This window comes from Trachinotus anak, unplaced genomic scaffold, assembly GCF_046630095.1.
Source record: "Trachinotus anak isolate AG129_WGS33_773 ecotype Australia unplaced genomic scaffold, CSIRO_AGI_Tana_v1 ptg000033l, whole genome shotgun sequence".
Classification (NCBI taxonomy): domain Eukaryota; kingdom Metazoa; phylum Chordata; class Actinopteri; order Carangiformes; family Carangidae; genus Trachinotus; species Trachinotus anak.
In genome coordinates, this window is record NW_027273884.1 from 2,339,639 (window position 1) to 2,912,853 (window position 573,215).

Below are 573,215 nucleotides of genomic sequence, written 5' to 3' on the forward strand. Positions count from 1 at the left end.
ACCCACCCCTCCCTCCTCCTCTGCAACATGTCTTTGATGAAAAAGGACTATGACTGCTTTATGTTCTTAAAGGTTCTGTAGACAAGATTTTAAACAATAATGTAGCAGCAAACAACTATTTTCTATGTAAAGATACAGTGTAGTAATAGCGTCCTGAGCAGAGAAGTCACCGCCTCTGTATGGGTTGCCGTCTGGCATGTGTGCGTATTAGTGCACGTGAGTCCTCCTCCTCTCTAGACCTAAAAAGGCCTGCAACAAAGAAAGAGATAAGACCAGACCACAGGTCTAGCCACGGGGACCACTGGGTCAAATCCTGGTCAGCCTGTGGACTATCAAAAGATCCATAAAGTTTTTAAACTGTTTACCATCTTCATTACCGGCCCACTCTGTGTGTGCTTGTTATTCCTGCAGTCTGACCATGGACCAGAGCCAATACTGGTCTAGCTTTTTCAGGATGGAGAACCCTACGAGCTGCCAGACTTGGCTCAGAACTGGCTTTTCTTCTTCTCTAACATAGTGTGTTTAGTGGTTACTTCCACTGGGCTTACTAACACCTTGCTGAAAACATGAAGGGAGGCAGGAGCTGTGGCCAAAGTTAGATGTGGGGCCAATGAAGCATTTGTTTTGGTCTGAGGTGCTGGTTGTCTAGTGTGACATTTAGAGGCAGTGACAATCATTTACAGAACCTTTAACCTTAAAGGACCTGTACACCCATGGTAAATCCACACAGGTGACTAAAGGTGATCTGTCCTCTTCCAAGTCGTGGTCACATCAACTCATCCCATTCATTAACGTAAGGATGTGTAAGATGTATTCAGCTCCTGTCACTAATTGACCCAGCCATCTTTGCTTTGTGCAGACCTCAGTGGAACTGGAGTAAACTGGGTGTGGGTTAGGGTTTATATCTGTGCTTGGTTGAATTATCCTGACTCTCCTGTTGCCTTTGTTGCATCATCTAAGAGTTGAATTACACCTCTATCATCTTTATTAGTGCATGAAGTCCAATGATTTCACATAATTCCTGAAGTGTAATCTCTATATTTTGTTTGTATAAATACTAAAACAATAAAAATAAACACAGGGAGATACAGCTAGCAAAAATACACCTACCAGCACATCTAAATCACTAAGTACCATGTTGTGTTTCCTTTTCATTGATCTCTACACAAGCGGAAAAGTGAAAACAAACCGTTGTCATACAGCGAGTAACCTGCTGCAGCTGCAGCAACTTCCCGGAAGTTTGTCATCAAGCAACTAGAGGAGACTCTGTTGTATTCCAGGTTGATTCTTAATTATTAAACAAATAAAACATGTTAATTAGTGATTAGTGAGCTTTAGTGGTGCAGGTAGGCAGAGAATTAAGCTCTGGAAACAGCTAGCTGCTGCCCCTGCTTCCACTTTTTATGCTAAGCTAATCATCTTAGCTTAGCCGATATGAGGATTAAATCAATCGTCTCCTCTAACTCTCAGCAAGAAAAACATTCAACCAAAAACTAGCCAAAAAATTCTGTTAAGTTATAAGTGATTTATATATTTTAAAGAAGCACTCACAAGAGAAATGGATGATACAGCAAAAATGTTGGAAAGTGGAAACAAATGTAACTCTGATGTAGACAAATAACAGAATAAACTCAAAATGTCAAGATATTTCTTTAAGGGAGAGTTATTTTCCGATCATTTGTGCGCCTCATTAATTATACAGCATGTGGTTTTCATCATTTTCAGTGAGGAAAGCAAATCTCCAGAGCCAATAATTAAAAACTTCTTTTGTCCCCATGCAATGTGACAAATGCCCGGTGAAGAAATCTGGCAGAGTGAAATGCAAAATGTCAATTGTCCCTCTCAGGAAAAAGCTGCTCTGAACTCGCTTGATGAACCTCTGACTCACTGCATTCTGTGGAGGTGTACAGTCCCTTGTACATCCTTTTTGGCATTTGCAGTCAAACTGACATTTTGAATTTTAGTTTTTAAAAAAGTCTCTGCAGGTATGTGATGCTTCCTGTGCTGAATTTCTTTGAGGTTAACTTCAGCACTTTGAAAATCACTTAATCTCAGACTTCTGCTGTTGCCCTGTGTTATACTGAAATACCTCAACAATAAATACAAGAAGTTAAGGATCAAGGCGACATTAGAAGTCTATACATGTATTACACATGCAAGCAAAAATAAAATGAGGAGAGATGAGTCTTGATAAGCTGGGTTCATCAAAGGGGCTATTTATAAGTCTTCTCTGTCACCGAACGTGGTTTCTTGCCGGGAGCAGGTGGTGGTGGTGGTTGTCACTTGACAAGAGCTTCAGCCACAGTTGGGTTTACAGGACAAATGTCTATAATGCGCCCTCTGAACAGCGCTACGCCCTCATGGCAGATTGGAGGATACTGTGAGCCACATTCAGAAAGTGACGATGGGCCACGGCTGGCTGGTTAGGTAAACAGCTGCTAATGCTAACGCTAATAGACCAGAGATCACGATGCACACAACCTAAGTACTGAGCTATTCCTGGAAGGAGCTGCACTACTTGTGTAACAACATTCTGTCTCAAACAATATCAGAGATGATCCTAGAACGACTGGTGTCCTCTCCACTTCAATCTCCAGCCCTCATCCATGGGACACAGTCACGCCTATGAAAAGGACAGAAACGAAAGGTAGAACGGGTAGAAGGCAAGCTCGCTTTCAGAGACAATACCCTACTGCCACCACAAGAGGGAAGTAAACTACATGATGAATGCAAACAGCGGGGTCCCCATCAAAAAGGGGAATAATTGCAGTTCAGTGCTGAGCAGGTAGTGTCCTGTAGGTTTTAAAAAACAATCTGCTGCTGCAGCCAAAAACAATGCACAGCAGTGAGGGTGAAGCAACATAGTGAAGTTGCAGGCCAGACAGCTGCAGATTCAGGTGATAGCTCTCTGTAGGATGTCAAGTGACTGTTTCCATACACCTGTGTTTATGGACATTTTTAATTTGTACATAAAAAGCCTATATCACAAAAATAGTATGAAAAATTTGTCAATCAATAAAAACAAAATGGAGACAGACTTAGTGATGAAGTGTGTGGCTTAATGGTCCACTGCAGAGTCTACTCCACTAAAGAGATAACTCACAGCTGCAGATGTGAACTTTTTAAATTTGCAATTATATCTGCTTTTAAGAAGAACTACACCCAGGCATTTGCTTTCACTGCCACCTAATGGATACCAAATGCTTTTTCCCCTGCACATTGTTGCACGGTGCTGTATCACAGGAGGATGTGGCCACAAGTACAACAGACTTTGTCGTGTCATTTCTTCTCTCCCTCCTGCCTTCCATCACCTGCCACCACTGAAAGTCAAGTGCCGGCCTCCTGTTTGTCCCGAAATAATCCTGCTTTGTGCTGTAAAGCATCCAAACAGATATCCCACCATTAGCATCTGTGAAAAACATATTACACCAAAGGTCCTTAATTCTGATGTAAAAGTACATGCTGAGCCTTTGAGTTGCCCAAAGTTGCTGCAGCTGAAACCACATCGCCTCTGATCCATAGATCATAGCAAGCGAGTGTGAATAATCCTTTACACCAAGGACTGCTGGGCCCCGCAGTATGCTTTCCCATCACATCAGAGATCTGTGAATGCTCAGATGGCATCAAACTGACAAGTGTTACTGGGGCGTTTGACATTTGACTCAACGTTTCATGTCAGATTTGAGACAGCGGTTCAAAGGTGCTGCGTCAAAATGCAGTAGTCACCTCAGGTGGGAAACCTTTCACCATTTACAGTGTCCGTAAATATCAGTGAAATGCCACCAAACACAGGATGTTAAACGTGTGTATTTGTGCGTGTGTGTGTGTGTGTGTGTGTGTGTGTGTGTGTGTAGTGAATGCTTACAGGCTTATATTGCATTTGTGGTTTGTCTGGTGCTAATCTCTGTGGTGATTTGTGTCTCGACTGATCCATCGATAAAGTCTCACTGATTGCAATGCTAATTCACGCCTTACACACACACACACACACACACACACACACACACACACACAGATTCCTCTCTAGATTGATCGTGCTGATAAAATGCAGCTCAAACACTTGATTAAACTCTTACCACACAATCGTCTGCGTCACGGTAACACACAGAGACAATAGGTGTCTCCTGGTTACTATGGCAACAGGCAGGCAATTATTCATATATGAAGGTTATCATCTTTCCTCTGTCCTTCTTCTCATTAATTTTTATTCCCTTTCATCTCACTCTTATCTTCTTTCATCTCCATGTTCCTCCTCTCCCTTTCTTTTTATCATCTAATTTCTTCTTCTGGTCATCTCTTCTTTCCTTCACCTTCTATTTATCGCCTTTCCTCTTTCTCCTTTTCTCCTTCCTCCCCTGCCACACAATTTCTCTTTTGTTGCCATCATTTTCTTTTCTTCAACTCCCTTTTCCCTCCTTTGTGTTATTTCTTTCACTACTCTCCTCTTTACCTTTTCATCCTTTTCATTCTGTCGTTTTAACCCCTTACCCGTGGCATTTTCCCAGTTCCTCGCCTCCATCCCTGCTTCCTTATTCTTTCTTTTCTTTCTTTATTCTTCCATCTTACTGTCTTATCCTCTACTCCCCTTTTATCCTCTTTTGCCCTTCTGTCCGCTTATTTATCTCCCTCCTTCTTTCTCCGCCAGTCCTTTCGTTTCTCCTCTTTTTCTAACTGCTTTCCATCCTCCTCCTGTTTTCTCTCCTCCTTCTTCCCTCCTATGATTATCATCTTTCCATCCTCGTTCCTTCTCCTATTATTTCTCCCCTCTTCTCCTCCTTTCAGGATATCAGCGATAACCCGGTTTAGTTGTGTTTTCCCATTCCAAACACTGTCACCTTGCATTACGTCACAGTTTCTATTGGGCATCCCTGTGGGTTATTTATGTGCATTCGCCTCTATATGTGTGTGTGCTCTTTCCTCCTTCCTCCTTGCTCAAATAGCAGCGAATGGCTCAGGCATTCATATTCAGGCCCTCCAGCATTTGGTGCTCAAGATATTTGGTAGTATATTGTTTTTTAAATTTATTTTCTATCTGTTTATTTATTCTTAAGGTGACGGGATTGAACAGAAATTCATTCAGCGGTAATATTTATGCCCCGAGGTGTTTTTAAGAGTTGTTTTCAGATATTGGTTGAATATTGTGGTCTTTTTTCTTTGTTGGGGACAGTGCTCATCTGGCATCCTACCATCTGGTCCCTGTAATCAAATTACAGCTGCTATGGTAAATATAGCCTGTCTTGTAGGCAGTTGCCGCTGCTTCACATCCAAATAGCTTTTTAGGAGTTTATGTCAAGTTTATATTATACTCAGAGGGTGTTTGTATTGTGGTTTATTTCACTGGTGTTGTCATGCAGTTTCGTGAGGTCCTGTAGTGTTAGAGAGATACACAGGCACACACAGTGTTGATCATCCTTCATCCCTATGAAAAAGCTTTCCAATGAATATATAATGAATAATATATCAGACGTGTGAGAATACACATGAGGTGGTGTGGAGTAGGAGGACGTCCAGGAAACTTACCATGAAAGCTTACTCAGGCTGTCGTCACACAGGATGTGTTTTTAGCGACACAACCTTTTCTAATTATTTTCACTGAGTTTGAAACGTTTCATGTGCTACGTCGATCCTCCAGGTGCCGTATGCCTATGCTTATGTATCTGGTGCCTCACTTCAGTCGTCTCATCACAGTTTCAGAGGCACAAATGTTTATGTAACCAGATCCTCTGTGCAGTAACCTGTGGTTAATATGGCCTAAAAAAAAAAAAAAGTCAAAATATAGTTGCCTAGGAAGGCTCCCAAACTTACATTACATTTACATTTACACATTTGGAAGATGCTTTTATCCAAAGGAAATTACAAGTGAGGGACAACACTAGAGCTTCAGTGACCTAGAGCATGCAGTTTTAATTTCATGGAGGCTCTGCTTTATTATTTGTCCCTGTCGGGAAAGTTTTGCTCTACATGAGTTTATAATCTGTGCCAGTGATGTTGTTTCATATACACAAAGGTTGTGTATTGGTTTCTGGTACAGTTTGTTTTTGTGGAATAAGAGTTTTCTCCTGTGGGAGCGTTGGGTGTCATTTTTAAAAAATAATTTATCATCGTAATCCCTCCTGATGTTTCTCATATGGATTTAAGCATAATGGCGCTTGCAAGGACCCACTTGTAACTTAAAGTTATGGGATATGGGAAACTAATCTAACACTTCTATTTATTTCACCTGTGAAAGAACCAGAACATGCAGTTTTATTTATGTGAAGGTTCTGCTTAATTATTTAACTCTGTCACATATGTGTTGTTGTATAAGCCTGTGAGGTTTAGTCTGAGTCAAATATTATCTCATGGGACCATTGTGTTGTGTTATAATCATCTATCCTTCAGTGGTGTTTTCTCCACAATAAGTAAAACAGCGTCCCTCGAAATGTTATGTGAATAACAGTGGCTGCGAGCTATATACACCTTCTGCGGAGTAATGCCATATCCACGAGGAGGCCAGGTCAAAGTTGATATCCCTTGATGACAAAAAAAACACACACAAAAAAAAACCGTAACCAATCGGATGAAGTGACCGCCATGCCACTGCCAAACTGTGATTAGTCAGCACTATGCCAATGGAAGCCAGCTGCCCTTTTGGCCTCACACCCACCAAATCACAGCATGTTATTAACATCATTTATATGAAATTACGGGAGATTACCACTAATCCAAGAACAGTGGCAACAAGTGCAGTTATGGAGGTTGCAGATTTGGAGTTTTTAGTTGAAAACTATTTTACCAAACTACCACTACAGCAACAACTTAAAATTAAATCAGACAACAGTCCAACACCAAGACTAAACCTGCTTGTGTTTCTTGTGCTGTGAATTTGAAGCTTTTCGGATGTGTCGAGATTGACGAGACTCTGGAGAAAGACCAGGATTCTCTTGATGAGACTCACTGTTGCAGCTTTGTAAGCTTCCTTTGAGCAGTAAGACCAAGTATTCGGGGGCAGCTCAAATGGGGGAAATTTTGTGAAGCTGGTACATGCATTTGCAGAGTTTGCCTTATGACAGAGCAATCTGCATGAATGAGTGGGCAGCAAGGTGGAGTGCAGGCTTTAGTGAAATCCCACTGCCCCAATACACTATTAATCCACTGTTATGCTCCTAAATTGAAATTTGGTTTTGGAACCACTCTTTCAAGTTCCTTAAAGTAAGATGGAGTACAGAGCGTGGTGAAGGGAGCGCCCAGGGTTTGGATGATCTGATTGTGTGTGGCCAACAAAAAAATCTCTGCGTAAATTGAATGTGTTGGTGCCCAGACAGACAATATATTAAAACACGCACATTAAAAAAAACATGTAATGGGTCACTGTGTGTAAAGAGGAATTGTGAGACCCTTTGCAGGTGCATACATTACTTATTATTATTCATTCATGAATACAAGTCACACTATGTTTGTCATATATGCAAATATGAAACCGTGGATGCATTTAAACACCCAACCTTAGAAAAAATTTAAATCAAGGATTGGTGCATGGGGGCAGTATGGGTGTTACATTCCTGTGTTGAGAGGATCACAGTTCACTGGAACTGGCTTCACTACAACCACACTGTGGTCCCTCTATGTGTCTGTGTTTATGATCATGCTGCTGTATTGTTAGCACTACATACCTCACCTTTGAGCCACTGGTGAGGTTTAAGTGATCAGAGCTCACTGTGGTGGATAACAAAGTTGTTCCCATTGATTTGAGAGGGGATCACAGAAACAACCACATTTGTTCCCTCTTGCAGTGAGCTGAGGGTCAACAAAAACAATTCATTATTTATAGGGTTAGATAAATAAAGAGTGCTTGGCAGAAGGTGAATTCAATATGGACTACTGCATTTTACAGTTTCTGTTATTGTTTTTCAATCCATCCATCTATTCATTACCTTTAGCCTACCACTCATCCTTTGGCGGTGTACTCTAGACAGGGTAATTTGGACTGTGGGTAACCATTGCAGGCACAAGGAGATACAAACTCAGTCATGCAAACTCCCCACAGAAGAGCCCCCGCCTGCCAGTAGTTCAAGCCTTGAACTTCTTTGCTTGATCTTCTTATAAATAGAGTTTTTGTAATTCCAAACATCATCATGAGTTGTTTTCCATCATTTATTTGCTACTATTATCCTACTACTGCTACTACTCCTACTGTTTCTACTACTCCATATGAACCAAAACCAGAAAAGAAAACTGTGTTGGGACGATGTCTTCAGGTTATTTCTTTGATAAATTTGGGGGTGGCATTTCCTTTCTTTTCTGTTAAAACAGAAAAACATTTTCAAATATACAGTTTCAAAACAGCATAACTGCAAAACTAACAGCTACAATTTATAATACATATTGTCTCAGACAGTAACATCTGCAACACCCGTGGTACCGGTACAGGAGACTGGCCCCCATCTCCCAGGTGGATGAAACGCCTTTTTGGGGGCCTAAAACCAAGACCACCGGACAAAGACTCCATGGCCAAGTCTCAAGGAGAGACTGTTCAAATCGTCACCATTGACAATTTGACACCAAAGCAGGTCCAAGAGAACCAGGAGAGACTGAACCTGCAAGACCTCAAGGCCTCAGAGAAGGGTAGAAAGGATCAGCAGCATCTGCAGATGGAGGTCATGCAGATCAATGCTGAGACAAAGCAGAGGAGAGAAGATACAAAACCGGAGCAGCAGGAAGAGGAGGTGACAGACCTCACGACAGAGCAGGATGAGCTCCGTGCTTGGAGGATCCAAGACTTTATAAACAGAGAACAGAGGAGAAAACAGGAAGATCTGGCTGTAAAGAAAGCACAAGAGGAAGCTGCGCTGAGGTTAACAGTCAGAAAGAAGGAGGAGGACAAGCTACGTCAGAAAGTTCTGCATAAGACCGTCCAAAATCAGATGAGGGAGTGTGAGTTTTCAGATACGTCCAACCGCAGCAAGAGCTTCAAGGACGTCAATCAGCTGGCTCAAGAAGACCTTCTAAGACATATGCGCCTCTATCAGATAAAAGAGGAGATGCTGATGGAGCTCAGGGCCATGGGAATCCCTGAAAAATACTGGAAAATGACAGATTTTCCAAGGACCTCCACACAGAATCTGCACTGTCAGGAATGGCTGAACCTGCCAATCAGGTATAAACAGACCAGAGAGTCTGACCTGAGGTCAACCTGCCTGCCACCCATCGTCAAACCACAGAAACCCACTATCTGCAAGCTCCAGAGCACCTCTACGTTGTCATCATACACCTGCCTCCCACCAATCCGAAATACACAGAGGTCCAGAAACTACTGATCTGGAGCGGTCTGATCCCCTCCCCCCCGCGGTAGGGTTCGGACATTGTGGTCCTTTTCTTTCCCTGTTCTCAGCTGTTTCCCCTCCCTCATGTGTTTCTTTGTCCCCACTTCATTATCTGTGTGTGTGTGTGTGTGTGTGTGTGTGTGTGTGTGTGTGTGCACAGCTGGGCGTGGCTTCCTGGTTCCTGCTCCATCAGTCTCCATACTCACCTGCACCACATCATGTAATCAACTCCACAACCAGCTGTAGTATTTAAGGACCAGTTCTACTCACCATTCGTCTGCATAGTTGCGTCATGTCTTGTGGTTTAGGCTCCTTTTTTTCCCTTTGGCTGCCACGTTCAGCTCGGTCCTGTTGATTCCCCAGCTCACCTTGCCAGTCACAGTGAAATCCTGTCCACTGCTCAGTTCCTGCTCAGTCCTGTCCTGCTCCTTGTTTCTCGCTGCACACAGTCAGCTACCTGCTCGGTCCTCTTCGATTCCTGTCAACCTCCACTCAGCCATCCCCAGACAGCCAGTGAGCCACCCTCCCCAGTCCAGAACCTCTAAACCCAACAATAACCAGCTTTTAGTGAATTTAGTGTTTGTTTGTTTTTTTCATCTTACATTGCGTTCCGCTTTGTGGGTCCAGATTAAGAAAGAAACCTTACAGGAGCAGAGCATCATGCATCCTTTGTCTGCTATCAGCACAAAGTCATTGACGCTCGTCAGTCGCCTTCTCTGACAGCTAACTCTTTAGGTCCGACTGACTCTCCTCCATTACTCCCTGGGTCCTGTTGTCCTGAGTAAAGTTCTGAAAATGTAAAGCACATGCACACATATTGACATTTAAAGACAAATTTCTCCTTCAAAATACATAGTTTTAAAAGAAAAGGATTGCATCTCTGTTATGCAAGATTTTACCTGTTCCTTTGACTTCGTTGTGGAGCTTCCTGCGATGCTGGTATGCTGGGGTTTTCTCATGACATCCTAGATCTCCTGAAGACCATTACAACATTGTGACATTAGGACACAGATTGAATATGTGTCCCCGACACTTATAAATCCTACTTAGCATCATTCCTGACCACATGTGGCATGTGGGAGGAAGTTTCTGACCAAACTGGATATGAGTGCTGGTGCATAATATTTGCCTGACCATGAATATCAAGTGGTTCACTGTTGATTGTTGCATGGAAATGCCAAGCAGTGGATTTCTCATACTGAAAAGCAAAATTCACCATTTTAAGCACTTAAACTTTTAATGTTTCAATACTAGCATTACATTAAGTGTTAATGGGTTTTGATTGGTATTACATGAGCAGTTCATGTCCCACAAAGTGGTACTGGACTTTCTTCTACCACTTAATGGATATCGCTGTAGTCAATGCTTACATCCGGCATCAGCAGTGCAAGACGGGTCCAGCTATGACGCAGAAGGAGTTCCAGCAGGCACTAGTTGAGGAGCTGAAGTAAAGAGTGATACTGGCTCTGCAAGGAGAACGTGTGTGCTCTGCCATAGGAAGACACCAGTTGGCTGAAAGAGCTGTGATGTGACTGCTTCAAACACACTCTCCCGCTCCATTTTTCTGTTGATGTTTAAACCAGAGTACCAAATGCAATCATTTTTCTAGACTCTACCTGTCCAGACTCTAGACCAGGTGTGGGCTATTTATACTCATTAACATATTAACATATTCATTTTAGAGCAGAGAGAAAGTGGAGTCTAGTGCTCCTACATGTGCGACCAATGTCAATAGGGACGTACAAAGAGGATGTGCACGCAGTTTCATACATCTGAATTTCTTTGTGCCTACGCAGTTTCCAGCTTTGTACGTACATCACATTTCCGTATGAATTCTACGCAAGGTTTTGTGCGTGAGGCCCCTGGTCTCCATAAAACATGAGATTGCACTCACAATATACTCACTGGTTCTTCCCAAGTGCCTCCAGTGCATCACACTTGTTAGCCAGGTAGTTGACATTCCCCTTGAGGATCGATGGTACAGAAGGCTTGTATCTCCATATCCTAGCCTTTAGCTCAGCCACAGCTCTGCATCCTCAGTAACACAACTTCAGCTCAGCTAGTACGGGATGTTTAACACTGTGATGTGAGCTCATCAAGGAACATTTTCCATCAAAAAGAAAATTAGAACTCTGAAACTGATACTTTTTGTGAGTTAAATTAAATATTTAAAAAAAAAAATAATAATAATTAGTCTTATTGGATGTGTTTTATTCCACAGTACTGCACAATTTAAATGTCCACAAATGTAGCTGTCACAGAACCCAGGTATTTTTATGAAATACATTGTCCCAGATATTTAATTTGAAAAAGAAATAAATTGCAAGGATTTTTTAAATTTTTTTTAATAAGGTTTAATTTAAGTGATAATGAATGCCATTGAACATTACACATTTATCAAAAAGTTTTAATGTTTTCCAAGAGGGTGAGAAACCTGGATAACTCTGATGATAGTCTCTATTGTGGGTAAATCATATTTATTTAAGTTATCAATTCTTTTTATTTTTTCAATTTTTATTATTGACATTTTTAACAAACAAAAAACAAGAAAACACCAGATTTATTACAAGTTTAAATCACTAGAAATCATTTCATTTAGATAAAAACAGGTTTAAAATGTATACAGTACTATCTTATTGTTACTATTTAAAACAAGAAAATAAAGATTAAAAAGGATTAAAATCATCATATTGAAATACAAATTGCTGTCAAAATAAACACATAGCATTCAATTTCCAAATATACAATGTTATTTACACAGTTTAGCTCACTAATTAAAAAAACAACAAATTAATTAAAATGAGTTATCTCTGTTACAATAACAACAACAGGAGCACACAGCTTCACAACAAATGTCTCCGCTCAAACTAATAAGAGTGTCATTCCCCTGAAGTTCCCTCTGCGGAGCTGGATCGTATCCAACGTCTCAGCGCCAGATCTCTGTTCTGTGGCCCCTGTAAGTGAGACTAATTGGTTCAGGTGCGACAGCCTTCACCATGGTGTGTTGATCAGACACAGAGGAGGCAGAACTTCCTTTACCAGTTTATTGGCAGGGTAAGGAGTGGGTGGGTTTGTGTGGTCTACAGGAAACAAACCTGCAAGATCCACAGAACAATCAGGCTACACATTCTATCAAAGTAACACTGACCAATAAAGCAAATTAAAGGTAGGTAATACGTTTTATATAGTTAAAGCAAGGTCCAATATAAGAAATATAATTAAACAATGAAGAAGCTACCCGTAAACATTCACTGCTGTAATTTTCTTCATTGAAATGTAATGCTTATTTCACTATGAAAGAGGTGCCTTTACATTTCATGGCTATTGTAGCTCACTCTAATAACCCCAGGTATCACCATATGGAAGCATGAAATGTCATCCAAATAACAATACACAACATGCATCCGTTACCTTCGCTCCAGAGATAGTCTGTTTGGTTCCATTCATAATGTTCTAGCAACACTTTTGGCTAATTTAAGCAGTAATTTAGCTTACAGAGAACTACAGTAAGTCTCAATAACAGAACAGAACTCAACCGGTATGCTTTCACGTAAACAAAGCATTCAAACATAACATCAGGCAGGTAAAATATGAACTTTCTTAGTAACGCACATATGTAATCCACTTAACTGCTTATTAAACTGCTAATTCAGCTAACTACAACTCTCCCTTTTCTTCACCTTCTGTTTTTTTCTTTTTTCAACCTATTAGTTTCCCGCAGAATTGATCAGGTGGTGTACATCTCGTGATCACACAAGTCCACCCTGTCCTCGAGAGACAGCCCCGGAGCTGGATCTGACGCTCTCCTCTGGAGGCTGCGGGGCCCGCTCAGCGTCCAGCATGTTTTCCTCCTCCAGAGGGAGGTAGGAGTTCTTCTGAGATGTTAAAATATTCTGGTATTTTGGTATATTTTGGTATTTCAGCCTCACAATCATGATTAGGATTTAGTTTCTGAGGGGTGTTCAGAGGTGATTAATTTCTACAGAAGAAACTAAACTAACTTTGGCTGAAGATAATCACAGTATGTCATTAAATCTCAATGTCTTTTTTTTTGTTGTTGTTATATGAATAACAGTAAGTGGAGATTCTTTTTCCATGGCAATTTCATTTAGTACTACTTTTTTATATATATATATATTTATATATATATATATATATATATATATACAGATCAAGCTCTGAGATAGCAAATGAAAATTGATTAGTTGAAAAGCTTAAAAATCAAAATATTAATGGCACACTGAGAATTGTGAGACGCTCCATACACACATAACTCCACACAGGTCTTGACTGTACCCAAAAATATAAAGTCTAACATTATGGGGTGACACAAGTCCAGATAGACGGAGGTCCACAAGGAAACTACACTGGAGCAAAGCTGGAGCAAAAAAAAAAAAAAAAATAGAAAATCCAAAAACACTGGGGACACGACAACAGGAAACTATTGGACTGCAAATTAAAGCAAAACAGAGAAACTGACAAAGACAAAGGGGAAGACAGAGACTTAAATACACAAGGGAGGTAAGGGTAATTGAATTGAACAGAGATTACACATTAGGGCAGGGCAGGGAATCACAGAGTAAACACAAGATAAAGAAAGGAAGTAAAAACACAGTGGATACACACGGAACTCTACTATAAAATAAAACAGGAAATCAGCCAAAAGTCCAAACAAATTTGAAAAGTCTAAACATATAGGGTCCAGCAGCGTTAACAGACAGTAGTAGGTTGCACCTCCTCAGGCCACTGTCGTCAACCCAGTGGAGGTTGGCGTCAAGGCCAAAGTCAGAGTTGTAATTTTAGACAATACGCGATAACAATGGCACCACTGCCCTCTGAAACCCTTTACGTTATGGCTTGCACTGCTCCACAACGGTTTGTAGCTGTGCTGAGCGAAACATAGCGCAGCGCACAGTTCGGTGAGCTTGCACGCGGCTAATAGAAACGAGGCGTCCAGCCAGGTACAGAAAGTAAGCAGAAGGTAGACCTGAAACCGGCTGGTGTGGAAACAGAGGTCCTTAACAAACCGAAATTCCACAAGCTGCTCTCTGTACCTGAGGGCACACACAGCCTCTTGCTCCTTCTTCTAACTGTTAGCGGGGCTAGTGCTAACGCTTGTTTCTTAGTACTGGAAAGATACATCTCCGTTGTTGGTAACAACTATGAACACAGTGGGACCATCCGGCTCCATAGTGACGTGTCCTGCTAGAAGTTTTGAAAACTCTGCCTATGTCTGCAACGTCCCCAAACAGTGCGTTGAGCCGAGCGGGGAGCGCAGCGCAAATCGCGCTCTGCCTGAAAGCCCCGTCACCGAGCACCGGAGATACAGCATGAGTGCGCGTACACAGGAGTGATGTCATCCAGAGAAAAAGTAATTTTCTGGGCATGGAAAACTTTTACAAATATTAAAACCCCATTAATTGAAAAAACACAATAGACAGATTAATAATTGACTGCGTTTACCGCTGGAGATCTCATGTCAACAGTTTTACACGCTTTTACAATTTACAATTGTGGTCTATGGGAAAAATGCTTTTTGGGCTGCAAGGCATTTTTTTGTGCTAACACTACGAGTGGCCCCTACAAAAAATGTAAACACAACCATGTTTTTTGTAAACATTTGATCTCCTTCTGACTGCAGATTTTCTTGTTTTCTTAGGCTTACTGGCTAAAAACCGGAGGTCTCTATTCGAAGCCATTCAGATTTAACTCCACAGTGCCTGGGTGAAGACAGCGAGTGCACCTCAGCAAAAAATCCTATGACATGATTCTTACAGGCTGTTTCCAAAATCACTCACTACTCCCTATATAGTCCACTATATAGTGAGTTCACCATTATGTAGTGCTGTCCAAATGTATAGTGAAAATTATTATGTCCTATATAGTGGATTTATAGTATCCCACAATGCATCATGAAAAGTCGTGTACAACCGATGGTCACTAACCAAGCAATATATACTGTCATGCATACAAAGACTGAAAAACAGTGCAGAGGAAATTACCCAATTAGTGTCCAAACGTGAGTAGGGAGGAGTGACTCAATCCTATCTTGAAGACAGGCATCTGCCCTGTCCAATGACATACTAATTGGCTGAGAGGGTGATGGAAGAAATGTCCGAAAAAAACACTTCTTTGAATGATGAAAAAATGCTTCAGTAGGTTTTCCACTGTTTCAGATTTAAAAGTTAAAGCACAGTTTTTCACAGTTTTCCTTTTAGCATCCACCTTTTAGAGAAGTACAAAAACAAAAAAGTGTTTTGACTTTTTTCATATAAATTAAATGTTGGGGTGTTAAAAAAAAAACACATTACAAAGATTGTTTGTTTTTACAATCATTGCTCTGTAGTGCACAACAGGACTTCATTGATCTTGAGCGTGAAACAAAATTTAAAAACTGATTATGAAAATGGAAAGCTCCACTGAAATCTTTGTGAGCAGGATATCAACACAATGAACACAACTGCATAAAAACATCACAGAAAAGTAGATTGTGGGTCAACTTAAAACTCATTCACGTTTCACTGGCCATAGGCCAGTAGGCCTAGGCTAAGGATGAACTGAATACGTTGGGTTTGCCAATTCACAAATACCGATTCACTTATGATACCTGAGGAAGCACTGTGACCTTTTGGAGACACAGAGGAACATTTCACACGTCACACATCTCACATATATTTTACTGTTGCACCCAGGAATTCTGCATCTGGAGGGACTTGGACTGTTGACCATTTCAGGCAAGTGGATCGCACCATATTTTCTTATTCTCTCATCTGGGTGCTGCTTCCTTTTCTTGATTGTCAGAGAGAATTCTTCATCACTTGAGTCACTCTGGTTATCAGTTCCTCAGCCAAGAGGAGTTTGAATTCCAGGTACTGGGAGGTGTCCTTTGCAGGTCTTTGCAAGGCCTGGCTGTCTTGTCGGTACTGAAGCCATGATTTAGTAATGGCCAAATCAGTGAAGTGAAGCATGGTGCGAACAGTCCACTTCTTGGTTCGGCTGGACATTCTGTAGACACTGAGCATCCGATCGCACATGTCAACCCCTCCAGGTCAACCACTGCAGGTCTTGGGACTTCGACTTGCCTCTTTTGTTTCTTTGACCATCTGGTGCAGGTATCCTGGGGCTCAATCCCATGGGCGGTTGATGCCATAACAACAGGCTTGTTGTCCATCCACTTGGTGACTGCAATTTCATCAGGTCTCCGTATGATCATTTCTGATGACCCTCTTGGTTTTGTGCTCAGGATCTTGTCAGAAGTGAAGTGGCACTCTTTTGGGATTCTATTCTTTTGAATTGTTCCTGTAGCAGGCAGGCCCCTTTCCTGAAGAGCGTCCAGGAGACTGATGGTGGTAAAATACCGGTCAAAGTAGACCAGTGTTCCTCTGGGAACTGTCTCAGTCAAATGCAGGACTGCATTTCCACCCATCCCCATCTGTTGGACTTGAGTGAAGGTGTTCTTTCCCATGTAGGTTTCAAAGTCCAGCACTAAGCCACCTGGATTTGCAAGAACAAGCACCTTTAATCCTGTTGGATTTGGCTTCCCAGGCACAAACTGACGAACTGGACACCGGCCGGTGAATGGAACAATCTTTTCATCAATACAGACCTTTGCTGGCCTTGGTAGGTTGAGGCAACCTTGGAGGACTCTCTTCAGAACCGGTCTGACTTTCCAAAGGGGATCCTTTTTCTTTTCCTCTTCTGGCACTTCCAGATCATTGACCACTTTCAGCAAAGATCTGATTTTGTAGAAACCATCACGTCTCATGAAGTCTATAAGTGGAACTCTTGTTTTGGCAGCCCAATACATCTTGATTCTCGGATATCCAAAGCATGCCATGTACACTGAGATTCCTAAAAAGGTCTTCATTTCTTCTGGTGTTGTGTTTAAGTTAAAGCCTGAATCCTGTACTATACGTTGGTTGGTGAAGAAGGAGAGACCCTGAATTAGTTCCTCGTCAATGTACTGCTGAAAATACTGCTGTGGGCACCAGTTACTATGGGTCATAGGGGTACCATCATCTGTAATTCTGTGTTCTTCCAACACAGGCATTAACCTAAGAGAAAGAAAAGGCACAATTTAGCAGAATTATCATGTACATTTTTAAAAGGATGGTTCACTTACAATGCATTTACACAATAGCAATAAGTCTGTACATGTAGCAAATCAATTTACTGGAACACATCTTTGGATGTAATCTTTATCTATCTATTTATCTGAAAACCCTAAATCCCTACAGGTTGGTTTTGAGGACAAGAGCACACTTGGCCTGGGTCTTGGTCATCTTGGTCACCCTCTCCTGTCTTGCTCAGTGGACTCTCATCTTCTGATAAACCTATGTCTGAATCTCCCTCAATGATTCTGAAAAGAATGATAATATAACATTCAAAAACATGTAAAATAAAAATGTTATGCTTACCTTTCTTTCTTCCATAAAATGTACCTGTGCTGATGCCAGCCATGGAAAGTTGGAAAGGCCACACCCCCACACATGGGACATCATTTTAAAGCTACAGTTGTCCTCTCCAAGAAACATCAGGACTTAGTAAAGTGACATATGGTATGAGAGTTATGTGCAAAACTTGAATGTGCACTACAGTGCACAAAAATGAATTGCTGGGTCTCAGGAGGCTATAGAAGAAATGAAAATGATAACTGGGATTCATAAAAGTTTACACAAGATAGTTTTACTTTTTATTTTTGTTATTTATTGGGCATTATTATTATTGGGCAACTTTTATTAGATAGGATCATGTAGAGTGACAGGAAATGAGGAGAGAGAGAAGGGAATGACATGCAGCAGTTTCTAATAAAACCTGAAAATGTACTACTTATTAGTTTAATCAATATTTACTTCTTTCAATATCCAATTATCAAACCTTTTGGCTGTCTTTGTGTGTGTGTGTGTGTGTGTGTGTGTGTGTGTGTGTGTGTGTGTGTGTGTGTGTGTGTGTGTGTGTGTGTGAAAAAAAGTCGTTGATCAGCAGGACAGGAAAGAAGAGAGCCAGAGAAGAAAAGCAAGATGAATATCAGCATACCACATACTGCACAACACTAATATAATCACTATGTGGCATCCATGCATGAATGTGTGTGTGTGTGTGTGTGTGTGTGTGTGTGTGTGGTCATCTTATCACTCCTCTAAATGAAGGTGTTTTGCAGATGGGCTTTGGTATCTATGAAGCTTTATTGAATACTGGGCTTTGTGATTTTGCTCAGTGCAGAAATTATATTTCAGAAATGATAAGAGTCATTGAACACTTCTCATTTTGTATGTTTTTTTTTTCTTTAATGAGGAAATTATGACATTTCAGAGCCAGGTTCCTTCAGTGTCTAAAATGTTGTTCCTGTCACTCTTTGGATAAGAATGGTGGATAAGGAAGTACTGCCTGTACTATGTTTCACCAACAAAGTGTAATATAGAATAACTGATCCATCCAAGTTTTCCCTTTTCAACAAATTATCAAAAATCAAAATAAATAATTTACTGCCGTCTCTCCATTGCACAACAGAGAGCAGCCCGATTCCCACTCTGGATTATTCATCTGCCTGAGGACGTCAACTTGGGGGGAGCCCATGATTGCCTCTCCAGTACTTAGCTCTCAGTCACAATCTCCCAGTTGTGGATGTGGCCCAGATGTTATCTCAGAAGCTGCTGAGAAAAGTCACTGAGGACAAACCCGACATTAAACTTTGAGAAGAGGAGAGAAAATACCTCAACAGTGATTCAATTTAATGTTCTGTTCAGTTTCTCCCCGAGTCATATTTCAGTTAAATCATTCTGTAATAATGTGACACACACACACACACACACACACACACAGAGAGAGCCTAATTCATTGATTATATCATGTCTCCTGCAGTCATGTTTTAGTCAAATGTTCGCTCTGTGATAATGTAGCTGGCCTACTTATGGCCTGATTGAAACCTAATGAAATCTTTTAATGAGTAGTTTTCTGTGTGACAGCCTCTGGAGGCCGAGGCTGAACTCACACACCACTGTGTGTGCGTGCGTCTGTGTGTAACTGTCAGTGTGCTTGTTTGGGCATGCTGCAAGAGCTCAAGTTATTTGTGCAGCTGAGAGCATGTTGCGTGGATGTGAGCACCATGTGTGCATATATGTTGCCTCTGAGTGTGTGTCTGATTGTATGTGTCTGGTTATATCAGCATCCACTTTCCTTAAAAAGCCTTTTTCTTTCTGTCACCAAAGCCTGGAAGGGATTCTGGGCAGTGCCAGGAGAATACAACACACCCAAGACAGGATTAGCTAAACTTGAAGTGAGCAACCTCAGAATAATTTTTATATGCATATATATATATATATATATATATATATATAATCTTATTTTAATCTGCTTCTCTCTATCAGCCCTCTTCCAACTCCTCTGCTTTGCATGCAACTCTTGTCTAAAGTGTTCTCGCTCTCCCTCCTCTCTCCTCCCCCTCCCCTCCTCTGTCCTGCTTCCCTGTATGTAATTTTAGTTTTTTAAAATGTTTTCTCTGTCTCCTCTTCCCCATGGAGAGCGAGAGCACATAAGTAAGGAAGCTCTTATCCTCCCGTCGACGAGTAGATAAGAATAGGAATTACAGAGGCATTCACTGGAGAGGGGAGATGGAGGGGGGAGTTGAAAGAGGGATTGAGTGATCCAGACAAAGAGGAGAAGGGAGGCTGAGGGAAGGTGAGATAGAAAAGGGAGGAGAGGACGGGGGAGAAGGAAGAGTGACAGAGGAGAAACAGAGCTACACACAAAGAAAGGGACATGCAAGCTGTGCTATGCCGCTTTGGGCTTACTTGTGAATGTACTGAATTTCTAGGGTTGTCTTTTTTTTTTTTTGTTTGGTTTGTTTTTTTTTCTCGCAGCTAGAAGTTTACAGAAGCGTGACTGATAACAGAGAACTTCTTAAACGGTTCAGCCGAGGACAGGGGCCAATCCTTTCTTTCTCAGGGCCCATGTAAGCAAAGCATATAGAGGATCTGTTCCCCTGTGCATAACAAGAAAGTGTCATAGACAGAAATAAAAATAAGGTCAATCATCTGCGAGGTCCCTGGAGCCTCTAGATATATAACAGGGTAATATAATAACTTCAACATCATAAAATGCTGCTGTAAATGGGTTGAAAATGTAAATTAACTCATTTCACTTCAGTTCAATACATTCGTCTGCAAAGGGAATTTTGCTTTTGGCTGAGAAGTAGTGATTCAGTTGCGCTTGAGATTGCACATCTGATGGCAGCTCTTACATGAGCCCCCACCCCACCCCCCTTCTGCAACATGTGATACTGTCAGTAAGCATTAATGCAAAGGGAGGCATTCTGACTGCATGGGGAGGGGGGATCTGTTGGGATTTAAACAGGCTATTTGTAAGTTTTCTCTGCCCCGGAACGTAGTTTCTTGCCAGAGGCAGGTTGTGGTGATTGCCGCTTGACCAGAGATTCAGCCATCATTGTCTCTACAATACAAGAGGCTATGATACATCCTCTGAGCAGTGCTGAGTACAGTGATTCTCTATCGGAAAGTGACGAGACGGGCCAGGGCTAGCGGGTAAGCATGCTAACTTAAGTGGAGGAAAAGAGTTAACAGTAGCTTTGTTTTCCACCACTGGAGACAGCTCTTGGTGAGTAAAGGGATGAACTTTGCTGTTGAACTCACGTTTCTTCTAGACTGGTAAGTAAACAGCTGCTAATGCTAACGCTGGCTATGTAGCAATAGCAAAACTTACAATTAGCTCATTTAATCTACTGTAACAGAGTTGCATCAGTATGTGATTCCACTTGCCACAAACCCAAATGCTGCAGGTAGCTGAGACACTTTGTCAGTTCATTAGCGAAATGACCCAAGGTAGGTTGTTATGCAGCTTCACGCCTCCACCACAACGCCACCGGTGTCAAGGCCTCGTCTATGGCTCCCCATAGAGACACTTGGCAAGTAAAGGGATGAAGTTTGATGCTGAACCTACAATGTTTCTTCTAAACTGGAAAGTAAACATTTGTTAATGCCAACGGTGGCTATGTACCAATAGTAAAACTTAAGCCCCCTCTCCCTGATTAAACCATCTCTTTCTCATTGTGTTCATCAAATTAAAGGCAAAATGCCCAAAAGATTTTTCTTAAAAAAAACTTATGGAAAGTACCAGTTAAATTGAATATCCAATTCATGTCACTAATGGTGTGTTTCCACCAAGCAGTACCACTCAGTTCGGTACAGTACGCAATTATTTGTGAATGCTACCAAAACAACTGACCCATCCCATACCATTTTTGGCACCCTTCCGTTGGGGTACCAAGCATAACAGTACAGTACCTAAAGGGTGGAGCTAGACCAGGCTAGACCCAGACAGAGAATCGTCACTTCCATGCAACAACAAGCCATTTTTAAATACTGCAGTCTTTTCTCAAGCAAAGCTTGATGCCTTGTTGATATGAACAGCCACATGGAGAGCAGGGAAAAAAAACCGAGCTGTTGGATGGCCTCCATTGTTGTTTGTTGTGTTGCGTTCGTTGTCGTCGCACCTTTATGATGTCCTGCTACTCGTCTCGCCGATTCGCCAACCGGAATACACCGCACCTACCAAGTAGAGGTACTGTTCACAGTTGGAACACAAGCCAGTTCAGAGCAAACTGTACTGTACTGAACCAGTACACTCGGTGGAAACATGCCATAAGTAATATACCAGGAAGTATTCAGTTGCCCAACACATTGATGTAAGGTGTAATGGTTACCTGTTTAGCCTATTGAAATGAGTTGGGGGGGGGGGATACATTTTTTCACAGCACTAATAGACCCATGAAGTTATTTTAATGAACCAACCACAAACCTTGTGATATTCATTGTTGGTATTTCGTCATTTCCTCCCTTCAGATGTTCTCATGTACAAATTGAAAAGATACATGAAGTTGGTTGTTGGTGTAGAATAAAGTAAATAGAATCTGTTAAGAGTGTGTTGAATGTGCTGCGCTGTATGTGTGACTGCAGTGAGGATAAAAAACCACAAACCCTGATATTAATAACTCCGTGCTCTGCACCCTTTATCTCTGGGCACCAGGGAAGCCAGATAACACACACAGGTGAATCTATGTTGCTCTTGGGTTCAGTATGCCAGCAGATGTGTAGATTGGACCCATCTCACAATTCTATGCACCTCAGTGGCTCTGAGATCCTGCATAGATTACTGGCAGTGTAATTCCTGAGGCTTTCAGAGCCAATCTGCTGTTTCACCGCTGGTTAAGACAATCCCAGGTCACAGACATCGGACAGCCGTGGTAACTGATGTGGTGCTCAACAGATTAAATCTATCATGACCCCGGGCAGCCAGCATGCAAGATAAGGCCGTATGTCACTGTCTGTGGATAACGATGATGTGAACACAAGCTGGTCCAGGAGGAGAGGCTCTTATAGGTGTGATGGACAAACGGAGACACAGAGGGACACAGGAGACAAAGGAAATGGATGTTAGCGCCTTCTGACATCATCGAAACACATATAGCTTGGTGTTTCTCACATATTAAAGAGCTGTGCGCCCAGTCTTCACAACTCTGGTGGGGAACGTTGAGCATGCGTGTGTGCGGCTACGACTTGTGCTGGCTTTGGTGTGATTCTCCCCAGCAATAAAAGTAGAGTCGTGTTCTTTGCCAAGTGGCTCAATATTGTATCAGGTATATTATCATCTCTCTCCATTTCTCTGTTCATCTCTCCACTGTCCCACTGCTGATATTGATGCTGCTGATGCTGAGGACAATTTTAGAGGCAATATCAACACTTCTCTAAAGAAGACAAATCTCTAAGCATCCCTGACAACAACTGCACTATGAAATAGATTGTGCGCATAAAAAAATGTGTCCTCCCCATATGTTGTGTTCATAAAGCACATCTGGTAGTTGTATTGTGCCTGTCAAGAGACCACACTAAATCAGTTAAGTGTCCTACCCACCATCCCACATTGTAAAACTTAATGTTTATATGCTGTGTGTTGTAGTTTATGCCATTTAGTGTATTCTTTCAGCGCTAACAGCTCCATGCACTAGGAATCAAACCTCGGATCAATCAATGTCATGTTGTACCCACTGATGTTCAGAGTTGTGCGTGTAAGTGGGTGTGTATTCAGGCAGCTCTTATGGTTTCGTGTGTATATTAATGGATAAAATACACACATTCTCTCATTTTCTATAATGTAGGTTCATTGTGTTCACTGCCCTCCAGGTTCCTGTTTTGGAATAAATTAAATGGCCATAATAAAGTGATTTGCTATCCCAAGGATTATAGACGTACTACACACACACACACACACATCCACATACAACCATGTATGTACCTGCGTATACGCACATTAAACCCTAATTATGTTTGCATGTCTGCATGACAAATTACTGTGCTGCATATAGAAAGGGCTGCTTTCAGCTTTCCATAATTACAATTTCACACATACAGTACACAGTGCAACATAAATCAAAGGACTCATCATGGTAAATACTGTTGGCAATAACATTCTTTTCCATCTTGATGCTAGGATTAGGACTGGGCCTAAGAATAGGGTTCAGTACTCTTATTGAATCCAAATCCTTTTGAGCCCCTTAACGAATCTTCTTGAGAAGTCCTTTGTCTTTCTTTAACCCTGTCCTCGCTTATTTTTTTCCTTTGGTTTGGAGGAAACCGTGCTCCTCACATAGGGGCCTGTGCGACACCTGCAGAAGCTCTACAATAAAAAAAATAAAATACAGTGGAAAACCATATGAATTCTATTATGTCATTCAGCTCAAGTGAGTGGCAGATTTCCCTGCACGCTTGATGCTCTTAACATTACCTGAGGATGGTGCAGGTCACAGTGTGTGGTGTAACACCAGCAGTGAGCTGAGGCAGAGCGATTTTTGCTTCTCAAGTGACAAGTTCTTCACCTACTTTAACATGATGGACTTTGTCATAATATTGCACCTGGCAGTTGTTTCATTGACTATAGTGAAGTCTGTCCACACTTTGGAACATTTAGCGTGGTCGGCCATGTTCAGTTCGTCAGTGTTGTTGACAACTGTGTGACAGAGTTAAGACATGTTTGAATGCCTCACCCTGTTTTTGTCTGTGTAGATGTCTGTTATGTCAGAAAGAGACAAAAAGAGACTGCTGACGAGAGAGAGACAAATCTGGGTATTTTGGTACTGGATCCCATCCTCGGCTACGCTACAACCTTCATATTTTTCCTGGTGTGGGTTCATTCACCTATTTGATTGGCCAGTGAGCTGTATTGCCTGCATTTTTTTGTTCAGTGCTCTCTACAGTGGTAATTTTTAATCAAATGAGAAGCCTGCATTTTTTGGGTACAATGCTGGTTTTGGTCTGAATGTTGCATGAACGGGCTTGAAACTTATTTTTTCAATCAGCTTCTTGCTATAAATAATGGGGTCCCAAAAACACACCAAGCTAGAGCAGAAGGTTATTTATTTGTTTTGTTTGTTTGGTTTTTGCTGGTTTATCACAGTTGAATACGATGAAACCAGACCCACACAGTTCAGATGACTTGATTATTAAATTTCAAATTAATAATACCGTTTTTTTATTTTTTATTTTTTTTACCTTGACTCATAGATATTAAACGTTCTAATGAAATACAGTACTCAAGATTTGGAGACGTGTCCAGGGACTTGAATGAAAAATTCCTACTGTTCACACAGTTTGTATTTTTGTTATCATGATTAATATCATAGTGTCATGATAAACAATGTCATCATAGTGTAATGATGCAAAAGCTGAGAGAGACACGTGTTTACACAGCAGCTGTCAGTGGACACTCATGGGTAACTCAGGTAACTCTCTAATGATGGCTGACCCTCATCACCATCTCCCTCCACCACACATGAAGATGTTTGTTTTCTGAGTCCAAATTAATTGAAGAATGATCTTGCACTGTCATTTTCACTGCTGCCATCATGCAACACTGCATACCGTATCTATGTCTTTTCTATGCAAAACATATTATGCTGCTTCTAATGGTTACATTAATATGTGTTGTGTGGTGAGATGACTTAGTTGTGCCCTCCAGTGTTATCAGTGTTACAGCAAGTCATTACTGAGGCTCAAATAATCACAATCCAAGTGTTAAATCAGTGAAGCCAACAGAAGTAGAAGGTTATACATTTGCACACAGTGAGAGAAGAGATGTGATCAGATTTGTTGTCTGATGACATTGCATGCTGGGTGATATTTTATTTCAGTTCACACATGTGCCTATGCTTATGCTCAAAGACCTTCTGTTGTGTTGAACTGCATGTGAGTGAGGCTCTTGGTGTGTGAGAATCTATATAAACCTGCTGCTGGAGATTTGAATTATTTAAACTAAATTTATTAAACTGAAAACACTAAAAGCAGCCCCTGAAGAGTTCAAACTCAGCAGAGAGAAAATTTGGGAATTTTACAAGGTGCACTCCAGACAAGAAAAAAGGAAAACAAAAATATTTTTACATATAAATCAGTCATGTTAAAGGATTAGAAAATGTATTTAACAATTTGTGAGTCTTTTTTGAGACAAAAAGATTTGTTTTTGTCTATTTGTATTTTATTTCATTTAATTTTTAATTTAGTCATGTTCTTCCCCATCATATTCTAATGCATTCCTCTACAGCACTTAAGATGCCTCTGAAGATGCACAACAAATAAACTTGTCTCACCTAGACTTGATGTTGTCATTGTAATGGGAAATAAAAATTATTCTGAGTTTATGAAATTCATTTTTGCAGATGAGTTGGGCTTTGGCCCTGTCACCTGACAAACTGTATTTGCACCAATGAAATTTGTCACCATTTTGGTACAATCAATAAGCTATTCTTGGTCAGTGTTTTTGAAGCTGTCACTTCAGCTGAAGAACCAGCAGTGTAGGGGGAAGTGGAAGAGACACACAGATTGCAGAGAAGCCTCAGGCAAGGTTTGAGTTTATGTCTCTCAAGTCTGGTTCCTGTCTCCCTGCTGTCCACTTCCTGTCTGTCCATCACGCTGGAGCTGGGATTGGACACATGGCCTCCATGAAGACACCCAGGGTCACGTTTATTGATACTTTTGCAGATACTTTTTTTTTCAGATACCTTCTGCACCTGTAGGCATACATGTTATTTATCAAACAGGCGGCCCGGCCTGGAACAGCACTTTGCTTGTCATCCCTGTGTGCCTTGTGTACTATGAGTGAATGCGCCTTCATTTTTTATTTTTTATTTTTTCAATTAAAGAGTGAAAAGGACAATTGCATCAATAATGGGCAATAATTCTGTAGGTGTGGTTCACTATGTAGAATGTATAATTTATCTGCCTCTAACGGTGCAGATGCAGTAGAGACTTAATGTGACCTTTAATGATGAAAGCTGTAATAATTCTGAGAACTTAAACACCGACTCTCATTACAGAGGAGGTTCAGTGAACTACAAATGGAGTGTGCTGTTTGCAGCCTTTTTAATTGAGAACTAATTCTAACCAGTTTTAGGCTACAACAACACCCAATTACCACAAGATACCAGGGAAACATCTGGATCAGCTGTATCAGACCAGCCTCCACCCTTCACCTCCTTTGGCACGAGCATCTGCTTGACCAGCTGCTCCTCCTGCTGCTGCTTTGAGGGTCCTCCATCAATTGTGGTGACTTGGGTTGATTCATTTCCTCAGAAATTGGTTAACGACTCCTACTGCATTCATTTTAGGAGAAATAAGTGCCCAAAAAGTTGTTCACATCTGGAGCTTTCCACTGTATCAGACGGGCTTCTTCAGCAGACAAAGTTTGGAGATGGCATTCTCATCCTTCAAAAGTGAGGTTGACTGTTAATTCTTGATCTTGAATGAAGATAATATATTTTTCTGTAGGATTTAATCAGTTGTAGTCATTCATCCCATTGTGGATTTAAAGGAACAGTCTCACATTTGGGGAAATGCGCTGCCAGCAGCGACTCCAGGCCAAGAGACAGTCCAGACAAGATGGACTGGTTGATTAAGTAGAAGAAAAGATGAGATAGAGACTAGAGTTAACACTGGCATTGCTTTCCACCTCTGGAGACAGCTCTCACTGAGTAAAGGAACAAAGTTTGATGCTGAACTTAAAGCATTTCTTCTAGACTGGTAAGTAAACAGCTGTTAATGCTAATGGTAGCTATTTAGCAATAGCAAGACAAATATGTCCTTTAATCAAATATCATTAATAGTTTACTTATTGGACACATCCCTAAGCTCCAGACTTGAGTAACAGAGAATGAATGAATGTTTTTGTTGTGTTCCTCTCTGATATCTGTCTTTAACTTGACCACACCTCTAGAACACCAAACAGCCACGCAAGGACAAATCATCATCTCGAGCAGTTGTTTTATTATTAAAAGAAAGGGACTGCTATTTCAGAGCCGGTGCTCAGAAGCACAGAAGCAGTGGACTGTAATTTACTTGGACTACAGAGCTAAAGTGCTTTGACTAAGTGCTCCATCTGTCTCACTGTATCTAACACAGGTATAACAGACTTTCCCAAAATAGACCAATAGAACAAACTGACGTTGGCAAAAGCTTAGAAACCCTCATCTTTCCCTCCATATACAGGAACTTCTGCACCTACTAATGAAGACAGCTATTGCAAATGTGCTCTAACTGCAGATCAATCTACTTAGAGTACACAGAAATATTCATCCACTCAGAAATATTGGTGGATTATTATAGAGAGGAATACTGACAAGTGCTGTTTCGAGGCATAATTCAGCCTGGTGGTTTGATATATTGCTGAAAGGAGAGAGGAAATGCACTGCCTTCAAAATGCTTATTTAAAACTACATTTGAAGGGAAAATGGGTAGGAAAATATTAATTTGATATTCAGCTTGTCAGCCTTTAACGGTGCTCTTGTGAGCTCTCAAGTCTCAAGTTTTCACATTCGAAAATATTGAGTCTAAGCAACAAACGCTGGCAGTATCAGTTTCAATCAAAAAATGTCAGCATTAGACTTGAATAAAAATGATTCTCCTCACCCAGAAAGAAAGAACAAATACGAGGAAAACTACCATTAAAACTACTACTACTACATTGTATATGATATTCTGGGGAAATCTTGTGAGGCTGTATTTTTCAATCACACTTTCCAGCTCTACTCACTAACATCTTTTCTACAAGTGGTTCAGATGGTGTGAGGATTTTTTTAGTTTTTGACCACGTAGGCTCATTCCACAAAAAGTCATGTGTAAATTGTTGCTGCCAGTAGGTCACAGCTTGCTACATTTTTCCATGTCACCACCAAAATGGACATTTGTGTTGGTTCCTCTAGAAGGAATATTCATCCTGAGGTGAACCTCTAAGACAACCTTCTTCTCAGGCTGTGTGCAATTCCCAAATAATTAATTGATGACTGTATTTGATTTAGATGAGGCATTTCCAGGGTCCTGGTGCTGTGCATGTTCGCTCACTGACCTGGCTTACTGGGACTTTAAATGGAACTTCAAAAATCATTGTAAGCCCCCTGTGTGACTCTGTTTGTGTTGGAGAGTTCTTCCTGTTTAAATGCAGTTTTTCCTCTTCACTGTCACCAAGTGTTTGCTCATGGTGGGAACTATGGGATTTCTCTGTGTAATATTGTGAGGTCTCAACCTTACCCTGTAAAGTGCCTTGAGATAATGTGTCTTATGATTTGGTGCTATACAAATGAAATTGAATTGAATTATATATTAGTTCCACTTGCGCTTTTCCTGCTGTAACAAGTCAAAATGTCTCCTGAAAAAAACACTGTAACTGTAACTGTAACTGTAATTAAATCTAAAGAAGAGCAGCCTGTGAGTCTGTGAGTGAGTCTGCAGCAGGTTGGCCTCTCCTGGCTTTGGACAACCTGCTGCAGACTCACTTCCTGCAAATATGTGAGTCGGAGCTGTTCTTCTCCAGACAAGGAAACACAACTCACGCAAAAAACAACAACATGATCACATCACAACTGCAATGTGCAGGGCCAAATTCTCAGGTCAGGGCACACTGGGCAGAAAAGTGCACACATTAGATCGAAAAAGTTCATAGGCAGCAATGCTCACCCTGGAAAGAAGCACCGCTGAGAGATCTGGTTCAGGAAACAGAAAAAGCCCCCAATCAACATCTTCCCTTTAAAATGAGGTAAAGCTAACTCCCTCCTCTGTGACTCATCAGGTAAAAACCTGACACGCTCATATAGGGAGCTTTTTTTTTGTTGTTGTTATACATCTAAACTAAATGTTGCTGCATAAACTCACACATGTGTCAGGACATGATCACAGAACCAACAGAGGATGATAAGTGAGAGACCGTGTGCTACTGTGCAATTTGTAAATGCTGATGTTGAGAAAGGGTGAGAACTCTCTCCTATCTCTTTCTCTACGCACCAGACAGTGTTATCAACACACTGGTTCAAAGACGCTACTGGCGTTGAAGGCATTTGAGTGTGTGAATGTGGAGGAGAATGAGAGATACATTGTGTCTGTGTGTGTGTGTGTATGTGTGTGTGTGTGTGTGTATGCATGAGAGAAAGGAAAAAAGAGGTGAGAGTGTGTTTTTGTGTGTGAAGGGAGAGCGAGGAAGGGAGAGAGTGTGAAATCATTCATTCCTGGCACTGAGGATGGGAGGCTCAGCCAGGGTGAGGAGAACAGGCGCCAATGGTTTTGTGTAGATCAACAGTGCCCTCTGTATCCAAAATGTGGAACTGTATCCTCAGTGTCAAACCCTACTCCTGCTGTACCTTTATATGACTATATACCCTATATATCAAGTTCCTCTGTGGTTGATATCCCGTCTGCCTGCTAATGAAGCTGTCATAGTCTGTCTTTTGGGGCTGCCGCGTGCTATTAAAACAGTGAAGAGAGAGAATATTGAGAGACAAGTTTCATCACCAAACTGATGAAGACATCAGCCGGTCCTCTGAGGGGACTTTGATATTGCATTTGAACCCCAACAGCAGCTGCCAAGAGACAGTCAAAGCTGAGGGGAATACACAGACTATGAGGGGAACAGGGAGTGGGTTTCACTAGGTTTACACTGTTAAAATGCTGCATACAGCATCTTTACACTGATAAATCATAACCACGCTCATCTAATTGACTTAAACTGGTGTTAAACATGTTGAACATGAAGAGTGGGAGGAGTTTTACACTGAGTACCATCAGACAGTTGTTGTGGGAAATTGCTCTGTACCAATCTTTTCAATCTGGCTCTTTGAGACTGTCCTCCTGGGGGGGTCAACAAAACATAGGCCTACGACAGAGGAAAGCGATGTTTGAGTCTGATGTGAAAGTAGCAATTTATGTTGTTTCTATTATCTATGACTGTTGAACAAAGTTAACCTAATTGTTATTATTGTAACCATGACAACAAAGATCGTCTAATGTTGAGGAAGTACTTATTTTTAACCCAAATCTTTTCCTAAACCTAACCAAGTAGTTTTAGTGCCTAAAACTAACCAAGCCATGACCATTATTATGGTAACCATGGTGACGAAATAGAAAAGGACATTCATGAAATGAATTTATTTGTGTAATTTAATTGTGCTGAGTCCACTCATCACAGACAAATTGGTGCAGTGATGTTGTTTGCTGTAGTTTAATGGATTATCTTTTCATATCACCCTCACCTGAATTGTAATAATAGTTGTATGTGTTGTATGTGTTACTTTGTTCAACTGTTGCAGTGCTGTGAGTCAAAGCCATACGCCTTTCAAACCGGACTGAATGGAAGCTCACAACAGATGATTGGAGCTGGGACGGTTCTGTTCTTGTTTGTCTGCATCTCCATGATGGTTATTTTCTGTTATGATGAGGGTTTTCTTTTTTTAGCACACTTGTGTTTACGTCCAATCAGAGACATCTACATCAAGGAGATGACTGTTTACAGGGAATGGATACCAACAAGATTGGACAGGAAAGAAAATAAATTCTGTTGCAGTACCTCACACTAGTCAACAGTGGCAAAAACTTCTGACATAAGGAGGAGGGAGGTGGCCAGCTGCTATGTACACCTGCATAAGTATGGCAGGCTGTTGTTAGTCAGCTGGTGTGGTCAATGAGCATGAGTGATTGTGAAGTAGGACTTAAGTGTGAAGTGGCTGAAATCACACCTGGACTGACTCAAGACGTGGGCGTAGGTTTGCATATGATTGGTAGAGACATAGAGACATGTCCCTACCAATATTTCCTCCCATAAAAAACGAGCCCACAGGTGGTTTGTGCAGCAGATTATTATGACCCATAGTTATGTTTTGTTGTTAGGTGACATGTAGCAGCTGTAATAATTATGACAGGAGCAAAGGTAAAAGTGCGTTGACGTAGTTTAACAACAAAACACAGGAATATGACACAGTAGAGCAGTGTTTGATTCCCATGTGAAAGTAGTAGTTTATGTTTTTTCTAGTATGTATGACTGCTCGCAAAGTCAGCCATGTTGTTATTATTGCAACCGTGACAACAAAGATCATCTAATGTTGAGGAAGTACTTTACCTAAACCTAAACCTAACCAAGTAGTTTTAGTGCCTAAACCTAACAACAAGCCATCACTGTTATTACAGTAACCATGGAGATGGAGGTAGGTACACCGCTCTCGGTCTAGTCTGCATGCTTATTATTGAAACCATGACAACCAAGATCCGGTACACCTGCCATTTCATGGGACACTCCTATGGGTGATGTCAGAAGGTTGAAAAAAACAGACCTATATGGTTGTTCAGGTGGGAGGACTGGTTGGAGTAATGTTCATCCAGAGTAATGTTACAGCTTTTACTTCAGTTTTAACTTCTTATCACTGAATTTTATCACTTTTATCACTTGTGTTTATTTAATTTTTCCTGTTGACATTTATTACTGACTTTTATTCATCATTTTACTATTTGTACTTATTGTAGCACATTTTTAATGTGCGCATTTCTTTGTCTGTGTCCAAAAGATTTCTACAAACCAAGTTTCTCTCAAGCCTCTTCCTGGGTCCTTACTGCATTATACCAAATGGTCGTTCCATTACATGATGGGTTTTCAAACTACACTTCACTTGACCCTTTGACTGACACCCCCACTCCCCCCACAATGAGGTGGTAACTCTGAAGCAGAATGCCTCCTGGATGTCTCCCTGTAGAGTTAGTCTGCACACATCCAGCTGGGATGGCAATAACTTTTAATGTCACTAGAACTACTGCTGCAGAGAATCATTTATCATTTTGTGTGGCCCGGTGTCTGACAAGTGATGTTTAATAATACACCAATATCCACACCATCTTCTATGACAACTCAGATGTGACATTTCAAACCAGGAAAACTACAGCACTGGACTTTTGTTCAAACATTTAAAGCAATCTGTGCTTTCTTTACAAATCAACTCTTGCAAATGCGCAAATGGGTTTGGGTTAAAATTGTTACTTTAGATTTCCTGTCATGTCCAAGGTGTACCCCGCCCTCGCCCAATGGGAGCTGAGATTGACTCCAGCCCCCCGCAACCCTGCACAGATGACCAGTATAGTTAATGGATGGTTGGATGACCATGAAATGTTTAGTTGTACTTAAATTGCTATAAGCTGATATTGAATTGTAGGAGCAGATGCTGTATGCAGTCTGTATGAGTGACTCAGAGGCTCTGTCTTTCACAGAAATGGCACCATTAAATATTCACATGATTGGCCTCACTTCTCTTATGAATTTAAATTTAATAACACATTGACCTCTTTGCGCGTGTGAGCTTGAGTCTACGTGTGTGTCAGACACTAAAGTGAACTCAGCTCATTTGGCAGCTCCACAACTCATACTGTAAATCTTCATTCTGTGCAACTTCTCACTCTCTCTCACACACACACACACACACACACAAACACACTGTATTCACGGTTGTCTTGTATTTGGACTTAATTAATAACCAAAGCCCTAATCCCAGCCTCACTCCATGTTTTAAATTTGTCCAAATCCCCAAACCTATGGCTTTGTTCAGTGCAAAGTTAAGTCTACAGTGGGTAAGCTTATAATGGCTCCATTTGTATGGTTAAGTGCCTCTGAGTCACTCTTCACTCAGTGCGTTCAGTGTGTGTGTGTGTGTGTGTGTGTGTGTGTGTGTGTGTGGGACTCTCACAAACAGACCCAGTGATTTCTTAATGAGGCTGTTGAGCGGAGGCAGAAGCTGTTATGACCTTTACAAGTAAGAAAGTTGCAGATGAAGGAGAGACCAATTAATGCAAGTTTTCATGAAGTGAAATAAAGCCTGCGGGATTACGGTGCAGGAAACCAGACTCTGTGGCTTGAAAGAAGTTTTAGAAATTCTGACCCATTCTGACATATCTTTACGTTCTTGGCCAATAAAATCTAAACATGCACTGTTGGGATTTAGCCAAAGACAGATACATCATCTTGATATAAACAGATACAACTCTCCATTAAGCGTAATGACTAATGCTGTCTGTCATTAAGAAAAGAAAAGAAAAGAATGTGTAATTGAATTATGCTGTGTTGATTTATCACAGACAATTGGCTACAGTGATGTTGTTTACCGTAGTTTAGTGGATTATCTTTTCATGTCACCTTCACCTGAATTGTAATAATAGTTGTATGTGTTACTTTGTTTGTGCTGTGAGGAGTCAATGCCATACAACTTTATAACTGGACTAAATGGAAGCTCACAACAGATGATTGGAGCTGGAGCAGGTCTGTTTTTGCTTGTGTGCATCTCAATGTTTGTTATTTTTTGTTATCAAATGTGTGTGTTTTCATGAGATTTTTTTCCTTTAGCATACTTTAATGCTTATTTTTATTTTATTCAAAGAGACCTTTAAGGAAATGACATATGCAAATATAATGTATGTACATATATTGAATTTCCATGTATATATAAAATAAAAATGTATGTGTAAAAATGACATAGAAAACCTATTGGAACAATTGCATATATTAACATATATGTCTAGCCCATACAAATCTGTATGTTTATGTATATATGCGTATATTGTAGATATGTATGATATAAATATATATCCATCCCAAACATTGTCAATATATGTTGACATTAAATACAGTTATTTCTAAAAGTCTGACACCACTTTCCCAGAATGGGAAGATTGAAATTAGAAAACAATTAATAAGAAAAACATAACAAATTTTTTGATGAATGTTGATTTAATTAACTTACATATATAAATTAAATGTAGCCTATATCGTCAGCATGAATGGTCACAATATGTTATACCATATAAACAAAATATAGATATTTTTAATGTGCTGTAATTTTAATGTGATGTAAATATACACATTTTACCATGGTATTTCATTTATATTATAAAGTAACATCTTCGTGTATGTGTATTTATGTATATATGTGATAATAATATATCCCCTTATAGGTGACATATATGGCAACATCACTGTTGATACTGGGACAAATGTGTCATATATTACATTTCTGTTTGGGGACAGTGAATGGATATCAACAAGATTGGACATTAAAGAAAATAAATTCTGTTTTCGTACCTCACACTAGACACATACATAAAACTATCTAAAGTCAACATTAGTCAGATGAGGAGGAGACTGGGATGGTGTTATAGGAAATACTGTATAGCCATTGTATACACCTGCAAAAATATGGTAGGCTGTTATTAGTCAGCTGGTGTGGACGATGAGCCAGTGACTGCAAAGCTGGAATGAAGCAGCTCATGTCAATCAGAAAAATGCAGGTGCATTTTTCATCTTTACGCCTGGACTGACTCAAGGCGTCATGGTATTTCTGCACAGTGACCTGCAGTCTGTAATGAAAAGCAACAGTCAGCATTACACTCATTTCTTACCACTTTCTGCTACAATTTAAGGTTTTATGCATTTAAATGTGTTATAATGAGTAATTTCTTAAGCTCCTGCTCAATATAATAAAGTGCACTTTGCAGCGTACAAGTTTAGTAATTTCTGCTCTATTACAGTATATAAATGTCATTGTCACTGATGTCACAGACTAGTTAATTTAGTGATGTATATTTCCTGGGCTGCAGGAGATTAACGGATTTCCAGGGACCTGTTCGTCATCCTGTTTGTTGAACAAACCACAAGTTACACCTTTAATGACGTATCTCACATTAAAGTACCTTTGATCACACATTAACAACAAAATCACTGGGTTGATGAAGTGGCAAAGAGCCACTTAAGGCAAAATGTGCACCTTCTAATAGATTTTGTAAATGATTTTTTTTTTAATGAAAATGTTCAATTACTTCAACACAAGTGGTGAAAAATGATTAAATGCTTAGTTGGAACAAATCAATAAGGCGCATAAAGAGCTATTACAGAGTGTGACACAGTGATAGACGTTCATGCTAATACAGGATAATTAACACATTTCAAGGATTTCCTCAGGCAGCATCATAAGCTTAAAATGGGTTTGCTTTCTTGCATGTTGTACATAAGTGTACTGCTGTGTTCCATTTATATGCACTATATTGATTTTCACCAACCAAGGAATTAATCAGTTTTCACCCCTTGCACTGAAGTGGCCTCCAACCTTTCATTTGATTTTTTACACACTGTTCTCAGGTCAATAATTTATTACCTAACAATAACATGTTCACGCCATTTCTTTGCCTCTGAATATCACAACACAGTAAAGTAAAGGAAGCATGTCGGGTTCTCTGATGGGCTTTGATATTTTGTGCATGTAAATGCCAACATACTATGGAAAATGGATCCTAATAGCTTAAGCTTTACAATTACACTAAGTTTCAGTCAATAAGCATTAAGCACTGTTATATAGTACACCATCAGAAATATGTAAAGACAAGACCTAAGAGTCTATTATTACAATATCTATCTAAAGTAGTATCTAAAGTAAACATGTATGTTTTGTACCAAAAAGGTCTACCAGAGGAAAAGTCAACATTTGTTGAGATATTTTGCTGGGCTAGGGCCGCCCTAGGCCCTCCCTTCAGCCAGTCAAAGTGCAAGGGACAGACTCTGAGGTGGTGCACACTTATAAATACCTAGGTGTGCACCTGGACAGTAAACTGGAAGCTCAGGTCCTTTGCCGTCTGCAGTGAAATGCTGCATGTTTATCAGTCAGTGGTGGAGAGTGTCCTCTTCTATGTGGCAGCAGCATGTCAGATAAGAACACAAGGAGACTGGACAAGCCAGTTAAAAAGGCTGGGTCTGCACTTGGTAGTCTGGACTCACTGAGGACTGTTGTGGAGAGACACATGCGCTGTAAGATGCAGGCCATCCTGGACAATATCAACCATCCTCTCCATGTCATCCTTACAGGCCAGAGAAGCAGCGACAGCAGCAGCCAACATCTCATCTCGCTGTGCTGCAGGACTGAGTGGTCTATATATCTGTCTATCTATCTATCTCTCTATCCTGGAGCAAAGTGGTGGACCAGCTGACCAAACAACGTCAGGTGGATGAAAATTTAAAAGGTGATAAATTTAGTCAACATATTGTGTATACAATTTATCATCCTTTAGAATCATTTTTCTTAGATTTTTCTTCAGCTAACTTTTAGAAGTCATTGTCAACAGTTACTGGGGTGTGTCTCGAGGATACATTTGTAAAAAAGCAGCGTGAAAATGAAATTGATGAAATTTGCATGAATCAGAGCAGCCATCCTCCTTGGCTGGTTACTGTGGCTTTCAGTTGTGAAGGACACTTCCGGTCCAACATCAAAGCATTTTAACTTTGTCTCCAGGAATTTATTTGAGTTAAATTTATTCAGTTGACCATGAATTTCAAATTCACCTCAGATTGCCCCAATAAGTCCTGCTCCCCACTACATTAGTGGCATTTTGCTATAATAAAACAACACAATATTTGACAGTACTGTTCCCTGAGTTCACTCAAGGACAAGTGATTTTATTTTCCCAGCTTGCAGAGAGAAGGAACGCAGATTAAATTTGTATGAAACACAAACAAAGCACTGTTCTGTCGGTTTTGTTTCAAAGAACTTTAACCAAGCAGAGAAAATAATCACATCAAATAACTCTGTTTCTTCTGTCTCATTTCCCAGGATAGAATATAAATTTAAAGTGTTCCATGCCCATGTGCTGTTAAGTTTTCTACTAGAAGCTATTATTTTTAGCAGTAATGCAGTAACAGCTGTAAAGAAAACTCAGAAACACTCAATTATGTATGAATCACACCGACTTTAATTGTTTTAAACCTCAACATTTATTTGTCTGGACAGTTGTATTGATCTAGTCTCTGAGACTGGAGGCAAGTTAGTGATTTAACTTTAACTGAGACTCACAGTGTCACTGCAGGAGGCACTTAACTGAGTCAATAGTGACAAGTTTTCAGTCCAGGTCTCTGTAGCTGCATATTGCTACCAGCAGCTACGTACAGATTCTTACAGACGCCCTCTGATGAAAATCCAGTTTTTAACCTTGTTAACATGTCCATATATGTATTTAAGACATATCAGGAGTGAAATAAGCAGTCAGCGCTGTGGCTGAGTATTTCCACCTTGGAACTGCAGTGAACCAGTGACAGTCTCATAAAAACAGATTCATACAGCCAGAGATAACATAACTAAGGAACCAATTCTGTCAACTTTTGGGGACGAGGGGAGGGCAAAATAAACCTGAAACCTTATCAGTACACCTTTGACAATGGTGATCAATATTCATCATCTACAAGGTCGAGATTCTGAATCTACTGTTGTTTATTAAACAGCGATGATGTGATGATGACGAAGAAAACTCTGCTGAAAACTCCGCTGACACCGTCTTGCTTGTATATAAAAAGGTTTATTACAAAGAAGTCCAGCATCAAATCAAGCACCATGGATTGCCTGCGAGAGGAGTCAAAGCCAATATGATTCTCCTCTGAATAACTGCTCTAACTCCCCGTCTATATGGGTTGGTTGTCTTCATGAACCTAAGACAATGTATATGATCCATACCATAAAAGGCCTCATTCAGAGAGACAGTCATCTCCCAAAACCTCTAGACCTAAGACCAAAAAAGGCCACATTTTCCTAAACAGAGAAGCACCCATCTCCCAGTGCATCCTCTGACCTGGAGCTCCTATCTAAACATACCAAACCCATAAAGTTACATATCCTGTAGAACTTCAGATACTACACTACTCTGGAATATAAATCCTGTCTCACAACAATGACTTTCTCTCTCTTCTTCTTCTTGGTGTCCCACAAGGCTCACTACTTGGGCCACTCGTGTTTAATTTTTATTAAAAAAAAACCTTTGTGAACACTTATCAACATCTGCTTTACCAAAGAAGTGATGAAAGGCATTTTGTCCACCTTCCTCCAGCTGAGAAATATCACAAGAATCAAATGCTGATCTTTAGAGACTGATTTATTGCCACATATCACTTTACCACTTAAAAACCTGAAAAGCTAGACATAGTATCCAGTATTCTTTCAAGGAGAGAAGTGCGTAGTCATTATTGTGTGTGTGTGTGCGTGCGTGTGTGTGTGTGCGTGTGTGTGTGTGTGTGTGTGTGTGTGTTCCTATGGGAACAGGGGGAGCAGAGGGCAGTTGCAGCTGTTTCTAATAGGTTTCTACGGTTTGTCTCTGGAGAACAGGAACACACACACACACAGTCATTATTGCTCTCCTACCATTCTCCAGGTATTTTGCAACCTTTGCTCCACCTTGACCCTCGCACAGCAAAGAAAATGGAAGAACAAAAAGACAGAAGAAAGAAAGAGAGAGAGAGAGAGAGAGAGAGAGAGAGAGAGAAGGACAGGGAGGGAGGGAAGACGAGAGAAAAGACAAAAACAGGTCTCTAGAGGAGGAGGCCTGACTCTGTGAGCTGAAACACTCCGCTGGGGGTCGGCGGTTGCTGGGGAAGCCAGTTTTACAATTTTCAGTGAAATATTTGTGATGGACAGATGGATAGGGTGATGCAAGGACAAGAGTGGTAGATTCAACTGACTACAGTGGCCCCTAAGGACAAAGCATACAAGAGCTAAATGACAAAACTGAGGAGAATGTCCCCCGAACCCAAAAATGCAGCAAAAAATAAAAAATAAAAAATATGGAGAACACATGCCACAAGAAGAAGTGCTCTGTTTTAGATTCGTGAGGACCCACCAGCTGGTGAGACTAGCGATCATGTCCAGCTCCCAAGAAGACCAGCCAGTGTGTGCCGACATCCTGTGGAGACCAGTCCTATCTCAGCAAGCCCTTTGACAATTTACTGCTGGTTCAGTTGTCTGTCTGTGAAATGTAATTCCTTTGGAAGATGAAATTTGGTCTCAGAGTTGAAATATAATATTTATTGGTGCCAGTTTGTCTGAAGGTGAAGCTGAATACATAATAAATACATGTTTTATTGGGCAGTCGAACTACAGCATCACCTCTGTCGACTTTGGGTTCTAATATATAGCCTGCAGATATACCACCACATTCTCTACCACTCAGTCTCCCATTCTACCACATCCCAGACGTGTTCGATTGGATCCAGATCTGGTTAGTCAGGAGGCCACTGAAGTACAAGTGGTGATCTAAGTCACTCTAGCCCTTCTGTCAGCTCAGCTTCCAGTCCGGCCATTCTCCTCTTACCTCTGTCATCAACAAGGTGTTTCTGTTCGCAGAACTGCTGCTCACTGGATGTTTTGGTTGTTGCTCAGTGAGTGTGTATGAACACAAATGAACTGAGGCAGTACAGTCTAATTCGTTTTATCTTTAATATGTATAACCGATTATAATAACAGACAGAAGTAACAGATGTGCTTTACTATAATAACTGTCAATTTGAAAAAGTCAAATTAGAAATACAGCAGGGTCGAAAAGTCTGACACCACTTCTGGACCCCATTGTAGGTTGCTGTTTGTCCAAATCAAAATCTTGGAGCACTTTAGGTGTAGCAGATTTTGTTGTGCATGTTTCCCCCATTTGCAAGTGTTTTCATGTTTGAGCTGTCTCTCCTGTATGTGCTTTGTCTTTAAGGTCACTGTATGTGACAGACCAGATTGGTAACTTAAACATACTTGCACACAAAAAACAGTAGCATGAAAAAATATATAGAAAAGTGTACCATAAATGAAAATCCTTCTGTTTGCGTGCTGCACAAGGGTGAAGAAGCCACTTTGTTCTGGATGTAACATTAGGATGTATGTATGAACCTAAAAGTAGGCCTATATACAGTACTGGACACTAGTTATATGTCAGATGTCTTATAGTAGTGAAAAAACCTGGCCGTGTATAGAGACAACCCTGTTGATTATCTAGTTAATTTATTAAACACATGGAAAATTAGGTCATTAGAAAATAAACACAAATTAATCAGGTTGGTGTTTTTCTTCTGGAGCCTGCCAAGTCAATTTCCTGGTTCACTGCTATGTGCTTAGGGGAAATAACACTGATCCAGTTCAGTTATAGTGAATTAAAGACATTCGCTGAATCTAAGGAATGTCAGAATTTGTTCATTTGCCATCAAATCAGTGTGGAGTGATGTGATTTTGTTCTCTGTTCAGTTTTAGTTGTTTTTATTTGTTGTTGTTTTTTTTGTCACCTGCTACAGTAAGAAATGTGTTTTATATTACTTTTATTATGTCAGTTTACTTTTGACTAAGAAATGGCTACTCTACTCTACTATATTCTTTCCTGGAATGACTTGACACCTTTCAACCTTTCAAAAAAGGTTATGTCATTCAATTATTAACTTTTTCAGTCATGTAAACAGTATCTATCATTTTATGTTGTTTTCTCATATTCTCTTAAAAATAGAGAAAAAAACAACAGTCACACAGAAAAAAAATGTTTTTTTATTTCCCATTTTCACTTGCTCTGTAGCCTGATGGGGTTTTTGCCTCAGCTGGATTAGAAACCTCCAGCTGTGAAAATTAATATGAAACTGAAAATTCAGGTTTTTACTTCCAACTATGAACAAGAGAAATTAAACATAGTTGATGGGGTACTATCAGCTTATAAACACATTTTTGAAAAACCGAGGATGGCAGCGACTGGCAATCAACGCACCGGCTGCATAACTGGTTTTCATACAAGAACGGGACAACAAAAACCCCTGCTGTGCCAAATCTCCTTACTGAGCTCTTATCCAGAGTTTACATTGACAGCAACTGCAAAATATTGACTTTTACACAGAAGAGTATCCCAGTGCTCAGAGAGTTAATAGCAGTGGATTGCAAAGACTTGCATGGTGACCAGTTCGCCTACTTCCCTGCATGTCCCAGGTCCCAATAGGAAAAGTGCAGGAGACACACCACAACTTTCTCCTGTCTTGTAGTCTAGCATGTTACATGCTACAGATTTGTTGCAGTAGTTGTCAAAGTACAGCTGACAAGCTTCAAAAATCCTCCCCTGCTCTGTTTGTTCATTTAGATGCAAAAAGGCAAAGGGGGGAATTCAGAAGACCTCCTACCTGAGCAACAGCTATTTATAACCAATCAATGGAAAAATGGATCCAACAGAGTCACATTTACGAAGCAGTTTGCGGACACATTCTCATCCTGGTGTTTGAGGCCACTTTCAGCTGGTGTCTGTCTCCTCTTGATGTACGGTATGACTGTTGTGCAGCAATGCAAATCCTGCACAACCTTATGTTTACACTGATGTTTTTCTTACTGCTGCAGAACTGTGTCATAGCTGTACTAAAAAAAACAAGCCAGCTACATTTCTACATCCATACACCAAGTGGATGAAAAAACTGTGGAGAAAGGAAAGGTAGTTTGTTGAGAGAGAGCGGCACAACTCCTGAAATTATTTGAATATCACAGACCGGTGAGATCAGAGTACAGATCTTTTCAATCCCCTTTGACTTCCTGTTCTTAGAAGCAGGTTGAGATATTTTGTCAGGATACACGTCAAACTTAAATAAACTTGAAAGCTGACACTAAAGCTTTATTGATTTGTGTCAGAGTGATACCTCTGAGGAAAAAGTATCTCCTGGCACTGAGGCTTCGTGCTGCGCTGCAGATACAGTTCAAACATGTGAGAGGCATTTTGTAGTTTGACGTCATTCTCTCGTCCTTCTCCCCTTGATTCTGTACCAATCACCTGCATTTTTCTCTTTTCTCCTCAATGTCTGGATCTCTTCTTTGTCGTTTTTATATTTTAATCCTCTCATCATCTCCCCCAACACACACTATCTTTCTGTCTTAAAGATTCAAGTTTCATTTCACCTGTCTGGTCCAGCCTCATGACTACACACACACGCACAAACTGTACAGTGACCTCAGGACCGCACACACTACATCTGTCTCACAGGCAGTCACAAAGCCAGCCAAACAAGACTGTTAAGCCATTTGACAGTGATTTGTGTGTGAGTGGCAAACTTTATACTGCTGGATGACACCAGCAAAGCTCACTGTATTGGTTGTTCTCTCTCCAATATAGAGCCGAAAGAGCAAGTTTCTCTGCACTCCTCTGATTCAAATGCTCTTGTCAGTTTTCAGAGAGGCTTATTAAAAACTGCAGTGGGCCCTCAGCCTCTGTATAATAGGTAGTTTCATTTGCTTTTGCTCCCTGACAAATAGATTAGTTTGTCAAACTGAAAGACTTCGGAGTAGTTCACCTATATTACAACTAGAGAAAAACTTTTAACCATGAATAGCAGGAGATTAAATGAAACTCTAATGAGCTTCTCAGTAAAAAAAAATGAAATTAAGTTAAATTGACTTTGATCTCCTCCAAGATTGTTGAGGAGGAAGCTCTCACTTTTAATTTAATTCAAACCTGACAGAATAATGAGCCTGTGTTTGACCATTCAGACCACTGCTTTTTCACACAAGTTATCAGCTGTACTTGAAGATGTGAATAGAGCTGCATGCATAAATCTAATACTATAAATGCATGTGAATATAAGAAACATAAAAGACTTTGAATAATTATCTGTGCTAAGAAATTATTAGATGTCAGTTCAGCAACATGCAAGTATGATTATATTTTGATCCAAGAATGTTGTGGATCAGCTACAACAAAATGTTATGAGTCATTTTCCAATAGTGTCTCACTGTAGCCTCCAATCTGCCCTGAAGACGTAGCACTGCTCAGATGGTGTCATGTTTGGTAAACTGGACCCAAATGCAGACCACCACTGCAGAGTTTGTGCAGTAATCAAGATTTATAAAATAATGTCAACAAAAAGTCTCACTGAATGTGGAAAAATAAAAATCCAAACGGGGAAGGAAAGCCAGACAAAGTCCATGAATAAAAGTCTAACACAGGAACGTCCAGGAGGGAAGTACAAGGAGTACCTGAAACAAAACAAAAGCACTCTGGAGGACTGGAGAAACCAAACTGTCTGGCAAAGAAAAAGGCAAAGCTGAACCAAACTACGTGAGAAAAAACAGACGGACAGACCAAACAAGAGTCTAAACTAATATAAAAAGTCCAAACATAACTTGTCCTCTGGGGCTGACCATGACAGAGGGTGTATTAAAACCTCCTGTCTTGTAAACGCAGCGATGGCTGAACTCTTGTGAAGCAACAATCACCACCACCCGCTCCCGGCAAGAAACCACATTCAGAAGCAGAGAAAACTTTAATTTAACTTTAAAGTTTGAAAAAATAACGGATTGTTACAGAATGATCGATTGTTATGTATTGTTTCCAAGATTAATAATTTTTAGTCTCAACTTTGAAACAAACAGAAAACTGAAAATGTCACCAAGCTCCAGCACAGTGACTAAATGGACCTCGTGAGATTGTCTTATGAACTACTACAAAATCAAGACCGAGCTTTAACTCTATGTAGTTACAGTATATATGTCACGGCTCTGGGCTATGAATTAGATTTTTTCCTTTTTCCCTGTGTTCTCTTTGGGTTCTTCTTGGGTTCCCCTGTGTGTCTCTGCCTCCCTGGTCTGTCTGTAGCTGTGTCCCAATTCAGGGGCCACATCCTTCAGAAGACGTGGTCCATGAAGGTGTGTCCCTTTGTTGCTGTCATAGACCATGAAGGATGGTCAAAGTAACAAACTTTTATTCACAAAAACTTGAGGTTTTAAGGCCCTTGGATTTAAAAGTTATACTGGTAGCTGCTGAACTGAGCTGAAATCCAATACTTAAAATTGCAATCTTCGTGCTCACTGTCTGTGTTGTCTGCTTTCATTACCAGCACACAATAAATCTTGGGATAGGATGAGCCATGAAGGTTCCACCCATCGGATCCTCTGTTGCCTAGGAAAAGAAGGATGTGTTTGTCAGCTGCATTTTAAGGAGTTGTTGAAATGGGACAGCCTGGTCAAAGCCCTCGGTCTTCAAATGCAGCCTCCGAAAGGATGAAGCCCCTGGATTTCCTTGTGTGCCTCGTTAACATTACTTCTCCTGTGCCTCAGGACTCCAGTGTCAGACCTAACATCCCTTTCCCTCAAGCTGCTGCCTGCCTGATTCCTCCACTGCTCCAGCCTGCTGTCCCCTGCCTAAGCCCAATCCTCTCCTTTCCCTCCATCTCCCCTCAACCTTTTCCTCATTAAAACCCCTTCCAAATGAATTCTGAGTATGTGTGTCTGCTTCTGGGTCCTGATAGTAAATACAACTGTTACAATACGACTGTACAAAACATTTGGAGAATGTGCATGGTGCATGCTCAGGCCGATGATGCCACACTTTGTGAGACAGCTTGCCACATTGGGTCATTAAACTTTGTTTGCAAACCTGGAAATGTTCTGATCCCCTTTTAAAATCATCAGACACTGTCTCTCTGATCAAAAGGAACAGTCACTTCTCAGAGTGCCTGTGCACAAAATGAGGTTTTGGGCTGTAAATGCTTGTCAGGGTGAGATCACTGGAGCATACCAAGGCCACAGTTTTATAATTAAAAATCCTCATTAATCAGGGGCGCTGCTTCTCATTTCTTGAGAAGAACCTTGATAAGTGAATTTATTTAATATTCAGTTTAGTATCAGAAGCCGTGACTTCTCAGCTCAATAGATCTCCAGTCTCTACTTCAAAGGAATACAACAGCACGACTGAGGATTAACTATTGTACAAACTACAGGGCAAATACAACAATCAGTCGATAATCAGCAAGATGAAAAGCAGAGCAGAACAGGTTTAACCAACAGCTAATAAAATGAACTGTGTAATGGATTGGCAGTGGTGGGAGTGAATATGTTGTAGCTATTTACAATATGGCTCCAGGCCTACTACTAAATGATAGGCTCCTACTAATGATACTATCTATGAATGAGATATGATGAGGAAATATTACTATATTTCAACATCAACCCAGTACCCCTGTAGCTGGAGACCCTTGGCTGGAACCCAAAGCAGGCGGTCAGTAATCTTCAACAGGGGGCACTCTTGATTTCTTTGAGGCTTCTCTGCAGGCGGTCGGGGGCAGATCGTGCTGTCTGCCTGCATCTCTTGATGTGAAATAAAACTCTTATTTACTTAACTTTGACTATATAACTGTTGAAGAGACTGACGTTGGACAGACGACTCCAATGCTGTCAAAACTCTTCAAAAAAGAAATTGTGAAAATAATTAAAAAGTTACAAAAATATTCTGAGGCACATCTGCTGCTTGATTCAGTTGGTTTTGACTCACTGAGCATGTGGCACAGGAGAGAACAAAGAACACATGGACAAATACAATTAAGGGGGAATTTAGTGCAAAACGGCAGACTGTCACGTAGCCAAAAAGCGATGTGTGAAATGACCTCAACAGTTTTATTCCCTGGGGGCTAGTGCACGTTTCAGGGGAGTTCACCATCTTCTTCATTTGTTTCTAGAGGGGCAAGTAATTTTCTATAGAACTTTTGAGTTGTTACAAAAATCGCCACCATGACCATAACACATTAAGTGACACACATTTGAACCTAATGGCACTAATAATGACTGAAAGGAACAATACAAACATGTCTTATTACATCCTTCAAAACCTTAAAGTAATCATAATGCAAGTGGTTAACTGATCAAATATAATAAATGTTTCCTAAGAGTCCTAAGGATGCTGACATCATGATTACATGAAAGATATTGTCTTGAAACCTCTATGTTACATTTCAGCCATTCTACATGATGAAGATCTGGGCTTGACTCACTACATAAAAACATCACCTAAGCTACAGACTAGGTGGAGAGTTCATTTTATATTTTTCCTCAGATCTGTGTCTGTAAAGCGTAAACAGAGGAAGCACAGGAAACCCTAGTTTGTGTGTGTGTGTGTAGACATGAATGAGATCCACATCTTAGAGCTAATCTCAGTCCTTTTGGTCTTACTTTTAACATCAAACGCAAATACAGAGTCTTATTGTTACAAAATTTGATAGTTTGATTGTAAAAAGAGAAGGAGGGGTGTCACTCTTGGGTCTTTGCATATGAACTTCTTTAATGGAGACTAATGACAGATCAGGTATATCTATCATCATGCAGTGCTGATGACATTGTTGCGGTGCAAGCAGGTGGGGGAACATGTCGATCACAATTGGTGTTTTTTTGTTAGATGAGAATACTCCAAATGCTGCATACTAGCATATCAGCATTTGCAACTATCTTAGTATTACTATTCAAAATACACTGTATTGATGGCAACTTGATTCACTGAACACAAGCACTTGTGACAGAGCAGATGAGTTACCTACTCAGCGCGACCGAGCAGCTGTTCTACCTGAGGGACTGTTCCTCACTTTTTGTTGAGCTGATTCCTTCCCCTGAGCCTGACTCTGATATCCACCCATGACCATTTTGGAACCAAGGAGGAAGTCGAGGTCTAAGCTGGACGCTCTCTGCCAACACTCTGCGCCTTAGGGTGCAAAATCAATCCTGTCTCTGTTATCATCCGTCCACAAGAACATCTTAGACGGGGGCTTCTGCTGACGCTCACTCAGCCTGCTCAAAATCATCACAAATCTCATATCTGAGGCAGAGAGAAACTTTTCAGTCTTACAGGAGAGAAGAACTTGCAGTAGAAACAGCCTGTCCAAATGAACTGGACCTGCTCTCTGCTGAAAGCCAGCTGATTCAGCAGGACTCCCAGCAGTGAAGATGCTGGTTTGCCCGGAGGAATAACCGCTGCACCTCTTTTCATGTGAGCTTCAGCATTGCTGGGGGGAGATATCGTTTTATCACACTGCCTTGTTAAATGCATTTTCTCTGATGTATTATCTTTCTTCTCTGAACTGATGAGTCTTTGTGATCCTGTCTTTTGTGTTTGTATGAGGAACAAATGTTTTGTCTCTCTGTAACCTTGCTGGAGCATTTGTTGTGTGTCTTGCTTTAATCCACCTTCCTATTTCTATGTGAGATGCAGGCTGTTATCTTACTATGTATATAATATGTACATATTAATAACATATCATTGATGATGTGGTGGAGGCCCGTTTCCTGTATACTAGAGAAAACAACACTAACATCCAGTGAGATTAAAAGTCTATGATTCATTGTGTCAGTTTCTTTTATACATGCACTGTGTTTGTGTTTGTGCGTTCTCTGCCAACACGCTGATATTTACAGCATCATTACACAGCATTTGGATTTCCCTGTAGTCGCATATAATATCACAAGTACAGCATGTTTACACAATCAGTGGAGTGAGGATCACAAGCAATAAGATAATTATCCACACCACATGTCCACAAATTATAAGAGATGTTATGCATCTTAAACACACACTTACATCACCTACAGACACACACAGTGTCAGGGCCATGTAGTTGGATCTAGTTGAAATACACATTATCAACATGTATGTCAACAAGTCTCCAAACTAAACAACAAAATAAGCACTGCTGTAGTTAATATCTGAGTTGGTTAAAAATCACAGTCAGGGTCAAATGAAAATAAACCATAATAAACCAAGTGTTGGCAGGAGGTTACACAGCCATCCACCCCAACCTTCTGCAGATGAGTGTGACTGGCTCTTTGCTCCTGACAGACCAGAGTCCATGTCTTCAAGTCTGTATGGGCATTTGAACAAACTACTGTTTGCTGTCGTTTCTTTTTTGAGAGGAAAGTTCCCACTGTACTTCTGTTTGCTCTGCAAGGAGCATTTACATTGTGACATGAGCAACACACTGTTTCAGAGGGTGTTATTTGAAATTTCTGCCCATTGGATTAGACAAACTGAAGCAAAGATTACACGCAAGAAGAGTCTTAGGCTGGATGTTATAAGGCTCATGTCAAAACCCACTAGTTCCCCAGGACTTTGTAAACAGACAGTTACGCAAACCTCACCTACAGGTTGGTTTTTAGGGTAAAAACATGGTAGCCTCATGTTTTGGTTGACATGAAGAAGATCTGATGTTACAATGTTTGGGCATTTATACAGCAGATGACTGCAGGTTAATTACATCTACTAACACATTATGGGTCTTGTTCATGGCTTACATTATACAAGGGCAGTATTGTGGTTGTCTGATTTTGGTAAACCCACAGCTTCCTTCTACTAAAAATCAGGGAGCTGTTCAAGACCTGATCTGATAATTAGACAGAGACAGATTTCTCTCTTTTTTATAAGAATAATAAACTTTTTTTATATGAACAAAGTTACAAAGTGTTTATCAGAAAGAAAAGGGGGAATAAAAAAAAAAGCTATTAAAAACAAAAGAAAAACAAACACATCAAAAAACAGAGGCGTGTTACTTGAAAACATAAATTGTCTGGGAAATTGAAAAATAAAACTCAACAACATATCAAACATATCAAACATTCATCAAAGCTCTCTGATAAAAGAAAGATGCTGCCTGTCTGATCTCAACAAACTGTTCCACAGGCTTTAACAGAAAAGGCCTGGTCACCTTCAGTCACAAGCTGAGACCCAGGAATAACCAGCAGAGCTCCATCCACCAACCTAAGTGAAGATCAAGGCCATTTAATGCTTTGAAGGTAAAATTGTATTTTATGGTAGAATTTTATGGTACGGATCATTTCATGGCAAGAGAATATGCCACATTAGAAAGAAGACGTATGTTGCAGTGTGTCCAGGGGAGACGCTCCTTTATTCACATGTACGAAGACAGCGACATCAGATTATCTGACCCTCTCATGACTCATGGACTGCATGGCCAGAGGGGGAACACTTATCCAACAGCACCACTAATTCGTTTATCTAAATGTTAGTGTCAGTGAGCTTTATTGAAAGACACCCCTCGAGTGCACACCTTTTTTCTTCATCAAGTGAAAACATCTGTTCTTTTAGTACCAATTTTGCCCCCCTGCCAATTCTCATACAGATTGATTTTATTATGCAGTAAATTTTACTGCAGCCTGTATAACGCTCAGGAGAGCTGTTTAATAAAACACCTTGTGGCAAACACAGTCAAAAGGCTTTTACAAAACAAACAAAGCTTACTTCTGTTGTGTGTTTGATTTTGGTATATGTTGTTTAGTTCAGAGTTTAGCTGTGATGAGTAACACAATGATCACAAATCTAACTCACCCTAATGAGGACAGCCAGCACACAGGTATCATTAGTGTAATGCTACATAACTGCTCCTAGAGTTGCCAAGGGAGCCACAGGCTCCTGATTATCTCTGTGTACCTCTGAATGTTTGTTAGTGAAGAAGCTGTCAACAGGAAAACAACCCTCTTGGGACACGAGTACAAACACCATAAAGCTACAACAAAAATAATCAAGAAGGGGAGGAATTAATAGCAAGCTATAAGTGGGTGGTAATGATTTTCCATAATTAGATCCAGTCTTCGCTGACACAAGTGTGAACATAAATTATTACACCTCCTTTAATTAATTTTTTTTTTAACCAAACCTCAGTTTACAGTGCACAAGAGAAAACGAGTGCGGCCTGTGTGAAAGCAGGTGATAAAGGAATAATTCAGTGAGTTAGATGAGGAGATAAACACCACTGTCACGTCCGTACACTAAATACAAATCTGGAGGGAGCAAGCCATTAGCTTAGCTTAGCCTAAAGACCCGAAAACCGAGGAGACGGCTATTTGCAGTATATTATATATACGTATGTAACGCCTCGTGAAAAAGACATTTGTATTTACATTTCTATTTATATACAGATGATAAATGTCATGTTAATTAGTGAGCTTCAGAGGTGCTTGTGGTCTGGCTACAGGGGAACAAATGATGAATCCTGTTTAAAATTGTTCATTCAAGTGTCAGCACTTTTTAAAATGTCAGACATGTTCTTTAATTGTCTCTGAGTCACAATTCATGCAGAACGGAGTAATAAACCAAAAACAATAAACCAGAGGTTGTATGTAAGAGCAAGTAAAGTCAACAACAAAGGAGCATTGTCTTACAAAAAGTGCTTTTGTCTGCTGGAGCTACATGTCTTAAATCTCTGATGTGCTTGACAAAAGGTTCTTCAGCTTTGTACCCATTTCTCTTTCTTTTTTTTCTTTCAAAGTGTCTGTTATTGTTAAATTGAATTCAGCTACTTGAACAAGGTATTCCAGTTTCCTTTGGAGAGACCTGTACAGACTGTCAGTTACTGACATACGTTTGGCATGTAGTCGCACTGACTGATGCTGGAAAGGCGCTGAGGCACAACTGGGGACTGTCCAACATGGCACTCACAGCTGACATGACCAGTGAGTCTTTGACAGCTGTACAGGTTCACAGGGCTGTTCTCAGATCTGCACAGAACTCACTGCAATCTCAGATACTACTTAAATGGTCCAACAGCTGAATGACAGATGTCAACAGCTGGCTGATATTACCAGCAAACTTACTACAGTATTGCAGTAAGTATTAAGAGCCCAAAAATGCATTAAATGATCAATTCACTGGGCTACAATAAGCACTAATGCAACATGTTCCACTGTTTAATGTGGAAGGCTAATACCTTCCCTCTAGCAGCATGGCCAGAAATCATAGTGTGGGTAAACTCTGAGAAAGCCAAGTGGCAACCCACTGTGACGTCACCCATTGATTTGTGAAGGCTTGAGTTTGTAATTTGGCCATCGCCATCTTGGTTTGTTGAAACCAGAAGAAACCATATTTGGACGAGAAGGTGGAGCTGAGTAGGCGTGAGGGGTGGATCTGACCTGCTCTGGCCTCCATCCTGCTTGTCAGGCAGGTCGCCATGTGTGGTACAGTCTGTCAGTCAAATGGTGTCCACACCCTAATTCATAACTTGCTTTATCATGTATTTTCCTCGAAATGGGACCATAATTAAAAAAATGAACATCATGTTATACTGAAGAGGACTTTAAACTAGAGATTGAGACAATAAACTCATGAAGAATACGTTTACTGAGGTAATAAATAAAGTGAGAGTTAGGGTCATTTTCCCATAGACTTCAATACAATCTGACTTCTTTTTGCAACCAGTGGAGTCGCCCCCTGATGGTCATTAGATAGAATGCAGCTTTAAGGCATTTCAGCTTTGACTTCACTTTTCAGACCCGGAGTCTACGACCATTTTTATGTCTATGGTTCTAACTCATCTTCAGGTTCTGAAAAACTGCTTTAGCTTAAATTAGCCAACTGCTACATAAGTTCCAAGAGTTTAACCTACTGATATTACAGCAGTGGCATGCCATCAGGACAAGCGGGGCATGCATCTGAAGCTAAAAATCAATTAGAACAATATTGAAGTGGAGGTGATATCTCTCCTTACATCTCAGAACACCATTTTGTCCCATAAAGAACCTGATGCCGGTTTGCATCCATCATGTAATTCATGGTCCTCTTGTAGCAGTAGCAGGCTATTGTCTCTGGAATTGTTTCTGTCATTTTCATGGGCGTGACTGTGTCCCATTGACAAAGGCTGATGTTTGTCCAGCAGAAAGGGGAACAGCATTTTTTGAACGTTTGAAGATTCATTCACTTTAGTTTTTGGAGTTCGGTCCATATGTCACCACTGGTCCTCTGATGCCATTTTTATACTCTTACTGACAGTTGAAATTGAAAAAATTGATATATTGATATTGATACAGTTTGTTATGTGGGTTGACAAGGGTCTGTAGGACATGATTAATCATGGGAAATATGTCACATGGGTCCAGTGCTTGAGCCAGTGATGAAAAGTCTGTCCCCTGTGTACTGCCAATTAAATGACTGTACAAACATTATATGCACTGCATCACCCCTCACAGCCAGAGAGAACTGAGTGCTGTAATCAAACACAATACCCCTGCCCTAGGTACTTATGTGCTTCCCTCTGCCACCAGGTCAGATTTGTGGGTAATGCTGCCTGGATTTAGAGCACAGAGAATTATTGCTTTATGGCTCTAAACAGTAAAAGCCAATTATTACAGCTGAAACCAAGCAAGAGATGTGAGGGATGGGAGTTGTCTCCCCTATGGACTTGTGTGTTTACAATAATCACTCCAAGATAACTTGACAATACTGATGCTTAACAGTGGGTTGCAGTATATCATTTTTAAAATGGAGATTTGTTTTCCTCAGTATTATTGTGGCATGTTTATTTCATCTTTTCCAGAGCTAATTGTTTGGGTTTTTTTTTAATCCCCATATCCCTCCTTCTCCTTTCTTTATTTCAGATTATTATTGTCTGAATGAATGGATTTAGTCTACTTGCACATACATACTGTAGTTGGGACAAGATTATTGGCATGATGAATGGATGAGATCCAGGATGCCTACACACTCCTGAGTGTGCTTGATCTTTGAACAGTGACAAAGAGAGACAAATTCCTGGAAGTGTGAACACTCAACACACTAGTTTTTGGAAAAAAAACGAGGAGGTATGCTTTTCTTTAACAAGTTAGCACAACACACACACACACTCACACACACACACACAGACAAACACAAACACTCACAGTTTGTAAGCTAGAGTACGACAGATCCAGCTTCATACCAATGAATGAGCCATAGGTAAGCATGAGAGGATTTTGTAGAAGTGATTTTTTTAAACAAACACTGTACTTAGAAAACAGTGGAAGTAAAGTATAGAGGACACAACAGACTTTGAATGTGCTGCTGTACAGTATCTGAGGTTGTTTGAGGACATTTTTATGCTGTTGAAAACATGTCTCAGTTTAACTTCAATGCAACTACCAGAAAATACCACTTTTGAAAGATCTGTTTATGAAGGATGTGAGCAGAGTCATTTTTACCCATACTGGCAGAATGGCTGTAGAAATGGCAATGTTAGTTGGTCCAGACGCCAATATCCCAACAACCACTGGATGGATTGCTATGGACATATAGCAACACCAATATTAATTCTTGTCTGTATCACGTATTTTCTTTCCACTGAAGTTAGAATGCTAACCAACTAGCTGCTAGCTAACTAATTTTCCAATAGCAACTTACTGTAGCCTCTAATGTGCCCTAATGACATAGAGCTGCTAAGAGTGTATAGTATGTATATGGATGGTTGTTGTTTTTGTTTTTTTTTTACTTTTATGGATATTCATGATATCATATATGAATATGATATGAATACTCGTACTGAATAGAGGTTGAGATTGCTAAAACATGCACATTTTAATGGCTAACTGTTTTTGGATTCTAAGCATCATGAATGTGTGATTGAAGAGTTAAGGCATTATGGTGCTCTCATCACACAGTCCTGCCAATAACAGCAAATTTACAGCTAATCCTCCCTGATGAGATGCTGAAATCAATCCTGGTACGTCTACATGAAATATGAATCCCCCAGCCCGCTGACAGACATACACACACACAGCCTCTCTCTCTCTCTCTCTCTCTCTCTCCTGTTTATTGATCCAGGAAATATACACCCCCTATAGCCCCTCTATAAGCCCCCCTCTATAAAAGGTCGATATCATATTTGATAATGAGAGGCTATTGAGCATGTATGTCACATAAATGTGTGTTTTATACATGAGCTTCTGAATATATTAGATTCTACCTTTCACATTTTATACCCTTTGACAGTCTTGAAATTTGCTGCTCCTTTGGTAATATTTCATCTCTTTCTCACTTTCTCCCGCTCGCTCTGTCAAATAGATTACTTATCCACCACAGTCAGATATGCTGATATTACTTTACATTTCTCATAAATAATCACTTTCAATGTTCCCATCACTCTGTCTTCTTCTCTGTTTCAAATGTAGTTTAAATACTTATTAAAGGGCTTCATCTGTGTGATGGCCCCACCTGCAGCCACACAGCTACTATAAAAGTTGGTAACCCCCATGTACCGACACACTTTAGTTTTAGCTTTTTTTTACACTTTTACACCCATATTACACATGCTGTACACACCAACACATTAATGATGATACAAAATTCTTCATTTCATACAACATGGAAGCAGTATCTCTCCTTATATCTGATCAGAACAGCGTATCCTATAAAGGATAGCTTAACTGCCAGCCATTGTTTATATCATTTCTGTCATTTTTGACTGCGTCCTATTGACAAAGGCTGGAGCTTGTCAAGTCGAGAGTGGAGCAGCATTTTTGGATGTTTCTGCATTGAGGATAATCCTGGGATCTTTGACAGCTAGTCTGTGACTAGCTAACTTGTACATACTGTAGCTGCTCATCAAGCTTCCACCGTGCCGAGGTCTGCTTGCCTATCTGTAGAAGCCATGTGTTCTATTTGTAACACATACATTTAATTAACTTTTGTATATTCATCATTATCTAAAGATAAAGGACATAATTCTCATTTCTGTTTTACCAGTGCTGGGCGGGTTTCCTTGCATCTGGCCAGGATTTGGCAAAGAGGGAGGGCCCCAAGAAGCAGGGGTCCGAACTACAGGCTGTACCAAGTGCAAGTTATTTAGTTTTAATATTTTGTGTGTTTCATTGGACTTAAGTTTGGTATTAGCATCATTTTTTTTAGATTAATAGGATGTTTATTTGTTTCTTTTGTTGTTAGTTAATATGTTAGTGTTTTATGTTATCCCCTTTTGTGCACAACTGGTCTGATCAACCACTATATACATCCCCTTTTGTTCTGTGTTTATCAGGTCAGTTGAGTTTTGTTAGTTCACTTGGTTTGTTACATTTCTTTATTTATTTTTTATAAACTTGTGTTTCTCATTTTTGGTTAAATAAAACCAATATTTTGAAAAACTTCTCTCATGCCTTCCGGCTTGGTCCACCAGCCTGCCAGAGATCACTGAAGCATGAGTGAGGCTCAACACTGTGGCTTTAAAAAACAAAGTTCCCCTGAGCTCAGAGGTTTGGCAAGTGGAGAACTGAGAAATGTAGATGTAGTGATGTAGCTAGAGTAAACTGAGGCACTTTAATCTGGAAGAAGTAACATGCCATTCTTCCAGTTAGCTGATAACCACAGGAGGCTGCCATGTTTCTTCTATAGAGGGCTCCTGTCCTGACTTATCTGAGGAGAAGTGAGAGAAAGTTGTATTCCACCTGAAGAGCTGTTGCCGTCTTTACCTGCATTTTCTTGCCACCTTACTCCCCCCTTTTTAATATTTCTCCTCCACTTGCAACATGTTTTTATATACAGCGTAACAAAAGCAGCACACACATACTGTTTTTTCAAGATCCCATTACATTAAAAAAAAAACAACTAGAATTACCACCTTGCAGTTGTACGCCTCCATCACTCAGACTAGTTTCAGATCACATCCCTGTTTATCCAAAGTCATATAAAATACTAACCATTTGTGTGAAATTATGTCATAATTACTGTTTGAAGTCTTCAGTAATGGCTAAAAAGTGTCACCTTGACCTTGACTTTTGACCTTTGACCACCAAACTCTAATCAGTACGTCCAAGTGAACAATTATGACAAATTTGAAGACATTCCCTCAAGGCATTACAGAGATATTGTGTTCACAAAGCCAAAATCACATTATGTGAGGTAAGCTGTCTTTTCAGCCATTGTCGGTTTGTCGACAGTGAGCAAGGAAGCTGTATGTTCTCATGAAATAAATTACTTGGAGATTTTACATCCAATTTTGCTTTGTTGTGTAGTAGCACAAATATTTTTGACACATCTGTCCTTCTACCCATACAAAGCCCTAGCTACTGCCTCAGTGCACACAAAACAGGGCTTATAGTCACAAAGCTAGGCTGAAGTTAGGCCAAGCGTGGTTGTTTCCCTTCAGATTCATTGATGATGTCTGGTTTCTGTTTTGGTTTCATAAGGCTGATGCCAATGAACAGAGTAAAGAGTCCACACATCTAATTCTGGCTTAACCTTCTTCTGCACATTAATTGTAGTAGTAATACAGCAGAATTAATAATACATAAGTGTATTGGCTCGCTACAGTGAGTCTTTAGTCACACGCACTGACTAAGGACATCTTCCATTTAGGTGCCAGATGATTTTGATATAAACTTCAAATACAACAGAGGAACAGTAACAGGTTTTTGTTACTGTGTCTTAATGTGACTGTTCTGTCATCAGACTGGGGTAACTTGCTTCTAGACATTAACACTAATACAGAACAAAGTCTTCACATTATAAACAGCCATAATTCAATACACAACATAACCAGACCATAAATGTCATAAAAGGGAATTAACACATTTCACAGAACATGAAACTCTCACCTTTCTAATTACTTACAGTAATCAGTGCGTCAGTGCCAGTATAATATATCCATATGACATATTTCATGGTCAACCATATAATTTTAACTTTGTGTCATTACAAGTAAACATCACACTTGACAAGCATGTGTTCACCCAGAAAAAGTAGCTTGGAAGCTGGCTTTAGTTAGCTGAAGCTAAAACATAAATAATGCTGTACATGGTACCACACATGAATAGAAGCTTGAATACAGACTCAACTTAAATATATATATAACGCTTGTGTACTTTTCTGAACATAGAGCAACAGTCTCAGAAATAATATGAACTTTGTAGTCCTCAGCAGGTGAGTTTCTCACTGTCGAAAAAGTGACCCAAACCATTTTAAATGATGATAATTGAAAAATAATGATGGAGGGAGAAACAGATGCCCAGGGTGCCACACTAACATTTTAGAAAGTTATTACTTTGCTCTTGTTTTGTTGTTTTGTTTTGTTTTTCTCTGTTAGTGTTATATGTTAAGATGGCCCTTTATTTCCCAAAACGCCCAGAAAATGAAAGATAAAGCGATTACCAAAGTTATTACTATTCATCCTAAGGGCCTTGGATATCTTTAGCATATTTAATTGCAATCCATCCAAGAATTGTTAAAACAGTTCACAAAAAGCCAGAAAATGTCAACCTCGTGGTGGCATTAGAGGTGAGGGATCACCACTGAGTCAGTGATAGATTCATCCTTATCATGAATGTCTGTACAACATTTCATGGCAATCCATCCAGTAGCTGCTGAGTTACAGTGCGTACCTGTGGTCCGTATTTCAGCAGCATGAATAGGAACTCGTGGATCTATCATGAAAACCCTCCATTCTGCTCTTACGCTGTTCTAATAAAATGCCATTGGCAACAGTGAAGCAGCATGAAAACATTTCATTATGCTTTCCTCTCATTTAATAACATTTTGAAACTTTGGTTTTACAGCTAATTAAAAAAATGTGAAAGTCTGACAACAGACTGTTGTAATTTCCACTAACAAGCAACTACAGCTCTGTTCGAGTGGGGTAGCTCTTCAGACAATTTCACAGATAAACAAGGTGTTCTGCTTTTGTTAAGAATACTTTTGCTGACGGATAACATTTCTTCCTGCAGAGTATACTTTATTCAGACAGACCTCATCTTAACCACAGCGGCTCAGTCACAACATCTTATGCCACCCACACACGCACACCCATTTAACACATTACTCGGTTGCTTGGAAATAAATCCCCACAAGTATAGCAAATCATATCACTATGGCAATGCTATGCCACTGTGAGTGGTTGCAGCAATTTTGTAAAGTACTCCTCATGGGTAATATGCATTGTTAGACTCCATTTGCACTCACTATGTTTATCACTAAAGTCCTAGTTTAAAGGGTACTATATTTTGAAGCCGTAGTCTTATTTTAAAGCCAGTTCTCCACTTGAAGAAAATGAAAGCTCCAGATGTCTTGTAGTTGCAAGGAAATTTGTGACATACGTATGTGTATGATGTGTATGATGAATTTTCCTCCAGAGAGAACTAAAGGTAATTTAACTGATTCCCTGTGTAGCCACCAAGTGGGAAATTCCAGGGCTGAAAAATGAAGCCAATTTCAAAACCTGCAGTTCCTCGAATAACCAGCTTTACAGCAGAAATAAACATGTTTACAACCTGGTACAGGATGAATCTTTGTAAAAAGTTAAGCATCATTGAGGGTGTGCAGCTTTGAGTAACAGGTGAGTGAGTATATGCTTGCCACAAAGTCTCGGCGCCACACACGTCCCACCACTCTGCCCATTTTCGGATTAGCCGGGAGTTAAGCAGAGTCAGGCACTGCCAAGATGGCAACAGTGGAGCAGCCCACTCTTAGCTTCATGATGTCACGGAGGCTACGTCCCTCTTTATATACAGTCTGTAGCCATATATGACTCAGACATAATAATAAGCTCAAAAACTTTTGTAGAGCTTATTCTGTTCAATGCTACCAGACTTGAACTTTTTGAATTGTCACAATGGGTAAACTGAATCTATACAGTATAGAGAGAGATAGATTTACAAGATTTTATGAAGACTGGTGGCCTTGCTGAGGTTTTTCTTTCTCTTCATCCATCCCCTCTGTGACTCTGCAGATGGAATGATCCCATTGACAGGTTACTATTTTATCCATTTTTGTCCATAAAATCAGTAAACCAGACTTGATGCATTGGTTAATTTGTTGTTATACTCTGCAGCCAGGTCATGGCATCTATTTTTGAGTGCAATAGGAAGGATCAGACAGTGTCACAATATACAGAATAAAATGACTAACGCTTATTTTTGTTGCTGACGCTCCACATCTGCTAGGCCAGACCATTATGGGGCTGTTATGTGTGAGTCAGAAAAGGACGTGAAAACAGTGACACATTATGTAACTGGCCTGGGAAAATGTTAAACTATTTAAACAACCAGCAGAGTCAAATTGAATTCAGCTAAAATGAATTCAATGACCTATTAGCTGTGTTTAAAGCCATCAATCTCCCTGATCTTTCTTTCCACCATATCTGTTTTTTATGTTTTGTCTGACACTTGCTTCACACTGAGATTTGATTGCTTCACCAGCCTACACATCATCATTCCAGGCCTGTTTCACAGTCTGTTCAGATGCAGGTCGCAAATTGTTTTCCTGCAGGGCACCCTCATGATGCAGTGATCACACGTATGGCATTTTGATTAGTCAAACATACCAAACTAATGGGAGAGTAAATTATCTCATGTTGCAAATGTAGAGAAAAGCAACAGAGAGCTAAATCGTAAACCTATATCATAATATTAGTGGCCTCGCTGAACCAACAGATGCCAACAGATGATCGATAAACAAGCAATGATCCGAACTAGAAACCCAGGTGAGATGGCAGATTGTGGCAGTGAGTGAATTCAAATACAGCAGACAGACAACATAATCGTGTGCTCAGAATTATTTCACCATAAGATTTTATGGGATGCTACATGAAGATGCTACTCCCACCAATATGCAATTTTATCTCCAAACAAGCCAGATGAGGTGTATGAGGTCATTTCTATACACACCTCATATGGCTTCATATGTCAGGAATATCCTCATGTATTTCTCTTGGCATTAATTCCTGAAACATTTCTCATCTTTTGCACAAATCCTGTGTATTGATGCTGTTTTTTTTTTTCAGCTCTATATGTTATTGACTCAAGTAACAGTTCAGTGTTTCCCAGGAAAGATGCCTTGCAGAGGATCAGTTAGCTGCGTACTATACATGGATACAGCTTCAATATCACAGCAGCTCAGTAAGCTGAACTCATTTATTCCAGTCTGTTTCCTTGCCCTACTTGTCTTAAAAAACAGATATGGCTATACTGTCCAAATAAGACTCATAAATTATGTCTGGGGCGTGGGGGGTATACTTATACCAGTCTAGTCACTAGCACTGTATTTTGGATGGTTATCCTCACTCGGCCAGCTGCCTGTCAAGTCGCTCCACCTCATCCTCCATCCTTCTCTACTTCAGTAAGGCATCCCCATGAAGGAGCTGCCAATGAACCAGTCTCTTGTTGAGAATGAGTGTCTTCCTCTTTACAGTCCTCACAGCCTCTTTGAGGCACTCCCTGGTGTCTTTCAGGCTCTTCTCTTCGTCTCCCAACTCCCTCTAACCACTCCTCCTTTTTCCTCCTGACCTTCCTGAGCCCCTCAGCTCCTCACTCAGTGTCAGTCATGTGCATCCACCCCAGCCTCACTGACTTACACATTTGCAGTTTAGATTTTCAATCACTTTTGACTGCTGTACAACTCCCCAGTCTGGTATGACCAATAGTTTTGAAGTGGCTAATGCTAGCCAATGTTAGCAAACTTTGCTGTGTAACTGACATTGCTGGGGCAGTTGGCTGAATTTACAAATCTTCTCCTCCTGTGTTATGCTATGTTTAAGCATTTACCATTACCTTGTAAGTGTCATTTGTGGCCACTGCCACCACTGTTAAACCAAAAGTTAATAGTCTTACTTTAATATAAGTCTGAAATCTTAGCCTACTGAAATCTGTACAGCTACAGCAAGATATAAGATATAGGCTACTTCTCTTTGACAACTGGACAATCAACTTTTGATATTATTTTTCCCCTGTCTCTAAAATTGAACACATATTGACAGAGCTTGCCGTAACTAGCTGGCAGTATATATTTCGTGGTTGGGAAACATTGATTTAAGAATGACTGGCTCCACTACGTTTCTCTTATCTTGTCTATAATTAGGATTAACTGTTAATATGCATTCTGTAGCAGGCTGTTCAAGTGCAATACATTATACTGACAATTTAGTCCACCCCATTTATACCAGGGAAATAATTGAAACACTTCTCAGTATTATGCTACACAGTTCAATGGCACCACAAACTGCAGCCTCCAAAATGATCTCTGGCCTCTTTAAAACCGTTTCAGCACAGTGTTCATTATAACTTTCATGAAGGAGGATTTATGACAGGACTGCTTTTTCAGGACAGCTAGTTTTATTTTGGTTTTAACCAGGTGCATTTGTTTAAGATAGGTGTACCTACTTTTAAAAAAAAGGATTACTATAACTTTCATGATGGAGGATTTATGACAGGACTAGTTTTAGTTAGGTGTACCTAGCTAGTCACAGTGTTAGTTTTACTTTTAGCTGTGTAGGTGTACCTCATAAACTGCTAACTGAGTGTACAGCCATGCATTTTGACATACCTGTAGCCGAAATGCCTGCGACATTATTTAGAATTAGAGTATGGTCCCAATTCTTAGGGGTACTTTGGTTTTTAGTTCAGACCTAATTTGTTTATGTTTTAATTATTTGGTTTTGTTATGTGTTTTTACTATTTCTATTCTATCAGTATATCTTTATGTCTCCTCATCTGTATTTTATCCTCTCACTGTGGCAGCTGTCTCAGTGAGTCAGCAGCAGTCAGCCATGGAGCTTTACCACCACCTAGTGCTTTGTAGTGGGCCTTTCTGTTTGTAACTTGTGAGCATGAAAATAAGCCCCACATCCACATAGGAATCAAATTGTTTTTATGTAAAAGTCAGCATACAAAATCTGAATGCTCTTGTTTCTTACTCATTTCATTGTCTTTTGTATTGTCAGGGTTTTGGTTTGGTGGCAAATAAAAAATAAAAAATAGTGCAGCGCAGGCGAATACAGATAGACAGATATCTGTGTGGTGAGAAGCTAATGAGTATTCAGAGGAAGATACCAACATGTCTGCAAGTAATCAGAGCACAGAGATAGAGTTTGTGAGGATGTCATTGATAAGCAGGCTGCAACAAAGGAGGCAGACTGGTAAAGGCCCTCGTTAATGGAAATCACAACTGAACTGCCTGCGCTGGCAAACATAATAAATGGTTTTCTTTGTGCTGTTGTCTCTGCAGTCGCTCAATTTCCACCACTTTCACTTTCACTACTATCAACATTTCTTTGTTCTTGTTTTTATGGACACAAATTCATCATCGGGGGAAGCACTTATCTTTACCACAGAGTACTGTGTGAAGCATCATTAAGGTATCAACATGAGAGCCGTAGCAGCTGCCATCAGACTCTGCAGGTGGAAACAGATTATCTCACAATTGGGTAGTGGAGATTAACAGTTCTGGCATGTCCCTCCTGCACTTTGGTATTCAACAACATTAGAATTTATTATTTGCTATGTACTTTTGTAATATCTGAAGTGGGAAAGTGTATTTTGCCTTCTGGTTATGGTGCAGGATCAGCCAGCAAGTGGGAGTAAGTATGTTGCTCAAGGACACTTCAGAAAGCTAAATGATGATCTCACCAACCACTAGCAACCTTTGCATCCTGACTTGGCTAAAACACTTAAAACAGTGACTCTTTGATATTGAGTAAAAATCCAAGCTCACACTCTCATCCAGCTAGTTAATTGGTCGGGTAGGGAGCCTGAACAATCCTGTTAAACCAAATAAATTGTTGCTCCAGCTAACAGTTGATAACTGGTTAATTGGTCACAAAATAAAAGGTGCTAATGTGATAAATGTGATTTTTAGATGCTGCTATTTTGTTAAATTATATATTTTTATGCAATTTATGATTCATTTGTAACATCTCATTTATTTATTATTGAACATTTAAGTATATTAAATCTATATGATCATAAATTAATATCAAATAATTCATTATCTCGACATACCACACCCCCACACCCACACCACACACACACACACACACACACACACACACACACACATATACACACCAAATTCAAGGACTGTTGTCATGAAGCCCCTTAAGGAGGACCTGCAACTCAGTAGGATCCAAGACTCCAAGGTCAAAGTCTTATAGCACATGACAAATTCACTTAAGGCTCCCTCACTTTTACTCTACAACTTCTAAAAACAAGTGTTATATAATTATCCATAAAATACGTTCATAGATCATACATTTCTTATCTCTCAGCCTTTTTTATCTCCCTGAGGTGAAAAATTACTTCTTATCTCTTCTTATACAGTAGGGCAGAGAAAACATAAATAAGCACCTGAAATGTTTGGGTGTAAAGACAGTTATGTCTCGGTAATTCACCTGGATTTTCACTCTAAAAACTGTGGAACTATATGTTTTAAATTAAGTGCTTGACTAATAATAAATGGTACTCTTTACTGGTAAATCTTTTTGAAAGTAATAATGTATTTAGTCGCCTTTTTCCTGCTTGTTTTTCATCTTTCAGGTAACCATAGAGCCCCGTTACTTCCCTCAGCCCTTTTTTTTGTCAAAGTTAGATTTATGAAGGAGTGGAGCGTTATAATCTGGTGTTATTTTGTCTACGTAAGTATTGTTTTTGTGCTGACTCATCTGTGTATTTATCTTGTATGTGACCTTGTTACTGTATGCTTGGTTTTCCTGTTGTAATTTTCCTTGTTTGCAGTCTAATTCTACTAATGTCGGTCTTGAATATGCGTTAACATGCCTATAATTTGTATTTAATCTATCTTTATTTGTATATCTTGAATAGTAGTAATGGTAATCTTATGTAATTTTATTAATTGCTGAATTGCTAATATAAAATTCACATAATGTTATCCATGTAGTCTCATGCACAAGATTTGTGTCTTCTACTGTATATAGTATCATACCTGTGGTTTGCTGTCTTCACGAAACACATTATTTTCTCCTCTTTCATTTTCATTTTTTTAAGTGGGCCTAGACCTAAACTTTGATGTGGAGTGAGAATCAATCTGATGTGACAGAAATTAACCAGCTTTAACTTTAACAAATCCATCAAAAATAAAAAGGTCCTAGCTCTGACATTGTCACAGAGGATAGACTTCCACATTAGATAAATTGGTACATTTGTTATGAAATTACTGCAGTCAATTACTTGAGCTGAAATTCGATTTCATTTATTTCTTTAATTTATTCTCTTTTACCATAATATACTTTAAGTGGTTACTTAGACTTTAATGGAGATTGGTCTTCTCTTTTCCTCTTCATGCCCCATCTCCTCCAAGTAATTCTCTGTCAGAAAGTCTGATTGTGACAGAAGAAGAGCGGACAAGACAAAGGCACAGTAGTGATAAAAAGTTTTAAGGTGGATTTACTTGTGGTCTGGTGCTGAGTCATTATACTGCTATCTTGTGGTGATATGTGGGATTAAATGACTATCCTGACCCCACAGTCATTGCCACCACATCTCAAATTCAAAAGTCTAAAGATCACAAATTGTGGAGACAGAGAGGTGACCTGCATGGCTAGAGAGACTGAAGAAGGACTTGATGGACACTTCAAAGCTCCACTGGAGCAGCTGACAGCTCAGTGTGTTGTTTAAATGCTCCAGATGTGCCCCTTGTCTATATTTCTGATTTTACAGAGTCTAAATTTTGACCTGTCAATCATAAAGTTCGAGTTTTAAACAGCCACTGCCTTGTCATTCATTTGGATCAGTCACACTGTGCACAAATCGTAATGAAGCCATGTTTGGAATTAATATGAGCCTAAAGCATCCGTGTCAGCAGCAACGTCAGTGCAGTAGGCCTATATTGAGGCTCATTAGTTTGATTTATGAACAATTATTATATTTTCCCCGAATTAAATATGGTACTCAGCAGTACACTTTGCATTAATATTTTAGTCATATTGTATTTAGGCCTATTCATAATTTGAAAATGAAACTGATTCAAGAGGGCTGCTATTGAAAAATGTATCCAATAAATGGTATCATAAAAACTCGATCAATTGGAATCATCACTGGTGACATCTGGGTATAAAAAAAGAGTTTCAAAAATGAGAGAAGTAGGTCCAGTTTTTGGTTACTTGGACTCAATGTCAAAACATTGATCAAATAATAATATTTTGCCCATTTAAAATTATTGTTGTGAGTTAAATGGTTGGCTGCAGCACTGAGGGGTGATGGTTTTGTTGACTGTCTTTTTTTTTTTTTTTCCTTTTTATACAGAAATGAAAGGTTAAAAAAGTAGATATAATTTCATGGTATCACAGAGTTAGTGAGATAGACATAATAACACCAGTGTTTGACAATGCATGCATGTGCACCAGCCATGCAATAAATACTACTGCTATTGTTAGGCATATCGTTTTTGTTAAGAGCTAAACTTTATGTCGTGGTTTGGTTTTGCTCATCCGCTGTAACCTCTCTTTGCAGCGGGTATTAACAGGAGGGGGTGTGTCTGGGTGGGAACCATCTCCAAAATACAAATCACGTGTTGGCTCCAGTTCTTAGGTGTCGAGAAACACCGCCCTCCCGCGGAGCAGGGCAGTATGGCAAAAATAACAGCACCTCAGGACTGAACCATTCACTTGTCAATGCAGAGATGCAATCCTAGATTATCAAAAAAATCTGGCGAAAATATCTCTAAAGCCGAAATATGTTTTAATAAATAAAACCGCAGTTTTTACCAAACACAAATACTGGCACGTCTCCTGTGTCAGACATTTTTCTAACACGTATGAGGGTTGTTTTGCTCCCCGTCCACTGAAAGCGAGTGGTGCGGTCCAATAGTATTGAAGGCAAAGCTGAAAAACGGTTTGTTTTCACCGAGGGGAACAAGCGTTGCTGTGAATAGCCGCCGCTGCACCGATTTAAAAAACGGTTGTAACATTTCTTATAAACCTGGTTGGTTTTCAGACAGCACATTTCTTAGCTCGCCATGGCTCTGTGCGGGGGTGTCGGAGCCATGGCTTTGCCCAGCGAGCTTATCGTCCATATATTCTCCTTTCTATCCGACCGAGACAAGCTCCGGGCCTCGGCGGTGTGTTCGCGATGGAGGGAGTGTCTCTTCTACCCCGCGCTGTGGACCGAGCTCAAACTGCGGATAGGCGGTGGGTGTAGCGGCGGCGGCTCCAGCTCCGAGGAGACCCCAAGGCTGGAGTTCCTCATGCGGAAGTTCGGTTCTTTCGTGCGAGAGCTGCAGCTGGAGCTCGCACCGGTAGAAGGCTACCTTAGCCCTCTGAACAACGAACCGCCGTCCGCCAGGATGGACCAGCCCCCTGGTCCCGATGGCGACCCGCAGCTCTCCGAGCGATGGAGAGACGCCATGGCCACCTACTTGGACCAGGTGTTGTGTGTGTTCACCAGCATCCGCAACAACAGGTAACGTTACCCCCACACCGAGACGTCTTTCTGAGCGTCTGTTTTTATTCAGTTCAGGAAGTCGCACATCATAATCTAATTTTGTATACATTTTATAGTATTTGTTGCGTCGCAGTAAGCTAGCTAGCTCAGTTAGCTATAAACAAACCCTGACATTAGGAGTTACGTAATCAGGACATGTCTTTTGCGGTGGAGCTAGCATCCAATGTTGTCTATATGTGTCTGACGACATTGGTGAAATAACAGTATTCATCTGCCTAGTTTTACATTCACAGTCGTCAAACAATAATGTGGCCTATGTATGATGAATGCGTCGATGTCAATTCCAAGTCAAATGCTCGTCTGCGTTTCTTTTGTTGCCACTTCCATTTTCCATGTTACATTGGTCTCCATACAAATACAATGCAGAACTGGTGGAGGCTAGAGAAGGCTTTGTTGGCTGTGACTTGCTGATATCAGCACTGACACACACATATACAGTGTATATGTGTATGTATTTAGCTCTGGTATGTCATAGCATATTGTATGATGTAATCACAAACGAGCTCCATATATAAAATCTGGTCATTTGGATCATTTCTGCTGTGAAAAAAACTTTTCCTCTGACTGTCAAGATTCCCGATTTCAACGCAGAACCTCTATGATACCTTCTCACACGTTCTCTATTATTCTCTACCCTGCTTTGTAGTTTTTAAATAGCAGCCATCCAAAGCTGTTCAGTTCATGTCTTAGTTCTGCTGAGGGGGCTGAAACATTTTCTGTTGTCTGAATCCTTCTTACTGAGCAGTTTCCATTCAAAAAAAGCTTAACCTGTGTCCCTATTCGGCTGTGCACACTATTTCTAACATGGTTTTGAAGTGTGACTAAATTGGGTACATGCGGTCGCATGTATACATACATGTTAGTTAGTTTTTGGATGTGGTGTACATGGATGAGAAATGAAATATTATGTCAGAAAAGTTTTTATTTCTCTTTTGGAGGCTACCACCAACTCATAATCTGGAAAACTAACAAGGTTTCGGTTGGTGCATGACTTGTGTCATTTCCTGTCAATACAACACAAGTAGTTTTAGAAATATGTCATATAAAATATGTCTTAGTGAACTAAATATGTTATTTGGTATTTAATTGTTTTCATAGACGGTAACAATTCAAGCCAGTTGATCACTGATCCAGAAACATCACTTGACAGCTGCCATATCTAACTTCAGCTAATGTCCTGAAGTAGTCTGTGATTCTGTCAACAAATACATCAGTCCAACTCCACTGGTACTGGTGCATGTTCGAAATAATGAGAACAGGTAACTCACTGTTCCTTGATTAGCAGTTTCACACTCTACAAGTCTGCTGCTGGTTTCGCTGCAGAGACATTTTGTGAAGTTTAGCTCTCAGCTGGTTTACAGGAAGTGGGCTGCCTAACATTATATTCACAGTACACAGTCATGTGTGGCTGCATGGTGCACCTGTGGTTGATAGTCCTTTCCTTCAACTTTTATTGGTGATCTTCAAAACACAATTGTCAAATCAGATGTAGATTGCCTCCTCAGAAGAAGGTAATTGAGTGCATTTTGAGCTCTATGCTTACCTTGACTGCTTTTCCAACTCTGACTTTTGGCATATAGACTGCTGCTTGATTGCTGCCAATCTATTCTGGGTATGGGGATATAAAGGGCTCTAGAAAGCAGTGCAGCAAAGTGCAGGGCGGCCATAATTCTGTGCAGACAACCCAGCAACATACAGAACCAGGGCTAGATTCGATTGAGCAAAATGGCTGCGGTTTGCCTCGTGAAATTGTTTGGTAAATGTTACACACAACCCCTTGTCTAGCTGTTGTTGCTTCTGTTGATAATTACCACGCACCCCTCATGTGCAGCTTCTGATAAAACCAGATACGCAGCTTGTACCTGTAATGACTTAAACAAACATTGACAGAACAGAGAGATGATAATGAAAAGTGTCTTCAGATAATTGACATGTTGTAGAGGATGTTATGTGTTTCTCTGCAAAGTCAGTCAGTTTAAGGTCCAGACAAAAATATAATGGGCTTGTAGTGTTATTAGGCTACCACACTGTTTTTTTTTTAACTTGCTCTCGTTGAAAATTGGGCCACCACTTTCTATTGAAGGAAATTATATATAACCCAAATTAATTATAGGTAGTATTCAGAAAAAAGATAGGAGTCCTCACTACAGGCCGTTATTGGTTTTTGTTAATGATTGAGATGTTTGATAAATGACTCACACTGATGTTTTTCTAACAAGTGTCTTGTTATTATAGATCAATCTAGCATTGGATGCTTCATCTTTCTAACTTTGCCTCTCTCATTTTCTAGAAACCTGCAGAAGCTGAGTCTGTATGGAGACACCTGTATTCTCCAGCAGGAAGGACTATTAGACAGCTCGAATCTGCACCAAATACACCAGGGGGACAAAAAGATCAATGAGTAAGCACACTCAACAGAAAAGCCATTTTTGTAGTAAGTCAGTAATGGTTAGATACTGTAGCTGCTTCTATCCATATAGTGGTCATTGCATTGAATAGAAAAAGACTGAAATATGCTATAATTTTGGTAGTCGATTGGTTGCAGAGCATTATTCAACAAAATACTGGTTATTGTCTTTAGCCGTTGCTATGCAGTGCTGTTTATGTGGGAGTATTACTTACAAAATGGCACTGTTGAAACCCTTATTGGATTGGAAGCAGGGTGTTGTTTGGTTTTTTTTTTTTTTGGTTTTTCGGAACAGTAATTAATTTACAAAATGGGTCTATGTTTATAAGACAGTTTGACGTCATCTAGTTAAAGGGTGCAGAGCAACTCCAGCATCAGCACAGCACACGGTGTGTCCACATCAAACACTCTCACGGTGTGTGACTAGCTGTCTGTCAGCAAGCTGCAGGTGTAATGTAGCCTAGACTGTTAAGGTGCATGCTCTGTGGATCACAGCCTCGAAAGAGGGAGGGATTGTTTAGAGACAGAGCAGCAGATGATGATGTCATGTTTTTAAAAATAATCCAGTTTCAGCCATGATCAGCTAACACACTAATTAGCAGACACTGGCCTTGGTAGAACAGTTTTGAGAATCTGTGGTCATATCTTGAGTTATGTTAATGCTTCGCTCCAAGTCTGCACAAATAACCCTGTTGGTGCCATCAGAGTTACCTCAGCATGGACTTGAGATGTTAGGCTTTGTTTCATGTAGTGTTACATCCATGTTGCTCTATATAAATGAACGTGTGTTAGGAAACACTGATTCATGAGACTTTCCAAGACACACAGATTGTTAGGTGTCCACAGATGATTGCCACTTTCTTTGGCCCTTTCCTTGCCATGTCACAGTACTTCTCATTCATAGCAGCCAGTGTGGGTTTGTTTTGCATCTCAGTGGTAGTGAGGTGGGTGGCATCACATGAAAATGCAATGTCAGTGCATACCTTCTGTGTTGTGCTCTGTAGGATAGGTCTGAAGGATTTGGAGCTGTCTGAATCTGTGCTAAAATATAATTGGCACACATATCAGACCAAGGCCACGATGTTCAGTTTCATTCCATGGGTCTTATATTTGCTTATAAAAGCAAAAATAAAAATATTAGTATTAGTATATTATCAGTCCTGTTTTCTTCTTCTCCTTTCTTCACCCCCAGGTTTTATTTTCAGGATGAACAGGTTTTCTGGGTGTGTTCAATGAACCTTATAGGAAGCTGTAGTCATGCTGGAAAAGTAAATTTAAGCTAATTTCCCCCCCGCCTCTGTTCATTAACCCTTCCCCTCTGCTCTCTGCAGAATCCAGCAGTTGTTCATGGAGTTGCTGTCTAACAGCAGGCAGCTGAGGTGGCTGTCCTGTAGCTTCATGCTGGGTCTGGTGACTCCCTGCTCCCTAGCCTGCCTGTCGAACCCTTCAGCTGAGACCCTGCAGCACCTCAGCTTACTGGACCACCAGCTAGGTGTGTATTTGTCTGGTATATCACAAGCATGGTACATACTACGTGATTGAACAGTCCCTTCAAAGTTCAAAAATTGTACAAAGAGTAGCACTACACAGTATTTTTATCTAACATGTCACCTCTCTTGAACTGTCCACAGGCCCCCTCATCTCACCATCAGAGTTAGATCGACTCTCTAATCTCACTTCTCTGGCTCTGGATTTCTCTGACTTGACATCTGAGCTTTGTGGTCTGCTGGCATCTCCACGTCGAACCCCACTGCACCGCCTCTCCCTGCTGCTCAATGGCGCTGCCCTGGAGTTCAAACCGTTAGAAGGGACCGCTACAGAGGACGATTGGAAGGCACTGGTAATGCATCAGCTGTCTGTGATTCTCTGTTTTGCAGGGGCTCTATTTGATGACAAGATGTGAATGTTTGTTGAAATGTACAAATAAACCTTGAACACATCTGTAAAGTTTACCTGATCCTCCTCAGGTTCGTGTGAGTGCCAACCTGCGAGTGTACATTATGGCCCTGGAGGTCGACAGCTCAGAGCTCCTCAGGGTCCTAAAACCTAGCCTTCCTCTGGAGCGCCTCCACCTCGACAGTTACAGCACGCTGGTGACTGATGCCACATTGGAGCTTATCTCTCAGCAGTACAACAAAACGCTGACTCACTTCCTGCTCTTGAGGGATGACCCCGACTTCCCTGACCTCAGCATCAATCGCAACGAAGACCCGCTGGTCCTCTTAGCATGGAGGTGTACTCAGCTGGCTGTACTGGTGATACATGGTGAGTCCAGTTTGTTGTTTTGGGGATTTATACAGTCATGGTCAAAATTGCTGACACCCCTGAATTTTAAGTACAGAATTTAGATTATCTTCAGAACTAAATGCAAATGAACCAATGTTGTATAATCAGAATATTTAATAAAATGTCGAAAGTTAACAATAACTAATAATAACTCATGTTTTCCATATAGTGAAATAAAAAATACAGACATAAAATGTTCTGTAAGCGGTCCACAATTATTGGCATCCCCATGATGAATTTAAATTTGTTCCGCAAACAAGTAAGAATCACCTGTGGCTATTTTCAGTTCTCACATGACCGGAATTAACTAATGAATGATGAATGAACAATTCCAAAGGCTGCAAGGCAGTCGTCAAAGATCCTGAAATCCCCGTTTCAACAGTTCATAATGTTTTCAAGGTCGCTGTCATAAAACTGTTCAGACGCTTGCAGAACGTGGCACTAAGAGGAAACTCAATGAGAGAAGTCTGTGAAGGTGCAGATTGTGGAACAAACACAACACAAGACATTTAAAGGGCGTCAGGCCAGCTGGAGTAATCTGGAGTGGTGGTTTCAGCCTCTACCAAAAACTCCACCCTAAACCAAGTAGAGCTGCATGGGCAAAGGCTAAGGAGGACACCACTATTGACAGAAAGGCACAAAAAGGCAAAACTTCTGTTTGTGAAAACTCTCATAGATTAGCCACAGTGTTTCTGGGATAGTGTTCTGAAACCAAAGTAGAGCTCTTTGGGAATGCAGTGCATCGGTTTATTTATAGGCAACAAAATGAACCTACAGTAAAACATACTGGAGGTTCTGTCATGCTGTGGAGATGCTTTGCTGCATGTGGCACTGGAGGCACTGGAGCCACTGAATGTGTCAAAGGAATGATGAATCCCGAAGGTTACCACGGCATTTTAGAGCCAAATGTGTTACCCAGTGAGGTGAAGGTCTTGGGTCTTTTCAGCAGGACAATGAACCACAGTTCACATCCAGCAGCATGAATTGATTGACCCATGTTAAATATCAAGACTATTTAAGTGTGAGTGCCGGCATCATCTCTACCTTGTTAACTCATCTATGACTGTGCACCCGATACGGTTGTGCGTCCTGCCAATGACTCCTGACCTAAATCCCATTGAAAATTCTGCCGTTGCAAAGAAGACTCCTGTAAACTTAAAAGAGCTTGAATGCATTAGCAGCGGAGGAGTGGCAAAAACTACCTGCAGACAGGTGCAAGAAACTTCTAGATGGCCACAAGGAACATGGCCAGAGGTTCCGCAACCAAATATTGGAGAAGGGTGTCAGCAATTGTGTCCAGGGTACTTCTGTGTTTTGTATCATTTCACTATTATGCAGTTTTTTTCCCTGTGGCAACATTTATTGTTTGTATGGTAACTCGAGGTAATGAGGCCTACTGTAGTTCCAAAACCAAATACAACCTTAAACTGAAGTATTGGGTTTTTGCTACTAGACAGCAGTGCAAAAAGCTGGAAACACGACACTCAAATATCACTACATTATGAGGTTGTTATGTCTTGCAAACGTTTTTACACAACAAGTTCCCTACATGTCTGAAACTCTTCACCGACATTGGCACATATCCATCTGAAAGGTCATGCACATGTATCTGTATTTGTAGAACAGCCAATAGGAACACTGTCTCTTTCCCTAAAAAGATCTGTGATTGGCCAGAGTCTCCTGTCATGAGCTAGATTTTCTGAAGCCTGAAAATGGAGCCAAGAGAAGGTGGAGAGGTCTACTTTGCTCTCAGATCACTTTAATTATCATATGCTGAAAAGTGATGATGGAATTTTTGTCCATTGATTCCAAAAAATTACTGTGTACTCCAACTTTAAAGCTTGTTTAGTGTCTGTGCAGTTTCCTATGTGGGAAACAAAAGCTTAAAGATAAAGACATTTGCCTAGTTACAATAGCCTGCTTTGAAATTCTGCACTCCACTTGGTTCAGACTTTGTTATAGTTTCCGTTTTGTCAGTGTTTGCCTGCAGCAACTGCCACTTGATCCTACAGGCATTGTTTGTCTGGAATTAGGTCAAAGTTCATCTGGCTGATGCATAAGTAAAAGGAAGTAATAAATAAAAAGATGAATGCCAAGTTCAAATTAAAGTGAATTCACAAGCTAATACGATGTAATATTATCATGATGTATTAAGTCATTGTTTGTAGCCAGTGGTATGTCCAGTGTAAAGTTGTATGTTGTAGTTGTATAGGTAAGATAAGTCCACCCTCCGTCACCCCATCTTTCTCTGTAGGTTACACCGTGTGGTCCCACAACCTGGTGGCGATCTCACGGCTGCGAGGCTCCAGTCTTCGCGTCCTGACAGTCTCTGAGGAGAGCATCGACTTCGACCCGGACCAGTCAGTGTGCATGGAAGGCGACCCAGTCCATAACCTGGTCAAGGAGGTGTCGCTGGGCCTTGGTCGTGTCTGGCACCCTTGCCTGGATTCCAGTCTGGTTTTGTCCGAACCCACCCAGCACTTCCACCGCGAGCTGCACACCTTCAGCATGGGCATGTAGGCAAGGATGGCAAACCCAACACATCACAGCCTAAACTGTGTCAAGGCCAGACCAGACCCACCAGGTCCAGGTCAGAAATCTAAACTGGATCTTAAAGCAGTCTAAAGTAAACTCATGTGAACTAATGTGAGCTGATTGTTTTTATTTTATTTTAGTTTCACAGGGGTTTTAGCACACAATCAATTCTTAGCATTTTCCAACACATTCCCCGTTTTCTATCTTTGCCTCTTGATTATCTGGTCAGCCACTGACTTAGAAAACAGAGGCAGTCTTTGATTTTTAAAAAAATAGATTATCCAATTATGAATATCCAATTAAAACTGGTAATTATAAGTACAATTTGATATTCATTCAGTTTAAAGGAATACCAGTCTGTGATCTCTGACTACTGATAAGACAGTTTTTAATTTGTCTGAAATGGGTCATCCTGCCCCCTTCAAATGCCCTCTGGCCCAGTCTGGTCTGGTCTTGCTCACAACAAGTATTCAGAGCTTGATGTCTCTCCTTCACCTTAATAACCTCCAGAGCCTCTGTATGATGTAACTTTGATTTGTTTTTGTTTTTTGGGTTTTTTTTCCTTTTTTTTTTATTTAACTGTTTTCCATCTCTCCCTGCTCTGTGTATAATCTTGTTTTCCTGTGTGGTGGTTCCCTTGCCTCTATAGGCTTTGTATGTATTTAAATACAGATATATTATTATCCTGCTCACAGCTAGAACAGAACAGAACAGAACAGGCAGGCGGGTTGAGTGATGGATTGGTGGGATTTTGGGGGAATGTGTATTCGGACACAAGCTACTAGCTTTAGTTGTGAAACTATTTTGCTTTTCTTTTTTAAAAAAAACCCTTTGCTCTGTCGGTCTGTCTGTCTTCTCCGCTCCAGCAAACGCTGGAGTTTGTAAACAAACTGATCAATCACTTCCTGGGTAACACAACCTTCGCTGCTTCTTCTGTTGCTCTGAAAGAACACCTTGTGCACTTGTCCACTAGTTTGAGAGCCTTGCCAGCAGGGTGGGAATCTCCACTGTAAAACGGCCGACTGTGGCTGGTGCTAATCGATTTTAATGCAGTTCTCAGCAACAGCCATGTCAGTGCCATGACTCAGATCATCCTTATGTGAGTGGCATTTCAAAGCCAAATGGTTTTATTAAGGGTTTTCAGCTCCTTACCGATGGTGTTATGGAGAATAGTTACATGCTTACAGCCAGCACGCTTCCCACCCTGCTCACCCCGTCGACAATTTGGGGAAACCTCACCAGTCGACCGAATAGGGAGCCTCGTCTTCCGACTGACTATGAAACTTCAGCCCGTCACGATACAGCACACCCCTACTGTGTTCTGTTTTGATCTGTAATGAGCTGGTCCTAAATAATTTTCAGCATCCTTTTCTGTGTATTCAGGACAAATATAGCTGCCTTTGCTCCGCTCTAGAGGTCAAAACTTTCCAACTAGCATCACTGGTTTCAGAGCCCCTTTATATTAAAATGTCAAGTCATCAAGTCAAAGAAAAGACCAGGAGTGTGCACCATAATATGAAGGGCTCTGGGATTACATATGTACATCTGTATTATTCTAAACAGGAAATAGGTTTTCACTCCATATTGCCATACATATATATATATATATATATATATATATATATATATATATATATATATATATATATATATATATATATATATATATATATATATATATCTGTATCTGTGTTTTGAGATATCTCTGTGACTACTTCCAAAGGCCATGCTAAAACAGCACCAGTGTTCTGTAGGCACAGCTTCCTAAGGTGACAAATACCAAACCCAGGTTTCTGCAGTCATGCCAGCAGCACTGTAGGTAGGAACCAGTTTTTCTCAGTGGGGGTGGTGGTGTTCTTGTTTTGGGGTAAAACATTTCATGAGTAAGACCAGGGAAAAGAGGATGCACTGAATTTAACTCAACTCAGTCAGTCAGTTTTACTGGGTAGTTTGCCGCAGAAATTTGGCAGACGCGTATCTTGCCAACAGTCGGGATTGCTGAATAAATGGAGTTTGGAGGTTCCAACAGATAAGACAGCTCTTTTTTTTTTTTTTTTTTTTTTTTTCAAGAAATGGCACCTACAGCACAACGTAGTTTTGGGTTGTGTGTGGCGAAAAGTTTTCTCTGTCAGTCTCAGGTAGGCTTTTAACATCACTACGACCACAATTGTGATGGTTTCGTGTCGGGTGTGTGAAACAATCAGTTAATGTGAGAATTTTTTTTTTTTTCCTCTTGAGTCACAGTTGCCTTTGAAACAGTCCCTTATTTTCTGGATACAGTTGTCGTTGTTATTATTGATGATGTTGTTTATCTTGCCATCTGATGAACCCTCACTCCACCTTGGTTGGAGGGTCAGCAAACCTAATCATACATTTGTTTTCAAAGATTAAGGTTGATAAAGACTAAAGAATGGCAAAAGCAATCTGCTCATTGCACGTTTTATCTCCACTAGATGTTGTGTGGGACAGAGAGTGGCTGTAGGAAATCCATCCTGTCAATAGACAACCTGCTGGGCCCAATTAATGTCTGAACTGAATGTAGTTAGTCTTCCTGGGTGAAATGATGTCTGTCTGGCACAGTGGATCTTGTCTGACTGTGCAACTGGCTTGTTCTTTAGGGATTCATTAACAAGGGTGAAAGCATGACTTTGACTGAATTATAGTCTTTTATTGTCCAGTTCTATTTTTTTAAATCACTGAGTGTATGCCTTTGCTCTAATAAATAAATAAATGTTATTGAAGCTCTGTCAGAGTACTAGCATGCCATGTTCATGGCTGACAAAATGTCTTGTGCTACAGATGTAATTTTGAATATGACCAGTAGATAACTGGGCCCAGTATGGCTCCATCTGATGCTCCAGTGTTGTGACTGCTGAGTGGTTCTGACAGCTGTGGCACGCTGGTGTCTTATGAAGGCATGTCCTGAGCTGAGCAGGAAAATCAGTTAGGGTGGGCTACAGGGCACCTACCTGCCTTTCATGGGTAAACGCTGTCAGCCAGCCCTCGTCAGGAAAGTTGCCCTCCCAAACGGCTACAGCTCAGGTCAGTCTGAGGTCGGGGCAATGGCACTGCAGACTGTGAAGGTCTATATCAAGGTCTATAGTTTACAAGGTTGTCTTGCAGTTTATTTTCCATGGACTGATATGGAACCAGAGTCAGACAGCGTGCCAGCACTTTGCTTTGTTCAGAATGAATTGATCCCAGTGATGGGTCCTGTGGTTACCACACGTTTGCTTGTCTTTTAAGGGACCTTGATAGTTTAGCCATGATAATCTCTCTAGTCCTTGGTCCATATCTCAGGATGAATGCACTTTGGTACCAAGAGTTTCTTTTAAAGGCTGCCTGTGGCTGTGTATATAGAGCTGTACACTCATACTCGGAGGGGATAGCAATACCAACATCACACATTCAGACCAAAATATGTTGGTTTTTATCTTATCTTCCTCTTCCCCTTCTCTAACTCTCTCATTCCTCATTTTAGAGCTTGTGTTTGTTCCTGTGTAGATTTGTGTTGTGTGTAGTCATCAGCTGATAAGGAGGGAAATCACAGCAATTTTGTAGTAGAATGTAAAATCAAACTAGATTGACTTTTACAAACAAGCTGATTTTACAGACTCCATCCCCAGCCACAGTGTGTGTTTCATCCTTTGTTTCCTGTCTCCTCAAGCCTCCACACTAGAAGTCAGATTTCAGTCCAGTTGAACCCTTACAGCGGCTTTTCTGCCCACAACAAAAGGAGGGGCTGTGATCAGCTAGAGTTTCATTTTACTATGACATTTTCAAATGGGAATATATATTTAAAAAATGACCCTTCTCTCCCAAATCATCCTCCTATATGGAGGCTCTAGGACAAATTCTTAATCAAAAGTTTCTGGTTTTGCTATTTCCTTCCATGCATCCATTACCTATACTGCTCATCCTTAGAGGTTCACGCAGCAGCTAGGGCCAATCCCAGCTGACACTGGACGAGAGGTGCCGTATGCCCAGGACAGGTCACCAGTCTACCAGAGGGCTGGTTTGACTGTTAGTGATATAGAAACATTTTAGAAAACTTTAGGCCACAAAAGTGCAGCGTTAGTTTTTGTGTTTTCCACCAAATGTTAGTGAAGATGGCGTGGGAAGAACTCTGTGTTGTCTTTGCAAAGAGAGGTGAGACAAAGTTTTGCCACTAAGGCAAATAACTGCACACTCAGATAGGGTTTGACACATTAGGAAACAGACATGGTCACAGTAAAGCATAGCATTTTCAAAAACACCCTCAGTGAAAAAAATGACCTGTCCCTGGTCCCTGTGTGTCAACAGCTAAATACTGAGCCATCTTGTGCCTGAAAGCCTCTAGAGTCTCACTGCTTTTCAAACCTTTTACTCCCCAAGTCATTAGCTTTGTGATGTATGTTAGTTGTTGCTGTGATTGTTAGTTCACTCTCTAGGGAAGCAGCGCTATGAGTTACAGTAGCTAGGAGTCTCAGCACGTGTTTTAATATTTCTTAGAGCGTGCCTGTATTTTCTGCACAAGTCTTCATGTAAAACTTTCATGTGTATCCAGTAGAAAAGTGTGAAATAAGATGGTGTGTGTGTGTGTGTGTGTGTGTGTGTGTGTGTGTGTGTGTGTGTGTGTGTGTGTGTGTGTGTGTGTGTGTGTGTGTGTGCGTGCGTGCGTGCGTGCGTGCGTGCGTAGGTTATCAGCAGTGCAGCCATCATATGTTTTCTGTGTGTGTGTGTGTATTTAAGGTGGGGGCTTGCTCATGTTCAGCAGTGTAGTCTTATCACTTCTACTGCAGCAGGAAACAGGAACAGAAATCGTTCGTTCTCAGGGTACAATCGGTTTTCAGAAAGAGGAGGAGGACGGAGAGTAACAGTAGCTCAGGCCTCTAGCTCACTCACATGGACATTAGGAGTCACTGGATCTGTTCTCCTCCCTTGATGTGTTTTAAGCTGCCAAAGACCACAGTGGAACAAACTTAAACCCAGACACACGTCTATCTGAAGTGCCCGCGTACACACACACTGGCAGGAGGCCGGTCCAGTATTCTTCTCTACTCTACACCTCCTTCTAGTACCGTCACTTCTCTTATTCCTTTCTTTTCCCGCACTCCACTATTCATTTCTTCCACTGACAACCACAGCTCTGTTTTTGTGTGTCCAAGCTCTGGCCTTGTTATACTGTGGACCAAACTGTGCTGAACTAGATGGAAAGTCAACAGTCTGGTTCTGTAGTTTGAATCAATACAGACCAAAGCAGACCTGTATGTGGTTTGGCTAATGCTGTGTTAGTGGCTGCACCCTGTGTTCACAAATTCAGGATTCGACACTAGCTGTGTAGAATGTGTGTTGGGGAGGCCACATTTATGTCCATGGTTAATGAGGGTTAGCAGCATTGTTGCATGTACAGTGCTTGTTGCTGCAGCCTCATGAAGCCAAGTGAGGCCTGCCTTGTCCAGAACAGTGCCACAGTATGACAGAGGCTTAAGCAGAGCAGTACGGAGTTGGACCATGTCAACAACATTTGCTCACCACCATATTTCCTGCCTCCTTCTCTTTTCCATCACCTGTTTCACTGTGAGGAGTGAGTGAATGTAAAAACTAAAGGCGAGGAGGACGAGGAGTTTGGTTTAATCTCGGAACGTGTCAGGGACTAAACACTTCCTCAGATGCTTCCAGAAGCTACTTGCTGACAGGTCGTAGCTTCCCAACTAGGACAAAGGCCACTGTGCCTGATATGTGTTAAATGTTGTGTGACCTGCAAGTCTGTGGCCAAGTTCAGATTTGACAGGAAGTGTTTAGTCCTGGGCTTTTGGAGCTGTGAAGATTTGCTGCTAGAGATCTGCTAGGAACAGGACATTCCACAAAGGGGGGGTCGCTCAGGCCATCTGACTAGCAAACAGTTTACTACATGGCCAGTGTCTGCATGAAAATTAAACTCTCTCTTATTTTTATTTTTTTTTTTTAACTTTTGAATGGTCTGATTTTGAAGGGATCGGGGATGCAGCTAACACTGACAGTCACACCAGATTTCCAGCTGGTCTGATCAGAGTGGAGGTGTGAAGCCATTTAGAAGAGGTTGTTTAAAAGTGTGTCACATTTTTTCAAAGGTCAACTGTGTTTCTAATGTGTGTTTCTGCAATGCCAAGCTTTGCTTTCACTTGGATGCTTTTGCATCCTGAGGCCATTTAAGGGCCTTTTGTGTCGGGTACACAAAAGGTCACGAGTGAAAGCGCTCCACACTGACTGTGCTAGATATAAGGACTAGCTACTCGCTCCATGAAATCAGGTGGTTTCACTCATTGAATCAATCTTCTAGCTAAACAACATCACAACGCTGTGAGAGGAGCTCAGTCTGCATATTTAGCACACGCACATAAATACACACAGAAGTCACAGTTCACCTTCACTATGGACACAAAGGGGCACCTGGAGTCTGGGCTGGACTTGTTTATACACCATATGCAGACAGAGGATTGTGTATAACTATACTATACTGTGTAAACGTAGAAAGGCTGATTGACACACAGCTAGCAGAGCCTTATTCTTAATGCAGCCTGCCATCAAAGTGACAGGGTAGGAGGCTCTAGAGAGGAGATGGAGATGTGTCAGATATTCAGGAGATCATTACCAGCAGTTACTGTACATTCTTGTGGTTGCAGCCAGCTCGATCTGCCCTTTTGATTGTTTATGTTTATGTTTTTTTTGTTTGTTTCTGTGCTCTTTATATGCATTCATAGAGAAATCCTGGAAGATAGCAGGGCCCCTGTAACCTCATGGGTAATTGAATCCACAGAGCTGGCCTCTAATGCAGTCCATCTGAGACAGTTGGCCTCGACAGCTTAGTAAAAGTGTGTTGCAGTCACAGAGCTGAAGATATACAGGGATCTGGGGTATGTCTGACCTACCAGGCCCATGCACAAAGAGTTGGGTTTGACACTTCTTTGCTAATATTTAATAGCCAATGTTAATCCTATTGACATCACCAGAAGTGTGTGTGTGTTATTTCTGTACCAAAGCAACAGACTGTGTCAGATCTGCATCAGTCTAGACAGACTCAGAGCCACAGACAGACACACATCAGACATAACCTGTTATATTTCTCTTGAATCGTTGCTCAGACTCGATGCCAACCTGAGAGTTTGTGATCTTGACTCTCAGGATGTTTGTGTGCAATGTTTTGGGAAGTGAACTTAAAATAGCTGTAGAAAAGAGGTAGTAAAATGGTTCTGGGCCTAAAACCTCCCCTCAAAGAGATTCAGGGGAGGATGAGATGTTTCTGAAAGGATTACCATTAAGAGACAGGGTTTCCTCGTCACAATGTGAGATTTCAGACTCTTCCTGTCTGTTTTATTTTTTTATCTAAATGCTAAGACCATAGACTACTACCAGTACATGCAGGACTTTGAATGAGCTCACACAGGGCTGGACTCAGGCAGGAGCGTGAAGAACCTGATCAACATCCTGATGTATGTTTCTGTTACTTGGAGAAAAACACTGGATGTGCATTGCACTGGTATCAAATCAGTCCTGTGTAACAGATAGAGGTAGATGTGTATGAGGCTAGTTCTAATCTCAGTGAAAGGGAGGTTCACACAGAGCAAAGCCATCAGCAGCTGACCACACTGAGGACTGTAGAGGAAGTTTGGTTTCTCCAGATTTCTTTTTTTTTCAGTTTTAGCCATAGCTGACACTAAAACAGTTTCTCCAGCCAGTTTATGATGATGATCCCAGCACCACTGGAACATTAAGGGTATCATCATTTACCTGTTGCTCTATAGAAGAAACAACAAAATGGCTTTGATAGCATAACCTGGCCAAACTCTGTCAGTAGCTCTGACTATCACAAGGAACTGCTAGACATTCATGCTTGTGTCAGCCAGCTATCTTCATTTAGATCTCAGCTACTGTGGCTCTGATGTTTCTGGCCACTAAACAAAGTCTTTCTTGTCAACTCTGGAGAGCCAAACCTCCTAATTAGCCAGGCAGGCAGGCAGGCCTGCTTCCCAGTCCAGCCTCACAACTATGCAAGAGGAATGCATATAATCCACCCTTTTTTTCTGTTTTTATATTGAGTTTTTCTTTTTCTCACTGTTACACAGTAGAAATGAAGACGTAAACTAATAAGAACTTGCAATGACAATACTTGGCCTTATGATGATTTATGAAATCTTATCATTTAGTTTTAAGATCTTTTGATTCTGGTCAGCCAGCCCAGCGACAGCAGCGGTGACGGCGGGCTCACTCTTGGTCTCTGTGAGACTGGCTAGACGGCCCCAGTTTTATCGTGGTACGAATGTTGTGCATTTGTTTAAAATCAGGACAGTTTGCAATAACAGCAGTCTTACTAGTGGCCACAAAGGGGCACAAGCAGTGCTGACAGCGCCCGGCTGCGTCTTTAGAAAACCGTAGAGGAAGAAATATAAACTATATAGATAGATATATAAACTCACATAGTGCATATTTGTATAGGTCTCAACAATGCATTACCGTGGTATACACTTATGCAACACATGTCCGGGTTCAATTTATGAACATGAAGTATATTATGAAATCACACAGACTTTGTAAATCGGAAGCTACGTTTGTTGTGTGTTTTTTGCAAAAATGGTTTTACCATCCTTAATGTTGAATATTCTGAGCGTTTTGTTCCTGTGTGATTGTGTTTGTTAAAGTGAGCATATAGCAGTGGGTTTTACCTTCTTTCTGTAAGCAGGGAACCAGACGTAAACCAAAACACAGCTGGAGCAGATTTCATGCACCATGGAGCATATTTCAAACGCATTTTAATTATCTTTCTAAAACTCACAAATCTGATCTGTGCTCAGCTTTTAAAATAGCAGAGTCTAGTTGCTGACTCACCTCTGCACGTTTCAAGCAGAACTATGTGTGCGGCTCCAGATGATTGGTTACTCAACAGCATGGATTATGACTAGTTACGGCCAAGCAAAGAGGAGGCCCACTGGTGTCCATGTAGCATTTTAGTTGTGAACCTGGCTAAACTTTGGCGAATTTAAAGCTGAAATCATATAAAACTATTGATCAGAAATCATGCCAGCTGTTTATTGGGTTAGTCTGCAGGGAAAGAGTCCTCTCCAGCTAAGAGGGCAGATTTTATCAATGAGAACAGTGTTGATCCATGGTTCTGTTGTGGAGAAAAGGGAGGACATATAACAAACCTCCATGTAAAACCTCTTAACTGACAGGTGGTGCACACTTGAGGGGTCAACCTGCCGAACGTTGATTTGAATCAATGTTGAATGAATGCTTCTCTTCTTTTAGTCAGTGAATAAAAGCATTAAAAAGTCATTTGTCTTCATTGTCTTATTTTCTGCTGTTTTCAGCATCAGCAATTTATGGTTACACACCAACGCTTCCCAGACCTCCTGGGGTTTAAAGGTTATTTAGAACTGACTACATGACACTTGTTATTGGAGTTATTTATATTTTTACAGCTTTTTTACTGTTTGACTTGGATGGTCAGTGGATAACTGATGTCCAGCTCCAGCAGCTGAACTTCTTCTAATGAGATGTTTAACCACAATGAAACACAAGTCATCTGGGACTAGATCACCTTTCCAGACAGTACTGCTGATTGCCTCAGTAAACTGATACTAATAAACTATTGGCATTGCTGATTTCAATAAGAATATCTATAAATTGACCAACAAGGGTTTTAAAGATGAGATGTAAAAACAAGGTCACTAATGGGGGTGAAGTGAAACAGGGTGTACTTACCTCAGTGATTCACCACAGGCTACTAACCCAGGGATACATAGAAAGATTTTGGAGGAACTCGGCTAAATTGGAAAGACAAATGATAAAATTGAAACATTCCATTCCAGAGAAAGTGCCTCCCAACATCTGTAACACCATGTTGCCATGTTGGGTGTAAGAACTCAAAATAGCTAAAAGAGGCTTAAATATCAATAATTCCAGGATAACGGTGCCTTATATAAAGATATTACAAAACTCTGATTTATATAATTAATGGTGTTACATAACATCCAGTTTAAATCAGTTGCAATGACACAATTTGAACATGACAGGTGTTGATGAAGGGGTGCTCGAGCTTGTGTGTGGGTGTGGGTGTGGGTGGGTGGGTGGGGGGGGGTGTCGGTGTCGGTCGGTAGTCAGACTGCAGCTGACAAAAGGAGCTGTTAGGAGTCGAGGAGTCCACTGTTTTCCTCTGACAGTAATTAATGAAACAGTTGCACTTATTTTGTCATGCAACACTGTGCGTCAGGGTTGTGCGTTGTTTGACAAACATACATTGCATATACTTTATGTGTTGTCAGGTTACGCAAGCAGACTCTGGCACTGGGAGGAGGGAACACAAATGTGAGCTCTTCTCAATCCCTTGAGTGAGGAGGCAACATGAAAACACCCATGCAAATGAGACTAAACCACTGTCATCATGACAACACAACAGAGGGAAATATAGGGAAAATTGTTGGTTGGTGATTAGCAGAGGGAGAGGAGGAGGATGGAAGAGAAAAGATACTGACAGACTGAGCTAAAGGAGGCAGACGGCAACAAATAAAGGGCGATGGCTCATTGTTTTCCCTCTGCACACTCGTTATTAAATACTTTCTTTTTAATACAATACAAATATGAGATGTGTAATAGATAGTGTAGAGACAAAACAGAAACCAACACCATCCCATTGTGAGTTACCATCCCATCCAGCCCCACGTGTGTGTATGAGACACAATAAGTCTTTTCAAACAGAGGATTCATGGTTGAGCAGCAGTCAGGCTCTCCTGGCATTATGATCACATCTTTTATGCTCATAAAACAAGTTTTAAAAAAAACACACATGGAGGCCATAGATAAGAATATGGGTGATGCAGACAGTGGGCACACCCTATTTTCCTATAACTCTTTTACAACCTGTCAATGGCTGCACCATCGTTGCAACATTCCTGGCATCAAGTTCAAATTGAGAATATATTTTTCATCAAACAATAAAATTTCAGCAATTCAACATTTGATATGTTGCCTTTGTTCTAATTCCAATTAAATATGGGTTTACATGATTTTCATATCATCGTATTCTGTTTTTATTTACATTTTACACAGTGTCCCAGCTTTTATGGAGACAGGGTTGTAATAAGATGAGTCAAAAGATGCTAAGAAAGACTTGTCTGTTTGCAGTGAGGCTTGTTGGCGCTGAGACATAAACATGTTACTAACTGAATAGCTATTACTCTGTCAGCTGCGGGTATATCTGTGTTCAGACAGTGATTCTGAGGAGAGACACAGATGGATGTTTGACGTTTACTCACCTGCAGACACGCTGACGACAACAGAAAATCTCTGCGGCTACGTTTGTTTTGTTCTAACAACACAAAGCCTGTTCACGTCTGGATAATGAGACTATGAGATTATCATGTTGGTGTTACACAATTAAGCTGAAACAATAACAGATTTGTGTGGCTCCCACAGTTACCATGGCGGTGACGAACAGCAAACAGGGCGAGACTGAACCATTTCAGGTATTCATCTTTCATCCCCGACTGAAGGAGACAATGAGATGAATGGGATTTTTGAAGTAGGCCTTCTGTTATGTAATAGTGCACGATCGCTTAATGTATTTGCAGATGTTAATCATCCTGGTTAACAACACTAAAGAGTTATACAACTTCACAGAGGTGGGTCAGACACTTGAGTGGGAGAAAAACAAATTACGGTGATGTCGTTGCAACTCCTACCAGTTTTACAGCCTCTACAGTTGATCACTTAAAGACACTGGATGTCTTTTTGAGAGCAACACGCTTTAAGTTGATGTATTTCCTCCTCTAAAAGAGGAGCAGGCCTGGTCTTCATGTTTCTGCTGATATTGGTTGCATTTTTTTTCCTGGAAAATAAAATATGTAAAGAAAGGACTTAAAATTAAAAGACAATTTATTCATCATGTCTCTAATCTCTAATCAAGGGCACATACCCCAGACTTTAGGATGAAGCAAAAACATCTGACAAGGGTTTTGAGGCTGTGAGTCTGCAGGTGTTTATCAGATATATAGAGAAAAATAAATGTTGCAAAACTAACTTGTGTAAATTGTGGTTTAGGGTGGACTTCCTTTTAATGCTGGCTCAATAATGTGATAAACAGCACTGACTGATTACACTGAACACGTCGCCATGCACTTAAATGCATACAATTCATTTATACAAACAGTACAGCAATTTAACAAGCACATCCTCTGCCACGATGCATGTAGTACACACAAGAAACCCTTTATGGTTGTGATGCAGCAGATAATGTAGCAGATAGAAGCTGACAAATCATCAGTGAAACAGCAGAAATCCAGCACTGAATGAACCAGGAAATCAGCTGTGGTTTTGATGGTTGGTTGCCACTTTGATATGCAAGAGCTGCAAGAGCACAAAGAGGTTTTACTTTCACCGTAGGACACCCAATTCAAAGCTATATCCAGTGGTTTACAGTTCAAAAGACACAGACAGGCACAAACAACCTGGCTGTCAAGGCAAAAAAAAGATTGCGTATATACTGACACAGAGGAAATGAAACAAATGAACACATCACTTTCTTCTCTCCTGTTCTAAATACAATCTCAAGAAATACATTTTTTTAAATGACTGAAAACATGGATACTTTTCTTGATATAAGCGCTAATAAAGACATTTACTATTCAGACGTTCCTTATGTGAAGGGTGTAAATGTTGTTGTTTAATATAGTTTAAATGTTTGTCTAAAGGTAACACCAGCTACTGCTACAGTACAAGTTATGGCACTGCAATTCCTGGAGAAGAGCTACATGTATCACTATTATGCATCAATTAATTTTTAGTTCTTTAATGACATCAAATGTTTCCCTTGAGTTATTTATAAGAGGAAATTATGTAAAATCTCCTGTTTTATGTGGGTGTGGTGATAAATGCATGTAGCATAATGTTGGTACGGTACTTACTTTCAGTACCTACGGTCTTGTTCACTCGACAGAGAGAACCTGCACAGACGTAAACAGGAAGAGCAGCAGGTGGCGGTAATAGACCGCAACGTCGCATGGCAGCTGCAGTGAAAACGGAAGAAGAAGAAGAAGAAGAAGAAGAAGTCAGCGACCGTAGAAGAAGAAGGAATACGTGATTCGCGCTAACTGGAAGAAAGATGGCGGTGGTGGTGCGGAGCTTGCAAGACCAGCTCGAAAAAGCCAAGGAAAGCCTAAAACATGTGGACGATAATATTCGTAAATTAACAGGACGGGACCCTAATGAATCAAGGTAAAAGGCCTGAGTGGTTGTTTAGCTTTTACTATATTTCTAGTGATAAGCTAACAACCTGCTAGCGACCAAACGACTAGGCTAGCATGAGTCGGCTAGCTAGCTAGCAAACATCACCACCTCCTTAAATGGTTTTGTCCCAGCTGACCTTACACCTATAACAAAACTGATGAATTGGGCGCACGGGGGTAATAAATAAACCTGGGATGAATAATTACTCTTAATCTTGAAGTGAAATATCACAATCAGTTGGTCAACTATTGCTAGGCCTAGTAGTAGGCGTCGCCTGAGAGGCATCGCAGAGACTATATGGTTGTACAAAATCACTCCGCCTCTGACAAAGAAACGATGTCATTGCATAAAACAGTAACACTTACTTTACTTTCTGGTGTGAGTTAGTATGTCGACGGGGTTTGATTTTGCGTTGACAGTGGTTCTTGTGTTTACAGGCCGGGCCAGGTCCGCCGGCCCGGCGGCCCCATGGCAGGCGTCGGAGGAGGTAGAGGCAGAGGAATCAACTTGCTCAGGTAAAGCTGTGCTCTACATGGCTGCATGCAAGGACTGTAATGTTCCTTCACATATCGACAGACGTAGTGGGTGACCTTAAAGGGCCTGGAATCCCTGCAAGATGCTCTGAGAAAACAGGCTGGTCACTTTCAACCAGTCACAACAGTATTGCATATCATAAAAATAGTTTGAAAACATGTGTTGTGTGATGGACTTCTGCAATTTCACCACAAACCACCTCCAAAAAGACCATGGAGTTGAATCATTAACTCTGCAACCATTTAACTCAAAATGGAACATCGTAACCTTCATACCTAATAAACTGTCAACTTTAATATGTATTCTCAGGTATTTAGATAGTGACACAGTGTCTGGACCCACTGAATTTGAAATTAAATATCTAGCATCATTTGCGAACATGTTCTGTAAAGTTTGACTTTAAAATGTGTGTGTGTCCCCGTTCCCAGGCGCAGTCTCTCAGACATGGGAAGCGGCGGCCCCCCTGCCAAGCAGAGGGACATTGATGGAGCACTGCTGAGGTGAGATCATGATTTTTATTTTCTATTTATTTTTTGATATACACCCATCATAGTTTCAGTCTAAATGTATGGATGTTTTGTTTTAAGAATAAGAGATTGGATTTAGAAAAACAAATAACACGTCCAATTGACTTGTATACTTCTTCAGAGTAAAAAGCAGTGAAAAAATAAAATGACACTTGTGTTCTTTGATTTGTGTCATGCTGCTGCCACGTGGTTATTTTTGTACTTTTTCTTGCATGTGGGTCACACCTCTGGCTATAATTGGCTTTCTGATAGATGTGAGGACAGCAGTTGCTATGTTTGCATTGATTGTGAGGTATCTGTCTCTAATGGGTGTCTTATCTTTTCATGTGTGTCTGCAGGCTGGCGGGGGACCAGAGGGCCAGGAGAGATGCGCGTCACGACAGCGACGCCGAGGATGATGACGATGTCAAAAAGGTATGAAGAAAGAGTTTCTCTCTTCAGAGAAATGTTTGTAGCACTGTTGATATGTGCAGCCTGTGGGAGAGGGGGAGTGGTATTTGAGCAGATAATTTTATTATGACATTTTTGGATTGGCTCAAACATTAACTGGTCATGAAAAATACTGTAGAGTCAGACGTCTGGACTTGTAACAATGTCCATTAATTTGTTATACACTACTGTCATATTTTGCAAGTATTTTGTCCCCATTGTTGATCGTCTTAGTTGTGTGTATTTTAGATTTAGTCTTTCGGTGAAGGACAGTTGACCTTAAACTGGTTTGTTCTGTCTTCCCCTTCCCTCAGCCGGCGTTGCAGTCGTCTGTAGTAGCTACCTCCAAGGAGCGAACACGCCGAGACCTCATTCAAGATCAGACCATGGACGAGAAGGGCAAACAGAGGTGAGCCAACACGAGCCTGAACAGATGTATATTTAAACTTGATGAATAATTGTGAAGATTAATGGGATAACATGATTTAAATTGATCACATCTCAGTTGACCACAAATAGCGGTCATTATTTTATAGTCTATAATTGTGAATGCGTGTGTGTGATGGTGGGTTTGTGTTTTCTTGGTCAGGAATCGGCGTATGTTCGGCCTGCTGATGGGGACCCTGCAGAAATTCAAACAGGAGTCCAACGTCTCTACAGAGAAGGTGCTGAGATGTGTTCAGATTATTATTTATTATTATGAACAGAGGTGTATTTTTTCACTTGGTTACAGCCTTACATGATGGTTTGTAGCTAAACCACCAGTCACTGAAACCAGACTGATACACTGATATTATTGGGGCTTAATGTGTGTGCATTTTAGAAATGAAAACTAATGGGTGTAAGCAGGGCCATAGTGAGAATCCCTGTGGTACAAATATGCTTTTTGTTTTTATAGTCTTTGTATTTTGTACTTTTTAAATTTATTTCCATTAAGTTTCACAACACAATCAAGAGAAATATGTAAACATTTGTAGAGTAAGTTGCGTAGGGATTCAATCATTGTGTGCAACAGCTGTATTTACCTACCATAACCCCATCTCTTCCTTAATCCTGTCCATCTTCTGCTTTTGCCCCCACAGCTAAAGCGACGTTCAGAGATTGAGCAGAAGCTCGAGGTTCAGGCTGAGGCAGAGAGAAAGAAGGTGGAGAATGAAAAGAGGGAGCTGTTTGAAGAGAGGAGAGCCAAACAGACTGAGCTGAGACTACTGGAGCAGAAAGTCGAACTTGCTCAGCTGGTAAGAAAGTACTGTTATCACCATCAGTAGAAGGTAGAAACAAGAGCCCAAAGAAAACAGAAATAAGAGGGTGACTGGAGTTCAGTTTCTTTCTGAGTGTATCCAGGATGGTGGAAAACCTGTTCTTGTGATTATATCTGTATTTTTTTCACAGTTGTCAGCTTTGTGTCTGCATTATAGTTTTCTATCATTTCAGTCCAGGTAGTATCTAAAAATGATTCTAGTATAAGAAAAGATTTGAGAAAGAGGGATGAGAAAAGATGTAGGCAGTGAAATGGATGCAAAAGCCACCAGTGAAAAAGAAAATGGGATTTGACAAACATTTAACTGTCTCAGTAACGTCAGGTATAAAACCGATGAGTCAAAGAAAGTTTATACTACCTGTATTTTATGTAACTTTCTCTTTCATCCATCTACAGCAAGAGGAGTGGACCAGCCACAATAATCGTCTGGTCAAATACATCCGCACTAAGACAAAGCCTCACATCTTCTATTTGCCTGGGAAAATGTGCTCTGCAACACAGAAACTCCTCGATGACTCCACCAAGAAACTAAATGGTCAGTGGGGCTCTTGTTGTGGTCACATCTCACCCATGTTTTGTTTGTGCAGATGTTGTTTGTACTTTGGAGTGATGCACTCTGGTAGATGTTATCCAGTCACGTATGTACATGTATGTTAATCACCATGTAACCTGTGAATCTTTGTCTCTGCACAGCTGTGTTTGATGAGAGGCGTGAGGCTTTTGCCGAACACCTCAGCAAGATGGAGTCCCGCCCCCGGCGACAGCCAAACCGCGACCAGGACGGCAACACAGCGGCAACGGACCACCGAGCGGAGGGTAAGCCAGCAGGTCAGGTAGTCAAGGTGACGGGTAACAAGGGGGATGCAGAGATGGAGGAAGAGGAGGAAGAAGATGAGGAGGAGGAGAGGGAGAAGGAGGGGGACAGAAAGGTGACAGAGACGGAGGAGGGGGAGGAGAGGGAGGAGGGGGAGGAAGAGGAGACAGGGTTGAAGAAGGCAGATGAAGAGGAGGAGAGGATGGAGTTAAGTGAGGAGGGCAGTGAGAAGAAGGAGGGAGAGGGGGGGGTTAAGGGCAGAGAGGATCAGAGGGAAAAAGGAGACAAGGAGGCAAGTCCAGGGTCAGAAGAGATGGAGGTTGAGGGGGAGCGGGAGGACAGGAGAAAGGAAGAGGTGGGAGAAACAGAGAGTAGACAGGAGCCCACAGACCTCCAAAATGAAAAGACCCAAGAAACCCAGTCCACTGAACCAACCACAACCAGCCAAGAAGCACCAGACACCAGTCAGCAGCCCCAGCCCAGTCCCGCTGCAGGGGAACCAGCAGTGCAGTCCTCTGAGACCCAGGGGCCTTCTCCTGTCCCAGAACCCAAAGCAGCCTCCGCTGTGCCTGGGCAGGATTTCACCATCCCCGGCCTTGAGGTCCCGGACTCAGCAGTTGAGAACCAGCCGATAGAAAGGAAATCGGGGGACGAAGCCCCGCAAAAACTGTCCGAGTCCCAGGAGGCCCCCAGCACTACCCCTGCCCTCGCCAAGGAGGTACAGGACAGCAGGAAAGGGAGGAAGAAGGAAAAGGAGCCAAGGAAGGGCCGCAGTCATAGTAACAGCTCCTCCTCTTCCTCCTCCGGCTCATCATCCAGCGGAAGCTCCTCCTCTTCCTCTGGATCCAGCCGCTCCTCTTCATCATCCTCGTCCTCTTCATCCTCGTCCTCCAACAGCAGCAGCCGAAGCCGCAGCCGAGACAGCGGTAAGCGCAAGAGGAGGCCATCGGATAGAGGCAGAGACAGGAAGAAAGGAGAAGACAGAAGTCATCGTAAGAGAGGAGGGAGTAGCGGAGGAGGAAGGGACTCGAAGGGATCGAAAGAGAGGAGGAAGAGGAGGAGCGAGGAAGGAAGGGGCAGGTCGTCTCGGAGCGATAGGGAGCATAAAGATAGAGACAGGAAAGACAAGAGGCGCTAATCTGGTCCTCATTCAGCCTCTATGATAATTTGGTAAAATAAACCACCAACTCTTTAATTAATGACACGAGATGACAAAAGTTTTAAACTGGTATTAAAATGACAGTTTTATCATAAGAGGATTTGGTATTTGAAGGCTGGACTAAATTGAGACCCTGGATGACTGGTTATTATTTTCCTCCATCTTTTTCCCTTGGCAAAAGAAATGTAAACGACTTTTTAGTCACAGTGGTGCATCTGGCAGGGCTGTTCCTTAGGCCATCTCTAATTGGGCTCCTTACTAAACAGACGTGAGGCAGGAGAGACATAATTTTAGTCCTGTGATTTTAAATCCAGATGAATTATCCTGACATTTAGGTTTTACAAAACTCTTTGTGACGCTACAATTAAAAGATTGTGTTGAATGTTTCTGTTTTTCATCCCAATCATAATGCCACAGGCTGGGATATCAGTGGTTATGGTAGCAGTGACCATTAACATACAGTAGTTGTGTTTTCAATTTTATGTGACAACACTGTTAATCCCCATTTATCTTTACTATTTGAGCAATGTCAAGGCCCCTTTATCGTCATCACATGGGTGTATGTGTGTCTGTGCAAAGATTTTGGAACTGTTTCCGTTTTGTTTTTTTGTACTGAATGATAATCTGCTTCAAAATAAAGGTGAGGTCTTAGTGGAAATATGTGTGGCATGGTCATTTTTGGAGTTAGGGCTCCAACTGACAATTGGTTTATAAATATTCAGAGATTAACCTTTTATTTATTTATTTATATTTATATTTTTATATATATATATATATATATATATATATATATATATAGCTAAAAGCTAGAATTAGAGAATGCCTTAAGAAAGTAACTATCAACACAGCTGGCAGTTTTGTCAGTCGATTAATTGTTTCAGCTGTATATGCTGCATCATTTAAAGTCTGAAATTCAAGACCCAACACAGCCAAATTTGTCAATTAGTGTCTCATTCTGGAATTCAGACATTTACATTTACTCATTTAGTAGATGCTTTTGTCCAAAGCGGTTTACAACTGAGGAACAATAATACAACTTAAGTGCAGTAGGAGACCTTGGTCTAAGTGCTAAGTACCACATCAATTAGTGTGAGGAGACCAGGTAGGTTACACCAAAAGTCCATACATACTGTCAGACAGGTTAGGAGAAGAGGTGCTCTCAGAAGAGATGAGTCCTCAAGAGATTCTTGAAGGTAGAGATGGACACCACTGCTCTGATGACATATGATAGCTTTTTCCAACATCGGGAACCACAAAAAAAGAGATTGCCTTGTGAACAGGGATAGCAATGCAAGACAACATAACTTGGAGAAGCGCAGTGGCCAAATCGAGGTTAAGTACATGGGTGCAGACACAGAGGTTACTCTGAAGCCAAACTATAGTGATTTGAATTTGATTCAGGCAGCAATTTGTGACCTGTGGAGGTCAATGAGAAGCAGAGAGATGTACCCTTTTTCAGGTGATCAAAGACCAAGTATGGCACTGCATTCTGAACCTTCTCTAAGGGTCTCACTGGGTGTGAAGACAGGCCCACCAGAAGAATACTTGAGTAGTCAAGACAATTTTTGTCAAGACAGATGAGACATGGTCAGAGAATGATAGCCCATCATCAAAGATAACACCCAGGTTTCTCTTGACACTGGTTGGGCTATGAGATGAGGCAATTTTGATATGGTGATGACTAAGAGTTCAGTCTAAGAGAGGTTGAAGTGAAGGTGGCGTTCATTGATCCATTCAGATATGTAAGAAAGACAAGCTGAGATCTGTGCAGAGACTGGGGTGTCATCTGGCAAGAACAGGTGTAGATGGGTGTCACCAGCATGGCAATGATGTTAGAAGCTATGCAAACAGATAATTGGACCCAAGGAGGTGGTGTATATTGCAAAGAAAAGGGTTCCCAGTGCCGGTCCTCAGGACACCTCTGTGGGGAGGGGCCATTTGTCCTTAACCATCACACACTGAAGGAGCGCCCAGTGAGGATTAAAACCAAGGAAGCTGGAGAGCAGAGAGCAGGATGAAGTGGTCCATAACAGAGGCTGCTGATAGATCCAGCAAGGTAAGACCCAAGGACTGAGAAGCAGCTCTAGCCGTCTATAGAGCTTCTGTCATAGACAGAGTAGTTTCAGATATCCTGGGTATGTTGAGCTTGCTTCATAGTACAGACCTTTCTCAGTTGATCATTAATGTCTTAATTAAATTCCATGTTTTCCTCTGTGCAGCCCCTGTGTGTGTGCAGATATTTCACTCTGGACTCTGTGTTGAACATGGAGCCATGTCATTTGCACAGATAAACAAACCACAGAGTTAATATTTGCAACTATATTTGTCGCGGCTTGAAACACTTGATGACCAACAACAATGTCCACACAAGTAGTTTGTGTACAAATCACAGTTTAATAGACAAATCTTACATTTCCTTCAGTTGGATCAGCAGAGGTCTGTTTAAATAACCAAAGTCACTACAAATAATACAAGTTGTGTCCTTTGATGACCCTTTGGTTTCATTATAACGCTTTCATCCCAACCTGTGCAGAGCCACCACAACTCGTGTGGATGTGTGCACTATGTATTTCCTGCTGCCTGAATGTTGCTTCAGTAACAGATTCTCCCTCAATGTCTCCTTGATATCGGTCACCAACAGTTCAACCATGTGTTTGCTCCGGCTGATCTGCCAGGTCATTCTGTTCAAAGTATCTGCAGGTTTTAAAAAAAGGAAATGAGTTTAATTGCATAATACAATGTTGAGCACAAAAGTTAAATCTAATGTGTTATATATCCTCAGCTGTATGTATGTTTGGGCACCTCTGGGAAAAATCTATATTTCACTGAGTTTAACTGAAAAGTAAATACAACCCCTGCAGTAAAAAGACATTTAAAAATGAAACTGTCTTCAAATGTTAATCCCCTGTTAAGGCCTAACGGTGCCCAAACTTCAGCTCATGCCACAATTATTGTTTAATCTTTTTTCTATTTTTTAAGTTCATAATTTAAAGAGTAACCATGCATTAACATTTAAATAAAAGCTTTGAATGTCTGATGCAGAGTTTGTATTCACTTCTTTACACTTCAACTACCAAAGTAACTGTAAAATGCTGGTATATTTACTCTAAACAAATTAGATATTGGCAGTTGGGACCACAACCTTTTCAAAGTGTGTACAGTCTTTGTGTTGAATTTAATATTACCAATTATGCAACCAGCCAACTTAAACTATTTAGTAGATACCTGGCTACAAGACAGATGAGCAGGTTGAGGGCAGGCAGTCTCTCATCCTCCTGACTCTCCTGTGGAAGCATGAAAGCAGGACAGATAGTCAGGTCTAATGTATCACATCAAGAGTCACAGTCGGACAGGCCTTGGTGTGAATAGTTATTTCAAATACAGAACCTAATACAGAAATACTGCAGTAATCCTGAGTAATCATGTTATCACTTCAGCAGTCAGGGTTTTGCACCAAAGACAGACAAAAAGCATCACAGTGTACAACAAATACACACTGGTAGTGCCCCACAGAGGGTGGCAAGGGTAGAGCAACACAGGTTAGAGGACAGCAGTACAGAGTCCTACCAGCGTGCTGCGGAGCTGGGCACATCTCCTGGCCAGCTGTCTGATGCAGGAGTGGGCTTCAGGCAGTAGAGGCTTCTCCAGGCAGGCCAATAAAGCATACAACCAGCGACCCTAGAACAAAAAAAAAATCTGTCATCATGCTCTGTGTGCAAGCTCCTGTGAAATCACTGTGGAATTTCCAATATTTTCATTTACAGTCTTTCTTCCATTGAAAACAACAAGAATAGTTTTTCACCTACAACATAACACAATGCGATTGTAGTATTGGACTTATAAGGAAGCAGAAACCTATTGAAGAAATGTGGAGTGACTTAATCAACCAAACTCACCAACTGTGGAACAAAAGCTCGCTCCTCAAACCAACTGATAAGAATTTCCAACACCATCAACACTGTGGACTGTTAACACAGAGGTTAGGAAGAAAACATACGAGTCAAACTGTTAAACTGGTGAAGAGTGTGAGATCAATTTCTAAATGGGGATAAAATTTACCTGGTTGAGTCTGCTAACAATGCTTAGGAAGGGGGGGAAGCCCACCTGAACAGAAACATTGTTTTATCAATACATCAGTCATGTTTAGGGCTCCATGGTGTGAAGCATTCACATTTTTCACTTCAAGCTTTATTTTGACTAACTCTTAAATACTATGACATATTCACGACTGTAGCAACAACTATTCAGTCAGTTGAGATTTAACACAGTTGTGCAACAGAATACGGTCTGGTGTTTTCCTGTAAAGTGAAAGTTGAAAAGTTGCTATTTGAGAAACATTTTAAAAAAATCTTGTTCATCAAGAACATCTCTTTCTTCAAACGAACACATTCATACAACCTTGCTATAGTCCAGTGCTGGCTCTGATTCAGCATCTGTGCCACAGGATGATGTTCCCAGATAGACCTTCTCCCCTAAACAAAACCTCTTCCAGCCCTCCTCATCTGTTAGCTTTGGCTGTGAAACACACACATAAACACAATTCATAACAAATGCAAAACCTCTTTTTCTTGTCTTATGTGTATACCCATATCAACAGATGCCCTTGAGGTGAAACATCCAATGTGATGCTAATAAATTTACGGTTTTAGCGACTACGCCATCTCCTCACCATCAGTACGTTGTCATCCAGAGTCTGTCTGCTCCAGTGTTGTCTGTTCTTTGTGATGCTCTGAAAGCACAATCCAGAACAGAGGAGTGTATTAACTGTGAAAACAGATTATGAGTTTGACTGCCCTCACACAGTGCACCTCTGTCTTTTTCATTGCCACCAAAGACATTGCAACATGTTTCAAAACAAACACTGAGCCATGTATCATTTCTTTTATTATCCTGTGTCATGGATTACACTTTTCCAGGGTTCATTTTCAAACACAAATGTACCGTTTTGCTACAACTGATCAGACTGTTCTAGAATTGATTCTTTTCTTTGTTTCATATTCTAAATTGAATAATTTCAGGCTTTTGACAGCTGAGCAAGTGATTTTAATTCTCTAAGATTTTATGGATTTGAGGTTGTTTTTGTGTTTCCTTTTACCTGTCTGACATCTGAGAATTTACTGACTTGCTGCTGCTGCCAACTGAGACTGGGGCAGAAACCAGTGGGAGCAGCTTGGCAACCTGCCACCTGAAACACAGTGGAAACAATTCATAGACACTAAAGGACTAGACTGAATTTTCATCTCAGCTTATCTCATACATGCAAACATTATCCACGTGTCCCTGGTGCTCATTTAATACTTTAAGCAGACAGACTAACAAAATAATGATTGGATTTGATTTATACATTTACAAAACAAAATACTTCAGCAGATGTTTGGTCCAATTTGTACCTATACACACTCATCCCATCACCCTCATATATTTAACCCTCATATATTTATTTTTAACATGAATATTTTATCTCAACACAGTAGCATAACATAACATTTATAGCATTTGCAATGTCCATCTTGAGATGGGCTTTACAATATTACATATTTCCATTGCAAGAACAGACCCCAATGTGTGCATTTACTCACAGATACATTAACTGTTTGTTTCTTCTTCAGTTTCTTGGGGTCAATCTGAGCAACCACCACCTCTGGACATAATGACGCCTCCAACCTGGTGAGAAGGAAACTAATTATTCCAGCTCATAACTGGCTCAATTCTCAGCTTAGCTCCTTCTGCTAAAGGAAGATACAAATGATAAGTATAGATTTGGCCAAAAGTGTTGATACAATTACACAAAGAAAAAACACAGTTTTCTCTAAAATAAGTTCAAACTGACAAAAGTTATGAGCATTGGGACTAGTATATTTTGTAGCAAACCCATTTGAGGAAATCGCTGCAGTCAGGTCTGATGGCTACTGTCCCCCAACTAAAAGTTTCAGTTCTTTCTGTAGATGTTCAGTTGGATTAAGATCAGGACTCACAGCACTTATGAACAGGTTTCTTTTAGATGTATGGTTTGGGTCATTCTGCTGTTGGAGGAGACAGGACCTGCAACTGAGACAACTGTTTCCCTCCCAGAAAGCCTTCTAGCTTCCTTGTGGCCTGCACAGATTTAAGGCACCCTGCAGCAGACACAGCAGAGCAATCCCCTAACGTAAGTGAGCCTCCTCTGTGTTTCAAAGTGGGGATGGTGTTCTCTTCCTTGATAGCTTCAACTTACTTACCACACTCACCAAAAAGCTCACATTTAGTTTCATCTGTCCACTGGACATTCTCCCAGATGCATTGTGGCTAGTCAACGGTGATGTCAGCAAAATCAAGGTTTTAATGTTTCTCTTTCAGAAGTGGGGTCTTCCAGGGTCTACTTCCACTGAGCCCATTTTCATTCATAAAGCTATGTATGGTGGAACTAGATACTGTAGTTACCTTAATCTTGGAGGTCAGCTTGTATCTATTTTAAGGTTTTCCATGGTTCCTTTTCCATCCGTGGAACTGTCCCTGTGTTTAATCTGGGGTTGAGATTCCCTCTTGTGGCTACATCCATGGAGACTGGCTATGGTCCCATGGACTGAAAGCTTCATATTAATATTAACATATCTGCAGTCAGGAGAACATCACAATGCTTGGAGATGATCTTGCAGCCTTTACGTTGACCATTCCTAGCAATTATTTTCTTCCTTATCTCAGACTACTCTTCCTTTCTCCTATCCATGTTCTATGTGGTGCACACAATGATACCAATCAGCACAACAACGGCTTTTCTCCATTTTAATAGGTTGAATGACTAATTTTAAGATTGCAGACACCTGTGATACTAATTGAATACAGTCGCCTAATTGATGTATCACTACAGTCCACTTGTTTATCATAATTTATAAGGGGTACCAATAATGTTGTCCAGCCCATTGTAGAAGAAAACAAGCAAGAGTTCAGCTCTTTTCGGACACCAGCTCTTTTAGCCTCGTCTCTGTATCTTTTTGAGAGTGGAGCATGGTAGAAGGAGCAGAAGTATAAACACAAAATAATGTTTACAATAGCATGGGCACGGTTTCTAACGTCGCAGTAAAATACCTCTTGTATTTGTTACATACCTTGATAAAAACTCCTCCACAGTCACTAACCACGATGTTTACAATATTTCCGGTGTCATCAGTGTAGTGCACGGCGGACTCCAATAGAGTTACACTAATCTTCCACTGTCGGGACAGAAACAGGGGAGCATCTGCGGTGAACTTACTGCACTTGTCGGAGGTATTCCTGGGGGTTTCTCGGCGGTCCATTCAGGTCCAGGTTTTCTGCACTAGCTTCAAACTCAATGGGCAGCAGCCTCGGCATTAACTCCTCCACGTCCGACTTCATTTTGTCTCAAATATAAGCTAAATGTCTATCAAGCCGTCTAAGGTAAAAGGTTGGCAGGTACAACCGAGCCGTCAAATTACAGAACAAAACCTCCTCTGACGAGCAAAACAATTACTTTTCCACAGAAGCTAAAACTATTCGCAAACTACGCCGCCATCTTGCTTGTAAACGCGGAGTGACGTGTGACGTTATCTCTGTGCGCGGCGCTGGTTGCCATGGCGATGAACGCCACACGTGTTGTCAGCTTCTCAGGTAAAAGTGCGAAGTCCACAGATCGTCACCGTTTTGAGCTCGCCAAAGCCTTTATCAGCCGCCGCGTTTGTTTATTCTTTTCGCAGTGAAATGTAAATTGCAGAATTTCTCCTCCGATATTAAACAGTGACATAAAAGCAAAACTGTTGACCAGTGATAAGATCATGTTTTGTACTGCAAGCAGCTCTTGGATGTTAATGATTATCCTCATGCTAGCCTTATATCTTATCTCAGCTCTCTCATTCACTACTGAGACTTCACGACAGCAACAGTTTAGAGGCAACGTCCACTTGCCAGCACAGCTGACCGGAGTCATTTCACCCCAATGTGGACTTTTTCTCCTGACACACTCCTGTTTAAACACCAACAATGGCTGTTTCACAGGGCTACAGATTCCTGCAGATTACAGGCATTGTGTTTGTGATTTTTCCTCACATAAATCTGGGATTGTTGTCTGACTACAAGATCTGTGGAGACTCAGAGTGTGAAAGTAAGTCCTAAAGCTACTAATAGACTTCTAGTTCATACTATACTATCATATATTTCGGCCTTTTCAGATTTCTAAGCTTTCTTAATAATGTGGGGTTTTTTTTCATTTAATCCACCAATCCATTTTTTTAAATTTCAATCACCTCTTTGTGTATGTGTCTCTGTGTGTTTGTGTGTATGTGCACACCTGTTTGTGTTGGTATGAAGGCCTGATGAGCAGGGTGCAGGCCGTCAGGGACCACCATGGCAAGGACTGCCGTTTCCTGAGCTTCAGACGAGGAGACACCATCTTTGTTTACCACAAACTGACTGGAAAGAGGGAAGACCTCTGGGCAGGCACAGTATGTCTGCTCTCTCCATCTGTTTGTCAGTCTGTCTCCCTCTATATAAAGAACAACCCTCTCAATTCAAGCAGTCCCCCATTCCAGGTTCTTCTTCTTGATTATAATACAGACAGTTCAGATAAGCACTGGTTGCCTGAGTCATGTTGATACTATAGCTTGTAACATTGTGCCTGATAAACACAAATACCTGTTAGAGGACTCCACTTCATTAATGACATAATAATCTACTATAAGAGACAGAATGAGTGAATAATTATAAACAGACCCAACATCACCACTACTGGTGCCTTTTATTTTAGCTTCACTTATGAACTATACTGCTTCTCAAAGACTTATTTAATTATTGATTAAGATAAAACAGGGACCCGCACAACACTGTTCCTCGAAGTTATTTCTGAACCTTGTTGATTTAACTAATGCACTGAAATCACCTAATACTGAGAGGTTTTTAGCCAAAGACTTATTGAGTGTGTATATACTGTATCTCCTGTAAGGTGGGAGCATTTACTGTGGACTGTGTTAACCACACATACATGTTAAATACACTTTAATTTGTATGGAATGAGTTTGATATACCATAAATAGACTTGTTGAAGACATGGAATTATCAGCAATTATCAATAATGTGGAAATATGGAACATCTTAGCACATTTCATCTTGTGTATTGACAATTGATAACTGCTGAGGAAATACAATAAGATTTTGAAATAACACAAATTAAAGTAAACGTCATTGAGTTCCAGTACAAACTCACCTTGTTTGTGGAAGATGACATATTTTGTGCATGAGTGGATTAAATGCAGTTATTTAATCCTAAGGTACAAACAGTAATAACCATCTTGTGTTGCATTGCGAGAGATCATTTCTGTTTATAATCTTATGCTGCATCACTCAGATATAAACTGAACTAAAAAACAGTGAATTTTTGTCTGTCTCTCATTTCCATTCTCCTTTCCATTCCTCCTGCTGTGGTCCCTCTATTGGCTTCAGTTGTGATCCTGTGCTGTTTTATCTCCTTTTGATTTCAGATTGACAAACAGTTTGGCTATTTCCCAAAGGATGCAGTAGAAGAGGAGCAGGTTTATGCGACTGTGGAGAAAGTAGTGGAAACACAGGTAAATGGGCTCTGATTTCACTCACAGCCTGTCAACAAAACATACTTTCTCATAATACATAATACATAATACCTAGGTGATAGTGAGTAAGTAGAAAGTAACATTAACATTTATTCTCACCGTCTCTGTCCCTTGCTGTCTTACAACTCATCAAAAAACTGCTGTACTACAATACAATAACAGTTACTAGTTGATTTTATGTTATATAAATGCCTCATTATTTAAGAGCCCATTTTCTCTCTCTATTCAGAAATCTGATTTCTTCTGTATGGATGAGTTTGGCTATCCTACTGACTCCAGTGATCTGGACAGTGACGATGAAAATGATAATCAGAAAATCCAAATCCAGGAGTCAGAATCCACCCAAACCATCCCTCATGTTGATGACACGAAAGCTGAAACGTCTGCAGATCCCTCTGCAGAATTTCCACTTTCAGCTCAGCAATCTGACGGCACAACAACAGGAGGAGATGAAAACAGAAACGCCGGTGATGCCTCTGCCGGGACACATGAAGAAGCACCAGAGAATCCTGCAGCTCCGAACAAACAAGGTGGGTCTCCCTCCTCTTCCTGGCTTGGTTCTTCAGTGACAGGATGGTTACATCTGGGAAAAGAGGATGAGTCTGGCAATTTGGCTGAAGAAGAGAAAGAAAAAGAGAGGGAAGAAACACAAGCCAAACCTTCTTTGACTTCATCTGTGACAGGATGGTTACATCTGGGAAAAGAGGAAGAGTCCAGCAATTCGGCTGAAGAGGAGAAAGAAGATGAGAGAAAGGAAACACAAGCCAAATCTTCCTTAACTTCATCTGTGACAGGATGGCTGGGGTTTGGAGGAGAAGGACAACCCGATGGTGCTGTGAAGAATGAGGACAATAAAGACATTAAAGAAACTCCTGATTCTTTCACTTCAACCATGACTGGATGGCTTGGCTTTGGAGGAGAGATGAAAACAGATTCTGGAAAAAACGAGCAAGAAATGGGGGAAGAAATTGAGCCACAAGTAAAATTCAGGAGCAGAAGGATGTCTCTGGACCTGGAGGGCAGCCAATTACATGAAGAAGAGAAGGAAGAGATGGGGACGTTGGAGTGGCTCGGAAGCGTACTGTCAGATAATGTCTTACCTGCTGATGCTGCATCTACAGCTGATGAAAAAGAAGCTTCTCCTCAGACCAAGTTAGAGGAAAAGTCTCTGGCTGTAGATGGAGTAATAGACGAGGGAAGATCTGCAGAAATGGAGGGTGAAGAACATCAGATGGCCAAATCAAGAGGAAATGAAGGTGAGGATAGTAACACAGAGCCAGGAGAGCAGGAAATTAAAACTGCAAGTGATAATGATCTGGAGTTTTCAACACAATCTGACATCAGTCGAGCGCCTGAGATCGGTTCTGTCGATTTAAATTCAGACTCGACTGGACAATCTGTAGGAAAGGCTGGAGATCAGCTGCAAAGCACCACAGGAAGTGGGGATAAGGAAGGAGCTGAAACTGCGTCCGATAAAACTGGGGCTAGTGGTGATGATCACCAAGGTGAGGGGGGCGATGAAGGCGCAGGTGTTCTTCACAGAGAAATTTCCACGACTCAGACTGATGAATCAGCAGAACAACGTCAAGGCAGTGGCGACGCAGATGAGGGCAGTGGAAAGAGCTTCTTATCACCAGGCACAGCTGAGGAGAGAAGTGAACCAGTCCACGCTCAGGATGAAAGTTTAACTGCTCACAGTGTAAAAACCAACGCTGACAATTCACATACGCTTGGTATGACTGATAATAACATAGAAACAGAGACACGTCATGGTGAGTTAAAGGAAGAAGAGAAAAGAGAGGAGGTGGAGGAGGTAAAAGAGGAGAAGAAGCAGGAGGTAGAGGAGTCAAAGGAAGAAGAGAAAAGAGAGGAGGTGGAGGAGGTAAAAGAGGAGAAGAAGCAGGAGGTAGAGGAGTCAAAGGAAGAAGAGAAAAGAGAGGAGGTGGAGGAGGTAAAAGAGGAGAAGAAGCAGGAGGTGGAGGAGTCAAAGGAAGAAGAGAAAAGAGAGGAGGTGGAGGAGGTAAAAGAGGAGAAGAAGCAGGAGGTAGAGGAGTCAAAGGAAGAAGAGAAAAGAGATACACTTGCTATGACTGGTAATGACATAGAAACAGGTCAGAAACATCATGGTGAGTTAGGAGGGGAGGGAGACGTTCAACCTGTTGAAGGCAGCTCTCAAGACACTGGACTGTTGCAGACGAGTAAAACAAGCACCGAAGGTTCAGAAGAGGACAGAGAAACACTTTCCTCCAGTGAGAGCACAAAACAGATGGGAAACAATGGAGATCAGGGGTCAGAGCCTCCACAGAGAGTCACAGAAGGTGGAGGTGATGCAGAAAAGAGAAACACAGAAAACAACCTCCAACAAGCTCAAAGTGAAAGAGAGGTTGTGACTGAAAGTGGCCTGAAGGCAGCAGCTGAGTCTGAGAGAGAAACTGGAGAGGATGAGGAGTCAAAGGATGAGGAGAAGCAGGAGAAGACAGAGGTGGAGCAAAATGAAAAACAAGGGGGATTCAAGGTGGAGGAAGAGATACAGCAAGAGGAGAAAAAACAGGAAATGCAGGAGGAAACACAGGGTGAGGCAGAGGTGTTACAGGAGAAGCAGCAAGGAGAGAGGGAGATACAAGAAGAGGGGAAGCAGGAAGAGGTGGAGGAGTTAAAGGAAGAAAAGAAAAAGGAGGAAGTAAAAGAAGAGATGAAGCATGAGGAGTTGGAGGGTTTAAAGGATGAAAAGAAAAAGGAGGCAGTGGAGGAGGTAAAAGAAGATAAACAGGAGGAGGCTGAGGAATTTAAGGAGGAAAAAAAGGAGAAGGTGGAGGAATTAAAAGTTGAGAAGAAGCAGGAGGAGGTGGAGATGTTAAAGCAAGAAGAGAAAAGAGGGGAGGTGGAGGAGGTCAAAGAGGAGGAGAAGCAGGAGGTGGAGGAGTCAAAGGAAGAAGAGAAAAGAGATACGCTTCCTATGACAGATAATGACGTAGAAACAGAGCCACATCATGGTGAGTTAGGAGGGGAGGGAGACGTTCAACCTGTTGAAGGCAGCTCTCAAGACACTGGACTGTTGCAGACGAGTAAAACAAGCACCGAGAGTCTGGATGAAAAAGGTTCAGAGGAGGACAGAGAAACACTTTCCTCCAGTGAGAGCACAAAACAGATGGGAAACAATGGAGATCAGGGGTCAGAGCCTCCACAGAGAGTCACAGAAGGTGGAGGTGATGCAGAAAAGAGAAACACAGAAAACAACCTCCAACAAGCTCAAAGTGAAAGAGAGGTTGTGACTGAAAGTGGCCTGAAGGCAGCAGCTGAGTCTGAGAGAGAAACTGGAGAGGATGAGGAGTCAAAAGAGGAGGAGAAGCAGGAGAAGACAGAGGTGGAGCAAAATGAAAAACAGGAGGGATTCAAGGTGGAGGAAGAGATACAGGAAGAGGAGAAAAAACAGGAAATGCAGGAGGAAACACAGGGTGAGGCAGAGGTGTTACAGGAGAAGCTGCAAGGAGAGAGGGAGATACAAGAAGAGGGGAAGCAGGAAGAGGTGGAGGAGGTAAAGGAAGAGAAGAGACAGGAGGAGTTAAAGGAGGTGGAGGAAATAAAGGAAGAGGAAAAGCAGGGGGAAACGGAGGAGATAAAAGAAAATGATAAATGGGAGGAGTTGGAGGGTTTAAAGGAAGAAAATAAAAAGGAGGAGTTGGAAAAGGTAAAAGAAGATAAGAAACAGGAGGAGGTTGCAGAGCTAAAGGAAGAAAAGAAACAGGAGGAGGTGGAGGAGTTAAAGGTTGAGAAGAAGCAGGAGGAGGTGGGGGGTTTGAAGGAAGAAGAGAAAAGAGGAAATGTGGAGGAGGTAAAAGAAGAGAAGAAACAGGAGGTGGAGGAGGCAAAAGAAGAGAAGAAGCAGGAGGGGGTGGAGGGGTTGAAGGAAGAAAAGGAGCAGAAGGAGGTGGGAGAGTTTAAGGAGGAAGGAAAGCAGGAGAAACAGGAGGAGTTAACAGAAGCAAAGGAAAAAGGTGAAGAAAAACAGGTGCAGTTGTCTCGTTTGGAGGAGCAGAACAATGTGAATGACATCAACAGGCCAGAGTCAGAGAGCAGTGAGAGAGAGACTGAAAAGACGCAGACAGAGGAAGAGGAGAGGGAGAAGAAAAAGCAGGAGACGGCAATAGAGGGCGAGGAAGAGAAGAATCAGGTTGAGGAAATGCAGCAGGTGAACGATGATGAGGATGACAGGAGGGACAAGGAGGAAGAGGAAAGCCTTAAATGTTTAAATGAGCTTTGTCTTCAAGCCACTGACAATGGGTCTGTGAGAGTCAGGGATGAAAATACCTTAGTGGAGGCAGGAGGTGGAGGGACGATCCAAACAGGAAATCAAAATGATCAAATATTACCTGAGGGAGCTGAGCTAGACGGAAAACAACCGGAGGAGGAAGGTTTTAAAGCTGACCACACAGGAGACGTCGATCTGCCACATGCAGGTGATGATGGGAAACATGGTCCAACTAATGAAATCTTCCTGGGTCAGACAGCTGAGAACAGAGAAGATGGTCAAGCGTATCCAGGTGAAACACAAAACGCTGACCTCTCTGATGACAAAGTGCTCCATCAGGGGAATAACACAAAGCCTGAAGACACTGAAACTAGCAGCACTGGGATTCCCACTGAGAAGAAACCAGAGCAAATACACTCTAATCATAAGACAGGCACTGAAGAGGACATTCATGTAACAAGGAATGATTCACAGATTAAGAATAATGATGATAATACAAGTGGTAATGAATCCAGGAGAGAGGGAGGATGGGAGCTCTCAGCTACTCCTGATGAGTCTGTTGACAGCCAGGCTGTGACATCTGAACAAACTGTGCCACATCCTACGGGGTCCTCTGACGGTCACAATGAAAGAACAGCTGGAGACGGAGGAGCTTTTGGTCTTTTCAAAAACGCCTTTAGCTTTTTCAGCCAAACACCTGTCTCAGAAGCAAAGGACTCCACTGATTCTGCCCTAAATTTGGACACTAAAACAGGTGAGACATCTCAGCCACTGGCTTCTCTGAGCCCTGAACAAGACCTGGACTCCACCACTGATCCAAGTCAGATTCATAAGCCAGATTTGCACACAGACCCTCCTGTCACGATGCCCACAGAGCAGCCACAACAATCTCCTTCCTCTGCCAAAATCCAGCCATCACCTCCATCCCATTTTCATCCCCAAACACTGTCTCCAAACACAGAAGCCCCCCTCCAAACAAAAACCGCCTCCAAGTACTACAAAAACCTGCCCTCCTATTTGAGTGTGGATGAGACGAACGTTTTGATAGAGCTCTTTGGGCGACACAAGCTGCAGTTTTTGGATTTCATGTTGGAAACCTCAGAAGCTGTGACCGAAGATCCGGATAATGATGAATCTATACTGTCAGATATAGAAAGACTTCTGCATCATCACAGGGAGACGCTGGAACCTTCCGGCAAGAAGCTCGCAGATGCACCACAGGAGGACAAGGAAAAGGCTAGAACGCTCATTGCTCTTCAGAAACTAGAGATGCTGATTACAAGAGTGAGGGAGACACTCAACACAGGAAAACCAGACACTAGTACTGAAAACCATCAAGGTATTTTGTCTGCGTTGCCTCAATGTTCATGGCCGATTATTAGTGATATTTAAAGTTAATTAATCTTTTAATTTTAGTGCGTTTGACTTGCATTTGTCTCAATCAAAATGCATGTGTTCCCTAATACAGCTGAGGCCCGCTGTGTCGGTGCATCCTGCTCAACTTCAATGAACACTGAGGAAGTGTCAAGTAAGATGGAGGATCCTTCTGTAGCCCAGGACAGCAACATCCAGACAGACAGACGGACAGACGTGAAGAACGATGGACAAAAGCGTGAGCACAGAGAAGTGAAGGATGAAAGAAGTGAAGAACAGAGTGTGCCCCCTGCATCCCATCCTCACAGTCCGCCAGGCTCACCACTGACACCAGAAGGTAGGCATGACTCAAGTATCCCTTAATCAAGATGGATTAAAAGTTGATTAAAAGATCTTAAGCAAGTACATACAAGAAGGAGTGCTACTTGACCTGCTGCATCCTCATCCCCCAACACAAAACCTGGAACCTTGTGGCATGGCTGGAATATCTATTTACAATAGTTCACACTATATCATATAATAAACATATATAATCACTGGGTTGACTTACAATAACGTTATATCACTAATATCATTTTGGCAAAGGGGGAAAGCTTAAATTCTGAACTTTGTTCTATCTATATCACTCTCATTCCAGGGGTAATGAAGCACATTCTGGACATTGTTCATCAAATCGCTGAAGAATCAACAGCTCATGTCACTGCAGTGAGGGAGTTCATATGGATTACTGTCCAGGTAGGAGTTATCAGCACTCATGGAAGCCAAACGTGAATTAAATCATCACTAAATCTAAGACATGCATATAACTTGTTTATCATAAAGCAATGATGGCAAATTATGAAATACTGTATTAGTGACAAAGGCTCCTTCAGTGAAATATTGGAATAGCAGAGCAGACATACACTATACATGTCCTGTATTTCCTTAATGTTTGCTGTCCACCAGTGTTACACACAGTGCACAGAGATATTCACTGTGTATTCCAGGGGGATGTTTAGATAGATAGATAGATAGATAGATAGATAGATAGATAGATAGATATGCAGCCTAAATCATCATTGCAACAAAGGATTTTGTGTCTTAAATCCCAATAAAGCTACTCATTTTGAATTTCCTCAAGGGGTTAATAAAGCATTTTATCTATCTATCAATGCAAATCATCTCGGTTTCTCTCCCCAAAAGTTTAATGAACACTAGAGCCTTCAGAGATCCTTCAGTATTCAGTCAAAAGGATCTATCAGGTCCTACTGCACAGGTCCCATCGAATCTTCACTGTACAAAGGAACATCTGTTCTTCAAGTGTGTACAAACAGTGAGGTCCTGGTTCTTTAAGACACTGCACTTGTGACATGATCTGACTCTCCCTCTGGCATTCAGCTTTGCCTGCGTCTCAGCTGTCAGGCTGGCTTGACTCCGTCAACATCACTCACATTCCTTAGTGCTGGTCGGTCTATTACACACGTTGAGCCAAGTTTGAATCATCAAGGCGAATTGTTTCAAATATTTCATAGGGTTACTAAATATCTAGTATCAGATGGACGAGAATGAAGCCAGTTCGGTGAGTACAGCCTTTAGGAGTACTGGGTGAATACCATGGGTCAGACCGAGTCAAGTCCTCACCTGTGTCATACTTGTGATTAGCTTGTGGTTGTAACTCAAAGCAGGTGACACATGAGCATACGCTTTTCGAGAGAGAAGAGTTTTGTGTAAAGACATTATGTGTTCAGTTTAAGATGATTATACAAGTTACGAAGAAGTCATTAAAAACAATATAGAGAATACAATAGTTATCTATTTAACACCTGTTTCTAGTGGTGTCACTTCGAAAGCGCTCCGACGTGCCAGTGTGGCATTTTACAATTGGTGACGTTGCGAATGTACCATTTGCACCAACGGGGTATAATATCATATACATGAACTTATACGAGCACATAATGGTGTTCATGTGTCGTGCTATTCTCTCTATATATTATAGTCCTCGTATTTTACTTTTATAGAACAATTATATTCTGTTAGAGTTGTTACAAGGTATTTTCAGAGAAATTTCATTTTCTATCCCCCCTACGACGTACCACACGACGTGGTCTACTCTTGAGCGTCAGTTGTTGTGAATAGGATGTGAAATCGCCGCTAGCCCGGTTGACGGCACTGGTGATTGTCCCTAATGTCGGTAAAAAATAAAATTATAACTAAACTATCAGCCAAATGAAATAATTCGGACATGGCGGCACATCCGGCAAGTGACCAGTTGGCCAGCAAAGCGGTCGACTTCCAGGCGACGGCGGAGGCTTACTACAGTATCGCCGTGGAGAAAGTGAAGGATGTACGTTATGTGGCAGGTTTCGTTAGCATTTCCCAACTAGCATTCACAGCTGAAACAACGTAACGGGCTGTCATGCAGTCGCTACGTCTTGTAATTTTGTACGCCTCGTTTTTCACTACATGTGTGTCCTACCAATGCTGCCAACCACCTGTCAAGACTATTTCGATATTTTATATTGTTTTTCCAAATGTATTTGTAATTGTTCACAGATAGCTAGTCTGAAGTTAACTAGCTAATGATAGTAACATTAGTTCCTCTTATAAAGTGTTATGCTGCTTTTCTGCTGTTTCTCAATCTTTTAGCTAAAATATGGCAAGTGTTTATTAATTTCCCCTGTAGCAAATAAATACGCTACTGGAATTTCTCTTCTACAAACTCGTTCTTATAACAGCTCGGTAGTAAACTGTCAAGGCGGAAAATGCTTGGTATATTAACAGACATTGTTTATCTCACAACTACTGGAAGGTGAACTGAGAAAGTTGTTTTGGCCCGCATAAAATTTAAGAAGCATAATCCTACCTTAATGGAGAAAGTTGTTTCAGATGTTTAATGGCAAAACTTATCCTCTCTGACTGACAAGTGAAAATAAGTGGCATGAATCCAACTCTGATGTTTAAAGTATTCTCTGAAAAAGGGATTTAAACCTTAATTGGAATAGTGCAATTTAAGATGTACTGAGTAGAAATGGTTTGCAGGGCAGTCATGCAACAGTAAAATGCTGATCCTAATGTCCACAATGAGTATACCACTGTACACAGTCTACTGAGATGAAAAGGAGTCACCTTGTGTTCCTATATTAAAGAGAATCAAACATCATCTCAATTCAAAGATGTCCATCAAAACCAGCTCCTATAATAAACCACTTTCTACTCTTCGTTCAGGTCGTATCGTCGCTGCCTGATGACATCAGACCTGGGCCAGACCTGTACGGGGTGCCATGGGAACCAGTCATCATTACCAGTCTGGTGGGGTTGGTGACAATGCTGTTGTTCACCTGTAGATGTTATAGCTCTGTGAGTACATTTCTATTTATTATTTAACACATCAACGTCACAAAGATTTCAAATGTGCACAGTTAAGTTGTAGTGATACTGTCGTTTCAAACACAAAAGGCCACACCTGTTCAGCCCATATAACAACCCATCAGTCCCCTTACTGACATCCTGTTCGTTATCATTTCCTTCTTTTTTTTAACAGGTCAAAAGCAGAATGTATCGAAGTAAGTTCTCTGTTATGACTCAACAGAAGTAAAACTAATACATCACTTATCAATGCTGATTTAATCTTTCTCTGATCTCCATATATTAACTCGTGAATCAGTTATAATGTAGAAACAATAATATCAATAAAATAATTTGAATTTGTTTTGCATTCCCTGTTTGTCAGGTAAAGAGCGGTGGATGGCTGAACAGGTTGCACAGTTGCTGGATGAGAAGTGTAAAGTCCTTGAGACTCTCAGTAAATGTCAACAAGAGGTAGGTACTGGTGTCAATGCTTACTGACTGCTGCCTAAAGACAGGACCTGTTTCACATACAGCAGAGGCCAGATAGCTATGTTTTCATTTCTTTGGCTTAAAAAATAACAGCTCTCTTAGTATAAATTAATAGGACTTGTTCATGTACATTATTTGAAATCCTGAAGAAAAATTTTTGTTGTGGTGATCATGAGTCTTGCCAACATTTAATCTGATATATTTCTCAATTATGTCATATTTGTAGTATGATGACTTGGAGAACTCACTGAGGGACAGTGGTGTCTTGGCCCAAACTCAGAAGACGGAACAATTGGAGGTAAGGCAGAGAGAAATAAGAATTACAGGGAGATAAAGAAATGTGGAACATGTAAATATCATGTAACAGTGGGAAATGTATTTATTTTTAATCTTTTTAAACAAAACTTAAGGAGCAAGCACTGGGATCTGTGCACAATGTAAACAGAGCCCAGTTAAGTTTAACTTCAGTTCATTTTTTACATTACAGGGCCGACACACCAATTCATCTGACATGTCTAATAAACGTAACACACATAATCATCCTTTTTGTTATTGTGTACCAATACACACCTGACAAGCAATGCTGTAAACAACCATGATCAGGATGATACAAACAGTTAAGTTGTAGTTTGTTTTAGAAGTTTGTTTAACTGCAGTCTAAATGTTGTTCATAAAATGTGACTTAATTCAGTCATTTTTGTAATCCTTGGAATATTTTAAACATGCCTCCCGGCACAACTACAAACTGTATTATAATCAATATTATCGTGTCTGTATTTTTGCTGATAGTGCCATCGTGAAGCCACATGTAGACAAAAGGTCAATTTCAAAACTTGAGCTGCTTTGGCACTGGTCTGAAGTGTCTTCAGACCAGTGACTCCTGTTCTCCTTTGAAGGTGTTTCTTGAGCACATTTAGTTTTCTTGCTCTTCCAGGTCAAAGCCAGACAGTTGGAACATGCTAAAAATGGGCTTGACAGGGATCTTGAACAACTGAAGGATCAGTTGGACCAGCAGAAAGAACACAGGATAGAGCAAGAAAGGAGGGTAGGAGCACACACTCCACTGTCAACAATACCAAACTGTGAAAGTCTATGAACTGTGTTAACTGAAAATCTGGGGCATAGTGTGATCAAGCGGATTATTTGTCTATCCCTCCAGATAACAGAGCTTGAAGAGAGCATGAAAACATTTGAAGAAGAAACCAAAGACCTCCAGTCACAGGAAGAGCAGGTGCAGTCACCATCACTCTCCTGCTTTCTGTCCTTACCTGTCCTCTCTGTCCTTCCCCATCACCTGCTTCTTCAGTTCCTCTTTTTACCTCTCTAACAGCTGTATGCTTGTCTGTCTTTAGGCACAAACCACTCTTAAAGTGTACAGTATGAACAGTGACAGGCTACAGAGGAACCTGGAAACAGCTGGAGAGGAGAATACACTGCTACAGGAGAGCAACGCTCAGGTAGGATTTTGTACACACACACACACACATACACACACACAACTGTGTATGATATACGGTGGGGTTTTGCATGTGCATGACTGAAATGAAAGATTTAATCATGCTAGATTTAAATGTGCTAGATTCATGGATTTCTATGTGAAATCTGAAATGTTGGAATAATATTTATTCTTGACATATTTTTCTTTGTCCGTCCCCTTTCTGTTTGTGTTCCACCTTGTTCCTTGCACCATCTTTTCATCTCTCTGCCTGTCTCCTCTCTACAGTTGAGGCAGCAGGTGGAGGGATGGGCAGAAAGAGTGAGTGAGTTGGAGGCGGAGATGCGGAGGTGTGAGGTTGCCCACAGTGGGATGCAGCAGGACGTGGCCAATAAGGATGAGCGTATAATGGTATGGTTGGCTCTAGAATTAATTATAGTATAAAGTAGTTAGTTACTGCATATTGTCTTGGGTTTCTAATTAAAACTGTGTTTCAAATAGGCCTGGGCAATAAAATGATAGTGATGTGTGCACTTCATCAATAGCAATATAAAATTGTTTGATAGAAAGTCCAAAAGATTCACGGTTACATGAACAAGCCCAAAGCATGCTCTCTGCTCAGCTCATAAACAGCCTATCATAGGTCCTCATAATGGAGCGAGTGACAAACAGCCAATCATTTAGCAGATGTGTTGTAAAGAAAAAGAAAGTGAGTGTAGCTGGTGACAGTGGTGAGGAAATTGTTAACTAAAAGGACAGGTCAGCTCGCCAGTGTGGCAGTTTTTTTGCATTCTTTATATCTGACCATTATCAGGACACTGGTGTGCGTAAATTGTAGTAAAACTGTCCCGACCAAGAGTGGAAACACAACAAACTTATTTTATCACCGTAGCTGCTTCCATGCTTTTGATTACACAAACTGTCGTCTGTCACGCCCTCATCTGCTATTCTCAAGGAACAACCTACAGACAGTCCATGATAGAGAAGTCCTCCACAGCAAAACCTCAAAATGTTACAAGGACATAACTCATGCAGTAGTCTACTACTTTTTCTCCTGGTCTTTAAAAACAAGTTATTAATCATTATTTCAGATATCATGTGATATGAAAACATTTTTGTCCATATTGCCCAGCCCTAGTTTCAAATCATGGGCTTATCTTGGGAACTACTACAGAAGAAGAAGATAGTATCTGTGGTTAAAGGACTTGGGTGTATTACTTGTTATGATTTTTTTTTTTTATGAGAAAGATGGGTGACACCAAATACTTATGTGCCTGCAGGCCTTGACGGACCGCCTGCTGAGGATGAAAGGTTGGGACTCGGATCTGGAGAACGAGGAAGGTGAGGAAGGAGCAGAGAAGGAAACGTCCAATGGGGCACCAGGAAAAGAAGAGGAGAATGGAGGAGGGGATGTAACAGACACACAAGGCCATCTCCAGAAAGTCCAGAAACTCATTTATGCTGCTAAGGTATGTGATGACAATGGATAAAGACATACTGCATTTGATATAGGGCTGGTTGATAAGAATGCTTCATATGGGACAATATTTTAAAAGGTGTTTGGAAGCTTTCCAGTGAACTCCAAGCTGGACAGACTCAGCTTAAACATTTATATACAATATACTGTGCACCTGCTAATTTTCTGTCTTTGTGTGTAGCTGAATGCAGACCTCAAATCAGTAGATGAAGACAAGGACAGAGTATTTGCCAAACTCAATAATGAAGTCAAGGCAAAAGAGGACCTGCGAGGTGAGTCAACATAACACTGATGTCTGTCTTACTAAGGTTCTCATTAAGTTGTCTGAGAGAGAACAAGTCAAACAAAGTGGGGTGATAATTTACATGGGCCACAATAATATGAGTAATTTGTCATGTATGAACATATGTTTCTTAGAGGTACAAAAAATGTTTGTTACATCTGTGTGCCGGTGTGCATGTGTTTGTTTTTCCCTTAAGTGAGCATTAAGGAGCTGGAGAATGAGAAGTTATCCCTGCAGTCCGATGCTGAGCACTATGGTGATCAGGTAGTGGACCTCAACTGTTCATTAGTGTGATTTTGTATCATAATGTCATACTATATTAATTTGCACTTGAACTAAAAGTTTGTATTGTGCTCACATGTGCTCAGGTCCAACGGTTACAACAGAAGCTCCAGATCATGACAGAAATGTACCAGGAAAATGAACTCAAGCTGCACAGGTATAGACACACGGGAAAAGACCCATGTATGGATAGGTTTTAGTCCCGTCGTAGAAGTTAAATCATTTAGAAAATCTAATGAGGATGCTGATGAACGTGTGTTTGCAGACTGCTGACAGTGGAGGAGAAGGAGCGCCTGCAGAAAGAAGAGAAGTTAAATAAAGCAGACAAAAACATTGCATTGGCCATGGAAGAGCTCAACAACTACAGGTAGTTGCTTCTGCCAACTCTTACCAAACATATTAACAGTATGTAATGTCATCAAGTCCTCCACACATACAGCCTCACATTTATATCATTGTGTTTCTTCAGGCAACGAGCTGAAGAGATGGAGGAGGAGCTGGAGAAAACCACTCAGTCTTACCAGACCCAAATATCAGCGCATGAGAAGAAGGCTCACAATAACTGGGTTAGTACAACTCCACCTTAAACCACATGCTGAGATCACATCATCAGATTAGTCATGTTAATCAACATTGGTATCAAACGTATGTTTCCACATTTCCTGTCTGTCACTGCAGCACACACAGACACACTGTGGTGGTGTATCTGTGACTTTCTCTTAAGCTATAATGTAATGAATGCTGTATTAAAACTACTTTAATGGTGTATTTAAGCAGACTGATCCTCACTGTATCTGTATCTGTGTATGAATGTTTAGCCACGTTACTGATCTTGGCCTAATTCTTTAGCTTGCAGCCCGAGCAGCAGACAGAGAACTAACAGACATCAGGAGAGAGAACGCCCTCCTAAGACAGAAGTAAGCAGAACATATATCCTCTTTTTGTTTGTTGCTCAATTCCAATAAAATGCTATATTCTGAGATCTTTTCATCTCTCTTCTAAAATGACCTTCATGTTTTCATATATTTTATGCGATACAGAACATAGACAGGTCCCAAAAGTGTTTTGTTATATGCTGACTTTAGGTGTGTTTGTTTACAGGCTGACAGACACACAGTTTAAACTAGACGCCCTTGACAAAGATCCCTACGCCTTGGACAGTCTGGCTAGACCGTTGCCTTTCAGAGGTGAGCACAGACACACACATGCACGCATGCACACATTTACATTCACACAACAAGCGTCATGCATTACCTTGACTTTGCACTCAAACTCTCCTGTACCTCCAGCTGAGAGGTCACCGTATGGCCCGTCTCCTCTGGGTCGACCAGCATCTGAGACCAGAGCTTTTCTGTCTCCTCCTACATTAATGGATGGACCACCTGCTAGATTATCTCCTCGAGGTACACACACACACAAACAGGCACACAAAACAATACACATTAATATACAATCACCTACATCTATACACAAAACCAAAAAAGACAGTGATATTGATCCATATAAACAACCACTGTAGGCTTTTCTGATAAAAAAAAAAAAAATTAGATAGACACATGCAGCATGTCATAGATAACCAGCTGGCTGCAGCATGATAAAATGTACATGCTGAAGCATCTGTAGAAGCATGGTCTGTATGGTGGCATGCTGTTGGCACTTTGCAGAGTCCATGGGGAAAAGTTCATTGAGTATATGACAGTGGTTTGTGGTTTGTCTTTAATCTTCTCAGTTCATTCTGACATGATGCTCTTATTTTTTCCCTTTTTCTCTCTTGCACTCACACTCATTCTGGCCTAATTGTCTTCACTATCTGATATTTTGTGATTGGGCTCTTGGTTCTACTTGTTCCCTTCCCTCTTTGTTTCCTTCTGTCCCTCTCCGTCTGTCTCTCTCTCTCTCTCTCTCTCATGCTCATCAACATCTTCAATCGTCTCTGCTCTCCTCCCTCTTTCCCCTGTACTGTCTCTTTCCCCTGGTCCTGTCATCAACAGTGGGTCGTGGCCCCATGGAGCCCCCAGGTGGCCAAGGGGAGATGGAGCGGAGTGGAGGTCCTCATTCAGACAGTGGTTCAATCTCTCCTACATGGGAGAGAGATCGCAGGGGACCCCTGCCAGGGCCTCCTGGGCCCCTAGGACCTCCAGGTGTGTGTATATGTAAGAAAAAAAATCTGAATTTGTAGTTGATGCCCACAGAGCTGGACCAATCCTGACCTGCCTTATGTGGGTGATGATTTAGATCTTATTTAACAAACAGAAATGAGTGTATTTCCTCAGCTTGATGCAAAACTAAGCAGGTAAGTGATCAAGAGCATTTTACAAGCAGTTTTTCTTAAATTTCTAAATAACTCTAAAGTCTCTACCTCTAAAGACCTGTTACTTTGTTTATGGTATTTTTAGTGCTTTATTTCTTTGTTTTATCGTGGTTCTGTGTTTTGGGAAAATGTAGTTCTTTGAAGGTGACCTAAATAAAAAATGCACTGTGCTGACAACACTGGCTCTATTCTGCTGAGAATCAGCCCTCAACAAGGATCCTTTATTTATTTAAGGCTTCACTTTCAGGGTTAGGAACTGGAAGAGATATGTGGATGTGGCACCGCTAGATTTCTGTTGTGTCATAAATTGTTCATTGATTAATTGATACATTACTTATACGTGTTTAAAAATGCACAATTTGCATCTTGATTTTATTGCTGCCTAATATGACATATGGTCTGAAGTGTCTGGACACGGTTTTGAGAACCTTGAAGGTCTTTTTTACAGAACAGATTTTGACTTGCTGCAGTCAATGCACAGGTGTAGCTAGTAACATTAATTGTGGCTCTGTTGCTATGACAGCGAGCCAACATGCACAGCACCAGGTCCTGGACCTAGAGGAGCTGAAATGGAATGCAGCCATCATTAAGGTTATTAGTTGCACCTGCATTCGGCTAGCTGACAGTCAAGGTCATATAATGTGCATGTGAATGCTAGATGCATGTTGACAGTGCATGTGAATCGTGTTTAAAGCATTTTGAGTTTTGACATTGGAAACTACAGATGTCTGTGAAGCTCTGTGATAAAGATGTTTCATATCATGTGTCACATGATCCTGACATAGAAGGTAACACCTGAAAACACAGTTTATTAACACAACTTCAGAGACTCACACTTTACACCCAGTGTCCACAATGTCCCTCTTTAGTTATTCATAACTTGTGAAACCCCCCAAAATATCAATGTGACATTTGTTTGACTTATTGACAGCTTTTTGCTGAGCTGTTTATATAATATTAATAAATCCTCACATATCTTGGTGGTTTCTTTCTCTCTCACTTTCTGTCACTCTCTTAGGCTATATGTTTCCAGAACCAGGAGGTCCAATGTACAGGAGACCTGCACCTCCTCCAGGAGCTCTGGGTCTTTTGCCTCCTCCTGGCTCCCTCCCACCTGGTCCTCCTCTTCCCCATCCTCGGGTTTTCCCACCTGCTGGCCCACCAGGACCTCCCCACCCTGCAGACATGACAGGTGAGTCACTGGAAACTGTGCAACAGCTTGTTATTGCTTCATTATGTTTCCATCAGTAACTTTTGGATGGTTGTCTTCCTAAATCTATTTATTTGCTCTTTGACACACAAAATATAAAAACTGAATAGAAGCGTGCGACTACACCTTCACATGAACTAGATCAGAGTCAAAACTGCCACTAAATGTGTTTGTCAATGCAGATGGTGCATACAGAGAAAACAGCCTCGGATCTGGTGAACAGGAACACAGAGAGGTAAGACAATATTACAAACCATAATGTAGACAGTAATCAAACAAGTAATAAGTAGTACATACTGCTGAGAAGCTAAGTGAACAATAATAATGATTGAAAAAAACTGCTACATTCACAGTTGTGTCTTTCTATGAGGGAATCACATCTTCCAAGCAGCTACCTTTAATCTACTGAGCATAAACCCATAGCATGTCTTGCATTAATATTTAATATTCTAAATCTGGAGATTCATGTTATGAGTCATTTGGCTAGTTTGTAAAATTATGAAGATTCCTGCAACAATTCCAGATAATGCATAATACAGTTGTCTCCATAGGACATAAATACACCATCTTTTTACAGAGCGCTAGTATCATGTATGCTGTTACAATGCCACTGGTTCCAATATATAGGCTATATAGCACTGACAGCAGACGTCAATAATGAAGTGCATCTCTGTACACACTTTGATAATGTAACATTTGGTGGATTTTGATCCATCTCTCCCTGGAATGAATAAGAATAGTGTTTGTTGCGATACCTGAGCACTGGAGCCTGTGTAACATTTACCTGTATCACCAGTCTGGACCGGGTGATCGAAGGACTCCCCCTGAGGCAGATCCAAGGATGGGGGGCCCACCCCCTCCTGGACCCCCCATGGGCCCCATGGATGGTCCCTTTCCTCGTAGAGCTCCCTATGGACCCCCACCTCCTGATTTCTACCCTCCCAGGGGACCGGGGGGCCCTCCCATGATGCCTAGTAAGCAGTCGCAGCCATCTTCACAGGATGTAACATCTTATCTCCAGATTTCAGTCACGCAAACTTAACTCTGTGTTTCCTGCTTTGCCTCCAGTGTGGGCCCCTCCACCACCAGGAATGATGTTCCCTCCTCGTTTCCCTCCCGGTGGACCTCCTCTTCCTCCAGCTCCTCATCCTCACTATGCTCCCACCATGCGGCCTCTTCCACCCGACAGCCACCCACCTCCCTCCATGGGTCCTCCTCCTCCTCAGCAGTCCCTGCCCTCCCCACCACAAAGTCAGTCACCAGAGGAGCGCAGACCCTCACCCGAAGACGCCATTTGATCCTGACCAAGTTTCTACTTGAGCTGTGAGACGATGCATTTCTGGTTCAAATTTAACTCAGTGGGAGATGGATGGAGGGCAGGTTGCTTCTGTCCTCTAATTTCTGTAACATCTATTTATTAACCAGGACATATTTAATGAATACTGTTAGCAGACAGGAAACATCAGGCTTTCTTAGCCTGTTTTGTTGCTGTCTGTCTTTCTCCTCCTGTCACGCCCTTGTTTCTCTTTTTCCTCTCTTTGCTATTCCCACTCTCTGCTCCATCATCATCCAGCTACTGTCAGGTAGTTCCTGCTGTTGTGGAGTCATGGTAACAGCAGGCAGCGTAATCTGTACCTGTGTGTGGGGATGTTGCCACGTGAACCAGAAACTTGCTTGTGAGCTTGATAATGCAGGAAAGGTTTTTAATGCGGCTTAGGTTGAAATGTGTGCATGTAGAAATTCTGTATGTGGTGGAGAATGGAGTATTTACATATGAAATCATTTCATCCCAATGACACAGACAGAGAAATCTAAATAATCATGAGCTATCAAGGAGAAAACGCATCTTCAATTATTTTGTTATACCAACACTCCTGCCATCATAAATTAAAAAAAATAGCCACTTAGCATCTGCGTCATTGTTGACCTAGATTCAGCTGCACTTAAATCAGATCACAGCCGGATTTGGTTTTAGTGTAGTTGTTTTCTCTCTGGCTGAACTGAGTAAATCTTAAGGTCTTCTGCATATTCCCCTGAGGTTAAATGAGACAGTTTTATTAGTATATAATTAAAAAGCATATTGTAATTTCCCTGCAGGATGTGGAGGACTCAGAGCAGCAGGTAAACAGTGCTTTCGATCTTGTTACGACGACTTACATATGACCCATGCTTGAAAAGACTGGCTTATAGAAGAAACTTGATGAACTTTTGTTTAAGTTGTGACTCATCCTGACAGTCACAGATTTCTGAATAAAATGGACTGAGTGGAAGAGAGGCTGCCTTCAGAGCCAGAAAGATAACACCTATGTGAATTTTGTAAAAAGTGATTATTAATAGATGAATAAAGACTGTCAAATTGTCAATGTCTCCATATTTCACTAATGTCTTGTATTAATGTTCAGTGCCATGACAAAGAAAACATTGGAATGTAATTAGAAAATTGATCAGTGTTTTGTATAATACTCTGCATAGACATGCAGTGGACATACTCAAATTATGTTAAATCAGTAACCTTTCAGTATTCAATATGCGTTTTAGACATTTACAACATGTTTCTTTGAAAGTAAACAGAAAAATCAAGAAGTAAATGCAAGAGCGAAGTTTAAATTACAAGACTAACCTTTTTCATTTCACATGTTACTTCAGGTAAACAGTAATATATCAAAACGTGTGGATGAGGGTGAATTCATTCAGATGTTATTCAAGAATGGTGTGGACCTCTACTAGTTTCTAATGCCGCAGAAGAAAAATAAGACATTGCTTAACTTTTTTTTTTTTTCACTCCAGTTTCCAAATAGCACTGAAGACTGCACATTTTATCTTCATCACATCTCTGGTAAAGAAATGCTAGAATTTACCATGATATACTGCATGACAACAGGAAGACTTGTTTACCTGTGAAATCAGAAAAAGCATATGTGTTATTAATAATATTAATTATGGCTGTGTTAAAGTTAAGTGGGCCAGGGTCCACAGAACTGTACATTGTGGCTCACTGGGAGTCTTGAATAGAGCAGGGCCATTGTTAATGTGACTGCACTTGTGTTTTTTCTACTGTAAAAAGTCAAAACGTCTGCTTCCCCAGGTGTTTTCATTGTGTTCCTGTTTTCCTGTGTGACCTCTTTGTATTTGCAGGAGCTGAGCTTGTAGACAAAGTTCCTATTAAGATGAGGAGTCACACTGGGGCTTAGTTTTTCCTCACATATAGTGTATAGACTAATAACTCTCTCTCAGAAACATGACTCACATGTCGTCGTACAATTTTCTGATGTGGGCTTGAAGTCTCCAAATTATTCCTCAGAAGTCAAATAAGGCCGTTAGTCAAAGTGATTATTGTAGTTTTCACTGCTTAGTGAATCATAACAGAGCTTCATCTGTTTTCCAGTGAACTTTACAGGATTTTACCTTCATCATCAAAGCTGCTTTTTTAAAACGAGCAAAAAGCAAACGGTGCTTTTGGTCTTGTTACAATGACTTCAAAAAAGTAGTTAATAATAGCTTATTTTTGTGTTTTGTCTCTAGAGGAGTTGATAGTGAAATGAGACACACCTGTCCTCATGTTCAGTATATTTAATGTCACCATATGTGAAGGGGCCACTGTGACTCTCCCATGTTGGACAAGGACAAGCTGTTGCACAAACTGACTCTGAGAAATCATTTAGAAATAAATTCAGCAGAAGGTTTTACAGATTTTAATTAACTGAGTACAGTTTTCCTAATACAACTTCTTAAATACTTTTACAGATCAGCATCTGTTGAGGTCAGGATGGTTTTGACCAGGCTGATAAATCTGTCTTAAAACTGTCTTACATGCGTGATTGAGGGATTTACCCCAGACTAAACTCAATTAACTCAATTTTTCAGTTACATTAAGAAGTGTGTGCAAAGATGAAGTGATTAGAAATCTTTGCCAACTGCAGCGTTTTTACCTGTCACCTCTTACAGCAAGTATTTGTTCGTTTTAGTAGGAGGGTGGAAAAGGCAGTGCCTGCTGTAGCCGCGAGTGCACTATTGGGATGAAAAGTGATGTGTCATTGTATCATTTATCACTAGCAGGTAATCTTATACACTCTTCATGCAGCTTGTATTCACTGTTGTGTTAGAGAGAGACGTAGATGATGTAATTTATGTTCTTCTACAGGAGGAAATGCCCTGAAGTGAGATCAATAATAATTTTATTAAGTGGATATAAACTCTGGTGTCATGTCCTCTCGGATAGAGGAGGGTTTGGCCTCTCAGATCCTGCCTGAGCCATTTCTTCCCTTTTATATTTTATCTTTAGACCCTGTGAAGCAAACTGCAATATCTTAATATGGAAAGATGTTTAATATTTAATTCTTATTATTGATGTAGTAATCACTTGCAAAGAGCCAGGGCTGAAACTAATGGAGGCCCCTCTTGGTCTGGCAGTGCATTTACTATACAGATACACAGATCAGTATGCTTCCTGCTGTCAGTGTGTTGACTGATACAAATATTATAAACAAGGACACCACAAAGTAATTATAAAACGTTTTAATTGTAAAACCCGTCCACATTATTAACAAAAGAGACAAATGTACCCGACACATTATTTAACATAAACTGTTGAAAAATATCAATCTTAATATTTCACATCCCCACCACCTTAGTCTTCAAAAACCTGTTTATAAAAATCTGTACTATTAAATGGCAGTTTGTTCATCGACCTGTATAGACAGCGGGTTCTATCTGTGAAAGCATATGATTGGAAGAACATGGTTTCGTTCCTTCTCCATCTATACAAACAGCCATCGTCACTGCAGGTTTTGAAAAAACATCCTGACCTGCATGAATCACAGCCATGTAATCCACTAATACACTGAAATAAAAAAGTAATTCCTGTCAGGATGGTGGCAAAGACGGAGGCATTTAACTGTTCATGGGTATTTTTCCACAAGTGCACGACAGAGAGACAGAAAGAGAGAAGAGGTAGATACAGTAAGCCGAAGATGTAACAATGACACCTGGGGAAAACAGCTTTGAGGAGATACCTTGGTATTAGACCTTACCCCTTGTGTCCATTCAAATCATTTTGTTAACGTCATCACCATGTCTTTGCATTATTGACACATGCAAATATTGATGTAGTGGTTCATTAAAAAAGAGGAGAAACTTGGTGATCAGCATGAAAATAACCTGCTATAATAAACAAATATATAGTATTTTTTATTATGAAAGGGTTCAGTCTGGGCAAAAAAAAAAGATATTAAAAATATTAGGTAACCATTAACACTGTACATTGTCTTGCTCCAGTACTTATTATATCACCAACAGAGACGCTGGTGCACAAATGGAGGGAGAGTTAAAGGCTAAAATGTAAGTATCCACTAGAAATCTAACATCTTCATGAATGTGGGCTTTAGACAGGACAATCTTAAACATTATTCCTTTCTGAATGTGTTGACTTTACTCTGACTCGATCTTCCATGCACACACAATCTTGAAGTATTTATTTCCTTATCTTGCATTTTAATTACTGCTAACAATGTGGAGTTTTAAATTATCGCTGAGTTTGCCACAGTAACCAAACTGTAACCCCCGCAAATGCAGGATGCACCGATACAACAAAAGAGCTGAGCTTCACTCTGTGTGTAGGCACTGTTGACTGCTGGCTGCTCTCTGAACAACACAAAACTGTACAAACTGTTATATGATCACCTAACTATTCAAAACATCATAACAAAGCATAATTATTAGTCTCATACAAGTATCATTTTAACTGATCCACATAAAAAAAAAGTACAAAAGTTCAAATGACTTCATGGCACAATGGAAAAGATTCATATATAATCCAGGATGTCACCACATGTCACTGGAGGCTCCGTCAATGAACATCTCAATGCTTACGATGACACACTGGTTTGAATACTCCCTAAAGGAAAATCTTCTGAATGCTCCTCTACTCTCGAATAGAACTCACATAAATTGTTTGCAAAGGCTTATGAACTAGTGACTGCGGTGTTCAGACGACTGCGAAAATGATCCATGTGACTCAAGGTGTGTCTGATGTACAGCATCCAGGTCAGGTGACCGAACTTTAAAAAAAAACAACAACAAACAAACAAAAAAAAAACACAAGGTGTTAACTAGGTTGTACAAAAACGTGTCTTTATGCCTTTATGTCAATGTGTAAAGACATTAGCAGCCTCACCAAATACTAGGTCATAAAACTTTCCTGTAAGTTGACCCCAGTGGATGGATCTGTTCAATGTGTAAACAGCGACTAAAAAACCATTTGCCACCGATCATTTCAAAGATTTAAATCCAAAACGTGACACCTACTCTATGAGGTCAGACTTAGAAGAAGTCTGTCTGAAATAACGTAGTAGAAATGTAACATGTAAACATGATTTAAAGCCTACTAAAATCATGTTTGCATTTCATACCAGGCACCATTTTGTGTGCCACTGGGAGTATTCAGAGGTTTCAGGGCACTGGTCAATAGAACCCTGATTCTGTTATTTTAGTGTCCAGTGATAGTTAAATGTTGCATCAGTGGTTCTTACAATCTGAAAACACAAATCCTTTAAAAAAAAAAAAAAACTAAAAAGATTGAACACTGGGTATCACATTTTTCCTTAATTGTTTATATTGTACATCATTTTGAAATGAAAACCCTAATTTACTTATAACCTGAGGGAAGTGAGGGAACAGAAACTGGTACCAAAAAAACAAAAAACTAAACGATATCCCAACGCTGAATGGAAGTACTGGACAAAAACGCTTCTATTCCTGTTTGTCCTTAAAGGGGATTCAATCCCATGAGTCCTTGTTGTGTGTGCCTGTTGTCACGAGAGGAAGCTTACCGACTGGTGTCACTGTTAGCTGAGCAGTGTAGTGCACTGTGGAAAGATTCAGACAAATGCTCCACTGTATGCATTTTCATATGTTTGAGTGTGTTTCCTAATGTGTGACTCTGTGTGTGTGTGTGTGTGTGTGTGTGTGTGTGTGTGTGTGTGTGTGTGTGTGTGTGTGTGTGTGTGCTTCAGCAGTTTAGTATGGGTCTGTTTCGGTCTGGTCTGAATGGGAACACAGAGCCGTCAGAGTCGGCCTTCCCTCTGTGGGGACCCAGTGTGGCCACGGCCTGGAAAACAGCACACACGTACACGGTTGTTAAAAGATGCCAGCACACACACAAATGTGCACCTTAACACAAAGACACAACTCTGCATATGAATACACACTCACCTTTCTGATGGCTGTCCAGTCCTCCAGTATGTCCAAGTCAGGCAGCATATAGACAATATATGGGCGTGGTTAGAGTTAGGGACAGTAACACAGGGAGCAGTTAAAGCATTAAAACAAATACTTAGTAGCAGCATCAGTGTGAGCAGTAATATTAGCAGTAGAAGGATATCAGACACCACTGAAGGTCTCCTCCTCTTCTTGTCTGGACTTAAAGCATCTCTCCTCTTCTTCCTCCCTGACAGCTCGTCATTCCACAGCTCTGAGAGAAAGAGACGCAGACACAGACAAAAAGATTCATATACTGTCCTGGATGAGTGTAGTATCTTCTTATTACTGTAATCAAAATGTGCACATGCATGACCTCACACAGTGTAATAACTGTGCTCTGCGGGCATTACCTGATGTAATGTCTATGCTGTGTCTGTCCTCCTCCAGTCGTCTAATTTTCTCCTCCAGTTCATTCTGTACTGTGTCAAACAGCAGCAGCTTCTCACTCTGCACACACACAAAACCACAACATCAAGTAAAACATACAGCTCAAACATAAACGTGCATCCAAATGCATATGTACACCACTGGGTATTACATACATCAAATAAGACTCAAGTAAATTAAAATTAAATTTAAAGATTTCAATGACTCCTTAAGCCCAGGACTTACGAGGAATCGGATTGGCTTAGTAATACTTTTTTCTAAGACAGGAGGTAATTAAAAGGGTGTGTTTGTGTGTCTGTGTGCATGTGTCCAACCTCCCAGTGCTGGCATGCTGCCTGGATCTCACACTGATACTTGTTCTTCACAGACTCCAGACACAGCTCTCTGTAGATTCCTGACAAAGACACAGAGAGAGAGAGACACACAAAGTGGGACTTGATAACAAGGACACGCAAGTGTGAATGACTTCATAAGTGTGTGTGTGTATGTGTGTGTTAAAGTTACCTGCCACTTTGGTGCGGACCTGCATGTTCTCCAGCAGCACTGCCAGGGGCTCCAGATATTCTGCTGCCCGGCCAGCCTCCACCTCTGCCAGCTTGCTGTTCACTTGACTGAGACGCTCGCGATACAACCTGCACACAAGCACAGACAGAACATTTTTAATAAAATAATAATAAAATGAAATAAAATACAATTCAAATTTTAGACAAACTGCATAAAAATCTATGTGAATCTTACTGGTCTTTTAGATCAGTGAACTGTTTCTCCAGGTTGGACATTTCATCCAGACACTCCATCCTCCTCCGCTCACAGTCCTCTTCATCCATTTCTGGAACAGCATCAAGTGTCCAACACACACACACACACACACACACACACACACACACACACACACACACACACACACACACACACACACACACACACACACACACACACACACACACACACACCTCTGGGTTAGGTATTATGAAACTGAGTTGTGATGGAAGAAGCTCAGGAGCTGATATGGAAGCGAAACTTGGCTGGCACATACAAATACAGTTGATCCACGCATCATACACATCACATCAGTTCACTCTTTTCCCTTTTTAAACATCCACAGGCCTGAAGATGCAAAACATCTGCTGGCTTGACCTTAGGAAATACAAAGCTAACTCCAACCTGCCCAAAGTCCAACAATTCAATTGCAGCTGATGAAATCCAAAGAGCAGTCCTCTACATTATGCTTTATAGCTTAAAGTGAATAGGACTGTTCTGCTCATTTTCAACAGTTTCACAGTTTCTCACCTGAGCTGTCTCCATCCTCAGAGACGGAGGAGGTGTCTGAATCCTCCTCCTCTGAGCTGGACGCCTCCTGCTCCTGCTCTTCCACTTCCATCTCCTCTGCTGTACTCTCTTTCTTCTCCCGGTCACGGTGCACCGGCATGGCAGCAAATCAGCTTCAGACTGGTTGTGTTAGATTGAAAGAAAATGTCAAACTCTTTTGTCTTTTAACTACAAGAGATACACCATTACACTTGACACTTTGAGATCTTTAGTTTAGATTTACTTCTACATACAATAAAGAGCTAAAAGACTTCAAAGGGTGCGCAAACTGAGGTTCTGCTTGTAGATCAGAGGGGCTTGTCAGAGTGCATAACGCATCAGCTTCTTTCGACTGATGTTTCCCCATCTGCATGATGCCTGATTATAACTGCATGAGTGTGTAATATTCATTTTACACTTGGACGGAGAGACACAATTACATGTTTCAACATGAAAGGCAAAATAACTGTTGTTCCACTGCTGCCTTCTTGTCATATGGGCATGAACAGATTGCTTTTGTGTCTGTCACCTGATGTGATCGTGTCATTTCTGAAAGATAATCTTAGCGTAGTGGTAGGTCAACCATAACAACAAACAATCAGAAAAAAACATTCTTCGAGTATCAGTTCATCGCTTATATTATTACTGTTTTTTATTGATTTCACTGTGTAATATACCCGTTGATGTTTACCAAATGCAGGTAGTGGAGTGGGGTATCCACCCAAATTCTAGTCCTAGTGATGTTTTATGCATATTTTCTCCTCATGTAGTTATATTATTACGGTGGTTCTATTTGGAAAATTCTTCTGAAATGTTGTGGGAATACTGTTAAGTCAGAGGCATCCCTGAAAACAATGGGTCCCTATAAGTAAAAAGGTTTATAGTCATGCTTAAGATTAGTTCTATTATTCGAAGTTACTCATGAAAGGTATTTTGAACTGACTATGGAATCTAGCTTTTTGTCTTTTTAATCGTCTAACTACAGAAAATAAATAAACACTAACAAATGAAAACACATCAAGTTAGCATTGCATTAGCATGTTAGCAACTCAGAATAGTTAGGCAGCAAGCAAGATGGGCACAATTTGTTATATTGAAAAAAAAACAAAAACAAGGAAGCTTAAATCATAACTCACATGATCCGGGGGTGCTGGGAGTTTTCTACAATACCTGGATAAACCAATCTCTGAAAAAGTCAGCTTAAACGTATTTTCCCTCGTTTCCAGTTTCACTCGTGCCCCAGCTAAGCTAAAAACAAATCTCAGTTGGGGCGTTCTTCGTTGTGTAGGGAACTGTAGTTTTCTGTATCGCTAATATTCACATCATTAAATGGCTAACAAACAGCCAGAAACTACGTTACCCAGGATTCACCACTTCGGCTTGTGGCGGAGAGTTCGATCAAAATTGTCGAAATGCGTTTAAAACGTTAACACCGGTAAATCTGGAAACGCAGTTTGAATCAGACGTGTACTGCAGTTTTATACGATAGGTTTATGATATAGTTCAAACTTGATAACCAAAGTTTGAATATTGTTGAGCTACACTGGCGTTGAATTTCTCTGGTATCCATTATTTTGTTTTTCCTCCTCCGCCATGATGTTTTCTTACTGAACGGGGGAGCTAGCTCTCCAGTCAGTTTAGCCTTCAGGCTGTTGTGGAAGGGAGGTGCAATGGATGGATGCTTTGCTCCGCTACGTTTCACATTTTTGCCTTAGTTTAAGCAGAATGCGGCCTCTCCGACAAAAATTACCTCTTGATAGACTCCGCGCTATAGCGGAGGATTGCTAAATCTCAGCGCTGCGTTGATAAATGCCCCGGGAGTGTCGGCGTTTCGTTATAGTTTGAAGATTAACGCTAGCTGGGGCTGTGAAGTGGCTACACAGTTAGCTCCTCCTTGCTGTCTACCATCGCATTCTTGTGTCTCCTGCCTCAGGAATGTTCTCCAAAAAGCCTCATGGAGACGTTAAAAAATCAACACAGAAAGTGTTGGACCCAAAGAAGGACGTGTTGACAAGGCTGAAACATCTTAGAATTGTCATAGGTGAGTTAAAAATCCTTATTAAGCAGCTAACAGGTTAGCCCCGACGTGCCAGTGCATACAGGGAATGCCACACCAAACTCACCTCGAAAATCACGAAATTCAAAGTTGTTTTCCATGTGGACAGGGACGCAAGCTTTTAAACAAACATTAAGACTATTTGAGATTTTTTTCAGTATGCACTCATCAGTTTGGCATCTCACATGTAGTTAATTGAAACGCATTTTACCACTTGTAATGCTCAACATTTGTTCATCTTTAAAGGCATTGCCTTTTCCCTCAGGATGACTGTGATGTGCAGTAACGATCATTGTATACTCAGGCTCAAAGGGAAAGCTGTTCGAGTGGGCAGAGTTTAAAGGGGGTGCTCTGTGTTGTGTATAAGTGACAGATTGTCAGAATTTGAATGGAGTTTGCATAGTTAAGGTCTCTGCATAGAGGCGAATCGGGTGTTAAGTTGTTATTACCGTGGGAGAGCATGTGTATGTCGCTGACAGTGTGAAATTCAGGCCCAGTGATGCTGCACAGTCGGGCTGTTGTGATTTCTCCGGGAGTGTGTCCGGACAAAGACTGGGTGTGTGAGAAATGCTGAGTGTTTCTTTAAGTTGTGTTACAACCCAACACAAAATGTAGTGTTTTTAACGTGTGGGAAGTATAGAGAAGATGAGCACCAACAAATGTGTGAATGCCCGCCCGTGTGCATGTATCTGTCACTGACGCACACTTGCTCTTACACATGTACACACCCACAAATACACGCACACACACACACACACACACACACACACACACACTGACCTGAGAGGGAAACAGCCTCTATTATTTCCTCTTCGTGTCCAGTACAGTAGCCCCACTTCCTGTTTCTATTGTATGAGCTACTGGGCTCTGTGTTTGTGTGTGTGTGAGAGAAAAGGGGTGTGCCCCCTCTCTGTGCTCTATGGGGAACAAGACCTTGATAACAAACACAGACATGCACACCCAAACACACTTGCAGTGACATTGTTTCAGAGAGCTGAACAATAGAGAACCACATAGTTTAATGATCACGGTGCCAGACCACCACTTGAAGAAAATACATATGGGCACTGTTAGTTGTGGCACTAATACAAATTGATAACTGGAGCACTGCCACCATAGAGAGCAAGCAGACTAACACCCCTCAGTTAGAATTACTTCTCCATGTTGTTGGTATCGTCTATGTAGCATCATTGCTATAAATACAGTTTTCTTTACCCTTAAACACGACGCTCCACTGCAAAATGTTTACCTTTGTAGGAAAGAGAGAGTGATCACTAAGAGTTTCTGTAAAGTTTTGTAACAGAATAGTTCATACCTGATCTGAAAGAATGATTCAACAAGAAAATATTTCACAGCTTTGTAATCCCTTTGATGCAATCAGGTTATTAAGTAACTGATCCCAAGCCCTGTTTCGCTCTGTTGTTGATACAAGAGAAGAACATGTTTTTACTTAACAGTGTGTGCAATGCTGTTTTAATGGCATTTTGGATGAAGTCTGGGTGAAAACAGAAACCAGACCATCATTGAAACCTCAGAGTAAAGCAGGTCATTTTATAGATCAGTGGTTCACACTTGTTAACTGTGATATAGAACGGCAGATACATGTACAGTGCTGTCCAAAAGTTGCTTTCACAAACAATGCAATGAGTAGTTTTTGTTTATCATTTAAAATCCTGCAAAGTACAGTAAATGAAATAATGTCAATCAAATCAATGAAACCAAACAGCACCAGTTCTTCTCGGTACACTAGCACAGTTTTTCCAGGTGCTTGTCAGGTAGGTTGTTCCAAGCATCCTGGAGAACTTGGCACGGTTCCCCTGTGGATTTAGGCTGTGATAATTGCATTTGTCTCTACATGTAATCCCACACCAGGAATCAAAACATCCAAAGTGCCTAAACCTATTGCACAGTATTGTATCTTTACTCACCATGGACCCAAACATATAAGGTCTACACTCTGGTAACTTTTAGCACTATAACCCAACATTGCATTGTCCATGCATGTGAAGAGGGGCTAAAGAGTTTGTTATGGGTTTTGCAGAAAAGTAACTTCTGTACAAGAGAAGGCAGCAAGGTCAGTCCCCAGAGGAAAGATAGAAACCACTCAGCTAGACCACTGACACCTTACAAGGGCAACCACTATGGCACAGAACACAGACGGCCGCTGTGTGTGTGTGTGTGTGTGTGTGTGTGTGTGTGTGTGTGTGTGTGTGTGTGTGTGTGTGTGTGTGTGTGTAGCAGAGTTCAGCTTTCGGATTTCATATAAACAAAACCAGAGGCTATCACCAGAGGCTCTTGGGAGTGTGTGTGTGTGTGTGTGTGTGTGTGTGTGTGTGTGTGTGTGTGTGTGTGTACCTGTGCATATGCCTGTGTGCGTCAGCATGTAGCCTAATGTTCTACCTGCTTGTGGGTTGTTTTTCAGTTTTGACCCTGAACTGTTGTGGTGGTTGTATTCTTAGTGTGAGCATGAGTTTTATCTCAGTGTCTGAGTCAGTGTGTCTCCCTCCTAATGACAGCCAGTGGTGTCGAGGCAGAGGTTCAGTCCAGAGCACATGAAGGTAAACTTCCGACCCTTCAGAAGTGTCTATCTTAAACTGCAACTGGGACTCAGATTGGACTGTGGGTCTCTTCTACCGTGGCATGACACAAGTGTATTTAGAGGACCTAAATGCTGCGGTTAGGTTACATTACTGAAATGTACTTCCTGTTGTGAAAAGGCAAAAACATGCGGTCTTCACAACAGAGCTTTTTCTCTTCATTGTAGATGTGTTTAGTCTAAAAACTCGAAAACCTTTAGTCTAAAAATGCAAAACAATAAGAGTCTTTGATATGTTTATTTGTCAATTTCAGAATCATATTCCTGAGGTGTTCATTGTTAAGTTTTCTGCCTTTTCTGTCTGTCTCAGTCTGCAAAAAGCTTTGTGAGTTGGGGAAAGATACATGTGGGTGTCAAGCTGAGAAGCATGTTTGATGTTTTGTATATATAGCGGTGGAGCTGGTAAGGGAGATGTCCAAGTTTTATAAACATATGAGGTGAAGGATGAAAATGGGGACAGACTTGGAATCAGATTAACTTTTGAGCACTTTTCAACACTGGAAAATTTCTGGAGGAATCAAGGACAAGTTTGTGACTAAATTTGCTCTTGTTCTTCTCCTGAGTGTTTGTCTGTTAGTTAATTCTTTATTTCTCCTCTTGTTTTCCAGAAAACGCAGAGCCTGCAGAGCTGAAACAGTTCTTCGACCTGCACTACTCCCATATCTACTATGTCTTCTTTGAAAACTTTGTCACCATCGAAGTCAGCCTCAAGCAAAAAGGTAGGTTTCACTGAACGTCAAGAACAAAGCTTTAACAGGGCAGGCCAGGTACACATAAAGCAATAAATCACTGCTTTTAAAGCTTTATTATTATGCTTTCTTCAAGCCAGTCTCTGTGTTTCAGGTCACAAGTCTCAGAGGGAGGAGCTGGACTCAATCCTCTTCATCTTTGAGGTAATGAAATATTGCACATTTCTACCCAGAATGGAAGTCTAGAGAACACTGTGGGTAATGAGTAAAATTGTGGCGCTAATGCGTCCATCAACAATATATACAATGAACAATAACTGTGTATTATCAGTATGTGCAGTGATATGAGATTGGATATGTGTGGTGTTTGGTGCACATCACTCCTGAAAACTAGTCACTAACTGTGACATCAGGTTATTTCTTCTAAGGCTTTAGTTAAGTTTGATCGTACATGACAAAATTCTACAAAAAATGTTATGATAATTTTTTTTCACAACTTTCAGTCTAACAAAGTTAAGAACTCTAGACAAATCTAGAGCACTGAGGACTTCAGATGAGTTTATCTGGATTTGCTAGTGGGGATGGAAGTTTTATTTATGCTGTTTGGACCCTCTAACTGAATGCTGGATTCGGTGTGGCTCCAGAATAGAGCTCTGACATTAAACTAAATGACTGACGTGTTTGTGATTCATGACCTCTAACTTTCTGTAGGTGGTCTTGGTCAGTATCACAACACCAGCTGACACTGACCTCAGCCTAAGACCACTGGCATTTTGCAACACTCAGAACTGAGGTGGTGGTGCTCCGAGTAGCCAGGATAAGATAGCAGAGTGTGTATGTGTGTGTTGCTGACCTCCATTTGCCCCTCCACACCCGCCAAACACTCGACTTTAAGTTCAGAGGAGGCTTGGTCAAGGCGCAGGACTAAGGAGTAGTTAAAAAGAATGTGCTTCATCTGCGTTTTCCCTGAGAGGTGTGAGTCAAAGTTAGGGCTGGACAGTAAACAGAGTTTTGGAATTACAGATTAACTTACATTGCCATACTGACTCTACAGTGTATTATTTTTTTCTTAATCATTAATTGTGATCAAGACAAATGGGACAGTTTACTTTGATACACATTTGATGTCCTCGGTTCCTATCTGATCTTACACCCAGTGCAAAGTGTAATGCATGTGTCTCTGCTGTGTTCACTGCACACGCACACACACACACACACACAAGCACGCACGCAGTCCGACTGCACTGCTGTGTGTGGCTGCCCCACTGGAACAGAAACAGATAGGTGCATATCATACTCAGACAGAATAGGTGGGTTTCTTCGTCTGCTTGCTTTTCATGGTCATAAATAAAACTTTCAGCCCTAATTCCATTTTCCCAGGGAATGGGGGAAATGGGTGGGGGCAATCAATGTTTGTATCAGAGAGAGATACACAGAGAGAGAGAGAGGACTGCAAGCCATGAGCAGCCAACAGAGATTCCTGATTACTTCACTGCACATTATGTTCAAAACACACCCACAATTTTTTTGGGAATGATTTTGTCTTTACTGGGATGGACACAGTGAGAGAGAGACAGGAAAGTCCGCAAAGGGCTGCTGTGGTTAGGACTTAGCCTTAATGGTACATGCTCTACCAGGTGAGCCACTGGGCTGCCCAACCCATGATTAATTAAGAGAATAAGTACAAGCCTTTTGAGGCATGCACCTGGGGCTGTGGTCAGTTTTTCTGCAGTTAAATTTGTAAAAGCAGATTTGGACGCGCCCTAAATGGACTTGCTTCATGTGCTTTAGACCATGTACTTAGATTGTTGAAACACAGCCCACAGTCTGACAAGTCCCACAGCAAAAATGTTCTAACTAATAATAATTATTTTCTTATTATTATGTTTTTTTTTTACCAGAAAATCCTCCAGCTCCTGCCAGAAAGAATCCAGAGCCGATGGCAGTTCCACAGCATTGGTAACTCACACGCACCCCCTCTCTCCAGACATGTTCCAGTTTATCTTCCATGTGTGCAGCAGATTAGATCATCCCAGAAAACTATGTGTCGTTGAATCAGGTTTAACCAGTCTTGAACAGTGTGGCCACTCACATGACAGATGATGATTTCATGTAATGTAAAGAGACCAATTAGCACCAGAATATAGCAAAGTGAAACATGCATGGCTTGATGTTGCTGTGCAGTTATGATTGAATTTCTTCAGTGCATTTCCATTTTCCTTCAGACTTCTTCATCACAGTTTGACAGCTTCTTATTTTCCCATATACAGACAAACCTAAACAAAGTTATTAATGTATTCTGATGTATTTAGTCACTGCACCAAAGTCTTAAATGACCAGGTTGATATGTCTTTCTCTATCACAGGGCTGATTCTCAAGAAGCTGTTACACACCGGGAACTCTTTAAAGGTACTGCTGTGTTTTGTTATCTCTGTGTTACCTGTCAATAATAGCACCTTCATCCTAATTCCTCTTGATTTTTTTCTTAAAGTCATAACTTTAGAAAGAAAACTAAATGCTGCAAGTAACACGTACAAGTCTGGTTTCTCTTCATCTGTCTTCTCTCTTCTTTGACTCTCATCTACATTGTAGATCCGTCGTGAAGGTGTGCGCCTGTTCCTGCTGTGGATGCAGGCGTTACAGTGTAATGCAGAACGTGAGCAGCTCTGCATGTTCGCCTGTTTGATTCCTGGTTTCCCTGCTCCCCTCTGCCACGGGACCCCACGCACCCTGGACACTCTGATCAACCCTCCACTGATTTTGACAGAGAGTTAGTACAATAAACACACACACACACACAAACACACAAACTAATAAGTGGGCTCAGCATTTAAGTCTTATCAAAAAATTAATGAATCTGTCACTATTAAACTTTTGCCATAATTTGGAACCCCATTCACGATAAGACACGTGACAACATCACAGCGACATTGCACTGTTCATTGTAGTGTTAACATAGTGTTAACAATAAGTCTTCCTGCCCTCCCCCCCCTTGCAGCTCAGGTGACCCCAGAAGAGATCACTCCACTGGTTCCTCCCCAGTCAGGTGACAAGAACCAGGAAGACCTGACTGCCTATTTCCTGGAAGCACTACTGAAATACATGGTAAACCAGGTATTATCATTGTTTCTTACTAACACAGCTAACACAACATGATTACACTGTTGAAAATGTTCTGATGCCTTACTAATGCTACTAATACTTAACACATGGGAGGTAACCAATCACTGACATTCTCTCATACAAACATTGTAGGAGATAAAATATTCATCTAATCCCTCACTGGTACCACCAACCCCCCCTCTGATACAAGTTTCATCCCTTACTGACACAAACTGACTTTGTGCTGCTGATTCCTCCTCTTGGTATCACATACATCACTCACACACTGATAACATTCTCCCTGAAAACAATGGTGCTCTTCCCCACTTGACCCTATTTTGTGTGTGTAATGCTCTCTTTAAACACAAATGTGTTTGTCTGTGTGTTTGTCTGTGTGTTTGTGTGTGTGCGTCCACCAGGCCAAGTCTCTAGAGTGGCGTTGTAAGGAGAACCATGAACGTGGCTTTAGCTTCCTCTTTGGTCACTTCAGAAAGTTTTACCTTCCTCACATCTTTCCTAACTTCGCCATGGAAACCAGCCTCTACAACCCCATACTGGGTCAGTACAATGAAGTCACTAAGAGCTGGAACACACTGACTGAACAGTAATGTTATAGTATTATAATCCAACACCACATAAATAAGGATTTTCCTCTTTCCCTGCAGACGTGCCTCCGATGCGTCCTAAGCCCTACTACAGTGTGGTTCGCAGGGAGCAGGACGCTGGCGAACCACTGTACTGCACCAAGGAGAGCTTCCTCCAGGCCCGAGTCATCTTCATACGCTGGCTGGTTTCCTTCTGGCTGGAGCCACGACCCAACACACACACACACATCCCAGGAACAGAGGGAGAGAACGTCCCCAAGAACATACAGGTAACACACACACTGTGGCTGGTGTTTTGTTACTCTGTGATTTGCTAAATGAGCTACACTGCTCATGCTAACTCCCCAGATATTCTTCTATTAATTTCAGACACTAGAAATGTACAAGACATTACTTCTTGATGCTCAGAGGGTTTTTTTTCTGACAAAGACATCACTTAGAAGAGATATAAGTAGTATAAAATGTAAACAGCTGTCCTTTGTTTATCCAGTTTCTCTTTATTTTCTTACCTCACTGTATAACCTGTGTTACTCTTGACCTCCAGCGAGCAGCAGCCGGCCTTGCAGCTCGCTCTGCAGGCAGCTCCGATGACAGCGGCTGTGGTGGCATCCGGTCTGACAGCCACCTGGAAAGTAGCGGGGGTTCATCTGGGCCAGGAGGAGGCAGCCTGGGGCTATCTGGGGGTCCGGGGCTTGGCGGTGAGCCTGAGCAGAGCCACTCCAACACTTCTACGCTGACTGAGAGGGAACCCAGCTCCTCCTCACTCTGCTCCATGGATGAAGAGCAGCTGACGGACATGGAGGTGGTGAGGAGAGTGCTGACCAGCTCCAGAACCAACGTCAACTTCATAACAGAGATCTTCAGACAGGTGAAGGAGAAATGACAATGACATCATGTAGACTTTGACTGGCATTGTCATTAACTATTATTAACTATTTGTCATTAAAAGATACTTCATAATCAAATCAATCACCATGTATGTTGTGAAATATTTGCTAATATTTAATTGACTGTCTTTGCCAATACAGGCGTTTCTTCTTCCCATGTGCGAGGCAGCAGCAATGCGCAAAGTGGTCCGTGTTTACCAGGAGTGGATCTCCATGGAGGATAAGCCAGTATTTATGAAAGAGCCAGAGGAGGGTCCTTATCCCATCGCCACAGGCGGCAGTTTGGATTCAGGCTCTCAGCTCGGAGATAAAGAGGACGAGGTGAGGAATTACCTGAAACGAGAAATGGAAACTGCTTCAATATTCAAATAAATTATGGGCTATATGAACATATCTGTATGTACACATACATGTACTTCCTAAATGCTACTTCTTCTTTCTTGCCTTTTTCTTTGTTCCTTCTATCTTTTTTTTTTTGCAACCCATAATTTCTGTTATCAGTTTCAGTTCTCATGCCCGACCCAAGACAACCCTGATGATATAGTTTTTAATTTTGGAAAGCTCGTCCTCCCTACATCAGAAGACATTACACTGTTTTCATACGCTGTCTGTATTTTCTTTCCTTTTCAGGGAATGAACAAAGTGATTGACAGTGAATTGCTGGAGTACAGTGTTCATGCTGGAGTTCAGACCACACTACAGGTATGATTCTCACACTGACTTAAAAGTGTCTGTCTTCTTGTCTCACTCGTACACACAAAAGTCACATTGTTGCCCTTTTGGGTACTGTATCCACTCGACTCTACTCACCTTTTTTGGTTTTCCACCGAGAAAAAGTTGCACATGGTAAGTAGTATCTGCTACTTTTTTATGTATCACCTCTGCCGAGTTCCCAGGTGAGCTGAGGCGACACCAAAAGGTGACATGAAAACACTGCAGACTACTGACAGGTCAGAGAGAATCGTCACTACTGCGTCATTGTTGAGCGAGATGAGATGTTCTGAACAAACTCACCGTTTTTAAACAGCCAAGCAATTGTACACCGTTCACTGTAGCCTGTTACATTTCTGTTATTGTACTATACTTTTAGTATGGTGACCCACAAAACCACACTGCTGAGTTTAGGAGGTGTAAGTAGCTGTTTGGTATCCCTTCAATATCCTGCACTGTTCCTGTTTGTCCCATTGAGGATGATGTAAAGATAGCTTTACATGTTGCCATAGTAATGACGCCCCATTAACAGGACACTTTGTGCACTGGAAAGAAGTATCTGGTATTAAAAGCAAGAAGAGTCGAGTGGAGTCGCTGCTATGCAGTGGAAAAAACACTAAAAGTCGTCTCACACCCAAACTACTTATCCGCTTGTCTGCAGGTATTTATCACCCACTCCTCCAACGTTTTCCTATTGGAGCCAGCCAATGACATCAAGATCCTTTTAGAGGAGCATGTCGACATGTGCAAGCGAGTCCTGAACATCTACCGCAGCCTTGTCATGCACGAGACCATGGACCAGAAAACATGGTAAAAAGAAGCTGCACAAACAACAGCAAAACCACAATAAATCAGACTTGTCACTGCTGTGTCCAGGAGACACCGTGAAATGCCATCTAAATGCATTTTAGTAGTGTCTTGCCATTATTTAACCAAAACTCTAACTTGCGTGCTTGTATGTATTTTTAGGGAGCAGATCTTACTGGTTCTGCTGAGGGTGACGGAGTCTGTGATGAAGAGACCTCCATCCATCATGCCTCAGGGCAAGAAGAACAACACGTTGTCAGGTCGACTGGCTGGACCTATCTTTCAGGTACATCACACACTGTATGAAACGGGCTAAATCATTTTTCTTGAGTATCAAACATGGTAAGAGGAAACAGGAGTTTTCTCTGCAGAACATAAAAGAAATGAATGAATAGGAAACCGTTGCAGTCATGATAAAATTGCTGTTGCTTACAGTAACACAACCTCTGGAAGTTTCTTTGCTTGTACTGTTATAAATTCTTATTATATAGTTGGCTATAAAAGTAGTATAACAGAGAATATTATTATCTGTGTAGGTTGTGTGAAAGTACATGATGCACTCATGGCTCATGTAATCCTCATCTCTTTTATTCATAATACAGAAATCTTGTTCTGTTCACACAAATATGGGACCAAATATGGTCCAACTGACCAGTATTTGGTCTTGATGTGTAGAGAGATGGATTAGAGCCTTTTCTAATATGACAGTCTGTCACGTCTCCCTCACATATTTCTGCACAGACGCTGATAGTAGCCTGGATTAAGGGGAATTTAAACGTCTACATCAGCAGAGAACTGTGGGACGATCTCCTCTCCGTCCTCTCCTCTCTGACCTGCTGGGAGGAACTGGTCACAGAGTGGTCTCTCACCATGGAAACCCTCACCAAGGTACAGAAAGCTCCCTCCAAACATTATATCAAGCCTTTTAAAGACAGGATTCATTAGCAGAACAATTTATGACTGCCTTGGCTTGGAAATAAAATAAATTGTTTTATTGATGATTAATTAAACAGCACTTCCATTCCTGTCTTTATGCAAATTCATTTTGCCTTTGTCATCTCTCATTGTGTCTCACATGCTCTGCTGTTAGTGTGTTGAAAGTGTTGAAGCAGTGTTTATGTCTTTGTGTCTTAGGTGTTGGCCAGGAACCTGTACAGTGTTGATCTCAACGAGCTGCCTCTGGACAAACTCAGCGAGCAAAAACAGAAGAAACATAAAGGAAAAGGTTGGTCAGTCACCAGAGACCCTCACAGACTCTGTAAAGACAGACAACTTCCTAACAGCTGGTCTGAAACACAGCCAGCTGTTTCTGTCATCACGTCAACCACAGCCAACTGCAACTCTCTGTAATCTGACAAGACAACTGTCCCTTTCAAATTCTCTCCCTTCATACACAAGGTATTGGCTCAGAGGGCCAGCGGCAGATTGTGGACCGTTCCTTCTCGAAAGGCTGGAGCAGAGATCAGCCAGGCCAGGCAGCAGCGATGAGACAGCGAAGTGCCACCACCGCTGGCTCACCAGGCATCGAAAAGGCCAGGAGTATTGTCCGCCAGAAGACTGTAGGTCAGTATTTCCCTGCTTTGACGTCCATCCTCCTAATGTGTGTGAGGAAAGGCCTTATTTTTATTTGGCCATGAAAACTTAGCTATTAGCCCAAAGCACAGATTTCCAGACATTGTTCTGTGTATCCTGGTAGATCGGCTTGGTTCAAGGGAAGCTCATCAGGGAAAACTAGTACCATCTCTTTCCTCAGTGCTCTGTGTATCCTGCCTCCTCTTTCTTCTCATGTCAGTTTTATTTGACTTGACGTACCTCCTCTGCTTTTCTCCTGCCGCCTGTCTGTCTGACAGGAAGTTGAGGTGTATGCTTTCTGTCATTCCCTCTTCTGAGTATAATCTTGTTTATGTGAAGCCTTCAACAGTGTGAGAGAAACGGTCACAACACCAGTGTACCAAAATAGTAGTTCTAGCTCGGAGCGAGATGATGACGACTTATGATGAAAACAAATCAGAGAATAAAGTTGGATATTCTGGAAAGGTGGAAGACTAAAAACTTTGACTGTAATGTAGAATTTGAAATAGTTATTACTCAGAAGTTATATTGGTAAAGCAGTATTTATTTATTTATTTATTTATTTATTGAGCACTTCATAAAACATACACATTTTTTTTCTTGGAATACTGAAAGGTTCTGTAAACAGTCATCAGCCACTAGATGTCACACTACACCACCAGCACCTCAGACCAAAACAAACACTCCATCGGTCACATCTCTGGCCTCCTTTTGGTCACCACCTCCTGACACCACCCTTCCCTTCACGTTCTCAGCAAGGTGATACGAAGCCCAGTGAAAGCAGATGCTAAACACAGAATAAGAAGCACAATTGAATATCCAGCCACAACCATTAGCTCCATGGCTATGCTGACAGCTGATAGACAGCTAGCAATAGCAACATTAGCCGAACACATTCATAATATTGGTAACAGTAAGTCAGCTAACATTATCATGCTACTGAAGTGGTCACTAATCATAACAGACAAGTAACATTATGTAGCATTAAGTTACTCACACATGGAGGAGAAGAAAAGTGAGTTCTGAGTCAAGCTGGAGCTCTGGAGCAGCTCGTATGGTTCTCCATCTTGGTACAACCAGACCAGTACTGGCTCCAGTGTCAGACTGGGAAAGAAATTCAGCCTTGAACTTAACTGCTAGGACTGCAATCACACAAATGGCTTTGATGGAGCCGGTGAAAACTTTCTGAATGCTTTAATGGGCCACCAGCCAACTAGGATTTGGTTGGTCGCCCTGTGCTCTGGTCTTATCTCTTTCTTTTTAGATAAAATACGTGGTTTCTTCAGTGGAGGAAATCCTGGAAGGATGCACTGCACTGTGTCATCTCATATGTTGGCGGGGCCTTTGTGTTTATAAATGTGGGGTGGACCAACAGTTTATCACATTCACTAACATGCGCACACAGCCAGACCGCCTACCAAAACAAAGAACAGAGAAACTCAGATTACAACACACACAGAATGTGACTTGGTTCTCTGCTCAGGACGCCATTACTCCACTTTATCTTTACCTAGAAAACAGTTGTTTGCTGCTCTATTAATGTTTAAAATCTCATTTACAGAGCATTTAAAAAAAACTTGAATATGGCAAACCCACAGCCCATGAAATATATTGTATTCAGATTTCTCTGGCCACTTGATGTTTGCCTGTTGATTAATTAAGTTATTGGTTCAACTTCAGTTCTCAGTGATGGTACCTGGGTAATTGTAAATGTAAAATGATGTGGATACTGAGGTTGATACTGTCAGCAGGGTGTCTGTAGGCCCTAAAAAGTCTGACAGTGTCAAGATGATATATTTACTAACCCTTAATAAAACTGGACCATACCTGTACACTACATCTGGTGCGTTCAGCACCACTCGTACCAGTTCTATGTGTGAATTTACCATGAGAAATGAGCCCACTCATGCCATGTTTTGTGAGTCGATATTCGATATTCATCGGTGAATATTTTTAAAAGTCAGTAGTGCTCCTGTGTGTCGCGGTCATAACAGGGGATTGGAGCTGTACAGAGAGCCAAGCTGCCAGCGGCCTCTCACTGTCTCACTGTCTTTCTTCCAGAGTTAACCCTGTCGCACTCCTCCTTCACCTTCGTTGTCTCTTTCCTTCTACATCCGCTCCTGAACTTTCCTCTTTTCTACGCTGTCCTGTCGCCTGCCTTTCTTTTCACAAACTTCCCTTCTTTCTCCCCAAACTATTGTCTCTACCACATAAATAATATTTTCTATTTATTTTCACCTATTTCTGTCTCTCACTGTTTTTCTCAAAACGTACTTTTCACCATCTTTGCTCCATTTTTTGCTTTTTTTCCCTTGCTCTATTTACTATCTTTATCTTTTAAAATTTATTTATTTTTGACGTCCTTTTTTTTCATTCCCTTCATTTTTACATCCTCTTCCATCTACCCACATTTCTTTTTAACTTCACCTCACTTCAACCCTTCCTCTTTCCCTCTGATCCTCCTTCCTGATTTTCTTCTGTCTCACACCGCTCCCTTTTCTTCTCTTTCTCTTTTATCTGTTCTTCCACTTCCTCAGCCCTGCGTAGCTGTTCTACGGGGGACTCTCTGCTGTCCTCAGCCTTTATCCGCAGTGCTAAGAGTGCTCCTGCTCTGGCTCCGCCTCTTCCTGTCCTCCTCCACCACCACCACCACCCTTTACTACCCCCCCTTGCCGACCAGCTGGCAGGTACACACTCTTTGCACTACCTGTCTGCCTGGAAACTGTAGTCGTCTACACGTCTGTCAGAAAGTCAACTTTTATACCCGTCATCTTGTCTCTGTCTGTTCATTCTTCTGGTTATTTAATTATTAATATTGAAGCAACTGTTTGCATGTGGTCCATCAGGAATCATGCAGTTCTTCCCTTTTTGCCCTGTACTGGGATGATCAGTGTGATTTTGAGAAATGCTTGAACATCAACCGTGCATCACTGTCCTGAAGCTGTGCAACAATCTCATCAGGTTTGCTTGACAATGTTGCATGTGACAAATGGATGATTATGGCACATTGTAGATCTTTTTTTCATTTTGAAAATAGAGAAAAAATAGTGACAAGTTCAGTTATTTGTTCTCTCAGCACACCATCAGACTTAAGGTGTGAAAGGAGGGATACCAAGGTTGCTCTGTGCCGTGTGAATAAAACTGAAGAAAATCTTGCTTTAAGCTCAAACAAGAATATTCTGTTTGTAGAGAAGGTTTAATTAAGACTTCATAAGTGATGGACTGGTACATGCAAAACAAAGCATGCCCAATCTTCCTGTCTCATTCAGCTGACAGATGTTTTTCTCTGTTTGTCCCAATCAATGTTTTTATATCGAGAATTATACACTGTGTCTAATGTTTGGTTGAGGAGTAACAAATAATCACATTGGTTTACTATGAGTTGCCTAAAGTGGTGCCCTCTTATTCCACAACTGTTGAAAGTGTATATAAGTGAGTCAAAATGTGACATTTACCATGTCCTCTGTATAAGTTGGTTAGTGATGTGGTTTTAACATTAGCTGGTGTATTTGGATTTTACCTGGTAAGAGTATGAAATGTTGCCAAGCTGCTACCAAAGAATGACATCTATCATTTCAATAACTAATGTTTAATTTTATCAGATGGATGGAGGCAGGTCATGTGTCCCTGTTTCTGCTGTTTACATGTCTGCATGAAACTTGGCCTACCTGTCTTTGTATTCCTGTCTGCTCGCTTGTTTCCATGCCTGTTGCCCTGCATCCTTTACTGAGCTGCCTGCATGCACACATGCATGTCCCTGTGTCATGTCCACATGCATGCACTCTTCTCTGCTTTATACTAACATTTATCTCCCCTGTGTTTCTATTCTCTCCTCGTTGTTCTCCCTCCCACTGATGTCCTGTGTGATACTTAATTTGATGCCATTTATTCTTCAGTCTTTAAATCCACCTGGTGATGATTTTACTTTATTATACTGTGGCAAGAAAAAGTGTGTGAACCCTGTGGAGTTACCTGGTTTTCAGCAGTGATTGGTCATAAGATGTGATCTGATCTTCATCTAAATCACAAGCGTAGACAAACACTGTGTCTCCAGGATAATATCACATAAACAACTGTAATCTTTTGTGTCTTTATTGAACATTATTGATGCCTATGTCTAAGGAGAGTAGCCACAGAACTAAATAATCTCCACTTTTCCACATTTGTCAGATGAACATCTAAACTCTTTGAAATCACTTTGTAACTCTTTCAGCTTAATGCTAATCAACATCTCTGGATCATAAGACTCTTAGAGGAAAGGTTTGCTTTTGAACTGCAAAGGCAAAATGTTTGTTTTTTGTTTTTGTTTTTTTGTTTTCTTGTAGGTCAAAGTAGCTCTAACCCACACCTCCAATCATGTTTCATTAATTCTCCAGCTTCAATAAATCCTAACTCCAGTTAGCTTTTGTTAATGTCATTAGGATAAGGGTACACAGACTTAGACTGTGAATGTTAAAATGATGTTTTCATTATAGACAAGAAAAATACAATGACTTATGTGCTATTAGTGAAAATGGATTATGTTTGTTCATTATTGTAACTTAGATGAAGATCTGACCATATTTGAAGACAAATGTATATGTAAATAGAGGTCACTTCAAAGGGTTCATTTATTATTTTCTGCCAGCGTGATTTTACTTAACTATTATATTTGCTGCTACTTTTTATGGAAATCTCTTAAAGCTATGTGAAGTCTTTTTTCTGCTTAATGGCCATGGCAAACATGAATGTCACTAAAGAAGAAGTTTAAAGGTAGTTTTTATTTTTGTGTAGGTCATGAATGTGTCTTCTGTCCAGTAGACAGTGTTAGCTGGTTGAATGCTGGTCGGACAAGTTAGCTGTGTTTGTAAAGTGGCATCAACACAGACACATACTGATTTTGAAACTAATACACTGAAAAACAAAGTGCTCTAAATGAAAAGTCTCAAAAGTTGTTCTATACAAAGGTTATTTCTGATCCACATCCCAGATTGATGTAGAATCTTGAGATGTCTGATATGAATACAGTTCACACTTTATCTCAGTCATGACTCAGATTTGATGAATGACAGAGATTAAACAGCTTTGGCAGCCACAGTACTTTAAGTATTGATATAAATAAAAGAAAACAAATTTCTGTGCACCATCTTGTGATCTTGTCTGACCACTTCAGACACAGGTTGCCATGTTCACAGTCATCACAGTAGAGTAATGACCACATTTGAGAATACTTAGTTTTTGTCTTTGTGTCTCCAGGTTCTTATTCAGGTTTCTGTTTGAGACTTTGTCCATTTAGTGTGTCTGTATTTGTTCATTCCTATTTTCCCTCCACTAACCTCACTCCCCCTCCTTCGTCTTCCCCCATTAACAGACCTCGAGGACCCGCCCATCACCCTGACATCCCGCACCTCTCGGATGCGTCACTCCTCCCAGAGCGACGAGGCCCCTCCTACCTCCTGTTCCGAGGTGTTCCAGGGTGGGACATGTGACCTGGATACCCCGGCCCCTTCCTCCCTCGCAAGGAGCAGCAGTGCCTCTGACATCATGGAGCCTTTCATCGCCGAGCGGGTCAAAGGTGAAGACCCTCAGAGGGATCCCACTTCAATCCCAAATCCCCCCCACCACCACCACCACTCTACAACAACTTCTTTACTCGCAGCCAACAGCCACGCAGCTCAGCCACTTCCACACCCTTTCACCTCCCCCTCCCCCACCCCTTTTACCTTGTCCAATGGTGTTGTTTCCTCGACCTCAGAGGGACAAGAGGATGGTAGTGTTTATGACCAGTTCTGGCAGCAGATTGGCTCTCGAAGCCGAGGTTCTAGCTCTGATTGGGTAAGCGACTGGGATACTGCCTTCACCTTTTCATCTGAAAAGGAAATTGATGCAGAAGAGGGTGAAGTAGGAGGTGGGGCAGAGGGGGATGATTTATTCTCCTCTATCAGGGACTACCTCACTCAGAAGGGAGGTGAGAGGAAGGAGGAGGCTGGAGAGAGAGATAGTCCTGGTCATACGTTAGAGAACAGTGTTACTTTACCTGCACCGGTGCAAACGGGGGTAGCTAGAACACAAATAGAATCGATAGGACAGGTAGGAGAGGCGAGACAGGTGGTAAGAGGGGAAAGACAGACTTCTGCAGAGGACAGACAGGTAAGTAAATCAGTGAGACACAGGAGCGTGGATTCAACAGAAGAGAATGAGGCAGAGCAGCGGAGCATCTACGAGTGCCTGGAGCTGCAGTGTCAGTGGCCATCACCCAATGCTAAGGGAAGTGCTAGCTTAGAAAGAAACACTGGGGAGAAAAAGGGAGGAGGAAACACAGGGAGGGCAGCAGCATGGGAAGGGAAAAGTGACATGTGGAGGGAAATAGGAGACAAGAAGCAGGATGATAAAGAAGCATCAGGAAATCAGAGATCCAGTTTAATTAGACAAGACACTAACATAGGAGAATCTATACTTGAATCAAGTCAAAGTGCCCAGACTCCAGATCCAGCTAAAGTCAAGGTGCCCCGCAGCACCAAGAGGCCCCACTCTGGGGGTGTTCACGTCAGCTTCCGACCCTCAACTGAGTCCGTCCAGTTCCACAACCCCCTTGAGAGTAAAGAGGCTCACTGGAAAGCCAGGCTGCGCCGCCTCAGTCACTTTCACACACACAGCCACTCAGCTGGGGAGAGGCCAGGGGCTGGAGTTGGGGCGGGTTCAGGGGGCAAGCTGGGAGCAGGGGTTGCAGGTAAGTTTGGCTCTGTGGCTGGGATCAGCCATAGGGCAGGGGCACATGAGAAATTAGCCTCTGGGACTGTTGTGGATAACAGCGGGGCAGGGGGCACAGTGGGCGCTGGAGGGCTGGAAAACAGGGCTGGGAGTGATGGGGACAAGGACAAACAACTTCCTGGAACCAGTGTAGGATCCAGTCTGGGCTCTGAGGCTCAGGTTCACTCAGAGGTATTATCAAGCAGTTCAGGTTCCTCAAGCGTGTCCTCAGGGGTGCGTGGACGCTTGGGACGTTCAGCTTTGCGATCTCGAGCCTCCCGTTCACGCTCCCAGGAACCAGGCAGCACTGCCTCTCGTCACCACCAGGGGGCCCTGCTTGGTGGCGTCTATAAGACTGTGGTTCACGCTCTGTCCTCCAAGCCCCGGCCCCGAGGTCAGGGGTCATCGCAAGGCTCGTCGCCACAGCGGCAGGGCCGGGCTGCCATGGGTGACGCATCGCTAAGAGACCTCTACTCCCACGTCCTGGGCTACTTTGGACGAAAGACAACCACGCCAGGTGAGGATTGCAACGAACGAAGGGCTCATAAAGGACACAGCAGATAAAACAACAACTGTGGAGAGACAGATACTCACAAAACACAAACATCAACAACTCTCTTTTCCTTTTTGGCTGTTTTTAACTGGTTTGTTATGATGGAATGATTTTTTTTTTTTGGCTGACACTCATCATCTTGCTGCTGGACTGAAATTCAACTCCCTGTTGATGTGTTTCCTCTTGACCGTAGCCCCTCCTCCAGCCTGCCTCCTGTCAAGGACCTCCCTCCTCCCATACCTTCCCACTTGTTCCTCTACCTGAGAAGCCCCTCCCTCCTCTTCCTCCTCCCCCTCCTCCTGTCTTCTTTCTTCTCAGGGTTTTGGGATTTTAACCTCTTCTCCCTCTTTCCCCCTTCTCCTCCCCCTCCCTCTCCTCAATGTTGCATGCGGCCTCGTCGTGCCTCGTCCTTCGCCTCCTCCCCGGACTCTGGCTCCTCGTCAGCTGCACAGAAGGAAACAACAATCCACAGAAAAAGTAGAAAAGATAAAAGCACCAATAAAAAATAGACACAATACCCCACAGGAAGTTTATGTTTAAAAGCATTTTCCATCTTCAGAGCCATTTAGAGTCACATGTGTAGACATGAAGGAACTTCAGGGATGTGCAAACAGACTCATTTATATATAGTGTGAATATGCTGCTGTAGTTCACCCTCAGACCAGTAGAATGCAGCATAAGACCTTATGTAAAAATCTTTATGATTGTGATCTACACATAGAATTTGAATGGATAAGAAAAGGTGCACATATTCAAATTAATAATCTGGAATGGTTATTTGCCTTGTACACTGCCAATGATTGATCGATGATTGGTAAACTGCACATTTGAATCAGCAGTTCAAATACCATTTTTCTATTCATTCTAATTCTTTGGGTGGAAAACTGCAGACCTGGGGTGAAATCATTTATGTGTTGAGGATCAGATGCTTGATGTGAGCACAGTGATTCATCACTTGAATCCGTCTTGATGTGGAGTTACTGTGGCGCAGCCACTTTTTTTTTTCTTTTCTGGATGTGTTGCTTGCCAACTCGTGTCACATCGTACCAACTGATCGTTTTGCATATTTGTTTGGTTTGTCTACTGTTGTGCCAGATGTCTGGTGAACTGTGCCCTGCTGTATTCACATCCTCATAATAGCTGCCTTTTCTGCTGAACTACAATCAGAAGTGTGAGGGCCTCCACCCTAAACTGGCCTGTAGTTACTGACTGGCTGCAAAAAGTGCCAGTTCACAAGATGTCAGCTTTCTGTAGTTCTGTAGCTGCTCAGTGACGCAAGGGTCGCCTGTCGGTTCACTAATCTGCTCTGCTGCACAGTGCAGTCAGAGCTGGAGCTGTAGCGTGTTTCTGCTCCTGTGTTTGGCCGTCAGTCTGACTGAATGGCAGTGACTTGTTCCTCAGCAGCTTGTTCATTGTCAGGAAAGCTTACAGTATTGCACTGGAGACTTGTGGGGGATCATCCTCAAACACAGAAGCATGACTAACACTAAAATATCCTGTCCCGATGGGCTGAGCAAATACAGTACAGGCAAGTTTTTTAGTGCACAGATCTGTAAAGAAAAGTTGCCTCTAAAGCTGTTTCAGAGGGCAAGTGCTATTTATTATTTAAACCAGAGCATTAATCCTTTATTAGGCCTTTATTAATACAATGATGTAATTGAGCCAATTAGGATCTGATTTTTTTTAGGCCAACATATTATGATTGCTGTTGCTGTTGGTGATGGCATGGCAAATAACCATTACAGAAAAATAGACCACCATTAGACAAAGGTGGCGTTTAACATCTGGACTAGAAGAGGTATCTGAATAACATACTAATTGTGCGTGTGAACATGCAGAAATATTACAAGTTAATGCTTGAGAAGATTCAGCTAAATTAACCTGAATCAAATTAAGTTTGGGCTGTGTTAAATTGTTAACTTTCTGTGCTCCTAACTTCAGCTTTCTCCTGTCCTGTGATCACAGCAGCGAGATGCTGATCTTTCTAATAAACAGCTTCAGCTTTAATGAGAGAAAGCCGACGTTGCACTGACCTTACCTTTGTGGGCTGAAAGTTTCAACTTTGTTGCACATCTAATTGCAACCAGGAGAGACAAAGTGATGTATCATTGCACCTGCAGGGCAGTGCAGTCTACACACAGCCTGTGTTGTTCTGTGGTAAGTGGCCGTGGTGTGAGTGGAGGTTTGCAGTCTTAAATCTTGAAGGAAAAAAAAATGTGCAGCAAGGTGAAATTTTCATCGGGGGGGGGGGGGATAAGGATTTCCAGTTCAGTCATCGAGCTGTGGAAACAACCGGCCTCTGTCAGCTCTGTCATCCACAGGCTGAGGAATTAAAGATTAGTTAGGTAATAGTGCGAGCAGCAGATTTACACTTATCTAGCTTGGGGTTGATGGATGCTTTGTGCTATCAGAGTTTTCCCACACTGACCGCTATCATCGCCTCCAAGCTAACAGCAACATAACTCATAGTAACATACCTGCTAACAAGGTGATATTTTCTCTCGCTCTATATGCATGGTGTGAATTAATGCCCGCATTGCTTTTCTGGTGGGGTTTGATGTGCCTGCTGTATTGTGGCTTTTTTTTTTCTTTTTTTTTTTTCCCTCAACATTAGTCTTTTGATTACCGCCAGGCCTACAGTGCATACACATCAGGACTGCTCTTACAATCCCGATAAATTAAATCAACTAAATTACTTTAATTTTGTTGTGTGGACATTGTGATATTTTAATATAACATCTGATCAAGCATCAGCAGCGGTAATTTAAAAAATCTAAGCCTGCTAATGATGCTACAGGGATGGTGTTGGGGATAACAGTATGAGTTTCTGATCAAAAACAAACTGTCACAATTTATCCTTAATTTAGACCAGTACAAACAAATGTAAATTACAAATTCCTTATTACTTATTATTATTGTTAGTTTTCTGTCTTTTGAGCTGAGTGGATATGAACCTGTTCTTGTCTCCATCATTGTGTCTTATCACATTTCTTTCCCCATGAATTCGTCCATATCTCAACTTGTCTGCGTCTTATTATTTGTCCGTCATTCCTGTGAATGTGTGTGTGTGTACGAGTGCGCGCCTGACCTTGACTGTTAAAATCTGTCTGCCTGTATATCTTATTGTGTGTTTGTGTGTGTGTGTGTGTGTGTGTTTAGCCAACAAAGAGGAGGTGGTCCAGAAAGCCCGCCCAGTCTCCAGTGACGTAGGAAGCAGCAACCCAAACTTCTCCGACCTCATGGATGAATTCATCCAGGAGAGACTGAGGGCCAAAGGAACAGTCGTCAGTGCAGCACACATACACACACACACACACACACACATAAAGATTAAAGGTTTATTGTCACAAAACAGAGAGGCTACAACCCCTTTTTTTCTCCTTGACACACAGGGCCGTCGCGGCAGCAGCCCAGGGAGTCTGGAGGTTCCCAGGGACCTGCCCGAACTCCTGGAGGCAGGTCAGAGTCCTGGATCACGACCCTCAGATGACCTTCGACCTATTGATGATCCAGGGGTTCCCTCTGAGTGGACGTCACCTGCAAGTGCCAGCGGTTCTGATGTCATCAGCTCCGACAGCCAATCAGACTCCTTCAATGCCTTTCAGTACTCAACTTGCAAGTTTGATAGTAAGAAACGAAGAAAAGATTGTTGATACTTTTTTAGATACATGTTAGGATTACCACGATGTTGATCATTTATTTGTCAGAGGAAAGCAGACAAACCGTCTTCAGTGGGAATAAATAAAAATAATAACTAATAAAATTTAAGTTAGTTAGTTAAATAGCATAAAAATTACAGGATTAAGACCTGTCCTTTCATTGGTTTAAAAGCCTCAATCATGTGCCTGCTCTTTTGTCATGCTGTTTTTGGCATATTGCAGTATTTTTAAAAGTAAGCCTTTCAAATGTGTAAACCCTCAACAATCAATCATTTCTCTCATTTCATTGCTCACTGCCTATGCGGCAGTACGCTGGCTTAGTGGTTGGAGAGGCTGCTGGGTAACTTTATCTCACCTACCTCCCTCTCTGTGTTTTTCCTGTAGATTTTACTTTCAGCTCAGAAGCTTGTGGAAGAGGAGTTGGATCTGGAGGAGATGGTCGAGGCAGCTCACTGGACCAGGACAGCCTGGGTGGGGGCGCGGCCTGTGAAGAACACGAAGTGGCCAGTTTGACAACACTTCACATTGACTCAGAGACCAGCAGCCTCAGCCATACTGTCACTGTTACTGGTCGGTACCACCTGTAACATGAAGATTTCTCCGACTATATTATTGTTGATCTGTTATATTTACACAGATCAACACATTCAGTATTTCTTATTATATCATGTAGGAAGAATGATTGTGTATCGCTTATTTTGCATATAGAATATAATTGTGATAATAAGTGTATTTGTAAATAATAATTCACAACACTAATGTGCACATGCACTGTAAATACATTTCTCTGTAAACACTGTATATAAGCTCTCTCTTTTCATTTGAAATCAAACCTACAGGGCCGAAGCCTTGTTTACTTTTCTTTTCCTCCTCCGCCTGTATATCTCTAAGGCTTTCCAAGAGAAATCGGATTTCGAGTCTCCACCTGAGATGCAACAACAAAATTACACAGATCTGCACTAAAAGTTAATTATGGAAAGCAGATGTACAATTTTGCTGACAACACCTGAATCACAAGTAGTAGAAACAAACAAGAGACATCTGGTTCCTCAGCTTCATAATCAGGAGTTATTCATGCTTTCTGTCTTGTTTCCTGGTCACGACTGTGCCGTCTCATCCAGGTTCTGAGAGCGCTTCTCCAATGCATTCTCTCGGAGGCTCCCGCTCCCAGACGCCCTCCCCTGCGACGCTGACAGCGGAGCACACAGATCACACACACTCCCACTCTCACACACATCTGCAGCTGGACCAGAAGCTCCACAACTCTGTCCTACAGACGCCTGATGACCTGGGTAATACTCACGCACACACTCAAACACAGGTTACAGCTGTGAACGAGGGGAGGGAGTCACTCACTGATTCATTGTTTGAATTTAGAAACCAGTGAGTTCCCCAGCGAGGACTGCAGTGTGATGGCGGGTGGTTCTCTAACTGGTTGGCACGCAGACGTGGCCACAGTAATGTGGCGGAGGATGCTGGGTATCCTGGGGGATGTCAATAGTATCAAAGACCCAGAGATCCATGCTCAGGTCTTCGATTACCTTTGTGAACTGTGGCAAAACTTGGCCAAGGTAAGTACTGACACAAACAGTTAAAACACAACTACAGCTGAACGCTCACTGTAAAGATTGTGTTGGTAAAAATGGACATTTCTCTTTTCAGATTAGAGATAATTTAGGCATTTCTCTGGACAACCAGTCATCTCCACCTCCCCCTGGTCTGATCCCTCCCCTGAGGATTCTCACCCCCTGGCTCTTTAAGGTAAGTGTGACTGAATCATCACTATAGGACCATACCATTCAGTGACCCCTCATACCCTGTGGATGGGGGCATTGTCATCCTGTTTTACCACTCGTTTTCCAGGTTTGCCCTTTAATTTGTCACCTGTCTTGTATTAACCTCACTAAATAAATATTTTTTTTCTTCTTAAGGCCACCATGCTGACAGAGCGTTACAAGCAGGGGAAACTTCATGCCTACAAGCTGATCTGCAGGATCATGAAGAGACGACAGGATGTTTCCCCAAACACAGACTTTCTTACTCACTTCTACAACATCATGCACCAAGGGCTGCTGCACCAAGACCAGGTAGAGTCTATTCATATTAACCTGAGTCTGGTTTCACATTTACATTTTAAGACAATACAACATATTATATTGGTAGATGTCACATTAATTTTAACCAGATTTTTAAGTTATTTAAATACAGTCGTGGCCAAAAGAGAATGACACAAATATTAATTTTCACAAAGTCTGCTGCTTCAGTTTTTATAATGGCAATTTGCATATACTCCAGAATGTTATGAGGAGTGATCAGCTCAACTGCAATTAATTGCAAAGTCCCTCTTTGCCTTGAAAATGAACTTTATCCCCAAAAAAACATTTCCACTGCATTTCAGCCCTGCCACAAAAGGACCAGGTAACATCATTTCAATGATTCCTCCGTTAACACAGGTGTGGGTGTTGATGAGGACAAGGCTGGAGATCAATCTGCCATGATTGAGTTAGAATAACAGACTGGACACTTTAAAAGGAGGATGGTGCTTGACATCATTGTTCCTCTTCTGTTACCATGGTTACCTGCAAGGAAACGCGTGCAGTCATCATTGCATTGCACAAAAAGGGCCTAACAGGGAGGTTTATAGCAGCTAGTAAGATTGCACCTCAGTCAACCATCTTTCGGATTATCAAGAACTTCAAGGAGAGAGGTTCAATTGTTGCCAAACAGGCTCCAGGGCACCCAAGAAAGTCCAGCAAGCGCCAGGACCGTCTCCTAAAGTTGTTTCAGCTGCAGGATCGGGCCACCACCAGTGCAGAGATTGCTCAGGAATGGCAGCAGGCAGGTGTGAGTGCATCTGCACGCACAGTGAGGTGAAGACTTTTGGAGGAAGGCCTGGTGTCAAGAAGGGCTGCAAAGAAGCCACTTCTCTCCAGAAAAAACATCAGTGACAGACTGATATTCTCACAATCTTGCCTAAAAACACAGCCATGAATAAAGAATGGTACCAGAACGTCCTCTGAGAGCAACTTCTCCCAACCATCCAAGAGCAGTTTGGTGATGAACAATGCCTTTTCCAGCATGATGGAGCACCTTGCCATAAAGCAAAAGTAATAACTAAATGGCTCGGGGAACAAAACATAAAGATTTTGGGTCCATGGCCAGGAAACTCCCCAGATCTTAATCCCATTGAGAACTTGTGGTCAATCCTCAAGAGGCAGGTGGACAAACTAAAACCCACAAATTCTGACAAACTCCAAGCATTGATTATGCAAGAATGGACTGCCATCAGTCAGGATTTGGTCCAGAAGTTGATTGACAGCATGCCAGGGAGAATTGCAGAGGTCTTGAAAAAGAAGGGTCAACACTGCAAATATTGACTTGTTGCATGAACTCAGTTTAATTGTCAATAAAAGCTTTTGATACTTATGAAATGCTTGCAATTATATTTCAGTATACCATAGAAACATCTGACACAAACACCTAAAAACCCTGAAGCAGACCCTGTGAAAATGTAATATTTGTGTCATTCTCAAAACTTTTGGCCATGACTGTACTGTTGCTGGTTCAACTCCCAACTGGCCCGACTCTTTGTTGCATGTCATTCCCATTCTCTCTGGCTCTTTCCTGTCAGTCTCCACTGCCCTGTCAAATAAAGGCACAAAAGCCCAAAAAATATCACCACTGATTTTACGCATCAAAGTCTGCATATGCAAAAGAAAGTTGTATAAAGCCTTATATGTCTCTGACTGGTTTTATGGAGTGTGATAACTTTGCCTCAAGTGATGTCACTTGAGTCACTTGGAAATGAAAAACACCAGGGGGTGTAGAGTTGAGCTCAGCTGACCTCTGTAACCTGCTCCTCATCTCTGTTTGAGACTCTATGCTACATTAGCTGCTACCAGCATAACACACCTGAATCTCCAACTGAACTGTTGATTTGCATTGTGGGTAATGTAGTCGCCAGGTTTTGATAAGGAAGAAGAATGCATGGAATACAAAAGAAAATAACATTTAAAAACTCAGTCTTAACATTGTAGCAACATTATATGAGAGACAGTATTTCAGTGGAGCCTTTTAATAAACCAGATACCGTGTGTGCTGCTTCTTGGTTAAAGTTACACTGCTTCAGACAAAAGGATGGAACATGAGCAGTGACTGTAAATGTGCTTTAGCTGTGACATCTATACTGTAGGAGTGTTAATTTATTTTTTTTCAACAGGATATTGTGAACACCATTATAAAGCACTGCAGTCCCAGGTTCTTCAGTATCGGTCTGCCTGGAGCCACCATGCTGATCCTGGACTTCATCATTGCAGCTTCAAGGGTCACCGCCTGCTCATCACTCAATGTAAGAAACACACTTGTTTCACTTCATTTTATTTAATTGAGGCCAAACAAAGTGTCGCACACCTGTACAGTACAAGGTGACACACAGATGTTTCTTTTTCTTTTCTTTTTTCATTTGATTTGCCTTTAATTTTTGTCTTCATCCTTCCCACCTCTTCCTTTCAGGCTCCAAGAGTTGAGGCTCAGATCCTCCTTGGATCTCTGGTGTGTTTTCCCAACTTGTATGGGGAGCTTCCAGCCCTTCATCCCACCACAGCCGACGTGGTGCTTACCAAGTTCCCTGACGTCAAGGTTGGTGGAAGTTATGGTGGTTTGAGTTTGACGAGTAGTTAGAAAGTTTTAAACAAGACCTCAGTCTTCAAAAGGCTAGTTAGTTTGATCTGCGGCAGGTTATCCTGCTTCTGTACTTGGGCAATAACATTATCCTTTGTCACAGTCTGATCATAAATCACAGTGAAATAAGTAAAACAGAAAAATTACTTTTTCTAAGAAGCCACTACCTAGTTTATACAGCTGATTTCATCCTTTCTCAGAACACGCGCTGTCCGACTTAAATGTCCAAATTAGTGTTGAGAAGAGTTTGATTGTACCATTAAATCAAAATGGGTCAGTTTACTGCCAAAGCAGAGGGTCAACCCACTTTGTGTACAATCCAGGTCAGTCCAAACCTTTAGCACGTCTGCCGTCCACAGGGGGTCTCAAAGGCAAACTGATAGGTTAATGCCTCATCAGCCATTCTTGTAACAGTCCAGAGCTATGGGAGTAATGTTGTTATTGTTGTTGTTGCTGCGTAAACAGTTAATGCCATGCATGGCAGCACCTTGGGCCCGCTCACTGGTTTCTTACAAGGCAGACACTTGTGTTGAATCACTAAGCGGTCATTACCACTGACTGGAGGGACGGGACCAGTGAGTGTGTGAATGTGTCTCAGGGTGTGTGTAGGTTTGTCTGTACTGTGACTTTGTGTCCTTATTTTGTGGAGCCTGTGTGTATAATATATTAACACCTGATATTGTTATTCCAGGAATCACTTTTCTTATTATGTAAAAACTATCAGAGTGTTTAATCACCAGTTTCTTCATTACACCTGGAAGAAAGGTTAACTCTGTGTTAGGGGCCTGAACAAGATACACACACCAGTGGTTTGATTTGTGTGAGGCAAATTAACAAATTAGGTTTGTGTGTGTTATTTGTTTTGCAGGAGCACATCATCAAAACCATTCTAACCTCTGCCAGAGACGAACCTTCAGCTCCTGCAAGGTAAAGTGTGTGTGTGAATCCCTGTATGATGTAATGCACTGACCACTCTCATTTACAATAATCAGTGTGTTATAAATAAATTATAATGTTTAAAAATTATACAGTCCATTTAATTGCAGTTATAAATTTTAACAAGTGCATTTTACCTCAAGTCTATTTTTTAATTGACATATGTCCTGTTTAAGAAATTAACTGATTACCTGTTAATAATAAAGAGCATTATACAAACAGCACAACATCTGTTTTTACCTATGTTCACGCTAATAGTTTTCTGCTTGTTGGTGCCTTTATACATACATGTCTCCTAGCTCAACACATGTAGAGTGTGTGTATAATATGTTCATGGTGTCCAAACGTACAGAATCTGTGAGGATTTTTGCATGAGTGTAGCAGCAGTACAAATCCACTGTTTGCTCATAGTGTATTTGTTTTGTTTTGTCAGGTGTGTGGCTTTGTGTAGTCTGGGTATCTGGCTGTGTGAAGAGCTGGCTCACGGGACTCAACACCCACAGATTAAAGATGCTCTCAACGTCATCTGTGTTACTCTGAAGGTCGGTCACCGCTCCGTACTACTTCAAAATCACTGGTTATTTTACACCCACGCTCTAAACATTCAACTCCCTGAGCTTCAAACACAAACTAAAAGTTGGTCATTGAAATTGAAATCAATATGGGTGACCTGTCAACCCAGTTTAATAAGATCATCTCATGCAACTTTTGCCTGTTCTCTGACCATGGTACTCTGTCTGTGACTGTGATCCAGTGAAATAAGACCAGAGCAAAGACTCTGACTCAGACGGGCTGTTTTTACACTGATCTGCACCACACAGTAGTTTCTAAACATCTGTTCTTCCTCTGTCTTCATGTGTAATTTGACTCTTTGAAGTTTAAAAACATAATGTGGCATTTCATGATTTACTACAATATTATATCAATTTTAATATGGTTAACATGAATATATTATTTTATTATACTATTTAATATTTCAGCATGTACAATAATATATCCAAATTAAATATTTAAATGTTTGTTCAAATCATTAAATCCTATTTAATACTGTATGTCCCCTGGAAGTGATTCGCTAAAACCAGATCTCCACGGTTCATCAAATAAACTGATGTTTTTGCAGCATCTTAAATCGGAGACGAGGATTAAAACAGTTGAAATAAGTGGGGACACAACTGGTTAAAATCTAAATGATGGTTAATTTAAGCATGCCAAAATACTGACTGAATACTGGACGGTTAGGTTGTGGATGTGTTGAACATGGTGGGTCGCAAGCAGCCAAAGTATGATGGAAAGCATTGTTGGAGATGATTGTTAGTGTTGGTGACATTGCCTCAGTTGGTATTGTCTGTTTCAGGCCACCAGGCTGGGAGGCCTGTGGATCAGAATAATACTGTCCAATATTTATTGTCTCATCTATAGCCAAGTGCCTCTAAATGGACACACACACACACACACACACACACACACCTCGTCCACCTTGGAATCCCTAGCTTGTGTATCGGCAGCCAATGGCCTGCTAAGACACTACAGTAACACACACACTTGAATTCACTTACTCCTGGGAGCAAACCCTGGACTGTCAATATGTTTGGTCCTCCTTCAGATAGGAGACTAATCCAGGGGGAATGCTGCAAGCTGTCTCTCTCTCTCTCACACACACACACACACAAACTCTATCACATATATACACAGGTCTTGTCCACTTTTCAGTCTCTTGCCTTCATACCAGCAGCCAGTAGCTGCAGTCATGGGCTGTGCGACATGCACACAATTACACACACACACAAAGCTTGAGGGATTATCATATTTCCATGCAGAGCCACTTCTGTCTGTTGTCCTCCTCATCCTTCTTCCTTTTCATCTGGAAACATTCTTTGTTTTGTAGGAGCTGATCCTCATTAAACTAATATGCACATTTTCTCTCCTGTTACTGACAAACCGGTATTTTATTGTTTCCTAAACATCATAAGAACAACAATTACAAGAAAAGAAAATTCTGTAAAATTTCAATTAATAGCAATTTAGCTGACTTATACCTACATGGGACAGGCCATATAAAATATGGGAAATACTATGAAACTGATTATTTAAACCAGTATGAATATTACTCCTATAAAAATTACCAGGCTATCGAATAACATATTAGGAATTATTAATTTAATGTAGCAGAGAGAGAGAGAGAGAGAGAGAGAGAGAGAGAGAGAGAGAGAGAGAGAGAGAGAGAGAGAGAGAGAGAGAGAGAGAGAGAGAGAGAGAGAGAGAGAGAGAGAGAGAGAGAGAGAGAGAGAGAGAGAGAGAGAGAGAGAGAGAGAGAGAGAGAGAGAGAGAGAGAGAGAGAGAGAGAGAGAGAGAGAGAGAGAGAGAGAGAGAGAGAGAGAGAGAGAGAGAGAGAGAGAGAGGTCAAATGCCAGAAGCCTACCTTAGAAAAAAATGAAAGTCAAAGGTTACCTTAGTTATTTTATTTTATTATTAGAATATTGGGAATACTGTAGAAGAAGATTGAGTTTCATTTCTTCGTTTTACAGTAACAAGATATGTTGATCCTTCAAACCCTAAGCAGCCTGCTTATTAATGTATAGTGGCTGAATTTACATGAATGATGTGTGTCATCTCCCAGTACCCCAATAAGAGTGTAGCACTGGTGGCGTCAGACATACTTCACCTCCTGATCAGTCAGGTGGATCATCTGCAGAAATTCCCTCCTGACACTCCAAAGAAGATCGTAGAGGTGAGACATATGTAACTCTGCACTGAACAAATTTATGAAATATTTCTAAGCACTGGTCTAATTTATTGTTTATTAGCTTGTCCACATATCCTGATGGATAAAATCATATTAAAGTAAAGCTTTTAGCAGTAGTAACAGTTTTAACATAGAAAACAATTGACGTTATTGTTCTCAGATTTTGATCGCCACCATCACGTTCTTGCTGCCTACCACTGAGTCTTCTCCGCATGAGCTTGATAAGAGGGTAAAACTCACACAAACACTCTTTCACATTTTCTTAGCATATCACTCACTTTAGAAAACAACCTTGTGTCTCATCACAATGCCCGTTGTGTTGCAGCTGGTTGTTTCCCTGCTGCTGTGTCTGTTGGACTGGGTGATGGCTCTGCCTCCAAAGACTCTGCTTCAGCCTGTTCAGACTCGAAGCCCTCCAGAGAGGGACCAGCCCACCAAGACTCTGCTCAGCTGCATTTATAAGGTAGGTGTGTTTGTGTGACCGTGACGTGGCCCTTAACACACACACAGTCACTTCTTGTTAATCTCATGTTAACATCTTGTTCTATGGCCTGTAGTTCACAAAAACAAGACACATATGAAGTGTTTTTATTACAGTGACACACAAGCATCATTGCAGTCAAACTGAAGATGATCCCTGGATGAGGTCTAAAACAGCATGCAGTGACCGGTGTCCCTTTTCTTTTAAACTCTGTGTAGGTGCTGCACGGTTGTGTGTATGGAGCGCAGTCCTTCAGCAGTCCCAAGTATTATCCGCTGCAGCTCTCAGACCTGTTGAGTCCAGACTACGACCCGTTCCTGCCGTTAGAGAGCCTCAGAGAACCAGAGCCACTGCACAGCCCAGACTCCGAACGCTCCAGCAAATTACAGCCTGTCGCTGAAGGTAATTTATCAGGTGCTACACATAGAATCCGTAAGATGTGGATATACACAACAAAGTAAAGGAAGAAACCTGTAAAATCTTGAGGTAGTGGAAAGTGATAGTGTGATTGATCAATAAAAACCTGGTCTTAAATCAGTGGCGCAGTATTTCACTATTATTTTAATGGTGCATTATCCAGAGAGTAATATGTACCTACATATATGGGAACACAGCCTGTTACACACAAGCAGTCAGTGCCTCAGAAGGTCGGAGGATTGTTTGTGACATACTGTGTGTTGCACAACGTTGCCATGCGTCTTGTCTATGACACATGAAGCTCACACAGAAGTGTTCTTTCTTACTACCTGATAAATCTGCCAAATGTTTCCTATCCATCACCTAAATTTGTCCACAGTTTCTTAACGAACCGAAGATTTTTTCACACTTCTGTGAAAAAAATCATAATCCACATTCGCGCAAGTGTGTCTGGCTTTTATAGGGAATGGGAGATGGCACTCTGATTGGTTTATTGCATGCTGCGCTGAAAACACTCTCTTGAATAATTAAGAGACTTAGTACAACCCTTTTGAACCATGCACCTGGTGCAGCGACAATTTTTTCCACCATGAAAATAGCAAAAGTAACACGGACACGCTGTAAATGCATTTGCGCCACAAGCTCTAGACGGCGAGCTTTGGACCGTCAAAACAGAGTCTCTATGCAATCAAAGTGCTGCACTGACTCACACACACAAACACACACACACTTCTTTCATCTGGGCAAAATGACCCAGAGTCGTCCACCAAACCACTGCCAATCACTGAAAATAGAAGTGTGTGTGTGTGTGTGTGTGTGTGTGTGTGTGTGTGAGCGCACGCATGTGTGCGTACGTGTGTGCAGGAGCACACTTGTCTGCATCCGTGTGAGAGTGTTTATTGTCCCCTGCTGTGGTCCACCAGGACACAGTGACTAGTCTAATGACTGGAGCACCTTGATAGAGCATGCTCCTCTCTTCTCTTCTCTTCTCCTTTCTCCTCCCTTCTTCTCTTCTTCTCTTCTTCTCTTCTCTTCTCTTCTCCATTCTCCTCCCCTCTCCTCTCTCTCCTCTCTTCTCTCCATCTTCTCTTCTCTCTCTCTTCTCTTTTCTCCATCTTCTCTTCTCTTCTTCTCTTCATTGCTATTCTCTCAATATTTTTTTCTGCTAATATTCAGTTCACTTCTGTTTTTTTTGTCACTGGTCCTTTAAGTTCATTTATCTTTCCTCTTTTCTTTTTCTTCTCCTCCTGAGCTCTCCTGTTGTTAAGGGGGTTGTTGAAAATGTCTGGTCAATGCATATCTGTACTCTACACACAGTCCTGTCGATAAGGAGCTGTGTGTGTAATGATTTTGATTAGCCAGGATCTGTTGGCAGCACAGCGTGTGATGGCATTGGCTTCCTCTCAGCATGAGTCAAACTATGTACAAGCTCAGTGTGTGTTTGTTCCTCTTCCCAGTGTTTTATAGTAATTCCTGAAGTTTTGTTGTAACTTGGAGCCAGACTATCAAGTCATAGTAACAGTTGCACCTTTTAGCCTACCAAATAAAAAAGTGCAGAAACATAGAAACAGAACGTAAAAATTTAAATATTTGGAAAAGCATTTTTCTTAACTGCACCTTGTGGTGCTAAATGTCCTCTGTCTGTGATTTCCCTGTTCTCTCTGCAGTTCGTAGCCGTATCCAGCAGGGCCTGGTTTCCATCGCAGCCAGAACAGTTATCACCCACCTGGTCAACCACCTTGGACATTATCCCATGTCTGGGGGGCCGGCTACTCTGTCCAGTCAGGTAGGGGTGTGATGTACTGTTTATGGTGATGATTACTTACTTCCTACAATACTTTTGTTTAGATCCTGGCATTTTGCTTGAGCACCACTATGGCCTATGTTTTCTAGGTGTGTGAAAACCAAGACAATCCTTTCTGTGAGAGCGCTGATCTTGGACCAGAACTTTTCCATTCACCAAACCTGCAGTTTCTGGTTCTGAACGGCTCCACGCTGCTCTCAGTGCTCCAGGTAAACTCCACCGAAAGAAAGTTGCCCTGACCAGCATGACTGACACTGACTAAGCTCAAACCTAAAAAGCACTGGTTCATAGTTAAGACTCCTGCTTTATTTAGTTTTAGCCAATCTGGGGATGTAAATGTCAACCCCATGGCTCCATGGCTAACATTTCTCCTCACTTTAATTCATTATTTCATTATTATTTATTGCCTCAGTGATTCCTCATCCACTCCTGGTTGAGAGTGTACAATTGTACAGTCTTTTATTCTGTCTGTAACTTTTAAAGTCCTCTGTGGTCTGGTTCCTCTGTATATTTCTGATCTTTTGACTTTTTAGTCTGCACCGAACCAACTAATTTCTGGCAACCAAATGTTTGACAGTCCAAGCTTTAGACAAAGGGGGGGTCGTTCTTTTGCTGTTTTATCTCCAACAAATTCCCCCACAGCATCAGATCAGCTAAACCTTAAAAACCCACCTGTGTAGCCCTGCATTGTATAACTTAAAAAAATACATTTTAAATATGTATTTGTTAATTTATCTGATTATTTCCCCAATTTCCTCTGTTTATTTTTTTTTTATTTTGAATAAAAGACAGCCTTTTTCCATTTTTTTTATTTGTTATTTATATTTTTTAAGATATATATGCACATGCCCCAAGAGAGGCATATGACACCTGCTCATATTTGGGTTATCGATTTAATACAGTTATTCCACAACTGTTTTTTTTTGACTTGCTGTCAAAGGGCCTGCAGCATTTTTATGTCCTTCCTGTGCTCAAAAAACAAGACAAGTTATTTGAGTCCTGTGCTTATTGTTCTGTGAATCCCTTTCCAATATAAACCCAAAATATATGGAAATGAGCCACATTGTCTCCAACATGCCAAACTTCTGTTCTTATATTTTTCCTGGTATGGAGTCTTAAAATATCTTACAACATTTTTCTAGCAGTGTTTTCTCCGATGAAGAGATTTAGTTGAGGACAATTGAAAGCTGCAAATTTTCCTCAGAAAGAACCATTCCTGCTTCTGTCTCCCCAAAACAAAGGTGTTTTTATTTTTAGCATAAAAGAGAGCACAGAACAATTTAAAAAAAAAAAAAAAAAAAGATTTGCAACTCTGAATAAAATAATATCATGCTTAAAAGTATCTAAAAAAGTAATTGTGCTCTATGTCATGTTTGTCCCACAGACACTGAAATGTCACATCATCTGGACAGTTTTAACATGGTATAGATTCCACATTAATTAACAACCTTCTGCTGTATTTCTAATGTGAGATTTGTCCAGGAGTTGGGATAAATGGGATAAATTCTTGTTGTATTTCATGGTCACATTCTGTTTTATGTACACCTGTGACACAGTTTGTAACTCAGATTTTAAAGGTGCTGTAGATGCTGTCACTCAGTATCAGGATGATTTTTCAAGTAGAGAATTTAAACCACAGTCCCCTTCTTCCTCTATTTCCCAGATCCGGTCAGAGTCTGGTGTACCAGGGGGTGGAATGACAGCTGGTTTGTCCTCCGCTCCTGCTTGTGTCCGTGTTATCATCCGAGATGTAGCTGGAAAACACTCCTGGGACTCTGCCGTCCTCTACGGGCCTCCGCCATGTTCCCCAACCAGCCCGGCACACACCCTTCTGTCACACACACAATCACCTCACAGTGCGAGTCTCCATTTACGCACCTCACCAGGAGGTCCACCGAAAAAGATGGGAGTGAGGAGAGAGGACAGCGAAGAGGAGGGGCAAGAGGAGCGGGAAGCAGAGGAGGGAGGACGGGGGATGGAGGGCGAGAGGCAAGAGTGTCAGGAAGAGGGGGAGGAGGAAGGAGAGGAGAGGAAAGTGAGTGAGGAGGAGAAGGGAGATCGAAGAGGAGGTGGAGATGGAGTAGATGTGGAGGATGAAGAGCAGGAGGAAGAGGAGAAGGAGCATAGGGTGGGTGAGGAAGGAGATCGGGGGGAGTCTGGCTTGGAACAGATTCTAGCTCCACCACTGGCTAAGCGTGTGTGTCGGGAGGCGGTGCCAGCGTGGGATTCACTGAGGGAAGGAGATGATGCGCTGGATGAAATGCTACAGTATCTGGGATACTCGAGTCCCGAGTGTCTACAGAGAGCAGGTACAAACACAAACACACACACACACATACACAGAGCACCTGAAGTATTTTCTAATGTGAATTGTCCCTCAATCTCTTTATTAACGCCCCATTTGTGTGGAATAACTTACATAACAGACTGAAAATCGACACACTGATAGCAATAACCAAAAATTTGGTTAGAAGTCTGACTCTGGGTGTAATTGTTTTACTTCATCTCTTTTCTAACTTGCACTAAGCATTAAAGCTGTCATCTTATTGTCTACGTGGTTGTATATCTTAATGCATATTTAAAAGCATTTAAATGTACACTCTGATCGCTCTTTATATGTCCACTTGTTTGTATGAATACATATCTGAATTTATATTTAAATTGCTGGAAATTTGTATTTCTGCTATTAATATTTTTTGTGTTATTTATTTGATTTTTCTGTACTCAGCTCTCATTTTCAAATGATGACTTCCTGATTAAATAAAGTATATATATATAACAACTGCAAAATATCAGGACCAACATAACACAACAGTCCAACTCTTCTTATATTGAAGCCCTAAAGAGAGCAAAACACCATAACCCGGAAGTTTCTGTGAATAATTCAGATACTTTAAAGCTTTTGTCTCCTGATTGGTCTCCACAGGAATGCCACTCAACATCCCAGCCCCTCCTCCAGCTTGTGTTTCAGAGAAGCAGGAGAACGATGTGATCAATGCCATCCTCAAGCAGAGCGCTGCGGAGAGAGAGTTCGTCCTTCATGTGTGTAGTGTTCATTTTCATTTGAGTAGAATGAATGAAACCATTTGAATTTTTTTTATTCTTAGTTCCTACAGTGCCCTGATGAAGTGGATGCTCAACTCTTGGTGCCTCACAAGTGCAGCACTAGCAAGCGTATTGTTGGGTTAATACAACTTAGTTTCAGGAAGTTAAAAAAAATCACCAAATTTTGAGCAAACTTTTTTATTGTTGCAACATTAATAGTGAAGATTTGTTGATGTTTTTCACAGAAGATGTTTTAATATGTAGGAAAAACAGAGGTGTAAATAAAGTAAAATAATAAAATCCAGGATGAATTCCATTTAGCTGCCTGGGCCCTGGTTCACTGCTACACTCTGGTTTCTCACTGAGACACTAGAATAGAGCAAACTTCTTTTATTATGATTATTAACACCTGTGCTTCTCCTACAATGACAAGCTTCTCTAATCAAATCAGGACTTGATCTGATGTGTTGATATTTTAGAATATGCTAAGATTTTTAATGTGGAAGAATCATGCAGGGCATTTTCTCTCAGCCAAGGCTCTTCTTCTTGACGCTTTCTATTAAACGTGACATTATATTGTTTGTTCAATTTCCATGTTTTTTAAGTGCAGTTTTTTTGCATTAATGTGAAATGCTGAATGTTTCAGAGAGGTGAGGAGTTGAACATGAGGGCAGTGCAGCAGACTGAACCAGAGACCCAGACACCACAGTCTGCCTTCTACTACTGCAGACTCCTCATCAACATCCTGGGACTCAACTCCTGGGAGAAGAGGTAAGACCAGACGAGACCAGACTTTTTGTTTTAGGGAAAAAAAGATGATATGATTGATATGCATCACAAAGAGTCAATTTGTTTGTTTGTCGTGTTTGCATATTACTGTTTACTTTTCTTGCATTCATGCGTCCTTTATAAATATCACTTGTGCAGTATTCACCACACAACAAAGGTTAATATGAGAATGTGAGTCTGACCAAGTTCGGATACTAGTTCTTCATCTTCTTGTGAAAAATGTTATATGAGGATTTTTTATTCTTCATCTTACTTTTACCTTTTTAAAGGAGCTATTTTTAAGTTTTGCTATTGCCGCATATCCAAAGTTATCTTAGCATTAACAGCTGTTTATACTCTTGAGGAAACGGTGTGAGTTCAGCATCAAACTTCATTCCTTGACTCACCAACAGTTGTCTCCTGTGAAAGAAATGTTAACTCTTGTCTTTATCACGTCTTTTCTTCTACTGAAGTTTGCACGCTAACCAGCTAGACCCAACCCGTCTCATCAATTTCCAACATCGACTCACTGCAGCCTCCAATCTGCTCTGAAAATGTAGTGTTGCTCAGAGGGTGTATTATAGCCTTTTGTCTCAGTGGCCAAAGCGACGATCACCACCACCAACTCTCGGCAAGAAACCATGTTCAGCAGCAGAGAAAACGTAGAAATAGCCCCTTTAATGCACATATAAAAATACAGATAAGAATACGTTAAAAAATGCCTGAGGAAGAATGAATATGGAATTTTCTACAGAGAGGCTGTTTTTCAGGTGTTTGGGAGGTCTTCTGTTAATTTCTGTCTCTCATGGAACAAACCAAATGTTGAATGCAAGTGAGACATAAATTTCAAACTGAACAAAGTATTTTTAGCTAATTAGACTCCACGATTTTCCATTCACATGGCACAGCATTTCATCTTCTCAATGACTCTGGGTTAAAATACACAATGTCAAGGTGTCACTAATGGACACTCATCGCTCTTTATACTTTGTCCAGGGAATCACACCGTCTGCATTCAGCCTGCACAATAGACTTCTTAACACGCTCTCTGTGTGTGTGTGTGTGTGTGTGAGTGTGTGTGTGTGTGTGTGTGTGTAAGAGAGAGAGAGAGAGAGATAATCAGTATAGTACTCTATTGATCAAACTGAACCCATTTGGAGTTAGAATAAAAGGCAGTAGTTGAAGAAGAGAATGATGGAGGGAGATGTGGCAAATCAGAGAGCAGGATGAGTAAGGCACATGTAGATGTAAAAAGTAAATATAAAAAGCAATAAAAAAAAGAGCTAAAATAGATGAGTGAATCTGGAGAAAAATGAAAAGGTGAGAAGGATAAAGAAACAGAAAAAACAAGATGGAAGGATGAGAAAGAAAGATAAGAAGAGGTTGTCTAATCATCTGTTATTGTCCCCTCATGTCTCCAGGTATTCATGTGGGACATCACAGACACTAAGATACTGACCCATCACCCATGCGTGTGAATGTGTGCGTGCGTCTCCTTTTATGCTTTTCCCTATAATCCAGGATGTAAATGGAGTCTTTGAGAGCAGAGAATGAGGCCATTACCAAGTATCAGTTTAATAAAGAGCAAATTGCTGTCTCTCTCTCTGCCTCTTTATCTCCCGCTCCTTTCTCTTTTTTCCCTCCCTGTAAGAGTGAAAAGAATGATGTGTCATTATCAGTCCACTCCAAGCTTCGCTGCTCGAGCCCTGATTTTATATCAGTTGTGCCAAGGTTGGTGGCTGGTCCTTGGGACATTTTGAACAGACAGTCCCTGGACTAGTTGATCTGTATGAAAAGCTCTTGTTTTCATGATCTTTTAGCATTTCTTCCTATTTGGACCCTGAATGCTGTGGACGACAGGAGATGATGTTGCATTTGCTCATTTATAGTACAGTAATAATAATGTGCAGCACTCAATGTTTGTAAGGCACAGTTTAGGCGCCAGTATAGAAACAGAAATGAGTGTTGAGTTGCCAAAAAGTATTTCAGACCCTTTCCCCCTCTTCACCTTTCCAATGTCAGAATTGTGAATTTCCAAAACCAACCATCCAACATTCACACCTACAGAGCATTTAGAAGGTATTCAGACCCTTTTAATTTTTTCACATTTTGTTATGTTACTGCCTCATGCTAAAATAAAAAAAACGTCCCCTCATCCATCTACACTCAGTATCCCATACTGACAGTGAAAACAGCATTTTAGGAAAACTGAAATATCACATTTCAGTTTTCAGACCCTTTGCTATGACACTTGAAATTTAGTTTGGGTGCCTCAAATGTGTCTACACCTTGATTGGAGTGCACCTGTGGTAGAGTCACCTGATGTCACACACACCTGTCTATATAAGGTCTCATAACTGACAGATCAGAGCAAACAGGGGAGCCATGAGGAGGAAGGAACTGCCTGCAGAGCTCAGAGACAGGACTGTGTCAAGGCACAGATCTGGGGAAGACTACAGAAACATTTCTGCTGCTTTGAAGCTTCCCGAGAGAACAGTGGCCTCCATATTTCTAGGAAGAAGTTTGGAACAACCAGGACTCTTCTTCGAGCTGGTTGTCCGGCCAAACTGAGCAATTGGGGAAGAATGTTCTTGGCAAGAGAGGTGACCAAGAACCTGATGGTCACTCTGGCTGAGCTCCAGAGATCCTGTGTGGAGATGGGAGAAACCTCCAGAAGGACAACCATCACTGCAGCACTCCAGTGATTTGGGCTTAATGTCAGTGGCCAGACAGAACCTCTCCTCAGTGAAAGACACATGGAGTTTGCAAAAAAGCACCCAAAGGACGCTCATAGTGTGAGAAACAAGATTATCTGGTCTGACGAAACCAAGATTGAACTCTGTGGCCTTTTCTAAGGAAACCAGGCACCGCTCATCACCTGCCCACTATCATCCCAACAGTGAAGCAGACGTTTCTGCTTGTTTGTGAATCATTCTTATGCTGCTGTTCTCCAATCTATGTGACTATGGGCAATCTTCTGCATTAGACCACTTCTCAGGGTCTTGGCATCTGACACAAGACAACAGTTTTGTTAATATAAATACATCCAAACTGGAATTTATGTTCGGACAGTTTATATTTATTCTTCCTCCGAGCCGGCAACAGCCAAAACTGGAGGCATATTGTTTTCCGGTTGTCTGTCCGTCTGTCTGTACGTCCGTCTGTCCCACGATATCTCAGTAAGACCTTGACAGAACTTCTTCAAATTTGGTACAAACATTCACTAGGATGTGATACAAAGATGAACTGAAAAGATTTTGGAGGTCAAAGGTCGAAGGTCAAGGTCACACTGACCTCACAAAACACAGTTTTGGCCTTGTGAACGTGATATCTCTGTAACCTGATCGAACTTCTTCAAATTTGATACAAACTTTCACCTGGACTTAAGGACGAACTGATTTAGATTTTGACGCCTAAAGGTGAAAGTTCAAGGTCACAGTGACCTCACAAAACACAGTTTTGGCCTTATCACAATCACAATATCTCAAGAACGCTTTAAAGGAAGCCTTTCACATTTGGCACAAATGTCCACTGGGACTCAAGGATGAAGTCATTAGATTTTGGTGGTCAAAGGTCAAAAGTCAAGGTCAGTGTGACCTACAAGACACTTTTTAGCCATAACTCAAGACTTCACAGAGCAATTGACAAAATTTCACACAGATGGTTAATATTTTATGACTCTAGATAAACAGGGATGTAATCTGAAACGAGTCAGAGTGGTGGAGGCGTACAACCGGGCAGCAGGAAATGGCAACAAAAGTAGGCAACCAATCAATTAAGACAGAAGAGTGCAGTACCCAGTAATGGTGGAGAAACAGGTTTAACCATAACTTTGGATAATTTTTGTTTTTGGATTCCTAACCTGTGCATGTATCTGTGTCTTGCAGGAGCAACTTTCATTTGTTGAGGAAGAATGAGAAGTTACTGAGAGAGCTGAAGAACCTGGACTCAAGGCAATGGTGAGAAAATATAAAGTCAAATACCTCTTGCCTTAACTGCATTCCTCCCTCCATCTCCTCATTTTAATATTTCCTCTCAGGTTTTTGTCAGTTCATAGTTTGAATCCTTCTTTTTCACCCCTGTTGATTCCCACCCTCACAGACAGGTTTCTCTCATGGTTTCTAATCTGTTAATCTGTTTAGTGGCATCCTGAAGTTATTATATCACTACCCCTTGTAGCTTCATTTGAGGGCAGCTCTAAAACAAACAGAAGAGTTAAGGGTGAAGTGCTTGGATGAAAACTTAACCACCACCATATCACTGTATTTTTCACTAGCTGCCATGTTGGTCACAGTTGTTTTCCCCTCCCTTCATTCTCCTCTAGCCGTGAGACCCATAAAATAGCCGTGTTTTACGTGGCTGAAGGCCAAGAAGACAAACACTCTATCCTCACCAACACAAAGGGCAGCCAGGCTTATGAGGACTTTGTCTCTGGACTGGGCTGGGAGGTAAGAACATGTTTATTCAAATTATTTTCACTGTGCTGACTTTATTTGTCTTCTTCATACATTCAAGTTATGCATTTATCTTAAATCCTTCTAAATAATATGTATGACTACATCTAATTATCTGCAACTAATATTTGAATCATCATTAGATTGTAGCAATTAAAAAACAACATTGTTGGTCAAGTGGTTAAAATAAACTCGCATGTCCTGATGTTGAAGAAACACTGATTTACAGAACTGTTTTGAAATACAGTGTGTGTAGATTAGTTTTGCGTGTGTTGACGTGAAGAGCTTTGTGCAAAAAAAAGAAAAAAATCTTAAGGACTGAGAATGTGTCTAAACAAACTTACTGCTATTAGTTAGCTATTAATGTTTCTCTAAGAAGTTTGAACAGACTAGTGAAACCACATTTTCTTTCTTTTTAATGTCAACATTTTAGGCTGTTTAAGCTGAAGAAAGTCAGATTTGATTATATTTTTCAAGGCGGTAAAAGAATAGGAAGGGAGTTATGATTTTTAATGTATCCTCCATGGTGGGTGTGTGGGTGTGTGTCTGTGTGTGTGTCTGTGTGTGTCTCTGTGTGTCTGTGTCTGTGTCTGTGTCTGTGTCACCTAGGTGGACCTCACCACTCACTGTGGATTCATGGGAGGTCTCCAGAGGAATCGCAGCACAGGCCAGACCACGCCTTACTACGCCACTTCTACCACAGAGGTTATCTACCATGTCTCCACCCGCATGCCCCACGACCAGGACCACAACCTCACCAAGAAGGTAACACTCACCTGTTGGACTGGTGCTTTGTCACCTAGAGGTGTTAATGGAAGTATAGAAGCTCCCAGTGTTCACTCTCGCCTGCTACTGGACGTGCCTGTGTGTTACAGGATGATTTTGAACAACACACAGACACGGACCTTTCACAATATTCACATTTGAATGACAGTTAAATGGAAACTTACCTACCTTATGTCAAACTGTTAATCTGCTATCTTTCACTTTGTCACAGACTGTAGTAATATGTGTGTCTGTGTGGTGTGGGTCCCTTTTTCTTACTCTTATATCACTACTTTTATTTAAAGAAGGCAAATAAGAAATATGTGCAATCAGAGGAGTTGAGGGAGAAAAGGCCTCTCCACTCCTCTTCTCAGTCTAAAACAACAATCCTGCAATAAATGTATCAATAAACTCCACAGTGGCTGCAGCAGACAAACACAGACAAAATGCTACGCTGCTAGGCAACACAGTAGTTGTTGAGGTGTGATTTACAACAGTCAGTCATTTATTGCACACCCCTGTCTGAACATCACTCTTGAGACTTGTGCACTGAGAAGTTCTCCACAATCTGCTCTACATCCAGCTTCTCTGCTCGTTCACTCTCTGTGTAAAATATAAGCAGTCTGCTCAGCCGCTGTGTGTCACTGTGAGGTCACAGCTGATAGATCCCTTGTCACTATTTTAGCATTTAGCTGGACCGAGTATGCACCTGTAGGTCAGGCAACATGACAGGTTTGTTTGATTTTGGACACTTACCTTGGTTGCTAGGCGGTGCATTAAATTAGCAGCTTCTTCTCTGCTGCAGCAAATGATTTGGCTCTTTTCATTTGTTGTTCTGACACGGTTAATCATTTCTGTTTTCACTCTGTAAAAATTTAAATTTAAATTTAAATGTAGCGAAGTAAAATACTGCAGAGTGAAATTATTGATTTAAAAAAATACAAAGAAATGACTTTGTTACAGTAACAAGACTAAATGTAATTCAATCTCAGACACAATTAACTGTTGTTGTCAGTGTTTCCACAGCAGACCAGTGTTTCCAATAATTCTTAGTAGCAATCAGGTCTGTGCTTGTGCCTGGTGTGGGCTTGTTTCAGTGTCAAGGCAGGGAGGTTTAGTGTGTGTGTGTGTGTGTGTGTGTGTGTGTGTGTGCGTGCGTGCGTGCGTGCGTGCGTACTGAGTATCTAGCCCTGCCTCGGGCAGAGGACAGAGAAGCAATGCAACCGTAAATGATAAAATAGAAAATCAATATGTGACGGTCAATGTTGATATTGTGCCTGATAATAAATAAATCAATTTATGGGAAACGATGCGTCAATTTAAAATATTGATGTCAAAGCATTTTCAGCATGATGTCATCGATTATAGCAACTTATACCTGGTTGTCAGACGCTTATAATAACAGTGTGAGTCTGTCGGTGGCTGTAACCAGCACTTTCAGTGAACGTACTTTGACGAGTGCAGTCGCAGGATGAACACACAGACATACATACACACACATGCTTGTATGTTAGGAGTCAAACGTGCACACACACATGCATCTGCATGGCTGAGTTGTAGTAATCACACACAGACACATATACATAGTGTACACACATGTGGATTTTTTAGTGAATGATCACACAAGCATATGTACGTGCATCTCGCCCTCCGTGTCCCTTTTCACCCTCCACTGTGTGTGTGTGTGTGTGTGTGTGTGTGTGTGTGTGTGTGTGTGTGTGTGTGTGTGTGTGTGTGTGTGTGTGTGTGTGTGTGTGTGTGTGTGTGTGTGTGTGTGTGTGTGCGTGCGCGCGCATGTGGGTGCGCGTGTGTGCTTGTGTGTGCACACCTGTCAACCCCCAGGCACTGGGCGCTCTGCACATGGCCATAATGTCCCTTTAATCAGATCATACTTCCTGCTTCTCGGCCTATCACGTCGCTGCAGGCTCCTGATTGGATTATCAGCGCCTGGTCCGACACCATCCATCTCCCTGATCAGCTGATGGCTGCATCAAACACCCATACTCACATTCACACACACAAACACACACACACACGCGCGCGCATGCACACACATGCACACACTATAAACCTGTTTAACTTGACACAAACACACATTCACTGAGGGCTTCGTTCACATCAGTCTGCACAAATAACCACACGACAACAAATGTTTGTGTCTGTTGGACACAGCAACACACACGCATGTCAGTTAGCACACACCAGCTTACAAACACACACACTAACAGTTTGTCCACAAAGAGGTTAAACTGACAGACATACACATGTCCATACTGGCAGGCATTTATCATCCATGCTGCTGCCACACACATGCACACACGCAACAATACACACTGCAGTGTGAATGTAGACCATTGCAGGGCATTTGTCCAGTTCTCGCTCTTTGCAGTGTGTTCTGGTCCCTGTCAGACAAAAACAATTTAAAGGATTAAAACTACATTTAAAAAATAGTGATACGGCGCAAAGAAGCACATCAGACACTAAGACTCCACTTTGCCTTATTACACTGTGTCATCTAATTGTTCTGACACCCAAAAATACTGCTTAAAGCCCATAATTCTCACTCTCCAAATGCGATAATGGCAGAGCCTTTCAGTTCTCAGTATCATTGTGAGTTGTGTGTCTTGCTGACACTTTGAATTGCAAGCACCGTCAGAGGAAAGTGCCTCTAAAAGATTTATTTTCAGTAGAACTTGATAAATACATCTCTATTACTCATATCTTTTCTAAACTCTGCTATATATATCAAAGTTAATTGGGCCTATGACTCAGTGCGGTCAGGTAAATTCATGTAGTGTCATAACGGCAAGTGGGTGAAGTACGTTCCAAACAATAAGGTAACAAGTTCTCCAGGCCTCTGTGTTAATTAATTCACCCTCAGGTTAATATGAGAGATGAGTGAGCTGTGTGTTTAGAAATAAAATGACATTTTATCAAACTGCGCGTCCTGATACACAATGTGGGACCTCACATCATGCAGACAAATCGTACATCTTTAAAAACCTTGACAGAGGACAAGAGACACAACTGATCCCATTTAAAGACACATTTAAAAGGAAATGTCTTGTGTTTGTCTCAGGGCCGAGGCCAAAGACTGGCAGCCGTCTGAAGTTGTGTGTGACACACCAGACAAGCAGAGAGACGTCTGTGTGGGGAGGTGGTGTGTGTGTATTTTGGCAGACATCAAGGTTATAGACAGAGCTGTCACCAGCCCTGACTGTAGCCCACTGAGTGAATGTGAAACCATTACACACACACACCATCACACAGCATCAGACTTGGTCCCATCTGTCTTCCCGCCCATACTCCATCTTTCTGGAGCTTCACTCTGTCTTCGTGTCCACTCTCCATCTTCGCACACTCACTCCATCACTCCAGGGCCACATTTACCAATTACACACACACAATCAGAAGCCTTGGGTTTATGATGGATTCAGCCTATCTAGTTCATTGTACAAGATCCTCTGTGTGTGTGTGTGTGTGGTTGGCATTGACTTAGTTTGTGGTGTTTATGCTTTACAAAGAAAAATGTGAGACATTTATATTGTTTTGATTTTTGTATTAATATTTCTTGCATCCACCTCCAGCTGAGACACCTGGGTAATGACGAGGTCCACATTGTCTGGTCGGAGCATTCCAGAGACTACCGTCGAGGAATCATCCCCACTGAGTTCGGAGACGTACTAATCGTCATCTACCCCATGAAGAACCACATGTACTCCATCCATATTCTCAAAAAACCAGAGGTAAAAAGAGCGTTCAACATTTTGATACCAGACTCAAACTTCTAGTTGTCAATATTTTGTGCAATTACTCAGCGTCAACATTTCAGTGTTTCCCCAGAATCCTTATTATTGGGTGAAAATGCTTCTGAAACAGCAAGACATTTAGACTCATCATTAAAACCCAGGATGATAATTCAGTCCCCCTCTGGAATAATCAGTAATAACTATACATATAACCTGTTGAGGAAATGTAATTGTGGTGTCAATCAATGGCCAATCAGTGTAATATTTAGCCATGCGAGCAGCACAGCTGTATGGATGCTGGTCAGTCCACTTATGTCAACTATTCTTGTATATCTCCACGACTATTCAATGAAAATACAAGCATTCAGTCATGATCCCCTGACCTCCAGAGAAGCCCTGAGGTGGTTTTCAATCTCTCCCTTTTGGATGAATTGTAATCAGTGTTGGTCCCTTAACTTTTAATTTTAGCACCATCATCAGGTCAGAATTTCAATTTTGATTTATCACCATTTTCATTTTTCACTCTTAGCTATATTTAGTATTTAGTGCTAATTAGCAAATGATAGCATGCCGACATACATGACAAACATTATACTTGGTAAACGTCAACATGTTAGCTATTGTTACATTTAGCATGTTAGCATGCTGGTGCTCAAAGCTGTGCCTCAGTGCAGCCTCACAGAGCCGCTAACTTTGCTGTAGACTTCTAGTCATATGTAAATGCTGGAATCCATGAATGGGACACATTATTCCTCTGAATCTGTACAGAAGCTACTTATCAGAGTCACTATGTGTAATGTACAGAAGAAGAAATGGACAGAGACCAATGAGTTCTCAAAATTAAACAGTGAACAGTCACATAGCATCTTGTCACACCTTTACACTTTATTAATTATTACCGTGAGATTTGATTGAAAGCTCCAGTAAAAGCTTTTAAGAAGATAAGTGGACCTAAAGTTAATATTTTTGTCATACTGCTGTTTCCAGGCCAACCAAACTCTCAGATACTTCATTTAAAGTCTAAAACAGAAATGCAGGAAATCCCCACATTGGAAAAGTTGGGATCACAGAGCGGGAGGAGATTGTGACTGCTAAATGACTTAATCAGTTATTAAAATTGTTGCCAATTAATTTAAATGAATTGGCCAAATGATCAACTGATTTTTGCAGCTCTAGATATTATAAGGATTATATGATATGAATGATGGAGGCTTTATATTTGTATGTATTTTGAGAGTCTATGAGCTGAGTAAGGAATAAATCTGGGAACATGGACAGTGTTTTGGTCAATAATTTTTTGTTTCCTACCAGACTACACAGATATGCATCCAGATTGACTAACAATCCTAGAGAGAGTCTTGCCCCGAGTCTTGCCCCGAGTCTTGCTGCTCTGGTTAATGTATCAGTCTAAAACACACAGACATTAATACCACAGCACTGATAGCATAACTCTATTTCAAACAAGACGTAACGCAATAAAATGCAGTTTTTTTCTGTATGACATAGATACCACAGCACTAATAACATAACCTTATTCCGTTTCATTCATTCTACAAGCCAAAATATTGAATTATCATGAATCCTAAAACAAGTTAGATAAGATATTCTCTGTGTTGTCGTCCTGAAAGCACTGTATTCAGTCACAGAGTGCATGGCTCGGAGACCTGGTCCACAAATAAATTCAATAAAAAGTCTGACATTATTCTCTTTGGTGGATTCCACAAGCAAAGTATTGAATTAAATCAGAAAAACCATAGCCTGAATCAAATAGTGTATCATTGAAAATAAAAACTGTCACATCAGTCATTACTTGTCAGATCAGACAGAGATCGTCCTGTTTCATAAAACATCGAGAATTTTCTGTCTTTGAGAGGCTTCCTTAAGCAGTAGGTTTATCATTAACTATGAATCAGACATCCATAATATTGATTCTCTTCAAACTTGCATATTCTGTTTGACTCCAGCGTTGGTCTTAAATACAATAAAAGTTATTTTATAAAATTATATTTATTCTAACTTATTTTATGCCCTGTTGGATAATGTCTGTTGCCAGTGTATGAATGATTGGTGTTTGCAAGGTGTCCTTGAGTGCCTTAAAAGCATTATTATTATTATTATTGTTATCATTATATATAAAAAATTGTGTGATACATGTTTCACTGTAGGTGCCATTTTTTGGTCCGCTGTTTGACGGTGCCATAGTAGACATGAAGATTCTGCCCACCATGGTCAGAGCCACAGCTATCAACGCCAGTCGAGCTCTCAAATCTCTCATTCCTCTGTACCAGAACTTGTATCCTTTGAAAACCCAACTCAGAGTATTCAGAACCGAACGCCAAAGGTACGTCACAGAAGCCTTCAATCATTATTTCCATGCTAACGCCTCCTGCTCAGCTCTTGGAAAATTTCTCATTTCTAGGCTTTAAGTTGTTAGGATAGATCTGTGCTGTTGCGCCAGCTGTTGAAATCCTGGCTCATGTATGTGTGAGCGAGTATGTTGGTTATCGCTCAGCTCAAGTGTTAAGAATAGCAAATCAATGTCCAGTCATGTTTGGCTTTCAGAATATAAGTGCTTGTGTGATAGAGCTGTATTTAGTTGGCTCTGAAGTGCTATATATCAAGAGTGTGTGTGTTGGTGTGCTGTGCACAGCCAGGCGCATAAAGTTTGGATGGACTATTTGTGTGTGTGTGTGTGTGTGCGTGCGCGCGTGCGTGCGTGCGTGCGCGCGCGCGTGCGTGCGTGCGTGCGTGTGTGTGTGTGTGTGCACGCGCGCACAGGAGAGACAGAAGCAGACAGACGGGTGTGTATACAGTCTGTCTGCTTGATCCGTTTCGATAGTAGTTTGGTTGGAACAAGCTCAGTGGTCAATACTTATCGATGATTCTCCTTTCTAATGCTGTTTCTGAATGAGGGTTTTGCTCTCTGGTCTCACACACAGACACGAACACTCATGTACACACACATACACACACCCTTCTTGCACAGTCCTCACTCTAACAAACACAGATGGATGACTACGCTCACACAAACACCTCAACAATGCATGTGCATCCACATACAGACATGCAGATTCATGCAGTGTTGTTAAAGAAGCGTATGTGCAGACACACACAACTGCACATGTAATTGTGAGGTGACAGTTTCCCCCGTTGAGGCGAGCTGAGCCACTGGCTGATCATTGGAATTTCTTCTAAGCAGCACTTAGAGTAATTTGATTCCCTTAATGATACTGTCATCTTGTCTGTCTGCCTGTCTGTCTGTTCTTTTCTTCCTGCACTTCCTCCCATATCCAGATAAGGTAAAGTTTAACTTATCTTATTGACCTGCGATAAAATAAGGTTTATGATTGTTGATTCTGGGTGACAGTCAGAAGCAATGCTTCAGCATACAATACAGTAAGATCACCTCAATCATTTCACCTGCAACCTGGGCTGACGGCAGCAAACGGCAGAAACATTCAGGACCATTTCAGTTTGAAAGCAGCTTTGCTGTTGGGCTAGCCTCTAGCCCTTGGGCTTGAAAAAAACAGACAGTTAGTGCAGCAGCTTCAGCCAAAGGTCTCGTTGTAGTTCAGCTACCTCATATCCCATATGACAGGTGCTTATAAAGACTGACAGCTGCCAATACAATGCAAGTACTACTAACAGTCTGAGGAACATCTTTTGTGCATTGTACCAGCAAGGGAGGGACCTTCTCAAAAAAGGTTAGGCCTCTTCAATAAAGGATGAGATGGCGGCAGCAACATGTGTCCACCTAACGACAACTAAAATAGATGAGACTAACTCTAGGAGGCACATACAGGTAAAAACTTGCTAGCCTCTAATCTATAATGCAACCCATAATAAACCCACAATAACACTGTCCTAAAGTAAAAATCCTAGTCAACAAAAAGGTAATCACTTTGTTCAAAGAGAGAATCTGCTGACACAAAGCTGTAATGTCTGGTCCACTAATTTATTTCAAGCCATACTTTTTCAAATTGAACAATACTAGAATAATTTAGTATTTTTTGTTTTTCTTACCCAAATGTCTTGTCTTGTACCCCCGACTCCCTGTTTTTCTGTCATTATTTAATCTAAATTCTCCCCTTGGTGTCCATCCCTCTTCCTCTGCCCTCTTTGGCCTTCTTCACCTGGTTCCTCGTCCCTATCTGACATCTCACCTTCACCACGATCTATCTGTTTTTTTTTCTCTCAGCTTTTATCTTGCTCCTTATTCTTTCTCCTCCCTTTCCCTCTTTCCTCCTTTCAGAGAGACAATACGATTGTTGGAGGTGATGCTAGCCAACAAGGTGGAAGAAGTGGGGGAGAAGGGGGAGGTTGGAGAAGCCATTTTGCTCTGCCACGTCCACCCAGCGTGGCGGAGGGATTGTTAGGCTCAGTGTGGGGCTCGAATCTAAAACCCCCCCGGCCCCATTGTGTTTGTGCGTGCATGTGCACTTTTTTTACACATATTCATATCTCACCTTGTGTGTGCATTTTGTGCAGCTCCAGCAATCTTGAGTGAGTGTGCAGACATGAAGACATCTCTGCAGATGTGTTTGTACGCTTTGCTGCATCTTTTTTTCTGTGTGGCTGTGTATATGTACCTACTGTGTGTGTGTGTGTGTCCATGTACACGAGCCCGATGGCACACGTGTCGCACATGCTCCTCTGGAGGTGTTTGTGTGTGTCTGTAAGTGTCCTGGTGTGTATTGATTGGTGGTAGCAGCAGTTCGATGTCTCTGACAGGCTGAATTACAGTAATCAGTCATTATTGACTCCCCATCTCTCTGCTACACACACCTCTCTCCTCTCCTCTTCTGTCTTCCCACCTCTCCCTCCCTACTCTGCCCTCCACTTCTTTTCTCTTTCCTTTTCTCCCTCTGTCTCTCGCCATAGCATCCCTCTATGTCTCATTGTGCTCTCATTTTCCTGCTCCTGTCTTGTGTCACTCTGTGCCCCTCATCATCATCATCATCATCATCAGAGAGAACTCTGATTCTGTCCCTGTATTTGCTCTTCTGTCTCTCTAACTCCCTTATCTCAGAGCATCTCTGTTTCTCCCTCTATCTCTGTCACATTGTCTGTTTTTCCTCTACTGCAGATTTCTTTACTTTTCTTACTCCCTTATCTTCTTTTCTGCTCATCATCATCCTGAACCGAGAGAAACTCTGACATCATGATGCAATAATAATCCTTAACAATAGTTTCAACTTACAAAAGTTTGTGAATGTTTAGGGCAACACAAGTTAAGATAATACAATATAAAGCAATACAAATAAAGTAAAATGTGAAAAATACAACCCTATATTTACTCTGTTTTGCCCTCAGAGTGATTTAGGGACCTTAGACTTAAAAACTTACACAGAAAAAACCCACAAATTTAAACTTGAGCACAGGAAAGCCAAACGATTGGATACACATTTAGAGTAAATTTAACTTAAATTAAATCTAATTTGTGATGGTCACTTTATAAACTGTTTCACACCTGAAACTGGCCTTCTTAAATTGGTAAGCTGATGTCCAAACAACGGGATTTCTCAGGCCGTAAAGCAACATGGGTGTGAAGCACAGGAGCAGCAACAGAGATGGAGCCGAAACATTAGAACCACTCAGAGATGAGACGAATAACATTGATTATCTCATAACAATGACACATGTCAGTGTCTGTGATATATATTAGGTGGTAAGCCAGTAGTCGGCATGTTGAATGTGGGATAAATGAACAGGTGTAAATACCTGAGTGCCTGGAAGAAGTCACAACTCACAGGATTTTAAGCAGAGGTCGGCACGTTTAGCCACGGGCCAATTTTTTTTCTAATCCATTAGATGATGGGCCAGAACATAATCAATAGCTAATTTAAGAAAGTGATGCAACTGGAATTTACTTTGTTACTGGTCACATGTGTAGCGCTGTGGCCCACAGTCACTTATAGTGGTGGGCAATCTGGAAAAAAGATCATGACTCTTTTTGGGTAGAATCGAAATCCGGAACCTGCATTCTGTTTCTGCTATGATTTTATTGTGAAAGTGCTGTATTGTGTGTGTATTATTCTTTCCTCCACTTTGATGAATGTTGTCTGCTCGCTGCTACTCTTCACCATATACTGTATATAAAAATGGACGAAGACTCCAGGTCTGAAAAGTGAAGGCAATGGTGAAGTGCCTTAAACCTGCATTCTATCTATCTGAGATCTGGGATCTGAATGATTCCTCTAAAAGGTAGATCATCCATCCAGAGTTACATAGTATACATTTAAATAATTTACTGAACTGGTGTTAATTTTTGTATCACACATCCTATGTCAGTTATTTTAGAGGTTTGTCAAGCAAGCAACAAAACCATTGAAACTTCCTGTCAGAACTCTTTAAAATAAAAGCTCACAATAACTTGAAATTAAGTATTGCTGCAAAAAAGAACATTCTCACGTTTTTATTTTGTAGGCAAAATCGCTCAGAGCTGTTTTGGTGCCACATGAGGGGCCATATTAGGCAGGGGGGGTCATAATGTTTTGGTTCATCAGTATAATATCCATCACTTCTTCCATTTTGTTGTAAAATAAGACTGAGCATTCCTAGAGATAAGAGCACATACAGCACATGAGGGTTAGATGTCCTTGTGTGTGAGGCCCCTCATCAGGCTGTGTGACACTGTCTGTGTTTCTGAGTGCTGCATTTTAACATCAAGTGTCCTCACTGAGGGGCTGACACAGAAGCACATAGGGGAAGAGAGAGATGGAAGGAAGGTTGGCAGGGCTAAGTGTGTCAGTGTTTAACTGGCATTTTTCTCCTCTGTCTCTCTCTCTCTGTCTGTCTCCTTTCCTCCTGCTCTCTCTCTCTCTCTCTGTCTCCTGGCCCTCAGGGTGGTCCATCTGCCTTCTTTCTCTTTCTGATCTTTCATTCACCATGACTAGAGCCATCCAAGAGTACACACACACACACATATACACGCACACACATAGAGTGCCAGACTTCTGGGGCAGCTGTGTGTAAGCACAACTCTATCTCACATATCAGCTCATTACAGCAAGAAAAGCAATCCAAGTCTCCCCAGCATACGTGCGCACACACACACACACACACACACACACACACACACACACACACACACACACACACACACACAAACATACACACACACACAAACATACACACACACACAAACATACACAAACATACAACCACTGCACTGTACTCACAAAAGTCACAGTGAAGTGCAGTACAGGCTGGGTGCTTTTCTACCCTGTGATGACTCGTACATGGTCAATGAAGAGTGAGATTGATTTCTTCCTGCAGCCGCCACAGTGGAACTCATAGATTAGAAAGTGAGGAACAAACTGCTGAGTGATATATTGGTGTCACCGTGTGAACTGTAGGCAGCAGAGCTCCTGGACCTGATGCTGCCTACAGGTCACACGAGGGGAACAGGTCCACTCAACCTCAGGCTCCTGGAGGGGATTCTTCCAGAGAGACGAGGAAACCTAATGTGAGCTCAACATGGGAACATAATTTCAGCTGCAAGAGCCTGAATCTAACACAGCGCTTTCAGTAAATACTGAGACTAGTGATATTCCTTAATTTATCACAGTTAAGAAATGTTTTTTTTATCTGCTTTATTTGATAGAACAGTAGAGAGAGACAGGAAAGTTAGGTGAGAGAGAGATGACATGTAACCTGAGCTGCTCGACCAGGTGAGCATCCCTCAGAAAGGCTCATTTTTAATGTGTGTTTGCTGCAGTGGTTGTGTTTACATAGTGTGTGAATTGCTCAAAGAAAACAGCTGTAGATGGAAACTGATGATCAGTGCTACACTGATTTGGTTTTCTTTCTCTGGGGAGATCCTGGTCGATCCCTTTGGTCTAGGTTCACTTAGCCAGATCTGCTACCACCACTTCACCATCTGATGACAAATCTCAAGTTCGACCTTTCTCAGTAAACATGTACATATTTACTAAATGTTATGTTTCGGTAGTTGTTCATAAGTGGTTCTTCTGGTGCTTCACAGTGTGTAAATGAGATATCTGACTCTGGCTATCTCACTGCAAATCTAGAGATGGTATCTACACATTGAAGAAAAAGACTCTGCCCACTGATCTGAGCTTTGTGTGTTTGTGTTTGTTGAAGAGATATTATCTGTGTCTATGAGATGTGAAGCCATGGAAGTGGACTGAACAGTGTGTGGGTTCTCTTTTTTCCAGTCTGGCCCTGCTAACCCCAGCTAGCAGCTGTCTGCAGATGTCAGGCTGATGTGCTGTCAACACAAACAGTGCAGATTCATTAGTGAGCAGACTTTCAGTTTCTGCCCTGTCTGTGCTCGAACTCACCATTATTACGGATGTCTGTACTTTTAACCATCTGGCACTGTGTGGGACACCTTTTACTTTTTAGAATACGTATAACGATGACACCTTTGTGAGCGGTACAGATTTTTTTTATTATTCTTACTCAACTGTTTTGCACATGCTGGGCATAAATAATATGGATGTGTTATGTTTTATGTTATGTTTGTTTGCCAGGAATATAACCAGACCAGTGTTTACAAATTAGCCTGTAATGTAGGGCTGCAGCTATTGATAATTTTAGTAACCAAGAATTCTACCGATTATTCCATCGAGTAATTCGATTTTTTTTCTTATAAAAGAATAAGATGTAAGAAAATAATAGAATGTATAAAAAATATATAGAATATAAAGAATTATATTAAAATGAACAACAAGAAAAACTACATTTTTATTGCTTAAATTGCACTGTCTTCCTCCATGTTTTGACACAAAACTAACCCACGTTGTTTGTCACGCATGCGTCTGGGAGACTGTTGCTGCTTGATGCCATTCAGAACATGAGTTAACTTAGCCCCAGTAATTAAATTAAAATTTAAACAGTAATATTAACCATCAGGCATCTTAACTGTGATTTAGCATCTAACACTGAATACTGAGCCTCATGAATTAAACAGTTCCAGTTCCTCAAGGAATCGTTGCAGTCCTACTGCACTGTGCACGTCACACAATTTTATATTCAGGGAAACAACAGTGTTGCTCACTTGTTGAATGTAAGTCTCCTGGTTAAACTCAGAGAAGCACGCCATCGTAATCGAATCACTGAGAATCCAACTGAACCGATTCTGGACTACGTGAATCGAATTGGGAGATCGGTGCCGACATACAGTCCTGTTTGTGTGTGATAGGTGTCGGTGTGTGTGAGAGCGTGCGTGTCAGTTGGTGTTTAGTGTATGAGTGTGTGAAAGACCGAGCTGTGGCCGTCTTCCATCTGCTCCTGGGTGATTGTGGTTCTGGGGAACAATGTTGGAGAGATACTAAGCTGCTACACACACACACACACACACACACACACACATAAACGATGGCTCTAATCCTGAAAGTGAAATGTATACAAATATACACATGAAACATAAACACCATGAAATGCACAAATGTAAATGGATAGATGATATACATTTGAGAATTCATCCACCCACAAACACCTGCTGGCAGAGTGTGTGTGTGTGTGTGTGTGTGTGTGTGTGTGTGTGTGTGTGTGTGTGTGTGTGTGTGTGTGTGGGACATCCCCTCTAGTAGTTGATTGGCAGAGATAGCTGTACTGAGGCTGGGGTCAGCATATGGCTCAGTGTGATAGCGATGCTGTGTTTGTGTGTGTGTTTTCTTTGCATGTGTGTGTCATTGCCTTCCCCTCTCTGTCACACACTGTTCCCAGTGAAATGATGGCAGCTCTGGGCATGTAGAGCTATTATCCCCCATATCCACACACACACACACACACACACACACACACACACACACACACACACACACTCTCTCACCAAGAGCAGCCAAACGCCTAGCGGCCTGCCTGGCTTCTTTCTGCCAACTCCCACAATAGAGCCTATTGTCCCAGTAAGGCTACAATCTGCTGTGTGTGACAAGGAGTGTATGTTCCCCACCATGGTAGAAAGGTGAGGGCAGAACCTTACAAATTGAAGACATTTTGTTATTGCTGATGCTGAAATGGGGTCATGTTATCCTTTACCTCCCCAGAGCACCGCTGCTTCCATCAGACATGGAGGGAGCACCTCGTCTGATGGAAGAGAAACGCTGCACTGCTGCGTTTGATGGAGTTATGTAAATTTAAAAGAAATCAGTGAGACTGTTTTATTCTTTCACAAATTAGAATAATGAAGAAATGTAAAATAACATAAGACCATGACAGAGGAAATTAACAACCCATTGTAACATTTTAAAGTGGTCAAATATAAATGTAAGTAAATATGTTTTACTGGTCTGTCCCTCATTTGAAACACAGCGCTCTGTGAGCAGCTACACTGGCAAACTGACAGCGAGTCAGAACCACACGTTGACTCGTATTCGATGCTTAAATATTAATAAGGATTAAGGTTAAGGGTCTGTATTTGAGTGGGGGTTAACGGTAAAGAAATGAATGTGAGTCTGTGTGTGAATGCATGCAGAGGGCGAGGTGATTGTGGTTAATTGTTTCCCGTTGGGTACGTAGAGGAAATGAAAAGAAAGGGGTGAGGAGGAGGGGTCACAGCTAATCTCCTCCACTGCTCCTTGGGGAAAAGAGTGTGTGTGTGTGTGTGTGTGTGTGTGTGTGTGTGTGTGTGTGTGAGAGAGAGAGAGAGAGAGGGAGAGAAGGTGTCAGGATGTAAGTCTGTTTGACAAGCACATACAAAATTAGCACTATGCTCACTGACACTCTGGTGCATAATGAAAGTATAATAGATGTTACAGTTACAGTGTACAGTCATTTCTGTATTTGAATTACAGATCAGTTATCAGCTGTTTTGTAAAAAATCATGGGAAATTTTTAATTGTCCTGCATGAATTCTGCTCAGCTTTCACACTCTCAGTGGGTATTTCCACAGATTTCCCAAATCGATTCAGTTCCAGTTCACCAGGTCCCAGTTAGCTTTTGTCCAGCTCCTCACTGTCTCTGTAGTTTCTAAACCCAAAGCAACCGTACGTCTGCCTTCAGTGGAGCTGTGTCTGCTATGTTTTTGTCGCTCACATGACCAGATCTCACTGCGCCATGAGGCTGGGTCACATGAGACTAACAAGGTTACAGCCTCTCACTTCCACAGGAGACCGTAAAAAGACAGATATTAAAAGATCAGTCTCTGGATTTTATGAATCAATATTAGATTATTCATTATTATTATTATTATTATTATTATTATTATTAATGAAGATTAGGGCTGCACAGTTAATTTAAGTATAATAGAAATCACAATATGGATGAGTGCAATATCAAAATCTGCAATTTTTTTGATAAAGGTAAAATGTGTCACAACATTGTTGTGCATTGTTAACACCATAAGTGTTGTGGTGCTGCGGAGACTTTTTTGCATATCGTGCAGCCCTAATGAAGATCAATTTGAAGACACTGCCACACACACACACACACACACACACACACACATACTGGTTAGTGAGGTGTATCACTTTAGATATCACCCATGTTCTATCATGTTTTTTTTTAGCTCTAATTTGTGATTCATGTAACAAGTGCGTGCGTGCGTGCGTGCGTGCGTGCGTGCGTGCGTGCGTGTGTGTCTCACAGAGAGCTGTGCAGACACATGAGTTGTAGCCATCAGTGGCTTGATCACACCTTGTTGGAGCAGACCTCCCTCGGACTGGTAAACAAGCTAATCTGCTGTGTGTGTGTCTGTGTGCACGAGTGTGTGAATTCACTTTGTGCCAGGGTGTGTAAGTATTGTTATGTGACAAGGTGTTTAAGATTCAGGCCGAGATGTCACAGATGACCAAGACGACGATGACGAGGTGCAGCACAGAAAACTGTGTGTCATGAGCTCTGAAAGAACAGTTCACGTAAACCTGGAGTCGCCATGTAAATGAATAATTCATTCATCTAAGGAAAAGCATATTAACCACCAGCTAATTAGCACTAAGTCAGACAGCATTTGTGCAGCACAATGTGTCACAATGTGTCTGAAAGTGTGACCAAAACAAGGTCATCAAACCTTTTATTCACATTATTTATTTACATTAGTATTTTGATATACAGAATATTAGGGCTGCAACTAATGATTATTTTCAGCCAATTAATCATCAATTAATCTGATGATTATTTACACACATAACACAACAATTCAAAAAGTATTCAGTTTACTGTAATTCAACACAAGGAAAAGCAGCAAATGAATTGTTTGGCATTTGTGCTGGAAAAATAACTTACTGGTTCTTAAAATAGTTTACAGCTGTCTTTCTGTTGATTAATCAATCAGTTAAATGGTTGTGTTACATTACAGCTCCTCACTTTTGGTATAAAACTAATCTTTTTTTTTTTATTATTAAGACATACTGTGAACTGTGCTACAAGTGGAAAAATGAAGGTGTTAAATGTAAACTTAACTCTGAATTTAATATCTGGACAAAACAACTGGGTTGTCAGGAACGACCTTCTTTGTGTCACCTCTTCGATCCATATTACGAGGATTCGTTTTTGTGTATATGGATGCATGTGCGTGTGGCGAATACTGTGTAACTGTTGTTAGAGCCTCAAGATAAGAACAGGATCCATCTCCCTAATCAGAGAATTATTATTATGGCCTCGGTGACAATCACCGACACCCATGCCATGTGTGTGTGCATGTGTGCCTTTGTGCATTTTGCTGTGTGTGTCCGTTAAATAAAGCTTGTAATTGCGCTGGCAGCTTTAGGGCTCCCCAGTGGTGACAGGGAGGAGAGTGAGGGTCTATGTGTGTGTGTGTGTGTGCGTGTGTACACACACTCACACACACACACACACATGTCAAAGGGTGAAATAGTGGGGTGACAAGGGGCCAATTAATGTATCACGTCTGTTTTTCTCCTCCGTCTGTGTTTTTGCATTGAGTTAAAGAGCAGATGAATAGGGGTAAATACGATTGTGGAAGTGTGTGTGTGTTTGTGCGTGGTGTTGTGCACATCAGGCCCTAACAATAAGTAGTGCATTAGACTGACCTATCTCTGTCCTCATCTTTGGCGTACGTGGACACACACACACTCGTAATGAAATCACAAAGCCTCCATATCATTGCTATCACAGAAAGATATAAACCCATTAGCTTGTTCCTTTGGGCATGGACACACACACACACTCACGCACAGGTTTATCATTACACGCTGTAAAGCTTTTCCAATTGTATTATCCCTCTGATGTCCTACTCTATGTTGTCTGTTCCAATGCCTAGGGTGGAGAGGACAGATAGGGTGTGTGTGTGTGTGTGTGTGTATATGCGTGTGTGTTTCTGAGAGGAGTATCTTGCAGACAAGCCTTAGAAAATGGGCAGAAATGGTGTTGCTGCAGTTTCAATGTATTTTTTCACCTTTTTTAAAGCATGTTTGCCATAAAATATTTTTACCTAATATTTTTCCTTTGTTCCCACTGAAAAGAAGGGAAGCCTGTGCTACTTCACAGTAACAGAGACGTTAGTGATTCACCCAATTTAATGATGATGTGATTTGTTCACTTCTCTGACCAAATGATTCATAAAAAACTTCAAGGGGGGAATCTGAACAGCAATGAGTAAACACTGTCCAGAGAGAGCTGGAGCCAGCAGTGTTGGCTCCTCTAAATCTCTTATCGCTTTGGTATTTTTCAATTTTAAATCATCACAGACCAGCCAGGCTTGTAAAACTGACAGTACTGTCTAAATTTAACTAATATTATTTTCACTGTATCTCCAGATAAAACAAGACATTTTCAGATGAGATTTAGAGAAACGTGGAGCATTTCCATGTGAATAGGGATTGGCACAATGGGAAATAACTCTTTATTATGACATGTAATTTTAAATAATGATATTGATATACAGTATATGATGACGTTAGGGCTGGGTGATATATTAAAATCAATGATAATTAATTTGAATGTGTGTTTTTGCAAGGTTTGTGAAATGTCTACATTGTGCGCAAAAGGTTTATTTTCAGTGTATGACAGTCATGACAGTCCTGTAAACTGTGACGTGATCAGCTACACTATATTCACACCTGCTGTGGTTTATGGGTCTGTTGTGACTCCAGGTGTCCTCCATCTCCAGGTGGCTAGCTACCCCTGGTTATCTCAGAGAATTTAATGCACTGAAAAACAGTCATTTTGTTGGTGTTTGTTGATGAGGCACTATCTCTACTTACTAGAGGTGAAGCCACAGGAGTCGTTGAACAGTGTGTGTCTTCCACCGTGTTCAGTTTGTCCCTCCGTGCTGTGTAGCTAATGCTAGCTGGCCAGCTAATAATGTTGTTGTCTGTTATCTACTTAGATGAAGCCTCTGGTTCTGAAAATCTACAGATGAGAGGGATAACCTGTGTTTTGAAAATGCATTTCATGCAGTTTTATACAGTTTTGCAGAGAATTCAGATTTTTGCTATTAATGCTTAGCTATCATATGATCGCTATCATGCGTTTTACAATATTATAATATTACAATGTCACAACGATACAGTCACTGCCCTCAGCTATGCCCCTAGAACAACCCACTTTGACCCACCATCCAACGTTGCAGGATTTGGCTGCTTGTCTTCTGCTGATCACTGGATTACTTTTCATGTTCTTTTGTGAGTTATACTGAAAACCAGCAACTACTATGGCTGCGTGTGTGGACTGTCAGATGAACCAATGGTTTGCACCAGAACCAGGCCTAAGGCTCTGTTGTATAACTCCACATAAAATCCATCCGGAGCATTTTAGTCCAAATTTGACCATCTGTTCGGCTCACTTCAGGAGTGACTGACCATCAGCATTGCGGGTGAGTTTAACAGGCTACAATCCATTACCTGTGGTTGGCCTGGCAATGTGCTAATCAGAAAACCTGTTGTTCCTAGAGCTCCAGAGAGAAGCCTGAGAGAGGAGATGTAATGGTTTTTAAATATATATTTTATGATGGCTATCAAAATTTTAAAGCTTTTTTTCCTTCACCTTCAGGAGTTATGGGTATATTGATACAGTGGGCTTTTTTCCACTGCAACGCCAAGAGGCTTCAGCTTGGATTTTGTTCTATTGGCTGTTCAGTTTCTGTTGGTGTCTTTCTTACGTCTCATCTGTAGCCATGGTGGCTATTGCTACTGATTCTCTCTAGCTCTACTTTTGCTCCAAAGTTGCAACTGTTCCTGCTTTTTGCACCAAGCAGCTGCACTTTAACAGTAGAGAGCACTTTCAATCGAAGGCTATTGATCTGCTCTCTCACTATCACTGTAGTTGCTGTCAATGAAGTCAGTTCATTTTTATTTCCACGGTTTTGGCACAGCTTACCTCACCACAGTGGCCACTGGTCTGCGCTCAACCAGTTGAGCTACCAGGGTGCCCAATGAAGCCATTACATGTCCATACATGTCAGTGACAATGACTTTTATATGTGCCTGTATGTTCATTATTGGGGTTCCACTGCTCTATATTTACATTCAGAGATCTTGTTGTTTGCAAATTTTGAGATATGTAATCCAGACAGAGAGTCAGGATCTTTCATGAAAAAGTGGGCATTAAAATACTATCAGGTATTTTCCAAAAGGAAGATACAAGAATATACTGCAACTGATTTGAATTATTTCCTACATTAATTGCATTAGATTGCGATTTTCCTGTTTTCTCCACTTCTTCACAGTAGGTTTTATAATTTAATAATGAAATCAAAAGAGCAAAGTTATGTTTGATACCAAAACAATTGAAGGGACTGAACTCTTGTCTGTTCTCAGCAGCTGATTATTAATGTACATTTTTATGACATCCTGTGCCTTAGAGGACATCCTGTTTCTTATAGCCGATTCAGATCAACACACTGACTCAGTTTTAACGCACACTAACATTCGATCTGAATGGTTAAACGCATGTCATCCAGCCCAGTGAACAAGAGTATTTATTGTTGTGAATTTAATATTATTTAATCTATTGATTTAAGCCAGCTTCTTAAAAAGAGCAAAGAAAAGCAAGAAAAAGGCAACGCAGAGAGAGAATGGGTCAAAAGCTTATTGAACATGTTCAGTAGATATGCTTTATGTACTTACCTTTTGTATGAACTGGGTAATTTTGTAATAGCGTAAGTTTGTAAAATGAGGCATGAAAATGGGTTGTAACAGAAAGCAGAGAATGGATTTTTTGCTTTTAATATAGAGAATCCACGCACCTACTCTTTGAAATTACATTTGAAAAATATGTCCAAAGTACTTTTATTGTAGTTTGACCAGATTACCATTTGTACAGACAGCCAGATTTTTTTTTTTTTGTTACCTAATGGTGGAGCTAAGTGTGCCACACAGCAGATGTCATTTACACTGGGGATGTTGTGATGTCCCCACCACTTTTTGAAATGGCTGATTTTGGCCACCATCAGTCACTTTCCTCTGACTGAAGCTTTTGGCCGGTAGAAGATGTTGTCAGGTGGCATCGAACTTTCCTCAGATGTTTTGACCCTGGACCACAAGGTCCTTCAGGGTGGTGATGGCCAGTCACTGCACATCTTCTCCTGGCTCCCAGCTCATTTCACCCCTCGTGCTCCAGAGCCAATTTCCACTTTCTTCCACCCAGAGTGCAGTGGGAAACTCCTGCCTCAGCTGGAGATAGCCAGGCCTGCCACCCTTTGACCCTGCATTGTTGGACCAGGTCCTGGTGGCCTTCATCTCTGAGGTGTCTTCTTATCTGTCTTTGCACGGGACTGTCAGTTCAATCAGGATGATATTCTTCGCCTCCTCGGACAATATAACTACGTCAGGACCTTGTCGTGATGCCTGCATCTCCCCCTGGCTAAAAACGGTCTGGCACTCCTCCAGTATGTAGACCAACATGCCTTTCTCTCTGTTTTTTCATCTGAGTCCTTATGACCCCACCACTTCTCAACATAAAGTGACGCCCCCTACCCCTTTCCTTCCTTTCCCCCAGATGATTCAGTTACTGTCATGGCCTGGACATTTATTGAGATGTTTCTTATACAATCATATCCAATCAGTTAATTTAAATACTGTACAGTGCATACATACAGACTCCAACTGAGCTGTAGACACATGTTGTGGCAGTTGTAAAGAAGGTCTGATGTTCCTTAAGTTGAGACTGACACAGGAAAAAATCGGTATCATGGAAATTAATAAAACAAGTTAAGTAATTAATAAGTGTATTTAATGTAAATTAAAACCATACACATTTATCCTCCGAATCATTATGCAAATAGCTATGAGAAAAAAAATACGAAATTACCCCACTTCTATCACGAGGTTGAACGGTTCTATACTTTCACATATACATATATACCCCCCCCCCCCCCCACACACACACACACACACACACACACACACACATCTCAGCAGAGGGCCCGGCTCCTAATGCGCTAACAAGCTCCCTTTCTCCTCCTCTCACCTCCTCTTTCCCGGCCTCCCTCAGTCTCAAGTGATCGCAGTAGTCGAACACCGCCACAATGAACTGCACTGCGGGAGAGAGAGGGAGAGTAAAGGGCTGAAATGGAGAGAGAGAGAGAGAGAGATGGAGAAAGCACAAACACTTCACTCTCTCCTCTCTTTTCAGCCACGCAAAAGAAAATGAGTTTCTGACTCGACACAAAAGAGCCTTTTTATCCACCCCCTCTATCTTTCTCCTGTGTGCCTTTCTTTTTTGCTCCGCTTTCTCCTTTTTCTCCCTCACCAGCCCTTTTCCCTCTTTCTCCCCTTATAATTTTCCCTCTTTCTTTCCCTTTCTCTCTGAAAGAGAGATATTTTGCTGCTAATGACTTAATAAGAGGAGCTATCTGAAATTCAATTACAGTAGATTTTATAGTGACGACCGCCATTAGGATGGAGGCAGAGATGTGTGAACGTCTATTTTCTTTGACCTCTCACTAGTTTCAACTTTTTTTTAATACAAATAATCATAACTTTATTTGTATAGCATGTTTCATGCAGAGATACCACACAAAATGCTTCACAAAGGATTAAAATTGGGAAACAACGTCAAACAGACGACAGGAATGCAGATAAATGGTAACAATAATGAAAATGCGACACGATTGAAATCTCTAGAACAGCCACTGAATGTCAGCTCATGTTTCCAAGGTCAAACTATAAATTTTCATTCTGAATAAAATGTATGGTAACCATAAAACAGTAAAACTAAACAGAACAGAATAAAATTGTAAAAGATGTGGACGAGAAAGACAGCTCTTTAATTTCTTTTTTTAGGGATGAGAATCGAGAACCAAATCCAGATGAGAACCGGTTCATCTGCCACCGAGCTCATCAGTTCCTTTTATCGATGCCTGTATGTTTTCCTATATGTTTAATATGCAAATTGCAAAGAGCTCCTCAAATTACACAAAGACCCCGCCTCCCCCTTGTGTCAAAGTGGGTGTCAGTGTTTACAAGTTTGATGAGAGGATGAAGAGGAGCTGTCCTGGTGACGAAAAGAGAAAAAAACACCATGAGTGTGAATTCCAGTCAGGTGAAGTCGTTCCCTCCAACTTTGATATCAGCAAACAACAGTAGGCTAACGTCACGTGCTTCCCTCTCTAGTCTGTCTCTGTAACCGAGCTGGGCAGTGCGTCTCTTGCTCGGTCTGTGTCTTGCTTACCAGACACGTCCCAGGCTGTACTGTGACTTTGTGCCTGACAAAAGTGAGACTGAAACACAACTTTTTAATTGTGTTTGATGAGTGCCAACGGGCAATGGTGTTTATAGACTGCAGCAGGACAACCGCATCATGTGCGAACATGCATCCATATGCTGATTGAAAATGCCAAATGAGCTAGCCAGTGTTATGCTGTAAAAATACCCTCATGCAAAATAAATAGTTGTAGATCTTCGTCAGCAGCCACAGCAGAGTAAAGCGAGCCCACAGTTTAACATGTGCTGGGACATAAAATGCAAAAAAAAAAAGGTAATGGCAGTGGCCGGTGTAGCATGAAGACAAAAACACACAGATATGAAGAGGAGGTGTGTTAATCAGTACAGTGGAAACAGACCAAATCCTAAGTTTTACATTAGAGTCCGTCCGTCTCTCTGCTGATGTTGCCTGTTGTCAGTGGGGAGCTGGTGATTGTGACACAGTGACATGAGGCCGCAGGCAGACGCCCACGCTGAGAGGAAGAAAGAGGGAGAGAGATAAAGGCAGCGGACAGAGAAAGAGTGGAGAACAGTAAAGTGATGCTCCTGTCACTTATCTCAGCAGTGGTGCCATGTCTGTATTTATTTCTGCTCATTTTCTCTCTCTTTCAGTTTCACCGTCTTTGTAGACTTCCTTCTTTCCTGCAGGTGTCCTCTAAACCTTTTCACCTTCTGACAAAACACTGGCCTGTTATGTGCCTGTGCATCTTTTTTTTTTTCTTTTTTTTTTTTTCTTTCTAGCTGCTGCTTCATACAGCCACACATTATTAAAAGATGATATAAAGATAAGCATGTGTTGTTTGGAGGAATATGCAGTGCTTCTTGCTCCTAATTGCATGATCTCCACACATCTCTTCCCTTTGCTCTCCAAAGGGGGAAGTGCGATGCAGGGGAGCGGGAAGCAGGAAAAAGACAAACGGCGAGATCACGTAGAGACTCAGTGTGAGAGACACTGACTTTGACACTCTGTGTGTGTCTGCTGCTCTTCTCTCAGCTCTCACCGGGAGAAAGACACTCAAACTCCTCCTCCCCGTCTCACCCGCTGTCCTCCCCTCTCACCTCCCCTGTGACTCACCCTTCCTCCTCTTCACCCCCGTCTTTTTACAAGTTCTCTTCCTCCCTAAGCATCTTGCTTTCTTTGCACCTCTAGCCTCCACTCCTGCCTCTCTCTCACCTCCGTTCCCTCTCTGACTAACTCCCCCTCATTTCCTTGCATCAGTGTGATTTAATCATGGGCTTGAAAAGTATTTTTGAAACAATAGCTGCTTTTTTTTTGTTTGTTTTTAGACTTGAAATCAAGTTTGTGTAATTTCAATAAAATGTTAGACCAACTGCATCATCTGTCCTAAGTTTATTAAAGTTTTTTCTCTCTGCTTTGCAAGCTCCCCTCATCTCCACCCTCCTTTCTCTTTTCTGCCTGTTCAGTCTGTCCCTCCACTTTAAAGGAGCCATATTGTTATTATTATCATTGTCTCTAACTGGATCAGTTACCATTAGACCTGAATCTTTCTCCTTCTGAGGCCCATAGACCAGCTCTCTAACCCAATAGAAAACCCATGGGCACTATTACAGATGGCTGATCCATTCACAACGCGCACACACACACACACACACACACACACACACACACAGGGACAAACACACAGATTTCATTCTGAAGATTCATTGGCCTAATCCCATCGCACACTCAAACAGAGACACGTGCACTTACATACACACATTGTGCCTGTTCATAACCAACCTTATCAAATATAGACACACACACATAAACACTCATTGAAAACCCTCTGTTATTGGTGCTCACTGGACAAATGGTAATACTATTGGGAGTTGATGGGCCTGTGTGTGTGTGTGTGTGTCAGGAGACAGTAACAGCTGCATATGGCTGTCATTATGGTTGGATGTATGAGTAGGACTAAGGAAGAGAGGGTAAATGTCATTCCATCAATGAGGTTATCTCTAATAGATGGACAGTCCTGAAGTCCTGGTTTCCATTTACTCTGCTCTCGGCTGAATCCCTGTACCTCCCTTTGAATTCGTCGCTAAAGGCTGTAATAACAAGTGATAAAAGGGGCTTTGTTTGCCTAAGAATAACACAGTGAATTCACATGGAAAACTATGTATAGGGAGTTAACTGACCTGTGTCACTAACAGTTTTATTATCTGAAAAATCCTGTTTATTCAACAACTACATTATGTTTAGTTTTATGAGAAATTATCCTATTACTGTCTTTTCTTTTGTTCTATCATCTCTTGTCCTCATAATTTTACTGTGTCCAGTTCAGTTTTGTCATTGTTGTTTTTATTTTCTATTCTGTTTAGTGTCAAACTCTAAAAATAATATTTAAAGACGTTTCATTTTCAAACTTCCATTGTCATTAGTACTTAATTTATTTTTAAAAATCCTGAAACATTAGTTCTTAAATAAATTATGAAATATGCAAAAAAAAAAAAGCAGTTGAGTAAAATTGAAATGAATGAAAGATGCATTAAACCAGAGAAACTTCAGGTCTGTGTAGTAGTAGAGTCCTTTGTTTGGTACATGCAAAAATTAAAACAATACAAAATGCTGAAGATACTTAATTTTACTTAAAGGTCCACGTCAGTGATTTAGTCTTCATAAAGTTGGGATTTGTGAGATACAAATTTTTTTTAAATGGTCGAAATGTTTGCAGCAGAGGTGAAGATATCCTGAGCCTCATTCAAGCTCCGAAACCCTTGATCCTACATTTCCCATAATGCAGCTGGACAGTCTTTCATGAGACCACCCTGACTGGTAAACAACTACCTCTGTCTCTACTCCACACTGCCAGTTTTTAACACAGACTTAACACAGACACAGACGGACCAATAACCTAACCTTTCTCCTTTTAAACTTCAGAATAAAACAACAACAAACAAGATATCAGTAAATAAAATTGTTGTGTTTTGGTTGTAGTGCAGCTACAGTGGAAGTTAATTGGAGAGAACCATATTTTTCAGGCGATTTTATTGAGATTTCCTGAACTGATGTTTAATACTTTCTATGGGCAGGATTTTAATCACCATCTTGAACCCATTTCTATCTTAATCTTTTTCCTTTTTATATTCTATTGGTATTTGTGTCTCTGTTTCCATTCAACCTTAACCTTTGACCTCAGCTATGAGGAGCGAGCTCGATACCTAGAAACAATTGTCCAGCACCACCAGGACCCGACCACGTTTGAGGACTACGCAGCTCGAGTTTACAGTCCTGCTCCCTGCACTCACCTGCCATCTGACACAGGTAAGACCTGACCTTTCACTCTGTGATTTCTACTACACCTCCTGATACACCTGATGGTCAAAACCTCGACAGCAGGCTTTCAGAGCCCAGGTGACTAAGGCTATGTCCACAGTAATACGTTTTATGTTTAAAAGGCATCACTTATGCTATGTTTACACCTGACGTTCACACTACTACATAGTTTTCAAGCCCCTAAAACTGAGACTTCTGGAAACGCTGCTGACCCGATTGTAGTTTGAAAACTCTGGGGTTGTGTTTTAGTCAGAAATGGAAACCTTTTGAAACGAATACACAACCACAACCATGCTCTGATTGGGTCTTTTGGTCATGACTACCAGTGGTAAATGCAACATGGATAACAAGTTAGAAGCGTTGCTGACCTTGTTGTCTTTGCTAGCAGCTAAATTCAACATCTGCCTTTTGCTGTTACTCATTTGAATTATTTTCTGCAACTAACCACTAACCAAATTCAGTCGACAATCTTCTTCCTGTTTACACTGGCACGCGCATGTCCAGTGTACGTGAATGGTCATGTGATATGCATTCTCAGGTGTGTTAGCACGACAGAAATTGTGCCAATACGGAGCTAAAGCACTTGTTTTAAAATGAAAATGTATCAGTGTGGACGTAGCCTAATGCAACTTTGTGAAACTGCTTATTGGCCAGCAGGAGGATTTGTTTACATGCACAGATTAATCCTTTAATTAAATTTAAAGAACAAAGGTGAGTTAAGTGACAGTTAAATTTGCAGATTTTCCCTCTCTTTAAGCACATAAGGAGGAACTTGCCTTCTAGAGTTTAAACGTCCGACCCTCCAGCACCATTTTAACCACAGAGACCACACACACAAACACTGGCAGCTCACGGTCTGATGCAGAGCCTTGTGTCTGAAGAGCTCTGTTTTCTATCCAAAGCTGTGCTCAGCCTTCTTCTGCCTCCAGAGCATCTCTGAGGAATTAGCTGACATCTGATCAGCCGTAGAGATGCCAGGCGTGCACATGGGAGTTATATTCTAATGTGTGACTCTCATATGTATCCTGTCAAGTTTATTAGACGGATATTGATCATTTTTGTCCGTAATGTGTCCGGTTAAGTCTGATTTAAAACTGTCCTTGGACTCACTTCTCATCCAATTAATTAACATGGCAGTTTTTTTTTACAGTAATTTAATTCCACAACTAAGCCACACATTTCCTTCATAAAGAAGTTACACATATACAACACAGAGTGATAGAGCTGTGTGACGTCGGCCTGTGTTAGTCACATATCAGTGTTTTAATGGAGCAGTTCATATAAGATGCCATGTGTGTTTGTCTATATGTATAATAGATCACTGTTTTTCTTTGCCAGCTGCTCCTCATCTCACCAGTTATTGTGTTCAGAATAATCGACCTGCTTTGAGGCTGAATGACACCCAGTACAACCTGATGCAACCCGATTGTATGCCACTTAAATCCCCCGTCATCTGTAGGGGGTTGGTGGTGTGTTGTTCAGTCCCAAAGGCCATTTCAGAACACAGGATCACAAAGTTAGTCATATAATAATAAGATAATAAGGCTTCTCATAGCCAAAGATTACAGTACATTACAGTGCATTTCTATTTCTATTAGTCCTGATATGTATAATATGATCAGAATTCAGTGTTTTAATAATAATCCTGTGCTCTGAAATAAACCCTGCTGAAATTACTGCACCCCCTTCTATCTATCTATCTATAACTCTATCCATCTCTATCTCTATCTATCTCTACCCCCCCCCCCCCTTAATTAGGTTCCCCTCCCTTAACAGCACAATGATCAAACATTCTTCTCTCTTTCTGTTTTTATTTTATTTCATTTATTTTATTCATTTATTTGTTTTGTTTTGTTTTGTTTTGTTTGGTTTTTTTTCAATTTATTTTTCTGATTTACTTTTGATTCATTTGTTTCCCATTTTTATTTTTGTTTTGGTTCCATTTCTTTTTATTTCCTTTTTCTTTTTATCTTCTTTTGTTCCCCCCTCCTTTAGATCGTAATGTCTCACTTGCCTATAGTTAAAAGGTAAGCCTTGTCATTGACATGCCCTGTTTTGATTGGCTCCTTCTACTGATGTTTCAGCCTAACCTGTGCTCTCCTCCAACTCCTCCACTGTTTTCTGTTTATTTGTCTGTGTCTCTTCCTCTGTGTCCTCTACAGTTGAAGCAGGTCTGCATGTTACAACTGAAAAGGAAGTGTCATTTTCATCTCACCTGTGAGAGTAGTTTGGTGTGACTCCATATGTTTGTAACAGGGCATAAAATCAGGAGACATTTTTTTATTTCAAGCTCAGAAAGGACCTGGTTCATTCATCTTTAGGACCAAGAAACAGAGTGTAGCTTCCTCCCACTTGGCTCATCAGGTTTATGTCTCAGCTCTTGTTCTTGGTTGAGATAACTGGCCCACAAAGGAATCAACAACAAAAAACAAAGAATATTGACAAAAGATCTGTTGAACGGATCTAAAGCTGCTTCTGTGCCATTGCTGTGATTGTTTTAAACCTTCTCTAGCTAATTTTTTGGCCACTTGGGGGCAGTAGAAAAGCCGTAAACAAAACACTGACTGATTATGACCTTGTACGGTTGTTATGACAAACATGTTAGCAAACCGTTTTAATTATCTAGTCAATATTCACTGTTCTTTTAGCTCTGTTTTTGGTCTCTACCAGCTCCTGAGGTAAATATCTGACTCTTTGGCTGTGAAATGCTCCACTATGTTCACCAGGTAGTTGCTGACTTTGTCTGCTTTCTGGTGACAGATGGGTAATACAAAACCTGCTGCAGCCAAAAAAAAGACCCTAACGAGAGCCGTGAGCCAGAATCACAACAGTAGAGTTTCTGCCTGTAAAACCAAAACAGTGAGCTGAAAGACAGTAAAACACTCCATGGAGCTGAGGGGAACTGTAGAATCTGATCATTCATTTTGGGCTCGTCACGATGAGGCAAAATGTAATAAAAATGTATGTTATATTATAATTTAAAAAAAAATTGAGCTTGAAGCTCATTGGCCACAACCAGCCACGTAATTGTTAACCGCTAAAGGCCAAAAATATACTAACATAAAAAACATATTCAGGCAAACCTGAGGAACTAAGGCACGATGATGAATTACTTTTCCCATTTTTTCAGAATGAAACAGCACATCACAGCTTTAATAGGTAAAAGACTGCCTGAATCAGACATTTAAAAATATGTTTTTTGTAAATTCTTGCTCAAGCTTCTCTGAGATTTTTCCTCATGCACATCGTCCCATGTTGACAGGCTTCAGTGTTTTTGCTTGTCTGGCTGACGTAAACACCAAATCTCATACCAAACTGCACTCTGTGGCATGATGAAAGTGAGAAATCCTTTTTATAACAACGTGAAGATTTCCTCTCTTTTGTCTGTTTCACTCACAATAATTTTCCTATTTGTTCTGTTAACCTGCAACGTCACACTGATCTGGTGAAGCTTTACCTCGAACCTTCTGTATGCTCCTGTCTTCCTGGTTTTGATGATGTAGCACTATAGCACCTGCTCTCACACACACACACACACACACACACACATTCAAAATGGGTTAGAAATATAAGTCTTCATAGTCACATACTGTCTGGATGTGTAACTTTAAACTAACCTGAAAGTTGTGGTGGATGTTTGTGTTGCTACATTTGACATATATAAGTGTTGAGAATAACAAAATTAAGCATAAAAATAATGTAGTTGAAATATTTCCTGTTTCATCATATACATGTACATGTACACTGTGTGTGTTGTCGCTCTGCGTGTCTTTAATGTCTTTTCATTCTGTTCAGTGTTTTGAGCTTTACTGTTTTTCTCTTTACTTTTGTGGCAACTTATTCTTTGTTTTTATTCATTTTTTCTGTTCTTTCTTTTCTCTGACCATCCCTCCTTCACTCTCCTGAACTGCTCCTTTGTCCTGTCCTCCTTTTTATACCTTCTCCTGTCTCCTATATCTCTCGCTTTCCTCCCTTTCCCTAATTTTTATTTCTCTTCCTTTCTGGTGTTTCATTCTTTCCTGTATCCTCCTTGATTCCTTCTTCTCACCTGTTTTTGTTCCTGGCCCTCCTCTCCTCTCTTCTCCTCTCCTCTCCTCTCCTCTACTCTCCTCCTCCTCCTCCTCCTCCTCCTCCTCCTCCTCCTCCAGAGGAGCACAGTGTAATGTATATGATGGTCCCTAAACCACTAGACAGCTTTAACCTGCTCAGGGTGAAGGGGAAAGGCCTCAAGCAGAAGGTCCTTCATGCTAGCTGTGAATGGTATGCTTCATAGATAGAAAATCATGTGACCACATTTCTCTCCTTTTCTCTCTAGTCTAGTTTTGTGGTCTAGTTTCTAGTTATGTGATGTAGGATAAGTGTGTGACTGTAGCCTATAAATCATTTAACCAGATTGTGTAACACTGTTATATCAACAGTGTGTGTGTTTGACTCTGGTCGAGTAGAGTTAGTGTTTACGTCTTATTGACAAACCTGTACAGTGACCATGGTGGTCAGTTAGACCTGAGCTTCAGGGGAAATGTTAATGCAACACTGTTTTTGTTTTTGTTTTTTTAAATAAAAGATCTAAATTGGGTTTTTTTTACACACACACACACACACACACACAGTATATTTTTCTTAACTTTTGATCACAAATGTGTTTAAATCTATATAAGTGGGCACTTCTCCTCTGCCAAGATAATCCATCCACCTGACAGATGTGGCATATCCAGATGCTGATTACACACCATTGATTATTGCAAAGGTGTGCTTTGGGCTGGTCACGATACTTAATAATTTTATTCATTTATTGTGATAATGGGTTTCACATGAGGTGGGCTTCAGATGAAATGACAGGGGCTGGTTGGATGCACTGCTACACTCTCAGAAACGACCTTGGAGACGACTTCTGGCGGAGGTGGACATTCAGCACGCCAAACTCATGCTACCTCAAAACATTGTGTTGTGTGATAAAACTGCACATTTGACAGTGGCCTTATATTGTGACCAGCCAAAAGCACTGCTGTGCAATAACCATGCTGTGTAATCAGCATCTGGATATGTCACATCTGTCAGGTGGGGGGATGAACTTGACAAAGGAGAAGTGCTCACTCGCACGGATTTAAATCCATTTAAATGAAGAGAAATACTCATGTGTCACTGTGTTTAAAAAAATCTTAGATCTTTTATTTCAACTCATGAAGAATAGGAGTAAAATTAAAAGTCTTGACTTTAAGTTTTTCTTCAGTACAGATACCAGGCAGTTTGTGTAGCAGCAACACTTTCATTTTGTTTTTTCACTAAATCCTAATATATGTGAAGCATGTGTTGCTTCCACTGCAGATATATTTAGCTAAAGGCTGGCGTCAAACATTTGATGTCAAGTTTATTTATGTAGTTTTTAATTGAACCTACAGCATCAGGGGAAAAATCTTTTCACAAGCTTTTTCACTGTACTTCGTTGCTTTTTATTTCTCTAGTGTTTGAAGTTGTCATTCGTCAACTAAGCAAAGTTTTCATGGTAACGATGGTGTTTTAGGACATAAACTTGTCTCGTGGTTTTTAAGGAACTTGAAAGAAGCAAATACAAAAACAAGTTAATAGAGCTTATATGTTGCCTGTCTCTCTAGCTGTCCGTCTGTCTGTCTATCCACCTGTCTGTCCTCTGTCTGTCCTCTGTCTGTCCTCTGTCTGTCCTCTGTCTGTCCTCTGTCTGTCCTCTGTCTGTCTGTCCGTCCGTCCTCTCTGTGCCTGTGTGTGTTGTTCTGTGTTTGTCACTGTAGGAGTCTTTGCAGTCTGGCTCAGTAGAGCATCATGGGTCGTGATGTAATTTTCTTTTTGTCCCCTCATCCTTTTCTCCTGTTATTTACCTCCTCCCTCCTCTCCTTTATCCCTCCATCCCCCATTAATCCTTCCTCCTCCCTTGCCCCCTCACCTCCCCTCGTCCCCTCCTCCTCCTCCTCCTCAGGCTCCTGCCTAGAGATTCTTCGGGGAGAAAGTCCAGCTCTTGGGGAGGCCGGGAGCGACTCGGCGTCCCCCATGTCTCCTCGGACTAGCAAGAGCCGCATGTCCATGAAGCTGCGACGCTCCTCTGGATCGGCCAATAAGACTTGATCTTTCAGGTTGCTTGGCTCAGTCGGGACTGACACTTCATATCATGATGGCGAACAAACACTGGTTTTTTTCTCAATTCAACCTATGAGACTTACTTCTTAAAAGGCTTTATTCCAGAGGACATTTAGTCTGTAACTGCACTTAAAGTACAAGAAATTAAGAATGACGCAACTTAAAATGAACCGCTCCGGGGAAATTCACATAGATATTATATTCAGCAGGAGAAATGACGCTCAGTGTTCTGGCAGAAGACTGTGACTCATGTTGCCTCCAGCATGTTGCCGTTCTGATCGGACACTGGTCTTTCATGTACAAAACGCTTTGTTGCACACTTGTACTCTCAAAAGCACATGTGATAGTATTTCGTGGACTATACTATACTGTAACTTTATTTTGAAATTGCTCACAGCTGCTGTATTTATCCTCAGCTTTGCTCACAAGAAAAAAAAACAACAACACAGGAACCAGTAAACCCAGTGCTGCAGCATGCTGATCTTTGCCATAGTGGGGAAAAGCTGAATAAGTGCTGCCTATACAGAGCAGTATTAGTTCCTAATCTGTGCCATGTTCAAAACTCCAGTGTTAACTCGGGACTGCAAAAAGCTGAAGTGTGCCACATTACACACTGCTCTGTAAACATTCAATGACGAACAAAGAGCAGAGTCTCTTCAGTGTGTGTGTGTGTGTGTGTTGTGTCATTGAAAGAGGGGAAACTTGTATATTTGTACTATAGTCAGGCTGCGTGTGTACAGACAGAACCATGAGTTTTGATATAAAAAGAAACAAGAGTGATGGCTGTAAAGTGTTGCATGGAGAAAGCGAGATAAAAGTCTATTTTTGTTCTCAGTGCAGAGTTAAGCCTCTAAAGATAAAGAGCAGGGGTCAGTTTCTATTCAGTCCTCCAAATGTAAATAGAATCTCATTCATTTGCAAACAATAAAAAAAAAAACATCTTATGGATGCGGCAGCGATCTCAAGCCAAAAATCTGTGTTTGAATTCAGAAGAAGTAGCTTAGGGGACTGAAAGTGGCCTGACCTGCTCTATGAGTGCAGCGACCTTAAGAACAATGTTACTGTATGTGCAGTGATGATGGCAGGATTATTTGTCTAGAAAATTCACAAGGCAAGCTGATCAAAGAACAAGCAGCTGTTACTGTCGTTTTTGCTCATGCTGTAAAATGTGGACAAGCACTGATGTTCATTGCATCTAATTTTCTTTTTTTTTTATTTGTAAGTTTTGATCCAAACAAGAATGTTGCTGTATTTTTAGTCACTCTTGTTTATTGTTTTCTGATGCAATGGAACCACAACTTTTCTTTCCTTGATCATCTGAGTATGACATATATATATATATGTCATACTCAGATATATATATATATATATATATATATATATATATTCAAAAACATAGTACATATATGAATATCTATGAGAATGTGTACAGTGTGAGGAGGCTTGTTGTGTATATACTGTTCTATGAGAATTAGCTGCCAAAACCAAACTGGTTTAACCTCAGACCACATATCTGCTAAAAGTGGGTTGACACTACAACATTTTATGCTTCAGTTTTTCTCCTTTATAACCAATTTGCACTCGCACATGCTTTAGGAATTTAAAAGTAATCTCATTTTAGCTCAAATAGTCGACTTTACGTTACAGTTGACATGTCCAACCTTGATACCACAGCTAGACTGGGGAAATCTGAAGTAAAAGTACCATCAACTGTTGTTTAAGGTAACTTTGTTTATCTCTAAAATGAATAATTTAACATCACTATAAGGACAATGTTGTATTTATCAGAATATACTGTGTACTGGGGGATTTACGGCCATATCACTCCTGATAAACCAGAAAGAGAAGTTTTTGTCTCATTAATATCTATGTTTCTCTGTTTCTCGTCTCATTTACTGCAGCCCACTGTTTTCTGTTAGAGGCATTTTTAGAGATGGAAGAGGAGGAAAATCACAGTATTCAGAACAGATACTGTAGATTCAAGGCCAAAGAGGAGAAGGAGAGAGAGAGAGAGATTTCAACCTATTCTCACTTAGATGTGAATGTTTTCTTTTTTTTTTCCAGATTAAATCTGCTCTTATATTTAGACTCATCCTCAATTCCACTTCTGGATGGAGGGGATCAGCATGTAATCACAATCCAGAAAATGGAACTTTAACACTACCATAGATGATTTTCATGGATTTAACGTCCTCATTTCAGCTCAACTTAAAGAAACTGACACAGTTAAAATTTTGCATTACTGGGTGAAGTACTTGAGGTTTCCCTTTATAAATGTCACAGTTGTGGCTTTACAGGGTTTACCAGGATTTAATGTTCTTCCATTAATTTAACATGATGGCTTGTTTGTCGATTGTTCGTTTTTTTTCATAGCCTGATCTCTGGTAGAGCAAACGTGTATATGAAAGATCTGTATTTGAAAATACAGGTCTAAGTTAAAGGTTTTGCATTACGCTTCACTGCTTGAAGTAACTGTATTCACAGCTGTGTTCTCTGTTGCTGTTTATTTTTTATTTCAGCCATAGTGTCTCTGTAGAGAGGAAAGGGATTGTAAAAACTTTTTTTTGACTCCTCCAAGGGGTTGAAATTGTCAGAATTTGTCTATGTAAATTTAGGTCAAATTCGTGTGTTACTTTGTGTGTGAATATTTGAGGTCAGCTGAGATCAAAGTTGTCCCTTATAAATTATTGCTGTTGCAGTTCTTCTTGCTGAGGTTGAAGCATCATTTATTGGTTGAGACAAGTGATGTAGTGCGGTGGTAGAGGCCTGGGACTGATCTGTACCCTCGGCTCACCCGCCAGTAACCAACCGTGTCCCAGTTTGCTTTGTTACATCCTGAGCCTGTTCACATGACCAGATCCCAGAACCACACAGGAACACCCTGTTTATTTACACTCCTTTATGCTAAACCTCTCCTCCTTCCAATTAAAATACCTGCACCTCCACATGACGACTTGAGTCCTGATGCTGCTTTAATGTCCCATGAGAAAGTTGGGAACTTTCAGATTCGTTTCACAGATTGTAAATAATCCTGAGGACCCATGTTTGGCATGAATTAAAAAAAAAAAAAAAAAATCTGCTTATTCAGCTTTACTGAACTCACATGAATGAATGCATGTTCATTTAGTTTAGAAATAAAAAGCCTGATTAGCAGCAACCAAAATGTATAGAAAACCTGAGTTACCCAAAGCCTTTCAGCATTATCAAGAGCTGACACAGCGACCCTGAGGCACCGTCCTCCCAGAGGAATTTGACTCGGGATTTTTTGGTAGAAATATTTTTCAGCTTTTTTGGCCCAAATCCTCATTGTCTAAAGAAGAGGGGGGAATGTCGTATTCCCCTTCCTCCTCCCTGTTTGCGCAGATTTCCCTTCAGAAGTAACAGTTTGGATCATCTGTGCCTGACGTAGACTGAACACGAGGGCTGCCATGGATACGGGTTCAGCTGTCCTCCAGATGTTAGTTTGGGACGACGCTGAAGTGTGTAACTACTGACTACACATACTGCATGACGCCAGTTCAGTACTAACTGCCTGTGTTGACCCAGTTAACAGCTGTGCCACAGCACACACATGCACGCTTGCACATACACACTCCTCACACTATGTTACTGTCAAAGCTGTATGATGTAAATGTGTAACATCTGTTTCAGACACACAGTGTGGACGTGCAATGATGGAATTTAACAATAAATGATTCATACCACTCACTGTTAGACTGACTCGTGTTGTGTGTGTGTGTGTGTGTGCAGCAAATGTATAAACAGCAGTAATAAACAGACTGAGAACAGCTCATTGATCATACTGTATTCCCATTTATTGACAATGATTTAGAATAAATTCCACATTCAACATATCAAAATAGTAACAGGCTTCTTAGAACCACAATTACATTTTAGCATCATGAAGGCATTTAGCACATATTTGAACAGTAATTTATAATCATTAAACACAAAAGACATTTTCTTAACTAGCAGTACTAACATGAAATGTTCCATTTCTGTATGAAAATATTTTATAGCAGATAAGTTAACCGGCACATTCACTATAAAAGGCATATTCTGTCTGATGATCTCATCGTTTTCTCTTTTTGTGTATTTGTTTTTTATTGTTCACTGTACAGGAAATAGAGTTAGGACATTGATTCCGTCTCCAGTTTTCAGGTTATGGAAGGTCACTTTCTAAAATGAGATCACGGGTCATTGATTATGGTCTGGCTCTGCTTCACACAATCTAACCCACTTCTTCTGCTTCTTAGCATCGGTGTGATCTGATTACTTTGCCACAGAAGTATGTTGAACATGGTCTCAAATGTCAGCCGCGTGCAGAGAGCGCGTTCATCGTGGCCTCGGTGTGGGTCCGGAACGCTGCTCCTTCCTCCTCCAGCCCGCCCCACCCACTCCCACGCAGCAGTCGCGTTAATGTGGGATCGTTTGCAGAGAGATGGCCGCTCTCTGCCAGTTCTGTGATTGACGAACCCTGGCAACGACAAACTGAACATTGAGATCACGTTTTTTTCTCAAAGGTTTTCAACAGAAGAAACTGTCTTTATGAATCAAGGACACTGTGATTTCATTTCATTTTACTTTAAAATGTCTGTCAGAGTCCGGCCTTTAGTTCATTTAATGAAGGAACATGTTCGATCTGTCAACTGTCCAGTGAATGAAAAGCCAGACAGTTCTAGTTTGACTCGTGTGTGCAGACGCGGTTTCAGGACCGTGGGCTGAGGGGTTTCCGCAGCGCAGCGGACAGTTCAGCTTCTCCTGCTGTGTCGGGTTAAAGTTCAGGGGTCAGTCTGTCGAACTGAGCTCGGCTGACACCAACAGGCTTCCGTCCCACTTTACAACCCGTCGATGACGTAAATGTTTCCGTGAGTGTGAATCGTTTCCTCGTGACTCTGACCGAAGACTTTTTTCTTTTTTTTTTTAATAAATAATCTGCTTCAGTGTCCATGTCTCGCGCGCGTCTCACGGCCGCACGGTCATCTGCACGAGCACCAGCTGCCGGTTTTCCACGGGGTGAGACTTGTTGATGTGTCTCGTGAGCCCCGGGGAGCTGAAGAATGTTGACGGACAGTGCTTACACGTGAACATCTGCTGCTGCTCGCGCTCCCCGGGGCCGCTCTCCTCCCTGTGCGCGTGGAAAACATCTGGCCCGAGTCCTCGTGCCCCCGCCAGCAGCTCGTCCCTCATCGCGTGCCACAGACGGTGTTTGTCCCGGATTTCCACCGACGGGAAGCGCGCGCCGCACAGGTGACACAGGAACACCTGTCCGCCGCCGCTGTCGCGCGCCTGGCTGTAAGGGGGCGGGGCCGCCGTCGCCGCGGTCATCTCGTGCGCGGCCAGGTGTTTCTTCAGGTACGCGTGACGGCGGAACTTCTTCCCACAGTACCGACACTCGTGCGCCTCCTCCTCCTCCTCCGGCACCGACCGGATGAACGGGATCGGAGGCTGCGGCAGGTCCGCGCGCTCCTCCGGGTTGCCGTTCAGCAGCAGGAGGCTGCACGTGGGGCTGTCCGCGGGGTCCCGGTAATGAGGTGAAGAGTCGTAGTGAGGAGGCGCGAGGCCGTCGCTGTCGGGGCTGTCGCGAGACCGAGCGTGGAGCAGGAGCAGCGGCGGCTCGCGCCTGCCGCGGGAGCTGTCCGGGGCCTCGTGGTGCTGATTAGAGTTCACGCGCAGCAGCTCGTTCTCTTTGCCCTCGTTCTCCACCGGCTGCCGCTCGTGCTGGACCAGCCCTCGCGCCTCCTTTAGCGGCTGGCTCGTGCTGCTGGAGGTCTCCGCTCCCCGGTTGCTCGCGGGTCGGGGCTTGTGCCAGCGGCGGTGCGAGGCCAGGTTCGCGGGGCAGCTGAAAACTTTGTCGCACTCGGGACACCGGTACTCCACGCGCACTATGCGGGAGCACTTGTGCTGCGCCAGGGAGAAGGGGTCGGGGTACTCCTCGCGACACAGCTGGCAGATGAACTCCCCGAGCGGCTGGCTCCCCGCGCGCCTCCTCAGCTCCGGGCTCTCCTTCTTGATCCGGAGCCCGAGCACCGGGGAGGTCGTGACCTCGTCCTCGAAGCTGAGCTTCCGGTTCACCTTCAGCTTCTTTCCCGCCGACTGTTTGAGGTGTTTGCTGCTGGAGCGCTGGTCCGGGTCGTGGAGCGCGTGTTTCCTCCCCGCGTGGGCTTGGTCCTGGTTCATCAGGGTCAGCGGCGGGAACAGGCGCACGTGGGTCATGTTCGGGTCCCCGTGGCAGTAGGACGGCGCGTGGTGGCTGCTGCTGCCCGCGAGGAGCCTCTCGATAGAAGCGGACACTGAAGTGGGCGTGGGCGTGGAGCTCACGAGGAACGGCAGCTCCGACACCGGGGACGATGTCGCGCGCCTGCATGTAAACAACAGCTGCTTCTCTCCCTCGCGCTGCTCCAGCAGCCGGGTGCCGGCCGGTTTAACGGGGCCGCGAGACTCCGCTAAAGTCACGTCGCGTGGAGGTGGAGGAGGCGGGAAGAAGCAGGAGAACTCGCCACGAGGAGTCAGATCGTCCGCCTCGCTCACTTGCTCCTCGGTGTCCGGTAACTGCGCGCGCCGGTCAGCCTCAGCCTCCAGCGCGGACTCCACGTGCGGGCTCCACGCCTCGCGGGACACCGGGACCGGGAACGCGCTCAACACGTCGCTGTCCCGCGGCGGCGGAGCTGCAGAGTGTCCCCCGCCGCTCCCGTCAGGTGGCACCGCTCTGCTGCTGCCGCTGGTTCTCAGCCGGTGAGACGCGGAGCAGCGCCGGGTCCTCTTCACCAGGAATCCCCGAGGCATGGCGGCGGCACCGGGAGGAGAGAACAGCTACTGTGGTCTGGAAGAGCCCACCGTGAAGAAGAGCTTTGAAGTGAGGAGGGAGAGATGGAGAGATGGAGAAGGAGAGGGGGGGGGGGGGGGGGGGGGGGGGGGGGGGGATGGAGAGGGAGAGAGAGAGAGATGGAGAGGGAGGGGGGGGGGATGGAGAGGGAGAGAGAGGGGAGGGGGGGTGGAGAGAGAGGGGGGGTGGAGATGGAGAGAGAGAGAGATGGAGAGGGAGAGAGGGGAGGGGGGGTGGAGAGGGAGAGGGGCACGAAGGTGTGATGAGAGCAAGAGAGCTAGACAGTGTCAGTGATGCGCGTTTGTTTCTGTCTCTCTCTCACACACACAAACACACACACTCACTCACTCTCACTCACTCACACACACACAAACACACACACTCACTCACTCTCACACACTCACTCACACACACACTCACACTCTCACACACACACACACACACAAACACACACACTCACACACACACACACTCACACACACACACACTCACACACACACACTCACACACACTCCCACACTCACACACACACTCACACACACACACACTCACACACACACACACACTCACACACACACTCACTCACACACTCACACACACACACACACACACACACAGACGCAAGAGGGGAAGCTATGCCCGAGGTATTCCCACCACCAACAACACTGATAATCAGACGCTACAGCAGGACAGAGACGGTCATTAGTGGTCTTTAAAAGATGATCTGTATCTGGGGCCTAACGACCCCCCAACACACGGAGGCCACAAGTTACTTCACACCCCAGCAGGTCAAATCATACACCTTCTTAACTGCTCTACCAAAATACCTCATTTTACTGGGGACCAAAAAAACAAAAAACAAATAAAAAGATATTATGAATATCCCACCAAAATATGAAATAATAAGAATGATAATAATAGAGCCTAATGATAGTAATAATAATGTTTTCATGCAATACAAAGGTTTGTCCTTCATTTCCTTTTTAGCTTTTGAGAGTAAAAAACTGCAGTTCAATAAAAACCTGCTCCGAGCAGCTGAGCCCATCCTGACAGAGGAAGACTCACAGACTGACTAATGACCAAGGTCGCATCCAAGTATAACATACACAGTGTTTACATGTTTGGAGCTCATATGTTTTCTACTGCTAAACACTTGATAGGTCCTTTTACTTTAGGCTCATTTCGGGAGTGAAACTGGACGAAATCTTCATCAGTCACTAAATAACGTTTTCAGTCATGAGTCGCTTTTCTGCTCTGTCCCCAAAATGTTTTTACTGGGACCTGATTTCAGAAGTGAACAGACCGTCCAGTGTGTGTGTGTGTGTGTGTGTGTGTGTGTGTGTGAGTGTGAGTGTGAGTGTGTGTGTAGTCTACGTTATCTCTCCAGCAGAACGGAGAGACAGCGCAGTGAAAGAGTGAACGAGATGGTAATCTTGTGTGTGTGTGTGTGTGTGTGTGTGTGTGTGTGGGGGGGGGGGGTCTATTCACGCCCGTCCTCCCCCACTAGAAGCTGCTCTGGCTGATAAGAGATCGGAGAGAGATTCGTCCATCTATCCATCCTCTCCCCCCGGGCCCGGCCGGCCCCTCAGCGCAGGCCAGGCGCTCTATAGCTCGGCCAGTGGGCTCAGGCCAGCCGGCGTCGCTCCCTGGAAATCAATCAAGGCGGATGAGCGTGAGAACGAGCTTGAGGGTCGGGCTGCTGGCTTGACAAGAGCCGCCTGGGGAATAGACATGAGAATAGAAATGAGATGGGTGCTGGAGAGTCCAACACTAAAAACTAATGAAGCACCAAGCCTCCTGGATCTTTAGTTTGGTTGTTTCTCACTGTAATTGTCTCCCGTTGAGGGGAAACCTGGGTCAGCCTTCAGTGACCCTGTTGACTGAAACAGTAGACGTGTGAGTGACTGGGGCCATTTTCTTCATTTCATCCAGAACAACAAATAAAGATGAAATTTCATGAATAACTAAAATAAATGTGATAAGCAATAAGCAATAAACAAATTCAAAACGACGACTTTTTTATCTCATCATTTTTAGGTGATTAAATCTAGACTTATTTTCTAATTATGACTTCATTTCTCATCAATCTTAAATTACCTATTAGTATTTTTTTATTCATTTTTTTCTTTATTGTTATCAAGGTTTCATCCATTTTTTTTCTTTACTTAAGCGATATGGGCTTCTGTAATTCTATATTGTTATCATGTTCAGTTGTGACAACCTAGCTATACAATTTTCTATTCGCTCCAATAAATTACCTTCTCCTCTGCTCATTAGTGGTGAAAATTTAGCTCTTGTCCCAGACAATTAGTGATTACTGAGATGTTTCCAAATGCAGTATATAAAGTGAATTTCCATTATAAATGGCAATTGAGCTGTAATAAAGTTAGAAGTTATACTACAATATTTCTAAGGTACCCTCTTTTTATTTTGCCACTTCACTGCAGATTTACTTCTCAATAAACTGTTGACACATAATTTTTGCGGTGCAGTGCAACATAAATCCAGTTTAAACCCTGAGATTATTTGTTTGCATCCAGCAGCAACAGGCAATACAGAGTCTTGCTGTTACGGTGATGTTGCTGTTGTTATTTACAAAATGAGGAATTTTTCATTTACATCATATGGTAATCTTCAGAGGAAAAAAGTGATTGTAATTTTGCATCATATGAAGAAAGAGTCAGGCTCGGGCACAGCTCTCTGCCTTGAGGTTAAAAGAAGGAAACTAGTCTAATGTAAGGATGGACAGAGCAGAGCAGGCAGTCGCTTAAAAAACAGAGTAAATGTTCTAAATATGGATCCACTGACAGTCTGGAGAGGCTGCCAGCTGAAGTGTCTGTTTGTTTGTGAGTGTGTGTGTGTCTGTGTGCGTGTGTGTGTATGTATCTTTAGTTTGCATCACATCAGTGGGCAGTGAGGTGGATAATCCTCCAGACTGCTGAAAATGACTCTATTGATCTGTGCTTCTCAGTCACAAGCCTCTGAGTACCGCAGCATTATACAGCTGAGCCGCTGCGCTGTCCGTCTTTGTTTACATGGGGTTTACATCTTAACTAGGACTGATGGGAATTTTGCTTGTGCATGATTATCTCATTGTGTGTTGAACCAAATGTATGATATTAAAAATCGATCAGATTTAACACATTTCACTTGTTAATTAAGGATCCTTGACATTCAGCTCTAGGACTTGGAGTTCTGGTTGAATGTAACAGTAAGAACAGGTTTAATTAAGGGTTAGCCAAGGGAAGGTCTTCATAAGTGTAGTAATACATTATTTGACTGTCTCCCCTTGAGAGGGTTTTAGTTATAGGCTTCATGAGTCTCATAAGTAGAACAAGTTCCTGTCAGAGTTTCTGTTGTTGCTGAGACTGTTACAAGAGAGAGAGTAATATATAATATCTCTTTGATGAACTTCAAGTATTCACATTAATAATTACATTCACAGTAATTATTTCTGTAGCTTTCCTGTTCTCTGCACTGCCACTTTGCTGCTATAACACAGTTAATTTCCCCACTGTGGGACTAATAAAGGCAATCTTATCTTATCTTATCTTGTCTTATCTTATCTTATCTTGTCTTGTCTTGTCTTGTCTTGTCTTGTCTTGTCTTGTCTTGTCTTGTCTTATTCAGTCATAAAATTCATTTATAAGAGAAGTTGACATTCAATAAATTAAGATCATATTCTAACAGAGGACACAGACACAGACATAATCCATCTGACAGAAACTGTCAGATCAGAATTGTCCATCAGTTTACAGGTTTATAAAAAAGCTCATGTGTAGCACCCAGAGATGGTTCTTCATGTCGCTGACAGTTTTGTGCCTTACAAAACATATTTAGAGCGCTTCTCTCTGTCAACACACATGCTTCTACATATAAATGTTGTCACACCATAACGAAGTGTAACAATGCATGGAAACTTAATAATGGATGGGAATCTCCAAAACAACCACAGCGAGATAAAACAGGAAGTTTCATTCATCACTTGTTGCTCAAACCAGCTGTTAAATGAGGAGATAAAAGCAACAGATGCATCCATGAATCCCTGTCAGTGCACCGGCCCTGTGCCCCGTGCTCATACTTGAGTATTATACTGGGCTTTGATAGGCGCCATGCTCACCCTGTGTTCACCCTGCTGTGTGTCTGTCACTGTCTCTAAACTGGTCCTCTGTCACCATCTAGTGGTGGAGACTCAGGACCCAGTATGATCGTCTGGAGCTGCTTTGTTGGCTTGTCAGACCAACCATGGTGTACATGATGATTCTCCAAGAAAAGGTTGTAAGTGGGCTTTGAGTTGAGATTATTCCATTAAACTGCATGACTCATTTGACAAAACAGTCTCACCTCAGTTCATGTTGTAACTTTTCTGGCACTTTCAAGCATGTCACATGATCTTCATCAGCAGATGGTGTTTGCTTGGTTGTCACAGAATTGTAGGTGTGCTCAAATTTACTTTTTTTTTTTTTTTTTTTTTTTGCACTTTAAGGAGTTTTTGTCCACTTTGGTGTAAAAGGTTCAGGTTTAAAGTTCATTCCTGATCACAGGATGATCCAGGTATGGATTTCAATGTGAGCCACCCCCCACCATGGTGAAATAACAGTTAATCCTTTTAGTTACTGGGCTGCTACCCTGTAGCTGACACTGACCTCTGACCTCTCTGAGGAGAGGAAAGTCCAGAAGATTATTATTATCAGTATTAAAGTCTTGCTGCTGTTTTCACTGGCTGATCTATCAAAGGCAGCCCTCTTACTCCCCCTGCTGGCAGAAAACAGTTGCCCTCCCCACTGATTGATTCTTCCTGGTGATACACCTTGGCTCCTGGCATTAGTTCATTCTCCCTGACAGTGAAGCCTGAATGTAGGTGGGCTGCCTGTGTGCCTGTGCACCCAGTGACCAGCTCAGAGTTCATCAGCTCAGAGGAGGTCAGCTTTTCCCTGGTGGCACATTGAGGTCAATGTTTAGATTTGACCTCCAGGAAAGAAACATTTGACTCAGGTTGTCATTTGCCCACTCGCACTAAATGACAGGAAACTGGAGCTGTGAATCTCTGCGGGATCACCATCGTTTGCTGAGTCTGTTTAGTAACTTTTTCAACAACGTGCATAGAGATAAAAGGAATGAAAAACAATCAGCTTTAATAAAGGGAAGTCTGCACTGCTGACTACACTAAACTCCACAGCTCAATAATGTAGACTCAGCAAAATGCAGGAACATCAACAAATGAGTTAACAACACCACTGCAGAGTAATGAGAACTGAGCCCAGCTGTATCTTCAAAGTTTGCTCTGTGTATTCCCTGTAGGAAGTTGACACAAAGGTTGATCGCACTGTTTGCCAACACGAAGCCACAGCTGTTGGGACAGTCAGCCTCCAGTGTTGCTTCACCAAGGGTTTTTTTAGTACATCTTTTTATGTATTAAATAAAATATTAGAATGAATAGTTGATCAATTTAATGCAGATTAAATGTAACTCTTTTATGTTTTCAAATGTATTTTTCTTTTTTTAAATGCATGAACCTATACTCCTCAGTATCTTCATCTTTTCTGAATGTTGTAATGTGGAAAACAAACACTGTATAAAATGTTAAAATGTAGTCTCACTGTAAGTATGGCAGATTAGAAACAACCGGGGAAGGAATATTAAGACCTTTTACAAAACCATTTACCACAAAATAAAACACTCTTTTCAAAGCAAAAACCCAGCATTTAAAATCTAAAAAATAACAAAAAGTACAGTAAACAAAAGTAAAAGTACTCAGCTGCAAATAGGCCTTTTTCATTGCAAACATGTTGATGACAATTCTTATATTATTACACATTATAATGTCTTATTATTACTGATCAGTCACTGTTTGAACAGACTATTTATGTTGTAGCTGGTATAGGGGAAGCTTATATTAACTGTTTTATATGATGTTAAGTTGTTCAATCTGTAATAATACAGCATATTTTATAAATTGATCACGTTTTGAATGTAAAACCTGAATCTATTAACTAACTAGAACTGTCACTGTCCAATAAATGTAGTGCAGTAAAAAGTACAATATTTCCATCTGAAATATTTTGTCCTTGGAAAAGCCTCTCTGAGTAAAATACATTTCAAACTCCACTCTAAATACAGCTATGAATCACAGTTCAATTTATTTGTAGCTCAGATAGATTTGAATCCACTCTGACAAAGAAATGTACTGACAGCTGACTAATTTTTTTTTTTTTTTTTTTTTCAGTTGACTAATTAAAGGAAAACCCAACAAGTGTCTTAGTAAGGTGTTGGGTCCCCATGTGCTACCAGAACAGCTTCAATGCTGCTCGGCACTGATTCTCGATCTGGAGACTGTGAAGGCTGTAGCATAGCATTTTCAGTTTCATCAAACCATTCAGTGACCCCTCGTGCCCTGTGGATGGGGGCACTGTCATCCCGAAGGAGACCACTCCCATCAGGATAGAACTGTTTCACCACAGGGTGGAGGTGATCACTGATACAAAGGTGAACGACTTTGTATTGATTTGCATAACAGAGCTACTGGATCCCCTCGCTGTAGGGGCGAAACATTCAGGTCCGTCCTGTTCTCTTGGCGCACGCCCCACGTGCACTCACCCACTTGTCAAGAATATGGTGAAGGATGACTCATCTAACCATATCACGTTTTTCCATATCTCTGTAGACCGGTGCCTCTGATTTTTGCACCACTGAACTCTCACTGTGCATTCATCTCTGTAATGAGTGGTTTATACACTGCAGCCCGACTACAATATCCCTCTCTGTGTAACTGTTGATGGACTGTTGTTGCTGACAGTCTGATCACATCCTGCATTGACATTCTCCATCACCTGGAGAAGAGCTGCTCTTCTGTTGTAGCTTTCATATCACACTGATGCACGAACATCTTGGTCATCTCATATGATTGTCAACCACAATTTCCGACACTATTTACTAACGTCTCTCCCATAGATCTAAATGCAGATGTCACTTTCGACTCTATTCCAATTGAAACATCAGTCAGTTGAGCATCTTTGTGCCTTAACAACAAACCCTCTTCCAAAGTCACTCAGATCTTTTTCTCTTGCCATCTGATACAAAATCAGAATCAACTGTGTCTTCTCAGCAGTTTAATACATGCCACAGAGCATGATGGGATGTTAATTTCTTCATTCTACCATGCAGGGCACACGTGCATTTGTTGCTCACTCATGCAGGTTCTTCCTTTGTTTTGTGACCCGTCTGTGTATTGGAGGAGTGAAGTGAAACAACACCGTGTGACTGTAAAGTCCTCCAGCAAATACAATGGGAAGTCTGCCAGACTGTGTAGTCCTGAACAGGAAGCAGGAAACAAAAAAAAAGAAGAAGCAGGTAGAGACACAGGTGAGCATATTGAAACCTCAGCTCATTAGGGGGTTTTATGTATCACAGTCACAAGTTACGAATGTGATTTAATGAGTCATCGTTTACTTTGACCCCTTACCTTAATGTAGTTAACTGTGTGTGTGAGGCTGTTTGCGTGATTCATTATGAGTCACTCAGTGTTGTACATGTCAGCTCGTGTTCTGAAAGCCCAGGGATTCCCATGGACACACTCAAGTGTGCACAGAAACTGTACGCTCAGGTGTGCTCGCATTCACACAGCGATGAAACATCATGTAACAATGACTAGTATTCTAGAGGATACTAATAGAAATAGCTGACATAGCTTTACACACCTTCAGAGTCAGTTGCGAATTCATCAAAAATTCAGTGGTTGCTTTATTTAAAGGAATTAAAGTAGTTGGTAACTTTCTGTTTCGTTGGCTGCTGTGTACCAAGCCAACTAAATAACAGAACCTGGCAGTGTTAGCTCATTAACCCAACGTTATTTCATTATTTACACTGACTTTTCATGTTTTCTCTTGTGTGATCAATGAGTTTTCATTATCTTTACTGTAATTGAGAGAAAGACTAAGGTGAGAGATTAGGCTGCCAAGGAAAATATCTGACATTCATTCAACTCAGCATTCTTCTTCTTATATGAGCTTTATTCAAGTCAAAGCTAAAATAAATAAATTCAAAATCAAATATTTAAAAGCATTAAAAATGGTCATCTTATAGTACATAAGGACAAATCAGATCACATCCAGTAAAATCTGAATAATCTACTCACAAATGTACAAATAAACTGTGTTTTACAGCCAGTTAAATGTCTGCCTTGACTTTTTCTTGTGGGCACAGCTGCTGAAATACTGCTGTAAAATGAACTGCAGTGAGTTAAACGGTGGTGATGTGTTAAAGTAAATCCCTCATGTTCAAAACCACCATGACATAAACACAGCTCATCAGAGACTTTATAACTCTGTCTCTGCCTCCATTCCCCTGGTTTTCCAGCTGAAGCACACTCCAACCATGAATAGGTAATCTGGGCAAGTGCTGATGAGTCAAAATTACATTTAGAAAAGCCCACAAAAAACACTAAAAGTACTGATTGCACACAAAAATCCAGGAACATTTACTACTTTTGCAATTGCATTTACTTCCCCCCATGTCTGACACTGATGCTAAAATGTTAAAACAGTTTTCAGCATGTTGGGATTTTGTTTCTGTTCTGTTTTAAGCATCAGTTGTTTCAGAATTTCGTGTCAGATAAGGTTGTGATGCCCCTGACTTCCAGTCAGTTGAGCTGTGCTGGTTTCGTCTGACTGGTTTCCAGTCAAAATGAATCTGATCCACCGAGTCCAATCATATCTGCATCAATTGAAAGTGGCCAAGTGCTTCATGTCAGGGTCTAATACTGTTAACGCACTCGGATGTTATAGATGGATTGGGTTGATTCCTCCATAAGATGTTTATCAAATGCCATTTGTCTGTGTTGTGCACCGCCCAAAAAAATAGAGATAACATAAAAAGCAACTGTAAAATGTTTGAGAATTCAGAATAGAGTGGTTGATTATAACTATTAATTCACAAATGTAAAGTTGAATGAGGTATGCTGGATGTAGACATTTGCCAAACGTTTCTAATATACTTGTAATGTTGAATTTCCTCTGTGTAAATACATAAAACTTTGTGCAAATGTGTGTAACTACTTTGTTTTCCCTTTGTCTCTCGGTCTTCCTGCTCTGTGCATTCCTTTCCTCCATTTATCTGGATTCTTCTGCATCAAACAGATCTTGTTTGACTGTGCCCTCAAAGCTGATTGTGATCAGCACTCTAGATACATAATATGCATTTGCAGTGACCTATGGGCGGAAATGTGGGGTATATGGTTTGCTGTCCTCTATATGATCTTTCCAGTCTCTCTTCAGATTCTGATATACAGGAGCAGGTTAAACACCGGCACACAGCAAATTACACTTAACACTGTGTAACACAGTACATTCCTAAATCTAGTTAATGAGACACAATATTCTGCACAGAAACTTTACTGGTTGCAACTTGTGCATTTGCATATGTGTATGCATTTTCCTGCACGAACTCCTAACATGTTGCTCAACAGCTGCTAACATGACAGTAAAAATGTGCTGAGAGCGAAGCCTGAGCTTCCCAGTCCAACTGGTCACACGGACTGAACAATGGGAGGTAAAACAAGCCTGGAGTTTCCCTCAGGCCTCTAGAACATCACGTTCGAATTGATGTTTGTTTTTAAAGGGATAGGTCACAGCCTCGTGAAGTCTCACAGCCTTATAGAGAACTCGGAGTCCTTCCATTTTATCTACAAAGGCCCTGAATGAGTGATTTGATACTGGGTTATTAGAGGCACTATGAGAGAATCAGTGGGAGTTTAATGCACTTGTCAGTAAAAAATCTGCATTTGCGTCATTTAGTGTTTGGAAAGAACTGGCAGGATGTTAAGAACATTTAGTAGATGCATGCAGCCTCTGACATTAGTGCTTGCAAGACAGTGATATAGTTTTTAGACAAGATCAATTAGCCTGTGCATGCACCAGAATTATGATTTCTCAAAACAGACACAGACACAAGTCACTTATTATTTATTCCAGAGATATTTTTCGGCATTTCTCTGAGATAAAGAATAAAACTTATCAGCATTATGCCAAAGTAAAATATATTTGTAAGATCAAATACATGAACTAAACCTTGTGGTCCAGACCTGTGGGTCTTGGGGAAACTCCACGGAGGGCCTGCTGGTTTGGTCTTGTGTTCTGCATACTATTTTCACAGCATGATAAACAAACTGAAATCGCATCGCAATCACACAAGTTTTGGAGGAAACTCCTGTGCATGCAGCCCCCCACCTCCCACCCCCTCGCAGGTCTGCCCACCCACTCCAACACTGAGGGGCTGCAGAGCAACATTTCCTTTTGCAAAAGTGATTCAGCGGACAAATGCTGACAAAAGTGCAGTTTTAAGACTTTCCATGCAAAAGCTCATTAATGGAACAGTAATACACCAACACACATGTGACCAGTTTTTACTGAGGAGGAAATAAAAAAATATGTAAGCTTCAAGTTATTCTGACTTCCTGGACTATGGTGCTTCCCCTTCTTGAAGAATTAATGTGTTTGATATACTTGACGACTTTTAAGACTATGATTGCTTACTCTTGCTGTTGACCATTTTGACTTGTAAAGTGTGAAATTCTGCAAAAATACTTACTACTGCTAACACTAAAAAGTTTCTAGTTCACTGATTCTAAGCTTAATATACATATAGAAACTGCATTTGTATCTGTGGCAGTGTGGCATTTTTCTAAGCCGAAATACTAATGTTAAAGCTGAAATAGTTTAGATAATGTGTATTTTAAGTGCAGCAGATGTAGCCTGCAAAATTACTTTGCTCTAGTGTATTTATATGTGTCTCAATAGAAATCCCCTCTTGGAGCCAGCAATCTGTATGCCGTGTTATTCTAAGTGACAGTTTTGTGGAAATCCCCCACCTAGTTGTTAGCTCCGCCCGCCGCAGCCACACAGAGGGCATTTACAGACTGTTGCGCAGCGGCGTCGGGATACAACCAAACGCACCTCGTCCCGAGCAGCACACCACCATGGACCTCCACCGGACCAGTATATTGAACCAAATGGATTACAGTCGGGAATCTAAAGAAGGGAAACCGGCCCAGTCGACAGAGGAGCGGTTCGACAGCGGCCTGGACTCGCTGAAAGAGGAGGAGTACCAGGCTGTGGCGGCCGAGATCAGTCGGCTCCAGGTGAACCGCGAACCGTCGCCGCACAAACAACAAACCCCTGAAACCGAGGAGCTGGAGGAGTGGAAAACACAGGTCACAGAGGACGGAGACACGTAAGTTTGACCAGGAGTCACCTATGGGGATATTTGTGAGTTCTCCGAGGTACAGCCGGGCTTGCAGTATCGCCTGAGAAGGCCTAGCTCGGGTCTTGGAGGTAATTTGATCCCTTTCCTGTGGGGAATGTGCTCCTCTAGCTTGTCATTACAATGCACAGGCCCGGGCCTGGCTCAGCCCGGGTCTGTGCTCAACTTTTATGCAGCACGGCTTAGAAAAGTACGCTGCTACAGTGCTGACAATGCGCGGATCCGGTGTCCGGCCTGTGAGTCGGTCCAGCCGCGGTCAGACACGGCGGTGCTGGACGTAAACAAAGGGCTATTATCAGCAGGGAAGCTACTATGGCCGCGGGTCAGGCTGGGAAAGTCCCGGGCGCGCCGCCAAGGAATCCGACCGACGCGCGCCTGTGAAGCGAGGAGGAAAAAAACGAGAAAAAAGTACCTTAAATTACAGCAGCGTAAGTCAGCGGGGACTGGGGGCGAAACACTACCCCGAAGTAGACGCCTGCGAGTTAATGCTGCAGTTAAAGCGAGGGGATTAACATTAAAATAGTCCCCAGATGTTATTTTTTGATGTAACATAATTCCTCCGCGGCGAAATATAGTTCGAACTCAGCACAGTATCTTGGCTGTTGTCAAAGCTCTTGCATTAATTATGTTTGATCGGGTCGAAGCTGAACAACGTGACTTCAGTAATGAGGACTGGGGACTGCATCAGTCTCATACAGAGCGATGAAGCATGAAACCATGTTACACTGATTTGACCAAATGACACGTTTAAATGTCATTTACTGTAATGGTATTCTAAGGAAATTGTGCTCATGTGTTACACTTATACCATGATTGATTTGAGTGTACATAAAAAAAACAAATAAACTGCATCATGAATCTTTTGAAAGTTTGGGGCTGGGGAACTTGGGGACTTGCTGTATTACAGAGTCCAGAGATGTACTTCTGATTTATGATAGGAATACTATTTGTTTTTTTTGTGCTGTCTCATTAAGAGGACAGCAGTGCAAGTCAGCATTTTCACAGTTTATTTCTTTATTCTCTGCAATAATCTAGGGGAAAGTTTTTGTAACCTGTACATGATATAGCAGGAAGTATATGCATATTCTAAACCTTAGGTTGGGCATAGGACCTCCAGGTATTAAATAAGGAACATATTCCTTTTTGCCTTTCACATTTGTGTATGCATATTTTAACAGGTTTTCTTCCTTCTCTTTTTGTCTTTATAGGCTGCTCCATCTGGCCATCATCCATGAAGCCAGAGACTACATTAAAACAATGATTGATGTGTCCAAGAACACAGACTTCCTCAACACACAAAACGACCTGAGACAGGTACGTGAGGGACGCCTTTAAAGAGGACTTAAAAGAGAAAATATTGATCTCTGCCCAGTCTTATCTTTATCATCTTTCCCTCTCCAATACCTGTTTACCTCCACTTATTTCTGTTTACTTACTCAAACTTCCTCCTGTTCCACCGGGCTGTATTGTAGCAGTAATAAAAATGAATGCTCTATGACTACCATCAATAAAGAATAATGAAAATACCGGCTGACTCAACAACTCACCTGCCTTGTCGTGATTTTTTTCCCCTCTCCAGACTCCTCTCCATTTAGCAGTAATAACAAACCAGGCCGACGTGTGTCAGCATCTCCTGGCATCCGGCTGTGACCCCACACTGGTGGATAACAGAGGGGACACTCCTCTTCACATTGCCTGTCGCCATGGTAACCTGATGTGCTTCAGCGTCATCACGCAGTACTGTCAGAAAGAGCATCTACACACAATGATGGCTGCCTGCAACTACAATGGTAAGCTTCAGTTGCCAATATTAAAACTGTATTTGTTTGGATATTAGGCAACACAAACGTTTGAATTTAGCAGTAGTTGGCTAAATTACACCGTTTCAACAGTATTAGAAAACTGTATTTTGTGGTGATGGTAATTTCCATTCTGTGGTGGCCCACCCAAGCTGCATGGAAACCAGTCTGCTGCTGGTCTTAACTACTATTTAAAAGGAGGAATGGTGGGCACAAAGAGTCATTTCTGCTGCCCATTATCCCTGAACACTATGGTTAGGAGGAAGGAAACATTTGAGCAAGCAAGGGGAATACCATAGCCTTTCATAGCATCACATCCTGACTGTAACCCATGTATTACATGGCACATACTGTTAGATGCTAAGGCTCCAAATAGAAAGGTGGGAGTTTCCACTTTTAGATTTGTACACAGACATTTTTAAGGCATTGGTGGTTTTGTTACAAATTCTTTTGGGGAATAAAAATTTCAAAATAAAACACAATAAAACAAACAAACTATTATTAGAAAACAATTACTTTATGTGAAAGCCTGTTTTCCTGTTATAATTTGCATTAACATGGCAGGTTGCATATATAACCTAATGATTTGTCCAGCCAATTTGAAATAACTTGCCACCTATCTTTGGCTGCTGGTGTGTCCCACATGTACTGGTCTGGTGTCAGCTGTTAACCTGTTCCTCTGATGTTTTGTGCAGGTCAGAACTGCCTCCACCTCGCCTCAGTTCATGGCTTCCTCTCACTGGTGGAGAACATGGTAGAACTAGGAGCTGACATTAATGCAAAGGTAAACAACACACAAACACACACACACACACACACATATCTGTGAAAATACACACTTGATATATTTTACTAACAGTATGTGGACCCACACTGTATATTTCAAAATTGAGTCATTGTAAGACATTTTGAGAACCAGCCAACACACAGGCCTCTCGCAGTCTTTACTTTGCCCCTCTCCCTGTGCTAATAAAAATCTGATGTCCCGCAGGAGCAGCATAACGGTCGCAGTGCACTGCATTTGGCCGTGGACCAGCAGAATCTTGCCCTGGTCAAACTGCTGCTGAAAAAAGGAGCAGACCCCAACCTCCTGACCTCTGGAGGTCACACCCCCTACCACCTCACCTACGGTTATGGCAGTTTCGACATCAGGGAAGAACTGTACTCGCTGACCGATCCCGAGCTGAGGGAGCTGCCTGATAGTGAATCAGATGACAGTGAGGAAGAAGAGGAGGAGCAGTCTGATGAGGAGGTGCGTGTTGAAAACACAGAATTTCCACTGTACAGCCACTCTGGCGTTAATGAAACATGAACATTTCCTGCTCTAGTGTGTAACTCTGTTTTTTTCTGTCCTCTGCCTGTCTGCAGGTGGGTTATGACGACATTCACTGGAATGGACATTAGCAGGAAAAGAGACAGAGAGAGGAAGTTACAGAGGCAGGAGGCTGTGATGATGACGGTAAAGGACAGGAGAAACGGCTCGGCTCATCTACTACTTCCTGGAATCGCGTCACAGGAGCCCAACAGTGCGGGTGACATGGTGCGAGCGTGACCGCTGACAAAACGGATGGGCAGGCAGCTGCAAGGGCAAATGAAACAGAGACTGATGGCCGAATAAACCAGTGAGACTGCTCCGGGCTGCAGGATAGCAAACACACAATGAGATGTGAATATGTGACACATTATGATGGGATGGCATTGCTGTATGATAAGAGGATCGCTTGTATTCTGTGGACACTTCATCATTATCACAAAAAAAAAAACATCCATCCGTACAGATGTACCTGCAACAGCTCTGTTGTATGATATTGTAAATGCTGTGTATACTAAGATGTATTTTTTATGGAAGCTGTGAATGTGTACAGTTGAGTAGGTTGTATATGTCAGACAGCAAACAGTCCAGCACACTCCAGTTAAATTAAAAGACTTGTATTTAACAGTTCAGACCTCCTGTGTGGATATATCTGTGAAAGTGGGTGACGTGGTGGGGGGGTCCTGTACATCAGAAGTCATAGTCTTTATAATATTACAAAATGAAGATGATACAGAACCCTGCATATAATTGACAGCGCCTGATGATATTACAAGGCAGCAATTATACGGGAAATTACTCTAACCATGTGCCTCTCTGCTGCCGTCAGCGTGTCTGATTGTATAAATGGCTCCATCAAAGCATGACAGCTGAGTTTCAGTTCTGACCTGCCGCTCTTTATTTTCATATAATGCATGTCACGCAGTAAAGGTCTGATAACTTTACCACTCAACTCTACTGAATGAGGAACCAACGGCAAACTGAGCCTGTGACACAGTTCTTCTTGCTGGGTGTGTGTGTGTGTGTGTACAAAGAGATAAGAGGCTTTGGGAAATTTTGTGTGTGTGGAATGAGGCTGATTGCTCAGTCATCTAAATCAGGAAGTTTTTTGGGAGGGTGGGGGTAAAAAGGACGGGACAGGAAATTCCCAGGAGCAGAGCGCTCAGCTGTTAGTGATGTTCCTGCTTCTCTTCCTCCAAAGAAGGGAATCTCCCTGCAGAACAACAGGATGTTTCAGTTCAGCACAGGGAGGAAGGGAGTTGCAGTTTTACTCAACTTCCAGTAAATTAAATATTATTAAAACACTTAAGCAACTCTATGATGGCTGTATGAATCTGGAGTAGTTTTTTTATACCAGGAAACAGATTGTACAACAACAAAATACTGTAACATACATTTCAGTTTTTTTGCACACACACCAAAGAAAGAAAAAAGTCACACAAGGTAAAATTTTGTCTATTTAGAGTAAAAGCGGATGAAAATATCTGCTGCAGACCTGTTAGTGTGGGGGTTGAAGAATCACAGTTGCACATTTAAAATCGATCATAAATCCCAGTATGATGCCAGCAGTCTAACTGAAGAGGTATTTCACCATTTGATTGATACTCCAGCACTGGTGTCATCAGTTTTCAGAATAACCAGCTCGTCCTACATGTTGTAAACAAAGTAGAATAATTATGACTTTCTGGAGATCCACTTCCCTGGCAGGGCTGAAAGTAAAAACAATGTTCACACCACAGGAACCATTAACATGACAGATATACAGTCACTTAATAAGGTAAACCCGCGCAGTCTAAGACAAATGTCCTGCTGTGAAGTTTCATGCTGCTTAGTATGTTCAAGTTTTGAACATTCATAACATGTTTTAGTATTGAGATCATAGTTAGTGGTAGCGCTGTACTGGACGGCATCATATATAGATGGGTTTCTAACACTCTGCCCCCCTCATGGATGTAAATGGGGAGGACAAACCCTCAGAAAAACTTACCAATATAATGTTGTCCAGTACAAGATCATCTCTGACTGTGGCCTCAGTAATAAATATTTTATTGAATTTTCAGATTCCCCTCAATGTCAACAAAACCAGAACATTATAAACTTTGTAAAGGTAGATGATATATTGGATTGCAATAGATTGTTGAAGCATACCTAATGAAATGTGTTGATGTCATGTCTGAATAACGCCTGAGTCACAGCAGCAGTTCTACAAGTCTGGACTGAATGCCGTCAGATGAATGTGATGATACAACAGCACAACGTTAAATATGCAAAAAGGAAACGGCCAAACTCCAGTGTTCAATAAAAACATTGTGTTTAATAGAAGTGCGGTATTGTACAGCAATGGCAGCAGAGGGGAGGGGGATGAAGTCACAAGGGAGAGAGACATACTTCGCGAATTCCCACTGACATTGACCTGAGTAGACCTAAACAGGGCCGTGACTGATGAAGACTGTCACGATGGGATAATGTTCCCTGGGTTATCACAAAGTACATCAGAGCATTAACATCGTCCCGGAGCTAGAGACAGGTAGAGAGGAGAGACTGTGACGCAGATGAATAAAATGAGACAGATTCAAAAAGTCCAAGTTGTGGCAGCCCTGAGTAAAGATGGAGGAAGCACTGTTTTAAATACAGTGACTCAAGATGCTACTGGACCACTGAGTTCATACTTAAAAGAGGTATTGTGCCGTTGCTGTAGTGTTACCACACCTCCGTCTTCCAATCTGCCCCATCACACCCGACAACCGAAGACATTTGAGCTGAGCTGCATTCAGAGAGGGCGCTGTGGTTAACGACTGTCAGTGAACATCGTGACCAAGGAGCGTGTCAGGCTGATATATCTGGCGGACGGATGTGAATGTCCAGCATCTTTCCAGGCTCTGTAACATTTGGCAGCCGGCTGCATCGACGATGTCTCAGTGTGACCAGAAGGAAAATGCAGGAGGGGTCGTTATGTGGATGATATTGTGTCCAGTCAGGTCCTGGCTGTGCCCAGGGAGGATGGAGGAGGGGCAGGTGTCATGACAGGAACACAGACAGTGCAGCTGGGTGAAATATTCTACACACCTGGTATAAAATGATCATGTATTGTCCTGTATTGTTTTGTCTCAACCTCACTGTGCTGTGCACCTCTTATGAACAAGATGATAACAGCTCCTCCTTTATCTTCCTTCTAGACGAGACCTTTGTGCGAGGGAGGTGGGGCTTTTCTGATTTCACCATTCATCATCCTTGTAATGACGACGGCTGCAAAATGGCTGCCAATTTTCCTCACTCTCTCTCAGACAAAGCCACCAGGTGAGCATCAATCTCAGACTCTGACAGAATCCTGGAACACAAACACACAAGTTAACGGTCATATTTTTCGTTCTGCCAGATCTTGTGGGCCGTGCACACACGCAGATGTTGTGAAAAGGCACTCGACCATGTAAGCCCTTACTTTGATCTTATCCCTGGTTTTAGATGTAGGGAATTTCCATTGAAACACGCTCTATTTTTCTCAATCTGATCTATTCTCAATCTCATTCTGGTCAGTACCAGTTTTTCTAAAATTTCTTTTCAGTTTCAGCACAATCATAAAAGACTTCAAAGACAACAAACACTACTTTGCTTTTTATCGAGTTGGTGACATTTTTTCAGGAACACCCCACTTTACATTTTCTCTGTAATACCTATAAAGCAGCCTCTGGCCAGTGAAACCAGTCTTCTACCTGAGGCCAGGATCACATTTCTCACTCATGGCTTTTGAACATTTTTTTCAGTCCCCCGTCTCACAAAGATACTCACTTGAATTTCGGTTCCTGTGTAGTGATGACTCCCACCTCCAGCTCAGAGGGCTTGAAGTCAATGGACAGTACGGTTGACAGACATGAGATAGCCGTCTGTTTTGAGAGGATAGTGGGAGGAGAGGTGGAGAGAAGCATGAAAGTGGGAAGAAGGGAGAGGGAAAAAAAACATTACATCTGAGAGAAAGTTGCATTTAGAAGCATTAAGGAGCTCACTGTGTCAAATAATCTAGTAAAATGGAATATGATGTATAAATGTGTAAGGGATGCCTGTAAATGTTAATGGAGTCAGAGACCTACACATGTACCAGTGAGCAGCACATAACTGTGTGTGTGAGCACGGCTGTAAACATTTGACTGCAAATACCATGTTCAGTGTTTTCCAAGAATGATTTAAGAGAACTAAAGGGTTTCAACATCAACATCTGTTGACATTTAAACAGATGATCTACCCTTTAGAAAAATAAATCTTATCAAAGCACAAATGTTTGCCCACCTGTTGTGCTCGTCTACCAATAAACATTAAATCATGGAATAGAGGGCCGCTAGAAAAGGGTGATGAAATTAGACAAATGTCACCTCTTTTCTTTAACAAATCAAATCTTGTTGTTATGTTGTATTAATATCAGGACTCTCACTGATATTTTCACTTTGTTTAACTAAATCCATTACCACAATATCAATGCAGCAGTTTGGTTCCCTTTGAGTTATTGTTGCAGCAGTTTGGTTCCCTTTGAGTTGACCAGAAAACCACACAGTTGTAGTGAAGTAACACAGCTGTAAAATTCCCAGACATTTCCTGATGTTAAAGAAAAAATGGCCACGGCCCCCCGACCTTCCCTGTCTAGAAAATATCAAGCAAAATTCACTGACATTCTGGAAATTCTGTAACCAGTGAAAACCCTTGAATGTATCACAATCTAATTGATCGCCATCCCACAGTCCATGTCGATAGAGTTGTTGTAGGATAAAAATCCAACGTGGCATTATAAATATGACTACACTAGGTTTTTATGATGAAATGGGGAAACTTTGGAAATGTCTTTGTGTATACACAATATATACACACTTGTTTGTGTGTCTCATACCTCGATAGTTTGCTCATAGGTCCAATCCAGCTTCTTCTTGACTTTCTTCTCCAGGTAGCTGGTGGCCTCCGTCTGTTTGACACCAGCTGCTGTGGCCTTAAAACCACAGTAGTAGCCGGCTGGATCACATTTATACAGCTGTGGACCCAACTCTTCATCCACTCCGACCACTATCATACCTGCAGGAAGGATGCAAGGCAGAGGGAAATAAAAACATGACAGTAGGAACAAAAGCACAGAGGCAAAGTAATTTATTAAACACCTGGTTTATGCTCTAAACAGGGAAAAAAAAAGTGGAAACATTGTTGTATGAAAACTGATATGGGCTTGATCAACATCCACTGTTAAAGATACACCATGTAAACTGAAGCTGCTGATAGCAGATATTGTGTGCTGACTTTCTGTGATGAAGCTGAAACACCATTTATACAATAATAGGAGACTTAACCTTTTCATACTCGTTATTCTCTTACAAAAACAGCTTTTAGTGTAGGTCTTAATGTGCCACTCAGTGATGCTCAAATAAAAGCATTCACCAGCCCTGCTCATGGAGGAACTCATATTACTTGGAAAGGGGATGACAATGATTTTGAATATTTATTAACATACCAGTTTAATATCAACAATCATTAAGGACACGTTTCTGGTATACACAAACACACAGTGACCATACTCACAGCATCCTAGCGGCCTCATCTCAGCATTCTGTGTGTAGACTTGGCAGATGTCAGCCATGCGTTTACACAACATGTCCACAGGGATCTCGTAGCCATACTTATACATCCAGTTAGCTGCTTCATACCGGGCCCTCTGCACCTGAGATCTGCTGTCAGCTGTGGGAGAGGAAGAGACAGAAAGAGCATTTCAGACAAATACATAAATAAACAAATCACATTCAGGTTGCTTCAGTTTTTTTCCACAGAGAAAGAATATGATAAACTTCTATGTGCAAATGGATCTGTAAGATGACAGGAGTATCAGAAATGAGTAATTCAGCATGGTTGTCAGAAAAGGCAGTCTGACAATTAAATGACTTTAAATTACTGCTAAAAACATGTTCACTCTGGGCTGCTCCTGAGATATGAGCTACAGGCTTTGTTATACTTTATAATTCTGCTAATTGTACAATGCAGATATAATAATGAACTATGGCCTTCCACTTAATACAGAGCTAACATATTATTTAATATTGTCGAACTTGTTATGTACTGCTGTAACATTTTTTTTGATCCAGTAGTTGCATTTCCAGCTCCAAATAAGAACACTGGTTCCATGAAAATACAGCTACAAGTGGTACGTAAGATTTTTTTTTAAATTTTAATTATATGTGACAAAACTTTTTAATACTTCTAAACATTAAATGGCTCAGTGTTTTAAGTAGTGTTGGAACGAGGCGCAACTTACCAGTCATGCCGGTCATAACACAGCCAATGTTGTCTGTGATCCTGAACAAGTGTGTGACCGTCATGGCGTCCAACAACTTGTCCTAAGAAAGACACAAGATATGGACATTGTTAATAGATCAGTGATGACCAGTGATATAAGAACCACAGTGACAGCTGGAGAATCTGATCACACATTTTAAGAAACACAAGCTATTGTTTATAATGTGTCTGTGTATACTCACAGGGACTTTCCTCTGTGTGACGATCACAACGCAGTCCTTCCCTCTGACTGCTACAGAGGTCAGTCCTCCCTGGTTGATGGCTTTGAAGGCATACTCTGAAGACAGATAGAAAGTTAACAACAACAACAACAACAGACTGCTCATGATTAGCTACAACTGTGCACTTCAAACTCTTCACCATTGTGGGCAAAGCTTTATCAAGACCAGGCTTAGGTCGTTAGTTGTTTTGCATATAAATGTATATAGACATCTCTTTAAATTTAACACAATGTATACATTTTTAACACAGTGGTATTTCTCTTTCACGGGTCTTCTTTTGACAAGATTTATCCCAGGTCTGGGGCTAATATATAATACAGCTCAGTTATAATGAGTCGCTCAAGAGAATAATAACAAGAGACTAATAAAAAATGTGTGAACAGGTTGGTAGTGTGCTACGTAACTGGTAGCTATATGAGTTAGCAAAATAAGAATTTAACCTTATAGTCAATGAAAATATAAATGTAAACAATAGCTAACTTGTGGCAGAAGCTACATTTAGCTAGCTGGGAGATCTGTTAGCTAACAAACTGCAATAAAATGAACCTGGTTAGTTAGAAAATCTACTTAATTGTATTCACTTTAAGTTAATAATATGTAAACTGCAGTTATTTTGACCATACCACGATTTACTGAAATAGTTATCTGTCCATACAACAATGAACTATGAATGAGTAAGCTAGAAGTTGCTAGCTAATGTTAGCCTGTTAGCCAGCAGTGATGACAGAGCAAGTTGAGTGTGGTTCATTTCTTTCATTACTGACCGACTTGGTAGAGTCTTCCCTCCGGAGAGAAGATGGTGATGTGACGGTCAAACCCTGCACTTGACCCCCGAGACATGACGGCTTCAAATAACTGAGGTAAACTGGTGTAGACTGAATGTGAAACTAAACTGAGAGGCAACAGAAGCAAAACATGGCAAACATCTGCTCTGGATGTGATCCGTCCGACTGAAGGTTTCTACATCCGGGTCAACTTCCCAGCTTTGTAGTTTTTACGGGCCTCTTTTAACGGACCACTTGCTTTGTCCCTTTAACTTTATTTATATTTCTTTATTTTATTTTAATTAATTTTATAATATTATTTTTTTCTGACTTTAATGTTCTTATTTTACTACTGCTTTTCCTGTTTTGTAATGTCATGTAATGTGTAATGTGACTTATGCCTGTTTAATTTTGTAATAAAGATTGTTGTGAAAAATATATATTTTTAAAGAATAAAAAAAATTTATATTTAAAAAAATGTCTCTTCTGACAGTTCCCTGCTCCACTGCTTTGTTACAATGTGATGCCACATTTTTTTAAGTAACATTTATTAATAAAAATCAAAACAAATTTAAATTTCTTGTGGTTGAAAGTTAAATCAAAAATGACAAGCACTTCAACTGAGGTAAATGTTTATTCACTAGTCCACTGATTAACAGAAATGGCAGAACACCACAATGCTGTGCGGTGAATTCGTTGTGTGCGTGTTCAGTGCTTTTGAGTGAGGCAAAGCCATCGTTGTGGTACTTCATAGGTGCTCCTGTCCTCTGTGTCATCGTAGGGGATGTGATACGAGTCTCCTGAAGTCTGGACAATGGTGTCATAGCTGAGAATACTCTACACACACACACACACACACACACACACACACACACACACACACACACACACACACACACACACACACACACACACATAAAGTTAATTGGTATGCTTCTTCCCTCATGCCTACTTATCTACCATCACCTATTCCTTCTCTTCCTCACCTGAAATCGGACCCTGTTGCCGGCTGCCACGTGTCCATCCACCACCAGCTGGTGGCCTCTCTGCCATTTGAAGAAGAGTCGTCTGGTGGCTCTGTCTGGCAGGCAGGCCTTGTGGTCCCTCATCAGGTCCCTACTCACAAACCGGCAGTGATTCCCAGAATGCAAAGTGGCGTATAGCAGGAAGGGGTCATCCTCTGAACTGACAGACGCAGACAGGACGGTGTAAAGGAGGTAAACTGATGTGAAATGATGCCTCTTAAGAACAAAAAGACTGTTAACAACAATGTGCTGAATGCTACATGTGAATTCATGTTCTCCATTCTGGTTTATTTTATCAGTCAGCCACCCACGTGTTGCATCTTTTGCAGCCGCAGCACAAAACCCTTTTGATTTTAGATCAGTTTTCAGTGAATGCACAATGAGCAAACTGCAGTTGCATGACTGAATCAATAAATTGTGATGTCCTCTTTTTTAGTATTGCTGCTGTGTTGTTGTTTCTTTTTTAAACTCCATACACACCACTCCCTGCTGTGTAAATGTGTTCAATGTGTTTTCTGTAAAGCATATTCCATGCTATCATTCTTTATTATCAGGTGCTCACATGTTGTCAGTGAAGAAGCAATGGGCTTTTTCTTGAATAAGCTTCATGTTGTGTCTCTCCCAGGATCTGGAGGGCTTCAGCATGTGTTTCCTTCCCAACACCAGAACAGTCAGGCCCTGACGCTCCAGCTCTGACACCACTGCCAGCAACTGAAACACATGCATACCTCAATTCTTTTATTTATATTCATATTGAAAAATAGAATATAAAAATCTTATAACACAAACGTCTGTCAAATGTCTGCCAGCTCCAGTTAGCTGCCGGCCACACCTTGGGATGCAAGCAGTAGCTCTTACATGAGCACTGCAGGTTTTCAGACAGGTTTTAACATTGTTTGCATCTGGCACTCAAACACTGGCTGTTAGAATGGGTGTGTGAGCATGGGAGCGGGAAATCATAAAACGGGCCATTGCATGCAAAAAGTGGATAAGCAAGTCAATTAGAATAATTTTTGGATGTCTTTTTAGGACAGGAAGAGCAACTGTTGGTTTTTCTTGGAAACGGATCAATATGACATGAGCTGACATGAACTTACTGTAACTCTGTCTAATATACTAGATAATGCTATGATGCTATGAAGTACTGCTATACACCCCCTTATTGCCATAGCAAAAATGACTGCTGTTCACTTTTACAGCACATAACCAACAATTTAGTAGAACACAAGTACTATGAAATCTTAAATGCTTAGAGTGGCTGTAATGAGTCTGTGGACCCTGGCCCCAGCCTTTAAATGTCATAAATGTATATTATTGGCTCATAAATGGCTCATATGTTGTGTTGTTGTTGTTAAACCATGCCAGCAGCATGCTTCCAATGGTGGAAATGTGGATCAGTGCAGCACTTTGTCAGTTCCCAGAGGATGAAACCTAATGACTTTGGTGATCCCCTGGCTTTTCCTATTAAGCCACAATAAAGTTCACATTTGTGGTTTGAAGTGAAATGTCTCAACCATTGAATGGATAGCTATTACATTTGGCACAGACTAGGCTTGGGCAATATCTAAAATTTAATATCTCGATACAGTCCAGCCCAAATATTGTGATATACAATATACCATTATGTTTCAGGAAAGTGATGCTGCCACTAAACAGCAGCAGTTACAATGTACAGTAAGCAAAGCAGTGAAATGAGGGATGGACCTGGCAGCAGGGCAGAGTGGGAAAAAAAATTATTATGAAAAATGTTGCATATGGCAGGAAATATCATAATATTCAGTATTATCAAATATCAGCCCAGGCTTAGTACAAACTGTCATATAGCACCATCATGACATCTAAATACTTTGCTTGATGACTAAACATCTGCAAAACTAATGCCTCAGCTGTACTCTGTGTTTAGTGCTAACTGGGAAATGTTAACATGCCAGCACCCTAAACTTAGATGGCGAACATGGTAGGCACTGGCACATGTTACTGTGTATTGATAACTGCCTGCGAGTATGCTGATGTTAGCATTTAGCTTGAAGCATGGCTGGGCCTCAGTACAGCCTCACAGCGTCTACAACGTGGCTGAAGACGCTTGTTAATTGTAAATTCAGCAGCTGATTTCATGTATGATACACAGCTGAGTATTCAGACAGACGTTTCAGTAAAAGTTCCTGTTCGCGGTCTTGATGTAAATTCTGATGACTTTTGCATTAATTTAAATAATTCATCTGGCTTTCACACAGACTAGATGAGTAGATAGGTTTGTCAGTTTGGACTTTCCTTTGTTTTGCAGTTATATAACATCTGAGAAACTGTGAGAAAGTGAGAAGGTGAAAATGTGATACATCTTGGACAGAGACAGACACACACATTCACACGCACACGTAAATACACACACATCCTGACAGACAAGACAGATGTGGGAAGCCAGACAAGTAGGCTAGGTGTTGTTAAAATCAGGTATTGGCCATTTATAAAGACACCTCCTACACACATCTATCATTCATACACAGACACACACTGCAGGGTTAGTCATTATGCAACCGGCAGAAAAGCCCCTGGGTCGGACAAACATATATGTAGGAAGAAACCACTAAAATCTAGACTGTAAAGCTCTGTGTGTGTGTGTGTGTGTGTGCACAGAGAACGTTCTGGCTGTACAACATTAGACTGGTTGCCCTTATCTAATATAAAGCTTTCATCTCTTTTTTGTAGCACATTTTGCAAGCATGTGCATCTGTGTGTGTGTGTATTCTCACCATCACAGACTGCTTTCCTTTGTCCTTGGTGATATTTGCTACATTCAGCCCATCTACAACCACATCAAAAGCTGGCTTCCTCTTCACAAACGCTTTGAAACACTCCAGCTCCTAGAACAGACACATAAATAGACAAAGAGATAGACAGACAGAAATGAAATCAAAGACAGTGTGACCTACTGTGGAGAGAAAAAATAGGTCAGTGGAGGAATAGACATAAAGAAACGGATAAAGACAGGAAAGTTATACCTGGATATTGTGCCTTACTGAACAAAAACACAAATTTATACATGACATTAATGCTTTTTGCTATCATACCATAGAGGCTCATAGTATTTTATAGCAGAGTGTGTGAATGTTAATAAAAGCTTCTTAGAGATGAATGAAAATCCAACAAGGCTGAGCACTGACCAAGAGAGTAAAGGATGAAAGATTATATTTAGCTGATGGGAATTTCATTGTTTTTGCAGGTATTTGGTCATGAAACAAAGTACTGGACAAATTAAGAGTTTGATTTCATGGTGGCGCCACAGTTATGTAACGATTATATAACAGAATTTATTCTCTGTGGATCTTTGATGTCTGCACCAAATTTCATGATATCTTATCCAAAGGTTATTGAGACATTTCAGTCTGGACCAACAGTAGCCCAACTGACATTACCATCTATACAGCCATGCTGGCTAAAATTAATTTATGATATGTGCAGAACATGGACCAGAATTGTTGCAGCAGCAAAAGGAAATAATGGGCTCTACTTGTTGGTGTAATATTACAACTTTTGAAGTCATTTCCAGCTGGGAGCAAAACTCCATTAATTCACAAATAAGTATGTCACCTCCTCCCACATTTCCTTCTTACATTTTTCTCATTTTAGATTGAATAGCAACCATCCACTCAGACACATAGTTTGTGTTTTCCTTCCTCAGCATGTGTGTATTTTATTTGTCCATCCGGTATGGCGGAGCATTATCTGAGATTTACTCCACTGCAGATCTCATTCTGTCTACATACATTCAGTTATAACGGCTGTTAATTTGACAGGCTAATTACCTGGGTGTCTGATGCAATATATGGTGCTGAAAAGGCACAGAAATTCTCTAGTAACAACATCAGGGGTTGGTTCCTTATTGTGGTTGCGGAGCATAACTGAACTCCAGCTGTGAACTCGCTGATCTGATGGTCGGCCGATCTTCTCACTGCCTGGTCACAGGCCCGCCAGTAATAAATCTACCTGGCCTTTCCTTCTCGGCACTGGGTTGGCAGAGCGCCAGCTGGCAGCATGAATGACTATAGAGTACACTGTACTAGGTTAGCGTTTATTATCTTATAACATAAACGTGGACCTTGGTAATAACAATTTAATCCTTGTGCAACTACACTTATTTTAGATTAGACTAACATGACAAAGTGAAAACTGCCAGCTGACTCCTAGTTTTATTTGCACTGTCCAATGTTCATTCCTCCGAAGGGAGTGAGATACAATATAAAAAGTCTAATGTGGAAAGACATCTGTAGAGATTCAGTGTCCTCCTGAGCTTCATGTTAGCATTACCACAGCAACTAAAAATGCAGCAAATAGTCTCAGACCCCATTCTATCCTAACTCACCTGTGGGTCTCATTCTGGTCAGTGCGTATCATACTGTTTCACAGCTTTATACCATAACAGGAAAGTAGTGCTGAACCCTAGAATAGGCCAGTGCAGGAACATTGTTAGTGCTTTCACTTTTAGATAGCAGCAGTATGGAAATAGGCTGCTGTGAATTCCCCTGGACTTGAAACTTGACTGTGTGCAAACTATCACGCACAATGTAAAAAAGGCTGCAATATTCCTCCTCTGATGGAGCTGTGATCTAGATAAAACACCTGACAAGCGCTGTTGATGCTAGACTGTCTTTTTCGATTACGTTAATTCATCAAACACACACGCGCACACATGCGCGCGCGCACGCACGCACACACACACACACACACACACACACACACACACACACACACACACACACATACAGTGTGGTATTTGGATAAGCTGCATGAGGTGTGTGTTTCAGGTTGGAGGCAAAGGGAGTGAGAGAAAAACACTGATGGGTGACAGACAGATGGAAGAGTAGAGAGGAGGCGAGTAATGAGAAAGGGTGGAAAAATCTAAAACAATAAAAAATTGTGGAAAAAAAAGTTAAAAATGGATCAGAAAAATTAAGAGAGAATGAAGAGAATGAGAAAAGGACAAGGAGGAAAAGACAGATGGAGAGAAAGTCCAGTATAATTATCCAGGGACTTTCCAGAGCTGATATGTGAAACCAGCTCATTGTGCCGCTGTGAACACACACACACACGAACACACACACACACACACACACACACACACACACACACACACACACACACACACACACACACACACACACACACACACGCGCACTTGCATACATATGCTTTCAGTACCATTTTTACACAAAGTTCACAAAGCACGATAGTATTCTGAAAATATTCCCAACAGCATTAACACTAACCTATAAACTGATATAATGTACAGAATCAGAATGCAAAAAAAAACCCAACAGTAACTGACTGCAGGATGTAGTCAAAGTGCTCTACTGAAGAAGTCATCCACTCTGCAAATACATGTAGAACCTACTGTAAACTACACCACTTCACATTATATCACAGATCAGTGTATTATTATAACATATTTATGTTATTCAAATTACAGCCGGCTACAGATTTCTGGGCCAATATTTTATCCAAATTACATTTCGAGGAAGAGATAAAGCGAACCACAAAGTAACTGAGATAATGGCTGGTAACAGCAGCAGCAGTGAGAGAGGCTAACCTTATAGCTAAGAATTTGATTATTTTTATTTCCTCTGTGATTATTGGTAATGAAGAGCAACATTTACATTACAATGAATTATAATTATTAAAAAAAACAGAACAGACTGAACTTCTGTTCTTGTTTTAATAACTGCAGCTTGTAACTGTGCTGAATTGTGTCCAATCAGCCTGATCATGATGATCATGATGATCATGATGCTCCTGTGGACAGAAAAACATACAGCTTGCTGGTTGGTGATTTAACTTGAATAGGGTGAACACCAAAAAGGCAAAGGCAGCTGTAGAGGGGGCACAGTGTGATGCAATACAGCTCATTAAAAGTATAAATACTAAATAGAGTTAGTTTGTATTGCACAGGGGTCACTCAGTGTCATGTCAAAACGCAGGTCTACTCTAGGTGTTTGACTTGATCACTGTCTGCTTCGTCTCAACATCTATCGGAGCTTAAAATGCATCATGCTAGCAGGATGCTAGCTCTGACAACCACAATAATCACCACACACAGGCAGGGAGACTTTGAATTGATACCCTCTGTCTCTTTGTCCATCAGCCTCTGCCCCTCAATGCATCTGTTGCTTCATTGTTGTCTGAAGCACTCCGCCTGCCCTTGAAATGAATTGCCTTAAATGGGGAATTAATAAAGTCGAGTTAAACTGCGTGTCTGTCTGCCTTCCTCTGTCTGTCTGCTCGACGGGAGGTAGCTGTGATCCAGATTCACATGGTGCTCCGCATGCTGGAAATCCCCTCAATCTAACTAACTATTCCACCAACAAACTCCCCCTGCCTACTGAAAAACACAAAGGAACACATGCAAACTTTCTCTGTGTTCACAAATTAAATGTGACTTATTATTAGAATACATATTAGTGATGTAGCCAAGTCTCCTTCTGGAGTTATTTCAGGTGAAAAACCTTGTTTTTTAAGGTTATTGTCAGTGGCATTATAAAAAATACAGCCAGTACATTCCAATCCAGTGAAAAGCTTGTGCCCTGGCTCTCTCTCCACACAGACAGCACACATGCAGATGCGAGATAAAGTGATGACAGCATGCTTTTGGTAATAAAAGAGGCACACGGCTTAAAAAAACAGGCTGTCAGTTTGTGTTTAAGTTTGCGTGCATGTGTGCACCGCCCTGTTTACTGTTTACTCAAAATCCTACTTGTCTGTGGGCTAAAGCTGTTTATCAAACAGGTGCTGTGACTCCCATCACTTTGACGGCACTTCAAACCCTGAGCTCATGAATACGCCGAGCGTTTGCCTCCTATGACTGGAAGAGCAATGGTCCCACCTGCCCACCTCGAAACATGCAAAATATGTCATTTTCACTTAAGGAATAGTTCGACATTTCGGGAAAGTCCCTTATTCACTTTCTTGCCGAGTGTTAGATGAGTAGATCGATACCACTCTCATATCTGTATGTTCATTATGAAGACTGGAAACTGCGAGCCTGGCTCTGTCCAAATCTAACACAACCCACCTTCCAGCACCTCTAAAGCTCATTCATTAATATCTTAAATCTATAATCTATTATCTATAATCATCTAAATCTAATATCTTTTGTGTTTAATCTGCACAAACCTGAAGTGTTAAAATGTAAAACACTCTATTAGCATCTAATACAGCTTCATAATTTCTAAATTTCCCCAAGGGATTAATAAGTTATATTTATACTGTAGTTTAGCTGACCAACATTAACTTTTGGTTTGGTTAAGCTTAATTATTAGGCCGTATTGGATGCTAATAAACTGTATTAGATGCTAATACAGTTTAGGTAAACTACCTAAATTACCAATAATGTAGATAACTGACCCAACTGACCTAAATAAACTCAATACTCAAGGCACGGGATATTCCCTCACTCAACTTCATTTTGGGAAACATGGTCAAACACAGGAAGTTACTGTGTCCCCGCAAGAAATATCCTCATAACCCACCCTCTCTTAAGTCTAAAGCATAGAAGTGTAAAAACAAAAAAGTGATGACTGTGTTATGCTAGCAAGCATGAAGAGAGGAAACTACAACTACTTATCGTCAGAAATGTGTCTGTAAATGCCAGCAGCAAAACCCAAAACTCTGAGGATGGTGGAGATGACTGGCTCGTATCATCCTCTGGCTCTCGGGCTAATTACCAAAATATCAAAGTCATATCGGTTCAAAGAAATGAATCAGTACAGTCTTCGAACCGGATGGACAGACAGCCGCCTCGCTGTGCCTGAGGCTAAACTTAATTTCCTTTAAAACGTCTCCTTAAAGGCTGTTTTCGTGTCATTCATCTACACAGTGACGGCAGCTGTCTGAGAAGATGCTTCGGGAAACCTCAGTGAAACAATGGCGCCATCTGGCACACGTTATAGAGAAGCTACTGTACAACGCTGCTGAGAGGATCTGCCCCAAAAACAGATTTAGAAAAAGGATTTTTTTTTTAACACAATTTTAGAACAATATCAAATTGTTGTTTAGTATGAATTATCATGTCCTGTATTAATGTAAACATTTATATGAATGTAGATCATATTTAATGGACAACCTGCAAACGCAAATCAATAAATATAACTTAATGTCATCAACTATATAGTTATTAATCTGTTAATACATATTTGTATTTTCAAAACTGCAAACAATAGCACTAAATTTAAAGAAACAACCTTACATACTGTATCTTTAATCCAAGTAAAGATGTATTTAAGATATTTAAATGCTCTGTATGAGCTTAGATTTGAATCATTTGAGACTTATTCACAGTTTAAAAGGGATGGAAAAACTGCCCGTATGTGTGTGTTTGTGTGTGTGCGTTTGTGTGTGTGTTTGTGTGCGTGTACCTGCGGTGTGGTCTTGTTAAAAACATCTTGTCCCTGAATGATGTCAGTCATCACTCTGTCTTTCAGCTGTTGGTACTCCTCAGCAGTCAGCTGGATGGACTCCAACTCTGACCCACAACATCTGCACAGACCACTACACAAACAAACACACACACACACACACACACACACACACACACACACACACACACACACACACATATACATACATACATAAATAAATGACACATACCATCATACTGTAGACACATACATACAGTCCAATTTTCCTATTCACAAATATGGATTATTAAGATTTTATGTTGAAGTAGGAAGTGGTGTAATTACGTTGGGGTGGCGCTGGTCCAATGTCCTGTCCATTTCTGTCCTGGAAGACTGAAGACAGGAAGGAGAAGAAAGACAGAGACGACAAAGAAGATTGTGTAAAGTTCATACTAGGGAAAATACTTTTGGCATGAATGTTGGTTTGTAATTCAATATTGTTTTTTCTCTGTATAAAAGAAAAAAAAATTATAAAAAAGTAAAGGGCAGTATCACCTAAAAGCTCAGTTATTTTTGCTTGTTTGCTGTCTACAATCATGAAGCTGTCTTACACAATAGACTGTATCATCTAAAATATATTTAATGATACAGTGTTCACTCTAAGCTCAGAGTTATGCTTTTGAAAGCAGCACTTTTTAATTCCATAATTGATGAGACAGATCAAATAATATCTTGTCATCAGCCAATCAGTTGTGTTTGTATATTTGTAAAGGTATAATTTGCTGTAATTATTCTAAATTATACCAAATTACACCTTCTCATGATGGGAACCAAACAACCCCTCTGGCCTACCTCTCAAACCAGGTCTTGATGCTGCTGGCGAGGCTGTAGTGGGGGTAGATCTGGTTGTCCCTCATGTACAGCAGGATCCCCAGCAGCCTCTCCTGGTGTTCAGACTGAGACATGACCTTTGCCTCCAGCCCCTCCACTTCCTTAGTCTTACTCTTTCCCCTAAACAGAGCGTCCCAGGTTTCCACATGTGGACTCAGTCCTTCTTCAATTAATTCATCATAAAGAGCCCAGGCAGTGGTCGTGTCACCGTGGAACACTGCTGCTGCAATGACATCACCATAGTTGCGTGATGATGGGGTAAAGACCTGTTGGGACGACAGTAAAATCAGGTGATCACATACAAAGTATGAGTGTGAGTTTAATAAGCTTGCTGAACAAGCAAACAGCTCTTGACCTTCTTAACCTCCTGCAGGAGGCTGAGGGCCTCCCTCCACCTCGCCGTGCGGCTGAAGGACTTGATAAAGAGGGTGGAGGCTCCCGTTTCCAGAGAGGAGAAACTGCCCCGCATGATGCCATAGATATCAAACACCTCGGCATCGTGGCCATCTCTCACACACAGTGTAAGGTACCGTAGCAACAGCTCATAGGACAGCGTCCCTGTTTCCATGGCTACAAAAGTCAGCAGAGACCTGTGGCAAAAGATTTTAAACACAGACATATTCAATTCATTTACCTTTATATTGCATTTTAGTTGCACCACACAAAACCACACAAAGGTACTGACTACATGCCTACTTCTAAACAAACGATCTGCAAAGGTTTTAATTACTGCAATGGCATCTGAACATCCACAAAATCACACACACACAAACACACTCATCCTCCTCTCACTTGGCGATACCCAGCTCTGCCCCAGAGGTGAACAGTGCACAGATCATCTTGATGTCAAAGCGTTGTGGATTTCCCAGAGACTCCTTCAGCTTCCTCCACTCAGCAACAGAGAGTGGTCGGTCAGGAGGCTGCACCCTTCCTGTGAAACATTCATGCTTTAGTGCAGAAAACTCCAACAGCTATTCTCATACACTTTCATGGATTCATTTAGACATCATAAGGTATTAGAAAAGTCATGAGTGTTGAGCTAATTTAACAGTCAAGTATGTGGAATTATTAATGCGTAGTTATTTGAGCTGCCTTGTTCTAGCACAAATCATTTTTTGTCTATCTTCTACCAAAAGGAGCTGACTGTAAGAGAAAAACAACGCTTTCCGGTGAGTGAAAGATGCCAAATAGAGTAGACAGTTCCAATGTGTCCTACCTGCTCCTCTAGTTGCCCTCTTTTCAGGCCCTTCCTCAGCGTCCCCTTCCTCCTCAGAGGCCAGAGCAGTTTTCCTCTTCATCGTCTCTGCTGTCCTCTTTGCCGTCCCAGCAGAAAACACAGATTTGGGGAAGGATGTCCTTGGCCTTAAAGTGGATTTTTTACCTCCTCCGTCCACTACGTCTTCCCACAGTTCATCATGTCTAAGTCTGATGGTTCTGTAGTTTGCTCCACCATGTCCATCAGTCTGTCTACTGTTCTTTCTGACTGTCTGTCGGCCATCCGAGTTGGGGTTAGTGTCTCTGGTGCACAGAAAGCGTGCTGTGGGAGTCAGCTGTGATGACTTACACAGAGGAGTCTTTATGGTCAGGAAAGCTGAACTTCCTTGGTGTAGGAAAGGCTTAAGGGGTTTCAGGCATATTCTGACTTTAGAGATCAAGCTGGAGCCCATGTTTTGAACTTTAACCTCCGGGATTGTTAGAGCTTAATATAATTTATTTTGACTCAACTTTACGTTATGCTGCATGCCATCTAAAAACTGTAGAAACACGTACTTCCCAAACCAACTCACCACAAAACCGACAAATGCTGTTATGTATATGAATCGGTAACCTGGAGATGAGACTAACCATGAGATAACTTTGCTGTTTCTAAATACCGGAAGATAAAGACAACTATCAGTCGTTGACTCTATAGACAGTTATAATCATTTAGAGCTGACCTCCCTTCAATGTTTAAACTGAACAACTAACTTAGCTTCGTCCTTTCAGCAGGACTGCATGGGTAAAAACAACTGGAGGTATGACTTTAGTCGCACACCTCGACGTCATCAACGCTTGACAGCTCCGTTGTGAGCTGCGTCAAGTTTTAACGATAACTACAGAAAGACCGGAAAAACGTACTTGGTTACAAAATGAAGGAGCATAATGTAACAACTGAAACCTGCTTGTTACTGAGGAAAGGAAAAACATTTGAAGAATATTTCCTAAATATGTGGATTTCGTGTGGATTTAACCAGTCGCACATAATTTAAATTATACATAATGTGCTTTACGTACGCTGTGTTACTTTAACTGATCATTTGCACTTAACGTTGAATTTTCTTCCTTTACTTAATTTTGTTGATGATGACTTAACAATGAATATTTGATTTGATTTGATATGATAGCAACTGTTATTTAATGTTACTATGCCAAAATCTTATTATATTTTATTTACTTTGCTGCCTGTGTTTCTTATATGGCGGTAGGAGTTTATTTTGAAATCCAACCAGAAATTGTATTTTCGTTCATTGTGTCAACTTGACGTTACGGTAGCTTAGCTACTTTTGTACACAAGTCATTTTCATACTATATATTGAGTTAGAAACGTTTCACCGATGAAACATTAGGTCAACTTCGGAGCAGGTATGGCTAAAGAGCAACAACCTCACTGGTCGGATATTTTGAAAAGGAGGCTAGCTAACGCCAAAAAAGGTAAACAAAATTGTAAACTTTGGCTAGCGTTAGCTAGCTAATTCACTTTACATTTAATTTATCGAGCCACAGTCACTTAGCCAAATCAACATTTACATTTACACTAACCAGATACCTTTCATTTAACTGACTTTGATTTTTTGTTGTTTTTTTGTGTGTGTTTTTTTTTTTCATGTTCCTGCTACTGTACAGACGAGAGAAACGACGAGGAAAAAAAAGCAGAAGAAACTGAGCTGTTCACCAAATATTACACAGAGTGGAGGGGAGGAAAAGACAAAGACGAATCCTACAAGAACATCCCACGTTTCTACTATAGGGTATTATTCAAATACGTGATATTTGTAAACCCATTGACAACTGTTGTCATTCATGTAATTTGGATTGTGTTATGGTACAACAGAGAACTAAATTCTACCGTAACTAAATTCCCTGGCAGGATCTGTAGCACTAAATAAACTACTTCTTTCAATTTAAAGGAAAAAAAAGAGAGTTCAAGGGGCAAGATATATAAACTCTTAGATTTTGTTCCCTAATAATGCAACTACAAGATAATGTCAGACAAGCTACTGTATTACAGGGTACTTTATGTTTAGATATACATACATATATATATATATATATATATATATGTCTTTTAATATATGAAACCAGAACAAAGCAAATCAGTGAAATTATAATTTAATCACACAGGCTAGGTGTTTATTGATGAAGGTGTATAGAAGAAAAATAACTTATGTTGTTGTTGATGTTGATGATGATGATGATGATGATGGTGGTGGTGATGATGTTCTGCAGCTACCAGCTGAGGATGAAGTATTACTTCAGAAGCTGAGAGAAGAATCCAGAGCCGTCTTCCTTCAGAGGAAAAGCAGAGAACTGCTGGATAATGAGGAACTGCAGGTAAATGACACACACCCACACAGACTCAGTATAAGGACTTACTTGAGCATGAATAACAGCACTGTATGTTTGTTATTTGGTATCTACTTAGCTGTCTTCTTATCTTCTTATCTTTCTGTCTATTCTCTGTAGAATCTGTGGTTCCTGCTTGATAAGCACCAGGTGCCTCCAGTGAGTGGAGAGGAGGCCATGATCAGCTATGAAGCCTACCTGCAGGTGGGAGAGAAGGCTGGGCCTAAATGCAAGTAAGTAACAGGAAGTATGGGTTTACTGGCAGCGGCACAGTTTGCATAAAACCACACACACCTGTTTTCTTTAACTGGCATGTGTGTTTTTGTTCGCACGGTTGATTCATCCTTGATCAAAGGTTGTTTCTGGAAAATTCGCTTGGCAGTTTGACTTTATATCCGCCTGGCATTAATGAGTCTTGGCTGATGGTATACCTGTTTATTCAGATCAGGCAAAAACACATTTTAATTGAATTGAAAATGTGATCATACAAAATACTTCTGGAGGTTGTCAGAGACGTATTCAGTCAAATCAAACAACCCAAGCTACACATGCAGTCTGGGGCAATGAAAATTAACTTTTGAACCAGGAAGTGGACTCATATTATATTACTTTAAAGGGTTTGCATTTAAAGGAAGTAATGTTTTCCCTGTGGCAGGGGAAAGAGAAATCTGACATTGATGTCTATAACAGAGAAAAATCGAATCTTGAAAAAAGTCCAGCTAAGATAATTCTGTGTCGAGTGGGGTGAACATGTTAATGGCAGATGTAAAAAGGGGACATCATGAAGTAACAGCCTTTTTGTTCTTCTCTCTTTTCCTTCAGAAAATTCTTCACAGCCAGAGTGTACGCCAAGCTGCTCCACAGTGACCCTTATGGCAGAATCTCCATCATGCAGTTCTTTAACTATGTCATGAGGAAAGGTTTGCATCCTCACTTTCTTTGCTTTCTTGTTCCCATCTTGACTCTTTTTATTTATTCTATTTATTTTGTCACTGACTGTTGCTCATGTCTGTTCTCTCGGCTTCTAGTGTGGCTGCATCAGACCCGGATAGGTCTGAGTCTGTATGATGTGGCAGGACAGGGCTACCTCAGAGAATCGGTACGCATCAGGAACCACAAATAACAGTTTAAGTGATATACACAAAGTTTTCATTGCATGAAGACAATAGCAGCTAGTGGCAGAGTCATACTATGCAGTTGTACTGATATTTAAACTGCAAGGAAAAGGTCACACTCTTCCGTCTGTGTAGGATCTGGAGAACTACATCCTGGAGCTCATCCCGACTCTGCCTCAGCTGGACGGCCTGGAGAAGTCCTTCTACTCCTTCTACGTCTGCACTGCTGTTCGCAAGTTCTTTTTCTTCCTCGATCCGCTCCGAACCGGTGAGACTGTACCCCACTGTGAACTTCAACAGTAAAACATGCAACATTACGTACTGAAGCATAGCGTCCTCTTGGAATGTGCAACCATTATGTATGAGCCAGAACATGCTTCAAAAACCAGTGATTTGTTTCATCAGATCAGAAGCTTTAATAATCTTTTCTGACCTTTAGGACCTTGGGTTGTTCCAGCATCACACATTTTTGGAGCAATTTATGTGATTTTGAAGGACATGAGCATCTTAATGTGTGTTCAGAGAGTTGGAATATCTATAACAGGAAGAGATTTTACAGTCAACAACATTTCCCGTACTGAGGGTGTCTCTTGTTTTGTTTTTTCCAGGAAAGATTAAAATCCAGGATATATTGGCTTGCAGTTTTCTGGATGACTTGTTGGAGGTAGAATGTTTTTTTTCACAACCCCTCTTGTCTTCATTAATACTTTATGTAGTTTATTACTTGTCTACATTACCAACAGGTAGTGAAAGGACAAAAGCCATTTTTAAAAAAGTCAAACTATAAGGATATCCTGTAACTGTGATAGTCCATCTGTTCTCTTGTTGCATTATAAGAATGAATCGAGAGTTTCTTTCTTGTTCTCCTACACATGGTTCAGTATTGCATAGGTCATTCGTGGCTAAGCAATACTCCCAAAACCGTTGCTTCACCTCTCACACTCGTCTTTTCCCTCTCCCACTGTGCTCCTAGTTGAGAGATGAGGAGTTAACGAAGGAGAGTCAGGAGTCCAACTGGTTCTCAGCCCCATCAGCTCTGCGGGTCTATGGTGTGTAAATGTTGGGTTTCCAGTCTCAAATCAAACGGTCCTGGTATTAATTGATGCTTTAGATTCTTTAGTGTCAATAAACTAAACACATCATTACCTTTAAATTAATTATATTATAATTTAAATAAATTGTATGTAAATAGGTCGCTCTTGGCCCATTCATCTCTGGATTTTCTTGTCTCTCTCTGAAGGCCAGTACCTGAACCTGGATAAAGACCACAATGGCATGTTGAGCAAAGAGGAGCTGTCGCGCTACGGCACAGCCACTCTTACCTCAGTCTTCCTGGACAGAGTGTTTCAGGAGTACCTCACCTATGATGGAGAAATGGTACAGTCAATTACAGCATGAGCAGCAGTAGTAAATGTAGCGATGGGTTACACATGTTGTTGTCCTCTCTTCTTTTAATTGCTAAGCGGTCCATGTGTTAATTTTCAACTCAAACAAACACATAAAGTTAATCTTCAGCTGCTCATTGAGTGAAGTCAGTGTGTCCTCTCTGGGCAGCTGACACACTCATTTAATGACACTTCTGTAATGTTGAGAATTATAAGGTCTGGATCTCTTTTCCCTGCATATTAGGTGATAGTTAAATCGACGTCAGTGTGTTGGGTCTAAGTTGGATATTTAACTGTAGATAATCGTGTTTCTGTCTTTTCTTTTTTCTCAGGACTATAAAACCTATCTAGACTTTGTATTGGCCTTGGAAAACAGGAAGGAGCCAGCAGCATTACAGTATATATTTAAACTTCTGGATATGGAGAATCAAGGATACCTCAATGTCTTCTCTCTCAACTACTTCTTCAGGGTATCAGCTGCACACACACACACTAATGCACACATTCAAATAGTACATGTTTGCACTGCTGTGGGTGTCCATGCATGCAACACACACATTTGCACTGTATTTGAACTGTGTTGTGTCAGTGTTTCATGAGACCTTTGTGTTTTCAACTTCAGGCCATTCAGGAGCAGATGAAGCTGCACGGTCAGGAGCCTGTCTCCTTCCAGGATGTCAAGGTAAATATTGTACAAACACAACGCAAATTTTTCAATGCGAGATGTTCACTGTTGCGGCAAAATGTTCGACCAAGCTGTGCTGTGTGTTTACAGTCAAACCAAACTGAGACATGTTTTGTGGTTGATACATTGTGATCTCTGTTTCTCCTCAGGATGAGATCTTTGACATGGTGAAGCCTAAAGACCCATATAAAATCACACTCCAGGATTTGGTAAACAGTTGCCAGGGCGATACCGTCACCAGCATCCTGATCGACCTCAACGGCTTCTGGACCTATGAGAACAGAGAAGTGCTGGTTGCTAATGACAACGACAACAGTAACACAGCTGACCTTGATGACACCTGAGGACGATTTTGAGTTTCACAGATTTCATTCCCAACAGTAACAAACACGACGTCCTTTTGAAGTGTCAGCAGGACGTTGAACCTTTACCTGCTGACTCAGGTCCCTCTGGATATGTTGGAACTTAACAAGGAAACTGTGAAAACCTTGAAATGAATGAACGAATGGAAGGAGGGGGTGAAAAGAAGTGGACAGAAAAAGAGAAGTGAGGCAGGTTGCGTTGTGTAAATATTGTTATGTTTTCCTGTAAAGAAGCTCTAATATACATGTTTTTAAAATAAATGTTTCCTTTTCATTCCTTTTCTGACGACGCCTAAATGTGTCATTTTTCTTGGTATAGGCCTAATGAAAGCATCCTGTGATTAACACTGAAATCAATACAGTGGATCGAATGACTGTGTAATGTGAACGGGGACACTCCACAACAGCTCTACAAAGTTTTCTAGTGTGTTTCAGCTCATTGTTTTGATTTTCCATCCTGCAACTTGATTCTTTTTGTTCACTCACCTCTCACAGATTGTTTTTGGCTGCAGCAGGAAACGTATAAACCCACAGTGCACCACCTGCTCAACACCAAACAGCACACAGACAAGTAGAGAGAGACGATAGTGGAGCATTTAGCAGCAGAGCCAAGTGACTAAATGTTTCACATTAAACAAAATATATCAGTGCTTTGTTTACAGTGGTTATAACTTCAAATTTGGTTCTTGGCAAAAAAAAAAGTTGTTCATAGCAGAAGCAGTAAAAGACTTTACTACTCACTCTGGTTCATGTGTGGTTAAGTATGAGATTTGATTTGATATTGATCTCAGTAAAGTTTCTGGTTTTTTAGTCTGAACGTGATTTTTAAAAAATAATTCGGCTACAGGTTAAAATGCACAAGAAAAAAAAGTCATTTCAAAACAATCTGTTTATTGTTGATATTGGGATCAGTATGAGTGACAAAATAATTTCATCTAATGGTCCACTTCACCAGTCTTCATCAGTCAATAGAATACACTTCTTGTTGCATAGTTTTATCCCTTTAAAGAGGAGTGTGTCCAAATTTTGACTTTCACCATTAGTGGTGGAAATAATGTTGTATGTTGCAGGTGAGTATAGACCATGTTGTGATGTTTCATGAACAAACAACATGTACTGTATGCGGCTGGGCCTTAAGACCTGGAGAATCAAAGGTTATTTAAACCCATAAACAAATAAGGAACTAGAGAAGAACTTCATTAGAATAATAATAAAAGCTGCAAAACCATTATTTTTGAATGTTTAAAAGTTTTATTGACACAGAAAATATAAATACGTATTTACAGATTCATTTAGCATTTAGTTTTTGCATATGTTGACCCTTTTTTTTTTTTTTTACACATAAAAGCATGAATAATATCCACTGGTGACCACTGTAGTGAAAGACCTTTACCTACCACGTATTATTAACATGCTGAACATTGTTTGGTCAGATATGCTGGTATTTCAGTTACAGTGTAGCCCACTGAAAAATCTCATTGGATCATTCTGAAAAGAGCAGTGAAAAATGTCTTACAAGTTGATCATGAGAAAGCAGAGGACTGCAGTGTGTGTGTGTGTCTGGTTTACTCCTGACACACACTGCTGCTTGGCTCTGCTCTGCTTTATAAGGAGATCTAAGGCCTGTCCCTGCTCCACACAGCCACATCAGTGGATAAAAATAATTAATAAGAAGCTTCTGACAGCTCAGGCAAGGACACTTACAGAATAAACTCTCAACACACATGAAGGTACTATCTGTGTATGTGACCAACTCTACTTCCCAATCATCAATGAATTTGAGTACTGGTGGATTTTCTAAGATTTGGACTATATTGATTTTACTACTGAATCTCCATTAGCTGCATAGCCTGTTTCATTTTAGCACAACAATTAGTACTTCATGCAAGTTGTTTGTTTTTAAACACTTTCAAGTATCTTCACAGAGACACATACATTTACATTGTGACAAAAAGAAAGTAAAGGAAGCCACTAGCAAATTTTCTGAGGTTAGTGTTGAAGTCAATTTTAACAACAGACTGCGGCTTCATGCTGAAGTCAACTGATGCACAGTAGCTCCAGTTACGCCAAGACTCAAGATGTTGGAAGATTATAGTCATTGGAGCACTTTACACCATTATACCACATTATACCTTAATAAATGAGCTGTTGTATTAACCAGCCCTTAGTTTGGCCCTGACACAGTGATCCAAGGCAAACATATCTGCATGTATTGGACCATTCATTCACAGGAAATCCAGATGTTACATATGTCCAGCTCAAACAGCCAGGAGGTACAGTAGCATTCATGGACTACTTAATAGAGGGCAGAGGTGGACGGGCAGTCATGACTGTTCTGATGAAACTCAAAGATTCAAAACTGGTATGTTTTCTGTGAAGTCTTGGCATTTTCTCAGCAGATGTTTTTAGGCCTTATTTTTGAAATACTTGTCATAAGAAAAGTCAAAGCCACTGAATCCTCTTCATAACTAATTAAACTTGTAGGCTGCTGCTATATTTCTTTATTCCAGACATGGCTATATGGCAACAACAGGCCGAAATGAAGAGATCAATATATTCCCCCGGGAAAACTAAGTACAGCAGCTCTGGTTACTGATGTCATCACTACCTGGTTATTTGTTCAGCTTGGAAGTCAAAAACTATCCAGCTCTACTACACTTTGCAAATGAATTCCCACACCATGTATAGATGAAAAAACTAAAGTGAGCTGATCGCTGTCCCAGTCTGGTCTACAAATATTTAAATTACATGTCTCTGTCTTGCATATGTTTGCACTCTGTACATAAACTTACATTCACAGGTAAGTGCAGCCACTTCCAAAGCCCTTTTAAGGTATCCCTGCAAAGATCTCTTTTTATAAAATAACATAGAAAAATAACAATATTATTAATCTATACAGCTAAGTAATTAAGGTTTTGCCCAATAGAAATATAAGATTGTTTGAGGTTTGTCAGGGTCAGGTTTCAGGAGGGAAGAGGGGAGGGGACTCTGTTGGTGTCTGAGGCACTGAGAGGAGACTCAGGTTCAAGCTCAAAGCTGATGTTTACAAAGGATGCTCCAGACGCCTCCGGCTGCTCCACAGTAGCAGGATGAGAAGCATCCTGCTCGCCTCTGCGCTGCTCTGCAATCTGATGCTCCGCCTCCTCAGCCAGACGGTTCTCCTCCTCTTCCTCCTCCTCCTACAGGAGAACAGTGTGTGAAGCGTTTAATACTTGATATTTGAAAGTTAAGGTTTGTGTTCTTTCTCCTGCCCCTGCCCCGACTTTACTCGTATTTAATATGAGACTGACATAGGAGGCTTAAAGCTCTGTGTGTGTGTGTGTGTGTGTGTATGTGTGTGTGTGTGTGTGTGTGTGTGTGTGTGTGTGCGTGTGCGTGCATACTACCTCTTTCTTTATACGATAGTACTCATCGATAGCATACTGGTACTTAGGAGAAGTGATGCCAAAAAGAGAGGCCAGTCTCTCTCCCATGTAGTCACACACTGCAGTAAACACACACATATTCAATACAAGTGAACTTCAAACACTTGAAATATAGCACATTCTCAAAACTCATGATGTTTCAGGATTTTGATGACAAGTAAAAAAAGATGAATGACAGATCTTATGGTGCTACTTTACCTGAGATGGTGGAGGTGGCCATTCTCCACATGTGGAACCAGAAATATGGACCCCACGTCAATTTAGTCTAAAATACATATGAAGAGAAACATGACAATTAAATCACACATGTGCTGGTCAAACACTAAAGATCAAGGTTAAGGCTCTTTGGGCATTCGTTGTTTGTCTCTATGTGTCGGCCCTGTGATAGACTGGCTTCCTGTCCAGGGTGTACCCCACCCTCTACCAATGTCAGCTGGGATTGGCTCCAGCCCCCCTGCCACCCTGTATGGATAAGCGGTATAGATAATGGATGGAAGGTTGGATTACAGAGTTGACTGTAGTTAGATGACAGAAAATGAGGGTAGTGAGAGGTGGGGACAGACATGCAACAAAGTTCCCTGGACTCAAACCACAGACATTGTAAATCACGGTCAACCCCTTCTACATAGTAAGTGAAATGCATATATTAAGACTTTTTAAGGAGTTAAGTTTTGAGAGGAATGGATTTGCAAGTGATCGGCCATTTCTGTCATGCAAACACCAAACACCACAGGACTGGTCTGATCTGAGGCTGTTTCAGTGTCTATAAAATCTTGATGATTTCAGTACAATGACTGTAAAACCTTTTGTTCTCAGCCTACCGGGTCTACAGTGATGACATCTTTCTTCACGGGAGCCTCTTCTTCCTCCTCTTCATCAGTGCTGTACTCCTCCATGGTCTCTCCGCTGGCAAAGTAGATGGTCCTCCGGGGAACCTTCACCCTCCCCCGACCCCCCGCAGAGTCTCCCATCTCCACACTCTCAAAGTCTGTCGACCCTCCTGGACTCTGACAGTCAAAGGCAATATGTATATAATCTCATCGCCGTGATTATTACAGCATGTTTGCTGAGTGTTGTTCGATTTGTAAATGTGTGAGGAACACATACCAGAGAAAATACAAGTAACAAATAAAAAACAGCAAACTTTCCTTACTAAATCATGTAAATAACGTCATGTGTGGTTGTGTTATTCATCTCCAAATGTAGTGTAGCTACAGGTGGAGGTAAGAAAAGTCCATCACCGCAAGTCTTTGACAAAACCCTGTTACCAGAACAAAACACTGGTTCGTTAGTTAGCTTACTTGAGCTAACGTTACTTTGTTTGTTGACTGTTAGCTAGCTTATCAGCTGAGGAAGTAATTAGCTGATATACAAACAAGTCTTTGACTTATCATTTGCAAACTCGAAAAGTGGTGAAAGTTGCATCACACGGACTAACCTTTTCAGTTTCCATAGTTTGTCCCAGGGAAACGTTGACACTAGTTAAATACAACGACAAATCTGCCATTTCTGTCAGCTCTTCCACCTCACCACGATCCGGTTGTTCGTGTCCTGCCAGCAACACTTCCTTTCTGAGTTCTTCAAAATAAAAGGTTTTCCCGCAAAGAACCGGTTATTTGACACGATAGCTCACAGACAGTGTTGTATTTCCTGGTAACTGTTCTGCACAATATAAATTCTCAAATGATAGAAGAAGATCATTTCTTAAGTAAAAGTAACTATATTTCATGATGGAATAATATTCCATTACATGTAGTAATTCTGCATTTAAAACTTACTCAAGTAAAAATTACAGCAGAACTATCAAGTAAATGTAATTCAAGCATTAAAAGTGAAGGTACTCATAATAGATAAAAATGCCCCCTGTGACTGTTATATTATTAGGTATTATATTAGCGTAATTATTAATACTGATGCATTAATGTGTGAGTGCTATTTTATTTTTAGTCTAATTTTGGGATCGTTAAAGTACTTTGATTGATTGATTGATTTTAACTGATTATTATAATGTTGGAAAATAATTGCATATAAACAATTACTTTAACACAAGGACAAGGACAGGGAGGATCAGACTGGTCCAGATCAATAGTTTCTGGACCTCTGTGTCTCTCAGATGGGTGGGAGGAGGCGAGTGATTGATGATGCTGCAGAGGCGCTCTGGAGCTTGCAGACAGTGGGTTTCACTGGTTTGAAAATGGGTGGGAGGCGGGTTGACCTCAGGTCAGACTCACTGGTCTGTTTATACCTAATTGGCAGGTTCTGCTGTTTCTGATACTGCAGATTCTGTGTGCAGGTTTTTGGAAATTCGGCCACATTCCTGCAGTATTTTTCAGGGATTCCTATGGCCCTGTGCTCCACCAGCTTCACCTCCCTTATGTCATTGAGGCACATATGTCTTAGCAGGTCTTCTTGGACCAGTTGATCAGTGTCCTTGAAGTTCTGTCTGCGCCTTGCTATGTCTGAGAGCTCACGTTCCCTCATCTGTTGCTGAATGAAGGCACGCTGGATCTCAGCATGAAGCAGTGCTTTCTCACGAAGCTTCTCCTCCTCCTGTTTCTGTCTAACGGTTGCCCTCAGCACAGCTTCCTCCTGAGCTTTCTTCACAGCCAGCTCTCTCTGTTTTCTCCTCCATTCTCTGTCAGTAATGTCCTGGATCTTCCAAGCACCGATCTCATCCTGCTCTGCCTTCAGGTGTGCCACCTCCTCCTGCTCCAGTTTTGTATGCTCTCTTCTCTGCTTCTTGGCCCGCTCTGTCTCAGCATTGATCTGCATGACCTCCATCTGCAGACTCCGCTGAGTTTTTCTTCTCTTCTCTGAGGCCTTGAGATCTTTCAGGTTCATTTGCAGGTTTATCTCCTGGTTCTCTCGGACCTGCTGTCTCTCCATTTGGCATCTTCTTTTTTTCAAATCGTCAATGGTGACAATTTCAACAATCTCTCTTTGAGACTTGGCCATGGAGATTCTGTCTTTGGCCGGTGGTTGTGGTTCTAGGCTCCCAAACAGGGTTTCATCCACCTGGGAGATGGGGGCCAGTTTCCTGTACCGGTACTGTGTGCTTCTTGAGCTCACGCTGCTGGATTCCTTTCTCAAGGTTCTTGTGTCCAGGGCGTTGGAGAACGATGAAGTTTTGAAAAAAACTTTTGCAGCTCTTCACCTCACAGACTTGATAATACAAGATAATGTTTAGTTGTAAATGTCGCAGAATATATCACCCAACATCACAGGAAGCCGGTGACATTGTCACCGTTCATCTGGATTCAAAGCAACGTTCTGATGACCTCACAGTTTATGTGACATGACAGTTAATGTGAGGATTAATTTTGTTAGAGTTATGGTATCAGGGTTAGGGTCTCGGCAACTCCCCATCCAAAACACTTCACAGTCAACACTGCACTTCCTTAGGTCCTCAACAATACACCTGCCAAGTTTGAAGTGAACTGAAAAAGTGGCTTTCAAGAAAATTAAAGGACAGAAAGTCATAAAGAGATTTGAGATTCTTGATTTAGTAGCAGGATCAGTAGGATGGTGCAAACAGTATGGTAACGTGTTAGGAATATCTGTGACCCACACTAAAAGACACTTAACTGTTTTCATCAAACAAATGAAGAGTCAATTTTGGCTTTGTTCTCTGCAGACGTTACCTTACTCTTTCCTAAGTTTATTACAGTGATATTTCTTCAACCAGCACTTCAGTTATTCTGAGAAATGTATCTGATCATATGCCTACATGTCTGTTGTCAAAACTGGCCTGATGCTTTCCTTCCAGTATCTGCTCTTCCTGCTGACAGCATCTGAGAGAGGTAGGAGGGGTTAGGGAACAGTGGCATTTTTTAAAAAATAGCTAATGATAGTAAAACAACATAGCAGTTTCATAGCAGCATTCGTACAAGCTCAGAGTGCTTCACAATAAAAAAACCCTCACGCACAGAGTGCGCCATATGAAAATATAGATAAAACAGACATTGGAACATGAATTACAAATCTCATTATTTTTGAAAAAAAGGAGAGATGTGTGTTAAAATAAAATCAACTGAAAACTGGTGACACTGAAAAAACACATCATAAATAATCTGTCACTCTGGTAAAACTGGGATTGTGGGATAATTGTGTTTAGTGACCTCACCAGTGGCCGTCCCCTCCTCACAGAAATACACACAGAATCAGTTTTCTGATACTGTTGAATATGATAAAGGGAGTGTTAATGAGTACATTGTTAACTAAATAACCATAAATGAAATTCATGAAAAGTGATTGTCCTTACATTTTTTACGACTGATACCCAAAGCTTTATTTCGAAAGTGTGGACCGGAAGCTTGACGTCTCCTACACGTCAGCTTCACAGTCAGGAGGACTCCTCCGGTGTTTTGGTCCAGTCGACCCCAAACACGAAAATGACAGCGAGGAAGTCAGGCTCACGACTGGAGACTGAGATTGAACGGTGCCGTTCAGAGGGACAATGGGACAAGATACCGGAGTTAGTACGACAGCTCTCGGCCAAACTAATATCAAACGGTAAGAACCGTGTGTGTTTCCCTGCGGTCGTTCATTCAGTCTACGACAGGGCCTTCTCCCTGCCCTGAGTCCTCGGCACTTCCTGACAGCAGCAGCCGATGCTGGGATTTTTCCAATACTGTCCTCTGCTTCGTACCAGTTAGCTAACGAAGGTCAATAATGTGACACGTTGGGATATAACTACCTTTTGGCAGTTTGGTGTCTACACACGGAGATAATGTTGCTCCGATTTTTAAGACATGAAGAACTTAGTGTCTAACAATTAGTTCCTGTGGTCTGACAGTTCAGTCTCCTAGTTCGCACAGCTCTTCCGTCAACAGGGACATTCAAAAGTCGTGTTAATGTCGTCTTTGGTTTAGTTGTATGACAAGCTGAAGACGTTTTACCAATCATCGACATACCCCAATAAAGACCTCAAAAGTAAAATGACAGAATTTTGCTCGCTGCCACCACCACCACTCGCTGGATGTTAGCGAGCAGTAACACGTCTAGCAGTTGAAATTTTACTTAAGTGAAGCAGCCAGTGTTGAATTTATTCATCCCGAATTGACAAGAAAAAATCAGTTTTTAGTTTTATGACCCATGTTAGCTCCAGAAAGCTCATGTGAGTGTCAAAACAACAGAACATCAAAAGTTGACAGATTTGTAAATGATGGTTTCGCATAGCAGCTAGCTTTACTTAGCTATGTGGCTAAGGTGCGTGATTGCTACATGCTAACTGTCAAACTGCATGCTAGTGATGCTGAATGGTGACCAGCACTGCTGATAGTACAGTATAGCATAAAGTCAATGGTAACATTTTAATTCACATATTAACAAATATTGCGACCCCCATACAATACCCACATTTTTATTTTGAATTAGTTATGAACGTCATGCTGCGGTCGCACTGACAGGGATTTTCTATTGTATTCGCATCACTCTCTTTAAATATCATTGCTGAGCCAATAGATTTTCCAAACTGCCCAAATATTATGACCCTGTGAAGCTGGAGGTACTGTACATCTTCCTCTGCAGATATGTATGTTGCAGCTCTATCCTGCCACCACTGAAAACAGCCTAGAAACACTTTCATCATGATTAATATCTGCTGTGAAGTCTTTGGCAAGCAAGATACCTGATTGATGTAAAAATTAACAATCAGCCTCAGGAGCCAGACGCCAATTACAAAACTTACTCTGAAAGTAAAAGCCCAATATTAATAGCTGTGTTTTTTTAAGTGGAAGTTGAACAACTGCAGACAAGGTGTTGATCAGAGAAAGAACTCCTTGTCTAGTTTAACATTTGCAGCTGGATAAAAAAAATTCTAAAGATTTCTGTGAACAAAAGTTTAAAATCTCCAAACTCTAACAGTGACCAAATAGATATTGATGAGAAATGCTTGGACATGTCTTTATTGCATAGAATAAAAAAGTTTAGAAGTTACACTAAGGCTGTTTAATCTAGAATACATTTTTCTCGATACCAGTAATCAAAAACACAATTACCTGGTTTTTTTTTTGCATTTGTGGAAGGTGTGAATATTGCAAACGAAAAATGCTGCCATTGTGGAATGTCGGCATGATTATACTTTGGCATATGAGAGCTATAAGCTGTGGTCACTGGCTAGGATCAGTTTTAAGTGCTGAGTAACAGGATTAGTGGTCAGTTCACCATTTGAACACAGCCTCTAAACACACTCTCACAACTTTGGAGCTGTTGTGGTGGCTGTTCATAATTCTAGCTGGTATGTGTGCAAGTACAGCTGAGTTTCTCCTGTGTATTTATTTACTTCCTACAATCTCAGTCAAGCTGACCTCGAGGAAAACCCTTAAAGTGGAAACATTGGCAGTGGATTGTTCTTCAGTGTTGCCAAAGACTAAATTTACTGCATATAAATGAACTTTAAATTGACCCTAGACTGTCTGCAGATTTGACTCAGAACCTTATACAGTAAACCCAGACTAACCATATATTGCCCTTAGATTTAGTATTGATTTACCCCAGATTGGTTGATAGATTTAAACTGGCAGATTGATAAAAGACTGACTGTGGATTTTCTCTAGACTTAGCATATTTTAATTATCTATTAAAGTGATAGAGAGATGAGCATGGTGACCGATAGGTGCTCTGCTGTTATTGCTGTTTACAGTTATGTTTTCTGGACATGTATGTGTGTAGATGATCTTGGGGAGCTGTTGCTGGGAGAATGTAAGCTTCAGACGTACTTGAAGGAGAATCCCATCAAACAGGGGGCCAGTCCCAGGGGCCCACGACCTAAACTCGTGGAGGTCAGGAAACACCTCACTGCTGCTCTGGACAGAGGAAACCTCAAGGTAACTACAGATGGATTGGATGTGACGTGTGCCTCAAAGAGTGTATGGGCTTTTTTTTCCTTTCGTTTTTACATTTAGGCTTAATTTTTCAGAAATGAACTCTGTCTTAATAAAAACACTCTGTTCTACAGGCTGACTACCTCCAGGAAGCCAGCCTGCTGATGGCTAAACTCTGCTATGTGGAGGGAGAATACAGAGACGCTTTAGGTAATCCACACACTTGCCACTAATCAATAAAAACATATTTTAGTGTCAAATCAGTTGATTTATTCATTAATACTTAATCGATGTATTGACAGGTCACTATAACAGGGTGAACCTGGATGACATGCAGCTGGTGGGAGCTCCTGTGTATAGACTTTCCATGATAGCAGAGGCCTATGCTACTAAAGGTATACACACACACACACACACACACACACACACTCACACACTCTCCTCCTTAATCTCCACAGTACCACTTCCTTCCAGATGGTGGCAGTAGAGTGTCACTCCTGACTAACAGCCAGGAGATAATATAAGGAGTAATATGAATAAATTCACACAGACACACAACCAGCATCTCTTAATTATGTGTATTCAGTTGACATATTTCTTTTTATTTGTATTCATTTGATTCTTTAACTTGTTTGTGAAACACACTACATTCACTCATGTAACTGTAACCTGTTATTCCTGTTATTCATGATTGATCTGTTATAAATGTGCTGACTATGAAATATATATATGATAAATATATTTTATATTTTGAGGCACAAAGCAGATTTGAAAACGTCAGCAGGAGCAGAAGATCATCCGAATGTCAAAAATGACATCAAGCAACTCAAGAATGTTACAGTGTTTATTCTAAAGCTTTGGCAGGTTAAAATCAAGACCAAACACCAATAGGCAACTCAGAGTCTTTGTCCTATATCTCTGATCTAGAGATGCACTGATCAAATTTTTTTAGCTTTTTAAATTTTTTCATATCATGTATAAGGTTCCATGAGTCTGCGGTAAACCACACAACACTTCTCATTAAATATATATAAATATATATGTTTGAATGTGTAGGTTAAGTAGGCTTCTTATACAAGCAGGTATAGAGGTGCAAATTGCTATAGCAACTGCTTGTTTAGCAAAACTTGATCAAGGGCACAGCAATGCTTTAGTACAAGTAAGTAGATTTATATACATGAGTTCAAAATTGATAAGAGAATAGGGACTAGTTGGTGTCTTTGTGGAACTGTTTAATTACTCATTAACATTGCATTATTACATATTTATAATTCATTAAAATATCAGACTATAGAATCTGGATCTGTCTGTGGATCAGTGACACCAGTCCAGTATCTGATGAGCTCAGCTGTTGCATCGGATCATCTTCGCTCCACCCTGATCACTCACTTCTTCTCTCCACTCAGGATTGTGTCTAGAGAAGGTCCCAGCTGCCTCTCCATCTCTGTCCAATAAGAACACCGGGTCTCCATCGTCCAATAGGAGCACAACAGACAGAGAGCAGGAAATCATCACCTGCTATGAAAAATCTGGAGACATTGCTCTTCTCTACCTGCAGGAGGCTGAGAAGGTGTGTGTGTGTATATATGTGTGTATATATGTGTATGTGTATATGTGTGTGTGTGTGTGAGGGTGTGAAATTGGCATACATATTTGATAACAGTATTTACTCTGAGTGTCACACAAGTGTTCACCAAATATCTTGTTAGCGCCTGGACTCCCAAGTGTTAAGCTATCAATGTGGGTGTGTGATGAATATTGTACTGAGAGTGTGCAGTTTGACTAATGCATCACCACCCATGACAGCCAACTGGCGAGCAAATCTCTTCCTCTTTATTTGGAGACCGTCTACTGGGACACACAGACTGAGCTGGCAAGCAACAGTAAACTGCAGTAAAAGGCTGGTAGATACAAATTAAACAGTCCCAACATGAATAATATAATTATAATCATGTGAGATATATTCCATAAACTCATGGCTGAATTCAACAGAGGGTGTGATAGCTGTGATGTGATATCAGGTACAATGAAAAAAAACTGAATATAACCCCAGCCAAAGTCACTAAGCACGGAGAGATAGAAATAAGTTGCAGGAATATTTTAAAATATCATCTGTAAATTATACATCAGGTATGTAAAGAGGTAGTTAAAATAATTTAAAATATATTAAGGTTCAGGGCCTCAGCTAATGGTTATTTTCCTGATCAGTAAATTTGCTGATTGTTTTCTTATTTGTTATATTAATCTTTTGATCTATTAAACTGATGAAATATACCCGTGACAATTTACTAAAACCCAGGATTTAGTCTATAAATGTCTGTCAGGCTGCAGGAGTTTTGGATGTATTAACCCCAGTTCACCCCTCCTGACAATCAGAGGAGAAATCTAGTCTTGGATCTTGGTTGGTACTGATGTTTGGTCCAGATGATAATGTGAGGATTTGACAGATCCAGTCCCAAACCTCCTGAACTGCTCACAGACTTATCGATGCAGCCATGATAATATGAAACATACAGTATTTGGTATTTAGGAGTTAAAATCAGGATGATTGCTATTATGATTCTGTCAGTCCCAGAGCACCTCATGGTGTTGCCAAGCAACAGTAAACATTCTAGTAAACAAGCTAACATTAGCTAGCTAACATGCTACTGTTGACGGTAATGAAAGCTGACAGTTAAATCTCACCTCCGGGTCCCACTGAACAATAGACAGCACATGTTGACCGTGTCTCCCCAAACATTTCCTTCTTTTACTCTTCTTAAACTCTTTATTCTTCTGCTTTTGCAAAGTTGTAAAATGTTAACAGCTTCCACCACAGTCTCCATTTGTTTACTTCTGCTTCCCCTTGAGCTCACGTTAGATGGTTCATTGCTCCCTGATTGTTCCCTCTGGCACAATAATCTTAATAATAATCTGTAGTGTGCAATGTGCCATTATTTTCAGATCTTGTAGTGTGTGCATGTTTAGGATTAACCAAAAGATATTCAGTTTGCTGTCATATAAGACAAAGAAAAGCAGCTAATCTTCACAATGGAGAGGCTGTAGCCAGATAATTTGAGGCATATTTGCTTTAAAAATAATTTAAACTCTTAATCTATTGTCAAAGTTGTTGCCAATTGAGTTTCTCTTGAATCAATAATAAATTAGAAGAGCACTCAGAGCTCAGACCTCAGCCAAGGCAAATGCCAAGCATCATACATCAGAATTCAGAAACAAAATTCAAATAGTACATAATACATGACCTGAATCTGCCCCAAAATATGATGGATTCCTCCCTGGGCCACGCTCCATCCCTCCACTAAGTTTGGAGAAAATCGGTTCAGTACTTTTTGCATAATTCTGCTGACAAATAAACAAACATGGGCAAAAACATAACCACTTTGGTGAAGGTAATTATTCAACAACTAGTTTTAGCTCAACCCCCAGCGTAACTGCCTCAATACACAGACTGCACCAGCAGACTTACAGAAGTTTATTCATCAGCTAAAGCCTAATTATTATGGTCTTGTAATAATATTATTATTGTACCGCTCTGTTGATAATCCAGTAAAAGTAACAGAATTTTAGCCTAATAAAGCTGTAGGTTACCAAGAGTGACTAAATGTACATTTTTCATGCAATTCCACATATTTAAGACATAAATATGAAATGTTATTATTTCCACTGCATGAATTAATGAAATAGGATGAGTGAGGCAATTTGATTGTTGAACTCTTACTTGATGAAGAACATAAAAACCCAGTATTTCCCCTCCAAGATCATACCCACAGGTAGACAAGTCATTATTTTTAGTTGACCCTGTTTTACACTTTGTCACTAGCAGCTGTTTATTAAACATGACAACCAAGCGACTGCAGTGATACCACAGTGACATACTGTATATTGACAGATTTGTGACCATTCTACACAATAATGTAGGTTAGTGAGGCCTATGTTTGGTCTTAGCTTTTTCATTTCTTTCTTTACCCGTGTATGTGTGTTTCTTCAGGCGTTATCGGCAGGGATTCAGAACCGCAGCCCGAAGCCCGGCCCGACAGCCCAGGACCAGGAGCTGGGCTACTTCTTGGAGACAGGCCTGCAGAGAGCCCACGTCATCCACTTCAAGAATGGGTAAGAGAGCGAAACCGGTGGTGGTAGATAGATAGATAGATAGATAGATAGATAGATAGATAGATAGATAGATATAAGAGGCAGGTAATGGAGAGAAAGAAATATCAGAGATTTGCCTGTTACTTCAGAACCAGAAAACTTTTTAAACTGCATTTACGCTGCTATTAAAGTTTGAACTCTTTTCTAGTTTAGAAAGGGCGTCCGTTGCCCAAACAGAAACCAAGAACAACCTTTTGTGGGCACTTTCCACCCACTTTGCAGTGATCGTGTTACAAAGCTGCTGACAGGTGGTTGAAAGGAGAAAAGTGTGAACACAGTTAAGTAACATACAAAGTGCAGCTGAGAGTAGTTCCCACACTGTTGTTGTTTTAAATACAGCAGAACTGTAGCAGCTGATAATGTATCGTACTAGAAAAAATAGCTTTGTAGTGGACTGGGTAAAATCTGTATGTTTCCAGTGCTGCCTCCTGACACTGTGGATGTGTTCTGTTCATCCAAATTATATTCTGGTATCAGGTATGACAACTTCCTCATAAAGCAAGTAATGAACTCAAATTTAGAAGAAGAAGAAGATTACACTTACATAATTTCTGAGCATAACAACCATAAAAAACATGTAAGATGTAAAATTGCCCAGTGCAGCATGAAATATTTACAAAACATGAACTTCAGAGATCAAGGTCTTGAGACATGTGAATGTAAGTGTGGGGGGTGTAGTCAACATCACCTTGAGACAGGCCTCTGCTGTGTCGTCTTGAAAACTGGCACATTTCTGATGCAAAGAAACATCTGTTGTTGATCTCTGAAATATTCACTGACTCAAATATAAAGTTTAAAATGTCTTTCACATAGAATGGAGTATGCACACAGGAATATTTTTGTATTCTCACATACTACAGGCTCTGACAAATGTTTTTATTCCTGTTTCCTGTGTAAATCGCCACAGCAACCTTACACATGGTGTGGGCCGGTTTCGGGAGATTCTTCGGGCTGTTGAGACCAGAACCACCCAGAACCTGCGCATGGTGAGGGATGAGTTGGAAGCTTATCTTGTGGTTAGGAACTACTGTATTTCCTCAAATAGAGGCCGGCGCTTTATTTACCTCAACTGTAGCAGGTAACAGCCCTGTATTTCTAATTCCCTATGTTAGCAAGGCAGAAATATCATCCCATTTTCATTCCATTACATTTTACAGTAACTCTTAACAAGGCTTGCCCTGTTTTCATCCTTTGCCCTGATAAAGTTACTGCATTACACTGTTACAACAAACTAAACACTTTGAAACCATTTCAAATTAAAAACCCTTTAGCATTTCAGTGGACAGAAACCTTCCATTTCTTAACAGGGCCTTTATTGTGAAATATTTGCAGACATACGATATGCAACATTAGCCAGATGAGATTAAAGGACAACAAAACAAAGTGGATCAGAATAAATGATTCTTACTTTGGATTAGTATTCCAGAAGAACAAAGTGTTGAAAACATCATATATTGTTGAATATATTAAATTAAAGAGGTAGAAATGTACATTATGATTAATTGGCATATCACAGGCACCAGGAGTTTATCTGCCCTCGTTTTTTTCCCCAGCTTGTATTTGGGGGACAGCCATTATTTGTTCATGACAACCATTATTGGAGGCTAAGGCTGTCACGATACCAGACTTTCAGTACACAATTATCGTGGCCAAAAGAATTCACGATAACGATATTATCGCAATACTGACAGAAAATTTTTTTGGAAAAAATCATAATAATGTTATCAGTCAAATTAATCTTTAACTTTGTTTACTATGTGTTTTGTCTCTTTTTTGGCAAATGAATTGGACTCAAATATGAGTGTAGAAGAGTCTGTAACCATAACTGTACAATCATGGTTATCGCTCATACCGCAATTTCACATTGCCTCTGTTTCAGTCCTGGATTTAAATTGACTCACTGTTTTTATTTGAGGTAGTGTTTACATCTCACCTCAGGCTCCTCCTTATAATACTCCTTAAAGTATTAGTTGGACATTTTGGAAATACACTTATTAGCTTTCTTGATGTCAGTCAAAAATCTCCACCAGTCGCCTCTTACCCACAGGAATTCTTCTTTTTTTTCTTCTTTCTACATTTTATTAAACAAAGAAGATACTGTATATTTTAGCGAGCATTGGAGGGACTGGCAGGTGAATTTTGTTACCTTTGGACACAGCCAGGCTAGCTGTTTTCCCCTGTTTCCAGTCTTTATGCTAAGCTAAGCTAGGCTAACCACCTCCTGGCTCCAACTTTCTATTTATTGTACAGACATGTGAGTTATATAGATTGTCTCATCTGTCTTTTGGCAATAAAGCAAATGAGGATGTTCTCTGAAAATGTGGAATTATTCCTTTGTTTCCCTGCTAATACCCAAATATTTACACACTGCTTGAGTCTGTAGACTTTTAATTTGTCCATGTTGTACAAAAAAACCTCTCCTCTGACCTCTATATTAGAAACACTCAATGTTAACCTAAACATTTCTAACAATGCAGATACAAAACCCATCACAAGCTTTAGTTTCTTTAGTACGTGAAGACAGAAGACTCCAGATTACAGTCTGTACTGTGGTGAAACCACTAATATAACTGTTTCTGAGTATATTAGAAGTAAAGTAAGCCTGAAGTAAACAGATTGCTGCAGTGTAGGTGCCAAAGTATATTTGCCAAATGTGTGTGTATGTGTGTTCATATAGACCATAGCCAGACAGCTTGCAGAGATCTTGCTCAGAGGAATGTGTGAACAGAGTTACTGGTCTCCTCTGGAAGACCCGCCTACAGTGTCGCCATTGGACGATCCCACGCGGCAAGGACACACTCACAGCAAGAACTACAGCCTAAACCGACGCCCACGAGTGTACTCAGGGGAGAAGTAAGTGATAATGTGTGTTCGTTGATGCTAAACTTGGAGAATGGAGGAAAATCGCCAACATGGTTCTAAAATTAAATCTGTTGCCAGTGTAGTTCTTCACCAGTACCTATCACTTTTCTCTCCATTTTCCCAAACTCTCTTGGTGCGTCTCTCTCTCTCAGTCTGTTTTGCCCTCAGGAGAATACAGAAGAAGCTTTGCTGCTGCTGCTCATCAGTGAGTCAATGGTGAGACACAAACACCCAGTGCAGAATATTTCACACTCCTCTTTAAAACAGGATCCTACACGAGGTTCAGGAACCTTCACACAGTGCTGTTTCAACAAGTATACACTAACATCTCTCTTTGTGTGTGTTTCAGGCTAACCGTGATGCTGTCCTGAGCAGAATTCCTGAACACAATAATGATCGTATCATCAGCCTACAGTCTGCCTCTGTGGTGTACGACCTGCTGACTATAGCTCTGGGCAGGAGGGGGCAGTATGAGATGCTGTCAGAGGTGAGTAATACCTCTGTAGGCTGCACTGAATCTGTTGACGGCCTTTCGTCCCATAGTGCACCCATATTTATTCTCCTCAACACATCAGCGTCTCATTAAAATCTAATTGGCTTTGTAGTCGTGTTATAAAGCTTGAATGAATCAACATGATGAAAAATGAAGATAACACTGATGAAATGTTTCCCATTTTTAATGTCACCAGTGTTTGGAGAGAGCCATGAAGTTTGCCTTTGAGGAGTTCCATTTATGGTACCAGCTCGCCCTGTCACTGATGGCAGCTGGCAAATCAGCTCGTGCTGTTAAGGTCCTCAAGGAGTGTATTCGTCTGAAGCCTGACGACCCCACTATCCCACTGCTGGCTGTCAAACTGTGTATCGGCCCTCTGCATTGGGTAAGGAGCATCCTTCAGACATAAACTCAAACACGGTTATTTGCTAAAGCATCTTAAGTGTTTTTAGAGACGTTTGGTGAAGCTAGCTTCTGTGTTTACTCCAGGAAGTGACTCAGTTTTCTCTGTTAATGTTTGTTTTCTGCAGTCATCTGTTTTACCACCAAATCTCCTCCACTTTTTTCCCTCATTTCTGTCTCATTATGTGTCTGTCTGCTCCATCAATCCAGCTGGATGAGGGCGAGTGCTTTGGAAAGATGGTGATTGACATGGGGGAGAAGGCTGCTGAGTTCAGAGCCAAAGGCTACTTGGCCATTGGGCTGGTTTACAGCCTCAAAGCCACTGATGGTAAATATGAACTTTGTTTGTGTGTTTGTATTATTGTACATCAGTTTCTAGAATGAAGTAGAAAATGAGGACACTTAATTGTTTCTTATCTTGAAAGAAACAAGAGTAAAGTGGTTAGTTAGTTAGTTAGTTAAAGGGTTAGTTTTGTGGTGGAAATAGTACACAGTCAGCATGTGAATCAGAGTAGTGCCACACCACTTTCTGAAGATGTCTTGTTCGGCAGGGCAGATATATAACCCAGGTATCACTTGGTTGCAACATTTTACTGCACCTCACTCCAAATAAGTTTAAAATATAGCCTAAATATTCATGTGTGAAGATGCTATTGGACACTAAAATCAACATTGTCACATGCTCTTACCTCATTAATAATATATGTTTCTTGTCCTTTCCCTCCCACATCACTGACTAGAACTGTGTTTGGGCAGCTCTCTCTTAGTTATGCTGTTCCCTGCATCCTTATCTATAAGACTCTGGGTACCCTACCTACATTGTCTGACAATGTGAAGGTTGTTATGACCTGATCTCTTTGAGAATGTAAGGCCTTCAAAATAAGATGAACATCAGAAGTGAGAAAAACTCCTTCTTGTTTCATGTTTATATAGAAAGTCTGGATAATCAGACAACTTATTGTGAATGAAGACAGCATGGCAAATTGAAATTGCTACTGTTTACAAAGGACAAAGCATGTTTCCATTTTTGTTTATGACTCAGATGTTACATCATGACTTCAGAGACTCTAGTCCAGTAAACGCTGTTGTATCTCTCAGAGAAGGAATGTATTCTTGTATAATGTAAGCGGATTGTTTTTCTCTTTCTGTCCCTGTCTCTGCATCTCTTCAGCATCTTTGCGGAGCACACAGGAGGACTACCAGAGGAAAGCTTTGGGAGCCTTCCAGAGGTTGGGACTGAGCCATGTGCTCTCTGTTTTCAGTTTTACACCCACATTTCCCTCAGAATTTTTTTCACGGCACCGACTCCTTTTTTCAGTCTTAACCAAACGAGGACTGGTTTTAAGGCTTTTATATTTTACCCTGTATCCTTTTACCCTATATTTCCTTTTACCCCTGCAATCTGTGCACAAAGTGTCCTACTAGGCTTATATTTCTGTCCTTAGACAACCTCCATCTATAAATATGCTTTGAGAGTGATGGTTTTATTGGATTAAGACTGTAATGCACACACACTTTTAATGCTAGCACTATCTCTATACAGTAAACGTGGTTGTTCCTTCTGCAGCCTGCAGCTAATAATGCACATATTCAACTGTTAATTGTGTCTGAGGTAAAGTCTTAAAAGTCTTAATGGTCATACTTTGCATTATGCTGCAGTATGTTCTCTTGCTTATTCATCTCATAAATATGGTATTGCAGCTGTTAATTGTGTCTAAATGTTTAAATATCATCTGGTTTGATTTCTTACATATTCTATTACTTAGTAATTAGGTCTAGGTGTCAGTACTAGGTCTTTTCTACCTTTGTAAAATATTGCGGCTACAGCGACCCAGTTTCCCCACAGGGATCTTTAAAGTTTCATCTAATCTTATTTAATTTTTTATTCAGTATGTCTGAACACAAAATCACTTTCTCTCTCTCTCTCTCTCTCTGCAGAGCTCAGAGTCTGTCTCCTTCTGACCACCTAGCAGCCTTCTACTTGGCACTGCAGCTTGCTGTGTCCAGACAGGTAACACAATATATAGTAATAAAAGGATAAGTTCTAAGTTTTAGAGTTGACTATCAGTAAGAAAAAGTCAGGGAACATGAGGGAGTTATAAATCTGTCATTTTACTCTTTTTTATCCCAACTGTAAAGCTGTAGTCTGTATATGTGTGTGTGTGTAGATCCCAGAGGCACTAGGCTACGTTCGACAGGCGTTGCAGCTTCAAGGGGATGATGTCCACTCCCTTCATCTGCTGGCCCTGCTGCTCTCTGCTCAGAAACACTACCACGACGCTCTGAATATCATAGAGATGGCCCTGTCTGAGTACCCAGAGAACTTCAAGTAAGATTCACACACTACCGCAATGCCCACAGTATGTGTATTTACTCCAGTTTCTCTGGACATTACCTCAGATCACAGTGTGTTTAAGTGTATGATGTGTCTTGCAGTCTGCTGTATACCAAGGTGAAACTGGAGTCGATGTGTAGAGGACCGGAGGACGCTCTGCTCACCTGCAAACACATGCTGCAAATCTGGAAGAGCTTTTACAACCTTACCAACCCCAGGTACACACACACACACACACACACACACACACACACACTCTCTCAAATTGCAACTACTAATCTCCATGTTGTGTTTTGATTTTGATTTACTAAATTAGGGTCTACCATTAAAACTTAAGGAATGTCTTAGTAAATTAAGTCTCTAGTAATGTGTAAAATGGTTGCTAGGAAACATCGGTACTGCTGTCTAATCCTAAGTAGCCTGACTCAACGGATATAGGCTGAAGGTATAAGCCTGCCATTGGCCCCTAGTTTCATGTGGCATTCTCCTCCCTTTCCACTTCCGCGGCCTGTTGCCAGAATCTCCTTCACTATGGTATCGTGCAATAAAACAGTCGACATTCGACTGTTTATGTTTTCTGTGGTGTTTTCTTTGTGGGGAATTGACCATTTGTGCTCATCTCTCCACATGCAAATGTTCCACTAAACCCGACACTATTTTCCAGTGGATCCACTGCTGGATCGAGACGAAACATTTGAGATTGGTTTTAGAAATACAAACAGGCCAGAGTGTTGTTTTCCCCCTGTAGCCAAATGATAATGGGTTCAGCCAAACCACTGAGGAGATGGTCTGGCTATGCAAGACTAAATCCAAAGCCATCAACTATGTAAACAGGGAGTCAGTGTAGCATTATAAGACTTTCATGCCGAGGGGGGTCAAACAATATTTTAAACTTAACTGGAAAAGTAGATACATGTGTTTCAGAGTTAGTAGTATTCAGGCAGTTCAGAATGAGTAGGGAAGTATCTGATTATGCTAACCTAGATGTTACTATTGGGTAATTTAGTCTGATGGTAATAGCATGGTATAGCATATACATAATTTAATGTATATAGTTTTATTTTTATGAAATGTACAACATCTTTGTAGTTTATTTCATTGTAAAACACAAGTGTCAGGGAAGATATCTTTATAATAGCACTTTTGCAGTTCAATTGAAAATGGTTCAGAAATTAGCAAGCTAACATTAGTTTAGCTGGGTTTAAATATTTTCTAACAGTTTGTGTATCCAGTTTTTATTTAGTGTAAATCTCCACTTAGTAAACATGTCTTCTGTAAAATGTGGACTGAGTTTGAACTTAAATGCACCCAGCTCCTGTTTGACCATGTTAAAGCTTAAACTCAGAGGGTTCTTACAGACAGTCACCTACAGAGAAAACAAAAGGAGCATAGGAAACTAAATGACTGTATTACCTGTTGGTTTTGGAGACCATGTCTGCTTAGCAACTCAGGCAATTCAGTAACACTGGAGCTCAGGCATTTTTTTGTCTGTCTGTATGTATCTGTGCCCATGTGGACATAAATGTGTGTCTGTGTGTCAGTGATTCAGGGCGTGGCAGCAGCCTGTTGGACAGAGCCATCGCAGACAGACGACAGCTCAACGCCATGACTCTGCCAGACTTCAGTGACCCCGACACTGGTAGGCACACACACACACACACTCTCACACTAGACACATAGACACATAGACACATACACACACACACACACTCACACTAGACACATAGACACATACACACACGCACACACTAGACACATACACACATACACAAGGTTTTTCCCTGCTCTTTAGGGGCTCTCAGCATCTCCCCATTGAGACACATCCTGTTGATTCATACACACACACGATTAATTTCTCTTATCTAATAGTGAACTTTCCATTAAAAAATCAGCCACTGTCAAGGATTATTTAATTAAGCAAAGGAAATCAAGAGCGAGATACAGCCTCCTCTTTGTTTTTATATTGATTCATTCTAATTCATAGCTTCAGATGTCAGATAAACATCTGTGGAAAAGTCTTGCCCACTTTTCTTTACTCTGATTTCTGGTACAATATTGGGTTTTTTTTTAATTGTTTTTGTTTCTTTTTGTTCTTATTCTTTTTTTTCTTCTGTTTGATAAGTTGTTGCTTTATCTAGGCTGTTATTTTAGAAATATTGTTTCTGACATGCAGATTGAGAACCATACTACTGCATATTACTGTATGTTTCTTTCCTGTCTTTATTCCTTGATTAATTTCACTTATCACTGTTTTATTTCCTTTGTTTTAGCCTCACGTTCTTCCTCTTCTCACTCTGGTTCTGAACTGGTCTCCCCCATGTCCCCCTCTTCTATTTCCACCCTCTCGTCCCCACTGTCCTCCCCTTCCTCCTCTGTTTTCATCTTCCATCCTCCTCCTCTCCCACCACCCAAAAACCCCTCCGCCCCCCCTTCTCTTCCTCATTATACCCCTCCTCTTACTCCTGCATCCATCAAGACCAGGACTCACTCCTTTTGCAGCCACGTTGCTCTCCACCGGCTCTCCTCCAGCTGTAATCTGCCTTCATGTCCACTCGCCCCGTAGCATGGTGTGGAGTGTGACCTTAAAAAAATACACACAGTTTTTGGGCGATTGGCTCATTGGTCAATTTGCACATTTAATAATGAGTTCATTCCCATGTGTTTTTGCTCTGGTGCTCTGTGCGAATCCCTGATGCCCATTAGTTCACCAGCAATATCCAAAGTAGAAGAACAGCTGTTCCCTATATGGTCAAAATTCAGAAACTGAAAAGTGAAATCATTATAGCTGATATAGACTGTGATGTTGTGAAAATTATTAGACTTCATCCATGAGAAGCATCTACAATAAGCATATGTCCAAATGAATACAGGTGGTAGGATAGATTCCCCACGAGTGTCCCTGGACATTACGGAGATTGTGGAGGAGGTGGGTTGCACAGTAGTAGGTCTGAGAAGCAGACGGGCAGAAAGGTCTTTGATCAAACATGGTGACATCGAGATTGTGAGTGGAGGGATTTGACAGCTTTGGAAAGTAGAAGTGACAGAGAGAATTAGATCAGGAATAGCCAACGTTGGCCCGTAGAGGAACAAGGTAGAAGAGATCTTCCTTATTGAGCTTTCGACAAAGCTTCATTACTACACTAACTAGGAAGTATCACCTGCTGTGCAGTGATTTTTAGCAGGACACTGTACAGTCTTCCCTTGTCTGCCATCTTCACTTCATATGGAAATACCAAACAGAGTCCTCAGTCCCTGTTCACAGATTGTACTGAAGTATATGAGTCAAAGTAAACATTTGTGATTTTCTGGTGGAATATTTGCTTAGTTGCTCTTAAATATATTTGTAATTGGCACTTGATAGTTAAAGTGTGAAATTTATGAACATAAAACCAACATCTCTTTACTGTTAACACAACTGGTAGGTTTTCATAGATTACTACACGTCTGTTTAGGTGCTGAACTTTTACTTGTGAGACATGATTAAGTTCAGTACCTAAACACATGACTTTGATGCACAAGTCAGAGCCGTACGTTTTTTAAAGATTGTCGATATTCTGTCGTTTTCTTATTGTCTCATGAAAAGACCAAAACAAACATGATAGGTTGTCTTTCAGTGCCCTCCATCTTCCCAGGCCTGTCTCTGGATCTTAGCCCCAAGCCCATTAAGTTTCATGTTTGTGGTTTTTAGCAAACATAACTCAAACAGGAATAAAAAGTGCATTTGTGAAGGATTTGTTTTCCAACTGTGGCGCACCATGGCTGAAACAGTTTCTGGAGCTCTGTGACACATAGGAAGAGGATATATCAGACTTTGGCTTCAGGGTGCAATATTTGTTAGTAGGATTAATTCTTCTGTTGGTTGGTTTGTTAATTTAATGACGTGTTGATAATAAGAAAAATCTAGAAATAGAAAGCGTCACCAGACTTATCCCTAAAGCCCGAGTCGAATCGTGACCAGTGTCCAGGGCTCTTTGAGTTCTGCCACTGACGTCCAGGCCAGGACGCATTTTAACAGTCGGATGTAATCATGTATCTTAAAAATGAATTTTCATTTCCACTTCTCACTCAACTCAAAGACAGCATTTCATCTCGTCTTAGCTTGGAGCACCAGCATGACAATATGTTGGGGATGATAATTTGATAATTTTTTGGAAATTTTCTCATCACTAAACTTGTCAGATGACCAGTAAGCTGATGGACCAAAAACTCCACATGCTCCTGTCACGACCAATCACAGCCTGTTGTACTTCTGACATCACTAAGATTGTAGAAGAGGTGTTTACTGGTCGTGTAAACCTCACAGGCATGTCCAACGAGATAAAAACTAAACGGACTAATCCTGCAGTGTCCTCAGAGCGGCTGTAAATCTAAGCATGTTAACATGTTCGTATTCGGGTGCTTTAGTGACTTACTCACGGTCTCAGGTGACACACACACACACACACACACACACACGTCCAAACACCACATAGTCACAGTTAACACTGCTGGGATTAGGAGATCAGTTGCGTTCTGTTATTTTATTTTATTTTATTTTTTTTGGTATCACAGAAAATAATTTTTCACAGATCACAGCTTTACTGTCTCTTCACATCTATCTGCTGCTTGTTTTTCTCTTTTTGTTATTATTCTGCATCTTCCTCCTCTGTCTTTGTTTGTGTGAGGATTTCTCATTTCAGCCAACATTAATTTGTCTTGTCCCAGTTCCAACCTTATGTTGTCTCTCTCTTGGTGCCATCTCTTCCACTAATGATGTTTGTACTGGAAAATAATAATGGTTATTTAGTTAAATTATTTAGCTGCGTAAAATTTCCACAACAACAGAGTTCATTTTTTCCCTCCAGAACATGATTTTCCTCAGTTACACTATTAAAAATAGTAAATATAAACCCGTTAATTAATTGATGACATGACCGAAACAGACAGCAGAGTTTTCTGTGAAAAGAAGTTGGTACATTAACTGGAAAACTTGTACTGAAAGAAAAGGTGGAAGCAGCCTGGGTCTATTGATGTCGTCTAACAGTCTGCTGTGACGTAGACTTATGCTCTTCTCTACAATCTTCCTCTGTGGAACCAGCGTTCTTTCTCTCTCATGATGATTTGGGTATTTCTTCTCTCTCTCTTCCAATCATTAACAATCGTCTCTGTTTTTTCCCATCCCTCCGTTTTTTCAAGGCGGCCTTCAGGACGCTAACACTCTTGGTTTTTCCTCCATGTTTTCTGTTTGTAAGTAGCCATCTAACCTCCATCTGAACTTCCTCTCTCCATCCATTGTTCTGTCCATCCTTTTGGTCCCCGTTGACTTCACATCTTCCCGATGAGTTTCAGATATATGTACGATATCTGTGCGAAGGAAACATGTACATATATCCTCTGCTTTAACTTGAAGTCTTGCAACCATTTTCCAGGGAGTTGTACAGATTTTTCTCATGTTGGTGGTACAGTGTATTAAAGGAATACAGTGGCTTCAGGAGATCTCCCAAAAATAATGTTGCTGCTTAAGTTTTCTTTGCAATCTGTCAGATTACAGCAATGAGAATTAATTCAGGAAATCTTTTGGTTTCCCTTCAGCACAATACATGAGGAGGGGGCTGTTCGAGTGGTAAAAAGCAGATGAAGATGTGACATTTGATGTTTATTTTTTCAGTAAAGAGAAAGCAAACACTCAGAGCGACAGCAGAAAGGAGGACAAGAAGCAGCTACTTATCATCTGTGAAATTTGGCTGTAAAAATTAATAATATTAAAGGTACCACTGGCATTAGACAGAGGTTACTAACAGTCAGTTGCTTGCAGCAATTCTATCAAAGCTCTGTAATTGATTTGGATTGATCTCTAATGAGCTAATGTGAAAAGTGTGTATGAGGGAATAAATAATAGTGTAGTGGAAAAGTTTATGATGAGATATCCCACTGTTGTATTGTTTGAGAAAAAAAAATGCATATATAATTTTTAGCTCTCTGCATCTGTTATGAAGGTTTAGTTGGTTTACTGCAATTTCTACTCACACTTGGGCAAGCTGCACATACTCTGCAGCTGTAAGGATGTGCATACACTGGAAACACAGAGGAGGAATACACATGACCATCTAATGGTGCGATGACGACTCGCTTCTTTCCTGTACGTCAGTGTATTCCTTTAATTCACTGAGAAGCTTTAGTTTATGTGTTGCTGTGTGAATTGTGAACATTTAAAACACAAACCTCGTCAGGAATCTCTGAGAAAGTGAGTCAGAGGTGGGGCTGTACATTTAAAACAATTTCTTTTTTTGAAGTAATCAATAAGAAAAAACAGGGTAGCACTACTCCAGCTGTTTGACCAAATAGGCAGCGACTGAATAGCACTTTTTCCTTTCATTGTTAAGGTCTTGCACCTCACTGTCTATACGATATATAGGTATTACTGAGCATAAGAACATCATGTTCAGGAAACTAAATGTACTGCCGGAAAAAATGTGTACGAGGCAGATAAATGGAGAGATTGATGAAAGGCATCAGTCAGTTTCACTTTGCACAAAAATATTATTCAGATAATTAGATCTAAATGAGAGAGATTATGAGGTTAATTTAGGGCACAATTCATGTCCTGTTTCAGTATAAATCTATAAATGTGCTGCACTAGGCTGGGCTGCTGCATGCTGGCATCTAATACACCGCTTCTTACAGCCTGCTCTTCAAATCAGGACGCTCAACTGTCAGTGTGTTTGTGCTGAGTGAGATAGAGACATCCTTTTGTCATTTCCCTACGTCCACTTATCAGCAACACACTTGTCCTCTCTGGATTCACACACACAGAGACCCTCAGATGTTCTCTTTTTATTCTTATCTCACTCATCTTGTACACATGGGTAGTTTCTCTTCTTTAACACAAACTCACAGTCTGTATCATTGCAGTGAATGGAAAGAAACACAGACCCTGGGAGACCAGAGTATGAGAAGGGGACAGGAAATCTTTCTTTGATCAGATTAAAGCTTTTTTTTCCAGCTTGTTCTGAGCACCAGTCACTTTTAATTTAGTCCATGTTTCAGGGTATAAAGGCAGATATTCATGTTGTCTCATCCCTTGAGGCTCTAAGTGATGCGACAGTTCAATGAAACAGAACAAGCCCAAAACAAAAAACGATGTCTACCACGTGTTGGTTTGACAGTGCAATGAAATGAAATGAATAACCACAAAACTACAAAACATCACGACCACTTAAACGAGAGGAAATCTACTTTTAATCAGAAAATATATTTTATAATTTTAATTAAAATGTTGATTAAATAATAATTGTTGTTTCTATCTTTATCAGTAGAGGCAGTAACAGAATCCAGTCTATTTATATACAGTTACCTCTGTGAACTTTGCACATGTGGACAGTGCAGTGGTTGTTCAGCCTGGATCAACATTTTAGTCAAAATGTCTGCATGAAAATGTGGAAAAAAATAATGACTTTAAAGATACTCCAGCCCTAAAGGCTTGAAAGGTGCCTCTAAAATGTTCCACTTGTCTCCCGCCCATCTGTATGAAAATATGGCACCACACTGACACAAAATCTCTGATGGAAGCACCATATTTAGCCGCGTTCAGCTAATCAATGACTGCTTGGAACACAGTTCTGTGCACAGAAGTGAATGATGCCGCAGCCGTGGCTCCTATGGACGATACCATATTCAGGTATATGTAACATCTGAAGGATGTAAATATGTGGAAAACATTGTGAGAGTTTACAACCCAGAAATCATGTTTTGCTTTCACAGCTCTTGCCGTGTGCATCTGCAGTCCAACCCGGACGCCATTTTGCATCCCTGTAATAATCTGATGTAGAGACCAATAAAGATCACAGACACTTCTTTCAGTTACTAATCAGCAGAGTGCAGAGTGATGTGGCGTTTGTGCATGGTAGTGCAGAAATTAATTCATTTTAACCTGGTTAATCCAGGGCCATAACACTGTGTGTTGCAGCGTGTGGAATGGTGTGGACTGGCTTTAGTGCAGGACCAGGAAACTGTGTGCCAATGTGGGCCCAGAGCCTTGAGCTTTTTGCTGCAACCAAACACTCCAGATAAACTGAGCACTCTGTTCCTCTGAGTGATGGAGAGGAGTGGGGATTTCCACAACTTTTCCTCCTGAAGTTGTGGAAATCTGTGAAATCTGCTGTCATGTTTGGTTGACTGAATCCCTGCATTGTGGCACATGGCTGCCTAACGCTGCTGTAGTGCTAAATCAGTACCTTTAAGAGACGACGTGTATGATGGTTGACGATGGATTCTGTCCCTTCAGGTTCGGTGCACGCCACCTCCATAGCGGCCAGTCGTGTAGAGCAGGCGCTGTCTGAGGTGGCCTCCTCGCTGCAGAGTAGCGCCCCCAAACATGGACCCCTCCACCCCTGGATGACCCTGGCTCAGATCTGGCTGCATGCAGGTATGAACATGAACATTCACAGTACATGTGTGAAGGTAAAACAGATAAACACACTGGGCTGGTGTTTTTGCTGTTATTTTACTACTCTTTAAGCAGGATTTACAGAGAGAGGATTGTGGTTCCCATCTGATCAAAGCCACATTTAAAAAAAACTGTGTAAAAAATAATGTGCACTAAAAGAAGAGTTTTAACATCCTTTTTTTTACTGTGCCTCTATCCGTTCTTCTTTATCTGACTGAGATAAAGAAAACACAAGAAATACAAAAAAATACACCTGTTACATCCTGTAGGCTGATGTCTGAGCCTGAAAATGTCTTAGAGCATGTGTGATGACAAAGCAGTCAACACAGAGGTAAAGTTAGTGATACTTTATTTTCCATCCATTTAATAGAATACCCTTGAACAGTAATGCCTTGAGGGGAATTCTTCAGATTTGGCACAAACATTCACTTGGACTCAAGGATTTTTTTTACATTATACAATAAAATAATGATAATAATATATTGTAGACAAACAGACTTGAAATCGTAGTGAATGTACTGACATTAGCCTGCAGAATAGTATTAACAGCACTTCTACTGCAGTCACACCAGATAAAATTTCCCTTGGAGTTCACTGGAGCCCTGAGTCTCATTTCTGCCTCAGCAGCAGACACAAACATAAGCAGAGTACACATAAACAGATGCAGGCAGCACACACACACACACACACACACACACACACACACACACACACACACACACACACACAGAGGTTGTTTGTGCTCCTGTTTATCTCTCAAGCTGCTTCCTGTCTGAGATGGTCATTTCCAGCCTGGCGACACAACTAATACAATCATCCAGTCGCAGCACAGACAGGCAGACAGTTCAAACTAATTTCCTCTGTCTGCCTCATTCTCTGTTTCTGTCATTCTGTCTTCATCACAGCAATACACTCAATGCATTAGATGACCTTGATACTGAAAATGTTTTTCTCATTGTCGATGTTTGAGGTTGAAAAATGGAGTTGCGTTCTCTCGCTGCTCTGCCTCTCTTATTTTCTGCTTCTTCCTTTTGCAATTTTAAATACTTTCACCATTAATCAATTTCGTTTCTGTTTGTTGCTCCGTTTTAAACAGTTTTACTTCCACTCAAGGGCTGCAAATGTCTAGACTACTGTTAAATATTTAACTGTGCTGCTGCAGTTCAGTATGAGAGGTTTAAATGTTACTTGTATTAGGGCAGCGTGCCATGTCATATCAGTATTTATGGCAAATGCAGTCCTAATTTTATGAGACAGAGGCTGCCAGCTATGTTTACCAGTGTCACACAGTAATTATATCAAGCTAACTGTTAATTTGATCGAGATAAAGACGTTGGAAACCGAAGCAAGATGCACCTTTAGATAAAAGGAGACTCGCTACTGGTTTAGTTTGTGATCTTCCTCCCTGTCTGTGTTCCTCATATAGCTGAGGTGTACATCAGCATGTCAAAACCTGCAGAGGCCTCGGCTTGCACACAGGAAGCTGCCAACCTCTTCCCCACATCTCACAATGTGCTGTACATGAGGGGGCAGATAGCAGAGCTGAGGGGCAACATGGACGAGGCAAAACGCTGGTATGAAGAGGCTCTGTCCATCAACCCGACACACGTAAAGACCATGCAGAGACTGGTAACGTACCAAACACACACACACACACTCACACACACACACACAATCACACACAATCAACCCCTGCTGTGTCCGCACAGCCTGAGGGTTTGTGTGTGTGTCACATAATCAGCCACAGTCTTCTGGGGCAGCCCTGCTAGACCTTCTCTGAAGAGAGGGAACAGTGTCTCCTTCTTTGGTTCTCTCTCACCTCACCTGGGTTTTTCATTGATGATATACAGTATATCACATTATTCTGATCTTTCAAGATTTGTGCAGCTCTGTATATAGTATATTATATACTATACTATACTATACTATATTATAGTTTATTCAATTTCCACCATTATACAGTGGCTATTCAGCTATAGGTCTATCCTTAGTCTTTATTTTCTTTTTCATACATGTCTATATGTATTATGTATTATTATATTATGTGTCGTTGTTATTATCTTTTTAGTTATTGTACAGAATTTAGCTTTTCATTGTCCTGTTTGTCATTTAGCTACCTGATTGTTTTTGTGATTCATGTGAAGTGGCTTCTGCAACACTGCAATGTCCCTTTGCACCACAACATGGGCCATCCAAAACAAGTTAACATGTAGAAGTAGATTACAAACCCCTCAGAGAACCAGGCTGCATCAGTGCTGAATTATCAACCCCCACTGTCCCTAAATAGAATCAATGATGTTATTGTGCAGTCAGCTAAAGCCTGCATGGTCCTTACAAGGAACCACAGGTTCATATGAGTCTGATCTAGAGTGTGGACACAAATTTTTATAATCAGACTTCATGTCTGCAACAAAATTCATAAATCTTCAACATGACTTGTAAATTTATAATAATAGAGCCATCAGAATGAATACTACAATTGGTCATTAAACCTTTACCACGTTGGCATTACACCTAACGGGCTCCTTTTAATTGTGGGTTTAGACAAAATTACTGAAGATAAAGGAAACTTTTAAATTAAAAGTGGAAAAGCACCAATTTGTTCATCAATTTATTTTAGTTGCCATGTGCACATAAATCCATACAGGAGTGTGTACGAAAAAGAGTGTATATAAAAACCATCTCTATCACAGCACATGTTCAGACTCTTGAGGATCATATACATTTATAGGGGAAAAGCACATGATATCTCCAAATAGCTGAATGAGCGAGGTGTGAATCAGTATCCGTGGCGACAGGTGTTTCCTCCTGACAGTGAAGAATAATTATGTCTCCCATAGTTTACCTGTGTATGTATACACTTCAGCTCAGGAAGTAATTACTGTAGGAGAGGAAGAGGAAGAGGAGGCTGATTAGCCTCTTAATGTTCTTCCTCCCTTTCTTAATTTTCCCTCATTTCCTGTTTTTAATTCCTGGTCTTTGTGTGTTCACTGCTCCACAGGGTCTGATTCTCCACCAGCTGCAGCGCTACAGTCTGTCTGAAAAAGTCCTGAGGGATGCTGTGCAGGTCAACAGGTAGGTGTGTGTGTGTGTGTGTGTGTGTGTGTGTGTGTGTGTGTGTGTGTGTGTGTGTGTGTGTGTGTTTGTGTCGAAGGGGAATAACTGGGGGTGGGCTTGTCTAAACTGGGGACAAAAGCTAAAAGTGTCCCCAAGTCTATGTAATCTCCTCAAAAGTGACAAAAGCAAACATGTGTATGTGTGTTTGTGCCAGTGAAATGAACTTTATTTTTCTACTTTAAAACAATAATTACATATATTTACCCTTTCTTTTCCTCCTTATTCTGTCATTTCCTCATTCCTTCTCTCTGCCTTTCCTCTCCTTTTTTCCTCTCTTGCTACTTCTCCTTTCTCCCATTTCCTCTCCTTTTGATCCATCTCTCCTCTCTTTCCCTCCACTCTCATTTTCACATCTCCCCCCTCTCCTCTCCTCTCCTCTCCTCTCCTCCTCAGTACGGCTCATGATGTGTGGAACAGTCTGGGTGAGGTGTTGCAGGCTCAGGGAAACGCTGCAGCTGCCACTGAGTGTTTCCTCACCGCCTTGGAGCTGGAGGCCAGCAGCCCCATTCTGCCCTTCACCATCATACCCAGAGCACTATGAGACACACACACACACACACACACACACACAGTTATAGCCTCACTACTGTAGCACAGCAGCACAAATGATGGACCTGCAAGCTGCACACACCCCATACACACAGCATGCCTGCATGCAACTTGCACACACCTGCACAAGGTTTACTGCCATACTCTCACACACACACACTCACTGTGTAGAAATGCAAATAGTACATATAAACAACCATACATGCTTCCCCCCTGCCCCCCCCCACCTTTCCCATAATGCTTTGCTGTGGCTGTGACCCTTGACTATGGGTGTGTGTGAGCGCATAAGTCTGTGTACTGATACACTGCTTGTTTATGTCAATCTGCACTTTTTGTGTGCCTGTTTGTGTCTGTGCATGTACACCCATGTCTGTGTATGTGTGCCAACATGATGCCTGTGTCGTATGTGATTTGTAGTACGCTGTGTGTGTTTGTTGTTTTGTCCTGTTTAAAGATGTAAATAAGATTTAATTTGAGTCATTACTCCGGCATTGCTAGCATTCAGAAGCCTAAGAATTTACATTTTGTTTACATGTTATTAAGTACCAAATCTCACGCATACACACACACACACACACACACACAGAAACACACTCAGACACACACAGTTTCATTTTCCTTTCACACACTAAGGGTAAATCTAGCAAAATGTACAAAAATGGATTATGGGCAGTTTTATTAATGTTTGTTTTTTAAGCCAAATATTACTGATAACCTCATTCTCACACACACACACACACACACACACGTACGTATGTATGTTCACTTGTTGCTGTTCATATAGAGAGAACAGTTGCTCCACGGCTGGCTCAGGAAAAGCCAGATCCTTGAGAATCTTCTGGAGCGTAGAGAGAGACATGATCAACAGATCACTGAAGAATCAATCAGTAAAGTCTAAATGCCAAAACACAGGCTGCATTTACACACGCAAGAGATCCGATTTTAATAGCAAATGTTCAATGGCTGTCTTTTTATGGAGTTTTAAATTGAAGCACATGTGATCTCAGCCTTTCTTTAACCAGATTTTCATGACATTCTATGATTTTACAGATTTCCTTGTATGTACAGTATCATTCAATTTCCCCATGGGAATCATTGAAATTAAAGGAATAGACAAACACTTTTTTGCTTTCTTGTCGGGAGTATGATGAAAAGAATTCCACTTATGTGACTGTACAATAAATATGAAGCAAGAACCAGCAGCAGTTAGCTTAGCTTAGCAAAAAGACTGGAAACAGGGGGGAACAGCTAGCCTGGCTCTCTCCAAAGCTAACAAAATGCACCTACCAGCATCTCTACAGCTCATCAATTAATCTATATCTCATTTAATCTGTACAGAAACTTGTAAAAACAACAACAGGATGGTGAGATTGTGTTTCATGTCATACCCCTCATCTCTCCCCACATGTTCCCTGTGTGCCTCTTCACTGTTCACTGTTTGATAAAGGGAAAAAAAAGAAATAAAAAAAGTGGTAATTATTGAACTTTAGAGATGGTGGTTGGTGGATTTTGTTATCTTCACACAGAGTCAGCAAAGCTAAGCTAAACTTAGCTGCCAATGTTAGCGTCGCATTTACTCTACAGACATGAGAGTGGTCTCAGTCTTCTAACTCAGCAAGTAGGCAAATAAAACTATTTCTCAACTACTGCTGTAAAATAAATGCCGTTTCCATAGTAATAAATGTTTTTTTTTTTTTATGCTTGTGAGCTGTGAGAAAAGCTGAGTTAGCATGAGCAGCTGTAACCACAATATAAGTGCCACCTACAGAAACTTGATAAAGCTGCAGATAAACAGTAACATTTCATATAAACTGGAGCTCCTGTGTAACATTTATATTCTAACAGTTTGTAATTATGAATGGGAGAAACATGTTATACAAACAAAATCAGATTTTGTGTTGTGTGTAAATGCAACCACAGTGATTGTTGTTGTCTTTGTGCCCTGTCACATCATGTTAAATAAAACCAGATGAATATAGTATTTTTTTTTTTGCATTTGATTATATTTACAAAGAGTTATTGTTGTATATTTGATTGTTCCAAGTGTTATATTATTGTTATTACTTTAGAAAGTAAATTATAATTCTATTTTCTGGAGAGTGATGTTACCAAGATGCTGTAGGAGGGGTGAGAGGATGAACTGATTCAGTTTGTTGATATGAACTCTGTTGGCAAGTCCTTTATACTGTAAATGAGTGACTGAAATTAGGATGGTAATAATGACTAAGATAATAAAAGTGGTAAAAAAACAACTGAATTATGTGTGAATTATGATTTAATCTACTGATTGTGTGTGGGTTTGTGTGTGTTTGTGTGTGGGGTATTCCCTCTGGCTGTGACCTTGGGGCCAGCAGTATGTGTTACTTTCTCAGGTGTATAGCTGTCAGGGGTTAGGTGTGTGCTGCATTGTGTGTCTTTTATCAGAGGATTACAGCGCTGACAGGCTTCGCTCTGGTGTGTCAAGACACCACAGCCCCCCCACCACTGAGGTCCCTGCTGGACTCTCAGGTATCACTAACAGTCTATTCATGAAGTCATTTGTGCTGTGCCTCTTTTAGTTTTGAGTCTTTTTGGATTTCACTCATAGGTAAAGAAGTTTTATTATAATCGGGAAATGTGCTTTACATTCAGAAAATATTTTCCCCCGAAATAATGACAGCACCACACAGTCATCAAAAAGAAATGCCAGTGATAATTAATTTGGTGATGTGATGAATTCAGTTTTCAAATGAGGCGGTCTTTTAACAGCATTAGACTGCCATATGTTACTTTTGAAATACATTCATTGAATAAACCTTATTTAGGGTGAGAGCTATTAATGAACTATTATTAGATGACATGTACCTAAAGCAGCTGCATCATCAACTTCCACTCCTGAACCACATTTTGCCCACTGACTGATGAAGTGAGGTGAAAGTTTAAGAGTTTTCTTTAAGATCAGCGTCCAAGTGATCACGTGATTAAACATATGCATGATCCTAAACAGACCCCACTGTCCATTTTAAAAAACTCCTCACATATTGTTAGTGATGTTAAAAATGTGAATGTAATAATATAATTATATATATGTATATATATATATATATATATATACATATATATATATATATATATATATATATATATATATATATATATATATTATATACAGTTGTGTTCAAAATAATAGCAGTCCAACATAACTCACCAGATCAATCACAGTTTTTGGTATAAATTACATTTCTACATTTTTACTAGTAGGTGTAGTAGAGTAATAAAAAACCAACAGACCCCACAGTCATGACATGCATGCTGCTGGTTCTGTGTAATTGAATCATTAATTGAAAGGGGCGTGTTCAAAATAATAGCAGTGTGGAGTTCAATTAGTGAGGTCATTCATTCTCAAAAACAGGTGTCAAACAGGTGGCCCTTATTTAAGGACGAAGGCAGCAAATGTTGTACGTGCTGGTTGTAGTGCGTTTCTCTCTGAAAATCTGAGTAAAATGGGTCGTTCCAGACATTGTTCAGAAGAACAGCGTACTTTGATTAAAAAGTTGATTGGAGAGGGGGAAACATATAAAGAAGTGCAGAAAATGACCGGCTGCTCAGCTAAAACAATCTCAAATGCTTTAAAATGGCAACCAAAACCAGAAAGACGTGGAAGAAAACTGAAAACTACCCTTCGGATCGATCAAAGAACAGCCAAAATGGCAAAGACTCAGCCAATGATCAGCTCCAGGGTGATCACAGAAGGTCTAAAGTTACCTGTGAGTAGTTACCTGTGGAAGCCAAGCTATCGGCAAAAAGCCCCCTCAAAGTCCCATTGTTGAAAAAAAAGACGTGCTGAAGAGGTTACAATTTGCAAAAGAACACACTGACTGGCCTAAAGAGAAATGGCACAATATTTTGTGGACTGATGAAAGCAAGATTGTTCTTTTTGGGTCTAGGGGCCGCAGGTAGTTTGTCAGATGACCCCTAAACACTGAATTCAAACCACAGTACACTGTGAAGACAGTGAAGCATGGTGGCACAAGCATCATGATCTTGGGATGTTTCTCATACTATGGTGTCGGGCCTATTTATCGCATACCAGGGATCATGGATCAATTTGAATACATCAAAATACTTGAAGAGGTCAAGTTGCCTTATGCCAACGACCCCAAACACACCAGTAAGGGAGCAGCATCTTTATTCCAGACCAACAAGATTAACGTTATGGAGTGGCCAGCACAATCCCCGGACCTTAATCCAATAGAAAACATGTGGGGTGACATCACAAATGCTGTTTCTGAGGCAAAACCAAGAAATGCAGAGGAATTGTGGAATGTAGTCCAGTCGTCCTGGGCTGGAATACCTGTCCACAGGTGCCAGAAGGTGGTCGACTCCATCCAACACAGATGTGAAGCAGTTCTCAGAAACAGTGGTTATACAACTCAATATTAGTTCAGTGATTCACAGGAAAGCTAAATCTTCAAGCAATTTTCAGTTTATACAGTAAATGTTTGAGTTTGTAAAGTAAAATGCAGACACTGCTATTTTTTTGAACAGCCTAATATTCATTTTCCATCACTTACTGTAAAGTAATAACACATTTGATAAAATTTTCTTCATGTTTTGATTTGGAAAAGATTGTGCAGTGTTCCCAATGCATTTGCGTGTATGGATATAAAAGCTATTATAAGGATTTTGAGCTTCACTCACTTTTTTAAACACACTGCTATTATTTTGAACACAACTGTATATTATATATATATAATATATACAAATTTATAGATAGAAATGTAACTCCATAAATTGGAACTGGCTAAAACTGAATGTCAATTCTGCTGCTGTTCATAAGGAGACTTATCCCTCAGAAGTTGTTAAAACCAGTGATTCTACTTGTGTGGGCTCTATTAGGGTTTATTTAATTTGGAAATGTCAAGTGTTGTCAATGTCAGGTTTTTATGACAGATCTACTTTCATAATTTACAGAATTTGTCACGGTATTTTCCTTAAATGAGAGAATGGGTTGATGTCTGTGATCGCAGGACAATTTCTGCTTGAATAATTTAATCATATTTACACATTTCATATACAAAACTCCAAAATTATATCCAAAATATAACCAGAAAAAACATTCACAGCTGCAGGGACATTCCTGGCTTTATAACCCATAGAAAATTATTCTAGGTTATATGGGCAAAATTATTCACTTATTCACATTCAACACTTAAGCCACATATTCTTCTGGCTCAATACACGCCCAGTTCCTTGGCCCAAGTCTGGCCCACATACAGCATGACTTTCTGGAAGTCATGTGTGCAATTGGTCCAGATGTGGAAGCAGCATCTGGGAGACTTGCTGTATGTGGGTCAGACTTGGGCTGAGGAACCAAGCATGTATTGAGCCGGAGGAAACACAATATGTGGCCCAAGTATTTTAATTCATTTAAATTTTTAATTTTAAGAAACATTTTGCTACCTTTGGCGTTAAAGTAAAAGCTTCTTCTCTCTATGCTGGTATGTTTTTGTATGGGGTAATGGTCTTTGTGTTGTGGAGTTTTTCTAACTTCTTTCATTATGATTGTTGGTGTCTGGATGGAGCCATCTTTATCCTCTGTAGGTAGGGTACCCAGAGTCTTATAGATAAGGATGCAGGGAACAGCATAACTAAGAGAGAGCTGCCCAAACCCAGTTCTAGTCAACAGTTATCTGAGTGAGGGAGAGGACAAGACACATAATATTAATGAGGTAAGAGCATGTGACAGTGTGGATTTTGGTGTCCAACAGCATCTTCACACATGAATATTTAGACTATGGTTTAACCTTATTTGGAGTGAGGTGCAGTAAAATATATATATATATATATATATATATGCACTACTCTGATTCACATGCTGACTGTGTACTGCTCATCATCTTCTCCTTGGTGCCGAGCTTACAATAAATACTTCTGCCTGAGACATCTGAACTCGTGGTGATGGTACTTCACAAACAGAGGGGCGGCATAAGGTGTTTTTGCTTCGGGCGGCAGGCGTGCATGTCCTGGTCCTGGTTGTTGGTGTGCTGTGCTACGTTGTCACAGGGCTTCGTGGCGCTGTTGCTCTGATTTCTTCCACTGCTACTGCACTGTTTAAACCAGCTGCAGGCTCTGGACCAGCAGTGGACCTTGGACTGGCCTCTGTTACTTTGGTGCAAGTTGTTGAATCAGGCAGATCAGTGGCACCAACACCTGCCAGTCAAGAGTTTAGTAACTGTGGGGTCCACATAAATCCTAAGAACAGGGTCTTGAGTATTCTTCAACTGTGATAGATCCTCATTTACTTTTTCTCTTTTTCCTTTAAGGTCACAGAAAGTTTAAACTTTTTATGGGCGTGCAAACACAAATCCTTAATCCCGTATTTCACCATAAGAAAAGACTGAGAAATATTCACAGAGCTTGTTGAACTGACGTTACCCCACAACAAAATGTAGAGGGGGCTGACCCTGAAGCCTTATTTCTCCTGTACTCTGGAAATATGTCAGTAGACACTATTGTAAAGGTGACTGATTATTTATAACTGGGAGTGCATTTGTATGTTGCTTACATTAATTTTTTTGTTTGTTTGGTTTTCTTTACATTTTTCCTATAGATAATTTTTATTGGCCTTTTTAACATAATTATGCAATAATAACTATCATAGAACATCAAAAGAAAACACTATATAACCAAAAAATAAAAAATAAAAAATGAAAGAAAGATCAGCAACAAAAAGGAACAACATAAGAATAACACATGAAGGGAGACACCCAGAACTATTTATGTATTAACTACAGTGGATTTAAAATAAAGCAATCGTCTTATGTGGTTTGGTGAATGAATGGATATATGGTTTTGTAAGAAAGTCAAAGAGAGAAGACATTTGTAAAAATAACTGCTAATATATTGAATATCTGCCTGATGAACCGGTTATGTCTCTCCTTCTCTCACGCACACACATACAAACACACACACACACACACACTCCCCGCACCTTCCTTCTGACTATCAGGTGAAAAACTGAAATATTTATGTGGGTGAACACTGAAGCCAGGAGTGGGGGATTGTGTATCTGTATGTCTGTCTGTGTATGAGTGTGTGTGCACGTGTGCCAAAATATGTAGTGTGCACATTTTCTGGGCATCATAGGATACACAAAATGTTTTTGAGATGAATCTGAGAAGAATGTGCAGAGAGAGGAGCCCGTTCATAACGTTGGAGTGGCAGCTCACTAATAGCTCACAGAAAGCAGTAAAATATATTAATACAGTTCAGACAGTTACGTAACCCCAGCTTATCTGTGTGTGTGTGTGTGTGTGTGTGAGATATATGGATAAATCTAACACCTCCTACACTTCTCCATCCCTCTGTCTTTCCTCTCTTCCTCGGTCTTCCCCTTCTCTGCCTGTCTGCCTCTCATCGATGCAGCAATCACAATCAGTAAATCTTATATTTCAGGTTCCAGTGGTACAAATATAAAGTGACACTGCAATAAATAAGCAGAGGCCTTTAATGTGTTTGTTAAAGCTCCAACTTTCAATCTTCAGCTGATAAAAAAAGGCAGAATATCAGCTTTTGAATCAGAGGACAGAGGGAGGTGTTGCAGGAGGAGAAATTTTACGAGTTTTAAGATGTGCTGTGAATCTGTCCTCATCCTCTTTTCATCCCTCGCTCTCCTCCTCTCCCTCAAGTCCTTGGTTTCTATTATTGTCTTTCAACCTCTTCATCTCTTCCCCCACTTGTCTCCTCTCTTGCTCTCTCCTCAAACTCCCACGGATTTCTGCTCCCTCTTTCACTTCCACCCATCCCATGCCTTGACTCTGTTGCCTAGCAACACCTCCTCATCTGCAGACAGACGTTCTCGAGGATCTGGTGAAGTCCTTCTTACACCCCTCCACACACACACACACACACACACACTTATTGCACCATTACATGAGTGAAAACATGTTGCCGTCTAGTCGTCACGGGGATACTGACATGAGTTGTGAACATACACCTTTGAAATAAGCAACTTTTATTTGCTTATCTGTTGCTCTGTAGGAAGTGCTGTTTTAATAGCTGTCACCAGGGTAAAAATAATTAGGGTAACCATGGTGACATGTTTGAATAGACGGACTTGTTCAGTATTACTTTATTCCTGACCATTATCTCATTTCTTCTTTTAATTTCCTATGCTGTACAATCACTCAGCTGCTATGCAAATGAAGTGTCTGATCCTCTACTAACTGCTCATCCAGGAGATTCCACAATGTTTTTAAGTGGGATTCAGTGTCTGTGCTTCCACTCTAATCTCAGTAAGACATCACATCCACTAAATAGCACAGATGAGTAATTTTAAAGTAGCAATTCCCCACAGAGTCAGTCTTCACTGAGAGAAGACAAAAGAACACACATAAGACAGACACAAAGAGCCGGTGCGAGATGTTAGTTCATGGTATTTTATTGGAAAAACAAAATGTAAAGACTAGCATGTACAACTTGGAATGCAGATCAACTGAACTGAACAGAACAGTTGGACTGGGCCGGGCCTCGCCGCACCCACACACACACACGCACACACGCAAACTCACACACAAACACAAGATAGAAATGCCGCAAAGCACCGACCCTGCCCCCACTAAACTGAAATTAACCCCCATAGAATGACACGCATGCAACGATTGAGGCAATATACTGTACCTGAGCAAGCTTCAGTGAGGAGTAACCACAGATTTTATTTACCCTAACTTCATTTTCATCGTTTGTAAATATCCACTTCTGCAAAAACTGATACTCATGATATTGTAATTGCCCCAAAAATTGCTTTTGTATATCATCACTTTTAAAGCCCACCCAACCCCTCCAAAAGTCTAGGACACACCCACTGCCCAAGGGGCTCAAATCTATGCCCCACCCAGGCTCCACCCTCAAAAAAGGTAAACACACAAAGGATAAAGCGAGTATCCTGACATGCCAGAAACACAGAATCTAAAATGAGTTCTTATTTATTCCATTTTAATATTTTTCTTAAAAATATCTCTGTCGTCACTGACTTAGGTAAGTAAACTGCAAAGGTTCTGCTGGTTCACTCACTCCCATCTATCTGTCACTTAACATCTCCCTCCTCCTCCTCTCAGTGGGTCCCAGACCAACCTGGGGCCCAATAACAGCCTTCTGCCACTGGGCTCTCAACAGTAACCCTTCTAAAGCTGCATGCATGAAGAACAGAAAAAAAAAGAAAACAGGAAGTTATAGAAGAAAGGCGATTGGCCAGCCCAAATAATTATCATGACATCAGGCAGATGGAACCAGAAAGCAGAGGAGCAGTGGCCAAATCAGCCGGCTGCAGAGAGGCTGCTTGGCTAAGGAGTTGAGATCTGATTGGGCAGCTCAGTGCTGGGGGGGCGGGGAATACAAGCCAGTACATGCAGTTTCATTTAGGTTTTTCTTTTTGTCTTTTACCTTTTTTGAGCTTGTTTATATGGACAGATTTTCAGTTTTCCAACATTCAGTTTAAGTTGTCTATACAGAACAGTATGAATAAATGTAGATTTTTGCAGTAAGAGGTAAGTGAAACATTTGACTGATTCTTTGTCTTTAATGGGAGCCCAGTTCATTTGGCGGTCATCATCTGAACAAATTCTGTGGGGAAGAAAAGAAAACAAACTCCCATCAGGAACAGTGTTGAACTTGTGTAACACAAATAAAAACTGTGGTTGATAAGACTACAATAACTAAAATAAACATTACTTCTGTCTATCATCAGTGTTTTTAAGATTAAATAAATTGGCTCTGTTCCATACACAGGAATTAGTCATAATAATTAATAATAAAAATGAATAATACTAATGGTGGAGGAGAGGATGTGTGTGTGTGTGCATCACTATGTGTTCATTGATGCAAAGGAACTATTAGTGTGGTCAAAATTTTTTAAGTCTTTGAGCGCCTGTACCTTCATAATTGACCTGTCCGTCTCCGTCAATGTCGGCTTCTCTGATCATCTCGTCTACTTCCTCATCTGTCAGCTTCTCTCCCAGGTTGGTCATCACATGACGCAGCTCTGCTGCACTAATGTAACCATTGCCATCCTGGACAAGAGACACACAAGTGGTCAGTTAAACACACAAACAACAACACAAGTCAGTCACAAATTCTACAGCAGTCAGCCATTTACAAATTAACATTAGTGCTAAACTGCTAATGAAAAAAAACACAGTACATTTAAGAAACGATTATTTTATCACCTTATGTTCACAAAACAAACAAAACGCACACAGACCTACCTTATCAAAGACCCTGAATGCCTCCCTGATCTCCTCCTCACTGTCAGTGTCCTTCATCTTCCTTGCCATCATCGTCAGGAACTCTGGGAAGTCAATAGTCCCGTTGCCTAGGAGAGAGAAGGTCAGATGTAAACGATAAATAAAACTCATAAATATTGATATGCAAAGTGAAGTTAACAAATAAATCCTTCCCCATATCAAGGGGGAGCTAGCATACCATCTGCATCCACCTCATTGATCATGTCCTGGAGTTCAGCCTCAGTTGGGTTTTGACCCAGTGACCTCATGACGGTGCCCAGCTCCTTAGTGGTGATGGTGCCATCTCCGTCCTTATCAAACAGGGAGAAGGCCTCCTTGAACTCTGGACAGGCACAAAGACAGGAGAGGACAAAAAAAAACAATACAGAGGTTAGAAAAAAATATTCGTAACAGCATGTATGTAAGCAGCTGTAAGAAAATCTGTGTTTAATCAAGATGGTAAAATTGTGTTTTTACATTGTCACCTTACCTGCAATTTGCTCCTCTGTTAGTTGGTCAGCCTGAAAAACAAAAACACAAAGAGGACACCATTTAAACAAGCAGTTGTCGGGTGTAATGAACAGCTGAACCATGAAGCATTTGAGATGAGAACCTGGCATGAAGTGCATTTTAAGATAAGCACAGAGTGATGAAACAATCAGACACATATTCATCTATTAACTTTGACCGACTGCCCGAGCACACTTACAATAACATCAGCTCAAAGCAAAATATTTTCCACTGCTAAGCACCACCACACACCATTCCAAAAACCCTGACAGTAAAGGCTGTTTTTGGGTATGCGCACGTCATACATGAACACCTGTACAACACCAAGTGATGCTACAAGGTCTGGTGAGCTCATTCATTCTTTGTGCATATCTGCGTTACAACCTTAATGTCGCCAAAGTGGATATCTGTGAGGTCTGCCACAAGCTTCACTGCTTTTGGTTCTGGTTTTTTTGCATCTCTGCCTCCACCTCCTCTTCCTCCTCCATCCAACCTTAACCCACTTCCTCCTCTGCGCTGCTTCAGATCTACAGCTCTTCCTTCTGCACCCCCCTTAGTTACTCCTGTTTTGATGCTGAGGCCATCCAGTGCCCCTCGCACCATCACCAAGCCTTCAGCCAGGCACTCTGCCCGCTTGCTGTTCTGGATGCCCTGTTTTTTAACCTCGGCCAGCTCGGCCTTGGCTCTCTGCAGGCAGTTTCTCAGGTCCTGCATCTCTCGGACCAGGCTGTCCATGCGGCTGGATGATGTGTCCATCAGCATCTGTAGGAAGGCTCTGTAGTTCCTCTCCTGCTGCTGGATGAGCTCCTTGTAGTAGTGTTGTTGCTCATCCAACAGGTCATAGATGGTGGACAGGCTCACCAGCTCATCCTCTGCTGGGTACAGAGCCACTTTCTTAGGCAGCATGATGAGGGAAGGATGGTAAGAAAGGCAGGAATTATGTCTTAGCATGGGAGGAATGACTGGATGAAAAAAATTATGGCCAGACATCTATCAGTTGGTGCTGATTGGTAAAACAGATCAAAGGAGACACAGATGAATGATAGATTTTACCATCTCTCTGAATAGTTAAATAACTGTATGGATGAACTTGAGTAAACAAGATAGATGGATGCTTTTCAGTCCTGGACAAGTAGATAGTTGAATGAACGCATGAATGGTGATCAGATGACTGGATAATTGCAGGACTTGTCTTTCAGTCCTTCCACAGTGAATAGATGGATGTATAGATGACAGATGTTTCCACAGTCCTTCTGTTCTTCTGAAGTGGCAAAGGTCAGCAGAATCGCACTAACCTGGCGATGTCTCCCTCTTCAGCGTAGCTGGATGACGAGTTGATGGAATAGTTGGTCCTCCTGTTGATGTTTGCCTGGTTACACGTCGATCTGTCTGTCTATCTCTCAATAAATCTGTCTGCGTACCTGTCCATCTTTCTTTCTGTCCTTGCGTCTTGCAGTACTGTGAGTGTGCTTGACCAGACACTGCCCTTCCCTGGCTCCATCTGACTCCAACTGGGTGAAACTTTGGAGAACACTACTCCCTGTACCTCCATGTCAAAGTCTGTGTGTGTGTGTGTGTGTGTGTGTGTGTGTGTGTGTGTGTGTGTGTGTGTGTGTGTATGTGTGTGTGTGTGTCAGCTTAGCCATGACAGCCAGAGGCTTAGCTGTCTGTCCGTCTGTCCATCTCTCCAGCAGATTTACAGGAAAGATCGATAAACAGATGAAGTGTCCACCTCCTGCAGTAGTTCAACACATGAAGCGCCTTCAACAGATTGACAGAGAAAGAGTGAGAGTGTGTGTGTGTGTGTGTGGCCGTATGTGTGGCCAGGAGGCCAGGCCAGAGGAGGTCATCCAAATCTGTCAGGAAAATTGATTTGAGGTGTGTGAGAGTAACAGTGTCCAGACCAGGGGGAGGTCACAAGGGTTTTGTGTGCGTCTATATGCATGTGTTAATCTGTGTCCTGTCATCTCACTGCTACAGTTGCAGCTCCTAGGGAGGATCAGTTGGCTGGACATCTGACCTCCTAGACTGCATCACTGGTCACACCAAATGGACCCCTTTGACAGGGCCCCTGTCCACACAGTTACAACAGTTTCTGTGAGTGACATACTGCTATCCCCCAGGATTTTGAAACAAAATGTTTCACCCACAAAGTATTAGTACTGTCAAGCAATAATAATGAAGCTTTCATAATTTGGCTGATGATAATGACAGTGATGATGCGCATGTGTGTGTGTGTGTGTGCTCTAGCGATGCTTAACAAGCTGCTAACCCCTCTAACATCCAGGCCAAATTCCTCTCAAGCCACGGCAACGCCTGGCAATAGCAACCACATACCTGTTGCGAGTGTAACATGCAGGCCCTGTAATTTACTTTAACAGCACCCATGGACAGTATCAAGAAATTTAGGGCGAAAATGGGACTCAAGAGTTTTATTAAAATGTACTGATTCCAACATATCTACTAAATAAATTAATAATAATTACAGATTAAATTAAATAGTAATTTAAATGTCTCCTGAAAAACAACTCTGACCCATTTGATGTAATCACTGCACTAAAAAATCTGTGGTAATGCAGAGCAATTTGCAGATGGGTGACTGTGCACACTGTGGTGAACAAAGCTGACTGTGAGAACATAACAATGCCCATTTTGTTTCCCCTATATTGTCGCTTCAAGCAGGATGATGATGAACACATCAGATTCACACTCAAGCAGTAAGATGACTCACATGACAAGTCCTTCTGCTTTAAACAAATCCCACAAATGTAAAGGAACCGTGCGAACTGCAACAGTGATGCAACAGACTACTTCGTACTTCCTGTGTCATACTTTGCCAACCCTGTAGCTATAGCAAATACAAAACAATCATGTACATAGGCAGTTACAGAAATTCATGCTACAGAAGGCTGCGGGGGACCATTTTGAAATCATTTCCAAATCTTAATATGACCATTCAAATGAAAAGACAACACGTTCAGCCTCCAGTCACTGTGAAAACTAAACAGACTACTTCAAGATTCAGATGTAATTTGACACAAATATTACCAACTGCTATGAGGAAAAGAAAAGAAAAAAACAACTATCAACACGAATTAAAGTGACATCTTGCTGCAGCATTTGTTAAAAGGATATTTTCATAGTTGATATAGTTTGAAGTGAAGGGCAAAGAGACCCAAGTCCTATGATGTGTTCAGCAGATCGCATCTGTCAAACAAGGTCTGTGCCCATTTAAGACTTAATGTAGCCTGACGAAAAGGTCCACTATACCATATAATCGTTTTTTCCACATGACAAAGCACTACAAGACGAGTGTGTAAATGTATGTAATTCCCTTCATAAGTCCTAAACTACAGAGCAGAACTAATGTATGATGCTACCATGACTATTCCAGCAATGACTATTGGGCATTCATGGATAAACAAACCAGATTTCACATTTGTGCAGACAGTTCTGCACCAGAAATGGGAGGAAAACATTTCTGCTGTGTAACTGTTTGAGATTGTTGATATAATTTTTTTTTTTTAATTTTCTTGTTGCTTGCAATGTTTAGATGGATTTCTTCTACCATCAACAATCAGTACTCACTAAATATGACCTGAAACAAGCTGACTGTCAGCAGCGTGTTCAAATGACCGGTTTTACAGTAGCAAGCATATATCTGTATATTACGTGGTGAAGTGGCCACATACATGTGTTTCACCATATGCTCTGACCTAATTGGACCTGTCAGCTGTTAACACTGCAGTTTTTTTTTTAAACCCTGATTACATATTGTACTTCTTTGATGTCTTGTATCAATAACTATGAAGCTGCGAAAATATATCGCCCTGTATAGATACTATCAGAAGGACGATAATATTTTAGAGCTGAAGTAGCAGAAACTGGCGATCTGTCTGTACCCCACAACACCTCACCCATCAGTCTTTTTCCTGGCTGACTGTCTACTGTAAATCTCACTGGTCATCTCATTTCGGTGCAACACCGGCATCAAAATTGCAGTGTTAAGATTCAACACTAACCACTGCGCTTTCAGCATCACTCCAGAAACAAACTTAACGTTGGTCTTGAAGGGAAAATATGTAGCTGACTGATGTTACAGCTGTCAGCTACCGGAAAATCACTCATTGGGGGTGTAACGTTAGCTGTGATGCTAACACTGGCAGCAAACCGAACCGCCACAACTACTGCCAATATGTGGCCACTTGTAATAGGTAGTACACGAATGGCTAATATTAACCACAGTTATGATTTCAGCAGCTGTAACGTGATAAGCTTCTCGCCCGGCGCTATGTGTCGCCGCCAGTGTTAACAGCTAGTTAGCTAGCTAACGCAAAGGTGCTGCCGAGTCCTTTCTACCCGCGCTGTCTGCAAGGGAGGCTTCGGTTTGTTTCAATAAAAACGAATATCCGAGATAAACTTAAGACCCCCTGTCTGGCATTCAGTCAACTCCACACAATTTCAAGTCGCACACATCGCAAACCAAGGCTGACTCAATACTCACCATGTCTGAGTTTGAAACGTCGGTCCGCTAACGCCACCGGAGAGAGGAAATGGACGGTTGCCACTGAGTAAGGGAGGCTGGAGGCGGGCAGGCAAGACGGAGCACCGCTGTAAGGCTCGGTGTATTCCTCCGCGCTGAGGAGCCCTGTGCTCAGGCGGTGAGCCGTCCTCACGCCTTCAGGGTCTCTACACGCGTGTGTGCGCACACGCACTTCCACGGACGTGTTTGCTCTATGCTTGGTCGTTTTTTACATTAAGAAAGTTGTCACTGTTTAGATAGAGAGGCAGGTACAGGTGCAATGAACAGTTTTGATGTAAAATTGTTGTCATGCTGTTCGCGGCCATAGTAACTATGAAGGAGGCCACAGGGCCGCACTCTGCTGTCAGGGACCAGCTTCAGTCCAACGCCCTCTGTGCGATACATGCTCTGCACTCAGAGTGCTGCAGGGATTATCATCCTGGTTCCCTCAGCTAAAAGCCAGTTACATTTTTACACTTTGGATAACTGCAGAAAATAATCTCTGTGACAGACAAAACTTTATGACTCTTCACAAATGAACACCACTTTTCTGAAGCATATACAATTGCTAGAAGTGAAAAAGCTAAACTTCCAACTTGTGGTGTGATTTAGTGTGCTTATACCTCTTCTATAAAGGCCTTCCCTCTCACAAAGTAACTAATAGTTTGCAAAAGTGCTAGAATAAACACAGCAAGGCTGTCAAAGTAGACTGCGGAGTGGATCTATTTTTGTGCTCAGAATGATGACATTTAACGTCCCTGACCTCTGTAGTCTCATGTAGGTTCTTATTAGCAACTGACCTTTTTAAAGATAGGTAAAAGTGTTGTGTTAACCCCAGACCTTATTTCAGTCGTCTAACTTAAGACCCATTCAAAAAACTCATTGACTTTGGGACGAGGTAACCAGAAGTGCTAAAATGCTAATTTATTTCCATGTTTTAGGACTCACTCCTGCAGCAATACTTAGTCTGTGCTAGTTTGTGATTAACTTAAATGAAATTTCATTAGAAATTTGCAAAAAAAATTAAAATAAAATAAGAATGCTAATGAAACAAGATTTTGATACAAGGTGCTGGTAAAAGACATGTCCAAAAATGAGCTTATACTACATGTCCTGGCTCCATTGATATTGTACTTTAATGCTGCACTGTCCCCAATAAATTTGCATGCATGACATACATTAAACCTAAGGCTCCAGGGCAGTAACCCACTTTGCCCTGTTGGTAATCCAGCCTTGATGTTATGTAATCTAGGCAAACCTAAGAAAGTCACCTGGTGTGTAACATCAGTATCACTATATAAAATGAAATGAAGCCCACCTCTCTGTTATTGAACATATCCAAAATCAGACCCACAAGTACTGAACTGCCATCATTTGAATGAAACTGTGGGCAGAATTTGGATCCATTTGTAATCAATGCATTGTAAATCAAAATAACCCTGCTAATTATTATTGCCTCAGATTTAGGAAATAATGATGTTTATCTAGCTTTAAATGAGGGACAAAGCAAAATTAAACCATAGTGGAGTGACTTCAACCTCCACTTTCTTATGATATATTGACCTTGAGGTCAATAAAAAAAACGTAGGCAAGCTGACAACAGACATTTAGGGTGTCATGTTTCACCTGATAGTGGTGGGACGTTTCTCTCATTGGAACGTCAAGCGTCAGTCATGCAGTCAGTCTATGAGGCTGCAAACCCATATGGCCTATGCAGTTACTCCAGCAGGACATTTTCTCCTTGCAATAGTGGAGGCTAGCTAAGGCAGTCAAATTTGTGGGGAACTATCAAACAAGTCAGTTCTCTATCTGCAATAATTTTGCATTTTATAATGATTTTATATCAAACTCTGTTAACAAAGAGACCATTCCCTGCATTCTCCCTAAATAAAACAGAAGATAAATATGTAAAGATATGGGATGTAATTCTGTGTGTTATTTTAAATTTGGATTAAAATACAGTTTCACACCATTACATTATATTATATAGATGAAATCAATACATGTCTGTGGTTATATTCTAGGACAGTCAGAATAGTATTATGTGATCATCTTTGCCTCAGAGCCAGAAACCACACACAAACAATTTTTTGATTGAGTTATTAATCAGATTTTTGTTTTGGGAGACTTTCTCATAAATATTGATTGAAGTGTCTTGACTAAAATATAGCATATGATTTTCTATGTGCACTGAGTGTTGTTCCTCGTCAAGCAGACTTTAATATACCCTCCAGTATCTGTCTACTCTAAGGCTCTTATTGTATTATCTTCTGTGTGGCCACATGTCCTGTCCACCAGCACCAACCACAAAGTCTGATGATGTCTCTTAGCCAATGGGCTGCCATTACATCTGTCATCAAAATTATAGTCAGACAGTGTTAGTGTAATCTGAACCTGTTTAACTGCAACACGCATCTAATATTACCTGTATGCTGTGGCATTATGTAAGCCTAAACTGAAATGTGAATGTAGCATCATTACTGCAAATACAACCACCAAACAAATTAACTGTGTTTCCAGGCAAAAACATTATTATTTTTGTTCTAGATGTAAGATTTAAGACTGTGAAAGGCTACACACTGTATATTTACTGTCATAAATATAGCCTAGTGAAATGTAGTGGAGGATGTGAACATCCCTGTTTATAGAAAAAGATATTCATAACTTTTATTCAAATAATTAAGTTACTTAAGTGATTGTTTGCCTTTAAAAATGAATAAATAATTAAAGTGATTTTAAGGGGTTGCCACGTATCTATTTATAAGAATTTATCAGAACGCGCAACTTGACGGTAAGGCAACACAGAAAGTGACGCACTATTTTGTGTTACACGGAGTTTTATGCAGGCGGAAGGATACGTTCTAAACATCGCGTCTGATGGCACCGTTGCGGTTTAGTTTTTGAGAGGCGGGTTCTGATTGGTCAGAGCGGACCCGCAATGTTCTGCACACTGTACAGAGGCCGCTGATTGGCCAGAGCGGATCTGCAATGCGTCAAACCACAGCGCGGCAACGGCGGCAGGAGGGAGCGACTCGCGGTTGTCGCCTGTGCAGGACCCAATGAAGAGAAGTGTTGGGCGTGAAGTTGTTTGGACGATGAGCTGGATTAACGCAGGCCAAGCGATCAGCACCTAGCGACAGGCGCGTTTTGCACAAGTCAGTATAATTAGAGAAGTTTGCAAAAGCGCTTTTATGAGCCTTGGGTGGAATTTGACTCATGAAATCAGTATCTATAAAATCCCGGCAACAGCTTTGCAGCCATTCCGAGAGAAATACGTGATATTTCTTCACTGCTAACTTCATAACTCTGACAATAGACGTAGGGCTGCACTAACTGTTCAGTGCACCACACTGAGGGAGTCCTGCCGACATAAAGCTGCAGCTGGGTGCAGATGGTTCAATTAGCAGCCCAGATGAACTTTAGTAAGCCCTCAATAGACTCTCACTCATCAATATTCATCATGTCGTGTGTGTTGCGTGAGTGTGAAATAGCTGTCAGACTGCAACACCCTTTCACAGTATGTGTTACAACAGTTTTGAAATGGACGCAATATGTTTTGAGTGAAAATTAGATTCTAGTTTGTGGCTATGCATGTTTTCTCAGTGATGACGCAACCTCAAAAATTACTCAGTGTATAAAGATAAAATATATAAAGTAATTTAAATGTTTTCATCTTGGGCTCACACCAGCTATGATGCCCGTCAATACATCCTGACCAATGAGTACTCAGTAGTTATTGCTACATCATTACATGAGTACTCAGTAGTTACTGCCACATTATTGAAGGAGTACTCAGTAGTTATTGCTACATTATTATAGGAGTACTCAGTAGTTATTGCTACATTATTGAAGGAGTACTCAGTAGTTATTGCTACATTATTGTAGGAGTAGTCAGTAGTTATTGCTACATTATTGTAGGAGTACTCAGTAGTTATTGCTACATTATTATAGGAGTACTCAGTAGTTATTGCTACATTATTGAAGGAGTACTCAGTAGTTATTGCTACATTATTGTAGGAGTAGTCAGTAGTTATTGCTACATTATTGTAGGAGTAGTCAGTAGTTATTGCTACATTATTGTAGGAGTAGTCAGTAGTTATTGCTACATTATTGAAGGAGTACTCAGTAGTTATTGCTACATTATTATAGGAGTACTCAGTAGTTATTGCTACATTATTGAAGGAGTACTCAGTAGTTATTGCTACATTATTGTAGGAGTAGTCAGTAGTTATTGCTACATTATTGTAGGAGTAGTCAGTAGTTATTGCTACATTATTGAAGGAGTACTCAGTAGTTACTGCTACATCATTACACGAGTACTCAGTAGTTACTGCCACATTATTGAAGGAGTACTCAGTAGTTATTGCTACATTATTGTAGGAGTAGTCAGTAGTTATTGCTACATTATTGAAGGAGTACTCAGTAGTTATTGCTACATTATTATAGGAGTAGTCAGTAGTTATTGCTACATTATTGAAGGAGTACTCAGTAGTTACTGCTACATTATTGTAGGAGTACACAGTAGTTATTGCTACATTATTGAAGGAGTACTCAGTAGTTACTGCTACATTATTGAAGGAGTACTCAGTAGTTATTGCTACATTATTGAAGGAGTACTCAGTAGTTACTGCTACATTATTGTAGGAGTACACAGTAGTTATTGCTACATTATTGAAGGAGTACTCAGTAGCCTACTCATGGGTCAGACCACAGCCATCTCTGAACTTGGCCTTCATTTTGATCTCAACTACGCACCTAAAGTTCGGTGACACTATCACAATAACAAAAGCTGCCCACAGACCCACACCAGCCACACTATCACACCTGGTTAAAAAGTGTTTACAAGTCCCAGTCTTAACTTTTAATTCATCCCCAAATGCAGTGATATTCATGTGTTCACGTGTTTGACATGTTTTATGTACGATGTAAAAATGGCCCCAGTAAATGACAAGCTGGCCCCTGGTAAATTCACTGATCTAAATCAAACATAAAACTTAGAGATATTTTGGGTATTAGAAGATTAGAAGCATTTAGAAGCATAAATGAAGGGCTAGATGCTCACGTCACAGAGTGTTTGTACAGTATTTGTGTACATGTACACATTCATGTTTTTAGAAATGTGACAAAAGGGTAAAACTAGAAAATTGGGTAAGTGGACTACTGTTGTGCATGTACTCGTTTTGCACATGAAAGACTGTGCAAAAAATATCAACATATGGTTTTAAAAAATAACTGTGCATCAGTGTGTGTGTGTGTGTGTGTGCGTCTATTCAGGTCCCTTTAATACAGTGTGTCAATGTGAGTGTGCTAGCTGTGGTTGTCTCATGCTGCTTACACAATGGCCTGGACACGGGAGCTGCCTGATGGCATTGCTTAATTAGGTGAAGAGCTGATTCATTTGCATTAATTGACAGCTAATTAAAGGAGTCAGGGCACATTGAATCGACATTCCTCTGAGCTGTGAGGGCTTGACTGCAGGGAATGTTCGCAAGAGTGAATCATGAAATATTGAGTCTTATGAGTGCCACCTGCCATTAGAAGTGGCATCAAACATATGGACCTGTGTGTGTGTGTGTGTGTGTGTGTGTGTGTGGTTCAACAGACTCATCTTACAGCCTGTAGAGCCCAGCTGTTTGTGGTTCTTTAGCTGAAAGAAAAAAGAGGGTGAATCTGATAACGTTATTTCAGTTCAGTTCTGTGAGGGTGAAGAGGGTTAGGGTGAAATAAATAACACACATGTCGAATGTTGATTTTTATCACAGACAATTAAAGCTGCGTCCTGCAACTTCTTGCACATTCCAACAACAGGAAAGGTGATGTCCAGCCTGTGTTTGAGAAGCTGTTGCCCCTGTTTGTTGTTTTGAGGTGACATAAACAACAATACTGTATATTATTTACTGTAGTGCAGTCTAGTGTTAACAAATAGTTTTACCAAACTCCACCATGGATTTTAAGATATTGTATTAAAAACAAAAATCATGGATTTGATGCAGTAGATCATTGAAGTGACAGCATGAGTCTGGAAACTGTATTTTTTACTTGATTGTAACAGCGGAGCCAGCTCCATATATCACTGATCAGCCGAATGTCCCGTGACTGAATGATAAAGCTACACCATAGGTCAGCTGGCCAGTGTTTGAGTTTCCTCATTGGTTGTTGTGCTTTCAAAATGATTTAGTGTGAACAAGCAGTGTTGCCAACATAATGCTGTTGTTACTAGATTAACTGACTTTTCAGACCCCTCTGGCGAATTTTGTTTAAAAAAGCACCCAGTGACAAATCTAGCGACTTTTTGGTGAAAAATTACCTGCTTTCCATAGAAGAGAGCCGCCGTTCTTGCCCCACCAGCAAGAGGTAGGGTTTTCCCTCCTAGAGCCCCTTGTCCACTGGTCAAAAAACCCACCAACACCCACTAACATCTGGCTTTTGTGAAAATGTGCAATTGAGATTCACTCACAGGTCAAAGGACCTGCAGTAGTCATGAGTATTTATAGGGAGATGTGCCTCATGGGGCGACCCCTCGCCTGCTCGGCCTCAGCTCTGAGCCGCTGTCATGGGTTAAAACAGTCAGGGCCCTGTCTCATCTAATCCCACTGAAACCACGGGCCCCTTTTTGTGTTGCCACTGCCATGCCTGTCTGATTCCCTTCTCCTGCCTAACTGCTCATCCCTGTCCACTGTGGAAGTACACCATCTGACAAGAAATAGGCCCCAAGTAATTACGTAAACTCTTGTTACATGTAACCACAATAAGGATTATTATTTTGAGTTTCTCCCACATTTCCCAAATTAGTTTCCTATACTCCCAATAACACATCTGCACACGCAATAGGGGAATGAGTCAAGTCTGCGAAGTCCGTCGCAGACTTCAGAGCATAAATAGATGCACTCACACAGAAATGGAGACTATAGAACAATGACACCAGGGTAATGCTCTACCTAAAGCTTTGCGCCCACTGAGCAATCTGTTGAATCACCGGTGGCACACTGTCAGGATTGTGAGAGCGTTTAGTTTCTTCACATAAATGGGATGCTTTGATCAACGGTTAGATGTGACCCAGCTCCTCTTCTTAAATCTCGAGCTCTGGGACATTATCTAGTTTCGAAGAGACATCTCTGGAGCCTGGACAAAGATAGATCAGACAGAAAGAGACAAGCATGGTTCAGAAACTCTGCCACAATATGATTGACACAGACAGATTTAACCCCAAAGCTTTTTCTTTCTTTTTTTTTTATACTAGAGCTGTAATGAATTAATGAAGTATTTCAATTAGTGAAATGTCCTATAATGCACAACTTATGTATGTGATAGAAAATAGCTGGACAAAGGCTCTGTTGGAGTATTATGTTACTAAGGGTTTGGTCTCATTCAGTAATCCAGCTCCACACATTGTCAACTTTAGCTTATATTGTTTTTCTTTAATTATATTTTGTCAGTGAGAGAAGTTTTTAGTCTGTAAAAATATTCATGCTGGCTTTTGTGTTTTTAAAATTTTCATTGTAGTTCACTATGTTAGCTGTTTTCATCTTTATTCAACTCGTTTGCCTTAAGGACATTCATACTGACTTACAGAACCAAATGCTTTATGCCACAGGTAGTGATTAAAATAAAACCAAACCAGTGGATTGATTAAATCATGCTACACATATTAAATATAGTAAAGGATAATACAGTTGCTCACACACTGCCATGTACTCTTTATTAAATGGTCTCATAGAAATTATAACCAGACTGATATCATTTAGATTGTAGAAGAGATCAATATCAGAAAATGACCTCCATTTCCTCACTTCTATAAAAACTCAGTCAGAGCTGTTCCGTTATATTTGCCCATGCAGAGGGTGAACATCTTATAGCCCTAAAATCAAAAAGGAGCATGTTTACAGTTTGTCCTCTGTTGTGAATGATGGTATATATGAAGGAGGCAGGTGTGTTGCAAACAGAGTCCAGAGCCACAGAGGGGGTGTTCTGGTAAAAATCTGGAAACCACAGGTACACAGAGGCAATTCTTCAAAAGAATAGGTTTTTACAGAAGCACTTTTAACATGATGAAATTTAAAATAAAAATAAATAAATAACTAAAAGCGAAGTGAAAAGTGACAATTTTGATTCAATTTTATAAACTTAGTACTGAGTTTGATCATTTTCTATTCTGGGTAAAGTTATCTTTCACTCTCTTTCACTCATTATCATCACCAGGGGACTGTTAAGCCAGGGGTGTCCAAAGCATGATGTGTAAGCTGCAGCAGACTGTAATGCTGAGTTGTTCTTTTAAATCACATATACAGAAACATTTGATGAAGTTTTATAATATATTTAATTTGTGTTGAAACATAGACCTTCAGCCTCACTGTAAACTTATATTCATAATAAAATCTACAGCCGACACAACAAATAAATCAGTTGTATTTATTGACAATTTCAGGTAGTAAAACACGGTCCTATCTGCTGTGAAAATAAAGCATTTTCAGATATTATGTACAAAGGATGGCTCCTTATGCATCTTTAGGTAAGATCACTACAACTTCACTGTTCAGTACAGCAGCTTTGTGTGTAAAAGCATCAGAGTTTGTGTGTGTGTGTGTGTGTGTGTTCAGTCTTCCAGTAGTATATCCAGTTCTTCTAAAGGAAGTCTGACTCTGAGTTCTTTCTCTGTCATCAGATCTACAAACTCCTGCAGATGATCAGGAAACAGCTGTACTGCATCCATGTACAAACCCTGATCACACACACACACACACACACACACACACACACACACACACACACACACATTTGCATTAATACAAATTTACATTCATACACACAGACACAAAAAGAAAGAGAGAGACAATTAAGTTTTTTTGTACATACAGTTTAAAAATTAAGTAGACAGATGTTAGAAACTTGTGACTCACCTTCGCCCAGGGAATATTCTGTAAGGCCTTGTAGTAAATCCCTGTGGCTTTATCCACCTTCCCTTCAGAGACCTACAAATACACACAAACAGCACATACACACAGCACAGGCATAAGACTTTGCTGATGGTCAATATTTGTGCATCCAAATGTGCAAATGACACAAAGTAAGTCTGTATAGGCTGGTCTTCATGTGCGCGAGTTCTCACGCTTCTATCTTTAAGTCAATATTTGGAAAATGAGAAAAATATAGGCAGCACTGTAAGGTCAGAGATGAACAAGCTGAATGACACACAGAACCAAACTGGATTTTTAAGGAACAGCAGGAGTTTTATATGACAGCAGAAAAGCACATCTGTGTTTTTTTCCCATTTTGATTCCTTTGATAATATTCTAAAACAAAACATTAATATTCATTATTTATTTTGTTTTATCATCTCACCAGGAAGTGCATGTACATCCTCCAAAGTAAAGGACAGTGAGCACCCATCTCTGTTGCTATGGCGCTTTCAAACAGTCCACGGATACGGTTGCTGAGGCCATTCTCTGGTAGGATGGGCAAGGTAGCGTCATAGCAACAAGACCTGTAGAGACAACATTTTGTTTGTGATGTGATGTAGTGTTTTTATAATTAATAATAGGTCATGTGAATTTTGAAAGAGAATATTTGTGAAAGCTTGGCATATCACACAGAAAGAAAGAAAAGAAAGAATAGATAAAACTATAATATAATATAACACAGCTTCTTGATTGTATTTTTTAAGTTGGTCCAGTGTTTGTTCTTGTGTAACATGAGTGCAGGAAAAACCCACAACTACCCATCATCCTTTCTGTTCTTACCTCTGAGCAGCATCCACCAGCTGCTTCCTTTGTTGTTCAGCAACAATGGCAAAGAGGCGTGGCACCACACTGCTGTTGTCCCTGGTTACAGAGTGAAAGAAGCGACGCGCCCGGCCAGCGCTATGGTAACGGTTCTCCACCTGAAAATGGATCACATGAGGGTCATCATATCAACATAAACAAGTACAGATTCTGTACAGAAAGAGCTGGGAAAAAAACACATCTGGAGAAGAAGCTTATTTCAAATGACTGGTGGTATTTTGTTCTGGTGTCTTCTGAGCAGACCACAGCTTACCTGTACATATATGCTCCAGAGCGGGGCGCTGCTGGGCCAGGCTGAGAGGGCAGAGGTCAGCGTTTGTCTCAGTGTTGCCAGTGGAAACACACCGATACTGTTGTGGTACCTCAGCAAGGCCGCCTGCTGTACTGCTAATATCTGACACTCAGAGGCCAGTTTACTAACATATTGCCTGCTGGTATGGCTGGAATCAGCTGCAGGCTTTTTAGCATCATGCTTGTCTGTTGTTAGTGTGCGATGCAGCTCCTCCATCTTCTCTCTGGCCTGGCTGTAGACAGCATTAGCTGCTTGGATGCCCACTGTGAGGTACTGGAACAGAGCGTAGCAGCCTACCAGACCACTCAGCCTCAGTTTCTCTGCTAGCAGCTCTTGACCTAGTGTTGGAATATTGACATTAGAAATGAATCAAAACAGTAACTGATCCAACTGGGTCCTACATTTAAAGGGGGTGGGGACTTTGAGGATGGAGTTGTTTGCCTCTTAAATTTGTAGTATCTTAATGACACCTCATCAAAAAAATAAATAAAGGTAAACACTGTACTACAAGTTATGGAAAACATGGTCTACAGAGTTGATTGGTAAAACATTGGTTGTATGGGAGGAGCTAAATAAGCATGAACTGAAACAGTGGCACGGTATGTTGAAAAAATAAAAACACTGAATATACAGGGTTTGTTGTAAATGGGCTAAAATATGCAAAACTGTCATTTACAGATAAAACACATAGATGTTGTTGAGAAAATGAACCTTTTCTGTTGGGCTGATGGTTAGTCCAGTCCACTTGGTCCAGTGCTGACAAGCTGGCTGTCAGAGCCTGTTCATAAGACCTCCTGGCTTTCAGGACAGTTACTGGAGAGAGGGACTGGGAGGAAGAAGAAGAAGAGGATGAGGAGGTTCCTTCTGCTAGTCGGGTCAGCACCACCACAGCTGGGGACGCAGTTACATCAGTTAGTTCCCCTCCTCGCATGCCTGCTCCGTCCTCCGCCTCCAGCTGGGACCACAGCAGACAAAGCTCACAGAGGGCGGGGCTACTCAACCCTTTGGTTCCCCCTATCGCTGTGGCTGTGGAGAAGACTTTGCGAGCTTCGTCAAGGTTGCCCAGCATCCACTCCAGGTGGGCATACTCCCGCCACAGCACCAGCGACGAGCGGTTGTCGGGTTCTTTGAGCAGTCGCTTGGCAACTTTTTTGCTGCTCTTGCCTTGAGAACGGAGACGCTTTTTGTTGCCACTGCGCAAGCACTGCAAAACCTGACACGTACACAAGAACAAAAGTCAGACACTTTTCTGACCTTGAAACAAGTTGACCTGAATTATTTTCTTCTTCTTATAAATTAGAATCAGATCAAATGATTCTCACCTTCAGTTTCTCGTACTGCATCCAGCTGAGCGACAGAACGGCTCGGTGGTGGGGAGGAAGGACAGGTTGGACCATATTGAACACATTGGTGACAAACCTCTCGCCCTGCTTTCCAAGCCCCACCCATTTCCTGGTTCCCTGAAGAGTTGTCATGTGACCTACAGAGTTAACCCCGGGGTCAGGTAGATTGTGGGAGGTCAGAGGATGCTGGAGCTCGTTACCTAGGATGTGACATGGAGCCAGACTGGTCACTGCCTTCATCTCAATAATTAGCTTCAAACTACTGAAAAAAATAACAAAGGTAGTTTGTATTATTTTTCCTGACTGTCTCATTTTTACCCTGAGTGAGCAAAGAGAGGCTCTCCAGCAGCAGGCCGGGCTGGCAGGGGGCAGGAGAGAGGACAGAGTCCACAGGCAGCCCCAGGAAGGACAAGAAGTGGAGAAGAAGATGGAGCTGGAGCTCTGGTGAAGACAGACAAATCAGGGACGGGCCGATGTCATCAAATAACACCTGGAATTGTAGAGAGACACAGAGAGAGGAAGAGGTCAAATAAAGTGGTCGCACACTGTGAACCCAGTTCCAAACATGCAACACCTGGAGTGAGACACGTGAGATGACATATCTAACAACAGATAGACTAATGGACGGTACACAGATGATGACCACCCATCTGTCCAGCAGTGAGTACCTGTCTGTCTGGGTCCTCACAGTCCTCTTCTGATTGGCCTTTAGCTTTGTCAGGTCTCCAGGGCAACCAGTGAGCCGCTTCACGAGACGACTCCACATCCAGCCACACTGTTCCTCTGGGCTGGCTCCGGTCCTTCACCTCCTCCTCATCCTCTTCCTCCTCCTCTTCGTCGTCTGTGGACACACACACACACACACACACACACACACACAGTTTCATTGTTCTAGCACACAAATCAATTTAGAGATTATTCCAGGATTTACATCAATGCTCAATAAAGCCTGGCTCACTATGCAGTGTGTGTGTGTGTGTGTGTGTGTGTGTGTGTGTGTGTGTGTGTGTGTTACCTGCACTCGGCTGTAGCCATCCCCCACGCTCTTGTTGGAGCATCCAGGCTTTCCAGCCTCTGGCCCCCAACTCCCCAACCCTCGCCTCCCCGCTGTCCCAGAACGGCTCAAAGAACTCGACCTACACACACACACACACACACACACACACACACACAAAAATATTGATATAGGTCCTTTTGTATTTCTACTGTGCCTGTAACAAGTATTTACTCCTCAATTTTTTATACTGATCCACTGAAAAAAAGACAAGTCACACACATTTCTACCAACCGCTCTAAATAACATAATCCTCACATGAATGCAAAGCAAAGTAAAATCCGACAAAATGACAAACAAACCTGCTGCTTGGTGGACAGTGCTCGTACACTGTCAGGTTTGTAGAAAGTGAAGTCGATCATGGCCTGAAACAGAGAAACCGCCTTCTCTGAGTGACCACACTGACGCAGGAAATGACACTGTTGGGTGAAGATGTCTGGACAGAAAGATGCAAACACACAAAATGACAATGAAGTTATACAAGTATTGAGCATACAAAGGAAATGTTAAATTCTCCTCAAACAAATGAGAATATGATGTATCAAATGTCACGTGTGTATGTGTGTATATGAGGGCTGCAGTTTTCCTTGTTATGACGGAAGCAAAGTATAAAACCAGGCTGACTGGTAAACTCAGTATGTAACTGTTTCCACTAATCAGTCCTCTCAGAGTGGGAAAAACCTGAAAAGTAAAGGCTAAACAAAGCCTTGTTACCCAGCATATCCTCCTCAGTCCCTGGCAGGGCTGGATGAGACACCATGCTGCCATCCTGCACAGAGCTGAGTGTGCTTAGACACTTCCCGTAGGCAGAGTTGACCTTTGACACAGTGAAGTTGCTGAAGTAGCTCTGGGTGAAGAGCAGATACTCCCTCCACAAAGGGGGACTGTTTGGGTGAAGGAACACCTGAGGTACAACAGATGAAACACAAGTTAGCTTTGTTAGAATGACGATAAGACACACTCACACACAGGCACTGGTTATGTCTCCACTCTGGTTTAGACTAAAGAAAACAAACCACAGCTGCACTTGCAGGCTGAGTGTGCAGCACTGAACATAGTTTACATATAAAGGCACTGAGTGAGTCAGATGGAAACACATGAAGACTGTAGACTGACCAGTTTCTTCCATTCTTTAGCCAGAACGGAGGGCTCCCACAGCTCTTGGCAGATCCTGAGCCTCTCCAGCTGCAGAGCGATGCAGCTGGGGTTGGTGTCCACAGCGCGCTCCGCGATGCTCAGCTTTTTCTCCAGGACCGCTCGGTAGGAAGACTTACGGCGCTCAGTTGAATCCTTGTCCTGTTGCTCCTCCTCACCTCCAAACTCTGCTGAGCTGACCTCGTCCTAGAGAGGGAGAGAGGAGATGAGAAAGATTAGATGAATGCTGCATAGGAAAAAACTGAGAAATTACTTTGTGGTTGAAAAGCAATAAACAGAGTTCAGATTGTTCAGGTGTTACAAGCTGAATTACAATGAGGCCAGCGGCAAGTGTGAACAGATTATCTAGAAGAATTCACTAAAATACAGAAGGCCTGAAAACACCCATTTCATTTCACACCCACCATGTCTGACAGTCATTTCTACTTAACCTTAACCTTCTTGCTGTCTCAGGCTGTAGCTACTGGTTTTTTGCTTTGCTTGCTGCAGGTTATTTGTTCATGCTGTTTTGTGCTTGATGACAGCCTGATTGAGCGAAACAATGCACAGCAATCATGAATAAAAAAAAAAAAAAAAAAGCATAGAACGATGTTCAGATTCTACTTTTTGTCACAATGACTCCTGTGTGGTTATCTCTCTGAAACATCAGTAACAAAATGATCTTTGTGTTAAAGCTCAAGTACTATGTGCATTAATAAATCTGAAAATTCAAATTCAGCTTTATTAAGTTTATGAATATGACGAGATTCAATAGAAAACATAGACACAAGCAATCTAAATTTGGGTCAGACCTAAAACTCATATGTCAATCTATCTATGGTGTTTTATTTTTCTATTTGTACTTTGTTTTCACTCAATCCAACATGCACTGTTATGCTGCTGTAAATGTGTGTCTGTATGTGACAGCAGTACAACAAATGTGTTACTCTGCAGCTGAAAATAGTCCTCAAAAAATCCACTCTGTGTTGTTGTTTGAGAGACATTTTCTGAAAACGACAGTGCCCAGCTGTTTTAGGGATAGACTGCGTCTTATCTTTTTTTTAAATTGACATTATGCTGTATGTACATTTAGGTCTTCAGTAAAAGGTACTGGTCTCAGGGCTGGGTGTTGCAAGTGTAGCAACCTTGAAAAATTTGAGATTAACATTAACACATTTATGGTTTTGGTCTTTTCCTGGGAGTAGCTGATGATTATAAAGATATAGAATAAGCCTTAGACTTTAATATCCTTATAGGCAAATCCTGAGAGTTAGAACTAAGATCTGTCTTTAAACCCTGAGGTAGTTGACAAACTACACACTGTACAATAGTACTTTCAAGTAAGTAAAAAACACGTCACGTTGGTACTTCTGGGAAAGAAAAAGCCTATTACAATGTACAAGTGCACAAATCACACATAAGTACTGACACATAGAGATTCATATGAACAATCATCTAAGCTCATAGCTGATTGTAAGGCAAGTGAAGTGAAGTAAGAGGAAGTGTATGTAATAACAAAAGTAGAGTCTTCCTACCTGGTATCGTATGAATTTTATCCATAGCTGTGTGTCTGCTGGCTGTTCTCTGAGCTGCCTGTTAAACTCTTCAGTCCTCCTGGTCGTAAGCACAGCACTCTGCCCTGTCTGCATGTCCTGCTTCTGCTGCTCTGTCTGGTCCTCCTGTCCCTTCCCCTGCAGCCAGAGGGCCGTGGAGGAGTCATACACACCGAGCGGATTTACTGATGATGTCTGCACTTTGTCACCTGGATTGACACATTGAGAGTTTGAAGTTCGATGTGAGGGTTAAAATGAAAAGATGAACGTATGTCGCAGAGATGTTTCACATAGAAAAAGTGCTCAATTGCTGCTATTTTCTTAATACAAATTTGCGGTGTTGTGGTCTGCTAAGGGCAAATTCTGCCCTTTATAGCCCAACCAAGGCCATTGTTTTGATTCTCAAAGTCAAGTTATCATCATGTTGTGGCTAAATCTCTTACCTTTCTCTCCTCCTTTGATGTCCCCCTCATCACCCAGACGGAGGAAGGAGGAGGAGATGATGACATCACTACAATCAGGAACTGTTGGTAATGTAGGGACAGCCGACTCTGACCTCAGCAGCTGGCGACTGACTCTGGAGAAATATCTGTCTTCTGCTTTCTTCTTGTCCCCGCTTTTCTGTTTCTTATTTGATTCTGACTCCTCCCAGCTGACTCCCTGTCTGTGAGGATCCAGACCCAACGACGATCTGCCTTTCCTCTTATACCTGGAACACACACACCGCATCAAAATTGTAGTTCCAGGTCATGTAAGATTTTATGTTCTCTCTTCTTAAGACCCAGAGAGCTTTTCCCCTTCTGCACAGTAAGTGGTGTTAGTAATAAACTCTAGAGACAGGTAGTTAGCATTAGCAGTGATAGCCACTAAGACAGAGTGTATGTTTTGTGTGTGTGTGTGTGTGTTACCTTGCTACATCTCCTCTGTACAGGGACTTATATGTCCAGTTGGCTGGGTCTGGTTTACGGTCCACACAGAACGGATGCTCTGTGGGCGACTGGAGGTCATCCAACCAGGAGAAACGACTTGCCACTGGAGCAGCCTGTGATCTGGCAGAATGGATGCACACACACAATCCCACACACACCAACCATAAAAACAGAGTAGATGCAAGCCAGTGATATTGTGTATAAAATTCAGAGTGCATGCATCTGTTTTCTAAATGTGTGTATGTTTATACCTCTTTGCCTCTTCTTCTCTTTTGAGATCACTGGGGTAGATGGTTTCAGAGTCAGACCCACTGCTATCTGAATGCCTCCCATTCTTTTTTTTGTGTTTTTTCTTCTTTTTCCTCTTCTTTTCACTCTTCTTTTTCTTCTTTTTGGGGAGCACATTGTCCTCTTCTTCCTTCTCCTCCTCCGCAGGGCTCACCTCTCTGTCTACACTTAAGGATTATGAGTTTAACGGGAGTTAGAACAGATTTAAGCTAAACACATGCCTCAAGCAAAAATAACTAAATATTAATTTTACTAATTTTCAACATATCATCTTGAGTATTTATTACTGGAAAAGGGACAGAGCAAATTTCCTCTGTTACTGAGTACTCCATGGGGAAAAAAAGATGTAAATGAGAGGAATAAGAACAAAAAAGCAAGAATAAAATTGGGAAATGCATAATGACAATGGCTTTCATATGGACAAAAGTTTTAACAAGAAATTTAGACATAACAATCTATAACATAGTGTACTTGACCACACAGAGTAGAATTCCCAGGAGTGTGTCTGTGATTATGTGATATTTACCTTGAATCCTTCTCCTCTAAAAACCGTCTGTGGAGAGAGACGGCATCCCCGGTCTGAAAACTCTTATTGTTCAGCCAGTCTAACTCTAAAAGGAGAGAGTGGACAAAAAAACTGTGATACATAGTAATCAGTAGGACTGATGGATCATGATGTCGATCATCAACCACTGAATGTCTTGATGTGCAGTGTCGTATCATGGTTGTGACTGGGTATTTTAATTCTGTGTGGAAACAACATATCCTGGGAATGCAGGGGATACATTTCTCCACTCTTAATAGATAGAAACTAAATTCTGTAAAATCCTTACTACATCAGAGTCCACGGCAGCGAGAAACCAAACTGAGTTTACTGTACTGCATCAGACACCTGAACAACATGAGAATCTGAATGGCCTGATTTCTCTGTGCCCCAAATAAGACCAAAGCCAGGATAGGACAGTTGTGACACAAGCATCATATATGAGCGGAACAGTCAGGTGTTTGAGGTAGCCGAGTGTAAGCTTATTGACAGGAAAGTCAGTTAACGCTAGTTTGTCATTCAGCTTCAACGACAGGCAGACGTCGGGGTAGCTAATAAAAGCTAGCTTGTGGCTCAGTGGGTTTATCTTCTCTGTATGATGACGACACAGTATTAAGGCAAAAGTAATCGATATTAAAACGTGTACTCCACGAAGACGCTCTCACCTGTGGACGAAGCTCCAACTTTGTTAGTTGTTGTTTCTGCAAACGCTGGGAACAGAGCCATGGTGGTGTGTCGCATATAAACAGTCGCAGGGTGATGACGTCATTTGACAGCCCGTTTACTGACCAAGTAAGCCAGTGTTAATTACTCTCCATAAAGACTTTACATATTTGTTAAAATAAACGGAAACAACAGTGACTATATTGGTAAAAAAAAAAAAAAAAAAAAAAAAAAATCTTAAATGACATCTATCCATCTAATGGATCCTTGCATAAAAGATCCAGTTGGAATAATGATGAGTATGTGTTTGATGAGAACAGGACTGAGACTGTAGAACAGGTTTTCTTCCAGCATGAATAAGTTTAGGATCTCTGACTATCTTTTCAGGGCTGGCTTCAATCTGAACGTATAATGCCGCATCCAGTAAATGTGGGCAACTGTCAGTTAGAAGCTGGGATGTTTATGAAGGAAAACACTTGGAATTTGTGGGAAATTATTTGATTTACTAACCATTTCATTAATGGACACATGCACAGACTGAAGGATGAACTGTAAACTACCCATAAGCTTGTGCATCACATGGATGGCCTTGTAATACACCCATGGTGCGTCAGTTCAGTAATTTATAACGCTCTCCACCACCCTCTTGTGGCGAAGGAAGCTACAACAATGATCTAATCATCCCTTTTTTCCATGGAGTGGAGGATTAGTAAGACAGCTTACTTGTCACTAAATAAACATAAACTCGCACTAATGTGTGTATGTATTATCGAGACTTACTGTTTCACATAACGAGACAGTGGGGAAAGTTAAGCTATAAGTTAGTATCTCTGGTTGAGTTAGAAGAGGCTATAAAGAACAAGTGTTTAAGGTGAAAAAAGATCATGTTGAGGATACTTCAATACAGGGGCTAAGACAGAATATCTATTATCGTGTCTATTGGTGCCTTTCTTATCTAGCAGCAGGGTGGCCCATATAATAAAGATCAAAGCCATTGAAAGGAAAACCATTGTTAGATTTCCTGCTGCTGGATTTCAATTGCAACTTTAATGCTGCACAGGCACACGCAAAAAGCAGTGCTCAGGATGTCCCTGCAGAAACACTGTTGTGTATTGAAATCTATTTTGTTACCTAGACAACGGCGGCCCCCCCAGGGTACTACCCAATCAGAACTCAAATCCAAGTTTTCTTGACCAATCAGATGCCTGCTATGTTTTGACTGACGTTTACAGTATCCAATTGCGTTTGTCGGCCGTCTGTAGTTGGCAACGCTCCTGCCTTCTCAGGTTAGTCCGCGGCTGGAGCGTAAGAACGGTCACTACTCGGTCTGTGTCGGTTGTTGTCTCGAAGTTTTTAATTTCGACCAAAATGAGGGAAATCGTACATCTGCAGGCAGGCCAGTGTGGAAACCAAATTGGAGCTAAGGTTCGAAAAAAAACCCTTCCTTAGTTTCAAAATGACTCACTGGGAAGGAGCGTGAATGTTAAATTTGGTTTAGGCGGGCTGCTAAATTAGCTTACCTAGCGATAAAGCTAATGATAGCCTGGGGGTTCATACGACCGTTGGGTTTGACTAGCTAGGACATGTAACGCTAGCTTGCAAGCTATTTTAACCGTTGTCCTTTATTGTCTTTTTCCAACTCTAGTTTTGGGAGGTGATAAGTGACGAACATGGCATCGACCCCTCCGGGACGTACCATGGGGACAGCGACCTGCAACTGGAGCGGATCAACGTGTATTACAATGAAGCAACAGGTGAACTTCACTTTGCTCAGCGTTCCGAGCTACAGAGTTAGATTATCTGATTTCTAAAGGAGTCAATGTAATTCAATACCACCGGGTTGTTAGTACCACAGCAGTCCAGCAGGGGGTCATTGTTCAGCTAGAAGCCACTAGAAATGAGTCTTGAGTCCCATGAGATCTTCCTGACTCGCCTCCCTAGTAACTGTCGCCCCGTTTCTATGAGACAGCAGATCAACAAACCACCAGCTCACAATAATATCTCAGAGAAACATGACAACCTTAGCTTTAACAATAATGACTGATTTTAAAACTTCAACTTGAAAACGCGTTATACTATCAGCAAATAAAAAGCAACTGAGAGTTAAATATGAAGGATTGTAGTTGGAAATGTATATTAACAGGTTTCTGGCCTATAATAAAATTAGAATCTGTTCCTAAACCACTTAGTTTGCCCTCTGTACTTGACTGCTGCTGTGTCTGCTGTTAGCATACTTTGCTTTCTTAGCTTGCTATGCAAACGTTATAACAGTAATTTATAACTGCTGTAAACTGTAAATTTAATGTTAAAACAGCTTAACCCTAACTCAGTTCAGACGTTTAGTTACCATTCAACTCAGCTTGTAAAATAATTACAATAGTTACAAATTGAAACAGAAGCTGTGGTCCAGGTTTTGGTCAAAAAGTTTTTTTGATTTGTTTGGTGAACATTTATTGAATAATAACATGATAATAATACTGGAGAAAAAAAGCAGCTTGTTTTTTGAGTAATTGTTTCAGGACTTTGTGTAAATTGTCTCCTACAATCACCTTTCCATACCTGTGCTTTCATCACCAGGTGGGAAGTATGTCCCTCGTGCAGTGCTGGTGGACTTGGAGCCAGGAACAATGGACTCCGTGAGATCTGGTCCATTTGGCCAGGTCTTTAGACCTGACAACTTCGTCTTTGGTAAGAATTTAAATATAAAAATTAATCTGTATTTTAACTTGGGCTGATACAGTTGGTTTAAAACGTAAAATGAGTAGTTGTCCACAGTTATGCAAGAGTAAAGACACCAGTCATATTCACTGTATAAACCGCTCATTGCAGGGAAAATGCGCTTTAATTCGAAAATATGATGAAGTCATATTTTAAGTAGAATAGGATTGAGTCGGTTTTGAGACCACAGCTGTGATACAGGTCTGTATTTGGATTTAACACAGGCCAGAGCGGAGCAGGTAATAACTGGGCTAAAGGCCACTACACTGAGGGAGCTGAGCTGGTGGACTCAGTCCTGGATGTGGTGAGGAAGGAGGCAGAGAGCTGCGACTGCCTTCAGGGCTTCCAGCTCACACACTCCCTTGGGGGAGGCACCGGCTCTGGCATGGGCACACTGCTCATCAGCAAAATCCGAGAGGAGTACCCAGACCGCATCATGAACACTTTTAGTGTGGTGCCCTCACCCAAGGTACACACAATCCATTAAATGTTTTAAAATGACCACCAACTCCACCTGTTTCCTCTGTGCTGCAATAGTGTTCCCTCCTCCTCACTTTGATTCCTCTTTCCCTTCCTCCTCCAGGTGTCAGACACTGTGGTGGAGCCATACAACGCCACCCTGTCTGTCCACCAGCTGGTTGAGAACACAGATGAGACCTACTGCATTGATAATGAGGCCCTGTATGACATCTGCTTCCGCACGCTGAAACTCACCACACCAACCTATGGCGACCTCAACCACCTTGTCTCTGCCACCATGAGTGGGGTGACCACCTGCCTGCGCTTCCCCGGCCAGCTCAATGCTGATCTGAGAAAACTGGCTGTCAACATGGTACCCTTCCCGAGGCTGCACTTCTTCATGCCAGGTTTTGCCCCCCTCACCAGCCGGGGCAGCCAGCAGTACAGGTAGAGAAGCGGGAGCTTGTATCTGTGTCAGACCCACAAGTTATATTTGAATGCATTTAGAATAATTCCTAATTGAATAATGTCTCTTTTTCTAGGGCACTGACAGTTCCTGAACTCACCCAGCAGATGTTTGATGCCAAGAACATGATGGCTGCTTGCGATCCACGCCATGGGCGCTACCTCACAGTCGCTGCCATCTTCCGAGGTCGCATGTCCATGAAGGAGGTGGACGAGCAGATGCTGAATGTGCAGAACAAGAACAGCAGCTACTTTGTGGAGTGGATCCCCAACAATGTCAAGACAGCCGTCTGTGACATTCCTCCCCGTGGCCTCAAGATGGCCGCCACTTTCATTGGCAACAGCACAGCCATTCAGGAGCTGTTCAAGCGCATCTCAGAGCAGTTCACCGCTATGTTCCGCCGCAAGGCCTTCCTTCACTGGTAAGTAAAGGAAGACCGATGTCAGGACAGTGGGGTCTAGTATGTGTACTGATGCTTGTTTGTTCTTACCCAGACATACATTACGTATAACGCCTGTATATAATGCCAGTGACAAAGTATTTACTTTACTTTGATTGTTTCAGGTACACAGGCGAGGGCATGGACGAGATGGAGTTCACAGAGGCTGAGAGCAACATGAACGACCTGGTGTCCGAGTACCAGCAGTACCAGGACGCCACTGCTGAGGAAGAGGGCGAGTTTGAGGAGGAGGGTGAAGAGGACATGGCCTAGACATCCACCATGACCTTTTTCTTACTATGCAATAGTTTAGGGCTGGGCAATATGGTTCAGTTGTTGCATTATTGATAACTAATTCCACTGAAAGTTGTTAAATGATAACATTGAAATATTGTCCAGCCTTAATAGGAGTGCAAAGAATTTCTCCAGCCTTGGATCTTAAATGTCTGTTTTCACACCTTTTTTTTTTTTTTTTTTTTAACAGCTCTGTTCTATTCCAGCAACTTTTTTTTGCTGTTTTCAGTTGTTCCTTTTCAGTGCGTCTTCCTTCCTGTTTTGGATATAAATGTTTTTAACCTCTCCTCTTTGCTGTCTCTTCAGAGGGTATCATCTAAACGTCACTCCCCCCTCAGTGGCAAACATGCAACATTCAGCATCAAGTCATATGTTCACATTGAAAAACATCAACTTGGGATATAATGTTAAAATTGTAAGGAGTTGTTGGGGAAATCGACAAACAGTTAACGGTTAACGTAACTTCCCTTGTATATGTATGTGTCAGGAAATTCCATTTCTTGTCATATTTCAAAGTCCACAGACTCTTGGCTGTCCGGCTGGTCCTGGATCAGTTTGACTCCTACTGTTACAGCTCTGTCCTTTCATAGCAGCCACCTGCTGACCTTTTTGTCCACTCAGTGGTGGCGTTGAGTGCCGTGAATGATCACCCTCTGTTTATTCTTAGTTGTTTTCAAGCTGCAGGTTTAAAATATATTTGTGATGAAGAGTGTAATATTGACAAGTTAAAGGAACTTTTTACTGAATTTGACACCTTCTGTTTGATAGGAAAGGTCACTTTTTAGCAGAATTCAATCATTTCATTCACTGGAGAAAAAAAAAAGTAAAATGCACTAACAGACTGAAAGTTATAGTGTTAGGAACTGGTCACTGTTATGTTACTGTCACTGTGCTTGGCCTGTAATGTTACTGACATCAGAGATGTAGATGGATTTTAATAAAGATTTTTGAATTGGTGCTAAACTGTACGGATTACTGCTACGTTTGTCTACTTAACTTCTGCTTGTTTTTTTAAAAATGACTGAATTTAGCTTTCCCATTACAGATGGGTCAATTATTTATCACATATCTTGATATTTTATGAGCTTTAATTTTTTGTGTGTGTTTTACAAACATACTGTAAGGTGTTGTAGAGGATACTGTTGGTAAGTATGAATTAGTCAAAAGGCAGAAAAAAGCCTGGACTTCAGTCACAGTTCTGGTATTTGACTGTCTAGGCCTGAAAAATGTTGAAGGGGCAAAAATATTTACCTTTGACTTAAGAGTTGAATGTTTTGAGTGAATTTCATCTGCAGGACCAATGGGTACTGCTCAGTGTGAAATAGTGTTTGGAGAGCTGCAGCAGTAGTTCAGAAAGTGAGTGAAAGCTGTGGAGCTGTCTGTGCGAGTGGACCAGGTGCTCAGCGTTAACCTGTGCAGAGGCCACAAAGTGCCTACGCCTGTGGATGTGCAGGGCCTTTAATGACAGGTGGCTTTGACAGATGACAGATTAGAAGAGCAAAATCACCAGTAGATCCTGAGTAACGGTCACTATCATGTCACACTGGGACGCTGGAATAGAACAGAGCTGTTAATACTATAACAAGCCACAATGTCTGCTGTGAAAAAGGCCCTCTCTCCCTGCTGATTAAAGCAGTAACATGAGGACTTAATCCCAAACAAGAAATCATTTTCACCAATTTGACGTTGATGCCTGTTTGAGAATATAATTCAATAATCATTATTATTGCCGAGTTAATCCAAATTTAGTCCACATTGGCATCATATATACATTGAGTTACCGTTTCAGGTGAACGTTGCAGTGGCAGACTCCTGTCCGACTCGCATAGAAAACTGGTGATTTTAATATTAACATTAAACATTAGTGTCAGCCAACTCCAAGAGCCCAAATAACAAGGTGTGGCCCATATTCTTATCACATGCTGTATGTAGATATGTACATGGTGATAATGTCCACATCATATCTATTTATGCAAAGTCAGTGATGGAGGCCAGTTGCGTGAAATGTTTGTCCCTCACATCTAAGGAAGTCATCTGGGAGAACAAGCAACTGAGATCAGATCAACAACGTCCAACTGATAACGTCCAACATCCTGATCCACCAACTCTCACTTTCCTTTAACCCTTAGAAGGCCACATGAGCTCACTATGATTGAACACAACTAACAACACAATTTTCCTGATATAACATTTGTGTTTTTGGGCCTTGTCATCCATTCATGAGCACAACTTATATACAGTGTGTTTTAAGAAAACTGTATCCAAATCTTGTCTCATCATTGCTCCACAGACTGTTGAACAAAGTAACTGAGGGATGTTTGGAGTTCAGTTTAGCACTGAACCACAATCAGTCTTTTGTAGTTTTATTGTGTGGTTGTGTCTCAAAATTATGTAAAACAATAACCCTTCATTTGTTCTTCATCTTTTATTATAAGAATAAAGATACAAGCAGAGTTTTAAGTAGGTGAGTCCCACAGTAGGGAAATTTGCAGTGTCACAGCAGCAAAGTGGACAGTACAAAACAAAAACTACAAAATGTCAGTGACAAATACTTAAAAATAGATAATAATATAACATGTTTACTGTTTTACTGTTTACTGTTTTACCATCTTACTGCTGTTCTATAACTGTTTCCCCCCATTTATTACTGCTTTATTTGTTTTTGCTCATATTGACATGTATTTTTAACATTGCTTATGGAGTTGAACTCATACACAAAACATTTTCTCTTTTTTTTTCTCTTATTTTGATATTATTGTTATTATGATTGTTAATTTTATTATATATATTTTGAATCTATTAGTTTTTCACTATGTTGATGTAGTCACATTATTTTCTTGTATGCTCATTTAGTATTCTTATACTTTTCAATATTGCTTAGGTGGAGGCTTTCAATAAGCCCGTCTGGGCTGTTTGCCTCTCCCTGCACTGTATGTTATTTGTTTTCCTTGTCACTTTATGTGCATTTTAAATTGTGCAAAACAATAAATAGAAAACAGAAAGAAGTAGAAAATATGTAAAATTAGAAGACAATTTTACATGAACATTAAATGTAATAATATATGAGTAGCATATTGAAAAGACAAGTGCGGACAGAACCAGTCATTGTGTCTTCAGGTCACTGCAGCAGAAGATAAATGATCATGAATATTTGAATGACAGATAACAAATGGACCTCATTGTGATAAAAAGCTTTTTGTTCCTGTTTCCTTTGTTCACATGAAGACAGGAGCAGGTTCTTATCTCTTCTTTGTTTCCTGCAAACTGGTGAATGGAGAGAATCATGTGACCACATTCAAACTGATGTGGAACCATATTTGTGGATGGAAACTTAGACAGGGGAGAAATCAGTCAGAAAAGTGTAACTACTTACATTAGGAACTCTGTATGATCACAATTTTTTTTCTTTGTGTTGTTTCACTTAAATGTCATTTCAAAAGATAAATAAAGTCAGTCATGTACAGAAGCAGATTTAATCATTATTTAACACACTGAATGTGCTCATCAAGGCTCTCATCTTTATTAATTTATTTTTTAGTTGTAGTTTTCTCTGAGGCAGAGATAGAAAGGACGTAACCTTCATCTGTCCACAGTAAAACATATTCAATGCAAATGGATATGGATTAATATGGTGACCTACACAGAGAAAAGTCAGGTGATGGCAAAGTGCAAGAATTTATTGAAGAAAATTTACTTTACCTCTCAGCACAATTTAAATCGTCAAATTATAGATTTAATGAATCATCGTTTATTTAAATATTTAATTCAGTCTGTAAAACTAAAAAACAAAATGACAATTCAGAATTTTTAGTTTTTTGTTTTTAGTTGGCTTTAAGAAAGGAGGAACTTCTGCATGTTTTCACTCTGACATCTTGAAATAGAATAAATCCATTTAACGAGAAAACCAGACCAAAAAGTCTTATTTGTGTTATTGTATTATTGTGCTGTGTTCTGTCTCTCTGCTGTACACATGCTCAGCCTGAACTGCAGAGTCAAAGGAAAGGTTTATAAAGCATTTCTGCAACTGAAAATTGAGGGAAATTTCAAGAAACCGAACAAAGTACTGATTCATGGATGATGATAAGCTTCAGTGTGAGGATCATCTGAGGTGACAGTGATCTGCTGTCAGAGCAGAGGTGGGACCAGACTGTACGGTCTGCGAGCGCACTGAGGACAGACTGCAGCTCATGAGTGTACAGCATGTTCAGTGTGTGTTTAGTGTTGACTCCACTTGTTGTGAGGTGAAGTAAAGTGTATGTGCTTTTGTGTGGTGGTTGTGTTGCTTTCTGTCTCAGCAGAGGGACACTCTCAGCTTTTATTATATTCTAACTGGATGAGTTTCAGACCTCAGGAGAATGTCCTGTTGTTACCACTGAAACTCCTCTGGATGGAGCTGATTCTCAGGAGTCCTGGATCACTGGATCCAGCTGATTGGACAGGATGATTTGGAAAGGCGCACACCTGTCTATATGAGGTCTCACAGCTACAATACAGATCAGAGCAAACACCGGAGCAATGAGCAGGAAGGAGCTGCCTGCAGAGCTCAGAGACAGGATTGTGTCAGGACACAATCACCTCTCTTACCAAGAGCCTTCTCCCCTGATAGCTCAGTTTGACTGCTCTAGGAACAGTCCTGGTTGTTCCATTAAGAATTATGGAGGCCATGTTTTTTCGTATCCTTTCCCAGATCTGTGCCTCCTTCCTCCTCATGGCTACAGTTTTGCTCTGATATGCATTATCAGCTGTGAGACCTTATATACACAAATGTATGCCTTTCCAAGTATTATTTCCTTTTCATGTGCAATCAGCTGAATATATGTGTATGTATATATATATATATATATATATATTAAAAATGTTGCCTCAACCTAACCCTTGATTGGAGGGAAGATGAGGACCGGCTTCCTGTGATGTTAGGTGCTATATTCTGTGACATTTACAACTAAACATTATCTTGTATTATCAAGTCTGTGAGGTGAAGAGCTGCAAAAGTTTTTTTCAAAACTTCATCGTTCTCCATCGTCCTGGACACAAGAACCTTGAGAAAGGAATCCAGCAGCGTGAGCTCAAGAAGCACACAGTACCGATACAGGAAACTGGCCCCCATCTCCCAGGTGGATGAAACCCTGTTTGAAGATCCCAATCAGGTATAAACAGACCAGAGAGTCTGACCTGAGGTCAACCTGCCTGCCACCCATCGTCAAACCACAGAAACCCACTGTCTGCAAGCTCCAGAGCACCTCTACGTTGTCATCATACACCTGCCTCCCACCAATCCGAAATACACAGAGGTCCAGAAACTACTGATCTGGAGCGGTCTGATCCTCCCTGTCCTGCCACCTCACCGACTCCAGGCTATTGACTTCAGGATGTTTCCTGTTGTTACCACAACTCTCCACTGGGTGGAGCTGATTCTCCGGAGTCCTGGATCACTCATTAGGTTATTGTCTCAGCTTCACTCTAAAATGACCCAATGCTACAGCTTCAATAAAGATTAGAGACACGTTGGAGGTATTTTGCACATGATGTGCTCAGACTAAATCAACAATATTAGGATAGTCACTGAAAGCTGGATTGTTGTTCTTTCTGGTGATGAATTGTGTTTGTGTTTTCTTTGAATCACAGTCACAAAAATGACCAACATGGATGACTTTTTGTGTGTTGACCAAATTATTTTAAACTTGTACATTTTTATTTTGCTTTTCATTCAAATTTGAGTAACTGCAGCAATTTCAGTGTGTGAAATCACCACAGATGACGAGACGTTTGAACGCAAGATTCACCGTGATGAGAACAAAACATTAATACACGTTAGGTAGGCAGTGATTGTTTACACAGAAATGATGATGGGATATTTGTAGAATTATATGCTGAAGCATTTTGATTTGTGGAGTCCTTCATTCATCCAAGTTCCTTCATTTAAAGGCTCACGTTTTCATTTTTCCCTTTAATTTCTCTGAGGCAGTGATGTAAATGGTGAATGAAATGTAGCCATATCTGACTAATGACAGGAAAATCATATAACAGCAATAAAATTAATATTTAATCCACATTCAGATATGGGAACCTACAAAATAATCATTCCTTTTCAGTTTATTTAAGGAAGTTCACTGTTTTAAACAGTTAAATCAACGGTCAATATTAGGGCTGAAAAATTCATCCAAACATTGTCGAAATTGCAATATGACCAAGTGCAATATCCAACTCGCAGGAGCTGCAGCTCTTTTGATGAAGGTAAAATGTGTCACAACAAACCATGAATGAAACTGGTGCCGCAGAGACACTCTGGTCTAAAAACCATTTTCTCCATAGGTAAAGGAACATGTTTGTTTGGTACAAGACAAAAATTACATCATCATTTTTATTGTTTTTCAGTGAAACTGAAATGCAAAAACAACCATTCTACCTGAAATTGTGACTCATGTCACAATATCTGCCAAAATAACCACAGTATGATTTTTTTGCATATCGTTCAGCCCTGCTCAATAAAAAGTGTCTCGTTCCGCATGTTTTAGTTTTAGAATGAATGTTTTTACAGTTTCTATATTGTCTTATTTTCTTTTCAGATTCAGTTTGAAAGCTACAGAACAAGTGAGTAAGTGGACCTTGAGCTGAGATTGTTTTGTCATCAGTTTCTACGCAGTACATGGAATTACATACATGTATTATCAGTAATGTTCGGCTGCTCAATGATCTGTATGATCCTTTGTTCATCTGCAACCACGTCTGAAGCCAGTGACTGTATATTAGACCTAACATCGACGGAGCAGGGGACGAAAGACGAGAATAAGACTTTAACAAAAAGAGAAGAGGAGGAGAAGCTTAATCAAGGCTGGTTCTCACAGATAAACTGATATAAAACACACAAAAAATAAAATTAACACATTTTATAAATCAATGTTTCAAAACTGCACAAACTTCAGTTACACTCTCAACATCACATTTCATTGACATCATATTTTCAACATAAACCCTCTGCCTCACGACCAAGGAATAGAAGGAATAAGATGAACTTTTAATACTTAATGGCAATACAGAATTTTGTACACGAGGATAAAACATCACCGTCTCTGGGCCTCGTCTTACTGAACAATCTTTTATCCACTTGTGGGAGTTTAAGACAACAGTGATAAATGACTGTGAGTTACAGTTTGTTGTTTAAAGAGATTCACCAACATTTCCAGAACTCTGTGTCAGAATAATGCTTGTAGTTCACCATCGGTCAAGACTGAATGCTTAAATGTCATCATGGAGCACAGTGCATTCAGAAAGTATTCAGACCCCTTCGGTTTTTGTATTTTTACACTGCAGCTTTCTGCTAAAATAATCATTTCCCTCATCAATTTACACTTAAAACCTCAAAATGACAAAGTGAGAGTGTAAAAAATTAAAAACTGAAATATAAGTAATATATAGTATTAGCTATTATAGCTAGTATAGTAATTATAATATATAATAAACTATATAATAAGTTTTCAGACACTGTGCTGTGACACTTGAAATGTAGCTCAAGTGTCTCCCATTTCTCTTGATCATCTCTGAGACGTTTCTACACCTTGACTGGAGTCCACCCGTGGTGAACTCAGCTGATTGGACAGGATGATTTGGAAAGACACACGCCTGTCTATATGAGGTCTCACAGCTGACAACACAGAGTAAAAACTGGAGCCACGAGGAGGAAGGAGCTGCCTGCAGAGCTCAGAGACAGGATTGTGTCAGGAGCTCAGCCACAGTGACCATCAAGTTCTCGGTCACCTCTCTTACCAAGACCCTTCTCCCCTGATAGCTCAGTTTGACTGCTCTAGGAACAGTCCTGGTTGTTCCATTAAGAATTATGGAGGCCACAAATGTTTTTTTAGTATCCTTTCCTAGATCTGAGCCTTGACACAATTCTGTCTCTGAGCTCTGCAGGCAGCACCTTTGTCCTCGTGGATCGGTTTTTGCTTTGATCTGCATTGTCATCTAGGAGATATACCCAGGTGTGTGCCTCTCCAAATCATGTCCAATCATCTGAAGTCACCACAGGTGGACTCCACTTATAACGTAGAAACATCTAAAAAATGATCGAGACAACTGAGCTAAATTTCAAGCGCCATAGCAAAGTGTCTGCAACATAACAAGATGTGAACAAATTGAAGGGGTCTGAATACTTTCTGAATGCTCTGTGTGACTCATTTACACTGGAACATGGATTTCATATCAAATGTTAACATGAGGCAAAAGTAAAGGCACGTTGGCCTCCATGACAAAACATACAAAATGAAAAATGAGAATTTATTGTCACAAAAAGAGCAAACAGTGATATTTTTGTGACATCTCAACATAGTAACATACGTCTATATCTATATTTAACTTTCTGGTCAATCAGCAGAACTCTGACATGAAGACTTTTGTTTTCAAAAAATCCAAAATCCAACCCAAACTCTTGGAGAGGGCAGTCAGCTTTGTGTCATGGACATTTCAGTATGTTGAGGCATAAATGTTGATCATGTCCAGACATGTTTGGGTTAGTGAAATATGTCACATTTTGTTTGGGTTTATGACACAATGTTCTGTTCATGGAGTGAGTCACCAGGACTCCCTGCGTACAAATGAAACTGGTAAATATGTTATGCACATCGTCATAACACTTATACTGTATATATTCACAATGAAAAACATACTACACCATAACACATGCAGACCGTTAGTTATAATAAAGGAAACCTCAAGAGCTTGGACTGGGGTTTGGAAAAGTTCTCTGAGTTGTCTGCTGCTTTTTCAAATCTCCAGACCGGATTTCCTCAATTTAGGGAACAAGAAAAAAGAGGGAATAATGTCTCACAGGAGAAACTAATGGCACTGTTGGGAAGAGAGAAAAAGGGAATGAAGGAGGACGTACATACTTAGCTCTGTACATAATTTACTCCCAGAGGGAGTAAGTGGACTGGAGGAAACCATGGAGGGAAAAAAAAGGAGGTAAACGCCCATGAACATACGGAGTGAAAGACGGAGGGAGAAGAGCAAGTTGTTGAGAGGAATTAAGGCCACATAGGATGAAGAATATAAACAGGAACAACATAGTAATAACGGAGAACTATTTCGAAATGAAACAACAAAAGATGAGGCACTGTGACTCTGGTATATACTGGTTTAACAATATACTGATATAGATTGGTTTAACAACATATTTGATTATATATTGGCTTTTAATCAAATGTTAGATGGCATCCACCTCTAATATGGTGAACTTGATGCATATTTTTTAAACATATTTAATCTTTAATTTATTAATACTACAATGGATGTCTGTGGGAAGTGCTTCACTAGTTTTGTGCAGCTATGCCCCATGACTGAATAACAAAAGCTGCTCAAATTTCATTCTTATATGTCTTGGTGTTTTTTTTTCTCTTTAATACCTTAAAAACTTTATACTAGTCAAAACTGTCCATGTAAGCAACTGCTGATGCAGAAAGGAGCAACAACTGTCAAACAGCCCTCTCATTGTTCACGGCAGCTCTGACTGTGTGCTGTTCACACCATAATACTGTGATAAACAGCACATCTGACAGGTTTGGCGTTCACCATAACAGGTCGTGAGTCGACCCACCACATGTGATAAATGCTGCATTAACTATGTACTCATTAACACTCCCTTTTCCATATTCAACAGTATCAGATGTTTGTAAACTCGTGCATTTATGTGAGGAGGAGATGGCCACTGATGAGGTAACTAAATACAATTATCCCACAATCCCAGCTTTGTAAAAATGTCTCCGTGTTTGTTCTGTCTTTGAAAGCCTGGTGGTCCAGGTCCCTGTCTCACAGACCTGCAGGCCTCAGTCTGAAATGACTGATGGGTGTATGTACAGTCTGAATTCACTGTGAGCGTTTGTGGTGCAGAGAGGATCATGGGTAAGCAGACGGGCGTCATATCACTGTGAGCTGTTATCATCAGTGGTGGCTGAGGGCTGATGCTGGGCTGCTCCCTGTTCCTGGTGAACCTCTCTGACGGCCAGGATGCGGGTGAGCATGCTCTGTAGAGTGGTTCGCTCTAATGGTTGAGCAGTGTACCAGTGTGAACTGTTAAGGTCAGAAATGTAAACAGAAAAAATAAAATCAATATTTCATTGACTTTACAGTGTCAACATAAAGACATTCTGCATGTGTGCAGCCTGAAGTGACATAAGAAGAAACTATTTGAATTTTTCTAGTTTCATTATGTTTCATAATTCACCATTATGTCAGGTTTCCTCCTCTGGGAAGGTTGAGGTGGTGGTGAGGTTCTTGTCAGTAGCCTCACCAACACCACTGTATTTGGGCAAATAAGGTGAATTTATGTCACCTGAGTTTGCATCTCTGTTGCAGCCCCACTCTGATCTGATGATTTAATTAAAAACAAAACAGTACACCCCTGTGCAATATCACTAAAATGATAAATGATTAAAAATTGGACCATCATACAATGAATGTATTATTCTGAAGTTGAAAATGTAGGGTATTTGATTGCGCATGTAATTAGAGGTTAGATGGACTGTGCAACCTCAAGTACAACCTCACTTCACTGCAACAAATCTGATGACACCTTTGATTTCCAGTGAAGGCTAATCACATGAAGAAGGTTATAAACCCCCCCCCAGCATTTCCCTTCTCTTTTCCTTTTATCCCTGTTAAATGTGCACATGTGGGTTTTCTCCAGGTGCTCCGGTTTCCCCCACAAACCCAAAAGAAATTTAAAGGTGATTTGTTTTTTGCACATTTAAAGTTGAATTACATAAATGAAACTTTAAATTTGTAAAACAACAACGACAAAATCACTTTTCATAAACAAATAAACTATAAAAGATATAATTATGTCTGGACTTACATACTGTTCACATGGTTCTATGGTAATCTGGAGTCTAAAACCCAGAATTTATGTAATGAAGATCATTTCAAATTAGGATAAACAGAAGAAACACCTACATATAAGGAGTGAACCAGTGTAAAGTTATATGACATGTAGGAAATACTTCAAAATAAAGTAAATGAATGAATGAATGAGCAGTGTGCATTGTTTTGCTAAACTGACAATACAAAATACAAACACAAAAATTCCAGGAGTGTGAGGAATGGACATTTTCGAAGCAGCTCTACTTGTTTAAGGTTAAAGGTTAAGGCTGTTAAAGGTTTCAAAGCAAAGCCCTGGCAAAGCGTGACACAGTGAAGAAGGAAAAATCAGACATCCTCAGGACTGACTCTGACCTGTGTGTGTACACATTCTGTTCAGGCTGGAGGTAAAACATGTCAGTTCTCTTCTTCACCGACTCCGGGCTGTTGGAGAGGACAGAGAAGATGTTTGTCACGTTGTCTTAACTGATGTTAACAGTGTCTGTTTGCCAGCAACCGGTGTCTCACCATCTAGAGAGGTAGAACTCGTAGAGTCTGACGGGACAGTGCAGAGGGTTGGTGACGTTTTCTAGCATCTCCATGTCTCCCCCATTCTCTGTTTGTCTTTTTCTGAGTCGCTCTAGAAACAACAGTATACATCAAATCTCCTTTAGTCAGTATTTACAAGCACATTACATTTTTTAAGGTATGGAGTCAAATTGTCAGTCAGATTTTTGATGTTCAGAAATAGCATGAAGCAGTTTCATTGTACGCCCCCCCACCCCGCCCCATACACACACACACACACACACACACCTGTGTCTTCATGGCTGGGCGTGGCCGAGCTGCTTCTCTGGTACTGGAGGTAGTGGACTTTGCTGGTTCGGCTGCAGGGTCTGGAGCGTCGAGTGAAGTTGACAAAGGAGAGACTTTGGTGCTGCGCCAGTGTAGTGAAGTGGAAGTTTTTGGTGCAGAAGAAGAGCAGCGTGTTGAGCAACACTATGGGTGAGTAAGCGCCCAGCTGCTTACACTCCCACAGGTAGGACTCCTCAACACGGGAGGAGACAACGCCGCCTGTGAGAGCAGAGAGGGAAGAAGCTGAGAAAACATGTGACTCTTCAGCTGCTAAATACCCCAGTATGTTCATCAGCTAGTCACTAACTCTGTCTAACAGTGAGTTTATTGGAGCCTGTTTTGTTAACCTGTCGCTATGACAACCTCTTTATATTACATGTAGTCTATCAGCTCATTAGCTGGGTCCCAATTCAGGGGCCACATCCTTCAGAGGCTGCATTTGAAGGCCGACTGTGACACAGCAGCACAACTAGGCTGTCCCATTTTAAAGGCTCCTTCAAATGTGTCCTTCTTTTCCTCGGCAACGAAAGATCCAATGGGTGGATTCTTTGTAGCCCAACCTTTCCCAAGATTCATTGTGCACAAATAATGAAATTAAACAAAAAGTATTGGGTCTCAGCTCACTTCCACAGCTAATAGTACAACAGTTAAAATCACAGGCCTTAAAACCTCAAGTTTTTGTGATAAAAAAAGTTGTGTGTTGTCATGGTTGCTAGGCAACAGGAGCCGCCCTTAATTGGCCTTTTATTAATTACATTGAACATACAAACTTGGAAAGTTTACTGGGTCAGAGGAGCGAAATTGAAGATGATTGATTGGGTCCTGTATTAGGAGTAGGATGCAGGCCTAACGCACCTCGCTTTACCTTGACTGTATGGAGAGATGAAGTAGGACATTGGTGATTACCAGCTATAGGAGAAACAGTTGTTAGTTACCTATTGGTTTTATTTTTATTTTTTATTATTTATTTATTTTTCATGTAATGTGCTTTGTGTGTTTTGTGTTTTTTTTTCTGTCTCTGTTCTCGTCTTTATCTTATTTCTGCTTATTCTTATTCCTACTTGTTTTGTGCTTATTCATTGTTACAGTTATGCACTTTGTATTTGGAAAAATAATAAAGAAAGTGTTAGAAAAATGTAGTTGACTAAGGTGTAAACTTCTGACTTCTACTGTATATAACGTTATTTAACATAATTGAATGGCTATTGCAGAAAACAAGCTTCTCTATCAGTAGTGGGCTGTGACCGTGTCGATGATCATACCACTAGGTAGTAATTTTGGCCTCCAGAGTCGCAGCATCCCAGTGATCTCAGCGGCAAACTGATTGTAGAGCTCATCAGTGAAGATGTTCTCTATGCGGCCCTTCATGAACAGATACTGTCCAAAGAGATGGAGACTTTAAAGATGGAGTCAATTACGAAGAGAAACAGTAAAAGTATCAAGATGGAAACCAGTGACACGTTTCTGTGTGTGTGGACCTGCTGTATCCCCAGACAGAGGTAGAAGACGCTGTCTGGGCTGTAGGTCTCTCCATTGGGCCGTCTCACTTCTCTGACGAAGCGAGACAGAGCAAAGCTCAGCTCTGCAGAGTCACACTGAAGGATGTCCTCTTTAATATCCACTAGATTGGCTAAAGGTGGAGAGAATTTTAAATATGACTACTATAGACAAAAACAATCAATAGATTAGAGAGAAAGACAAAAGACAATAAATCTAAAATAAAGAGAAGTGGAGCTCACATTCATGTGGCTGTTTGTTGCGTTGTTGGACCCAGCTCTTCCAGGCTTTAACCCCATACAGGTGGTTCAGTTTGGAGGCGGCAGGAGTCACCACTGCACTGCGCTCTGATGAAACAGTCCGCCTTCGACCCTGGATAAACAGAGACGCAAAGACTACTGGGTAGAAAATGAAGAGTTGACTGTGAGCAGAAAGTTGGGCGTATTTGTAAACTTTTAAATATATGTCACATTCAAGACTGTCGTAACATCTGAGGACCACTGTAAGCAGTCAACAGTTCCTATAGCACTTGAATGCACCATATCACAACAGCAGGTGTCAGCCAGAGAGTCAGAGAGCAGCCTGCAGGAAAACCTGTCTGCTTACAAATCAGATGGTTTTTAAAGGTTAAAATCTAATGCTGATCAAGTGAATCTGAGATTATCCAAACACTGCTGACCTATCAGGAGATTCCTACCCGTTTCCGGCCGGAGAAACCCTCTCTGGGTCTCTTTACTCCTCTCTGTGGAGCAGACGACTTCTGACCCAGTGATTCTGCAGAGACACAAACAAAACACCTCTGAGTGACATGAACATTTTGTCCTTATTAAACTTTTCATGATGTCTCACCAGACGGGAAGTCGGTCTCCAAGTCCATCATTGGAGAGGAGGGAGGCTGATGCTCGGCACTGGTGGCAGGTGGGTTGTTTGACGTCATGCTTGCTTGCTGGGGGTTAAGTGGGGGATCAGTCGACTCCGTGCTCCTCTCTGAGAGGTCGGCCTGTGCTGCTTTTTGAGTGTCCTCATCTTCATGGATTGTGGGAGAGACCACTTGTGATTTCATGTCTCCACCATGAGAACTGCTCTGGTCTGCAGCAGATACACAAAAATACACAGACGAGGGGAAATTTGGGTCAATATGTTTTTAACAGGTGACGCCAAAGTCACATCAAGGGATTACAATTGTTCGTATAGTTGGTTGTGTTCACAGCAGCTGCAATGTGTGCAATGCTCTTCTCTGAGCACAGAGCAAAGGTTTGATAAATCTGCTCTACCTGGATTTGGGACCTCAGTGAGGAGCTGCTGAGTGAACTGCACCTCACAGGAGCAGCTGAGGAGAAAATCTTGGCAGAACAAACCTGTAACTGAGCAGCAGCTGAGGGGGAAACTGTGAAAATCCTGCGAAAATGCCTAAAAATATGTTTGCCTTTCTGGTTTGTTAATGTGGCAAAAAATATCTATAACATCTACAGAATTTAATTATGTAACAATCAGGACAAAAATCCACTTCTCCCAAGCCCTCACCTGCACTGGAAACAAGCTGCTCTTTCTGTGTTTCTTCCTTCACAGGCAAAGGCTCTGATTGGACAGCTGCATCCTTCATGTCCTTCTTCTGTGGTGGTACCACCATCGGTACTGGAACCTGCAGACAAAAATGGAAGAAAACATGTAACATTTCATTTGTTACTGCAAAGATTTAATACAAAGTCTTTTAATCATTACATTTTTACAGAATGTAAATGTAAATGTAAATGTAATGAGCCGTACAGGCATGGGCATCGCCATTGGAACAGGCATGTGCTGGGAGTACATGTTCATAGGCACTGGGATGAAGACCGGGACCGGGACTGGTACCATGACCACCTTCACGTTCTCCTCTCCTGCTGAGGAGGAAACTGAGGGCAGGGCAGAGGGAAGAAATGATAGACAGGAAAAATAAGAATAAATAGGAAACAAATACAGCGAGACCAGAGGCACTCAGGTATTTAATTGAAGCCATAATTTTGAGAAGGACACATAAAAATAACTTTGAAGGGTAAGGATACAGTTTATACATTTTTGTTAAATAATTACCTCCACCAAGAAGTTAATTATTTCACCTGTTTGTTTGTTTGTCAGCAGGATTACAGAGTAATGCACCAGTTCACACTGAACTTGATGAACAGATGGGACATGCAGAGAAGAACCTGTTAAATTTTGAGGGAGATCCACATCATTTACTATGAATCTGAATTTTTTTCCTCTGAATTCTGGTGTATGTTGTTTGTAAGTTTGACATTAACCTTGGTGGAGGTCTGCGCTCTCTGAGTGCCCCTCCAGTTTAAAAATAAACTGATAAATTGAGTCATATTTAACGAGGACAAAATATATCTGTGTTTAGTATATTTTTATCTATTTATTCTAAAGATCTCTATATTATATGTATCATCATCATGCTGGAAAAGTTATTTTGATACAAATCAAAAATTATTACAAATACTAATAAACTTTACCTCATGAGCTTCACTAATATTCACTAATATCTGATAATGAATTTACAGTCTTGATATATCAACGCCTTTAAAGAGACAAACAGTGGTGCGACCCAATAGCTGAGTGGTTAGGGCGCGTACCATGTGAGCGCAGATGCTCTTAGCAGGCGAGTTTCCGGTTCGACTCCCGACCGATCCGACTCTTTCCTGCATGTCCTTCCCCCTCTCTCTGCCCCTTTCCTGTCACTCTCTACTGTCCTATCCAATAAAGGCAAAATGCCCAAAATATATATATATATATATAAAATATATCTTGAAGGAAACAGGAAACTGTATCAACTGGCTGTAGTGTTCTGTATTTACATTAATAAGTCTATTTTAAGGAATGTACATACGCAACATATTTATTTGTCATTTACACCATCAAGATTTCCTGTTTCCAGCGATTTTTGAAATGACACCGGCATCAAACTGATTTCATCATCTGCTGCTGACTCTAAACTTCCTTTCACATCCACCAGTGGGTTAACAAATCTTTACACACATGGATAAGTCTATTCAAGTGTTCAGTATGTGCATCAGGGATTAGATGCCAAGGCCTGAACCTAACCTTCAACGTACCCCTAACAAGCCATGTCTTATAATTCTTAACCTGACCATCCTTAACCTTAACACTATCCACACATACACATGTAATACTGAGGATGTCGCCATCTTTGACTCTATCAAAATACATTTTTTGAGACAGTGAATCATTTTCAGGACAGCTGTTACATACACTGCATACTGCGTCGCCTCCCCCATCAATACTCCCACCTTTCTGCCCCATCATGTAGTTTTCTTTTAAAAAATGCATCTTTTTTAAAAAACAGACAGTAGTTACACAGCTTAATTCCTATGGAGGAACCTGTTACATTTAACACTGACAGAAGCTCTCTGATGTGGAGAAATGGACAGTCAGTGTTTTCTCATCATCAAGATAATTATAAAGACTGATCTAAGGTTGTAATGTGGGTGAATATTAGTAGTTTTGACTTGTTTCTTACTTTTAAACACAGACATAAACCTTATACCCATTACTATCTACAGATCTATGCTCATTTTACATTATGCTTTTGCTGTGTTCATTTATCATCAGACTGATGGTAAAATCTGAGAAATAAATTGTCCCATATACATGGTTTCCCTCAAATTAAATTTATTGACATATTTTTTGCATTTAACAAAAGAAAAACAACATATTTTAAGTGTTGACAACGTTCTTTGGAAAAAAAAAAAAAAAACAAATAATCAAATTCATGTCAGTTCAACAGAAACTTTAAAAACAGCGTAAAAAACGTATGACGTAAATACAGTACAGAAATAACAAAGAACACAAGAGACATTAGTTTGTAAAATGAGTAAAAAATAAACATCAATGACGTAATACAGGACTGCAATCAACTCATGTTCAACTCAAATGTCAACCGAGTCAGAGGCGACTTCCTATGACGGCAGATGGATGAACTGAGCTCGGCCTCAGTTCATGACTGCATCAGTAGTGAGGTACAGAGAGGAGTTCAACCATAAACTTTCATACATCACACACTCATATTAGACTAGAAAATCTAGTGTAACAGGACTGTTTTCTTTTCTCAGGTAATTGCAAATGATTCCGAGCCATTGAGAGGTGAATACAGTGATTCACTGAGTTCTGTGTGGGACACCAGGCCTAGAGTCAGGAGGCCAGAAATTTCAGTCTTAAGCAGATGTATTGGTTTATTATAAATGAAAAACTACACAGCTCTTTCTCCTAGTTTATCAAGCCATCCTCTGGTAGTTATGGCACTAACAACTGGGATTTCCATCTACTTTTAAAACCTTGCAGCAGCTCTGGATGTCTTTGTCTCAGAAGATCGTCTGTTTGTGTACTGGACCGTTGTTGTTTTTTAAGACATCATCTCCTCTGTGGTTTCCTCGAAACAAACTACTTTAAACACCTTAGTATTTTCCCTATTGTCATGTCAATCAGATACAATCAAATTTAACTGCATTAATGTTAAAATAATCAAACATTGCCTCGAACTTTAATTTACAGCTTGTGTTCACTTGTTTTTTTTTTTTTTTTTTTTAAAGCCATGCAAACTGCCACTGCATTGGCTCCTCAATGTCAACCTAATTTAATAATAATGCTTTCTTCTCCCACGTTTGAGCAGCTGTTATTGTGACCATTAACTAATTCAGCCACATTTACCTAATATTATAATAACAATCTGGAACTAGAGAATGAAATCTAGCATGGTGCCCTATGTAGACACAGAGTCTATGGAAAACTCAGTAAAAATTAACCCTGGTCATACAAGGAATTTCAATGGATCAAAGAATCATTTAATACTAGTTCAGTTCTCAAGTATTTCTCACAAAATAACAGAACGTTATTGGCACAGTTGCCTAGATCCAGCCACATGAACCTACTACTGGTTTAGGAACCATTTCCCAAACATATTAGAAATGAGTTTAGATTACATCTAAACTGTGTGGACCATAAAAACTGTTTACATGCTATGATTGAGGAAATTAAATCCTGTTATCTTTGTGTCTGGGGAAGCAGCTGGGCACAAGTGACCTGAATAAATATAAGAGCCAGGTTACAGACTGTGTGACAGGTGCTCTTCTGCAGTGAAATAGATGATTAATGAAGTTTTCGTCCTGTAGCCTGAAGTGACATCACATCATTGGATAATGGGGATTACAGAAACATACCTGTGCACCATACAGTCAATTTCCTGAGTCAATTTCCACAACATTAACAAATCACCGGGACACAAGATTCATAAGTTTTAGGACACTTGACTAATGCACCGCGGCTGGAATCCGATTTTATGGCATTTTTATGTAATTCGAAACAATTTCAACAAATATATGTCCTTACATATTACAGTACTGTTTGTAAGTTAATGTATTTGTCTTGACTGTCTGTCCATCACTTCTGGACTACTTAATTACAATATCCCCACACAAAATAAACACCCTTAATGGGAGGAGGATACAGACAGCCATGAGAATATGGTCTGCAGAATGTATCATAAATACTGCTTTCACTTGTTTATTATAAAAACACAGAAACACCCTTTAAGTGCACAATTTCTCTGCACTTCCAGTTTGAAAATACACATTCACCTAACAACCGAAAACAAATGTTCATTCTGCCTTTGCTGTCAATAAAGTTTTGGGGTAAACTTAAACAGACAATGACAAAAAAAATAAAGTTAAGGTCACTGAAGTAGTGTAGGTGTAAACATAAGCAGTTGACCCTGTAGCTCGTTAATCTTTGCCCGGGGTGAGGGTAGAGGACGACCTCTCGTGTCGGCAGATCAGGAGGCTGTGGAGAGAAAAACTTGGGTGACACACTCGACCCTCTTAAGAAGTCAGTGTAATTTACTTGGAGAAAACACATCAGTTTCAACAGACTGTGTCAGTAAATAACTGCTATTATTCTGACTGTAATCTCATTAACATAGTTACAGTAATAACAGGTTACACACACACACTGAAATAATAAACCTTTAATACTGGAAACAGCTGCGGTGCAAACAACTTTTCCTTTACTATTTAATGCTGAATCTTTAGAGCATGACTGAGTGTTTGGTGTTATTCAGAAGACTCACCGTGTGCTTCCAGTTCAGGAGCTGTTTTGTAGATCAGTCTGGTGTGGTAGAGTTCAAAACAGGGCACAGGGCAGAGGCTGGGCTCTCCTGAACACGTCTTACAGTAATATGACGTTTTCCTTCTCGCTGCTCCACTACTCTTCTCACAGTCTTTCGTGCCAGAGTGCTCCTGGTCTTTCCTCTCCCCGTCCTTCTCATCCTGTGCCCCCTCTTCTGTTTTCTTCTCTGGCTCCTTCGCCTCCTCCATCTTCTGCTTCTTTCTCTGCTCCTCCTCTTCCTCCACCATCTTCCTCTTGTGTTGTGAGCAGACCTTACAGTCAGAGTCACTCTCCCTCTTGCCCAAGAAATGCCGCCCGGTCAGGCGTGCCGGCACGCCGTTACATGGCTGAGTATCTCCCTGAGGTTTCGGTGACGGTGCCGGAGATGTGGATGCTTCAGTGGATGGTTGCGAGGGGCTATCTAGCAGAGCTGGTGCAATTATTGAAACAGCTAGTTGTGAACAACGAATGACTCAATGAACCAAAAAAAAAAAAAAAAAAAAAAAGAATCAATGAAATAGATGCTGCGTTACATTGTGACAACCTACATGTAAATCCTATTTATGTGTCTTTTGATCTTAATGTCTTTAACTGAATATCTTTTGTAAAACACTTTGTGTTGCGTTGTTGTTGAAAGGTGCTGCACAAATAAACTTGTCTTACAAAAAGGACACATAAGCTACGGACTGGAGAAGCACGGCTACTTTCATCAGAGCTACTAAAACTAGGTGTTATATATATAATATTATCATAATATATACAATGTTAATGTGTGCTGTTGGAAATGGCACTGACAGATGCACGACTCATGCCAATGCTGTTATTATTCAATTTTTTACCATTCTTTCATGATTAAAATCTGTTTCCTTCAGAATTGTATCATTGTCGTGACAGAAAAGATATTTGATATTTTTTACTAAACAGAAGATCAGTATTAGCCCAGTACATCCAATAATATTAAAGTTCAAGCAAGCTCAGTATTATATTTCACAATTCATTTAGGTAAAAGTTACTTTTGCTTCAGTGACATTGTTTGAATTTGAATTTTAGTCATAGGAAAATATCTAAATATAGCAAAAGCTTCATAGTGCAACTAACAAAAGCTGTTTATCAATTAAAACAAGGACATTTTCCCACACATCAAACAGAATTGAAGATTCAGCACCATCAAAGATTGTCAACATCACATTAATGGTTGTGGTGGAAAAAGTAGAGAATTGTATAAAACTGTCAACGTTATCTCTATGACGACAGATTTAAAAAACATGTCTGAACGATGTGGAGTATGTTCACCTGGTGGCTTCAGAAAGTTTTCAGATCATTTCATTTTTTGGACTCTTTACTGTGTTGTACATTTATTACTAAAGGGAAACAACAACATCTGCATTTATTGTGCTGACCCTGCTTTTGCTGTCCAGCCAAAAAGTGAAGAGGGCCGAAAACTTCCTGAAGCTGCCGTTTGTAAATCCTGTCGTGCATTTCACTTGTCAGGATGCTGCTGGACAGTGTGTGTGGCTCTGCTTGTTCTCCCAAATCTGTCGTGTGAACGAGGTGTATTGAATCTAAACTACCAGAACCTGTTCAAGTGGGTTTTTAAGTTACCTGCTGATGCAGTGGAAGGTGTGGGCAGCTGACACATGCTTTCTTGGTCCATAGTGAAGGGTCGACACAGAACCGATTTGTTCTTCATTTGACGTCGACGGGACACAGGCACACGCATGGCGTCAGTCTGAGTACTGGCCTGGACACAGACATTAGAAATAAACAAAGATCTGATCTGATTCTTCATCATAAATAGCAGATTCTGAAAGACAGCTTCTTATTTCTGATCAGATCTCCAGTCAGATTCGTAGAAAAACTATTTTTGGCTAAAGTTATTGTCTTGTCAACAGTTAAACATATGTATACTGTATGTTAGGTCTAACTTGAATCAAACAGACATTAACACACAAAACAGACACACACACACACACACACACACACACACACACACACAGACAAAATACATACATGGTCGAGGTTCTTGCCGTCAACGTTGGAGGTTGGAAGAGCTCCTGCAACACAAGAAGAGACATGCAACAGTTCTGAATACATATCCTAAATATATAAACTATTAACTAGTATGACTACATAATCCTGTATTAGGTGATTACATTCAGTATAAAACATTCTACTTCTTACTACAGAAACAGAGCTCGGTTTATTAATCCTTTTACGTTTCCTTCATTGGTAAGAACTGAAGGAAACAGCTGGAGAAAGGAGCTCTACTCTGCTGCCATCATGTCCAACAAGAGAATCAGATGTTCTTTGAAAACACCCACTCAGGGCCATGTGTGTGAACTCACCAGTCAGAGCAGTATCTGCTGACACACTGGGCTGAGTGGCTGAGCCACTGGCCAATGAGACGACATCAGCTATGACAGGATTCATCTTAGAGGAGTGGTGGGGCTGGGTTGGAGCTGGAGGAAGAGTGAAAGAAGAGGGAATCATATCTGAGACAGAGTCATAACTTTAACATCCAAACTCAGGTATAAAAGAATATTTAAGATTTTTTTAACTTGGACTTTAATGTCTTAAAATTTCAGACAAAGAAATTTCTTTTTTTTAAAAATAATTTAAAAGTCAAAACCAAAAAGCTGATAATGATATTTTATCTAGCATGAACTCTAGCTGATCAACATCATGTAACACTAATGTGACACAATTTACCATATGGTGTCTGAGGGGCCGTTCCAGTACCGTTACTGCTGGTGTGCTGGCTTGTCTCAAAATGCAGGTAGCAGTACTGCAGCAGGCAGGGCAAGTTGCAGAAGTTACGCACTGAACCCAAACACTGTAGTTTCTCTGAAAGGTAGCCCTGTTTCCTACAACTGTCACATCTCCCCATCTGGACAGGAGAAGAAGAAGGAGGAGGAGGAGGAGGAGGAGGAGGAGGAAGGACATGACAGGTGAAAAGAGACAAGGTGGAGAAATTAATTAAAGATAAACAAGAAAAAAAAACACATTGAGGTGCTGTTTTTGGTTCAGTGTACTGGGACATCCAACTCCTTACCCCGTAGTAGAGTACAGTGTACTGGGACATGCAGTGGGGTCTACAGAACTCCTCCAGCTTGCCTCCGTAGTGGCTGTGCAGCATCTTCTGCCCGATGCCAGAGCAGTAGGTGCAGGGACGCCAGGGATGATCCTTGTTACGAGAGGTCAGGTCATGTTTGAAGAGTAGTTTACAGCCTGGAACGCAGGATGGGTGGGGTATTATATTGTTTAATTAGGGTGCTATAAACATTCATTTCTGCCTGCAAGTCTAATGACACTGATTTTAATACTAAATGTGTAATTATGACATTACATTTGGACTTAAAAGCTTTGTCAATTATTAATTTGAAACCATGGAAGGCCAGATGTATTTTCTCATAATCTAAAATCAGTTTTGTCAAGTCTGTGACTGGTCCACGTTCACAAAGTTGACTGGGATTCTGTAATTGCAGTTCTATACTTTAATAAACAACTTTCAGGCCACAGATCTTATCCGCTGAGGCAGTGAAATATCTGAAAATAATATAGAATGGAGGAAAAAGGTTGAAGAGCCATTTCTGTGTTTACTCACTTTCACTGCAGAAGACCAGTTCCTGTTGGTTGTAGCTGATGATGTCAAAGGGGACCTTCTCCTGTTTACAGCACTCACACAGCGCCAGGATATTCTTCTGGCTTTTATACTGTTCACAGCACGTCTTACTGCAGAACATAGAAATACGAGACTGCAAGAAAAAAAAGATCATCAGTGTTATCTTCAAGTTTAATGGATCAGTATGACCCTCAGGTCATGCAGGTAGCTACAACACAGTAAGGGTTAAGCATGTATGTATATCAGGTGTCTGTATACACATATACGTGTGACCTGTGCTCCTTACTTGGTGACTGAATAGCAGCGGCTTGGTGTTAAACTGTTTGCTGCACTGATGGCAGGTCAGTTTGGAGGCATCACTGTGCCCACCCTCTGTTGGTTTCTGGGGCTGACCAGGGGGGGCCCTGGCCTGGGCTTGCCCTGGGACAGAGGGGGAGGACATGGCTGGGTAGGGAGGCACCAGTGGGGGCACTGAGGTATGACTGGGATGATGGCCTTGGTAGGGAACTGAGGAGGGGTAGTCCTGAGGGATGGGGGGAACTGAGCTGGCTCCGGCAGAGGGCCCTGGTTTGGGGGTATCTCTGATGGAGGGGTCCCTGAGAGAGGAGATTCCATTGGTCAGGTCTGGCTGAGAGGGGTGCCCAGATTTCTATAAAGACATGGAGGAAAAATACAAGCAATGTCAAATCCACGACAAGACAAGGTTTGAACCAACACATGCTCTGTCAACAAGTTAGATGACAAAAAAATGGTTTGTTTGCTACTGGTGTGTTTACCCTGTATATCGAAACACAGTCATAGGAGCAGAAGTTACGAATGGTGCCGTCCACCATGGCCAGATGATACTGAGGAACAGCTGACACCTTGCACAGGCAGCATGGGAATGGTGTACCTACAGGAGTGTAACATAAAAAAATATTAAAAGCAGAACTTAACTCACAAATAAATATGTAAACATGCATTCATGTATATTGAAAAATAATGAAATATGCCCTCTCTGTCTTTACTTGTGATACGATGCAGTGAAACTGTCCCACATACTGTTTTTATGACTGCACAGCTCAGTTAACCTGCCATGTGAGTGTGTGTCTCTGCAGTGTGTCCTACCAGTGAGAACATGTCGGGGGGGTCGACTCTGTTCCACACAAGCAGGTGAACAGTAAAGTTGAATTTTGCCCCTTTGGTCTCGCTCTATGATGGTGGAGGACACTATTGCAATCTTGTGACAGTTGGCACACTCGACCGTCTTTCGGCAGGTCTGCATGAAAACAGTGTTGTAGGGGTTTACATTTGGTACATGTGCATGATAAACAGGGTTTTTTTTTTCCTGGTATTAAATGATTTCTGGACACTGAAGCTGAAGTTTTGAGTTACCGCTTTTCAGGGGTGGACAGTAACTACTCACATTTACTTGAGTACTGTACTGAAGTACATTTTTCTGTACTTTCTGTAGCATCTGTACTTTACTTGAGTATATATATATATTTTTTGAAAACATATGACGTTTTTCCTTTATAACCAACAACCACCTTTTACCTTTTGATGATTTAATTGTGTTTATTGACTTTGTAGGATATTATGTAAGCTTTAGATTCTTCAGGTTCTACAGTAATTCAGTCATTCAGTAAGTGGTTTCAGTCATTAGTGTAAATCCACTGTGGAACAGAAAAACAATGCAATGTAAAAAAGTCATTTTAAAAGCCAGTGCTGTACTAATTGACTGAACAACTTTCACTTGTATTGGAGAAATATTTGACCAGGTAGATCTACACTTGGAAGTGATGGAGCTGTGTACTTTGTCCACCTCTGCCTCTTATTGCCATATGAAGCAATTAAAAAGTAAAAATGGTTCACTGTTAATGTTAAATTTTTTCATAAATACTGAAACATCTTTATTTCAAAAGGAACCCAACAATAAAAATGAGCTCTTTACACAGACACATACCTGTTTGTAGGTGCTGATGCAGGTTGGACCACAGAAGTTGAGCTGAGATCTTTCAATCGTGAGCGTCTGACAGGAGCCCGAGTTACTGTTACAGTAAAGTCCGCAGCCCTCGCAGCAGTTCATGGCTAACTGACGCATCTTGCGCCATGTTACAAAACATGCATCACTGCAGAGGCTGTGCAGGCGACCTTGATGGGTGACCTCATGCTCAATCTGCTGTAGAGATGATCCCAGTCAAACACAAGGACAAGAAAGAGAGTAAGATGAAGAAGAGTAAAGACGCAGAACCTGACTTGGCTGATCAGGCATATTGACTAAATCTGTTTGAACAGTCGTTTTTGTGTCGCCTTTATGTTTCTTACCCTATTGGTGACTCTGCAGACACTGCAAAAGGGTTTCTCAGGCTGTCGCTCCACTAGTTTCTCAGGCGGCTTCTCCGGCTTCCTCTCCAGTCGTTTGTCAGCCCATTTGTCAGGAATCTTGTCAGTATTTTTCTTCTTGTGTCGAAAGACCGACAGACAGAACTGGCCACAAAAGTGCATGTAGTTGCTGTCGTCTGCTGGAATCGTGATCATGTCCCTGGGCTGAAGGATCTCTCTGCAAGGCAAAAGGCACAAAGAAAATACAGTGGTTGTTATTTTTAATATGCATTCAAGCTAAATGTATCAAGGGAGCAGCTCTTCCAAGTTCATGGGGGGGAGTAAATAGCATTTTAAATGCACGTGATTCACCAAATTGAATATTTTCTATTTAGGCTACATTAGAATTAAATACTCATGAATTATCCAAATCCCAAATGCAGTGATACACAAAAGCATTTTGTGATAAACTTAATGAACTGTTTTTGCTGTCAATGTCATGAAAAAGTCTCGCTGCCCTGTGACAACCTTTACACTTACACAAAAGTTTTTAGAAACAAGTACTAGTGAACAGTAGCTATATTGAACCCATATCTAAATGACACCCTGATATTAAGTGGAAACAAAGATGTACCTGTTGCACTGGAAACAGGATCTGTTCTTCGTGGGTGGGGGCAGATGTCCCGTCAGACAGACTGTGGAGCAGAAGAGCTGCGTCGAACCTTTTCTTTGGAAAGCTGTTTGGCCTTTCAGCAGAACCTGGAATCATTTACAGAACCATGAAACATAAAGATGACGGGAAATACAAAAGCTGTATCATTGCCCATTTAACATTATCATTTCAGGTAACCATGGCATTAACACAGCTGGTCAATATTTCCCTGTTGACGTTCTATGTTAATAATAAAGCAATAAAACATGAGTGGTAATGATATAAAGTTTAAACTTTTGACATCAATAATGACAGTTTTTCCTCAACACTATGCACATCTGTGCAGAAGAGTCTTATGTGTTGCACAGAGTTACAACAGTACCTTAGAGCAGCCACTGCAGCGAACACTACCAGGAACAGGGGGGTGAGGTGGGCGTGGCGGTACTGGTGCCAGAGCAGGCAGTGAACTCGGGATTGGAGCTGGTGGTCTGACCGGAAGGGGAGCCATAGCTTGTAGGACTGCACCTCTACCTGGGATAAAAATGGCTGCTGGAGGGGGGGCTGGCAGTGCTGCTGGCACTTGAGCGGATAAGAGGAGAAAGGGTGGTCAAGACAAGAAGTTACATTGAATTTGTATAATTTTGATGACAATTAAAAATAACAAACATGGATGGACAATGTGCAGCTTTAAACTACAAGCTGCTGAAGATTCTTTATAACAGGACGAGCACAGGTATATCTATTAACATTAACGAGGCCTCTGTGGCCTGTGGCATTTTCTTGTACACAAACATAACACACACCAGCATGCACATGAATGAGACACACTTTTGTGGTACATTTATTGTGTCTTGTGCCATTTTGTGTGTGTGTGTGTTTTCTTTTTGTGTTTTGTGTCATTCTGTATTTCATTATTGAGTTTTATACATTATCTGAAGATTGCTGTTGTAAATTAGCTTAGGCTATAATGCTGTGGTATATGGCAGTGGTTATGTTACATTAAAATAAAAACACCTAAAAACAAATCAGGGACCCACTCACTGAAAAGTCTATAGCCCTGCTAAAAGGTTAAAAACTCCCCAGGCTACATTCAACATGCACAATACCGGTGTCCTGGAAGTGGAATATCATGATGCAGTTATGATTAAGTTAGACATCTGTTTTTCATGCTGTGATGTGTCAAAATGTCTAAAAAGGTCTACTGCTGCAGCAAATGACCAAACTAACCCAAGTGCTGTTGCAGGCAGTAACAGATGCCATTTCCTGTGCCCCTGCTTCTGGCCACATTGTGCAGTATTTGTGTTTTCTCACATTACTAGTCAAACATTGTGTGTACACATTGACACAGCTCTGAAAGAAATCTGAATCGTAGAAAGAAAACAGCATCATCTGTGCATATTAAATGAGGGATCAATGTAAGTCAAGGACTGGTGAATTTTTGATTCATTATGAATATAAACAGTACCCCTAAAAATCAAGGGGCGTTTCATCCCAGTGACACAATATGACCAGTACAAACCAGTTTTAGGATTAAAGGGAGAAAAACATGTCTCAGTGAAAAAGCACAAACTCACCAGCAGGGGACACAAAGGTGTTTGCTCCTCCTACAGAGTAGACAGAGCTGATTCTCAGCTCTTCCTGAAATGATCAAATATAAGAAATCTGAATTTGTTTGAGGTTCATTTTGCCTTCCTCACCTCTGCAGAGTGTAGTGCTGTGAGTCCGCTTTAAACAGAAACCTTACTACTGATCTAATGTGCCTTATTTTTGGCTGAACCACAACAGCGGAGCCCTATAAACACGAATGTTGCTGAATGACTGAGTGAGTGATACAGTTTTACTATTGGTTGGCCAGACAAGTTTTGGTGTTAACAAGCTGTGTTGCCAACTTAGAGCCTATGTCACTACATTTTCAGAATTTTTACCCCTTTAACGGCACTGTGCTGGACAGGTGACAGATCTGTCTACAGTCTTTGAGCTCTCAAAGACGTTACAGCAGGAAGAGGTGTAAAAATTAGCCTGTTCACCCGGGTGTTGTGTTCACATCAATGCTGATCGGAGCTGGAGCCGAGTCACTTGAACTGGGTGTGAGTGCTGATTGTAGCCATTTCTATTGCTAACAAAAGCCTGATGTTATTGGGTCTTGGCAGGTTTTTTGACCAGTGGAAAAGGGGCTTGATTGAGAACAACTTCACTGGGAATATTAAAATACTGTACATGTGTACACAGAGAGCACGAGAGAAGCAAACAGATAAAGGGATGAAACCAGCTGACACTAAGCTGAATGCAAATATCCTAGGGAGCGGTCCAGACATATACTAAGATTTGACCTCATTTTGTCTCATTAACAATCAACACACAGTGTGGTCTGTCAGCAGCTTCAGTCTAATTATATTGTAATTCACTGCCTGAATCGTATTTAAAATTTATTTTAAAAAAAAGAGTAAACAGCACATGCATACTGAGAACATCCTCTCACCTCCTGATGCTCCAGCTCCTCTTTGATCTGTCTGATGGAGCTCTGAGGCAGTAAAGCAGCGTCGTAGCCCTCATCAATGGGCTCATCTTTAATATTGATACTAGGAGAGATTGGGGGATTACTGTCCTCCACTGGAGCTGCTTCTGACCTCTGAAACAATAACAATATTCATGATGAATCACTGAAGTTTCAAAAAGGATTTTAGAAGCTGTTACATGACTATCCCCACCTCTCCCTGCTGGCTGTCTTCTGTCTCCTCTGCCTGGGTCAGGACGCCTCCATCTGACAGACAGGGACAAAACAAAATGTTCTTTTAAAAACAATACACAACCAAGTTTACAACTACACATGCTCTGCTCAGGCCACCATGAATGCCAGAAAATGGTAGTCAGTGAGCACACTGTTGCACACACTTTCAGGGCACACTGCTTTTCTTTGAGTCCCTTGGAAAAATAGTCTGAGTGTATTCAGCTCACATTCTGTTTGAAAGTTATTCACTTCCCATTTATTAGTAAGGTCAAAATTGAAGCAGCTGACTTTTAGTCACAAGTATGGGGCCAGCTACATTTCCCATAATGCAACTCAACAGTATGTTTCAGTGGCCCATCCGGCCTGGTAAATGCTTATTTATTTGAAGTCCTACATCCCCCAGTTTGTTATACAGGCTTTCTGGTAGACATGTGCAGTCTCCAAACCCAAACCACCCTGATGACATCATCTGGTTTATTTTCTCAGACTTCACCAATCCCCCCAACCCCCACAGCCACAGAGGACATCTTACAACTGTTTCCACAGGCTGAATAATACCCTCAGTGATGAATTGACAGAACTTGAAGTGTAAATGTGTGGCGTGCCCGTTCAATGGCAGCTTAAAAACTAATTGTTTTGGTAGGTCAGAGCTCTCTGAAGATACTGAGATACAGTGATTAGATATCGGTAATATGGAACTGGTGATCAATGCCTTACCTCGGCTGTTGTCAGGTGTGTGGTCCTGGGAGGAGTGGGAGGTGTTGGCAGACCCAACGCTCCCCTCCCTCTCTCGCTCCTCCTCCCCCCCTCTGGGCTCACGAGCAAAGGGATCGCCTCGACTTGCGTTGTTCCCCTCTACTGGTTGGCTTCTTTTTTTGTTTGCCTTACCCACATCGACGTCCTCCAGTGTGCCCATAGGCAGGGCGAAGTGCCAGTCTTCATCTTCCTCTTCTGGCCCATACATAGGAAGGCCATCCAATGCGTTATCAAATGCTGCCCCTCCACTTCCTCCTCCACCTCCTCCTTCGTTGGTTCTCACAGCAAACGAGGAGGGTTGGCCCGAGGAAGGGGTAGAAATGCGAGGAAAGGATGACTCTGCCCCCCCCTCATCCATCTTTTCTTCTTGTCTGCTGCCGTTGCTGTCCTCTTCTTCTGCCTGTTGGTGTTCCCCTTGTCCTGAGGTTTCATCTACTCCCTTTGTCTCGTCCTGACCTCCGCTCCTGGAAGAGGTGGCAGAACCCCTGGAGGACTCAGCAAAGTCTCCCAACCCCATCACTTCGTCAAACACTCTGGAGAGGCGCTCCTCATGCTGTAGGGTAGAGAGAGGTTAGTTAAATATTTTAATAAACTCAGCTTTCTTGACTCCTCCACACGATTATCAAACTTCATTCGAAAACAAACATTCGACAGTTTCATTTTCTATATATCCATGATACTTCACAAGCGTGAGCCAGGTAAAGTAACTCCTTTTCTCCCAATTGCGTAACTGTTCCCTGACTTTGATAGCAGACAGAAAGTAGAGAGTATGCTGTGTTGGTAGCTACAAGACTCAAGAGTCTATTCAGCACTTAGTAACATGACCTCTGCCTTCTAGCTGCAGCGGGGCTGGTCATGTCTCTGAGGGGATTTTCCAATCATGAACTGGGTAAGTGAATATTATCTTTCTTTCAGCAATTAATATATTTTACATCTAATTTCTGTGTAGTTCATTTAAAGCCAAGTGTCTGTTTTTCAGACTGAAAGGGGAGCACCTGGCTGCATGTCTGCGAATGCTGATAAATGAACCAACACCAGAGGCGTTGGAGCTGTTCTCTGAAAATCCCAGAGAGATTCACTGCTCTGACACAGTGCCATCTTTGTGCACGCTAGTGTTTTATTCTTTATCTATTTTTTTTTTTAACTTTGTTTTGCTCTTCCCATGTGGGTAGATGGACGCGAAGGTCGAGGTGGTTGGATCTGTGAAATATGATGTGACATGAATAGAAATATTCAATAAATCTAAATATTGTGTTAAAGCCACATGAATTTGTTGTTTGTAGTAGACCATTTCTGTACTGGCCCCTTTCCACCTACTACCACCACAAGTTTATTTCAGACATGGGGGAAAAAACAGTGTCCCCTCCCTCTTAGTAAATACACATGTAAAATAAACTACAATTTTTTTTTTTTTTTTTTTTTTATTTATTTATTTATTTTTTTTACAAGACTTAAATTCTTTACTCGTATTTAGAATGACCTACTGTGATTTATTATTGGTATTCTTAGATGTATGAGGTAATACCCAATCACCCTTGGATTTACATTTATCCCAATTAGGATCCAGTTTGAATTGTGTGTAAGGAGACAGAGATATCGACCCCTTCCCCCAAGATTGTGTTGTAAAGGACCTTTTTCTGAGTCATCAATACACAAAGTAAATGAGTCATAAACCGTGAGAGGTTGGTCCTAGATACAAAACTGTACGTCCCATTTGTATGTTCAGAAAAATGCAGTTCAGCCCCTCAAACAGATATAGTCATTTCAATAATTTATTAAATATCAATGCTGTATATTATATTCCCACCATATTTCTGTATGTTTAAGTTTATAACATCAATAACTGCTACTCATCCTACAACAGACTTGTTATTAAAATGATTTCCTTAATTTTATCAACTTAATTAACGATCACGTTTTTGCCCCACAAACCTCCACCTAATATCACATCAGTCAACAGAGCAACAGTTTGTCACTAACCTGAGCTGCGCACGGTGAACGCCGTTTGTCCAACTGTGTTTTCACATTTAAGTTTAGACCTTTATCCTGTTATAGCAGAAAAAGCACAGGTGGAACTAATAACATTAGTGATGAGTCTCTTCCATTTAAGTGTCAGCTTTCGTTAACATTATTATTTGCTTGCTATGACAAGTCAAAATGCCTGTTGTGAAAATTATACACCACACCTCTGTCTTCACCCACAATAACCTTGACTGTTTTGAATTCATCTGACCAGCAGGTGCCCCTGCTGCACACAGTCTGTCCCCAGCGACAAACCTGTTTTCAACACAACTGGCTAGAAAGCCAACTGTTCCCCATCTTCTTGACACAATAACATATGACAGAACAGATCACTAAAGTCTACTGTCTCTCAAAAGTGAGATGGGAAAACATCATCTGAGTGTTCATAAATTCTAGCTTACATCTTAATGTTTGGGTTAACATAAGGAACAACACCTACATTCACTGACTGCAACCTCTTCATGTCAACGTTTTGGGTAACTGGGCATATGGGCCGTGCTCTTCTTATGTCTTGTTATTACAGATAAAAATTAATACAGACCTTATAGTGGCCAATCGGTTGGAGGAGGTCATCTGACCAAACTCCAATTGACAAACATCGCCTTCTGGCATATTTGTAATTTTAGACACACAAACCAAACAATCCACTAAGACGCTGCAATAGTGCTGGAGACAGCAGCTACAAGAGCATCTAAGTGACTCATGTTGCAACACTCAGCTTCATTAAAATCTCCACTTTGTATTGTTCGCAGCAGCCCTCCCCGGTGCAAGGGGCTGTGGAACCAGCAATCGGCTGCAAGACCAAAGTTGCGCTGTTGGACAGATGCAGGCTCTTCGGATTCACAAGACCAGAGTCACACTGTGGTGAATGTGTTCATTTGCTCATCATCAAATCGCCAGGCTTTTAAATGGAGCTCGGCGTAGCGGCATGCATCATCGCTGGGAGCTACAGGGTTGTAAGCTAGCGAGCTAATGTTAGCTTAAATATGCACATCTCGCCCCAAAGCTAGCCCACATTACCTAAATGTCACACCATGTAGCTAGATCAGCTAATCAGTTAGCTAGCTGTCTGACTGTTCCTGTAATTACATATTGTGTAAGTATTTCTTACCTTCAATCGTTTAAGTCTAAATTCCTCAGAGTCCGCCATGTTTTAATTATGCTGCAGACGCCGCGCTTCTCTACACCCACCTACCTCTGAGGGTTATGGGTTATGTATGCAAGTAGCTGGCGACAAAAAGGATGCCGCTGTAACATCAATGAAGAAACAAGCTAGATGGCTAACGCTGGTAAGTTAACTACATAAAAAATGTAAGCCCAAGCCCCTCTAATGTTTTCGGATATATTTTTTAAGATGTTACACATTTTTACATTTAAAACAACAACTAAATACAGATCCGACAACGACGAAGAAACATTTTAGTGGAAAAAAAATTAACGTTACCGTATGTTTGGAACTGCGGTCGAGTGAGACCTTTTATATACAGTATGAGTGAGACGCAGGCTGGATTTTCTTGCGCGTCTCCTCCTGCACTTACGGTACGGGTGCTGGAAGCGGCCAAAATAGATGTATACAAAACTAAGTGAAAATGGTTTTGTAGGAGGCATTTATTCATTTGTTCTGAGTTTGGACTACTGTAATGAATTTGTTTTAATTTTTTTGAAAGTATTTTCTTTTGTTAGTCATTTGGTTTCTGAAATTATTTTCTTGTTTAGCTTTTTTTTTTTTTGGATTCACTAGTATTTTTTAGACAGGTTTAGGACAAGCACGCCCCGGGGCTTGTTTTCTAACCAGGGCAGGAGAAGCAGCGGAAAACATAATCCATTTATTCTTCCGTTTGCATGCTTGTTTGGAGAAAGGCATAAAAAGGAAACACAGTGGTTGTGTTTGGACACTGGATTGCTTTGCCTGCATACACCACACCCCAATGGTGCATCGTGGCCTTTTCATTTTATTTTGAATTTAATTAAAATGTTACGTAAAAAATAATCCCCGAATAAAAATGCATCCTAGCACTCCTAAAAGCCATTACTTTATAGATTGGCTGAAAATTTCAATAGATTCCTGTCCAGTCCATATTACACGGAATTTCATATGGCAATATTTAGGGTCACGCTGAACAAGGATGTATTAAAAACACCGACAAACCTTTATAGCAAAGCTTTTGTGGTTTTCACGTTTATAGTGAAATTTATGTTTCTTTTCCCCAAAAAGTCAAAACACTGAAACGACTTTAAATTTCAAAGCACATATTACAAAGCAGTTACTTTCTCAGTTAGGAGCTTTGGCACCTTATTTATTATTTAAATGATGCTGTGTAAAATAATGACCGTCTCACTGGGTGCACGCAGTGTTTTTGCGCCCAGTTTGGCCGCTTCCAGCACCCTTACTGTAAGTGCCTGAGGGGACGCGCAGGAAAACCCAGAGGCGGCGAGTTTGACAGGGATTTCACCATCGACAGCTGTTTTGATCACAATGCGCTGGGTGAGACTGTAGGTTGGTATCAGTGACGGGGGCTTGATCCAGTTACGCTGATATGTGCTGTGCAACTCATAATACAGATATTTGCTATATATGTACATATACTAATTATATCATGTGTACTTAATGTTTGTTATAAACTTTCAAATATCTGGAGGACATGTGATAATAATATATCCCCTTAGGTGACGTATGTGGCAACATCACTTTTAATATCGGGATATATATTTCATGTATCACATATCTGTATGTGCTCATTTGTTTACAATTAATAATAACAATAATAATAATACCCAAGCATGTAATCCGGTTCACTATTTTACGTTAGTTATCTGTTAATTAAATTACAGTTAAATAAAAATGATCAGCAAGATATTTTCATCTTTTCAGAGAGCTCCAGTCCAACAGAAGGCGATCTGCAAACCACCAGCGGGAACAGTGAGCTCTGCTCTGCCACTAAAAGAGCAAACCGCACAAAGGGGACATGTAAATATCTATTGAGGGCCCATTCAAAACTCTAACAACTAGGTGGTGATAATGAGCTTTTTCAGAAAGCTGGGTCGCATTTATTGTGTCCAGTTCGGTACCCAGCGGATTTCTGTGCATAGAAGTAGACAAACCAGAACAGATTGCACCCCGTCTGTGAGTGTGGGCCCAGTCTATTGATGACATTTTTATGTGGGACGACCGGAACCTTTCATCGGGGTCAAACAGGCACCCAAAGGTTTTCAGGAAGCGTTAGAAAGGGGTAGTTGAGTCAACATTTGTTGTTGTTGCAACTTGCGCTGCGTCCACTCCCTGTCTCACAGCCTGGTCCGCGGACCAGCAGCGTGTTTGTCTCGGTGTAGGCTGAAGTCTCCTCCCCGGCGGATGAATGGCAATGACGGCAGTGAGAGCGGTGGCAGCGGGGGGCCCGGCGTCTTTGTCCCGGTTTAGGGGAGCGCTGGTCGCGGCTGTGGTCGGTGACTGTGTCGGCGGAGAGTTTGAAGGCGCGGAGGAGGTTCCCATGGAGAGTGTGCTGCAGCACCTGAACAGCCTGGACGACGAGACCAAAGGAACCGGTCAGTGAAATACAGCCACTCACATGACACCGGAATCCGAGGTGGTCCTGATGACCGTGGTGCAGATGCATGGGTACAGATACACTGACCCCCGGCCTCCTGTGCTCTTCACCCAAGCTAAGCTGTCCTGCAGGAGAGCTTGGAAAGACTAAAACTTAGAGTAGGACTATAAATACTATACAATCCTGCCATTACTTAGATACCCGATATTAAATTACTGCATACGTGTTGGTTTACTATAATTTACTGCATGACGTCAAAATGGTGGGAAATGCCCGTCAGTAAAAGTGATGCCCCCAAACTCAAAATGTGGAGTTTAAACTGAGAAAACCGGCTGCATTTCACATTTGTCAAAATGTAGCAGACACATTTTGGCAGGCTACTTATTGAATTAAGAATTTTAATTCATTTTAAATGTAGAACACTTTATAGCTAATTTATAAACTACTGAAATATTAGTAAAGATGTATGATAATAATGTATTTTGTGTGTATATATATATATATATATATATATATATATATATGTGTGTGTGTGTGTGTGTGTGTGTGATAGGCATTCTTGAGTACAGTGATGACACGGCAATGGCACGTTGTGTGGTTCAGTCTCTACTCACCCGTACCGGCTTCGATGAGAAGGACATGGCTCTCAGGTATACAAACACACACTGCTGACATGTGTGTGTATTGTGGTGCAAATATTGTGTGGAAGGTTTGTGAAGTAAACTGAGGACTGCACTCACAAACACGCAGACTGAGGCTCAGGTATCTCGTCCCTCTAGGTTTGCTAAGGAGTACAGCGCATCCCCTGGTCGAGGTTATGGCTCTGGAGTGATCCAGGTGCTGAAGAAGCTGTCCTCCCCCCAGCTCAGTGACGTGTACCAGCCGGCCAGAGACCAGTTTAATGGTCGAGGCTCCTTCGGGAATGGGGGGGCCATGAGGGCGGCTCCCTTTGCACTGGCTTTCCCTGACCTGGCTGATGTTACAAGGGTGAGCAGAGGGTGTCTCTGTGGACTCTAAGCACGTTCTAGATGCCATACTGTGACACAGCAAACCAGAGGCGTGACCAGGTTCACTTTGAGTCCTAACTGGACACACAAATCTCAAGTAAAGTGTTGAGTCATAGGATCAAGTCAGAAGGCATTTATTAACTCCAGAATCAATTCACTTCTACAAATTAAGAAGAAATAATGCTTAAGTTGAGTTTAATATTTTCTCAGATCCCACCCATATAAGTCATGTGATCTCATATCAAATCCTACTCAAGTCACTTAATGTGAATGAATCTAAATCAAGTGAAGACTTAAAGTCATTCTCTTCATAAATTAAGTATCAAATAAATAAAGCGACACGAGATGGATTATAGTAAATGGTCTTGTCTTTAGACTTGACTAGATGGAGAAGAACCAGCTCAGTGCCAGTGGGCTCTTAGCTAGTTGTGTTAATATGTACCACAAAGTGTGTGTAGCACATATGTCCCTGTGGTTATTTTACCACTGCCTAAAACAGGCACAAATGACAATGTTGATTAAAGTATCTGGCTGTAAACCACGTTTACCATTTCCACTGAATTATGAATGACAGTGAAACACACAGTTGCCTGGGAGATGCTCTGAATTGTCGGCTCAGAGTTGGTCTGATTTTGTTCTCTTTTTATTTCCTCTCCAGTTTGCTCGTCTGGGCGCCATGCTGACCCACTCCTGCTCTCTGGGTTACAACGGAGCAGTGCTGCAGGCGTTAGCCGTGCACCTCTCCCTGCGGGGGGCGCTTGACTTACCTCAGCAGTTCATTAGCAGGCTAATCACAGAGATGGAGGAAGTGGAGGATGACGAGGCCACACGCAATGATGCCAGAATGTGAGTTCTACATGATTAAAGCCTCCGTGTATCTGTGCTGAAGCAGGCATAGAGGCTTTAAGAGGTCTCTTGGATCTGAAGTTCAGGGTTTATCAGTCAGGAAACATGGACAATTTAAAAAATAATTTTAAAAGATGTTTTTCAGGTCTGAAATGTGCAGCTCAGGCTGTACTGTGTACGTGTTTAACATGGTGTGTGTGTGTGTGTACAGCCTAAAGGAAGCAGAGAAGCCATTCTGTGAGCGCCTCCACAGAGTTAGAGACCTGATGGACAGGAGCAAGGTCAGCATAGAGGAGGTCATCTCCGAACTGGGTCAGTATCTGTTTCAGTATATTTCTGTTCAACTTCTCTTCTAGCTTTTCACCTGTTGTCCATCCCTCCTTAATTGTCTTTGTTATATTCTTTGAGTGTGTGTGATTTAGGCTGAGAACAGAGCAGAATTTCAGTCTTCAAGTCTGTGACTCTGTCTCTCCGTCCAGGTAATGGCATCGCTGCACTCCACTCAGTCCCCACAGCCATCTTCTGTGTCCTCCACTGCCTGCAGCCCCGGGAATGCCTTCCAGAGAACTACGGCGGCCTGGAGAGGACAATAGCATACAGCCTGGCCCTGGGAGGGGACACAGACACCATAGCCTGCATGGCCGGGGCCATCGCCGGGGCCCACTATGGCATCGAGGCCATTCCACAGTCCTGGATGAAGTGCTGTGAGGGGACGGAGGACGCAGACATGAACGCGGAGCGGCTTCACATGCTGTACCACCAGTTGTCACAGGGGGGCGGGAGTGGGACAGGGGAGCAGAGCTGTGCAAACGGTACAGAGAAGAAAAATGCAGAGTGATGATCAAATGGATTCTGACAAAAGGACTCGCACACACAGACACACATCACACATACAGTACACGAGAGACACTTTGTCATTTCCCATGTCAGACTTTTTTTTGTCTGCGTGTGCGCACACAGTACATGATACAAACCCCCCTGTCCTGCTCTTTCCTGTTTTGTGTCGAACAATCTTTTGTCATGTGAAAATTGCACTATGAATTGGCCATGTGTTGTTATATCCTTCTGGTGGAGAACAATTATTTAATAAACTTTTTTTTTTTAAATTCACACAATCTGTCAAGTGTTTCCTTTGAATCTAAGACTCAAAAGGAACATTACAATAGTAATAAATAATATTAATAAATAATAATAAACAATATTAATCTCGTCGCCCAGTATCCACTCACAGCAGATGAATACAATAACAGAATTTACTGCACATAAACCGAGTTGTGAATGTGGCAAAAAATCGACTAAGAACCTGTAGTTGTGCTCGGGGCTGTGTGAGGCCGTAAGGCACTGGGGTGCTGTTAGCTACATGCTAACATCAGCATAGTAACATGCTCACAATGACAATGCTAATATGCTGACGTTTAGCAGGTATAATGTTAATTTGTTTATTGTCTTAGTTTAGCGTATTAGCACTGAACACAAAGTACTGCAATGGCTGCTGAGAATGTTGTTAGCTTTGCAGGTTTTAATACCTAGATCATACAATCAAACATAATAAAACATTGGACAGAAAAATTTTGACTTGATGGTCAATCATTTGACTCAGTTCATCCTCAGGGGGACATGAACGTGTGTATCAAACTTTATTGCAAACCGTCCGATAAAAAAAACTGGTGGTGCAGGAGGACAAGGACTTTTCTTTCCATGAAATCACAAGGCACATGTAGTTCTTTAAAACAACACAAGATACTTAAAACAGTAATTGTTTAATGACAAAGGTTTCTGCAGTTTTTATTTTATGCACTGTGACAAATGTTTTTCCACTGCAGCCAAAAAAAACAGCAGCTTAGCTTCTGATGCTTTTTTCTCACAAGGTCGCCTCTTCTCACTCACCCTCAAATCGATATGTATTATCACTCAAGAAAAAACTTGATATTTAATTGGACATTTTTCTGTACAGACCTGGATGTTCCATATTGTAAAATTTGATCAACATTCATTTTTATGGAGTTTTGATCTGGAGCATTTTACAAATGAACATTGAAAAAGAATTTAACAATGGCAGAGGTGTTCATCTGTTGCACAGGCAAATTTAAGTCAAAAGTCAGGAAAATAAATACTGCGTGAACCTGTACAAAAAGGCAATACAAAATTACTTATATGCTTCTCAGAGCACATTTTACAAGCAGCTTGGAGCAGGTTAGCAGCATTATATTATAGAAGTTAAAAGTGTGAGGTAATACTACACACTAAGTGTCTGCTGAATGTAACCTGCAGTGTAATTGGAAAACAGATGTATAAGAGGTGGAAATCACAGGTTTTTCTCTGCCGGGGCGACCTCTAAGAAGAGCTGCAGGAACATCGTTAACCTGGTCAACAGGCCGGGGCAGAGCTTGTAATGGATGAAGGGTATGTAGACAATGATTCCACTGAAGATAAATAAAGTCACATAGAGGTATTCGATCTGAGGATCGTCTATGATCGGTGCCAGCACAAGGAATATTGCTGCAATGAGGACCAGGATGGGGAGTATAATGGGGACCTGTGGAGAGAGGAAGAAACAAACATGACAACAAGCTGTGGTTCTCATGCAGTGTTGAAAAAGGAGAAAAGTGTGTGTGACGCTGACCCTGTATGGCCTGGGGAGTTCTGGCTTCTTGATCTTGAGATAGAGGAGTCCAGACAGGGTGATGGCATAGAAGAACCAGGCAGTGAAACTGACAACAGCAGTAGAGATAAATGTCAGACAAACACAAACAGGTTATCTGGTTGTTTTTTTTTCTAAAAAAAGGAAGAAGAAACGCAGACTCACCTGAAGAAGTTGACGATACTCTGGAAGTCTCCAGGGATCAGCACCACCAGAGAGATGATGGTGGTGAAGATCAGCGCTGGGGAGGGAGTCAGTCTCTTGACGTGAGCCATGGCCAGAATACCTGGCTACAAGACAAACAAACATAAACCCTGTCACAACAATGTTATACTCAACAATCACACATATTTTTTATAACAGAAAAACTTTCTCACCATGTGTCCTTCCCTGGCAGCAACAAAGCACACACGGCCGCCACTGAAGAAGGTCCCGTTCAGGGACCCAAAAGCAGACAATGCTGCAGCCACAGACATGATCCACCCCCAGCTCCCCAGCACCTTATTCCTGTGGACAAAAGTGGAAGTAGTAGCCACCTGCTACAAATAGGAAGTATATCACGGGGCTTCGGGACATTATTCAGATTTTTTCTGTTTAAAAGGTTATTAGTGATTTGTGAACTACGGGTTGTCTGTCCGTCCCATTCTTGTGGATATAATATCTCATAACGCCTTGAAGGAACTTCTTCAAATCTAGGCACAAATTTCCACTTGGACTCAAAGATGAACTAGATTTTGGTTCTCAAAGGTCAAAGGTCAAGGTCACAGTGACCTCACAAAACACATTTTTGGCCTTGTGAACGCAATAAGTCCATAAAACCTTGAGGGAATTTCTTTAAATTTGGTAAAAAAGTTCATCTGGACTCAAGGATGAACTGATTAGGCTTTGGTGGCTAAAGGTCAAAGTTCAAAGTCACAGTGACCTCACAAAACACATTTTTGGCCTTGAGAACGTGATATCTCAGTAACGCCTTGAAGGAACTTCTTCAAATTAGGCACAAATGTCCACTTGGGCTCAAAGACGAACTGATTAGATTTTGGTGGTTTAAAGGTCAAAGGTCAAAGTCAGTGTGACTTCACAAAAACACTGTCTAGTCATTACTCAAAGCTTCACACAGCAATTGTGACAAAATTTCACATAAATGATTAATATATTATATGACTCTGGATAAACAGGAATATAAGGTGAATCTAGTCGGAGTCACGTTGGCGTACAACCACGAGGAGGTAATTCTAGTTTTCATTTGTTATTTTAACATCAGAAACAAGTCAGTCTAAAACAATCTACCACAGTCATCAACATCAGGTGCTGCCTTACCCCCAGGTAACTGCTACTGCGTTGGAAGACATGAGCTCTCTGGGCGTCATCACTGTCAGGTAGCTCACGTTCACCAGCAAATACAAGCCGGTCACCAGAGAAATGGCGATCACCACTGCCCTGGGAAGATTGACCTGAGGTGAAAAAAAACATTTAGGGTTTGATCAGTATGAACAAACTTGCATGATGGGTAATTGTAATACTGATGCTGGAATTGGGATAAATAAGGATGTAGAAGTTAGACTCCAATGTTGAATGAAATTATTAAGAAGTCTGAGTGTAGCCTAAGCATGAAGTGCTGTAAATGTTAACAGCTGAACCATAATTAAAGAGAAGTTGACTCCTCACCACAGTATCTTACATAGAAGAAACTGTGCATGAGGATGTGCAAATGATTAAAGCAGTGTGACAGAATAAAAAATGTATTAGAATATGACAGTGATTAATGCAAAGAATTAATAAACAACCAACCTTATTAATCATGAATTAAATATTCAGGTAAAATATGTCAGCTAAGAAGTATTTTTTTTATGCACAAACATTTACCATCAGTCCTGGAGTCACCTCTTACCTATATAAAAAGACACTGCCCTCCAAACCGTCATTGGTTATTGTTTTTATTAGGTGAGTTAAATCTGAAATAAAAATCTAATAGCTCTGCTGAGCGAAATGTCTAAGACACCGAGCATCAGCAATTATCTCGCGACAGTTAAATTAATAAGAACTGCAGTAAATAATATCATTCAAAGCTCTATACAGGTTCTTAAGCCTTTCAGTTTCTGCACAACCACAAATGTTTCAGTCCTTGTTGCTTTAAGCATTTAGGTCAAGCTGCCATGACAACAAGTATTATCAAACACAAAGGTTAACCACTGTCAGTAACTGGAAAATGATTTACACCACATCTTTTATAAAGGTCAAAATTCCCATAACAAGGTTTACATTTACATCTCATTAATGAGGAATAAAATGAGTCGATAAAATCGTTTGGTCCTTGAACCTCTGCAATCATTGTTTTACATTATCTGTTTAAATTAAATTCATTTTCAGTCACATGAAGCAGAGCCAAGTTTTGTGAATAAAGAAAAAAATTAACTACCTGACATCATCTGAGATTTGTAACCTTGTGTGTGACCTGCTTTTTCTGCAGAATATCATATGATATTTCAAATGCTGCTTGTTGCTATATTCTCGTGTTTTATATAAGATACATTGCACACATGCACATGACAACAACACTGGTGGATCCTCACCTTCGTCACACTTAGATAAGACCACAACCTCATTGCGCTTATGGTCACATCTGTGATCTTTATATAACTGAACACTGACACCTCTGACAGCTTGGTCACTGGTCTGCACAGAAACTTTTCTGCATGACAACAGACTGATAAAGGGATTTTGAAATACAGATTCAAAGCTTATGATAATAAATAATCTTTAACAAGACATCACCTGTCGAGTGACTTTAGGGACTGCTGCATTTACAAAAAAATATATACACACATGCACAATCCAGCTTCTAACACTCCTACCTCTGGTCTTTTCAGCTCCTCAATGACATTGTTCAGGTTGTACCAGCCGGCATAGGACCAGAGTCCCTGATAAAAAGCCATTCCCAGGGTGCTCAAAGAGTACTGAGTCCCTTTAAATGCATTCTCAACTTTCAAATTGTCCACAATGACAGTGCTGCTCTGTGTGACCTCCACTATCCCTCCGATTACTATGAGTGTCAGTGTCCCCACTTTGGCCACCAAGAAGACCACCTGGATTCTGAGAGCAATGCGGACATTCAAAATATTGATGCTGGCAGCAACTAGTATGATTGCAGCAGCAGCACACTTCACCAGCAGCTGTGGAGGAGGGCAGCCTGTGTAAAGTGGTGCTACGCCGTACTCTGCAATGCTTATTCCCATTGCTGAGATGGTCAACGGCCTCACAACCAAGACAAAAGTGAATGCTGCAAAGAAAGCAGGACCTGAACCGTAGATCCTCAGTATGTAAATGAAGTCCCCCCCAGATTCAGAAATGACAGTCCCAAGCTCAGTGTAGGACAGTGCTCCAAACATAGCTACAACTCCTGAGAGAACCCAGATCACCAGACTCGCTCCAGGGCTCCCCACGTAGGCCAGTACAAACTGTGGGGACATGAATATACCGGATCCGATCATTGTTCCTGAAACCAGCGCAACACCACCAATCAAACCAATTTGCCGCTTCATTTTCAGGCCTTCAGGGTTTTTGTCCACCATGGCCACAAAGATCGGAGAGCATAAGGCTGAGGCACTGTAGCTGTTATTCACCCTTACAGAGCAGACACCCAGAGAGAGGAGCATTCACACACCCGAGCACTAAGCTGCACAAAAAATAAATGACTGACAAAATAGTAACTTGGGAGAGTAAAAACAGTTTACTGTCGACTTCTTGAATTTAACATTAACTCCACTGTAGCTGTAAATCTTTGTGTATCCAGCTCTTGACTCAAAGTTCTCATCTGAACTTATCATGAGATCACTTATCTGGATATGATCATCATTGTGTTGAACTGTTGTGTTATTCAAGCAGCACTTTCACTCATTGTGTAATTTACTGTCAAAGCTGTAAAAATAGATCTATATGGTGCGGTGATGTTCCAATGTGAATTTCTTGTTTTGTTGAATGAATCATCGCCCAACAAGATCAATAAACAATGGATGATAGATAAACCAGGGGAAAATGCCCCTCTGAGCTGCACAAACCTTTTTTTTTACAGTTAACATGAGCATCATATGGAGGTGATCATTAGTTTGAACAAAAAATACAAAATATTTATTTTGAAATATGTGAAAATGTGAAAGTTGTAAGAGTTTTGAGGGAGAACAGTGCCATCAATTTGAACTTAATTGTTAATTAAACTTAACTTAACTTAATTAAATAATCAAACTGTTCTAAAAACAATGTGTCAATGTGTCATTTACCATTTATGCTGCTGTTAAAGTGAGACCGACATGCAACTTTAAAGAGAAAGTTCATCTGATGCCTAAGTGTACAGATCAAAAGGACTCAACCGACGAAGTCATCTGAACCTTTTTCACATTTATTTTTATAACACAACAAAGTTGTAGTTAATTAACGTTCAATTACAGTTTACCCTAATCTTGACTGAAGATCAAAAAGCATACAATCTCTGAAATTAATATTTGCCAACAGCATAATTGCATTATTTCATGAAACTGACACTCTTACCTCGGGATGTTTCAGCTCCTCAGTTACATAATTCAGAGTGTTCCAGCCATCGTAGGACCACAAGCCCTGATAGAAAGCAATGCCGATGGAGCTGACACCGACGTTTGTTCCCTCAAAGGAGCCCTCAAAGCTCTGCGTGCGGCCCTGGAGGAGCATCGCGACGCCCCCCAGCACGATCACGGCCAGCGCCAGCACTTTCACCACCATGGACACCACCTGGATGCCGGTGGCCAGGCGGACGCTCAGGCAGTTCACTATGGCCAGCGCCACGATGGCTCCTGCGGCCACGCACTTCACCACCAGCTGTGGGGGGCCGCAGCCCCCGTAGAAAGGGGCCACAACATATTCTGCAAAACTCAGGGCAATCCCCGTGGCGCTGGCGGGCCTCATGACAATGATGAAGCTGAAGACGAACATGAAGGCCACCACCTTCCCCGCCGTCCGCAGCATGTAGATGTACTCCGCTCCGGACTCCGGGATGACTGTGCCCAGCTCAGCGTAGCAGAGCCCCCCCAGCATGGCTATCAACCCGCAGCAAGTCCATACAATGAGGCTGGCTCCAGGGCTGCCAATGGTGGACAGCACATACTGGGGGGATATGAAGATCCCAGACCCCATCATGGTCCCAGCAATGAATGACACAGCTCCTGTGATCCCCACCTCTCTCTTCAGATTGAGCCTCTGCTTGTCACTCTCCATTGTCAGAGAGCTGGTGTCTCCCCATGTGCACTCTCAGAGGACACTGGACAGTGTATAAGCTTAGGTACAGATTAACTGCTTGCTGTCGGGTAATGACAGGGCTGTGTCCAGTGGGTGAGAATGTCAGCCACTAAAAGCAGGTGTGGCAGGCTGTTTGTCAGTGACATCATTACCTCCAGCTCCTTTCTCACTCCAGAGCAGTGGCGGCTACATCTTTAGGAGCCAGAGTAAATGACTGGGATGAGTTTGTCTGAAAACCAATTTTAAAAAATCCAGCTGCTTGGTCATCTTCACATGAACAGTTCTCACTTGTTCTGAGGTTCAGACCTGCTGGAGTGAAAATGTGATTTCACCTCTTATAGTCCTGTTACTGGGTCTGTCAATTCACCTAACATGTCCTCCACCTGCAGCTCTTCCTTTAATGGAATATAATGCTTCTCCTGCCGTCTAAATGACTGGGCTCCCATTTTATATGGGAATAAGTATATACATGTGCACCGCAGTTAAATAAATGTGTTTTTCTAAATACACAAAACAAATAAATTAATGATAAATAAATGACTTTACTGTATATTTCTTCTAAATCTATTCATTTCTGAATTTTAGCCACGTAATGCATATGTGTTAGTTGGGTGTGCTCTGTTATGAACGGCAACACGATCACCAGCTTTCAACAGCAGAATTATGATGAATTACCACATTAACTTATATTATTGTAGATTCTCTGCTGAAGTTTGTCACATCAGGAGACCCACTGATATTCAACACACATATGAGGTTCCTCCAGAAATGACAGACTCATTGTTCTGGTCTCCTGGATTTACTTAAAAACCATCATCAGAGACAGTTTGGTGTCTGGAAACCACAGCAAATACCTCATGTACCAGCTGACGGCGTCCATTAAGCTGATGACGTCACAGGCCTCCACAGCTTGTTGATGTGTGTTGTTGACATCAGCATAATTGACCCAATCAGCTGACATACCTGGTATTTATTCGCTGCTCGTGATGATAGTTTTTAGGTGAAACCTGAACGTTTAAGACTAAAAGAATTGCTGCTGTAACTCTTAAAGGTTTGGGACGCTTCTCTCAGAGGGAAGAAGTGATGGTTCCACTTCAAGTTCCCTCTGGAAGCCACGTTCCTCATGATATCACTGGAGTGAGCTCAAACTGGAAAACGTATTTTAGCCTCTTGTATCTGTGATTCTTTCAATTGCAACTCAAACCTCACGACCAAAGGTGACAATTGGAAGGTAAATTGCTAAATTGAGGGTCACCTTGTGGTTCAACTCTGTCATCACCACAACAGTCCACTACAACACTGGCAGCACTGATGATGCTCTCCCAGTTTAAATAAATATCTCTATTATGCTCATTCAAGTGTGAGAAAACCTATGGATATCTGAACTCCTTCATTCAGGCAGTAATTTGCTCCCAACCTGCCCTAGCAGAACAAAATCACCTCCTGCTTGAAGATGCTGATGATCTTTTCAGCTTCTACACACTTGACTACAATCTGTCTGAGGAGATCATGACCCGGTGAGTCCAGGAGAACTACATCACCTGCAAAAAGAAGAGATGCAACCCTAAGATCACTCTGATTGTGATGCCCTTTGGTTGTGCTGAGCCAACCTTGCCGTAGTCCAGCATCCATAGGAAATATGCTTGAACCACGTAGCAAGGAGCAATGACACATCCCTACAGTGCACCGACAAGACAGCCCAGAGAAAACAGATGTAATCCATCTCCAAGTCCACAAAGCACATGTAGATCGGATGGGTAAACTCCCATCTCCTCTCCCATACTCCTGTAATAAAGAGTTAGTAACTGGCACTGGAGGCTTCTTTTCCAGCACCCTGGATTACGGTTCACTGTGCAAATTCAAACCCATATTCCCACGACTTGGTTAGTCAACCAACACACAATACCAGGAAGACTCAGATCTCTATGCTACATAAGAAGCAAGTCGTCCACATAAAGATCAATCTTAGGAAATGTCCTCGCAGCACAGACTGGGTGACTTGTTTGTCATTTTATTGTGTTATTTTGGGGCATTAGTGTGTCTACAGCAGGTAATTTGATGACACTTTTGTGGAGATTGTGGTCATTTTCTGTCTAAACTTCCCCAAAACAGTGAGTTAGTTTGCAGGTTTGATGCCAAGTCAGGAAGTGGGGATGATATTGGTATTTAAATAGTTATTCTTTTTTTCTATTACCTGACATTTCTATTGTATTGTACACTGACAGACTATTTTGATCTGACATTATACATTTTTCAAATCCCTGAACTGCTTTATCGCGTCATTCATGAATTCATGACCCTACATCATATTTTCTGTATCAAGTTAAAATGTGCAGCTCATGAAGAAAACATCTGTAACTTTGTTTTCAAGGTGATGGTGTGGAGGACATCTAGTGTCAAGGTCGGCTCAACATGGACTGCTTATTGGTCCTACTCACTATGCTCCAGCACAATAACATTTTCCACCGCAGCCTTATTTACTTACCTCTGGACGTTTCAACTCTTCTGTCACATAATTCAGATTGTTCCAGCCGTCGTACGACCACAGGCCCTGGTAGAAAGCAATGCCAATTGGATTGATGCCCACATTGGTGTTGTCAAAAGAGTCTTCAAAGTTTTCAGTGTGCCCTCTGATAAGCATCACCACTCCTCCTATTATAATGACAGCCAGGGCCAGAACCTTGGCCACCATAAAAAACACTTGGACTGACATTGAAAATCGAACATTAAGGCAGTTTACAACAGCCAGCGTTATAATGGCAGCTGCAGCCACACACTTCACCAGCAGCACAGGAGGGGGGCATTCTGGGTAGAAAGGAGCCACAACGTACTGAGCAAAACTCAGTGCGATGCCAGCAACACCAGCGGGTCTCACAAACAACACAGAGCTAAAGATTAACATGAAGGCGACGACTGGACCGGACGTCCTGAGGATGTAGATGTACTCTCCCCCTGATTCTCTTATGACGGTGCCCAGCTCAGCGTAGCAGAAAGAGGCCAGTATCACCAGTAAACCACAGCATGCCCACACCACCAGGCTGGCTCCGGGGCTGCCGATGGTGTACAGCACCGTCTGCGGGGACATGAAGATCCCAGAGCCAATCATGGTCCCTCCGATGAGGGACACGGCTCCCACCAGACCTAGTTCCCGCTTCAGGCTGAGCTTCTGAGTCTTGTCGTCCATAATCACAGCTGTTAGAGACCATCTGTCGCCTGACACCTTTACCAGAGAAACGCTGTAATTCTGAGACCAAAGTCACTCTTGCAGCAACTCAGAGAGTTAATAATTATGTAGGTGGGTCATACAACTCAATATTTATAGGAGCCTGTTTTGCCTCAGAGCTTATCTGTGACAGCCCTTGTGAGGGAAGTGATGTGATGTGTTCTGTCTTTGTGTGGAGTTCATTGCCTGACTTGTTGCCAAGTTGAGTTATAAATCTTGAGAAGACTTGGCGAGACCCGACTGTAGACACTGTTAATGATGGAAAAAAACATTGATATTGGGAAATGTTTGGATTAACAATGTTCCAGTGAAAGGATCCAACTGGGCCTATTGGGAAACTGTCCGTTTTGGCGTTTGGTATCCCTGTAAACAGACCTCGACCGAGATGCTATAAGAGAGGAGATCTTGTCTGTACTGGTCACATTGTCTCCAGAGTGGTGTACAAAGTGTATTCTCCATACATGTGCAAAACTGATACTTTCACCTGACTTCAGCTGTTTGGCTAAGTCTTCTTTTCTTCGATACAGTAGAGAAGTGAAGAGAGGTCCCATATCTGTATTTGGTTGTGCCCCCCTCTGTTGTTTCAGGATCTCAGAGGCTGCAGCTGAGACCCTGTCAGAGATGTTGTACAGTAAACTGTAAACTGGGCTCTGAAATCTATGAATCATTCACATCCACAGACTCACAAAGACATTACACACTTCACTCACCTGCTCAGACATACCTTATTTGTATACTTGTATTTCATCTATTCAAATAAAACATTTTGCATGAATGTGTGGTTTCCTTTGTTTGTCACACACTCGGATTATCTGGCAGAGCATTAGCACGTGAACTTCTACTTTAAATTCTTTGGCTTAAAATTCCTAAAATGATTTCCCGGTGACACAACCGTGACTCATTTCAACCAAGTTTATATTGTGTATGTCACCATACAAACAGCCATAAAAGCATTTTAGGAACATTTCAGTACAAAACATGAACTTTTATCAAATACAGGGAATGAAATCTTTTGCATGATAAAACAACATTACAAAATTTTTTATACTGTATGCTGAGTCTGGAAACTCATAAAGCCTGTGAGTGATGTTTTTACAACATCTTATCACAGGGATCACCTTCAGTCTAACTGACCAACCAGAGCAGAGTTTTATGATCGTGTCACTTTGTGGCTTGATGTTTCTGGACCCTGTCCAGCCGTTAAACATCAAGCAAAGACAATCATCACGTTTTGTTCCTCGTGCATGTTCGGGTCGCACTTTTTTGTGGTCAAACCTGGTGCGCTGCAATGTGATGAGTCCACCATCACAGACCTGCAGTCAACACCCACCCCAGGGTCATCCTGGTGTAATAGATGGATCTAATATGTACAGTAAATATCTAGCATGGCTTCAGTCCAGCGGTCCCTCTTCTATCTGTCCACCTCCATCAGGAGGCTTTATCTTCCCCTCCTGTGACGAACAGGTGAACAGCTTTGTTGGAGTTCAGCATCTGTCCGGCTCGCTGGGCTCCGCTGATGGCAGCAAGTTTGTGGGCATCGTAGCGGGAGTAGAGGGCGGTGCAGGTCCAGCTGGCCTCTTCCCCCTGGCCCCCCGCTGCCAGCATGTTACAGACCTCGCTGTAGAAGTGGGGGAAGGAGGGCAGTCCGTAGAATATCAGGTTCCGGATCCCTTTGATGGTGTACCTGGGTAACACCAGTCAGAGATCAGGGTTTCTGCAGGGCTTGCCAAGTTTAGTTTAAGACTGTAATCCCTGACAATTTATGGTCTAGAACTGTTTATGATTTCATCACATTGTTTTTAGTTTTCAGCACTTCCTTGGTGTATAACGCAATGGTTTCTAATTATATTTCTAATCATTGTAATGCTGATTATTGCGATACAATGCTGGAATAACTTCACTAAAATGGATTGAACAGCCGCCTCTGCACATAATCCACTGTCAAAACAATCTGACAGACACATTATATAACTAAGACAATTAATTCAAAATGAATACCGTCTAAGGATTTTTTTTTTTTGAGGAAACTGAATTCAGTGTTCAAGACTTTTTATGACTTGCAGATACAATGAAATCCAGCAGGAGTTTTGCATATCATCAGAAAAATAGGAAGGATCCATGTCTCAGGTCTTATTCCGGGTCTATTCAAAGGCAAAACACAAACAGAGTAACCACGAGTGTGGTGAATGGCAACTGCAAAACACCACATCGAAGATGATTTTACAACAAAGGTTAACTAAAGGCAAACCAGCTGTGCCCGTTTCTAGCTAACTGTATTGTGTTAACTGTTTTGTATCTGTACATTTTAGCTAATTGTTTTGGTTCTGCTGTTGTTGTCTCTTTTCAGACTGGACATCTGTATAATTGTATGTATCAATTGTTTCATTCGTTTGTTTGTTGACTGTACATCACAATCAATGCATTTCAGTGTAGTACTTTATTCTACTTCCATATCTGCAGTGTATTGTGGTTTTATGATAATGAAAACTGACTATTTTAATTACACCATACATGTAAAGGCCAACTGGGAACAAAATGTGAAAATTAGCAATAGACATGAACTATATGCAGCAAATCAGATTTACACTTTGCATTGGAACAAAGCATTGGCTAAATCAAGCTAATTTAAGTCTAATTACAAACACATCTCTCTGTGTTTTTGTTATTAACAGACTACAATAAAGACACCACAGTGAACCACTACCTCTCACATGTGCATGAATAAACTGCAGAAAGGGGCTTGAATTCCTTTGGTCTTCACAAATAAATGAGTGAACTGTGTAAAAACGTGCCATTCAGGTGTTATCACAGCTGGTGACATGTTAACTCTTCAAAGGTCAAAGGTTACAGGTGAAGGAGTGATTCCAGGAATCACTGCTCATCATATTCATGAGCTGCCTCGTGGTTAGTGAGCTCCAGTGTGGTCCCTGAACAGCCAGTGTTTCTCAGCAGGACAACACTCCTGCTTCGTGCTACAGGGGAGATTTACAAGCTGACTGACTGATCACTGGGACAAGACAAGACAAGAGACAAACTCCCCCTCACATCAATCAGAGAGGGGCTGTCTGATGGAGCATTAAAAAGAACTGACCTCTTGTAGAAGTGGAAGCGTTCAGTGAAGAGCAGGAACTGTTTCTCCCCTTTCTGGAAGAAATGCCGGGCCCGGGACACCTCTGATTTGCTGGAATACTCGCAGATGCTGGCGAAGTTTATCTCCTCTTTCTTCATGTAGTTACGCAGTCGGACATAGTCGAAGTAAGAGGGGATGTAGATCAGAGTGTGGGACATAACTGAGTCCCTGTACTGAGGCAGCACTTTGTCTACAAAGAACTGAAACCTACAGGTGGAAATAACAGACATTTAAACATTGTTGGGAACAAAGGTTATTATCATAATTAAAACCAATGAAATAACAAAAACCACATGTGAAAAACATTTTCATTAACTGAAATGAAAATGAAAACTCGGCTTTATGAGAAAACCATAACTAACTGAAACTGCATTGTGTTTACAAAACTAACAAAACTAACTAAAATTATGGAGAAAATGATTTTAGTTTTACACGTAAGGCTGCATCTTATGTCAACTACAGTTCTGTTCTGTTGTTATTGTGTCCAGTCCAATTTTTAACTAACACACTTCTTTTATAGTTGTCTTTTGTGGATGATCATTCATGTGTTCTCAGTGAATATGTTTTTAAAATGGTTTGATGTTTTGTTGAGTTTTTAATCACACTATACTTTTTCTGACCCTTTTGAATCTCACCTCTGACAAATCTTACAAAAAAACTAAAACTAACAGCAAAACTAATAAAAACTAAAATAAAATGAATCCAACAGAATCAACTACAGTTCAGTAGTTCGGGCTGTGATGGTTCACCCGTGGGAGGACCTCACCTGGCATCGTGGTCCATGAAGCTGTCAGAGGGGAACATCTGAAACACATGAGGCAGCTGGACCAGCACCTGGCAGATGGACCCTGTTTTTGGCATGTTCTTAGTGGCAACCTGAGACAAAAAAAACCCCCCAAAAAAAAACAAACCATCAATTACTTACTTTTGAAAAAAAAACTTACAACATCAAATGACAATGAAAAAAACTTTCTTTATAAAAATGCAAACAGAAATTCAGCTGACAGTGATTTCAGCATGAAAGTCAACCAGGGCTGGGACAACTACAGACCACAGTAAACAACATAAGTGTCACTGCTGCTCCAACCACTGAGGATGAACTCATCTCTGCCTCTTAATAACATGTTGAACTAAAGCTACAGTCTGCACTCAGTCTTAAATCCTCAGGAGCTGGTGTCCTGCTGAGTGTTAAGTGTATACAGTGGGGTACCTGTCCGCGGTAGTTGGCGCAGTGTTTGGTGAGGATGTTGTTAATCTGTGGCTCCTGGATGGAGCTGAACACCAGCGTCTGCCTGTAGTGTCTGGCCCAGTTGTTCAGGTTCCACATCCTCACCCTGGAGAAGTCCACACCATGGGAGTCCAGCGGCTGCAGGTTCATGTGCTTCATCACATGCTGGTGGGGAGATCAGAGATCAAACGTACAGGAAATCCTCCACAAAAAATATTTAGTTGGTGATTGTTTTTCACAAGCAAGTTCTAAAATGTGAAAGTGTTTTGATTCATCTCATGGTTGTTGGACAGCAGATGGCGCTACATCTTCCCACCAGCACAAAACTGAAGCTGATGCTCTGACAGAGATGCCATCATGTTAATATTCTTACCAGGATGTGTTCCCAGTTCTGCATGAGGAAGACGTCTGCCTGCTCCACCACCAGCAGCTCGATGGAGGAGAGGAAGTCAAAGTCCCTCTTACTCTCTCCTTCAGCTCCCAGCACCGTGCGCAGGCCCAGGGGAGACGCGATGATGATGTCCGAGGAGTAGAAGGGGGCGTACAGACGCATGCTGCCTTTCACAATGGAGACACCTGGTGAGGAGAGAGAGGACAGTGATGGGGCCTCAGACTGGAAAACTTCACAGCTTTTCCAAAAGTGGGTCAACTTCTTGTTTGTCCAGCATACCTATTCTGAAGTGATCGTCCACATTGCCTGAGAAGATAGCGTGGTAATCATCTGGTCTCTGTAGACTGGCGGGCTGGTCATCCTCTCCAAACTCCTCCTTGAACCTCTTCTTGTTGCTGACCACCATCTTCTTGCCTTTGGTCTCCAGCAGGCTGATGAAGGTCTGGACGACTCGCAGCGCTCCGCCTCGGAACGGCACCAGAATCAGGACCTGACACATTCAGAACTGTTGTTATCACAAAGCAGCGGAGCAGCAAAAGGTTAAAACATTATGTTCTCAACATTTGCTGATAAGCGGCATTGATCAGTGATGACTGGGGAAAGCACTCAGCCACTGGACTACATAAATATTCCTGAGGGGTTAGAGTGATCCATTCTGCTGCTGCTGCAACACTTAAAATTAAACACAATAATGAGATGAGTTACGGAGAAATGTAAAAAGCAGGTAAAACTATTGGTTTCATTTTCTGTCATTTTTACAATTTTTTAATTGAAATCTTGAAATGTATAATGTGTAACTGTAACATGTGACTTAGGATGTTAATTAAATACATAATGTGACCTTTATATGGTTACTCTATCAAATAGCAAATTATTGTACATTTAGTCAGTCATTTTATCTTTATTTGTTGTAAACTGTACATATTTGTGTTATTTTACAGTTCATATTCAGTTCTACAGTATCTATGGTAAAGGCCACTGCTTGGGGAACAAATCAGACCGGGTTTGTATCCCCCAGGTAAGTGTGTGACCAGTTACATGACAACGTAGTCAGTGATACATCTGAGGCTCGCGGTCCTTGTGCAGAAGTGTGCACAAGCTCACAGCTCACAGTGTATTAGAGTGTGATCCAGCCTGAGATCTGTGAGCCAGACTGCTCTACTTAGACATACTCAGTGTCTTCAGACAGTATTCAGACCCCTTCGCTTTTTACGCACTTTACTGCACTCAATAAAAGCACAAGGACAAAATGAAAACATGTTTTTAGAAATGTTCGCAAATTTATCCAAATTAAAAAAACGGAACTCTCTCATTTGTAATGTATTACAGATCCTTTGCTGTGGCTGTTCATTCTGCTTTAATTATCTTTGACATGTGTCTGGGTTAGAAAAACACACACATAAAAGATCCCACATTTCACACTGCATGTCAGGAAAAACCAGGCTATGAAGTCCAAGCAACTCTCTGTAGACCCCCGTGATAAAACTGTGTCGGGGCAAAGATCAGGGACGAAATCTTGGAAGGATGATCATCTCAGCAGCACTCAATCAATCAATCAATCAGGTCTTTATGGTAGGGTGGCATTTAAAGTACTCTGAGAGCATGTGGAGGAAAAAGATTCTCTGGTCGAGTAAGACAAAATCTGAACTCTCTGGCAGATCTTTAAACACATCACATCTGGCTAATACCGTCCCTACAGTGAAGCATGGTGGCAGCAGCATCATGCTACATGGTTGCCTCTCAGCGGCAGGTACAAGGTAACTGGTCAGAATTGAGGGAAGGATGAATGCAGCCAAATACAGAGAGATAATCACAGCAGTGACATGAATCATACAGCAATGACAACGCCGGAGTGGCTTCAGGCTTCAAGTCTCTGTACCTGAGTGGCTCAGACAAAGCCCAGACTGAAGCCTGGATCGCAGGTTCACAGACGCCTCCCATCCAATCTGACAGAGCTTGGGAGGATCAGAAGATCCCAGAAGAGATGGATAAACTGCTCAAGTCCATGTTTGCAAAGCTTGTAGAGACTTCAGCTGTAACTGCTGCCAAAGGGGCTTCTACAAAGTGCTGATTGTGCTGACTGAATGAGAGGTGTCTGAAAACATGTTTTCACTAGTCATAATGGATTACTGAGACCACACTGATGGGTAGAAATGGCAATTTAATCCATTTAAAAATGAAATCACAATAAACACAATAAAGTGTGCAAAAGATGAAATGGTCTGAACACTTTCTGTAGCTACTGTACTTAACTGTAATGGTTAATCCATTATTTCTGATAATTAGAAACGTTAAATGCAGCTCTGTTGATAAAACAAATATAATGCAAACAGCTGTTTACCTTTGGCCGGGTCAGACCTTGGTCTCTGGGTTCGTCCTGTGGCTCAGCTCCGGGTTTCGCTTTCTGCTCTCTTAGCTGGGCGTTGTGAGCCAGGACCTGGGAGTTGGCCTTCAGTATGTGGTTGAGCACATGGATGCAGTATGCACTGCGCACCTGAGGGCCCTCATTCAGAGGACACACCTCTGGGTAGTATAGGTCCTTGTAGGAGCCCATGAGGGCCAGCAGCTCCTGCTGGAGAGGGCTGATCTCCTCAGCCGCCCCTTTAGGATTAGAGGTCTGGTTTAGATCCTTACAGCAGGACTCCAAGAGTTTGTGGAAAACTGGGAGGTTTGTATCTTTGTGAGGGCCAACGGCTCCAAACTTGTCCAGGGAGTTGGTACAGAGCAGAGCGCCCAGTTTTGGCCACTAAAAAAGAGAATGAAAGAATCTGCAGTTACAATTTAATTTAATGAAAAAAAAGCTTGTTGATAGATTGAATCAAATTATATAGTTAATACCGTGATCTGAGTCCTGGCTTTAGTGGCAGATGTTATCTTCTGCACATCCTCTTCACTAAGCTCCATGTCTAAATGCTGTAAAAACATGTCTGCACGGAGAGAATAAAACAGTTAAACACACTGTAGTCACATTATATTCCCCACGTTTTATAATTCAGCAAGAAGTTTACTTCGTTTGAAAAATAAAGCCGCATAAAATCTTCTAAAATTTCAGTTTACTTAACAAAGAGTCAGTGTGTTGTATTTGACAAAACCAACAGAAAACTTTTCTTTTGAAGAGGAATGATTCACTCCTTTCTTACCCTTCCTGTCGTCATGCTCTGTGGTGCTGTCAGTGTCCTCTTGTTCTCCTTTACCCGAGAAGTTGGTCTCCAGACAGAACTCGGACTCGTGCTCCTTATCTACGAACTCCTCATCTCCTTTCTCCTTCTCCTTCTCCTTCTCCTCCTCCTCCTCCTCCTCCTCCTCCCCTTCTACCACTTCAGTCTGAGCTTCATCTTCATCTGCGAGTCCCTCCTCTCCCCCTTCATCTTCCTCACCGTCCTCACTGTCATCTCCACCTCCGGCGCTGTCCTCTACAATATAAGGCACAGTGATGTTCAGTCAAGTACAAAGAAAGTTGCAACAAGATGCTCTAGAAATGAAGAACTCACCTTCATCAAGAAGCTCCTCTTCTTCCTCCTCATCATCATCACTGCTTTCCTCCTCTTCACTCTGGTCTTTGCCGTCAGGTTGGCTGAGAGTTGAAAGAAGTTTCTGGTAGGCTGTTTTCTGCTCTGGTTCTTCCTCCTCTTCCAGCTCCTCAGGTTCAGCGTCAGACTGTTCAGGGCTTTCTGGCTGTAACAATCATCATAACAGCGGCAGAGGTCAAATGATGAATAAACTGTTGTGTATCAATGAGTGGATGGTCCAGATTTTCTTTAGAGAACATCTACTACCACTGAAAACACGTCTTCACTTTCTGCACTGACAGTAACAGTGATCATGTTACATAAATTGTAGTTCTACTCACCAGTTCTACTATTTCAGTTCTTTCAGGTTTTTCATTGACTCTGTGAAAAAAAAAACAACAAACATATTTGAAGACAAATTTATAATGAAATGTTACAAAGCTCTTGGTTTGGGCTGCTTGAGGACAGACTAAAATATCTCTCTAGTTGGTGAATGTGGTCATTGGTATTTCCTAAAGAGAGAAGAGAAGAGAAACCAAATCCTGCAAGGTTGGAAGTGGGTCTGGGTGGGCGGGGCTTGCAGCATGGCTGAGAGCGGTGCCTGCTTTGTTGTGACATCACAAAGTCACAGAAGTCCTGACGGCTGGTTTTAAGGCTCAGTGTCTGAATACAGGCTGTGTGCATTTCTCTGTGGACTGAGGCTTTGATACTTTCACTGTATTAATATAGAACCTAGACCTGCTTTATAACCAAAAGAGACATGGAAATCTCACTTTATACAATATGGGACCTTAAACAGATAATCCAAATACTGTTGCCCAAGGAGATCTACTCCCTTTAACCAATGTGTGTGTGTGGTCAACACACCTTAAGACAGCACACAGCCAGTGTCAAGGCAGGCAATAGATATTATACAAGGTGTAAGTACACTTTTGTGTTATGCTGCTGATATTCTTCTTCTCTTTCTGCTGTTAGCCACTTTGCTAATTAGTCACATTAAGTTTACATTAACATTACTTTAATTCTGTGCTTCTTCTCATGCACGGTGACATTATTGTTTGCGTTTTTCCTTTGACTGAACTATTAGAAGAACCGTAAAGACGAACCTATCGGTTTATAATGATGGTTTTAGTGAACAGGCTCCTTCCAATAATTATCTTTATGCTTTAACCAATAACACACCACTACAGCTAACACCACCCAGTGCGGGCTATGTGTAATTTAGCTTGTTGGCTAACACACGCCTCAGTAATGCCTTTAAGACAGGCCGCTGTGCTACTCACGCGTCGTGAAACGGATGCTCCTCTCCAAACTCCTTCAAGTGTTTCTTCTGTTTTTTGGATAAAGTAGAGAAAAGCAGTTGACTCTGCCTCCTCTTCCCCATGCTGACACCGCGCTACACGTGTGTGTGTGTGTGTGTGTGTGTGTGTGTGTGTGTGTGTGTGTGTCCTGGCTCTGTGCCACTGCCGCCTGCAGGACCGGAGGGGAAGCACAGCTTTGATTGTGTCTGGTCACATGAATCAATCCTGACTTTTTGTAGAACATGTGGTCCAGGAAAAAAAAAAAAAAATTATTACAGCACTTCCGATAATACTATGATAATAATGATTAGTTTACATGCATATACAAACCAGAGATGTAAAACCACTGGATACTGCACAATATAATGTATTTAATGAACCACCATAACACTGACAGTCTGATTATAGAGACCAAATTACTGCCCAGTGCAATATATTATTATTACTTCTGGGTCATCAGCTTTAGAGAAGTCAGCTATTATTCAATAATCTTCTAAAATTCAAAAAGAGAGGTTTCTGACAACATTAGCTTGATCTTTGCAGTCCATTGTGACAAACAAATAAGATATAAGAATACATTTGAAATCACATAATCAAAACTCAGAATACCATAGTACAATATGGTAAATACAGACACAGAGGCTATTTTTAGACATTCAATTGTTAGTGTGCTAAATAATCATAAATAATACATAAACGGTTTCCCCACAAATTCCTCTGTATATTTGCTGTTAAAAGAAATAAGAAATAAGAAGAACAGCAGAACATCTCTGCTGAGATGCAGAGGCAGTTCAAATATTTGTTGTGGCCCCCAGGCTTAAAATCCACAGCAGCAGCAGGATGACCCAATACAAGACACAGCGAACCTCTGATTAATGTATTTGTCTGGATAACAGTTAAAGGGAAACATTTTCAACAAGAGTGACACGAGAAAATAAAATCATCTGATAATTGTTGATAAGTGATTGTGCCAGTTTTGCAAATTTCTTGTTGATGTCCACATAGACTGACTGCAACCACACATTAGATTACTGAGTAAACCCCTTAACCTTTGTGCTGAAATGTGATTCTCAAAATGCAACATAATGTGCAATTTTTAAAGTACAAAACAACCTTTCTACATAATGTAGTTTCCAAAGAAAGTATTTGATCCATTTGTGCTCTTAAGATGTTTTCAGGGTCAGATGAGGGAACTGGACGGTGCTCTGATGGTAAATGTTCAGACAGTCTCCTGGGTGTATATCTCCTAATGACTGGACACTAAGTCTGGAGCCTATCTGCTGTTTGAAAACTAACCTTGATCAATTATTGAACGCGGTAATATCAATTTACTGTTTGCCTGTTTTAGCTGTTACCATGGCAGAAGCTCATCTATTGTTAAGCGTTTGGGTGTCTAGTTTTTGTACTCGGGGTATTTTCAGCTCCTTTTGACAAGTCAATGAGGATATTGTTGTTTGGTAATTGCACATGACTCTGGCTCAGGCTGGAAGAGCGTGTCTGGCTTTTCTGAATGGGATGTGAAGCATGGGAGACATTCTCGTATTTTAATGGAGGGGCCAAAGGTGAAACAGGAGAGAGAAAGGCCTGTGAAAACAGTTCGCTTTAGAGTGGCATCTGCCAACAGCGGCCGGGTCTTGGCGGAGGTGTTCAAGGATGAGACGGCCTGGTGCGGCTCAGTGGCGGACTCAGTGGACTCTGACTGCACCAGCACCCCGGAGGCCGAGCAGGGGGGCTTCCTCCCCTCCAGTGAGGCCAACAGCCACCTGAACGGCCTGCTGGTGGAAACTGCTGTGGACGAGACCGGCTGCGAACCTGATGACCTGCTTTTGTACGCCAGTGCCAAGAGAGAGATGCTCTTCAGCAACAAACGCGTCAATATCTGCAGCAAGAACGGGACCATACGGGGAGTGAGGAACAAAGTGAGCGCAGGCCAAGTGCTTTTCAACAACCTCTCCAACATGTACTCTGTAAGTAGCTCCGGCTCAGGCGCGCCAGCCTGTCAGGACTTTTATTTGAAACTTTAATTCATTGCCAGTTTATTCTCCTTTAATCAGATTATGTGCCACAAGGCAATTCAATTCAACACACACACACACACACACACACACACACACACACACACACACACACACACACACATGAAAAATCTATGCTAATATATATTTTTCTTATACAGTAAATGCCTCATTAATTTAAACATGTCTATCTTCTCATTCTGGGAAAGTGGTCTCAGACTTTTGGACCCTATTGTATATAATATCAACATATATTGACAGTTTTTGAGATGGATATATATTATACATAACATATGTCTACAGTAGCACACATACATACATAAACATACATATTTGTATGGGCTAGACATATATGTCAATATGTGAAATTGTTCCAATTTCTAATAGGTTTTATGTATAATTTTTACATATGTGTTTTTATTCTATATATCTCATATGTATCACATTTGCTGTCTCACAGTTGAAAATCATCACCCTATGAAGAGTACTGACACTATTAAGTCATAACCTTTATTGTCTTTTCCTTCAGAGTTCCCTTCGTCATCAGAAAAGGAGACCCTGGGAGAAGGAGTAAACAGAGTGGAAACAGCAGTTTCACACAGTGTGGACATCAGGAAGAAAGAGCCCTAAACAGCCTAAAGATTGTGTCACAGTTTGGGCTACACCATCTCCTCACTTACAGTAACTGTAATTTACAAGTGTCTGGTTAAAAACAAATTCCTCAGCGTCTTCTTATAACCACCTATTACTTTTAAAGGACTACAGCTTTACAGAAACAATGATCCAGTCAATGTACAACGTACAATTTACAATTTAAAGTACTAGTTCTTTGATTCAGATTCATGGATAAAAAACTGTAGTAGCCTAAATAATTTGCTATAGTGTGGTTGTAAGCACATATAGGTATCTATTACCAACATATTCACACATTTGAAAACATTTGACACCTCTCATATGAACCATTTCTAAATGTGTAAAACATCAGCAAACAGTTTATACACATGTTACTAAACTGCTGCCCACGCATGCCTAGCTGAGACACTAAATGGATTTCTGTAGAGATTTTTCTATGTTTTTCAGGCCAGTGTGAGTATAATTGTGACCCATAATTTCTTGTGATTTTGATATTTGGTCGAGTCTCTGTCTTGACATAGAGCTGAATTATGTGAACGTGCATGTTTTTGTAAGCATTTTTAAATGGTGATCATACTAGATGGGGTATGCTTCTTATTATGTCCAATCAATAATGCCACGAACAAATGGTAACTATATAAAGCTTCATTTGTTTTAAGAGGTAGAAATGTGCTTCTTTCCCATCACTGCATTACAGTAGATGTTATTTTTGGTGCACTGGTTTCTAGAAACAGTTGTTGCTTTGTTGATTCCCTTTATTACATACTTACAAATATTTAACCTGCTCTACAACATTACTAATGTAACTGTTGGTATTCATATTTAATTTCATCTGTAAATCAGTAATGGAAATGATATAGTTTTTATCTTCTCTCTCCAACCTCTGAGAAGAGCTTATTTTCAGTTTACAACATAACATACAAAGTAATGTAGCTCACTGATGTAATATGCTTTACTCCTCTTTTTTATCCATCATTTAACATGAAATGTGACACTTTTGATTTAAAATCCAACAACAGAGATAAAAGGGAGTTTGAAACACTTCCTGGCACTGATACACTTTATGCTGAAAATGTAAGATTATTCTGTTTTGGAGATTTCATGAGTTTTCATTCAGGCCAAAAATACAAGTTAAATAAGGTTTCACAGTGTTGTTATAAAAATCCTAAAGAATAAAAAGTGTGATGATTACCTGGATGATTCACAACCAGTGAGGTTCAGTTCATTAGCTCTTTAGGTCTACTCCACTACATTTGCCATTATTTTTGATAGTGGTTATTTTATTTTGTAATATTTAAAAGGAAAAATCCACCCAAAAATCGAAACAACGTTCAATTTCTCTATATTGGAGCAGCTCCCACGACATTATTGATATGATTGGGATTATTTACTAATTCACAACCATAAGATCCACATTTAAGTAAAATTCATTTGCATATGATAGCATTTATAAAAAGTCAATGAGCAACCAGATCCAGTCACTTCCTCCAAAAGTCACCTGACCAACCCCCGACGCTCTGATCTGCAGATTAGCAGAGACGATTGTCCATTTTTACGTTTGTGTTGACTTCACTGCCCCAAACTCAACCGACGGCTCCGTCCTTTGGGTGGACTTTCCCTTTAAAAGGCAGATTCCTGCAACAGCGTGTCACCGTGCACCTGCCTCAGTCAGCACCATGGACAGCGACCCTGCCAGCTCTGTGCACCGCTGACGGCCCCCCCACCCCACCCCACCCCACCCCACCTTTCTCACACCGATAAACACACAGTGGTCCCTGAGGGGCAGGGCATGTTCATTTTGTAATGACGACCAGCTAATACAGCATAATCTACGATCATGTTACTGCGGCACTGACAGCTAAACCGTAGCGGGAGGGATGCGGGCTCTCCTGTAGACACACCCCCGCGTTTTTCCTTCTCCGGCCATCGGTAAAAGATCCCCTTATTTTGGGGCTTCACCGATCATCATGCCTCCGTCGTCCTGCCTCGTCCTCGGGTGGGGACCCTCTGTAATGTGCGCCTGACGAGTGGCTCGTCTTGGTTGAGGGACGCCGCAGAGCAAGGTGGTGAAATCTGTTCCTCTTCCGACTCCGCACCGTGTCATTATCATCAGCAGCACCCAGCACCATGTCCCCTCCAGCGTCGGCTGCGACAGCCAGTGAAAGCAGCACGACCACCGTTTTCGAGGAGGACACCAGAGAGGAGGTATTCTGTCCCAACATCACTTGCACCAGCAAATGGCTTTTGTTAGGAGCTGTTTCTTCAGATCTTGTCGCAGAGCATTCATGAATCCATGTGCATTGTGTGCAGCCTGTAACACGCTGCAGGTGAATTGTTTGTCAGGGGTTTGGATGTACTGGAAATCCCCCTGAGGCTGTAATTCGGTATGGGAGAATTTATATTATCTTGTAGACTGCGACAATAATTTGACAATAAAAGGCGAGCAGACGGGATTATTGATTGGTGATTAGCCAACCAGCATCTTCACCTGTATCTCATTTTCTCATTTGCTGTAGTGGGCCCGTGGATCAGCACCTGCCACACAGCTACTCATCATAGCTATAAAAATGTCCTGAAATATCCATAGAGGTGAAATAACTTTCTTATCAGCCACTGCTTGCAAACTAATTGTCTTTGCAAGAAATCTTCTAAGTTTTACTACTATGGGTGTAAGATTCATTCATTAATGTTAATCCAAGCGTGTTAAAATCCTGACTGTGCCACAGATACTCCTGTGTGCAACATAGCATTTAAGTGGGTGATAAATTACATGACAACAGTCTTTATCACTTCCTCTTTTGTCTTGTTTTTGCTTTGATTCAATAGCAAAGACCTCTGAAGCAATCCCTGAGCAAGTCTCTGTGTCGGGAGAGTTTCTGGAAATGCCTGCTTCTGTCCATTCTCATGTATGGCTGCATAGGAGCGATGATTTGGTGTCATGTCACCAAGGTGACCCGCCTCACCTTTGACAGTGCCTTCAAAGGGAAATCTATGATGTACCATGACACCCCTTGCTCTGATGGCTATATCTACATCCCTCTGGCCCTGCTGGGCATGCTCTATTTGGTCTATCTTGTGGAGTGCTGGCACTGTCACGTGAAGAATGAGCTGCAGCACAAAGTGGATGTGGAGGGCATCTGTGAGCGAATCCAGAGGATGCAACAAGCTAAACCCTGCATCTGGTGGAAGGCCATAAGCTACCACTACGTTCGCCGGACCCGGCAAGTCACGCGCTACCGCAATGGAGATGCTTACACTAGTACCCAGGTTTACCATGAACGTGTCAACACCCACGTGGCAGAAGCCGAATTCGACTACAGTCACTGTGGTGTTAAAGATGTGTCCAAACAGCTGCTGGGCTTAGAGAAATCCGCTCTCACAAAGATGCGCTTCACCAAGTGCTTTAGTTTTGCCAACGTGGAGTCAGAGAATTCCTACCTTACACAACGAGCAAGGTTTTTCACTGACAACGAGGGCCTCGATGACTACATGGAAGCCAGGGAGGGCATGCACCTGAAAAACATTGACCTGAAGGAGTATGTCCTGGTGCTGTCTGACCCAGAGCACCACCCCTGGTACCTGTCCCACTATGTCTTCTGGTTTGCTTCATTCCTCACTTTCTCCTGGCCTCTCAGGGTCTTCACCGAGTATCGTACCGCATACGTCCACTATCGTGTAGAGAAGCTGTTTGGGCACGATTACCTCCCTGTGACCCCATGTGACGAAAGGCCATATTGGCGTCGTATCCCTCGTGTTAACACCATTGATAGTACCGAACTGGAGTGGCACATTCGATCCAACCAGCAGTTGGTGCCCAGTTACTCAGAGGCCGGCCTCATGGACCTGGCCCAGTGCCCGTCCAGCTTCAGTGGGATTCGTCAGAATTGTGAGCGCTGCCACAGAGCCATCAGCTGCTCCTCAGTGTTCTCCAGGAGCGCCCTCAGCATCTGCACTGGAGCCAGCTCCCGCATCCCCTTCAGCGGCAGTCGGTTCTCCCTGGCTCGGCGCTATGGCTCCCAACGCAGCTGCTTCTGGAGGAGCGGCAGTTTGGATGACCATGAGAGCCCCAGTGAAAATACCCGCTGTCTGTCAGAGCGACTCGCCACAGATGATGAGGAACCCCCAGACTACGAGGATGCACTTTGCTACCCAGTGCTCATTGTCCACTGCAGTGAGAACTGCCACAGCCACAGGTCATTCCACAGACACGGCTCCTGTGTGGAGACTTCTTTATGACTATGCAGTCACTGACCAAACAAAGTGGCATTTCTGTAGCATACAAATACTTTGGACATCAGACACATAGTGTGCAAGCAAGTCTTAATGTGAGATACAAAGATTCGTGTTGTATTGCCATACCGTCTGAAACAAATGCCTGAATTCTGAATGTGTGAATCACCAAAGCAATAACAGTGATTAGTGAGTGGAGAACAAAGCGACAATGGTATGTGAACCTCCTAGGATACACACACGGAAAAAATATATCTTCCTAGCTTCCTATGAAAACCAAGCAAGGACTGTTACACTGTACATCATTGCCATAGCTTTTAAAATCTCATATGTGCAGTACATATGAAACTGAAACTGAAGCTGCAGTTACCTCATAAGCCCTTTTCAGAGGCCACGGAACAGATGGACAGGTAAAAACATCTCATTCATTCAGTGAAATCTCATCAGACACATCAGAAATGAAAGAGGAAGATAAGGTCAGATACAGTTGGAGTAATATGGAGACATAATGGTGAGGAAGTTTAACCTAGTGCTAATTACAGCAATAACTGTGAAAATAAATGCAATCTTTGACAGTGGGAAAGTCAGAAGAGGACTATCAGTCAAATATTGTGTGTTTTGGTTATGTATATCACAGAGAGAGACGTTAGTCATTGGAAACCTCCGACCAAAAGAGACAGATGAACTCTTGGATATGCTCATTCACTGTTATACCAATCTGTGATTTTTCAAAAAAAAAAAAACATAACTTATGTTGTGGTGAAGTGTTGTAATTGGTGTAACTTTTCTTCATCATCTATTTCTTCTTCAGTTAGTGACTTTCTACATTTCCCAGAATGCCTTTTGACAACTGCAGATAACAGTTAAAGTTTTATTTTCAGCTTTTGGTTGTATGTGTTGGTGGACAGTGACATAAAGACAGTGACAGCTGTACTAATTGCAAAAAAAAAAAAGATCTTGCCCCTTACTCAGAGCAAAGCTGTCTTGTGGCTGCATCGCATTCTGGTCTATTGAGGCTACTGTAGGATGGAGAATCTGGTATAATTGATATACTTCGTAAATACAGTGTATTTCTCCCTGTTTGACTGTTGACTGTTGGTGCTATATGGCAGCTCCAGAGAGAAACATCCCTGTCTTTTGGATGTCGATGGACTAACACCTAAACATGATGTTTACAGTTGATGCTTTTGAAACATTTTCAACCATAAACCTCCATATGTTGTATATGTTGTAGATATCGCAATGTAATGACACATTGTCACAGTTTGGGTATCTACAAGGAAATAAGAAACAACAAGGCAGAATCAGGGAAGCTCTTAATGTTGTTATGGTGTTTCTGGGTAGATTTCTGCTTTAAAGTTTGATTAACTTGTCTTGACTGACCCAGAAACTGGAAAAATGTTGGAGCACTAAAACTGTCTGGTCATATGAGCTTTTACCTTGACAAGCTAAAACACAGTATGAAAATCCATCATCCATGAACCATTAAGAAAGCACATTATTGGATCTAACATTTTGTTCTTAATTTGACTTTTTTGCTGCCTACTGCCACGATGAAGACTTGCCGGCTACTGTGGTTCAAACATATAAACATGTCATTACATTAATCTCACAATCAGACAAGGACAGGTTTACACTGAATCTACAATACTTTTGAACAGGTAGATGTATGAGTCACTACCATTACCATCTATCAAAAAACAAAAGGTCATTACTTCCATGCTCAAATTTGCATGATTTCCTCCTGCTAAGACAATGTGTTAAAAACCATAAAACATACCTGAATGTAAACCACCAGCATATATGATATACTGTAGTATATGTCCATTATGTGTATGTAGAAAACAAATAATACTCAAATTTTAATATGTAAAATGATGATTTCACTGTCCCATGTATGTCAAATGTGCTCAGAGTTAAAAGAGCACAGCACACTCCAACATGTCATCATGTTTCCTCGAGAGACATTGTTACCTGGAGGAGCCCTGACTTTTTTTGAACACAGTTTGCAGGCAGTATATGCAAAGATGTAAATGCCCTTACGTTTACACATGGACATCATACAAACTTTATAATACTGACTTTTTTTGTAACATCTAACAGGAACATGTTGTATGCATCCTCGCAAATGACATCTCGCTCTTGTATTGTTTTCAATAATGTAGTGACACCAGTATTATGCACTTGAAGTGACACTATAGACATTATGAATTGTAGTGAAGCTGAATGTTGATGTAAATTCCCTTAAAGTAATAAAGTATTCAAGCTGTTATATTGACAAGTACATAACTGCTCAGACATAACACAATACGCAGCTACTTTAAGCTTCTTGTAAAATGTTAAAAATGTTCTTGTTGTCATTATAAACAAATGGGCTGTATAAATAACTTGATTAACTTTTAAAATATGTATTCAAATTTATCTTATGCTGGATAAATAAAAGTTGCAATAAATGTCTGGGGAAAACCCATGGATATTTAAAAAATGTTGCTGACTTGGATCCTCAAATTCGCTGGATGGGGATGATGTGTACTGGAGGAGCTGCTTCATGGACACCAAAAGGGCTTTTTAACGTCTCAACATGTCACAGTAGGGAAACAATAAAGTTAATGATGGCTGAATTCCATTCTGCTGCTTCAGTTTCAGGTTCCTACGATTGTGAATGCTCGGGTGAAATACAACAGAGCTACTCTTAATGTAAATAATGACACCTGTGCTTTTCCTACCATGACAGCTCAAAACCTCTGCTGTGGAAAAGAACACGAAAACAAATGTGTTTAAATGCGGAGTGTAAAAGTAAGGCAGAGAATGTTTACTCTTCCTGCTATAATAAGAGCTTATATAAGTAGCTCATCATAAACATTACACTTTATATTGATTTTAATTCACTTTTGGATGATCTTTTTTTTTAAATAAATATTAAAAATATTGGTTCAAATATGATGAAATATTTAAAAATGACATTGTGTAAATCTTTTACATAGTTGCACAACCTCTCAAAGCAATAAAAAAAAGATTTACTCCCTCAGCAAAAAGCGAGATTGCCTATTAATCTTTATGATAGCATTCATTAAACTAAATTATTTCTGTGGTATAAACACGACTCATTACTCTGTATGAAAATAAGTGTGTGGCAGCCACACTGGGCGCTTTTGCATCCATTTGGCTGACTTGGCTCACTCACAGGTTAGGTGGACAGTAGCTTGGTGAGTTCACGCGTCTGCTCGCCTTGTCCTTCTCCTCCAGTGCGGCAGATGGCAGCACATTCACACCAGCTGGGAATAAGTGTCCAGCCAGAAGAGGCGACCAGCTACAGCAACACAAGCCACGAAAGGTTGTCCCTCAGGTGAGTGAACTATCAAATAACGACTGGATGTGACGAGCGCCGTATTTAGCGCTTAGCATTTAGCAGCTAATGAAAGCTGTGTGTACTGTGGGGGTGGGTTTGAGTCCACGGGCTGGCTGAAGAAAAGTGAAGCTACTAGCTAGCTGTGCCTGCTTCGGCTTCAACTTCAGCCTTAAAATGCCAAACTCAGTCAGTGTCATTGTCGTAGTCGTTGTATGAAATCATGACGAAGAGCTCCACAAACTGCAGCAAACATGCAGGCAAAATAAGCTACAACTGGAGCAGCGCTACTTCCCGTGTATGTCTGTTGTCGGCTGGTGTCAAGCACAGGCATACAAACATCACTTCCGAAATAAAAAAAGGTGCACTATGCACCCTTTGTGTTATCATTCTTTTATATTTAATCAGTGTAAACGTCTTAAATGTAAAGTTTATTACTACATTACCGACACAACCCTGAAATAAAGTGAGGCTTTTACTTTGAAGGTAAATATTGTTGGATAGTATTGCATACTTTGTAATCCAAATAATCTTACCACACTGTTTACAAAGGTAATTTAGCAACAATAAAAAAGCAAATATATATATTTTTTCTAAGATAACAAGTAGTTATGAAATTACAGGATAAAACAAAGAAAAAGTAACAAACAATTTTAAGTGATAATTCACAACATAGGGCTCCTACTGGAAATGGCTCAGTTACTCTTCAGCCTTGATTCTTGACTCTGAATGTATACTAATGAACTCAATCTGTTTACCACAGTATATGACAATAACTTTGGCTTGACGTTGACAATTGAATTTGTCACAAGAAGGTCAGCAATGTAGCCTAATGCTTCCTAACCTGTTGTGTTTTTCTAGTGTCTGGGTGGGGCACCAACATGCAGAACTTGGTGGTGCAGGCGGTTGCCATGAGGCAGCTAGGGAGGCTGAACTCCCGCCACCTGCTGGCTGCTGGATACGGACTGAGGCAGACTGCCTGGTGTCCCAGGACTATCCATACACGCCAGCTGTGGGGCTGCTCGGCATTCCCCGCATTTGGCTGTCACAGGCTTGCTTCCCATGGCAGAGACCCTGTGAGGGGTTGGTCTGTTCATCATCTTAGGTTCAAAAGCAGCAAGAAGAAAGGTGCTGTTAGGAGAGCACAGGAAGAGGAGGAGGAGGATGAGGATGAGAAAGACCCAGAGGACAGTGATTATGAAGATGAGGTGGATGAGGACCCCAATCAACCCAAGGACTATAAAGACATGGAAAAATACGTGCAGTCTTTCCGATATGATATCGTCATGAAAGCTGGCCTGGACATAACACGCAAGTGAGTCAGTTCATCTTCACAAGTGTCTACTGTACAGATCTATTATTTAAAGCTGCTGGGCATTTTTATTAGTTGACCATTATCAAATGTATCTTGTAAACAGAAAAGCCCCTTTTATCCCGTAAGTGAGCTGAGTGTTTCTTTTGTCATGTAACAGTAAAATTGAAGATGCCTTTTACAACAACAAGCTCTGGCTAAATGGGCAAAAACTGATCAAGAAAAGTAAAACGGTGAGTGATGTACGATTACAAATGATGTATTCCTGCCCTCATTTCTCACATTTCCATTGGGCCTTTAATTAATTTGACCTAACTCATATTTCACTCTGTATTTAGGTGAAAGTTGGGGACACTTTGGACTTTGTACTGTCGGAGAACCAAGACAACACTGTTACTTTGATGAGAGTCGTCATCAGAAGGGTGTTTGGTGAAACCAGTAGTACAGAAAAGTACAAAGTTGTATTAAGGCGCTGGAAGTGGAAACAGCTTTCCAAGGATGAAGCCTTTAAGCCATGAACTTGAATAGGACAGGACTGACTGTAATACGATTGGCTAGTGAAGGCAACAGCACAGAGAAATGCTGTCAGATGACTGGCAATTTGAATGGTCTTCAACAAGTTGACTCTGGATTCAGTTTCAAAGGTATAATGTAAAGTTAAGAGTTCTCAGTGGTTGTTGACATGAGATAGTTGGTAGGGACAAAGATTTTGAATGTCTACCTTTCCCCACTACACTGTGTGACTACCCTAATAAACGTGCACTTCTTCGTTTTGAAATTAGAAAATTATGTCATGATGACTGGGCCGATGAAGAGCACGTCACATTTTCTTAGAAGTTGATGAGTTTTCATCTGACTCTAACTTGGACATGTTGGGGTTTCTACCAGTTTTTTGTGTAATTCCTCATTGAATCATTTTTATTGGAACAAAAATAGAAAATGGTAAGTAGAACCAATATTTATGTTACATCGTACAAAGGTTATTGGTGCATTGGTACACCCGTGTTGGGAAATGTTCAGGACTCTGGAAAATGGACACCTCTCATTCCCTGGGTTTGTGGTTAGAAACTGCATAAAATGTCTACAATGTCTACTTTTTCAATTTCTTTAAAGTGCAAAACAGTTTAGCAAAAAAATGCATATTTTTCCACTATTAAACCACAGTAATTGTCTCCTCATAATTCTTAATTAGATACCTCAACAGACACAGTTTAGTGCCATCATGTAAAACAGTCCAATCATGTCATATTTTAACTATGATTTTATTAGAAAGAGGTTATCATGAACCATTGTCATGTTAAATTGTATAATATAAATTTCTATAAGAAGGCTTAACATAAGCACATTATTATTAAAACAGTGGTGGCACAATGCTACATCAGTAACTGCAATGGAAATATATCACATCATTGTGAATCCTTTCTATCCATAGAGCAAATGTGTGACCTATGCTATTAGCTACTATCATTGTTATTGTTTTTAAGGCTACAACATTTATCAACAAAGTATGTTAGATAAGCTATGACAGTTTTGGCTTATAAATAGAAGCAGTTTTAACTCTCTCTCCAACAATAAGACTACAATAACTACAACATCTACTGCTGTAGTCCAAAGGTAAAATATGACTAAGAATAGTACTGAAGAAACTCATAACAGCTTGGCTTCATCCTACATAGGACAGTTTGTAAAAGTTCAACAATGCGGTTTCAGCTTATATACTGTGCAATTATTTTTATGACAAAAAGTGTTGCCTAACTGCAAAGTATTGTAACTAGGACACAATGCTTGACCTCTTGGCCTTCTTAAGAATGTCACACTTCTTGCGATTAGGGCGCCGGCAGCGTTCGTCAATGCTTGGCACACATTCGTAGTGCCACACCTCCTCCATCTTATCCACAGGATACACTGCTTCCACATAGTGACGGATCAATCTGAGGCGCACGGGGTCAAGCTGCTTCTTATTGCAGGCCCCTGAATGGTTGTACTGCAGCCGCAGGTTCTCCTGGGTGAAGAGCTCAGGGAAGAGGCGCACCAGCAGGCGGGCAGCAAAGTTCCCAACAGAGAGACTCTGCTGGACGATCTCCCGCACCTCGGTGTCTGAGAGCAGGTACACAGACGGTACAGGGAAGTCGGGTTTGGAAACAGTCAGTTCATCCAGGGGAATTTTGCAAAAGTCTTTGCTGCTTTTCTCAGGAGGTAAAGAGGGAATATCGGGATCCTCTCTGATATTATCTGGATTGAGCTGGTTCAGCTGGCAAAGAAAGTCCTGCTCTGACTCTTGACCATACACTTTGCGCTGCTGCAGGTAGGATCTCCTCTGCTCTGTGTCACGTCTCCTACACCTCTCATCAAGTTTTCCCACAAATTCTAACATCCACACCCTATCGTTCTTGGCCCGAGGGTATACTAACTGCACATAATGACGGATCAGGTTTACACGAACAGGGTCGAGCTGCTTTTTCCCAAGAGAACCACTGCAGTTGTACTGCTTTCTGGTGTTCTCATGGGTGAACAGCTCAGGGAACATAAGCACCAGCAGCCGAGAGGCAAAATTCCCAATGGACAAGCTACATTCATAGTTGTTCTTCAGCTGCTCCCGGGATAAGAGGTACTCCTGGGGGACAGTAAAGTCTGGTAGAGGAATCTCCAGATTGTCAAAATCCACGGGTGTAAGCAGAGACTTTTTGGATTTGCGACTGGGCCTTTCGTAATCACCCACCTCTGGAACCTTAATAATAGAAACATCTTCTGGAAGGCTGGCCAGGTCATAGGCCTCATCATTTATATTGTCAGGTTCGCTCCCGTTGCCGTTACTGTGCGGACCCTCAAGTGCATCCTCCACATGCTGAATGCAGACCTGGAGCCAGCTGTCCTCAGGCACATCAGGAAAATTCGCTTCCATATACTTTCTTATTATTTCCATCTTGTCGGAGTCCAGAATTAGCTGCCCCATGCTACCAAGACTGCTGGAGCCTTCAGGCATTTTCCCCTCTTCAAACACCTCAGGGAAAAGACGGTGCATAAGAAAAATAATCAAGTCCTCAGGGGAGGAGAACTCATCGAACTCGTCTGTGGCCTGTGCACTGAAAGCAAGGTCTGATGCAGCCAGGCTACTTTGCTGGTTATCTAGAGCGATATGCTCCTCCTGACCCTGCTCATTAATGAAACAGTAGGTTTGAGGATGCTCAGCCTTTATCCCAGCGTTTGTAATTGTCTGCTTCCTGAGCAGCCGTGCGCTTTCCATGTCCCTCTGTGCCCAGAAGCGATTAAAGAAGTCATTTATCTGAAGGAGACATTCTTCCTGCCAGACGCTGTTGTTCTTGACTGAAGGGTAGCATACCTCAACGTAATTACGGATCAGCTGCAGATGTAAAGACTCCAGTGTTCTCTTGCTTGCCATGCAATCATGAGAGCACTCCCTGACTTTGAACAGCTCGGGAAAGAGATGCACCAGCAGCCGACACCCAAGCTCCCCAGCCCCAGACGTCTGCTCCATCAGCTGATTCAGTTCGTCACTTGTTAGCAGATATTCAGGAGGAGGCTGGAACTCTGTCACCATGTCAGCTGGTTTGATCTGCTTTTTTATCCGCATGACTTCAAGGGTTAACAAATCCACTTTGCTATGCAGCTGAGTCATGCTTGAATTGAGGGTATTGAGAATGAAAAACATCTTCTCAATCAGTGGATAAAGACTGGAGTTTGTTGTCGATGCTTCGCCCAAACTATCTGTGGAGGGGAGGGATTCAAATTGGCCATTTTCCTCTGGGCTTTGGAGCTTGGACGAGAGGATGCTGCTGTAGCCGAGCTGATTCCCGGCACTGTGACTGGCCTGCAGCTCCAGACTTGGAGTGTTCCTCTTCTCTGAGATCCTGTGGGAGATGCTGAAGAGAGGTTTTCTGTAGGAAACTCTGGATTTCTCTGGGACGCAATCCCTCTTCTCTCCCGTTGTGGTGAGGCAAAGAGGCTCATGTATGCTGCTCTCATCTATCAAGCGCCTCCTCATCTAGACAGAGGAAATAACATTGAAAACACATTTACTGAAAGATACAACATAACCTACCCAACAACTAGGATGTGCAGGTTGTCCATGATGTATTTTTAAGTTAGACAAAGCGGTTTGAGGTTTGCTTACCTCGCCAGAGACTCTGGCTCTCTTGCTGCTGGTGGACTGGTCTGTATCGGGGCCCATCTCTGCAGATGTCCGTTTACCAGCCTCAGTAGCCCCATGAGATCCTCCTCCAAGTCCTTCTGGTTGCTTGCAAATGGCATAGTCCTCTGTCTCCTCCTTAACGTCCTGGGCATGTTTGTGTTCTGCAAATAATGGGATATTCATGTTTTCTTTGTTCAACCGTTGTCAGTTCTTCATGTGATCAGACTTTTTATTTCTTTTCTACCTCATAAGTCTTTTAAACATGAGGTTGACCCACAAATATTATTCAAAAAATCCACAAACCTCTTGAAAAATCTTATGTCTGTGTATAAATCTGTGTTTATTGTTCAACACAAATATTTATGTCAGACTTCTAAAAGTACCATATTGGAAGAAGTAGGGCTACCTATACTACACTACATCTATTTATTTGTTTTTTAATTATTACATAAGTTCTTAGGAATTCTGCTGTTGCAGATGTGTAGACAAAGGTTGCAGAACTTGCCTTTCTCAAGCATTGCTTCATCTGAAACTTCCCCATGCTCAGAGAAATTCATAGCCTAGAAAAATAAATGAAAAACATAAAGTTACTGAAAAGCTATGTGTAATACACATCATTAATAAATATATGTAACATGCATTAGTAGACCTGAAACAAGTGCTTATTGATAAGTCAACTGACATAAAAGTAACTGACAACAATATTGATGATCGACTAATCATTTGAATAAATTTGAAAACAAAAAATGGTAAAAAATCAACCAGTTCCAGTTTCTCAAATGTTTGTTTTGTTTCTTAGTCTTTTATGATATTCAACTGAAAATCTTTGGGGTTTGGACTGTTGGTCCAACAAAACAGGACATTTACAAGACATGACAGCTTGTAGTGTGCATTTTCCATTGTTCGCTGACGTTTTTCAGACCAAACGCCTGATCAAATATTTGAGAAAATAACTGCACATTAATCTGTATCATCTTTAGTTGCAACCCCAGTTGACAGACGTTTCAATAACCTGATGAAGTTCTGCCAAGAAAGGAAAGCGGTAAAGTGACTCATAAAAACATGCTTCATGGATCACATCGACCACTAACCCATAATGTGAGTTTAAACTGTATTAAGACATACAACTCTCAGTGTACCTCTCAGTGACCGGACAAACATGTAGGCGCTGGGCTATGACACGCAGCCGTGATCGGCTGCATGAACTGTTGAGCGGCTGAAGCAGCTCAGACTGACACAAAACCAGGTACTGCCCACTCGTGTTCCCCTCACGAAGGAGAAGCAGGTAAAGTAGGCGCCCTGCTCCGGCGGAGGCTCTGCTGTGCATGCCCGCCCTGCACCGAGCTGCCTCCCAGCCCTCCTCCAGCCTCCACTCTCCGGCTACTTCCTCATTCTTCCGCCCCTGAACCCGTGAACCAAAACACGGGAGAAACCAGCTGCGCGGGGGAAACTGTGGACACGGCCCCGTCTGAAAACCTCCCGTCAACAGCAGCCCGGGTCGCCGTGCAGCCGGATATTCACTCCGTTTCTCCAACAGTGCAACATTTTGTTTGTGAATTTTAATGACGCGGCAATGTTTGCGTGGACGAGCCCCCCCGCCCCCCCTCCTCCCCCCTCCCTCCTGCTCTGACTCTTGGTAAATTAACGGTAAACGCGTGTGACCGGGGGTTTGGGCTCACCTCTACGAGTCCATGCGGCCCCTCAGGACTGTCGGCGGCGGGTTGCTCATGTCCGCGGCCCGGCGCTGCGCGGTATTTGCGGGGAACTGTTCTTCTTCTTGTTGATGTTTTTTTTCTCGCTCGGCTTCTGTGCTATCTCGCGTGACGTGACACGGCGCGCGCCTGCTGTGTCACTTCCGCACAGCTGTGGAGAGCGGAGTGGGGGGGGGGGCGCACTGCCCCGCACCGCCCCGCAAGTACAGTTACACTACTAAAAATCAACATAGTAAACCAGCCACTTGTCACATGTTTTGTTTCAGTGCTCTCCTCCAGCGTTTGTGCAACCGACTGGAAATGTACGATTTTACTGTTTGTGCGCTACAATGACGAGAAAAAACTTAATGAGCCGTTTGAAAGCACCTGCATTTATGTATACATTTGTCTCCAAATATGGTCACATCCTTGCCGAAGTGACAATGATGAACAAACATAATCTATTTTAACTAATAGCACATAAGTCATTGTATTGTTCCTGTCCACAGTGAAAACATTCAGAGTGTAGGTTGGAAAAACAGGTGTAGCCTTATCCTAATGGCATTGATACAAGCTAACTGGAGTTAGAAGTTATCAAACCTGGACTCCAGTTAATGAAACCTGATTGGAGGTGTGGGTTAGAGCTACTTTGACTCAGAAGAAAATAAAAAGCATCTGCTGAAATGAACCGCTCCTCACAAAGCTGAAAGGATTACAGAGTGATTTCATAGAGTTTAGTGGAGATTATTTAATTCTGTGGCTACTCTTCTTAGAAGTGGGCGAATGAATGAAGATGATCAGTGATGTTAAAAAAAAAGAATAACAGCTAAAAGCTTAAAGCAATTATTAGTGCTGGGTAATATCTCAGTCCACCATGTTCATATCATGGCGCACAGTGTATATGGCAGGACATTATAGAGGGAGCTGATTCTTTCCAAAAAAAAAAACAAAACGCAGAAGCTGTAGTAGAAGCTGGGCGATACAGCAGGACAATGACCCTAAATCTACTGCAGAAGAAATCTAATCCATTGTTTTGGAGTGGCCCCGTCAGAGCCCGGACCCTAATCCAGTGGAGATGCTGTGGAATGACCTGAAGAGAGACGCTCACACCAGACATCCTGAGCACATGTCTTATCTGAAGCAGCTCTGTAGGAAGAACGGTCCATAATTCCTCCTGAGCATTGTGCAGGTCTGATCAGCTGCTACTGAAAGAGCTGGTCTGACCAGTTATTAAATCCAAGGGTTCACTTACTTTTTCCACCAGCACTGTGAATGTTTAATTAATGTGTTCAATAAAGACATGCAGGTCTATAATAGTTTGCCTGTTATTAGCTGATCATAACAATAGTTAATGTCAATTTTGTTGATAATCCTCCTGCACTTTTGCTTAAAAACTTTTGTGTGCAAGAGTTTTACTTGTAAAAGATAATTTTTATTCCCCCTGATTACTTCCTATAGTAGGTAAAGGTAAAGTAGGTACATCGTATACCTACTTTACCTTTACCTTTACCTCTGCATCTTATACACCACTGTATAAGTTGCTGAATGGTTGGATATTTTCTTATGCTTCAGGTCTAAGTAATGGTCAGTTTGTTGGCAGCATCAAATAAATAAGACATGTTATTATAAAAAACATGATGTTGTATGTTGCTGTATACTGTGGTTTCACTGTAACATGAACACTATGAAATAACATTTAAAGTAATGGCATAGAGAAACCCTTATTAGTTAGTAAATAATTAATTTGTGTCAGTGAAATCTAGATCAACATACACTAACAGGAGAATGTTTTTAAGTTATTCAAGGCCTGTCATCAATAGTCACCAGCATAGTTCGACAACTTACACGTGTGCAAAACAGGAATATTGTTAAAAAATGATCTTAGGAAAAATCTTACTTCGTATATTGCCTATTTATAAATATATTTCTATACATTGTGATTTTACAGCCCCACAAACGGCTGCTTTACTTTCTCCACTCTTTCTGATGGTAAAATGTGTTTAGTTAAGTAAAAACAGAAGCAGGTAGGAGTGATACTTCCATCTGCAGGGACAATCTCTGTCCACCATGAACTATAGAGCCAACATTACATAGGCAGCATCGCCCTCAAGTGGAAAGAGACTGCAACAGCATGAGACTGAGCTCTGACTGTACAGTACAGTCTGTCGACGCTGAGCTTCCAGGTGTGTGTAAACCAGGAGGAGATCAACAGTTTAAATGACGCAGACTACACACAAGACCATGAGAATGAGAATGACTTGACAACACAAACATGCTTCTGCTAATCCTCAAACCACACAATTTTCTTGTAAATTATACTTACGCACTTTTATTTTTTATTTTTTAGCAAACATTCTTTCCCTAAATATCTTATACTGTGCTGTTAATGCTGCACCATATGATGACTGTGTCCTCCAAATATACCTGATCATCTTCCATGCAACTATTCATTAATCCAGGTAGTGATATTTAAATACTTCACTAAAGACAATTATTGCATTATTGTGACATGATTTGCAGCAGTGCTACATACAGTAAAGCCTTTACTGTGGTGTGCATAAAAAGCCGTGAAGTTGGAGATTTTTGCTAATCACTGAAATATTATTCAGATATCTCCTGACAGTCTGTAAAGCAATAATCACAGTATCATCCCATATTCAAAGAGTATGGAGTCAAAACTTAAAAAAAAAAAGAATTTGTGTGAAATGTTTTTAACATGGAGCTGAAGGCAAACCAGTGAAGTGATTGATAAGAGTTTGTAATCATGGAAATTTTGAGCTGCAAGAGGCACCATTAACCACAGCTGGTTACTTGAGCAGGTAAACTGGTTTTGACTGATGAACAGAGATTTTAGTCAGTCAGAGATGAACACAACACCTCACAGTAGCTTAATTCTGTCTTAATCACCGGCTATTTCATGCACACAGAAGCACCCAGTGTTCTGTCCCCTCTGCAAATATGTCGATACATAGATGATATAACAAGACAACGTGTGGCTGGTGTGGTTCTCATTATTCGACTAATGAGCTGTCTCCATGGCAGTCTGATCCGTCAGCCAATGGAGCGAGCAGGCCCGGTGCAGGGGGAAGCATGGCCCAGGGTCAGCCAGGCGATGGCTTGCGACGAGGGGCCGGCGTGCAGCACTTAACACCGGGAAGAGCTCGTTAAAGTGTCATTTTTGTCCAATATGCTCGTCTGTGTCAAGGAGGCCAATCAGCCATACTGTTCCCATCTCAGGAGAATGACTTTCATCCATCACCGTCAGCTATATGATGATATTAGCAGGTGTTTACTGATAGGCCATTGAGAAGATGACAAATGGAGATTCTAATTTCACTCCACACTCATATTCGCTCAGTCATTTTACATACAGGCTGATTCCTAATGGGGTCACAAGGGCCGCAGGGAGTCTATCCAAGGAAGGGAGGCAGGGGAAACATCACGGTCAAAGCATCAGGGTTTAAACACTAACAGAAAATCCTGTTCATTCACATGTATGAGACTCTGACCTGCATGTCTTTGTGGCGTCTAAGCATGGTGTCTATATCACACCACACTACATAAAAAACCCCAATTTAAACAGTGTTACTGAAATAGTGGGTTCACACATGGTAGAACATGACTTTGACACATTTTACAGTTGGTTTGGAGCTGCTCTTCACCCACTATATCCCGATTACTTTAGTTACAACTTTCTAATAATGCACCATTTATAAAGCGTTGTATGATTCCATAGACTCAAATCTTAACTAAATACATGAATAAATTACTGGACAATTTATTAATATATTAATAAAGTATGTTTTTTTATCTTTATCTTTTTTATAATGTGATCTGTGAGAAGATACTAATCAGAACATGTTTTGGGTTGAACATCCCTTTGGCTTGTGTTTATCCTTTCTGTCTGGTAACACTGCAGTTATAAATGTTGTCATTATCAAAAGGTTTACATCTTCAATTATGGTTTTTTTACAATAATCCATCCAACATTAAGAAGCTGTTCATCGATGGCTTGTGGCCGAGATGCTCTGCAAACCTCTCCCACAGGATAAGTTCAGGTATCTGTCCATTAGGGTGGTTCTCCTGATGAATTCCTTTTTCTGTGTGTGTGTATTTATGAGGGCTCATTGTCCTGCTGCATCACCCACGCCACCAATTTCACACGACTTTCAGTTCACTCATAAAGAGCAGTGCTCAGTCTGTGAAAACATTTGTAGAATGCCTTTTGTGGATCCGGAGGGAGTTTGAAAAAAATAACCTTGATGATGTAATCAGGGTTATCAAAGCTTTGGCTCGAGGCTGACTAACAGAGAGCCTCTGTTATAAATGTGTGTAGGGTCTTTCACACCAGTGGAAATGTAGGATCACTCTACAGGCTAGAGATCAGGATATTTTGGCCTCTGCTGCTTCAGTTTTGACCAGTGAACTTAAAAAGCATCTACAACCAGGTCCAGGTGCACTCCATTTTAACTCCTCTTGAATAATTTTGATTTGTCTTTTAAAATCTGTCCAAAACGAATTCACTGCAGAACCTGTTTAACTTAAAAAACTAAATTTGATGTTGTATAGGAGCCTTTTTTTACCCTAAAAGAAAAAGACAGGTGAGTAGAAACAGAGAATACTATTATTTTTGGTCAACTTTTCAGGATATCACCACAAAAATTGTCGTTATTTGAACATGAATTGCCATTTTAGTAGGTTCTAATAAGACTGTATCTTTCCTGTCAAACCAGCAAGCTGACAGTCGTTCTGTCCCCAGTAAGTATGAGTGTGTGTGTGTGTGAATGTGTAATGGAATCTGTCGGACTGTGCTGACCGACTCTCTCCACTGGACCCTGCTGTAATTACACCACTCATCGTCTGGGCTGGGCACACTAGGGCCGCTGTTACCCACTTCATGTTTTGCATGTAAACTTATAGTCTGGCTAGCTCTTGCTTTCATGATACCCAAGACTCTCAAACTGGAAAATGTAAGCAAACAGAGAGTCAGGTTTCTGCTGCGCAGGATATAAAACTGTCGAACTTCACTCCTTCCTCATTCGGTTCTTTCTCTGGGCTGCGCCTGAGATATCAAACAGATTCATGCTGGCAGGAGCAATGTTGTCAAGGAAGAAAAAAGGCTGCGATTTCTGTTCAACATTAAACATTTAGCTTTACTACTGAAAGAACTATGTTTTCCTCTTGAAGTTGAAAACATAAAAAAAAAAAACTCATCCTATGAACTCCTCTTCTGCAGTGCACAGCTGACTTCTACTGGGAGCATCAATGCAACAGTTTCATTTCTGAGGCCAGACCTCTCTCTTTTTTTTCTTTAAAGAAGTTTTGTTTGGTAACTATATTTGTCATTCTTGCAGTGCCCCAGCCCCCTTCTTTGTTCGGTCCTTTTAACTTTCCATGTAACTTTCCTCATGTCTCCTCACAGCGAGTATACATATTTCATGAAGAGCCTGAGGCTTTCCCTGGCACATGCTGTACTTGACTGTACCCAGGAAGCCCAAGCAGCGGAAACCAAACAGTAGAGGAAGTGGCCGTACAACCCAGCAACAGACAGGAGCTTGTTTTTGAAATAGTTCACTTCGCATCACATCCTCTCGCACTTCAACCTCACTTGCTTCTTTTATGTCCCGTCATCTCCCCTTTTCCTCTCATCCACCTTCATCCTCTGCAGCGGATAATCTTTGAATGCTGCTCACATTTTTCAAGCTATGAATCAAACTGCAAAGTTGTGCTGGGGTTCTTCTTTGGGGAACCATCAAATAAATAAGAATAAGAGTCTGCAGCCTAGAGGCTCTGTGTGGCTGCAGCTGTGGACAATGTCAGCATGCTGATGCTTGGGAGGTGCCATGTTTTAGCATGTAACATTTGCTAATTAGCACTAAACACAAAGGGAATGCTGTTAGTTTTGCAGCTATTTCTTAAACTTTGTGTTGGATAGATTAAAGTCAGGGATCACAAATGTTACGATAGTCCATCCTGAATGTCTACGCCACATTTCATACCAATCCATCCAGTGATTGTAGAAGCATTTCACTCAAAACCACAAATGTCCACCTCATCTTCTGTGGAGCATGAATGTCTGAACCAATATTCATGAAAATCCATCAAACTGTCTTTGAGACATTTCAGTGTGGAATAAAGTCGACTGCTTTGGTCCACACAGACAGTTTCCACCCCTAAACCATCTTTCAAGATCAGTTCAGTGTCATTAAGAGTACAAATGCTGCAAATTAATCTGGGACTCAACAAGCAACTGATTGCTCAAAAGATGTACCCTGAAGGAAGCCTCTTCACATCACATGACACACAACATGATTGATAATTCTCTCTTTTACATCATTACTGACAGCATGAACTTTTAAACTGGCACTCTTTTTGAGGCATCTCTCTTTTTCTAAGTCACATATTTCACCATTACTTGGTAATATGGGCACTAGTGCCACTTCTTCCCAATTCAAAGCCCTGAAGAGAGTTCAGATGTGGCACCAACACATGACACACTTTTTGTTCGCAGTGTAACCTCAGCCCTCTCTTTTTCCCATCCTGTCTCCTGTGCTCTGTCCTTCAGGTATGGCTGTGATGTGACAGACAGCTGCCAGCGGTGGCCTGGTTTCACACCTTGGCTGTCCCCCCCTCCGCAGACAGCAGCCTGGGAAACCACAGGCCACCAGGCTGGCGCCAGCCTGTACGGCTTAGAGCAGGGCAGCCGGCCCAATCAATACCTCTGCATTTCCTGTCCATTTGCTCAGGTCTCTTCATTAATAATTACTGCTTGGCGGGGCTTCAATGCGCTCGCTGGCCGAGCCAAGGGGAGAGGCTGTGTGACCTTTCCCCGCCCCTGGGTTGACTTGGATCACATACACAAGCATGGGGACAGACATAATAAGGAAACATAGATGACATTACTCCTGATTCATGCCATTCCCCCTCAGTACACAGAGTATCACGCCAAACTCAATTAAAAAAATAATTTTTTTTGCAGCTGCTTATCAGCAGAGGTACATACTTGCTGGAACATGACTCTGAGACATTTTTACAACTGGTTTTGAGCTGCTCCTTGATTTGGCAAACACAAGTACATCCAGCAGCTATGATTTCAGCATCATCTGAAGTATGCAGTAACGCGCTGGGTGAACCGATCCTAAAAAAAAATGAAATTTTGTTAGAATAAGTGCTGCTCTCTGCATCATTTGCCATTCACGGTACATTTTCCAGATGACAATTACAATTCTTCAAAACATCTTAAATTACGTTCTGCCTGGTATGTGCCTTTGCTGATAAGCAAGGTGACAATGAACTGCCAGTTTATAAATGCAGCTTGGCGTGATGTTTTCTCCACACAGGAGAGGAAGGGTATGTACCAGAGGCAACATAACACATGACATGATGCTGTAGTAATGTGTTTTTATTTCTTTCTTTTTTTTTTTTTTAATGATGACCATTTATGGAGATGGCCATTGCATCTCTGATGCACATTGTCATCCACAACAGAGCAGAACAGTTTCTCCAGACAGGAGCCAGCACCTGGCTCAAATGTTCATTTGTCTCTTAAGTGTCGTCTTGTTCCCTCTGCAGACAAAGACACTCCAGGCTGCACATTTAGAAACAGCAGTGTGTGTGTGTGTGTGTGTGTGTGTGTGTGTCCAGGTCAAAATTTGGTGATGGCGGAGGCGATGTTCTCCAAGGCGGATCGAGCCTCGGAGGAGGGGAAAGCCTGGATGGCCTCCAGAGCCTTGTTGCCATGGTAACAGCATAAGTCCACCGCTGAGCTCATGCCTTTCTCCGACTTAACTGCTGCCAAAAGCTGTTGAGGGATGAAAACACACATTAGTTTGTCATGTTTGTGTCACTCCTGTTACTATCCAGCTGTCAATACAACAAACTGTTTAGAGCCAGAGAAAGTTAGCTCACTCTTAAAGTGGATTGTACACATGCAGCATTTTTTTTAATGACAGGAAACCCATTGTATAACACAATCATGTCTGTATTTGCACACTGCCCCTGGTACCACTGGAGGCAGCTCATCACATTTAACTACAGGTGAAAAATTCAGTTAAGATAAAAAAAAAAAACAAAAAAAAACTGGCAGGTTTTATTTTTACAATGAGCAGGAAATGCCCTAAATTTTATTTGTGAAGGGTTTTAACTCTAATATGATTCGTATTGTTATATCTTGTTCAAAAGAAAAGTGAATCTCAATATAACTACTTGATCATTTGAAGAAAGTCTGTGTGTCTGGGATCTACACACACATCACATACCATTCACGTGTGAAAAAAAGGAAAAAAACATCAGGTCAAATAAGCCCCAGCCAACCGATTAAGTTTACAGACAGTGTGAATTTGAGCGACCCCCCCTGTGCCTCACAGTGCTGGTGTGTTGGGACATCTTTTTGCTGAGGGCGTTTTACATCAGAAATTCTGGAGATGGAAATCCCCGTAGGCCTTGCTTCTTAAAAAAAAAAAGAAAAAAAGGCTGCAGGTGTCGAACTCGGCATCACCCGGGCTGCTTTTCACTCTCATTTTACAGAGTCCTGTCTGCCAACTTCATTTTGTTCTAAAATCTAAATCCTTGTTTCAAACTATTTTATTGAAAAATAAATGTACATTAAGTGTTTTACCACAACAAATCAGGCGGATATTTTGGTTTATACTGAAGCAGCCCAAAAGTGTCCAGTGATCATTTCATCATAGAAATAATTTCAAATGCCCTTTTCCAAAAATTACAAAAGTTTTCATTGCATTTTTCCTAATGATGTTGTAATAACTTCTCATGGCGGTGGCGTCGTCATCAGTCGCTGCCCTCTCACCTTTCGGCCAATCACATGGCCAGTACGTCACAGCGTCACGTGTCTGTCTCTATGAAATCACAGAGCGACCAAGGTCACTGTGAACTAACCAGCTCACTGCTGCTGTGAACGCTCGTCAAGCTAATGCTCAGTAAAAATCCAAGTTTACCAGCCAACCTGGCCAATGTTAGCCGGTTAGCTGGGCGGCATGTGTAGCCTTGTTCAGCTGGACAGAAGCAGAGGTGAACTACTGTGTCTGCGTTGTGTTGATCTGTAGCAGCAGCTTTCACTTTGACTTTGCCATTGTTGCTTTTCTCAAAAGTCTTTTTGCCTTCATTTGATATTTCAAGAGAAGAGAGACCGACAGGAAACAAAGGCAGGGACAGAGGAACAACAACATTTCATGACTTAAGTTGTAATTATTTGGTAAATTATATCACAATTAAAATATAAATGATTTTATATATATTTCTCTATATATATTATTGAGATTTCTTTCATAATATTCATCTTATTTGTTTATTATAGAACACCTCCATACTGACTTGAAATTGAATCTTGAACTTGTGATGCCGCTGGAAGACGACGGCTGACCTCTTCACTTCTATCATGTAGTCAGATTTTCTTACAGTGTTTGAGCCAAGATATTAACAGCTTCAAAACATATCCAGTTCTACCCAAGCCGGTCTCCCACCTCCCTCCCAGAATGATACATTTTACAAAGAGCTGTTTGAAAAGTGTCGTTGAGGTTGATATTTTCTAATTGGGAGTGAAAGACTGCATGAAGAGGAGTTCCTGTAAAGGTTTATGGTTATTTATCAGAGTTCGTAGATGCCTGTAGATGCAAGAAATGTACAAAAGATTCTCTGATTATTTTGCATTTCTATCTTTGTGCTGAATCAAAGCAAACTTTTACACTTCAGGGCACAAGGTCTTTGTTTTTACCCCCCAAATTTCTTCCCTCCCTCAGTCCTGCTCTCAGCTTTCCTCCTTGTGTCCCCTCTTCTCTCCTTCCCTTCGAACTTCTCCCCACGTCCCCTTCTCAGCAGGTCTGCTGAAGGAGATTCTCTCACAATGCCACTGTCTCAGAGCCTCAGTGTCTCCTCCACAAATAGGCCTCGGTAACTAATCCTTCCTGCTCCGGTTTCAGACGGGACCAGATAACCCCCCTAACACCATCAGACCCCTCCTCTGGAGCTTCAGTCTCTTCTTGCACCCCTATCGGTCCCCTTCTTCCCTCACACATTGACTTTGGGAAGCTCATTTCCCAACTTTGATATAGGTTACATTGAAAAGACATCCTGCTTCCCTCTGATGGCTCTGTCAGACACAGTGCCACTGAGCAAACAGGTGAAAACACTGAAATACAACAAAGGAAAATGGGTCCATCTTACAAACTTGTGTCATAATTTTTGGAAATATGTCTGAAATTTAACAAAACCGAGGGTGCAGCAAAGAATAAGAGCGCAGTGTTTCCGTAACATTGTGAATTAAAGAGAAATACACAAACCAGAGGTCTTACCTTTGAGTAATCCAGCTGGTTTCTCAGTGTTTTTGCCTTAACAAAAGAGAAAAGAGAGTGATTACCAGCTAAATGTCCAAGGTTTCCTCAACATCATCCTCAGCAACTTTTTACTCACTTATAAAATATGGAGTTTGATCAAACTTAAGAACTCAAAATCAGCACATTTTGAGCTAAACCTTTAAAAACCTTTGTTGTTGCCGTCTGTCACCACAGCAGATCACATCAGTTGATTTGACAGAGGTTTTACGCCGGATCCCCTTCCTGACGCAGCCTGGGTTCAGGGGAGCCGGGAGTTGAACCATGAACCCAGGGATCAGCGGCCAACCCACCCCACAACCAGAGTCATGGCCCCCGGAACCTTTAAACCCTTTGTACATAATCTGCGTTTGACAAAAGCCAAATTATCCAAACATATATTCAAATCTAGATCCCACTTTCTACTTGTATCCTTACAACACGTTAATTAAACCAAATGCTTCAAAAGACATTTTTGGTGTAAAGATGGTTGAAAGATGTCACATTTTATTCAAGAGAAGATCTAATTTGCCATGAATCTGCTAACTGTAGGAGGATACAGACACCTTTTATACCCTTTGTTTCTCTATGGGAGTCCAAAAACTCTCTGTGGTTACTGGGGTAGAGTTCCTGTGGTTTATTATTTTACATCTTAAATGTGTTGTTGTTGTTTCCTCTTGGGGAGGAGGAAATGGGTTGTGTGTGTTGTGAAAAATTCTGTGCAACACATTTCCTTTTTCCTGCATAGTGGGATACTTGTTTGTGATAAAGAGATTTATTTAAAAATGTATAAAAGTACATGTGTTCTACTTCCCCTGTGAGTTCAGCTGGGACCTCTGTTCACTTCATGTGTGTAACGCAGCCAGGGTGGCCGGTGACTGACTGAGAGTCCAAAAACGAAATAAATGGAGGTGCTGCAGCGGAGTCACTGCCCATCCTCCCCGTACCTGCTGCAGCTGCTGATGCCATCTCTCCTGGCCGACGATCTGACGGTGGAAAACTACCGGGGCGGCGCTCAAACTGAATGACACCGGCTCTCCCACGCTGCTCTTCACAAACGGCTGCAGGTCAGAGTTCAGCTGCAGAAGATGGAGAACCTTTATCAGTGAGATTCTGCTTTCTAACTTCCAGGTACCAATTAAACAACCCCAGCGGTGAAAATGGTGGAGCTTACGTTGTGCCTACCTACACTCTCAGTGACCCTGTTAATGACCAGCATGATGAGCAGTCTGCTGAAAGACACAGCCTAGCCTGATGAGGATGGTTCCCCTTCAAAGACCTCATTTCTGCCTCCTCCCATGCTGAGATTCCCTGTAGCCGCTGAGGCCCGCAGACAGGCAGCTACAGGGAGCCGCAGCAGGAGGGGACGTACTGATGCAGCACTGTGAGTGGGATCGTTATGAATGACTTTTAGACCAGCCCAGTGAGATACTGCTGAAAACCTCTGAACCTTGGAAAATGTTTAAGCATTTGCAGTAACATTAAATCCTAATGGCATTTTAGCTTCGCTGCAAATCAACCTTCCTCCTGATCCCACAGTTTGTGTTTGTCCCTAATGTGAGAATAATAACACATTCACACAATTATATCTAATGCACTGACAGGATAGAGTCAAAAACCTGCTTCACCCACAAAGCAATGATTAAATTTCATCCGTCAGTGTATTTCACCTGCATGATTTGGGCAAATGCATCATCCTGTGTATCTGTGCTGTGAAGCATTTTATTCAAAAGACAAAACTAATACTGTTAAGCTAAAATAAAGCCAATCAACCACATTGAGATACCGCTATTCCCTGTGCATCAGTGAGACATGCAGCCAATCAGCAGCAGATTTACTCCTCTGCTTTGATTTAACTTGAACCCAGTTAAAAAAAAAAAAAAGGAACAGCAAGGGGGACAAAGAAAACTGTCAAACTGTGTTAAAGTATTTCTCTGTAGATTTAAATATTCATCATTTACTCAGTTAAAATGAATCAAAGAGGAGGTTTTTATAATAATAACAATAAAACGACAATGCAGAAAACATTGTGGCAGAGTGATATGAGTTGCTCATAGTGATGGACAGCGACTCTGCTCAGCTTCACACAGAGCTTTAGCTTTGTTTAGCTGCCCAGCTGCAACTTTACTGTTTTGTGTCACTATCACTGCTCTCACAGCGTCGTTAATGGCCGCAGCCGGCAGCTGTTTTCAGAGAAAAAGCCCTGTCCACTACCTGCTCAGCACCGAACAGCAGAGAGACACAGCTAACACACCATTACTCTTCTTCCCCTACACCTTTCCGACGTCGAATTAGGAGGGGCCGCTACAGAAATGGTCTGACAGTAACTTTCCAAAAACCGACAATCCAGCATTCACACGCGCTTCACACTGCGTCTGGCCAGCTGTGCAGAGCTGAGGAGACTGGCTTTGAATTGCTCCCTGTGGCACCTTTCATGTGTGCAACTGACTGCAATACTATGAATGTCTTCCGGGAGAGACTGTGTGGAAATATGTGCTGTTATCCCCTTTTTTAGAATAATTCATTCATCTATTATGAATATTGCACCCACTTTTTTAAGACCAAAAAAGCTTCGTGCCATCAGAGGTGTGTGTGTGTGGCGGTGGTTTAATCAAACATCCTTTCAGCTGCCATGAAATTTTGATGGAAATGTTCCTCTGATTAGTGCACAGAAATATGTGGTTCACAATTTTCCACCTGAGCCCACCCACTTAAAACCAGGGAGAAGAAGCAAGGCCAGAAACAGAAAAAGACAAATCTCTCATGTGAATTAACAAAAACTTTCAAACTCTGACGGATCAAAAGACTCCATCGCTCATAGTAAGAAGTTAACTGATGTTAAAACAGGTTTTAAACCAAGACATATGACAGTGATTATCTCAGAGAGTAGTTCACTGCAGCAGCCCTTGACCCTTATTGACTGATCCCCCAAAGACCAGCTCCTCTGGTATTTGGTGCTTGGTGGGTGGGACGCTCTCTCTCATCAGACTTACCTTGTGGCCCAGTGACAGGTGCTTGCCGTACTTGTAGGCCAGTCTTTGGGACTCCTTGTCATGTTTGGCGAGCTCCATTGCAGCTTGACAGCTCTTGGCCAGCAGCGCCCCGTGGGACAGGAACGTCTGCTCCTCCCAAGTTGCCACGTCGACGCCATCGGTGAGACTATTCTCCTGCAGAGCAAATAGAGGCAGAGACGCTGCAGGCCTGAGCTCTCACTGCTCCTACTGTACGACTTCAAAGGTCCCACAGAGCACCTCACAACCTCTAAATCAAAACAACCCCTCCTTCTCTGCGATTTTATTTTTCAGCATGTAATTGGATGTGCACCAGAGAGTTACAGCAATTTAACACAGTGTTTCCCACATGTTCTGCAGTTATTTGGAACAGAGGGAAGCTGGGAGACGGACGTGGAGCCAGAACAGAAAAATACTCCTGTAGCTATACACACACTTGAAATGTGTTGTTTTATGTTGAGTAATAAGCCCGACATAAAACATTATAAACACCACAGGTACAGTATAAGACCGTCTCTGGACAAATGTAGGTATTTCTGCAATGTGGGAGGATATACACAGAAAAAGTCTCGATAACAGAGAAAACAACACATTGTAGGAACTTCATCTAAAATCTCCATCATAAGACGATAATTAATCCTCAAAAACGTTTTAGACCAAAGTCCACAATGTATCTGTGGCTTTTAGCTCCTACTGTAGATGATAATCTTTAAAAACTTGTCACAAATAAAACTTTTTATTCTTAAAAAAAAAAAAAAAAAAGCTCAGAAATGTCCTAAACCAGCAGGACACTGTCGGTTCAAGCCACCGTTCCTCTAACAGGAAGAAAACAGGAGTGTATTTGTTAGGGACTATTTCCAGAGGAGGATTAGTCCACATTTGGTGCATTAGTGAGCGGGACTGAGTCAAAATAAACTGCTGTGTGTGTGATAATTGTAAGGAGGGAACATGTCAGCCACTGCAGCAGTGTGGCTCTTTGAGATGTATCTAACATTTTAAAATTCACTGTCCCACCTGAGGGACACTTTGGCTGTGGCGGTGCTACTGTTTGGTCTTTAGCAGACTTGTGGATTATGGCTCCAAAGTGTTTTCCACACAGAAGTCCAACTTAAGTCCTTATATTCTATTTTATGCCAAAACCAAAAAAAACAAAAAAAAACCTTTCTAACATGTTTGTGCTTCTGTGACTTTGGTCCAGTGTCTGACAGTGATTCTGACTTTTTGGTTGTAAACCTTTCACAGGAGACTGGGTTAATGACTGTAATAATACAGGTTGAAGAACAGTAACCTTTTCATTTGGGTACATTATTTTCAGGCTGGTGCACAGAAATGCAGGTGTCTGGTAACAGGTTAATAGTTGTAGGGAAACAATGAAGCTCTGTCACACAGAGGAATAACCTACATCAGACGTTGGATATAGACAGAACGTGTACGAACGATTAACTCAGTGATAGCTTTTGTCTTTTCAGAAAAAAATAATGAATATCACCAGACTTTTTCTATAATTCATCCCTGTTAAAAATTTTAATATGTCTATATTTTGAATTTATCTTGTATGATATCTATCAGTATGTAAATCACTCAGAACTGCCTTTATGTATTAAATATACAGAAAATAATTTCCTATTATTAGATTAAAATTCACTCCAACAAATTTTAAAAGGTCTTTTTTTTTTGTTTTTGTTTTGTTGCACCTTATATCTGGCATGGTTTTTCTTTTCATTAACTCTCATCACAGTTTTTTAAGTCGACTGCACCACAGATCTATAAAAGCAGAACAGATACTTTACCTCAGTGTTACTGGAGTTCTCATAGTAGATTCCTTGAACTAAATCACCAATGGCGCTGGAGATCAGTTCAACAACCTGTTAAATACAGAAAAAGAGAAAAAAGCATCAGACATTTGGGCTAAAATTTAAATCATAACACATTACCTGTTGAACTGAGAACAAGGGCAAAGCTGAAAAACAATATTTATTTATAGTAAATAATAATTCAAAGGTGGAGCCACGTGCCTCAATTTCATGCAGAGTGAGTGTGGATCATATTCTGAACCAACAACTTAAAGTTTGATCTGAGCAACAGTCAACATGTCCGTCTTGTTGACGTGTCTTTGGTTCAGGCAGTGAACCATTAACCTGCTCCCCCACCACAGATCACTCTGGCTAACAGCACTAGACCAGACTCCTAAAATGTGAATGTAAATGAGGTTGATCAAAACCCACCACACTCCTGAGTTCATCCACAACATTTCTAATTTAAAAAAAACCCTAATTTCTCCTCGACTGAAGCGGGAGCACACAGCGCTCACGTCCGAGCAGCTGGTTCAGTGAATAAATCCGAGGTGAGAGGAGGACTGGAAACCAGGTGAACTGCTGCAAACTCAGCTGCTCATTATCAGGCCGTGGGGGACCTCCTGTTGATTTCATGGTACAGATCCAGGCTTGCATTCATTCATTACACTTCGTATTCACACAGAAGTCCAGTGGAGGAGGCCAGATGAGGTGTCTGTCCCGTCTGAGGGACTGAAATGAAGCTGAAAGGCAGATGGTGAGACGAAACAGGAGTCCAGAGAGCAGGGGGTTAACAAGGTTTCAGAGTGATGATCCCACTTCAGGGTCTTCTTTGCTCTCCTTTTCTGATGAGCTATTTGAAGATTGGTTTCACATATGGAAACAGCATATTAATCTGTTGATATTTACAGGATTCATAGAAGGTAGGATTTCTGCAGAAGCGGCACAGTGAGCAGAGTAATGGCAAAAAGGAAAATGGGCTTCAAGTCTATAGCAAAGATGAGGAATAATCACTGCTCTGTGATCTGTAAATTGATAAATATACGGTACAACAAAGGTCTCCAACACGTGGCTAGCTCACCCCCTGTTTTAGAGTAGCTCCCCCACAGGTTCAGAGAATATAATCTGTACAAACCATAGATGCACAGTTCAAACTTTAATCGACACAAATTCACTCAGTAAATCTCCAAATGTAACTCAGGTCGACGGACAGACCCAGCCCTCTTCAACAACTAATCATTATCTGTCAGTTGTCAGTCAAATGAGTTGCACTGTCGAGTTTGTTTACAGCAGATATGCTGTAGGTGAACAGCAGTGACGGCAACACAACAGATAGAAACTAAACTTATATGTTACCATGGATACAATGAGCTGAGCTGTGGGCTTCAACTTGAGCTCCATTTGTTTTCAGACCATGTTTGTTTACATTTTAGAAAATGAATGTAGTAAATTGGCTATATTAACCTCCTGTTTGTCCTGTACCACTGGCTGCACTGACAACTAACAGTGGTGTCATCACGTCTGTGTCTTCAGGTTTGACTGAATCATGACTCTGACGTGAGTTTCAGATGTTTTTGGATATTAATATTTGATGACTTTTTAAATGATCTCATTCATCTCATTTGGTTTGGATCAGTTTGAGTGTTTTGATACGATATGGGAATAACTGCAACCAGTAATGAGGAGCTCTGAGCCCCTTTTATTTAGTCTCTCATTTAGTCTACTCTATTAGCATCTCTCAGAGGAAAAAAGGTTGGAGACTCCTCTTGTACGAGGAAAAACACACTGCTTTGAGTAAACTGACCTTAGAGAATATTTAACTTTCTACCTTAAAACATTTAAAAGGAGCAACAACTTAAAAAAAGACTGTTTAAGACTGCAGTTGCCCATTTCCTCTTACAGGGGGCATGCATGACTACATTTCTGCTTACAGAAACACGACCGGCCCCTCATCAACCACCAGATGAGAGGCTGCATCCTTTAAAATCATTATTTAAAGGCTGGTTTTAATGAATGAGTGAAAATCTGAAGTCGATCCCTCCGTCCTTCATTCACACACAGACCAGCGTTGGACTGAGCCGAGGCCACGCCCGTACAGTTCAGATGAATGAGGTTAAATTTAGAGCTCCTTCAGCTCACCCTAGACATCCTTGGTGCATCAGGAAAGTGTGGTGACGCTGGCTGCCCAGTCAGCCTCGCAGTGCCCTTTGGGTAACTGAATCCACCAGGGGAAAATATTGAGGAAACCTGAGCTTCGCCCACAGACCTGGAAGGACAATGTGCCTACAGTATTACCAGATGTGGTGTCTCTGCCCGACCTGCCTTGGGAAGTGGGGGCCAGTGGGGGTCTTTTTTTGGAAAGTATCAGATAAGCTCTCCCCATGCCTCCCCCATACTCCATTCCCAAATCCAGCCAGATCGTGTTTTGCCGACAGGTCTGCGAGGGGGGAGAAACCGGAGCTCCACGGTGAGATTACTTTACAGTTTATACAAGTAGCAGCATAGGTTTCCTCTCAAGGCCACGACACATAATCTCCATTGCTCTCTCTGCCTTAAAAAAAAAAAAGGCTGGTTTATGAGAAAAACTTCGAAAGCTGCAAGAACTCAGACACACAGGCTGTGAGACAGAGAAGAGGGACCAGCCACTGTTTAGCAGACTGTCAGTCTGCAACATCAGAGTCAACACACTCTGCAGCTGTTACACCACTGTATATCACACTTAGCAGAGTTAATGGGTGGAAATGAAATATACAACAGCCTTTATTGCATTTGCTTAGGTGTAATTCTAATTTAATACCTTATATAATGCAATATATTCGTATGCATTTTAACTTAAACAACCAGACTGGATGGACCATCCTGTCCTCTGTGGCTCTGGAGGAGCTTTGAAAAACTGTTTTGAAACGATTTCATCAGGGTCTAAATAAAGATGCTGTCCAGTTGCATCATGGGAAATGTAGGAGGTAGTGTTTCCTCTTCTGTTATTCTAAGTCCTCTAACTTAATGGAAGTGCAAGACTTAATGGACGCTGTACCTCTTAAGCTCACATCTGAATAGCTCTCAGTAGAGTGCAGTCCTGATCTCTGTGCTGGTTAGAATGTTCAGCATCCCTCCAATGCTTCACTTTACCTAAGGGTGCAAGTCATAGACGGTTTGTCTCTTCAGTTTCTGCAGATACACACAAACGCTGATGTTATGTTAATCAGTGCAGAATTAGTTTCGACATCTGTTTTTGCTCATTTTCTTTCACTTGCCTCCTTGTTCTATGACCAGCCTTTCTGCAAAGTGTTTTAAGATTTCCTGCAAACAGACTGATGTGAGCATCGTCCTCAATGAAATTCACTGGAAGAAGTAATCATGAAAAATATAAAGTCATCAACTCAAGTCCCATTTATTTGTGAGTTCTGGAGCTTTTAACCACACTGCAGTGTTTTTTATCGACAGATGAAGATGTTATGAAACTCAACTGGGACAAGGGGTGTCGCAATATTAAAGATAATTATGATTTTTTTTCAAATGAAATATTGACTTTGTGTGGCAGATGTTCAGCCTTGTGAATTTTTTGTTAATCACTTCATCTTCCTGCCATTTCCCAATCCATTCTGTGCATTTGTTCTTTTTGTATGTTTTTGTACAGTTGTGGTTACAGACTCTCTCTCCCCCTCCCTACAATCATATTTGCCTCTAATTCATTTGCTAAAAAAGAGAGGAAATACCCAACAAACAAAATTAAAGATGAATCTGACAGATAGCATTATAACTATTATTACTATTATTTCATCTTGACAGCTCTAACTAAGTCTAGTTTGGTTGCCGTTGACAGTTTATTCTGTCTGTTGATTAAGTCCATGTTATGCAGCTGAAACTTCCAGGACAAGTGAGTAAGTTCATAATGTATCACATTAGGATAAATAATTTATTAATGATAATGTAAAAAAAAAAAATTATATTTCTGAGATAGTTGATGAAAAATTTACTGTGATATATTTAGTTTAGGTTCAAACTGAGGCCAAAAGTCAACATGAACTCAGTAAGTAAAGTTAATGTGTATAGCACTTTTCACAGACATGAGTCACAAAGTGCAAAGTGGTGAAGCACTTTGAGCCAAAAACTGTTAAAATCAGTCAGAATACAAAAACATAGAAAACACAAAACAGAGATATAATAACGTATCCAATAACACACGTAAGAAAGCACTACACTGAACATACAAGTCCTTTACAGAGTCATACACAATTAAATTCAGTCAAAGTGCAAATGCATAGAAACACACAACACAGGCATACAATAGAGTATCCAGTAAAATATACACAGTTTATCCAAAATCCTGTTGAAACATATACATTTAAATTTAAAATAACTTTGAGTGAACAGGATTTTGGTAACTTATCATCCACCTGTTTTTAAACTTTGGTTAAAACAGATCTCATTCCTGTAACTTCAGTCGAGCGTGCTGGACTTGTCAGAGCTGTTAACAATAATCTAATTTACCTCCTGCTCACAGCAGTGATGAATGCCTAAAAAAACACAGCTGAATGAGTCTGTGCAGGCTGTGGTTTGCCCCGGGTTCATTTTGTTTTGCTAACCTTTTCAAACATGAGTAACTGCTGCTGATATCAGATGTCTATCTCCTCATTAGCCTTAAAAACTTCCACTCTGGGGACGTTTCCTGTGGCCGCTTCAGATTACGTTCACACTCCTGATAAACACCATCGCAGGTTTGTTTGGGTGGTGCTGTGAGGTAATTTGGTTCCACCTGAGCTTGAATGAGATTGTTTTCACCTTGAAAATGAACCAAACTAAAGTAACAGATGCTCCAGAACTTGATTCACCCGATGCCGACTTGCTTGGTGTGAGTGCGTGATTAAATCAGGATTAGCTCGAGTCATCAGCAGATCTGCCGTCATTTCACTCTCAGTGTGGTTTTTCTCCATCTTCCAGGGAAACAACAGCATCATTTCCATTACTGTAATTTGTCGCTTAACCACAGAGTGACAATTATCTTTCATGGTGCTGCTGCAGTGACAAATCCTAATGAAAGCCAATTACCACTGTACAGGAAAGGCCACACCTTTAGAATTATCTTTGATTTATAAAGGAAATGTTTGATCCTTAAAATTCCTGCTATGTTTCCTACACAAGACACCGCTCACATCATGTATTTGGGAGGGCGACTCTCTGCTGCCATAGAGCAGACACACTCCCAGACTGTGTGTGCTGAATAAGAAGCAGCAGGGAAGGCGATAAGGGCTGGGCCGGCTGATGGGCACATCGTGGGGGGAGAGACGGTTATTTTGATCCACTTCGGTGACCGCATTCTGACAGAGCGCGGTGGTGACAGCATCTGTCAGCAGGAGGTTACCGGGCTACGTAGTAGATATGATCTGTGGTGCTGTCACAGGACCACCGCCACACGCACGTCCAAAACTCAAAGCTCAATAAGAAGGATTCCAATGGCGTACATGTCGGTGGTGTCTTCCGACCACGTTGTCCTACATACAAAGCAGCCTATACGCCATCAAATGTTGGTGTGAGATTCTGTGACTTTAAGTCCAACATGTAATCACCCTGTGTCTGACAGGTTTTTGGTCAAACTGCTGTGGCACAGGAGGAGTGATGTGTTTTTTATTATCAGTTTGAAACAAACTGAAGAAGAACTGGGTGGTTGGTATTAACAGTAATTTTCACCGTGTCTGAACAGACAAAGCAAAGAGTGTGACATGCAGAAACTCCAGCTAACACAAGGTGAGATCCACAGAAAAGACCTCACTGTACCAGCTACACCACCTTCAACCTTTCTGGTATGAGAGACTAGCCACTCAACGCCTACGCCTGACGCCTCGTCACAGGTTGCAGACACTGATGAGCTGTGACAAGACCGAGGTTTCCTTCTCAGACTGTTTTGTTTTAACTGATTTTAGAGACCTACAGAGGTTCTCCAGTTATGATGTCTCTCATGTTCATACTGAGCTTTTGGCTTGTTTGCACCATCCACCTGGAACTACGGTGGCCCAGACAGGTCAACATAATGCAAAAGCCACAACACAAATACAAAAGCAACAACACAACCACAAAAGCCACAACACAAATGTATTTTGCATTTATGTTGTTGCTTCTGCATTGTGTTAACCCATCTCTAACCTTTTAATTTTCACACCTTTTAATTTTTTAAGTTTCACAACACAGTGTTGTGTGTATTTGCAGCATGTGTTGTCAAAGTGATTAAGACGTTTTATGAATTTGTTTGTGTTTTGTCTGTTTGCGTGTGTTTTCTAAGTTGCAGTGCAATGAGCTCTCACGGCCACTGTAAAAAACAGTGGCCTTTTATTCCATCAATGGGAATAAAAACTTGCTGAACAAATCTGAGATGTCTGCTTGTGATTCAGGTCTGGAACCAGGATAATCTTGTTATCTGAAGTCTTGTTATCTGTCATCTTGCAAAACCTCAGATTTATCCTGCAGAACTGTTTGGGGTCCTGACCTCCAGGTGGGGAATCAGTCGGGTACACTGTTTAACTTAAAGGGGATTTGTGCATCACACTAATGCATAATAATAATAATAATGATAATGATAATAATAATAATCCATTAATTCCAGGATCAGTTTGAGCTCTGCAGAATATCATAGCAGTCGTGAGATGCTGAGTTGAGCTTGGTGTGACTGAGAGATGACACTGACTGACACTGATATGTGAGGTTGGAGGAGCGCTGCGAGGCCACATTAAGACAGCAGTGTTTCTCATTAACATGACTGATGTCAGGTCAGATATTTGTCAGGAGTACAGTTTGTTCGTGACAGACAGTGTACCTTAGTGTTATTCAGCTGGGCCAGTCCCGTACAAGCGTTTGCTAGCAGGAAGTCGCCGCTCAGGACGGCCATCTTATTCCCAAACTCCATGTCCTTCAGCGGGCCGTCCGAAACCGTCCACTCCTTCAGGTTGACTATCCCACGATGCACCAGGAATGCCGTGTGGATCAACTCTGTGATTTCTGCCAGGTTCCTCTGGCTATGAAACAGAGAAAAATAAATAAATAAAAGGATACATTTTAAAATCACAGCTTTTCAGAGAGGCGTTCCTGCGGCCTGACAGTTAGAGAGCTTTTTGACAGAAACCTTTTCATTGTCTTTATGCTGGTGAGATCTGCAGGTTTGGCAAGGTTGAAAACTCATTCACAGCATCATACACAGGTGTGCTGACCACAAAGGACTCAATCAGAACAAAGCACTTATGGGTTTTCATTTCATCCGTCAAGCAAAAGGGAAAAACATCCACTTACAATATAATATAATATAAAAAATAAAATATTCAGATGCTTGGCTCTAAAATACACAACCATGCTCCAAACAGACACTGTTGGGATCCTCACAGTTCATTCAAACTCTAACTGAATATTTATCGACTAGTCAACTTAAAGAAGAAATGACTGTGTATTTAAAAAATAAAGAGATTTCTCCAAATTTTCTCAAAACCCTCCAAGTCAAAATCAGCATACTCGAGGGCACAATGTCAGACATCTTGCCGCACGCCGTGTCAGAGGTTGTGTTTAAAAAAAGAAATTGAACTTATCATTAGCAAATAACAGCTATTCTTGATTATGAGAGAAAAGACATAAAAGTCTACTGTGAATAAAGCCTTTCAGAGCAGCCTTAGGGAGGATATAATCAAATGTTGATTCAGTCATTGGTGGGGGATAATTAGGCCCCTCTCCATATGGAGGGAGCTCACCACGCTGCGACAGGAGGGATCCATCCAGACAGGGTTGGGTGCGCTGATAGCCACTTACGACCTTCTTTCAGCTGCTATAAGAACCTGATGAGCCGGTTGTCTGCCTTGCGCTCCAACCCCTTGCTACACACACACACACACGCACGCACGCACGCACACACACACACACACACACACACACACACACACACACACACACACACACACACACACACACACACACACACACACACACACACACACACACACACACACACACACACACACGTGTCTTGTAGCCAGGTAATTGCTGTGTTCAACATCAGCATGGAAAAGATGTGATTAAAATTCAATAATGTCATCTATGTCACCTCTCAATCACTTCCATTGTCTGGTTGGTTTCTCTGCTTGGTGACGCAGAGCAACAACACATGAGCGTTAATAAGTTCAGGGTTTAAATAAGAGGAAAGTAACAGGCTGACAGCTGTGTGTTTTCAAGGTGCGTCAGAGTGATGGCTGCGCTCGACAGGTTTCAACAGGACAACTCATAGTTATAACGGACGAAAAACTGCGCCTGATTTCAGGCCATAAAATTTACTTCAAGTCCAAGGCCAGACACACTGTGGCTTTTTAATTGCTTGCTTTTTTTGAACCAAAAACAACATCAAGACTCCACTGTGACCATCTATTACTCACTCAAACAACAGAAAAATAAATGTCAGCCACTGTGATAATTAATCATCAAAGTCATTTTTCTGACAAATACAGTGGAAAAATAACCACTCACTGGTTCCAGCTTCTCGGATGTGAGGATTCATATCATCACAGCTGAATGTGGTTTGGGTTTTGGACAAAACAATCAATATGATGACATCATATTGGACTGTGGGAACTTGTGATTCATTCACTGCATGTTTCACTATCTTCTGACATTTCATCGACAGCTCCTTCCTGTGCCTCTGCCCAAAGTGATGCTGATTGTGAAATGGTTTTATCTAATTTTCCTGATAAAGTGGGCTCTGTTAGAGCCTCAGTAACAACCAGTGCCTCTTATACCGATGTCCTTCACTCGCAAATACATGGCCTGAACCAATTTTATTCTATTACGCTGTCTGAACTTTTAGATACAATGTCACATATGAGAGTGTCCTGCAGCCCTTTTGACATTTTACCATCTAGGTTTTTAACAGTTCCTTGTCTAATGGTTGTGTCACTGATTATTTTAAAACTGCTCATGTGACCCCGCTGCTAAAAAAAAACCTGGACTGGATCCTGCTCTCCCACAAAACTTCAGACCATTTTCCTAATTGCCATTTATATAAACTATTTTAGAAAAAAATAAAGTCCAAGCAACTTCTGCACTGGAAAACAACATCTTTGAAAAGTTTCAGTCAGGCTTCAGGAAATATCACAGTACTGAGACTGCCCTGCTCAAAGTTACTAATGACATTTTAATGGCTGCCGATGATGGCATGTGCTCAGTACTCATACCCCTGGACCTTAGCGCAGCCTTCAACACAGTCGACCACAGCATCCTGTTACATATACTGATGAACTGGGTGGGGCTATCTGGCATCAAACTGCAGGTGTCTCCATGAACAACCATGTCTCTTCCTATTCTAATGTTAAGTATGGTGAGCCACAGGGGTCAGTTTTAGGACCAATTTTGTTTGGCTTTTACATGCTTCCCACATGGAATTCCCAAGGGAATTCCCAATTTTCATGCCGATGACACGCAACTGTACCTGGTATGTTGAGTTCTCTGAATGACTGTCTGTGTGATGTTAATAACTGGATGTCAAATAATTTCCTCCAGTTGTTCTCAAACAAAATACTTGTTATTGGGTCCCAGCTCTTGCTAAAACAAATTCTGCCATCTGCCTTCCCTGTCAAAATACGAGAGAATAAACAGAGACTATTTTACACGCCCTCAATTCATCACACCAGGATTACTACAACAGTCTCTTTACCAGTCTCCAAACTGTACTTTATTATTATTATTATTATTATTATTATTAAATAATTAATTAATTCATTAAAAAAATTAATCAACATAAAAACAACTGGAAGTTGCAGCTGTACATAAATTAATGTTCAGGAGAGCAGACAGAGCCTAATCTAAGTTAAGACTAGATTGATATCTAATTGCAAATTGCAGACCTTAAGTCCAAGACATTTAACTGTGATTTGAGAGAGTTTCTTCACTGACCATTATTATGTCAATTTTTTATTTTTTTTTTAATTTATTTTGGATTAGGAGATGGATGCCAGCCTTGCCGTTCTTTGCCTCTTGCAACCAGCCAAGTTGCAGGAGATATGGTCCCACTTCCTGAAAAATAGATAATGTCACAGTGAAGTTCACCTTCAACCATTTGGATATAAAATGTCATCACTCCATTTGAGTTAAATTGTGTCATAATCACTGTATGAATTTGTGAGTTATGATCACAGTGACCTTGACCTTTAACCTTTGACTTCCAAATTCTAATCAGTCCATCCATGAGTCCAAATGAATGTTTGTGCCACATATGAAGAAGTTCTCTCAAGGCATTACTGCAATATTGTGTTCATGAGAATGGGATGGACGTGCATACATACGGGTGGACAGACAACCTGAAAACATAACACCTCCGGCCCTGACTGTCTCCAGAGCAGAGGTGGAACAATTACACAAATATCAATAATGCCAACACACAGTCCTGGTTACTGATTGTCCACATTGCCAACAATGGCCTCACACAACTAGAGATGAATGAATACATGGTTAGAATTGTATTGGTTTGGTGTCAGCGGCTGCTTTCATTGTCCCATGATGGTCAACATGTGTTAGAGTCTGACCCACCAGCATGAGGAAACATGGGGAAACACACCACCCCCCAATCTACTTCTAATTTATGAATTGAAAGTATTGAAAAACTACACAAAACCTCCACAAACCCAAATCAGTCAGACCCTGATGCATACATTTCCCAAAGCTGTGCCTCCAGTCTGGTAGTCCTGATCAGTCGCAGTGGAGCTTGGGGAGGAAAAAGGGGGACAAGGGGGCCGGTGTATAAATAGCTTTGGTGCCCAGTTGCATAGCAACCGATGCCATCTTGCTGAGGTGTAACGCCCCTCACCACGCCCCTTGTCCTGACTGTTCTGTTCCATTTTCCTCCCTCTGCAGTCTGCCTCACCATCAAATACAGCCTTGCAGATGTGAGTGTGTCCCCGTGTGTGCTTTAAAGAGGTGGCCTGTCAATCAGACGGCCTGCGTGATGTGTTCAGTGGCATGGCTTTCATCTGTCACAAGAAATTAAGAGGTGTGGAGGGTACAACTTGGAATATCTATCTATCTATCTATCTATCTATCTATCTATCTATCTATCTATCTATCTATCTATCTATCTATCTATCTATCTATCTATCATGGTGAATCATCAGTGTCAGGCAGCAGAGTGGGAAATGCTTTACAAATGCTGCCTGTCAGTAGGGAGGAGAATTTCCCCCGGAGGTTTCAATCACCCCCCCCCCCCACCCCAAAACCCGCCCCACCCCGTCTCCCTCCATCCTTCCATCTCACCATCAGCAGAGGTGCTAATGAGCCCAGGAGAGGTGGGGGGAGTGCCAGGGGGAGAGAGAGAGAGCAAGATAGTGCAAATGAGGTGATCAAGTCATGCTGTGAGTGTGTGTGTGTGTGAGTGTGTGTGTGTGTGTGTGTGTGAGTGTGTGTGTGTGTGTGTGGTGTGTGTGGTGTGTGTGGTGTGTGTGTGTGGGGGAATGCTGCATGTTGGATTCAGTGATCCAGTGTCACAGTGATGTGAGCGCCAGGTCGTGAGTGTGTAGTAGCTGGTCCCGTTGTGAGACACGACCTGCCGCCACGGCTCGGCCTCACAGCCCGGACAGACTTGAGCACTTCTGTGACGCCTGCTTTATTCCAATTAGTTCTAATATTAGGATGTTTCTGCACAGACACGGCTCCGCTACACACACGTGCCTTGTGCCAGCTAGGAGTAAGAAAGAAGCCTTTCAGGCACCCTGCACACAGCCACGCCAAACACAGCAGTCACTTCTGGAAACCACTTGGCACACACCCACATCCCTGTTGTGAGCCGCATGCTGGTAGTCGCTGTGTGTGAGAAAGCCACGGAGGACCTGAGAGTGCCACCTGAAGCATTTTAACTGCAGTGCATTAATACCACATTTAACACATATCCAGAAAGAAGTCTTTAAACGTTGTTGTTTGTAACATCTATTTCAGACGAACCTGGTGCTGAGAGGGAGCGCGGACGATAATTACTCACTGTAAACGTCCCAGAGCAGAGCAGAGCAGGAACAGGAGGGCAGTATGCAACAGTAGCAGGTTATACAACAGTTGTCGTGTATAAAAAGACCCAAAATGAACACTGTAAGCCGACTACTTCATTACTACAAGTGAATTATTTAAACATGATTCTGTCCCAGGCTTTTTGATAAGCAGCATAAGCAGTTTCCACTGTTCGAGCGTCTACAGCCTCGCTCACTGCTCTCTGAGGCTGTAACGCTCAGTGTGAAGAGCTAAACTGTTTGATAGATAAAAACTGAGATCCAAAATATCTTATTTGAATTCAATCTTCAGCAGTCATGGAGGGTGGTGTCAGACTAAGAAAGCAATCAATCTATGTTCAGGTCCTGTGCTTCTGCTGCTGAATAAGTATTCAAAGATCTAACTTTCTTTAAACCTCAAAACACAGTCTGGTTTTTTATGGTGAATCTTTACACACATCAAATTCTTACAGGAGAAATGAAAAAGGTTTTTAATTGTGTATTTCATATGTACATATCCTATCTTATCTAGTTTACATAACCAAATTTTCACTGAACACAAAATACAGCTGAGCCTGATGGGAGTGACTTCAGTTTTACAGATGTTTGGTCATAAACCAACGCACTGGAGGAAGTTTAATTTGGACCGGATGATGGCCATAAATAAAAAGTCACCAAAATCAATAAGGTTCATCCTATGAGGACCATGAACATCAGCTTTCATGGTAATTCATCCAACAGTTGTTGAGATATTTTAATCTGGAACAAAGCAGTGGACCGACTGAACACAACAGCCATCCATGTATATATATATATATATATATATATATATATATATATATACACATATATATATTTCTGTGTGTTTTTTTCTTTTCCCTTTCTCTCATCCCAGTTGGGTGTTAGGTATTGATGGTTTTTTTCCCCTTTTATTTTGGGTCTAGGCAGAGAACTGATACTTGGGCGGAGGGGATCATCCATTGGTGGGAGAAGTGCTCAGTACTGGGTGGGTGGGAGTTTGTTTTGTTATTTTTGTATATAATAAAACTTATTTGTATTCTTGTAAGTAAATAACAAGAATTTCCGCCTGCCGTTTGTACGCCTCTGCGACTCAGACTGGTTTCGGGTTACATCCCTGTTCATCATATCAAATATTAACCATTTGTGTGAAATTTTGTCTTGTGTGAAGCCTTGAATGGCTAAAAAGTGTTTTGTGAGGTCACACTAACCTTGACCTTTGACCTTTGACTACCAAAGTCTAATCAGTTCAGGTGCTGAGGCATAAATATGTATGAAACATATTCATAAAATCACAATAAGGATCATATTTACTGATTTATTTTAGCTTCTGGAGTATTGAGAGATGGACTTTTACATGAAACCTTCATTAGGTGAAACCGCTGAAATGATGCTACATGACAGCTGGTCAGGGAAGTTTGCATCAACAACTTTTGTCAGTTGAACACATCTGCGTATTGTGTAATTGCTTGGTAGTCTGAATACACACCAGCAACTGCAGCGTGGACACAAAGGAAGCTGCTGAAAGGACTTTTTGAAGGAGTTTTCAATTAGCTACAATCTAAATACAGCCAAATAAAATGTCAATCCCTCTGCGTATCTGTGGCTGTTTTACTCCCATATTCCACATACATCACGAGGTGATGTAGCGCCTCATTTACAGGAACTGATTTGGACAATAACCACAAAGGACAGGATAGAATTACCTTCACTATTTATCCTTCAGCAGGCATGTAAGAGCGACAAAAGTGGCATCGCCTTTCTTGGTTTGCTTTCCATGCACATTTACGGCTCTATAGCGTAAATGCTACAGATGTTTTGCTGCCCACTGTTCCCTCCACTAGCAGCACATACATGAGAAGTGAACTCTGTGGAAGGCAGAGAGAGCGTCTGCTAATGTGTGGCTACAGGTACCAACTAATATCTGTGGATTTGAATTACCGGCTCGGGTTTTAATTAAACCAAGAAGTTGCTTGGTGTAAACCAGCTGTGGTGTGATAAGGCCATAATTCCTAAGACGACACTCTATGACTGTGATTAAAGTTGGAAGACACTATTTAACACTTAGGAAAATCCTCAAGGGCATAATGACTTTTATACAATGTTTTGCCAATTAGCTCCCGAGTTACCACAAAGGCAATAGCAACCAATTACATTTTTCACAGTTAGCCGAGCTTTAGGGAATTTTCTCCATATGAGGAAGATTCATCAACGCATCCTGCTGTTTGAGCTGATGATGCTCTGATGGATCTTTAACGACGAGCTCACTGGTAATAGGCAAAGATTTAGTACAATTATAGTTATAAAGTCCTTCACTTGTCCCACGACTCATAATAATAAAACTCCACATACAGTTTGACTGAACCTCCAACCCAGTGTCAGCTGTTTCAGGTGAGTTACCTGGGGTAGATGCCGCTGACCATGTCCTGAGCCAGGAGATCGGACGCTGCGTGGTTTGGCCCCGCCGCTTTAGACACCAGCAGGACAATCACACCCCTCATCTGAAGGTTGTTCCTGTTGTCGTAGACAAAGCCTCTGCAGAGGAACACAGTGAGTTAACAAAAAAAACTATTAGATGCACATTAAAGCTTGTGATTTTCTACATCGCAGACACCGAGTATTAACACTTTTTTTCTTTATAGTTAAATGGTAAATAAATGGTAAATGACCTACACTTATATAGAGGCGGGGATTGAACCACAATACACTGTATGGTTGTTGAAAATAAGCAAATGCATGAATTGAATGAAGCCTGTTACAATACACATCACAGTATAATCACAGTCTAATTTTCCTGAGCAGCAAAGGATTTTTTTAAATGAGGCAACATGAAGCATTTCTGTACCTGAAATATTATCAAAATCACAATATGGCCAAGTTCAATATCCAAATCACAGGAGCTGCAATTTTTTTAATAAAGGTGAAATGTGTCACAAAAAAAACCAAAACATAAATGAAGCACTGTGATGCTGAAATGCAAAAATAACCACTCCAACTGAAATCATGACTCACATCGCAATCGCCATATCTGCCAAAATAATCACAACATGATTTTTTTTTTTTTTTGCACACGGTTCAGCCTTACCACACCCTGCTGTCTTCTGTTATACCTGCTCCCACTGTCGGGCATCCCCCTCCTTTGAAGAGCAATGTTTAAGAGCCAGTAACAGATCGATAACAGTCATATGCATAATAGAAACTATGCAGTTTGAATAGTGGAGGTGACTGAGCCTGCACACTATTTTCTAGCAGTAGCTTAATCTTGCACATTGGTTTAGTGCTACTTGATCTTTAGAGTTGAGATCATAGCAGTTTATTACAGATCAGTTCCATTCTGTTGAAAGAAGATCTGGACCAAAAATGAGAAACAATGCAAAACTGTACAAACATCAGAGTGGATTGTTAAACTTAGAATTTATTGTGCACAATAAAAAAATAAATAAATAATGGAATATATTTGATCAGTTTTGCTGCAGGACTGTATTTTTTCTTTCTGGTTCCTTTTGGGCTGTAGGTCTCCCGCCCCCTTGCCAACAAGCTTCTGACACATTCACAGAAACACACACACAAAGAAACACACAGTGCGCAGTGGTAGCTGCCTGCGTGGTGGGCAGATTAAATATCTTTTTACTCTCTCTGGGGAGCAGTTAGACAGAGCACCTCTAATCCTGTCCCTATGGGAGCCCCTTGTGCCATGAATCACGTTCTCGTTAGGGGCTCCGAGGCAGACAAGCGACCACGCCCCCCTCTGCTCGATGCCCAGACACAGGCCTCGCCACCCCACCACCGACTCCGAGCCCCCACCTCCACCCCCACCTTCTCTGACCCACCCCTGCACCACAGGGGGAGGTAGAGGAACTGGAGACAGGCTGGATGTGAGAGATAGAGCATGAAGAGAGGGAGGGGACGGAGAGAGATGTGAAAATAGAGGCCAGACAGAAATGTGAGAAAAGATGACAGAAGAAATATGTAAGTGATTCACAATGTTCTGGTGCTGAAAGGGGAAACACAGCACATTCCCTGAAGCTTTGTTCCTTCCCAAAAACCCAAACCTATCACATAAAACACATCACGCTATGTCTCCAAAGATTTACGATACAGCTGACATTATGTACCTTGTGAAATTTATTTATGGTCACTCTAAATTTTTACTCAGTTGGAAAATAGCGGATAGCCTGGCGCACTGATGAACGCAGCAGCATGGCCTGCCGAACAGGAAACGGCTCCAGAGCGAAAAAAAAAAAAAAGATGATGAAGCTGCTCTCCTCCTGGGGAGTCCGGGTAAGCCAGTGGCCTGAGGGTGGCATATGATTAATATTTATGTCACTATCCACACCAGCATACATCAATCAATCACATCCGCCCTCCTGCAAAGGGGTGGGGCAAGGTTGATGTGGAAAAAGAGAGATAGTGAGGGCTACAGGGAGGGAGAGAGGGAGCAGAAAGAGAGGAATGGGCTGCTGTCATTTTAAAGGGTTGTGAACAGGTCACCACGCCTTCTGCTCTGCAAATGCAGCGCAGGAATTCAGGAACTTCAGCCGCCGTGCGCAGGGGCTGGAATTAATGCATGCAAATGTACAACCTCACACGCGTGGTGGCTTATTGGTCCTGTCTTTTTTTTTTCCCTTAGTAATGAATGAATGAATGAATGAATGAATGAATGAATGAATGTGCCCGATGTGGCTGCACTTTTCTTACAGAATTTATGCAACACATTCACCTCTGTGTGCAGAGACTGTTTGTTTCATTTTCCTGGATCTGATTCTCACATTTCCCAAAGAAAATTAATTGTTTTTGTGTAATTTATTCAACAATGATGGCAAATATTTGCTGGTTTCAGCTGATGCTTTTCTTTGTCACACATGGTAGTAAAGTGAACACCTTTGGGTTTTGTCCTGTTGGTGCCACATCTGAAGAACTCTTGTCACCATTTTCTGACACATGTGAGGCAAAGTGATTAATGTATCAATAGAGAGTAAAATGGGCTGATGAATGAATAATGAAAATAATCGTTAGTTGCAGCCTTATGCATGAGACAGTTGATTACAGATCATTTGTCTTGACAAACGATAAATAATACAATATCTATTTGAACAATTAAGGGCATTCATGCTATAGTGTTCCACACTAACTGTTTTCACCGTCCTGAAAAACTATTTTAAATCTTATTTCTTTACTTTGTGAATAGACAGTGAATCTTTCTTCATAGTTAGATTAGACAGTCAGGGGCTGCCTGCTCTGCTCCATGTCTGTACAGTAATAGATACAATAGATATTAGTGTCTGTGTTTCTTTGTATTCTCCAGGAACAAAGTGCAGCCTGTGCTACACATTACAAGACATTACAAGAATCATGAAGTATACAGAGGATAAATTAATTATGATGATAAGTGGAACGATACATGAAATAGAACAAGTGATACATTAAACTGTTGTTCTTTTAATCACGTTGGTATCTATAGAGAATGTGAGATTAGAGTTCAGACTGGACAGTAAACACAACACCAGACATATTTTAATTTTTGCAGTTTTTCTCTCTTTGCTGGATCTTTCTTTAATAAAGGATCTGAGCTGAGGTCCCACTTTCAGTGTGTTAATTAGTGTTAATTAGTGTTAATTAGCAGATTTTCTCATGTAACCAGAGCAGAAAACGCAGCTGTACAACATCATCCTGCTGAATAAACTCAGACCAGGTTCTTGTCTCGTTCTGTAAAAACTGGACTCAGCATGAGACCCACAACTATTTGAAGCATATGTCTGGATTTTTAATTCTTCTCTCTGAACTTTTCAAAATTTTTATTTATTTTTTTGTTTTTTTGTTTTTTTCCTCCGTTATCTGTGTTTAAAGAATGATAAAGATACAAACACATAAACAGTGAGCAGGTGGACGAGCCGAACATAGCTTGTTGGGGAGGAAGAGGTGAGGGCGATGACGGCCACACAGAGCCACAAGAGGCCGTGCAGCCCGCTCCACTGGGCCGGTGCCCACACACAGCTATCAGCCCCCCTCTCCCACCATTACAGCCCAGGGGGAATCTTCCCGAGCCGCCCGATTAGCCACTCATGCATGTTACTGCAATCACTACTGTCCACTTACAAGCATGTTTAGTGAGCGTTTAAGACTGAGATGACAACAAGGAGAGGCCATCTAAATGTGTGCTTTATATAATACACTCACAAGATATCTAGCAAGTAATTAATAAAACTAAACCCATTCAGCCTCGTCCTTAAGTTACCTCAGACTCAGGTCCTGCCAGCAAGTCGTGGCTGAGAGAGTAGATTCACCAGATTTATGGAGTTTTGCACCTCAACCTTTGAGGAACAGTAAGCAGTAATAGGTAAGTTGAGTAATGGGTTATAACAGCATGAGAGGTCGCGCTCCATTGAGAGCTTGGTTCAGTTTGTCATTTGCTAAGTGATAGTTTAAAATAAATGAATAAAACATTACATATAAAATCCCTTTCCTCCCAGTGGCGTCTCAGGAAAGATCTGAACACATTCTCTATCGTCCTCGAGTCTGAGGTAACTTAAGGACAAAGTTGTAAATCAGTTTTCTTAAGAATGAGATTAAAAAAAAACAGATAGTAACATTTGAATCAAAATCTGATGCCAGTTTGTGAAATTCTTGCTTGTCTTGACATTCAAGTTTGATCAAACCACAACATTTGTAATCTGAAGGCAGATTGGCCTTCAGATCACAAGATTGGCTGCGTTAACTAAAGATGTTTTTTTTTCTCCAAACTTGAATTTTTATCGATCTTTGTTTCACCATAAATATTAAATGTTAAGGAAAACAACTTCGACTTTGAACTCAAGTTCTCATGAGCTTTAAGTCAAAAAGTCAAAACTGAAGGAAAGAGACATGATGTTTCTGTGAAGATGTGAAGTGTTTCTGTCTCCTCAGGAAACGTCCATCAAAGGACTAATTGAGTCTCATCAACTGTTTCTTCTGTACTCCAAAGCTGCACCACTGCTGTCCACACTGTGCATGAAGCAGGCAGCCTTACTGTGCATCAGCTGAACTCATCTTAACGGTCACTAAATCGAGGTCGAGGTACTTAAGATGAAGGGAAACTGCATAAAAAGGTGAGAAACAGTAGAAAGCAGCAGTAGAACTGAATTCTAGTCTGAGTCCACCTCTCAAGGACTGTCCTTAAAGCAAGTAAAGTTTCCTCTCCTGGGCCACAGTCCCCTCGCTGTAACTCCACACTTTGGGGCAAAGTTAGCTGAGCTGCAGTTTTTGAGAATGAAAGGAAAGGAAAAACCGAAACCCAACTCCACGAGGGTCTGCCTGTCTGCTGTTGTGGATATTTTTATCTGCTGCATGTCTAAGGCAGAGACACAGTGGGAAATATGAACCAGCCAACCCAAGCTGACAGTGAGGAGTCAGACTGTCAAGAGGTCTGCCCCCCAACCCCCCCCCCCCCCCCCCCCACCACCACCACCACCACCCCCACCCCCTGCTACAACACCCAAATGGATTGTCATATCAGATTTAGGTGTATAGGTTATTACACCCTTGGGCTCCTGTTTCCAACACGACCGTCTGCGTGGTGGGATTGAGTTTGAGGACTCTCTCTTCTCGTTCTCGTTGCTCTGGTGCTCGAAGTTCCAGATTTTCTTTTGATAAGACACGAGAACTGAAGGCAACTCCCAACCCTAACCCATACGGTGGTGGGATAATGTTTGGAAGACGTGACCTGTTTGAGCTCCTCCTTCATCAATACGCAACTGTGGCTTTGCAGTTGCATAACAGCTCCATTAGCTGTGTGCAAACAGCTAAATATTAGAAAGGTACCTGGAATGGCAACGTTTAGGAACTGAGTCATGTAATCGAGTTGATTTATTACTATAGAGGTGACAGTGACACAGTCTTCTGCCCTGGCCTGCAAGAAAAATCTATTTACAGTTTTCCTTAAATCACAATATTTACTTCAGAACAAAAACAGGATCCATCCAACATGGCTGCACAAGTATTAAGAGCAGCGTTTGTATCGTCTAAGCAGCAGCACAGATTTAAACAGTCAGTCAGAATGTTTTATAATCTTTCTCTAAAAGTGAAGAGTAACTTTTTTTTTTGCTTCCTTTTCTCCGACCAAATTCGGTGCGAGTGTGCAGTGTATGTGTGTGGTCTGATTCACTGACTGTGTGTTATCTGGTGAAATGTTATCAGTTTTACTTTGGGTTTCTGTCTAGAGGGAGTTTACCATCAGGGCACACTCTTCTTGGCACTTGCTGCTGACTGAAGTGGCTACAGTTGATATCATGTGGTGAGTTGCTACTTCTCATCATAGCAGGTCACACAGTGTGTCACGAGTATTTACATGATATTCTGAGGTGTTTTTGCTTATAGTTTATACGGGATCGCAACTTATTTTTTTCTTCACATCTAACAGACAAATGCCAAATGTTTCTGACACAGCACAGTCTATGACATACAGCATATAACACAAAAATAAAGACTCAGAAAGCAGCAGGCTTTACACATCAAGTGCATCTAGTTAAGAATTAAAACTATTTCTTCTTGTGCTCTTGTCATTTTACATGTCGCCCCTGAAGGAAAAACTAAATGCTTTCTAATCCCCTGACTCAACACTGAGGTAATGCCATCAGATCAGTTAAGTGAGGCACCAAAGAGGTGAAGTGCTTCACCAGTCTTTCACTACTGCCTCTACACTACAACCCCATCATACTGACCGTGCTGTCTAAGAGTTGTGTTATGTAATAATGAAGCTTGCTGAGGTGAGAACGTCCTGAAACATGGTTCCAATGGTAAAATGTCATTAGTGTTGGATGCTTTCAACAGTGGCTGGATGTGAGGAAACGAACCTGTCTGATAGAGACCACAGGGTTTGTGGGTTTCAGTCTGACTTCTTGTGTACTAACAAGACAGAAAACACACTCCATCTGTGCTAACTCTGCTCAGCAACATTCACCTCAGCATAGTACACACATCGAATTAAACTTGGAGTATGACGCACAAAGACTAACTTTGACATGGTTATATAAACACAGTACATACAAAATTGTATTCTGACAGCTAGCAAAGCACACACCAATGGCTGACAAAAACTCTTATTGATTACTGACAACTGTTGTACATCCACATGCTTACGGGGTGAGGAAAGAGGAGACCATGACTGCTCCTGCAGGCGGGGTCAAGTGTGTTTGGGTGTGGGTCTGAATATCAACAAACACTGAAATGACTGCTGCCAAATGACCTGTTTCATAAGTATTAGTATAAAGAATATAATCATCAGTGCAAAATTCACTTAAGTAAAAATGATTAGCACATGGGAGGTACAAACTAGAGTCAGCATCTCCCTCCAGGCTTATACAAGGAGAAAGGCTGTAATTTCATTTAAACTGAGTCTCAGTTATTGCATTACATTCATGCCGAAACACAGTGATTTAGATAATAACCTGAATCTTCTCTTAAAGTTCATTATCTGTCTTTGAGGACCTACTGACAGGGAGAGTTGTGTTATTCTGCCAGATTTCTGAGGGCAGTTTGGTTTGGTGCTGACTTCTGCAGTGTTACCTTGCAGTGCTGAGCAACGGGTGCTGGGTCCCGACCAGCTTCCTGACGTGCATGGCAACGTTACTGAGTTCATCACTGAGGAGGCAGCGGAGGCTCATGAAGGAGGTGGGATACCCGACGATCTTCTCCGCATCGGAGACCACTTTGCTCCAGTTTGAGGATCCCGAGCTGGAGAACAGACTCAGCGTCCTCCGTCCTCGGCTGGACAAAGCCCTGCAGGACAGCCGTGACCACACCGTTGGAAGCATTTCGCCTGTGCTGTGTTTTTTCTAGTTGGAGACAGTTGCCATTCAGGTTCTTGCTACCATGTTAAAACTGTATCACCAGATTCAGTCGCTAATGTTGTGACGTGTTATCAAACAATGCCACATCTGTGTTGTTTATGAAAACGTATAATTTACTATCCTCGCAGACCTAACATAATGTCACTAGGAGAATAACTAGCTGTGTTTCACAACACACGACCTGACACTGCGCGCCGCCATCTTTACACACGTAATACGTCACGTCGGAAAACGTAACGACGGCTGTTGCCACATTCCTATACGCCGTGTCTCTGGAGAGCACTTCCGGCCTAACCCCGTTAGAAAAGCAGGCAGTTTTACATTGTCTTGTTAGAAAATCACATAAACCCATTAATATGTTTTTAATTTTCCGGTCCTTCATTCAGCTGGTATAAGATTCACAAAGCTTAACTTTTACTTTGTCAAATTTGGGTATGAACCCTCATAGTTGGTTCACACCTGTCGTCCCCAGTGAAAACTGTGGCATAGTGTGATGGTGGGAAGACAAAGTTTAGAACATTACAGTATTGTGCAATGGTGGAAATTACAAAAACAAATTACCATTTGGAGCTGAGAGAGCTTACTGAATTGTTCATATCCATAATACATTAAGATATAGGCCTAACAAGCTAAACTTAGGACAAAACATAAATTTACTTTCAGCGTAGGATTTCTATACCAAAAAGAAAAAGTGCCATCAGTCTTACACAGTATCTGTTGTGCGAACATTTCAAAAGGCAGTGAGTGAGGGCAGCACCGATCTGGGATTTGATGTTGATGTGTGTGATCATTAGAAAACTTCACTCATCATTACATTACTAGGGAACATCACTAACATACTGTCACTGCTTTTGTCAAATAATTGGTATTATCAGGAGAGCTGCATGTTTTATATTTAGATTACTGTAAATCAAGAACACATACTCAGATTTTACCTCAGTGTGGAAACATTTGTGGATAACATCTGTCTTTAGTTCTGTATTGTAGAAAATGTCAGATAATGAAACCATAAACTTGAATGTCATGTACTTCCAAGACTATGCTGAGATGAAAAAATATTTGAATACAAGGTAAAAAAAACCCAACAACAACAAAAAACAAACAAACAAACAAACTAAAACCCCTGAAAATATCCATTTAAAACAAACAGCTGAGATTATGAAAAATAATCTCATGTTTCAGTTAGTGTAATACAATCCTTGTGACAATATAACAATTCCACAGTATGAGAGGGAAATGCCCCAGCAGTGTTTGCTTTAACAATGCTCTCATTGAATCCTACTCCATCTGCTTATTACTGGACTGGAGAGAAAGTCTGTCAAGGACAGTTCATACAGCACGGAGCTGCAGACTCCTTTGGCAAATAGACATGCAAAACAAGCACATATACACTACTGTAAATTCATATATTATATGCTGCAGGAAAACTATAATTTGGTTTTGATCTGTCTGTTCTCAGCATCATATTGTCCAGATTAAAATAGCTGGAGGCAACAATTTGTAGTTATAGCAAAAATCACACCAAATGCCACTGAGTCATTTAGATTGTACATGCTTTACTGCAATTTCAAATAAAATATAATTTCTTCAATTTCTTCATATAGCTACTGTTTTTAGATTAGCCTCCACCTGTGCTGCATATCATCACAAGTAATAAAATCACATTAAAGCAGAGTGCTATAGCTGGAGGAGCGCCTTCAAAAGGGAAGCTTGTGATGCAGGTGTGCTGCTGGTTTGCAAGGCAGGAGCAGCACTGCAACACTCAACTCATCTCGCCCTGACCCTGCATCACGGTTCACAGCTCCTGTTCCTGCTGATTTTCTGGCTCAAATGGGTGTCACTATGCCATGAGCAGCATCACCCGGCCCTCTCAGCAGCTTTCCACCTGTCGACTCATTGGAATTCCAGTTAAAGTCAGAGGGCAGCATGTAGCACACAGTTGAAACACACAGATTCACGCCCAAAGCAGAAATCATTTTTTAAAGGGCTGCAAATCTGTTTTGTATGCCAGTAACAGCCCTGTTTTGCATTAAGTGAGAGGCCCTACCTGAGGAGATCCACTGTTACACAACATGCCGTCATGCTGTCACAACATCAACATGTAATTTTAACATTTTAATAAACATAGCAAGAGCAACAGCAAGTGAAGACAGCTGTATATTAAATACCAATGTGTGTGTGCATGGGTATGTTAATACATGTAGAGGTATGTCGGGCATGAATGTAGTGTACGTGCATATGTGATCATGTGAATATTGTGCTTTGCATGCAGATTTTTTCCATGTGAGACATGAATGTGAGCAGGCTGGGAGACAGATTTCCCCCAGCACTGGAAAGACTATCCATCTACCTCTCTAAACCACCCACTAGGATTTATTGGAATAAATGTTTTTAATAGTGGATCGTTATGCTACAACTTCAGTTCTTGTGAGATGTTCATTATTATTATCAGTCCAATAATGAAAAACATGATAGGCTATTAATGAGTTTGAAAATGGCTTATTCTTTAAACCGCTGATGATGTCATGTGGCCTATATGAGACCTTCATGTTGTCTCCTACAAGTGTCTGGTGATAAAACTGAGCTGTGAGATCTCTGCAAACATGTTTAATCAGAATAAATGTTAATAATATGACCGTCCTCACTAGCGGTGAAACACCATACAAGCAGAACCAGAATGAAAACTGAGAGGCCTGTAGGCTTATTTGCACCATGCACAAACGACGGGGCAGCCTGAGGGAGAGGAAGCAACATGAGCATGATGGTTCAGTCATTACTAAGTCAACACACCAGAACACTTTCCTTTGGCCTTGAGAATCTGTTGCACCTTTCACCTCATTACGATGAAGGATTTGCTTTAGGCAGCACCTCTTCTCTTACTGAACACACACTTTTAATTGAGAGGACTGCCATCATTACACACCTGCTCCACCTTTTCCCTATGACGTGAAAAGTTTGCAAGAATAAACAAAAGCATGGTTTTAATCCCAGCAGCAGCCACCAACCTAATGTAGCGTCCTTGAGCAAGGCAGTACACTCACTACACCCGCAGAGGTTTTCCTGGTCAGCACCGTCAGCTGAGTGTCTGAACGCACTGGGACCTCCAGACCTGACTTGAGTTTTGTGTTCGTGCTGTTAAATGACTGAAGCAGTGGAGTCTGTAACTAAATGTCATTAAGCCCAACACCAGTAGGCTGTGACACTCGTCTGATGCACAATGTGGGACTGGAGGAGTGTGTGGGCACCTGTTCGCTGCTCACACACCGTCACCGTGAGGGAGCAGCGCTAAGTGGATGTGACTGCTCTGATTGCACTCCATGGGAAAGCGAGAAGAAATAGCCTCTCTCTGATCATCAGCGCGTCATATAATGTTTCAGCGGACGCCCCTCCCCCTGTCTCGTTTTTTCCCCTCACTCAACCTCTCCTTTGACTCACAGAGGCGGCTCACCACTGGCGCACGGACCGTGGAGGATACGGGCAGAAGATGGCTGACTTAGCCGGGCACCGCAAGCCCTCGGCGGCATCACCAGCGTCACACGGGCCGCTGAAAAGCTGCAAGACCTCCGCCGTCTGGCGACTGTAAACAGCTGCCGCTGCCTCTCTCACCCCCTCCTCTCCCCTCCTCACCGCAAATATTGACAGAAGTATCACAGAGAAAACATGGCAGAGATGGAAAAAGAGGGCAGACCTCCGGAAAATAAAAGAAGCCGAAAACCAGCACACCCGGTGAAAAGGGAAATAAATGAAGAGATGAAGGTAAAAGGGGGTCTGTGCCCAGCTGCATGCGATTACGCGTGGAAACAGAGTGGCTGTCAGGAGCATGCATGTGTTGAAGCGCTAACCAGGCGTTCTCAGTGAAATAGGTGCGATGCACTCAAGTGCAACTGGCTGCATGGTAGTCAAACTTTGATTTATGATTTTTTTTGACTCAAGTTCTATTGTCCTATATGAATATAGCCTCAGCGGCGCACTCCGCCAATATACCGCCTTGCACAATGGATGCGGCACCCATTCACTGCTGCTGCTCCTCCAGTAAGTTTTGGATCAGCGCAGAATACAGTGTGCGTTCCTGTCGCTTCATGTCATAATTTCGCTTTTTGTGTGCCCTGCCTTTCATGGCTTGCTCAGAGTTAATGGAAAATCCAGTGCGTCAGTGAAGGCGTCAACAGTGCCTCTACTATTAGGCTACTATTAATACTATAACACTACGGCGCAGCGGACGGCAGCCAATGTTCATAAGTACTATAAATCAATGGGGGGACACTCGCATATCCACGATGCGTTTAAGGGTCCAATGCGCCTGTGTGGGTTTGCCTCTGAATCGAGGTGTGTGTTTGTGTTTATGTGTGTGTGTGTGTGTGTGTGTGTGTGTTGCCCAACTGCCCAGAGGCGTGTGATCCAGATGTGCGTCTGTGAGCTTTACGCATTCGACAAGAGCACATTGTCTGCCGTGCTCGGCCTGCACGGTTCTCCCCAGATATGCAGCCACACGTTGTTTCTATTGGTGGTTTTTCGCTCGGTGCACATAGTGATATTTGAGCCCTGCGCTCCGTGCGGCTCGTTGTGGAGAAAGAAAGTGTTCTTGGCATTTATGTGTGTGTGTGTGTGTGTGTGTGTGTGTGTGTGTGTGTGTGTGTGTGTGTGAGGCAGGCTGTGTGTCCGCTTTGTCTCCCTTCTCCTCATTGTTTGTACACATTTGGCTGGAGACACATAAGAACGCAGTGTTTGTGCTGTTGTGGATGGATATGCAGGTGATCACGGCGAGAATAATTCTGGAAATTGTGATTTTAGGCTGTCAGAGGAAAAGCGAGGGTGCTGGCTGTGAGCGAGTCCTGAAACAACCCTGGCATAAACCCTTTTTGTATTTGGACCTCTCCAAAACACCATTTGTCACTGCTGCTTCTCTGTACTGTAAAAACATTTTTTAAAAAAAGGGAAAATAAATATGCATTTTATTGACTGACAATCTAGATGGCTAGTTGGGGAGCTCAGCTGGCAAAGAAGCATTTATTATTATCATAGAGCAATCAGGAACAGGCAGTTAGCTACAATAATATTACATGATAATGTAGCCTATTAATTACCAGAGCAATTTGCTGTATTTGAGGTATTTTTTCTCTTATTTTGTTGCAGCATGAACAGATGCAAACCTTTTCAGACTGAATTCTTAGAGATGTCCTCGCTTGTTACAAAAAAAATGAACTGTAGCTCTGAGAGAAAGGTCAGTTCATTTAATAACTGAATTAAACTGCTTGTTAAACTGGAGATTTCTCCTGATTAAATAAAAAATATTTGTCATGCTCCTCAGTTAGTGAGGGAATACAGTTAACCCATCCCTCTCCAGCCTGGTCCTGATGACAGAGGGGAGGGATGCAGGAGGTGGGGGGGTGTCAGGCAGGGTCTCTCCATGGAGAATTTTCCCTTTTTTCCTATTAGGGGAGTCGAGGAGTGAATCTCAGCATAGCATTAAAAATGCTATAAATCTTTACAAGCATCCTTAATGAACAGTGAAGTGTTGTCTTGAGATATTCAAGCACAAGTTCAGATTTAATTGAGTCATTTTTAAGTGTTGCAGCAGAAACAAAATATCAGGCAAAAATCACCATAAATCAATTTGGGCTCAGGTTGTAAAAAAAAAGAAATTAAAAAGAAAATAAATAAATAAATAAAATGAGATGTCTTCTATTATAATTTATCACATTGACCAAGTAATTATATCATGTCAGACATCAGTCAGAAATGATGTTTTATTTGCAGGTCTGTATGTATTATATATTTTTTTACTGTTAGATGATCGAGTTTGTGACACTGGTCATCATTCAGGATTCAGTGAATTGACATCGCTTATAATATGTTTTGGAGAGCCGACATGTCACTTAAACATCTCATTTTATTGAAGCAGCTTTAATTTGTCATCAGTTTTATTTGTAACTACAGTTTAATAACTGTAACTGCAATCAGTCAAATGGAAGATAAACCTGACCAAACGAAAATGTCAGTAGCATGTGATGTCAATGCAAAAATGTGTAAAAAAAACAGTCTGCAGCAGATGTAGCGCTGTATTGATGGTGCGTAGGAAAATCTACACTCTCCCATGACAACTCCAGTATCTCCATCAATATCAGAGGAAGTTACTGAATGGAGCAGCAGATGTGGTTATGGTGTCAAAACACTTTCCAAGGCTAAACAAGTTCGATTGTAGCTCACTTGAATTTCATCTCCCGCACACACACAGATATTCACACACATAAGCTGTGGTCTATACAGTTAATTTAGGAAAACACTGATCCACTCATAGGTTACACCTGCAATTTCAAGTGAGTTTATCCAACCCAGAAAACAGATGTTGCCTGTAGTCCTGCAGCAACACTGTGATTAATAAGGGAAATCTGGTTTAATAACTGTGGATGTATTTAATATGACATAACATGAGGTTATACAAGTATTACACTTAGATACAAAGCTAAATGTAAACCTGGAGTCATGGATTACAACCTGCAGTGTTGCAGGTAATTAACACTATGCCACTGGTTGTATGATGGGCTCCCCAGAACAGTAAATCCAGTAAGAGTATTTAAATGTATTGATTTTCTGTAGAAAAATCTGTTCAGAACAAAAAGACTCAGCTTGTTCCCTTCTCCTCTTCAGATTCTCTCAGCCTTAATATTTCAGACCAAAACCAGAGGAAAAAATACTAACACAGACCCACAATGTGCCCTTGTGAGGGATCATACTCCTCTGAAAAACCAACAGTCTGACAGTGTTTCCTTCATCTGGCTGCTTAATGTGTGCCACGGTAAAATAAGCCCCGGTGAGTAATCAAGGAGAAGGAGGAGCGGGTATGGAGAAGCTGGAGAGTGGGTTAGGAAACAGGGGAGAAAGGAATGTATACAGCGCTGGGCTGGCTGAGCTGTAAAAACTGTAACCTGAGCGTCTCTGCTGGATCAGATATCAAGGAAAGTAGAGGGAAATGAAAGCAGAGGAGCGGGAGAGGCAGAAGAAGTGAGAGGGAGCTAGGGAGTGGAAAAGTGGAGGAGGCAAAGTAAAACTTGGCGTGTGGATTCGGGAATTTTATCACGGTGTACTGTAACCTGCTCTGGTTTCTGTCCGCAAGGTATCCAGTTCCCACCATCATCATTACCACAAGTCCTACCAGCCATGTCTGGGTATTAGTGGAGGGAAACAAGAGGGAAGAGTGTGGACAAACAGGATTTAAATGTACTTCTATCATTATCCTCTGCTGAAAGTACAGCAGAGAAGCGCCAGCTTGTGAGCTGTCTGTGCCGAGGGTACCATGAGTACGTTATGATAACCGTCCACTACACCACTAATTATCCTCCAAATTTAAATGTAAACTTGCTCGAGGACCCAGAGCTCTGTAAAACCACCATCTTGTCTGAAACTGGGTTTCTGACCGGCGACTAAATGGATATTTTCCAGCTGATGGTTTCTTCTTTTTGACAGTGCACCAAGACGTCACCATCAGATCACAGGTCTAATGCACAGTGCACAAGAAAAGCAGCAGCAGAGGTGATTTAACAGCTGATGGCACCGATAGGCTGAAGTGTAGTCAATATTGTAAATGCAAATATGAGGTACTGCTATAAGGGGAGGTCAAAATATTAGACACACCTGTCAGCATACTGTGATAGATGTTTGAACATGCTACAGAGTTGTGTAAAGTTAGGATAAAAATGAAGAATAGTTTGGGAATATCGTGTATGTTAGTTTATTAATGTCTATTAAATTTGCCCATTTGATGTCAGTGGAAAAACACTGGTCTCACTGACATTTAAAGGGTTTATCCCCTCAGGAAAACGGATGTTCTCAGGAAATTTCATAAATTGATCTTTTAGTCTGATGGTAGCCCTAGAGAATGAAAGGGAGAGAGTCCAAAATGGAAAGGATTTGTCTTTTTTGGCATAATGAAGGAGCTCAATAAATGTCATGGCAATCTATCCGTTAGATTTGGATATTTATCATGTACAAGCGGACATATTGAAAATATTAGGATTTATAGGATTCATTCTGTTGGGATCATGAATGTCCACTGCCAGTTTTATGGGACTGCAGTTAGATTCGTTGCTCATGGACTGAGGTGTGGTCTTGCTAAACAAAAGGTGAGGGAGGGTCAATGACATCATTCTCAGTCTTCCTCTGGGGGTCATGATTATTATTTCCAAATTTCATGGAAATCTGTCCAATAATTGTCAAGAAGTTGTGCTTTGGACCAAGGTCTTGGACAGACAGACAGACTGAACTCATCCTAAGGCCATGCAGTCTAGAAAATGTTGGCTTTGAACTTTTCTAACTTCACACATAAAAATCTTAGCTTGGCAGCTTCAAACATAAGCTGCACCCCCAGCTGACCTTTGTTCTGTTGGAGGCTTTTAGAAGCTGTTGCGATGAATAAAGCTGACAAACACAGATTTTGTGTGTGTTAAATCAGACGAAAAGGCCATACATCCACTGTAACATATAGACATCTGTGGCTGCCGCTATGTCTCCGATGCCTCTTCCTCCCCAGCCCAGCCAGAGCCAAAGTTGGTGCCGCTGCTTTGATGAGCCGCCAACCAGGATTAGATTCCACTCTTAATAATACTCCCACTTTCTCAAAGTAGTAGGGTGACACAGAGGACAGGATGGTAGGAAGGAAAGGGAGACACAGAGAGATGCTGTGTTTTTGTCTCCATGATCTGGTGATTTTACAGCTACATCCGTTTTACTCACGAGGACATTCAGGCTGGGTTATGCTCCAACTCATTTGTTCAAAAGGAGGATTTTCTCCTTGATGATTTTTTCTGCTCAAGGTTTCATCCTTGCAGTTGCACTAATTGTTGCAGTTGTGCTTGCCAACGAGTGCACTTTGGGTCTGTCAGTGCTCTGCCTCCTTTTGTTGGTTGTAACACTATTATTGCCCATAAGTTGGACATACAATGACTGTATTAGAAAACATGTGGAGACTTGTCTGCTTCTTAGTTTATATATCATATATGCTCTTTAATCGATTAAAGGGCCCATATAATTTAAAATGAGATGTCTATGTCTTTTTTGATTATAAAACAGATCTAGGTTCTATATTAATACTGTGAAAGTATCAAAGTGCTCAGTCCACAGAGAAATGCACACAGCCTGTATTCAGAAGCTGAGCCCTAAAATGAGCTGTCAGGACTTCTGGAACTATGTGATGTCACAACAAAGCAGTCACTGATCTCAGCCATGCACCAAGCCCCGCCCACCCAGATCCACTGTCGAACAGGATTTAGTTTTACCTGCTGTTTATCTGCTACATTTTTATGCAGTCACTCAGAAAACAGTTGTTATTAGAGCTTCAGAGAAAAGCCTGAGAGAGGAGGACATTGAGATGGTTTTTGGTACTTAACACCACAAATGTATCTTCTTATGTATATCATCACTTCAAATAAGTGTAAAATATGGGATCTTTAATATTATAAAGAATCAGAATCAGAATCAGAATCAGTTTTATTGCCAAGTATGTTTTCACATACAAGGAATTTTTTCTGGTGATTGGTGCAATTGATCAGCAACAGAGGGGCTCTCTAGCCTTGTTGATGAGGCTAATAGCAGATGGGAAGAAGCTATTTTTGTGGCGAGAGGTTTTGGTCCTGAAGGACCGCAGCCTCCTGCCAGAGGGGAGTGTCACAAAGAGTTTGTGTCCAGGGTGGGAGGATATAAAGAGTGCAGTCTAGACCTGATCTCTATGAAAAGTTCTGATCTCTTCTGAAAAAGCTCTTAGATAACTTATATTATGATTTCATGATATATAAATAAAACTGACTCGACTTAATTTTAATATTTTTTTAAAAACGTGGAGAGGAACCTCTTTCAGAATGCAATGTGTGTAAGGCCTGGAAAAACCATACTCTGGCCACTTGTATTCACACATGGACCCTTTACTGTATTCAATTCATCTGCAGGAACTGTTTGTGTAATTTGGGAGAATATTCCTGGTGAATAAACCGCAAAAATTCAAATTGCACACAGAAAGGACGGGAATTAAACTGTCCAATTTAAATGGAAAAATGTGTTATGGCTCATGTTATTATTTCTGTTACAATTTAAGGTGATGCTTCCATGATGATGTCTCCATGGCCGACAACATGGTTGTGTATGTAGCTGTCAGAACCTAACTCTACCTCTGCTCAGGACGTGGTACAGAATCTGACTCTCAGGAACCTTCAGACAGAGCGAGCACTGCTGACTGTCATCACCATGTTAGCAGAAGTGTAATTACACCTGCACAATGAGCTGTCCTGATTAACAACCTTCACTGCTTCAACCACCATCTTTAAAAAACTATGTGACAAAAAAGCTGAGAATATAAGTGTTTGGATTAGACTTTAATGATTGTAAATAACTGCTCAAAATCCATTCATAGTTGGATGCTGACACCATCTAACCTTGAAGTCCAGAGAGTTCTAGATGTTCATGCACATGTGTTGTGTGCATGCTGTAGGTGCAGTGTGCCATATGTTCTGTATGTACAAAGTAAAACTGAGGCAAAACTGATCCAGGAGCAGCACTACTACTCTGAGATACAAATACAACACATCATGAATTTCTCTCCAAAACACTTCCCTCTGAAATGGAGGGAATGTGCTGATGATGCAGGAGGAAAACTGTCTCTGTCACTCCTATACTGTACCACAGTGTCTCAAATATGCAAAGAGATACTTCTGTGTGTGTGTGTGTGTGTGTGTGTGTGTGTGTGTGGAGGGGGGGGCTCATTCCCACTTGTATCTCCTTTACTATAATACCACTGTAAGCAATATCCAAACTGCACTTTGTGTTGGTGCTGTGGTAATTGAATTTGTATCAAGTAATTGAGTCAGTAGACTAACCTGTTGTCTGCAGGCAGGCTGTGGACACAGACAGGCTTCAGTGTACACCAGGTCATGCTGTCTGAGCGTGTGTGATGAGCCATTCAGGTCATTTCATTCTTTCCTCTTTTAGAGCAACAAAGGATATTTTTATTTACTTGCAGATTCACCTGCCCAAATTAAATTCTGGTGTCAGTTATGATCACTTTTCCACCCACAGGAAAACATGGATCAATACTTCAGACCTGCCTCTAGCAGTGAATGAACAGTCCTCAGAGAACGCTGGACTCACCCAAGTTAGAACTTGTTTTCAGCCTCGTTAATAGACATGAACCTGTTGTGTGCAACGTGCTGATGCCACATCTTCAAGTATAATTACTGACTGAAGAACAGGTAATAGTTAAACTGGACTCCCCAGCGTCTTTGCTTTACATTGTTCAGGTTAGGCCACAATCGGAATTTACTTTTTGCACTTTTTCATTAAGAATGCAGTGGAAAATGCAGCAATGTATGTGTATGTACAGTATTTGTGTGTGTGTGTGTGTGTGTGTGTGTGTGTCTACATTTTACTGTCAAATATACATCAGCTAAGAATCAGATGTGCTGGGTGGCACTTAACCACACCAACATGATCACTCTGGGTCCAACATATCGACAGGAGCTGTTTGTAATTGACATTTAACTGCTTGATGTAGTGACTGATGACTGACGGCTGCTGCCATGATGAGATAATGTACAGGGTAAAGTGGGATTGGCCATAAAATAATGAGCTGACATATGTCTTGTCAATTTGATCTGGAACAAACCCACCAATGGTGAGAAAAAGTGAATCATCTCGGTGGCAACACACTGTGAAGTACATTGTATTTGTCCTTGCAAACTTGTAATATGATTCTACAAGCTGTTGTTGTCTGCTAATTGACAGGCACATCCCATACCTGAAGCTAATTCAGTCCAAATGTAATCTTCAAGTGATTATCATTCAAAGAAAAATAAAAAATAGAAAAGCATCATCCATCCATTTAGAAAAATTAACCTCAAAGTACTCAAGACCAGTTTTTCCTCTACGCTGACAGTTTAGCGACCTGTGACTAATAGTGTATCACACAGACCAAATAATTACAGCTGATTCATACCCAGTTACTGTGACTTGCTTTCACAAAGAACATTTTCATCTATGTGTTACAGTCAAATGATAGCTGAAACATTTACCATAGTTTAGGGTTCAGTGGATAAATGCCTCTGGGAATGTTCCAGCTGAGCAGCGTATGGTGATAATGGGCTCTCTGCATTAGAAGGGTTATGGTTTTGTGGTGAGTACAGTGTTTATTGACTGTGTTGTGAGAGGCTGTTATGGAGGAAATACTTTAATGTTTCACCTGCATAAAGTTTTTTTCCTTTTTGCATACGTGTGCAAATTACCTGCATTACACTGTGTTGCTGTGCTGCTGGTGAATGCTGCTTTTACTGCCTTGCTCGAAGCTAATTGGTTGGCAGGACATTACTTAATATAGGCCTGGTTAACTGTTAAGTATTATTCATTGCTCAGTCACAGTTATTAATGTTTCTACTGTGTTGTTATTGGCTGTGTTTTACAGTAAATATGAAGCTATAGCTAGCAGGTGATAAATTAAGCCTAGCATAACATTAGCTACAGTCATCTCTAGAGCTCACATGTTATGTTTTTTTTTTTTAATCCTTACAAAAACAAAGAAGGATGTTACTGCACCCAGCCAAGAAACATAACCCTTCATAAAACCAAAGCTTGTTGTTTTTATACTTTGACTTTTGTACAGATTAAAGGAGCCAACTGTAGCCAAGGTTTGCCATTGCTACGCAGCTAACGTTAGCATTAACCGTCGTTTACTTACCAGACTAGAGGAAATGTTGCAAGTTCAGCATCAAACTTCATTCCTTTGCTCACCAAGAGCTGTCTTAAGAGGTTGAGGGCAACCCTTTTGTTTTGCTTCGATTTCTATCTCTTCTGTTCTTCTACTGAAGTTAGCATGCTAACCAGCTAGCCCCAGCTTGTCACTGTAGTGTCTGTCCTGAAGTAGTGCTTCTCATTATAATCTCCTGTACTGTAAACACAACATTGGCTGAAGCGCTTCGCAAGTTCATTATTAAGCTTTTGATGTGCTGGTAGGCAAATTTAGTCTTCTTCAAACATAGCCATGCTAGCTATGTGCTAAGCTAGGCTAACCGCTTCCTGGCTGCTTGAACAAACAGATAAAACATTGGTGGTGAACTTATCATCTAGCTCTTGGCAAGAAAGCGAATAAGCATATTTCCCAAAACTCTCTCTGTAACAGTCACTGACCCAGCTGTGGTCGGTCACGCTGTGCAGCTAAACATTGTTAAAATCCATAGACGTTTATTTTAAATTCCAGCAGAGATCCCAAAGTTTCCAAAGATACCAAACATGTCAGACTGAATTTAATGGAAATGTGTATAAACTGATGTACAATGAGAGTATTTCCATTTAGGTAAATAGTATAAGAAATAAATGACCTCTTGTGTTTGAATTCTTCACTCATTATAAACATTATATATTCAGTGTGGGTGGGATGTTAATAACCTTAATTCTACAAGTATGTAAGGGGAAACATTATAGCTCAACAACAGCCCTGAACAAAAATATGTATTTTTTGGCATACGGTTGAAACAAGTGGTTTCCCAGGTCTGTTTAACCCCTGTGCCACTTCACTAATGCATTGACAACATTTCTAACCAGTCAGAGAGGCTGTAAGAAAGAAGGTAGCTTCAAAAAGTCTGTAATGAATCAAACCCTCATCTCTACTGTTCCTCTGTCTTTATTGTGCTGTGACTTTTCCCTGTAAAAAAAGCCCCTGTTGAAATACCTTTTCTATTCTAGTTAATATGCTGTGATCGGTTTTACATTCTCTTTATTATAGCCTGATAAGATCCTCCTCTTTTATTGTGAGATGACAGGGGCCATTAGTTTGGCTGGATGCACACTGCAGTGTTTGGATAGGAGTTAGCCTCAATTAGGTTGACCTGTACTTATGAAGAAGGCCCAGAGTTAAAACCTACATGTGTTTTTCTTCAGGCAAAGCTTTACATTTTGAGGAGGATCACAATAACTCTGCCTAATTAGTTGAAGAAACGTGGTGTATAAAGTCAAGGTCTCAGGAGAAACAGAACAAATGCAGCAAAGTAACAACTGTTGCATTTGATTTTATAATAAGTGACCTCAAATCTCATTTATCTTCCTTCTGTTCAAAACATCAAGATGTTAGCCTGGGTAACATTTATATTTCATGTGAAAATATCATAATTGTTAAAGGTTACTCTTTTCATTTGCTACCAGCTGACTTCATCACTGCTTATGAACACTGCAGCAGATTGTATTGCACGATTTACAGCTCAAGTATAATATTGTCTACATCAATGCATCTTGGTTGTGAGTCTCACCAGTCAACTGTTTGTGTGCAGAGTTTTGCAGAGAACACCATGAACGAGCTGCTGGGCTGGTATGGCTACGACAAGGTGGAGCTCAGAGACTCTGACAACCTGGACATAGGCGAGACGCCACAGCACATCTCTGTCCTGAAAGGTACGGAACCACAGCATACAGTACACCACTTTGGTGTCGTCTCTCTCTCTTTTTTTAAAAACACCGTACAGTAAATTGAGTGCGTGTATTTTATGCCTGGCTGGCATGCCTCATTATCCAACAGACGATCATGTGCTGCATAAAAAAGATAATGAAACTAGTGCAAATATTAAGTGCGCATGAATGGATCATGAAACATGGGCTAATGCATGTTGTTAGTATATTGACACATGACAGTGACACCTCTGTGATTGTTTTAAGGGTCCAAAGACAGCCTCTTACTATGAGTGATGGGATCCAACATTAGAGCACTATTTAATTCCAAAGTTAAAAACAGTTTTCGTTACTTCACATTAGAGATTTCTAGATTTTATTATTTTTTTTATTAAGAATGTTTTTCCTGAAGTTTAAACCTGTAGCAACTGCTGTGTGGGAGCAAACTGTAAAGAAAACATTGACATCAACTTTCAAAGTGGATATGGTGAGCTTGTTTGCAAATATTTTCAACAGCTAGTGGCTAATTGTGTGTGTTGGTTGTTTGCTGCTGGGCAGGTAATATACAGTAGGTTCATTAGAGTCCTTTCTCAGCTTTTTCAGCTGCAGACAGAACAATGCTGATGAAAGCATTGTTCTGAACCAAAACATTAAAGCTGCAGCTGTAAAACCAAAACAATGAGCTTAAAGATGCTAAAATGCTCTGTAGTGCCAAAGGGAACTTCAGAGTCAGTTGCTGATTCTCTGTGAGTTTGTCAATATGAGCATGTGTTTTTACGTTACATGTAGTCACGTGTCCCATAATTAACATGAAATTACTGATTAGTGCAGCTTTAAAGTTGTTTAGTCAGTATTTATTATGATAGCAGATAGAGGAGGATTTTTAACAGTATTCTCAAGGCCTTTAAACATAAATTGGTCCAAACCCCTGGTCCAAACAGACATGCTTCATAACTTCAGCCTCTGGTGTAAAATGTGACCCACTGAGTCAAATTTTAAGCATCCCTGGCTCCTACATTATGGCAGGAGTAAAGCAGTGAGTGCCGCAGCATCTCATCAGTTGTTCAGTAATGCTTCATGTTGCTCAATTTCTCCTGTGTAGAAAACTTGTTGCCAAAAATCCCAGCTTCAGCAGAGAGCAGCGAAGGCTCTCCGGATCGAGCCAACAGCTCGCAGTCTATGCCAGCCTCCAGGAATGGAGTCACAGAGCCCTCCACCACACCGTCCACCTCCACGCCCAGTACCAAGGACCATGGCAACCTGCCCATCATAGTCCCCATGATCCCTCCACCACTGATCAAGCCCCCTGCAGGTAGGGAGGACTCACACCTTGGACAGACGCATTAATTGAAAAATAGTTGTAGTAATAGGTTCATACAAGTCCTTTTTTTTAAATCAAGAAAACACTTACAAGTGATGACAAATATACTATGTATACAAATAGGCAAACCAGCGCACCTTCTCAGCCGGTACACAAAGTTTCAACTACCCATTTGTGTGTTTTGAACAAGGCTACATTTTAAATTTCCAAAAAGATCAAGGTCATTTTCAGCCCATCACTGATTGCTGATGTATTCACCCAAAGGCCCAACAAAAAAACACACAGTTATGTCCTCAGTTTAAACACCCAACCAGAAGAAATGTCATGGATTTCATCCGCAGCTGTTCTCCAGACAGACTGCACTGAAAGTATAAACCTACTTGCTAATTCTCCAGCACTTAGCATGAAAATTGAATATTTATGCAACGTGAAAACTTTCTGCTTTTGCAATAGCCTGAAAGACTCCATATCAGCCAGGGACAGGCGACTAATGAGCAAGCTACCTGCTGTACACCTTGTTTTCCTCCACCTGCCCAAGTGTCAATATTACCCCATCAACTCTCTGAGGAAATGTCCGCGTTCCTTGGCCAGACAGAGGCTTCATTATCCCTTGCGTCTGCTGTGGCACAGGAGGCTGGTACGCCCCGGCGGAGAGAGCAGGCCGCCTTGGCATCGCCCAAGAGGAGTCCCCGCTGGCCCTGCCTAGGCGGGGAAACAGATGGTGTGTTCCCACTTAAAGCCCAGCACCAACCCACCACCCAGCCAACACCCCCTTTAACTCGCCACCAACCCCCCTACCGCCACACATAAGCTGAATTATTCATGTGCCACGCAAAGTCCGACAAAGGACCTTTTGAGGTGCAGGTACGGCGAATGATGGTGGCGTTTAGTATGGTGGCTGCATAATTACTGGTGTGTTTTTTAGCCCCTCATGCAGATGTGAGTGTTTTGAAACGGGCTTGTTACGAAGTTCCAGGATGTGGGAAGGCAAAAACAACTCCACCTCAAGACGTCTCTTTTTATGAAAATGTTGAGATATTGTGAAAGATGTTGTGATTTCATGTTGGGCTTCGATCCTGTTCATTATGCTGTGGTACATGCATCATTCCAAGCAGTGTACAAACCCTGATCCACCTACTCAGTCAGCTTAGATTTGAACAATTTCTTGCTTTTTCTGTTGTAACTGCAGTGGGTAGCAATCCAGATAGACACGAAAAGGTAGAGAGACTATAGGACTGAGATACAGAGCAGAGTAAAGACATAAAATATGCATGTTGGTCCACTGTGCTGTCTTTAGGGCCCCAGGGAGTTATTCCTTTAATTGTAAGTTAGTCTTTACTTAAAATCTGATGGCCCTGTAGATCCATTAAGCTCACCAAGAGGTGAAAAGCCCGGGCAGCATGCAATAAGGAGATGAGCGGGGGTGAAAGACTAATGGGCCTGCGTTTTTTCACCCTCACACCCGCATAGTCATAATGTGATAATTGGGAGATATTGGAGGGAATCTCGGTGGATCCCTCTTGATGCAACAGTGACGGCACTAAAAGCCCGCAGGTCATCACCAGTCACAGTTTACCACAGAAGAGGCATTTCACTGTCACCGAGGGTCTGTTAAAATAATTTGTTGCCCACACTGACCACACAGCAGCAATGCAGCCACATACCTATAAATCAAAGATAAAAGAGAGGAGCGGGTTCTCAAACCACTATAGAATTAGAAAGATAGATTTCAGTGGATTATATTTTGTGGCTCTCAAAAAATAGAGAATAGACTGAAACAAATTTAAATTGAAGGAGGGATGCGCTTAGATCAACGGTAGATTTACTTAGAAACTTGGTAGTGTAACCAAAAAGACACAAAAGAGATCTACTCTTTTTGACCTGCAAATCATGTAGATTATTTAAAATGCCTTCTCTCAGTCTTTATGAGGAGAACTTAAAGTGGCAATAGACACATTTTTTGCTTTAACTTATCATTATGAAGTAAATGTTGATTTCACAGTGTAATGGCTATAGAATAATGACAGCATCTGTATTTAGATTGGTTCCTTATAAGCCTCGCAATTCTGTCGGCCACCGGCTATGAAATATCCCGGGAAAATGAAGGCTCGATTTAGGGCAAAGGAAGTGTGTCATCCTTTTCATAACCAAGGCACACAAGGCAAAGAGACTGACAGGAACAGTAAAAACTTTATGGCCCACCAATGTGGCAGCCCACCAGAATTTGTCTTGCTAGTCCTGATGGCCAGTCTGACTATGAAAAGAGCTCTTGGGCTTCAGAGGGTTCAAAACTAATATTCAGTTTGCATTATTTCCACAAGATCAGTAAGCAACAAAACCTTCTCACTTACTAATACAACCAGGTATTTTATGGTTGTCCCTCGGTTTGAACTGTAACCAGGCTGATCGCAGTAGCCATGATGTCATCCAGTCTTTGCAACAGCAGTGCCAACAGTAATACCAGTTGGAAACTCTTGGGGGAGGAAAGTTGAAAACTTGTGTGTTTCCACTTAAAGGTCGTCCTCCCACACAGGAATTTTGACAAAGCAGCATTAACTGAGAAATAAACCTACACACTTTAGATAGTAAGTAAGTTAGATAGATAGAAAATAGTAAATACTCTAAAATCCAATACATTGGCACAATTTATTGATTAACCTACTGCAGTCCGCCTCAACTGCCAGAGCGCTGCTGCAAAAACGCCCACACACGAAGATACACCCACAAACATAAACACAAAATACTACTGTAATAACCACTATTGGCAATATTTATTTTTCCTTTTAATTCTACATCTATTTTTTATTTTATGCTTTTTTTAAATTTTATATTACCTCCTACATACAGTAGCGTCCAAAAGTGGGACACTTCTTTCCTGTAAAGTTTTCTCAAATTTCTTGTTATCACTCTCTTGAATTTGATTCTTTTAGAACTGTCCCCTTATATTATTTACTTGAAATCTAGCATAGTGACAATCATCACACGATACACTGTATCATTAACATCCATATCCCTGACTTTTGCGATGTGACTCGGACTCACTCTGGACGATGACTGTCTTTGAAATGAATATTTGTTATATATGTTAATACTTGTTTGTTACAGTTACTGTCCTTGTGGACTAATGGGCTACATTGTAAACAATGTATTTGCTTTTTTTCCCTTCTTTTTCTTTCTTCTCTTAAAGTGCCCTCATTGTGAATAATTTGGAAACAAGAAAGGGATCAGCCAAGTTTAAGTTTTAGTGTTTGTGTGGAGTGTGGATCAGAAGATCAGTACGATTTAGACCTTGTTCAAACAAGGTCTAAATCGTCTTACAAATACCTTCTTGTAATTTTCAGTTTTTACTCAATTGTATTTTTCTGTGAAAAAAACATCCTCCATCCGACATTTATGTTGGCTGACACAAACTATGTTTCCTAGAATTATTTCAGATTCTGTGTGACCTTTTTCAGCGTGTGACCCTAACACAAGATGCACATTAGCATCACACCTTCTGTCAGAGCCTTCTGTGTGAACACCCATCATATCCAGCTTCATGGGAGTACATCCTTTTGTCCACTTCTAATACCCACAGAGCACAGCCACAAATAGGCATCCTCCCTTGTCCCTGGCTCCTTCAGTTCTACTACATTTACCCATGGCAGGGCTTCATTATATAACCTACAGTGGTTTGTGGCTTGAATCTTGAGCGGATTTAGCCAGCCCAGCAGCTGGGTTGAATCAGCAGAGTTAATGCAGTTTGGTCCTGGTGCTTAATACAACTAGCTGTTGCAAGCTCGTTGATATTCTCCACGATGGACTTACACTTAAAATACAATAGATGTAACTTATCCTTGCTTAAGCATATTTTCTAGTCTAAATCAGATTCCCTTTGATCACAAAGTACGAGACACAGAAGAAATTAGGAGACTTACAGTTCCAGTCATTCCCTGCTGTTAAAGATTGTGTGAAACTGTAGGGAAGTTAATAATATTTTATAAAAAGGTATTCATATAAAAACATTTAAAATAAAGTCCAAGGTAAAAAATATTTGGAATTATCCTTTTGGACTGAATGTGCAGGATAAAGGTAGAAAAAGAGATGATCTAAGAAATAATAGTTGCTTGTTGTAACTAAATTACACACTGAACCTGAGCTCCATCCTATCTCTAACTCATTTTTCCTTTTGGTTGTTTATCTCTAGATGAGGATGCATCCAATGTGCAGATAATGTGTGCCTGGTGCCAGAAGGTCGGTGTCAAACGCTATTCTCTGAGCATGGGGAGTGAGCTGAAGAGCTTCTGCAGTGAGAAGTGCTTCGCCGCCTGCCGCAGAGCCTATTTTAAGAGAAACAAGGTAAAAGTTCTTCTTAGCTGGACACTGTGATATAACACCTTTTAGAGACTTTGCAGTTTCACTATGTCACATATCCTCTTGCAACCGCATGAGGAGAATATAAAATGGACAACACTGCATGATTCCAAAAAAATTCATAAAACAATTATCAAAGGATTTTATATATCACGATATATAGCTGTAAATTACCATGTGGTGAGCGATTGTTGCAAATTGCAATTGGACTTGATGCTATTGTCATTTCAAACAATACTCCAACATTGGGGAATACATTTATTTCTTATTTCTAAGGGTTAGATAGAAAAAGGCGCCATTCTCATGTATGTGTGTTAACAAGGCGGCTTGTGTCGGAATTAGCTTAGCATAAAGAGTAGGAGTGGGGAAACAGCTAGCCTAGCTAGCACAAACAAAAATGCAAAAATGACAATTAATGGGAGTTATGTAGTGTAACTTTTTCTTGATGAGAATAAGCATATTTCCTAAAATGTCTTACTATTTCTTGAAGTTTATACAAATAAACGACTTTGGTGAAAGATAGTGTTAGCTTAAACAGCTTTGGCTGTCTGAATTTAAGGCAACTAAAACAGTTTAGTTTGTTTTTTTGTAGGCTTGGTAAATGAGGAAAATGCAGGGACTGATTATGAGAACTTAACACATGGGATATGAATTACTTTCATGATTTGATTTGAACCTAGGCTCTTAAATTTGAAAGATACAATATAGCCCTTCTACCACCATAACAACTCCTCCTTCTCACTTTGTTATTGTTAACGTCAGAACTATTGTGTATTTCTAGTCATACCATCTAATAAGACCAAATAATGTTAGTAACTTCTAGCTGTAACTCAGGCCACTAGCTAACCTTGACACTAGCTAAGATGCTCATGTTATTTACACATAAATTTGGTCATTTTAGTTTGCAGCATTCACTTGTTGTATATAGTAATGGCACAATGAAGTATGTCTAATCAGTTCTGTTGAGATAACAAAGTTCAGAAGTGCAGTTACTGTATCTGTTTTATTGCTGAGAGCAGAAAGCCTGCAATATGGCTGCCAGAAAATATTACATCATCTGGCAGCCTCTGTATCAACAGGCACTATATTGTGCTCCTGACAGAGCTAAATGACGTTTTCATGACTTTTTAATGGTCTTTATGCTGTGAGGAGGAGCCTTATCTTCTGTAGCTTCAACACTTATCACCCTAAATTTTGACTCATGACATCAAAGGGTAATTCTAACTAAAAACTTGGTTTAAAAATGTCAACTTAAATACCCTGTCATTACTTTTTCAGGTTGGGCAAAAATACATAATACATGATACATCCAACCAGAAAGCATTTGGAATAAATCATGGATTTTATAATAAAAACACCTTCAAGAGATTAAGTCCAAAATGTCATGGTGATATATTAGAGGCACGACAGCAAATATCAAAGTTGTTACTGTGTTCTACATGATTGTAGTTAAACAATCTCCTTTCTCTCTTGTACCAAAGCTGGGATATATAAGGAATTACGCTGTGAGTATGACGTGTTTTACTCTCCTGCTTGTCTGTCCTGAAGTCAGTTATTCATCCAAACATAATCACTTTTCAAGCACTGCACTGGAGCAGGAACCAGAGGGGGGTGCACATAGAGTATGTCTGTTCATTTCAGTTAATGATACCCAATTCCTTTTTGTTTTCTGACACTTTTTCCTGAAAGCATGAGAAGCAAGCTGAACTTGTGTCTACTGTACTGTTGCTCATAGTATATGTTCTTCATTTTCTACTTTAACATTTTAGCTCATTTACTTTTAATAGCAAGTTTGTAGTTTTCATTGCACTAAATGTTGAAATGATGATCTGTCTGGTCCTGGTGATGACAAGGAGAGTCTGACACATTAAAACCTTGTGGGAGACTGTGTGACACTTGGAAGAGCTATAGAGCTTCATATCAGATCAAAACGCAGCTTTTGAACTTGTTTTATTTTGATCTTGAAGCTCCAAAAGGAGGTCAGAAAAAAAAACAAAAAACAGATGCAGGTCTATGCCATTTGATGTGCAACAAAGTTGACAGGGCAACTCCATATCAATCAAAGATCTGTGAGGGAGGCTGCAAACATGACATCTAATGTAAAGCTGATGTGAACAAAGCTCCCCACTATGAATCTGTGGGAGCTGTATACAATTAAACAGAAATAAAAAGCAGTTCATATAACAGTTATATGATTTATGTGTTTACCTTACTCTTGCCTTGATTGTTATGAAGCATATAATAATCTCCTGGACAGCATGTATATTACATTTGTTGTTTGTTTAGTGCATCTTTTCTAAGTCTCATTAACTCTGCATTATGTTGTGACCCTGTGAATAACATTCTTTACAGAGAGCGCAGCTAGAATATATTTTAAAAGCAGTAAAGGTAGACAGAGGTGTGCTGACAGAAGTGTGTGAAAAAAATATAAAAATACATGAGTCCTCTTTCCAATTCCCTACGCTCTTCCCATTAATCTGCCCCACACTTGTGACAGAAATTTCAAAGCATGTCCTCTCACCGCAGTGACAGCTCCTCATACAAGTTATAGTTGTGGAAAAGGCTGATTTTTAAAGTATAAGGGGAGATCATATCAGTCAGAGACAATCTTATGAGCTCTGAAAGCTTGCCAGGGAGTCTTTTTGCTTTACAATATAACCTTCATAAAATTGAAATAAGAAGTAATAATGTACATTTTTATTGTTTCATTACATATGATTCATATGCAGCAATGCAAAATAGCAATCTGCATGCTACTTCAAAGCCACTTTGTTCAAAAATTAAATTGCTTGATCCAATAATATTTAATTAAGTACCTCATGTTTTGCCTAACAAAGCATGTTAGCCACTTAAGAAAAAACCCTCTCTTGTAGCTGTTGCTTAAAGAACACATTTCATTTAGTTACACTGTCAGACAGTTCCCCGTCACCGTTAAAAAAAATACTTCAATACATCATAATTGAATCATGTGGAATTATTGCTGTAAATATATAAGAGCAAGATTATTTTCAGACTCTTGAAAATTAAATACCTAGGATTTTTTATGGAAGCCCACTTATGCCAATTTAAAAAAAATGATTATGGCTTGTTTACTCTCATAACTGCGATAATTATGATGTTATCTCTTAAATACTGGGCTTTGTAACGGAATAATGTGAGAAATAATATGTCATAATTATAAAAAAAAATATTATTATTAAAATTCTTTTTTAGGCTGTAAAGCAATAAATTATTTGCATGAACTATGTATTGAACCCAGGACCTTATACTTGAAGGCAGCAGCCCCCCCAGCCAGCACACTTTCTTAGCTCTGTGCTAATTTAGCAGCAGAACTGCACTAGTTCCTCTTCCTCATGATATAATCTTCATTTACTGTTTTTGTGGGGAGGGTTAGTCTTAGCTTTTGAGACATTACATTCATGTTTTCATAATTACAAGAGACAGTCAGAAGATTTAAAGGCCCAGTAAGGATTCATGGTTTCCAAATTTAGGTCACACAGTCAGCTCTTAGTTTTAGCACAGCTTTAACTGTGTCATGAACGCCATCTCTCTGAATTTTAAGAACAAAGTTTTACATGATTATCCAGCAGGAGCACTTAGCAACCACTCTTAGTAGCACTAGAAAACAACTAGCTACTTACTAGCTCATTGGCTACATGATAGCTCGCTACTACAGGTGTAATGCAAATCTTAGCTTCTTCTTGATATCTTTATCCTTCCAAAGAGCAAACAAACTTTGCATGCCCTGGTTAGCTCACATGATTTTATGTTCTAGCTAAGAAACTAACATTATTTAGTTTGTAATGTTGATTTTTTTGTGAAAAGAGCACAGTGCTAAACTATATCTATTCAGTTCTGTTAAGATGCTCAAATTAGTAAGTGTGACTACCACAATTGGGCAAAGACTGGCAGATGTGCCTGTCTTTTCTGTGATGATCTTTTTTTTTGTTCATTCCAATGTCTAAACATTGGAATGACAATCGTTTATTGATATTAATGAGTCTTAGATGTGTCATGTGGCCACTTTAAGATTTGAGCTATATAAATAAATCTCTGTTACTGGATCTATGCATTAGCAGAACACAAATGTACAAATATAGTCAAGCAATGTCGTGTTTTTATCACCAGTTCGCAGGACATGACACACAGTTTACAGAAATAAGATCTTTTTTATACATACATTCCTGTCAAGCCATGTTGGCTGTTTCCCTCATCTATCAGCAGAATGCACATATTCAAACATCACAAACACAGGAAAGGCCTGCTCTGCCACAGCGGCTCAGATTCTATTTTGCCTGGTTCTCGTACGTGCATGCAGGCCATTTGTGTAAGCGATACCCACGTTTCTTTTCTCATGCACCCACAAGGTTGGCCACAACAACACGGCCTGCAGGCTCTCTCTTTTTTTCTTTTTTTTTTTTCCAAGAGCAGAAAAAAATATTGTCATGGCTGAAAAGAAGTATCTCATGTCTGCGTGTGCTTTGGGTAGAGGAGTGGAGATGTGGGGGAGCAGGGGGGAGTGCAGGGGGCGGGCAACGTCCCTGGCATTATGTTGCATGAAATATCTTCAGCTGCCTCATCCATGAAACCCAATCCCCTCCTAGGGTGACTATGGCTGCTACTTTCTCACATCTCTGCATAACTCCACATTATGTAGTGTGTGTCTGTGTGTGGCGAAAGATGATTGATAGTTTTACTCAGGCTAATCACTTATTTACCTGTTTACTGTGTGCCTTAAGCTGCTGGATTAGTTTGTATGGAAGGTGCTGCTTCCTGGCCACTCACACTACTCAATTAATCTGTCACCTCACTCTGCCTGCTCACTTTCATTCTCTTTTTTACCGTCCCGTATTTATACAGAGATGCAACTTGGCTTGTGTTCCTGTTTGGTTTGCATGGTGTGGGTTGCGTTGGTGTGAGCGTGTGTGGAAAGATACAAACTGAGGGGAAAGTTTAATGTTAATTTACATGGAGAACAGCTTGGACAGTTTCGGGGGATTAAAGGCACAGAATTTAAATTTAGGGTGGAGTTTTGCTTTCAGCTGAAACTCTTCAACAGTCACACTTTTACATGCACCCGCGCAGTTTCTCCCTCTATTCTACACCAGCACATACACAGATAACCATGCTTGCCCAGTGGACACAGTGCCAAGATTAAGTTAGGCAATTAGCAGTGATGAATTACTCCTCTGTGAACGTGAAGCACGGGAGTGAAAAGGTGCATGTTAGAGGATGCTTTGCTTTTTCATTCAGTCTGTCAGCGTTACAAACATATCATCAATATATCAGTTATAGTTGGATTTTAAATGCTGCATGCAGGAGGCGAATGCATTGCTGCGACATCAGCTGTGATGAAACTCTGGTTGTTGCGGTTGCAAGAGCCTCAACAATCTGCTTTTCTCTGGAGTTTGGCCTGAGTTGAGTTTGAGAAAGTTGCGATTGTAAAGAAGCTTGGAGGAGAGTTAATTCAAAAATCCTGATAAGAAGAAGTTAAATTTGGTTTATCATGTGGCATCTAATGAGTAGATTCATGATGTTTGTTCATGCAAAATTGAGAATAACCTAAAATACGTAAAGATTGTTTTCACTTATTCACATATTTACATACACTGTCTTTATACATACACATCACCCAAATAAGCACAATTGCATGCATGTCAGCCATGTCTTTTACTTTGACAACATTCACAAAAGCAGGAAGCAGCGAGCGAGGAGACTCCAGCTTGTGTTTTACAGGTCGTTTCTGCTCCAGCGCGGGGCTTTTTGTTCACACCATGAAATTTCCCCCTGGAGACCCCAGACCTCCATCAGTGTCTTTCCCCGGGAGCTCCCTCTAGGCGCGAGGGGGCAGAGTGCCGCTTCATGTCAGCCCAGAAATGTCACATCACCTCAAGCACACACACACACACACACACAGATGTGTCTGCTTAGCCCCGTGGTTGCCTCCCTGCTCTTGAACACTCCGCAATTTACTTTGCATCTCCCTTGCCTGCCAAGGAGGACACGCACGCAAAATGAATAAGAAAGAAGTGGGTGTCTGAGCATGTGTGCGTGTGTGTGTGTGGAGCTACACCTTGTATATGTATGAATGTAGCTGCTTGTGGAAATTTTGTGTGCATGATGAAGTGTGTAATGTGTCTGCATATTGAGGCTCACTGGTGGTTAGGAAGCCTTGAGGCCTGCCTGACACAGCTTCAGGGCACAGAGAGGAAGGTGATTATCTCATAGCTGCCAGCCATTCAGCTCAAATAAAGACAAAAGTTACTCAGACTAACTAGGCGTTGAGATTGTAAAAGTGGAGCCACGCGCATGAACTTGCATGCCTTTGTGTCATTTCTTAAACTTGTAGGGTTCAAGTCACACAAAAAGTGCAGTAAAGCTTGTACTGGATTTTTGCAGGCACACCTCGTCTTGCACATTTTAGGTGTATTGTGATGATGACCCTGAGCAAGGGAATACTCTTTGCAACATTGTGAAGCTCTGACACTAATTTGCCAGTTCACAATTCACAGTTCTCAGTATTCAAAGAAGATGTTACTCCAGAGTGACTTATATTGAGAATAACACTTGCTACACCCTTAAAGAAGGCATTTAGTACAAGAAAATTACCCTGCATAATTCCTCCTGCAATTAAAACAAAATTAAGAGCTGTTTGTCACAGCAGTTTGCTAGATCTCTGTAGCTCTATATGGATCCATATGGTGCTGTAAAGAAAACCATAAGTATATTAAAAAAATAAATAAATGAAATGGCAACATCTGTTCTGACTTGTGAATATTAACTCCACAAATCAAGTGATTCTTTAAACAGCTATACTGCATTGGTTCTTGACTCTGGGTCAGGACAACAATAGTAGTGGTTATAAGATGATTATCTAGGTAGTTGATTAAAAGAAATTCTGCTAAACAACATTTTTTGGACTTTCCTCTTTTTTGTCCTCCTTTTTAAAATAAAATACTACTAAAAACTTCTTCTGTGTAACGCTACATAATTCAAAAACATATATCTTGTGACGGGGATCACAAGTTTTAACACATTGTGTTAAACAAAAAAATTTTGAGAACCTTTGCCCTAAACAAGCCCTAATCAAACCAGACAAACCTTGAAAATCCCTGGTTTGTGTTTGTGCACAAAACAGTGAAATGCAAAGATCAGGACCTTAGTTATCTAAAAATATCTCTGTCCATATATGTGTGAGTCTCCATGGTGCAGTGCAAACAGAGCTGAACTGGTTGTGGGGATAGCTTGTCAAAACATGGAAAGTAGAGGCAACCTTGTCATTTTTATTTTGTTTCTGCAAGAGTGTGTTTTCTTACATGTCATCTGCATAGCGCCAGGACTGCACCTTCATATCAGGATTTGGACTGAGCTCCACCGCGGCTGTGTTTGTCTTTGGATTTGGAAAAGCCTGCCTGTGTGCGTCTTTCTTTGGGAAATGCAGCACTTTTGGCAGGTGACGGGCACACACACCTGGACATGTGTCTGTGCCCAGATGGAAGCTAACACTGTGGCAGCTGGTGTGACGTCCCCTCAGGACGGCTGAGTCGCCAGAGGGGAGCCGGGCGGACGATGTCCTGCTCTGTCTTTCTTGTAAGGAATTTCAGCTGCAGTTTGTGGCAGCTGCAGTTTGCTGGCATGACGGAGCAACAATAAAAACAAAAAACAACTTTAAAAAGAACAACACAACTGGCACTGAAACTGCATTTCCCCAGTGGTGATTGACTTTGACTATAACATTATAACATATGACATTTTTTGAATTCTTCTGATTTATGACTGAATAGAAAGGTTGTATTTGAGATATTGATATTGACAATATTATGAGCATAATATTTTAATAACTATTTATTCTAAAATGGATCTGTCTATCTATCTATCTATCTATCTATCTATCTATCTATCTATCTATCTATCTATCTATCTATCTATCTATCTATCTATCTGTCTATCTATTTTAATCGCATCTCCTTTATCTGTGTGTGGCTCCCTGTGTGGGCCTCACGCCTCGTTCACAGTGCCAACACCTCATTAGTACAATATGCAAATGAACTGGCGCGGGGCCAGAGGGTCAGAGCACAAACTGGAGACAGAATAATAGCACAGTGGTGCATCTTTGTGTGTGTGTATATGAGAGAGAAATTGTGTGTGTGTGTGTGTGTGTGTGTGTGTGTGTGGATGTGTGTGTCCTCAGATGCCTGCCCAGATTCATGTGTGTTTACCTGTCTTTGAATGTGTCCATGTGATGTGTCGGTGCTCATACTGGGGAGGCATGGTGTATTTGTGTGTGTGAGAGGGAAAGACAACAGCTGAAATGGGTCACACTACACCCACTGTTCACTTAGTGCACTGACAGCTTCTAAATAACCATGACCTCATAATCTCTGATTGTGTTTTCTTCAACCTTTTGTGACAAAGTTAAAAATCCCCCTTGTTACATTGTAAAATGTCAACGCCGAACAGTGTTTTCTGTCAGATACTTACACTGTATCCTTTTCTGGTACAAATAACACTATGCTTCATAAGACACATGACAGCAATATTTGATTTATGTCGTGCTTGGAATGGGAAACCCTACCTGGAGGTGAGGGAAGCAGATGGAGGCAGAGGCAAACTCAATTGCTCGTTGGACAAAAAATGTAAAATATACGCCAGAATTGCCCTTTGGTATCACCGAGAGATGAACAGACCTGGCGGCCAAATTACCCAGAACAAATCAAAGGTTGCAGCGAGCAATTTAAAGGGAACATGATATGAAAGAAGGCTGCTCGGGTCAGCGGTTCACCTGTCAATGGCATAAACTCAGTATGAAACATCAGCTTGAGGGCTGCAAACAGTATGATGAACATGTGTAATTGAGGTTAAATCTTCATTTCTGATAACTGTGCCCTGTGGCTGTAAAATATGAACTAATTATATCACACTGTATTATATAAAGGTGCATTTCATTTATTGAAACACAATGGAGCAATTTGGCGTCGTGCCAGTCGAAGCTTCTCCAGTAACTTCTTTGTAACGAAATTGCCCACACCTGGCACAACAGCACCGACTGCCTCAGTTTTCACGCTGGGCATAATGAATGACTCACAGAGTGCAGGAAAAGGTGGCTCCTTTTCCAGCTGGTATGAATGATTAAAGGAGTGTTGTATTGTAATATTACAACAGCCACTATTTCAGGGAATTAATCATATTATCCTAGTTTACCTAATGTTTCCATCCAGAGATTTCTTTGTTCACCCCAAAACTGCAGAATAGTATTTACACAAATGCTAATATTACAGTATATAGCCCATTAAAAGAATTAAATGAGAATTATGCCTGTTTATTAAATAACAACCTACAAGGGACTTTACCATTTTCCATAAAATACTAATTTAATATCAATTTATTCATCTGTGAGGTTCTGTCCACATTTTTCTGGCAGTCTTTGCAGTTTCCTTCTAAAACATGACGCTAACCTCTTGTTGTATTGTTTAAAACTACGACAAAGATTTGTGAGAAACACAGCAAATGTTCCTGCACAGAGGAGCTGGTGGCTAACGTCAGCTAGCGTTGTGGCTCAGTATCGTGATCACGTGAAGCCCTTACACACTCACGCTTCACCCACACAGGCGTTTTCGTTTGACTGATGAGACTTTTCCTCAGAACAGTGCGGGTGTGAACAGACTGTACTTGATTCACATCTCCAGCTCTCTTAGCTTAGTTAGCTCTGTCGCACCTGTTAGCGTGGGACAGCCTCCAACTTTAACAGTAGTTCACACCGTAATAAAAAACAGCAGTAGACTCTTCAGCTTGTTAGTTCTTGTTCTGAGTGGAAGATATCAACCACTTCTGACAACTAAAAACCACAGAGGTGTCAGCAAACCAGTGGCAAAATGGCTGCCAACATGGTCAGTAGGTAGGGGAGACCGGGGACGCTTGTAATAAGGCTCATTTGTAACACTTTCAATTTTCTCATTAACCTGATTCACTCTATACATGCTCAGTTTGGCCCTTATTCCACATGTGAGGGACTAACATACTGTGGCAGACAGAAAGAAAGAAAAAAATAATTATAACTATTATGATAATGGGTTTTTTTTTTTTTGTTTTTTTAAAACATTTTTTAAAAAACTTTTTTTGTTAACTTCTTAAATTTACTCTTACTTTAGCATTGTCTTCTTTATAGTTAAACACTTCAAACTTAAATTATGTTTCTTGTTTGTCTATGTAGATATCTTTCCAGCTTGTCAGTGCTAGTGTTTTAGCCGGTAGCTCTATTGTTAATGGTTCACATACACACACACACACACACCAATTATGATAATAAGTAATTTAAGTGTTGATTAAAAAACTGTCAACATCACGTTTTTGTCATAATCCTTATATCATGATATTAAAGTTCACCACAGGATATGTTATCCAGATCATGGGGTGAATTGTAACATTTCTCTCTTTGTGTTTGAGACTAAACCCTGTATCCTCTGTTTGTGTTGCAGATATATCACCTACACCATTTAACAGCAGACACATGTAACCAGTTTGTATTACATTTTAAACACACTGGCCTAAAAGAGCTTGAGACACAGACAGAAATCTCAAAAATGTTACAACCATCCCCGGTCTCCTCTACATCAAGGTAGTTCAGCACTGACTTTAATTCAGTTGATTTAGTTAATTAAAAAGAAGCTCTACGTCATTTTCACACAATAGAAATGAAATGTAAATGTAAATGTAACCTGTAATTCTCAGCAAAACTTCACCCTAGGTTCAACCTGAGCAGACGTCTTATCAACAAGAGTAAGGGAAAACACTGTGGGTATGCAGGTCCTGTGTCTGACTGAAGAATTACTGGATGTCTCTCTTAACTTACTGCAAATATCTCTGTGTGAGACCACTTCCCCAGTGGAAAACTCATTTTTCCCACTGTGGAAGTGGTCTCAGACTTTTGGACCCCACTTGTTTATTAAAGAGATCTTACACAGACTTCAGGGTATTCCATATATTTTCAGCTACATTTGTTTTTCATTTTAAAAGTGTTTAATTTCCCCTTTGTATCTTAAATAAATGGGTATTTGAATGGACACACTGCTGTGGTAGTGGGCAGCACTTTGAATGTCTTATCTAAATGTCTTACAGACTCCTCACCCATTCACATGCATGCACACAAACTCACACACACAGTTTTGTTTCAGAGACTCCTGTTGATTGGTTTGTCGACAAACCAATGATTGTTCACCCATTTTACAGTCACCATTTCTGTTCATCTTTCTCAATGTTGTTTTCCATTTCTGAGTTTCCTTGTTGCCTCTGTTCACCTGTTTATTTTGTCCATTCGTAAAAAGAAGCCATTATTTCTCCCCCCCCAGGCGAGAGACGACGATGGCCTCGGTGGGAAATTACCCCAGAACAGCTTTACTCAGGACACGCCCAGGCTTGTCTTCAAGACAAACAGCGATGTGCTTGTAAGGACCATAACCATTTAACACCAGATAGAGTTTAAGCTTGATGGCACAAAATGTTTTCATGTTGTTCTTTGTTAAAACTGTATAATTTTCTACTCATTTCCTCCTGACATGCCACTGTACTGGTTATAGTTGGACATTACTGTAAAAATAGATGTCAAGCATCAGACTCAGACCAGCCCAAAAAAATTAGAGACAGTACACAAGCGACACTCCTCTTTTACATAAAGTTTTCATACATTTAAGTTTGATCTTTTCATAACTTTTTGCATGTGGAATCATTTGCTTTGCTCATTTTCATTGTGCATTATATTCAGTGACATGTGTTGGGGATTTGAGGGAAATATCAGACAAATGTAAACTCATCCAGAATTCAAGTGGGTATAATATTATGGCAATGACAACACATTTATAATGAAACTAAGAAATGTGTGTATTTATAATTATAATTATACAATAATAATAATTATTATTATATAGTATAATTTATTGAGCATTTTAACATATGTGCACATGTTTTACATAGATCATTTATAATTTTATGAAAGTACAGTAATTTTAACCATCATTTCTATGGCATTTATGACAGATGCTGAGTTTGATCTTGGATTGTAGCGACACTAACCAAACCAAAACAGGATGTTTCAATCATCCATCACAGATTACAGACGCGCTTCCTGGCCCTGTGTCCTGCCATGCTTGCCATAGTTATGAGGCCACATTAGCACATTATTACACACATTTCACTCAGTTTTAACTCTAACTATAGTGGTTTAGATAGTTATTGTTTGCAACCTGTCTGATTGTGTGACTGCTCATGTCTTGGCTCCTTTTAGTGACATTGTTGTGTTTCCAGATCTCAGCAGTTACTTTAATGAGTACAGTGTTATCACATACAGAAAAACCATGGAAAATGGACCGAGGCAGGAATAGAACAAAATTTTCCTTTAAAGCCATAGTTTGCCATTATGGGAATTGTGCTTATTTGCCTTGTTGCTGAGAGTTAGAGATTAATACCATTTAAATATCTGTAAACTATATGTTTACAGATAGCAGCAGCGGGTTAGAAAATAGCTACCCAGGCTCTGTCTGAATATCACAAAGTCTGCCTAGCAGCACCTTGTTTGTTCAGTCCGTGCAAAAACCAAACAATCCAGCACATAATCCCCCTAAAATCGCAACTTGTTGTTTTTGCGCTTTTATTTTCATACGGATTAAACAAATAAGATATAAGGTGTTTATCCGCTGGTAGGCGGATTTTGTTACATTTGCTGTTTCTCTGTTTCAAGTCTTTAAGATAAGCCAGTCAGCTGCAGGCTGTAGCTTCATATTTAGCGTTTAGACATAAGAGAGGTGTCGATCTCATGTCTTGTTTCTCTGCAAGGAAGCAAATGTCCCTGAATGTCAGACTTTAGCTTTAAGAAAAGATGTACCACACAGCCTCATGCCAACAGAGATTTTTGGTCTCAGAAAGGTCCAGTCTGCTGCAGCGACATTCAAATAAAATCTCATCATTCTTACAGCGGGAGTTATTTTACTCACTCTGTGTGCGTGAGTGTGCTGTGAAATATAGTGCAATTGAGTTTCACCTGGCTGAGTGAGAATGGCTTTTGTATGTCACATCCATAATGACTGATGGTGATGGCTGGCTGTGATAAGAGCAGCCTTATAGGGAGTGTAGTTCTGGTCCTCTCAGGCTTTTATCTACAGTTTAAACTTTTCATGCTCCATTCAGGTTTTAATGAATAAGTCAGGTACACAGTGTGGCCACTATAAAACGCTGGAAAGGATATGAACTAGATCCCCTTTTTGTAAGCCAGGTAATTATAACCATCGCAACAGATATTTCAATAAATGAGGCCACTGTAAACTGATAGTTTGGTTAATCATAGTAATAAGTCCACATGTTGCAGATGGTCTCTTAAGCAATGCCAAAGTTTAATTTTCTTGTGCAAACTCTAGTGGGGCTTTACTCTGTTTTCTTTTTCCAGTGGACCAGGTGCTTTAAGATGGCAGTCTCTTGCTACATAATCTAGGTTCTGGACTGAATCCACAGTGCAGCAGGCACAGCGTTCCTGTTTCTGCCTCTTCACATGACTGATGGAGTTGAATTGTCAGGAGCGGATAGTTTGCTGCAGACTGTTTGGAGCGTGAGACGACCTGACCAAAAACCAAGCGACGGGCTCACTCCAAGCACCTGGTTCATTTTCATGGGTTTAATCTGTGCGTTTTGCACTACGTGATTATGCCAGCAATCTGAGAAGTGTCAAAAGAATCACATATCGACCTTTACAGCAGGGTATACAATTGTGTCCCTTTATGCACTTTTCCTGCTTCATTCTCAGAAACCTCTTCATGCTACATATAAAACCACTTCAGGCACAGCAGCCTCTTCTGGAACCTTACATTATCTGCACTGTCTCAAACTCTCCCACCTCTTAACCCTAAGCATCCTCCTCCACTTCTTCCTCTTATTTTCTAAATCCTCTACATCCTCTGCAATCTCTTTAACATCTGCATCCTCTTCCTCTTCTTCGCTGCCTGAAACTTTCTCATCCTCCTCTGTAACCTGTTGATCCACAACCTATATTGTCCCTTTTACACAGCCTGTTCAAGGCGGGAATGTTGCACCTTTATTCTGCATTGCTGTTCTGTATAAATGGTAGAAACATGGAATTGTAGAGGGGCATTATTGTCCTGACTTTAAGTGGAGATAGTCACAGAGCTGAATTCACATCTGTTTATGCCGGCATGGCAGGACCAACGCCGAGGCTGTTGTGTGACATGTTGTGTACATCATACCTCTAACTATGCCACCTTTGTTGGTTCAGTTTAAACAAGCGCAGGCAGTATAATGAGGGGTCTTCTTAATGGCAATATAGTGGGATCTCTGTATAAAAGGGGTTAAAGTCTTGTAAAACCTCTTTCATCTCTGGGACTGCAGCAAGCAAATAATCTTCGTCCAGTCCCTTAACCCCTGAGAATGGCCTCGGATCACTATTTCAAGAATTGTCTCACTTAACTTGTTAATTTAAACTAATTGCACATTAAAACTAGCTGGTGCTTGATCTTGGGATTCTTAAATTTCACTGGCTTCCTCACAGGGTCAGAGGGTGAGAGGAGGAAAAAACAATGACCGCTGAGGTGATTGCACTGGTTTGGAAGCACGATAATTGTTGTAATGCAAATGGTTAAACTACGCCACCGATGCTGGTTCGTTGGCCACGATTGAAATAAATGACCATAATTACATTCAACTGCAAACATCTGTGTGCAGGAGTGGGAAGCGAGTGAGCAAGAGAGAGAGAGAGAGAGAGAGAGAGAGAGAAAGCACAACTCCATTAGCGTAATGCGCAGTGAAATTTAACTCACAGTGCAGAAAGTCGTTAAGTGCTCTCCATCTGTCTTTCTGAGTTGAGGAAAATTTCAGTACATTTATTATTTAAAATATCTTGGGCCTACCATTATCAAACTCAACTTGCGAGAGGACCTTTTTGACTTTTACTCAGTCATGGCTCATTGAATTAGCTGGGACTGTATGGGCAGTTAAAACGTGTCAAATTCAAGGGACTGACATCTGAGCACCATCAGAGTAGTGTTTAAGCTGAGCAGTCAAGTCTGATCTGTTTTTGCTGCAGTTTCTTACGTTATCCGGGTGTTTGACCTGAGCTCCATTCATTTGTCACTTTCAGAAATTCCTGATCCCCTCTGAGTGACATTGCACAATGACTCTGAAATTATTACAGATACCTAACTATTGTACATCTTTAAAATCTGCTGTCCTTTTGAAAGATGGCTCTGCTTGTCTCACAGGACAATCTGATGCAAAACACATAATCTATGTAAAGAACCAGATGTTCTACATGTGCAGCAGCTGCAGGACACATGCTATGTATTCTTTGGAAATGGTCAGTGCGACAGTGCATCTGCCCAAACAGCCCATGTGAGTCTTTCAGCTGCTGCCAGAAAGCTTCCTGCCAAATACACCAATGTCTCTACGCAGTGTGCAAAGAGGAGTTTATCCACCTTCCGGTTGCATCCTTCAACTTATTAACATTCAGCAGGGGGGCTTAAGGGTCTGTGTGATGGATGGATGTCGTTGAGGGGTCTGACAACTGATTAATGCCTTAATTATCTCCAGCGAGGACCTGCCACTCCTCCCAGAGCTGACAGAGTGAGCTGTGTGTGGCCTGACGAGTAACGCCGTGTTCAGGGCTCACCCACTGCTATCTGCTCTACCAGGGTCACATTCATTTTCTTCCCAAAGAAAAATTTGCACTTTTTGTGCTGAAAAGGTGTGTAACAGTGATGAAACAGTGCAGCAAGGTGTTTTGGGATCTTTGCCACTGCAGTGAGTAAGACAGACAACTTTTCATTTGAACCTCCTCATGTTCAGGTCTGGTTTGCTCTCTGCATACAGAAGTGAACCTGCCTTAAAGCACATCAGGAGAAATTTAGTTTGAAACTTAATTGGCAATTTCTTAAAAATGATCTAGGGGAAATTTTTGGTTCTGACCATGCTTTACAAATTCTAATGTTACTGTTAAAAGTTGACCTGATAGTGGTTTTGTAATTTGAATAAATACAAGAGCAAAAACCTATTTGGATCCATTCTAAAAAGACCATGTACAATATAGAGAGCTCCGAGAAGACATAAGTTGTTGAAACACCAAACAAGACCAAAGACAATTTATTGTTATTTGATTGGATTTCAGTAAACATTGGGAATAGAAGTGGACAGTGACAATAGATGTTTTCATAATTTACTCGCACCATTTTAACATTGCTGAATGGTCATCCTTAATGCCAGCTCTATTCCTGAAAGATTGTAATTTCCGCATAATAAAGTATAGGATAGTCGTCCTTTCACAACATGGCTGGATAGATTTTGTGTTGAGAAAATAACACAATTACAGTGGTCCTATTCTTTGACTTTAACTGACACCAAAACCTCAAACTTATCATGTTAATTCACTGAAACATTTTCAGTGATCAACACCACTGCAGGGGCCACCAAAACTAGTCACATCATGTATGTTCAGCCAAATTACAAACAGCAACATGTTAAATACCTTGTCTGTTTTTAGCAAACATGACTGAATGTTTCTGTTGTAAACTTCAAAGCTTAAAAAAAAGAAAGGTTCTGCATTAAGCTATTAGAACAATGACGTGATGCCTCAGGAGAGATTTAAAGTCATCACAATGTTAAAATGCCTGCTCAGATCATTAGTGATTTTGGGTGTGGCCTGAAGAGCAAAATGCTTGAAAGCTGAAACTTGCACCAGTAGTCTCTATGTAATTCAGTATTGCTCAGTTATGTAGGATAAACATTATACTATATCTCTTTATCAGTTAAACTGACTTAATTATAATGCCTGTCTACTAGTTGGTTCACATTACCACACATCATTTGAAGAAAAATATCTTTTTGTCTTGCTGTGCTTCAGGTGTTGGTCTCTTAGGGATCTGTGCTTAACTGAGACTGAGGCTTTACCAGCAGAAGGTGTAAATGGACATTCCCTGTTCGGACAGAAAGTTGAAGACAAAATCCCTTCAGTAGCAGAATACCATCATGTGCACATTTACCAGTCAGTGGAGGAATCATATCACTGCACAAACACACACAATATATTACATAAATTGAATACATACAGGCTTGTGCATTTATGCATATCAAAGTTAAATGTTTTCTCTCTATAGATATTTAAGTCTTTAGAAACAGCATCAGTTTCCTTAAAGAGAACCTTTTTAAATGTGTTTATCTCCAGATGGTATGGAGGCTGAGCTTCTACTTTACCAGGGCACTTCAAAGGAAATTGTGTTGTATTTTAACAAGAGCAATTTAGAAGTCTTGGTAAGCAGGGTGACAGGTGCTGACCCAGTGTGTGTATTGTGTGTGTTTTTGCTGTAGGTGTGTGACTGGTGCAAACATATTCGCCACACTAAGGAGTACCTGGACTTTGGTGCTGGTGAGCGGAGGCTGCAGTTCTGCAGTGCCAAATGCCTGAACCAATATAAGATGGACATTTTCTACAAGGAGACCCAGGCTGCTCTGCCTGGAGCACTGTGTAACCCAGGACACGGGCCTGGTGGGGAGGGTAAGCTGGAGTGCAGTGGAGGGGTGCAGCTTCTCACTCCTGAATCCTGGGGATCACCATTAACGGACCTACGTCGTAAAGCTCCCTCACCGGGGGGGCCCTCCACCACCTCTGCTTTGGCCCCTTCCACTTCTTCTGCCACCTCACCCTCAGACGGTGCTGCTGTCTGCTCCCCATCCTCCTCCTCCTCAGCCAAGATCCCCACACCCAGACCCCATGAGAGCCCTACACTTCCCCCACCGCCTGTTCCCACCTTGCACCCACCAGTTGGTGTTCCCTCTGGTAGCCCCCCCATGGTAATGACACCCAGGGGGCCTATGCCCCTGCCTCTGTTCATGGAGCATCAAATGATGCAGCAGATCCGTCCGCCATTTCTTCGCCCCTCTGCCCACCCTGGAGGGCCCAACAGCCCACTTTCAAACCCCATGATCCCTGGCATTGGTCCACCACCTCCACCAAGGACCCTTGGTCCGGCATCAAGCCCCATGCACAGGCCCCTTCTGTCTCCACATGTCCACCCATCATCCAATCCCAACCCTGGCATGATGCCCCCCCACCCTGGTATCCACATGCCAGGTCTCCCTCCTTTCCCCCCAGTCAACATGATGCCCAATGGCCCCATTCCTCTGCCCCCAATGATGAACTTTGGCATGCCATCCTTGGCCCCATTGGTACCCCCACCAACTCTCTTGGTCCCTTACCCTGTCATTGTACCCCTCCCAGTCCCAATCCCCATTCCAATCCCAATTCCCTTTAACCCCAAAACTTCCAGGGACCAGCCAGAGAGCAATGGCTCTGTCCGCAGTGCTCCAGATTCTTCAGAATCTTCAGCTTCTGGGCCCCACTCTCCAGGTTCCTCTGGAGGTGACAGAGGGGAGCAGAAAGTAGAGCCAGCTGGAGCCGAGCGTCTCTCTCCTGTACGCTCAGAGAGAAGCAGGATGGCGTTAGTGGACTTGACTGTGAAGGCAGAGGAAAATTCAGGCAACCTGTGTCTAACCAGCAGCCCCAGACTTATGGACGGTGTGATTGATCTAACTGTAGGCCAAAGGCCATGCCAACAGCAGGTAATTCAGAGGATGCTACCTGGGGTCCAGGTCAAAGTAGAGGCAGAAGCTGAATCAAGATCTCCACCAGCTGCTGGGCTGGGGAGGGAGGGCAATGGCTGTCGTGATGAGGGGGAAGGAGTCTTCTCACAGGGCCTCCTCAGTGCTTCACAGGTGGAAGGGGCCTCACACCCAAACACACTGGAATCAGGCCCACCCTCCAGAAACAACAGCCCTTCTTGCAATGCTGATCCTCCAGTGAGCCAGGTAAATCCCTCTATCTCCAGCCTCACCCCACCACCCTCATCAGGCACAGCACGGACCCAACCCCTGCCCCAACTCCAAACTAGCCCTAGTGCACCGTGTAATGTCATAGTCAATGGTTCAGGATGGCATTCGCTTCTCAGTCCTGCCTTTGAGTCCTTTCCTGACCGAAAAGGGGACGGGATTGCAGGAGAAGGAGAGGCAGAGGAGCAGCCAGCCAATGGAGAGCTGGAGCGTGAGGCACTGAAAGAGAACAATTGCTCAGTTGGAGACTGGGAGCCAGGGAAGCGGGACTCAGCACAAGATGAGATGGTAAACACAGTAGAGGGTAAACCAGACCCTGAATCCAGCTTGGAGGAGGGCGAGCATGCCTATGCCCTGCCGCTGCTGTCTACCGGAGGCTGTGTGGTCATCCAGCCTGTGCCAAAGCCCGGTGCTGACAAGACAGCCATCCTGTCCTGTTCCATCAGTGCCCCTTTATCAGCAGCTGGAAGCCCTGAGCTGGAGCCGCCGCTGAAGAGGAGGTGTCTGCGAATCCGCAATCAAAACAAATGAGGTGGGTTCTCATCAGTGTGCTCCCACATTTTCACACTGTTGTGCGCACTTCCTATCTTCACACTCTCTATAAGTATAGAGTCACACAGATTTATCCAGTGACATTTTGTAGATCACATTAGGGTATGCGACAAATAATCAATTTTGATATTTCAAATTTCTCTCACTCCCCACTGTGAATCTTTGAACTGTATAAAATTATCTCCTTTACATCCACAATGTTCTTAAACAAGTTGTTGTATTATTCATACTTATCATCTTAAAATTAGGAAAACTCTGAATTTTGAAAAAAAGCAATAAGGCTGATCACTTCATCAGAATTTCACAATAAGATACCTGCTTCAAGGGCAGAATTTCACAATAAGATACCTACTTCAAGGGCAGACAGCGTACCCTCATACAGACTGTTTTGTACAAGTCGAAGAAGTATCGGCTCAATTATTATCCAAAAATTACGTGCATGTTAGTGCATGTTCCCAAGATTTAACTCCACCATGACAGATGTGCAGGTGATGTACTTGAATGTCACCTAGAGAGGTCCTTACGGGGACTGACCGAAAAGCCTCTTTAAGGGTTAGTGAATCAGGAGGGAATATGATATGAAGCACATTTGTGAAAAGATGAAATGAAACAGCACACCTAAAAAGGAGGTGTTAATACATTTAGATGATGCAGGGGATTTCTAAGATTATCCCAGGTGTCTTACCCAGGCACTTAGACAGCACAAATGAACTTAACTACATTAAAATAAAATTTCAAGACTCAATATGACATTAAACACTATAAATGGCAATATACTAGATATTATGCATGCAGAGTTTGTTTTGTTGTTGTATTTTTAAAAAATAATTTCTTGCTGGAGCGTGTGTTTAGCCGATACATTAATTTATCAAACATGATATTTTCATTCTACAGGAAGAGCACTTTTTGCTTTATTATACAGTGACAATGACTTTTTCTCTTTGGTGAAAGGGAACCCAGTGCAGTGCAGACACATGCTTCAGTGAAATGAAGTGTTACAATCCTTACAGTATTCTGCTTGTTTAACTAAAACTGTCAAATAAATGTAATGGAGTCGAAAGTACAATATTTGCCTCTGAAGCGTAGTGTAGTGGAAGTATAAAGTAGCATAAAATGGAAGTACGGGTATGAGTAAAGTACGAGTACCTCAAAATTGTAATTAAGTACAATACTTAGAGTAAATATACTTATCTACTTTCAACCATTGCTAGTACAATACATACAATACAATACAACAAGCCAACAGCTAGCTAACATTAGTTAGCTAAACTGTAACTTATGGCAAAAGTTAGAAACTAGCTAACATTAGCATTCATCCGTAGGTTCTTGACACAATCTAATTCAAAGAGTCTAAAGGTCTGGAGGTAACATGTATTAAACAAGCTAGATTGTTTGCTAGTGCTATTTACATTTATCTGCAGGGTCTGTCCGCGTGAGCCACCGATGGGAGTGAGGCAGGCAGTTAAGAGATGGTATGGTCCACTTTAGGGGTGTCTGAAATCGTATAACAAGATTCTTCCAGGCATGAATGTGGGAAATATATTATAATATTTACAATTGCAGGTAAGAAGGATATTAATAAGCGTTTAAACTCCCCAAATGTTGTTTTTACCCATTTAGAAGGGGGGGTTTAAGTCTTAATGAGGGGGTCAGACAATCCCAGTCCCCTCTGTAATTTGAGCCCTGGTCTGACTGGCAGATTACCTCTGTGAATTTCAGAATGGAAATGGGAGGTCTTTCATGTCAAAGGATTTATTCAGCACATTAATAACAAATTTAATGATGCACTCCTAGAGTTGTTAATTAAATGAAATTGTATTCAAGAGCAATTGAAGCCCAATTCAAGTTGTGGTAAGATGAGGCGAGTGCTCTGAATTACAGTAATTAATAATGACAAAAGATGTTAAACGTTATCACTGCTAAAAGCATACCAGCAGCTGAATGGAAGCGATGGAGAAAATGTACCGCAACCCTCAGATGGACAATTATTGGTCACTGATAAGCGAGAATGAAAAAAATCAGTTTTCTGTGTCTCACCTTTGCCACTTGTCTACAATAAGGCATTCACAAGGCATTCATTATGAAATATCTAAAACATTATGTAAAATTTATGCCAGCAGAGAGGCATACGCTGAATATTTAATCCTTTATTTGGCCAGAAGTGTCTTCAAGCTGATTGTGATTGCGTGTACCGAAGAAAATAAACCCAAAATTGGGGAGCACTGCTTCCTATTAAAGTGAAGAAAAAGTGGACTGCAGTCCGCTTTTTCTTCACTTTAATGATTTTAACACCAAAACTGTGCTTGCGTGGTTCTTGTGTGAGCCCTGTTGCTCTGAACTGAAAACCCTCCGTTCCCCTGCTTAACTTAAATTTAAAGGTAGGGCTGCCTGCTTGAATTCATGCATCGACTTTACCCAAAACAGCTTTGGGGGTTAGGGTTCGGTTGGGGGGAGGGGGGTTGCTCACCCACTGACTCATTCTAGTTCTCCTCCCACTCTGTTTCACAGATGGATGCTCTGAGGGACGCAGTGCCATCAACGACACTCAGTTGTCCACCCCCACCTCCAAATCCCACCCCTCCCAACTACACCACTGCATATGTGCACACACACACGTACACACACACAAACACACGTACACACTCTGTTCATTGTCCTCACCCATCGTCCAGTCTACCAGCACCACAAATCGCCTTCAACGACTGATGAGAGTCCAACCAAACATGTTGACATGTATCATAGTAGAGCAGACAGGACTCCTTTTGTCTGTGTGACAGATACTCTAATAGACTGAACTTCTACAGACTTGATGTCGTGGCCAGCAGGATCGTTTCACCTTCAAGCTGCAGACAGTATATCCTTGCAACAGGAGGACTTTACCCAGCTGCTTGTCTCTTCATTTAGAGGCTCTCAGCCCACACTGCCCCTTATACCTTATCCACCATCCCCTATCAAAGCAAGTGCTCTCTGTATTGTCTGTTACTATCGAATGCACTATAGTGTCTGATATTCAAAGTCACTGTTGGGAAATTAGTGAGGGAGAGATTTTCATCCCTCTTTGAAATGCTCCCGATGCCACACCACAAAAATCTCTGCTCCAGTAAGTGTTGTTTTGTTCTCACACAACTTGTCACTAAGGTATAGACTAATTTCACAAAGTTTTGACCACAGAGCCACAGAGGTGGCAAAAATATAAATTCTGCACCATCTTCTTGTCCTTTGCTTGTCCACAACCTGAAGAAACGTACTTGCCAACCTGACACCAAGTGTTCTGGATGATTCTAATGGGTGGCAGCTAAAAAAAAAAGCATGAATACAATATGACTGATGGACAATTTAAAGAGCTACAAAATTGTCCTTGGAAATAAAATCAGCAATTGTGTTGAAAATGATTCTTATTGAATCAGCAAACTGGAGGATAAAATATTAGCCTTCACCAGCAAGTGGTGGTGTGTGGGTGGAATCATGCAGTCGCTGCCATTTTTCCTGTTGCATCTGTTTGTTTGCTTGTAAACTTTACTGAATTTAGATATATATACTGTTACACAAGAGCGAGACAGAGTTGTCATGATAATCATTCATACTATTTACATTTTCACACCCTTGGGAACACCGTCTGTGTGCTTAAACAGTGAGCCTTGCGAGTAACACTAATACAGGCCCCTGCTGTTTGAGAACATTTCAAGGCTTACTGCACCTCCGAAAAAACTGGGATGGCATGGCAATGTAGAAACTCTGCCAACCTGCAATGGGTACTTGCTACCGCAGGCTAGCACTTAATCTTTTCTATAATACATTACCAGTGATGTTCCTGTCATGGGTTAGTTTGAGACTGACTGCACTGAATTTAGAGGGGGCAGAGGAAAGCCAGCTCTTTCATAAATAATTCTTTTGGGACCTGGCGAAAAAAAACTGCTGAAGTAAAACTACAGAAATATTTCAACAATAAAAACACATTTTGATCATAATTTGGAAAATCTTTACGCATTGAGTGTCCACTGATCCTGCCAAGTTACTTCATTTTTTGCCAATTCCTTTTATTTTTTTTAAGCCAAATCTAAAGGCTGTGTTGTCCTTGATTCAGTGTTGTGCGCTATTGGGGCAGTTAAAGTAAAAGCAACACAAACTGTCACTGATCCAGTTTGATCTGATCCAGTTACACTCTGGTTTAAGCCTGTGAGCCGGGATACAGCATTTAGTTTACACTCCGATGGAGGAGGTACATTTTACCAGTGAGATACAAGGTATTATCATATGCCAAAGGCCTGCTGAAACAAAAGATGTCTCCATTGTTTTCAGTGGAGATGGGACTTCAAACTAAAGATTTGACCAGATAATTTATAGTTGCCAAAATAAGAAGCACTTATTTTAAAAGAGGAGAAGATAGAGGAGAGCACAAGTGAATGTCAAAAGCAGTATTACCCTGTTATCTCTCTTTATAGTTTACTCAGTCCACAAAGGCCCACCATACGTGATGCTGTACAGTCCAGGACTACAAAGACAATGCAGGAGTTGAAGGATTCTCGATCATGTGTTACATTAGATGTGTACGTTGCTTTGCAACCCTGTCCTATCTCACTGTTCTGCTCGCAGCTTCTGTTTTATTTCAGTCTGTCACGATGAGAAACTGTGTCATTCATTCTTTGCCCAAATGAGGCCCAACATTTACTCATACACTTACTCACATGTAATAAGCAGACGTGCTGGTGTCAGATGCAAGCACACAATGCACACAGTAAATTTAACTTTGTGTATGTGTGTGTGAGGCAGGTGCAAGCAGAGAGCCCAGCTGAGATTACAGAGTGTTGACTCAGAATAAGCAGTGTGCAACTCTATCTGTTGCCTGTTAGTCAGGCATTTAGGTTTAGCTCGCCGCTTGCCAAGGCCCAGCTTTGGTGTCACTTTGAGAATTTTCTCGCCATCTCTTCATTTCTCTCCAAGCAAAGGCAGTGAAAATGCTCTTCTTAAGCTGCCCTGCTTCTGTCTTCTTTACCTTTTGGTCATAAGTAGAAACACTCCTGTCTGCAACTCTTTTTCAGATTTATATTTGCACTGCATTTTTTAAATGATAGTTTATATGAGAAGAATAAAAACAGAGCAATTGAACCTTTCTCTATCAAACCACGAAATGTCTCATCTTAAATCTTGAAAGTGGAAACATAAAAACCAGGATTGATGTAAGCCAGAAACCAGACACTGGAGTTTCAAGTGTTTGTGCTGTTTAACAAATAAATAACAATCCAAAACCAGGGCCTGAGTCAGGATTTTAGAGCCCACGAGCCTCTAAAATCATCTGTGTCCTGTAAAATGTTGGTATATGACATGTAGACTGGTAAATTTTTTCCCTGTTGGCGGCAGAGATTAATGATGGCTATGTGGGTATATTGCCATAAAATGTACTAAGCAGACATTAATCAGAGCATGAACCCTTTGCAATGTGGACTCTGCATTAGCTTTCCTCTAGCACCACCCTCAGGACAAAATATCAACTTTATACATACAAGAGCCAAAACTGTCAGATTCCACTTAAAAGAATTGTTCAACATTTTGGGACGTCCACATTTGCTCTCTTACAGAGAGTTAGATGAAAAGATAACTTTATACTACTTATATCTGCACGTTAAATGTGAAGCCGAGCCAGCTGCTGGTTAGCTTAGTTTAGCATAAAGACTGTAAACAGAGGAAACTGCTCTGGCGCTCTCCAAAGGTAAAGATAAATATGCCTACCAGCACCTCTAAAGCTCATAAAACAACACCTTTTATGCTGCCTGTTTCCATCCTGTATGCTAAGCTAAGCTAACTGGCTGCTGTGTATTTCCAAAAATGTGAATTGCTCCGCAGAGGACAAATTGTTTTGGTGACCTTTTCCTGACCTTTTTCTGATGCCATCATCAGGTCAAATCTGCTTAGTCTCCCAGAATTCTCTAAGTGGGTCACTCTCTTTACCAGAGATTTCATACTGTTGTAAAAAGGTTGAGAGGGGTTGATTTTTAATGAGGAACTGTCCAAAATCCACTGTTATGTCTGCTTTTTCTTCTGCTTGACACCCTCACACACACACACACACACACACACACACACACACACACACACAGACTAAACAGCATGCATGTTATGTCTGATCCTAATCTGCACCATGTTGTGTTGGCGTTACAATCGGTTTTCTGTCAGTGGCGGAGACAGACGCTGAAGCTATGAAACCCTAACCCTCACATGGAAATCCCGGACCACTGAATCAGTCTCTGTGATGACAAACAGACTCGTGACAAATCTCCAGCATTCCTTTTTTGATGATAGACTACAGGCCTTGGTCAACAGCCTGAATTATGCAATGACAACTAACTCCAAACCTAATAGAGACGAGTGGTCCACAGACAAAAGAAAACATGACATGACTTCATGTTACTTTTCAAAAACAACAGAGAAGTTGCCTTAACTCTTGCTTGTATAATCTCTACAGTTAAGACAATGATGCTCGCTTGTAAAGAAGACTCTCTCTTCTTTGTACAAAATTAAATATACCAGAAACAACAACTTTGTTATCTTGCTAGTGTCAATGTATAGATGATCAGCTTTTTCTGTAACTTGTATGGACTGTCACACTTTTGCTAAGAAGAAACCCCCCCCCCCCCCCCCCCCCCAACTTTCTTGTTCCTAAACATCCAATCTGTTCAACGTTTTAACTCGTGGTGGGCTGTCAATCTTTTTGTGTACATTTTATAATATTATTTATTGTTGACAAGTTTTGCATTTGCAAATAATTAAAAAAAAAAAGTGAAGGTGGTTTGACCTGAGCATTCAATTCCAATGTAAATGCCTGGTGAACAGTGAAATGCTTTTTTAATTATTAAAATGGAGAAAACAGTGATATGAGAAGATGATCTTCTGTCTTTTTATTATGAAGTTGTAACATGTACATAACAGGTGGCCAAAATTGCTTTGGAAAATAATCATTTTTTGTGTTGTAACAGTATTTGTTTTATCCAGTGAATTGCTCATGAAGACAAATAAATAAGAGGAACACACAACTCTGTTTCAGATGGGTCATATCTGTTCAAATACATTTTTGTGTACATGCACTGAGAAGGAATCTAAATATATATACAGGGGAGATGAGTCCGAGTGATAGTTTACTACCTGTCAGAGGGTCAGTAGAAAGCTGTGAAAATATGATTAATACGTTGCATGTGAATATGAGAGGTGTTTCATTATCCAATTCACATTTTTTACAGTAAAATATTTAATATAAACACAGAGACAAAGACATGAAGCACAGGAAATGATTCACTAAAACCTGAGAAATTTTAAGTAATACACTGCAGTTTACAGTGGTCCACATTATTTGTATTATTGTACATGAACACGATGTAAAAGATGTGAAAAAAATCAGTCCATATGACAGCATTTTATTATTATAATAGTATGATATATATTGATACAATATTACCTTTTAAGTGTGGTATTCAAGTCAACCAAGTTTTCAAAAAACTTTAATATGCAAACAAAAGGTTTCCTGAAAAACAAGAATGATTTAAGACCTACTTTTCAAATAGAGTCATGCTCACAGTTAATCTAAAATATTGTTAATAATTAACATACACGCAATTAAGTGTTTAAATACAGAAAAAACTGAATCATTCAAAACTAGGAAAAAAGGAAACTGCACCAAGGTTTTGCACCGTAATTACTACTTACAAAATAATATTTTTCCTCAAAAAAAATAACTCACCACAAGACATGATGTGCTGACAGTGAGATTTGAACTTTAAGTGACTTTTTAACAACACCAATTGTTTTGATCTCATTCGTTGGGCTTCTGACTCGCTGCAGATGAGGAATGTGAATTTAGTGGTCTCTGGTGCCATCTTATGGCTTCTCCCAGTACTGGTCCACTCCTCAGTAGAGATGTAATGATAAAAGGCTTGATTTCCTTATAAGGAGATATAAAACATACCATTATCATCATCATCTTATTTTTATTTTTAGAATAATATACATAATAATGATATATTGTTAATAATGTTTATTGCTGTCATTATTGTAATAATTTTCAGTAGTCCTGGTGAAATAGTCCTACATTTCCCCACATCAATTCAGAATGATACACAATAATAATAATAAATCAATAGGTTATTTTCACAGAAGATATTTTGAAATGTCACAGGAATAAATAATAAAATCAATAATGGCTGAATTCCATTTAGCTGCTTCAGTTTCAGGGTCCTGGTGTAGTTCATCACTGCCACATTGTCATGGATTACTGGAGCACTAGAATAGAGCAAAGCCACTGTTAATGTTATTTGTAAAATTGGTGCTTTTCCTACTATGACAGGTCAAAATGTCCACTGTGAAAAAACAAAGATAAAACCTTCAGATACACACAACTTTTTTTAATGGACGTGTAACAGTGATCAAGGTACAGGAAGTGGGAATTCAGTTGGAAACTGGTTGATCTGATCGACTGATGTCTTCACAAACGGTGTGTTGTGATGAAGCCATGTCTGTGTGAGATTTAATGAGACTTTGAGCACGGCCAGTAGAGGCACAGTTTGTTTCTTTCTGCTGCTTCGGAAATCAAAGGCTCTGTGAACCGGGAGCACATGCAAATCATTCAGGTTTCTGGCCATCACAACATGATGTCGAACAGAAGATGAGCCTCTTCAGTGTCAGTACTGTCTCTATTAATCATCATATTATTAAACGGCAACTATTTTATTGTTGGCCACCAACAGCCAAAAAGATCCACTGAGACAAAAAGAGCACGGCCTAATGGATGGTTTTGCTTTCATGATCACTGACAACTTCATGTAGTTCATTTTGAATGCAGACTTTTTCTCTTTATTGTACCTACAAACAATATTTAATAGATTTTAAAACAATATTTCCTGTGTGATGAACAGACACCCACTGTGCAGAGGTGACGTATGTATCTAGCAGCCATATCTACACTTTTTGCAGGATCCTGAAAATGCTTGTACGCCAACAATCAGATAACTGAATTAGAACAGTTGAAACAAAAAATTTTGAATTTTAAAATTACGTGATGACAAGTTAATGTGTACTGGTGAAATAACATAATCCACATCCACAGAAATGACCTGTTAAATTTGATCCTTTGCAGCAGATGGTTGCATTTGTCTTGGTGGCACCATTAACTAAATAATGGTCGTACAAAGTCAGGGGCCAGTGCATTACAGTGTCTTGACTTTGCCTCACATTTGACTATCCACCAAAAGTGACCAAATAACAGAAGTCCAGATCAGACTGGAGATAATCAATCATTACATATTGGTTTGCACAATGAGACAAGATTCAGTGACCCTCACCAAGTGGCAAAATCAGTTCAAAATAGTGGTCGTCTAATCTGTTGTTTTATCTGTCCTATGATGTGATTGCAGGAAACACCCTGGTGTGGTTTTACAGGTGAAAAGATGAGATGTGAGTTGGCTCTTTATACTGTGTGTCCAGCAGCTCATTCCCATGCTATTTCACACAACATTTCCCAGATATCAGCTGCTATACTGGGTTTTTCTCCTGTTCCCTCACTGTTGCTCCGCATGCAAACTAACTGTTCTAAATAAAGAAAATGCAAAATGCATCACTTCCTGTTAACGGCACAGGATTTTACTTTGGAAGGAGCAACCACGCAGCAGCTGCATACTGAATAACATATGTAAATAGCTACAAGCTGAATGACTGTTTTACATCACTGAAAGCGACAGCGGCAGAACAGGCATTTCTGCAGAAATACAACAGTTCTTTATAATAAAGCGTCAACACTGAAGGGGCTGCAGCGTGAAGGGAAGCGCCTGTGGTCCAACTGCTCCCTCTGTTGTGTGGAACAGAGTAGACCTAAAGCTCCTCCATACTGACAGATATTAGACATACGCCCATAGAGTTTGGCTCAGTCTTTCTGTAACTGAGGTCATTTATTTCCTGGAACTTTTTTATCCAAATCCCACATGAATGGAGAAATTAAGCTTATTACTCAAATGTAAGTGGAGGAGTAACAGCCAATCAGAGAAGAGCTTTCTTGACCTCCATTCAGTCATATTCCACTTGTAACACATCACTTTATACAGAGTGGTTTAGTTTTATCTTTCCAGTCTTCCTTGAAACAATGTCCCTTCCTCCCTAGCAGCCTGTCACCCGTGAGCTGACTTCCACCAGCGTTTATAAAAACAATAATGATGGTTTACAAAATGATGAATAAATGAATAAATAAATAAATTACCTGCACGTTGTTATATGCATACCCACATACCTGTATATCAAAAGAGAAGAAGAGAAAAAGGGGGTACAGTCTCGCCAGGTAGAAGCCCAATTTAAGAAGTTAGGTTATCAGGCATTGATTCCAAAAATGTGAGAAATGAATCTTATATTTGATCAAAAACATGACTTTTTTGTTTGATCTTGCACATCAGCCTTTCCAGTCACATTCAGTGGATGATATGAATAATTAAACAGCTCTGTTCATCAGCCAGCTGTTACTTTTCCATTGAACTTGTCAAAGACAGGTACAGATAGAGAGGTGCTGGAGGACAGGACAGGTGGCTTATGGGTAACTGAGTCCTCGGTGTGTTGATGTCAGGGGGAGGAGAAAGCCTCCAGTGTCAGTGTGTTGGTGTGTAGATGTGAGTGCACGGTGGAGAATTCAGCCTCTGGAGGACTTTCCTCTACTCACCAAACTTGTACATTTTCGGCGACCGGGGCCCGTAACGAGGGGAAAACGACGAGGACGAATGCGAAGATGCGAGCGGAAAGCCAGGAAGCGAGGGCGTGCTTCTTAAACATTCAGCGCGGGAGAACAGACATTATCGCCCGTTCAGACCTGTGGCAGCACCGAGGATAAACTACGATACCGGCGGGCTTCAAACATCATTGAATGGGGTGAAACCAAGCGGGGTTTTCTCGAAAAAAAAGCGACTGCGGAGCGATTCCAAGCGGCCAGAAGCCAAAGCGAAGGGGGGGAGAGGGGGCGAAGAAAACGCCCTGCTGCCTGTTGCTGCTGTCTCCACAGCCAAACTTTATCGCCGAGTCGGGAAAATGCATCCTTCATTTAACGGGAGCTGATCGTCCAAGCGGGACGCTGTGTCTTAGCTCACAGCCAGATCGGTGGCTTTCTGCTCACTTGGCAAGTTTGTGGGACGCGGGAGCCTTTTGGGAATATTTTCTCCTCGTTGTGCACACTGTTCCTGTCGGAGGCGAGCTGGGTGGGCTGCGAGCCCGAGGCTGCTCCGCTAGGCCCACGGCCATTAGCCAGGAACAAAGAGGTTTCACATGTAAAACTCAGGACGGTTTGGGACAACCTGTTCATATTTGCGCTTCAGCTTTGAACCACAGTGGCCGCCGCAGTCATGTCGCAGGGCGCCGAGAGGAGGATGGAAACCCGGCTGAAGAAGCTGGAGGACATGATCAGAGACCCCAGATCCTCCGTAAACTTGGAAAGTTTGCTGGTAAGTCAAGTGGGATGCGCCTCATGGATTATTAATGAGATCAACTTGTCAATTGGCTGAAAGGCTAGACACGTATGCGCACACTCTGGTAACCTCATACTGCTGGTATTTATGTCCGTTTGCTGTTTTATTTCCTTTTGTGACCTGCTGCGAGCTGTTAGCTTTGGGTTTCCCATCAGGCAGTCTGTGATGTTGCATGGACTATTTTTATTATTACTGCGTCCCGTTTCCATCTTTAATGAAACTGCCCATTTCCACTGTGTCCTGTAACAGGATACCTCGCTATAATACACTTTCTTTCCTTCTTTCTTTGATATCGACAGAGCAGCCGACCCGCCAGCCTCACGGTGGTGTCCTGCAGACAGGCCTGGTAGCAGCTCGGACTGAGCACAGGCGGTGCAGAGTGGGGCTCTGAGAAGCGTGTGCTCAGATTAGGATTAGCCAGGGGAGAATACCCCGCTCCCCCTGTTCATGGAGACTAATATCTCTATAAAACTCCCGCCTGGGTGACGCTTGGGCCCACCAGACGTGGACAGTCCCACAGCCCACCAGGTCCTCACACCTATTCTGGTCTTCCTGCACTGATGGACAGGGAGCATGTTGTCCACCCACTATGAAACAGTTGTTTGTGCATTTGACTAAAGACAAATGACTTATCTTCAAATCTGGGCAGGGTATAACTTTTACAGGTGTATTCCCAGCCAGCGAAACCACACAAAAACAAGACAGCAGATCCTGCTATCATTGGCAAGGTTATTGGATAAAATGAAAAATGCCTGACCCTAATTTCCTTATAAAATACATACCTGTCAGTTAACAGTTGTATGGGAGCTTTGACTACATGCCCAAAGTGACAGCTCGGTAATTTGTCGTCTTACTCCAACTCTAAACTTAACCTTAAACCTCCAGGAGAAATCCTGACTATTCCTTATTTGCTTATAGCATGTGAATCATGCTGATTCCAGTGAAAAGCTTTTCTCTGAAGCTGGACTGACCTCAGGATAGTTATGAGACTTCTCAGTTGTTAACCAACAGTCTCCTGTCCCTCTGTTTACACTTGTATGACTGAAGCAGCTTTATTTGTGCAACCATTGATGTGTCATGATGTAAAAATGTCTTTTTAAACATCAGAGATGGACTGGCCTTGTTAAAGACCTCTGATTCACAGATCGTCTATTCAGTGAATGATGTGAAATGAAATGGCACTCTGTCTGATCATCAGGCTGTGGACGGACAAGTACTGTTCGTGGATGTTGAGTATGATGTGAAGCCAGAGAAGAGTTTGGTATTTGAAATTTCCTGTACTGATACAGTCCGATGCCAACCTGTAATCAGAAGAAAAGGGACCATTTTCAAGTCAGAGCTTTGTTTTGGAGAATAAAGTCACATTATTTGGCCCAATACTTAAATTGTAATACTCTGAACTGTGTCTAGTTAGGAAGGACGAGGGTCGTACCCCTTGACAGATGTTTTTGGCAAGTTTTGTGATGACATAAAGCTGCACAAAGGCAGTGGAAACATTCTTCCTTTATACCAGTGTATTCCAGTGACTAAAGTTCTGGACATTTCTCCACAGGAACTAACAAATCTGAACTTCAGTGATTCAGCTCGAATCACTGATGTTTGAGCTTTTTTCCTGATGCCACTAAATGTGCAACATCTGAGCCTCCCCCCTGTCTGTTATTCAGGACCAGCACTGTGTCACAGGACCTACTTTAGCTGTGAAGTTACGTCTGTTCCAGTGACGGAGTTTGGATTTCTGGGCCCCTTAACTGGATCTGACAGAGGGCAAACACACTGTCAGGTCTATCTTAAAAAGCATCACCTCACCCCTTTTAATGGGCCCCATCCAGCCTGGGGCCCCCTGTCCACCCCCCTACCCCTGTTTCCCGTCCAAGCTACGTGAGGCTCTCCTGGTCTATTCCCGCTTACCTTGAAACACTGAGCAGAATACTTGCTCGAACAGCAGTGGTGTTTACTTCCTGCACACGAGCCAGAGAGATAGAGGTGCTGAGTGTTTGAGACAAAAGTTGAGTGGGAAGCATGCGTAGGAGAGAGCAGGCTGCAGTTTTCCATTTTTAGCAGCCTCGATGCTGTCTCTGGGATCAAGAAGTTTTTGCTGCTCAGGGTGGGATTCAGACACACTTGCGTATACACAAACACACTAAGGGCTCAGAAATGTCCTTTTTTGCAGGTGGAATAAAAACATGCATACTTTAAGTGCCTTAATAATTGCTCACAGGCTCATACTCGGTAAACATTGAATCACAAATCCCCTGCCGTTGTGGCATAGCAACAGCAGAAAAATATTTAAATAAATAAATACAACTGGAAGAAGCTGCTTTGTTGACTTGAAGTATATTAAGTATAATATATTCTGTTGTCTCCGAAATAACAGAACAACTAGAGTGATTAATTTCAGGAGCAGTGGACTCACAACCCTGAGAATAAGGAAAGGAAAGCTGACAGGGAGGAATCTGCAGCATCTATCATCTAAACTCAGTGACCTTCCTTTTGAGAAAGCTGACTGGTTATAAACTGGATTGTTCACTATAGTACTCTGACACCGAAATTAGGAAGCAGAGGTTTCTCTGTAAACAATTTTCTCATCTGTGATAAACCTCTAATTCAGCCCTGCTTTGAAGCGGAACAGAATAGCCAGCAAAAAACACACAAATGGTGCTTTAATGCCACCATACACTGAGGTTGTAAATGCTGTAAATCACTATATTGCCTCTATCAGCATTGGATTGAACGTAACCTGAAGTCTCAGCAACCTTCCCCTTGTGCAAACTGTGGTGATCATTATTTGGCAGCGCACCACTGCTGACTGAAGTACAGGACTTAACTTGGCAGCTTCACGTACAAGGAGTGATTGTTGAGGGCAAGCAAAAGAAAGGGCATTTTTTCAAGATAAAAAAAAAAAAAAAAAAAAAGAAAAGAAAAATATGGACACTTGATTGCAAGTCGCATAAGTTGCCTTGCTGCCGTTCTAAAGGAAATGACCTCATTGAGTAAATAGTTGGCAGCTATATAAGGGGCTCAAAGTCCCTGCGAATGGCTGCACTTTCCCCTTTCACTTTTGAGCCTTATCTCTTTTTCTCTGGCTCTGCTTCTCTCTCTCAGCCTGCAGCTCGGCCCCTCCTCTCAGCCTTGTTAAACACACTGCAGGTATTTTAAATGTAGCTCCAGTTCAAAGCCGTTTGATTCGGCTGTGGCCCCGGATACGACCAGATAACTTCATGCTCAGCACTTTAGCGAGCAGCATGTGGGTCATGGAGGGCTGAGAGCTGGTCTGACGTCTTTCAGATCTTCTGCCGGGGGCCGTCCCTGGCCGTCTCTTTCATATTCATTCAGTGTGATGCTCTCCTTATTCAGAATTAGGGGACGAGGCCATTTAGTCATGTAATACACTAATAATACTTGTTTTGTTTTATGTGGTGTTGGTTTCTGATTTCATTCCCTCCGGTCCAGTTTCCTCTGTTTGTTTGTCTCCTTCAACCCATTCACATATTCTGTTTGTTTCTCTCTGCTGTGTCCACTCACCTCCCAACACATGTTTATCCCTCTCCTCCTCACCCAGCACCTCATCTCTCTCTTTCTCCATCTTGTCTTTTCCTCTCCATTCCTCTTATCTTATTTCCACACTACACCCCCCCCCCCCCCCCCACACACACACATACACCCACCCACCCACACTGGAACCTCTTCCTTTAATGTGCAACTCTTTAGGGAGGTGGGGATAACCCCTCTGTGTCTTGTTCTCAGTCTTTACTCTTATAGTCAACCTGAGTGTCCGCTCCGTCTCTGGAGTGCAGTCGAGTTGCTCTCAGGCAGCAGCAGCAGTCCCGGCTTCAGCGTGCTAGCTGGATAGAAACACTGCCTTATAAGGCACTAGGGACGGTGGCCCCGGCCAATTTTTTTTTTTCTGCAAAACAAGCCAGTCTCTCTGCTCCACAGCTCCTCTGGTGAGACAGTCGGGCCTGTCCGTGGTTTTTGGTTTTTGCTCCACTCCAGTGAAGAAGACCCGGTGTCTCCCAGGTGTGCAAGTCCTCAGTAGTCTGAAAATCGTGCATTTCACTTCAGTTAGATTAGTTGTCAGAACTAGGAAACTTGATCAGGGTTTTCCCTGTTTATTAAAGCCATGGATGTCCCACTGGAGTCTTTTCTAAATGCTTGATATTAATATACTTAATATTAAAGTAAAAAAGTTCCGCATAATTTGCTGTCTTGAAGAAAATTAATACCTCTATCATGTCTGTATGGTAAATATGTAGCTACAGTGAGCACCTGGTTATTTTAGCTTAGCACAAAAACTGGAATCAGCTAACCTGACTCTGTCTAAAATCACAGCTAAAGATCACAAATTAACACATTATAGCTCATTTGTTTAATCCAGTCAAAAACCAAAGTGTAATAATGACGTTGTGGTTTTATTTGCTTGGCTACAGCTCTGTCTGCTACATATTCAATGAACATGTACTTCATACTACTTACTAAATGAATGATTAGTATACCATTACTAAGCTGACTGTTGACACTGAAGTAAACAGCCAATACCACAGAATATATTTCCCATTAGGCCTGTCAGCATAACTGTTTTTGTTGGACGATATATTGTCCAAAAATAATTGTGATAAAGGATATTGTTATATTATTGTTGAGACTGTTTTATTGTATAATGATATATTATCATAAAAATGCAAACGACAATTTCAAAGAGCAATGAACTTATAATTGTTCTTCAAATATTCAGACACTGGAATTTGAATGTGAAAGAAAAATACTGAAATAGCCTATCCTAGATAAATAAAGCATAAATAATGATGTGGTCAGTGACCTGATGTTGTGATGTTCACACAGAGACTAATGCAGTTTAGAGGGGGAGAGTGTAACCCTGGTTATTTTCTGTAGCTTCAATTTACAGATGACCCCTAGATGCTTCACATGCAGACTGTTGGTAGATGCTTCAATTTACCGGTGTTCCCTTAACACCTCAGGTACAGGCAATTAGTAGAACAGGCAAGGTGGCTGAGCACAGAGAAGCCTGTAGACCCCCCAAACACAACTCAGACAGGTGTGAGTCGGAAACTATTGAAAATAGTAAAATAATAGTAAAATAAGAGCGTTTGGATGAAACTTGAGGCCCAAACTATCCCAAGATTCATTGCAGGCCAGTGATGAATGTGTGTTCATAAACATAATAAGGAAGACTGCAAATAAAATGGCAGGGCAAGGATAATGAAGAACTCCTCTGTAGGCCAGACCGTCTGATTTCGGTTCGGCCCCGGCAGTATATACAGTGTTCTGAGGGAGGCCACGCCTGCGTGCACCACGTCCTCTGAAGGATGCAGCCATGGATATATGATAAATACTTATAAAACATCCATGGATGCAGCCCCTGAATTGGGACAGAGCTATTGTCTGGGCTGGGAGCAGTTACTTCCTGGAGTGTCAGCTAGTTGTCTGGCAGCCTCACTGTGATGACAAGACCACCAGAAGTTATTACACCTGGTTCATAATCCCCTGCAAAACCATAATGTGTTATTTTTACACTTAAGTCCCTGTACAGGTTACGGCCAAGTGAAATATCCAAATCGCAGGAGCTGTAATTTTTTTGATAGCGGTAAAATGTGCAACAACAGACCACAGAGAGATGCCTCGACCCACAAATGATATTCTCCAGATGTAAAGGAACATGGTTGTTTGTACAGAACCAACAAAAATCACATCATCATTTTTACATGTTTTTTTCAGTGAAAATTAAAGGCTAAAATTACCACTCACACTGAATCAAGACTCACATCACAATATCTGCCAAAATAATTGCAATATGATTATTTTTGCATATTGTTCAGCCCTTATAGGTAGATAGATATTACTATTACTATTATAATGCAAAGCTTGCAACAGATTAAGCTAAGATATTGTGTAGATTTGGGACCCTGTGCTGGTTTCTCAGCATCACTGTATACACATGTTTTGAAAAGGTGAAACTGTTGTTGATCTGCTGACTGAAAAACCTTGATTGAGTCTGGTTATTTTTGTTTTACGTGGTACCAGGATTCCCCCAGCCTGCAGGAAAACATTCATGACAGACTGAGCAAGAATCAAAGTCCAGCACACACACACACACACACACACACACACGTATATAAATATGCACATACTCCACAGCACCTTGATTACACATTATATAATACCTTGGGCAAATAGAACAAGACGTGAGCAGGTCCAAGATCCACCCAACAAGAACTTTAACCCTAGAAATGAATGGGAATGCTGTACGTCCAGAAAATATTGTTTAAACTCTTATTACCAACACAAGAGCAGTTGAGTTGCCCATCTGGTTTCGGTGAAGAAATTACAGTGACTCTCATGCATTCGCATAATATGACGTTTGGATGATAAGCAAAGCTGGAATAGGACATCTTGATGTGTTTACAGTGGTATATGGTTTTCATGTGAAAGGATATGTATACAGCCTGAGATCTGTCTTAATCTGCTGGATCTTCTTGTCTAGACATAAAGACTGTGGTTGAGAAAATGTGCATTCAGGAACAACGCAGTGTGTTTTAACTGAAATGAGTTTAAGCTGTGAGCATAAACTCCTATGGCCGGTTTGACTTTTGAAGAACTTTCACTTCCCACGCCGATCAAAGCGATGGGGACGTGACCCGCGTTATGCAAAGTGTGCTGTGGTTGACAGCGGCTGAATGCACGAATCCTGTTGTTGAATTGTGTTGTTGTCGTGTGCAGAGTCTTCACCCAGTTGTGTGAGTGTTGAGGAGTTTGTTACCTGTGTCTCAGAGTATTTTTAGTCTTAAATGAGGGTGTGAGTGAGCAGAGAGAACAGGAGTCTCCCACGCATAACACATAACCCATCCATCTGGCCTCAGTGTTATCATTCCATCACAACCTGCTGGTGAAACACAACCTCCTACACGCACACACACACACTTTCTTTCCCTCACACACATATGCATACGCACAGACTGGGGCACTCAGACACACATTTGTATTCATTTTCACCAGCAAACACATTATACACTTGATCTTAGCAACACACAAGCTGCGTTGTGTGCAACCAGCAGCAACGACAGAGCGATACAATGCATGACCAAACAGTTATGGATTGTGTGTGAGTTCATACAGCTTTCATTTCCTTCAACAAACCCAAACAAGAGCATTTGCGTGTGTGTGGCAGAGTTTAGATGAGCTCTGTTTTAGAGGTGAAACTGGCAGTTATAATTCAAATAGTTTGTGCCAGTACTGAAAATATTTATATACAGATTTAACATGTTCATACCAAAGGATTGAAACTGAAACGCTCAATTGAAACGCAGCCTAATGACATCATCCGAGTGTTGTGGTTTTTGGTTGTTTTTTTTTTTGCAAGTTGGGTCAAACTGTTCAACTGCAGATTTTTATTGCCTTAGATCAAGAATTATGTTACAGAAACATATAACAAAACATTATAAACAAAAAATAAATAAGGATGCAAAGAATTTTTTGTGCAAGTTTTACACCCTGAGGTCATGTCTAAAGTAATTAGTCAATAAGTCAAGTATTTTTAAGCAAAAATCCATTAGCTCCAGCTTCTCAAATGTGGATATTTTCAGTTTTTCTTACTTTTCTGTGGTAATCACTGAATATCTTTGGATTTTGTTACTGTTGGTTGAAGAAAATAAGACATTTTAAGTTGTCACTAGAGAATTTCTGACAGGCCTTTTTTTTTTTTTTTTTTTTTTGCATTGGCTTAACTGATAAAATAATCAGTAGGTTAATGGAGTGGTTCCCTTAAAATAAAGCACTTATCTACATATGACCCTTCATCACAGGCTGCAGCCCTATGAAGCCTTCAATTATGAGCCTTTCAATCAAAGAGGTGGTTTATCTTGTTGGTTTGTTTAAATTGAAGGAGGTTTCAGAGGCGTGAAGAGGTGAGAGGACCTGGGATTTAAAAATCTGAAAGAAATTAAGATGCATTGGTTTAACAGAAATTCTGTGTAAGACTTTCTTTCTATACATTAAATCATCTTTCAGATTTATCTCTGGGCCTTGGTGAATGACTGGAAGTAGCATCTCATCTTGTACACCTGACAGATCGTAGGTGTTGGAAATAGAAAATACCTGTTGGACAACATTTAATTGCGTGGTAGGACGTTACAGCTTCTTCATGGCGGGATTGCTGTGCCTTTATTCTGCCTCGCTCTGTGTAAAAGGTATGAACACAGGATGGGGACATTATTGTTCCACCTTTAAACCGGCTGCAGAGGTAGTCACAGAGCCAGACATTATGTCAGGTTTGTTTGGTTCAGTGTGAACAAGCAAAGGTGGCCTAACGAGTGGTCATCTTAACAACAATGATTATCTGTCACCTCGACTGTGCCCTTGTGGTGGGTCTCTGGAGTTTTATCAGCCTAGAAGGGCACATGTCACTCCGCTGCTCACAGACCTACTCGTGGCCACCCCAGTCAAACTGAAGTCACTACTGCTTCCCCACAGAGGGACTTCTGAGTCTGCACCCATCCACTCAATCATACAGCCTTATGCTCCTCCTCAGCCGCTGCGTCCCTCCAAGGAATGTTGTCTGGCGTCTCCATCCCTGCGCGCAAGGCGATCACGCTGTTTGTTGTTCCCTGATGGGGGAACAAGCTACCGAATTCTATCAGAGCAGACTCATCTCCTCGGAGAGCACCTCCTCTCCTAACACCTGTAACACACGAACATGCCCAACTCCTTACCTGATCACTTGCACTTTGCCTAATTGAGCAGATTTAGTGTTAAGTACTGACTTCAAGGTTTTGTACTTCACTCTTGTCTCCCACTTGTGAGTCAATTTGGATAAAAGCTTCTGTCAAATGAGCAAATGTAAATGCAGGAGGAATCTTTTCTTTTTTTTCTAAGGATAACATACAGCAGGACCTTCTGTGCATGCACCCCCCCCTTTTTGTTTTGTATTTTTCCTGGCACATTCCTCACTATACTTTATAATAGAGCGTGGGTGCCAAAAATGCCTAGGGCACAGGAGCATGGGACAGAAATCTGTCAAATTCAGGAGTGAGATATACTCTTGTTATTCCCTGTGGAGACATTAGCTGTGCTATTTGTGAGCCTCTGCAGGATTCCTGCTGTTGTGTCTTTCTTGGAGGGTTTACGGGTCCTGCTTGGCACGGTCCCCTCGCTCTGCCCGGCCCAGAATTTATCCCCACAACTATTTTTAAAATGGCTGGAATTCAATCAAAACATTAACTTTGTGCTCAATCCTTTTAAAGCCCAGAGCAGTGCTGCTTGTTTTCTGTTCCACATGCCTGGTGATGAGACGGGTATGGGCATAGGAAGAGGGGGGAAAGACTGCAAATGGAGGAGGAAAAGTTTGTAATGTGAGAGGCTGTGAATAGTTTAGTGATTCTTTACTCATTAAACATCATCACACTCCTGACTGGTGCATCCTCGTGGCTTTTTATGTGTTGATAAAGAGTGGAAACAAGCAAAGGGAGAGCTACAGCTCCGTAAAGTCAACAGCAGGTTGGGTAAATAAAGTGGAGAAGATGTGCTTATAAAACTCCTGCCTCTCTGTAGCTTTAACTGGTTTCAGCTCCTTGTATTTTGCAGGAGTTGCTAAGCAACCAGCCATAACCCATTGGCTGGATTACAGTATAGCAGAGATAAAATGCAGGAGTGCTATCTAATAGATGCATAACAACTCATACTGATAAGAATTACTGGACAGATAAAGTCCTATCAGCTCAGGAAGACATTAACTGTAGCTGGATAGGGACGTGTCCTGTATATCAAACTGTGCTATAGAAACTGACATCATGGTTTGTAATTATTCAGATTGATTGTTATTTAAAAAAAATTTCCCTTTGTTGTAAGTGAAGCCAACATGACTGTGGACAAGGAAGGGAGGCTCAGTGGTGTCTGGAGCAGGTCCAGGAATGTCAGATGCATTAAAGTTTAAATTGTCCGTCCAGCTTTACACTTCCCCAGACACTTGTCCGTTATTTAATATTTATAAATAGCTGCTTCGACTGAGTAGCTGAGAAATGTCCTCCAGAGTCTCGTTGCAGTAACGCTAATGGAAGCAAATTGGAGGAGCTGTACATAGCCATTTCTCTTGTGTAGCTCCAATGCACAGAACAGCTGATTATGTATGACCTGCGGGATCCCTGCAAACCCGACGCCTTAAAATGTCTGTTAATGCAGTTCAATACATAATAAAGCAAAGAGGAATGCCACTAATTCCACCAGCAAAATGTCCCCCTGTATACTTTTAGGAATCCTCTCATCACAGGCTAAATGTTTTGGATACTTACACCCACATTAATACTATTTAGGCAACACCCCCTTCTTCTGTCTCGCTCCATGTAAGCCAAATAGTTTTAAAGTTTTTAAAGTTTTTCAAAATAAAACAAAATGCTTATAAACATCCGCCAACGTAATTCCTCTTCTTCTGTGCAGAAATACACAGAGTCACCAGAGCATCGCGCTGTCAAGAGTGTAACATTTTATTTATTTACTTATTCTTCCGTCCCCCCACACGTGATTCATCTTCTTTAATGGGGAGATGTCAAAACGACAGAGATAATGTCACAATGAGGTCCAGTTTGTAGATAGGGAATATTTGCTACATGCCTGAAACAAATCCAAGTGTTGCAACACAGTGTTTGCTTTGTATTTCTCGTGGCAACTGTCAACGAACTGCCTTTGTCGTCTTTTTCATGTCCAAAGTTGGAAATCTGTGAAACTGAATTCCCCCAGTTGTGTGTTTGTATAGTTTGAACATTTTGTTCCAGGGCACTAACTTCCTGTACCTGCCATGCTGCGTTGTTGTTGGGATTATAGCACCTACAACCTCAGAGTGTGAGAACATGTGCATGATGCTTTATTAATTGTTCTGTGTGACGCGCTGACCTTTTCCTTACAAAACACTTAACACTTCACTGAACTGTTTAGTGACACTTGATCTCTGTTTGGTTTTAAAATGTGTTCTTCATGTTTTCCATCCATGGCATTGCACAGACAAGCTGATCCACCTCAGCATCTAATAGATTTTAGCCTGCAGCCTTGGGCTGCTGAGATTTAGAGAGCGAGTAGCCATGAAACCATTTATTTAAATAATTACAATAATAAATCAGTTACTTAATAAATCCTCAAGCTCTCATTTCTCATAAAAGAATAGACCTACATGAAAATGATATGTTTTCAGTTGAAGCTTAGCAACCTTGGAAACTACAGTAAAAGTATTTGAGGCCTTTAGTGTCATGAAAATATCTGAGCTATAGCAGTGCTGCTTGATGCACAGTGACTGTTTCTCCTCTTCCTTACTATAAACACTAATAATCACACACTGTGACTAAAAGGAAATGACATCAGCTGCTTTTAAAAAGATATTAACCAAGAAAGGGGAACATCCAAAGAGGCTGTAAATAGAGTTGGTAAATACAGGTACACAGTTCTAGGTTCTACATATTAGTCATTCAAAATTAAACACGTAGGAACATGTAAAACAGACTCCCTCCTACTCTGTAAAACTGCACAGGATATAGTCATGTTCTTGTGAATGACTTATTCAGATTAAAGAAAATGATGCCATGATGACGATGATGAGGAGGAAAATGTGTATCATCTGTGGTTAGTGCAGTTGTCGGTTCTGTTTCTCCACTGTAGCTTTACACAACCACAGTGTTACAGTAGCTGCCACAGCGGCAGCACCTTTAAAACTGACCCAGTCATCACAGACCTGCACAGTGTGTGTGCATGAGGCTGTGGCTATGTGCTGACTCTTGCTTTGAAAACGTTATGGCGAGTAAATGTAAGTGGCACACAACATGCATGTATGCATTTCTTTAGGGCTGCACAATTCATCAAAATATAATCATAATCGCAATATAGCCAAGTGCAAATTGCATCCAAAGTATCCAACATTGAAAACATTGTTGTGCATTGTTAGCACCTTAAGTGTTGTGGTGCTACGGAGATGCCCTGGTCTCCAAATCGTCTTCTCCAGACATAAGGGAAGATGCTTGTTTGACACAAGCCCAAACAAAAATCACATCATCATCATTTTAAATATTTTTTCAGAGAAAAAGCAAAAATCATTCCAACTGAAATTGTGACTCATGGCAGTCACAATATCTGCCAAAATAATTGCAATATGATTTTTTTTTTTGTATATGGTGCATTCCTAGGTTGCACACATGCTCACACCTGTAGCTGCTGTGTATGTGCAGTTTTTTGGCTGCAGACAAATGCAGGGCAGCAGAGACTGCTGCTTCAGAGGAAATGACTTGCACTCAGGGACTGGCTTCATGACACACTGAAATTATCTGCCAGCCCTGGGGTGGGGTGGATCATTTCCTGTATTGCCGTGCGCGTAGGGAGATCCTCGTGCACGTGTGTGTGTTTGCGTATGTGCACACGCACTCGGCAACCCCTCTCCACCCCCTGGCGTGTGCGTGTGTGTGTGTTCTTTTCCCTTAAATAGTAGTTTTGTGTGAGGTCAGTCCTTTAATGGGGAAGTGAAGCTGAGATGATGAAACAGAGTGTACAGCTCACTGCAGACGGGCTGCAGCCGAGCGGAGAATGATGGAGAGAGCAGGAGGAGACGCAGGGAGAGCAGCAGAAAAGGGCAAAAGAGACAAAGAGAAGTATAAAGGAAGTGGGTGAAACATGAGGCAGATTGTGCCATCCTGTCTTGCACTGTGACAACACGAGAACAAGAAGAGAGACAAGTGAAAAAAACAGTTTACAGAACTGGGTCAGAGTTGGGTTCTCCTCTGTCGTAACATTTGGCTCGGTCCAGTGTTCAGAAAGTTCCTCATTGACTGTTCAGGAATGCACAGCTGGCAGATGTTGATAGATGACTTCCTTACTGTCACACACTGTAACAATTAGGGGTTTACATCTGTCTTTTGCTTGTTTAATGGCTTCCCTAGATTGGCCCAGGTCAAACTACGTCCATTATAACATGACTGAACGCTGCAAATAATCAGGTCGTGTTCAGTTAACTAACATGCTGCTGCAGACCAGCTCCCAGCCTCTGCCCCTCACTCTGTCTGTGGACTTTAACAATTATATCATTAAACAGAAATATAAAACTTTATACTTTTCCTTTAACCTCCAGTCAGGTGGTAAAATACAAAAACACTTTTTGTTTTGTCCCTTTATAATTAATCAGTTGATAAAATAAATGAAAACTTTTTTAATATTCTTATAGTATTAATATAGTATTTCCTTTTCCACATGTTTGTCCATGTATGTCCAGACTAGTCATTGGTCTACTCTGTGTGTGTGTGTGTGTGTGTGTGTGTGTGTGTGTGTGTGTGTGTGTGTGTGTGTGTGTGTGTGTGTGTGTGTGTGTTAACTGAAAACACTGATGGCCAAACACACACTGAGCCCCTGCTATCCAGCCAGTGCGCATAATGTTAACCATCCATACACCCTGACTGTATAAAGTCTTGCAACAGAACATTTTAGCTGGCAAGCTAACGCCAAAGTTAGCAAGCTAAAGCTACATGGAAGCTGACGACACCAAGGTTCTGTAATAACTTGTGCATGTCTCTCTTGTGTTCATCAAGGACTGAAATGCAATGATGTTTCCCATCTTTATTAAGATCATATCATTTCTAATATTTAAGTGGATTTGAATTTGGTGTATTTGTGTATATTAGAGCAAAGGTTCAGGAGGGATTTTGCTGAACGATGCTGGATTTTTGATGAAGTGTTTCCCTATTTCTCAAAGTGGAGCCCCTTCATTACAGACTGTATTTACACACGCACATTCATGCTTGACAGTCACTAAAATTACAAATGTATAACTCCTCAGAGATTTGGATTATTTTAGAATCACATGTGCTGTTTAACAGCCTCGTCATGTAATGTCCTTTAAACCAGTGGTTCTCAAACGTAAACTGACACAGATTAGATTACTGACCCTCATCTGTTCTTATTACAGAACGTGTTTGACACCCGCAACCATAAGAGTCACACATTCTGTCACTGAGTTAGTTATGGATAGAATTATAGTGAAAATAAATTATTCTCCTTTTTGCTGGGAACCCCCCTTCAGGTCCCCAGACCCCACTTTGAGAACCACTGCTCTAAACTGGCCATAAAGCCAGAAGAAGAATTCCTTGTATATGTACAAAGGGTGAAATGCCATGAGTGTGGTAAATGCAGATCAGAATTGGAGGCTCCATACTGTGCGGAGGTGACTCTGATCTCTTTTACACCCACTGCTTTGTAACGGTCACAGAAACAGTGTGTTCATCTTTTGTGAGCAGATGAATATCATCGACAGAACCCAGAAGGCAGCTGCTGATGGGAAAATTAGTCATCGTGCCTCCTCTCCCTCCCTCCCTCTGTCTCTGTCTCTGTCGAGGAACAAAGCTGTCAGTCCAAACCTTTTCTCTTTAAATGCACTTGTTTGTGTAATCACTCAGTCAAGTTGAACGCTGAATGAAACGCTGTGGCGAAGGTGTTTGTTTTAATCTCAGACCTGCTGCGTGCAGTCATGTGGAACTGTTTTTGTTCTGTGCGGTGGTGAGAAAATATACAGAAAATAAACTCCTCAGAAATACAGTCAGTGGTGTTCGGCCCTCTTGCTGCTCTCCGCTCTGAGAGTGTTTGCCACTTGGTTTTGCTCAGTGTTTTGTAAATTGTAGTCTGAACCATTTCATTTGCTTTCACAGCAGTGTTACCACAGTGCGAAGGTGACACTTTCCCTCTGTAGCTGAGAAGCATCCGATGATCGTTTTTCACATATTCCTCTCGTGTGCAGATGAAAGTAGAGAACACGTCTTGGTTGGAGTGTGTTTTAATTGCAGTATGATGGGGCCTTTTACGACCAACACACACCCTTCAGTGTAAAGAATCTGTCATAACTTGTGTCTGTTTTGTAACAGCCCCGTTACTAGCACTGCTGTGTTCTTGAATGAGGCAATAAGAGCGACTGACGTCAGTAGGTCTTAAAATTGCTGTGACTGAATCATCTGCACTAGTTTCATGCTTCTTGTGCAGCAACACACAGTTTTAAGCTGCATCTGATGTTTGTCCAGAGGAGGAGGATGTAGAGACAACACAATCCTGGGGCCAGGTGTATAAATGATGCTTACACACACAAAAACATGCGAACGCCATTTCCTACACATGAATTGGTATTTATGAACACAGACGCATACAGTGATGCAAAAATTCAAAATAAAGAAACGACACAGAATTTAACTTCACAGCACTTGAATTCATTAGTATCATGAGTTTTATGTTTACACAGCAAAAACTATTTCACATTTTATGGATGGAAATAATTGTGCACAATGTTTCCTTCAGCATTGTTTAATATTATATCCTCATTATTTATTGTGAGTCATTCTGTAAACAGTTTCCAGACTATTTTGATATTTACTAATCACAGCTTTGAACGCCTGTCTGGTGCCTAATGAAGACGTCTCTACTCCCGTCAAATGAGGTTCAGAGTAAAACGGGACTTTACAGTTGGAGTTATTGAACTGAAGTAAACTGATGAGTTCCTGTTTGTAATTTAACCAGTTGCTGAAGTTGTGTTTCTTTTTCTGTGCCATGCCTGATAACTTGTGGCACCGACAGTGTTTTTGTCTCCAAAACCGATGGATTAAGGTGATGAGTGTCTTCATCCATTTATGGCTCATTGTGGGAGTGGAAATGAGGCTCGTGCATGTGCGGCCAATTTCTCAATGAGTGAGATTAATAAAACAGAAGGATGTAAACGCGCTGTTTTATAATTATGATGAAAAAAATGCGTTTGCATATTTCTGGTTTTGTGCGTACACATAGTTTTAGTCATGAGTCAACACAGAGTTTTATGTGTCTGGTCCCTGGATCCTGGTTCACATTGTTAATCCTCCTGATCGTGATGTGAGCGGCTGTAACTACTTCAAACTTCACTTCACTATGTGTTTATTTAATGCTGCAGGATTGAGGGTCCAGAAACCTGAGATGCTGCTGAGATAGTTGGCTATAAAAAAGGATGTTACTGGTGTTAGTCATGTTTTTTTGCTGATCCTGACTGATGATGGATTTTTCTTTGTCTCCATGTAGGACTCCATGAACGCCCTGGTCTTAGACTTGGACTACCCTGCTCTGCGCAAGAACAAAAACATCGAAACCTTCTTAAACAGATGTAAGTAGTTTCTGTGTGGCAGGGAGAATGAGAAAGAGAGCGATAGACGACAATTACCATCTGTCTTTCATTTGTTATTGTTGGTCAGTTCATTATTAATAGATTGTTTATTCTCTTCATACTGTTTCTATACAGATGAGAAAGCCATTGGACAAATTCGGGACCTGCAGATGAAGTGTGAAGACTTTGACAGAGTTAAAGTCATCGGTCGAGGGGCGTTTGGTGAAGTTCAACTGGTGAGTATTGATATTCTGTGAGGTCAGACCTCAGTATTCATTATTTGGTTGTCATTTTCAGCTGCACGGTGCAGTGGTTACACGATCATTACATTAGATGAAAATATTCATATAGTGAACAACATTGACTTAAAATTATGGAATCACCTGACATCGAATGGCAGCCATTGATTATGTTTATCACAGTTTTGTGTAACCTGTAATTTACCTCTTGTTCAAAATGTCCCAGAGCCCCCAAATTCTCCTCATTATATTTTTTTTTACCACCACCCTGCAGGTCAGACATAAAGCCTCTCAGAAGGTTTACGCCATGAAGCTGCTGAGCAAGTTTGAGATGATCAAGCGCTCAGACTCTGCCTTTTTCTGGGAGGAGAGGGACATCATGGCCTTCGCTAACAGTCCCTGGGTTGTGCAGGTACGTTTAAGTCACTGTTCAGCTTTGTTTTCCAACACTTTTTCAGATGTTGATTAAAAAATACATTTTGATTGAGTTCTTTGATTCTTTTACTTTTGTATAAAATATAACTGTTGTGCAGACTGTTACATTTTAAATGTAGATTTGCACTAATAGTCACTGCTTAGTGAAATGATGTGTCTTGTAATGAGAGCTTGTGCCTTGTTCAGTTGTGCTGTGCCTTCCAAGATGAGCACTACCTCTACATGGTGATGGAGTACATGCCAGGAGGTGACTTGGTCAACCTCACCAGCACCTACGACGTGCCAGAGAAATGGGCCAAGTTCTACACAGCAGAGGTAGTGATGGCCCTGGACGCCATTCACTCCATGGGCTTCATCCACCGCGATGTCAAGCCGGACAACATGCTGCTCGACAGACACGGACACCTCAAGCTGGCCGACTTTGGCACGTGCATGAAGATGGACTCTGTGAGTTAAAGCCTGTCACAGAAGTCACCGTCTTGGTGCAGTAGCGTGTTGTGCTTATGAGAAGTAGCAGCATTCCTACTGCCACCAGTTCTTTTTTTTTTTTTTTTTTTACCAGGCTAAAAAATAAAAGAAAACACACACAAACCAAACTTGCACCTTCAAGTAGAGCTGGGTAATTAACTGAAAAAGTATCCAGACCAACATTTCGAACCTCTCAGGACTCAATCTTGCTCATGTCCATTAATTCAGTTAATGTTTTGCCCAGCGTGCACGTTCATGAACTCTCCCCTTAAAAAGTACCATCTAGTGTTCAGTCAGGTGCCTCTGCCCTGTCCGACTAACGTTAGTTATTCAAAGTGAAGCTGGCGATATGGATGACACGAGCACAAACACTGAGCCTCAAGCTACGTCCACACTAAGAGTGTGTTTTAAAAAGCTTCACATTTGCTACATTTACGCCTGACGTCAACTCTACTCTGGTCTTTTTTAACTCTAAAAAATGTGTTGTAGTCTGTATGGGCAGAAACAGAGTCCTTTGGAAGCAATGACGCAGACGCCTGCCTTGCCTCCTGATTGGCTCTTATCAGTCACGACGAACCAGACACACAAGGAGTGCATGGCTCTGAAAAAGAGAGAGACCGATAATCGCCAAAGTAATCGTTCATTAATCATAATCGAGGTAAAAGATTGAAATATTGGTGACATTGATTTGAAGTCATGTTGCCTGGCCCAACCTTTACATATGTTTTGATGCTAAGAGAAATGGCTTTAAGTCAAGAGCAAAACTGTTGTGGTGCTTAAATCTGTTGTGTTAGCCATCAGTTCTTTGAGATTTCTCTGAGAGAGAGAGAGAGCTTTGTTTCTTTTTTTTGTGATTAATTATTTATTGCATAAAAAGGAAGTAACAAAAAAAAATTTTACTTTTTTAATTAGCTAATTATTCAAATAACTGGGGTGATAAAACATATGCAAAGTATAGTACGTCAAGTGAGCCAACATATCGAGAGCCCTCCCAGCTCTGAGCAGGCCGTGAGAAAAAATTACAGTAAGAAGGAAATAATGATCATAGTGATAATAAACACGTCAGGAGAATCAATTACGAAACATAAACAGACAGAAAAATGGGAGAGAAAAACACCCATTATCTCCATTCCCCACCCCTCATCACTAAGATTATTACTACAATTAAATTATATCACACGTGTACACACATGCATACACACACGTATAAACTCTTAAGTTTAGATTAATGACTCTTGTTTGTCTGAAGCCTGCTTTGTGACTGTAATGCCAGAACACACTTGATGTTTATTGCTTCCTGGACTTGTTTTGCAGACCGGCATGGTGCACTGTGACACAGCAGTGGGGACTCCAGACTACATCTCTCCTGAGGTGCTGAAGTCCCAGGGAGGAGATGGTTATTATGGGAGAGAGTGCGACTGGTGGTCTGTAGGGGTCTTCATCTTCGAGATGCTTGTTGGTCAGTGAACATCTCATCACGTCATAGTGATCGTACAAAACAAGAGTGAAAGAAATGATGCTTTCAGTGTCGTTTCTTTTGCTAACTTCCTGTAATTGTTGTTAGGTGATACGCCGTTCTACGCCGACTCCCTGGTGGGAACATACAGTAAGATAATGGACCATAAAAACTCTCTAAACTTCCCCGATGATGTGGAGATCTCTAAAGATGCCAAGAATATCATCTGTGCCTTCCTGACTGACAGGTATGAAGAGTTGGTGTTTTTAAAAGTTTAAGTGTTGATGGTGGTGACGCCAGAAGAGAACACAGCTGCTTTTGATGAAGGTTGTTTTCTGCTGCAGACCGCGATCATTAGCATGAACTAAACTAATAAAATAAACTAAACTAAACTAATGAAATAAACTAAACTTGATGTGAAAAAATATTTTTGTTAAGTGACATAAGAATACAAACAAGACTTAATAAAAAAAACTTACTGAAACTAGTGAGTAGAGAAAATGTCTTTAGTTTTCATCTTTTTTTATATTTTATTTTTGTATTTTGGGTGGATATGAAATCTGTCATCCAGTTTTTTAGCTGTGCCAGATGCAGCTGTTTCTCACCTGCTGATTGGCTCTCAGTGTACAACCAGTACATGTGCACTTTAAGTGTCCCACATTCACAGTGTTAATAATGTTAAGTATTTTATTGTTAATTAACTTGCAGTGATGAGCCACAGAGCTGCAGCACCTGCGACTGGTTCAGTGATGAGTTTGTTTTGAGCTGGTTCATCTAAATGAATCAAACCTCGAGAGTTTGTTGAGTTTTTGAGTTTTTTCATGTCTTTTTTTCCTCAGGTTGACTTGACCTGTATCTCACTACAGAAACACGATGACACACATTTTACACTTCGAGCTGCATCTTCTGTCCACTGTTTACATATTTGTGCCCATAAATACATTTTATCTTGTTGTTGTTTCTGGTTAATGACACAAACACACATTGTTTATAGTTGTCTTTTGTGGATGGTTGTTCATCTGTATTTCAAACACATTTTTTAAATGTTTAGATTTTTTGTTGATTTTTATGACACAACACTTATTCTGACCTTTTGAAATCTGACCCCTGACAAATCACCCAGAAACAAACATTAAAACTAAACACTGAAACTCATAAAAACTCAACTGAAACTGTGCAATTTCAAAAAAACAAAAACTAAACTAAAGGAGAAAACCTGCTTTAAAAACTAAACTGAAATTGAAAACAAAAAGCCAAAACGAAATAAAAAGAAAAACTAATGAAAAATCCAAAACTATTATAATCGTAAAGCAGACATTACATAACGTATAGATGCTATTGAGCTGCATATAGCGCACTTGTGTTTACCACTGGTTTGGATTGTAATGCTTTAGGCCAAAGGAAATCAAAGTCTGGCTTGAGTTTGAATTTAATCACCTTCAGTAAGGAATATGTATCAGCAGGTGATGTTTTTGCTGACGCCATAGATACGGTTGAGCTGAGGACAAAGGGCAGCTTTAATCACCACTCCACAACTCATTCACTCTCTTTGTTTTGAGGGAGGTACGATTGGGCAGGAACGGCGTGGAGGAAATCAAGCGACACCCTTTCTTCAAGAACGACCAGTGGACCTTCAACACCATCAGAGACAGTTAGTATCACCACAACTCAGCGAGAGCTTCACCTGACCCCGTGAAATGAGCCTTTTATGTGACTTAAATACTTCGAGCTGTATCAGAAAACAAGATAAAATGATTTATTTAGACACTCCTAGTTTTGTTTATGCAGCACTTCCTTCTCCCATGTCACACTTTCCTTTTTCCTTAGTTTATGTCTGTCTCTCTCCTCAGCGGCCGCCCCTGTGGTCCCGGAGCTGAGCAGTGACATAGACACCAGTAACTTTGATGAGATTGAAGATGACAAAGGCGACGTAGAAACTTTCCCCACACCTAAGGCCTTTGTTGGAAATCAGTTACCTTTCGTTGGCTTCACTTACTTTAAAGAAGACCAGTAAGTCGTCAGCTTTTGTAGCTGCCTCCAGTCCATCAGCACTTGTTCTCAGCGGTGGTCTTGACTCTGTGTTGATTTCCTTCTTCAGGTTGCTAAATGCCTCCAACAATTCCTCAGTGATCCACGAGAATTCAAAAGGAGAGGTGGGTACTGTCACTTCCACACACAGTGCAGGGTTCCCATGGGTCCTGGAAAACCTGGAAAACTTGGAAAACAGTTGACCTGTCTTCCAGTCATGGAAAACACATGGAAAATGAGAGAAAAAGTAAAATATCCTGGAAAATTATTTCAACATTCTCCTAATTTTGAGCAAAGGTGCATTCAGGATATTTTCAATAGACTGCTGTTGGTTTTGTTTGGCAATGCTGTGAACGCACCTTGAGGTCACGTCACATGCTGCAGGTTGGATGATTTACTAGAAAATAAGTAACATTATTCCTTAAATGTATGTAAGTCACAGATGGTTGCTGACTGTGGCTGTTTTATTAGGTTTATAGTTGAACATATTCTTCCCAACTTGTTTAAACTGTTGAAAAATGGGTCAGCATGTTTGGTTCAGTGGCTGAAGTTGGCGTACTAGCATGTAAGAGATGATTTCAGAATCAGAATCAGAGTCGCCTTTATTGTCATTATACATTGTACAACGAAATTTGAGCGCTGCTCCCTTGGTGCAAACAAGTTGATAAACAGACTCTACAAACAGGAAGATATTGATGTATGAGTGATTCCTGTCTGTCATGAGCTGGATCATCACTGAAAAAGTCCTGGGAACTGTGACAGTAACTGCACCTTGATCAGCTGCAGTAACGCAGGCCGCCCCCTCTTAGCTTCTTAGGGAATAAGGCAGGCATCAGTTTACAAGGCCAGACTGGAAGGCATTAAGGATTATGATGGAAATGACTCAGAAGAGGATTTCTTCTCCTGATCCCATGATTTATTAGTACTTTGGTAGAGTTTCTGTTCTTAGCCACAGAGAACGATTTGAGCTGTTTTCAGAGTAAGCGCCTGAGCTAACAGCTAATCTGGGGAACTCATTGATCCAAGTCCTGAAACACCCCCCCCCCATCACAATCAAGGGCCCAGCTCTTATTTCAGGTTGACACTGCCTGCTCATACACTGTCTTGGTTTTAATATGATGAGTGTGGAATTTAAGAATTTAATTTCCTTCTAAATTGTTAAGCTCTGCAAAAACTGACTTGTGTGGGCCAGAAGCAAAGTAACCTCACCTTCCTCCAAGGTGCCTGGAGAAAGGAAAAAGTCCAGAGGTGAAAACCGCAGCAACAATTGCAGGAAACAGAAGACCTTTATGAAACAGATGCATGTGGGCTTGTGGCCTTCATCAGGGTCATCACAAAACACATCACATTTTAATAGGATAATTATTAGACAAAAAATACGTGAGAGGAGTATTTTATTTATGTTTAGGGCTAATTATTGTTCTTGTTTAATTTCCATAAACCTTTTGCCTTGTGACAGGAAAGTTTGAAAGAGTTTGTCCTTCAAGTCCAAGTCGAACATTTAAAGCCGCAATAATCAATCTTTTTATTTTAACAATGAATCAAATGATGGTCATTAGTCATGAGAAACCCACACAGAGTTACCTCCTGGTTTTGCACCTGAATCCAGTCGTACAAAACTCTTTAGTGTCTTTCAGCTCATTGGTTTGGTTTTATAGTCTGTAGCTTTACTGTCTTGGTTCAGGCAGCACCAAGCAGCTGACAGGCAAAGTTAATGACTAGCTGGTGGAGTGTTTTAGAGATACTGCCCCAAGGAGTTGGTGGAGATCAAACAATAGTTCAAGAGAGTGAATATTTGACTTGGATCAATCGGGTGGCCAGACACATGACTCCAAATGAATTATAATGATGCTCTGTGTCTGCTTGATGTGGAAGAAAGCTATTGTTTATTTACTGTCTTTTTGCTCAAAGGTATCATCAGATCAATTAGATTTGATGTACAGTTCAGAAATGCTGCGTCTTACCAGTTACGTAAAACACTTCATTGTGTAACACACACATGTGAGTCACAGGAAAGATGGAAGACATGCAGTAAAGGTTGCAAACAGGTTTTTAGCTCGAGCAGCTGAAGAGTCCTTTTAGTCACCAGGATGTCTGTGATTGGTTGATATATAAATATATATATCTTTTTCTCTCCAGTCAGCAGCATGGCAGAAGAAACTTCACCTACTTGAGGTGCAGCTGAATAATGAGAAGCAGGTCAAAGATGATCTGGAGCACAAATACAGGTACAGGAGCTGTTGCTCTAATAACACATTCAGGCACAGTGTGTCAAAGGTCTTATACGTGTCCTGCTTCCTCTCTGCAGAGCTGCCTCTAGTCGACTGGACAAAATCTCTAAAGAACTGGAGGAAGAGGTAGGCTGATCATTTAGAAACTGCTGCAGTGTGGACACATGCTACTGATGAAGATCACTTACATTTTTGGCTTTGTCTTACTTTTAATATTTGCTTGTGCAACAATCCAGTTTCCCCTCCAGGATCATTTAAATCCTCTTCATCCACTTTTATGGCCTCTCTCTAAAGCTGTATTTAAGTTAGAATAAGGATTTCTTATTCTCCACACTTGACTATGTTTCAGTTGAACACCAGCGTGTCATACCCAGTCAGGCTCAGATGGAGGGCTCGCAGAACTTTAATCGCCACATTACAACATCTGTTGGGATTTGTGTTGAACTCTAAGTGGATTGTCAGACCCCGTCCCTCATTACAGTGTGAAACCAGCCCTATAGGACACACTGACCAAAGTATTTAATGGTTAATTCTAGGTGACCGGTAGAAAGAACCTGGAGTCGAGTCTGAGGCAGCTGGAGAGAGAGAAGGCCCTGCTGCAGCACAAGAGCCTGGAGAGCCACCGCAAGGCTGAGAGTGAGGCCGACAGGAAGCGCTGCCTGGAGAACGAAGGTGACATGAGATACCACAGAACTGATGTATTAATCAAATCGTTTTCAAAGGTTTTTAATTCACTTACTAATTAGTAGAGGACTTACTTTTGAAGTAATAAGAAATTTAAGGGCAATAATTACATTGAGACATTAGAATATATAGTTTTCAAGTGGAAGCAGATTTAATGTGCCCTGGAGTAAATGTGTTTTTGGAATTACAGGTTTTTCAGAAGCTGCACAGTAGCACACTTTCTTCTTGGTGCCAAAGGATCATGTCATTTTTTAAAAACGTTAACAGGGGACACTGTAAAAAAAATATCCTCCTGACAGCTTCTTGTGAGAATTTATGAATTTATTTGGTTTAATTTTGTTAATAAAATGTAATAAAATAATTTTGCTGAATGATATAATGTGGATAATACTGCCATCAGCTGGTCAGAGAGACGTGTGAAGCAGGGGACAGAGAGCAGTTCAAGAAGACTGTGCCTTTGCTATGTTGATATTCTGAAGTTACACTCGTGATATTTTTGACAATTTCCTCTTCTCCTCACTGATTAAAACGTAATAATAAAGGATTAATACTTAAGTATTTAATTGAGTTCTGTATTAAAGACACAGTATTACTTACATTATGCTCCTTTCATCTGCTGGAGATGGCTGGAGCTGTAACAACAGCTTATATAAGAAACTTGGTGCATGCTTTAAGTTAACTTAATTAAAACACACTTCATTCATTGGTCTGTGTTCGTCTGTTTCTTGCAGTCAACAGCCTTCGAGACCAGCTGGACGACATGAAGAGAAGAAACCAGAATTCACACATTTCAAACGAGAAGAACATTCACCTTCAGAAACAGGTCAGTATTTAGTTTTGTCAGTGGGAACTCAATTAGAAGTTTGTATTAATCTTTGAGTTATTAGACAGCAAACGGTGTGTTTCCTCACTGCGTCAAAATGGAGATATCATGGGATCAGGTCTTGATATAAACAGGCCTGAAATATATATAAGCTGCCTCTGAATAGGCACCAATAAATTGTTCTTATGCATGTTTGTGTATTTAATATATTTCATATATTTAATCTGAAAGCAAGTATGTACAAGACTCACAGGGAACTGTAACTGATTACAAATGGATTGAAAAAGTGATGAGTAACAAAATCAAACTCCTGACTCATCTTCAGACAATTTAAAAAAAAAAGATAATCTACAAAGAGTTTCAAAGAAACAAAACCTGAAAACAAAAACACTGTATTTAATCGCGACTGTGGCTACTGTTGTATGTATGATGTGCTGTGTTTTTTTTTCTCATTTATTTATTATTTCTCATTATTCTACTTTTGTAAGTTTGCATTCTGGCCATGCTGCAAAAATAATAGACAAATTAAAGAAAAATTTAGACATTTAATTTAGACTGCTGAGCTTACTTCAGGGACATGGGGACAGAGCCAAGGATATAGTTAAATTGCCTTTATTGTGTTAGGGTATATCAGAGTAAAATATGTGACGGGTTTCAACCACTACAGGGTCTTCCTCAGGGTGTGGTAGGAAAGAGAAGTAATGTCGTGATTCCTTATACAGACTGATCACCAGAATGTCATATAATATAAAACAAATAGGCTACGTAGAGAGGAAGAATTTAGTCACCATCATAATCGTTACATTTTCTTAGAAACGAAAGTACACAATCAATTTTTAAACAATCGAGAGAGGCATAAGCTAGTTCACAAGAAAGGTCTAAAATCTGTTTCCTCATTAAGACCTGGATACCTGGTCATTTATTGAGACGATCGCCTCCTCTGATATTCTGCTCCACAAACTTTCAGAAGGCTGTTATTGCTGTTCTGAAATATGTGATACGCCCAAACACAACAAAGGCATTTTAACTGTCCTTGGCTCTGTGCGAGTGCCTTGAGTGAGCCCAGAAGTTTCCCTTGGTCTAAGTTTTTTTCTTTTTGATCATCTCCATCAGCTGGAAGAAGCCAACACCCTGCTGCGGGCCGAGTCAGAGGCAGCGACGAGGCTCCGTAAAACCCAGACGGAGAGCAGCAAACAGCTGCAGCAGCTGGAGGCCAACACACGCGAGCTGCAGGACAAATGCTGCCTGCTGGAGCGCAGCAAGCTGAGTCTGGAGAAGGAGTGCATCAGCCTGCAGGCGGCCCTGGAGACGGAGAGGAGGGAGCACAGCCAGGGGTCAGAGACCATCAGCGACCTGATGGGTAGGTGAAACAAACACCAACCAGGTAACACAGGATCTGGAAAGTCTTTAAACATGTGAATGTTCAGGGATTTCATTTTTTAAGGTGACTTTTCCTGTTTTATCTCAGTTTGGAAAAGCACGAAGCCAGAATCTTTTCACATACACTCCTCCCAAGCACCTGCAAACGATAAACTGAACACAGAAGACAACACCTACATATGAATATGGGAATGTGTGTGTGATCAGAAAAAAATGTAATCATGAATATCTGGAGCAGCTACATGCCTGCAGGCGTGCACAGAAATTCAAGGCACATCAGTGTATGAAATGCTGTTTTGAGGAGTTGCTGATACGGTTATCTGTATTTTTATGAAGTAGAAACTCTATTACACACCTTTTATAAAAATTCTCTGCCACTCCAGCTCGATTTGCTCCTGCCTGTCTTGCAGCTTACACGGCAGATTTATATGAGGGCAGCAAGGTGGCTGAAAGCAATGTTCCACACAAACACTGAGGGCACGAGGCTTTCTGGGCCTTTAGAAAGAGTTTGCACAGTGGTCAGAATCCATTCAGCAAACAACACATTCGCTGTCCGGCTTTGTGTGTGAGAGGTTGATTTGAATTTATTTGCAAGAGATTTTTATTAAAACCAGTTTGTGTGGAGCTGCTGTGCACAGCCACAAAGATATAAACAATATTTGTGATATATGTAAATGGTATTTACAGAGATGAGGATTAAGCTCCCGCTGTCGCACTGTTTGAACAGACTTTAGCGGAGAAAGTGAATATAAAGGCCAACTAACTTGCTCCATCGCAGCTGGTCAGTGTGCAGCAGTAGCAGCCTGGTTGTACTGGCCAGCTCCCAGGATGCATTTATGTAACTGTCCAAGGGAGTGTGTTTACATCAAGGGAAATAATTCAACCATAATCTGATGAGAGCAACACTCAGGCCATATAATCTGTCACATTAAAGCTTTTATCTGATTGTGTGAATTGAGGTGAGGTCACATGCAAGTCGGTCTCTGCATTTGTTTGACTGTGAAAACGCTGCAGTCGACTTTGTGTCAGCTTTCAAACTGCTGTTGTAATTAAATCTGCAGTGAACTGCTTTCACCAATAAACCAGGACAATGGAGAAAATCATTCATTAGAACTTTGTAAACATTCAAAATGTTGCCTTAAGCTGATTAGTGTGAGTCGTCAGCCCGTTGTGTGTATGTGTAGAAACAGACAATAAGAAGACCGACAAAGAAAAGAAAAGAAAAATCTCTGATCTGCTTGCTGGGGCTTTGATTGTTGGGATTGTGCGTGAGCATACAGTGCATGGTAGATGTATCTGCTGGATGTGTTCTTTCTCATTGGAACCTGCTTCTCTGATCCTCTGGATTTATCTTGCAGGACGGATCTCTGGTCTGGAGGAGGAGGCGCGTCAGCAGAGACAGGCTCTGTCCAAGGCTGAGACTGAGAAGAGACAGCTTCAGGAGAAACTCACAGATCTAGAGAAGGTAAATCAAGAAGATCTGACTGAGGATGATATAAACATTATATGTCATGTAATAAACATTACTTAGCATATTCTATCTGTATAGGTTTGTAAATTCATGTCTTTCCAGAGAGTTTTAAGTATAATCTGTATGTCAGCATTAAAAAGATAATATCAAATAGTGTACCTTGGCTTATTTAGGGATTTGCCCGTCACCATCTTCACCTTAACTTAAGATAGACAGACAACTGAAAACTTGTTGTCCAGTCAAATAGTATAAATCGTATTTGTATTTATATAATTGTCTTTGTAGATAAACTTCTAAGATAACCTAAGCACCATAATATGTATAACCCTGACCAAATGTTTTTCCCTAGACCAGGCAGGTTATTTGGCATCATTGGAAAAACATTTACTGATGCCAAATAACCTTTTATCAGTGTTTTGTTAACATTTTGTTGAATCATCTTTGCCACTTTTGTGTTGTCATCATGATGTTTTCGACAGTGAGAACATCACAACAGATTTTTTTGATCCACAAAATTATTTAAGAGGCTTGAAACCTCATACTTTAGATCAGTGGTTCTCAAAGTGGGGTCCAGGGTCTCCTGCAAAAAGGGGAATAATTTATTTTCACTATATTTCCATCTATAAGTCACACAATGATTATTACGACTGTTCTGGTTGTGGGTTTCAAACAGTTTCTGTGATGAAACATCGAAAAGGAAAACTCTTATCAGAGGAGTCTGTGGTCTAATCTGCGTCAGTTTGGGTCCTTTGTGTGAAAGAGTTTGAGAACCTCTGCTTCAGATGGTGCCATAGAAAACACAGGATCTTACAGATCCCGCTGCCAAATTCTGACTGCTCTCTGTTCAGAGTTGTAACCATGGAAACACTTCATTTAACAGTGGTGACGATTTCTTCCACTGCCTTTTGTTCATGGACACAGTTGTTCCCAGACAATATAAATGAGGAAGGAGCAGGCTAACCTTACTGAAATCGTTCTGAGCTTTAATAAGTGAATGTTTTTCACAGTGATGTCTTGGTTTTCTGAGCTTCTGGAGTCCATTCTGCTGCCGTTAGTATTTTGTATTTTTGCATGATTGAAAAGATGCTGTGTTTTGGGAGGATGTTTTTTTGTCGTTGTTGTTGTGATGGTCAGCTAAAGTTTGATCCACTGAGTTTATCATCAACACCTCCGCCCTTGTTTTGTTTGTGTTCAGGAGAAGAACAACAAAGAGATTGATTTGACCTACAAGCTGAAGGTGCTGCAGCAGGAGCTGGAGCAGGAGGAGAGCTCCCACAAGGCCACCAGGGCGCTGCTGGCAGACAAGAGCAAGATCAAAGTAACAATAGAGGGAGCCAAGTCGGAGTCCATGAAGGGTGAGGGCACCAACCTTTTGTTTCCAGGATGTTGTTCTCTCACCTGCTTGTTTACTTCAGCAGTCTGTTTATTCCAGTCTCTGGATTCTGTACTTCGATATAATGTCAGTATTGATGTGAGGCTACTCATCTACAGGGACTGTGGTCATTAAAATATTGTGATATTAATATATATTTAGTATTATTTATATGTTATCTCTTAAAGGCTGCATTGCAGTTAAGTAATACAGTTCTTTTATTGTATTTCTGCTGTTATGATGAACAGTTATTGTAATATTGTTTCAGAGAAAAGCAATATTATCAACGCTGCTTTATCATCAAGAGTAAAAACTTGTGTTCACTTTTCATTTTAATGTGAACCATCAGATGCTATTTATGTGTTTTGTTTGCATTTAAATTTGTTATCTAAGTTTTAAAAAACACTGGTGAACTGTTTTAGACTATAGAAGATACTTAAATACTTAAAACAGCCTTCCAGCTGTTCTGTACGCCCTGGTTTGGACCTGGTATTAACACGTGTCTTCAGTGATCTGATCCTAGCGGTCAGCTCTGAGTTCGTCTGTTCACACCTGGCTTTAAAATGTAAGTGACCACCTGTGATCAGATCTCACTTCCCCGCTTTATATGCAAATAAACACACGCAGTTGTCTGTGTGTGTGTATGTGTGTGTGTGTGTGTGTGTGAGAGAAAGAGGGAAAGAGAGCGGTACAGAGGGGTTGAGTGAATCAATGCACTGCGCTCAGCTCTACAGTGAAATAAGGTCTTAGCCATCAGAAATAGTAAAATATTTTCAGTTCATGATGAAATTGTGTTGGGACTAATCAGAGGACGTCATTACAGTAGCTGGTCCTTCAATGTGGCCCAGGACCCCAGCACAGATTGGCGTTCACGCTGCTAAAAGAATGTGGCCACATGTGGTCCAGACCACCTCTGAATGTGGTCTGACTGATCAGATCTCAAATGTGACTTGTGTGCGTGCACACCTGAATTTAAAGCTGTCCACTTGTGATGGGATCACTCAGGATGGATGTTAGTACCAGGTCTGAACAGGGCCTGTCAGTCTCAGTGTAAAAACCTAGAATGAACCACAGTGGTCTCTTCACATCCTCACTACCTCACCTCTTGTCTTCAGAGATGGAGCAGAAGCTGGCGGAGGAGCGAGCGGCCAAACTGCGTCTGGAGAACAGGATACTGGAGCTGGAGAAACACAGCAGCATGATGGACTGTGACTACAAACAGGCTCTACAGAAACTAGATGAGCTGCGCAGGCACAAGGACCGCCTCACTGAGGAGGCAAGTGTTTATACCGTGTGCAGGAGACCAGTGAAGTGTGTGTTTAGATATTAAATACCACCTAGAGAAACAAATCCTGCAGCTTGTGTAGCATTGTGTCAGTTCTGAGGTGGAGAGGAGTAACAGTCACTCATTAGTGGTTTATGGAGACAGGACGATAAGATTATAAACAGTAAAAACAGCCTCTCCTCATTTCCCTCTCCCTCTGTGTTTCATCCGTCCTTTCAGGTGAAGAACCTGATGCTGAGGATCGAGCAGGAGACCCAGAAACGGACCCTGACTCAGAACGACCTGAAGGCCCAGAACCAGCAGCTCAACACTCTGAGAACCTCAGAGAAGCAGCTCAAACAGGAAATGAATCACCTGCTGGACATTAAACGCAGCCTGGAGAAACAGAACCAAGAGCTGCGCAAGTGAGTACACATTTCATTCATACTCTTCGCTCACACTCCTATCATCTGCAGGAGCCTTCATGTTTTAACAAGACGAGGGCGATGAATGATGCAAGTCTTTGTTTGTTTTGTTTTGTCATCTGCAGAGAAAGGCAGGACACAGACGGACAAATGAAGGAACTACAGGACCAGTTAGAGGCTGAGCAGTATTTCTCTGTGAGTGTGTTCTCTGTTATTACAAACGTGGATGTTAAATGACAAAGCTCAACACATTATGGCTCTGAATGTCGCCTGCTGAGTGTGTGGGCTGTAATGTGCCTTCAGAGCAACATCACTTTTATTTCAGTAGCTAATGCATGTTGTTGTGTGGATTGAACACAGCCGAACCAGTGCTCACATATCTTCAGAATAATAAATATTATTGATCTGTGTTCATTGATTAATGCGAAATGTTTCCCTTTATCATACTGCTGTTCACTATTGTTATTATTATGAAACTGTCATACTTCTCTTACCATGGTAAATGTACAGTAGCAGGCTGTCAGTGCATCATAATGTGCGTTCATGCATTACCTATTAGTGTGAGCTGTATCTGACCTGTGTCCCGTGTTTTCCAGACGCTGTATAAGACCCAGGTTCGTGAACTGAAGGAGGAGTGTGAGGAGAGGAACAAACTCACCAAAGATGTGCAGCAGTCTGTGCAGGACCTGCAGGAGGAGAGGTTTGAAAATATGATGTTTTCTTTTTAATCCACCTTAAACACCAGAGACAAACTCCAATAGCTGTTTTCTGAAACGTGACCAAAATCGATACAAAACCAGGAAGTAGGGGTCAGTTTATTCACACGTTCAGGGCTTTACACTCGTCCTGCAAAACCTGGAAAACAGCTGCCCTTATTTTAGGGCAAAGTTCTGTCCAGGATCATGTTAATTTTCAAATGGTCGGCTTGTGTATAGACGACAGCGTTTTGAACAGGCTGTTATCGGTTTTATTAAACACCAGCTAAACACTCGCTAACAGCACTTTTTACTTGAAGTGACGCTAACAAAGATGCCAATCTTTGTTAGCGTCACTTCAAACCCAATGCTGTGTTGCTCAGGTGAAACAAACATAATATGACATGAAATGTTTAAGTTCTGTAGTGGTGGTTCACAGTGGGTGTGATTAACCTCGTTAAAAACTTGACGTGTGAACGAGACATTTATATCCTGTGTTGTTTAATGATTGTTTAGTTTTTTTTCTTTAACTTGTCAGGGACTCGTTGGCGGCTCAGCTTGAGATCACTCTGACAAAGGCTGACTCAGAGCAGCTGGCGCGCTCCATCGCCGAGGAGCAGTACTCAGACCTTGAGAAGGAGAAGATAATGAAGGAGCTGGAACTGAAGGAGATGATGGCCCGCCATCGTCAAGAGCTCGCTGAGAAAGACATCACCATCAGTTCGGTGCGTTGCATTAACCTCCTCCTCTCACAGGAAGGTGTAAAAGCAGTGCATGCTCAAGCATTTTAAAGACACATGGAAAGAGAAATAAGCTTCAGTGTTGAGGCTGGACGACAGGTGGCAGTGGCAGACAGTGGAGCCAGTGCTCATCATTCATCTCCTGTTGTTTTGCAGCTGGAGGAGGCGAACCGCACCCTGACCAGTGATGTGGCCAACCTCGCCAATGAGAAGGAGGAGCTGAACAACAAACTGAAGGATGCCGTGGAAGGTGATTAAAATGTTTCAACTTCAAATGCTTGACTTGTTATTCTTGTTGTTGGGTTCACATTTAACATTTTTGCGTCTGTGTTTTTTCAGTGTCGGATAAGTCAAAGGACTGGGAGCAGGAGATCATTAAGATGAGGCAGGTGTTTGATAAGCAGCTGCAGTCAGAGAGGACCCTGAAAACTCAGGTCAGTCTGTGTTAAACTTCAGCCAAATTGACAACTAAATCAAAGCTGATCATACTGTGGAAAGTGACGGCATCAGGTCATGAAGCTCTCTCACAGCCACACCACTCTGAAACTCATGTCTGTCTGCAGGCCGTCAATAAGCTGGCGGAGATCCTGAACAGGAAGGAGAACCGTGGCGGAGGCAGTCGCCGCGGTAACGACACAGAATTGCGGCGGAAGGAGAAGGAGAACAGGAAGCTGCAGTTGGAGCTGAGGTCGGAGAAGGAAAAACTCAACAGCACAATCATCAAGTACCAGAGAGAGATCAACGAAATGCAGGCGGTGGGTCACACAAACCAGTATTTTGATTCAGTAATAAACTTCCTCCTTGACCAACCAGCATCCTCTGTCCTCTCCAGTATCTTTGACTGGGTCTTGTTTTCCTCTGTTGATTTTAAATTGCAGCAATTGGCGGATGAGAGCCAGATGCGTATTGAGCTGCAGATGGCTCTGGACAGTAAGGACAGTGATATCGAGCAGCTGAGGAATCTCCTGCAGTCGCTCACTGTTCAATCAATGGACTCTGCCAGTGTGAGCAGCGGGCCAGAGTTTGATGCTGATGATGCATACACAGGTAAGAGCTCGACCACTGGGCCGCACCTCCCTAAACATATCAATCCAGAAACTTCAGGTACACAGATATGGTTGGGATTAAACTTTGACAGACAGAAAAGGCTGGAACTTTTGGTGGAAATAAAAATATTTCTGACTTGAAAAAGTTCATGTGCTTGTTGTTGTTCCTGCAGGCAGTTTTACCACATTTGGAGTTTGTATGCGCGAATGTTGCAGGAAGTCATTAAACCTCTTGCATAATGAAATTCACTTTTTTAAAATAAATAGAGAGTGATATAGACATGACTAGTTTAGAGCTGCTATCAGTTAGTATCAAACAGTTTGTAAAGTTACACAGCGTTGGTGGACATGAATAAATATCCAGTTCACTCCTGTGATGTGAAAGACAAGCAGCCGAAAACAGCAATGAAGGCCCTTTGCTTTCATTTGTATTTCATCCAAATAGAAACTAAAGAGGTCAAAACTTCAGCAACACTTGCAGTATACAGAAGAACTTTATAATTAATTAATAAAGAAATAAAGTTCTTCTGTATATTGTGAGTGCCTCTGGAGTTTTGACCTCTTCAGACATTTTCCTTTTTCCATGGGAGTAGGTGAAGTGGTGCCAGAAGCCTCTATCTTGCATCTAAATAGAAACTGGCCGATTATGCTCATGTTCAGTCTTTCATGTCTCATCGTCTCCCTGTTTCTCCCTGTTCCTTAGAAACGAGGCTGGAGGGCTGGCTCTCTCTCCCTGTAAGAAACAACACCAAAAAGTTTGGATGGGAGAAAAAGGTACGAATAAAGGGGAATGAAGCGGCTTTGATGGTGGACAACAGCAGCGTCCTTGTCCTTGATAAACATGTTTTCTTACCATGTCTGCTCTGTTACAGTATGTCGTGGTGAGCAGCAAGAAGATTCTCTTCTACAACAGTGAGCAAGACAGAGAGCAGTCTATTCCCTACATGGTGCTGGATATAGAGTGAGTGTAACACCTCAACACCACCTTCAGTTTCTGTCCTGTTGCCTGTTGTGTTTCAGTTTTTCTGATTTGCTAAAACACTAAATTCCATTCTCTGAACCAAATGTCCATTTCCTGTATCAATCACTCTTTTTGTCAAACTAAAAACAGTTTTCACCTGGTTAGACAGAAATTGCACATCTCCTTTCACATTTTGCAAAACTTGAAACAAATATTCATTCACTAAAACACTGATGCATATTGGTAACCTCAGGTATCAGATAGCAACACAATTACAGCACAGGTGTCATAGTTTAAACACAACAACTTGAAATTGTTCACACTTTCTGCAAATGATGTGATGAAACAAATATCAATGGTTTGAAAGAAACAATAGAGCAAAATAATCTGGAGGAGGAGGAAGAGTGAGACAGTACAAAAGCGTAATACTGAGGCTGAATGAAGAATCACTTCTTGAGTTTGGTTTTGTTGTTACATTTACAGTGTGATGTGCTTTTTTTCTTTATCCTTTTTGCCTTTTTCGTACTGAAGTTTTACTGTTTGCAAAAGCTGAATCCAGACCTTCAACTTTATTGCTTACAGTATGAGGCAGAACTGAAACTGTTACTGAGTCATGAATATTTTTTTGGAAAACATAAAATGCATTTATTATGACAAACATTTCTACAGCTACATGCTCTGAATGCTGTGTTTTCCTCTTTTTTTTTTTAGCTGCAGTGTGCATCGTGTTTTCATTTTGATTGGTTTGTGTATGATTTGAAAGCAGTCTTTTATTCTGAGCACAGATGAAAACTGTTTTGAGGTGATGATTTTGCAGGAGGAGTCGGGTTTAATGTAGTTGGAGAATTTGGATTTGTGTTTACAGTTTTGAGGAAAGTATGGAAACATTCAAGAAATGGGTTTTAGCAGTTGTGATTAGCAGCAGTTCACATGAATGCAGGATGATAAGTGGATATAATGAGACTCATTTCCATCACACAGCAAACTCTTCCACGTGAGGCCTGTCACTCAAACAGATGTGTACCGTGCTGACTCCAAAGAGATTCCCAGGATATTCCAGGTCTGTCTCAGCTCTGCTTCAGTGTTTTTATTATTGAACTTCTGAACATTCGAACCCGTGGATAATAGACTAGTGTTTGATGTGTGATTGGTTGTTGATCCTCATCTTTGATCCTCTCCACAGATTCTTTATGCCAATGAGGGCGAGAGCAAAAAGGAGCCAGAATTTCCTGTGGAGCCCATTGGAGAGAAGTCCAGCTACATCTGCCACAAGGGCCACGAGTTCATCCCCACGCTCTACCACTTCCCAACCAACTGTGAGGCGTGCACCAAGCCGCTGTGGAACATGTTCAAGCCGCCGCCCGCTCTGGAGTGCCGGCGCTGCCACATCAAGTGCCACAAAGACCACATGGACAAGAAGGAGGAGATCATTGCTCCCTGCAAAGGTAGGCTGCTCCAGTACACGGTCTTACCAAAGGAGGGTTGGTGCAGCATTTGTGCCGTTTTCAGGTCGAACAGGAGTGTAGATACTGAAGGTAACTGGAAATTCTTCTTCTCTGTCACCACCAGTAAACTACGATGTGTCTACGGCCAAGAACCTGCTGCTGCTGGCTGTGTCCCAGGAGGAGCAGCAGAAGTGGGTGAGCCGGCTGGTCAAGAAGATTCCCAAGAAGCCTCCGCCACCAGAGCACTTTGCACGCTCCTCGCCACGCGCCTCCATGAAGGTTCAACCCAGCCAGTCCATGAGGAGGCCCAGTCGACAGCTCCCCACCAGCAAGAGCAGGTAGAGTCGCAGACACAGGGGCCTGTCTGAACAGGTTTTAGACAGGCTGTTAAAAACAGACATGGCCTTTTCTTCAGTATTGGTTTTATTCTTGTTTGTATTTATGTTGGATCACACACCAGTGAAGCCATGTTCATTTTCTTTTTACTTAAACTAAACACATTACACATATACAGTGTAATTGATCAGTATTGCATCTGCAGGCTCTGAAAGGCCTAACATTACAACATTACATGATGTAATGATGTGATGTTCCAGTATGATTAAGATGAAATACTTAAATTCACTCTGTACTTTCAAAGGTTCCACCCAATAACAAGTCAGTATTATAATTGTCTTTTCTGGATCATGTGGCAGGCCCTCTGTAACAGCCTTATTAGCCAACCCCTAATAAACACCTATTTACTGTGCATCCAGTGACCAAAAGGTCGAAAGTTCCCAAAATCAGTGTTCATTTTTTTTCTGTAAGAGTTGTTTCTGAAATGTAGATGTAGAAATGTGAGGAGCGGGTTTTGTTTTTCATGTGCATGATGACTTCAGAGAAGTTTTCTTTCACTCATGTCCTCCCTTTACATAACACCTGTTAATATGAGAACAGCTGCCAGATGTGAGATGTTACAGATATCAGAACTGATCTCCCCCTTTTCAGGTTGCAGGACTTTGGTCTTCAGGACTGGCACTGGGCGTTGGATGATATTGATGATGACTGTTCCTCTATTCATTTCTGATGATGGTAACAGTGTGTGCAGTGTGTGCTGTGCTGTGCGGTGATTTCAGTGGCAGTGGAACACATGTTTCCATGTGGCCCTGATTCATACAGCAGCTGTCCCAACTGCAGTGATTTTCGTTCTTTTAAACTCTGGAGATCAAACCTGAATATTGATGAAAGGAAACCGCTCTGCTGCTTATTTAAAAACATGAAACCCATAAATATAATGCTGTCTTCAGAGTGGCAGCTGATCACATCAACTACATATGCATTATCTCTAAAGCTGCTCAGGGTGAATGTGCTGCTCTCTGGTCACATTATCCTGTTAACATTATTAAAACCGTCTTGGCCAACATGACCCTGTATCCTCTGACCTCAGCCCTCGCAGGTCAAACGGCTTCAAAATGAGGCGAGAAGAATCCAGCAGTGGACACTGGTATAAATGACGACCGCCCCCAATCGTTTGCTTCCTTCAGCCAGATGTTTCCCTGTAAACAACAAAATTCCTGAATGTGTGTATGTTCGTCTGCACTGAATGTGGGGACACAGTCCTGGTTGTCAGTTTGTGGTGGTGGTGGGATACGTGCACATATGTTGGACCCAGTGATGCTCACCTGATGACTGGGATCACTTCACCACTGGGTGTTTGACAGGGAGGCAGACGTGTTGATCTGGGTTTAAATGGGACTTTTTTAATAATTTATTTAGGGCAGAACATGTTGAATTATGTTATTTTTTGCACATGCACTCTCATGCAAACAATAATATCTTCTGTTACTTTATCACTGTTTGCAATAAAATGAATTAAGGTAATAAAAATTTTATAACTTACCCTTTGACACCAGAGCCTGATATATCTGTGATCTGTGATTAGTATCAGTGCATATTTTGGCTGATCAGTAACAAGAAATTGCAAGGCACAAAGATATGTTTGTTTGTGTCTCTGTTGATGTAGTTTGTTCACTAGAAGAGAACAAGAGTTTATTTTTCCACTTTAAAATCAGAAAATATCTTGGATACCTTTCAGAAATGTTTTTATGTTGAATTTGTACTGGTCAAATATCCAGCAGTGGTCAGGCTGTATTTATGCCCTAAAAAGGCTGCAGTTGTGTTAAATGGGGTAAATGGGAGAGGGGGTAACTATCAAAGCCAGAAGCAGAACGTCTCACATCAGATTCTACACACTCCACCCACAGAACTGATCTGGTATCTATAAAAAAAAAAAAGGGAACCTGCGTGTGAAGAAACCAAAGAATCCTTCACAAAATCAACTTTTATTGGTGAAGATCTGAAGACTGAAACATTGAATAAGTGAGAACATGTGATGCAGGATTCTTTCTTTAGTGTCATTTAAATCTTTAATCTTCTTGATGCATCATTTAGGATTCGTTGAGACTAACCTCGCCTCTGTTTGTCTCTCTTCTTCCAGTTAACCTCGCTCAGGAGTGCGGTGGGATGTGTTTCCTCCCTAAATCAAAGACTGTATACAAAGCTCCATCTGCAGATCAGCACACTGAACTCCACATCACTGCTCCACAAACCACCCTGTCCTGCTTCAGTCTGTGAGAGTTACACAGTCTCCTTTCCCCATTTGTTGAACTTTAGCAGTTCGATCTTGGATCCTGGATGGCTTGCGAGTATGTTAGCTGAAGTCTTCTCTTGGGCCCTTGACTAGAGCAATTAAGTGTCTCAACACTTCTCACCAGGACACACTGTCTGATTGAAGGACCCAACAGGAAAACTCACGACTTCACCTTTAACAATTCTTGTGGCCAAATAAAAAAAGGACATTTTTGTGTTTAATGATTGTGAGCAATGTTAGGGGTTTAATGTGGAACACTACACTCAGAAGATGGTAAATTCTGTAATTTGAGTTGAACTTGATCCCAGATAGAGTATCTGTACTTTGGCTTCTTCTCACATTGATTGTAGCTTCCCGCTTCTCACCACTCTGCTTTCAGGTGCGTGACCACACGGGTCATGGAAACTTGAATAAGGTACTCAAGCAAATGAGCTGTGACTTCTGGGAAAGTCAGTAAGGCCGGGGGAAGGAGTGAGAGATTCCTCCCAGATTTGAGCAAATAAAACCTTGAGTGCCTGTTATTCAGATCTCTGACTCGGACTCGCTCTGAATCACTGGTTTGTCGTTGTATGACCACAGTAACGGTTAGAAGCGAACAGTATCCTGCTCTGAATGGCATTAGACGGAGGGCCAGACATGAGATCCTCAATGGTCTTTCATTCCTGCACTGTCGGTTGTGAGGGTTAATGTTTACTGAAATCAAGGAGTGCACCGTTGATGCTTTTCTGATCCGAGCTCGGCTCCTTAGTTTGAATGTACATCTGGGCTTCACCAGAGACGACACACAGGCATTGTATTCTATCCAGATATACTTGACTGAAGCCCCCTTTCATCACCAACTACTCGGAGTGAACTTGCATGTGTTTGCCTTTTCAGGCCTCACACTTGAGTGCTGTCGCCCACAGGCCTCCACCTACTAACAAATGTAGATTTTAGTCAATCCTGAGCATGAACATGAACGTGAGGGGAATCAACCAATGAGAAGCCGAAACATTGAAGGTATGCAATCATATCCCATGAGTCAAAATACTGAGCAGCACTATTTCCATTGAAAGTTTTTTTTTTTTTTTTAAGTGTTTGTCCTGATATTTTTGTATTAAAAGTAACCGGACTCTGAGTTTGGGCACATTGTTGTGTGTATGTGGCTTATATAGCAGGTAGAGACTAAACTATGTGAGTGTGTGTGTATGTGTGTACTGAGTGCTCTCCTTTAACCAAGAAGCATGTTTTATACATATAAATATACACAGTATATATTTTACATGCCATACAGTGCACATTATATTATTTATACAGCCTTGTCCACTTTGTATTTAAGGGCTCTACATCCAGATTGCATGTTTGCTACCAAACAGCTCTATAATAATAACCACTTCAACAATAAAGACGTGGATGTGCCTTTTGGTTTTGGATTATTTCTGTCTTAAAATATCTATTATTCTATAATATATTCTATTTTCATGTACGACACTGGAATGACCACAATGTAAGAAGCAGAAAGGTTTGGTTTATTAAATACTTCAGAGAAGAATTTAACATTTCTAAAAGTATTTCTATTCAAAATACTGTTTTTTATCCTGAGCAGGAAGATGCCAAATATACTTGGCCTGTGCTTTCCTATCAAATTATACTACATCTTTTTCCACATACAGTATGCAGCAGATATCTGGTCGTTGGAATGTTATAAAAAGAAACGTGAGGGTATAAAACTGAGGTAAAAACAATATAAAAAAGCACATTTTATGGTTAAGTATCACAAAAGCATGTGACGTAACCGTTGAGTCAGTTCAGTTTTTCAGTATTGGCTTTGTCCAAAGCAACCATGTAAACTCTGGTGAAGATCAGTGTGGTGACGTCACAGTCAGCCCCGGGATCCAACTTTAAATCTTAGTCCTCTTTCTTGGAGCCGCTGCTGTGCCTCTGGTAGTAGAGCACGGTGAGCAGCACCCACAGGTTCAGCAGGGTCATGGCGATGAACCGCACCAGGACTGTGGCAGAGGGAGCGGGATCATTAGAATAGAGCTGAACTGTCTTTACACTGAGCTTACAGTAGTCACCAGGTTTCATTTAAGGTCATATCAACAGTTTCATTCTCTACATAAAACCATGAGACGTTCCCCGTGTCTGCAGAAAATGCAGCTTCATATTGAAAAAAGCCAAAAAAAAACTGACACGTTAAACATTAGTTATTTGGATTTCCTGCACATTCACACAGGAAGTAGTGTTGTGTAGTGTACTGTGCATTCATTTGGCCTTCATCAATAACCAGATTCTCAAAATGCCTTTTCTCTTTCAGCAGCCTGGTTCACATACATTCATATCCGGCTTTTTTATTAGAATGGAAACTCTCTTGTTTAACAACAACAGCTATACCAAGTCCTATTTCAAATTTCACACTACAAGTTTGCTCCATTTTCTCCCCTGAAAATATGTAAAAGCTACAAACCACATTCCAGATAAGATTGAAAGAACAATTGTCCAAAACAAAATTAACCTCAGAAGAGCATAGGCATCAATTTGGACCCTTTACATTGTAGACACTACTGACTGAGCCCATCTCACTGTCAATGCACACCTGGTTTCTTCATTGCAAAGCACCAGAGCCACAAAAAAAAAAAAAAAAAGTAAAATTATGATGATTGTAATTTAGAGAACAAATCTTTTTCAAGAGTTCCTTCTGTAATGTTCAAGAGAATATTAAAAATTCTTATCTGGGATACTACAGATCCCACAGTCACTTGTAATTCAGTCTGACTTACCCTGCATGTCCCCAGTTGTCACTGTGGTGGTGTAGATCCGCGCTGAAACAAAGAGGAAGCCGAGTCAGTGACATCCTTATTTTCCGAGAGAGCATCTAATATTTAATGAATGAAGTGCTGAATTGCTAATTTATTAAATTCAGAGCTGAGTAAATAGTGTAATACATATTCATGAACTGAAACATTACAGTAATAGTACTTGAGGGAGAAGAAAAATGTCTCATAAATTGATAAAGTATTTCATGACTTTCTCTGCCTCCGTGTCAGGGAGGTGTTGTCACATTCTCATGAACGCGATATCTCAGGAACGCCCGGAGGGAATTTCCTCAAATTTAGCACAAACATTCACTCGGATTCAAGGATGAATTGACTAAAACTTAGTGGTCGAAGGTCAAAGGTTACTGTGACCACAACATGACACGATTTTGGCCAAAACTCAAGGATTTGTGTGATGACAAAATTTCACACAAATGTCTAAAAGGATAAAATGATGAGGTGATGACACTTTATATCACAAAGGTCAAAGGTCACCTTCCTTGTGACATTTTACTCTTCTGTAAAAACACCTCTGGCCACTTTAGCTCTGTCACTCAGGAACAGAAGGGAAGGTTGTGGATGCTGAACTGGTGACACTAAGCTTGGCCGCCCACCTTGAACGTGTGGTGATATAGAGCCTTCGTGCTGCCGGGCTGAAAAGTCTTCATTAGACATGATTGGCATCATGTTCAGCTGCTGTCACTGTTAAAGCTCTGGGAACCACTGTAAACTGCCTGTCCACCAGCTAACAGCAGACAAAGTCAGCACCCAGCTGGTGAACGTAGTGAAACGCTAAGTAGCCAAAGAGACTGAAACTTCCCACAGAGTCTGATGAGAGCAAACCAGAGCGTAATATAATGTAGTGAAGTAAAGTGAATGACGCTGCTAACAAGTTCATCATATCAACTTAAAATCGTGTGTTTACAACTTGTTTCTTTCTTCTAAGGGGCCAAAAAAAAAAGAGTATTTGCACATTGATGACAGTTATTCCTGGTCTAATGTGTGTGACAGGTGTAACACAGGAAATCAACTTGAAGCATGCTTCTTTCAAACCAGCTTCGTTAACATAACAAAAACTTGCTCCAGAGTCTGGACAGGGAGGGGCCGTGAAGGAACTGGGAAAGGTAGACACACTGAGTTTTCATGTTCAGGTCACTCACCCATACACGTGTAGGAAGCCATGCCCCAGGAGAGGGCGCTAACCTGTCCAGCGTCCTTAGATCTCCACAGGCACTGCAGTTGGGCAAATTTACTGGCTGCACTGATGAAGGTGCACAGGCTCTGAGGAGAGAGCGGAGGTCAGGCCTGATACATGTCAGGAGGGATGCTCAAGTCTAGAATAAGTCTGGATATTGTTGCTCATATAATATCATGATCAGCTTAGCTGAGCTTCATTTAAAAAAGTTTCAAACACTTTTTACACTTTTTTTGCAGCTTCTAAAGAGGAAAAGCAGCTGCAGGATCCCAGTCTCGCTTACTTTGATGCAAAAACATCATTTTGCTCATTAACCAACAAGATGACTTGTTATTTCTAAGGTCTGAGTGTCTTCCTGAGATACACCAGACGCAATGAGGTCAGGGTAAGTTTCTGTTCAAACCTCCACCTCATTACTCCTGACGGATGACATGTCATTCCTTTGATTACTCTCTGACACACTGTGACTTATGAGTGATGTTACACTGATTTATTACCATAGCCAGATCTATGATCCACTTCTCCACAGTGAGGAGCCTCCAGCCCGCGACAAACCTGAGCACATTATGTTAGGGCAATAACACATGACATAAAAAGGTATCAACAAAGGCCAGTGGATCATTAATTTTCTTTAACACTGAATGAACACTTTCACATCCAGTGAAAGTGTGCGGTGGAAGGATACACCAAGGCGTAGATGAGGCTCTGCCGCAGGCTGCCGTTGTAGTGAAGAATCAGGAGCAGGAGAATGACATCTGAGGACACGGGCCAGGTTATAACACACATCACTTTAGGGCAAATGATCCATGGGCTGCATGTTTCACACGGCTAGGTTTGATTTTTACTTCACACGGCACTGATATAAGTTTTTACTGTTTCATTAACTCGTACAGAAGCTCATATTTCTAGTTTCTACAAAACTTTTGAAGATATCTGACTCTTCTGTAGCACAGATGTAATAACTGTCTCTGTCAGTCTCAGGCCTCCAGGGGTTGATGTGGGCTGAGCACATCGATGCTGTGTTAATGTAGCTCTCACTGGTTACCAGTGGAGATCAATAAAGTTCATAGACTGATTGCTCCTGTGTTAAATCTGTGGTGTCCACAGATGTTTATTATGGTGACACTATGAAATTCTCACACGACATCAGTTATGACCGCATCAGCCATACAGATGATCTATTGATTTACTGTCAAATCCATATGTATGATAATAAACCATGGGCTAATTCGATGCTCTGCTTTGCTCTAACAAGACAAATCACCATGTTTGATTTCAGTAGATATAGACTGTGGAGATTTGTTTGAGACATTTAGCGCTGTCTTTGAAATATTAACTAATCAAGGAGTGTGATCCAAAAAGCAAACAGGAGAAAAAATCTGGAAAAGTTGTATTTTCTTAAGAGTTCTAATTAACACCCTTTAAAGGATGTAAAAGATGATGTAACTGAAGCCAACTCACCTTGCGCAATGAGGATTGGATATTCCAGGTACGTTGGAGGTGGGTAGTCATAGTACGTCTGGTACGTTACAAAAACGATGAACCTGTAAAGCAGATGGTGTCAGGTCATGATGCTGTTCATACATCATACAAATGTTCAGCACGGATTCAGATGAAACACTGGAGCCATGCTGAAAAACAAATATAACAAAAACTGAGAACACAGTTTGATGAAGTGAGGAGGATTTTCATTTGCTGTGTCAGCCATCCATACAGTGCTGAGGCAATATGACCCATTCATTCATCGTTTAATTACCAAACAGTAGCAGTCAATCATGAATTCACTGCTTAATGGAAGCAGCTTGGATAAATATGTTCAAACATGATGAACTTTGGCTTTTAATTTAATTTCTGAGACTCCACAGCTGAAGACCCTGTCGATGTGTACAGGTTCCTATGAGCAGGCAAAGACCACGGCTGAGGAACTGATACACAGTGAAATTGCTAAAATGATAAGAAATTAAAATTAAATTCAAGATAAAGCTGCACAAGGCAATTTCACACTTTTTTTGGGGGGGGGGGGTTAAACTGCTGGTAGCTTCTGGATATCTCCAGGATATTGGCAGGTTCATGTCCACCAGCCTGATGTATACGCGATGCCTTACACAATAAAGAGATGGAACAGAGAAAAGAGATCTCTCACTGACCACAGCTGAGGTGACAGATTCAGTTTTACACTTACAGGGATCATTAAGCGAGCTATGAATGGAACGAGTACTCGCCACATTACCAGAGGTGGTTTGTGATCGACATAAATGACAGATACATTTGGCCATATTCAGGTTCAGGTTTGACCGAATTTGAACAGGTTTTGCTCCTAGACAGGCTGATGGAAGAATTTCACAGTAATGGCCAATAAAACAAGACTTCCTGCTGATTCTAGGCTTTTATGCTGTATGGAGTAATAAATCATAAATTACTGCACCTTTAGGATGCGGTCAAATGCTGTAAATGGAGATTCTTCCCACCAATGACAGTGCCAAACACCGGAGATTCATTAGGGATGACGGGGGTGAATGTATGCCAATTTAACTTGAGAAGATTGGATTGAAGCCATGCTTTGTAATTCAGGCTGATAACACAAATTTATTACTGCATAAACATCTTACCCAGTGCAGCTTTAAGGCTTGGCTATTTCACTCTAGCATGCACAGTGACAGCAGGCTATCGCTCACCAACACAGTGGAGACGTTTAGGGCAGAGCAGCTACTGCCAGGCACCGAGGAGAGATAGGACACTGAGAAATTATACAGCCTTACAGAAACTACGCTGCTTCATCCCAAACACCAAATCATCTAGTAAACAGAAACAATAGTGAATTCATGTACATTTTAGTTTAAAAAACAGATTCCGACCACGCTTCCTGCTCAGTGCATGAGAAGAACTGCACTGATTTCACATCAGACAGCACAGCTGAGCCACACAGATGTTGGGACAAAGAGACCTGAATGAGGCCAGTTCTTCCTTGTGGTCAGTAATCCAACCAAAACCAGCAGCGTTGGAAACAAAACACAACTGTTTAGTGTTAAGCCTTCACAGCAGGATTATTTTGTGCCTAAAAACTCAGTCAGAGAGCCTCCTGGAGACAATCCCCTCTTGTCCTATTTAGTATTTAGTGTAGAAAAACACTGCATGGGCTGATGGGATGTGCATACACATTGCCTACATGAGAGTTAGTTTCCCCCTGCAAGGCAAGGTGGATGGCGCAGAAATAATATATGTTTTAGCGTTTTATTAGAATAATAGGTGGTTCAGATTTATGCAGAATTCAGCATTATGTGTTGGGGATTCAGTAGCTGTCTTATGTTACGCTTAAGAGTATGTGCGCCCCTTCTTATAACAAAGGCCACAATAAACCAGGAACATTGTGAATGGAGTTTGGAGGTGTGCTTGTCTACACGGGATGAACCTGGCGCTTAACCGGAAGTCAACCTCACGTCAATATTACACTGAATAAATATGACGTACAAGTAATTTACATCGATCCCACTTAATTTTCCCTTGTAATTAACAACTTCAACATACTTCACAGATCGCAACACGGCATTCATTCCTCCCCCCACGACTTCAACAAGTTGTAGTAAAAATCTCATACCCGACCAGCTCGAGCAGAAGGCTGTTGAGGCTGACTCCGGTCGATGATTTCGCCCGCATCAGCACAAAGATCTGCGGGAACTTGAGCACCATGCACACGAACAGCGTGCTGAAGTTGGCCACATGCAGCAACGTGTCTGGCTGCATCCTCTGGAGATGGTAATAACAGAGCCTGAACTTTGGGTCTCTGAGGATTGTTACTACAACTAGCAGCCAGACGCTGCTGCCAGGCTGTCACCAGGGTCAAGGTGCTATCATTGAAAAGTAACTTCCGCTTGTAATTTTCAAAATTAAAATCGCTAAAACCGAATTCTGTTTTTGTGCCACAGTTTGTTTATGCATGCTTGGTGAAAATACAGAAATAAATAACCGAACGATCAATCATTATAGAAACATACATGCGCATAGATCGATAGATTGATAGATGCACAGATAAACTTTTATTTCCAAGGCGAATGTCTTTGGTTTCCTTTATGATTCAGTTAACTTGACGCAGTTTCCTGTCAGCCGGCATCCTTTCTCACTTCCGCACACATCCACTGAAGCTGGTTGGCTTGTGCACATTTTGAAAGTTGTGATGTACCTCCTGCCTTCTCATTTGAACAGTCTGCACTTCAACACTAGCTTATGAGGCACAGGTTACTGAGGTCAGAGAAGCATCTGAGCACCGTCAACTCAAAGTCACCTCTCAGCCTGGAATTATTCCAAATTTATCCTTTAAATTGCTTCATGTTGTATGATCTAATTAAACCATTGCTTTTATCTCCTACTTTTAATTTAACAAAATCCATCAAGTACACCAAGACTACACCCAAAATCTTTATTCCAATGAGATGTTGACTCTGATTACAATGTAGAAAGACTCACACCATACAATCACCCCAAGACTACTTTTTCAAATTCATAGAGGACCAACATTTTTATTCAAATTCAGACAAAAGGGGCAGTTAAGTTGTTCATAACAACATGTTGTTTATAACAACATAACACATACAGAACAACAATAAAACATTATACAGAATGGCATTTTAAGGCAGCTTCAACAAAAACCTGAGATATGCTGCCAGTTCCATGAAGTGCAGGTGGGTAAGCTACATTATCATGAAAATCACAAACATGAAATCAATGGCTTAGGTCCTGGAGAACATCTTACAGTATGTAACAGCTATTTTATGGCTTTTAAATTAAAATAATAAAACCAGTTTAACACCAAAACAAAATGTATATCAGTAAATAGACTTTTCATTCTTATGATAGAGCTGGTGTTAAACTATATGCAATGTTTTGCTTGTCTGTTTGTTTGTTTGGTTCTTGCATGCTTTTAAGCTTCATGTTTTCGGTTTTACTTTATTCTATTTTTCTTTTCATCTTATTTTATTTTATTTTTGTCCCTGCAACACTATTTGAGCACACAGGCTTTTGGGAGAGAAACATAGTGGTGATACAAAATTTAACTCATCCAAATTTGATCAGGTATCTTGTTAGATTATCAAGTATCTGATTAAATACTTGATGAAGCTCGGATGACCTGATCTCATCACCGAGGTCTTCCCCTCTCATCTGTCTTTACTCTGTAAGCAAATGCCTTTAACATTAAGTTTTGTACTTTTTGCATGTAACATTTTTTTGCCACAAAAACACAAACTTATAAATAAACACAGTTTCTGGGCATAAACTGAAATATAATCCATAAATAACAATTTATCTGGTATATTAAAAGATGTAGGACGGCAAACTATCATTTTCTTATTACTCCTGCCTGCTTCCCTGATATGGCTTCTGAATAGATGTCTGTATTTTACTTAAAACACACAAACAAACAAACAAAAAAACAATAAAAACCCACCACATCAAATCTAAACTCATGGCTGGGCCATGCTGAGTGCCACACCTTGGCGAACCCAAGCTTCCCACAAGGACAGTACAGTTAAAGCTCTGCAGAGTCCAGGCTAAAAAAACCCTTTTGTGCATAGGTGGAGATGTGAAGTGACTCATGTCCACAGTGGTCTAGCAGGGCTGCATCTCAGGATCCTGCTTGCGCCTGTGATGGCTTCCAGACCAGAGTAATAGTTTGTCCAGTCTGACCAGTTCACTCCCCAGTGGAGTGGACAACCTGCTGCCAAACATCTGGTTGGTGGTGTTGGGGACACGATCAGAGAAGAGCGACACGTAGCTGGGTAAAGGTTCCTCTGACTTCGGCTGTCCCTACAAACACACAGGGGAAAAACTAAAACTGAATCACAATCAGATGTTTTCTGATTGATGAACGGTCAGCTGTAGAATGGCTTTCAGATGAAGCTGGCACCATATTTATCTGACAAATGGGGCCTAGTTATCCTGTAATCAATTACTTCATATGATGCTTTTTACACAATATCAAGTAGGCTTATTGCTAACTGCAGGTTGTACCATTATAGAGATGATATTTCAGATAAATGCTGCAGCATCACACCAACAGTAGATATTCAAAATGTGTACATCATTGGTTTTTATTGTCAAAAAGGATTTCATCTCATTCTTGTAATTATTATTATTATCATTATTATTATTATAGGACTCGAAATGGCTGCGGTATAATACTAAATATGTTATTTTCAAAGTAGCCCTATTTCAATTACTTACCATCTGATCATAGTTCCTGAGAAAGTTCCAGTTCTTCTCCCTGTGGATCATAAAGTAGTGGTTAGGCTAAGTCTGTTTAGCTTCATAAACTAACGGGATTGATCAACCACGACTTAAAATTGACTCAACAACATCCCTTAGAAAAAAGTCTTGTCGTCATGTTTCGACGGGTTAGAGGCAGGTGCCGTGAGTACACAGGTTTCCACAGGACATCCTCTCCTGGGGCCGGACTCACCACTCCCGGGCTCCTCTCCTCTCACTCCACACCAGCTCTCTCCACACTCGGTCCTGTTTGACGGGGTCACTCTTGTCTGGATTCGGCTCCACGGACACCGCGTCTCCTTTGGCGTAGCGCGTCCTTTCCGCGGGTGGCTGGGTCGTTAACGGCCTGGCTCCACTGGATCTTTCCGGCAGCCGGTAGCCTGCGGAGGATACGCGCCTAACGTTGTTCAAGTCCATTCGGTTGGCGATAGAGAAACCAATTAAAGCTGTTGTTCAATCAGTAACAGGAGTTATCGATCATAGATAGTTAAGCAGATCGTGGTGTGTGCGCCAGTTGTGTGTGTGAGGCAATCACTGCCAGCCGCTTTGTTTACGTTTCCATGGAAACGGTGTGCGGCCAATTAAAGCGTGCGCCGTGTTCCCCCGCTGAGGGCAGTATTTAATTGTTGGTAACATATTGCGCTAATTTGCTATTGATTTAGCCTCAATGTCCGGAGTTCTTGGTCACGATTACAAAATGCGAGGAGACATATTATCACCACAAACATCTGCATCACTTATGTTGACTCATAGACCTCTGCACTGGATAACCAAACAGGGCGGTGACAGCTTCTGCGGGAAATTGATAGCTCTGGCCGCCTGGAGCAGACCTGCACTTGAACCAGTGAGACTGGGGTCAAGCAGCGAAGAGCAGGAGCTGAGAGAGAGGCAACCGCAGGAGCTGTGCGGTCACTTTCAATGAAAACCAGCATCCATTGTTGAAACTGCCCTGAATGTGGCCTCTCTAGTTCAGCATCACACACATTCACATGCTGCCCCTGGGAAATTATCTCTGTTGGATGGAAAGATGGTGACAGAAGCTGACAGTAAATGATGAGGGGCATGTTGGAAAACAATGGTACCCATCTTCAGTCCAACTCTGTCCCACTTTGCTATACTTGCAAACATTACATAATATTTGGGTGCATATGCTGCGGAAGTATCAGCAGAGTGAGTATCCCAGTCATATCTAGTGGAACAGTGGTTATAAAATGATTGTAAATTATTGAATTAAAAAAAATACCTTATACTTAAACATTAATGTGCACATTTCAGGGTTTGAAATTATTATAATTTATAATCTATTATAATATTTGAAAATGTTTAAAATATTTCAAATAACACTTCATCGGGATATGGAATCAGAACTATAAACTTTCATCTTTATTTTATCCAGCAAAGGTTGTGTATTGTTGTTTTTATTACATTTATTTTGAATACCGGAAGTATACAACGGACGCCTTTATTCTGAAATCTGCAGGCTAAAACAGGATGAACTTTAGCCATGTAGCACACTAGTAGAATTGACGGAAATTAAATCTGCTTCTGGCTGTCTAATCATTGTCCTCATGAGCGAATTCAAACGAGCCGCAAGGCCAAGGTAACGTTAATATTTTTATGTGCTGTCAGCTGCCTAAAATTATATTTATTTTTGTTTCTAGTCGTGCATTTGAAACTGCTAGAAGGCTTGGGCCAATATTTGTGCTAGATATCATTAACGTAGGAGCTAACGTGAGAAGGCGCTTCATCTCTCTTGGCAACTTTTTCCAAAATTCATGAGCATAAAATCAGTGGCTGCTAACTGTGCAATAATACTAGGCATCTACTAAAATGCATGTCTTGTCAGTTGTCTGTCACTGAGCCCCAACCGGCTTTTAAAGGTGCTAGCCAGCTAACAGTTTCCTGTGAGCGACCTAGGTGAAATAACAGCTGTGTAAACGGCAGAAGTTAATGGTGAAATCGGTTAGATGAGTGGTAACGCATCTTATGAGATCACATAGCTTCAGCTGTCTCCAGTGCTACAAACGTGTGAGGGAAGAGGGAGTGGTCACTGCCCTCTTCGGTTGCAATCGTTTAGTTAACACAGGCTAAAGCTAGCTTGAGACAGGAAGTAGCAGGGTAAACTGAGATAAAGTGCACAAAGAACGGCCTAATGTTATCATCTACTATACAGCCCAGCGTGTGCTACTACGCTGTGTATAACTAGGTCTTTGTGGAATAATATTTGTGTAGCTATTTGTGAAAAACTCTTGCCTTGAAAATAGTGGGATGCACACAGGTGTTTTCAATAATCCAGGCTGATGAGACCTGTCCTCAGGTGGAGGTGCTGGGGCCACAGGACATCACCGAAGTACATGTACGCAATACAAATGACAGGGGTGTCTAATTAGGCCAATTGGAAACACCTGGGGTGGGGGGCTCTTTTATGTGTAGGGGCTTCAAGAGTAAGAACCTGATCTGCTCCAACATGCTGAAACAAAACCAAGCCCCCCTCCCCAGTACAACATATGCTATATTGTATTTAAATAATTCAAATGAGCATGACTTCTTTTTTAATTCTATACTTAACCACATTATGAACGAAGGTTGTGTGCAATACAACCCTACAACAAACTTTTTGTTGTAATGATTTGCTTAACGTGGCTTATGATAGATTCATATACACTCTAGGCAGTCAGAAAAGCTAGTAGCATGTCTGGAGTGAGTTGCCATAAAGCAGTGTGTAGCCATAAATCAGTTTGAAATATGACACAACATTGTCTCTGCATCAGCTGTGAGGATGGGAACAGTATGACATCATGGGTCAGACAAACAAGGACAGGCTTATTGCAAAAGTAGGCCATTGTCCCAAGTCATGCTGCAAGCTCTTAATCTCTAGACAGCCTGTCAGTGGCCTCAGAGAAGCGCAGGGGAATTTCTCATCTCACTCTTCTCAGCAGGGTTAACAGCATGAAGGTTTGTGCTGAAAGACTGACTGAAATGACAATTTATATTTTCTGTTTAACAGATCAGTCAGGCATTAGAAATAGATGGAGATGATCACAGTGCTTGTTTTATTTATTAATTTATTTGGTCTGAGCCTGATATTCTACTGCAGTCTTCTGTAACAGTACTGGAAAACTACTAGTCTGTGCATGCACTGCTGTATGTGGTGTGGAATGAATGCTTTCCACTGAGGCTCTCGGTTTAAAGCTTGGTTATTATCAAATTTTAGTTCCTGATTAGCCTAACTGAAATTTTCAATGATTGTCTTTACACTTTACACTGTCGTGTGCAAAACCTAAGACCCTGGATTTCAGTTGGAACTGTCTTAGTTGCATTGTTCGTATTGGTTTATTGGGGATTCATGGGAAGTTCTACTGTGATCTATATTTCATACCACTAAAACTCACTCTCAAGCTGAAGTTTTACTTGAAAAACCTTCTCATGTCCTGATCCCCATCAAACTGAACTGAGAATACTGAGAAAACTGTTCAGCAAAACAACTGTTTTGTTAGACTTTTACCCAAGCATGCAGTTAGATATGAAGTGAGAAGTACAACATGCCTTTTTCACAGGAGACATTCTGACATGTCACAGCAGGAAAAGCAGTTAATGATGGCTGACTTCCATTTAACTGCTTCATCGTCTTGTTGTCCATGCTGGTTCACTATCACACTGTTATGGCTTACTGGGACATTTGAATAGAAACTCTCTTTATGGAGGTGGTAGGGAATTATTGTCCTGCCTGTGGGTGCTTTAACAGGGTGGAGGCTTGCTCTCAAGGGGTATTGGACACTGGCCTTTACTGTGAAGGGCACTAGTCCAAGTCACCACCATCACGACTTTGCTGCCCTTTTATTCTGTGTTTCTTTGCACTGTCACCCTTCATCCACATTCTCTGCATTGTGGGTCTTTATGGTTGACTAGTCAGATGAGGCGGCAGTGGGGTCAGCAGTGCACATGGCTGGAAACTGAGAGTGACATTCCAGCTGGTGAGAGTCAGGACTGAAAACACTATCCCTGGTAAGTGTGCAGGCTGTAAATAGTCACTGGACCTGGGAGTCAGGGGATCAACAGGGTATGATCAGAGAGTGGAGGTGTGTTATTGGAGATTGAGGAGGGGACATTCAATGTACTTGGTTATTTTGGGTAGCAGCTTGGTTAGATTTTCTGCTGGACCCAGTCTGTATCTCTTGATTTGAACTTAGCTGGACTGGGAGGCTCTCATGGACATCGACGAGAAAGAGGATAAAGGAGAAGATGACAGTGAGTGTTGGTTGCTTGGGCAGATTTTAGGATCAGTGTTGCCTTCCCAGGCTTAGGCCTCTGTGTGTGTGTGTGTGTGTGTGTGTGTGTGTGTGTGTGTGTGTGTGTGTGTACTTGTACTTGCTACATAGTAAGGACCAAAAAAAGTATTTTACTAACAGAGTGAGGACATTTTGGCCGGTCCTCACTTTTTGAGACACCTTCAAATCACATTTTGAAGGTTAAGACTTGGTTTTAGAGTTATGGTTAGAATTAGGCTTAGGTTAGGGTCAGGGTTGGGGTTAGGCACTCAGTTGTGATGGTTAAGGTTAGGGTAAGGGGCTAGGAAATGCATTATGTCAATGAGTGTCCTCACAAAGATGGAAGTACAAGTGTGTGTGCGTGTGCGTGTGCGTGTGTGTGTTTTATCACCGTCTTAAGTTTTCTGTCCTTTTCCCCAGCTTCCCCAACTCTTTTAGTTTCACAGTGTCAATATTTAAAGATTAGGCCAGTAGATAAGTCTATGTCCATCATAAACCTGTCTTAAAGATTTTCTCTAGGAAAACTAAAACCATCACTCAAGCTTTGTTTTATGACACTTTAAATTTATTTTGAGTCTAATTCAGATTTTCTAAATCTGTAATCCTTAGGCCTGTATATCAAATTATCTTGATGGTTTGTCATCTCAGATGTGTCACATCATCATGTCCTCATGATACCTCAGTATGTATGACATTCTCCTTTTTGTTTAAGAGACCTCAAAGTACCATAACACATTCAATATGAGAGCATTGCTGCTCCGAGTGTCCTGTAATTTTGTGCAAGAAATGCATTTTTCTGTATTGCATTTATTGTGCAGAATCAGCTGTAACACTGTAATATCAACTTGTGAAATTGTGAAATCAGTGTGTTTGTAAGAGAGAACTCACAAGTCAGTTTGTCTGGAAGTTTTCCACTTCAAAAGTCTTTGAATAAAAAATAAAAAAGTGAATAAGAATATCACTCTGATGTAAACAACATTCAAGCTGTAGGTGTTGATATTGTACAGCATAGATATTTCTTATCCAATTAATGCCACTTTGAGGTCTAATCACATGCAGTTTTCTTAATAGTGTAAAGTACAAGGTCCACTTTAGGAGATATATTGAGGAGCTTACAGTATTGATGGGATGGTACTATATCACCACCATCACTTCATTGTAGTCATGTCTTCTTATAAAAGAAGTAGAGTTCTCATTGTTTTGAGATTAGACCTACTTGTATTCTCAGAATAGGATTTCTAATATTGTTCCAGACACAGGCCCTGAGGGGGAGATGACAAAGGAGGATGTGTCAGAGCCTGTCGAGGGGGACGCCGTCCTGGGCTGCCACACTGCACTGTCTTCCCTTCAGCGGCCAGTTATCCACCAGGTGGCCTCTGCACCCATGCCCAGTGACTATGGTGAGGATCTGCACACACTGAGTACATTCACCCAGGGAGGTGTGTCACATTTCAGGTTAATTAACACACTCACTACAAACTGAATAGATTTTAAAATGGTTGGATATCACATGCTTTACGACTGGAATATAAAAACATTTGTAATACGTTTTTGAACCTGTAGTTGAAATAATGATCGGCTGCTGACAAATTATTTTTATTGATCATTGGCTCAGTGAAGCATTCGGTGAGACTAATCAAGATTCAAGCAGGAATAATCATGTCTGATACGATGATCCTGATGGGATGAAAAATTTGAAGTCCTGAGCCCACACTCATTGTTTTCAGACTCAGTTGGGTTCTCAATTGCTTCTTTTGGTTCACAGTAGGCCCACCCCTCTAATAGTCCATCAAATGCTAGTTGATGAGAAGAGTCTTGGAAGAGTAATTTTTAATTGGTCAGTTGGTTCCAAAAAGAAAAAAAAAATTAAACTCCACAGGAACTGTCAGCACTCAGTTGCTCAGTCAGTCATAGACAGACAAAGTTTAGACAGCTGGTCCCTGCGGTTATTAGATAGAAATGTAACTGAACATCAGGGGCTCCTCATAAATGGGCATATTTAGTAATAAGAGATGTAGAGACGTTGTACAATGTAGTACAATGGCAACAACATCTTTTATGCACACGTGTGACAAGCAGGACTGCAACACCAACTCTAAGGGAACACGCAACCTATTGAAACAACCTGTAAACACAGGACAGCCTGTGTAACATACCGGTATGTCGGGCAGGAATTCCAAAGTGTGGGATCATTTGAAGAAGCCAGAGGCAAACATTTACTTATCATTTGTCGACCTCAAACAACCCTCGTCATTTGAAACATGTAAGTAACCTAATATTAGCCATGTAGTATGGCCACTCTCTGTAACCTTTTCCTTTCTGTTCGTTCTGACACATTCAGAAAAAATATTGCTTTGGCAGTGTTGTTAAAAAGTGGTTCGCTTCATGTGCACACATGTAAAATTTATGTTTTACAAGCTCATTATTATGGTTTTATATTTATTTTTAATGTAGCACAGTGTTAGCAATGTTACTTATAAAATTCTTTCTCTATGTAACTATGTATTTCACAAATTAAATCAATATCATAAACATGCAATGACTAGTCGGCTGATGAATTGACTGCCAGTTGACTGTGGTCATAGGCAGCCCTAGGTCACAGCATGCCATCCACTGTCACATCAGATTTCATTCACCTCTGCAAGCACAGCAAGGGCATTGACTGAATTGTAGTCTGTTGCACAAAGTTAATATTTCTCTGTGCAGCAGGGTTTCACACATGCCAGTGTTTCCCCTGTGTTGAGTGTTTTTGGGGTGGGTAGCACTTAGGTAACAAGTTGTGAGCCTGTCTCTATGCTCTGCTCCGTGTGTCTGAGGAGAGGAAATGTGATTGTAAATGACAGCAAAATGCTGTGGTAAGGGACACATTGCATGATCTCTTCACATGCATAAGCAAGAGAAAAAGAAACATAAAGCTTTGGATTCCTAGTTCCACTAACCAAGTGAATTACATTACAGTTAATATTTATCTGTTGTTTTTGTCCCTCCTACCACCTCCAGAGTTCTCCTTCTTTGACCCCAGCGAGCTGCAGTGCAGGGAGGTTCTTCAGGATCCCAGCACCACAATACCAGAGCTATTCGCTGTCCTCAGGCAGTGGGTGCCCCAGGTTCAGAAGAATATTGACCTTATCGGCAATGAGGTGACGTCATCCTGCATTTTTTTTTTAACGTGCTTAAATACTGTTTAATTACATTGCCTTAGTGAAAACCCTAATTTCTGTACTTTGATGCATTTATTTGTGATAACTCACAAATGACTGATTCCATCACTTACAAGTCACTGAAGTCACTGCAAAAAATACAGTAAGAAATAAATTGCAGGCACAATATAACTGAAAACACCTGAATACTTTAGAATAAAATGAAACTTTTTTTTTTTTCTTTAGGTTGTTGATTGAGGCTATGCCAACACCTCCCCCAAACCACCTCCACCCAGAGTTACACAAAGTAGCTGCAATGCAGTAAACTGTGCAGGGAGGCACTTGTCTCAAGTGTAAAAGCAGCCGATTATTTTCTCTCACGTAATAACTGCTACCCTTGATAAATAAATGACATGTTTCAATTTCAGTTAGCTCAACAATTTTTGGTGCAAATTTAAAGATGAACAGAGTTATGAGAGGTCTAGCTCGCTTGTCATTCATCAGATCAGAGTCCCCGAGCTTCACTTCATAGCCCATTATAATATTCCTGTACTGTGACACCAGGTCCTTAGTGGCACACTACATATTTTGTCTTTGCACAGATCCTAAAGAGAGGCTGCGGTGTGAATGATCGAGATGGACTGACAGATATGAGCCTCCTGCACTACTGCTGCAAGGCTGGGGCCCCAGGCATTGGTTAGTATTGACAGGGGTGTTGAATAAACACTCTCCAGTGGACTGTAAAGTGTACACACATCTACTGTCTTGTCTCAGTGTTAATTTATCTTGCTACTCTCACAACTGAACATAATCCTTTATGACTTGGTAAGCACTGTTATTCATCAGTATTACTTGTCAAACACAGTCCCTAGTGTTGACATAAGCTGCCTTCTCACATGCACTGCAGCCCTGAACTTTTCTAGATGCTACCTGGAGGAGCTGTATGTGTGAACGTAAATGTCCGAATCCGACTTTGCCCTGTCAGCACCGTAGTACAGAGCCCATGTGATGTCCAATAGAGGCGATGTGTGAATAGAACAGCCATTGTCCAAAGAAGCTATTGGAGACGTTTCTATTCTGCCTCCTGCACGTTCTACCTGTGCACTACTTGTCTCAGGAATTTCCAGTATGTGTGAACATAACATAACAACATTGTTTCCTCCTCTGTTCCCCAGGTGATGCAGAGACAGCAGCCAGCTTTGCCCGCCAGCTCCTTGGCCTGGGTGCTGATCCTAACCTTCGTTCACGCTGGACTAACATGAGGGCCCTGCACTACGCTGCCTACTTTGATGTGCCGCAGCTTATCCAGGTGGTCTTGCAGGCCTCCCAGTCTGGAGGTGAGAGCAGAGATGCAGCCAGAGGAGACGGGGGAAGGTCGCCTCAGCAGTCAGTACAGGGCAGACATTTCTGTTTTCAAAACCAACTGCTGTGAGGATTAAGACCTTAATAATTTATCTCTTTCCTGCAGTGAACATACCGAGTTGCCAGTTTATTAGCTGCACCCACAGAAGCTTCATTTAATAGCTACAGTCAGTGCAACACAAAACAACATGCCTGCATTGCAACCTGACTTTATGTTTTTGTTTTGTTTTTGTTGTAGATGTTAGTCAGAGAGATGGCTGTAGTTTGTAGTGCTTTTGCATCATGTGGTAAAAATTGTCAACCCTCTTTTTATGTAAGTGGGGACAGTGGATATAGTTAGGTGTCAGAGAAAAGTGTGAAAACATTCATTTAAAAAGTCAAAGTTACATTTTGATAGACTGAACAGTAATGACAGTAGCCCCCTTAAGTTGTGAGCACCCAGCTCAGGTTATGATCTATCGCTATGTTAGCCTTACGAAGCTAATGTTAGCCATTGTGTGGGGAGCATTGCTACAACTGATGCCAATTGCCGCAATTCACAAACCAATAGTAACATTTCAGGACATGAGCGTTTGGACGAAATGTTGTTAATATAAAGTTAACAACTTAAACTCACATGACCTGAATTCAGTGTACAGATGCTGAAGTCTGTTTTTGAGCTGCTTAGATAAGTTTGAGTTTTTTTTACTCCTTTCATCTGAAATGCTCTGTGGCACCATTTGCATGCTGGCTTTTTTAGTCATCTGTAACTTGTCCCTGATGATTAGCATCAAAAACAAAATATCTCCACACATCATTCTTGCTGTATATTTTTTTTCCACAAGTTGTGGCAGACCTGTTGATGCACCTGCACTCGCTGCTGCCATTTCACATGTTGTTGTTAATGTTTACTGTGGCGCCTTTTTCTTCTCTTTGTCCTTGAAGTCAAACTAAACTGGACACTTGTAGTTGCCCTCATCAGTCTTAGAAGAATCACATCTCCAGTGCTTATGACATTATGGTACCTACTGTAGAAAAACAAGCACAGTCACCTTTTCAGAATTTTGTATTGACTTGGTCCCAAAGTATCGGTTCTCATGTCATCCCTAGTTGCCGGTTTCCCATATTTTGATTATGTTTTAGGGTGTTGTTCAAGTAAAATTTTGTCGTAGGTCATGTTTTGGATGTTATAATGCACTAAGTTTGTGTTCAAGCCAGTTTTATTTGAATAGTAAACACATTAATTTGTGAAAGCCCCATGTACAGTATTTGTGTAAATCATGTCATAACTTGTGATTTCAGAAACATTGATTTTACCACAACTTTGCATTGTATATCAGAATCCTGTCTTTATAACACTGCTGCAGGTGTTGTTAGTAAGGTCAAATAATTCCCCATGTTGTATTTTCAGTGGTTACTGGTTATGATTATTGACAGTGAAAACTAGGTCTGTGCTCTAAATACAGAAAATGGGTCTAGCAGCTAAACAACAGGATCTGGTTAAATTCTGAATGAGAATTGTAGAAAACTGATGCGATAGGGTAACATCATACACCTTCAGTGGCATATACACATAGTGGAGAAATAGAAGTCCCTGTTCACTGCTCTTGTGTACCACCTTTGGCCCTAATAACAGCTGCCAGATGCTGTGTCAGTGACTCAGTAACGGACCTGGGGCATTTTCGCAGATGCTGGTTTGCTGAGTTATCTGGATAGCTGATGTCTTTTTCATTAGTACGTGCTCCAGTTTTGAGGAGGTTCCAGGTTTTACTCAGCAAATTTAAGATAACTCAATAAACTCAGTAAAGCTGACTCTTTAACAACCCCCCTTTATTGTCTTAACTTGTTAATTTATCAGAGGCTCTTGTTTTCTAATACAGAGGTGGACCAGTTAATTGATTTGGCCTGTTAATTGCCACAGATAGGTGGTTTTAGGGGGAATTGGTGGGATTTTGGCCCATAGCTGCGCTGCCTGCACCTGTCACGTGGGGATGTATATCACAGTTCTGCATGGAGAACTGTGATGTCAAGTCAAGTTAATAAGATAATTTATATTTAAATGGAAGTTAACTTTATATAAGACAGCTTTAATCACAAGTTATGATAAGGCTGTTGGTTATAGTATGGCATTATTAATGCATGAGACTGAAGGTAACTGCTGCTCTGCTGAAAGCATGCTGTCTCTTTTACTAGTAAGTGCGAGCCCCACACAGCTATGGACCAATGGGCATATCTGATTATTTAGGGCCACTTTTGCTCAAAATATGTGTGTGCATGTGTTTAACACATGTGATGTGTGATGCTATAAATGTGCAACAGACTTTAAATTATGTTTTTCAATCTAGTCTATATCAGAAGCAGTTCTCCACTTCACGGAAAAACTTTCAACACATCTGACCTATTTTCAGTTTATTTCTCCCCACAAAAGTTATCTCTCAAATATATGACACAACACTATCAGGTGTTTGTCCACAATACAATACGGGCAGACACAGAGGAAAATAAACTAACCACCTGTTACTTTCCTTGCCAATTTGGCTTTCTCTCTTCCAAATAATTGAACCATCTAACTATTCATTCTTGAAATGATATCACACACTTTAGGATCCTCCCTACCCAGGAAATATGCGCAAACATTAATAGTTTGTAAGAGTGGTATTTTACAATGTAACTGGATATTAGAACAACAAAAAATCTGTACCATTACACATGATTACACAACTTGCTGCTGTGGTGGTGTTTGAATCTCCTAACACCCATGATCAAGTCAGGCAAATAATGGTTAAAGTCTGTTCTCAGCAATCTGTTCAAACACCAAGTGTGATGCAGCTGTTATTGCACACATCTGGTAATGTATCAATACTTAGAGCCTAAGAGGCAGATCCTTTCTCTGCTGGAGCAGGGTTTCAGTTTTTCTGGCAACTGAGATGTGAATGTGTTTTAGCTTGAAGCGATTGTTAGAAAATGAAACCAGACAACATCACTAACTGGACAACATCACTATCTCCTTATTGCCTTTTTTTGTAGAGGTCGATGCCACCTGCAGTGACTTTGATTTTGGCACCGCCCTGCACATTGCTGCGTCCAACCTGTGCACATCAGCTGTCAAATGTCTCTTGGAGCTTGGAGCTAACCCTGCTTTCAGAGTAAGTGACATTGTTCTCCAATATACACTCACACACCAGCAGGCATTATGGTTGTCATAGGAGTTTGAAAAATTGAATTCTCACATCAAACCATCCAAAATGCTATTTAGTTTAAAGGGGCTTTTCTCTGTGTGGGTGGTGGTGATGGTCACTTGCCAAAAGCTTCAGCCATCATTGAGTTACAATACAAGAGGTTATAATATGCCTTGGGAACAGCGCTATTTCTTCAAGGCAGACTGAACGCTACAGTGGAAAATGCTGAGATGGTCTTTCCAGATGGGACTGGCTGGTTAGCATGCTAACATCAGTAGAAGAAAAGAAGCCAATCCTCACATTTGAGAACCTGAAACCTTTGTCAAAATACTTTTAAATAAATTGCTTAATGAAGTAATCATTTCCGCTCTACTAAATCAAATTACATAAAGCAGGCAAATACAAAAAATGAAATGCTAGCATATTACTGAACCTGTATCTCTCTGACAGACACAACAAAGACTAAACACTACAAAGGTTGTTTGTACAGCTATTGTATTGGATTTCATTACATTGTAGGTGTTGTTGATACTGCTTCCACCCCCTGTATTTGCTCACAGATGTCATCAGTCAGAACTTCATTGAAAGCAGAAAATTCACTCCCACAATTTTCCCACAATCATATTTACAAAGCTTTTTCTTATGTCATGTAATCCTAGTTCCATTATTTACTGAACAACAGAAATACAGCAATTTGGTGGAGGCTTTTGTAAAAGAAGTCCTTAAACTAAGTTAAAAAATATATTATATATATAACATTGCAGCCTTTTAGTTGCTCTCTAAGGCCTCACAATTATTAGATTTCAGATTTTTTTTTTTTTGTGCACATTCCCTGTGGCATTTTCTGTCTCAGCTACCAGACAAGACCTAAAGAGGCAGTTGTTTGAATACAGATTTTCCAGACATGTTTTGAATACATCTACCACTTGAACATTTCTCAGTGTTCAGTCTGTCTGTCTTGTGCCTCTTAGTAGCATCTTTTGAAGCCTTGGTTGTTCTGTTTAAAGTTTTTATCCATACTAGAAGTTGCATGTCTCATTGTGGCATCATTCTTTACATTAAATGCTTTTTCAGATTCATTAATTCTGTTGGTGAACATAAATGGCGTGTGTTCTTTGTATGCAGTAATTTTTCCACTGGAGGTCACTAAAGCACTACACACCATAATCAAATAATTCCCTTGCTCAAAGTGCAGAGGCTCTTTATTTTTGTGTGTGTCAATGCAAAGCTTGGAGAGCATGTGAGCTTGGCTTTATTTTGACCCTTTATTCAGAGATTTTCTGGATTAGAAACATGTTTTTTTCTTATCTTGCTAAGCAAGAGTTAAAAACACCATTGAGGAGAGATTTTCTGTCTGCTTTATTATGAAGGTTTATCAAGTCTATGCTGCTGCCAACTAGCACCACAGATGTATTGCATCTTTTTTACTCTCAGTAATCCTCTTTCTGTGACCCAACACATTTTAGATGAGCTATACAAAGTGAATCAAAGTCATAACATTGAGTAAACTTGTTTCATTATTACTCAAGGGAGTATGTTACAAAATGAACAGTACAAAATGCACAGAACACATAAAGCAAAGCAACATTAACTTTATGTTGCCCCAAACATGTAAAACCACAAATGTAGTTTAGTGAAAATATATTGATCAATTATCAACCATGGTATTTGTCAACACCATTTCTGTACATTTAGTTGCAGGTGAGGAAAAAGTACTGGAACATTTTACTCAAGTAAAAGTGTAATTACTTTTTCAATTCAAAAGAAATTCAGATAAAAGTAAACATTACTGTGTTAGATAATTGAAAGGGAAAGGGGAGGAGTACAATGTGATATGGTGATAATAATAACATATGATAATGCTATTAAATCAAAGACCATCTTTAGGCTACGGGGTGTATATGCATTGGTATTTCAGATACACGGTTACCAGGTGAGACCAGCACCAAAAGCATCCAATAAATCCTAGTCAGGCACTTTGCAGCCTGAGCATACAACTGGTAATTACAACAAATAGTGGCAGCGACAGCTAGCTGTGGCGCTTCTGCTGTGGCATGTATTCATTTCCAGACATTCAGAACAATTTAATTATCCTGCATGTGACCATGGTTTAGTCTCTCTGCTTCTCTTAACACTTCTAAAATAACCTTACACACAACAACTATATAACTAAAATAATTATATACTTATTAACAACAGAATAAAGCAGCAGAAAAGATGGAGGTCGTATAAGCAGTGAGTATAAACGACATAGTGACTACAGCTAACAAACACAAAATGTTGCGTTTCGAGGCAATGCAATACTTGTTGATGTCTGTATGGTGAGTTACAACAGTCAGCCATTTGTTACACACATCAGTTTTAATGTCCTTATGTGAGTCTAGTGCACCGGACAATTGGCTCTTTGTCCAGCTTCTATGCTTGTTCACACTTGGTGCAAAATATAACCTGCTCAGCCTCTGTGTGTCACTGTGCTCCTCCAGGTTTTCAAACACTGAGCTGAATGAGCTGCAGTCACATCGACAATTATTAAAAGCAGCAGAAAAGTGGTGCACACTTCACTGACCGTAGAAATGATCGTTGATGCCACAGCTGGAGGATCCACCGTTAGTATTTTAGCATTTAGTGTTTAAACAAACCCAGCATGCAGTGCAACATGACTGGTTTGTTTGATTTTGGACACTTGGTTGCTGGGCGGTGCATTAAATTAGCAGCTTCTTCTCTGCTGCAGCTGGTGATTCGGCTCTTTGATTTGTTGTTCTCACATGGTTAACTTCATCATGTGACTTTGTTTTCACTCATTCAACATTTTCAACCTAAATGTCACAAAGTAAAGAGTGAAATTAATGATTTTTGAAAATACTCCAAAAAGTATGAGTTGTTACAGTAACGGGAATAAATGTAACTTGCTATTTACACCTCTACTAAGTTGTTATGTTGGTCAGTACCCTTCCTATCAAATTGTGTCATGTGCTTTTGAAAAACAGCGGTGGTGGTTAGCAGTGGAGTATAAGGCAGAGCCAAGAAATTCAGTTTACAATTACAACAAACCTTGGATATGTGCAGTGGAAAGCTCTATAAGGATGGAAAAATAAAACAGTTGCTGACCTTTCATGCTTCCCTCATCACATATCGTACTGATTAATAGCTTTGACAACTTACCATACTTTCCACCAGTAGTAAGTTACTATAGTGGATTGCTTAGTTGGTTGTTCCAGTTTAAGATTTGAAGTAAACCACTAGTACAAGTATGTTTGGTATTGGTATATGTAGGATTTTTGGTGGGTTGAGTGAAACCATCCTCAGAATGTTTCACTGACTAGTATACACCCAGTTGGCACTTTATTAGGTACACCTAGCGAAAACTAATGGACTCTAATACAGCAGTGCTGTACTGAAGTATACCCTCATGAAGGTTATAATGTTCAGTTTATATTGAAACTGTTTAACTGTTTTAGAGAGGTGCTGATTAAACTTTATGGTTTGGAAGCTGCAGTTTGAAGTACTATTGAATTGTACTGTTACAGACGTTTCTTTTATTTTGTAGCAATGTGGGGGCCAAGCAAGTTTCACACCAGTTAATTAAAGATTGGCTAGGACATGACTTGATTTCTTGTTTGGCACTTTTGTTGCCAATTTCAATTGGCTGTTATGGTTTAATGCTTTAATGCTGCCAATTGATTGCCAATGATTTTAGGGTTCCTTGAAATTGGTTCCCAAGGCCATGTACCAAGTTGGGTATGGATACATACAAACTGTTGATGATGCAGGATCTCACTTCCTGTTTGGTGGCTTGACAGCTGTTTTTTTGATTGGCTGTGATGGAATTGAACTCAGTTTATGGTTAAAAAGTTACTAATGTGAATGTACCTTCAACTTTAACCTGTTGGCGGTGCTAGAGCACTTGAGGCACAGACTTGAAACTTGGTGAAAAGAATCACTGGAGTGTCCCTGGTCATTGTGCCAAATTTCTAAACTACAATACAGCTGATCAGCACTACAAACTACTGCCTCCAAAATGATCATACAGTTGAATCAACACCTCTCTAAGACACTTTCAGTAAAAAGTGAATCTTATAATCGTTCTTGCAGGACTGTCATATTAAACAGAATTCATTTTTTCGTTTTGTAGCACCTAATTTAGCGGTTGGTCAGTCCGCTTTGCTTTGTAGTGTACTGGGACCTCCAACAGGCGGCAGTGTAAGCTGTTAAGATGATGTTGCGATTACAAAGGGGAATTCACTTTTTAAATAAGTTTATGGAAACTTCTTTGATCCTGCTTGAGTTGTGCCTGCTGCGTTTTTGCCCCAATATAGGTGTAATACCCAGAAAGCTTCTGTGATGATAACATTTGTCTCTAACTTTAGGAAACTTAACTTTATCTGAAATGTTTTATTCCAGCAACGATCTTAAGAAAATTGCAATATCATTTTCCCCACATCAAAGTGCAACTTGAATCATTCATGTAGATTTTAAAGATATTAAATACATAGAAGTTGAAATTGTATAGCTAATGCCTATATTGGTTATTAATGCTTATATGCCAATAGCTATATTTTTATTAAGATAGTTTAAAAAAAATCATAAACTATTATTCAACACTGTAGACACAGTATTTAAAGAATGGGTCAGTGTGGGTGTTTGGCATCATGCTCCCTCAAGAAACTTGAATGAAACTTGCTGCTTACACCTGGTATTGAAATGTGATCTGTATGTGAATGAAGAGGAAAAACGTATGTTGGTGCAGTGTTTAAATGCGTTTGGATCAGAACATGATTGGATCTGCTTGACCACCTCTGGAAGTAGTCCGGCTCGCAATCTTCAATATCTGCAGCTGATTTGCGGCCACCTTGCATTACTCCTGCACATGGATATGAGGATAACGAGAATGCATGAAAAACACCAGGTGTAAATGGTGTCAGTCAGATTATTATCTAGTTAATGTCTCTGGATACAGATCGCATTCTAATACCAGATGTAAGTGTGGTGAAAGTGTCTAGAAGTGACTATTGTTCTGTTGAATACCTTATCTAAAACACAAATGGAAAGATGAGTAGGTTGAATATTGGAAAAAAAGTAAAAGTTGCATAATTTCAATACACAGGACACTGAACTGAAAATTACATTTCTTCAACCAGCCTTGTTAAGTACTGGGCTTTATTGTAACTGTGAATAGCAACGACAAGCACAAAGTGGTAGGTGCTGGGTGCATGGACTGTGTGAGCATTTCTGAGAACGTCTGCTATTTTGGTTCATGCAGGTGCACCAGTGCAAAGTGCAAAAGTGTTGGCTGGGGTGGAATATAAATTGGAGGGTGGGGTGATTTTAATAAATTCAGTCTTATTCAATCACATCACTGGTCTCATTGCTCAGAAACAGCTGAGCTACTCATACTTATCTGGATGGTGCAGAGCAGCAAAGTGACACAATAGCATTCACACCATAATGCATTTCAAGAATAAAACTTGAAATGCTACCTTTGGTAAAAAGGAAAGATGGGAAGGACGCAGGATTGATGAGCTGCTGTAATCCGACATCTCCCACATAAACAACAGAATACAGAGTCATAATGGACCAGTGTGATGTGTGTAATGTATGGGTTTTCTTTCTGTGAGCCTGGTTTCATTTATACATGTTTTTAATAAAGGTAAACACATCTCATAGCCATAAATAATGGCACTGCAGAGTTATCAACATATATGTCCTGCTGCCTTCATAAGGCTGCAGGGATTTAATGAACTGAAGGAGAAGTTTTTTTATACAGTATAAAGAAGCTGTGGACAAAAGAAACTGTAAGAAACACTCATTCAGAGATAAATGCAGACTGATGCACAGACAATTTATAGATGTTCCTACTTTAATTTAGTTAATTTCTTATTCCAACTTAAGTGCTTCTGCTGGCTGGGGAGTGATTTTAGTTAAAATGGTTTATTTACATTAAGCATTATTTCCTTATCCTTGTGCATTTGCTTTGTTTTTCCAGTTTGCTCTTGTTGATTAAAGTGGCAGCAAATGACTGTGCAGAAACAGATGCTGTTCTGAGATGTCTCTTCTCAGAGCAAAGTTTAGGACACATTTAACAACAAAATACCAGAACTGACATTTGTGCTGCCTCATTTTAATTAACCTCTCACCTGTTTGCACCTCTCCTCCCTACTGTGCACTGAGCACTTAAAAACTACACAGATGTCCAAAGCCAATTTCAAGGTCAGGAAACTACCAGACTGTGGGAGCACTGCTTGCACTTTCCATTGTGCTGCCACAAAAATAGGGTCCACAGGTATCACACTGAGGCAGAAATGCAGACCAGCACAAGCACATTCTTTCTAGCCACTGTTGCAGATTAAGTGACATGTACCTGAACTGAGTGTTACAACATGTGAACAACAGGTCTTGGCAATGGAAAAATAAGCTCCTTTTTCATCTTTATCAGAGATCACTTATACTGTTGTTGGAGGGGATGGCAAACACGAGTGTGCCCCAATTACCCCACCACAATAGTGCTGAATGAGCTCCTTCTTCTGTAACACCTGTCTCCTCCTACCTTTGTTGACACTTGGGCTTGCTGACTCTGTCTCAGTTCTCACTGACTGTACTTTCTTTGAGCCATTTGACTAAGCATCCATGTTGTGCGCCTGCTGATCAACTGGTTTAACACGATGATGGGGATTTTGTTCTGAGTGCAGAGATAAGATTAAAGATTGTGTTAAGCCAAACAAAGTTGCTACAGAAATGATAACGGTGAACTAATAGAAGCAACAATGCCAAGTTTTACTTTGAAGTTGCACCAATCTTTCATCAGTGAGGTTGATGTTGTATTTGATATTTATCAATATTGATAATTTAGATCACATTTACGAAGCATGCTAGCAAATAAAAAAATTTTATGGAATGAAATGCACTTCTTATTCATCAGTTTATTGTCACTCTTTTGTGCTTTTTCCTTGTTTCCTCCCACAGAATGAAAAAGGACAGTGCCCAGCAGATGTGGTGCCTGACCCCCTTGACATGCCCTTGGACATGGCAGATGCAGCCGCTGTGGCCAAAGAGCTCCGCACTTTGCTGAGACGGGCTTTACCACGACCCAGCTCCCCTCTACCCCTAACTGTACAAGCCCAGTCCCCTCCTGCTCTCTCTGATAAGGCCAGGATACAGCTCGCTGCCATGGGAATCTGTCTGGGTGAACGTGTGGTGATAGCTGGACAGAAGGTGTGTGACAGTTCACTAAGGGCAGGAGCAATTTAAAGTTTCTTCATTAATTATTCAATATTGGTGTTTTCAGTCTTAAAGATTAGTCTAAAATATCCACCTTTTTCATCAGCAAGTATCTTGTTGTGGTTCAAGTGAGGGAAGCATTCTAGCCCTATAATTAGGACCTGATGATTAGCTGCATTCAAATGACAGTACACCTTTCCATTTGGAGGGAGAAGCAAATAAACTGTCTCCTCATAGTAGTTAGTGAGAGCTGCATGTAACTAAAGCTGTAGTCACCAACATGGCTGTGTGGTGTAAAATAGGGAAAACTAAACTTGCGTCATGGGCTAAGTCACTAATGAAACAATTAGCTGACATACAAGTAAATACATTTGGATAGATCAAATACTTCCATCATAATTTGTTTGGTTTTTTGTCTGACTTTATTTTCAAAATTAGCTGAAAGTTTTCAAAACAGTTATTCTTTACCTCTGAAGCTGCTTTAGTCCCATTAAAACTGAAACAGCACAGACAACTGCTTGAGATGTCTAATTTGACCAGTCATGGCTGTCGGTCAGTGAAGAAGAGGCTTAAAGTTATTGTAACTATGTAATGTTTAATCAGGTTTTGAAATTTCACTTTTGAAAACAATGTTATTCAAATGAATGGCTAATATTACAGTTATTAAAAAAAAAGCAGTTTAATTTCAATTTAATTTACCTCTTAAATTAGATTAACTAAAATAACATATATATGTAAGGCATTAGATGATAAGCAAATTAAGGTTAGTCAGTGAATCCTATGTTCGAATAATGGACCAACTCTACAATAGAACAGGCATTTCATAGTGACATATATTTGGCAGGAACACTGGCACAATATCTATTAAACAAGAACAGACTTCATTTCATTATGGATATTTTCCAGCTTTTTCTTTTCTTCCCCAGAGTAACTCTTTGTGCTAATAATTACCATTTCCTCTTGTTATAGTTTTCCTCTGTTAATCGTTTCCTCTGTTAATCGTGGATGTGTAACCATGTTACACATCCACGAAATCGAGAAGAAAGCACCAGATTTGACCCATTCAGAGTTAATTTCCTACCTTGTTTTCTTCTTTGTTTGTCTGTTTGCCAACTGAAATTCTCCCAAGGAGGATGTAAAGTGTGGGGAGCTTTTAGCTTTTCCAGTCCATCCCTCTCTGTACAGGAGCCAGATCAGCTAGCACAACTCACCAGCACAGTGACAAGACCATGGTCCCTCACCAGTTTCCCATCCCACAAAGTCAGAGCACCTAGCCAAGCTGCAAGGACCCTAGCTGGGGACTGAACCTGAGTTACCCAAATGTTCACATTAATAATGTTTTCTCCGGTTATCTCTACAAAGATGTTAAAATAGTTAGAGCACACTACCAGGTGTACACACAGCACAAAGAGTTTGTATTTGCTTATGTGCATTAAATGTTTGGAGTCAAATCCCTGCCATGTCCCTTTTCAGAATCAGAAGAGAATACAGTGAATTTTTTTCATGGTATTATTAATTGAATTGATGTACTGTATTTTATATTAACTCACTCACAGCACATAAAATAAGAGTCCACAGCATAGTGTACAAATGGAAGTGTCTGCCTCATGCCTGTAGCCACATCACATCAGTGCTATGCAGCTGTACAGTGATTTATCCTCAACAAAGGCTTTAGTAATTTTTTTTCTACAATTATTTCAGCCCTCGACAAAGAAAAAATAGTTCCTTGTTCCTAGGCAACACCGTTTGGCATCCTTCCAGCATTCAGGGTTATGTCTAACAGTTCATTGTGGCATATCATTAGCATTTATCTAAACATGTTCAAGTTCAACCAACTCAAAAAATATTGTTTTTAAGTACTCCTTCTCTTCCTTTTTGCCTGTGGGTCATCCCACTCTCTTGCTTATTTATTCACTGAATCTCACAGGATGTCTGTGAAATGTGTGAACTCAATTACATTAGTTGATTCATTGTAGCAGTGCAAATGTGTAATGAGCTCAAGTGTTTGAAAATTGATAAATCAAGAGTAAAACAAAGTGATACCCTGGTATGTAGTTCTATACAATACTGTGATTATAAGCATTTATTCAAAGTTTCTTGACCCGTCACAATATAATTACACGTTCTGTTTTGGCTGCATGAAATACTGTAGCTCCTGCGACAGCTACTATAGTCTCCATGTTTTGACAACCCCCCCTCCAATACAGCAGGTGAAGGAGACATCCACAGTGGTGCCAGTGGTACATAATTACCAGACTCCTCTCTGGCAGTCATTGGTGCTTCAGTATCATAAATACTTCCTCAGATTCACATGGAAATTGTAAACGAAATGATTTTTGAGTCTTAAGTTCAAATCTTGGTAACCTCTGTGTCATTTTGTGAATGTGTTTTTATTGCCACAAGCTCACCAAAAAACCTAAACTCTTATGACTGGAAGTCCTGACAAATGACTCTGCTTAGATCAGGAAATCCTTTTTTTCAACTCTTAGGACTAAGGAGTTTATTAAATTTGAATGGGGCTGCTTTTTTATGCTTTTAAGGAAGTGTGAGTTTTGAAAGAATTTGAAAACAACTGATCAAGGAAGTGATCCCTGGCTCAGGGTTTGCTCCACTTGTCTGTCAAGGTGAACTTATGAGACTTTACGGCTTTTCAGATTTACCATGCTGGAGCTCAGCATGTGGCTTGCAGACAAATCAGAGGCAGTCAGTGTGGTTAGAGGGATGAATGGTTATATACAAATAATGCAGCAGGTGTTAGTGCACGGTGGTAGAGGTGGCCTGTTTCTTGTCATTAGATTTGCCTAGACTGGGCTTGCATAGCAGTTCATTGCACACATTGTGAAAGAAAAGTCATGAAATAACTTCTGATATGATTCGGTGCCATATGCTTAAAATCGACTTGACCTGGTGGACAGATTGAGAGCACCAAGCATCAAAGCTACACTAAAGGAATCTTCAAACATCTGTCTTGCATATTGAAAGCTCTAAGTAGCATTACCAGCTGCAGTTTTAAAGAGGTACAGTGCACTTTAAAATACATGTTTCACATAGATGGGTGACTAATTGAAGGAAAAACCAACATAAAGTGTCTTAGTAAGGTGTTGGGCCACCATGTCCTGCCAGAACTGCTTTCCTGCTCCTTAGCATTGATTTTCAAGTCTCTGAACTCTACTCTTACAAAAGATATTCCTTTATTTGGTGAGTTGATGGTGGTGGAGAGCTCTGTCTAACAAGCTGGTTCAGCATCTCCCAAAGGTGTTCAATTTAGTGGAGATCTGGTGACTGTGAAGGCAACAGCATATGATTCATTCAATCAATCATTTTCATACTCATCAAACCGTTCGGTGACCCCTCATGCTGTATAGATGGGGGCATTATCATCCTGGTTCTCCACTCATTTTTCCAGTTTTTTCCTTTACTTTGTCACCGTCTTATGTGGATCATTAGACTTTCTATTATGACCAGCTTTTCTGTGAAAGAGAGACATTTATGGGTCTCAGGTCCATGATAATGTGGTGTATGACACCTCCATCTGGACTTAAGGCAATCAGTTCTTTACCCTCCATTTATTAATAACTCGTAAACTGCCAACATAGACCTGGGAGGAATACTGATCCAGACATCATTACAGACAGATATATGTAAGCTTGTGTTCAGAGTTTGCTTCATTGATAACACAGTAAGGTCAGCTGTTCAACTGAAAACCACTGGCCTAGTCCCTAGTCCTGTGTGGCCAGGCCAACTGCACACATACACATGTGTAGTAGATGCAGAGATAAAGACATGTAAATGAGGAAACTCTAATTCTAGCACTGCTGGACATTTTCTCTGAAAGACAGAGCCATTAATAGATTTTCGTGCTGTACAGAGAACAGAATTGCAGCTTGCCCATTTGTAGAGATTGACTAATCAAAACTCTTATTATTTTTGTACAGTGTAATGCTTTGATCTCTATTGTCTTTTAATTGTTTATCTCTTCTGCTGCTCAAGTGAACGTGGATGCATTAAGATGTTGTGGAGTTTCTGATGGGGGTTCTGCCCTTGACTTGATGCATAGCTTTTCTAATGAAGATATTACTTCACACACTGCTCAGTACAATTCCTCTGCTGCATGTATTGATTATTTTGTGTTGATTTATTTTGCAGAGTGTTTATATTAGTTTTTGCTTTGTACACATTTGTGTGTGCACAGGTTGGAACCCTGCGTTTCTGTGGCAGCACTGAGTTCTCCGGAGGCCTGTGGGCTGGAGTGGAGCTGGACAAACCAGAGGGCAAGAACGACGGCTCGGTAGCAGGCGTTCAGTATTTCACCTGTCGAATCAAACATGGTAGGTCATGCCACGACCCAGAAGCGCTTAAAGATCAAACACACTGATTCATCCACCTGCTCCATCAATTACTCCTACCACTACTGACTTTGTAAGACCTAATTGGCCCATTCAGATATTCAGTGGTATCTTATTCAATCACACAAAATTAGATTTATCCTTTTTCTATGTGTCAGTAAATTGAATGTGTGTATGTAATGAGTCTTTTGCTGTTGTTGGACCCTCTACCCACAGGAATATTTGCTCCCCTTTCCAAGATAAGCAAACCATTGGAAAGACATAAAGTGAGCACCATAAAGACATCTACACCCATACGCCCCCCTCGTCGCATAGACCTGTCCCGCATCACCTCCAAGATAAATACAGGTAAAGGACAAGTGGTGAACGGATCGTAACTCTTCAGAACATTACTGCTTAATCGCAATTTGCCTTTGATGTGTTTGGTGTTCTGTCAAGATGTAAAGAGGGTACAAAGAGGGTCACACACAGATTGTGATAACTGTTTGTTGAGAGAGAGAGAGAGAGAGAGAGAGAGAGAGAGAGAGAGAGAGAGAGAGAGAGAGAGAGAGAGAGAGAGAGAGAGAGAGAGAGAGAGAGAGAGAGAGAGAGAGAGAGAGAGAGAGAGAGAGAGAGAGAGAGAGAGAGAGAGAGAGAGAGAGAGAGAGAGAGAGAGAGCTACTGCTCCATTCAGCTCTGTTCTCATGATTCAAGCTGTGTTCAGATCCTGCCAGGTTCACCAAACATTGCAGGTCAGCATAATGCTCACACATTTCTGTAAAAATCTGGAGGAATTGGTTTGCCTGAGGAGTTCTGGCACAAATTACTTTAACCAAAAAAAAGACTTAAAATGATGAAGTCATAACAGGCAGTACAAAGGCAGCGAGAGTTAATGGCCTGTAGGGCCCCGAGGGCAAGGAAACGTGTGAACTTCTGTGAGCACAGGTGAAAAAGATGTGTTACAGACAAACAAGTGTGACTCTTGTCATGGACAGTCCTCTGGAGGACAACATGGATACATTATTGGAGACCACATTTCATATAAAAAGAAAAGAACTGTACCAACCTCATACAAACCAGACACTTTTGAGAAATATTATTCCCATAAATTGCTTCCTAATATTTCCTCTTAATTAAAGAACTTAATTCAAGTGCACTTACTTTGAGCAGCTTTGGGTCATGAGTAGTAGCGTCAATACAAACAGTGACTTGTACTTGTCCATCTTCTCATTACTCGAGGGATGATGTGCTGAAATAAGAGAAGAAGTGTTGGTGGAAATAACCCCTGATTCTCCACTAACTGCATTACAACAGCCTCCACTTCCTGTATGATCATAGATTCCCCTTCTCCTTCTAATGTCCAATTAATGTCATCATCATATACAGTACAATACAATATTGGCAAAAGGCTGTTTAATTTTTCTAAAGTAGAGGTACTAACATTATCCACATGCACTGTCAGGAGAATATAGCTTGGACTCATTGTAAACATTTATTTGAAGTACTTCACAGTTTGAAGTACGGAGGATCCACGGGGAGAAAAACCTGAAAACAAAGCAATTGTGGAAGAGTCTCAAAAATTGCAATCCAATCCTCTAAATATCTTCCTCGAAATTTAATTTGTGCTCTGTACATTGTGATCAGACTCAGACTGAATGTATTTCTGATGCACAGTTGATCCCTGCTCGTGAAACCAGATGAGTACAGGTTGATACCACTAGCTGCTGGATTACTTCACCAAGCCAAAGAGGTGGCTTTTGTTTAAAAGACAGTCTGCACATACTGACTAATAATTTGAAGTGGGCATGCAATGAAAACAATGATATTCAGTAGGATGCATGGAAACCAAGGCAATGCCTCATTTTTCTGCATCTGTAAATTATTCAGTTAAATTTACAAGAACAGTATATCCAGTGTTAATTTTTTCTATTAGATTAAATTTTATTTATGTAGTGCGGAATCATAACTGAAGTTATCTTAGGGCACTTTTTATGTAGAGCAGAGAGAGCAATAATAATAATAATAAAAAGATAATTAAAGAACCTGTAGTAGGATTAATAATAAGACTAACAATAGAAATAATAAGACTAATAAAAAAAACTAAACAAGAGGACTAATAATAACAAAGAGACAAATAATGAGACAAAAGATAATAATTGTAGCAGTGGGTGTTTTCAGCAGGATCATGGGAGCAGTGGATGGTTTACAGGCACAGATCCACACTCTACAGCTTTGGAGGCAGAGACACCTGCAGAAAGTGACAGGAGGAGAGAGGAGAAAGCACAAAACTACAGGAGAGAGAAGAAACTAACATGAATTAATGGTATATGAATGAGTGCAGATGGAGATGAGGAGCTTGGTGCATCATGGGAAATCCCATGGTAATCTAAGCCCATAGCAACCTAACTAGAGCATCATTCAGACAAAACTACAAGCTTGATCAAAAAATAAATTTGTAAGGCTACTCTTAAACGTGGAGAGGGTGTCTTTTCTATAGTTGCTGTCTCTAATATTATTGATCCTGCAAATAATAACCAAGTCAAACATGCATGGACTGTGAAACTTTTATCAAACGTGTTTTTAACTTAATAAAAAATATATATCTGTAAAATATAAAAAATGTTGTGACTACACTCATTCTAGATATCAAATGAGATGCCCATGCTGACAGTTTTCATGATGACACGGTGGACGTTTAGCCAACTATGGAGGGACTGAGTGAGGCCACAGTGTTCAGATGAGGTCATCAGCTGAGTCACGGCTCCAGCTGATGACTTCTTTTGTGCCAAAAAGAAGCTTTCTTAACTTTCCCAGCCTGCATGAGCCATGGCAGGATTTATTGCATCTGGGCTTTCATATTAATCTTCTTCGAATGCTTTGAAAAGTGGATTCTGAACCAGTGCCAAAGCACAATGCATAAATTAGACCGCTGACAAGACCTTGCTCTGACAGTCCTTGGATGCCCACATCCTCAACTCCCGACTAATGTTGTCTCATAATATAGTCCAGTCACCTCCGAATGTTGTAGAAACCTTGCCTTGGTAGGTTTTTGTAGTTCTTCCACCCTCTAGGGTTTATAGCTGTATTGTGGTGATGTAATATTCAAAGGTATTGAAGGCCAATTGATCTGGACGTGACTTGAATAGTGGACCTCATAGTGGCCTATGGAATCCGGTGATTGATAGTCCAATTAAACAGGGTTTAATAACTAGGGCATAGACAGGCTGAAAAGCCTGGCAGCCATTCATCACAAGGTGTGTGAATGTGTATGTGTGGCATGCAATGCATGTGAGGGCGTGTGTTGGCACCTCCATACAACCCAAGAACCAGACTAATTTATGACAAAACACTTTTCAGGGCCTTTCTGAGCCATTTACTGCCCAAACTCCTAGAGCCACCTGCGTTTTAGCATCCCGATGGATCAGCTGTGCAGACAGCTCGCCTGTGTGTATCTATAGATTGGATGGGTCATTGTGGGACTATCTGGCTAACCAGTAGAGACGGACACAGCAGAATGCCAGGCTGGACCTTATTAGAGTGTGTCAACTGTAGCTCAGGCCTCAAAGGGCGGTGGGAACATAGTCAACGCTCACAAAACACCACTGCTTGATTCATAAAGCCTCAGTCTGTGCTGCAGTCCATCACTTTAAGTGAACGTCAGTATGTGGAGGGGATAGATAGAGCCAGGAGGTCCCTGCAAGCTAAAGGTCAAGTGACAAGAAATGTTTGGTATTCTGAGTTGGAATGTAGTCTCCTGTTTGGAGTTCAAAGGAGAGACACAACTCTGCCTCAGAGGGGAACGTTTCCCAGCTGCCTCTAAATGTGAACTGAAATGGCAATCAATAAAAATACCAAGCTGATCTGAGATTTTTCTACCACTTTTTTAAAGCTCCATATAAGATTTGGACTAAGGTGACATATTTGGGAGATGAGATGCGACAGTTTATGTGGCAGATTTATGCATGAATTGAATCCTCATTAGAGCTGATTACTTATTTCTTAAATCTGTTTAGATACACTGGTGTTGATTTTATTGCCAATTAAAGAGTCGGCTCTAAAAGGCTTTTGTCAGTTTAATTGTAGGTTTAATTCATTTCAACAAACAATAAATTAAGCTTGAAGTCATGAAGTTTTGGTGCTATAAACTAGTTAAAGAACATTATTATGTTTACTTCTGCATGAAATGTAATTTCTCATTGTGTGCCAAGATTTCTTTTGAAGATTTTTGGCTTCTGAATTTAGTGTAATTGGGTCTTTTATGTGGGTGTAACTGCTTGTCTCAGCATATTTAAGTGTTTTTATTGTGTGTTGGAGTGAAATACAGTCTTAATTCAATCAAGAAAAAATGCCTTTCAGTAATTCTTGTTTCATCGCTACTCAACAATACCATGCTGTCCTCTCTTTGCATTTCCTCACTCTGCTGCTCTTGTGTGTTATCTTTTCAGTGTCACTCTGACTCTGTTTTTAATGCTACCACTCTTGGAGTGCTACACTGTGTGCCTTCTTAGTTTCCCTCATTTCTAGTTCTCTTTAATTTCTCCAAACTTAATGAACTATTTAAACTGTATTGCCAAATATTGGATTCACATTTGGACGAGTTTTGTTGCTTTGGATGGCTACTTTACATGGAAACCAGTCCACCTACGTTTATGATGTTTCCACTTAGATTATACATCCAGTCTTAGTGCTGTTTTGATCATCTGAACAGCACAACAACTATAGAAATTAGACAGATTTAAATGTTTCCCATTTCAGCTGTTTTCACTTAAACTACACAGTCTTCATACAATTTCCAAAGTTACTTTAAAATTTTGCAAACGTTACACAACTGTAATGATGCATTATTTATGCAACCTTCTAATTGACAAAATGATTATTAATCTGTGTGTTTTAAAAAAGAAGTCACTGTGTCTCTTTTGTCTGTCTGTGTGTGTGTCTGTGTGTGTGTGTGTGTGTGTGTGTGTGTGTGTTTGTGGGAGTTAAGGTTTATCTCCATCTGTCAAAAAACCCATTGATAATCAAAAAAGTCCACCTGGTCCCAATCAGGGCACAAAAGGAGATGCCTCACTGACAAAGACAGGTACTGTAGTTACAGCTGAGTGTGCGCTTCAATGCACTGTGTATCAGAGAATGTAGTGTGGATGTTAGTTTGCACTATTTAATATAATCTCCCCTGGTTAAAGGTGTGGAAATCGTCAAATCCTAGTTCCACACACTGCTAATCACCACCTGTCTCTGGTAATTAGTGCATCTTAATACTTGAATCCAACATCATAATCCATCTGTGGGCAGCTCTATAGGAACATCAATGTGCTCATTTCCACTCTATCCCATACTTTCATATACCACTGTGTATCCCTGTGTGTCCCCCATTACAGACGCATTTGCAATCCAATCATAATTCAGATAGTATATTAGAGTTTCTATCTACATTTAGATTGAAACACTGATTGTGTTTCAGCAGCAAGTGAATATTGAGCATAATCTTAGATTCCAGATATTTCTTCAACCTGAAAATACAGTAACCTGAATGTGAGGTTCATTGTGCATGAAGCCAAAACCACACCAGTCCAGTGATCAATTAAAGTAGTGAAGGATTGATGAGCTCAAACAGAAATGACAGAATCAGCTGCTTCGGCTATTATTCCTGCGCATTGCCGTCTACTCTCATGGGGCGTTAGCTAAGACTTACCACTAAAAACTATTTTTGGCAAACGTTGAGAAGATTTCTGCCCATCGCTGTCTGGGTTCCAGTTTGACTGTAGCTGAATATTCGCTTCTTAAACCACTTTGGCACAGATTTAATCAATTAGCCTGTAAGAGTTGGGCACTTAATGAACTTATGGCCTGTGAAGGTTTCTGAAAGTTAAAAGCTTAATGAGGTCCTGCATCCAAATGGCTTTTAAAGAGTGAAACTGGGCATCCCCCCCCATACATCTCATCCCTCATGTTGGGAGGGGATTAGCATGTTGGCCCTCAGTTGGACCTCAGTAATGGGACAAGCTACTGCAAAAGACTGAGCTCACTTGATTTGTCTTTCCTTAGAATGATGTGACACAACTGCTTGGATTTCTGCACAAGTACAGTGGTAATTGTCTGGATCAGAGTGCTATAGGCACTGTCACATTCAGAAGAATGAAATGGGGAAAAAATAATAATTGGCTGAGCTTCATTATTTCAGTGGAATTATAAAAGTCCCAGACTGGATGGATGGTGGGTTCAGTATTAAGAGGAGGAAGCTCACAGTTTGTGCTGTGTGACATTAGACAGCAGAATGGACAACATTCACAACTGACGTCATAGTGGAGCCTAGCTGCAGCAGTTTGTGCACATTTTTGACTGATGTGTAGTTTATAGCTGGTAAAGGTGCTGTGTGCTCTGTTTCAGTCACTTCAGGTTCTTTCTTTAAATGACCTCTCCCCTGTGTTTCATGTCACTCATCCCTATGTCACTCTCACCACAGGTGTTCTCTCCCGCTCTCTCTCCTCTTCGTCCTCTTCTCTGGACTCTCGGCACGGGCCAGGTGCCCGACCTCGCCCGCTGCCGAGGCAGCGCCTTCCTGCCAGACAGAGAAGAGAACGTGTTTCCCTGAGTCCCAGGACCACGCCCTCACCGGCCCTTCATTCCTATTCTGGCACCACTGTGCTTACCACTGCAGGTCTGTGTTATCTTAATACTGATTTAATCAAGATTACTATAATTTCAGGATTATTATGATTTTAATAGAATCAAATTGAGGGCTTTAATTATCACAGTAGTGAATCACTCTTTGTTCATCTCTACCAGGTCCTCGAAGCCGAACCCCCTCAGCTAGTAGCTCTGTGTGTGAGGGGTCTGAGGTCCGCCTCGGGGAGAGGGTGCTGGTGGTAGGCCAGAGAACTGGTGTTGTCCAATTTTATGGAACGACCAGCTTTGCTCCAGGTCAGTTTTTCAAATTTGTGAAGATTTGACAGTTGAAATCACACGTGTTGCATTTCATCTCTTTAGTTTGGATTGTGTTTTAATCACATGCCTAAATCGTATGTCATGTTCTTCAACTTAATTTCTCTGTACAGACAATTACAGACAATTAAATTTGATGTCAGTGTGATTGTGTCTCATTATAGCAATTGCAAAAACTGAAATACCTGCAGTTAAAACATGAAATTCTTATTTTAAATTAAATAACAAGCACTGACAGTAATTCAGCAGACTACCTGTTGTATGGTTTTTACAGTTGACTATATGATTAATTTGACCTCAGTTTACCAGCTTATTAAAGTAAATGTTTTTTGTTGATATGTTAGATTGTTGGGGTTCAATAAAGAACACATGAGGCTTCAGGATGATCAAACTGCACTCTTTGGAAAAGGTTCAGCCATAACAGTGTTGGGTGTATGGCACATTGAGTTTAGAAAAAAAATCTTTGGAAAAAGTTTTTCTATCTTATTTAAAATATTTTTTAATATCTCTTTAATCAAGTCTGTCCTTACTTTGCTGTTTTCAGGACACAAGGAAAATTACTGCAGCATTATTTACTGTGTCCCCAGATGTATCCTGGTATTTTTAACTGGGTATCAAACTGTCGATCTGGTGCTTTTAAGCTAAATAAATGGATGAAGTGGTGCTTGCACAGCTTAGATAACCTGTTGTCATTACAAGGTTCAAAATTCAGATTCTTTTAATACATAAAAATAAAATGACTCAGACTCAAGTCTTTCTAGTAACATAAAGAAAGTTATCATGGTCGACTAGCAACTTCATAACCTTTGGAAAAAAAGACTTGTGGACATGTTCAAGGTTTAGCTTTTCATTTTCGTATATGGCGAATGAGCTCAGTCCTGAGAAATGACAGGGATGAATGAAGGCAGTTACATCTGTAAATGTAGAACTTGCCTGTGGTTGCCTATAGTTGGTACACCATGGAAACTTGTGAGTTCACTCTCCCTCTGTTCTTTTTGCTGCAAGAAATGTCAGATTCTTTTGCATAAATCTGAATACTTCTATGCATTATCATTATTGTACAATGAAACGTGGTGAAAGTTCAATAAGCTCTGTTAAGCTCTAATCTTTCAACTTACATGAGCTGCATTAAATACTCGGTCACACGTTAGAGCAGTGGCAAACCTCGAGTTGGACAGAAGATACTGGGACAAATAAGATATGAGAAACTCCTGCTCTGCAAAAGCTGTTGAAATCCAAACAGAAAACGGCTCATGGTATTTATTAATAGTTAGGCAATAGTTCTGCCCAGGCATCAGTCATGTGTGAACAAGTACTCATGTATCTCACACCACTGAGGATCATGTTTAAAGGGATTTCACTCTTAAGTTTCCTTTGATACTCTTAAATCAGTGCTAGCAGTGCTCTGTTATCTCAGCCTCAGTGCACTGAGGACTGTGTATCTGTAACAAAAACAGCACTTCTTACTGAACACCACACAGTAAATTACTTCTCTTTAACATTTTGTCTGAGCTGCCTCACTTGATAAAGATTCTTTGAACTCATTTTCTGCCTTGTATAGAATAATGACTTTATTTTACAGGGTAGCGACTGAAAATGAAAGAGCTAAACAGTTATTTATTTAGGAGCCACCTAATGAGGAGCGCTGTACAGAGAAATGTTCCCTGTGCCGCTTTATACACAAAAGACCAATTGACATGGAAAGCTGTCCTGAAACACTTGCATTTAATCTTGGGTTTGTTAATATGAATACAACAAAAAAATTAATTAAATTTCTTTGTAATTTATCAGATTATTATTATTATTATTATTATTATTATTATTATAGGTACCGGTACAGGTACCCCTCATTACAGGTAATGAGGGGTCTTTTCTCTACAACACAATTATTGATTTGTAACAATAAAATCAGGCCTCTGGGGTGTTGCATAGTTCATCAGATTTTCCCATTGTTCTGTAAATTGTACCAATTTATGATTGACAAATGCTGTTAGCTTCTCCATTTTCTACCCATGTATTTAAAGTTGTGCTCTCTTTGATAACCAATTCCTGGTAAGAAGTATATTCATTAAATATTAAATCTTGTCAACCATTCTGAGGGTGTATGTCCAAAATATAATATCTAGAGAGATGTAAAATTTAAAAATGTCTTGTAGGGTATTGTATATCCTTCTCAGTGTCTGATGACAGGGGAGGCCCAGAAAATACGGTAGTGGGCTTCATTTAGTTTCTCCAGCAAACAGGAAGGTTATTATCATGATGGGATTTCTCAATGGGTGTAATAAAATTCCAACCAAACTCCATCCATCTCTGTGAGCTGGTACACTTCCATTGGTATTTCCATATTGTTGTCCATTCCTCCTCAGATATAAATATCCCCCCTTCCCTCTCGCAGTTTACTTTAATGTATGAAGACAAATGTGTTTCAAAGATTTGACCCTTTCATATACATTTAATAATTCTGCTGAACTGTATCTAAACATTTCTATCAGAAGTGCTTGGCTCAGTTACATTTGTCACTTTCATATTGTCCCAGCTGTCCAGTTCTGAAATCTAGTATCCAACTTATTTGATGTAAAAGCTGAGTCACATTCACACCATTTAAGACTTACAGAGTCCATTTCAACCATGGATTACAATTGTATTTATGTAACTTTGAAAGTTGTTGTCAGCTTAGATTGCCTATATGGGAATGGAAGGTATTTTCCTTTCTGTGTTTTTCAATTGAGCAGTAAATGATGTTTTTCACCAGCACATTACAGCTCTCTTCTGAGCTGCAAAATAATCATCTATAAGAGAAAGTTGGCCCAATCCCCCCTTAGGCTAATTGCAAAGTCTAGGGATGAACTGTAGGTCTTTTACTGTGCCACATATACATTGATAACATTTTATCCCATTTAATAAATTGGTTTTGGTTCATCTCTATTGGCAGAGTCTGAAATAAATATAACAGTCTGGGCAATATGTTCATTTTAATGGATTCCTTGAGCTGAGACTAAAGAAAGGAATTAAAACCAGAATTTTAATTTTATCACCACCATTTACAAGACTGATAACTTTCTATGTATGTCCTTTTGGCAGACATATTTTCAGCCAGCAGCTGATTGTTCTTCTTTGTACATCTGATATTTACACTTGCTGGCATTTAATGACTAATACACTATTTCCTCACTCCACTCGTGACTGCATCTTTTACGTCACGTGATATGTGATTGTTCATCAGTGGTCCCTTGACCTAGTTTCTGGGCTGTCTGCCTTCTTGTCTGTACAGGGCTGTGGTTGGGCATTGAACTGGACAAGCCAAGTGGTAAGAATGATGGATCAGTGGGAGGAGTGAGGTACTTCAGCTGCCCACCAAAACATGGCGTCTTTGCTCCTCCATCTCGTGTTCAAAGGTGAGTGCAGGCCCTTTAAGGTAGCTTATATTTTCCACTAATGATTAATGGTCCCTTTTGATTTTTGCCAGCGGTCATCACAGGAGCAAAAACAGATTTGTCAAATAAGTATTGTTAAGAAATTCTTTAAAGTTCAGAGCAGATTTTTGAAGAATTTGACAATATGCCCTAAAACCCCTGAGGTAGCATTTCATAGCCCTCGTCAATACATCTGATGGTGCTAATGAGCTCCTTTGACAGTGTCATTTGTGTGAGTGTTGACATTTTTGATTTTGCCCTGTGTGCATCCAACAACCCACCTCTGCACTGATGATTAACGAGAGTCAGAGTTGTCAAACGTGGAGCCTGGGGCCCTCGCCCCCATGAGTTTAACGTGGCACCTAGTAATGATCCAGACATTGTCATCCATGCTTTTAAATATGGATTATGGATAATGAATATGTGTATTTCATTTGTTTAGGTTGGAGATATAAAGAGGTTTTCCTGTGTGGAATATGTGAGAGAATACCCTCAAACCGCTGCATTTGCCATTAAAGAGCATTTTCATGTTTTTAATTGATATGAATATACTGATATGTCTGTGTGATATGCATATGGTTAACTTCATAATATACTGTTATGTTTGCAAGTAAGACAGGGCATAAAGTGTAGATCATGAGTTGGTCATATTTTCAAGAATATTAATTACAGTGTATTACTTCTCTCTATGTCAGACAAGTTTCCTGTGTTCCTGTCAACAATAAAAGACGTGGTGAAAATAGTGAATGAATTCTGGTTTATTCATAGGACAGACGACTAAAGGCTTCACTACACAGAAAGCGTTCCAGATGTTTTACTTGTTCGTCTCAAGTGTGTCTGATGGAACAGAAAAAGCCGGTGAACTGCACCTGACATCCTGTGCAGACATCCTTAGAGAACTGTTAGAGAGCTGCCCTGCTATGTCTGTCTGTTTAGATGTGCCTAAGTTGATGTAAAACTTCTGTGACATTGTTTGATGCATCAGACCACAGATCTGGTGTAAATATAATCATAATGTTTCATATGGTCAAAATATTGTAGTGATGGTGTGTGGAGTGTACTGTCTATCAGACCGGCTGTCAGCTAAGGTGGCTTCTTAACCCTGGACTTCATCTCATTGTCGTTGCTGCCACCAGTTAAATTTCTTTGCAGACAAATGATGATGAGATTGAAGTGTTTTTTTTTTTCCTACATCTCATTTCCAGTTGTAGATAAGGTAATATGACATTGTTCAGCAATGATATAGATTTTACCTCCACTGGTTTAGTTTGTTTTTAACTTATTATTTTAATAGCCTTTGGAGTGTATTAGTTATATCATACAGTGCATCTGGAAAGTATTAACAGCGCTTCACTTTTTCCACATTTTGTTATGTTACAGCCTTATTCCAAAATGGATTCAATTCATTTTTTACCTCAAAATTCTACACACAACACCCCATAATGACAAAGTGAAAAAAGTGCTTGAAATTTTTGCAAATATATTAAGAATAAAAAACAAAAAAAAATCACATGTACATAAGTATTCACAGCCTTTGCCATGACACTCAAAATTGAGCTCAGGTGCTTCCTGTTTCCACTGATCATCCTTCAGATGTTTCTACAACTTGATTGGAGTCCTCCTGTGGTAGATTCAGTTGATTGGACATGATTTGGAAAGGCACACACCTGTCTATATAAGGTCCCATAGTTGACAGTGCATGTCAGAGCACAAACCAAGCCATGAAGTCCAAGGAATTGTCTGTAGACCTCCGAGACAGGATTGTATCGAGGCACAGATCTGGGGAAGGGTACAGAAAAATTTCTGCAGCATTGAAGGTCCCAGTGAGCACAGTGGCCTCCATCATCTGTAAATGGAAGAAGTTTGGAACCACCAGGATTCTTCCCAGAGCTGGCCGTCCGGCCAATCTGAGCGAGCGGGGCAGAAGGGTATTAGTCAGGGAGGTGACCAAGAACCTGATGGTCACTCTGACAGTGCACCAGTGTGGCTCTGTGGAGAGAGGAGAACCTTCCAGAAGGACAACCATTTCTGCAGCACTCCACCAATCAGGCCTGTATGGGAGAGTGGCCAGACGGAGGCCACTCCTCAGTAAAAGGCACATGACAGCCCGTCTTGAGTTTGCCAAAAGGCACCTGAAGGCCTCTCAGACCATGAGAAACAAAATTCTCTGGTCTGATGAAAGCTTGAGAAGCTCTGCAATGAAGAATGGGAGAAACTGCCCAAAAGTAGGTGTGCCAAGCTTGTAGCTTCATATTTAAAGACTTTAGGCTGTAATTGCTGCCAAAGATGATTCAACAAAGTATTGAGCAAAGGCTGTGAATACTTATATACATGCTATATTTTTTTTATTTTTAATTTGCAAAAGTTTCAAGCAAACTTTTTTCACTTTGTCATTATGGGGTATTGTGTGTAGAATTTTTTTGGAGGTAAAAAATGAATTTTAATCCATTTTGGAATAAGGCTGTAACATAACAAAACGTGGAAAAAGTGAAGCGCTGTGAATACTTAACAGATTCACTGTATATCATTATGCAGATTTTAACATATAGAACAAACTAGTTGTAAAAGCAGGAAGTAATGGACTGATTTTGTATACTTGCAGCAAACAGTTAAGAAGAGTCTCCAAGATTTAATGTCATAACTCTGTTACTATCCATGAGTTTTGGGGATGTTTTATTCACACCTGAATAAAATGAGCAATATAACTTTAGTTACATTGGGAACACTTTTATGTAATGTGTCATATTTGATGGGTACATTTTCATTTTCCAGCATGTAACCAGAAGTAGGCTAAGCAGTGCCACTGAATATTTGCTTTGCTTGAGCCTGTGTAACTTAAGCCAATTCTCTGACATAACCTTCGTCGTGAGAATGAGAAAGTGTTCCTGAAGCTGTGTTTTGTGTTTGCAACTGGTGAGCGCTCCGTTTTAAAGATGCTCTCAGCTGAAGTACACTTGTCTCTTGAGACATCTAATCAGCCTCTCAGAGAGCTCTATGATGTGTGTAATCTGGTCTGGTCATGTATTGAAGCTTGTATTCCCTAACTAGACATATAATTATAGTAAACATATTTGAATGTGGAGCCAAAAAAACAGGAAAATTAATTCTATAAATTTTATTTGGGTGGGGGTGAAAGGTGGGGGGAGTTAAAAGCAGCCATGATTTCTTGTAATAATAATGTGAGACTGAGAAAAATGTGATTGTTCAGAGTGATCTCAAAGTATTTAATTTATTTGTTACTATAGTCAAGCGCTGTTGAAGACAACAGGAAAGTTGTATAATGTGGAACTCCATTCACATACCTATGATTTCTGTGCGTATTGTATTGTTGGTTCATAAAAACACTGTGCTGCAGTGGGTGATATTGGAGCCCTCTTATAGAAATGTAAAACAGCCAATTGCATAAAATTTCAGCTGGTATTTTGCCAACCTTCCTTTTAATCCTTCCCTTCTATTAATCACACTTGCAAAGACGTGGCCCGGCATTAGCTGTTGTCAGCTAGACGGTTGTATGCAAAATACAGATGGGTGACAATTTGGAGGAAAAACCAACAATAACTGTGTAGATAACGTAAACAGAGCAGCTTCACTGCTCCATAGCATTTATTGTCCACGTCTCTGCAACACCACAGGAATGATGAACACAATTCTTCTTAAAGATATTGTCTCTTGTGGTGTTGGCGGTGGAGAGTGCTGTCTAACTCGTCACTCCAAAATTTCCCATCAGTGTTCATCTGGATTGAGATCTGGAGACTCCACAGCAATTGTTTCACATCATTTCATAGTCATCAAACCATCCAGTGACCCCTGTTTCTATTTAGCTTTCTCTTTTAATTGGTCACCCACCTGCTGTACGTATGAATATGGGTGTTCGTAGAGTTGCCATCTGCAGACTTGTGACCTGTTCCAACACAGTCTATTTATCCATTAAATGCTGCATAGTGACTCATTACAGAAACAAAAACATACATCTCAGTGGGCGTTATACACCTCTCAGCAGTGTCTTAACTATAGTGTGGCAAGTTCCCAAAACACCTTTAACTGGCTTGTGAATAGCTGAATTAGTGGAATAACAACATGGGGCATCTTTTCACATTCCCTTTTAAGCTTGAGTTGTTTCTTTGGTACCAAACATTTCAACTTTAATCCTAGATTCAGATTAAATGATGTTTCATGGTGAAGGTTTACCATGAAATAACTTAAATTTTAACTGGCTCAGGTGTGTTATTGGAGAGCTGAACTGTTTCACTGCACAGTTCTGTTTTTTTTCTTCCAAGATGAGACAGAAGGTGCATTTCCATTATTTGAAATTGAATTAGAAACGTGAATTTCTAAAGAAAAAAACAACAAAAACAAAACTGTCAAATTGCAGTATTTTGCAAAATTGAAATGGAAACACTTCTTTTGCATTCAAGTCTTGGCGCCTATTGTATCATGCCCCACGTAGCCAGTTCCAACTGAGATTGGATATTGGAACGATATCATGAGACCAGAAAACAAAGCTTTATTTGCATAACATCACTCAGTGGAAAAACAGACCACCCACATTTGTGTTTTGTTGACTCTTCTGCTTTAAAAAAATTATTTTAAAAAATCACTTTTATCAAAACTACAATTGAAACTGGGCTAGTGGTGAACTGGTTAGCACAGTGTGTGCTCTCTGTGGAGTTTTAAGGATAAAGTGCTGAGGCTAATGAATGAGCTCTGTTTGACATCTCTTTGACCTGTTCTCACTCATGTGATGCAAACGTACGAACCATTAACTCACACAATGGCCTGGTCCAATTCCACTTGAAGCCTTATTATGTCTGCACATCACTTCAGGCTTACACAAACCCACAAAGTGTTGACTCGACAGATGTATCAAGTGCCAAGGTGGTTACTGAAGGAGATCTGGGGCATATGGAAACCTTTGCCTGACATACGCATTGACAAACGACTAAGTTATTCACTGCCAGACATTGTTTTGCTTTACCTTCACATTTTCTACAAGTGGATAAAAACTGTTGACATTTTCTATTGGCTAATACATTAATATCACCAAGCCTCAGGAATAATGTGGTAAGTGACTGAATGTAAGTCATTACTGTCAAAAATACTGAAGGCTTTTATTCTAAATGAGAATGAAGTTCTCCAGATTTGAGGGATTGCTGGTTAAATGAACACGTTCCGCTGTTATATCTAGATATAATTAGTCTCTTCATCTTCCTTTACCACTTCTGCTTCATCTCAATGTAGAGCCACCATTCAGGGGGCGTTTTCCCCTCCCATCTCTTCATTGCTCTCACTGTTTTCCTGCTCTTGCAGTTATTAACCCACTGTTTACATCTTCCATGTGATAAAATCTGCTTTTTGCCAAGTAGTCATTTTATAGCCATCCCTTATTCATTATTATTATTTTTTTCATTAATTAGCCCTGTGTGCTTAACTGAGCCAGTGGTTTTCCTCTGTAATGGAGACTCTCACATTTTTTCCATCCAGCACAGTGACTTGTTTCTCCTTCTCTTTTCTTCCCCTCTCAGCAGCTATCACAACTCATAGGGAAAACAAACAGCCCCCCACTGCACCCACACACACCCACACAGACACCCACAGACACTTTTGTTTCTCTACTCCTCCTCTGACATCCCTTAGAAAACAAGGCAACACTTTTCTCCTCTATCGCTCATTCCTCAACATTGGCAGTCTCCCTCTTAATGGCTTTCAGAGCTGTAACGTTATTATAGGCACTTAGCTGCTTACGGATACATCAATAAGCAGGACAGATGCTTTTGTGCAAACTGCAGACAGTATCTTTTTCTCCCTTGCTGTTTTTAGAGAGACGGCCCAGTCAGCCCTCATTTATCTGATTTCTAAAATGTAACACATATATGGCATTTAATGAATTTTCAAGATATTCTAATATATTTTGCTCCACATTAATTCTCTGTGGGCATTCCGCATTTGCACAGTGGGTTGTCTCTTGTTGAAAACTGAATGAAGATATATAAATTATACTAAATGTTCATAGTATTATATTATGTGACTTAGATGTTTCTGTCCTCTCTATACTCACAGGATCCATGGATCAGTCGATTGCCTTTCAGAGCTCTCCTCCTCACGCCTCAGTCATCCTTTCAGTGGTGAGAGTTCAGCCTTCATTGCAAGTGTGTGTATTTGCATTTACTATTCTGTGAGTGGCTGTTAAGTCATTTTTATGGAAAAATCTGAATGAGAGTACTTGACTCTTGTGATTGCTGTGCAGGGACAATCCGACGCAGTTTCAGCACATCATCGGCCATCGCCACCCCGAAGGAGACAAGCAGAAGAAGTCCTGTCTCCAGGTGTGTCTCTTTTCTATACAGGTCTCACATTTCTCCCTCCCTGAGCTTTCCAGCTTTATCCTAATCCCCTGCAGCAGTGGCAGAATCAATACTGATAAGAGGTAGTGGTATTAGTCAGCAAAAGGCTCCTTTTTTTAAATAGCCAATGCATGATTGTGGTTATAATGAGAGAGAACAGGGAATTGAAGATCAATCCCTCAGACACTGAGCTCCCATGAATCTCCCACTTACTTTTCATATATTCTCTCACACTGCATACCTTTTCTCATAAATCCTTCTGGCTCTATTCCTCTGCTTCATCAATTCATCTAAAAAAACAAAACAAAACAAAAAACACAAAACCCAAAAGGAGTCGTTCCAACCCTCACCGCCGGCGCTGGAGCACACTCAGTGGTGGGAGCGGCGGTGTTCCCGGGACCGGGGCGGGGTCCAGCCCCTCGCCCAGCACTGATGGACAGGTCCGCCTCCATGTGGGCATGCAGGTCCTGCTGAACAGTGCCAATGAAATGGCGTTCATCCGTTACCTGGGCACAGCAGACTTTGCCCCGGGGCTTTGGCTGGGCCTGGAGCTCCGAAGCCCCAAGGGCAAGAACGACGGCTCTGTGGGAGGCCGCCGCTACTTCACCTGTCGACCCGGCTACGGCGTACTGGTCCGTCCCAGCCGCGTCACCTACCGCGGCATCAACGGGGCGCGCCTGGTGAATGAGAACAGCTGAGGATTGTGGCTTTTGCGGAAAATTTGAGATGTTTTGACCTTCTGATTATATTCTACTCAAAGCAAATGTTTTAAGTTTTAACCCTTCATTCTTTTTGAATTGAGCAGTATTGATTTTCCTCTGTGCAGTCCTCTACAGAGGCAGTGTGAATTTTAGGTAATATTGCCACTTATTAATGGTTAAACGTTAAACTACTAGATTAGGAGGCAACAAAAAGCACTTTAGAAAATTATCTTTGAATTGTTGTTTGTGAATTTGTCTGGACTGGAGGGGGAGGGGGGGGTCTTAATAAGACATAAGACACTGCACTACTTTTAATCTGATTGCACTGACAAACATCAACATGATAAATCAGAATATGATCAAGCAAATGGTATGGATGTGCACACATGAAAAAACTATTTCTATACCCAAAGCTAATTTTGATTGCATTGAGTAGACATTTTTTATGACATCATTTAGGTGGTAATGTAGCCTCTCTAACCAAAAGTGTCCATGTGTTTGTGACTATGTGTGTATGTGCACATGCATGTGTGTATTAATTAAGAGCACTTTGAAGCAAGAGAGATTGATTTTTCCAGGGTCATCATATGGCTTAGAGATAATTAATGGAAGCTGAGTCAAAACTGGATTTTCAGTTTATGAATCAGTGTAAATTAAACAGGATTTAATTAGTACTAGACCTCCATCAACCTCTATCAGAACAGAACTGCATCAGAAGTTTTTTCCTTCTATGTACGTCAGTATCTGCCACAGATTGTGCATTAACCCTGCACAGATAAATGTTGGTTATATTGTGATATTGGCTACATAAAATCCTCCCTGTTTGCCCTTTTGGGTGTGATTCCATGTTTCTTAGTCAGACTGATGACATTGTTGCGGCAGTCTGTCAAATAACATGTTAAAGTTTGCTGTGATAGATATATGAATTTCAGCTGGGAACACACTTGACATTAGAATGCCTGATTACATGAGTAATTATTGTTTGGGTTGAGAATTTAAACCTCTGTCCTGCTGACTGAGCATCAGACTCATTGAGCCATAACCATTACATAACAGTTTTGCTTTTTACAGCCTGAATTTGGTCAAATCTGAAGGTAATTCTGTAGTTTGAATAGTGTAGTATACAAAGACTATGAAGAACAGGGTTCGGTAAGTAAGTTTGGCCTTGGGCCAATTTTTTCCTAACCCATTGCATGGTGGGCCAAAATATAATCAAAGGCAAATTTTCAGAAACTGATGGATAAAAATGCAACAAAATTTACTTCATGTGTGTCCACAGTCACATATATACATTTGACTGATCCATTGAACTGGTGTTATTTTTTCATATCACATCATGTGCCCGCTGTTTCAGAGGTCTATCAAGAACCTTTGGAACTTCCTGCCAGAGCTTTTCAAAATAGAAGCTAAAAGCTTGTTTAAGCTATAGAATTGCAGGGAAAAATGAAAATTCTTAAAAATCGTTAAAGAGGAAGTGATTCTGTGGGTAACTGTCAATGCTGTGACGGAGATCTATTGTATAACCAGGCACTGTGCCTGTGCGGTTGTCTCTGTCAGTCACTCTCAAGGTGGATGAAAGTTTAATAAGCATCTTCAGGTGGGAGGAGATTCTCTGTTTCGACATGAGCTACAGCTCAATGTGAGACTGTCAGTTTGATTTTGTAAGATTAAAAGAAAATCAGATTATCAAAATCTGGCGGGCCAGATATTATTGCTGGGCCAGCTTTGGCCTGCAGGCCGCCAGTTGCCGACCACTGATGTAAAGTATACATAGATTGTTAGGAATTTAAAAATCCTACAGTGTGTTCCCAGGTTTGGAATTAGACAGACAAAAGCAGCTTGAACAGGAAACATAAAATCATCCAGAAGTTTCTAGGACAGATTTTGTTATTTGATTATAGCCGTCTGGGCAACAAGGCAGAGAACAAGCCATCGATTGTGCAAAACATGCCCACTATTCAGAAAAACACTCATGTACCATCCAATTAGGGTTTGTAGGCCATGATAGTAGCTGGAGAATCTCCAATGGCCTTCTCTCATTTATCTGTCTGGTCAGGCCCCCTGTGATTGAAAAGCAGTGGTGGTCATGGCCCATAGTTGTCTGAAATCTGTGTGTGTGTGTGTGTGTGTGTGTGTGTGTGTGTGTGTGTGTGTGTGTGTGTGTGTGTGTGTGTGTGTGTGTGTGTGTGTGTGTGTGTGTGTACTTGTACTTGCTACATAATAAGGACCAAAAAAAGTATTTTACTAACAGAGTGAGGACATTTTGGCCGGTCCTCACTTTTTGAGACACCTTCAAATCACATTTTGAAGGTTAAGACTTGGTTTTAGAGTTATGGTTAGAATTAGGCTTAGGTTAGGGTCAGGGTTGGGGTTAGGCACTCAGTTGTGATGGTTAAGGTTAGGGTAAGGGGCTAGGGAATGCATTATGTCAATGAGTGTCCTCACAAAGATGGAAGTACAAGTGTGTGTGCGTGTGTGTGTGTGTGTGTGTGTGTGTGTGTGTTCAAAGTGCAGTCTCTCCAGGTTCCTATTGCTACATTTTAATCAACACTTTCCTCTGTGAAAATAGCCTCTCATTTGCATTAAGGCCATATCTATGATAACTTCTGCAGTATTTGTTAGTGTTCCACATTTCACATTTCAAAGTTCATCTATAGATATACTCCCATATTTTTCATCCCTACTGTATTACAGCAAGAGTGATTTCAAATTCCACTGATGGGTATGAAAGCCTTTTGGCTCTGTGTTCATGTGGGTAATAGATTGTTTGTTTTTTTTCTCAAACTCCTGATATGTATATTTGAAGTGTGATTGTGTGAGAAGGAGATTTGATCTGATGCATTTACATGTTGTGGAGAATGACAGCATTTGTAAAAAGTAAAATAAAAGATTCTATTCTAATTTGACCTTATCTCCATTACTGCATTTCTTCTTTGTGCCTTTTTCGAATGTGGTTGTGCTAATGAGAAGGAGGCTTGCTTGACTTTCTTGGACTGTTCATAGTGCAGAGGAGAGTTGTCTTCAGGGACTGAAAATGAAATAGCACAAGCACTTGGAAATGGTTACACGTCTGTTCACTTACCATCTGATTCCACTGGGACTCGTCTCAGTCAAGGCTGAGAATGCCTGCTGCTGAAGTGGCGTTGTTTGCTTACTGCCAGCCTGGGCACACAAATTCAAGTCAGAGTGGAGGAGACATAGTCAATTATACCATGACTGTGGAATAAATAGATGTTTAAATGGTTGCTTAAAATTGTTTTCAATGGTTGACCAAGAGATTGATTGAAAGGCAAAAATGAAATGAAACATATAGTCGATGAAGCACTAAGGACTGTCTGTCTGTATCATAAATGAACAAATATAAAAATCTCCAGCAGTAATATCAGACATAAAATATAAGCTGAAGCAGCAGCAGGCCGTTCATAATGCTGATCATCA

The 573,215-nt window shown here is 41.1% G+C and overlaps 32 protein-coding genes and 3 long non-coding RNA genes across 73 annotated transcripts; 17 read left to right on the forward strand and 18 right to left on the reverse strand.

Moving 5' to 3' along the window:
- Nucleotides 1-4,127: 4,127 nt before the first annotated feature.
- On the forward strand, nt 4,128-11,357 carry LOC139614211 (cilia- and flagella-associated protein 45-like). Its single transcript, XM_071471396.1, has 2 exons — nt 4,128-9,693; nt 9,864-11,357. Exon 1 carries the CDS (start codon nt 8,436-8,438, stop codon nt 9,294-9,296), a length of 861 nt encoding a protein of 286 aa, XP_071327497.1. The 5' UTR covers nt 4,128-8,435; the 3' UTR covers nt 9,297-9,693; nt 9,864-11,357.
- A 121-nt stretch (nt 11,358-11,478) lies between these two features.
- On the reverse strand, nt 11,479-13,431 carry LOC139614212 (uncharacterized). The gene is made up of 2 exons (XR_011686932.1): nt 12,983-13,431; nt 11,479-12,397 (listed from the first exon to the last, which is right to left on the reverse strand). It is a non-coding gene; the product is annotated as an uncharacterized lncRNA (long non-coding RNA).
- A 14-nt stretch (nt 13,432-13,445) lies between these two features.
- On the reverse strand, nt 13,446-20,123 carry LOC139614210 (piggyBac transposable element-derived protein 3-like). The gene is made up of 2 exons (XM_071471395.1): nt 17,594-20,123; nt 13,446-17,356 (listed from the first exon to the last, which is right to left on the reverse strand). Exon 2 carries the CDS (start codon nt 17,350-17,352, stop codon nt 16,138-16,140), a length of 1,215 nt encoding a protein of 404 aa, XP_071327496.1. The 5' UTR covers nt 17,353-17,356; nt 17,594-20,123; the 3' UTR covers nt 13,446-16,137.
- Nucleotides 20,124-65,543: 45,420 nt separating this feature from the next.
- LOC139614009 (F-box only protein 33) lies at nt 65,544-82,702 on the forward strand. Its single transcript, XM_071471076.1, has 7 exons — nt 65,544-66,141; nt 68,474-68,584; nt 69,922-70,082; nt 70,222-70,430; nt 70,558-70,855; nt 73,131-78,039; nt 78,090-82,702. The coding sequence occupies exons 1-6, from the start codon at nt 65,699-65,701 to the stop codon at nt 73,394-73,396; spliced, it is 1,488 nt and encodes a 495-aa protein (XP_071327177.1). The 5' UTR covers nt 65,544-65,698; the 3' UTR covers nt 73,397-78,039; nt 78,090-82,702.
- A 2,937-nt stretch (nt 82,703-85,639) lies between these two features.
- Nucleotides 85,640-87,125, reverse strand: LOC139614010 (uncharacterized). Its single transcript, XR_011686874.1, has 3 exons — nt 87,016-87,125; nt 86,329-86,430; nt 85,640-85,771 (listed from the first exon to the last, which is right to left on the reverse strand). It is a non-coding gene; the product is annotated as an uncharacterized lncRNA (long non-coding RNA).
- pnn (pinin, desmosome associated protein) lies at nt 86,459-92,032 on the forward strand. The gene is made up of 9 exons (XM_071471074.1): nt 86,459-86,638; nt 87,088-87,165; nt 87,613-87,684; nt 88,050-88,125; nt 88,455-88,549; nt 88,730-88,805; nt 89,223-89,378; nt 89,798-89,936; nt 90,095-92,032. Exons 1-9 carry the CDS (start codon nt 86,526-86,528, stop codon nt 91,351-91,353), a joined length of 2,064 nt encoding a protein of 687 aa, XP_071327175.1. The 5' UTR covers nt 86,459-86,525; the 3' UTR covers nt 91,354-92,032.
- A 1,716-nt stretch (nt 92,033-93,748) lies between these two features.
- On the reverse strand, nt 93,749-98,899 carry gemin2 (gem (nuclear organelle) associated protein 2). The gene is made up of 10 exons (XM_071471240.1): nt 98,606-98,899; nt 96,954-97,038; nt 96,470-96,559; nt 96,044-96,103; nt 95,773-95,889; nt 95,434-95,478; nt 95,271-95,339; nt 94,942-95,052; nt 94,600-94,658; nt 93,749-94,068 (listed from the first exon to the last, which is right to left on the reverse strand). Exons 1-10 carry the CDS (start codon nt 98,725-98,727, stop codon nt 94,017-94,019), a joined length of 810 nt encoding a protein of 269 aa, XP_071327341.1. The 5' UTR covers nt 98,728-98,899; the 3' UTR covers nt 93,749-94,016.
- Nucleotides 98,900-99,059: 160 nt separating this feature from the next.
- On the forward strand, nt 99,060-119,749 carry mia2 (MIA SH3 domain ER export factor 2). 5 transcript variants are annotated; one of them, XM_071471233.1, is made up of 28 exons: nt 99,060-99,469; nt 99,676-99,809; nt 100,842-100,928; nt 101,179-101,479; nt 106,667-106,909; nt 107,210-107,307; nt 109,777-109,908; nt 110,093-110,114; nt 110,282-110,370; nt 110,615-110,686; nt 111,323-111,433; nt 111,548-111,619; nt 111,741-111,845; nt 112,112-112,234; nt 113,104-113,292; nt 113,482-113,572; nt 113,780-113,847; nt 113,952-114,022; nt 114,131-114,232; nt 114,335-114,431; nt 114,715-114,782; nt 114,967-115,052; nt 115,155-115,268; nt 115,857-116,006; nt 117,195-117,368; nt 117,569-117,621; nt 118,183-118,360; nt 118,455-119,749. In XM_071471233.1, the coding sequence occupies exons 1-28, from the start codon at nt 99,349-99,351 to the stop codon at nt 118,682-118,684; spliced, it is 3,381 nt and encodes a 1,126-aa protein (XP_071327334.1). In that variant the 5' UTR covers nt 99,060-99,348; the 3' UTR covers nt 118,685-119,749. The 5 variants fall into 5 exon arrangements, with proteins under 5 accessions (XP_071327334.1, XP_071327337.1, XP_071327335.1 ...); XM_071471236.1 differs by lacking the exon at nt 106,667-106,909; XM_071471234.1 differs by lacking the exons at nt 99,060-99,469; nt 99,676-99,809; nt 100,842-100,928; nt 101,179-101,479 and adding an exon at nt 105,325-106,537.
- Nucleotides 119,750-124,285: 4,536 nt separating this feature from the next.
- On the reverse strand, nt 124,286-127,629 carry brms1la (BRMS1 like transcriptional repressor a). 2 transcript variants are annotated; one of them, XM_071471242.1, is made up of 9 exons: nt 127,475-127,629; nt 126,321-126,479; nt 125,769-125,859; nt 125,535-125,662; nt 125,345-125,424; nt 124,994-125,090; nt 124,768-124,854; nt 124,596-124,663; nt 124,286-124,491 (listed from the first exon to the last, which is right to left on the reverse strand). In XM_071471242.1, the coding sequence occupies exons 2-9, from the start codon at nt 126,457-126,459 to the stop codon at nt 124,393-124,395; spliced, it is 789 nt and encodes a 262-aa protein (XP_071327343.1). In that variant the 5' UTR covers nt 126,460-126,479; nt 127,475-127,629; the 3' UTR covers nt 124,286-124,392. The 2 variants fall into 2 exon arrangements, with proteins under 2 accessions (XP_071327343.1, XP_071327342.1); XM_071471241.1 differs by having other exon boundaries at nt 124,596-124,660; nt 124,765-124,854.
- A 167-nt stretch (nt 127,630-127,796) lies between these two features.
- On the forward strand, nt 127,797-204,320 carry ralgapa1 (Ral GTPase activating protein catalytic subunit alpha 1). Of its 6 annotated transcripts, XM_071471229.1 has the most exons (47): nt 127,797-128,379; nt 131,599-131,709; nt 131,834-131,883; nt 133,581-133,638; nt 134,045-134,088; nt 134,272-134,449; nt 134,678-134,793; nt 135,201-135,339; nt 135,447-135,655; nt 135,931-136,254; nt 136,415-136,594; nt 136,904-136,975; nt 137,646-137,794; nt 137,954-138,077; nt 138,533-138,679; nt 138,926-139,016; nt 139,190-139,354; nt 141,901-142,050; nt 144,714-146,609; nt 149,805-149,929; nt 150,038-150,272; nt 150,689-150,874; nt 151,426-151,596; nt 151,682-151,875; nt 151,967-152,065; nt 152,236-152,391; nt 154,524-154,652; nt 154,817-154,942; nt 155,853-155,911; nt 156,354-156,462; nt 158,538-158,648; nt 158,824-158,892; nt 158,989-159,126; nt 159,363-159,546; nt 161,229-161,347; nt 161,455-161,574; nt 163,029-163,674; nt 164,292-164,407; nt 165,057-165,181; nt 169,066-169,137; nt 169,503-169,626; nt 170,242-170,397; nt 173,985-174,143; nt 176,312-176,439; nt 195,859-195,983; nt 197,991-198,022; nt 201,946-202,085. In XM_071471229.1, the coding sequence occupies exons 1-46, from the start codon at nt 128,274-128,276 to the stop codon at nt 198,017-198,019; spliced, it is 8,319 nt and encodes a 2,772-aa protein (XP_071327330.1). In that variant the 5' UTR covers nt 127,797-128,273; the 3' UTR covers nt 198,020-198,022; nt 201,946-202,085. The 6 variants fall into 6 exon arrangements, with proteins under 6 accessions (XP_071327330.1, XP_071327328.1, XP_071327332.1 ...); XM_071471227.1 differs by lacking the exon at nt 197,991-198,022 and having other exon boundaries at nt 201,946-204,320; XM_071471231.1 differs by lacking the exon at nt 197,991-198,022 and having other exon boundaries at nt 144,714-144,917; nt 201,946-204,320.
- A 1,576-nt stretch (nt 204,321-205,896) lies between these two features.
- On the reverse strand, nt 205,897-208,956 carry LOC139614095 (insulinoma-associated protein 2). The gene has a single exon (XM_071471239.1). It carries the CDS (start codon nt 208,887-208,889, stop codon nt 207,069-207,071), a length of 1,821 nt encoding a protein of 606 aa, XP_071327340.1. The 5' UTR covers nt 208,890-208,956; the 3' UTR covers nt 205,897-207,068.
- Nucleotides 208,957-219,826: 10,870 nt separating this feature from the next.
- nfkbiab (nuclear factor of kappa light polypeptide gene enhancer in B-cells inhibitor, alpha b) lies at nt 219,827-223,928 on the forward strand. Its single transcript, XM_071471464.1, has 6 exons — nt 219,827-220,155; nt 221,394-221,499; nt 221,765-221,975; nt 222,680-222,768; nt 222,976-223,236; nt 223,353-223,928. Exons 1-6 carry the CDS (start codon nt 219,902-219,904, stop codon nt 223,386-223,388), a joined length of 957 nt encoding a protein of 318 aa, XP_071327565.1. The 5' UTR covers nt 219,827-219,901; the 3' UTR covers nt 223,389-223,928.
- A 1,662-nt stretch (nt 223,929-225,590) lies between these two features.
- On the reverse strand, nt 225,591-230,789 carry psma6a (proteasome 20S subunit alpha 6a). 2 transcript variants are annotated; one of them, XR_011686958.1, is made up of 8 exons: nt 230,600-230,789; nt 229,797-229,891; nt 229,574-229,655; nt 228,847-229,002; nt 228,170-228,348; nt 227,083-227,177; nt 226,426-226,624; nt 225,591-226,281 (listed from the first exon to the last, which is right to left on the reverse strand). XR_011686958.1 is itself a non-coding variant. In XM_071471466.1 (7 exons), exons 1-7 carry the CDS (start codon nt 230,673-230,675, stop codon nt 226,567-226,569), a joined length of 741 nt encoding a protein of 246 aa, XP_071327567.1. In that variant the 5' UTR covers nt 230,676-230,789; the 3' UTR covers nt 225,591-226,566. The 2 variants fall into 2 exon arrangements, 1 of the variants encoding a protein (XP_071327567.1); XM_071471466.1 differs by having other exon boundaries at nt 225,591-226,624.
- A 425-nt stretch (nt 230,790-231,214) lies between these two features.
- On the reverse strand, nt 231,215-242,940 carry prorp (protein only RNase P catalytic subunit). 2 transcript variants are annotated; one of them, XM_071471461.1, is made up of 10 exons: nt 242,119-242,940; nt 241,695-241,833; nt 241,258-241,492; nt 240,864-241,168; nt 240,357-240,404; nt 240,030-240,162; nt 234,375-234,485; nt 232,187-232,335; nt 231,586-231,784; nt 231,215-231,436 (listed from the first exon to the last, which is right to left on the reverse strand). In XM_071471461.1, the coding sequence occupies exons 1-10, from the start codon at nt 242,567-242,569 to the stop codon at nt 231,308-231,310; spliced, it is 1,899 nt and encodes a 632-aa protein (XP_071327562.1). In that variant the 5' UTR covers nt 242,570-242,940; the 3' UTR covers nt 231,215-231,307. The 2 variants fall into 2 exon arrangements, with proteins under 2 accessions (XP_071327562.1, XP_071327563.1); XM_071471462.1 differs by lacking the exon at nt 242,119-242,940 and having other exon boundaries at nt 241,680-241,817.
- A 471-nt stretch (nt 242,941-243,411) lies between these two features.
- Nucleotides 243,412-248,338, forward strand: ppp2r3c (protein phosphatase 2, regulatory subunit B'', gamma). Its single transcript, XM_071471463.1, has 13 exons — nt 243,412-243,593; nt 243,786-243,910; nt 244,389-244,493; nt 244,626-244,738; nt 245,328-245,425; nt 245,534-245,604; nt 245,756-245,888; nt 246,229-246,284; nt 246,594-246,669; nt 246,861-246,997; nt 247,338-247,475; nt 247,628-247,687; nt 247,840-248,338. The coding sequence occupies exons 1-13, from the start codon at nt 243,527-243,529 to the stop codon at nt 248,032-248,034; spliced, it is 1,374 nt and encodes a 457-aa protein (XP_071327564.1). The 5' UTR covers nt 243,412-243,526; the 3' UTR covers nt 248,035-248,338.
- Nucleotides 248,339-249,294: 956 nt separating this feature from the next.
- On the reverse strand, nt 249,295-253,041 carry fam177a1 (family with sequence similarity 177 member A1). Its single transcript, XM_071471467.1, has 5 exons — nt 252,916-253,041; nt 252,299-252,484; nt 251,676-251,742; nt 251,439-251,536; nt 249,295-251,231 (listed from the first exon to the last, which is right to left on the reverse strand). Exons 1-5 carry the CDS (start codon nt 252,982-252,984, stop codon nt 251,016-251,018), a joined length of 636 nt encoding a protein of 211 aa, XP_071327568.1. The 5' UTR covers nt 252,985-253,041; the 3' UTR covers nt 249,295-251,015.
- Nucleotides 253,042-255,813: 2,772 nt separating this feature from the next.
- On the forward strand, nt 255,814-282,890 carry ttc7b (tetratricopeptide repeat domain 7B). Of its 2 annotated transcripts, XM_071471245.1 has the most exons (21): nt 255,814-255,989; nt 258,150-258,304; nt 258,436-258,511; nt 258,604-258,696; nt 259,708-259,871; nt 262,290-262,411; nt 263,358-263,436; nt 265,128-265,303; nt 265,465-265,528; nt 265,662-265,799; nt 266,002-266,190; nt 266,418-266,535; nt 267,379-267,436; nt 268,146-268,218; nt 268,376-268,536; nt 268,644-268,760; nt 270,084-270,181; nt 276,806-276,946; nt 278,394-278,596; nt 279,969-280,042; nt 280,478-282,890. In XM_071471245.1, the coding sequence occupies exons 1-21, from the start codon at nt 255,869-255,871 to the stop codon at nt 280,623-280,625; spliced, it is 2,568 nt and encodes an 855-aa protein (XP_071327346.1). In that variant the 5' UTR covers nt 255,814-255,868; the 3' UTR covers nt 280,626-282,890. The 2 variants fall into 2 exon arrangements, with proteins under 2 accessions (XP_071327346.1, XP_071327347.1); XM_071471246.1 differs by lacking the exons at nt 276,806-276,946; nt 278,394-278,596; nt 279,969-280,042; nt 280,478-282,890 and adding an exon at nt 270,813-276,790.
- A 6,149-nt stretch (nt 282,891-289,039) lies between these two features.
- Nucleotides 289,040-296,037, reverse strand: calm1a (calmodulin 1a). Its single transcript, XM_071471200.1, has 6 exons — nt 295,910-296,037; nt 291,386-291,416; nt 291,095-291,238; nt 290,878-290,984; nt 290,547-290,682; nt 289,040-290,236 (listed from the first exon to the last, which is right to left on the reverse strand). The coding sequence occupies exons 1-6, from the start codon at nt 295,910-295,912 to the stop codon at nt 290,208-290,210; spliced, it is 450 nt and encodes a 149-aa protein (XP_071327301.1). The 5' UTR covers nt 295,913-296,037; the 3' UTR covers nt 289,040-290,207.
- A 2,738-nt stretch (nt 296,038-298,775) lies between these two features.
- Nucleotides 298,776-305,903, forward strand: LOC139614174 (uncharacterized). Its single transcript, XR_011686917.1, has 3 exons — nt 298,776-299,082; nt 305,270-305,387; nt 305,675-305,903. It is a non-coding gene; the product is annotated as an uncharacterized lncRNA (long non-coding RNA).
- Nucleotides 304,212-313,616, reverse strand: nrde2 (NRDE-2, necessary for RNA interference, domain containing). The gene is made up of 19 exons (XM_071471345.1): nt 313,509-313,616; nt 312,826-312,910; nt 312,263-312,466; nt 311,991-312,131; nt 311,526-311,791; nt 311,065-311,291; nt 309,512-309,736; nt 309,110-309,299; nt 308,698-308,831; nt 308,357-308,477; nt 308,010-308,182; nt 307,660-307,831; nt 307,321-307,541; nt 306,710-307,211; nt 305,960-306,336; nt 305,665-305,804; nt 305,267-305,408; nt 304,825-304,896; nt 304,212-304,646 (listed from the first exon to the last, which is right to left on the reverse strand). The coding sequence occupies exons 1-19, from the start codon at nt 313,582-313,584 to the stop codon at nt 304,521-304,523; spliced, it is 3,594 nt and encodes a 1,197-aa protein (XP_071327446.1). The 5' UTR covers nt 313,585-313,616; the 3' UTR covers nt 304,212-304,520.
- A 1,156-nt stretch (nt 313,617-314,772) lies between these two features.
- On the forward strand, nt 314,773-318,850 carry LOC139614164 (tubulin beta-4B chain). The gene is made up of 7 exons (XM_071471332.1): nt 314,773-314,931; nt 315,152-315,260; nt 316,084-316,194; nt 316,449-316,693; nt 316,808-317,130; nt 317,226-317,570; nt 317,714-318,850. Exons 1-7 carry the CDS (start codon nt 314,875-314,877, stop codon nt 317,859-317,861), a joined length of 1,338 nt encoding a protein of 445 aa, XP_071327433.1. The 5' UTR covers nt 314,773-314,874; the 3' UTR covers nt 317,862-318,850.
- Nucleotides 318,851-324,229: 5,379 nt separating this feature from the next.
- LOC139613985 (zinc finger MYM-type protein 4-like) lies at nt 324,230-350,866 on the reverse strand. 7 transcript variants are annotated; one of them, XM_071471030.1, is made up of 30 exons: nt 350,767-350,856; nt 349,281-349,346; nt 347,262-347,853; nt 346,525-346,577; nt 346,296-346,445; nt 345,391-345,454; nt 344,199-344,395; nt 343,799-343,923; nt 343,168-343,402; nt 342,806-343,021; nt 341,968-342,118; nt 341,637-341,752; nt 341,147-341,509; nt 340,843-340,993; nt 340,291-340,466; nt 339,948-340,125; nt 339,584-339,697; nt 339,249-339,292; nt 338,841-338,979; nt 332,850-332,977; nt 332,607-332,724; nt 331,932-332,171; nt 331,780-331,856; nt 331,325-331,454; nt 331,064-331,215; nt 330,848-330,962; nt 329,547-329,804; nt 329,259-329,370; nt 329,106-329,174; nt 324,230-327,944 (listed from the first exon to the last, which is right to left on the reverse strand). In XM_071471030.1, exons 3-30 carry the CDS (start codon nt 347,815-347,817, stop codon nt 327,797-327,799), a joined length of 4,575 nt encoding a protein of 1,524 aa, XP_071327131.1. In that variant the 5' UTR covers nt 347,818-347,853; nt 349,281-349,346; nt 350,767-350,856; the 3' UTR covers nt 324,230-327,796. The 7 variants fall into 7 exon arrangements, with proteins under 7 accessions (XP_071327131.1, XP_071327127.1, XP_071327128.1 ...); XM_071471026.1 differs by lacking the exon at nt 350,767-350,856 and adding an exon at nt 350,434-350,573 and having other exon boundaries at nt 342,806-343,018; XM_071471027.1 differs by lacking the exon at nt 350,767-350,856 and adding an exon at nt 350,434-350,573 and having other exon boundaries at nt 339,978-340,125.
- On the forward strand, nt 350,492-355,830 carry adprs (ADP-ribosylserine hydrolase). Its single transcript, XM_071471036.1, has 7 exons — nt 350,492-350,611; nt 352,195-352,865; nt 353,421-353,517; nt 353,647-353,854; nt 354,533-354,720; nt 354,932-355,032; nt 355,200-355,830. Exons 2-7 carry the CDS (start codon nt 352,679-352,681, stop codon nt 355,556-355,558), a joined length of 1,140 nt encoding a protein of 379 aa, XP_071327137.1. The 5' UTR covers nt 350,492-350,611; nt 352,195-352,678; the 3' UTR covers nt 355,559-355,830.
- A 389-nt stretch (nt 355,831-356,219) lies between these two features.
- LOC139613988 (b(0,+)-type amino acid transporter 1) lies at nt 356,220-365,968 on the reverse strand. 4 transcript variants are annotated; one of them, XR_011686869.1, is made up of 7 exons: nt 360,214-361,512; nt 358,679-358,812; nt 357,739-357,868; nt 357,527-357,651; nt 357,344-357,431; nt 356,386-357,256; nt 356,220-356,326 (listed from the first exon to the last, which is right to left on the reverse strand). XR_011686869.1 is itself a non-coding variant. In XM_071471035.1 (6 exons), exons 1-6 carry the CDS (start codon nt 365,805-365,807, stop codon nt 357,026-357,028), a joined length of 1,407 nt encoding a protein of 468 aa, XP_071327136.1. In that variant the 5' UTR covers nt 365,808-365,968; the 3' UTR covers nt 356,220-357,025. The 4 variants fall into 4 exon arrangements, 3 of the variants coding, with proteins under 3 accessions (XP_071327136.1, XP_071327135.1, XP_071327134.1); XM_071471035.1 differs by lacking the exon at nt 360,214-361,512 and adding an exon at nt 365,109-365,968 and having other exon boundaries at nt 356,220-357,256; XM_071471034.1 differs by lacking the exon at nt 360,214-361,512 and adding an exon at nt 361,904-362,871 and having other exon boundaries at nt 356,220-357,256.
- Nucleotides 365,969-366,744: 776 nt separating this feature from the next.
- utp25 (UTP25 small subunit processor component) lies at nt 366,745-375,541 on the reverse strand. The gene is made up of 12 exons (XM_071471032.1): nt 375,388-375,541; nt 374,446-374,485; nt 374,087-374,270; nt 373,736-374,008; nt 373,434-373,522; nt 372,937-373,341; nt 370,875-371,085; nt 370,578-370,780; nt 370,187-370,369; nt 369,743-369,852; nt 368,938-369,183; nt 366,745-367,530 (listed from the first exon to the last, which is right to left on the reverse strand). Exons 1-12 carry the CDS (start codon nt 375,486-375,488, stop codon nt 367,275-367,277), a joined length of 2,301 nt encoding a protein of 766 aa, XP_071327133.1. The 5' UTR covers nt 375,489-375,541; the 3' UTR covers nt 366,745-367,274.
- A 1,098-nt stretch (nt 375,542-376,639) lies between these two features.
- grxcr1b (glutaredoxin and cysteine rich domain containing 1 b) lies at nt 376,640-379,224 on the forward strand. The gene is made up of 2 exons (XM_071471348.1): nt 376,640-377,372; nt 377,950-379,224. The coding sequence occupies exons 1-2, from the start codon at nt 376,953-376,955 to the stop codon at nt 377,992-377,994; spliced, it is 465 nt and encodes a 154-aa protein (XP_071327449.1). The 5' UTR covers nt 376,640-376,952; the 3' UTR covers nt 377,995-379,224.
- A 360-nt stretch (nt 379,225-379,584) lies between these two features.
- On the forward strand, nt 379,585-383,236 carry tmem151bb (transmembrane protein 151Bb). Its single transcript, XM_071471398.1, has 2 exons — nt 379,585-380,258; nt 380,880-383,236. Exons 1-2 carry the CDS (start codon nt 380,181-380,183, stop codon nt 382,287-382,289), a joined length of 1,488 nt encoding a protein of 495 aa, XP_071327499.1. The 5' UTR covers nt 379,585-380,180; the 3' UTR covers nt 382,290-383,236.
- A 2,253-nt stretch (nt 383,237-385,489) lies between these two features.
- On the forward strand, nt 385,490-388,113 carry mtres1 (mitochondrial transcription rescue factor 1). Its single transcript, XM_071471317.1, has 4 exons — nt 385,490-385,629; nt 386,491-386,944; nt 387,102-387,174; nt 387,280-388,113. The coding sequence occupies exons 2-4, from the start codon at nt 386,511-386,513 to the stop codon at nt 387,457-387,459; spliced, it is 687 nt and encodes a 228-aa protein (XP_071327418.1). The 5' UTR covers nt 385,490-385,629; nt 386,491-386,510; the 3' UTR covers nt 387,460-388,113.
- A 74-nt stretch (nt 388,114-388,187) lies between these two features.
- On the reverse strand, nt 388,188-392,918 carry bend3 (BEN domain containing 3). 2 transcript variants are annotated; one of them, XM_071471315.1, is made up of 4 exons: nt 392,771-392,918; nt 391,597-391,651; nt 391,074-391,252; nt 388,188-390,944 (listed from the first exon to the last, which is right to left on the reverse strand). In XM_071471315.1, the coding sequence occupies exons 2-4, from the start codon at nt 391,646-391,648 to the stop codon at nt 388,713-388,715; spliced, it is 2,463 nt and encodes an 820-aa protein (XP_071327416.1). In that variant the 5' UTR covers nt 391,649-391,651; nt 392,771-392,918; the 3' UTR covers nt 388,188-388,712. The 2 variants fall into 2 exon arrangements, with proteins under 2 accessions (XP_071327416.1, XP_071327415.1); XM_071471314.1 differs by lacking the exon at nt 392,771-392,918 and adding an exon at nt 392,231-392,364 and having other exon boundaries at nt 388,573-390,944.
- A 7,250-nt stretch (nt 392,919-400,168) lies between these two features.
- pdss2 (prenyl (decaprenyl) diphosphate synthase, subunit 2) lies at nt 400,169-429,954 on the reverse strand. The gene is made up of 8 exons (XM_071471341.1): nt 429,460-429,954; nt 422,320-422,454; nt 414,720-414,918; nt 407,909-407,983; nt 406,101-406,274; nt 404,055-404,186; nt 403,090-403,125; nt 400,169-400,583 (listed from the first exon to the last, which is right to left on the reverse strand). The coding sequence occupies exons 1-8, from the start codon at nt 429,705-429,707 to the stop codon at nt 400,428-400,430; spliced, it is 1,155 nt and encodes a 384-aa protein (XP_071327442.1). The 5' UTR covers nt 429,708-429,954; the 3' UTR covers nt 400,169-400,427.
- Nucleotides 429,955-432,469: 2,515 nt separating this feature from the next.
- On the forward strand, nt 432,470-476,279 carry sobpa (sine oculis binding protein homolog (Drosophila) a). 4 transcript variants are annotated; one of them, XM_071471455.1, is made up of 7 exons: nt 432,471-433,499; nt 444,041-444,161; nt 445,258-445,467; nt 449,663-449,814; nt 461,175-461,270; nt 467,182-469,231; nt 471,760-476,279. In XM_071471455.1, the coding sequence occupies exons 1-6, from the start codon at nt 433,404-433,406 to the stop codon at nt 469,228-469,230; spliced, it is 2,724 nt and encodes a 907-aa protein (XP_071327556.1). In that variant the 5' UTR covers nt 432,471-433,403; the 3' UTR covers nt 469,231; nt 471,760-476,279. The 4 variants fall into 4 exon arrangements, with proteins under 4 accessions (XP_071327558.1, XP_071327556.1, XP_071327560.1 ...); XM_071471459.1 differs by lacking the exon at nt 432,471-433,499 and adding an exon at nt 433,525-440,977; XM_071471458.1 differs by lacking the exon at nt 432,471-433,499 and adding an exon at nt 440,987-441,897.
- Nucleotides 476,280-479,872: 3,593 nt separating this feature from the next.
- rock2a (rho-associated, coiled-coil containing protein kinase 2a) lies at nt 479,873-520,062 on the forward strand. Of its 3 annotated transcripts, none has more exons than XR_011686957.1 (33): nt 479,873-480,707; nt 496,791-496,872; nt 497,008-497,108; nt 497,386-497,523; nt 497,733-497,993; nt 499,329-499,473; nt 499,579-499,717; nt 501,030-501,121; nt 501,321-501,480; nt 501,569-501,623; nt 503,638-503,726; nt 503,807-503,855; nt 504,266-504,401; nt 505,145-505,236; nt 506,350-506,596; nt 507,975-508,081; nt 509,283-509,442; nt 510,575-510,741; nt 510,970-511,148; nt 511,274-511,343; nt 511,745-511,848; nt 512,382-512,568; nt 512,740-512,833; nt 512,923-513,017; nt 513,147-513,338; nt 513,462-513,630; nt 514,333-514,403; nt 514,502-514,590; nt 515,572-515,650; nt 515,774-516,035; nt 516,160-516,373; nt 517,462-517,594; nt 518,512-520,062. XR_011686957.1 is itself a non-coding variant. In XM_071471454.1 (32 exons), exons 1-32 carry the CDS (start codon nt 480,609-480,611, stop codon nt 518,513-518,515), a joined length of 4,128 nt encoding a protein of 1,375 aa, XP_071327555.1. In that variant the 5' UTR covers nt 479,873-480,608; the 3' UTR covers nt 518,516-520,062. The 3 variants fall into 3 exon arrangements, 1 of the variants encoding a protein (XP_071327555.1); XR_011686956.1 differs by having other exon boundaries at nt 510,575-510,735; nt 510,964-511,148; XM_071471454.1 differs by lacking the exon at nt 517,462-517,594 and having other exon boundaries at nt 510,575-510,735; nt 510,964-511,148.
- An 89-nt stretch (nt 520,063-520,151) lies between these two features.
- slc66a3 (solute carrier family 66 member 3) lies at nt 520,152-526,498 on the reverse strand. The gene is made up of 7 exons (XM_071471460.1): nt 526,250-526,498; nt 524,116-524,198; nt 523,340-523,409; nt 523,152-523,209; nt 522,620-522,740; nt 521,424-521,465; nt 520,152-520,652 (listed from the first exon to the last, which is right to left on the reverse strand). Exons 1-7 carry the CDS (start codon nt 526,393-526,395, stop codon nt 520,552-520,554), a joined length of 621 nt encoding a protein of 206 aa, XP_071327561.1. The 5' UTR covers nt 526,396-526,498; the 3' UTR covers nt 520,152-520,551.
- Nucleotides 526,499-527,054: 556 nt separating this feature from the next.
- On the reverse strand, nt 527,055-529,506 carry cimip5 (ciliary microtubule inner protein 5). The gene is made up of 3 exons (XM_071471140.1): nt 529,106-529,506; nt 528,871-528,910; nt 527,055-528,453 (listed from the first exon to the last, which is right to left on the reverse strand). Exons 1-3 carry the CDS (start codon nt 529,327-529,329, stop codon nt 528,256-528,258), a joined length of 462 nt encoding a protein of 153 aa, XP_071327241.1. The 5' UTR covers nt 529,330-529,506; the 3' UTR covers nt 527,055-528,255.
- Nucleotides 529,507-530,360: 854 nt separating this feature from the next.
- LOC139614045 (CAP-Gly domain-containing linker protein 4) lies at nt 530,361-572,683 on the forward strand. Of its 11 annotated transcripts, none has more exons than XM_071471129.1 (17): nt 531,733-531,867; nt 533,103-533,160; nt 534,434-534,580; nt 536,181-536,320; nt 536,923-537,016; nt 537,496-537,657; nt 540,689-540,807; nt 547,801-548,049; nt 552,248-552,383; nt 552,618-552,749; nt 557,365-557,460; nt 558,844-559,038; nt 559,167-559,301; nt 562,594-562,717; nt 568,793-568,881; nt 568,980-569,058; nt 569,408-572,683. In XM_071471129.1, exons 1-17 carry the CDS (start codon nt 531,862-531,864, stop codon nt 569,772-569,774), a joined length of 2,328 nt encoding a protein of 775 aa, XP_071327230.1. In that variant the 5' UTR covers nt 531,733-531,861; the 3' UTR covers nt 569,775-572,683. The 11 variants fall into 11 exon arrangements, with proteins under 11 accessions (XP_071327232.1, XP_071327238.1, XP_071327234.1 ...); XM_071471130.1 differs by having other exon boundaries at nt 531,848-531,867; nt 568,793-568,857; XM_071471131.1 differs by lacking the exons at nt 531,733-531,867; nt 533,103-533,160 and adding an exon at nt 530,361-530,512.
- The last annotated feature ends 532 nt before the right edge of the window (nt 572,684-573,215 follow it).

Coding starts and splice junctions, on each gene's coding strand:
- ttc7b (XM_071471245.1), top strand. CDS start 255,869: ATGACAGCGAGGAAGTCAGGCTCACGACTGGAGACTGAGATTGAACGG. Junction 267,437..268,145: donor GCTTTGGGAGCCTTCCAGAG/GTTGGGACTGAG, acceptor CTCTCTCTGCAG/AGCTCAGAGTCTGTCTCCTT. Junction 268,219..268,375: donor AGCTTGCTGTGTCCAGACAG/GTAACACAATAT, acceptor GTGTGTGTGTAG/ATCCCAGAGGCACTAGGCTA.
- tmem151bb (XM_071471398.1), top strand. CDS start 380,181: ATGTCCCCTCCAGCGTCGGCTGCGACAGCCAGTGAAAGCAGCACGACC. Junction 380,259..380,879: donor AGGAGGACACCAGAGAGGAG/GTATTCTGTCCC, acceptor TTGATTCAATAG/CAAAGACCTCTGAAGCAATC.
- adprs (XM_071471036.1), top strand. CDS start 352,679: ATGGCAATGACGGCAGTGAGAGCGGTGGCAGCGGGGGGCCCGGCGTCT. Junction 352,866..353,420: donor CGACGAGACCAAAGGAACCG/GTCAGTGAAATA, acceptor TGTGTGTGATAG/GCATTCTTGAGTACAGTGAT. Junction 354,721..354,931: donor ACACGCAATGATGCCAGAAT/GTGAGTTCTACA, acceptor GTGTGTGTACAG/CCTAAAGGAAGCAGAGAAGC.
- calm1a (XM_071471200.1), bottom strand. Junction 290,985..291,094: donor CAATGAGGTGGATGCAGATG/GTATGCTAGCTC, acceptor TCTCTCTCCTAG/GCAACGGGACTATTGACTTC. Junction 290,237..290,546: donor CGGACAGGTCAATTATGAAG/GTACAGGCGCTC, acceptor TCTTCCCCACAG/AATTTGTTCAGATGATGACC.
- nfkbiab (XM_071471464.1), top strand. CDS start 219,902: ATGGACCTCCACCGGACCAGTATATTGAACCAAATGGATTACAGTCGG. Junction 220,156..221,393: donor GTCACAGAGGACGGAGACAC/GTAAGTTTGACC, acceptor TTGTCTTTATAG/GCTGCTCCATCTGGCCATCA. Junction 223,237..223,352: donor AGGAGCAGTCTGATGAGGAG/GTGCGTGTTGAA, acceptor GCCTGTCTGCAG/GTGGGTTATGACGACATTCA.
- LOC139614045 (XM_071471129.1), top strand. Junction 533,161..534,433: donor GGATAAAGGAGAAGATGACA/GTGAGTGTTGGT, acceptor ATATTGTTCCAG/ACACAGGCCCTGAGGGGGAG. Junction 537,017..537,495: donor GGCTGGGGCCCCAGGCATTG/GTTAGTATTGAC, acceptor TCTGTTCCCCAG/GTGATGCAGAGACAGCAGCC.
- LOC139613988 (XM_071471033.1), bottom strand. CDS start 361,014: ATGCTCCTCTCTCTGGGTGTCTGCTCTGTAAGGGTGAATAACAGCTAC. Junction 358,813..360,213: donor AGGAGCTGAAAAGACCAGAG/GTAGGAGTGTTA, acceptor TTTTCACCTCAG/GTCAATCTTCCCAGGGCAGT. Junction 357,652..357,738: donor CTGCCAGGGAAGGACACATG/GTGAGAAAGTTT, acceptor TTTGTCTTGTAG/CCAGGTATTCTGGCCATGGC.
- pnn (XM_071471074.1), top strand. CDS start 86,526: ATGGCGGTGGTGGTGCGGAGCTTGCAAGACCAGCTCGAAAAAGCCAAG. Junction 88,550..88,729: donor GACGAGAAGGGCAAACAGAG/GTGAGCCAACAC, acceptor TTTCTTGGTCAG/GAATCGGCGTATGTTCGGCC. Junction 89,937..90,094: donor CTCCACCAAGAAACTAAATG/GTCAGTGGGGCT, acceptor GTCTCTGCACAG/CTGTGTTTGATGAGAGGCGT.
- nrde2 (XM_071471345.1), bottom strand. CDS start 313,584: ATGCGACACACCACCATGGCTCTGTTCCCAGCGTTTGCAGAAACAACA. Junction 307,542..307,659: donor CCTCTCTTTGCTCACTCAGG/GTAAAAATGAGA, acceptor GTCACATCCTAG/GTAACGAGCTCCAGCATCCT. Junction 304,647..304,824: donor AGAATATTCCCTGGGCGAAG/GTGAGTCACAAG, acceptor GTGTGTGATCAG/GGTTTGTACATGGATGCAGT.
- sobpa (XM_071471455.1), top strand. CDS start 433,404: ATGGCAGAGATGGAAAAAGAGGGCAGACCTCCGGAAAATAAAAGAAGC. Junction 444,162..445,257: donor GCACATCTCTGTCCTGAAAG/GTACGGAACCAC, acceptor TCTCCTGTGTAG/AAAACTTGTTGCCAAAAATC. Junction 445,468..449,662: donor ACTGATCAAGCCCCCTGCAG/GTAGGGAGGACT, acceptor GTTTATCTCTAG/ATGAGGATGCATCCAATGTG.
- pdss2 (XM_071471341.1), bottom strand. CDS start 429,707: ATGCTTCCAACGGTGTGGTCACGGCTGTCCTGCAGGGCTTTGTCCAGC. Junction 414,919..422,319: donor GTCAGCGGCATCTACCCCAG/GTAACTCACCTG, acceptor TCTGTTTCATAG/CCAGAGGAACCTGGCAGAAA. Junction 404,187..406,100: donor ACCTGTCACTGGGCCACAAG/GTAAGTCTGATG, acceptor CATCTTCTGCAG/CTGAACTCTGACCTGCAGCC.
- psma6a (XM_071471466.1), bottom strand. CDS start 230,675: ATGTCTCGGGGGTCAAGTGCAGGGTTTGACCGTCACATCACCATCTTC. Junction 229,656..229,796: donor TCACACAGAGGAAAGTCCCT/GTGAGTATACAC, acceptor TGTCTTTCTTAG/GACAAGTTGTTGGACGCCAT. Junction 229,003..229,573: donor TGTTATGACCGGCATGACTG/GTAAGTTGCGCC, acceptor CCTCTCCCACAG/CTGACAGCAGATCTCAGGTG.
- fam177a1 (XM_071471467.1), bottom strand. CDS start 252,984: ATGGCAGATTTGTCGTTGTATTTAACTAGTGTCAACGTTTCCCTGGGA. Junction 251,537..251,675: donor GGCCACCTCCACCATCTCAG/GTAAAGTAGCAC, acceptor TGTTTACTGCAG/TGTGTGACTACATGGGAGAG. Junction 251,232..251,438: donor ACTATCGTATAAAGAAAGAG/GTAGTATGCACG, acceptor GTTCTCCTGTAG/GAGGAGGAGGAAGAGGAGGA.
- LOC139614210 (XM_071471395.1), bottom strand. CDS start 17,352: ATGCCTGTGTTGGAAGAACACAGAATTACAGATGATGGTACCCCTATG.
- slc66a3 (XM_071471460.1), bottom strand. CDS start 526,395: ATGCAGCCAGACACGTTGCTGCATGTGGCCAACTTCAGCACGCTGTTC. Junction 522,741..523,151: donor GGATCATAGATCTGGCTATG/GTAATAAATCAG, acceptor CTCTCTCCTCAG/AGCCTGTGCACCTTCATCAG. Junction 520,653..521,423: donor GACAACTGGGGACATGCAGG/GTAAGTCAGACT, acceptor CCTCTGCCACAG/TCCTGGTGCGGTTCATCGCC.
- ppp2r3c (XM_071471463.1), top strand. CDS start 243,527: ATGGCTAAAGAGCAACAACCTCACTGGTCGGATATTTTGAAAAGGAGG. Junction 243,911..244,388: donor TCCCACGTTTCTACTATAGG/GTATTATTCAAA, acceptor GATGTTCTGCAG/CTACCAGCTGAGGATGAAGT. Junction 247,476..247,627: donor CTCTCAACTACTTCTTCAGG/GTATCAGCTGCA, acceptor TTTCAACTTCAG/GCCATTCAGGAGCAGATGAA.
- ralgapa1 (XM_071471227.1), top strand. CDS start 128,274: ATGTTCTCCAAAAAGCCTCATGGAGACGTTAAAAAATCAACACAGAAA. Junction 128,380..131,598: donor ACATCTTAGAATTGTCATAG/GTGAGTTAAAAA, acceptor CTTGTTTTCCAG/AAAACGCAGAGCCTGCAGAG. Junction 138,078..138,532: donor TGGCTGGACCTATCTTTCAG/GTACATCACACA, acceptor ATTTCTGCACAG/ACGCTGATAGTAGCCTGGAT.
- LOC139614164 (XM_071471332.1), top strand. CDS start 314,875: ATGAGGGAAATCGTACATCTGCAGGCAGGCCAGTGTGGAAACCAAATT. Junction 316,195..316,448: donor ACCTGACAACTTCGTCTTTG/GTAAGAATTTAA, acceptor GATTTAACACAG/GCCAGAGCGGAGCAGGTAAT. Junction 316,694..316,807: donor GTGTGGTGCCCTCACCCAAG/GTACACACAATC, acceptor TTCCTCCTCCAG/GTGTCAGACACTGTGGTGGA.
- mia2 (XM_071471233.1), top strand. CDS start 99,349: ATGGCTGTTTCACAGGGCTACAGATTCCTGCAGATTACAGGCATTGTG. Junction 115,053..115,154: donor TAGACCGTTGCCTTTCAGAG/GTGAGCACAGAC, acceptor CTGTACCTCCAG/CTGAGAGGTCACCGTATGGC. Junction 117,369..117,568: donor CCACCCTGCAGACATGACAG/GTGAGTCACTGG, acceptor TTGTCAATGCAG/ATGGTGCATACAGAGAAAAC.
- LOC139614211 (XM_071471396.1), top strand. CDS start 8,436: ATGAAACGCCTTTTTGGGGGCCTAAAACCAAGACCACCGGACAAAGAC.
- gemin2 (XM_071471240.1), bottom strand. CDS start 98,727: ATGAAGTCGGACGTGGAGGAGTTAATGCCGAGGCTGCTGCCCATTGAG. Junction 95,479..95,772: donor CAGCACTGGACTATAGCAAG/GTTGTATGAATG, acceptor GTTTCTGTTCAG/GTGGGCTTCCCCCCCTTCCT. Junction 95,053..95,270: donor GAGCTTTTGTTCCACAGTTG/GTGAGTTTGGTT, acceptor TTTTTGTTCTAG/GGTCGCTGGTTGTATGCTTT.
- mtres1 (XM_071471317.1), top strand. CDS start 386,511: ATGCAGAACTTGGTGGTGCAGGCGGTTGCCATGAGGCAGCTAGGGAGG. Junction 386,945..387,101: donor GGCCTGGACATAACACGCAA/GTGAGTCAGTTC, acceptor GTCATGTAACAG/TAAAATTGAAGATGCCTTTT. Junction 387,175..387,279: donor TGATCAAGAAAAGTAAAACG/GTGAGTGATGTA, acceptor CTCTGTATTTAG/GTGAAAGTTGGGGACACTTT.
- prorp (XM_071471461.1), bottom strand. CDS start 242,569: ATGGGCTCCAGCTTGATCTCTAAAGTCAGAATATGCCTGAAACCCCTT. Junction 232,336..234,374: donor AAGGAAAGCAGTCTGTGATG/GTGAGAATACAC, acceptor CATGTGTTTCAG/TTGCTGGCAGTGGTGTCAGA. Junction 231,785..232,186: donor TGCTTCTTCACTGACAACAT/GTGAGCACCTGA, acceptor TGCGTCTGTCAG/TTCAGAGGATGACCCCTTCC.
- cimip5 (XM_071471140.1), bottom strand. CDS start 529,329: ATGGACTTGAACAACGTTAGGCGCGTATCCTCCGCAGGCTACCGGCTG. Junction 528,911..529,105: donor AGGAGAGGAGCCCGGGAGTG/GTGAGTCCGGCC, acceptor TATGATCCACAG/GGAGAAGAACTGGAACTTTC. Junction 528,454..528,870: donor TCAGGAACTATGATCAGATG/GTAAGTAATTGA, acceptor GTGTGTTTGTAG/GGACAGCCGAAGTCAGAGGA.
- utp25 (XM_071471032.1), bottom strand. CDS start 375,488: ATGGGGAAGAGGAGGCAGAGTCAACTGCTTTTCTCTACTTTATCCAAA. Junction 369,184..369,742: donor TTCATGGACCACGATGCCAG/GTGAGGTCCTCC, acceptor TTCCACCTGTAG/GTTTCAGTTCTTTGTAGACA. Junction 367,531..368,937: donor CGCTTCCACTTCTACAAGAG/GTCAGTTCTTTT, acceptor GGTGTTACCCAG/GTACACCATCAAAGGGATCC.
- LOC139613985 (XM_071471025.1), bottom strand. CDS start 350,472: ATGGCGGACTCTGAGGAATTTAGACTTAAACGATTGAAG. Junction 338,980..339,248: donor ACGGCAAGAACCTCGACCAT/GTATGTATTTTG, acceptor GTCTGTGTCCAG/GCCAGTACTCAGACTGACGC. Junction 329,371..329,546: donor GCCCAGCCATGAAGACACAG/GTGTGTGTGTGT, acceptor TGTTGTTTCTAG/AGCGACTCAGAAAAAGACAA.
- grxcr1b (XM_071471348.1), top strand. CDS start 376,953: ATGGAGGGGCCAAAGGTGAAACAGGAGAGAGAAAGGCCTGTGAAAACA. Junction 377,373..377,949: donor ACCTCTCCAACATGTACTCT/GTAAGTAGCTCC, acceptor CTTTTCCTTCAG/AGTTCCCTTCGTCATCAGAA.
- bend3 (XM_071471315.1), bottom strand. CDS start 391,648: ATGAATTTCTCTGAGCATGGGGAAGTTTCAGATGAAGCAATGCTTGAG. Junction 391,253..391,596: donor TGAAGCAATGCTTGAGAAAG/GCAAGTTCTGCA, acceptor CATTATTTGCAG/AACACAAACATGCCCAGGAC. Junction 390,945..391,073: donor GAGCCAGAGTCTCTGGCGAG/GTAAGCAAACCT, acceptor TCCTCTGTCTAG/ATGAGGAGGCGCTTGATAGA.
- brms1la (XM_071471242.1), bottom strand. CDS start 126,459: ATGCCGGTGCACCGTGACCGGGAGAAGAAAGAGAGTACAGCAGAGGAG. Junction 125,091..125,344: donor CAGCATGCCAGCACTGGGAG/GTTGGACACATG, acceptor GTGTGTGTGCAG/AGTGAGAAGCTGCTGCTGTT. Junction 124,492..124,595: donor ACTGGACAGCCATCAGAAAG/GTGAGTGTGTAT, acceptor GCTGTTTTCCAG/GCCGTGGCCACACTGGGTCC.
- LOC139614009 (XM_071471076.1), top strand. CDS start 65,699: ATGGCTCTGTGCGGGGGTGTCGGAGCCATGGCTTTGCCCAGCGAGCTT. Junction 66,142..68,473: donor ACCAGCATCCGCAACAACAG/GTAACGTTACCC, acceptor CTCATTTTCTAG/AAACCTGCAGAAGCTGAGTC. Junction 68,585..69,921: donor GGGGACAAAAAGATCAATGA/GTAAGCACACTC, acceptor TGCTCTCTGCAG/AATCCAGCAGTTGTTCATGG.
- rock2a (XM_071471454.1), top strand. CDS start 480,609: ATGTCGCAGGGCGCCGAGAGGAGGATGGAAACCCGGCTGAAGAAGCTG. Junction 501,624..503,637: donor ACGAGAATTCAAAAGGAGAG/GTGGGTACTGTC, acceptor TTTTCTCTCCAG/TCAGCAGCATGGCAGAAGAA. Junction 508,082..509,282: donor AACTCACAGATCTAGAGAAG/GTAAATCAAGAA, acceptor GTTTGTGTTCAG/GAGAAGAACAACAAAGAGAT.
- LOC139614095 (XM_071471239.1), bottom strand. CDS start 208,889: ATGCCTCGGGGATTCCTGGTGAAGAGGACCCGGCGCTGCTCCGCGTCT.